The sequence below is a fragment of the Dromiciops gliroides genome, chromosome 1 (assembly GCF_019393635.1).
Source record: "Dromiciops gliroides isolate mDroGli1 chromosome 1, mDroGli1.pri, whole genome shotgun sequence".
Taxonomy (NCBI): domain Eukaryota; kingdom Metazoa; phylum Chordata; class Mammalia; order Microbiotheria; family Microbiotheriidae; genus Dromiciops; species Dromiciops gliroides.
Window position 1 is genome coordinate 8346171 of NC_057861.1, and position 544364 is coordinate 8890534.

Below are 544364 nucleotides of genomic sequence, written 5' to 3' on the forward strand. Positions count from 1 at the left end.
GCTTGGACTGGTGAAGAGACATAGAAAACCTGGTACCGGCTGCCCCCTGCCCCCCGTGCCTTGGCTCCAGTCACCGCTCAGCTCTGTGCCTCAGTCTTCTTATCTGTAAAATTGGGATAATAACAGCACCTACCTGAGATAATTGTAGAGCCCTTCACACACACTGGGTGCTGTTTGTGTTAGCTATTTATTGTTATTATTATTCCTCTATATAATTAGAGTGTGGGATTGTAAAGTGATAGAGAAACGGGCCTCTTTAGAGTCTCATTATTCCGGGGCAGGGCCAGGTGGGGGGGGGGCGGGGCAGCATCAGGAGAAGCCAGACAGACCCCCTGAGCCACCGCTGGGCTCTGGGGCCAGGCCACTGGGGACAGGGGGAGCTTTTAATTTCCTTGTCTTTGCTGGTGGTCAGAAGACAGAGCTTGAGGCTGATTCCTGCTGTTGGCCCAGATGTGGCAGGGGGTTGGGGGTGGGGAAGGGAGCAGGGGGAGAAAGCTGCCTCCCTCCCTTGTCTGGGGCTGGCCCTGCCTGCCTGGGACCCCTCCTCCATCCAACCTCTGCTAAGGGCCCGGTCCCTCCCCTCCTCTGTCTCCCGGCCAGCTCTTCCCTCCAAACTCCCCCTGCTCAGTCCCCAGTCATAGACAAAAATGAGGAGGTGGTTGTGATGTCCTGGAAAAGCAATGGGTAGAGAGGCCTGGGTGTGAATCTTAACCCTGACACTCACCAGCTGTGTGGTACGGCATGACCTCCTTACTTTCCCTGAGATTTAGTTTCCTACTCTGTAAACTAGGGAAATAACTACACTATCTTACCTCTGGGAGAGAGACAGAGACAGAGACAGAAACAGAGAAAGACAGAGACAGAGAGAGAGAGGGAGGGAGAGAGACAGACAGTGAGACAGAGAGAAACAGAGAGACACAGAGAAAGACACAGAGACAGAGAGAGAGGGGGAGGGAGAGAGACAGAGACAGACAGAGACAGAGAGACACAGAGAGAGACAGAGAGAGACAGAGACAGAGAGAGGGAGGGAGGGAGAGAGACAATGAGACAGAGAGAAACAGAGAGACACAGAGAGAGACAGAGAAAGACACAGAGACAGAGAGAGAGGGGGAGGGGGAGGGAGAGAGAGGACACACAGGTGGGAGAGCCTGGGATTCTCAGAGCTGGAAGGGACCCAGAAGGCATCTCCCCCCTAGCCCAGAACCAGGCATTCTCTTTGGCCTTTGTCACCTGGGCAGTCCAGGCTTTGTTTGAAGACCTCCAGGACTCACTGTCTGCTTCCTGGCTGTGTCAACCTTGGTGGACCTTAGTTTCCTCGTTTGTAAAACGTGTAGGGTTTGGATAATCTCTACAGGATCTCCCAGCTCTGACATCCCCTGTTCTAAGCTCCCCCCACAGCTCTGACATCCCCTGTTCTAAGCTGCCCCCCAGCTCTGACATCCCCTGTTCTAAGCTCCCCCCACAGATCTGACATCCCCTGTTCTAAGCTCCCCCCACAGCTCTGACATCCCCTGTTCTAAGCTGCCCCCCAGCTCTGACATCCCCTGTTCTAAGGTCCCTTCTTATCTCTAGACCTGTGATGTCAGATCTGACATCTATGCCCAGGAAGGCCAGGGGCAACCTGGAGCATGCAGGGAAGGGCCGAGCCCTCCTGAGCTGGGGCACCTCGGTTTCCAATTTAAACCATCCTTGAGATCACAGAATTGCTCTGGCCTGCTCTCCTGGGCATCATCCCATCACCCTGGCCTGGGGCTCCTCTATTCCTGCCTCCTCTCCCTCCAGCCCGCCCACCCGGCCTCATTCATACCATACATACCAACATTCTCTGAGTTCTGTGGCATCCAGCATCTGGTGTGTCTGGTGTGAACGAAGCTGCTCGGCTGTTCTCTGAGGGTGGAGACCAGATGCAACATCTAGGCTGAGTGTATGATAGAGAGTCAGGACCTCAACCTTCTGAGGGGCTGACTCAACCCCTCCCCCACACCCCCCCTTTTTAAGAGGAATTGTACTGATTTTATTTTTATTTTTAAATGTATTTATATTAATTTGCCTTTATATTTTTGTGTATTTATAGGTATGTGTGTTTGTCCATTTAGACATTATTTGTATTTTAAAAATTGAACTTTATGACCATTCATTTCTCAGGGATTTTGGAGAAGGGATCCGGGCTTTGGAGAGGGGCCTTGTTCTAGCCGACTCCTGAGTCTGGGACAGAGTTGAGGGTGTGGGGGCCACTGTGGGAAAGAGTCCGCTTGTGTCCCTTACTGCCCATGGGACTCCGAGCATGTCAGTAAGTCAACAAGCATTTAAGAGCCTGCTTCGTTTCAGGCACTGCTCCACACTCCAGGGAATATGCCAAAAATAAAAAAATGGTTCCCCATCGGAGGGGGCTCACCCTCTAATGAGGGAGACAACAAACAAAGAACTTTGTATAGATGAGATATAGACAGGATAACGTGGAGATAATTCCGATGGGAGGCTCTAGCTTTGGGGGGGGGGGGATGATGAAGGCTTCCTGGAGAAGGTGGGGTTTTAGCTGGAGAGGGAGAACAGTCAGGCCTGGGAGGGGGGACAGCCAGGATAGGGTGGGGTTGGGCGGGGTCCTCTTTCTTAGGAAATTATCAAGAATTCTGAGGCCATTCACTCCAATCTCCTGATTGGACAGAAAAGGAAGCTGAGGCCCAGTTAGATAACAAACATTTATTCTGTGCAGGGTACCATGCTAAGGGATGAGGATACAAAGGGGGAAGGGGCTAAAGACAACCCCTGGCGGGGGTCAGCAAAGTGAGATGGATTCTGGGGGCCAAACCAAGGGCCCACTTTCCCGGATTCCATCCCCTCTCAGCTCCAGGGCCTCCCCCTTCCCTCCTCACAATAACACCTGGTTGTGGTCTTGGACCCTGCCTTCAGGGAACACAGGAGCCCGAGCTGAGGAAGGGCAGGGCTCAGGCCTCCTAGTAGTCCCCTTTAATTACTCCCTGCCCCAGGCTAGGCAGGTATTATCCCCCTTCAACCCCCCCAGAGCAGCAGTTGCCAGGACCGGAATTGTTCATTTCAAAGGCTCTTCACACCTGGCATGGGCCCATCCTAGGCAATGTCTGACTCCCTCCCCTGAGGGCTTATGGGAAGAGGGAGAGGGCTGTGGGGGACCTCAGAGACTACAGAGTCCCCAGGAATCAACTGTCCAAGGTCACTCAGAGACTGCTGAGCCAGACCCGAGACTCAGTCTCCCTTTATCCCCTTCTTCCTTCCCTTGCTGCCTGCAAACAGGCCCAGGGCTCCCTCATTCTTCCTTATTTTCAGAAAATGTTTATTGATGGGCAATGAGGGCAAAGACCACTGGCTCTGGAACCAGATAATTGGGGTTCTGATCCTCATTCGGAGGCAAGTTCTTCTTGTAACTCAGTTTCCTTTTCTGAAGAATAAGGGCTAGACTAGATGATCTCCCCCTTCTAGACGATCAGTTTGTGACCCCGTGTTCTATTCCTTGTTTTGTAAAAAAAATATATCATTCCACTTCCTCTGGATTGGCTGCCCTGCACCCAATTCTCCTTTCAAATCAAGCAAAACTGATCGATAGATGAATGTGCCGTTCTGTGCTGGGCATCCCCCACCCCCACCTACCCATCTGCTGTACTTAGACTAGCCACCCAGCTGGGTGGAGCACCCTCATTCTTTTTTTCCTCATACTTGAAATAAATTAAAACTTACCCAACCCCAAAATGTCGTTTGATGCTGCCACCCCAGCCAACTAGCGTCCTGCTGCCTCTGCCCCTGAGGCACTGGCTCCCTTCTGGATAAGCTGCTGGACCTGGTGTTGGGAGCCTTGAGAGGTAAAGGGGGATGCATCCTGGGAAGGAGACCAGCCAGCTTCAGAGTATCCCAGGTGCAGAGCCAGCAGGACCTCAGAGGTCATCTGGCCCAATCCCCTTGGCTGAGCTGAGGGGGCGTCCAGTGACCTTTTAAGAGTGAGAGAGACCAGGATTTGGGACCCCTTCGAGGTGAGAGCTGCAAGTGAATTAGTTCAGATTCTCCTTCAAGAATCACCAAGCATCTTCCCCACCTGGGAATAAGGAGAGGGGGCCTCCTGACCGAGAATGGGGCATTTTCTTCATTTTTACAGATGGGGAAACTGAGGAGACAAAACTCCATTCTGAGGGCCCTTCTGCTCTGACATTCAGGTCCCAAGGTCCTTCCCATACCCAACATCCAGTGTTCTAGGTCCTTCCTAGATCTGGCAGCCAGTGGGCCTATGACTCCGGATAGGAGGGCTGGGGGAAGGAGAATCATTTCTCTGCCCCAGTCCCTGCCTGGTCCATGCCCTGGAGAGGAATTGAAACCTAGAGTGTTTGGCAACATCTCTTCATGTGCTTGCTCTGGCGTGGGCTACTCAGACACCAGTCAGCATTGCTCTGGGGTGCCCTGAATTCTGGGGTGCTCCCATTTCTGGGAATCCAGGGCCTCCCATGGTAGGACCTGAAGCCAGGTAGGTTCCTAAGCTCCATTGCCTCAGCTTCCCCATCTGCAACAATGGGAATGCCCCCAGTCTGGGGCTTCGCAGCTCTTACCCTCAAGGGAGTCCCAAACCCTGGGCATCCATCTAGGCCTTGGTCTCTCTGCTCCCTGACAGGGGAGTTGTGTGCTGGGGGGAGGGGCTGTCTCAGGAGGAGTCAGGCCTGGCAGCCAGCACTTATTCAGGCCTGGGTCTCTCAGGATACAATTCAGGGAAGGGCATGTTTATTTTCCCAAGATAAATAAATGGGAGATGAATGGGCTGCCTCAGTCACCACCTCATTGCTGCCTCAGTGAGCCTGGCAACGGTGAGGAGGGCCAGGTGACAGGCCCAGCGGGGCTCCTGCCCCTCCTCCCTCCTGAGGCTGCGGAGCTGAAGATGACAGACACCCTCAGGCCTCAGCCCCAGCTTCCGGCCAAGAAGATGCCAAGGTCCAGAATGGTGACCTCCCAGCCCTGACACCCCCTGTTCTTCTTCTTCTTTTTTTTTAGTGAGGCAGTTGGGATTAAGTGACTTGCCCAGGGTCACACAGCTAGTAAGTGTTAAGTGTCTGAGGCCAGATTTGAACTCAGGTCCTCCTGACTCCAGGGCCGGTGCTCTATCCACTGCGCCATCTAGCTGCCCCTTCTTTTATTTTTTTTTTGCAGGGCAATGAGGGTTAAGTGACTTGTCCAGGGTCACACAGCTAGTAAGTGTCAAGTGTCTGAGGCTGGATTTGAACTCAGGTCCTCCTGAATCCAGGGCCAGTGCCTTAACCAACATCCCCTTTCTAAGGCCTCTCTCCTAGCCCTGACATCCCCTGTTCTAAGGCCCCTCCCAGTCCTGACATTCCATATATTGAGACCTTCTAGCTCAGATCTGTTCTCAGCTTTCCCAGTGGGAATGGGGCCACAGATTGTCAAATTTGACTCAGGGCTGGAAGGAAACTCCGAGCAAAGCTAGCTGGCCCAACCCAGACCTGGCCCCCAATTCCCTTTGCTGGGGCCCTCCAGGGGGAGGGGGGACGCACACCCATCTTGCTTTGGGGCAGATCTCTTCCTTCAGAGGTTTCTGGGGATCAAGCCTCAATCTGTCCCTTGGGACCTTCCCCCCATCCCTCCTGGATCTGCTCCCTGGGGCTCCTTTCAGGAGCCGGCCCTTTGGGTGGGAGAAGACCCCCTGGGTCTCCTGTTCTCCACCTCTCCTCCTCAGTCTCTTCCCTCCCACCCCATCCTTCAATGACTCGGTCTCCAATCCTTGCCATGTCCCAGGCACCTCCTGGTGATATGTCCTGAGGGAAGGGCTTCTGCACTCAGGGTCCCTCTGCACTGTCCCCTGTGTCTCTGTCCCCTCAAAGTATCCACTGCCAGGGGGGAAGGAGGGGAACATATTTGTCTGTCTCACCATCCCCTCAGTCTCTGATGGGGATGGTCTCTGCCTCTCTGTCCCCTCTGAGTCTGGGAGGGGGGGGAGGGAAGGGTCTCTCTCTGTCAGATGAGATTCTCAGGGTCTGTCCCTGGCCCCACAGAGACACTGGAGCACGTCTTCCCCCAAACTCCTGTGAACCCCAAATTAGTCTCTGCCCTGATTCTGACTCTCTTTGGGGTCCCCAGCCTTCCTTGAGTCAATGGCTTGGGGATCGTGAACCCAGGGAAAATCCTGGACTGAGCTGTGGCTGATCCAAGCCCCGGCAGCTCAGTGCCCCGCCTTCCCATCTCCCCCAGACCAGGGCTGCTGGAGGAGGGGGGAGGGCAGGCGGCAGGCCCGCTAGGGGCCCCAGCCCAGGTTAATGGAGAGCTGACCTTCCCCATAAACAATGAGTCCCAGGCCCCTAATTAGCCCATTGTCCTCAGCCCCAGCAGGGAGGGAGGAGCAGAACTTGGTCTTTTGCTGAAGAAGCACAAATCTGAGGCCGGGCGGTAACTTCACCCCACACCCACCCACTCCCTTGGCTACTAACTGGCCCAGGCCCCACCCATTTCCTATCACAGCAAACAAGGATCCTGCTGGCATCCCAAGGACTAGGGCTACTAGGGCAGGGGAGGGTGAGGGTGGAGGGAGTGACTTTCAAGGAATTAGAGAAGGGGCCTTGGAAGTTGGAATGTCAGAGCTGGGGTGGGGGACTCAGAACAGGGAATGTGAGAACTGGGGGGGGGGGTCCTTAGAACACGGGATGTCAGAGCTGGGGGGGGCTCAGAAGAGGGAATGTCAGAGTGGGATGGCCCTTAGAACATGGGATGTCAGAGCTGGGAGAGGCCTCAGAAGAAGGAATTTCGGAGTTTTGAGGGAACAGAACCCCTCTGGGGCCCCTACAGGATGCCTCCCTGACCCTAAACCCAGAGGTTTCTCCCAAGACAAGTGCCCCCACCTGCCATCCCTTGGTGGCCTCATTGGTGGCCTTCAGAGGAGCTCTGGAACTAGGCCCCTCCAGTTCCGACATTCTAGGATCCAGACTGATTATAACGGGTATTCACGGCTAAGCAGTCCTTTGGATATGACTGACCCAGGTCCAGCTGCCCTGCTTGGAGGATGGGGAGGAGGCAGAGAATCGGGTCAATTTCTCTCCATCTCCCCGCCCCACAGTCAGTCTGGAGCCTCCTCTGTCGCCCTCTTGTGGCCACTCTGAACATCACAGCCTCATTGTCCCATCTCCTACTCACCAGACATATACCCCCTGCCCCTCTAGAGGCTAGAATTATGGGTCAGGGAGTTTGAGGGCTCAGTGGGTTCATTTTTATGCACCAGCTCAGGGAAGGGCTCTTGGAGCCAGATTTGGAGCAGCAGTGGGGAAGAGAAAATGATTGATAGAATGTGGAATGAATTATTAGAGCTGGGAGTGGTCTTAGAACAGGGGATGTCAGGGCTGGGAGGGCCCATAGAACAGAGAATGCCTGTGTGGGGGTGGATCTTTACCAGAGGGCCCTGTCCTGTTTCAGGGTGCTAGTGGTACCTCCATTTCCCCCCATCACCCTGTAGTCCCTTCTCAGCTCTTCCCATTGTTAAATCTTAGCTTCTGGCACACTCCCCCCAGGAAACCTTAACAGAAACCCCCAGACCCTGAGGGTCTTAGGTCATCCAAGGGGTCCCGATGGTCTGGCCCATTTTCTGGTCTTGTGTTATCCTTGTGGAAAAGGGGGAGAACTATGGGCCAGACAATACAGTACAAGGATCAGGAAGCCAAGTCTTCAGACCGAAGGAGTGGTCATTGATGGGCTATAGGAGGTCTCTAGTGACCAGGGATCAGCCCCTTGGCTGGTCCTGTTTTCTCGGAGACTCAGATAAAGACACAGACAGCATTCTTATCTTTATCAGATTTCCTGATAGCACAAAGTTAGGGAGACAAGGAGGCTGGACCGATAAGCTAGGTGCTAGTAAGGATGTGGAAGGACTGGATGTTTGGAGGTCAAATTTCAGGAGGTTGTGCCCTGATGCAGAGAGAGGTGAGTGAACTGCATCACAAAACAGCAATGCAGGAGAGACAAAGGCCTTTGCAAGGCTGGACAGCTTTGGCCACCCTCAGTTGATCCATGGCAGAGCCTGCTCCCCATCTCCTGACTGAGAGGTGGTGGACTCAGGGAGCAGAATGAGGCATACATTGTCAAACGCAGCCAGGGTAGGAATGTGTTCTGCTTGACTGTGGACATTTGACGCAGGTTTAGTTTTGTTTCTCAATGGGGGAAGGGGGATGAGGGTTGGAATGAGAGAAAATAAAAGTGCTTGTTAATGGAAAAGTTTAATAGAGATTCATGTTTATAGGATCATAGGTTTAGTGATGGATAAGCCGTCAGAGCCTGAACTCTTCATATTATGGATGAAGAAATGAAGGCCTAGAGAGAAGTGACTTGTCCAAGGTGTCAGAGCAGGGCCAGAATGTGAATGTCCTTTGGATACATCTTTGGTGCTCTCTCCTTTTAGTCATGAGTTTGAAAGGACAGTGTCACAAATACAAGATGTAGGATGCATGGCTGGGGAGTGCTGTGTAAGAAAAAGATCTGGGGGTCATAGTGGACTGCAAGTATAATTTGCATCCCAGTGTGATGAGGCAGTCACAGAAGCTAATGAGGCCCTTGGTCCTCAGGCTCAGGATGAGGGGGATGGGAACCCCATCATCCTCTCTCCTGATGGGACCGCACATGGAAGACTGAGCTCAGCTTGGGTCAGGGCCGTCTAAGGACATCAGTCAGCTGAGAAGCCTCTAGATGAGGGTGACCAGGACAAGAAAGGGCCCGGGAAAGGAGGGATGAAGGAACCAGGAATTTGGAATCTGGAGAAAACTCCAGGAGCGAGGAGAGCCACCTTCCCATACCTGCAGGGCTCACCACAGTAAAGAGCTTTAGCGTCTGGCCCCAGAACCAGAACCCGGACCCCAGGGGTGGGTGGGAGAGCTGGGAGTGGCAAAGAGGTAGATTTTGGCTTGAGGCCTGGAAAGATTCCCTAACCATCCCAAAGTAGGAAGGTCTGGCTCTGGAGGTGGTAAGCTCCCTGTCATTGGGGGTCTTCATGCAGAGGTGGGATGCCTGCTTGTTGTAGGACATGTGTTAGACGAGGCCTCTGCCGGCTTCAGTGTTCCGAGGTCCTGTCCTTCTGCTCATCGCGGTCTTTGTCCGAGGGTTCTCTACCTGGGAATCTTGGGCTGCTCAGGCCAAGGACAGAAGTAGGACCTGCCCTCCTGGGAATCCCCCCAGGCTGAGACCTGGGCCCTGTGGAAGCCCTTCCTTGGCCACCCACCCTCCCTCAGACACGCCTCTGGGAGTGGGCCTGCCCAGGCCAGGTCAGGGGATTCTGGAGGCAGACCCAGAGCTGTGGGGGGCCCACGAGTCATTCTAGGAGTGACTCTGGCCTCTGTCCAGTGACTCCCCTCTCTGGTTCTGAGTCTCCTCATCTGAAATGATAATGTCAGGGTCCCTTTCCATTGCCAATCCCTTTATGGTTTATCAATGTGGGTAGCCTCACCCCAATTCTACAGAGGAACAAACTGAGCCCACATCCCTGTTCCATCTCACCTGCTCCTCCAACCACACTGTGATCCTGGCCCGCTGCAGCAGTCACTGGGCACAGATGCCAGCTGTGATGGGGGCAGGGTGGGGAGAAAGCAGTGGGAGCTTTAGTGACCCTGCCACTCACCCTGCCCCCCTCCCCAACCACTTAGCCAAGCAGAGAGCAGAGTTCACCAGGATTCCAGTCCTGGTTCTCAGATGGATTAAGCTATGTGACCCTGAGGGACCTTCAGACATCCCTGAATCTTAGCATCTTCACCTGGGAAATAGGAGCAGCGCCACCCTCGCCACCCGGGGCACGGGGATTTGGTGGACGGAATCCTAGGAGGGCATTTCAGGGCCTTCGGGCGGATGGGGAAGGCCACAGAGCCAGGTGCCCGGGCAGCTCTGCCGCTGCAGCACTGCCTCATTGTGGTTGCAGCTCCCCGAGCATGGCTTTCCTTTCTCTCCTAGGGCCCCCCAGGTACCCGCACCAACCCTGTTCCTCTGCAGCTCCCGGACAGCCTCCAGAAGGGCTTCAGCTTCCCGATCCACATCCCAGAGGCGGCGGCGGGCAACTTCTATCAGGGCCCCCAGGAGCGGCAGCCCCAATCCAGGGCTCCTGGGAGAGGAGAGATGGTCATAATCCCATATCCTGGATGACAGAGCTGGGGAGGGGGGAGGGGGTTGGGAACGTAGGCTCGAGCTTGCTGTGTGACCTTGGACAGGTCCTTTCCTGTCTCTGGAGTAGTTCCCTGGCCTCTCGGATCAGACCTAGACAGGGTAAACCCCTCCTGTGTCTACCCCTTTCCCACCCCCATTAGGGTTCTGTCCCAGTGGAATGCTCAGGGCACCCCAACCCCCAAACATCAGTGTCTGGGCTCATGCCCATTGGGGCCAGGCTCCCAGGGCTTACCCGGGCCTGGGGGTGTCCACACTGGCTGGAGTCTGGGGTATCAGCTGCTGTGGTCTCCCACTTTTACCAGAATCTGCCTGCACTTCTTTGAGCTTAGTGTTGGTGGCCCCCATAACTCCAAGCTGGCTAGGGCCTCCATCCTGAGGAGAGACCTGGGGTTCTTCCTTTCCTCCTCGGGCTGTGCCCCCAACTGCCCCCTCCCCCCTAGTTCTCAGTAATCTCACATCCTGGCTTCCTAGGGGGAAGGGGACAAGAGTAATAAGAGCTGAGGCCGATGAGGCCAAGACACTTTTTAATCTACCATCCATGTGAAGGATTCTCACCATTTTATAGATGGAAAAATGGAGGCCGACCAAGGGTAGGGGATTTGCCCAGGGTCATGAAGCCAGAAAGTGTTTGGGGTCAGATTTGAACTCAGGTCTTCCTGGTTCCAGGTCCAGAGCTCTCTCTGTGATTGGGAGGCTCCATCCTCACTGTCCATTCAACTCCTGAGTCTATGGGATTTGTTCTCAGCCCCCACCTGGAATCCTGGGGTTGGGGTTTAAATGCGACCTATCCTGGAGGAAGGGGAAGGACCACATCCCTTGTCCCAGAGAGATATGAGGGCTTCGGAGGGGTGGCTAAGCAGGGAGGAGGCCCAGGGCCTCCAGCAGCTCTAGGCCCCCAGCTCCCTGTCTCAGAGGGAGCTCCTCTGCTTGGCACCCTCGGCATGGCAGGGAGGGTCTTACCTTCATGCTTTCCAATTTCTTGCTCCATTTCCAAGGCTTGGGGTCCCCTGGGGTCTCCTGCTCTTTTTTAAGCCCCTTTCTGTGACTGAGCCTAAGAAATCACAAAGTTCTAGGTAGCTGCTCAGAAGCCTACAATCCCTTCCCCTTCCCCACCCTTCTCCTTCCTCACCTGGGCTCCTCTTTCTGGGAGCCAGGAGCTCTATATCCCAGCAGGCAGGATGGGAGGAGAGAGCCAGGCTCCCAGAGAGATGCTGAGAGATTGCCTCTGGCCTGGGCCAGACACAGCCTGGGATCCTGGGGTCCTGAAGAGAAAGGAACTAGGCAGAGGGATATACCAGGCTATACCTGCCAGGCGCCACCCCTGCCTTCCCTTCCAGGCCTGGGTGGACCTGTCTTACCTGCCAAGGGCCTGGAGAGCTGCCTCCGGGCCGGGTCATTGGGCAGGAGGTCCGGGGGCAGCTCGCAGTCCCAATGGACTCTTCTGTCGTGGGGAGAAGGGGTCAGAGGCTGCTGGGCGTTCCTGCTCTCTGTGTGGGGGCTGGGTTCCCCAGGGTCCCCATGCTGTCTTCTTGCTGGTCCAACCCCAGGATCTCTTTTGGGTCTCCACTTCTCAGGGAAGGAACCTCCCAGTTGGAGCAGAGATCGCCCCCTGGCAGTGCCCAGTGCTGCTGGGCCCAACCTGGGGCTGGGGTCCTCTGGGAGTGCCTGGGAGCTTTCCTGGCTAGGAGCTCCCTTCTCCTCGGGGGGCTGCTGGTGCTTCCTGGAGCTGAGGGGCTGGGGAGGAGGCCCCTGGCTGACCCGGGAGATGTGGCCCCCCAAGGACTCAGGGCTCCCGGTGCGGGCCCCTGAAGGTGGCGTAGCCTCCACCATGGCCTCCTGGAAGTAGGCTTCGAAGTCTTCTGTACAGATGGATTCTGAGCCGCAGGGACTAAGCTCTTCTTGACTGGGAGGCACTGAGCCCAAGAGCTGGCTCAGCCTCCAGACATATTCATCTTGGAAGCAGGATGGGCCAGGATCCCCCAGTGGGACATCCTTGGCTTGGTCAGGCCAGTCAGCTGGGGGAGAGCAACAGTAGGGCAGGGTGAGGCCCATGGTGGGGGAGTGGGTTGTGGAACATGGGCAGGGCTGTTCTCCCAGCTGTTGGCCCAGCTCTCCCAGAATCAATTTATCTCTGGGAAGATCCACTGATACTCCCATCCTCTCCTGACAAAGGTGGACTGGGAGGCCTGAAGGAGGGGGCTCAGCACAGTCTTTCTCCCCAGATTCCACCAGTGACACTGACTTTGGACTTTGATATTCTCCATCATGCCGCCCACCCCCACGTCTTCTCACATTATATTGTAAGCCCCAGGAGGGCAGGAATTGTCTGTTTTTATTTGAATTTGTATCTCTAGAGCTTAGCACAGTGCCTGGCTTAGGAGGTGTTAACTGCCTGACCACTGGCATTCCTTCTAGTCAGTCACTGACAGCCTCCCAGCCAACAAGGCCCCAGGCTGAAAGCCCAGATTCCTGACTTCACATTCCTGCAGGCCAGGTCCAGGCCTCATGGTCCTTGTCCTCTGAGGCCTCTCCCAGCCCTGCCATCTCCTGTTCTAAGGCCCCTCCCAGCACTGCCATCCCCTGTTCTAAGGCCCTTCCAGCTTTGTCATCCCCTGTTCTAAAACCCCTCCCAGCCCTGACATCACCCTGTTCTAAGCTCCCTCCCAGCTCAGACATCCCATGTTCTGAGGTCCCAGAGGCTGCAGTGATTCCCCCCTTTCTCAGTTGTTCTAGCCCTTCTGGTCAGTCAATACCACATATTAGAACTTAGGGGTCACAGAATCTCAGATCATAGAATTTCAGTCATAAAGCACAATAAAAACAACCCAGATTTATTAAGTGCATGTTGTGGGCAGACCATTGTGCTAAGCTCTGGTTCAGAGGGGACATGGTCTATAATGGTCAAGGAGCTGATAGTCTAGAAGGTGACAAGATCACAGCATCCTGGAGTCAAAGAACAGTCTTTTAGTGTCATAGAATGCAGGACCTCAGAATCTGGTCGTCTTTCAGAGCCCTGAGTCCCCCTTCCCACCCCGTGGAGGCACCTTCCCCATCAAGTGTTCACCCTATGACACGTGGAAATGACACCTGGGAGATGGGGATGGTGACCTAGAACGGGCTCTCACCTGGCTTCTGGCTGGGGGTGTTGGCAGGGCCCGGGAGAGAACCTGGAACCCTCAACTTGGAGGCCTGTCGAGAGAGGCTGAGCCCCAGGCAGGGGGATCCCCGCCTGGGGATGCAATGGCCTCCTGAGGGCAGAGATCCAAGTGCTTTCTAGGGTCAAAGGGCAAAGGGGGAAGGAGGAAGGGGGAAGGGAGAGATCAAGCATTTAGTAAGCTCCGACTAAGTGCTGGGCAGTTTATGAATCTCATCTCATTTGATCCTCACAACAACCCTGGGACTTGAACTTGGGTCTTCTTGGCACCAGGTCCAGCCCCCTATGGGGGTGGGGTGGGGCATGGCAGAGACCACTCTGACCAGCTGCTGGAGGAGCTGGGAGCCCTGAGGGTATGTTCCCTTGGTCTCCACACCTGGGAAGGAGCCCCTCCCCACACCTGTGTGTCTCTGTGTTAGTCTTCCTACCTCAGTTGGGCCAGCAGCTGTCCAAAGGCCATTGAGAGCCTTGTCAGGGCAGGCCTGGGCATCCCACCAGCTTCCTCTGAAGACTTCAGGACCTGACCTTCCCTGTTCTCAGGCCCCTCCCAGCTTCCCCTTGATTCTGAAGCCGTGTGAATGAGTGACTATATTCCACACTGTTTGGGGTGTTGTGTGCCCCAGTATGAGGCTGGTCCCTGGGACCTCCTAGGGTGGAGCTCAACCTTCCTGTGTGTGAAGCTCAGCTCAGGCCCCGGGACATAGCCAGGACTTAGGACAGAGCCCGTGATCAGTCCCACCAGCCCTGGCCGAAAGACTCATTCACAGCCGATCACACGGGTCACACGGCCAAAGACACACACACAGGGTAGAGCTGGGCCTCAGACTCCATGTAATCCACCCAGTCTCGGGGCGGAGGGACTGAGTGCGCGGCTCGGAGCCGGCCCTCCCTGCATCTGCCAGCCCGAAGGAGGGCCTGGACCCACGGGCTTTGAGGGGTCACGCCCAGGTCCCAGCCTGACCCGGCACTCTGAGCTTACCGGCGCCGATCCGGTACGTGGCCTGCCCCCCGAGCCCAGGCTGCACATTTTCTCTCCAGTGCGCGTCGTCTGGTCTCCTAGCAAACTCAGAAAGCTGAGGAAGCCCAGGGAGGGTTTCCCGGCAACCACAGACCCAAGCTCCCGAAGGGCAGGTCAGTGCTGGGCTATTGGAGGTGGGATGGGGAGGGGCCTGCTGGGAGGAGTCCCCTCCCTCCCTCGCTCCTCCCTGCCCCCTCCCCCTTTCCCTCTGGGCTTTCACCGGGAGGTTGGGGGCTTCAATCTCTTAAATAATCCATTCTATACTAAATCGACATTTTATACATAATCCCTGAGGAGTGATCAAGTTTCATCAGCCAATCTAAAGAAGGGCTCGAGGGATTTTTTTTTTTTTGCACTTAAAGCCTATGATTGATTGGTTGAAATAAAAGCCTCTGAATAGGATTGATTGATGGCGTCTTACATTTTATCCCTTACTTTTAAGTTGGATGGGCTGACGATTCATTGACTCAATCAACACCTCATCCTTATCTTCTCCGCGAAAAAAAGAGTCTTTTATTTCCACAGCGAAAATAGGAAGATCTGCTGTAAAAACTTCAAGGCTGTTACTGATGGGAGATTTGGAAAATTTGGACTTTGGGGCATCTGCAGCTCGATCAGGTTTCAACTCCTCAGAATAAGATGCCCCTCCCAGCCCTGACATCCCCTGTTCTAAGGCCCCTCCGAGACTTGACATTCCCTGTTCTAAGGCTCCTGTTCCAAGGCCCCTCCCAGTCCTGACATTCCCTATTCTAAGGCCCCTCTAAGCCCTGACATTCCCTGTTCTCAGACCCTTCCCAGTCCTGACATTCCCTGTTCTAAGGCCCCTCCCAGCTCTGACAGGCATCTAGAGTGGGGAAGCTCATTGTGTTCTACTCAAGCTAGGGTGGAGACAGATAGTTTGTCTAGGAAGGGAGGACTCTCCATCCAGGGAGGGGTCACAGCCCACCCACTGAAAAAGGTATCCATTCTTTGAAATGATAGCCCAAGGCTGGGTGTGGTCTGGTATAGCTTTTCATTTTAATATGGCTTGCCTCCAATTATGGTAACCATCTGTGAGCCAGAGCCATGATTATCTCGGGTTTGGGAGATGGCCAAATGACCATGCATTTATTAATAAGCTGCCAGTTTATTAGTAAACTAAATTACCCAGAAATGGCCTCTCATTTTTAATTACCACACTCCCAAGCTACATTGTATTTGCTGTATGCATATACACATGTACATATCATCTATGTGTATGTATTATATATGTATTTATACACACCAAGCATATATTTATGCTGTTTTAGATGTTCTTGTTGCCTTTTCCTTTAGAATAGCTCATTATGAGCAGCAATTATTTCATTCTTGGTACTTGTGTCTCTTGTGCCTAGAAGAATGTTTGGTACATGGTAGAGATTTAATAACGATTGACTAAACTCCAGGAATAGCCAGTAGCTTGTGTGGAAGCAGTAAGGTGGTACCATGGAGAGAGTGCTGGGCCCAGAGTTAAGGAAGGCCTGAGTTCAAATCTAGCTCTCAGACAGTATCACCCTGGGCAAGTCACTCTCTTTTGACCTCAGTGTTTTCATCTGCAAAATGGGGATAGTAATACCTACCTCTCAGGGTTATTATGAGGCTCAAATGAGATACTTTTAAAGCAGCATAGAAACGTGATTATTCTCATTCTTAAGGCACAGGGGCAGGATATGGATGGTGGAGTTGAAGAATAGCAGGTGGCCTATTTTGGCTGGAAACGCAGAGGAAGCTAGAAAAGGGGTTGATGTCAGCCTGTGCAGTTTGTATTTTATCCTGAAGGAAATAAGGAACTATTCATTTCTGAGGAGGGCAGTGACATGGGCAGATAATTGTTTTTCTAATTAATCATTTTCCACTCTTTTGTTTTCACATTACCTCTATTTCTGACGTCTCTCTGTCTGTTCCTACCCAGTGAACCATCCCTTGTAACACAGAAGAACAAAAGGAGATCAGAAAAGCAACAGCGGACAGCGTTGGTGAGTTCTGACAGTGTGGACAACGTATGGAAGGTTATTCTGGTAGCTTTGTGGAGAACGGAGCAGGGGACGGCTGAGGAGACTGCTTCAGTCACTCAGGGGAGATCGTGTAAAGGCTTCAACTAAGGTGATGGCTGTGGGATGGAGAGAAGGGACTTAATGGGGAGATACTGCCGCAGTGAGACTAAGGGGCCTGGCATTCGACTGGATATGGGAGTTGGTAGTTCCAGAGAGGGAGGAGTTAAACACGACTCAGCTTACAAACCTGGATGACGGGAAGCAGAGGTGTCAATCACACAGTCTGCAGGTTACCTGAACGAGATTAAATGTGATGGGGAAAATCTTTAACAAGACAAAAATACAGCAGGATACAGATGATGTTAATATGTGGTTTTCTAAGTCAATAGGTTTAGTGGCCCCGATTCTATTGGAGTTTTACACCGCTGCTCTAGGACATCAAGAACCCAACCTGATGTCCAACAGGAAGGACAATTCCTACCTCTTACTTTTGCTCCCCCTGGGCTTGTGGCAGACCTCACCTCTGTTCCCTGACCCCACCCCTTTCTCCTAGTGCCAGAGAGATCTGGATTCAAGAGCAGTGTTCTAGGCTGCAAGAGAGCTTGGCCAGAGACTGGAGGAACAGATGGAGTGGGGGACTGTGGGGTGCCCCACTGAGCTTGAGGAAAAGAACTCAGTGTCCACTTAGGACCCATTTTGTTCCCCGAGAAGTCACTTGGGGCAGAGACTGAGGCTGGTGAACTGTGAACTGCCTACCATGGTGGGAGGCAGTGAATTAGCAATAGGGCAAAATAAGGAAAGAGAGAAATGCTCTATTAAAGACCTTGAACATAAGTAGATAAACCAACAGGGAAGATATTCATAGCAGAAGGGAATTTAGCCTGCACATCGGGTAAAAGAATCCAGGCATCTGTGAATAAATATCACAAGACAAAGGAACATGAATATATAGAGAGTGCGAAAAGAGAAAGACATACATACATGCAGACAGATAGGGGAGGGAGGGACAGAGGGACCAGAAGAACCTATAGATTCCCAAGAGAGAGAATGTTCCTGGATGGCTTTAAAGAGAAATAAGAATTGTGAGAGAAGAATTTATGGTCAGCATGGCAGAAATAACTGGCAGAAGAAAACACTTGAACCTATGGTGGCAATTCTCACCAAAGAAACAAAAAAGACCATTTGGGGATGCAAATACAGGGAAGGACAATCTGGGAGAAGACACACAAAAAACAATGATATTAAAAAAGATATGATCTTCATAGAAGTGAAACATTGATCTAGAGGACAGGACACATAGAGACAACTTAAAGATTATAGAGCTCCCAGAAGACTATGACAGAGGAAAAACCCTGAAAACTATAATTCAAGAAATAATACAATTGCCCAGAACTTCTGAAGATAGAAAACAAAGTGCTGATTGAAAGACTCCACAGATCACCACCAGAAACAAAAGGAATTTCCTGACATCTTGCAAACCTATAAAAAGGGTTTTAAAGTAGAAAGGACATGGGAGAGACAATGCCTAGGTTTTAACCCCCAGACTTGATATTATATTGAGGGAACTGCAATGAAAAAAGAAAAAGTCTAAATTCAAGGAGAAATTGAGGAAGGAAACTTGAAAATTGAGGAAGGAAACTTGAAAAATGGCCTTGGATAGGATGATTGTTGCCAAAAAAAGGTGTGTGGTAGCACTGTATAATCAGTCAGTCATGAAAACATTTATGAAGCACCTACTATGACTGACTGAGGCACTGTGTTAAGTGGTGTGGATACAAAGAAAGGTGAAGGTAGTCCCTGCCCCGGAGGAGCTTCTGGGAGTCAACAAGCAGACAACTGCGTACAAACCAGCTGTATACACGAAGACAGTGGAATTCAGTGGCATTGGGAAAGGCTTCCCACAGAAGGGAGGACTTCAGCTGGCCCAGTCAGGGGCAACAGCAAGGAGGCCAGTGCCACTGGGAGGAAGGGGATCTCGCATGGGCTTTGGACAGGAGAGGATTTTGTGTCTGAGTCACTGGAGGAATCAGTTTAGGAATCACTTGGGTGGCCGAGTGGAGGATGGATCAGAGATCCAGCAGGAGTGCTCAGGGGAAGGTCAATATTTGTTGGTGGAAGAGCCCAGATAGCGCATTAGCTTCTAGAAGGTGGCTCCTGGGAACAGTGAAGGATCGTTGCAGGAAGGGGGATGGGGATGCTGGAGAATGGGTTGGATCTGAGGCTTCCAGGATTCTGGGAAAAGCACTGGATGCCTTGCACAACAATCAGAATCTCAGAGCTGGGAGGGACCTTAGAGCCAGCCACAGAAATCACCTGCTTGATCTCTCTGTAGAGAAGGGGAAAGCGCTGCAGGGTTATCCTGCTAGTGAAAGGCAGAGCGAGAACTAGAACCCAGGTCCTCACCCAGGGCTTTTCCCCCGGCCCTGCAATACTAGCTCCTCAGTGCCTGTGTGAAGCTGACCATCCCTCAAACCATTCATTCCCCTACCATGTTGTTGGTGAGTCATTTAAAGTCACTTCTGACTCATTACCCTATTTTGTTTTTTTGTTTTGGCAGAGATACTAGAGTGGTCTGCCACTTCCATCTCCTGCTCATTTTACAGATGAAGAAACTGAGGCAGACAGGGTAAAGTGACTTGCTCAGGGTCACACAGTTAGGAAGTGTCTGAGGCTGGATGTGACTCCAGGCCCAGTGCTCAATGCACAGCAGTGCCACCTAGCTGCCCCTGACTACCATGCCATCCCCAAAATGACCCTGCAATCTGGCGACACTTGCAATTGCTCACCCATGACCCTCAATCTTCCTACTCTGTGGCTTCTGTCATGCCGGGAATGCTCTTCCTCATTTGTGCCTCATAGAGCCAAGCCTCGGCTTGGACCCCACTTTATGCAGTTTCACTTTCCTGATTCCCATCCGCAACGCTCCCCTACATACTCCACGTACCCAGTTATTTGCCTGTTGTCCTCGGCCATCAGGCTGTGAGCGCCTTGGGGGCAGGGACTCTGTTTTAGTCTTCCTGGGCCATCTCCAATGCTAAGCACAGTGTCCCACACACTTTGTTGAGTGGACGCAGTCACTCTTCCTGCTCAGAATGTGACAAATGTGGAGAGGACACCTGGAGACCCCTCCATCCAACTTAACCCTGGGGATGAGGTGCCACTCACAAGGTCATGTCTAATCATCCCATGTGATATCACTGACAGCAGTGACAGACCAGGCACAGGGTGGGGCTCTGATTCTCTGTCTGCCAGAAAGTTCTAAGTCTCGGGGCTTTCTCCCCTAAACAGAGAAAATCACTTTTCCCCTGGGGAAACTCCTGACTTTTGGAATCCAGCAGGGAATGGAAGTTGGGAGGGAAGGGGAGACCCACTGGCCCTCTATCCTGGGGATGCAAAAGCACAGACTGAGGCAGCAGTTAGATGCCTTGTCCTCAGCCCAGGGAATAGCAGGAAGGAAAACAAGGAGAAATAAGGCAGGTGAGACTTTGGATTTTAGGTTGCTTTTTTTTTTTTTTTTGGTGGGGCAGTGAGGGTTCAATGACTTGCCCAGGGTCACACAGCTAGTAAGTGTCAAGTGTCTGAGGCTGCATTTGAATTCAGGTCCTCCTGAATCCAGGCCCGGTGCTTTATCCACTGCGCCCCCTAGCTGCCCCTTTGGGCTGCTTTTTACAAAACTGAAGAAATCACAGAGGAGAAGAAGTCCTGTTTTTAGAGTCAAAAGTGTGTGTGTGTGTGTGTGTGTGTGTGTGTGTGTGTAGAACACACACAGTTCCATCTATAACCTTTGGAAAATGAAGCTACGAATCTTGGGGGAACCCTTGCTCCCTATTAAAGGAAGCGGCACCATTTACCCAACTCAATTTACCCCCTACCTTCCTGGATGGTAAGACCAAACCTACCTGAATGACAGAAAGAAACTCAGCAGCACATTTATTGTCTAACCAAAACTCAGAGACATCTGTCATCATCATTTTCCCAACACTATAAAAATCTAGGCAAAATAGTTACCTATATATCCATGTAGGTCAAATATATATATATATGTGTGTGTGTGTGTATCTGTACATAGATGTTCTACAGTTTATAAACTAGAAGCAAATAAACACAAGACTCGAGGGCATACTGGCATCCATGAACACATCCATAACACCCAGTTACCGCTGCTGTGATGTCATTACCAGGGCAAGATGGCCGCTCCAGACGCGTCAGCCATAAAGCAGACTCTACACAGGGGCAGGAGGAATCCGTTGCGGGTGTTGCAGCCCGGCTGCCCCATCCGCCCTTTGCCTGGGCTGCTTTGCTGGTCCCCCAGGCTGTCACACAGCTTGCTTGTCGTGGCTCATTTCTGCCCCACAGTTTGCATCCGAGGGGAGGGCAGAAGACACGAGAAGGGCCGTGTGGACATGTTCTCCTGGCTGCTATTCTGAGCTCTCCTAGGCCCTGGGTGTGCAGACACCAGCCTCCAGGTCTGAGCATCCCTGGCCACCGGCCGGCTCCGAGAAGGCTCCCTCTGAAGTGGGGGTGGCTGTTTGTCGGCCTAATCTTCCCATGCCCTTCTCCAGTCTGTGCTTGACCGTGGTCAGGGCACTCATTTCTCCTTCATGGGTCCTTATTTAGGGAATGTAGGTGTCAAGAGTTAAGGGGAGGGACCGGACCTGGGATGTCATCAGAAGAGAGAACTTCTGGGTGAGGAAACTCCCTCTACCAGTTCAGGCCAGCACCTCCTCTGCAATCTACCATCTTGGGGAGTGATCTAGAGCCCTGAGAATTGAAACAATTTGTCCAGAGGCATGTAGCCAGGAGGAGCTGGGGGTGGGACTTGAACTCAGGGCCTTCTGGCTAGTACTACACACTGCCACTGGAGAGCCCTTGCCCCCATTTTACAGATGGGGGAACGGAGGGAGAGAGGGGTGGTACTGCTAGGAGCACTAGGCCCTCAGCTTTCCACTCTGGGGTTTCCTATGGTCAGACAGACTGTGACGGACCCTGCTCTCCAGGGGAGCCAAGTGGAGGAGCGTGTATGGTGGCCAGCCTGCTGAGGCCTCTCCCAACCAGATTCTGGGTGAGGGATTGATTGGGAGAGAAGCCTGGCTTTGGAGTCCAGACAAACCTTTGAATCTGCTTCTGTCACCTGCTCAGCCACGTGCTCGGGGGTACACTGCCTGGCCCGATGCTACCCAGGCCCCCCTGAGCCCTCTGTATGGGGGTAGCTGAGTGAGGAGCCCATTTGGCCGGTGGGAAGGTGGGGTTCTGGAGTAAGGGGGGCAGATGCCCTAGCTGGCTCAGATTCAGAAGGGAGGGTGGGAATATTGCACTCAAGAGGCCCGACAGGGCGGTGGGACACTCGAGAAGCACTTCTCTGTCAGGGTGGGAGCACTGGATTCTGAGGTCCCAGCGGAGCCTGGCAGGAGGCTCGATGCCTTGGCTGCTGGGGCCCACAGCGAGACGGGACCTCACCGCAACACGTTGGAGCCCGAGTCTTCACGGCTGCCCGGCAGGGTGTGGTGCCTGGTCAGCTCGGGGGTAAAGCGTTGCTCCCGGCAGTCTGGGGGGGGGTTTCCCAGCAGTCCAAAGCACCACCCAAGGCTCTTGCTGGAGCTGTAGGAAGAGAGGCCCCGGACCCTCGGGGCTCTGGCTCGGCCTAGGCCGGGGAGGGGCAGGGGGCTCTGTTTGCTGGGAGGTGTCTGGGGAAGCACCGAGATGAACAGCTTCAGAGCTGCTGGGGGAGGATGCTGGAGAGGAGGACGTGCCCTTCCCTGAGGAACTCAAACTGACTCCTTGCTCACTAAGACGATGGAAACCAACACTAAGGGCTTTCTGCTTGCCTGGACACTTCTGGGGCAAGAAAGGACACTTGGAAAAACTGTCTGGTAAGTGCTGTACTAAAAATATTTACTAAACATCACAGCTGGAAAGAAATTGAGATCAACATTTGAAAAATCAAACAAACAAAGTCCAAAAAAGAGGTTTCCTAGGGAGCCCTGAGTGAGAGAGCCTCAGGTGGGTGGGGGGCTGAGGTGGCTCCCAAGGCTTCCCATTCTCAGAGGGCCCCAGGCGGCACTGCCATTGGGAGAAGCTTGGTTTCCAATGGGGGTCTTTCTTGGATGAACCACGAATCGGAGCCAGAGAGGAGGCCAACCACCCCTGCCCCCAGGGACACTGGTCCTCACAGGAGACCCCCAGCCCTCCTCCCTCCCCACCTGTCTCCTGAGTGTCTCTGGAAGGCCGTGCTTCGGTCAGCCGGGGAGGACACGCCAGCTAAAAAGAAACAGACTCAGCCTGTCCTCCCCAGACTTACTTAGAAACTAATTACACCCAAAAAAGAAAAAAGTCACCATCAGCAAAAAAAAGGAAGAAGAGGGGAAAAAAGAAAGGGAGATCCAATATGCGATTTTCATTAGTGCATAAAAAAATACGTTTGAATCCCTGGTCTGCTCGTGGGTTGTATTTGCGTTTTGCGTGTAGGGTTGGGTTTCTTATTTCCTCGCCCAGCTCCCCAGGCTGGTGGGCGCAGAGGGGCAGGCGGCAGGCAGGCCCAAGGCTGGCCTGGGAGCAGCGGCTCAGAAGATGTCCGGACACATGGACCAGTTCTGCTGCTCCTTGGCTTCCCAGTAGCCTCCCTTGTAGATATAGGTCTCCTCCCCTGTGAAGGGGTCCATCTTCTTTTCGAACCACAAGGGCTTGTGAGGGTCTGCTTCCTTCCCTGGGGGGCCAGAGAGAAAGGGCGCCTGTGGTTAGGAGCCTCGGGAGCCCCAACCCCTGGCTCCCAGCCCTTCCCGCCCTGTCTCTGCTGCTGCTTCCCAGCTCGGGGCTCCCCATGTCAATCGAGGAGAAGCTCCCCTTTGGCTGGGCGGCTGGCACTGCCCTCACCAAGCCTCAGGCTCTGTCTGGGCTTCTCTCTGTGCCCACTGTTGTGGGTCCTGAGGGCTGGCCCACCTGCCCTGCCCGGGGCCTCTTCCAAGCCCCAGCCCAGGCTCTGCTCCTCCACCCTCTGATGGTGCCCTGCTGGGCGGGGTGCCAGGCTCACCTTCTTCCAGGTGCTCTCGACCACTTGACTCCAGGCGCTTACGGCGGATCATCCTCTGCTTCTCCTCTAGCCGCTGTTTCTCTGCATTGGCTTCGTCCCACTGGCCGTTCTCCATGAGGCGCTGGTCAGGCCTCCACCTGCTGTCTGTGGGGGCCACGCCTTCTTCAGGTTCATTCAGGATCAAGGCCAGCTCAGAGAAGTAATACATGTTCTCAGCGTTCTCCCTGCAACAAGGCCCGGGAGAGGGTGGACAGCTGGGGGAGGCCCATCCGCCCCCAAGAGCCTCTGCCACCCCCAGCTCAGCTCAGCAGCCTGGGGGCACAAGAGGCTCTCTTTCCAGGGTGAGCTCACTTTCCTGGCCCCCGCCCCCCCCAACCTTCTCCGCTCTGGGCTCTGTCTGCCTCCGGCAGTGGCCAGTGAATAAGTGGTGAGCAGGAGCCCCCAGTGACAGGGCACGCCGCTCTTCCCTCATCCTCTGTGCTTCTCAAACAGACACAGTCTGTACATTTGATGTACAAGTTTGTATCTTTTATCCCCAGCCCTAATCAAGCGAAGTCTGAGAGGGCAGAAGCCGATGGTCTCTACAACTTCAATGTGCTCGGAGCACAGGACACTGGCCAACACCCTACGGCATGGCGGGGCAGGGCGGGGCGGGCGGGCTGGTCACTCTTTCCATCAGGATGGCCCTACTGGGACCATTCTTTGGTCAAATGATCAAGGCCTCAGGGGTGGGCAGCTTACGCAGAGGGCTTCTTAAACTGTGGGTGGCAATCTCACATGAGATAGTGTGACTGAACGTGGAGTCGTGAAGAATTTGGCAACAGTGAAAGCATAATAAAAATATAAAAATAATAAAATATAATAAAAATATACAAATGTCCACCCATCAATTTTTCAGGTGAAAAGGGGTCGTGAGTAGAAAAAATTGAAGAAGCCCTGCTCTAGCCCAAGGCTCTCACTCTAAAAAGGAGCCCTGTGAGGCTCGGTGGGAGAAATCATCGATCCCAGGTCACCTAATCAATCACCAGAAGAACCAAGATTACAGCCAAGTCCCATGACCCCTTATGAAGCTGCAGTTCAACCCAATTCAATGCTGACTAAGCACCTACTATGTGTGGGGGCCAAAGAGGCCTAAGCCATGGCTGCTGCCCCCAGCAGCTTACGGCCCAGGTGGTGAAACAGGCTGAGCTTGGCCCTTGGTGAGGCCAGGGAGGCCTTTCTGTGCCCCACGACGGGTCAGCATCAAGCTCTGGCCCCGGGCCAAACAGGGGGCTCACTCACGGCAGAGGGTACTTCTTCCACAGGAGCTTGGCTGGCAGGGTCTGGTAGACCATCTTCTGCTTGCCCTCTGTGCTGGGGCTGCTGTGGCTGCTCTGAATGATCTTGGCGCACTCCATCTTCTCATCCCAGGAGCCCGACAGGACATAATGGGCTTTCTCTTTGCTATCTGTCACCACACCTGTCACCTGGAGCAGAGAGGGCCTGTCACCTTGGAGAGGTCAGTGGTCCAGCCTGCAGAGCTGATGGGGCAACTCCACCCCGGAGAACCCTGTGTTCTAGGTGGTTGTCAGCTGGTTGGCGCATGACCCAGTCTTAGTCCTGATCCTATTACAGGCTCACCCTCCGGCGTACTCTGATTCTCAACTCGTTTTCACAACACAGGTGGGATCATAGTAAGGTATTGTTCACGGCCTCTCCCAGCCCCGACCTCCCCCGTTCTGAGACTCCTCCCAGCTCTGACATTCTGTGATCTGCTCCAATGCCTCTGACAGCCTCAGAGACGACAGAAAACACAACGATCCCTCTCCTTGCTATTCGAGGCCTTGCCACACACTGTTCCCTTCACCACGACCCCCTTCCATCCTATCGTCCTACCTTTCGGGTGTAGTCCTTTGAGAAGTAGCTGTAGGGTGTGAACTTCAGCAGACACTTATCCTTTGTCTTATGGTTAATTATCTCTATGTCTCCTGTCTAGAGAACACAGACATGGGAGAGAGGTCAGGACCCTGGTCCCGAGGAGGAGGGGTCTTTCTTCCCCACTTACATCTCAATGGCACCTTCACCCCTCCCTGCTCCTGCAGGATCAGGTGCCCACCCAAGGCTCTGCTTCTTAAGTTGCGGGTACTACCCTGGTTGTTGTTTGCCCCTTGTTCTTGAAGAGGACCATAACACTGGGTGATGTTACGACCCGCAATGAATTGGACTTGTGAGGGAGGCTGTGCAAGGCCACCAACCTCACTATCTCCTTCAGAGCCATGGGGGTTCAGGGACAAGATATAGACCAGGATGACCAGAGATGTGGGAGGCAATTGGGGTCACACAGCTGGCAAGTATGTGAGGTGAGATTTGAACCCAGGTCCACTCCAGGGGATGGAGGAGCGGCCCTGACGTTGCCAGGTAGGAAGGGAGTAGGATGGGCTGCCCTTTCCTGGGCCATAGCGGCTCCTCCCTGTCGGCCTCAGCTCTCCTCCATCTGTGCCCCTTCCTTTTTGGCTCCCCACATGATCGCCTGTCCTACCAGCCCATGGGCAGGTCGGATGGACAGGACTGTGACACAGCAAGTGAGAGAGTGAGAAAAGGACTTTGGAGCCGGGCCCCATGGCCCGCCTGGGTGGCCTTGGCCAAGTCCCTTCCCCCTCTGGGCCTCGGTTTCCTCAACCATAACGGACCCTGGCCTTAGCTCTGGTGACCACAGGGGTGGCCCACAGAGAGGAGAAGGGAGCTCCCAACTGGCTCTCCCTGAAGGGTTTTTGATTGCCTTGTGGGTACCAAGACATGGGCAGGGGGGCTTTGTGTAGTCTAGCAAAGCTCTGGCCCTGGACCAGTCAGTCGGGTGAGCCCATGGGGCTGCCCACTTCCTGGGGCAGGGCTGGGGAGGGCGGTGTTGCAGGCATGAGATTGACTGGGTCAGAGGTACCTTGCCACCTCGTCTTTGCTCTTAGGGACATTAGGAAACACCAGCTGGATACCAGAGATGGGAGCCTGGCTCATGGTCCTGGCTCTGCCACTGGTCCCTGGTTTTCATCCGCTGTGAAAGGAGGGGTCTGGATGGACCATCTCCAAAAGCACTTTATGATTCTCTGGGTTCCAAGGTCCTTTTCCAGCTCTCACATTTGTTCTGTCCTGGGCTGACCTCCCACATTCTCTCAGGGTCAGAGCTAGAAGGGACCTTGGAGGCCCCCTTGGAGTCACATGACTTGTCCAAGGTGCTCCCCCCTCCACCCCATGCTTCTAAAGGTCTCATGGGCGCCGACTGTGCTTCTATGCCGCCGTCAGGGCCTTCCCCCCTCGGGATGGGAAATGATAGCTTGTGTTGCCCAGGGAGGAGGGCAGCAGGTGGGGAGGATCACCTGACCTGATCGATCCAGAGCTTGCCCACGATGATATTGTGCACAGTAGAGGTACTTTTCCGCCAGATGTAGTGATTCCCACTGGCCTGGAATTCTAGGTGAATGGCACCTGTGGGAAAGAAAAAGCTGAGAAGTCATGGCTTCCCCAACAATAAATGGGCACCCACTGGCAGTCCGGGCCCTCCCACTCCCCCTTCCCTCTCTAACTCCCTCATAGGGTCGTTGTGAGAGCCAAGCCAACTTTCTTTTCAATGAAAAGAGATTGTCTTTCTTTCCCATCTCACTCCCACTGGAAAACAAACAAAATCCTCATAATAAATATGCATAATTATGCAAAAATTCCTCCATTGGCAAGGTCTCATCCTGTACCCGGAGTCTACTGCCTCCTATCAGGAGGGGAGGGGCCGTGTTTCGTCTTCAGTGTCCAAGTGCTAAAGTCTTTTCAAGCTGTTTCTTTCTCCAACGTTGTTATCACTGTAAACTGTCCTCTTGGTTCTGCTCACTTCCCTCTTCATCAGTTCACACAACTCTTCCCAGGTGTCTCTGAAGCTGTCCTTTTCGTCCAGTGGTGGGTGCTCCACCACATTCACAGGCTTTGTTCTTCGTTTTGGCCACCCCTCAATGGACGGGCATCACCCCCATTCCTCATTCTTTGTCACCACAAAAAAAGGTGCTATAAGTAGGTTTGTACACATGGCTCATTTTCCTCACATAAGATATTGTACTGAAAATGTTTCGACGAGATACGTTGTGATTACAATGATGTAAATGGAAAGAATGACAAGAGAAATGCTTGGAAAGGTCATTCCAGTGCCCGTGGCTGGCCTTAGAGAAGAGTCCAGAGGAACAGAAAAGAGCTAGCCCTATCACAGCTGATCATCACACAGTATTGCTGCTGCTGTGTACAATGTTCCCCTGGTTCTGCTCATTTCACTCAGCATCAGTTCAAGTGAGTCTTCCCAGGTTTTTCTGAAATCTGTCTGCTTATCATTTCTTTCTTCATTTTACCAGACCTTTATTTTTTTTTTCAAATTACATGTAAAGGTAGTTTTCAACATTCACTTTTTTGTTTGTTTGTTTTTGTTTTTAGTGAGGCAATTGGGGTTAAGTGACTTGCCCAGGGTCACACAGCTAGTAAGTGTTAAGTGTCTGAGGCCGAATTTGAACTCAGGTACTCCTGACTCCAGGACCGGTGCTCTATCCACTGCGCCACCTAGCTGCCCCCCAACATTCACTTTTGTAAGCTTTTGATTTCCAAATTTTTCTCCCCCCCTCTTCCCTTCCTACTAGCAATCTGATATAGGTTATACATTACAATCATGTTAAACACATTTCCATATTAGTCATGTTATAAGAGAAGAGTCAGAACAAAAGGAAAAAAAGACAAGAAAGAAGAAACGATGATAACAAAAAAGCAACAACAAAAGTGAAAATAATGTGCTTCAATCTGCATTCAGATTCCATAGTTCTTTTCTGGATATGGAAAGCATTTCCAACATGAGTCTCTCTCTCTCTCTCTCTCTCTCTCTCTTTTTGCAGGGCAATGAGGGTTAAGTGACTTGCCCAGGGTCACACAGCTAGGAAGTGTCAAGTGTCTGAGGCTGGATTTGAACTCAGGTCCTCCTGAATCCAGGGCCAGTGCTTTATCCACTGTGCCAATTAACTGTCCCCTCATCATGGGTCTTTTGGCATTGTCTTGAATCATTGTATTGTTGAGAAGAGCTAAGTTTATCACAGTTGATTATCACACAATGTTGCGGATGCTGTGTACAATATTCTCTTGGTTCTGCATATTTCACTCAGCATCAATTCATGTAAGTCTTTCCAGGTTTTCCCGAGATCCGCCTGCTTATCATTTCTTACAGCACAATAATATTCCATTACATTCATATACTACAACTTGTTTAGCCATCCCCCAGTTTATAGGCATTCCCTGGATTTCTAATTCTTTGCCAGCACAAAAAGAGCAGCTATAAATATTTTTGTACATGTGGATCCTTTCCCCTTTTTTATGATCTCTTTGGAATAAAGACCTAGTAGTGGTATTGCTGGGTCAAAGGGTATGCAGTTTTATAGTCTTTTGGGCATAGTTCCAAATTGCTCTCCAGAATGTTTGGATCAGTTTACAGCTCCACCAACAATGCATTAGTGTTTCAATTTTCCCACATCTCCTGCAACATTTATCATTTTATTTTTTTTGTCATATTAGCCAATTGGATATATGTGAGGTGATACCTCAGAGCAGTTATTTTTAATTAATAAAGTATTTTATTTTTTTTTCCATTACATGTAAAGATAGTTCTCATCTTTTGTTTATACAAGCTTTACAGTTTCAGATTTTTCTCCCTCCCTCCCCTCCCTCTGCCCTCCCCTAGAAGGAGGTAATCTGATATAGGTTATATATATATATATATATATATATATATATATATACACACACACACACATATATACATATATACACATAATAACATTAATCCTATTTCTGCATTAGTCATGTTATAAGAGAAAAAATCAGAGCACTGATGAAAAACCTCAAAATAGAAAAAAACAACAGCACCAAAAACAAAAGAAATAGTATGGTTCATTCAGCATCTATACTCCGCAGTTCTTTTTTTTTTTTTGGATTTGGAGATCCTCTTCCATCATGAGTTCCCTGGAACTCTTCTGTACCATTGCATTGGTGAGAAGAATCTAGTCCATCACAGTAGATCAACATTCAATGTTGATGATACTGTGTACAATGTTCTTCTGGTTCTGCTCATCTCACTCATCATCAGCTCACATAAGACCCTCAAGGTTTCTCTGAACTCCTCCTGCTCATCATTTCTTACAGCACAATAGTATTCCATTGTATTCATATACCACAACTTGTCCAGCCATTCCCCAGTTGATGGGCACCCCCTCAACTTCCAATTCCTTGCCACTACGTAAAGAGCAGCTATAAATATTTTTGTACATGTGGCTCCCTTTCCCCCTTCCATGATTTCTTTGGGAAAAAGACCCAAAAGTGGTATTGCTGGGTCAAAGGGTATGCACAGCTTTATCGCCCTTTGGGCATAATTCCAAATTGCTCTCCAGAATGGTTGGATCAGTTCAGAGAAGTTTTAATTTGCATTTCTCTAATTAGTAGTGATTGAGAACATTTTTTTTTTCATATAGCTATAGATAGCTTTAATTTTTTTATCTGAAAACTGCTAGTTCATATCCTTTGACCATTTCTCTTTTCTTTTCCTTTTTTTTTTTTTTGGTGAGGCAATTGGGGTTAAGTGACTTGCCCAGGGTCACACAGCTAGTAATTGTCAAGTGTCTGAGGCCAAATTTGAACTCAGGTCCTCCTGACTCCAGGACTGGTGCTCTATCCACTGTACCACCTAGCTGCCCCTTGACCATTTCTCAATTGGGGAATGACTTGTATTCTTATATATTTGAATCACTTCTCTATATATTTTAGATATAAGGCCTTTATCAGAGACACTGGCTGTGAAAATTGTTTCCCACCTTTCTGTTTTCCTTCTAATCTTGTTTGCACTGGTTTTATTTGTGCAAAAAATTATTAATTTAATGTAACCAAAATGATCTATATTGATTTAATAATGTTCTCTATCTCATCTTTGGTCATAAAATCTTCCCCTCTCCATACACCCAACAAGTAAACTACTCCTTCCTTTTCTAATCTGCCTGTGGTATCACCCTTCAGGTCTAGATCATGTACCCCTTTTGATGCCATCATTTCTTACAGCACAACAGTATTCTCTCACATTCATATGCCACACCTTGTTCAGCCACTCCCCAGTAAATGGATATTCTCTCAATTTCCAACTCTTTGCCACCACAAAAAGAACTGCCATAAATAATTTTGTACATGTGGGTCCTTTTTCCTTTTTTATGATTTTTTTTGGGAAAAAGACCCAATAGTGGTATTGCTGGGTCAAAGGGTACACACAGTTTTGTTGTCCTTTGGGCATAGTTCCAAACTGTTCTCCAGAATGGCTGGATCAATCGTGATACTACTGTGCTATAAGAAATGGTGAGCAGGATGCTTTCAGAAAAACCTTGGAAGGCCTCCATGAAGTGATGCAAAATGAAGCAAGAAGAACCAGGAGATTTTTGTGTGCAGTAACAGCAATGTTGTAATGATAATAAATGTGAAAGACTCAGCTACTCTGATCAATACAATGATCTAAGACCCATGATGAAAAATGCTATCTACCTCCAGAGAGAACTGATGAATTCAGGGAAAACTGAATTTTCTTCCTTCCTTCTTTCCTTGGATATGGCTAATAGGAAAATGTTTTTTGCATGACTTGATATGTTGTTTGCCTTCTCAGTGTGTGTGGAATGCATGGGAGGGAGGGGGAGAATCTGGAACTCCAATTTAAAAAGAAAAGAATGCTAAAAGATAAATAACAAATATAAAAGAAAGAATCACAGCCAGCACCATTTCCATTTCTCAATTCTGGCTTTAAGGTTTGCAGAACCCTTCCCTCACCAAAGTCTTGGGAGGGATGGGGAACCAATGTTACCATCCCCATTTCACAGGTGAGGAAACTGAATCCCAAAGATGTAAGAAGTTCACAATAATCAGGATTCAAACCCATTTCTAGTGTTCTGTCCATTAGAGTCACAGAATCTTAGGTTTGGCAGGGATGGTGTAGAGGGGCACAATCCTCTGTCTGATACATACGAGGCCCACAGGCCCAATGCCTAGGAAGCCTTTTAATCAGAACAGAAGTCTAATTAGCCTTGAGTTTCTTTACATTCTTCTATTGACCTAGGATGTAGGCAAAGGGGATTCCAGTAGACGACCTCATCAGGTTGGAACAAGAACATCTCCACAGGGCAGAGGGAAAGAAGGCACAACCTGCAGGAGCCTCTTCAGCGGGGGGCCAAGACTGAGCTTCTAGCTCCGGCTCTGAAGGGAGAGTGATCCTTCCCCTTCTCTGGGCCCTTTCCCTGGCTGACCCCATGCTGGGAACCTTCTCCCTCATCCTCTCTGCCTTCTGACCTTGCTGGCTTCCCTTAAGTCCCTCCTACAGGAAGCCTTCCCTCCTGTTGTTGTCTCTCCCATTCGACTGGGAGCTCCTTGAGGGAAGGGCCTCTCTTTGTCCTTTGTACCTCCAGTGCCTAGCACAGTGCCTGTCACATAGGAGACAAACTCAAATGTTTGTTCACTTTTCATACAGGCCTCATCTTCTTCTGAAAAATGGCAGAAGCTGGAGAAGAGAGACAACTAGATGATCTCCCTATGCCTTGATGCTGGGTGAGGATGGAGAGAGGAACTGGACAGGCTGACCTGTAAGGAGATGCTCGAGAGTGGTAGAGGGAACTCTGAGGTCCCAGGCTCAGGGGTACCGAGGCAGCGTTCCTAGGTGGGCTTTAAGTCTAGAAATCATCCTTCATTCTAAGAAAAATGCCCTCCCAAGTCAGTGGAGCCTGTCTCCTTAAGAGAAACAGATTGAAAAACATTCACCTGAGAAGGTGGGGAATGATGCTCCCATGAGGAGGGAGAAAGCTCGGGGGTGTTGCTTTGAGGCAGTGAACCATTCCTTACCGGAAAAGCCCTGAAAGATCCTCCAGGTGAATGACACAGGAAGCTGGCCCAGGGCTGAGGCCCCTCTGTCATGAGCTCGGTGTGCTCCATCGGCTCTCATCACAAGGCCTTGAGAGGTGAATGAGCAGCCGGAGCTAGCTGTTTGTGAGGGCCCTCCAGGGAGGTGTTCAGAGAAGGGTGGCTGGGTGTGAAGGGGAGGTAAGAGGAGGTGAGAGTGCAGCCTTAGAGCTGGCTGATCTAGGTCTGGCGTCCTGCTGAGCCGGATAGCCTGAGCACTCTATGCTCCCGGGCCTTTCTGCTCTGTATTCTAACACCCCTCCTATCTTTGGTGCCCAGAGATCACTGGGCCCACACCTTCACCCATCTCCTATCCCCTCCCTGGGGGCGTGGGGCTGTCCTACAAAGTCCTGCCCTCAGCCTTCTCTTATTTCATTGCATCCTCTTTCGATGATCTCATAAACTCCGAGGCTCAAAAATCATTTCTACCCAGATGACTCCCAAATCGACACAATATCCTAATTTTTCTTCTGAACCCCAGTCCCCCTGAACAAACTGTCTGCTCCAGCCACAACTCCCAGAAACCGAGACTTAACATACCTAAGACAAGGTCATTTTCTTCCTTTTCTTTTGGTCAGCCAGCTTTGCACACTGGAGTGCTCCTTGGTGCTTCCCTCTGGCTGAGACACGTCTTGTCCACTCTACTTCCACATGCCATCTTGCATTCTCCCTGTCTCTGTACCAGCAAGGCCAGGACTATCCTGAGCCTAGACTCCTGGAAGAGTCTCCTTGACCATCTTTTGCTTCCTGTCTCCCTCTCTCCAGCCCACCCAGAGTGGGCAGATCAATATTCCTAATGTGCAAAGCTGACGTGGTCACCCCTTGCTCCAACATCTTCAGTGCCCCCCATTTCTTCTCAACGATAATGCTGACTCCCCTCTGTAGAGTCAGTGCCCTCTTTCCCACATTCGTCCCTCATTAATGCCCTTCATAATTCCACTTTTAAGCTAAACTGGCCCCATCATTGCTCATCCAAGTCAGCGGTCTATTTTCTACCCATATGTCTTTGCTTAGACTGTCCCTCCTCCCTAGAATGCACTTTTTTCTCCCTTCTGTGTCCTAGAATTGTTTGTAGTTCAGGCATTTCCTTGTCCATGAAGCCTTTCCTGGTTCCCCATCGGTTACCACTTTCTCCTTCCTGAAATGCCGCGTTGTATCTGCCAATAGACCAGAAGCTCCGTGAGGGCAGGAATAGTCTTCTGACTCTGCTTTTGCATCTCTTGCACCTAGCATGGTGCCTTCCACATAAGCACAAAATGGACATTCTTTCCCTCAGACCCATCTCTGGCTCGGTCTATGCCATGGTTCAGAGGGAACCTTGAGAAGAATTCAATAAGCCTGAGACCTGGCAGTCCATGAGGCCACCTTGACAGGGCACATGTCCCATAAAAAACAGCACAAGTCATGACATTTTGTGAAGTTAAGTCTCTCCTCCATGTGAGTCACCTGGTTTTGGAGAAGTCCCCAACTGTTACCTGACATGGAATGTCACCAAAGTGCTCCTTCCCTGTCATCGCTGTGTCTCACAATCCTTTCCACCAAGAAGACACTTCCATCACGACATCCCGTCTTTCCTGGTTTTCACTCCCTCCAAATTGTATATTAACTGGGTAGAAACCAGTGGTCTACATGGCTGCTGAGAGTCTCAGACTCGATTTGTCTCTGCATCTGTGCGCCTTTCTAGATCAAGCGTTATAACACACAATCTTACCTAGTGGCATGATGGAGAGGTATTTGCCCCGGAACTTGCTGGAGATGGTGATTTCCTGCCACAGAGTCCAGCCGTTCTTGGAGAACACGTGGTGGGCAGCTGCAGGAGGGTGGTGGCTCACCTAGAAACAAGAGTAGGTTAATAAGAAAAAACTCACCTCATCACCTGAAAACTGGCCAAGTCTAACCAAAATGAGAAGAGTCAATGGCATGGGCTGTGGACATGCAAACACAATTAATCACTCTTGGTGGAGTTGTGAATGGGGAATCACCATTCTGGAAAGCAATTTGGAATTATGCTGTGAAAGTGAGTCAAATGACCAAACTCTCTGACCCAAAGACTCCACTGCCAGCCACTTAACTCAAGGAGGGCTGAAGTCACTGATCATTTACCTCAGGTGGAATCCGATCCCTCTCTAGCCAAACTTCCAACTGAAAAGGTTTGGAATGGCATTAGGCTCCTCTCATGGGACAAAGCACCTGGTGCTGATTCTATTCCATTTGAGATTTATAGGGCGGGGCTCCATCACTCATAAAAAAGCTGACTGAAATTTTCTGGCTTTATGTGTCAAGAGGAGGTTATCCCCAAGGAGTTCAATGATGCTTCCATAGTCCATCTCTATAAAGGAAAGGGAAATAGGTTGTCCTGTGACAAACACAGGGGTGGGAGGGGTGTGTGTGTGTGTGTGTGTGTGTGTGTGTGTGTGTGTGTCTCTCTCAGTGAGATTCTTGCTAGAGTCCTCTTTAATAGGCTGATCCTTCACCAGGAAGAGATGGTCACACCTGAGAGCCGGTGTGGCTTCAGAAAGGGTTGCTGCCTGACGACTCCAGGAGGAATGCAGGAGCAGAATGGGGATCTGTACACAAAGTTTGTTGATCTAACCAAGGCCTTTGATACTGTTAGTTGTGAGGATTTGTGGTTGCCTGGAGCTCGTCGGTGTTGCATGTCAGTCCCACAATGGTACGCTCGTGTGGATCCTTGATAACGGACAATGCTCTCGAGATTTCCCAGTCACTAATGGAGAAAAGCAGTGCTGTGTGGTTGCTTCCAAGCTTCTTAGCGTGATCTTTCTGGCGATGTTGGGCGCTTTCAGTGAGGACAAAAATGACATCTAAGTCAGCTACCCCACTGATAGTAAATTATTTCACTTGAAAAGGCTACAAGCAAAGACTAAAGTAGAGGGAGAGTTGGCGAGCAACTTTTTATTTGCAGAGGACTGTGCACTAAATGCAGCCTCTGCGGCTGAGATGCAACAGAGTATGGGTTCTCTGCTACTTGTGCTCATTTTGGCCTGATGATTAACACCAAGTAAACAGAGGTCATCCACCAGCCAGCACCACTCCCTCCTTGGTCACAATCAACAGTAGACAAACTCTCAATGCTGTGGATGAGTTCACCTACCCTGGCAGTAGACTTTCCAGGTATATACACATAGATGATAAAGTTTACACATGCATTGCCAGAGCTGGCTCAGAGTTTGGGAGGCATCAAAGGAAAGTGTGGGAGACAAGAGGCATTAGGCTGCCTACCAAACTGAAGATCTACAGAGCTATTGTGTTGACCTTATTGTTGTCTGCCTGTGAAACCTGGACAGTACCAGAGCCATGCCAGGAAACTGAATCACTTCCATTTGAATTGTCTTAAGAAGAGTCTGAGGATCACCTGGCAGGGACAAGGTACCAGGCACTGAGGTCCTCTCTGAAGCTAAACTGCCAAGCATTCACACTCTCCTGCAGAGAGCACAACTCTGAGGGGCCGGCCATGTTCAAATGACAAATGAACATTGGCTTAAAAGACCAATGGCAAACTCACACAAGGCAAGTGCTCACATGGAGGCCAGAAGAAGTGATACAAGGACACGCTCAAGGTCTCTCTGAAGGACTTTGGAATTGATTGCCAGACGCTGGAGACCCCGGCACAAGAATGCCCGGCATGGTGTGCCCTCATCAGAGAAGATGCTCTGCTCGATGACAAAACAGAATTGCAGTAGCTAAAAAAATGGGAGCTGTGCAAGTTTAGAGGCCTCCCCATTCTGACTGTTCGAATGGACTATTTTTTTTTTTTGAGATATTTTATTTTTTCCGTTACATGTAAAGATAGTTCTCAACTTTTGTTTATACATGCTTTACAATTTCAGATTTTTCTCCCTCCCTCCCTCCCCTCCCTCCCCCCTCCCCTAGACAGCAGGTAATCTGATATAGGTTATATCTATATATATCTATACATATACATATAGATATATATATATACACACACATATATATACACATATATATACACATAATAACATTAATCCTATTTCTGCATTAATCCTGTTACAAGAGAAAGAATCAGAGCAGTGATGCAAAACCTCAAAATAGAAAAAAAAAACAACAGCACCTAAAACAAAAGAAATAATATGGTTCAATCAGCATCTATACTCCACAGTTCTTTCTTTCTTTTTTTTTTCTTGGATTTGGAGATCCTCTTCTATCATGAGTTCCCTGGAACTCTTCTGTACCATTGCATTGGTGAGAAGAATATAGTCCATCACAGTAGGTCAACACTCAATGTTGATGATACTGTGTACAATGTTCTTCTGGTTCTGCTCATCTCACTCATCATCAGCTCACGTAAGACCCTCCAGGTTTCTCTGAACTCTTCCTGCTCATCATTTCTTACAGCACAATAGTATTCCATTGTTCGAATGGACTATTTGTGCCCGACCTGTGGTAGAGCCTTCTGAGTTTGTATAACCCTAGTCAGACACACTGTAGCCTGACCCTGAGACAGTGATGTCATGTCGGTCCTCTTCAAGAACGAAGGACAGCAACCACCCAACCAGTCTTGCAGTCCTGACAGGGGCACTGCACAAACGGCATTTTCCAAATGAAGCTTATGGCCGCTGTCTCCCCTTCTATTCTGTCTAGGTCTGTTCAAAGACATTAAGGAAGACCAAGGCTTGGAGGTGCACATGGTCCAGCAGTCAGTGGAAAGTGCCAGGTGCCCCTAACATGCCTTGGGGCATATCCTTGAGCTGGTAAGCTCTGGCTGGGCAGACCAGTACCAAGAACCCCTGGCTGTCTAACCCAGAGTATGGTTCACTCTGGTTCTCTTGTTCAAGGCTTGGTGGCCTACAGACATCCTTCTCTTTTCATTCTTCTCTTGTCTCACCATTACAGGTGATGCATGGGATCTGCTGGATGGACTTTTAAGATGCCACTGGTCATCAGGGCCCTGAGATGGTCTCAGGTCATCCATCACAGACAAAGAGATCTTCCAACATCATACCCAGAATGGCCGGGATTCAGGTAGCTTGATCCTGTGGGTCACTCCTTGGGCACATCCCCCATCCAACTCATGTTGTGGGAACACACCTGTTCTCTCGTCTACCTTAGCTTTTGCCTCAACCAATTCTTCCATTCTTTTCATACTGGAAAGTCACTAAATCCTAGTATCTAAGGCCCCGCTTCCGAGACTGGAGAGCAAGTACTCGTGGGACCCTTCCTGACACCTGCCTCTATCGGCCTGGGAACTCTGTCCAGGATGCATAGATGGTCCAAACACATGGCACTGGGTCCAGTTTGCTGTCTGCAGTATCTCGATAATATCTCAGATGGAAGTTAGTTCCAATCAACGCTGACACGAGAGATCTCTGCGTCTGCACATATCAGAGCTGACACCAACAACCTTCTTCACAAGTTCTAGGCTGCCTCTGATGGAGGTCAGCTATGGGTAACATTTGCTGCTTAGGCTTCCACGTCCAAGTCCTTCCAAAGGCTGTAATAATATTTTGTATTCAGTCTCTTATAAGTGACGAGAAAGTGAGTGATGAATGCCCAAAGCCCACATTATGACCCCCAATGGGATGGGTGGCCCATTGAGTTTCTCAATCACCACACAACTTTTAGGAAGGATTGTAGGGTCGTCATAAGCCCCTAGATTTAGAGCTTAATGGACCTTTAAGAGTTCCTCTTAATCCAACCCCTTATTTACAAGTGAGGGAACCGAGGCTCAGAGAGGTTAGATGGTGATTTCCTTCAAGTAAAATAGGTTATCATGCAGCAGAACTGGGATCCAAACTCAGGTTCTCTGATTCCCAATCTGCTTTTTCCATGGCCTTCCCTACGTCAGGCGTGTAGCTGGCTAGTCACCTGGGCCAGAAATGAGCCCAGTCTGTAGGCCACAGAGGAAGCCTTGCTTCTTAACGCTGATACTCTTCCAAGGATACTCGAGGATTTTCAAAAGCTGCAATCTCAGATGAATCTCAACTGACTGTGTTTGGCAGGTGCTTAATAAATGCTTGTGGGTTGCCCAAGAGGCATTTTTTCATCTCTGCATCCCCAAGTGCTTTGAACAGGACACAGAGTAGGCCTTCAGCAGTGTTAGGCTCCAAGGACAATACAGTTCTTGGTGACTGAAGTATGGTTCTGGCCCTCATAGAATCTCGTGCAAGGCCATGACAGGGATATACACGACCAGAATACAAAAGAGGGAATGATTCAGGGCACAGGAGGGCAAGACATGGGAGATCTGAGCACAGAAGAGAAGTTCAAGCTGGGCGGCCGGCTAAGGGGGGACCTGAGGGCAGGGAAGGATGGTGGGGACCACTTCCAGAGAGGCTTTCCTGGTGCCCTGAGCTGTTTGTGTTCTGCCCCCTTCCCCAAAGGTTTTGTATTCACTTTGCAGGAGAAGGTGGTGCCCTGGAAGCAGGGCTCCCTTGCCTGCTTTGTCCTTGAATACTTAGGACAGTTCTACTGACAATACTGATTGAATCAGACTGAACTAAAGGAGGGTATTCCAGAGAAACGGCTGATCTCGTCAGCTCCCATAAGGCAATTTAGCATCTCTGTGCTGATGATTCCCAGCTCTGTGGGTCCAGTCCTGCTCTTTCTGCTGAGCCACCATAGTCCCGAATCACCTAACACTAGGATGTCCCATCGACATTCCAACTCAACATGTTCAAAACAGAACTCTACCCTAAACCTTCCCCCTTTCTCAACCTCCCCAGGACCATCAAGGATCCCAGCATTCTTCCAGTCACCCAGGTGTGCCATCTTTGGCATCATCCTAACTCTTCGCTTCCATTCATCCTCTCTATCCAATGTGCTGCCACCTTATTCCATTGCTTCTACCTGCACGCCATTTCTTATACACATCTCCTTTTTGAGCTCGCCGCCCTCATCTCTTGTCTTCTTTTTAAAATTAAAAAACCACTATTTTCAGTCCCAAATTCTCTCCCTCCCCCACCCACTGAGAAGGCAAGAAATAGGATACCCATTAGATGTATTTCCGCAGCAACAGCCTCTAACGGGTCTCCCTGCTTTGAGCGTCGCCATTTGAATCCATGCTCCACTCAGATGTGCTTTTCCCAAGGGATACTTCTGACCATGTTGCCTCCCCGCTTAGTGTGCCCTCCAGGATAAAACAGAACGCCTTCTCATGACCTGGTCTTTTTCCTTCCCTCCACAGACTCTGTGACCCAGGGACCCTGGCCTCCTCACTGGGCTTCTGCACTGGCTGTCCCCCGTCCCCATAAGTGCATATATTCTGCCTTAGTCTTTCTGGTTCTCCTGACCCCCAGCTTCCATCCCCTCTGCTGCTTACCATCCTGAGAAGACCTTCCACATACTCTTCTTTGTGTCTACATGCTGTTTCCCCATTAGACTCTAAGCTCCTTGAGGGCACACACTGCTTTTATTTCTACTGTCTCTCCAGCACAAGGCTCAGCACACAGCGAGCACTTAACCAGTGCTTCTACTTACTACCTTGCTTCATATCCTCTGCAGATGTCAGTGACTTCGGATACCTTGAACTGGCATTGCCTCTGACTGCCCCTGTCAGTGTCCCCCCCAGATCTGCACATCTCTGATTTCCTCTTCTTCCTTTTGGCTCCCTCGGGCGTGGTGTCTCTGGTCTCTGATGATTCCCACGACTGACCTGGCCTCCAATGCCTTTGTCCCGGCCCAGTGCCCCTGCACTCAGCCAGACCTCCTACTAGTGTTCCTACCTTCTCGAAAAGCACATGATGAACTATCTCCTTCCACTTCCCGAGGAGTTGAAGAAAATCCCATTTCCTCAGAGCCAATGCAATTAGGCGGTCTAATTATCATTCTTCTTAGAATTGCCTCTGACAACTTAACAGGAAGGGGGAGGACTTCAAGTCCAGCATTCCTGTGCAGCCTCTGCCTTGAAGGAAGGAGTCCTGAGGGAGGGTTCTGGGCTGGTTCAGGGGCCTTGGCTAGAACCAGGCAAGGCCAGGCAGCGCCCCCAGGTATTACAGGTCCTCACTAACAACAACAAATCCCAGTTCTGTGTGCCCGGAGGTTTACAAGGTGTTTACAAAGGGACTTCAGGAGTCCCTAATCCAGCCCTGCCCCAAGCAGGGACCTCGAGTGCTCCCTACCTGTTCGCAGAGGGAACGGAAGCCCATTTCTTCCATCTGGTCCAGCTCGAAGGTTTCTCCCAGCATGGGATTGAAGGGCTTAGCGATGCGGTTGACAGTGGTGGAGTAGGAAGACACTGAGAAGGCAGCCACGAAGCACATCTGCTCCGTGGAGTTCTCGCACTTGACAGCCTTGTCCAGCAGCTCATGGTATTCCAGGTCCTCCGTCAGCCGCTGGAGCATGGACAGGGGCTCGTTAAAATTCACCTGCAGAGAGAACAGCACAAGGGCCACAGCAGCTCAGCTTTGGACGGTGCTTTCAGGCTCTGCTCATAGCTGCCTCCCTGCAAGGAGATCCTGGGGAGTCACCTAACTTTCTTAAGACTCACTTTCCTCCTCTGCAAAATGGAGACAATAATAGCGCCCACTACCAGGCGGTTTTGAAGCTCAAACGACTCTCTCTTCATTACTCTCTCTCTCTCCATAAACACACACACACACATCTATACATACATGCATATGTATCCCAGTTAGACAACACACATTTTAAGGTGCCTACTATGTGCCAGGCACTGTGTTAAGCACTGGGGACACAAAGAAAGACAAGAGACAGTCCCTGCCCTCAAGGGTACAACCTATACGTGGGATAAATTAAAAATAATCAGCAGAGGACAAGCACCAGAATTAATGGGGGTCAGGGAAGGCTTCCTGTAGAAGGGAAGGTTTTGCCTGGAACTTGAAGGAAGCCCGGAGGCAGAGATGGGGTTTGCTCTACACACCTCAAAGCTTTCATACGTTAGACGCCACCCTGAACAAGAATGTACACAACTGACAGGATCGCAGATTCACGGACTCTTAAAGTCCCTAGGTCACTGATTCTTTGGGTCAGTTCATCATGTGATCTCAAGTCCCAACTGTGAAAACAGTATTGTCTCAGGAGATTATAAGGCAGACCTAGTGGCATTTCTGACCTCAACACCCCCCTCGAGCGTGCCACCTCATGTCCAGAACCTCTTAAATCCCCTCATCTGATCACACTCCGCTGTCATCCCACCTCCCTTATCCTGGGCAAGCCCAAACACTGTTCTTTATCCTCCATGTGACCTCCAGTGCCTCAGCTCTTTCCCCTGCTCTAGTCTAGAGGACATAACCTGTCCTCTTCTCTCAAGTCCCTTGACCCTTATCATACTGTTGTGCCCTGCTAACCCTCGCTTTGGATCACTCCCACTACCTGCTGCCTTTGCTCCTTTATACGTACTGATGAATGAAGCTGGAGAAAAATCATACGACTGTTCTGACTGAGTCCACAACAAATTTATGTTAAGCAACTTCAACTGGGCGCTCGCTGCTGCTGGCAATCGTACCCTACCTCCCTTATCACCCCACTGTCCCAACCTCTGGGCAGCTCCTGCAAACCTTCTCATTCCTCCTCAAACCTCCTGTGGCTCCCCTGCTCCCTTTCCTCTCAGCTGAGAATTTTGCCTCAAACGTCACTGAAAAAATGGAGGTAATTCACCAAAAGCTCCCTCTCTTCCTTGTCCTACATCCCTCCTCTGTTTTCTGCCACTCTTTCCTCCTTCATCCGTCTCACATTGGGAGATGGCTCTTCTCCTTACCAAGGAAAACCCTCTACATTTAGAGAAGCTATTCCCTCGCAGTCCATTTTATCCAGCAGACTGCCCCTCTCCCATCCTCACTCTCACTTACATCGATCTCTCCTTGTTTCCTGGATGCCTATCTATAGGCCCATGTCTCTCTCATCTTCACTCAACCTGGGCATCTCTGCTGGCTCCCATCCTGTTTCTCGTCTGTTTTCTGGCTACGCTCCCAGAGAAGACTGTCAACACCCATGTCTCCTCTTCCTTTCCTCTCTCTTCCTTCTCCACTCTCCACAGTCTGGGTTCACACCTCATCATTCAGAAGAAACTACCTCCTCCCTAACTTACCAATGAGCTCTCAATCACCTACCCCACCCAGCGGCCTTTTCTCAGTCCTCATCTTTCCCGACCTCTCTGCAGCCTTGATTGATCCCGTTTTCTCCTGGGTCTTCTCTTCTCCCCAGATTTTTGTCAGACTGCTCTCTTGGTTTTTCTCCGACCTGTCTGGCCTCTCCTCAGGCTTCTCTGCTGGATCTACATCCGGGTCACATCTGCTAACTGTAGGTATCCCCCAAGACTCTGTCCTGGGCTGCCTTCTCATCTGCTCCCATGTTATCTTCTCTCTTTCTCTATAGTCCCAGCCTTTCTCCTGACCTCCAGGATCACATTTCCAAGTGCCTCTTGGACATCCCAATTATCAAACTCTCTGCAGATGATGCCCAGACCCATATATCCAGCCTAGCCTCCAGTATCACAACTCCTGCTGCCTGTCTGCCCCTCCTCCTAGCTGCCCTATTACTGCCAAGGACACCACCATCTTCCCTGCCACCCAGATTCATAACCTACATGTCACCCGTGACTCCTCACTCTCGCTCACTCCTACAACCACCTGTCGTTGTCAAATCCTGTTTTTACCTTCATGACACCTTGTACGCCTCATCCTATTCTCTCCTCTCACACAACCCCCCGAGTTCAGCTCATCACCTCAGGCCTGGGCTATTACCGCAGCCTGCCTGCTGATGGGTCTGCCGGCCCAAGTCTCTCCTCTCTCCTGTCCATCCCCGACTTAGCTGCCAAAGTGACTTCCAGGAAGTGCTGCTCTAACCATGTTACCCTCCATGCTCAATAACTTATCTCCAGAATCAAATACCAAATCAGTTGTTTGGCTTTGAAAGCCCCTTTTCAGGCTCATGACTCATTAGGCCCCTGACACTGGCCTCCTCACTGTTCTTCCAACCCCAGACTCCAGCCATGCTCACTGGCTGTCCTCTACACCTAGAATTTGCTGGCTCCTCATGGCTGCCTCCTGGATCCCCCGGCTTTCTTCAAGCTAACACCTCGCCTTCTTCGAGCAGTCTTTCTCTATCCCTCTCCATTCTGATAGCTTCCCTCTGCTGATTACCCCACTCACCCTGTCTCCGGCTCAGCGGGGCAGGGCCGCTTGCATGTTGTTCTCCCATTGGAATGTGAGCTCCTTTCTTTGTACCCCCAGAGTTTAGCGCAGTGCCTGGCACATAATAAGCCCTCATTCATTCTTTTTTTTTTTTTTTTGCGGGGCAATGGGGGTTAAGTGACTTGCCCAGGGTCACACAACTAGTAAGTGTCAAGTGTCTGAGGCCAGATTTGAACTCAGGTCCTCCTGAATCCAGGGCCGGTACTTTATCCACTGCGCCACCTAGCTGCCCCCGCCCTCATTCATTCTTGTTGGCTGACTGACTGATCACTGACTTTATTGGAAGAGTTATCAAAGGAAAAGAGAGATCCCGTGTTCTATTGACCAGATATCAAGAGGGGAGAGGTGCAGAGAGGCAGGCTTTGGTTCAACAAGAAGGAAAGTTTCCTAATAATTTACTCCCTCCCCCTCCTCTCCAGTAGGCATCTGCAAGTGCTACTTGGGTGGCCACTCACTTTGGGGTTTGGGTTTCAACACCACCGTTTAGGAAGGATCTGGGTAAGTGGAGAAGATGCAGAGGAGGGCAAACCAGTATGGTGAAGGGCCTGGTTATGTTCATGCCACATGAGGACTGGTGGAAGGACTTGGGGAGGCTCAGCCTCTAATAGAGAGCTCTCAGAGGGATGTGATGGTGTCTATAATGATGGGTTGTCACATGGAGGAGAGATCTACCTTATCCTGTTTGGCTGAAAGGCAGAACGAGAAGCCATGGGCAGAAACAATAAATACTAAAGTGACAAAGTCCCTGCCCTCCAGGAGATTACATTCTACTGAAAGACCGATTCAAACCCCCGAAGACTCCAGGGGGTGCATGACCAAGAAGCAGCAGCAGAAGGTGACAACTCTTCTGCCTCAAAGTGCTGCCTCTTATGCCACCTAGGACTGCCAGGCCACACTATGTAGTCCACTAAAGCCTCTAACTTGTTTTTAGAACAACTACACTCTGGCCATCTCTCCTTGTGCTTGGGAAAGTGACTGTTTTCATCCAAGTGCAAGACTTCAAGTGTATGCTTAGCTCAGTTTCATCTAATTGGATTGGGTTCAGTGTTCACGCACGTCAAGATCTTTTTGAACCCTGCTTCTTATTCAATTCTCCCCATTTTGTTTCATTTGCAAATTTGATAAGCGCACCATCTATCCCTCATTGATAAAGATGTTAAATGGCATAGGACCAAGCACAACCTTCCAGGCTGACATTAAACCACCATTAAATGACATCTCTTGGGTCTGGCCAGTCAATCAGTTCCAAATCCATTTAAATGTGCCCATGTCTCATCCAAATGCCTAGATCTTTTCCATAAATGACACAGAGACTTTATCAAATGCTTTACTAAGATCTTGGTAAACTATATAACACTGCCCTGATTGGTCAGTTTAGTAATTGTCAAAATGGAAAATAAGGTGAGTCTGGTATGACCTGTATTTGATAAAGCCTCTGTAATTATTGCTGCTTCTGCAGTCTGGCCCACTGCCAGGGGTCTTGACTTCTGTGTTGCCACTGATGACTGTGCAACCCTGCTTCTCTCAAATCCAATTCACATGCAAGCCAAGACATCATGTCACTGGTGTTCTCGTTCTCATTCTCTCTCTCTCTCTCCCTCTCTCTCTCTCTCTCTCTCTCTCGGCAATAAGGGTTAAGTGACTTGCCCAGCGTCACATAGTTAGTGTCAAGTGTCTGAGGCTGGATTTGAACTCAGGTCCTCCTGAATCCAGGGCTGGTGCTTTATCCATTGTGCCACCTAGCTGCCCCCTTCATTGGTTCTCTTTAAAAAACAAGACCAACAACAACACATGATAGAGTTCTGGCAGGAATCAAAGTCTAAATCACTGGCCAACTATAAGTTGGCAAACTCCCTCCTTGCCTCTCGCTAACAACTGTGGCTCAGCCACTGTATCTGTCAGTTCTTTCAATCACCAAGCTTTCTTACCAGCTCCTTGTTTATCCTGGAGAATTTAACTTCATATGAGTTATGTTTGTTTGACCATTTCTCTTTGGAAAGAAAACAAGCCAAGTCTGAACTGAGCAGCTCTGTCTTCCCTTCCTCCCGGGTCACCATCTTTCTCCCCAGCAGGGCTCCTTGCCACCATGATTGTTTATCCTTGGCTTTCCTTACCTGCTGCAGTTCCTCTATGATCCAGCCTTCCTGCCATGGTTATGATAGGGCTGGGCCATGCTTTTATGTTGATTATTCAATCCCTGCACGTTTGCTTCCACACCTTTTAAAAATCTAAGTGGGTTAATGAGGTCCCTATACACCTCTCCTCTGTCTCTTTGGATACATCCTTCCCCAGGTCATTGGAATTGTTTCTCTTTGTGTCTTCAAACGTTCTCTTTGGGGGAAAATCATCCATCCTTCCTGGATGAGTAGCTTCAGTTCATAGGATCCTACCTATCCTCTTTCTTCAATTGGCTCTCCCCCAGAACAGGTTCCCACCCCCACCAAACTGTCCTCCCCTTGTATATCGCAAGTCTCAAGGTGATTTCCTCCCCGAAGTCCCGCCATTCCTACCCCAGCAGCTCCCTTCCCCTTGGTAGTGAAAACCCCATCCAGAGGAGCGTTTCTCTCGGTTGGCTCTTCCACTTTTGGAAGGACAAAATTAACATCGAGGCAAGTCAAGGAATTGTTCCCTCCTTTGCTTTGGATAGGGAGCACAAGCTGCAGAAGAGAGTGTGACTCACTGCCAGTCCCTCCTTACTGTCACACACTGTTTTTTGGTCTGCTTCCTGAACTCCCACAGTCTCTTGCTACTCAGGTGATCTGCCACACTGACAAATATCCCTGGGAGTTTTGCCTCCCGGGATGTGCACCTAAGTGCTTGTAACACGCTTCTCTCCTCTGGTTCCTGGATTTGCACCTGCATAAATACCAGGTCCTCCTTTTGACCCAAGCTTGCTCTGTGACCCCCAGCCTCAGGGGGCCCCAACTCTTCCCAGGTAGTGCTGGGAGAATAATCAGGGCCACGACTAAGTGAGAAGCAGCATGGAGCGGCAGAAGAGCACTACACAAGTTAACTGCATCCCTCTTGTCAAGCCACTTGTCTCTTAATCCTTAGTTTCTTTATCTGTAAAATGGAGATAATACGAAGGCCTCCCAGGCTAGGGTGGGGAAGGATCACCCTCTAAGTCCTATAGTAACAGGAGTAATATTATCCTCCTCATCACAGATTCACAACCTTGTCACCCAGGCAGACTTTGGGTTACTTTTCACTTTGGGGTTCCAAATGTAACGTTCTAAAAAGCGTCAGGCCCCTATGGGCAGGCCCCCCAGCCGCCCCTGCCTGGGCCCCGCTCACGTACAGGCATGGGGATCTTAGACAGCTCTTTGCCGATACAGTTCTTCATTATGCTCCAGAGGTTAATGTTATAGTTAGGTTTGTCAGGGATGCGCGTCCTCTTCTTGACTTTGGGCGGGACACCCAGGATGCGCGAGGCGCTCCCAAACACCTGCCAAAGAATCAGAAGGAGGAGCTGGGGACCAGGGCCTTGGCCTGGTGAAGGAGGCAGGGAGAAAAAAAGCCCAGGGAAATGGTCTCCTTTTGGATGGTGAGGGCTCAGGCTGCCTGGGCAGTGCACAGCCATCCTGACTCCTGGGCAGGGCTGAGACTACAGGGGCCCTGCCTCCCTCAGATGACCACTAGGCCCATGGTGAAGGCAGCTTCCTTCCCCTTCCCAGACAGAAGTGTCATAATTTAGAAAAGACCCTAGTGCAAATTCAAGAGGACAGAGTGTGGATTTCTGTCTTCGGGGTCAAGATGTGCCCTGCCTTCACAGACCTTCTGAGGCCTCCCTCATCCACTTCCCCATTCCTGGGAGCCCAGCCTCTCTGGCCCAGGGTACTTACATGGTCCTCTGCATTCCAGTCATCCACTGGGCCTGCTTCATTCCCACTTTCAGCAGATCTGTGGAAAACACAAAAGTTAGGTGGTATCTTGTAGGACCTACCCCCGCGTCCAAAAGACTCAGTGGCTCCCTCGCACCGGGCTGTCCACAGGTACCCAAGCTTAACCAGGTAATTTTCCTACTGAGCCCCTCCAGGAAAGGCCTTCCCACATGTCTCATGAAGGCCTGGAGGAAGCCCAGGCCCATAGCAGGCAACCTCTTGTAGGGCCTCCTGGGCGGGTGGGGGATTTATGTCTGTTGCCCTTGCTGGAATGAGCACAAAGGCTCATCACGATCTTGGCCACAGGGTGACTGGCTGGGAAGCAGATGACCGCTCATTGCTCTATGGTCCTAGGGACCCCTAAACACCACCAGCATAAAGGGACAGAGGATCTGTGATCTGTGCTGATGGAGAGAGTGCCCACGCTGTAAGAACCCGGGATCTGGGAAGGAGTCATGGACACACAGCTGTTTGCTGTTGACCCTGTGGAGGGCCGTGAATAATTTTATCTTCACCACACAGTAGGCTGAGTTATCTCCATTTTGCAGGTGAGGAAACTGAGGCTGACAGAGGTGGGCTGGGCTGGTGGTCCCCTGCCATGGGGATGCCTGCTGGTGAGCTGACCTGGGCAGGTCCTCTGCACTTCTCCCTGCCCCAGGACCTGCACAGCCTTTTCTGACTCTGCTCCTTCCTGGATAGGTGACTTCAGACACGTCGTCAGGCTCTGGGATTCAGACTGGACCAGACGATCTAAGGTGCAAACCCAGGCTTCTCCCGGTTGGGCTTCTCCTCCTGCCGCTCCAAGTTTCCTGATTTCTTTTGGTGAAGCAGCCACTCTCTCAGAACCGCAGTGAACTCTTCTGGCATCCTTAATCAGCACGTCCAATCGCTTTACCAAGTCTTGTCCCCTCCCTGTCTTCAAGCCCGCAAAGGGCTGGTCCAAATTGATCTACGTCTTTCCACTTTCATTTCCCATTACTTCTGGCCACATCCTCCATGATACAGTGAAACTAGGCTAACAGTAATGAGGATGATAACGGTCTTGCGAGTTGACAGAGTGCTTTAAGGTTTGCAAAGTACCTGACAAATGCTCCCTCATTTGATTCTCATGGCATCCCTGTGAGGGGATGTTCTCACCCTCCACATTTTACAGATAAGGAAACTGAGGTAGAGAGAAGTTAAATGACTGCTGGGTGTCAGAGGTTCCAATGCACCACCTCATCCTAAGGCCCTTCTTGCTCCTCTTTGTCTTTGTGAATCCTTCTCTCCCTGCAAGGCCCGGCTTAGTGCCCCCCAACTCCAGAGAGCCTTCCCTGACTCCCCCACTGAGTACCAGTCAGGCACTCTGCCTCTGTCCTTCAACCCTAACGCTCTCTGCTTGGCATGACACACAGCCTCGCGGCGGAGCTCCTGGAGGGCAGGAGCCAAGCCAATGGGAGCGCAAGAAATGCTTTCTGTAGCTTGTCTTCTGAGAGGCGACGAAAAGCGCCTCTCTCTTTCTGACAGAAGCAGGGCCTACAGGCCTCGCCTGAGCTTCTATTCTTGGCCACAAGGGAGACTCACTGGGAAGGGGGAAGGAAGGGGGAAGGAAGGGGATGGAAAAACAAAAAAATCACTACATGCTAAACAAGAAGGCAAACCCTTGCTGAGCTGGGTTTTGCCTGTAACTCTGTTGCCCCTTAACAGGTCTGGGCCTTACTGTACTCTGTATGGATGTTATTATCCTCATTCCCCTGTAAAATGGGGAAACTGAGCCCCACAAAGGAAAGTTGGCCAGCCCAGGGCCAGCCAGCTCACACAGGGAGGAGCTGGGACTCAAACCCAGGGCCTTTGAATTCCAAGTGCTCTTGCCATTTTGCCCCCAGACTTTTGGTGATGGTGATGGCTCTGGGAAAGATGAGAATCTCCTGCCTGTAGCAGCCAGAAAGAGCCCTGGGGAAAGGTCTCTGGTCAGATCTCTTGACTGACTGGGAGGGAGCCACAAACAGTGACTAAGAGGCCTTCTCTCTCCCCTCCTTCCAGCCTACTTTTAAATCAGTGGAAAACACCCCTTTGTATGGAAGGCATTAAAATTAAAATGTATACCCAGACTGAATGTGGGAAAGACACTGAAATTAACTGGTAAAAGGACATGGTTAGCAGTAACCCCCCTGGGTTGGGAGACAGGAGACTTGAGTGTGGACATTACCAACTTTGGAATTATGGGAAAGTCATTTTGTTTAAGCCTCAGTTTCCCCATTTGCAAATGGGGATGACAATATTTACAATCTCTTCTTCACTGAGCATGAGCAAAGTGCTCTATCAGCCTTAATAGGCTCTAGAGAGGTGACCAGAGGCGGTTCTGGTCAGGAGCGCTAAAGGCCCCAGGCTCCAGTCATGTGTGTGATGTTAAGGTACTGCTGAAAAGTGCAAAGTGTGGCCAAGGCCTAGAGACATTAGCAATATAAAGTCAAAAGGGCACCTCTCAGTCACCTGCCCATTTCAGGGTCACATGCTAGACCTGAGGGGGAGCTCGTCTGCCTAATCAGGGCATCTGGGGGGATGAAGAAAAGCGCACCAAAGCAGTCCTTCTCTGGCCCAGGACACTGTCCTGTCTCCAGCTGAGCAGCTTGTCCCATTGTTGGAAATTTCCAACAGAAAGTTCCTCCCTCTGTGGAACTGAACTCTGAGCTGTCTGGTCCGTGTATATTCTCTGGGGCCAAGCAGAACTTGGTGAATCGCTCTTTCCCGCAGCAGTTGTCTAGGTATTTGAAATCAGCTAATCTCCCTCTCAAGTCCTTCTGCAGGACAAATCTTTCCAGTTCCTACAACCCATCACAGCAAACACTCGTATTAGTAGGGTTGATAACATGATAGGTGCTGGGAGGCAAAGCTGAAAAGGAAACAGGGCCTGTCTCCAGGAATTTTCTGCTCTACTAGAGAGACAGCCACGTGGGATGGAGAGAGAGCCCTGGTCCTGGAGTCAGAAAGACCCGAATTCTAATCCTGCCTCAGATACTGACTAGCCGGGTCACTGTCACCAGCAGCAGCAGCTCTTTCTAATCACCCTTATTGTCAGCTCCTTAGGAAATCCCAGGTGTCGATGGTGGATATTTTAGACACTGAATACACAAACCCTTTTGTCTCTACCAGTGAAGCAGCTCTGGTCAGAGAAGTCCTCCCCAGAGGAGGTGGGTATCACATCACAGAATCTGTTTAACCTTTGTGGTGTACAAAGGAGGACAGGGAAGCCCAGTGAGGGGGAGGGAGCTGCCCAAGGTCACACAGGTGCTGGGCTATGTGTAGAGGAGGCACTTATTCCATGGACTTGGGACAAAGCAATAAATGCAGACAGGGATGCTAAGAGCTAGGCCAGGGGAGATATGGTGGAAACTCCCATTCTCTGTAAGGATAACAGCGGCTCTCATTTGCAGATGCCTCATAACTGCTCTGGACATAGGCACTTCTTTCAATGGAAGAGGGAATGGGCTCAGGTATACTCAGTCACACAAGCTGGTCAAGTGTCACAGCAAGGACTAAATTTGGGTTTTTGACCTCTGAACCAAGGACAGGAAGCTAGGAGAGTTCAGAGGAGGGGGGATTTCTTGTGAGGGATTACAGCGGGCTTCACGGACCCCAGTGCTGAAGGATGGGAAACATTCCGACAGGTGGACACGAAGGAGCAAGCTGCATGAGGACTTCACCTCTTGGCCTTCTCTAATGCCCCTGTGTCCTCTGGATTTTCATTCTCTCTTGGCTCTAGACTAGAGCCTTAGAACTAAGAGTCTGGAGCAGTCAAGCTAGAAGGAGCTCCTGGACCCTCGATGTGTTTACAGTGTTGAGGGACACCCCCACCTCAGTCCCATTTTAAACATGCAGAAACGTGACTCCTGAGAATGTGACTTGTCTAAGGTACTCTAGAGAGAGTTAGTTGAGGGTATAGCCGGGACCACAAGGGGCAGGGGCAGCTTTTGTCCACATTTTGTCTCTTCCTGAGAACCTAGAACCTTGGGGGCCTCTGAGGAACCTGAGAGATGTTTACTGGGCAGACTTGTGTGACTTGGCCTGGGCTGCTGGTGACGTGACCCCACTGGGTGGACGAGGACAGCAAGTGCAAAGACATACCTGTTGTCTTTAGGGTCAGTGATTACTGTGATGAAAGACGAATCTTCCATGGCGTCAAAATACTCTGTATCCTCATCTTCGTCACTGATCTCCCCTTTGGCCCCTAGGAAAAGGTTTCAGGTTATCCTCATGACCACCCGTCAGTCAGGCTTTAAACAGAGCTTCCCGCCATGTGCCTATCTGGAAGTCAGCAGCAGCTGATTCCCAACACATGGGATAGCCTGGGGTACTGCTCCTGGTGGTGGCCCCTGCATCCCCGTGATAACATGGATGACTCCAACAAAACCCAGCCTACGACTCATTCCCATACAACACTTTCCTCACCACAAGCTGTGCCCTCTCTTGCCCTCCCTGTATTTGTGGGGTTTCTGGCCTCCCGCTGCCCTTCTGCCCTTCCACTCTTTTTTTTTTTTGGGCGGGGCAATGAGGGTTGAGTGACTTGCCCAGGGTCACACAGCTAGTGTCAAGTGTCTGAAGCTGGATTTGAACTCAGGTCCTCCTGTATCCAGGGCCACTGCTTTATCCACTGTGCCACTTAGCTGCCCCCGCCCTTCCGCTCTGTCAGTTGACTCTGCTCCTTAGCGGAAGGCAGCTTGACACTGCCCTGGTCAGAGGACCCTGTGTGAGTCCTGGGGAGTCTCCTCTCCTCTCGGACTCTGTTCATCTATGAAATGAGGGGCCCTCTGACAGTCTGAGATTTAGTTCAATATTCCCTGCTTATGTTTTTTTCAGCTCATTTCCTCACATTCTCTGCTGGGGAGCCTGAGACAGGATTGTTCAGAGAGCCCTGGAGCCAGCAGGAAGCTCAGAGGATGGGAAACATGTCTGGGGCTGGTCCTTGATTCCCTCCAGTTGGGGGACTTTCTCCAGGTCCAGGCTTCTTGGTGCTGCCTCTGGCTTTCAGTAGTTGGCCTCAGCATCCAGGTCTCTTTGGTTCGTTCTCCCTGGCCCACCTTGGCTTGCCCTGTTGGCACCCATGTTACCTACTCCCACCTGCTTTGAGGCTGCCTACTTGTGTTTGTTCTGGCCTCCAAAACATGCTCTTCTGCCCTGGTTCAGCTCCTCTGCAAACTTAGCTGTTTTATAGAAGGGAGGCTGAGGTGAGCCACCCTGCTCCGTGTGGCTGCTCTCGGTACCTTCCAGCTCTGAAGAGGTGATTAACTATGATTTACTGAGACAGAAGGGGCTGGTTTCAGCTCAGTCCTGGTAGATTCCTAGGGACTGGAACCTTCTCTACCAACTCTGGAGGCCCCCAGAGTCCAGAAGCCATGAAGTCTCACTAGCCGCACCAGCCTGGACTGAGCCTCTGCTTTTTCTCCATAGAAGGTGTTTGCAGGGCTTTTGCTAGGCAAAATGAATGTCCATTCCTATCCCCAGGGGACTCTTTCTGACCTGGACCACACACAGCTTGTGAGAACAGCCCTTTCTGATGAAACTAAGGACAGTGACCCACAAGTCTTTGTCTGAGCCTTGTCCCATTGTCCCGCATCAGGGACAGTGACTAGCACTTAAGGGATGACAATTTCTTCAAAAATCTCTCCATGATCATATAGACAATTTTCTTAGCAACTTGGGTAGGTCTGGAGGAATAAGATCTGTTTCCTCTTCCCTTGGGTCTCTGCCTGTGCCACTTTCCAAAGGCATCTCTAACTCAATGAGTCCCAAACTGAAAACCTCTTTCCTTCCAAAGCTACCTAGGGTTGTCAAGGATGCACTTCCTACCTGCCCAGGCCGCCCTCCACTGTGACTCCTCCCCACATACCTGCTGCTTTGCCAAACCTTTGTCATTTCTACCAATGTCCCTAGTCACCGTCCTAATTCAGGTCTTCATCATCTCTACCCAGACTATTTTTTTTTTTTTTTTGGGTGAGGCAGTGAAGGTTAAGTGACTTCCCCAGGGTCACACAGCTAGTAAGTGTCAAGTGACTGAGGCTGGATTTGAACTCAGGTCCTCCTGAATACAGGGCCAGTGCTTTATCCACTGCGCTACCTAGCTGCCCCTCTACCCAGACTATTACAACAGCCTCCCCACTGCAATCCATCTTGCGCTCAGTGGCCAAAGGAATTCTAAAGTGGACCAGTCCCCAGGGCTCTGTCCTTCTCTTATTGGCTCCCTGTGGCCTCCGGGATCAAACATTAACATCCTCTGGCCTTTTTAAGGCCCTTGCACAGCTGACCCTTTCCTTCCTGTCTCTCCAGCCTCCCTTCCTCACAGTCAATGCAGCACATGTAAATGCATGTGCACACAGACGTGTGTATATACACACACACACACACACACAGAGGCCTCCTTGCTGTTCCCCAAACACAATTCTCCAGCTCTTGTTTTTGTTCCTTCACAAGGTATTTCTCCTCTTTCTGGTCTTCCTCCTTATTCCTGCCCTCTTGGTCTCCCTGGCTTCTTTGAAGACAACTCCAACCTGACTCTTGCATGTTGTCTCCTCTATTAGACTGAGGTCCCTGAGGACAGGACATGGGGTTTTGCCTTTCTTGGTATCCCCAGTACCTGTCACATAGCAAGTGTCTGATAAATGTTAGTAGGCCGACTTTTCTCTTAGTGCCTTCCCTCTGAGATTATCTCTAACGTATCTTGTCTGTCTGTCTGTCTGTCTGTCTACCTACCTAACCATCTACATCTGTATATCTTATTTGTACACTGTTGTTCAGTTGTTTTCAGTCGTGTCTGACTCCCCATGAGCCCATTTGGGGTTCTCTTGGCAGAGACACTGGAGTGGTTTAACATTTCCTTCTCCAGCTCATTTTACAGATGAGGAAACTGAGGCAAATAGGGTTAAGTGACTTGCTCGGGGTCAGACAGCTAAGTGTCTGAGCCTGGATTTGAACTCATGAACATGAATCGACACCAAGCCCAGTGCCTTGTACGCCAATGGCACCACCCAGCTTCCCTCTGTGCATAGTTGTTTGAATGCTTGGATTCTGAAGATCACCTGACAGGACAAGGCACCGTACCAGACACAGAGGCCCTCTCCTGCTAAACTGCCAAGCATCCAAACTCTGCTGCAGAGAGCACAACTCCGATGGGATGACCATGCTATTCCAATGCCAAACTTAGATTTGCTTAAAAGACTATTTTATGGAGAACTCACAGGAGGAAGGTGCTCACAGGGTGGTCAGAAGAAGTGATACAAGGATACTCTCAAGGTCTCTCTTGAGAACTTTGGAACTGATTTCGTGACGTGGGAGATACTGGTCTAGGATCATCCAGCATGGCGCATCCTCATCAGAGAAGGGGCTGTGCTCCATGAGCAAAGCAGAACTGCAGCAGCTCAAAAGAAAGTGGAGATGTGCAAATTTGGAGAATCCAAATCCCCAAATGGTCACAGGGACTGTTTGTGCCCGACCTGCATTGTGGGCTCATGCTGGTCTGGTCAGCCACAGCGGGACGCATTGTAACTTGACTCTATGTTACATGTCTCTATAGTGATGTCACTTTGGTCTTCTGAGAAAAGGACAACCACCAACCATTCCTGCCAGTAAGACTGTGAGCTCCTTGAGGGCAGGCGTGGCCTTTTTCCTTTCTCTGTCTCCCCAACGACGAGCATAATGCTTGGCACACAGCCTAGCAGGCTCTAATTGAAAGCTGATGATTTGACTCCTCAGCTTTTACACACCTTCCCCTCCCTCTCTCTTAGCTGAGCACTTCCCTCTTCTCCATTTCTCTTGATATCTATAGCCCTTGACCACAATCCCTCCCTGTCTCCTTTCACTAGATTCTGATAATGAGTCTAATGATAATGAGGTGGCCCATCTCCTAGTCAAATTCAACCCCTCTCTACCTGTACCTTTGATCTCACCCCCCACTGTCCCCTCCAGCAGAATGCATCCTCAACCACACCCTCTCTCTCTCTCGAATCTCTAACTCCTCCCTATCTATTGGCTCCATCCCCACTGCCTTCATACCCAAGTTTCCCAATCCTTAAAAAACCCTCCCTAGACCTGCTGTCTTCCCTCTCCCCTTCCTCCCCCACTTCCTCTCTTCCCATTTTCTTCTTTAACCCTCCGTGGTTTGGCTTCCAAACTCCTCTGACACCACTTTCTCCAAAGTGAGCAGTGACCTCTTCCTAACGGCCTTAGTCCTCATCCTCTCCACCGCCCCCGACATTGTTGACTGTCCTGTCCTCCTGCTGGCTCTTCCCTCCTTGGCTTTTTATGACCCTGCTCTCACCTGGCTCTCCTCCTCCCAGTCTGACTTCTCCTTCTCAGTCTCCTTGGCTGGCTCATCATCATCCCGATCACAGCCTCTAACTATGTAAGGGCTCTCCAAGGCTGTTCTAGAACCTCTTCTCTGTGGGGCTCCCCACCTTTTGAGGGTGCTGGCTGTAAAGTTCTCCTACTGATCAGCCCGTTATCATTTTATACAGGTGACTCACAGATCTCTTCCAAACTTCCCTATTTTTGTCAAAAACATCACTATCCTTCAGTCCCCCAGTCTGTTATCAGCGTTATCCTCAACTGCTCGCTCCTCCATCAAATCCAGGCCAAATCTTACTGTTCAACTCTCCACACCCTCCCTTGATCTGAGCTCCTCTTGCCTTATTTCAGGCCCAGGTCACTTTTCACCGAGGTGAGTTTGAAGACCTCCTCTTTGGTCTGAGTCAAGTATGTCCCCACTCTAGCTGTCAAAGAGCAGAAAACCATCATGCCATCCCCTCCCCTACCACTTAATAAACTCTAAGAGCCGCCTGCTTCTGTTTAGCATTCTAACACCCTTTATTACCAGACACCCAAAGAGCTTTCCAACCTCATTATATAATACTTCCCCTGCTATACCCTGGAATTCAGGCAGACTGGCTTTCTCTCTATTCCTCACCCTTGGTGTCTCTGCACTGGTCTTGGCCGTCTCTTCTGTCCCTACTCAGTCCTCATCTCCACCTACAGAATTCCTCTCCCTTCTCTATGAAGCTTTTACTGACCACCCCCCTCCCATGTTAGTATGCCCCTCTCCCGACTATCTTGTATGATTTGTGTGTGCCCTTGTGTACGTAATTACTTTGTGAGTACTTTTATATGTATGTGTTGTCTCCCTGGCTAGAATGTAAGCTCCTTGAGAACAGAGTTATTTTTTTTTTCTATCTGTGCCCTTATCACAGTGTCAGGCGAATAGTAGGTTCTTAATAAATGTATAGGCAGCAGGGCGTTATAACAGATAGAGTGCTGGGCCTGGAGTCAGGAAGACCCGAGTTAAAATCTAATGTTATATACTTGATGGCCGTGTGACCCTGGGCAAGTCAGTTAACCTCTGCCTCATCTGTAAAATGGGGATAATAATAATACTTCCTTCCCAGGGTCATTGTGAAGCTCAAAAAAGATGTTAATTGCAAAGCACTTAGCACAGTGCCTGGCACAGAGTGACTGCACACTATATACATGTCAGCTGTTTACAACCACAGTTATTATGTTTGCTGATTGCTCAGGCTTAGTGATCCCCCTTAGGGCAAGTCTGACCCTCCCCCAGGAACCTCCTTATTGCCCCAGGATCAAATGTCGAATGCTGATTGGCCCTGGACGCCTTTCCAGGCCCCTTACACATGGCCCCTCTGCCACTACACTTCTTGCCACCCACCTCCGGACTCTGGGTATTTTCTCTGGCTGTCTCTATTCTGGGAATGCTCTCCCTCCTGCCTTCTTTTGCTTCCTTCATGATGACTAGGCTCAAATCCCACCTTCTGCATGAGGCTTTCCTGCCCACTCCCTTGTGTGCCCCCTTCCCCCTTGGTACCCTCCCTATATCTTATATGTGTGTGGTTGTTTGCACACTATCTCCCCCTCATAATGTGAGCTCCTCAAGTGTGAGCCCTGCTTCTGTCTTCATTTCCTTGGTGCTTAGCCATGGTTGCACGCGCTCTCTCTCCCTCTCGTGCTCTCTCTCTCTCCAATGAGCATTTATTGTTTACTGTGTGCCAGACACTGTGTGCTACAGTCTCTGAATTGTAGGGGCTCACAGGGCAATGGGGCAAACAACATGGAAGCAACTATGTACGTAGATGATCTATAGAGGTACAATGGAGGGAGGGAGAGGGCAGGACTAGCATTAAGAGAGACTGTGAAAGGGTTCTTGTGGAAGGCCAGGAGGCAAACACAAGGAGGAAGTGGCACAATTGGGAAGTGGAAGACTGTGTGGAAGACACAATGAGAAGGCTGGTGTGTCCAGGCCAAAGACCTCAGAAGAGGGCCTGAAGAGGATGGAGACCAACCTCCTACCCTTCTACAGTATCTCTGATGCTGGGGCTCCCCACCTTTTGAGAATGCTAGCTGGAAAGTTCTACTGATCTAAAATCAAGGTCTCCTAGGCCAGGTAACCAATAAGAAGAGCCCCAGAAAGAGGAGAGGCTACAAGAGAATAGGTGAAGAGTCGAAGGGAGAGGTTAAGAAAGGGGGAAAGAAATGAGGAAATCTTTTGTCCATGGTGGGAGGAGGTACCCTGAATGGATGCTCCCATGGAAGAAGAGAGATACACTATAAAAGGTCATCAGAATGGGGCAGCTAGATGGCGCAGTGGTTAAAGCACCAGCCCTGGATTCAGGAGTATCTGAGTTCAAATCCGGCCTCAGACACTTGACACGTACTAGCTGTGTGACCATGGGCAAGTCACTTAACCCCCATTGCCTAAAAAAAAAAAAGGTCATCAGAAACTTATAATGGGTATAATTTGCAGGGAAGTGGTTTTGAGAGAGACTACTCTCTCAAAGAGGAAGGGAAAGGGGAATCAGGGCTCCTAGGAGCAACTGACACCCAGGAGAGGGGGAGGGCATGGACCCAGGATGAAGACTGCAAGACAGGTGGGAGAAAAACAGCCATGGGAGGGCAATAATGAAGTGCATGATCAGGGAAAAAGGAAAATTCCAAGCATCAGGTAATACTCTCTTGAACACTAGCAACTGGTACATCCAACTAAGAGTGATGCACAACAGAAAAAAGGGGGTCACAAGATAAGTTACAAAGCAATAACATAGAAATGTCTAGAAGAAGGAACCCAAAAGAGATACCATAGAAGCTTTTCTTCTGTGAAAAATGCGGAGAATAAAGATGGGTTAAATAAGCATATGGGCCATGAGTCAAAAAATAAAAGCCTAGAAGACAGAAAGAGAATATAAGTAATAAAGGGAATGAGAAAAAGAAATCCTTTGTAGTAAAAAGGCACAAAAGAGACATATCAATTGCTTATGGATTGGCTGAGCCAATGTAATAAAAATGATACTACCTAAATTCATTTCCTTAGTGCCATAACAATCAAACTACCAAAGGATTACTTTATAGAGCTAGAAAAAAAAAATAACAAGATTCACTTGGAGAAACAAAAGGTCAAAAATCCCAAGAGAATGAACGATGAGAAAAAGTGGCAACTAGCAGTGCCATATCTAAAACTATACAAAGTCATAATTGTCAAAACAGTGTGGTCCTGGGTAAGATACAGACTTTTTTTTTTTTTTTTTTTTTGCAGGGCAATGGGGGTTAAGTGACTTTCCCAGGGTCACATAGCTAGTGTCAAGTGTCTGAGTCTGGATTTGAACTCAGGTACTCCTGAATCCAGGGCCAGTGCTTTATCCACTGTGCCACCTAGCTGCCCCAAATTCTCTCCTCATTATCTTTTTTTTTTTTAGCAGGGTAATGAGGGTTAAGTGACTTGCCCAGGGTCACACAGGGATCAAAGAAAGAAGAAAAGGACCTATATGTACAAAAAATTTTTAGTCTTTTTGTGGTGGCAAAGAATTAATAATGTCAAGTGTCTGAGGCTGGATTTGAACTCAGGTACTCCTGAGTCCAAGGCCAGTGTTTTATCCACTGTACCACCTAGCTGCCCAGACACAGACATTTTAATTAGTAGAACAGATTAGGTACATAATCTACAGAAGTAAATGAGAATAGTAGCCTAGAGTTTGATTAATCCAAAGATCCCAGGAACTGGGACAAGAATTCACTGGCTTCAACAAAGATTGTTGGGAAAAGTGGAAAGTAATCTGGCAAAAACTAGGTACAGACCAACATCTCACAGTACATACCAAGATGAGCTTCAAATAGGCATGTGATTTAGATGTAAAGGGGGACATCATATACGAATTAGAAGAGAACAAAAGCCATGACCTGTCAGATCTATGGAAAAGGGTAGAGTTCATGACCAAACAAGAGAAAGAAAGGTTCACAGGAAGTAAAATGGATAATTTTGATTATATAAAAATTAGAAAAGTTTTTGGGAAAAAAACCTAAAACCAATGCAGCTAAAATGAGCAGAAATGTGAAACTGGGAGAAAAAAATCTTTGCGGCATGTTTCTCTGATAAAATTCTCATTCTGAAAATACAGAGGGAATTGATTCAAACTTATGAGACTAAGAGCCATTTCCCAACTGCTAAGTGGTCAAAGGATATGAATAGGCAGTTTTCAGAGGAAAGATATCCAAAGTACGAAGTGATATAAAAAATGATCTAATAATTATAGAAATGCAAATTAAAATAACATTGAGGTGCCTCCTCACACCTATCATATTGGTAAAATTGACCAAAAAAAAAAAAAAGAAAAAAGAAAGAAAAGAAAATGACAGATGCTGGAGGGGCTGTCAAGCAGGTACCTCAATGTACTATTGGTGAAGCTGTGAATAAGCCCAGCCTTTTTGGAAAGCAATTTGGAACTATACCTCCAAACTACTGAACTGTTCATACCCTTTGATTTATGGATACTACTACTAGGTCTATACACCCAAGGGATCAAAGAAAGAAGAAAAGGACCTATATGTACAAAAAATTTTTAGTCTTTTTGTGGTGGCAAAGAATTAATAATGTCCATCAATTGGGGAATGACTGAACAAATTATGGTATATAAGTGTGATGGAATATTATTGTGCTATAAGAAATTATTAAGGAGATAGTTTCAGAAAATCTGGGAAAACTTGTTTGAACTGATGCAGAGGGAAGTGAATAGAACTAGTAGAACAATGTATACAATGATAGTAATATGACAGAGGCAAACAAATGAAAGACTTAGTAACTCTGATCAATACAATGACCAACCATAATCCCAAAGGATTCATGATGAAAAATGCTGCCCACTCTCAGAGAAGTGATGGATTCTGAGGGCAGCTTGATTGATTGAAGCATACTTTTTTCTCTTTTTTTTTTTTAGTGGGGCAGGGGTCATAGATAATAGAATTTTTTTTTTTGCCTGACTATACTTACTTGATTATATTTGTAATTGGTTTTGGTTTTTTATATTCTCAATGGACAGGGTTTGGGGATGGGAAGAAGAGAAATAACTGAAAAAGAAAAGAAAAAGGAAGTACAAATGAAATTAAAAAGTAAAGAAAACCATTTGAAAAGGAGGAGAGGAAGAGGAATTTTACTTGATTAACTGAAGGGAAAAAAAGAAAGGAAAAATTAAATGACTAGATAAAAGCAAGAAAGACAAAGGATCTAATGAGTTTAAAAAAACCCATAAACCTCTAAAACTAAGGAAAGGGGCAGCAAATGAGGACAAGAAAGTAGGACTCTGAGAATGAGGGGAAGAGAGTTGATAGGAATAGGGTTGCCTTAAAGCTAAGCTAAAGTAACTGAAGAGACATAGTACTGTGTTTAACGATAGCTAAAAACTAAACAAAACAACAACAACAAAATGCCCATGTGCTAGGCACCATGCTAAGTGCTTCAGAATTATTATCTAAATAATTATCACAACAACCTGAGGAGGAAACTAAGGCAAACAGATTAACTTACTTACTTGCTCAGGGTCACACAGCTAGTAAATGTCTAAGGGGGAATTTGAACTCAGGTCTTCCTGACTTTGGGCCCTGCATTGGCCTGAACCACAAGTGAAGAAGGGAAAGAAAAATCCTAATTTGGAAAGCCATTATTAGAGACAAATGGAGGAAAATATAAACCTAACTCTCATAATTTTAAATGTGAATGGATTAAACACTCTAATAAAATGAAGTAAAGAGTGTGACACTGGTTAGGAAAACAAGATCCCACATGCTGTTGCTCGAAAGGAGGATGTTTAAAGAGCAAAGATGCATTTTTTATTTTGTTCAGCTGTTTCAGATGTGTCTGACTCTTCATGACCCCTTCTGGGGCTTTCTTGTCAAAGATAATGGAGTGGTTTGTCATTTCCTTCTCCATGAGGAAACTGAAGCAAACAGGGTGAAGTGACATGTCTAGGGTTACACATCTACTAAGTGACTGAGGTCACATTTGAACTCAGGTCCTCCTGACTCCAGGGCAATCTATCCACTGTGTCACCTAGCTGTCCACAAAGACACATACAGAATAAAAATGAAATGCTGGAGCTATCTCTTTATAACTTAATTTTGCCCTTTGGAACCATGCTGAGTAAGTAATTCCTCAAAAGATACCCATCCTATGAGATATTAGACAATAGCAATTGTGTTTTCCCTTAGTTTCTCCTCTAGGCAATATCCCTACTTCCTTCATCCTATTACATGACTGCCAGCCCTCTCACAAGCTTAGCCATCCTCCTAAGCTTTACCATGAGAAGAAGCTGTGTGTGGACAAGCCATGGTGTTAGCATCTGGAAGCTGGCTGGCTTGCAGCTATAGAGCCGCCTGTTAGTTCTGTCAATCAAAGCTACCAGCCAATTAGCTTGGAGCTGTGTGTGTGTCCCTATTTCCGGTTTTGAGAGAGGCTTCTGGGAAGAGGAAGGAGCGAGGGGGCTCTCTCTTTTGCCCGTGATGTTGGTTTGAGTGGAGCTGAGATGCTGGATCCCTGAGGTACATAGATGAAGGAAGGAATCTTGGCCTCTTTCTCTCTGATCACTAGATCCTAATGTACCTTAATGCTTAAAAGTCTAAACTCTTGCTAAAGTTCCTGATTTATGGTGACCACTCATTAGATTTTTTGACAGTTTAGCTAGAATTTTAGCCCCTTACAGACAGCAACTTTACAGGACATCATGTAACTTGTCAAGGTCCTTCCTAATAGGCTATTCTCAGAAATGGTCTTGAAGTGCTTAGGGTAGAAGGCAGTGGGAATATTACTTCCTGTGTTCAGAAGGCATTGGTAGGGACTGATGGATGATAAAGTCTGGGTATGAAAGGGAAGAGCTCAGAACACAGCAGAGTTTTCATCACTGCTGCCAGTTGAAAGGAGGGGCTTTTGAAAAAAAAAAAAAGTATAGTTAGAATGTAAACATGTGGTTAAAAAGACAGTGTCTACAACTGGAATTTGGCTTTTGAGGCCACAGCTTCACAGCCAGGCATGGAGTCTACCTAACAAGGGCTGGTAAAAACAGATTTGTGTGGAGATTGCAAATCAAACCAAGAGGTCTTTAAATGGAAAAGTGATGGGGGAAGAAATAAGTAATGTGACTGTCCCACAGCCACACAGCTAAAGGGGGGGAGGCAGTTGAGTAGCATTACATATTAAGAAGGTATATGACAAAGTCAAGGAACCTAAGGTAGGGGAAAATAGCATAAAATATTTGGATGAAGATTAAGAGAGAGAGAAACAGAAGCGATCTTGTAATGGCTGTATACTACAGACCACTTACAGAGAAGGGAGAAATTGATGAATTGGGGAAACAGCTTACAAATACAATAGTAATGGGGCACTTGAGTTACCTGGAGTGATACATTTTAGGGATTTCATTCTTTAAAAAGGAGAATCAGCAGTTAGGGAAAATTCTATTTTTGGATATGATTTTGACCAACATGGAGGAGGTGATTATGAGCTTATCATTCTAAGTGTCTTGGGTTTTAGTATATAATTTTTCTATTTCAAAGTTAGTTCTGAAGAGGGATAAGTCCTGGGCTGGCCTGGCCCGATGTGAGCAGGTGATACTGAGGAGGGCAGAAGGAAGCCCCCTAAGGGCTGTATCTCTTTCCAGTGGCCCCTCCCAGGACCCCTCCCCTGCCTCCAGCCCTGGCAGGGGGTCCACTCACCCTGGGTGAGGTTGTCAGACTGGGGGTTGGCCGGGGCCCCACGACAGGCTCGTTCCAGGCTGTTATGCTGTTTGGCTAACTGTTCGATGGTCTCTTCCAGGCGGATCCTTTGCTCCTGCTCATACTGTAGGGCTCTTTGCCATTTCCGACTGTGTGTTTCAGCTAGTTCCAAGAAGTCCCGACAAGCCTAAGAGAAGAATCCCCCTGTTAGCCAGGCCTAGCGCTGGGCACACGGCCTCCTCACTCTCTGCCCGTGTGGAGATGTATGGGGTTTGGTCTCACCACTTACTGACTTAGGTGTAAAAACAAGAGAGTTGGGTTAGATGACCCACCAGGCACTTCCTACACTCAGTCTCATGAGAACTATTTAACCACTTTTAGCCATTTTCTCATCTGTAAAATGGACATACTATTGGCACCTACCTTGCAGGCGTCTGTGAGAAACAAATGAAAAAATGCACCCAAAAGTACTTTGTAAGCTTCCCAGGGATGGTGAAACACAAGACATTCTCATCCGATGAGCTTAACCCCACCCTCCCTCCCTGAGCCCCCTCACTACTTCTTTTTTTTAAATAGAATTTTATTTTTCAAAATATATGTAGAAACAAATTTTAACATCATTTTTAAAAAACTTTGTGTTCCAACTTCTCTTCCTCCCTCCCCTCCCACCCCCCATCCACAAGAACTCAAGAAATTCAAAATAACTTGAAAACATTTCCACATTAGCTAGGTTGTGAGAGAAAACAGTCAAAAAAACCCAAAACTTCAGATTAAGGAATTGTCAAAGAGGAAAAAAAAATTTTTTTTTAAATGTGTTTCCATCTGTTTTCAGATACCATCAGTTTTTTCTCTGTAGATGGACTGCAATTTTCACAAGTCCTTCAGGGTTATATTGGGTCACTGCCTTGCTGAAAATAACCACGTGCTTCCCAGCAGATCATCTTACACTATTGCTGTTATTTTGTATACAGTACATTTCACTCATGTAGGTCTTTCCAGGTTTTTCTGATAGTATCCTGTTCATCCTAACCTGTACCTTAAACTTGACAGAGAATTTTCTTCATAAGAGCCCAGCAAAGTAGGTACCATACGGTTTGCCATCATAATGAATCTTCATAACTATTTCCCTCCATCCTATTCCCTTCCCATGACATTTATTCTATTTTCTATCTTCTTTTTACCTATTCCTCCTCAGAGGTGCCTTACTTCTGACTGACCCCTCCCCCGCTCTGCACTCCCTTTTTTCACCCTTCCTTCCTTACCCTCTTCCCCTCCTACTTTCCTGTAGGGTTAGATTACTCCTCCCAATTGGGTGTGAATGTTATTCCTTCCATGAGCCCACTCTGATGAGATTAAGGTCTTTGAGCTAATTCTGTGTTCTAAATTTTCTTCCTCCCTCCCTCCTCAACCTTCCCTATGAAATCAAGCAATTCAATGTCATACTTGTGCAGTAATTCAGAACATCTTCGCCTTCCTTGAAAGTGTTTTGCTTTTTATTGCTCTCTCCCCCAATCTGCCCTTCCCTCCTTCCCTTCTTCTTCCCCCCCCCTTATCTCCCTCTCCTCCCTCAGGGCAAAAATAGATTATTATACCTACTTGAGTATGTATGTTAGTCCTTCTTTTGAACCAATTCTGATGATATTAAGGTTCACTCACTCCCCAACTCCTTCCCCCTCTTCCTCTCTCCTCCATAAGCTTTTTTCTTGTTTCCTTCATGTGAACTACCTCTCCCCAGACCATCTCTCCCCTTCCCCCTCCGCCAGTCTATTCCTCCTACACCTCAAGCCTATTTTAAAGATGTCATCATGGTGGCACAGTGGACAAAGCACCAGCCCTGGACCCAGGAGGCCCCAAGCCCAAATCCGGCCCCAGACATAAGACACTCCACCCTGTCTGCCTCACAAAGAACAAAACATCAATGCTTTACAGATATCATCCCTTCATATTCAGTTCAGACCTGTGTCTTCTGTGAATTCCTTACTGAGATAGTTCTTATGAGTTCAAAGTATTATCTTCCCATGTAGGAATGTAAACAGTTTGATCTTTTAATATCCCTCATGATGTCTTTTTCCTGTTTACCTTTTTATGCCTCTCCAGGGTCTTGTATTTGAAAGTCAAATTTACCATTCAATTCAGGTCTTTTCATCACAAATGACTGAAAGTCCTCTTTCTCATTGAAATCCCATTTTTTCCTCTGAAAGATTATAATTAGTTTTGCTGGGTACATGATTTTTGGCTGTAGTCCCAGTTCCTTTTCCCTCTGGAATATCATATTCCATGCCCTCCGGTCCTTTAATGTAGAAGCTGCTAGATTTTGCTTTATCCTTATTGGAGCTTCAGAGTATTTGAATTCCTTTTTTCTAGCTGCTTGCAATATTTTCTCCTTGACCTGGGAGTTCTGGAATTTGGCTATAATATTCCTGGAGGTTTTCCTTTTGGGATCTCTTTCAGGAGGTGATCGGTGGATTCTTTTAATTTCTATTTTAGTTTCTACTTCTAGAATATCAGGGCAATTTCCCCTCACAATCTCTTGGAGGATGGTGTCTAAGCTCTTGTTTTGGTCATGGTTTTCAGGTAGTCCAATGATTTTCAAATTATCTCTCCTAGATTTATTTTCCAGGTCAGCTGTTTTCCCAAGGAGATATTCCACATTGCCCTCTATTTTTTCATTCAATTGGATTTACTGTGTCTTGGTTTCTCATAAGTTCACTAGCTTCCATTTGTTCAATCCTAATTCTTAGGCAATTATTTTCATCAGACAGTTTTTTAATCTTTTCCATTTGGCTTTTCAAACTGTTGACTTTTTTCTCATGACTCTCTTGCATTGCTCTCATTTCTCTTTCCATTCTTTCCTCCCTATCTCTACATCTTCCTTTTATCTCTTCAAAGTCCCTTTTGAGTACTTCCATGGCCTGAGACCAGTTCATATCTTTCTTGGAAGCTTTGGATGTTGGAGCTTTGACCTTATTATTATCTTCTTGTGGTCTACTTTTCCCCCAAAGAAGTTTTTGATGGTCTTCTGCTTTTTCTGCCTACTCATCCTGGCTTACTATTTCTTGGCTTTTAACTCCTTCTTAAAGTGTAGCGCTGCTTCCAGGACACACTGTTCAAGATGTGGCCCAGGGGGTGACTGGGCTTTTTCTCAGCCTGCCTAGCTTGTGAGTAACCACAGCCGCTTTCTCTTTGACCGGGAAACAGAAGTCTGATTGAACTCTGATTCTCTATGGCTGGAAGCTTGGCGTGCCTGTGCCCCTCCCCCACTGGGCCACGACCACTTGATTCAGCCCACTGCTTCAGACCCAGGGTGCTTTGCCCCAACTCTAGCAGAAACTGCCTCCACTTCACCCCAACCTACTGCTGAACCCTCTCACCAGTCTGTGATCAGAGCCTCAGAAGCTGCTGGTGCTGAAGACTCTGACAAGTGCTGGAAGCACTGTCCCTGAATGGGTCCGGACCCCCTCACTACTTCTAATGTAATGCTATGATCAGGTCATCCTCCTTAAAGAAAACCCGTGCAACCCCTGTGCCTTGTGCATAAAGCTGAGAGCCACAGCCCTGACACGAGGGTCCTTCCACCACTCGGCTAGCGGGAGAATCCATTCGTTTGACTGTCCTGTACAGGGTTCTACGTCCCCACCACACTGGACTCACACCCCTTCCACATTTTCACTGAAAGATTGGTCAGCAAGCACTGATTAACTACCTGCTGAGTGTGAGGCACAATGACTGGTGCTGGGGAACAACTGCTCCTCAAAATGAGCTTATGTTCTACTCCAGGAAGGAACAGGTACATGCAAATGTATGTCAGCATAAATAGAAAGTGAATCAATGTAAGGGAGTGTGGGAGGGAGGGCTGAGAGTTGGGGGAATCAGGAAAGGTTTCTGGGAGATGATACTTGATCTGTATCTTAAACCTAGAGAGAGAAATACTTTCCAGTGCACAGGAAGGAGGCCTGAAGATAGTCTGTGATGTGGGTGAGGAACAGAGTAGAGGAAGGCAAGTCCTGCCTTCCTCTACTCTGTGGGTTTGAAAAGCTATCTCTGGGCCTTTGTTCTCCCACCTCTAACTCCTGCCCAGGGGCTGTCTCTTCTCCCTCCTCAAACTTCTCCAGCAGGTTCCCTGGTTTCCTCTTCTGCGCTTGTCTCCTTCAAATACACACACACACACACACACACACACACACATCACAGCTATCAGTCCACTTGTTTGTCGGGGCTACTTGATTGTAAGTCTTTCAGGGCTAGTATACTTCATATCACAATGCCCTGTCTGTACGCAGTAGGCACTTGACAAATGTAGACAGGAACTACAGCTCCAAGGGCATGGACCTACCACCTCTCTTTTCCCAGCACCAAGCACAAGGCTCTTCACAAAGCAGACGCTAAATTAATGCTTGCAGAAATGGACGATATGAGCTTGATGGGGGAGCTTTTCTGCTACCCCTTCCTCTCTTCTATTCCTTAGCCCTGGGGTGGCATGAAGATCTGGGACGCTCCTGTAGGCCACGGTAGTCTAGTCTCTCTCTCAGAGGCTCACCCATTTCTTCTAGGATGCTCCTGCCTCCATAGTGCCACCTGGCACCCCACAGCACCTAGGGAACTATTCCACCACACACCAGAACTTGCTGTCAGGGATACACCAACCCACCACCTTCTCTCAGTCCACTCAAGCCATTCTTAGATCTGGAGTGGAGAGAGGATCACAAAATTCTTTTAAAGTCCAGCTCTCATTTTATAGGAAGGAAGCCCAGTAGGCTGAAATCATGGCCTGAGGCCACTGAGACAGTCACACATCTTGCTAGGATCCAACAGCATTCCCTTTCCTTTCAAAAACGTGTTTTACTAGCTGCAAGGCAAGGACTAAAATATAAACCTTTCACCAAGATTCACAGTGTGGTAGCAAAATTAAGACTCAAGCCAGGGCTTCAGGCTCTGCCAGGATCCCTATAACTGACAACCAATTGGATGGCAGCCCCAGCCTGGCCTCCCCTAAAGAGCCCTGGGCCTAGGCACATGTTGTCTTGGCATTTGTTTTCCTGGTGATTTCTGTGAGACTGTGAAGCAGGACATAGGGATTATTTTTCACTGAAACCAGCTTCTCAAAAGTCTATGTAATTACCGACATAGCTAGAGACAAGGGGCTCCTAAGTACATCACCCCCAGTAGCATCCTGGCCATCTGAGAGGTTGCCTGGGAACTGTGGGCTGCAAGTCTCAGTGTCAGATCTGGACAATCCCTATTACTTTGGGCCCCTGCCTACTTCTATCCCTCACAACCTTATAGAAATGAAAATTTTCTGCATGGGGAATGGAATTCTATATCATTATGACCCATTTGTGTATAAAATGTATTGTGCACAGGTGATCCTTCACTGGGTTCTTCCTCAAACAAAGGAAGGGCCTACATAGCTGGAAAGGCCTCCAGCACAGGCCTGAGGAGGGGCTATGACTGTTGTCCCAACCCTGGTCCTAGGTAAATCCAGATAGGCTCATGACCAGAAACTTGGTCACCAAAGAATAGTTTGTTTTTGACCAGAGCAACGCATGAAGGCCACTGTCCAAAGTACTTAATAGTTGGGGTGTACAGAAGTGGAGAAGGCTCTACCTGGCTGAAATCAGGGACTCTGCAAGTACACACAAAAGTACTTTGAAAAACAATGTGTTATACAAATGTCAGAAATTATTTTTGTAAAGAGCAAGAACAGAAACTCAAAAACCTCTAGAGAAGGTCAACATGCAAGCTGCAGCACTTCCCAATTTATGTCAACATTTTAAAGAGTAGTAGGAGCCCCTTTCCCCACTCCTAATGGCCTAAGACAGGAAGCTTCCCCCTCATTCCTTTATTCATTCACTGTTCCAGAAGCATTGACTTGGCACTTACATGGAGGAAGGGGCTGTGGAGGGAGATACAGACCTTGCCCTTAGGGCACTTGTATACTCTCTGTAGGGGAGATGAGCTGTGCACAAATGACTAAAACGGAAGGCACTTAGTACTTGGAGAGAGGTAATAAAGGGAGTGTTCCAGAGGGCAAGATGAGTTTAAGATGAAGTCTGCCTGAGGAAGGGTTCATCAACAGAGCAGCATTTTACCTGTGCCCCATCCCCCTTTTAAAGCAGAGAGATTTTTTCTTTCCTTTTTTTTTTTTAGTTCTAAATTCTCTCCATCCCCCTATACCCTCTACCACCCCACTGAGAAGGCAAGACAGACAAAATCCACTACAAATATCTATAGTCATGAAAAACAATTTTCCACATTAAGCCATATTCAAAAAAGGAAGGAAGGAAACAGAAACAGAAAAATATGGGTCAATCCATACTCTGAATCCATCAGCTCCCTATCTGGAGTGGGGCAGCACGTTTCATCATAAATACTTTGGAACTGGTTGGTCATTATGTTGATCAGTTACTATGTCTTTTACAATTATTTGTTGTTACAATATTGTTGTTATAGTCAAAATTGTTCTTCTGGTTCTGTTCTCTTTCCTCTGTATCAGTTCATATAACTCTTCCCAGGTTTTTCTGAAACCATTTCCTTCCTCACTTCTTGTAGTACAATATTATTCCAACACATTCATATACTGTATCTTGTTTAGCCATTCCCCAATTGATGGGCATCCCCTCAGTTTATAATACTTTGCTACCACAAAAAGAGCTGCTATCAACATTTGATCATACTGCAAGGCTTCTAGCTTTTAGATAGATACTTATTATTTTAAGGAAAGTTCCATTTATTTGTGCTTTTTAGTTTTTTTTAATGGAAATGGGTATTACATTTTGTTAAATTTTTTTCTGCATTTACTGAAATAACTATGATTTTTGTTGTTCTTGTTACTGATATGGTCAGTTATCATTCTAATTTCCCTAATATTGAACCAAACTTGTATACCTGGTATAAATCCAGCTTATAATCTTTGTGACATATTGCTGTAATCTCCTTGTATTTTATTTAAATTTTTTGCATCAATACTCATTAACGAAATTGTCTATAGTTTTCTTTCTCTGTTTTGTCCTTCCCTTTTTTACTCTTCCTTGGTTTAGGTATCAAGACTATATTTGACTTGGAAAGACTTAAATGGACTGAGTGAAGTGAGCAGAATCAGGAGAACATTGTACACAGTAACAGCAACATTGTGTGATGATCAGCTGTGACAGACTTAGCTCTTCTCAGCAATACAATGATCCAAGACAATTCAAAAGAACTCATGATGGAAAATGTTCTCCACATCCAGAAAAAAGAAATGTGGATTCTGAATGCAGATTGAACCATAATGTTTCTATTTTTGTTTTTTGAGGTTTTTCCCTTTTCTCTGATTCTTCTTTTACAACATGACTAATGCAGAAATATGTTTAATGTGACTGTACATATATAACCTCTATCAGATGGCTTTCTGTCTTGGGGAGGGGCAAGGGAAGTGAGAGAGGGAGAAAAATTTGGAACTAAAATCCCAAGAAAACAAATGTTGAAAACTATCTTTATATGTAACTGAAAAATAATAAAAGACTTTTGTGATTTAAAAAAAAAAAGACTATATTTGAGCCATTGAAAGAATTTGGTAAGATTCACTTTTTACCTTTTTTTCCCAAACAGTTTATAAAGTATAGGAATAAACTATTCTTTACGTTTGATAGAATTCTCTTATAAATCCACCTGGTCCTGTTTAGTTTTTGTTTTTTTTTCCTTTTCCTTAGGGAGTTCATTTATAGCTTGCTCAATTTCTTTTTCTAAGATAAGGTTATTTAAGTATGTTATTTCCTGTTTTGTTAATCTAGGCATTCCTATGTTTAGAAATATTCATCCATTTTATTGTCAGTTTTACTGGCATATGATTGGGAGAAAACGGCTTCTAATAAATAATTGGTTTTATTTCCTCTTCATTAATTGTGAATTCAACTTTTAAATTTTAATGTTGGTACTATGCTTTTTTTTCTTTTTAGATCAAATTAACCAATGCCTTATTTATTTCAAAGTTTTTTTAAAACAGCTTCTAGTTTTATTAGTTCAATGACTTCTTTTTTACTTTTAATTTTGATTTCTACTTTGCCTTCTAAGACATAGAGGCAATTTTACTTTATAATTTCTTGAAATGTGATATCAAGGTTCTTTTTTATTGTTCATAGCTTTTAGGTAGTCTAATAATATTTAAATTACCTCTCCTCAATCTATTTTCTAAGTCACTTGGTCTTTTTTCTATGAGATATTTCATATTTTCTTCTTTTTTCCTGCCTTTTGACTTTGTTTTTGTTATTTCTTATTGTCTGATGGAGTCAGTAGCTTCCATTTGGCTAATTTTAATTTGAAAAAATTATTTTCTTCAGTAAATTTTTTTAAACACCTCTTTTATCATTTAGTCAATTCCAATTTTTAAGGAGTTGGTTTCTTCAGTAAAGTTTTGTATCTCTTTTACCAAGCTGTTCTTTCTCTATAACTTTCTCATTTCTTTTCCCATTTTTCTCTACTGCTCTTTTTTTTGTTTGTTTTTTTTAAAGTAATGTTTTGCCTTTTTAATTTTTTAACTCTTCTAGGAATTCTTGTCAGGCTCCTGTCTAATATGCATTTTTCTTTGAGGTTTTGCTTGTAGATGTTTTCAGGGGATTGTCTTCTTTTGTGTTTGTGTCTTGAGCTTCTGTTACCACAGTAGCTTTTCCATAGTTGGGTTCTTTTATGTTTGCTCATTTTTCCAGCTTCCTTCTATGTTAATGTTGGGTTTGGCTCATCTCTGGGAGGGGAGGGATGCCTGGCCTGTGCTTCTGTCTTCTTATACTTTCTGCTGCTTTCACAGCTTAGTCTGGGAGCCTGTAAGTTTCTGGTGTTTCCTAAGCGTCGTTGGTCTGTTCACTGCCCTCCTGGTCTGAGCTCTGCAAGTTCCTGACGCAGCCTGGGTTTGTTGGCTTGTATGTGGTTGAAGTTTAGTAGACTGTTGCTGGGCTCAGTCAGTGTTAGCTGGCTACAAGGTTCTGCAGGTTCAGAGTGACTTAACTGCTGCCTCAACCTTGGTTTTGGTCTTCTGCCCTGGTTTATTCTACTACAGGCTTACATGTGTGTCTAAAGGTTAGAACTGAGTTCTCCTGCTCTTGGGCTCAGGGCCACATATATGTGGTTCCAGAACTTGTTCTTTGCTCTTTACACAGGCAGAGCTCCTGCTTCCTCTCAACCATGGCCTATCCTCTCTGCCCTGGAAGTGGATAATGGGCAGTAGAGCTGCCCAATGGTACCTACTCCTGCTCCCAGCACTGGTTTCCTGGGATCTCTTTCTGTGGCAGTGCTTCCTACTCTGGTGTTTAATCTCAGCCTCTTACGGTCCCTGGGCACTAGAAGGTTCTCCACAGGTCCTGCTGCCATGATTGCTGCTGTACTGTGCCCCTGGCCAGCACCTACCCCACTGATCACAGACCTCTTTGTTTTCCTTTTTTTTTTTTTCTGGTGGTAGGGGGCAATGGGGGTTAAGTGACTTGCCCAGGGTCACACAGCTAGTAAGTGTCAAGTGTCTGAGGCTGGATTTGAACTCAGGTACTCCTGAATCCAAGGCCAGTGCTTTATCCACTGCGCCACCTAGCTGCCCCCTCTCTGTTTTCCTAAGCTGCCCTGGGTCAGAAAAAAATGACTGTTGTTGTGGGGGAGAGTTGCTGCATGAGTTGGGCAAAAATGCTGACTCTCACTCACTCTTCCCTCCTTGGAGTGATGTCCAAATATTCAAGCCCTATGGAAATGCTAGCTATTATCAGCCACTAGATTGTGAGCTGCTGAAAGGCAGGGACTATCTTCTGCTTTTCTTTGCATCCCAGAGCTTAGTCTAGTGTCTGGCACATTGCAAAAGTTTCATAACTGTTTGTTGACTAAGGTATAGGAAGACTGAAAAGGCAGCAAGGGAACCAGTTATGAAGGAGTTTGAATGCCAAATAGAGGTCGGAATATTTTATTCTTGAGTTAATAAGGAGCTATTGGAATTTATTGATGGGGGGGGGGTGATACTGTTGGACCTATGCTTTAGAAAGATCACTTTGACCAATGAGTAGAGGGAGGCAGGGAGACCCACCAGAAGACTTTATTGCAATAGTTCAGGCATTCTATTATTAATTAGTATTCATAATTACATAGTAGTCAGTTTTATGCAGGCAGGTAACAAACATTTAATAATAATAATAATAATGGCTACCACTTATACAGACCTTTATAGTTTGCAAAGCGCTTTATGAATATAATTTCATTTTCTTTACAACAACTCTAGGAAGTAGGTGCTATTATTATACCCATTTTAAAAAATTATCCCTATTTTTTGATGAAGAAACTGAGGCTGGAAGACGTGAAGTGACTTGGCTACTCAGCTAGTAAATGTCTGAGGCTGGATTTGAACTCTGGTCTTCCTGACTCCAGGTCCAGTGCTCTGTGCCACCTGGCCTCCATTTATTAAGTACTTACTACATTATGCTAAAACAAACAAAAAGGAAGACGGTCCCTGCCCTCAAGGACGTTACATTTTAATGGACACACACACACAAAAGGGAGCTGAAAGAGGGGGTCTATAAGAAGCTATCCTCTCAAGGTTAATAGGGTCGGGTTCTCACCTCAGAATGGAGGCAATGGAGGGAATCAGCAATGGGAGAAGGGGCTGTCCCATCCAGTTCTTTTTTTTGGGGGGGACGGGGCAATGGGGGTTAAGTGACTTGCCCAGGGTCACACAGCTAGTAAGTGTCAAGTGTCTGAGGCTGGATTTGAACTCAGGTCCTCCTGACTCCAGGGCCAGCGCTTTAACCACTGCGCCACCTAGCTGCCCCCGTCCCATCCAGTTCTAAATCTTATTATCCTTAATTCCTGACCTTCTGTTCCTTGGTGCTACAGTATGCCACCTGACTTTCTGTGATTCTAGGAGGTTGATTTTCCTAATTTCTCAAGGTAGGAGTTGAGATTTGCTCTTAAGCTTTCGCTGGGGACTGCATGGAGCTGTCCAGGCTGCCCTATCGATCAGGTGGCCCCTGTCACTAGTGGTCTGTGAAGGAGGTGGCTCTGTGTGCGGTCTGCAAGTTCAATCTGTGACACTGGACCACAAATGGGCTCTTACCCTCATTCCTAGCTTTACCAGCCCTAAGGGAACTTGTTTAGACTGGGACTGGGGCAAAAGCACAATGAGGACTCTACTTTTATTCTTAGGACAATGACTCCCTCCTGAGACTCAACCGGTAGTGAGTGGTTAGCCCTGTGCCAGGAACCATGCTAAGCACCAGGGATCCTGAGCCCTTCACAGCAGGTCTCTGACCTCTCTGAGCTGAAATGATCTCTTCAACCATGGAGCTATTCTGTGACTGGAAAGGACCTCAAAGGTCATTTCAGTCCAACCCGTGGCCTGATGGATAAATGCCCTCCACAGCATCCCCTGCTAATAGGGATAGTGAGCTGATTATCTCCCTGGACAGTCCAGTTCATTCTTAGGCAGCTCCTAGGTTAAAAAATGCTTTCTTATACTGAGGCCAAAGCAGCTTCTTGGCCCTTTTCCCCATCATGGGGCAAGGAGGCTTGAAGGCCTTGATCCCCTTCCCCATGATCTTTGCTTTTCAAAGACAAACCCTACCCAGGTGCCCCAACCCCTTTTCCTATGAAAAAGTGCCCTTCCCACACAGGCCATTCTCCTCTAAATAAAGTCCTTCCTGAACATACCACCCAGACAGGTGTCAACCCGAGGACAGTCACCACCCTGTTATGGACGCTCTGTTCCATCAATGCAGGGGCTCCTCTTCGCTCAAGGGGCTTTAAGGCTTAGCAGAGACAAAGAACTCAGATCCCCCCTCAGATATTCACATGCTATAGGGCTTTTGAGAAGTTGTTTTTTAACCTTCTGTCCCTTAGAAGTTCATCTATCACTAAATCTGTGAATTATTAATGGTGTTCAATTGTTCAATTAAGTCAACAACCATGTGGACCATTAAGTTCTTACCATTTGTCAGGTCCCATGCTAAGCTCTGGGGAAGCAAGGAAATGTCAAAAACAGTCCCTTCCCTCAAGGAGCACACAGTCTAATGGGAGAGACAACACATTTTGTGGATGCACAAAATGTACACAGGATAAATTAGACATAATTCCCGAGGGAAGGCACTAGTATTGTGGGGAACCAGGAAAGGTTTTTTACAGAAGTTGGGACTTGAAGCCAGGGAAGCCAGGCGTGGATGTGAGGAGGGAGAGCATCCCAGGCACCAGAGAAAATGCTCCGAGTTGGGGGGAGATGGAGCATCAGGAGGCCAAGTGAAGCTGGATCAGAGAGTAAGTGAGGGGGGCTGAGGAAGGAGGGGAGAGGAAAGTGCCAGAAAAATGGAAAGGAAGAAAGGAGCCTGGGTGGGAGGGGCTCTAGGAATCAGGGAAATGAGGAGAGCTGCCTGTGACTCCCCCTCCAATCCTCTTCACTCTCTCAGGTGGTTTGACATTGACTATTTCAGAGACTCTCTAAGAAAGTCACACAACTGTGATCAACAATCTTATTCCACCTTGACTGGTTCGACTGCCCAGTGGCTGTTCTAACCCTTCTCTTTTCTGCCCTTAGGACATCTCGGGCACCATCTCCCTCTTCACTCTAGGAGGGGGAGCTGGCCAAATATTCACTGACAGAACCAAGCTTACCCATTGGGAGCTCTTTCTGCTTCACTCTCACACTACAAATCAGCTCAGCATCACTCCTTTATTCCAGTCTTAAAAGGAGGCAGCCATTGAAATCTCCTTCATTGTATCCTCATTTTCCTAATTTTTAACCCTTCCTTATTTATCCACTGTCTCCTTCCCTGATGCCCATGAACATGGCTAGATATCCTTTAGTTTTAAAAAACCTTAGACTCTACCACTATTCTCAACCTACCCATGCTATTCTCTGATAACTCTCTTCCCTTTCACATTCCAACTCCTAGAAGAAAGTCGTCTGCACTCATTACCTCCATTTAATTCTCAACCCTTCAGAATCTGGTTTCTGTCCCCATCACTCAAATGAAACTGTTGTCCCGAAAGTTACCAGTAGCCTGTTGGAACTAATGCACCCTATGTCCCAAGGCATCTCAAATTCAACACGTCAAAAGCAGCTCTCACCTCCTCCCCCAAAGCCACACCTCTCAGAACTTCATTATTTTTATCCAGGGTACCACCATCCTTCGACACCCAGGTGCAGTCTCTGAGTTCCAGCTAAGTTGGCCTCTGGCGGTCCTTCTCGCACAACACTTCATCTCTATCTCTCTGCCTCTGACCATGGCTGGAAGGCTCTATCTTAGTCTTTAAAAACACCTAGTTACCTTCAAAACTCAGTTTTGCACAGGTACTTCCCTGATTTTGCCCAGTGGGGTATCATCAATTTCATTATGGTTAATATATAATAGTTATTTAAAACCAGGTCACCTTGATATGGCAATGTATGGTTTATAAAGATTTTCCTCACATCACTGTAAGGGAAAGTAGTACAGTGGTTATTTTTCCTATCTAAGAGATAAGGCTCCGAGAATTAAAAGGATGAACCCACAGTTACACAGTTAAGATGTGAGAGAAATAGGACTAGACCCCTGGCCTTCCACCTCTCTGCCCCACATTAAACCTCCAAATAAATGTGGGCTTTAAGTATAACTTACACCACCGATCATCAGCATGGATTAAGCCTTGCTCTGTGACAGACCCAGTGTTAAACCCTGGAGATACAAAGAAAGGCAAAACCCCAGAGAACACTCTGCAGGGGGGGATACAACCTATTTACAGATGGGCAAACACAAGATTTATACAAAATTAATATACACCAACAGAAGAGGGTTTGCTGAATTAGAGCTGGAGGTGGGGAATGGGAAAGTTTATAAAAAAAAAAATTCACAGACATTAAAAAAAAGACAACCACCACCAATCTAGGCAACAGAGAAGAAAACATCACAGCCTAAGATGGACAAAAGTATCCTGGCCAGGGGCCAAGAGTCTTACGTTTCAGGCCCATTGGTTAATTCTGGGCAAAGTCACCCCCTTTCCTCAGTCTCCGCTTCCTTCTCTGTAAAATGAGGGCATAAGAATGGACAGTCTAGGGGTCACTCCTCCCAGCTCAGACCTTCCTGTCTGTTCCCTCTACCTGCAAAGCTCTCCTAACCAAGCACCAACTACCTGATTCCCTTTAACTACTACCTCCCCCTCCCCAGTGATATATGTTGTCCCCTCAATAAGCTCTGTGAGGGCAGGGTCTGATTTTGCTTCTTGTTTTTCTAACATTTTGCTACGCCTGGCACATAATAAATACTTCATAACTACTTGCTCAGTGTTTGATTGAGTCCACATTCTTTTTTTTTTATGTATGAGGTATTTTATTTTTTCCATTACATGTAAAGATAGTTCTCAACTTTTGTTTATACATGCTTTACAATTTCAGATTTTTCTCCCTCCCACCCCTCCCTCCCCCCTCCCCTAGACAGCAGGTAATCTGATATAGGTTACATCTATATATCTCTATACATATACATATATATATATATATACACACACACACATATATATACACATAATAACATTAATCCTATTTCTGCATTAATCCTGTTACAAGAGAAAGAATCAGAGCAGTGATGCAAAACCTCAAAATAGAAAGAAAAAAAAAACCAACAGCACCCAAAACAAAAGAAATAATATGGTTCAATCAGCATCTATACTCCACAGTTCTTTCTTTCTTGAGTCCACATTCTAAGGTCCCCTTCCTACCTTTGACATTCTGTGTTTTAAGGCTCTTCCCAGCTCTGCTAAGTCCTGACTTCTCATGAATTTGAACTAATTTTTTTGGGGGGGATTTACAAACTGGTAAATAATTTAATTTTTAAAAACTTCATATTCCATAATACAAGGTCAAAGCCAGGATTGTAGCTGCAATCTGTGCATTTCTTTCTGTTCAAGCTCATCCCAACTTCCATAGAAAAAACTACCGTTGAGGAAAGGGTGTGGAAACAGCTAAACCCTCTTGGGTTGGGGGGGGGGAGAAGGAGGGGGAGAGGAGGAAATGATTTATTTCAAGTGAGTCAGATGACAATTGACCACATGTTCTTGTTGCTTTGGCCTTCTCTGCCAGTCTGAAGGGTTCCTGGTTTTCTGGGCAACTTTCTTTATCAGTGGCATGGACAGTGATTCTCAGCCTGGCATTTATGAGTCTCCCTAACCCAACTCTGGACTCCCTTTCTGGCCAAACTACACACCCAGCATCACCAGCCTCTTCCCACCACCTGGCCTCATGAGGGCAGGCTGAACTCAGATGGTAGCCCAGCCTCATATATACATACTGAGACCATTCTTCTCTCGAGCGCGGACCTGGGGGACACCTTGGCCTGCTCTCTCCTTTACCTCTCGGTGGCTCTTATCTGGACAACCGTGTCCTCCCAATAGAACACAAGATCCTGAAGGACAGGAACAATACCATTTGTTACCTTGGAATGCCCAGCAACAAGCACAGGCCACAAAGAGGCAGGTAGGCAAGGTAGGGAGGGGTAAGATCAGCAGACTTGGGCTTGTAATAAGTTGCTAAGTTTATACATTTATTCAACAGGTATTCACAGGTGCCTACACTGCAATGCTAAGGGACATAAGATGATTAAGAGCTCACAGTCTAGTAGAGGAGACGGAAGCCTACCGATACATATACTAGTCATTAGAACATAAGAATGCTTAAGAGGAGGTATGAAGTGCCATGAGAACAAAACGGGCACGATCCAGGAAAGCTCCGTGGACGAGGTGGCTTCCCAAGGAGCCCACAGAGTGAGGGGAACAATGGGCTCAGCCCACTGGGCCGGGCGGCTCTCGCTAAGGGCTTACCTTCAATCCAAACCGGTCCCCTCCGTTACTTCCTCCCTCCCATCACTCTGCTCGTCACATTCTGGCCAAACAGAAGGTTCCTGACAGCCAGGCTGGAGGCTCAGCACTCCCGGGCCCTCTCCTTTCTGACCCTGTTGTTTGTAATGCTGAGTCTGGGATTCTGTGACCGCTTCTACCCTGGCAGAATAAGCCCTGGATTATGACTGGCCCAGGGTCAGGCAAAGGGGGAGCAGGGCTAAGGCAGAGACTCAAAGTCCTTTGTGCAAACAGCTCAGGAATCTGTAGCTCGGATGGGGCCTCTGCCCTGCAGCCACCAATGTATTCACAGGGAAAGTATCCTTTTGCAGGCAGAGCCATGGAGGGAGAAGGCAGGACTGTGAATGGTAGGTCTGTGCTAGAAGGGAATCTGTCTATAACACAGGGACCTTCAAGCTCTTCATCTGGGGACAGGAAATGACAGGCAGCCTTAGCAACCATTCAGTCCAGCTCCCTGATGGAGCGTCAGAACAAGGCATTTGTTTGCCCAAGCACCCCCGTGAGTACAGTTGCCCCTGTGCTAAGTAACATTTCACTGAGCTCTGAATCCTTCCACTATGAAGGTTTCTGTAAGAAGAAGGGAATAAGGGGACTTGGGAGGGCAAGTAAGACTCTAATCGTCCTCAGCCATTCTTAATGTAATCCTTGTCTGAGGTAATTGCTCTGCACAATGATGCACCGCCAACCCCATCTCTCAGCAGGGCTTCTATACTGCCAGGGTCTGGGGGAGAGAGGCACAGGTATGGCGTGAACTGTCTGCTTTTGGTTACCAGAGGAGAACAACTTCTCAACAAGTGTCTCTGAGTAATTTGGCCAGGACACAGACAGATCTGTGGGAGACACACAGATGAGGAGGTAGCAGAGGTACTGGGGTTCTCCACACCACTCCCCCTCCAGATCAGCCCTGCAGACCAGGGAACATGCCTGAGAGACAGGTCCAGAAACCGAGGCCCCTCTGGCGGGGAGAAGGATGCCCCACCCAACCCCAAAACAAAGCAGAGTCCGGAATGGAACAGGAAATCCTAGGTCCACTGAGAGATATCTGCAGGTGACCATCAAAACAAATGGATATTATAAACTGTCAACAAGCTCTTTCCAAACATGATAGATATGGAAGAAAACAAAATGTTTCTTGCAGAGACAGTCTGGTATTTTAAGTTACTGCTGCCATTTCTGGGCCCAGGATGGCATCTCAGACAAGGCAAGCCCAGACAGGCTTCCCAAGCTTCATGGAAGCCTCAGTTTCTCCATCATCTTAGCCCTGGCTGGAAGTGCATCAGTGGGAACTAAAGTGTCAGGAAATTACTCTCTAAGAATCCTCTCTCCCCCCACAACCTGCCCCCTTGCTCTTACATCCCAGGTTCAGCAAGGATCCAAGAGCCTCCTTGAGGCTTGGGGTGGGGGGCAGGTGGGAGGGGGCACTTCTGGAATGGGCAAGGAGCCTGTCATCTGCAGAGAGAAAAGAATGAGCAGCCTTTGAGCTTGTTGGCAGCTCTGTTTTTGGCATCTCCTTAGATGAGCACAGATTGAGAAGAAGATGTGGCAATAACAGAGAAAAAATACATACGTCATGATATTTCTGGTGTTTGGGAGGGGTGCATGTGCATGTGTGTGTAAGTGTACGTGTGTATGCATACATGCATATGTGAATATCACCTTCCCATTCTTTTCTCTTTGGGTACAAAAAATTCCTTGAACCGCTACATGGGGAGGCCAACATTTGTCAAAGTGCAGCCCGGGAAGCTGCCAGCCACCACACAAAGCCATGTCATGCAGAAAGTGCTGTCCCTGGGCATGGGCTTAGGGCTGGATTGAGTGTGAACGTGGAACTAGGAGGCAGGAGACAACCTCAGCTGGGGCTCCATCACATCCTCTGTGGGGATAATGACCATAGTCCTGTCTATCACCTGACACACAACAGATATGAAGTAGCTTTGAAAAATTAAATGTGTTCTTCAAGGCCCTGCTAACTTGGAGATTTTGTGACCATCACCTGCATGACATAGTGATGCCCTCAGGACCTGCTCCAGGGGCAAAGTCATGTTTAGCGACTCCAGTGGGCTGTTTTCTGAATTCTTGTCCACCCCACCTTTAAATTTTTTTTTTTTGTGGGGCAATGAGGGTTAAGTGACTTGCCAAGGGTCACACAGCTAGTAAGTGTCAAGTGTCTGAGGCGGGATTTGAACTCAGGTCCTCCTGAATCCAGGGCCGGTGCTTTATCCACTGTGCCACCTAGCTGCCCTCACCCCCTTTTTTAAAAAACAACTTTCCTATGTCCTTTCTTCTTGCAGGCCTGCCCTCTGTTGCTTGTCTTCCACACCGGCCTCCAACAGCCTTCCAGACCTTTCTACTCTGCTGTGGTCTCAGAAAACAGGTATCTAAGCTTGGCTATCAATGTGTGTAAAATAAGTGAGGGTCTAAGGGATTCTCCTAGGAAGAAAGCACATGGGCCACGATGACAGACCCCTCACTGGAATGATCAGAAACAGCATCTTTGCTTTCTTCCTGGAGCTCAGCTGGATTCGAGGTAGGTGACACATTACTGCCCTCACTTGATAAGAAAAGGTCCAGTACTGAGTGGCTGTGAATGTGTATCTCACCTCCACCTGAACTTAACAGAACATGTGTTCTCTCTCTCTCTCTCTCTCTCTCTCTCTCTCTCTCTCTCTCTCTCTCTCTCTCTCTCTCTCTCTCTCGGTTAGTGAGGCGGCTGACCTCCAGATGCTGCCTAGCTCTTCCCCCTTAGTGTTAAGAGGCTTATTCAAAGCCAGGCTCAGTTTGAGCCACTTAGCTGGAAACAGGTTTCAGGAGGGAGGCAGGAGAAAGGACAGAGAAAGGGAGAAGAGGAGGGAAACTCTGGGTTCAGAGTAAAGAAATGTCAAATTTCTCAGAATCCTTTTATGCTTCAAAGATGGCAGCACAGGCAATACCCCCCAATACCAAACAGAAAACACAGAAGAGAGGCACATGAGAAGATGGGGGACACCCTGCCTTGGGCAGTCACAGTGCCCACCACCCTCTGAAGGGGCTAAAAAGTTCCATTACTCCTTGCAAGGGGTAACGTCTGTTTGGTAATATGTCTGCCTGGTCTTAATCCCACTGCCCCACAGAGAGAATGTGGCAGGCACTTTTGGGTGGACTCACAAACACACTCATAGAGACACACCACACACTTACACAGCATGAACACAGGACAGGTTCCCCCTCATACCCCCGAGAGCCCATCAGAGTGGGACCGAGGATGCCCCATGAGTTTCCTGAAGTGCTCAGAAGCACGCTGGATTTGGGCTTCTAGCCTGACTCTACTATTGCCCAGCAGGCAAGTCACCCCACTTCTCTGGGTTTCCTTCACCTTCCCTATGAAATGGCCATCACAATACTCAGACCAGATAGCTCCCAGGGTTATAGTGACGAAATCCTGATTCGGATGGGAATGGCCGGGGTCCCTCTCATCCCTGTCCTCCCATTCCCACCGCCCCTCCCAGCCCCCCCACCTGCCCGCCTTCAGAGTGACCACGAGTCGGGAGTGTGAGTAAGGTCTGCACCTGGGCCTTGGGGGGCTACTAGGGGCAGAGCAGCCCTGACAGACCCCAGACTTCCTTGCGGATTTCTCCTGGAGCTGAGTGACGCCTGCCTGGCTCCTTTTGCTCGAATGCTGAGTATTTGTCACCATAATTAAACACGTTTAAAATAGCCCCTTTCATACTCACCTCAGGAGCAGGAATCTGGCACCACCTGACTACCAGTCTGCTCACAGAAGGCAGGCTTTCACAGGGATCATTTCTTACCCTCTACTCAGTTCTCAAAAGGATCAAGTTATTAAAGACACAAAGAAATCCATGGCCTCTGTAGCAGGATCATATCTACACAAGACTAAGAGTACAGTGAGCAACTTTTGGGGCCACTTCTGTGCACAGAACACTAGGGGGGACACCAAGAATAAGACAGGGTCTCTGCCTTCCGAGATGGAATAGATGTGCAGCCAATGTTCCAGCTGAAGAGACTCCAGCAATCTGCAAGTCTAACTTCCTCCTGCTACAGAAAAAAAATTTGCCCATGGTCACAGGGACTCAGCAGCACAACTGGAATGTGAACCCCAAGGGCTCTTATTCAGAATTCTGCTCTTTCTCAATGTCGCATTTGAAATAAAGGTTCACAAGGTGAAGAGTGAACTGCCCAATCTCTCCAACGAATTAGTATCACAGCCAGGCCCAGAACCCGTGTAAACCCTTTGCTTTGTGATGGTAGCAGGTTGCCTCCCAAGGCCCCCCAGATAAGTGAGCACGCTAGGAAGCTGCACAGTGGGTGTAATGAGAGATCCCTTGTGGTGAAGGCAAGATCAGGGCACAGGGTTCAGAGAGCAGGTGTTACTTGAGGGGAGTCTGGAAGATGTGGCGCCCAGGGATGAAGGACGACACTGAAGGAGAGGGAAGAGTGTGTAGGCAGCAAAGCAGAGGATGCATGTCAAGTCCAGTCTGGGAGAAAAGCTGGGAAGGAAAAGTTGGAGTCCAACTTTGGAGGGTTCAAGCATCAGAGTACATCTTATGGATTTTTATCAGTAGGCGGCTGGGACCCACCCAAGGCGTCTGAGTAGGAGAGGCTGTGTTCAGAGATGTACTTGAGGGAGATGACTCCGCCTGCACCTGTACAATGCGAGGAGGCAGGCAGACCATCTGCGAAGCCAGTGCAAAAATAGAGACAAGAGGGGATGTGAGGCTGGGAAAGGAGGTACTTGTGAGGATGGAAAGGAGGGAAGGCACTGTTGTAGGTGGGGTAAAGGGAAGGTCACTGAACACAGGGACCACATTTTGGGCCTCAGTGCCTGAGTTAGGGAAGCTAAGGTGGCCCCAAGGGAAAAGTGGGAGGAAGAATCATCCTGGCACGGCCACCCCCTCACTGGCTGGATTGAGTCACCGGGGGAAGGGGCAGCTTTCTTCCTAGAGCTTAGCACAGTACAGGCTTAATAAGTCTTTGCTGACTGACTGCACTACTTAGACTCTTTTTTTTTTTTTGTGAGAGTTAAGTGGGGTTAAGTGACTTGCCCAGGGTCATACATCTAGTAAGCGTTAAGTGTCAGAGGCCGGATTTGTACTTAGATTCTTGAGGAAGAAGGTGAGCTTTCCTACGCATCCACTTGTCCAGAAACCTTTGCTGCCTACCCTGGGTAGCACGAAGGCCCTCTCCAATCTGGGTTCAGTCCTAGTACCTGTAACTTTAGTCTACACTAGCTACACACCATTGTCCATGTCCCCCTCCCCTTTGTGTCCTGGGGTCATTCCTCATTCTGTTCTGAAGGGTGGAGGGGAGAAGGAGCTTGCAATGGAGTCTCTATTTTCTTAGTTAAGGAGAGGCCATGGTCCTCTGCTGAGGGTACTGGAGAGAAAAGGGGGGTATGGGGGAAAGAAGAGGAGGCCTGGAGAATAGGACAGAGTGAATGGGAGATAAATGAAAGGAGGGCCATCTGACAGCGAGAGACTAGTGGACATCAGAACCTTGTCAATGCAGGTGAGTGACTCTCTTTGGCAGTGTTTAGGAGTAAGAACGGAGAAGATGGGTGGTGGGGATAACCTAAGGTTGATTTTTGGCAAGGCGTGACTAACAATAGGACAAGAAGCAAAGAATTCAAGGGTAGGAGATGAAGCTAAGACTGTGAAGGGTTCCAGCCCCTGTTGTACATTTCACTCCCCAGGAAACAAAAGGAGCATCTAACCCAGTGCCCTGCTACTGACCCCGTTCTCCCCACCAGGTACAGTGAGTCTCCATACCTGGACCTACAGAGACTATTCCTTTCCTGTGGATTCCCCTCCCCATCTACTCAGTTTAGGCACTCTATCCTGGCTCTAAGCTATCCTGATTGGTGGGTGAGTAAAAATTCACCTAATCTACTGTCTACTTGGTTCTTGGCCACACTTCATATCTCATCCAGCCGTACATACACCAGGAATCTAGGGCCAAGGTGCTTTAATGACCCTAACAGTCTGTCTTGGGACAGCAGAGAGGGCACTAAAGATCTGGTGCTCTGAACCTCAGAGATGAGGACAGGAGTATTCGGGAGAGGATGGCTGAACCACGACTCCGCAATAGAACAAGAAATATTAGCACAAAATGAAAGGACTGAAAAATAAAAGAAAATGTATGATAGCTGGTATAAAAAACTGACCTAGAAAATGGGTCAAAGAGAATATTTGAATCATTAGACTCCCTAAAAACCAGGATTTAAAAAAAAAAAGCTTGGACACTAGATATTCAAGAACTCACAAATGAAAATTGCTCAGATCTATGAGAATCAAAGATAGAAAAAAAAATCCCTTGATCACCTCCTGAAAGGATCCCCAAAAGGCAAAGTCCCAAGGATGTCACAGACAAAACCCAGAGCTCCCACATCAAAGCAAACAGAAACAAGGAGCTCAAGCATTAAGGACCTATAGTTAGCTTCTATTAAACATGATAAGAGATCTTGGAATTAGATATTCCAAAAGACAAGAGATATAGTCTTTTATTCTGTAAAGCTGGGTATCATTCTAGAGGAAAAAGTAGACCTTTAATGGAATAGAAGACTGTCAAGCATTCTGATGGAAAGACCAGAATAGGCGTTTTGAATACAAACACCAAAGTCCAGAAAAACCTAGAAAGGTACATTTATTTAAGCAAGGGGAAGGAGCCAGGGAAATAAGAAAAAGGAAACAAGTATCCATCAAGAACCTTAATGTCTTACTATAATGTAAGGGGACTGAGGGAGTTACATAAGAAAAACTGAAGACCTGGTGATGGATAGGTTTTGTTCCGAAGTTTTTAGAAGGGGGCAAGAGAAAGGAGAGTGAAAGGAGGAAGGTGGGAAGGGACTTGAGCAAAGTGAGAATACTCAAACATGGGGAAAAGGATTAGTTAGCATCAGATGAACTTCTTGTCTGAAACTGACCAAGAAGGACTGAACACTCGCACACACACAGTGAGGTATACAAGAAAGACACTGAACTCAAGAAGGAAATGAGAGTGGGGAGGCAGGAGAGGATTGAGAGGAATGTGATACTGGGAATAGTCACAAGCAAAACAATCACCTTGATCCTGAAAGGGAGAGTGAAGCAGGGTTGGAGGGGGGAGAGAAGGGTAAAAAAAGAACAGAATAGAATTAGAATCTAAGGGGGGAAGGGAACCTTACCTTGATCACCCTTTAGATCAGAGGTATTAAACACAAGGCCCATAAGCCACAATAGTTAGAGGGTAAGAAACAAAGTTAAAGTATAACTGGGAAACATTTAACAAAGTAAATATACAACAGAACATAGATGCGTTAATACCCGGTTTCCTAAGTCAATATGCACCAGGATTCTTATGTCAGTTTGAGTTCGATACCCCTGCTTTAGATCCTTGGGGAATGGCTGAGTAATGGCTGAGTAGTATATGACTATAATGGAATATATTTTACACTGTAAGAAATGACAAAAGGAACAATTTCAGAGAATCCTGGGTGGTATGAATTGATGCAGAGTCAAGTGAGCAGAATCAGGAGAATATACAAGGAAAACAACAGTGTAAAGAAAAACATCTTTGAAAGACTTAGTAACTCAGATCAAAGTAATGATCAACCATGTTTCCTCATTCTTGGAAATGGCCACTGTAGATTCATTTTCTTTGATATACTCTCTGTTGCGAGGTGGTTGTTGGTTTTGTTTTGTTTTCTTTCTTTCTTTTTTTTTGGTGAGGCAATTGGGGTTAAGTGACTTGCCCAGGGTCACACAGCTAATAAGTGTCAAGGGTCTGAGGCTGGATTTGAACTCAGGTCCTCCTGAATCCAGGGCCGGTGCTCTATCCACTGTGCCACCTAGCTGCCCCGATCCTTTCTTTCTCTTGGTCAGTTGAAGGTAGGGGTTGAGGCAGGAGGCAGGGTTAGAGTGAGAGTGAGAGTGAGTGAGCAAGTACATGCTGCTGGAACATGGAAGAGAACAGAAAGAGGAAGTTAAAAAACGACACTGAGGAGTACTACAGTAAAAATATCCAAGTCATGTGAAATGGCGATTGACAGTTCCACACAGAATCTTCTTTTTGTGTTTTACTGTGGAGATTCTTTCTTAATATTTAAGTTCAGAATAAAGAATAAAATAAAATAAGGACTTAATTTACTTTTGCTTGCTTGATTCAATGGAGATCAGTGGAGCCTTCTATTCTGAATTGGGTGGGGGGAGTCTGAAATCCTTACACACGCCACCATTCACCTTTTTGCCTGTGACTTGAATAAACTGTGCAGGGTAAAAGGACAGGCCCCTGAGTGTTGCCATTAGAATCTTAGCTCCAAGTTGACAGAGATGTCTTTTTTGGGGTCTAGTCACTGAACCAGCTCTGGATCCAGAGAATCAAACTTTCACCCAGACTATACTTCTCCACTTTGTCCTTCAAAATCATTTGAGACTTTGCTGAAATTTGGGTCTATTTCCCTGACCTACCTTTTATTTTTCAACCCTGTCAAACAAGAAGACAAGTGATGATGGCATAGCTGTTCTTGATGAAAACTTGTTGGCTCTTAGCAATCCTTCCATGCCTTTCTAAATGTTCATAAACTATCTCTTCAATGCTTTGTTTGAGAATTTTGCTAGGAATCAAAAAAGTTGAGTTCAACATCCTATAGTTTGCAGACTCCAAAACTCTTCCCTTTTATAAAAATCAGGCCATTTAACCTCCCCTAGGTGTCATAGATAGAGCCTATAGTCTGGAAGACCTGAGTTCAAATCAGACATTTACTAGCTGTGTGATTCCCTTCTGTTTGCATCAGTTTCTTCATCTGTAGGAAGGTGGTAATAAAAGCCCCTCCCTCCCAGTGTTATTGTGAAGCTCAAGTGTGATACTATTTGTAAAGCTCTCAACAAATCTGTAAGGGCCATGTAAAGGTTAGTCATTATTATTACTGTGTGAGGGTTTCCCTTTACACTTCACAGCTTTGCTGTGAGCTCCCAGTTCTTCTCTCTTCTACCACTCAAAACCCCTAGATATCATTCCCCCTTTGTACTCTGTGTGCCATCGATACCAACCTAACTTATCTTGGTTTTTTTTTGTTTTTTTTTTTTTTAGTGAGGCAATTGGGGTTAAGTGACTTGCCTAGGGTCACACAGCTAGTAATTGTTATGTGTCTGAGGCCAGATTTGAACTCAGGTACTCCTGATTCCAGGGCCGGTGCTCTATCCACTGCGCCACCTAGCTGCCCCCTAACCTATCTTCTTGAACAGATGGTGTCCACGATTGTCTCCCTGGTCCATTTTAATATTCAGTCTCCCCCTATCGGTCCTTTCTTCCTTCCACAAATATGCCTGAGTCTCCCCTCTCCTTAAAAACCTTCAGCCCCTGCCCTTCCCTCAGCCCCTCATCTTCTGTCTCTGCTTCCTTCAGTAGCTCAGACAAGACTGACTCCACTTCTCTTCTCATTCCCTTTTCTGCTCTCTGCATTGGCTTCTGCTGTCACTCAAGCGAACCTGCTCTCTGTAAAGTCAGCAATGACCTGGTATCTTTTGCTCATCTCTCATCCTGCATGACCTTCCGGCAGCCTCTGATATCACTGACCACCCTTTCCCACAAAATTCTAGCTTCTTTCAAGCTTTAAAGGACACTGTTCTCAAATGATGTGACCCATAGAGGGGGCTAGCATCTTGTGATTATTTGTTCTTATTGTTCTTGTTATTACTCTCATGCTCTCTTGGTTCAATGGTTCTATGTGTATAGTCTCCCAGATAGTAAGGATATTACCAGAAGCATCTGGGAGTCAGCAACTATCTCCTTTTTGTCTTTTTGCCTCCAGTGCCTGGCACTATGCCTGGCACATGGTAGATGACCAATAAAGGCTTTTAAATAATTTTTCCTTTTTTGTTGTTAACTCTTTTATTTAAAATTTAGTTTTCAGCCACAAAGCACTTCCAAATAAGCCATCCCTTCCCTACAAATAGTTAGGCAAAAAATACCTCATAGAGTCATTGCAACTAACAGCCTAGGTAGCATTCTACTCATAATTTTCCATTTCTTATGGAGGGGATGCCTATCAACTGGGGAATGGCTGAACAAGTTGTGGTATATGAATGTCATGGAATACTATTGTGCTGTAAGAAATGAGCAAGTGGATTTCTGAGAACCAGAACCAGGAGAACATTGTACACAGTAACAGCAACATTGTGTGATGATCAACTGTGATAGACTTGACTCTTCTCAGCAATACAATGGTCCAAGATAGTTCCAAAGGACTCATGATGGAAAATGCTCTCCAAATCCAGAAAAAAAGAACTGTGGAATCCAGATGCAGATTGAACCATACTATTTCTACTTTTTTTGTTTCTCTTTTTGGAGGTTTTTCCCTTTTGTTCTGATTCTTCTTTCACAGCATGACTAATGCAGAAATATGTTTAATGTGATTGTACATATATAACCTATATCAGATTGGTTTCTGGCTTGGGGGGGGAGGGAGGGGAGGAAAGGAGAAAAATTTGGAACCAGAAATCTTATAAAAACAAATGTTGAAAACTACCTCTACATGTAACTAGAAAATAATGAAATACTTTTATGATTTTAAAAAATAATTTTCCATTTCTTAACAAAAAGGAACATTTAAAAAAACACCAAACTTTGGTTAGCTTAAGTCACTACTCTCCATTTTTCTTTTTTTTAAACCACTCTTCATTTTTCAATGATTATGGGCAGATGCTTGACAATATCTGACAGTTCTCTAAGTACTCTGGGATATGGTTTCTTTGGATCTGGTGAACCAAACTCATCAAGTCCCTAATTATATATAGAAGCTTTAGATCTAGAAACTCCTGTCATCTGGTCAAAGAAGGAAAAATGAGATCCAGGATCATAGGATTTTAGGGCTGCCAGGACCCTCAGAGATCCCTTGGTCTAATCCCCTCATTTCATAGGCCCTTATTATCTCTCACCACAAGTCATAAAATGTTCCCAATTTCCATACCTTTGCTCTCTTCCCTTTCCCAAACATCCTTCACATAACTTCCTAAATGACCTACTTGGGGCATACTTTTAACCCGCTTACTCCCCTGCTTCTAAAACCTCATATATTGTCTATAGAATAAAAGACTCCTCTGCCTGATTCTGAGGGTCCTGCATCATCTGGTTCTCACATTCCATTCCAGCCTCACAGATTCAGGGCTGGGTTCCAGCCTCCATCCCTAGAATGAACTTCCTCTTCCTAGAACCTTCCTTGATCCCTCTCATGCAGAAGCTCTTCACCCCTTTGGTGTGTCATAGGCCCCTTGGGAAATCAGTATGGTGACCCCTTCTCAGAACTGTGTTTTTAAATGCATCAAATAAAATATACAGGATGACAAAGGAAACCAATTCAATTGAAATGCAGTTACCAACTGTTTTTAAAAACCAGTTCAGTGACCCTCAGGTTAAGAGAACAAATACTGACCTAATGCTTCCTCCTTGATGAAGCCTTCCCTGATCCCTCTAGTTGAAAGTATTCCTTCCCTCCTTCCATTTTCTGGGTCCCATCTTTGTCCTGTAACATGCCTCACCTTGTACTGTACTGTTCTTAACTGTGTTATGTGTCACACATTCTTTTTTTTTTTTGGGGGGGCAGGGCAATGAGGGGTAAGTGACTTGCCCAGGGTCACACAGCTAGTAAGTGTCAAGTGTCTGATGCCAGATTTGAACTCGGGTCCTCCTGAATCCAGGGCAGGTGCTTTATCCACTGCACCACCTAGCTGCCCGCCCCCTCCCTTTCTTAATAGAATAGAACCAAAAAAAAGGAGGGGGGGGGACTGACAAAGCTGATTTTATTGTGCCTCCTAATGTTAAAAACAAAACCAGGGGACAGCTAGGTGGCGCAGTGGATAAAGCACCCACCTTGGATTCAGGAGGACCTGAGTTCAAATCCAGCCTCAGACACTTGACACTTAACTAGCTGTGTGACCCTGGGCGAGTCACTTAATCGTCATTGCCCAACAAAAACAAAACCAAACCAAACAAAACCAAAAACATTTCACAGAATATTTGATCATCTAGTGTTTCGGGACTCATTACTATCATGAAGATAACTACAAAGAATGTGCCAGTATTTATGGTAAATGATGAGGAAAGACATTCCAAGAAGAATTTGTTAAGACTCTCTCAAATTGACCAACTAAGTTCAGCAGCAAGAGAAAAGAGAAATTCCATTTAAATTAACAGTAGATAATATAAAATACTTGGGAGTCTACCTGCCAAGACAAACCCAGGAACTCTATGAACACAATTACAAAACACTTTTTACACAAATCAAATCAGATCTAAATAATTGGAAAGATATCAACTGCTCATGGATGGGCTGAGCTAATATAATAAAAATGACAATTCTACCTAAATTAATTTACTTATTCAGTGCCATACCAATCAGACTAACTAAAAATTATTTTATAGAGCTAGAAAAAATAATAGAAAAATTCATCTGTAAAAACAAAACATCAAGAATATCAAGGAAACTAATAAAAAAAATGCATAGGAAGGTGGGCTAGCTGTACCAAATCTGAAGCTTTACTATAAAGCAGCAGTCATCAAAAATATTTGGTACTGACTAAGAAAGAGTGGTAGATCAATGGAATAGGTTAGGCACAGGAGACACAGTAGTAAATGACATTAATAACGTACTATTTGATAAACCCAAAGACTCCAGCATTTGACAAAAATTGCTGGGAAAACTAGAAGATAGTATGGCAGAAATTAGGCATAGACCAACATCTTACACCTTATATTAAAATAAGGTCAAAATGGGTACATGATTTAGACATAAGAGGCGATACCATAGGTAAATTAAGAGAGGAAGGAATAGTCTACCTTTCAGATTTTTGGAAAGGAGAACAGTTTATGACCAAACAAGAGATAGAAGATATTATGAAATGCAAAATGGATGATTTTGATTACATTAAATTAAAAAGGTTTTGTACAAACAGAAGCAATGCATCCAAAATTGGAAGGGAGGCAGAAAGCTGGGAAACAATTTTTATGGCCAGTACTTCTGATAAAGGTCTCATTTCTAAAATATATAGGGAACTAAATAAAATTTATAAGAATTCAAGTCATTCCCCAATTGAGAAATGGTCAAAGGATACGAACAGGCAGTTTTCTGATGAAGAAATCAAAGCTATCTATTCCCATATGAAAAAATGCTCTAAATCACTATTAATTAGAGAGATGCAAATTAAAACAACTCTGAGGTACCACCGGACACCTATCAGATTGGTTAATATGACAAAAAAGGAAAATAATAAATGTTGGAGAAGCTGTGGAAAAATTGGAACACTAATGCATTGTTGGTGGAGCTGTGAACTGATCCAACCATTCTGGAGAGCAATTTGGAATTATGCCCAAAGGGCTATAAAGCTGTGCATACCCTTTGACCCAGCAATACCACTATTGGGTCTTTTTCCCAAAGAGATCATAAAAAAGGGAAAAGGACCCAAATGTACAAAAATATTTATAGCTGCTCTTTTTGTGGTGGCAAGGAATTGGAAATTGAGGGGTTGCCTATCAATTGGGGAATGGCTGAACAAGTTGTGGTATATGAATGTAATGGAGTTCTATTGTGCTGTGAGAAACGATGAGCAGGAGGAATTCAGAGAAACCTGGAAGGACTTGCATGAAGTGATGATGAGTGAGATAAGCAGAACCAGAAGAACATTATACACAGTATCATCAGCATTATGTGTTGATCAACTGTGATAGACTAGATTCTTCTCACCAATACAACGGTACAAGAAAGTTCCAAAGGACTCATGATGGAAAAGGCTCTCCAAATCCAGAAAAAAAAAAGAACTGTGGAATATGGATGCCGATTGGACCATACCATTTCTTTTGACTTTGGTGCTGTTGTTTTTCTTTTTTGAGGTTTTTCCCTTTTTGCTCTGATTCTTCTAACATGACTAATGTAGAAATATGTTTAATGTTACTGTACATATATAACCTATATCAGATTACCTGCTGCCTAGGGGAGGCGGGGAGGGAGGGAGAAAAATTTGAAATTAGAAATCTTATATAAGCAAATGTTGAAAACTATCTCTACATGTAACTGGAAAATAAAATACTTTTATTAATTTTTTTTTTAAAAAGACTCTCTCAAATTAAGTCAGCATATACTTTAATACTTGGGGACCTCACTGAGGACAACAGGGTTCTTCACCCTGCACTATGATCTTGAAAACAATCTGATAGCTGTATGTCAATGGAAATTGGTTTGCTTTGCTTTTCTATGGATTTACTTGATTACCTGAGGAATCCAAAGGTTACAGCAGACTGCCAAAGGAGACCAGGATAGAAAAGAAGCTAAGAATCCCTTATTTAGAATATAAACTCATCTGTAAAAATGTTCTGGAGGACAGTGGAAGCCTATGGGCAGCAATATCTCATGAATTAACAACAAGTGAGGGAGGGGGGAAAGTTTACAAAATTAAGATGATCTTGAGTGTATTGGAGGCAGAGCTGGAGGGACAAGAAGAAGAAAAAAATGGAAAAGATCATTCCATATTTCTCTAACAGACTCTTTTTTCTATCAATGACCGTGGAACCACCACATCTGGACCAGCCACATCAAATGTGTCAACTGACAAAAGAATTTTAATAAAATTTATTTATAAAACATTGATAAATATTAAAATCATCTTACTGGGGGCAGCTAGGTGGAACAGTGGATAAAGCACTGGCCCTGGATTCAGGAGGCTTGAGCTCAAATCCAGCCTCAGACACTTGACACTCAGTGCCCTAAAAAACCCAAAGAAACCCATTTTATGATAATTTGCTATAATTTCTCCTATCTGCACAAATGCATTTCAAATGTACATAATTACCAGCAGAAATTATCATTTTACTTTGCAATCAAAATGTTCGCTCTAGTATGTCCAAATGCATGGTGTCACTTGGACCTTTTCATCCTCTGAGGCCTTTTCATTCTGAGCTGCAGCCTGACGCCACAAGATGGAGCCACATTCTGTGTCTGCAATTTGACCCTTGAGGAGATGGATGGGTGTAGATTCATGGTAGCACGTGATGGACTTATGGGCTGTTCCACAGATGTGCTGGGTGTCCACCTTCCAAGCAGGGATTTCTCTCTTCTCTGACATAACCTGTGTCTTGGGGTCTCAGAACTATGATCATCACTTGGTATGATCTGGGAGCTTCTGGTCTATTAGAGAAGACCCTAGAGTCTTCTCTGGGGTCACAGGGCCACCTAGAAGCCATCGGGTCCAGCCACCTCATTGTACCAGGGCAGTAAACTGATGGGCCAGAGGCCACACAGCTGGTTAACAGAGGTGCTCTGACTCTGAATGTGCAGCCACACATCCGTGTGAGAATAGAAATCCCTCTATTGGGCTTTTAAAACCCTCTTCTACCAGATACCAGCCTATCTATTTGGCCTCATCACCTGGCCTGGATGGCCTGATTCTGACTCTGGGCCTGCTCACTGGCTGTCCCCTCCACATCTTCACCTCATGAATCCTTCCCTTTCAAGACAGGACCCAAGCACCACCTTCTGTGGCTAGCCCTGAAATCCCTTTGGGCAGCAGTGGGATGCAGCCCTGGGCCCTTCACAATAGTGCTTCTAAATGAATACAATTAAATACCTGTCAAAACCAAAGAAGCTCCTATTTCACTGAAACACAGCCCTAAACCAGACCGTTTATGGGCTCCAGGATAAGAACCCTTGTTTCCCTAGCCGGCCGGGCCCTCTCTGTGTGCTGATTTTGTCTTGATTCTAGATTTATGTCCATGTTGGCTCCTCTCCTCCCCCAAATAAAACTGAGTTCTTTGAAAGCAGGTCTTGTTTCTTTCTTTCTTTTCTTTGTCTGTGTGTCCCAGCACTTAGCAAAAGACACAGAAAAGAGAAGGTGATTAAGAAGCACTTACCTGATTCAAACAGCATGTCAGAGAGCCAAAGGACCACACCCACTGCTTCCTGTTTGACTGGAGAAAAAACTGAGGCCTAGAGAGGGAAAGGGACTTACCTGAGGCCCCAGAGCAGGCTGGGGGAGAAAGGAGGTAATTCTAGATCCTGGGTCTTCTCATTTGCACCCCAGGCTCTTTCCATAGCAGCATCCTTTTCCCTACGGCCCACAGCTCTGAGTCCACACTGGCCCAATGAGCTCGGAGCTTCCATGCTCCTTATTTTTATCCATTCTCTCTACTTTCCTTGGGCCACCTCTTCCTCCTACCTCACAGCTTGGGGCTGAATTGCTAAAGTGACTGCGTCCTGCTTCCTTCTCTCCCAGCGGGCCATCCCTGGCACTAGCCTTTCTGCCTCTAGGCTCCATTTAGACATAAACATCCTGGTTGGTTTTGGGGTGCTCTTTCTCACGCAACAATGCCCGCAAAGTCCCCTGGACATCAAGGGACAAGTTTCTTCGCAAAATGAGCTGGGAGTACCGTGAAGTGAAGGCACAGAAGCTACAGGTGACCCACGACGCCGTGGTCCGTGCTCACAAGGATGGGCTTTAGAGGAGCAGTGTGGGGAGATGCAAAGAGCCCTGAGCTTAGGGATGTGGAAAGCTGGCTCTGAGGTCTAGCCTGTCTCTGAACTTTTGTTTGCTCCTGGGTGAGACGAAGAGACATGAAACAAGGCCCTTGGGAGCAGGGCCTATTTTGCCTCTCCCTGTATTCCTGGTGTGGAACACCGGGCCTTGCCACAAAGTAAATGCACAACAAAATGTTTGTTGACCCGACTTCTCTGAGGCTTGGTTTCTTTATTTCTAAAATGAGAATGATAACCACTGTACAACCATCTCATGGGGTTCTTGGGACAGTCAATTAAGCCGCTATGATCAGAGAATCTCAGATCACATCAAATCCCACCCAGCCCTGAACAAGAATCCCTTCATATCAGTAAATTCTATGGCCTTATCTGGGGCAGAAAGCAAACTCGGGGATTCAGAATCTGCCTGAAGTCACACAGTGAGCTGGTAGAAGTTCCTCTTATCCCTAGTTTTGCCTGCTTAAAACAAACCAACAAATCCCCCCCAACGACCCCATGTAAAAGATATATAGTGATTTTACTCCCTCTAATTATAGCTGGTGGCAAATGAAAGCATCTGGAAAAGTGGGTCCATAGGTGAAAAAATGTGACATGGAAATCCAAGCATCCTTTCCTTGGCCGGGGCTTTAGGAAATGGAGCTTCCGGTGAAAGCCCACTTGGCTTGGAGGGCTGCCAGGGTCCAGACTCAGTGGGAGCCCAAGAATGGTTCTGCTACACATTCCTTCACTTAACTGTTCCAACTACCCGAGGAGGCAGGTGGTGCATACACTGACCCCATCTGCCAGGTGTAGCTACTAGGCTTCCTTGTTCCAGAGTACACAGCTTGTAAATACAATGCCCTTCCTTGCCTCTGTTTCTGCAAATCCTACTCATCACTCAAGACTCCATTCACATGCTGCCTCCACCTCCTCCAAAAAACAGCCCCTGACTGGCAGCTTGTCTAGTTCAACTGCCTCATTTAAAGACTAGGATTCGTAAGCTCCCAGAGGTGGAATTAGACATGAGAGCACCCACTTATTAAGAAGCGGGCCCAGTCTTCTGACCCTAACTCCAAATCTCCTTCTAGTTGCCACTGCTAGACCATGGTGACATTTTGGGCCTCAGTTTCCTAAGCTGTAAAAGAAGGAGTTTGTTCTAGAAGATTTCTACAGTTGCTTCAGACTCCGACATGGCATCTTTTACACCCTAAGCCCACTCCCAATTCTTTTTTTGGTGAGGCAACCAGGGTTAAGTGACTTGCCCAGGGTCACACAGCTAGTTAAGTGTTAAGTGTATGAGGCCGGATTTGAACTCAGGTCCTCCTGAATCCAGGGCCGGTGCTCCATCCACTGCGCCACCTCACTGCCCCCCAATTCTAAAATTCCATGTGCCAAGGTCCCTCTCACTTCTAACATTAATTCAATGAGTTCCTGTGTGTAGGCCCCTAGAAATAAGGGAGGGAGGCTCTTGTGGCTGCACTTGAGGAGTGCTTCCTAAATCCAGGATGTTTCTGAACCTGAGAGGCTGCTGAGGGAAACACTCCTGGGAGAAGCCAAGAAGGGGGCATGGGGAGAGACTTCTCAGAGGCATTCAGAGATTCTGTGGGCTACAGGACAGTTCTACTTAAGCACTCACATTTGTCAGAGTGTACAAACACCATTTTTGTTTAATGTCTGCTCAATTAGGTCTATTCAGAGGAGCTGAGGGTCTCTGGAAAAGTGTAAAGGTCTGCTTCTCATGAAGCAGGGGGCTGGCCATGCAACTCTCAGTCATGTCATCTTCCTGTGCCTCAGTTTCCTCATATGTAAAACAAAAGGGCTGGATATGATGCATTCTAAGATCCCTTTCAGCTCTAAATGTATGATCTTCTCATTTACAGATGCTCAGGAAAAGCTATCAGAAAGTCTCTCTTCATTGATCCAATAAGAGCCCCACGGCATTTTGTTTGTGCCCTTCTGGACGAGGCAGATAAATGACTTGGCAACATTCTTGGCACCTCTGTTCTGTTGCTGTGCCCAGGTGTGAGTTCTCCCTGCTCCCCTTATTCCTGACACCTGGAATAGCTAGAACTTATCTCTAGGAATCTTCTGGATGACTGGGGCTGGCCTCCCAAGGATATTCCACAAGCATGGCAACAAAGCACCACTTGTGAAAGGACCACTGGATGGTGACAACCTCCAAAAGAACAGTAAGGACTGAGCTCAATAGCAACCCAGAAAAACCATTCAGGCTATGGTCAGCGTGTGGGGCCATCTAGCCTTGAATCCCAAATAATTTAAAGCACCCTTTGCCTCTGAAACTATGACTGGACTAGCTTAGAATCACCTAAGGGACTTACCAGCATCCTGGGCCTGAGAACAGCCACCTTACCGTATCCCACCAACAGTATCCTGTTGATAACCCATAAGCTTTTCTTTTCTTTTTTTGTGGGGCAATGAGGATTAAATGCCTTGCCCAGGGCCACACCTCTAGTAAGTGTCAAGTGTCTGAGGCTGGATTTGAATTCATGCACTCCTGAATCCAGGGCTGGTACTTTATCCACTGCGCCACCTAGCTATACCCCCCCACCCATGAGCTTTTCAATGCCAAGGTAAAGGTAAAGGCTTTGGGGGTTTTAAATGACACATGGACAGCCTTCTTGTTGTATGTACCAATATAGCCCATGCTTATTTTTTATTTTCCCAATACCATGCTGGTATCTACACAAATAATAAAAATAAATATGCATATACAGTATGTGTATACACACACATATAATATGTACACATTTAAAAATAGATCATTATATGCAAAATGCATTCTCTCTCTATATATTTATATTTGATTCCCTAAAAATACTTGGGATTTGAAGGAGAATCCTGTTAGCCAGTCAATGCCAACTGTGTGCCAGGCACTGTGCTAAGTGCTAGAAATACAAAGACAGGCAAAAACCAGTCTCTGTTCTCAAGGAGTTAAGAGTCTAGTGAACAAAGGGCAAGGGAACACGTTGATGAAGTTATCTCCTCGTTACCAGCCACTATTCTAAACACGTCATAAACATCATCTCATTTGATCTTCACAACCACCCTGGGAAGTAGGTGCTGTTACTGTTATAGTTCAGTTGTTTTCACTTGTGACCCCATTGGGATTTTCTTGGCATAGATACAGACATTTAATAGCACAGTTGCCATTTCCTTCTCCAGCTTGTTTTACAGATGAGAAAACTGAGGCAAACAGGATTAAATGACTTGTCCAGGGTCACATTTCTAATAAGTGTCTGAGGCCACATTTGAACTCAGGTCTTCCTGATTCTAGGCCTGGTGCTCCATCTACTAAGCCATCTATCTGCCCCTTGTCTCGTTAGTAATTATTTATATAAATCCAGTTGCTATGGCTCCAAACCCATCGATCCTTCTGGTACCGAAACCCCCCTAAATTAAAACTATTCCTCTAGTGCCCGATCTCATAATGTAAGATTGACAATAAATCAGCTGTAGATTAATAACCTCAGAGTTGGGAAGGACTTGGAGGGGGCATCTAGTACAGTCTAACCTCCTTTAGAAACCATCCACACTAGGTGTTTCTTCCCTTTGAAACCCTCTTCAGGCTGGCTTCCAACCATATCATTCAACTGAAACGGCTACTATTGGAATGAAATGTTCTTTGGATGTTCGATAGAATTTACTTGTGAATCCATCTGGTCCTGGAGGTTTTTTCTTTGGGAGTACATTTGTGACTTATTCAATTTATTTTTTGGATACTGGATTATTTAAATGGTATATTTCTTCTATTTTTGTCATTACTCATCGATTTTCTCTAAGTTATTAGTTTTGTCCATGTAATTGGGCAAAATAATTTCTAATAATTTCCTTTATTGACTCTTCAATTGATACAAGTTTTTTCCCCCCATTTTTGAAAGTTTGATTTTCCACTCTTTTAAAAAATCAATAGTTAAATCTTTACCTATATTATTAATACTTTTTAAAACTGTCTTCTGCTGTGGAACAATTAGAACACTAATGCATTGTTGGTGGAGCTGTGAACTGATCCAACCATTCTGGAGAGCAATTTGGAATTATGCCCAAATGGCTATAAAACTGTGCATACCCTTCGACCCAGCAATACCACTATTGGGTCTTTTTCCCAAAGAGATCATAAAAAAGGGAAAAGGACCCAAATGTACAAAAATATTTATAGCTGCTCTTTTTGTGGTGGCAAGGAATTGGAAATTGAGGAGCTGCCCATCAATTGGGGAATGGCTGAACAAGTTGTGGTATATGAATGTAATGGAGTTCTATTGTGCTGTGAGAAACGATGAGCAGGAGGAATTCAGAGAAACCTGGAAGGACTTGCATGAAGTGATGCTGAGTGAGATTAGCAGAACCAGGAGAACACTGTACACAGTATCATCAACATTGTGTGTTGATCAATTGTGACAGACTTGATTCTTCTCAGCAATACAATGGTACAAGATAGTTCCAAAGGACTCATGATAGAAAAGGTTCTCCAAATCCAGGAGAAACAAAAAAGGAACCATGGAATATAGATGCTGATTGGATCATGCTATTTCTTTTGTTTTTGGTGCTGTTGGTTTTCTGTTTTGAGGTTTTTCCTTTTTGCTCTGATTCTTCTCTTATAACAAGACTAATGCAGAAATATGTTTAATGTTATTATGTATATATAACCTATATCAGATTACCTGCTCTCTAGGGAAGAGGGGGAGGGAGGGGAGGGAAGGAGAAAAATTTGAAATGGGAAATCTTATATAAACTAATGTTAAAAACTATTTCTATGTGTATCTGGAAAATAATAAAATACTTTCATAATTTTAAAAAATGGCTTCTAGTTTTATTTACCTATGAAATGACCTTTTTGCTATCAATTTTATATTAATTTCATATTAATTTCCAGAATTTCTATTTTGCTATTTAGAGATTTCTGATTTGTTGTTATTCAAGCTTTTTTAAACTGCATGCTCAATTCATTGATTTATTCTTTTTTGTTATTATTGATAAATGGGTTTAGAGATATAAAATTTCCCCTTGCAATTGTGTTAGGTACATAAATTTTGGCATGTTGTCTCATGATTATCATCTTTGATTAAATTTTCTAACGTTTCTATTATTTGTTCTTTGACTCATGAATTCCTTAGAATTGTTGTTTTCCAATTACTCTCCAATAACTTCTTTTATTTATTTATTAATTTTTGGCGAGGCAATTGGGGTTAAGTGATTTGCCCAGGGTCACACAACTAGTAAGTGTTAATGAGGCCAGATTTGAACTTGGGTCCTCCTGAATCCTAGGCCGGTGCTCTATCCACTGCACCACCTAGCTGCCCCAATAACTTCTTTCTTTATTGACTATTGAATATAAATTTGTTGAATTGTGGTAAGTAAATAATATGTTTTGTATTTCTGCTTTTCAACATTTTTAGGTGAGGTCTTTATGCTCCTGTATATGTTTAATTTTTGTAAAAGAGCCATGTATAGTTGACAAGTATGTAAATTCCCTTATATTCTTATTGAGTAACGACCAGGAATTTCTTTTTTTCTTTTCTCTCTCTCTCTCTCTCTCTCTCTCTCTCTCTCTCTCTCTCTCTCTCTCTCTCTCTATCTCTCTCTCTGTGTGGGGCAATGATAGTTAAGTGACTTGCCCAGGGTCACATAGCTAGTAAGTGTTGTGTCTGAGGCCAGATTTGCAATCAGGTCCTCCTGAATCCAGGGTTGGGGCTTTATCCACTGAACCAGCTAGCTACCCTATCTCTCATTTTTAAAAAGTTCAATTCAGGCCCTTAATTTTCTTCCTTCAGTATCTTTTGGTTAGATCTCTCTTGATCTTAAAGGAGTACATTAGGTTTCCCCATTATTATAATTTTACTATTTTTCCCTTTATTTGACTGACTTTTCCTTTAAGAATTTGGATGATATGTAATTAGGTATATATAATTAAGTATGGATATTGATTCATCATCTATTGTGGAAATTTATTTTGATTTGGGGACCCTGTCTTTGGGCTGAGATTAAAAAGCCTTAGGCCCTCAGGGGTTTTTTCTGTGTAAGAGGGGCTGGTGGCCCTCCCCCTCCGCTTCAGCTGAGCCAAAAAGCCCCATGGGCTTTATAGGATGGCAGGTCAGATGGCTGGGGGGAAAAAAGCCCCAGCTCCCTATGCCCTGAGGGGAGCTGCCCCAGAGATCCCAGGCTTGTCCTGCCAGGCCCTAACGTAGCCCATGCGGAGGTCCCAGGTGTGCAGCAGGGGGCACGGGCCCCTTGAGCCCCACTGGGCACAGCCCTAGTGCAGCCAGCAGATTAGCTTGGCGTGTGCAGGGGCGTAGGGAGCCCAAGGCTTGAGGGGAGAGAAGGAACATATATACAGGGGAGAAAACAGTGAAGGGGGAGGCTGGAAGGTTGAGAGAACAGAAGGGACACCAGAGGACAGAGAAAGGGAAAAAGAGAGGTTGGAGAAAGCAAGGAAGGAGTATGATACAGAGACGCTAGAGATGCCAGGGGGTTGGCAAGAGAGGAGAGAACACTAAGGGGCTTTTCAGGAGGGTCGACAAAGTGAAAGGGGCTTGGAGTTAGAAGAAAGGAGCTGAGCAGTGAAAGTGAAAGTGCAGGGGAGCTGGAGTGAAGGAGAAAAAGAGTGAAAGTTGGAAAAAGCTAGAGCATATCCTAAGGCAAGAGGCGGCAACTGCCCTTATTATATCAAAAGCAGACAGGTTGTATAATTTGCATTTCTTAACCCTTATCGTTTACATTGATTTTTATAAATAAATTCTGCTTTGATTATTTAATTAAGAGGCTTCTTAATCTTTTGCTTATCAACTTGGGAGCAGAGCAAGTGTGGAGAAATTTTTAAAATTAATAGCAGTCAGATAGCCAGCCAGTCAAAAATCCCCAGATTAGTCATCCCCAGATTAGGCCCCCCAGTCAGATTAGGGACAGTCAGTAAAACATTTTCACACTACAGTACCTATGAGCATACTGTAACTTCCCTGCTCATCTTTTTATCCTTTGTCTATTTACTGTAGTATTACCTGGAATCACTTTTGCTACTCTTATTTTTTTAAGTTCAGCTGGAGCATAATAGATTTTGCTCTAGTCCTCCATTTTAGCTCTGTGTGAATCTGTGTCTCAAGAGTGTTTCTTGTAAATAACATAGTAGGATTCTGCTTTCTAACCCACTGTCTAAAATCTTCTGTCTTGTGAGTCATTCACTCTATCCACATTCCCAATCATGATTGTGGATTCTGTCCTCTTGGCCTCTTCCCCATCTTTCCTCTCAGGGAATTTTCATGTGATCACAGAAGTGAAACAGCCTCTTTCCTCACTGATGTAGTTCTTCTTTTCTCCTTACTCTGTCCCTGATGCCTTCTAGGTTTTTACTCCTTTTTCCCTTTCTTTTGAATTCTACATTCTTCCCTCCAACATTTGAGATTGTTTTGCTTATGATTGATTATTCCCTTAACTATCCAGCCCTCCCTCATAGACTCCTCGCTACTCCTCCCTGGTCTGTCTTCTATTTCCCTTCTGAGTTTAATGTACGCCTACACTAAGATTTGTATGTATATGTGTCTGTGTATTCAATCTCCTTTTATCTAATTCAGATGAAAATGAAGTTCACAGGATGCCCATTCTCACCCCATCCTCACTCCATGGCTATATACTTTTCATCTTAAGCATTTCTATTATTCAAAAATAATTTCTTTCCCCATATTACTCCTTTCCTCCTCAGTATGGTATCCTGTCCCTTCTGTTTTTTGTCTTCTCCTAAGACCATTTATCTTCTCCTGAAACCATCAAAAAAGAACAAAACCACCTCCAGACCCTCTGTCATTTTAACTTTTCTTTTTTTTCTTTTTTTTTGGGGGGGGGGGCAGGGCAATGAGGGTTAAGTGACTTGCCCAGGGTCACACAGCTAGTAAGTGTCAAGTGTCTGAGGCCAGATTTGAACTTAGGTCCTCCTGAATCCAGGGCTGGTGCTTTATCTACTGCGCCACCTAGCTGCCCCCTTAACTTTTCTTTATGACCCTTAAAATATTATGATTCTGTGAAAACATGATTCTAATCTCCCTATTAACAACTAAACAATCAATTTCCACATATTCTCTTTCAATTGTACAAATGTGGACCTTTCTATGGTTCTTTTGGCACTTGCATTTACATTTCCAAATATCTACTCAATTCTGTTTGGTCTTTTTACCAGGAATGCTTAGAAACCTTCTAGTCTATTAAAGATCCATTTATCTTAGTTTTGTCGGACAGTTATTCTTGGTTGTTAAACTTTATCTTTCGACTTTGGGAATGTCATGTTCCAAGCTCTCCTCTTTTTTTTGAAGTAGCAGTTGCTATATCCTGTATAATCCTCAGTGTGGGTCCTTATTATTTGAACTCCTCCTTTTTGGCAGCTTGTATTATTTTTCTTTGACCTTTGACCACCATTTCTTTAATTCTACCATCTCCCCAGTCACTCAGGCTCACTAATTCTGTCATCCTTGATTCCTCACTCCATCTATTCAATCCACTGTCAAATCTTGGCATTTCTACTCTACAACATCTCATATATTTTCCCTTATCTTCACTCACATAGCCATCATTCTAGTACAGTTCCTTATCACCTCTCACCTGGGCTCTTGCAATGACCTTCTAATTGGTCTCAATGCCACCAATTCTTCCTCCATTTAGCTGCCAAAGTGATTTTCCTAAAATATTTTTCTCAACATGTCACTACCCCTCTCCTCCAAAACCCTAGTGGCAAGGATCCTGGAAGATGGCGGAGTGGGTCAGAAAACTCCAGGCTCTCCAAATGCCTGCACAAAAATCCCTGAACATTGCCTCAAAGCGAACATAGAGCAGCAGGAATAAAGAAAAGCTGGGATAAAGGAGTTTCCTCCTGAGACCCTTGTAATGTTCTCTTCTGACTTCTACCATTTCATTTCCCCTTGTTCCCCCTCCCAACTCAGCTCAAACCCTGCCTTGTGCAGGTGTTTCCCTTACTATTAGCCCTCCCTTCTGAGGGCAGCTTCCATCCACTCTGTACATATCTTGTACATGCGTCATTATTGATATGTCTCCCCATTACAATGTCAGCTCCTTGAGGTCGGGGACTATTTTTGCTTTTCTTTATATACTAAGCATTTATCACAGGACCTGGCATATAATAAGCACTTAATAAATTGATGTTGACTGGCTGACTCACAAATTCCTTGTACAATATACATGAAAAATGGTCATTAAGCCACCACTTGAAAATCTCCACTGATGGGGTGCTAACCACCTCTTGAGTTAGTGCATTCTATTGTTGAACAGCTTTCATTTTTAGGAAACTCTGCTGTAGAGTAAAATGAAATTTGCTTTTTCTCTACTTTACATTCTTTGGTCTTATTTCTACATTCTGATACCACCTAGAATAATCAGAATCCCTATTCCCTGTGACCACATGATGGTGATCTTGTCTCTCCCTGCCCAGGTCTCTTCTCCAGATCTTTCAGCTTGTCCTTATATGACGTAGATTTCCGTCTCCTGGTGGGCTACCTCTCTTCTCCAGGCGGGGGCTTGGCTAACCACTTTTTGAGTCTATTATACTGGGCATGCCTTGGGATGCAGGGGCTGGACTAGATGACTGCTGAGACTCTTCCAACTCTCCAATTCTATGATTCCGTGATTTTCACTTTCCTTGTAACCCTTCTCTTGATGCTTTCCATATTTATATGCCCTTCCTAATATAAGTAAGCCCAGTACTACAAAATAACTCAGATGCAGCTTGACTAGGGTTGAGGAGGCAGCTTGGTGGTGCAGAAGATAGAGCAATGGTCCTGGAGTCAGGAGGACCTGAGTTCAAAGCTCACTTTGGACACTTAACAGTTGTGTGATCCCAGACAAGTCACTTGACTCAATTACCTCCAACATCTGGGGCCATCTCCAATCATCCTGATCTATATTTTGCCACTGGACCCAGCTGGCTCTGGGGGAGAGAGTGGGGCTGATGACCTTGCACAGCCCTCCCTCCCTTAAAATCTAATTCACTGTAAATCATGACATCATTCCAAAGTCAGGGTCCTCTTCAAGAATGAAGGGCCAACAACAACAAGGGTTGGCAGGATACACCCACGGTTGTCAGGTCACTTGCCCAGGACCCTTGTTCCCCAAGCTAATGCTTCAGAAACAGTGGAACCTCCTATTCATGAAAAAGTCTGTAAAATCTGAGAGTCAACAACTCTTGAGTCAGGGACAGCCAAGTCTAAAAGGTTGCCAGATCCAAAAATGACTCTGCCGGATCTCATGGTCTCTGATATTAATTTTGCATTCTTCTTTTTGGGGGTGTGGGGTGGAGAATGAAGGTAGGTCTGGATTTGTGACATCACTGGTAAAGGGAGCTCCAAGTGAGCGAAGCCCCTCTCCCACTGTAGATCTGCAATGATTCTGCACTTTATAATCTTAAGTGTTAAGGACTATAGCACTGAGAAGTTAAGCAACTTATAAGGATGATATAGGGCCACTAGTAGGCATCATAGTGCACAGAGCACTCAGCCTGGAGGCAGGAAAATGTGTCTTCCTGAGTTCAAATCTGGTCTCAGACATTTAGGAGCTGTGTGACCCTGGCAGAGTCACTAAATCCTGTTTGCCTCAGTTTCCTCATCTGTAAAATAAGCTAAAGAAGGAAATGGCAAACACTCCAGTATCTCTGCCAAGGAAGCCCCAAATGGAGTCACAAGGAGTTGGACACGTCTGAAATGAACGAACAACAGCAAGGATCATATAATTAGTATGTGTCAGAGAAGAGACTCGATCCAGGTTTTTCTGGCTCTCTAACCATTGTTCCATAGGGGGTTACACTTAGTGTTCCTGTGACTTTGTGAAAGAGAATGACTGACAGGGTGTTTCTAGTCAGGGACTGGGAAACCTCACCCTAGCTACTCCTGGTCCGGAGCAGGATCTTGCCTGTGGCTGGTCTCAAAGGACTTCTAGAAGACTAAGCAGGAGTCTATGGAGTCCTGCTTGGGACTGACAGTACAGATGCCACACAGAGAGAGTTGTCACTCTGGGTGTGCTAGCTGCACTGTAATGCCCCAGGAGACTAGATTCACTTTCTTAGGAGGAAAACGCCCTCCTATAGAACTGAGAGTTAACAAAGACCCGAGACATCACACTATCCAAACATTTCCTTTTACAGATTAAGAAACTGTCATCCAGTGAGGGAAAGGGATTTGTCACCTAAGGAGTGGGTTCAAAATTTCAACACTCTTTGCCACTACATATTAGCATTCAATCCAATCTCAGTTCTTACTCAACCCTCCCTCCTGCCCTGTTCAGAAAAATACGAATTTTAAAACATCTCCTTGTCAAAAGCTATTATAAGATGACAGTGAAGAGGAAGAGACAGGTCTGAGAATGATAGAAAAACAGACACACATAAGCCATAGAGAGTGTGTGTGTGTGTGTGCGTGTGTGCGTGTGTGAATGTGTCTGCATGTGTGTGAATGTGTCTGCATGTGTGTGTGTGCGTGTGTGTGTGAATGTGTCTGCATGTGTGTGTGCGTGTGTGTGTGAATGTGTCTGCATGTGTGTGTGTGCGTGTGTGTGTGAATGTGTGTCCATGCACCTAGCTTAGCTTATCTCCAGCTAAGGGGCCAATACAAGTTTCATTCACACACAAACTTTCCCTGGCAACATTAACTACACCAGCAGGGCACATTCTCTGACTGGATGCTTTACATCTTACCCACAGTCAGATCTAGCCCTGTGTGGAGCCTGGGACCAAGGATCAGAGGGGCTGAGGGGAAAAAGGGTTGACACTTACATTGATCATAGCATTGGAGGTGATCCGGAATAGGGTGGCCCGCTCATTAACTGCTTTTAGTTTCTCCCCACTTTCGACAGGTATTTTCAGGCTCTCCAGCTCGCTCAGCGACCTCTGGAGAGCTGCCCCATGTTTTGAGATAAGGTCATTGCATATGCTCAGGTCGTCCAACTTGCCCGAAAGAATGCTTAAGGTGTTCTGCAGTTCGCTCTTGTCAGGATGGCTGGGTACCTCCTCATCACCAGAGTCATCTGTGCAGGGAGTAGAGGGGAAAGATGGTTTCCATGGTTACCACTGGACCACTTTCAAACATCAATCCTACCCAGTCTACTTGGTCAAAGGAAAAAGTGAGAGGGATGGCCTTGGTCAGCCGGCAGCCAGAGCTTCAATCGGAGCTACGCCCAATCCCTAGTCCCCTGAGCAGCTTCTTTTTTGTGTGTAGCCTGGTCTTGTCTCTGTTGCTAGACCTATTATCCAGTCTCCGTGTGCAGCTTGAAAGTGGCTTTTTCCACCCCACCCCCATGCCATCTCTCCAAGCTGTTCACTTCCTGTGCTTGACTCCTAGAATCCAGCACAAGAGAAAAACATTCCAGAATGATTTGTATGGTCTGCAAAAAGACAGAGAACCTAGGTTCATACCCAAAGCTCTGTTACTTGCTCTCTGGGTAACCTTGGGCAAGTCACCCTTCTTCTCTGGGCCTCAGTTTTCCTCCCCTATAAAGAGTGGACCGGATTAGGTTATCTCTAAATCCACCGACTCTAATGAAACGCAGGTTAGGCCTGTAAAGCTCATACCTCTTTATTGTTTTGCACATCGTGGGTGAAACAGAAGGCTGGGGTTTGGGTCCTGGCTGTCAATTCTGCTGAGTCACTGTCTCTCTGAGTCTAAGTTCTCTCTTTTGTTTAAGATGTTCAATCGGGAATTGGAGATGTGAGGCTGCAGTTTAGAGAAGTTCGGGCTAGAAAAATATTTTGTAAAGTGCTGTAGAACTAGTAACAATAACTCACTTTCCTTCATAACAACTCTGATAGGTGATCAGTGCAAATGTTATTACCTCCATTTTAAAGATAAGGAAACTGAGACTCAGAGAGAATGACTGTCTTTTCACATAGCCAGTATGTAGCAGAATATGGACTCAATCAATCCAAAAAATTAATTAAATGCCTCTGAAGTATCAGGCTTTGTGTTGAACACTGGAGAAAAACAAAAGGACAGAAATAAACTGTCTCCACTTTCAAGGAGTTTACATTCTATCCAAAGAGATATCATGCATGTATATAAGTACATACAAAGGGAGTAGGGAGGTAGTGCTAATGATATAAAACCCCCAAAAGCATATACAAGAAAAAGAAAAGGGAGATTGGGGGGGGTAGGAGGAAAGGCACTAGGTGCTGGAGTGATTAGAACAGGCTATGTGTAGAAATTGTTACTTGAGCTGGAGGGAATACATTCTAGGTAAGGGTCATGCAGTACAAAGAGCCATTTCCCAACTGATAAATGGGCAAAAGTTATGAATAAGCAACTTTCGGAGGAAGGCATCAAAGCTATCAATAGCCATATAAAAATACTCTGAATCACAAATATTTAGAGAAATGAAAAATTAAAACAATTCTGAGGTACCATATCACATCCATCAGATTGGCTTAAAGGACAAATGCTAGAGAAGATGTGGGAAAACAGGTAAACTAATACACTGTTGTGGAAGCTGTAAACTAATACAACCATTCTGGAAAGTAATTTAGAACTATGCTCAACAAGCTATTAATTTTGCATACCCTTTGACCCAATAATCACTACTATTTCTATTGCCAAAAGAGATCAATGAAAGAGAAAAAGGACCCACAGGTACAACAATATTTACAGCCATCCTCTTTGTGGTGGTAAAGAATTAGAAATCTGGGGATGTCCATCAGCTAGAGAAATGACTGAACAAGTTACTGTATATAAATACGATTGAATACTATTATGTTCTAAGAAATTAAAGTTTCAAAAAAACCTGGGAAAACTTGTAGGAAATGCAAAGTGAAGTGGGCAGAACTGAATTCTATTATATTACTGTTACACAGTAACAGCAATATTGTAAAGACTTGGTAATTGTGAAAGACAGTAATTCCTCAACAAAATGATGCATTACAATTCCAAAGGATTCATGACAAAACATGCTGTCTACCTCTCTGGAGGTGGAGAGCATTGCAGATTGAAGCATATACCATAACTTGTTCAATCATTCCCCGACTGATGGGCATATCCTCAGTTTCCTTCAATATGAATATTGAACAATAGAATACTATTGTGCTCTAAGCAATATGGAGGGTATGGTTCCAGTGCATGGAGGTGGGAAACATGGCTAATGTGGAAATTTGTTTTCCATGACTACACATATTTGTAATGGGTTTTGTTGTTCTTTCCTTTTCAATGAGTGAGAAGGGAGTAGGGGTAGGGGGGAATTTCAAACTGAAAAAAAAAATAAAGTCTCAGTTTCAAAAATCATTTTCCTAAAATTGAGAGAATATATAAATTAGCACATACAAGATAAGTAAAAATGGACAGAAAGGCATTGGTACTAGTAGCTGTGGGGAATGGAAAAGTCTTCTTCTTGGAGGAAGTATCCCTTGAGCTCAAGGGGAGCCAAAGATTCTAAAAATCAAAGGTTGGGAGGGAGAACATTTCAGGCATGGGGAATAACTAGTGTGACAGCACTAAGGTAGGACATGGAGCATGGTTTGCAAAGGACAAGAAGTAGACCAGCATGGCTGGATCAAAAAATTTAGTAAAGGGGCAACTAGATGGCGCAGTGGATAGAGCACCAGCCCTAGATTCAGGAGGACCTGAGTTCAAAATCAGCCTCAGACACTTGACACTTAATAGCTGTATGACCCTGGGCAAGTCACTTCACCTTCATTGCCCCACCAAAAAACAAAAACAAAAACAAAAACCAAACAAAAAAAACCCCACAGGTGGAAGAGTAATGGTCATGGAAGTTGAAGATTTTGAGGCATTTAGAAGTTAGGATATTTGAGGGAACACCAAAATATAGGTTGAAGACCCACTGAATGAGGTGGGGTTAGAAGGAGAAACTGAACCAGGCACTTAACTGATTGGGAAAGGAAGGTGAATGTCTTGGGGGTTAGCAGCTACTAGCTACACAGCTACCAGAATGTGAATTGGGTGGTAGATTAGGAATGAATTTACTTCAAAGGAGGAAGAGTTGTTGAGTCATAGTGGTAGAAGAAGAGTATGGAAGTGGCAATGGGGATAAAGGCACATTTCAATCTCCATTTCATGATCAGTGTATTGGGGGCATAAAAAAATGGTGCAACCAACACCAGAAAGGATGGATAAGGACGCAGCATCATTTGGAGGGAGACCCATTTCTGTGAAAACCAGAATATGTAAGAGGAACAAAGAAGTCTAAAATAAAGGAGGTCAGTTATGAAACAGGAAGTCCAGAGGGCACGATGGAAAGGACAAGTAGACTGGGAGACAGGGCTGAAGAAGATGGAGAAGAAAGTATCCGAAGTGGAAGGCTGGGGACAGAGGTAGTTTATTTTTTGGCAGTGGGCAATTGAGTATCACAAGGATTGGGAAAAGTGAGTGGCGGAAATTGGCTAGCCACAGTGGGTGAGGCTGGACAGAACAGCAGTAGATGAACGGAATACTACTCCCTGACTCTGCTTTGTAGTCTCTGGAAATGCTGTGCTTAAAATTCTTTCAGAAATGTTGAAGAACTCCAGAACTGCCAGAACTTGGGATTCTTACCTCGAAGGCCTGTCTACCTGTTTGCCCCGACAGTCTCAGTCCCTTTGATATACTCCATGACATCAAATACAGGGCCAGGTATACAGTGGGCACTCACACTTATTGAATTGAACTGAATACAGAAGATCACCGATGAAGAACTGGAAAGGGACCTTTGGAGGTCATCTCATTCAGCCTCGTTTTATTGATGAGACACACTGAGGCAAGGTCATACATGCCCGAGGTCATACAGTTTCTGATGGGCAGGCAATCTTCTGACTCAGAACCTAGTTTTCTTTTCACTGAATCAAATCAAGCCTATTTCTGTAATCTCTTTTCTTTCTTCTCCTCTATTTGCACTACCACAACGCAAGACCTACAGAACCATCCACCCAGATGCTTGGAGTAGCCTCTGAAATGGTCTGTCTCCCTCTGATTCATTGTTCGTTTTGCTGACAAATTCATCTTTTCCCATAAGTGCCTCTCATCAGTGACAGACCTGGAGTTGGAGGCCCTGCACTGGAGTTCTTGCTCTGCCACTCTGACTGTGAGCAAACCCCTTATCTTCTCTGGGGAAGTTTGGACTAGGTGATCTCTGAGGTCTCTTCTAGCACTGGATCTGAAATCCTATGAGGACATTCTCGCGATCAAAAGCTTTCAATGGCGCTTTCTTGCTTACCAAATAAAACGGCCAATTCCTTAGCCTGGCCCCCTTCTCTCAGGGCTGAGTTCCTCTTGGGGTTCCATTTGGTGAAGGGGACTTCATTTCCTTCCTGGTTCTATTTTCCCTTCCTTGTCTTCAACATCATGTTTCACCTACAGTCTCACCCTGAATATCTCTGTTATCCTAGGTCCCTTCTCCCATGGTTGAGTTCCTCCTGGGGCCTCTGTTTTGTGCTTCTTACCTTCTGGATTTCAACACCCACGCTGGGTTCCTCTACCACCACCACATCCCTCGGGTTCACAGCTCCCTTTTGTGTGTTGTCTTCCCCCATTACAAAGTAAGCTCCTTGAGGGAAGAGGCTTGTCTTTTTGTTTGCACTTGTTTCCTAGGGCTTAGCATGCTGCCTAACATACTGTGCTAAGTCTAAGAGCTTAATGTTTGTTTCCTGGCATTCAAGTTCCCAACCTGGCTTTTTAGATTTCTCTTCCACTACTCTTCTTCACATACTTTATTTTCGGCAAGCCTAACTAACTACAAGTTATCTTCTGTGTGCATCCCATGCTTTACTGCTTAAACAGCTTATTTTCTAAGTCAGGAATGCCTTTGTCACATCATTTGCCTTGAGTTCCCATCCCATTTTTGAAGCCCTGATCAAATACCAGCTGCTCCAGGAAGCCTTCCATGATCTGCCCAGTTAGAAATGCTCTTTCCCCTGGGAGGTTGGGTATGTACCACTGGAGAGTGAAGTAAGCCAAACCAGGAAAACTATTGATACAATGATGAAAACATTATGAAGAAAAACAACTTGGAAAGACAAGTCTGATCGATGTAATAACCCAATCATGACTCCAGAAGACTGATAATAAAGTAAGTCTCTTCAGTAGAAAGGTAGGAGCAAACTGTAGGAGCAAACATTTTTAGATTCTATCATTAAATGTGTTTTCCATCACTATACTTTTGGTGCAAGAGTGGGCTTTCTTTGATTGACGAGAGGAGAAGTGAAGGGGGGAGTAGGGAGGTAGTGCTAATGATATAAAACCCCCAAACCATCCCATATCAAACAAAAAGGAAGTGATCTTTCTGTCCTCAACCTCTGCATAGACTTTTGCTCATCTTTCTCTTGTACACCTGTTGTATCTTCCCTAACCCTGCCACCAGACTATGATTTGCAATGAGGGCAGGGACCACCTCTTATTTTTCTTCATATCTCCCCCAGTGGCAAACACAGTATGCTACACAGAGCAGACATTTAATAAATGCTTACTGAAATGAATCAAATAGAATTGTCTTATAGCCCATTTTCTCTTGGAATTCCATAAAGTAAAGGCACAGCTCTTTCATTTGTGGGATCCTTAAAAGAACAGGTTGTCATGGAAACAGTTACCTGTATCATATGCTAAAAAAGATATTTTTAGAACCTGGATGTTTGTAATCTCCTGGGTAAAATGAATCAAATTTCTTGGAAGAAGCAGCTCCTCTGGGGCGCTTTCAGATGATAATTAGAATGAAGGGAAAACAAAGTGGAGTGTGCAGGTAAAGGGGGACAGGAGGCTTGTGTGCTTACCTGATACCTCAGATTACATTTGCTGCTTTGAATGATGACTTACTGGAAGATGTTCTCTGAGTCAGGATTCCTTGGGTCCCAGTTAAACCTCTGGCATGTGCTGACTGTGTGACCGTGAGCAAGTGGCTTCACTTCTCAGTGACCCAGGCAGCTTTTTTTTTTTAATTTTTTTTTTTTAGTGAGGCAATTGGGGTTAAGTGACTTGCCCAGGGTCACACAGTTAGTAAGTGTCAAGTGCCTGAGGCCGGATCTGAATTCAGGTCCTCCTAACTCCAGGGCCAGTGCTCCATCCACTGAGCCACCCAGCTGCCCCAAGCAAGATGATTTTAAAAAGTCCTGGAAAGACTTTTATGAAATGATGTATAGTGAAGTGAGCAGAACCAGGAGAACATTGCGCACAGTGACAGCAATACTGTTCAAAGAAGAACTGTGAATGACTTAATTATTCTCAGCAGTACAATGATCTAAGACAATCCCAAAGGACTATCTGCCTCCAAAGAAAGAACTGATATTGAACACAGACTGAAGCATATTTTTTCAGTTTCTCTCATTTTTTTCTTTTTGTTTGAGTTTTCTTATACAAAACGACTAATATAGTAACATTTTATATAGCTGCACATGTAAAACCTCTATTTGATTGCTTACTGCCTCAGGGAGGGGAGAAGGGAGAGAGGGAAGGAAGGAAGGATATAATTTAGAACTCAAAACTCTAAATAAAAATGTTTATTAAAATATATATGTGTATATAAGATATGTGTGGGTGTGTAATCTTTAAAAGTGTGATCAGAAATTTTAAAATGTTTTTTTCTTCCCCCCAATAATTTATTTCCATTTAGCTAAATGTTGTTCCTTGGAGATACTTTTTTTCCCCTTGAGAAATGATTAATAGCTTAGAAAAGTAATTTGCATTTATTACTTTTTAATAGCAATGAATATTAAGTGAGAACAAAAAGTCTATTTTTCAAAACAACCCAGCTGTCTAAAGACAAATCCAATTTATGTGGCCACTGAATAAAATCCATAGGCTTCAGACCTGGAAGGAGTCTCAGAATCCATTACCTTCATTTTACAGAGGAGGAAAAGGAGACCCAGACAAGGGAAGTGACCTGTCCAAGATCATAGTGACAATGACGAGCAGATAGAGGCCATGATGCCCAGTTCTCTTTTTTCCTGTCATGTATCAGTTATGGCGCTTTTGGGCCACCGTTTAGGCATCTCCAAGTGGATATGCCCCTTAGGCCCTCCCCCTTTCCAACATCCATGGGACTCCAGAAGACTCTACAGTCCTCCAGGTGACCCAGGCCAGAGTCGCCCAGGCCAGGCTTGCTGTGCCAGTGGCCAATTCCCCTCCTCCTGCTTGCTCACTCCCTCCCCTTCACAGTGCCTCTCCCTTATAACCATTCACTCCATCAAGGCCCTCAGCACCTCCTGCCCAGACTGCCTCAGTCAATTACCTTCTCACGGCCTCCCTTGCCTCATTCCTCTACTTAGCTGGTGGTGATTTTTGTTGAGCACAGACGTGACCATGTCACACATACTCTGTAAACATTAGGAGCACCTTATTATGTCCAGGATCCAATATCAAAAGTCCCTTTTCTGTCACTGAAAGGACTTCTCAACCTGAGTTCTTCCCACCTGACCACTCCCCAGTAAGCTGCAGTATCTCAAAGATGAGGTTCTCATGTTCTGTCTCTGCATCCTTGCACTGGGTGCCCCAGGCCAGTTAGGTCTCCGTTTCTTAACTTCCCTGACTTTCTTCCAGATTTAGCTCCAATCCTGCTTTCTTCAGGAAGCCTTTCCTGGCTCTCCTGATCCCCAGATGTTCCCCTTTGAGGTCGCTTTTCCATCTGCTCTGTAGATATCCTGCATGGACCTGGTTATTGACATGTTATCTCACCCACTAGAAAGTAAGATCCGGAAGGACAGGAACTCAGTTTTGCCATTCTCTGTATCTCTAGCATTTAGCCCAATGTTTGGGACACATTAGGTGCTTAATAAATGTTTATTTGTTGACTGAAATGTTTTGGGTTTCAATACATCCATATAGGATACAATTATTTCTAATCTTCAGTTCTCATGGGTTTAATCCTTTTGTTTTTTGAGCATCTGATTGCAAAGACCAGCACATCTCCATGGCTGATGGAGACAGGCCTCACAAAGCAGAAGTGAATTTGGCATCCAAAGAGCCAGCTCAGTCACCCGACTCCTGCACTCCACCTTTTCCAGTCTACCCATCCCAGGCATTTGAACTGTTCTCTCAGCATCCCAGATGCCCTCTTGTGGATTCACTTCAGCTAAAACGTGATGCTCAGAACTGAGCCCAGGACTCCAGATGGCTTCTGACTCAGGAAGAAGCAGAGGACAGCAGGACTATTAGCATCCTTTCCCTGCATCCTTTGATTCTATTAATAAAGTCTCCAAGTTCTCATTTTCAATTGATAGCTATATTGCTGAGAGGAGGAGGGTCATTCACCAGGCTTTCTTTTGCTAGACAGACTCTACAATGAGTATTTCTCAGGGACTAAAATCAAAGGGGAGGGGGGAGAAGAGGGAAAAAGCATTTATTAAGTACCTACTATGTGCCAGGCACTGTAATAAGTGTTTTACAAACATTATCTCATTTGATCCTCACAACAACCCTGGGCTTGGAGTACTTCTATCATCACCATTTTACAGGTAGGGAAACTGAGGCAAACAGAGGTGAAGTGATTTGCCCAGGGTTGCACAGCTAGGTATCTGAGGCTATACTGGAACTCAGGTCTTTCTGACTCCAGGTCCAGTGCTTTAAACACTGTGCCACCAAACTCAGAAGCCAAAACCTATGTTCATTGAAACCTTTCACTGTCCTTCAAGGCTCAGTGTCAAATGCTACTTTCTCATTTGAACCCTTTACTGATCCTCTTTCAGTCAGACACTATCATTCCTTCTTCAAACTCTAAAGACCTTGTACTTCTTCTATCTACCTACCACAGTCCACTTTTTAATTTATTTATTTGTTTTTTGGTGAGGCAATTGTGGTTAAGTGACTTGCCCAGGGTCACATAGCTAGTAAGTGTCAAGTGTCTGAGGCTGGATTTGAACCCAGGTCCTCCTGAATCCAGGGCCGGTGCTCACAGTCTACTTTTACCTGACATCATGGCCTGGCCTGGTCTCTTCTCTGCCACCAGCTCTGAGGTCTGTGAAGGCACGGACCATGCCTTTCCCAGTTCTAAGCACATTGCCTATCATACACACTCACATACACACATTTACATTTCCCCATCAAGGAGCCATCTTTTTTATTGGGGTGAGTACTCCTTCCACTCCTTCCTCCAACAAAGACAGCAGTCTCTCCACAGATTCATCAGTGTCAATGCTCCCTTACTGGCCCACAGGCTGAGCTCTCCCCACTCAACAAACCTGGTCCTTGGATGATGGACACACAGACAGCTGTATGGTGGGACCTGTCTGAGATTATGACCCACTTACAATGCGTAGGAGAACCCAGGTCCAACCCATAGTGAGGCTTCAGGACCGTGTACTTAGGTGCTCAGTGCTTGCTGAAGGAATACAAGGATTTAGAAACTATTTTTTTAATCCAAGTTTGGGAGTACACAAGTTGGGTCTGGGAAGGAAGTTGGAGGGGAAAGAGAGAGGGCAGGGGTTGTAGCAGGAAAATACAAATTGCTAGCAGCCCTAACCAGTGATACAAATAAGCCTAAGTGAAATGAACACAAGAAACTAAAGGCCCCCCAGTTGGCTGTCTGCTGTGCACATGATCAGCATTTGAATGCCCTACATACAGAAAGGTCTCTGAATAACTGCAATGATCCAGCACCAGAGTTGATGATTATTGGGCAATTACTATACATCCCCTTCAATGATGAATGCTTCTTAGCCATTGAGATCACCTCTAGGGAAATAAACTCATGGCCTGAAATGAATGTCTAAAAATAGGCCACATTCCAATTATGGCATTTGGCAAGGATTAAAAAAAAAGCTGCCTCCAGCAATTCTGATTGCTTGGGAAAGTTCCAATGTTCTTGTAAACCTCCCTGAGGGTTGGTCCCTGCAGGGCTCCCTTCCCCTCCCTTCTCTTCCTGCAAGGGCAGCAGGGGCTTACATCGGTATGTGCAGAGTGACTTGGTTATGATCTGGTCCCAGCCCCTCTCCCTCAACCCCAGTAACCAGAAAGACAGAATCAGATGCTTTTCTTTCCCATATGAGTCTTTGATCAATATCTGGCTAGTAGAAGAGAGGGTATAGCAGTGGTTCCAGCCAAGTATTAAGTCTCCTTTTCCTTTCAACTCAAACAAAGATGATGCTCAAGTTATGAATTCTTTCGAGGCTGGCCAGGACCCAACATAGGGGCATCACCAATCAACACATATCTTATAAAATGGCCAGCCAGTATCGCTAGAAGGCTATAGAACACTTCCTTCCTAGCACATGTCTTTGCAGATGGGCAATGGACCTTCTTTATGAAAAAAATTAACTCTTCTGGGCAAGTCACTTAACCCTCACTGGGCCGCCCAAAAACCAAACCAAAACAAAAAAGAATGCTCCAAATCTCTTAAGAGAAATGTAAATCCCAAAAATCAACTCTTCAGCTCCTGTTATGATCATCACAAATATTAATAACTCTTGAAGGGCCTATGGTTTTATTGGTTTACTTTGCTCATTTTCAAAATGGGGCTAATAGCAGCTTGGGTCACTTACCCACAACGTTGTTCTAAGGCGCCAATAAGATAATGTGTGGAAGGCAGGTTGCAGACCTTAAACACTTATAGAAATGTCAGGGGGCAGCTAGGTGGCACAGTGGATAGATAAAGCACTGGCCCTGGATTCAGGAGGACCTGAGTTCAAATCCAGCCTCAGACACTTAACACTTACTAGCTGTGTGACCCTGGGCAAGTCACTTAACCCCAATTGCCTCAGTAAAAAAAAAAAAGAAAGAAAGAAAGAAAGAAATGTCAGGGTTGGTCATTCTGCTATTTAGCTATCATCTCTTTTGGAGGGAAGGGGTCCTGGGACAAGTCAGTATCTGCCTATCATTCCCTTCTATTCAAAGTTCTGCTAAGTATTACATGGGTGGATACAAAAACCACTTTTTGTACGTTGAAAAAAAGTATGAGCAAACTGGCTTGTCCTCTGCGGGCCTGACTCCCAGAGAGCATCACAGCAGCAGGCAGCACAACAGTGATGCTGCATGCCTCGGCCTGTGCCCCCATGACTTTGATCTTCTCTGCTAAGCATCTATTCTGTAGTTGTGTGTGGCTTGAAGATGGAGGACCCGGGATGATGTCTCAGCTAGTATGAATCAGGGGATGTGTGGTCAGCAGGAGGTAGCAGTTTAGTCTAGGGTCCCGTCTAGTTCCAATTCATTCAATTGTCTGAGGGTATTTGGGGGCGGGGATTTGTCACCTGTCCCTGCATGAAAGAGAGTGAGCTTCCTACGTCTAACTCTAACGCCAGGCCATGTTTTGCTGGGTATTCAGGTGTTCCATTTTTATAGCCTACAGTCTATAGAGTTTCCCTGCAATATGATTATGATGATTCTTATTGCTGACACTGTTCTCAATCCCTCTGTGACATAACCATCTTCAGGAACCCATGGTATTACTAGGGACATAAAGCCAGGCCGTAAGGGCCCCCTCCCTCCCCCCTTCACCCTGGGAGGTCTACCAGGAAGCTGAGGCCTAGCGACAAAGAGGAAACGATCTACCTGCTGCTCCTCAGTAAGCAAAGCTAAGCCTGAATCTTCGGTCTCCTGATCCAAAGTCCAGCATCCTTTTGAATACTTCCACAGTTTACCCGTAGACACAGCATACCACATTCTAGTAGAAGAAACAAATGGCCAACAACTAGGAGAAAGGCCCCAGGATTGTAAGATTAGCTCTGCAGGGCCTGAAAAAGGACTAGGCCCCGATGAAGGGAATGCAGTCAGTGCTGCCTCCTGAGATCGCACTTATACCATTTTTAAACTGCTGCCAAATTTATACTTCCCATCGATTAAAGCAAAGGAGATGATATAAACTTCTTACTGAACTGTCTGTCTTGAAGCAAGTTGCTAAAAAGCAATCACTGTGGTTTCTATCCTATGAATCGGACCTAGATGTGCTTACTATGAATAACTGATATTCAAGAGAAGAAGCTGTCTCCAAGGAGGAACAAGTTTTACTGGTCTGTGAATGGTTCAAATAAGTTCAGTTTCATCTTACAGTCATTTCCGACAAGTCTTGTAAAGCTAGGAAAGGAAAAGAAGAAACATTTCTAGAGGGCCTGCCACACACTAGGCAGGGAGCAAAGTGCATACGATCTCTTGGATGCCAGAGGACACGGCTCCAAGCCCTTGTCAGGCTGCTGGCTGCTTGGATAACTCTGGGGGTGAGGTACAGCATCAATCGGAGTCTCCCTTTGGACCCACCAGCCTCTGAAGTTCCTTCTAGCCCTCGAGCCACGATCCTCAAAACAAAGCGTGTAACTCAGAGAGTCCCTGTATTCTCTCCCCTCTGAGGCTGAAGACCCCATAAGAACAGGACTTAACCTAGAGCTCAGCTCATAGCAGGTGCTTTATTGTGTTTGCTGAGCTGAGCCCGGCAACCTCAGGGACTCCACACAAATACCTCTGAGGCAAAACACAGATGAGAACAGATCCTTAGGAGCTGGTCCAGAGCAGGGCTCTAGCCTGAATTTTCCTCGGGGGGATCCTAGTCTAATTCTTGTCTTTTGTTCACCTGAAGGTGTGCCCCAGGGGTGGAGGGCAAAAAGAAGGCACCTCCATCGAATTCTCCAAGCACTGACTCGATGCAGCTGCACGCCAGGCTCTGGGATGGGCCCTGGGATACAAGGAGCCCTCAAGGAATGCTCAAGGAGCTGATGGTCCCCTGGGGGAGGGATGGTGTGCATGAGAAGCATTGTCATCACCAGCACTAACACGTCTACAGAGTTTCACATTCTGAAAAGTGCTTTACAATGATTATCTCATTTGAGCTTTATCCCCACTTCACAGATGAGAAACCGAGGCAAATGGGAGCAAAGCAATGTGCCCAGTGTCATACAACTGAGGCTGGACTGGAACTCAGGTCTTCCTGACTGCAAATCCAAAGCTTTACCCACTGTGCCACCAGCTGCTTCATCTTGTTGCCAAACAGTAACTTGCACACAAAAAGTGGCACAAAAGATGTCATCAAGGCAGTATGTGAATAGAAAAAGAGGGCAGAGAAAGAAAGAACTGTGGAGTATAGATGCTGATTGAACCATACTATTTCTTTTGTTTTGGGTGCTGTTGTTTTTTCTATTTTGAGGTTTTGCATCACTGCTCTGATTCTTTCTCTTGTAACAGGATTAATGCAGAAATAGGATTAATGTTATTATGTGTATATATATATGTGTGTGTGTGTGTGTATATATATATATATGTATATGTATAGAGATATATAGATATAACCTATATCAGATTGCCTGCTGTTTAGGGGAGGGGGGAGAGAGGGGTGGGAGGGAGAAAAATCTGAAATTGTAAAGCTTCTATAAACAAAAGTTGAGAACTATCTTTACATGTAATGGAAAAAATAAAATACCTCATATATTAAAAAATAAATAAATAAATAAAAGAAAAAAAAAAAAGAAAAAGAGGGCAGCCAGTCATGGAATAAGAAATAACCGTGGGCACGGGAAGGTCTCTAGTCAGTGCACAGGATGGATTCTTTAGAGAAGATGCAGGGGAAAACAAAGGCAAAAGTGGCATGGCATGAAAAGGGGTGCTGGTCTCTAATGGGGAAGGGTGGAACACAAATGCAATCTCACACTCACAGACGGGCTTGGGCTAGGTAACCGCTGGGTGTCTACAGGCTGAGAGAATATTTGTTTTGTTTTGGTTTGGTTTTCGTTTTTTGTAGGGCAATGAGGGTCAAGTGACTTGCCCAGGGTCACACTGAAAGCAAGTGTCAAGTGTCCGACGCTGGATTTGAACTCAGGTCCTCCTGAATCCAAGGCCAGTGCGTTATCTACTGCACCACCTAGCTGCCCCCTGAGAGAATATCTGAATGGAAGGAGTCTCAGGGGTTCATTCCCTCTAGCCTCCTGCCCCCAGCCACAATTCCCTAAGAGTGCTCCTCCATCCAAGCAATACAATGGAATGGAAAGCTAAGACCACTTCTTCACCCTCAGTGAAGTAGGGCCTCTGGCTCAGGAGACAGAACTGCTAGGGAGGAGGGCACAGTTAGGAGGAAAAGGATAGAGTGGGATGTAGGAAAAGGGTGCGGAGATATTTTGCTAAGTTCACCTATTCAAAGAATGGCAGGACTTTGATTAGAAGAACCCTTAAAAGATCTGGCCAGACTGACTTCAGATTTAATGCTCCTTCCCACAGCCCGTGCTGCTTTTATCTATATTGGCCAATGTTCTGGGGACTGATAAAAACCTGCTACAGAGCGATGGCTGGGAAGCCTCGCTTGTTCTGTTGATGGGTGGTCACCCGCTTCTGTCCCAACATCTGTAGGACTGGATCTTCAGGTACTGTTACTGGCAGAGTCATCACGGTAAATCGATGGGCCCTGCACATGTCCACAGTAAATGAAATCTATGAGTTTCTACAGTAAGATACACGACGTCAATTGATCTTCACAACGATCTGTGAGGTTAGTACTATTAGTCTGCTCATTGTGCAAACTCATGAAGGGAAACAGCCAAAAGGCCAGCCAGTGCCTAGAAAGGTGGGCTGGAGCCAGGCAATGAGGGGCTTTTGATGCCAAAAAGCAGAGTCCATATCTGATCCTTAGGGAATGGAGCATCACAGAGTTGGAAGGTAGAAACCCTGCACAGTAGCTAAGAGGGCAAAGCCACAGGATTCTGGGAAGTGCTCCTGCCTTCCCTGTTCCATGGGAGCCAAACTGAAGACAAGCAGCCCCTTAGACACTTACCTAGTTTCTCTACATCTTTTAGAGATGGAAAAAGACTCAATCACTTTAAATTGCATTTCTTATCACAAATGACTAGGCACCATTCCTCAAACTTTTTTTTTTTTTAGTGAGGCAATTGGGGTTAAGTGACTTGCCCAGGGTCACACAGCTAGTAAGTATCAAGTGTCTGAGGCCGGATTTGAACTTAGGTACTCCTGACTCCAGGGCCGGTGCTCTATCCACTGCGCCATCTAGCTGCCCCCATTCCTCAAACTTTAAAGTGCCCTATCATCTCCTCAAAGAGCACAAGTGAATCAGAGCAGCATGATTCCTATAGAAAAGCTAAGGTCAACAGGGGATCTCTCTCATTCCTCACTGGGTCACTGGTAGCACGTCAGCCTCGGGGTCCTTAGAGGTGGAAGAACATCTTAAGGCCAGCATCCAGGGAGCACCACATGAGCATGAGACAGGGAGGGTATCTTGGACAGTCATCAGACACCACCAGTGACATCGAGGAGGTCTCTGGCAGCTCCTTGTTACATTTTCCTTGTCTGAAGATATTTAAGACATCCGTGCTCTCAGATACCACTCGATAACATGGCTAATTATATTTAAAGAACTTTCCACATGCTGCTGTTGCCTCAAAGTTATGAGACAGAATGGAAAAGATAGCCAACCTTGTAGAAACCTTCAGGTCAGGGAAGAGAAAGTGCTGCTTCAGGTTTGGTTGTGTGTTTTTTTCAAAGGATTCACTTTAATCTTAATATAACAAGAGCCAGCTAGTACTAGATAGCACAGTGGATAGAATGCTGGACTTGGAATCAGGAGGATCTGAGTCCAAAGTCTGTCTCAGACACTGCCTAGCTATGTGACTCTGGGCAAATTACTTTACCTCTGCCTCAGTTTCCTCACTCATTAAAAGGGGATAACAAAATAGCACCTGCCTCTCACTGTTGTCATGAGGACCAAATGAGATACTTTTTCTGAAGCACTTAGCAAACCTAAAGTGCTATGTAAATGCTAGCTGTTGTTATTATTGTTATTGTTATGATTATTATAAAAACCAAAGGTAGTAGATCAGAAACTCCTAGAACCACAGAATCTCAGAACCAGAGAAACTTAGAATTTTCAAGTCAGAGGGCCTCTAGCATGAAGAAAGGCCCATCAAGGCACAAGTGCAGGCTCACCTCTCCAAGACAGAGGAGAGAAGAGAGACAGAAGGAGCCTCCTGTAGTAGAAGGAAGACTGGGCTTAGCTTCAGAGGACCTGGCCTTTCAAACCTGAGTGACTTAAGACCTGTGAGCCTCGGCAGGTCACTTAACTTTCAGCCTCAGTTTCCTCATTCAGTGTGAAATACACTGCATCTATGGGTCCGAAGCCACCTCAGCAGCCATCTAGTCCATCCAATACACCAAAGGAATACCTTTATCTGAAGACCTCCACGGTAGAATGAATGAGGGTTTGGATCTGAGCCCTTCCAAGGTTTTCCTAGAGTTCTAAATCTATGACACAAAAGGCAGTAAGCGTCTCTCAAAGTAGCTCATTTCACTTGTGGACACCTTGAATTCTTTGGAAATTTTTTCTGACATCAAACCCAACTTTGCTCTATAAAAAGAAGGGGTTTGATGAGATGAGTTCTCAATTCTATGATTCAACCTTTTCCTGAATACTTTCAGTAAGAGGCACCCCTCCAGTGATTAGGAAATGTAAGGTCTCGCCTACTGCTAATGGCAGAATTTTAGTAAAAGCTTTCCCCAGGACTGATGGGGGTGGGGACAGTGTCAGAAGCCTTGTTCAAGGCTGACTTCATAAAGAGGCAACCCAGAGTACTTAGGTGCCTGAAGATCTGGCTTTGGGGCCCAGCTCCAGTACTCCCTAGCTTGGAGGCTGCTAAGAGGATAAAGCCCTCTTCTCTTCTTGAGCCCAGTCTGCCCCAACAAGGCCTCTGCCCTCAGGCTCTCTCAGCACCCTCTCTCCTTCGCACTCCACCACCTAGACTACTCTGCCTCTGCAGTAGGAGTCCAAACTTGACCTTAAGTGAAGTCTCTGTGCCTTTCTTCCTATTGCTTCTGCTGCCTGCAGTGCCTTCCTCCAACATTTCCACGAGATGAAATCCTCCCAGGTCCGGTTCAAATGCTCCCTTGTTCCCAGGGAGAAATGGCTTTCCCTTCCTCAGACCGTGACCAGTTCTTATGCCCTGATTCTTAGCTTCTCTATTACATACTGGGGGCTTTTGGGCCAACCTTTAATCTCCTGCCAGGGCAGAGACCACATGGCGGTAACATAGGACATCAGCAAAAGTGCTGGATGAGAGGCTGAGGCCTTGGGGCCAGAACACCACGGTGCTCTCCAGATGACCCAGGTGACCACTGTGTCTCAGCTTCCTCATTTATAAACTGTGGGGGCTGGGCTTGGCAGCCTCAGAGGCCCCTTCCACCTTGACACACCCTGTGCTGTTGTTCACCTTTGTCTCCCCGAGGGGTCTGCACATGCCTCAGTCCAATGCACAACCACAGTCGCCCTCACTAGCTCACTCAACACCTGGGCTCGGGTTGACTTCTCTGGACTTCAGCTTCCTCCTTTGTAAAATCAGGGGCCATCCATATACAGAACGACAGAAGTGTGTTGCGTTTGCCTTTGTCTCTTCAGTGCCTCGCACCATTCCATGCCTGTATATTGATCAACCACCAATCACTTATGAAGTGGCTTCCACTGAGGGAGACAACACACACGTGTATGTACATACGACATAGAGAGTAAATCTAAGGCATGTTTCGGGGTGAGACATTAGCAGTTGGGTGGAGAAATAAGGAAAGGAAGATGTACTTGAGTTAAGCCTTGAAGGATGTTTGGAATTCAAAGAGGTGGAAGTGAGGGGGAAGAGCATCCATGAGAGACATTTTGTACAAGGTTCAGAGACGGATTCCATCAATCAATAAAACATTTATTAAGCACTTATTATGTGCCCCGTACTGCACACTGGGGACCCAAAGTTGGCTTAACTACAGAGAGCATGAAGAGGAGTGATGCTTAACAAAGTCAGAAAGAAAAGATGGAGCCAGGTTGGAAAGGACTCTTAAGTGCCCAAGAGGATTGTTTGAATTTGATCCTGGAGGTAACAGGGAGGCAGGGGAGTTTATCCAACAGAGGAGGAGCTGCACTTTGGCAGTAGTCCAGAGGGCTGACCCTGTCTTCTCGACAACCTGAAGGCTCTCTCTCTTTGGTTTGGCATCTGAAGCCACCTTGTGAGTATCCTCACCCTTTCTTACTCTCCACACCCTGGTCCATCTGGGATGTACTTCTGCTGGCTTACTCACTGCTCCATGCATGCAGTAGTTGGCAGGAGGCTTTGCTTGGTCCCTTCACATGTTACAGCCTTTCCCATATTCCACTTAGTTTGCTCCCATTTATTTACATGTTGTTGCCCCTTTTAGAATGTAAGCTCTTTAAGGATGGGTACCATTTTTTACTTTCGTTGAATGACCTCATCCAGCACAGTGCATGCCATATAACCAGTATTTAATAAATGCTTGCTGATCAGCAGATTAGTGTATGGATTGGAAAGGGTATAGATTTGAGGCAGGCACTAAATAAATGGTCACTGAATTAAAGATAAATGGGAAATATTATTATTCTGATTTTAAGGTACTCAATAAAAGTCTGCTGAATTACCGGCATTCCTTTGATGCACATCAATGGCCCTGAGCAGGAACAAACAGGTAGACAATGTATAGGAAACTGGACTAAAAGTGAATGTAATTCCAGTCACTCAAAGACACTAAGGGTTTGTTAGGCCAATCAGATTGTCCATTTAAACAAGTGGAATCTGATTACTTGGAGCCAGAAGAGATGTTAGGCTGGCAATGGCCTGAATAACAAGAAGAGCCTTTATCTGCCCGTGCCTGTGCTGAGCCAAAGAGCTGGCATGGCTGAGAGTCTGCCGTGGCACCAAGTGTTTCTGTGTCCCTTCAAGGAGGATATTGTTCAATGAAGAAGCATCCATTACAGCGTGAATCATAAAATGATTGAGCAGTGATGCACAATCACATGTACACAGAAACCCAGCTTGCGGGGCTTTGTTTTACTCACACACGCATGACCTGCGCCACTTTTCCCACCCCATCTCTAGCCTGTGTGCGCCTTGTTGTTTTCCTTTATTCTCCCCCATTAGACCGTGGGCTCTTTGGAAGCAGGGACTTTAGCCTCTGTCTCCCCAGCACTCAACTGGTACCCAGCACAAAGAAGGCCCGAGTCTGTGAAATGGGGGGAGGGGGCTGCAGGAAGGGCAGTAAAGTCTAAGAAGACTGGAAAGGTCACAGGGACACAGGCTATGAAGGCCTTTCAACTCCAGAGGATTTTTTTTTTTTTTGGCGGGGCAATGGGGGTTAAGTGACTTGCCCAGGATCACACAGCTAGTAAGTGTCAAGTGTCTGAGGCCGGATTTGAACTCAGGTACTCCTGAATCCAGGGCCGGTGCTTTATCCACTGTGCTATCTAGCCGCCCCCGACTCCAGAGGATTTTACATTTGACCCTGGAGGTGACGGAGCCACCGGAATTTACGGAGTAGGGGTAGATCAATTTGAATCGGGAAGATTTGGGTGTGCCAAGTGAGCCGTGCTGCTTAGGTAAGACTCAGCTCCTTGGAGCAATTCAGTTTTGTAAAAAAAAAAAAAAAACCAAACCCAAAATGGAGCCAAAGCTCACATTTATAGAGTGCTCCAAAGTTCTGGGTAATGTAAATGCTGGTATCCCCATTTTAAAGATGAAACAACCACGGTCTAGAGGCGTTAGAAGACTTTAAGTCCCAAGACTGGAGCTCTGGCCTCTCTCAGGTATGGAAGGGACAAGGCATCCCTGAGCTCTGGGACTCCCCAAGGCCTTCAGACATCGAAGGCGCCCTGCACATTCAAACCAGAGAGTTCGCTCTAAAGATGGCTGGGGGAGGCACTGAATACACTGTGACATAATGATACTTGTTCTGCATTTCTTTCCGTTCTCTGATTAAAGGTGAGACAAAAATACCCTCCATTCCGCAAAGCTGGAGGTCACCCAAAGGCTAATGGAGAATGGCAGGCAGGGAGGAGAGTAGGCTGCAGAACATTACCAAGGAAGAACTACACAGGAGAATGATGTATAAGAGGTGGGGATATGAGGGAGGGCAGGGATGAATTAAGAGCAAGAGATAACGGGGTGGCTAGGTGGCGCAGTGGATAAAGCACTGGCCCTGGAGTCAGGAGTACCTGAGTTCAAATCTGGCCTCAGACACTTAACACTCACTAGCTGTGTGACCCTGGGCAAGTCACTTAACCTCAATTGCCTCACTTTAAAAAAAAAAAAAGAGCAAGAGATAACAAAACAAATCCCCCATAGGCTCCATTGGTAACCATGCACTGTCCAAACAGGCCCACAGAATGTTGGGTGGAACACTGATAAAGGGGTGTTTCATCAGATGGGAAGCATGAATGGGGCTAGAACCCACACTGGTGAGATCACACCCTCTAAAATAACAATTTCCTTACAAGGAAACTGTAGTGTAGAAAGTGCAAGCAATGTTCTAGATGAATGTTTCGCCTACTACTCAAAGGCTTGATCCTTGGGAGTATACAGCAAATAAATGTCAGTTCCTGTCCATGTGCTGGAGAACAGATCCAGATCTAGATGTACTCTGTCTAAAGCTATCTACCTTATATCTACATCCCTCTATATCAATACAGATATAGACACACACACACACACACACACACACACACACACATAAATTTTCAGGCAACAAAGAAGGGAGAACCTCGTTTCAAGGCACCAAAGATGATATGAAAAAAATAACTAGAGAAATGCAAATTAAAACAACTCTGAGGCACCACCTCATACCCATGAGATTTGCTAAGGTGACAAGAAAGGAAAATGACAAATGCTGGCAGAGCTGTGAGCAAACAGGTTCTTTAAAGCATGGTTAGTGGAGCTATGAATTGGTTCAGCTAGGTGACACAACGGATAGAGCACTGGGCCTGGAATCCAGAAGACTCATCTTCATGAGTTTAAATCCAGCCTCAGACACTTATTAGCTGTGTGACCCTGGGCAAGTCACTTAATGCTGTTTGCCTCCGTTTCCCCCTATGTAAAATGAGCTAGAAGCCGCTTTGCCAAGTAAACCCCAAATGGGGTCACAAAGAGTCAGACACGACTAGACAACAAAAGTTGCCCATCCAATTCATTCATGAAGCATTTCTTAGGCGCCTGCTCTAGGCAAGCCGTTGTGCCAGGTTCTGAGGAAGGCACCAAAAGAAATCGCAGACTTTAAGCTAGATGAGACCTCCAGGGCGGTCAGAGAGTTCAGTCCCTTCTGGGACAAGGTCGCACGGCCTCTACTGGAAGATGTCTAGCGATGGGGAACAATAATACTCAGTCCCTCCCCTTACAGTCTGGTCATTGCATCTGAGCAGAGGGTGACAGTCACTCGGGCTAAATACCAAGTCCAAGGTACAGTGGTGACGAAAACAGCCAGAGGTCGGAAGATGCCGGAGCTGGCGCTTTGTGGAGTGTCGCCGCTTCACTGGACAGATGAAGAAACTGCTCCGGAGGGGAAAGGCCTTGCTGCAAGGCCAGAGGCTGTCACCGTAGGCTTGAGAGCAGCTATTACTGTGTGGTCACTTGGAGAAGAAAATGCAACTGAAGGGGGTGCATGACACACACTCCGGGTACGGAGTGGCAAACAACTGTCCCAGGCCGTACGCTGCTTCATCACAGACCTTTGCTCGGACCAGGTGCTCCGAGGGAGGTCCTGCCAGCTTTCTGATTCTGTGGCACGACGGTAGGGTGTAGTGGGATCCATTCTTTCTCCTGTACCTGGGACTAAGACCCACAAACCCTAATCCTAGATTCCTCTATTGATTCCAAATGAGTCAATCGGGAAAAGGGCCCTGGGCACCCATTGAAAATCATGAACTGTCTTACAGTAAGATAAGAGAACTGAGGTCCAGAGAGAATCTCTAGTTTGTCCACCTTGACAAAGCTCAATAGTGGCTGAGTCAAGGATAGAACACAGGCCTCAAAGCATCCAGGCCAAGGTTCTTTCTTTTTTCTCCTCTCCTTCTTTATTTCTTTTGCCAAGGTTCTTTCAATCACACTGCACCATCGTATTTGTGCAGAGTACTGAAGTTAGACAAGGGAAAGCGTTTTTAAAGGGAAATCTGAGGATATCACGACCCCAAGAAGAATTTAGCCACCTAAAAGGTTAACCCCTCTTCATTGCTCTGAGACGAACTGAGGTTTGGCCATCTCACTAACTGGGTCAGCATCCCAATCCATATGATGTGATTGTTCCTATGACTCAGAAGAAAGCGACAGAGTGGCACCAGGTGGCAGAGCAGGGGCACTCCTTGGTACTCTGTCCTAGGCCCTCTTCTCACTTGATACTCTCATTAATTTCCATGGGTTTAATGATCATCCCTGAGGACTCCAGAGTGAGCAGATTCAGCTCTCATCTCCAACAATCTTCTAGATATTTCCAATGGGAAGTCCTGCAGGCATCTTGACTTTCAACACTGAACTAATTCCCACACCTCCCTACTTCCCTATGTATGTTGAGACAGCATCCTCCTTCTAGAATTACCTGAATTCATGCTTTCATTCCATACACCTAAGGAGTGGACCTGTCTTGTCAATTTTCCTTCCATTGCTTCTCTCGCATCTGTCTCATTCAACACACAAGACCACTGTCCCAGTTCAGACACCTGTCACCTCTCCTTTGTACTACTGCCTTTTCATTGGTCTCCTTGCCTCCTCCGGGCTTCCTCCTTCCCCCTCTGTGAAGCAGCCTCTGATCACAGTACTCCTCTCCTCAAACTCCAATGGATCCTTATTGCCTTTAGGATCTATTATAAGCCTCTCTATTGGGCTTTTAAAGCACTTCCAAGCCTGCCCTTCCTGGTCTGTTCAGGACAGCCAAAATGTCTTCTTGTTCCTCACACATGACACTTCACCTTAAGTCTCTGTCCCTTCCCATTGGCCGTTCTTCATGCCTGGAATGCATTCCCAATTCACAGCTCTCCATTTGGCCTCCTTCCCCATCATTCACCTTCTATTTATTTGTATGTCCTGAAAGTTGTATCGAGGCTGTCTCAGGCCTTTCAGGTGGGTTTTTGTACAATCAGTCCCTAGCCTGGTGCCTGTGACACAGGAAGTGTTTAATAAATGCATGTTGTTTGCTTGATTTTAGCACCCCAAGAAGATGAGACAGACTGGAACAAATGAGAAAGACCAATACTCCATCTGCTGGAAACCCTTCAGCGCAAATGGTGCTAAGCACTACAGTCAGCCAACCAAGAGTGTGCGTACAATGGCCTGAAGACAGGAAGACATTGATTAAACTCCAGGACAGCAGCTTCCCACATAGAGAATGCCATCCTACATTCCCTTAGTGCCAAGTCATTCTGCAGTGCCCTGCCAGTGAAAGTAGGGTGACCCGAAGAGCTTCATCTCCTAGGCCATGAAGAGACTGAAAAGAAATGGAGGAGCTTCTGAAACAGGAAGTGAAAAACTCAAGGTCAATGGAAAGTCTGACTCACCACAAAGTTCAGAAATTATACCCAGTAACAAACTGGAGGGCAACAACAATACTGGTATCTCCGATAGAGCTAGACACACTTGGACTAGGGTTCTGAAGAGCCCTTTTGGAGTTTGATGGCACGAATCCAACTAGCAGACCACTCATACCGAAGTGGCAGACTGGCTTTTCAAAAATCTGACATCTGCTGCAGTCGTCATGAAAAAATATATTTTCCTACTAAATCTGAATGTAAGTTTGACATCATTTCAGGACCTGCACACAACAGTCAATGTGGACTCTGAGGAGTGATGGCTCTGCCTACAAGGGGATCTGCAGAATGGGACAGTCCTATGCTCTCATTTCTCATGACTGCCTCCCCCGCTTCAGCTGTGCCCACTATGCTCCATGGCCACGGCCACCCCACTCTGAGATTTCCTTACTTGATCAAAATCTGGTTTTGTTCCACCCTTTATCTTCCTTGTACCTCCACACCCTGTACTTTGTCCTCCCAACAGTGACCCCTTAACCCCTCCCCCTCTCAGTTCTTTCCTGACCCATTTCCACTACACCAGCTACATTCTCCTCTCCTTCCCATCCTGACCGCTCGTGAGCCAGCCTCATCTCCAGACTGTCTCTCTCACCATTCCCTCTGCCTCCTGGCTTTCCTGGCTTCCTTCGAGCCCCAGCTCAAACCCCATCTTCTGCAAGAAGACGACTTTCCCAATCCCTCCCTCTGTTGATTATTTCCTATTTATCTTGTATGTAGCTTATTTGTACCTATTTATTTGGTTCCTGTCTCCCATGTTGGACAGTGAGCTCCTCAGTGGCAGGGAATGTCTTTTGCCTTTCTTTGCAGTCTCAGCACTCAGCACAGTGCCTGGCACATATTAGGTGCTTAATAAATATGTACTGACTGATTGGTAAGCAGAAATTTTCCCAAGAGCTCCTACTGCTATGTGTACCTGCTACAAGATGAATTATAATTGGGGCAGCTAGGTGGCACAGTGGATAAAGCACCAGCCCTGGATTCAGGAGGACCTGAGTTCAAATCCAACCTCAGATACTTGACACTAGTTGTGTGACCCTGGGCAAGTCACTTAACCCTCATTCCCCGCCCCTCCCCACCAAGATGAATTATAATCTCCCTCAGGGCCCTACACTACAGAAGGAAGGAGGTAGGGAGTTTGCACAGTGGCCTGGAAAGGACAGAATGGGGAAATATTGGGCAATAATGGGTGAGGTAACTTACTAGCTTTGTGACCCTGGGCAAGTCACTTAATTTTCATTGCCCTACAAAAAAAAATAAATAATGGGTGAAGGGTAAGTTATATTTGTGTGGGGAACAAGTCCCATAATTATCTATCACTGGTAAGACAGGATGTAATCCATCTTCCCACTTTCTCACTGTTTGATCTCACAACCACTGTGGTTGTTTTCTAATGAGCCATGACCCCCATTTTGGAGAAGACTGAACTATGTCATCACAAGACATATAACAACGGAAACACAAATTGGATCAAATGTGAAATACAAAGCTTTTACACTTTTTTTGGTTGTTTTTTTTTGGGGGGGGTAAGGCAATTGGGGTTAAGTGACTTGCCCAGGGTCACACAGCTAGTAAGTGTCAAGTGTCTGAGGCCGGATTTGAACTTAGGTCCTCCTAACTCCAGGGCCAGTGCACTATCCACCGCACCACCTAGCTGCCCCTTATGCTTATGTACTTTTTTTTTTTTTAGGCAATGGGGGCTAAGTGACTTGCCCACGGTCACACAGCTAGTAACTACTTATGTACTTTTAACAACAAAAAAAATACAACAAACAGTTCTAACGAAGTTATTACCAACTCTGGCTTCTCTGTAAAATTGGAAAGCAATGGGGGCAGATAAGATCCATAATGATTGGTGCAAATGCCTCATTGGAGCACAAAAATTACTTAGAAAAGCATTTTACTACCTTCCTAACAGATAAAAGCCTGATCTTATCTTTCATAATAGAAAGCATTATACATATACTACCAAGAGATGAGAGTTCCTCCAAAAACGGTGGCGTGGTCCCTGCACAGAAGAGGCCAATTGTGAGTTTACATATGTTACACAAAGCATACGCAGCTCGTGGTGTTCAGATAAAATGTATCAACATATATAAGAGAACAATATATTGGTTGAGGAGCAAGAGGCATGCGCCGCTAAGTCCCCTTAGTCATTCTTGAGTGAGCTGCCTCCCAGAACGCTCACATTTATATCACTGTTACCACACAGCTGTCGATTCACTTCCATACTTGTGACATTTTGTGTCCCACAAATACGGTGGAACCAAAAGAGTATCTGATGCCAAGACAGAAAACTGCTTTCTATTTGAGAAGTGCCATCAAAAGTAAGGTCAAGAATAATTGACAAAAAATGTGGCATTTTTCTGGGAGTCAATTTAAGCTTTAAGTTCTGCTTACTTAGCCTTAGGTCTATTATCATATCTCCTAAATAGAACTGAGTATGGCTTTCAAATTAAAGAGAAAAATGAATCAAAATATCACATTAACTACATGGATGATATCAAGATACATGGCTCCACCAAAAATCACATTAAAAAGCCATCTCATCTTGTGGAATCTTACTTCAATAAAATAAAAATGTCATTTGGACTAGGCAAGTGCAAAATTAGGAACATATATCAAGCTGAGATAGAGACATAAAATTCTGAGCTTGAATCAGAAGGTCAAGTTGAGCCAATGGAAGAAGGCAATACTTAAAAATACTATGAAGAAGAAAGCTGTGGCTGAAAACATTAAGAAATTTATTGGCATCCTGAAATCAAAGTTCAATTAGAAGAATATATTTAAAACAAGGAACACCTGTGTAATGTCAGTATTATTGTAAACTTTCAGACCCATAACAACAGATTTGGAAGGTATTCTTTTTTTTTCTTTTTTGTTTTTTTGCAAGCAATGAGGGTTAAGTGACTTGCCTAGGGTCACAAAGCCAGTAAGTGTCAAGTGTCTGAGGCCGGATTTGAACTCAGGTACTCCTGAATTCAGGGCCGGTGCTTTAACCACTGCGCCATCTAGCTGCCCCCCTGGAAGGTATTCTTAAAAATCCTGTATAATAATTAAAAAAAACCACACACAAAATAGAGGACAACCTTCTTAGAGGATATGATCAAAAGATCAGAAGACATTACTGGGGAAAAAAAGGGGGGGCAGCTAGACGGCGCAGTGGTTAAAGTGCCAGCCCTGGATTCAGGAGGACCTGAGTTCAAATCTGGCCTCAGACACTTGACACTTACTAGCTGTGTGACCCTGGGCAAGTCACTTCACCCCCATTACTGGGCACTCAATCTAATCACATGGTTACGTGTGCCAAGCACTATGCTTGGTTCTGGGGATACAGATACAAAGAAGGAAACAATCACTACTTGCAACAAATTTATATTTTAATGGAGGGATGGGGGAACAATAAGTACATATAAAACACCGGCCCCAGATTCAGGAAGACCTGAGTTCAAATCTGGCCTCAGACACTTGACACTTACTAGCTGTGTGACCCTGGGCAAGTCACTTAACCCCCATTGCCTCACCCAAAAAATGTATACAACATAAAATTTATACATACATATTGAATATATTATATAGGGTATCTCAAACATCTTATTGCATCTAAGCCTTAATAACTTAGATGTGTTTTAAAATATATTTATATTTTATATAAAATTACATGTATGCTAATTTAAATATAATTCTGTATTATACATGAATATAAAATGTATAAAATGCATACAAAGTCGCTAAGTGCAAAGTAAGGCTTCTTTCAGAACACAGTATCTGAGCTTAAAGGTTTTTAAGGAAGAGAGGGACTCTGTGTGCAAAGTAGAGAATGCATTCCGGGTATGTGGGAGAGTCAGTACAAAGGTAAGAGATGGAAAATGAAATTGTGTAAATAAGAAACAGAGAAGATGAGTTTCACTATACAGCAAAAAGCGAGAGGCAGATGAATCCATTGTGGTTGGGAAGGGAGATTGGGGCTGGGTGGTACAGGACTGAAAAAGCTAAACGTGGGAATTTTCATTCTAGAATTGGCAGCCACTGGAGTTGGTCGAGTAGGGAAATGACATGGTCAGATAAACACTGAGGAAAATGACTCTGGCAGGAGTGTGTAGAGTAGACTGCAGGACTGGAGGCTGGTGGGCTAATTAGGAGGCTGTTGCAATCCTCCATTCGACAGGTACTTAAGGGCCCAAAAGAAAGCGGTAGCAATGTGAGTAGAGAGAAAGGCTGAGCCATCTCTAGAAATGGTGCTATAGACACAGAAATGGCAAGGTTTGGCACCTGACTGGACATGGGATGATGACGCAGAGGTCATGAACCCGAGGCAAAGGAAGGATGGCAGCAGCTTTCACAGGAGAGAAGTGTAGAAGGCGACCCATGGGAGCTGGTGTGATTACCTAGAGAGAATATAGAAATAGAAGAGGGCCCAAGCAGGACAGAGCCTTGAGGAAACACCTAAAGTTGGGGTGGGGGGGTGGTATAATATGAATGATTAGCCAGTAAAGGAGAAACAAAGGAATGAAAAAAAACCCAAGCAGTTATAAGAACATACTATGTCTTAAGCACTTTATAAATGTTAACTCATTTGATCCTCTCAACAACCCTGGGAGATGGGTAATATCATCAAACTCATTTTACAGCTGAGGAAACTGAGGTAAAGGGTTGCATAACCAGGAAGTGTCTGGGGCTAGATCTGAACTCCGGTCTTCCTGACTCCAGGCCCAAGGCTCTATCCTCTAAGCCATGGAGCTGCTTTTGAAAATCAGAAGTGGTGGTCAGACAAAGAGAAGGTGAAACAGGAAAGAAGAGTGTCACCCAGAGGAAAGAGTATCCTGGAAAAGAGAGTAGTCAACAGGGCCAAAGACAGCAGAGAGGACTAGCGAGGGCAGTCCTGAGAAAACACTGTTAGTCAGAACAAGGACTGAAACGTCCAATGGTTTCGCTTGAGAGATGATGTTGAAAACCAGATTGCAAGGGATGAAGGGGTAAGTGAAGAAGGAGAGTGGATGAATGCAGATAACTTTTTCAAGGAGCTTGGCAGAGAGGGAGGAGAAATGTAGGACATTAGTTTGAGGGGATGGTGGAGTCTAGTGAAGGTTAAGGACAGAGGAGCCTCGGTGTGTCTGAAGGCAATAAGGAAGGATACATTTCATAGGAAGAGGCTGAAGACTGTGGGTCAGGGGATAATTGAGAACGCAATCTGCTGGAGAAGACAGGCTGGAATGGGCTCAAGTACATGTGTAGAACAATATCCATTCATTGGCAAGGAGAAGGAATACCTCATGGTGAAACCAAGGGCAAAGGAGGGACACAAGGGGTTCTGAGATAAAGAGACTGGGGGTGGAGTTCACACAGTAAAATGACAGGCAAAGTTCTAGGCTGAGGGGCTGGGAAGGCAATGTGGGGGCTTCAGGAAGGAGAAGGGGTGGCCTAGCTTTTGTGAGGACTGAGATAAGGAATCGACTTGTGTGAATTTGTAATGTACCCAGTGGGCACAGCTGTGGATCTCCTCCAGCACCCTTCAGGAGTCGTGGTAGAGGCAGAGGATGGGAAGACTAGGACTGAGATCTGGTGAGAAGAGAGTGGTGGCAGCATAAGGACTGTGGAGCTGAGACAGCTAAGTACCAGGCTGAAGAGGGAAGAGAAGGAAGGAACAGACATCTTGAGAAGGGAGAAGAACAGGTGTGGGCAGGATGATGGCATAGGAAACCATGGCCAGAAGGAGAAACATCAGAGTTTCTAATTAGGGAAGTGGTCCATTGCCATGTGAGGCCAAGGCGGATGGATGACAGGAAGAGGAGCTCAGGAGGCTTAAGGAGGCTAAGGATGTTGTGATGAACTCCTTGGGGAAGAAGGGACAACTGTCTAGGGGTATCTGTAGCTATTGTTGTTTGGACTGGGTGTGCGGGTTTCCAAAGAGGAAAGGTCACTGAGTGAAGAAAGGAAAGGAGAGAGGGGGTCTGGAAGTGACTGCAGGGGAAAAGCTAGAGGCTGCAGCAAGGGTCAGAGCAGACTGTGTGAGAGAAGGCCTGGACCAGGGTGGAGGGAGACATCACTGGGCTTTTCTAATATGATCCAAAATAGTTCAACTCCAGATGAAGCCTATGAAATGGCTAAGATGCAAGAATGAAAATCAAAGGGCGCTCCCTGGGTGACACTAAGAGGAACTCAGTCAATAATACGGTGACAAAAAAGGAATGAAAAAGGAAGAAGAGTTATCCTTAAGGAGCCTGAGTTGAATAACCAATGGAGATTATGCAAGGAAATGGCAGGAACAGTGCTACACATCCCCCGAGATTATAAAAATTTAGTGATTGCAAAATATTTAGCAATATGTTACCTGGTGACTAGAGTTATACAGCATGAGCTTAACGGACAGACCATACATAGAAATCTCAAAATAACCCTGGAGACCTCAAGAAATTGTGCCAGAACTGGGGTCACACAACTAACTACCCAGACAAAACACTGATTCAAAAAATTTAAGAATGGCACTTGTGATAAACGTTGCCAGACCAATCCTCCATCTTCAAGTTACATGAAATGGCAGCTTTCAACCTAGCAGAGGAGATCAAAACCACATGGGAAGGGGCAGCTAGGTGGCACAGTGGATAGAGCACCGACCCTGGAGTCAGGAGGACCCGAGTTCAAATCTGGCCTCAGACACTTGACACTTACTAGCTGTGTGACCCTGGGCAAGTCACTTAACCCCAAATTGTCCTGCAAAAAAACCCCAAAAACAAAAAAACATGTGGGAATATCTTTCCTGTCACTTATGCTACCAGACTTGTAATGAAGATGCTACTAGTGAATCTGTGGAAGATGAGTGAACATCCTGATACTTTTATTCAACTACAAATTGTAATAACAGTCAGGCGGATGGTAAATAAAAGAGACAAAAATAGCAAGTTGTCTGACTTGTCTTAGGACAAGTCAAAACTCATTGAAAAAGATGAGAAAAAAGAGAAAATGGCAGTAACAAGCAACAATTACCTGGACATAAAACTGAGCTAGAAAAATTCAAAACAACATTTTAAACCCATATCACCATAACAAATATTCATCACCTCCATATTACATGGCATGAAATCCTCTCCAAATACAGAGTCCTGGCTGAAGAAGCAAAAGCCATGGGTGAGTAGTAAAAAGTGCTTGAGGGACATCCCTCTTTCCGTGCCAGATCTTCCTGGGAGCTAGAATTTCAAGATACTTTCAGTAAGCAGACAGAAACTATGAGCTGGTAACCTGAAACCGAGATTCTATAGTAACTTGTCCTAGAACCATTTCTCTCTGAACTCTATCAAATATGAAAATGAGAATGAAAAAATAATAATAATTACTGACATTTTACATTCCTTTTAAGTTTTTAAAGTGCTTTTACATCCATTATCTCATTTGATCGTTATAAAAATCTATGAGATAGGTAGGTGTGCTAATTCTCCCCACTTCGAAGAGGAGGAAACAGAAGCTCAGAGAGTATCTACCTCAGCTAATAAGTATCTGAGGTAGGACTTGATCCTTGGTTTTTCTGAGTCCAACCCTCTGATCACTTATCCAGTGTCATCTACAAAATACAAAAGTGACATACTTACTACACAGTAACAGCAACATTGTGTTGATGACAATTATGAATGACTTAGCTCTTCTCAGCAATACAATGACCCAAGACAATTCCAGAAGACTTATGATGGAAAATGTTTTCCACATCCAGAGAAAGAACTATGGATTCTGAATGCAGATGGAAACATGCTATTTTCACTTTTTGGTTTTTTTTTCTTTCTCACGGCTTTTCCCTTTAGTTTTGATTTTTCTTTTACAATATGATTAATTTTGAAATATGTTTAACATGATTGTACTGTATAATGTATCAGATTTCTTGCTGTCTTGGGGAGGGAAAGAGGGAGAAAATGTGTAACTCAAAATCTTACAAAGATGAATTTTGAAAACTAACTTTATCTTATTTTATTTATTTATTTTTTGGCAGGGCAATGAGGGTTAAGTGACTTGCTCAGGGTCACACAGCTAGTTAAGCGTCAAGTATCTGAGGCTGGATTTGAACTCAGGTCCTCCTGAATCCAAGGCCAGTGCTTTATCCACTGAAAACGATCTTTACATGTATTTGGGAAAAATAAAATACTATTAAGTGGGGGGGGCAGTGAGATATCCCTGCCCCCAAGAAGCTCACTTCTACTGGGGATACAACATAAAGAATGCACCGTGGAAGGAGGTTCCCAATAGGCAGTGAGGTGCTCCAAATGTGCCCGTTTGCAGTTGATATGCTAGTCAATCAATAGGTTTTTATTAAATGCTTACTCTATGCCAGGCACAGGGAATACAAAGAAAGCCAAAACAGGTGATTGCATTAAGACCCAGAACATTACAAGCCTTCTTCAATGAGATCCATTATGATTTAAAATCTACCAGATAAAGGTTATGGATGAAAGATGCCACCTGTCCATACTGGGTGATGTTCAATCTGCTCAGTAAGTACCCCAGTACAGATGTCTGGCTAGGCACTGCAGGGAAACAGTAGATTGGACCTAAAATTAAGCTGGAGGAAGACTGAGGACTGGATTGGATTTGGGAAGTTGCTTAGTGCTTTTCATTATCTCAAGTTGTGGTCCCCACTATGAAAACTCATCTTTTTACCACTAATCTTTGCTCATTGATGCAGTATACTTACAAATCTTGAAATGTCACAGTCTCCATAAAAATCAAGTTTAAGGATGACACTAAGGTCAAGGAGAAACAGAATGAGCACAAGAAGGTCTGCAGTATGTTGTCAGTGATGGTCTACAAGCAAAAAGGGGTATCAGTGATATCACTGAGGAAATATAAGGCCTCAAAGGAAATGAGTCACCCACATACTAAGAGCTGGAGCTAACACCTGGGCACTTCAAGTACAGGGACCCAAGCAATGCCAAAAAGCCCAGTGACTTAAGGTGAGATATGGACAAGAATCACACAGAATGAGAAGGCATGGATGGGGTGCGATCCTCTCCTCTGGAGGGTAAACTCGCAGTGATAAGATGGCAGATCTGATGCAGGGCTTCTGAGGTGTAGAGGAAGGAGATGAGCCCTAAGAGTTCAGGACAGACTAAAACAAGAGGCCTGCTGAAGATGAGCTTTCGCTGTTGTTTGTAGTTCTATTGGGGCACGCGAAGGGAAATTGACCGGCTCAGGGCGGGGGAGGGGGAGCACGACTTGAGAAAAACCAACACATGACAATGAGGAACCCTAGCATTCATATGGTTCTTTAGGGTTTGCAAAGCACTCTGTATATGTTATCTCATTTGATCCTCACAACAAGCTTGGGAGATAGGTGCTATTATTATCCCCATTTTATGGATAAGGAAACTGAGGCCTAGCCTCATCAGGTGTTTTGACCAGGGTCACAGAGCTAGGCAAATTGTCCGAGGTGGAATTTGAACTCGAGTCTTCCTAATTCCCAGTCTAGCTTTCTATCTAAGTACCTGCCAGCAGCCTTTAGAGGCCTGAGGCTCTGGTTTGATGCTTTCTCCCCATGTGACCTTGGATGTGTCATTTCAGGGCCTCCCCATCAAGACCCACAACACTCTTCATTATCTGATGTGGCTCCTTCCCTGAGCCCCAAGTTCTTCATAGACTGGACAAGGGAGTTGCCTCAATGACTTCTAAGGGCCAACTCAGATTTCTCCTGCATCTCCCCTCCCCCAACCCTATTTAGTAAGGAAAGAAACACTGATATGGAGAATGGAAGTGACTTAACCAAGATCATGCACAGGGCTGGTGCCGTGGTTGGGGCTCAAATCCTCTCTGATTCCTAGATCTGTCCCCTTTCTTTTACACCATTATCAACAAAAACATGGTACAAGGGGAAGCATGTACCAATGGGAACCTGCACATGCATCCCCTGCCCCCCATTCAAGATTAAAAATCTGTGGCCTGACCTGACTCAGGATTTGACACTGACACAAAAAGCCCGGGGGTTATTTCTGGTAACACTCCTGACCTGACTTGCCCTTGTACAAAAGCCAGCAAGAATCACAAAAGATGCTGTCTCTTGTCAGTAAAGAGCTGTCAGCTCACAGTTCTGGGAACATGCTGTGCTGGCATGCAGAGACTAAGAATGGGTTAGTAGGAAAATTTCCCCCTCATCTTTTCAAACCGTTCTGATTTCTTTCTTTCCTTCTTTCTGAGTGAGATTAAATGCAAATACCCTTCTGACTACAGCCCACTCTTGAAGATGCACCGCATTTCAAGACAGTCTTTTAAAGCACATGCTGGGATGGCCACAGTACATCAGCAATCTGGAAACCCATGCTCTCCCCACACTGCCGTCTGCCGATGTTAGAGGCCCAAGTGATCATGCAATGACAGAAACAGCAGCAAGATAATGTGGGCTTAGAGATGAGCACAGGCCTCCTTCTATAAGAAAATGGGGCAAGGCCACTAACCCTTCTTAAATTTATTCAGGCAGCTCGAGTTGCAGAAGGAGCGAACGGATCCTGTCTCCCAGCAGCCCCTACCCTTCATCCCCACAGCCCGATGGCTCACGGGGGCTTGGCTCTACATTGCTCCTGGTCTTAGGTCCTAGTCAGCAGTCGGTTCTGGGATGCTGCATCGGCATTTGGACAGCTCCACATTGCACATTACTAATCCTTGCCACATGCAGAGACAGGCGCAGCATCCATCCGGCGACCTGATTACCAGCATGCACCCGTGCGCACTTCAATGCCTAAGTCAAGCCTTAACTCCATCAGTGCCATGCAGAGGGATTTCCTCACCACATAGGAGGAAGAAATAGCCAGCGCTGTTCTAGGGAGGATTTCCCCAGAAGTTCCAAAGGACTAGAATTTCTCTAGGGGAGGGAAAAGTACACATACATACAGATATTTGATATGTCTATGAACAGTCACACACACATAAATATTTGACAGTAGATAACAACAAAGCAGGACATACCTCAGGCAACGGATGCTGAATACTGGGCATCCTTTTAAGAAAAAAATCTTTAAAAAAACCCCCAGCCATGTTGAGAACATTCCTAGAGCATGTAGGAGGAAGGGATGATGGGAGGGAAGGAAGGAAGAGGGGGGGAGAGAGGGAACCCAGAGCTCCCGTTCAGAGAAACAGTGAGTTTTAAGGGGAAAGCCCGAGTGATTTCCCCAAACCACCTTTGGCTTTGACTGATAAAAAAGCCAAGATGTGAATGGCCCTCTCCTATTCCCGGAGTTGAGTGAGGCTGGGAATTAGGAGCTTCCTGCCCAAGATAGGAAAAGAATGATGTTCAAATCAGAGCTCCCATACCTGTGAGTAGCCACCTGCTACCACCTGTGCAATGTCCCAGAAGAGGCTGCCAGGCAAAAGGCAAAGACCAGATCTCCAGCTGCTGCTAAAGCTGTTCAGCAGGGAAGAGGACATCGAGGGTCAGAGAATTTCTGAGATGAAAGGGACCATGCCTCGAGGGCAAGTCTAGCTTCCTCACTTGGAAGAGGGAGTCCTGAGAGTGCCAGAGCTTTGGCCCAAGTCACCCAGCACACCAGTGGCAGAGCTACACCTAGAACCCAGATCTTTGGAATGCCAGGCTAAAGTTCTTCTTTCGGTGAAGCCCAGATTGAAAAGTCTCTGGACAAGAGAAGCTGCCAAAAATGCGTTTATTTATCTGAAAGGATGTCTTTGCATGGTCACCCCTAAATGGATTTTTAAAAAAACTTTGCAAATTTGGGAAGTGTGAAGAATTTACCTTAATGCAACACAAATTTCTGAAGTACCTACCATGTTTCAAGCATTTTGCTAGCCCTAGAGAAGACATTATGTCCATGAGAAAGTAAATGCAATGAAATCTCAAGAAGAAAAGAGCTAAGTTAGGAACATCAGGGGAGGCCTTATCAAGGACATAACTGAGATACCTGGTGGAGGAAGCTGTGAGGTGGAGGCAACTAAGGGAACCTTCTTCATTGGTAACATGAAGACAACAAAATGTGCTGGTTGTGAGGAAAGCTCTAAAAACAATAAAGCAGGGCAGCTAGGTGGTGCAGTGGGTAGAGCACTGGCCCTGGATTCAGGAGGACCTGAGTTCAAATCTGGCCTCAGACACTTGACACTTCCTTGCTGTGTGACCCTGGCCAAGTCACTTAACCCCAACTGCCTCACCAAAACCAAAACCAAAACACTAAACAATAAAGCATTCAACATGTGTGAACTAATGTTACAATATAGCCTTTAAGAATCAAGTGGCACCTTCTATGTGAAACACTCCCTGACATAATGCAGAGAATCCAACTCTAAGCAGGTGGATCTGGGTTCAAATCCTACTTTGCCACCTGTGTGATTTTGGCCAAGTGATTTCTCTGGGCCTCATTTTCTAAGTAAGAATAAGACACTGTTTAACTGAATAACTTAGGGTTTAATAAACAAAGGAATACTACTTGGGCAAGAACTTCCTATGTGACAAAAACTTCTGGGAAAACTAGAAAGCAGTTTGGCCCAAAACAAAACAAAACAAAAAGCTTAGGTCAGGATCTTATGTCATGTATTATCCCAATGGATACTCAACTTCAATATAAAAGATCACACCGTAAAAAAGAGGTGAGTAGAAGGAAGCATCTTCTATACTCCTGCCAGGGGAGGATTCTTTTTTTTTTTTTTTTTTGGCAATGGGGGTTGACTTGCCCAGGGTCACACAGCCAGTAAGTGTCAAGTGTCTGAGGCCGGATTTGAACTCAGGTCCTCCTGACTCCAGGGCCGGTGCTTTAACCACTGCGCCATCTAGCTGCCCCTCAGGGGAGGATTCTAAACCAGACATGATGTAAAGGGGATCACAGGAGATAAAATACCTAATGGCAAAGCTTGCACACAAATTCAATACAATTCATATGAGAAGTGAAACTGTCAATTGAGAAAAAACTCTTATAAAAAATCTCTGATAAAAGGCCTGGAAAGACTTATATGAACTGATGTATATTGAAGCAAGCAGAACCAAGAAAACATTGTGCACAGTGACAGCAATATTGATCGATGAAGACTTAGCCTATTCTCAGCAAGACAATCCCAAAGGACCAATGATGAAGCATACTATCCACCTCCAAAGAAAGAAATGATATTGGTTGAACAAAGACTGAAGCATGCTATTTTTTAAACTTTCTTTCATTTTTTCTTTTGTTCAAGTTTTCCTATACAAAATGACTAATATGGAAATGTTTTACGTAATTGCACATGTATAACCTATATCTGATTGCTTACTGTGCAGAAAGTGGGGAAGGAAGGGAGAGCAGCGATAAAACTTGGAGCTCAAAACTTTAAATAAAAATGATTATTAAAAATATCTGATAAGGCTCTAATACTTAAGAATTATAAGGAATTAACACAAATATATAAAGCCAAGAGCCACTCTAAAATTAATAAGTAAAGGATATGAGCAAACAGTTCTCAAAAGAAGAATTACAGATGACTACAAAATATCATGAATAAAAGAGTAAATTCAAATCAAAACAACTCTAAGGCTTCACCTCATACTTGGCCAATTGGTAAAAGGGGATTAAAGATTGAAATAGTCAATGCTGGAAGGCTTCTAGAAAGACAGGGATATGAATACAGTGTTGGTGGAGTTGAAAATTTGCTTAACAATTCAGGAAAACAATCTGGAATTGTTTTTTTTTAATGAAGTATTTTTTTCCAGGTACATGTACAGATAGTTCTCAACTTTTGTTTATACAAGCTTTCCAATTTCAGATTTTTCTCCCTCCCTCCCCTCCCTCCCCCCTCCCCTATACATCAGGTAATCTGATATAGGTTTTATATATATACATATATATATATACATATATAATATTAAACATATTTCTGCATTAGTCATGTTATAAGAGAAAAATCAGAGCAATGAGGAAAAACCTCAAAATAGAAAAACAACAGCACCAAAAACAAAAGAAATAGTATGGTTCATTCAGCATCTATACTCCGCAGTTCTTTTTTTTTTTTGGATTTGGAGATCCTCTTCCATCATGAGTTCCCTGGAACTCTTCTGTACCATTGCATTGGTGAGAAGAATCTAGTCCATCACAGTAGATCAACACTCAGTGTTGATGATACTGTGTACAATGTTCTTCTGGTTCTGCTTATCTCACTCATCATCAGCTCACGTAAGACCCTCCAGGTTTCTCTGAACTCCTCCTGCTCATTGTTTCTTACAGCACAATAGTATTCCATTGTATTCATATACCACAACTTGTCCAGCCATTCCCCAATGGATGGGCATCCCCTCAACTTGCAATTCCTTGCCACCACATAAAGAGCAGCTCTAAATATTTTTGTACATGTGGGTCCTTTTCCCTTTTCCATGATCTTTGGGAAAAAGACCCAAAAGTGGTATTGCTGGGTCAAAGGGAATGGAATTGTTTTGGGGCAGCTAGGTGGCGCAGTGGATAAAGCACCGGCCCTGGAGTCAGGAGTACCTGGGTTCGGATCCGGCCTCAGACACTTAACACTTACTAGCTGTGTGACTCTGGGCAAGTCACTTAACCCCAATTGCCTCACTAAAAAAAAAAAAAAAAAACAAAAACCAAAGGGAATGGAATTGTTTTAAAAGTGACAAAGAGGTCCTTCTAAATTTTGATCCCCAAATCCCTATACCTGAGGAGGTCAAAGACAAAAACAAAGTTCTCATATATACAAAAATAATTGTAACAATACTTTTGTGGTAGCAAAGAACTGGAAACGAAATAGACGCCTGATGAGGCAAAGTAGCCCAGCAGAAAGACCATTGAATGAGACTCAGGGGAGCCGGGTTCAAACCTTGGGCAAATACCTTTCCCTCAGTATTTCAGTCCCTTCCTTTGTAGAGCAAGGTGGATGAACTCGAAGGCCTCTGAGGCCTGTTCCAGCTGATCTATGACCCACACCCTTTCTTTAAGAAGGGCTCCCAGAACAGGTACTCCATCATTCTTCCCCGGCTGCAGAATTTCTGCTGGGCCCTCCCCACCTCTTTTCAGCTTCTTTTTACGTGTTATCTCCTGGGAGCTCCTTGAGGGCAGGGTTGGCTTTTGCCTTTCCTTGTGTGCCCAACGTTTAACACAGTGCCTGGTACACAATTGGCTCTTAAGTGTTTATGGACTGGCTGTGATTGGGAGTTAACTAAACAAATGGAAACAACAGGAATGTGATGGATAATTAAGCCATAAGAAATTACAAATATGAAGAACTGAAATGTGGAGAAGACTAACATGAAGTGATATAAACAGACACAGGAAAACAATACAGGTAGTGACTCTGCAACAATGCAAACAGAAAGGACAACGAAACAGTTCTGTGTAATTATAATGAACAAAGATGGTTCTAGAGAGAAGCTGGGAAAATGGACCTCCCTCCCTTCAATGAAGAGGTGAGGGACTACGAGTACAGAATACTGCATACATTGCTGATATGTTGGTGAATTATGGCAGATTGCTTTTGATTCTTTTTTTAAGCCTTTTAACAAAGATGGTGGTAGGAAGGATAAGCTAAAAAAATGATATAAAAACAAAAGGCAAAAGTAAAATGTTAAAAATAGAAAAAAATGTTTGCTGAATTGAATGCTATAAACATGTGAGACAGTTTTATTTCACCACTGAGTCTGGTTCTGAGCCCAATTCAGTTCTGTGGTTTGCTGCAGAGACCTGAAGAACAGTTCACACTACCCACAGTCATGGGCAGGAGAGTGACACTGTCCTATTCAGTTTCCTGGGCTGTCACAGTGGGGGTATCTAGCTTAATCTTCTCCTTTGACAGAGAAGGAAAATGAGGTCCAAGGCAGACTCCTGACCCCCAGTCCATTGTTTGTTTTGCTACAATAAGTGCCCTATTATCTGCCAGCCTATGCCCGAGAACTAGATCCAAATTGTCTCTCCAACGAGACTATACATGTGTACGTATATGTATGTATATGAATGATAGGGGTCCGTGTGTGTTCCCTGACTGCTGATTAGAGCCAGTCTTTATTCATCTTTGTATCACTCTCCTGACCTACCTAGTACACAATTTGCCCAAAGTGGATACTCAAGAAATGTTGAATGGATTCAAACCAGAGGTTGAGAGCATCCTGCTCCCAGCCCAGGCTCTGGAGCCATCATGGAGGGGAGAGGTCATGGTGGAGAAGAGGCCCATATTCACCATCACTAACAATAACTGCTGGCCACTGCCACTGGCAGACACATAGGTGAGGAAGTCCTAGAAGTGGAAGCACCTTCCCAGACCAATAGCTCTGTTCTGGGTCTAGTCCCTACAACCATCATCCAAGGAAACAACCTTTATGGCAAAGGGGACCAGCCAACCCCACCAACTGTCAACTGTCACCCCCAAAGCAGGCAAGCCACCCCAGATTAAGAAGCCAGGCACCTTGAAAAAGATGTGGGAGGCAGCACATGCCAAGCAGATTAGTCCTCTTGCCACCATCTTGATTGCCATGCCCCCTCAGACTCCAGACACCCAACCCAAGATCACTGGCAATAGCACTGTACCTCCCAAACCAACAGACCCTGCTTGCAGCCTAGCCCTCATAGCCACCATCTGGGGAAGCAACTCCTGTGGAGAAGAGACCAGTCATTCCTACCAACTGCCAACCAACTGCCACTCACGGAGCAGACAAGCCAACTGAAGCACCAGGGCCTCTTAAGGGAGAGACAGGAGAGGGAACATTCCAGGCAGATCAAACCACCACCTGGTACCACCATGACCACTATCTCTCCTCATTCTCTGAACCCAAGAGCCTTTAGTGTGCCAGTGCCCCCCAAACAACCAGACCTGCTCCCCACCCAGGCCCCTGAAGGCATCATATAGGGGGAGAGGTCATTGTTTAGAAAGGGCCCACCTTCCTCACCACCAGCAGCAACAATGACTGACCAACTGCCACCAGCAAGAAGATAGAGGAGGGACACCTGGGAGTGGCAGCACCTTCTAGTGCTACTTCCAGCCCAGCCCCCATAGCCATAGTCAAGGGAAACAACCCTTACAGAGAAGGGACAAACCATCCCCACCAACTGCCAACTGAGTGCCACCCCCAGGGAAAGCAAGCCAGCCTAGGTGAAGGAGTTAAGCACCTAGAGGAAGGTGCAGGAGGCAGTAAGTGCCAGGCAGGTCAAATCACTACCATCTTTTTTTTTTCTGTTTAGAATTTTATTTTTCAACTTACATGTAAAAACAAATTTTGACATGAATTTTTTAAAACTTTGTGTTCCAATTTCTCTTCCTCCCTCCCTTCCCCTCCTCCCCAGAACTCAAGCAATTCAATATAAGTTATACATGAGTAGTCATGGAAAGCATCTCCACATTATCCATGTTGTGAGAGAAAACAAATAAAAACAAAACTTCAGATTAAGGAATTATCAAAAAAAAAAGTGTTTCAATCTGTTTTCAGATACCATCAGTTCTTTCTCTGTAGAAGGATTATAATCTTGATAAATCCTTCAGAATTATAATGGATCATTGCCTTGCTGAAAATAACCAAGTGCTTCCCAGCAGATCATCTTACACTATTGCTGTTATTTTGTATACAGTACATTTCACTCTGCTTTGGTTCATGTAGGTCTTTCTAGGTTTTTCTGATAGCATCCTGTTCATCATAATTTTTATGTAGTGCCTTAAACTTGACAAAGAATTTTCTTCACAATAGCCCAGCAAAGTAGGTACCATACATTTTGCCATTATAGTCAATCATCATAACTATTTCCCTCCATCCTATTCCCTTCCCATGATATTTACTCTATTTTCTATCTTCTTTTACCCTATTCCTCCTCAAAAGTGTTTTGCCTCTGCCTTCTCCTCCTCTCTGCCCTCCCTTCTTTTATCCTTCCCTCCTTATTCTCTGCCCCTCCTACTTTCCTGTAGGGTTAAACAGATTACTCCTCCCAATTGGGTGTGTATGTTATTCCCTCCTTGAGCCCACTCTAATGAGATTAAGGCCTCTGAGCTAATTCTGTGTTCTAAATTTTTCTTCCTCCCTCCTCAACCCTCCCTATGAAAGCAATCAATTCAATATAAGTCATACTTGTGCAGTTATACAGAACATCTTCACCTTCCTCCAAAGTGTTTTGCTTTTTACTGATCCTTCCCCCAATCTGCCCTTCCCTACTTTCCCTCTTCTCCCCCGGCCCCCACCATATCTCTTTCCCCTCCCACTTTCCCTCAGGGCAAAAATATATTACTACACCCACTTGAGTATATATATTATTCCCTCTTTGAGCCAATTCTGATGATAGTAAGGTTCACTCACTCCCCGACTCCTTCCCCCTCTTTTCCTCCCCTCCATAAGCTTTTTTCTTGTTTCCTTCATGTGAGCTACCTCTCCCCAGTTCACCTCTCCCCTTCCCCCTCCCCCAGTACATTCCTCCTATCACTCAACCCTATTTTAAAGATGTCATCATGGGTTAGCTAGGTGGCACAATGGACAAAGCACCAGCCCTAGACCCAGGAGGCTCCGAGCCCAAATCCGGCCCCAGACATAAGACATCCCACCCTGCTTGCCCCACAAAGAACAAGGATAAACCAAAAATAAATGCTTTACAGATATCACCCCTTCATATTCAGTTCAGACCTGTGTCCTCTAAGTGTATTCCTTTCAGCTATCCCAATACTGAGAAAGTTCTTATGAATTCAAAGTATTATCTTCCCATGTAAAAATGTAAACAGTTTAATCTTCCACTATTCCTCATGATTTCTTGTTCCTGTTTGCCTTTTTATGCTTCTCTAGGGTCTTGTATTTGAAAGTCAAATTTTCTATTTAGTTCAGATCTTTTTATCACAAATGCCTAAAAGTTCCTCTTTTTTCATTGAAGTCCCATTTTTTTTCCTCTGAAAGAATATACTCAGTTTTGCTGGGTACATGATTCTTGGCTGTAGTCCCAGTTCCTTTGCCCTCTGGAATATCATATTCCATGCCCTCCAGTCCTTTAATGTAGATGCTGCTAGATCTTGTTTTATCCTTATTGTTGCTCCACCGTATTTGAATTCCTTTTTTCTAGCAGCTGGTAATATTTTCTCCTTGACCTGGGAGCTCTGGAATTTGGTTATAATATTCCTGGAGGTTTTCCTTTTGGGATCTCTTTCAGGAGGTTATTGGTGGATTCTTTCAATTTCTATTTTACCTTCTGCTTCTAGAATATCAGGGCAATTTTCCCTATCCCTTGGAAGATGCTGTCTAAACTATTATTTTGATCATGGTTTTCAGGTAGTCCGATGACTTTCAAATTATCTCTCCTGGATCTATTTTCCAGGTCAGTTGTTTTTCCAAGGAGATATTTCATATTGCCCTCTATTTTTTTTTATTCATTTGGATTTGCTTTACTGTGTCTTGGTTTCTCATAAAGTCACCAGCTTCTATTTGTTCAATCCTAATTCTTAGGCAACAGTTTTCTTTAGAGAGCTTTTGTATATCCTTTTCCATTTGGCTTTTCAAGCTATTGACTTTTTTCTCATGACTCTCCTGCATTGCTCTCATTTCTCTTTCCATTCTTTCCTCTACCACTCTAAATCTTCCTTCTATCTTTCCTACTTTCTCTTCAAAGTCCCTTTTGAGCGATTCCATGGCCTGAGACCAATTAATATTTTTCTTGGAAGCTTTGGATGTAGGGGCTCTGAGGTTGCTATCATCTTCTGAGGGTGCACCTCGATCTTCCTTGTCATTAAAAGAAACTTTCTGCTGTTCTCAGCTTTCTTTGCTTGCTCATCTTGCCATCTTTTACTTGACTTTTAACTCCCTCTTACAGTGGGGCCCTACTTACAAGCTACACTGTCCCAAGCTTCAGAGGGTCCCAGGTGTTTTGGTTTGAAGGAGGGCAGGTTTTTCTTGCCTGGCCTGTTCTCTAGTCTGAAGATAACCTCAAGCCAATTTGCTAATTAACCAACCAGAAGAATTTTGTGTGCTGTGGTGGTTATTAGCTCTGAGGAGGCTGCACCCGTTCCCCACCTGGGCCTCCCACCACTCAGGATTTCTTCCTGGTTCCCCTCTGGGGTGGAATAGCCAAATTCCTCCTTAGGTCCTCCCCCCTGCCCCAGCAAGCAGTTCAGCCCTCTCACCTGACCCTAAGCTTAGTTCCAGAAGATGCCAGTGCTGCAGCTGATTTGGAGGCTTGGGGGTAAGTTTCTCTGGTGCAGCGTGCCTGGGGTCTGTGTTAGTGCAATTGTGGGGCTGGGACTCTTCCTACAGCCCAGCACGGCCCCCTTTAATCTGTCTTTGGCTGGAAAATAATCTCAGCCCGTCTTTTTGTGGGTTTTGTTGCTCCAAGGGGTTATTTTATTGCTGCTTTTTGGGGTAATTGTGTCAGGAGCTCTGTGCATTTAATGTCTTTCCTCCCCCATCTTGGCTCCACCCCCCCAAAACACTACCATCTTGACCACCACCATGCTCCCTAGATTCTGATAGTTATCAACTCAGGCCACTGCACTCAAGAGCCTTTAGAATAGCCATGCTTCCAGCCTGGTCTCCCAGGCCACCATCCTGGGACACAGCCCCTGGGGAGTTGGAGCCTGGACCTGCTCCTTCAGGTTCTGGGGCCATAGCTACTGAAGACCTAGGACAGAAGGTTTTTTCGCCAAGTCCTTGGCCCTGTCAAATGGTTCAACACCAGAAACTAGTATGATTTTATCAGTGGAAATGATGTTACAGAAGAGGCATGTCCATCTGTTTTATTGCTGCTCCACCGTAAGTACCATGGGATCTTTCCCCCTGACTTGTAACTGAACCTTCCTATAGGGATTATCTTCCCTCCCCACAGCTTTCCCTGAGAGCCTGGACCATCTTATTTGTAGCTGGAGTGCTTGGGAAAATGCTTTGTGCATAGTCATTGCTTAGTAAATGCTTTTTTGTTCATTTATTCATGGTAAGAACCTCAGCAAAGAACTTGGTGGAACGAGCATATCTCAATTAAAATGTGCCAAAAGGTATAAGAACACAAATTAATTAAATAATTTAATCTGTTTTTTTCCCAGGTGTCTTCCTAAATGATTCAGGGTAATAGATAAAAGCCATATCTTTTCCCAGCACATATGAACAATAGAAACTTTTGGATACTGTCTTGGGGGATTCTACTGATATTATATATATATTATGTGTATACATATGTATATATTATATATACATATGTACACACACGTGTGTGTGTGTGTATGTGTGTGTGTGTATGATCTCCTTAGGGAGATCAAGGACAGAGGGAAAAGTCCCATATTTTCTAAAATACCCACAGCAACACTTTTGTGAAGCAAAAATCTTAGAAATGAAGCAGACGTCCATCCACGGGAAATAAATAACTAAGCAAAGGCCAATGGAAGGGAACAAATGAAACGTTACCATGTTATAAAAACGATCCAATAGATGAGGAAACTGGATAAACTTGGGGAAAACTGCATAGATGACAGAAAGCTGTGTGTGCTCGGCCATCCTGAATTCTCCGCAGTTCACCCTCACCTCCCCAGGTCCTTTTGACCCTGCTCGGATACGGTCTTCCTCCTTCTCCATCTGCTTTGCAGAATCACTCTCCATGCAGGAAGGACCCCAGGGCTCTGTCCTGAGCCTCTCCATTGTACACTCTCACTTCCTGATCTGATCCCCAATGGACATAGCTATATCTCTCTTCTGAACTGCTATAAATATTTTTGTATATATAGGTACTTTTCCTTTTTCTTTGATCTCTTTGGGATATAAACCAAGCAGTGGTATTGTTAGGTGAAAGGGTAGACACAATTTTATGAACCTTTAGGCATAGTTCCAAATTGTTCTCCAAAATGGTTGGACTAGTTCAGAACTCCACCAACAGCGAATTAGGGATCTGTGAACTTTTAAAAATTTTTGATTAAACAATTTCAAAAGTTTTTCAATATAGTTCCCTTTGCAATCCTACAATTAATTTTATGTATTTTGTTTTACATATGCTTTCTGAGAAGGGGTCCACAGTTTTCCCCAGACTACTAGTGAGGCCCAGGTCACACAAAAAGATGGAGGAGGTCAGCCCTGGTAGAATGTGCAGGCTCCCTGGAAGCACCTTGATAGGCACAAAGCTGGAAGGCAGGTAATAGACACTTACGAAATGACTAATCGATCATAAAGGAGAACAACACTAAGAAGCATAACAACAAAGAACCAGACAATGACAAGGAGTCCAGAGGACTGAGGATGAGATGAGACTGCCCTCCTTGAAAGAGAGAGATGAGGACCATGGGCACACAATGAAGTAGTCAGTGCTGGCTGTGAGCAATGTCACAGACTGTTGTGCTTGAGTACCCTTTTTTGACAAGAAAGGGTCCCACTGTGGGTGCAGGTTATACGAAAGGGACACCTCTGTAGAAAATATCAAGAAACCACCTTTTTGTTACCAACAATAATGTAAGGCAACTAGGTTTAACAGTGGATAAAGCACTGGCCCTGGATTCAGGAGGACCTGAGTTCAAATCTGGCCTCAGACACTTGACACTTACTAGCTGTGTGACCCTGGGCAAGTCACTTAACCCTCATTGCCCTGCAAAACAAAACAAAGCAAAACAAACAAAAAAAACCAAACAATAATGTAGGTTTTTCCATAATGCCAATCAGACAGAGACATGTTTTCAAATATCCAGAGGGCTGAAGCTTGGCCTGTGAGGCACCAGACAGTGATGGGCAATGCCTAGGACTTAGATGACAAAACCTAGGTCTGAGTTCTGACTCCTCACTTAACAGGTATGTGACCTTAAAAAGTCAGTTCATACCATCTCTAAGCCTCAGTTTCCTGATTTATGACAAGGAAATAATGAATTATGTACTACCTATTGTAACTCAATAACTGTTTAAAAATTCATTTCAATCTGACAAACCTAAGCTTTGTGCTTGGCATTGAGGAATAAAGGGTGAAAAGGCTGTCTTGTTATGAAGGCCTTTAAAATCCACTTTGGAGGAATGAATGTTAAAGCTCTCAAAAACTTTAGGAATGTTAGTTGTTGCTGTTGTTCTACTTCTCTGGTGTTGCTCCAGAGGGAAGAGTTTAGACTGAAGGAATAGAGGCTGGATTTCTGCTCAGACCAATGAGAGCTGCCTGACAAGAGGCTATTCAATTCCTGTCATCAGAGGTGTTCAAGCAGAATCTTGTAGCCACTTGTCATGGATGATGTTGGTGGGGACGTCTGCATCAGGAAGAGCACTGGATGAGACTAGAATCATTCCAATCCTTCCCTGTTCTCTGATTTCATCTTCCATTCCTCCAGAGCTTAAATGGTCTGAGGAGAAAACTCAGATGACTGGGGGAGGGGAGAATCCAGTGAGGAAGGAGCTGAATGAGAGAAGAGAAGCTCTTCCACACGTTTTGACCTTCTGCAAAATTCAATGTCGAGGCCCGAAGTCTTCTACAAGAGGCACTCTGGGGGGATGGAGGGTCGGTCCTTCATGTCTTTTACGCTGCTGAGAGAAAAGATCTCTAGGTATCTTCTGCTGGGGTGGCTACATGACTGAAGAAATAACTAGCAACAACTGTCTCCACCCTAAGGTATCACAGACTGTGGTTATCTATTGCTCAAGCAAGGGAAACAAGATCAACTTAGAAGAGAAAACATGAAGGGAGCAAGCAAAAGATCACCAAGCTGCCCCTGAACGAGTCACCAGGGCCAGATGAACTCCTTTAATGGCTAGCACATGGACTTGAAGCACTAGTGTATGTGGTTTTAGGAACTACTGTCAGTGGTCTTTGAAAAAACACAGAGAATGCTAGAAGGTCTGAAAGAGAATAGAGAAGGGCGAAGGTTCCAGCTGAAAAATGGAAGATTGGAATGTAAACACTATCGACTACTAACAGTGAACACAAATCCTGACAAAATTCTAAGACACTAAAATGAATGCTAGTGACTACATAGGAAAGGAAATACTGATAGAAGAGGCTCATCCATTCATCTTTTCAGTTGCCAGCCTCCATGCTCCTTTTCCAGAGGTAGAAGGTCCATGGGTATGGAACACTGCATATATCTTCAAAGTTTTTCAGTGTTTTGATCAGCTCTGCTAATTTTTTTCTCTGATAGAGGGAGGGGAAGAGATACTAGAAGAAATTTTGTTGATGTAAAAACTATAAATCGATAAAATTTAATTTTTAAAAAAGATGTCTACAGGACATCTAGTTCAAGATGTCCAGCGGGCAGCTGGTGATGCAGGAGAGAGGTTTGGGCTGGATAGAAAGATTTAAGAATCATTTGCCTAAAGATGAATCTAAGAGCACTGATGAGATCAAGTAAAGTAGAGAGAGAAGAGGCCACTGGCCCAACCACTGAAGGTGTCATCTGGGGGAGGAGCCAGCAAGAGACTGAGGAGTGATCAGAGAGGCAGAAGAATAAAAAAAAGGCAGTGTATTGAAAACCTAGAGAGGAAAGAATATCCAGGACCAGAGGCTGATGAACAGTGTGCAAAACAAGCTACAAAAAAGTCAAAAGTATGAATGAGGACTACATTAAGTCCATTAGATCTGGCAATTTGGAGCTCACTGGTAGCTTTGGAGAAGGGGGTTAGAAGACAGTAAAAGGAGAGGAACTGAAGAAGTCATAGTAGTAAGGGCGGCCAGATCAAGGGAGGGTTTTTTAAGGATGGAAAGATAAGAGATGCTGTAATACAAACACAGTAGTTAAGAATAAACTAATAAAAGGAAAAAGGAAAAACAAAAAAAATGATAAAGGACTAAGCAAGGATGAAAATTTTAAATTCTAACAGAATGTTGTTTGTTGTTGTCAGTTGCTTCAGGTATGCCCCACTCTTCCTAACTATTAAGTCCAGCAATTTTATTATTTCCCCATTTGAAATTATTTCACAAATTGGGGTATGCAAGCATAATGTTATACAAACAAGAAGGAAGGGGTGGGAGGAGTGGAAGACACCTGAACCTCACTTTCATCTGAAATGGTCAAAGGAAGGGAGAATGCACAGACATACCCTGCTGGGTGGGATAAGAAGGGGAACAAGAGGAAGGATAGGTTCAGCAGGGCCTTAGTCATAAGCCAAACATACCCTAACCACAGGATAGATCTTGAAGAGGGATTTAAAAGGTAAGATCCTGCACCTGGACTCTGGATGAGAAAGAGAAAAGAAGGGCAGGGAGGCAAGAAGAGATTAATTATATACAATTTAAAAATTTTTGATAAACAAAACCAGTGCAGCTAAAATTAATAGGGAAGTGGATTATTTGGGGAAAATTTGCAATTTTCTCTGAAAAGAGTTTCATTTTTCCCAAGATATAAAAATAATAGATTATAAGAATTTATGAGAGCTATTACCCAATTGATAAATGGTCAAAGGACATAAAGAGGCAATTTTTCAGAGGAAGAAATCCAAACTACCAAAAGCTATAAAAAGATGCTCCAAGTTATTAAAGATTATTGAAATGCAAATAAAATTAAAATAAAATTAAAACTCTGAACCCCTTCAGATCGGCAAAATTGACAGAAAAAAAAAATGACAACTGTAGGAAAACAGATACATTAATTCACTATTGGTGGAATTGTGCCTGAATTGATCCAGCCTCTCTTTTTTTTTTTTTTTTGGTGAGGCAATTGGGGTTAAGTGACTTGCCCAGGGTCACACAGCTAGTAAGTGCCGGATTTGAACTCAGGTCCTCCTGACTCCAGGGCTGGTGCTCTATCCACTGCGCCACCTAGCTGCCCAGATCCAGCCTCTCTTGAAAGCAATTTAGAACTAACTACACCTAAATGGTCACTAAACTGTGCATATACTTTGACCAATACCACTACCAGGCCTATATCCAAAGGAGATCAAACAAAAAAAAAAGGATCCATATGCACAAAAATATTTAGAGCAGCTCTTTTTTGTGGTGGAAAAGACTTGGAATCTATGCGTGCAGAATCTAAGATGTCGTAGATGAATTGGATGGAATATCACTAGGTTGTAAGCAATGAGGAAGAGGATGGTTTCAGAGAAAACCAGGAAGACTTGTAGGAAAGAATGCAGAGTGAAGAGAGCAGAACCAGGAAAACAATTCAGACAATAACAACATTGTAAAGACAAATAATTCTGAAAGACTTAAGAACTTGATCAAATCACTGACCAACCACAATTCCAGAAGATTCATAATAAAGCACACTACTCACTTCCTGAGAGTGAGATGATAGATTCAGTATATAGACTGAGACATATATTTTTTCGGCTCATATGGAAATTAGTTTTATTGACTCTGTATATTGATTACAAATCTGTTTAATTGTGGGGGGGGTAAAGAAGGGAGGAAAGAAAATGGATTTTTTTCATTCAGAAAGAATAAAACTAAATTAAAAAACCACTATGCTGGGCTCTCAAATAATAAGAGCTCAAATCTATACAGTAGTTACAATGACTTATTTCTAATAATAGAGGTAGAGCCTGGCATGATGGATAACCAAGCCCCAAACCAAGAAGATCTGGCTTCAAGTCCTTCCTCTGATCCATACTAGTTGTTTGACTCTGGAAAAGTCAATCAGCCTCCCCTCACTCTGGGTTACTTTCTAAGGCCACTGATGGCAAAGAAGGCATCTACTCTATCAGTACCTAGGAGCACCCTGTGCTAATCACAGCCTCAGCCCCCATCCCAACCCTCATCATGCCTCTTACCAAACACCTTTTGCCAACAAACTTATGAAGCAGATAATGCAAACTAGATTTTCCCTATGTGAGATATGGAGACTGGGATGTGAAGTGACCCAGCTGTGTCTACTCAGGTAATAAATATTAGGGGTCATACCTGAACCCACATCTGCAGCATCCTGGGTCCAAAGCTTGCTCTCTCCACAACAATACACTGCTTCTCTAATTTATAACACCATCCCAATGCAACATCCGCTTTTAAGAATCCATGTCCAATTGAGATCTCCTACCGAGTGCCCCCATCACTGGCCTGGGTTGTCTCTCTCCTTCGCTTACATGAAAGCTGTGCCATGGTCTCTGTTTCTACAAGCCTTTCATAAACATTTACCACAATTGAGCATTGTGTCCAATGTCAACTGTTAAAGACACAAAGACCCATCAAATGTTATTGCAGCAAAGGAACTTAGCAGGTTATCAAGGCCAATCCTATCATTTTGCAGAGGAGGAAATGAAGGCTCAGAGTGGGGAACAGACTTGTCCAAGGTCACACATATATACCCACCCACAATTCTTTTTTTCTTTGGGGGGGCAGGGCAACGGGGGTTAAGTGACTTGCTCAGGGTCACACAGCTAGTAAGTGTCAAGTGTCTGAGGCTGCATTTGAACTCAGGTCTTCCTGAATCCAGGGCCAGTGCTTTATCCACTGCGCCACCTAGCTGCCCCCCCTCCCAATTCTAAGGTCAGTCAAGTCATGTGTAAGTATTCCACGTAGCAAAGATCTAACAGGATTTTTAAGACTTGTACATAGATACATTATTTCTCTGTGTATACATATACATGTATCTATGTATGTGTGTATGCATGTGTTAAAGTTGTTTGCAGCTTGTCCTTCATTCTGGAAGAGGACCATGACATGAGGGTAATGTTATGACTTGCACTGAATTGGATTGAAGTGAGGGAGGGCTGTACAAAGTCACCAACCTCACTCTCTCCTCCAGAGCCATCTGGGTCCAGTGGCAAGATACACAACAGGATAACTGGAGATGGTCCTGGGTGTTTTAAGACAATTGGGGTTAAGTGACTTACCCAGGGTGTCACACAGCTAGTAAGTATTTGAGGTGAAATTTAAACTCAGGTCCTCTTAATTCCAGGGCTAGTGTTCTATACACTGTGCCACTTAGCTGCCCTGAAAGTGTTTAAAGTAAACCAGCATTGAAGACAGGTACACTGTGATATAATAAATTTTGGCACATGAATGTAATGTGATACTACTGTGCCATATAAAGTATGAAGAATTCAGTGAAACATGAGAAGATGAGCAAATTGATGCAAAATGAACTATGCAGAACCAAAAAAACCCCACCAAACCACAGACACTGCACAAATGGAAATGGAAATACCACCACCAGTAAAACCACAAACCTAAGTGATGTATAATTATAATAACCAAGCGTGGCCTCTGAGAAGAGATCTAAAAAATGTTCCTTTTTCCTTTCCACAAAGAGGTGGTTGATTTCTCAGTTACTTCTACCGAACTGATTATTTTCCTTTTTCTGTGTTAAAAGATGGCTCAATAAGCGGGAAATGGAGGAATATAGTTGATAGATTTGAGAATGAAGGTGACATCAATAAACGCTAAAAATAAAGTAAACCGGCATTAACCAAAGATACAACAAAACCAGATCGAATACCTAGTACTAGATTACAGAGTTAAAATCCAAATGGTATCTTTTTCTTCAGCTACAGAAGTGAATTTGAGCCCAACTTAATTATTAAGGCGGTTTTAAGTAACTCAAGCTACGGATAAAAACAGTGGCAGCTTCCATCATAATGAAGCTGCCCAGGTCCCTTTCCAGAGAGAACATCCTATGGTCTTTCAATTTAAGACCTTTTGTAACACAGATGTTTTATCACTATATTATTTTAGCTTTGACATTATATGCTCAGGTCTAAATTCTATAAGTCTCTCTGGCAAACCAGATGTTCTCCATTCTATGTTCTAAGAATGTTTGATTTGGAAGAGCCCTACCTATGTTCTATGTTCTGAGATCCCTAAAGCAAAACTGCGGTGTTCCCAAATGCAACCCAAATTCAGCATATGCTTTAATAACCAAGACAATAGGGGCAGCTAGGTGGCGCAGTGGATAGAGCACCGGCCCTGGAGTCAGGAGGACCTGAGTTCAAATCTGGCCTCAGACACTTAAGACTTACTAGCTGTGTGACCCTGGGCAAGTCACTTAACCCCAATTGCCTCACCAAAAAATAAAAAACCAAAAAAACCCAATAACCAAGATAATAAGCCAAGAAACAACATTCAATTATGCAAAATTTTTAAATTATCAACGATTCTAGAACCAAACACAAAAGGCCATTCTCAAACAAGAGTATTACAGATCTTCACTGCAAAGCTCAATAACCTCAAGAACAGAATTTAATTAACTTCCTGATCTTTTCTTTAAAAAATGAAACATCTGAACAAGTTGGCATGTGAGTTCCAAATATATTAAACTCAAACAAACAATTATCAAGCCAGACTACCCTTTCCCACTGAAGCTCACTAGACTGTTAAACAGTACAAGATGTTTATATCCACCTTCATTTGAAAGCTTAGGAAGGGACCATGTTCTCCCCGCCTCCCCTCCCCCCATACTTTCTTCTGCAAACTGGAGCATGGTAAACAGGACAGACCTCCTAAGCGGTCTGCTTTACATGAGTTATTTTAATAGAATCTTGGCCTTTATTTCTGCCGGCACTGCAAGACTAAGCAATTCCCACTAACCTCAGAACCAGTGTATAATCTTACAAATCTTTTCAATTTCATTTCCATTATTCAGCATCTTGGAATCATCCAAGAAATAAAGGAAGGTCCCTGCCAGAATTGTTTCCACTGAACTTAAATTGCATTTCACAAACAAGATGACATGGAAATTACAGCTCTCTTAGGACTTTTAGAATGAAGCTTCATTCACATTTAGCTAGTTGAATTATACCTAAGTTTAACATCTTTATTGCCCCTACTGAACAGAGGACCCCTCCTCCTTTCTTCTTTTCTCCATTTGCCCCAACCCATTCAACCCACTATCTGACCAACAGAGTACAAACAACAACATTCTGAGATCCTGTCTGAGTCTGACCTTGCCAGGTGATGGAGATGGGGACCGTACTCTGGTGGGTTCGGAGGCAGAGATGACCCATGAAGTTTAAACACATCTCCCCCCTGGCCGGATGTTCCAAGATAGGAGGGGGCAGCTTTGGGGGGATTTGGGGGGGTCAGGGCTTCTCTGGTTGTGCAGCTTCCCAGTGTGACCCAGAACTGCTTACTCAGAGGCTGGAAGCCCGGCTCGAGAATCTCTTTTCCTATGGCAGATACCACTCAGAGTTTTAAAATCACCTTTGCGTGCTGGGAAAACACAGACACACAGACACAAACACACACAGTCATTCACACACACTTGCAGTGCACGGCTAATTCCTGCATGAAAGCCCCTCTGTGTTCACTTCACAATGTCTAGTTCCCAGGTCTAGCTATGGGAATCAAAGTGCTCCCCCCTCCACCCCATCACATATCCTGCAACTCAAATGCCTAAGCCAGGACTTGAGAAATGGGTGGGGAAAATGTGTCTGCTATGAAGCCTCTCTAATAATTCTGAGCTGTTTGGCTCCTAAAAGATGGCCTCTGTCCAGAGCGACAACCGGGCAGCAAGTGAAGCTACTCTGGGACCGATCCTTTGCAGTGAGGTGGTAAAGGGGAGCCCGTATGATGGTAGCCCAGGGACTGAACCTGTCTCTAGATGTCCCGAGGTCATCCTCCCTCTTCCTCCCCACTGACCCTGACCAGTCTACAACACTGTCCTGGGTAGAAGCAGCAATAGAGCACCTTTGTCCCCAGGGATTATCAGAGACTTGGGCAGCACCTTCATCTCCACCCCACCCCACCCCCATCCCCACTACCCTAAACCTTACAGAACTAGAAATGAGATGGATGCAGGAAACCAAGGAACATCCCCCTGCCTCCTTCCATTAACCAAACAATGCCCCCCCCCCCCCCGTACATCTGCCCGTCCTTGCTGGGACTCACCAGGGGAGGGGCTCCTGGGTTAGGGGATGGTTCAGATTTGGGGAATGCCCCGGCTGACTACCAGAGGCTCTCTCAGCCGCTGCTGCCAAACCACTGCTGCCTCCCCTAATCCCCGCCCTCAGTCCATTCTGTTACAAGCTGAGGCAAGGGGAAGGAAAGGAGAGTAATCTCTGGCCTGGATCCCCTGGCTGCAGCTCCAGTAGCCATCCTGGGCCAAGGACAAGCTGCTGCTGGGACAGGCAGGGCAGCAGAACCCAGCTCAGCACCATGGACAACTGCCAGCCCCCAGGCTTAAGGCACACCACCCCCCTCAATTTCTCAAGCTGCCTGCACTCCCAGCCAGCCCAAAGGCTCCCAAACGCCGCCCCCCCTTTCCCTGTCCTAACCAACGGGACAAGGATAGCACTCTCCAATTATTCATGCTTCTTTTCTCCCTTTCCTTCCAAAAGAAGCCAAGCCTTAAATTTTCCTCCCTCCTTGGGCAGGAAGTCCCCCCACCCCCCCACCCTCCAAGTTGTACTCCCTCCCATCCCTAAATGGCTGAAAAAATTGTCACAGAAAAAGTGCTTTCACCAATTTGAGCACCCCCCCCCCCCCCGTGAGGTGGGAATCCAGGATTCCCCAGGGCTTAGGAAAAAATACACAGCATTCACTACAGAGCTCCTTCACAAAAGAAATAATTCTCTCAGGACGATTCTCTGGGGTAGACGGGGGCAATGCTCCAGTTCCTGAAAACTCAAATCTGGGTAAGAAAAAAAAAGGTTTGCCTGAATCCCATCAGAAAAGAGAAATATCTGCACGGAGAATCCTCTTGCTTATGTAATTACATTCCTTTAACCTGCGATGTCAACAGGATTATCCAATTAAGATGAAGCCTAAGAACCATGAACACTAAAGACTGGAGAGGAGCATCAGTCTGTCTGAAATCTCTCATTTGGATGGCACGGTAGCAGTGTAGCAGAATCCGAGTCAGAAGTTCAAATCCTGCCTCTGCTACTTACTAGCTCTAACTCTGGTAAAAGGACTTAATCTTGGGGGCAGCTAGATGGCACAGTGGATAAAGCACTGGCCTTGGATTGAGGAGGACCTGAGTTCAAATCCGGCCTCAGACACTTGACACTTACTAGCTGTGTGACCCTGGGCAAGTCACTTAACCCTCATTGCCCTGCAAAATAACAAAAACAAAAACAAGAACAAAAATACAAAAGTACTTACTCTTACAGGACCTCAGTTTCCTCATCTATAAAATACTGGGAAAGTATTAGATCATCTCTTAATAGCCCTTTCAACTCTAAACTTGGGACTGATTGCATTACACTACTGCATGAGACCGCCAACTGCATTATTACTATTAAAGAGACATATTCCTTAAATGTTATTTAGTATTTTATCTTAGCTAGAAATCATGTAGAAGTTATCTAGAAATGTTGATCTAAGGATAAAATCACTGAGCTTAAGGAACCTGAGGCTCAGCGAGGGGGAAGATAGTTACTCCAAGTCACATGGTAAGTGGCAGAGTGGGAAGGAGCCCAGCTTTCTGCCTCTCCTCTCTATCCACTGCTCTTTTGATATATTTCACTGACTCCTTTTAAGAGTGACCTCAAACCAGACCCTATTAACCTGGACTATGTTGTAAGTAGGGACACATGGATTCTAATGTCAGTCTCATTTACAGGGACATCTTCTGTAAGAAGCCCTTCTCAGGTGGCAGCTAGGTGGTGCAGTGGATAAAGCACCAGCCCTGGATTCAGTCAGATACTTGACACTTATTAGCTGTGTGACCCTGGGCAAGTCACTTAACCTTCATTGCCCCACAAAAAAAAAAAAAAGGGAAAAAAAAGAGAAAAGCCCTTCTCAGTCCTCCCTCATCTCAGGGCCGTCCCTCTGAAATGACCCCATTTATCCCATGATGGGCTGTCTGTGCACAGTTGTTTGCTTGCTGGCTGAGGGCAGGGACTCTTTTCTCCTCTTTCCCCATGGCTCCAGTGCTTAGTCTGGTACCTGAGACACAGTGGGCATTTAATAAATGCTTTTTGACTTGACTGACTCTACTCCTAACTCCCCATGAAACCTTGAACAATTCATTTTCCCTTTCAGCTCCGACATTCTAGGGCTCTGTCCCCTGACTTCAAGAAATGAAATACGGTATCTATTTATTCTACAAGATATGGCTTGTATAACTTGACACTACAGATCTATCCTCCTAGAAAGGTCCCTTGTTTTTCCAGGCATACGTCCTTTTACTCACACCTTTTCCTAGGCCTAAGATACCTTTGACGATCCTCTGCGTCCCACAAGGTTCTACTGCCACCTCTCCCATAGAGCTTTCTTTAACTACTCCAGCAGGGAGTGACTGCTTATTCACCTTTACTCCTAACACTCTGTGCCACTCTTGAAGACAGACAGATCATCTGGTGAAGTGCTTACCACGTGTCATGACCTATGCTAAGTGCTGCAGCTTCTATTCTAACAGAGGAAGAAGAGGAGGCACATGATTGGGAGCTGGTGGCAGGGAAATGAGATGTCAGCTCGGTTCTGGCCACTCTACAGCAAACGTTCACCTAGCAGAGCCCACGGTGGGTGAATCGGGAAAGTCCAAGGTTTCTGTCAGTAGGAAACAGGGATGATGGCTGAAGTGAAGGCAACATGCCATGAAGCTAGTGGCCAGGAAGAACAATGATTCTAAGGGATATTCAATTTATTTGTGTATTTCCCTATGACACTAAGAGGTCAGACATTGCCTAGTTCCTCAGTCATTAGATCTGGAGAATGAATACAACCAAATTTTTGTTAAATTTTGAAAGATAGCAAAAGCATGCCACAAGAATGGATCAACTCCGGTAGCAGAGCTTTCATCTGCATATTTCCTCATTCATTTCTCTGCAATAAAATATTCCTTTTATTGCTTGATTCATAGGTATCTGCAACAGCAAGCAAATCTTTTGCCTGTGATGATAAGGGACAAACAGGCATAACTGGAAAAACCTGCACTTCTACCTGTTAACACACACACCCAGCTTCTTAGAATATCAATAGATAGTCAATGGGTAAAGTCAGAATGATGCAGTGAAGAACACATCCTATCCCAGAATCAGAACACAGGGATTCAAGCACTGTCCACTATACTTAGTATTTGGGTTTTTTGTTTTGTTTTGTTTTGTTTTGTGGGGCAATGAGGGTTAAGTGACTTGCCTAGGGTCACACAGCTAGTAAGTGTCCAGTGTCTGAGGCTGGATTTGAATTCAGGTCCTCCTGAATCCAAGGCCAGTGCTTTATCCACTGCACCACCTAGATACCCAATATTTCTAATTTCTAAAAAGTGAGGCACAACAAAAAACAATGGCAAAAATATAAACCTAAATCTCAGGTGCAACAGGACCATCCTAGACTTCCCCTGCAGAAGGGTGCAGAGCCCAGCCTTGACATCAAATCTGAAGCCAGGAAGTAGGGTAGAAGAATGGGCAAACAAAAAAAGAACTTCACCATAATAAAGCGGTTATGGTAGGAGGGATACTCAAGATACAAACAGAAGAGACTAACTTCAAAAACAGCTTGGGCACAACCTCAACTAGAATTTCTAGAAGCAATGAAACAAGAGTTTAAAAACAATTAAAAATGTTAAATGAATGAAATGAGAACTCTTGGGGAAAAACTGGAAAAGAAATGAGAGCTATGGAAGAAAGAAGAGGAAAGGGAACTAACAGGTTGGCAAGAGGTACACACAACAGACAGCCTAGAAATTAGAATGGAACAAGTAGAATCCAATGACTGACAACAAGAAATACATATTTTTGAAAGTCAAAAAGCTGAAAAATAAAGAAAATGTAAGGTTTTACATAACAGAAACAAGTGACCTGGAAAACGGATTGAGGAGAAAAAAATTAAGAATCAGTAGACTATTTGAACTCCATGATCAGAAAATAATCTAGACATCATTTTTCAAGAAATACTAAAATAGCGTCAGCTAGGTGGCACACTGGATAAAGCACCAGCCCTGGAGTCAGGAGGACCTGAGTTCAAATCCGGGCTCAGACACTGGACATTTACTAGCTGTGTGACCCTGGGTAAGTCACTTAACCCTCATTACCCCGCCAAAAAAAAAAAAAAGGAAAAAAAGAAATATTAAAATAAAACAGCTCAGATCTCTTAGAACCAGAGAGTAAATTAGAAATAGAAAGAATCTACAAATCATCTCTTGAAAGAAACCCCAAAATGAAAACTCTCAGGAGCATCATAGCTAAAATCCAAGAGCTTCCAGGTCAAAGAAAAAATACACCAGCCAGAAAGTTAGATTTTAATATTGAGGGGCCACAGTCAGGATCACATATGATTTGTGAGCTACCAATGTAATGAAATGCAGAGCTTAAAATACGATATTCCAGAAAGTAAAAGATATGGGCTTACGATATAGAATAACTTACCCTAAAAGACGGAGAAAATGCTATAGGGGGAAAAACAGACTTTTAATGAAATAGAGGACTTCCAAGCATTCCTGATGAATGAACCAGAATAGCACAGAAACTTTAAAGCTCAAACACAGAAGTAAAGATAAACATAAAAGGGCAAAATGAATAATCAAAAAGGACTAAACAAGGATAAACTACTTAAGGGGAGATGATACATGTGCCCCCTCTGAACCTAGTCATAATTAGAATTTATTGAAGGGGTCCAATTAGACAAGGCCTGAGAATGGTTCTGCTTTGTCTTAATGATCTTAAGAATGGAAAGAAGGGAAAAATACATGGGGTTGAGAGGGGGCAGAATGTAGAAAGGAAGGTGAGGGGAAATTATCTTATATAATGAGGGTGCACGAATAAACATCTAGACAAGCAAGGATCGGGATGGGGAAGAATAGCTTGCACTTCAACATCACTCTCATGTGAACTGGCCAAAAGAAGAATACACACAGATTTGGGTACAGAAATACATTTCATTAAACACAGAAATAGAAGAAAAAAGGGAAAATGGGGAGGAAGAATTTGAGGGAGGGCAGATTAAGAAGATTATTCCTAAATAAACTCTAAAGATATACAAAAATATATATATAGCTCTCTTTTTGGAGGGGGGTATTATGAATTGGGAAATGGATGAATAAGTTATAGTATATAAGTGTAATGTAATACTATTATTGTGTTGAGGGGCAGCTAGGTCACACAGCGGATACAGTTCCAGGCCTGGAGTCAGGAAGACTCATTTTCCTGAGTTCAACTCTGGTCTCAGACACTCACCAGCTGTGTTACCCTGGGCAAGTCACTTAATCCAGTTTGCCTCAGTTTCCTCATATGTAAAATGAGCTGCAGAAGGAAATGGCAAACCACTGCAGTATCTCTGCACCCCAAATGGGGTCATGGAGAGTTGAACATGACTGAAAATAATGACTATACAACACTAATTATTGTGTTGGACTATTATCAGCTTAATAACCAATCAGAATTCCAAAGGACTAATGATGTGACCTCCTTATAGAGGAGTGAAGGACTCAGAATGTGGCAGGGAAGGGGAACACAGTCAATGTGGAAATGTTTGTCTTATTGATGGTATTGGGGGGGGAGGTTGGGGGAGAGGGAGAGAAGATGGATCTTGGTTCTAAAAAACAAAGCATTTTTTAAAATTGAAAAAAAGAGAGAGAAAAGAAATCCTCAGTCTTACCCTTTTGCAGAGGTGGGAGGTCCATGAGCGTGGTCCACTGCACATTCAGACTTTGGTACTATACAGAGGCAGCTGGGTTGAGCACTGGTTGGAGTTCTGGGCTTGGAGTCAGAAGTTCAAAGCCTCAAATACTTCCTAACTTATGATCATAGGGAAGTCATTTAACCTCTACCTGCCTCAGTTTCCCCACCTGTAAAATGAGGAATCATACTAGTGCCTACCTCTCAGGGTTGTGAAGATCAAATGAAATAGTATTGTTAAAGCACATAATAGGCACTTAAATGCTTGTTTCTTTCCTATCCACAAGTTTTGCTGTTTTTTTTCTCTTCTTTTTATCTTTTAAAAATATTATATATATATATATATATATATATATATAAATAACAGATTTCTTGCTGTTTTGAGGAGGGGAGGAGAAAAATTTGAAACTAGAAATCTTATTAAAAAATGTTGAAAACTATCTCTACATGTAACTGGAAAATAATAAAGTATTTTTATAATTAAAATAAACTGGAAAAAATATACAAAAATATTATATAGAGTGGTTCTCTGGCAGGGAAAGAGAGATGGACACTGGGGAAATTTTTGGAAATATGAAAAAAGCAATCATTAAAATGTATTTTCAAGAAATCTATAGATGATGAATCTTTGTCCCTATTTTGTTTTTTGCTGAACTGAATCATAAACAGTTTGTCAACTTGGATGACACTCATCAAATTTACAGATGATGTCACACCGGGAAGAGAGCTACCACTCTCAACATCAGAGCCGGGATTCTAAAAGATCTCGGCAGGCTTGCCAAGCCCAGGGTTATATCTTATCAAGTGAAATTCTGTAAGGATAAATGTAAAGTCTTGAATGAAATAGAAAAAAAAATCAGCCTGACAAATCCAGGAACTTGTCTGAAAATGTTCTTGGGGTATTAGTGGACTACAAGCTCCATGGAAGTCAGCAGGAAGACATGGCAGCCAAAAACTTAATGAGCTCTCAGGCTACATTAAGACAGACTTCTTTAAGAAGTAAATATATAAAGATTCATTCCTTTAAGCAAACATTTAGGGTGCCATGATTCATGCCATTTGATTAAACATATGAAGGGTAGTTATGTGGAAGAAGTGGACTTATCCCATTGGGCCCTATTGAACAGAGAACGCAGACTAACAAGTGGACCCTGCAAAGGGACAAATTTAAGCTTGATGTGGACAAACAAAAACAGAACCTTCCTGACAAGCCAAGCTGCCCCAGAGTGGAATGGAGTACTAAAAAGGCAGACCCCACAGGAGGCATTCTGGGAAGAGTTAGAGGATCACTTGTCAAATATGTTATAGGAGGGATTTTTTTCAAGGGTTGGTTGGACAAGATGACTCTTGGGTCCCTTACAGTTCACAAATTCAGAGATTCTTCCTCCCAAATATTCAGGGGCACCTCTTTTGCTTGGTATCTAAAGTGTCACACAGCCTAGCACCAGCCCATCTTTTCAAACTCATTCCCTATTGCTCTCTATATCATTAGTCTCTATCCTTATCAAACCAAATTGCTGGATAGAATCCTGAACTCTGCATTCCATCTAGCCAGGCCGTACACTCTGAACATCTTCCTCTCGACAATCTTTTCTTCCTCCAAGCTCTGGGGCTCCTTCTTCCATAAACACTTTTTCAGTGCCTTCAGTTAATAATGCAATCTCTCCTCCAATTACTTTGTATTGATTTAGTTGTGTCCATGCCCTATCCACCTCAACAGAACACAATACTTTGTGGCTAGGACTTCCTGAAAGTTTACCAAGATAAGCCCCCAAAATGAAAATCTTAATTCTGCACAGTGCCAGGGAAAGAAAGCTTGATTCAGTGACGGAGGACCTGGGCTATACTCTCCAATCACATCGTCATAAATTCAGAGATGGAAGGGCTTTGGGAGGTCATCATTTCCCACTTCATTTTGCAGCTCAAGAAACTGATTTCAGCTGGGCTTGAAGAAGGAGGCAGGATCAGAGGCAAAGATGAGGAGAAGTGTTCTGAGCATGGAGGAGTCAGAGAAAAGGCTGGAGTCCTCATGAGGGAGTCCATACAAGAAGCTGAAATAAGTGGACAGATCAAGCATAAGGCACATTATTGTTTCAAGGAAGACTTGCAAGAGACTATAGATGAAGAAGTAGAGACAGGCAAGGAATCTGCCTCAGAGATTAAACACAAACTCCCCACTCTTCAGCAATGGATTCCAAGCCACGTTACTCCCTTCCTTGCACTCTAGTCTGGTCAAACTGGCCTTTCTGCAGCTCCCTCACATCTAGCCACTGTATGTCTCCTCTCCCTGTCACTGAACTGATGTTTCTCCATGCCTGGAATGCACTCCTCCATGATCTCCATCTCTTAGAATCTCTCACTCAAAGGTCTCTTTCCTCAGGAAGCCTTTCCCAATCCCTTCCTCACTCTTCTCCCACAACAGCTCCACAGAAGGATGTGTAGACCTACATGGCAGCGCAATGTCTGTCACATCCATGGAGTCTCACCTCCTCATGGGCTGAGCTTTTTATGCCCTAGGCAAGTTGGAAACTGGCGTGTCCTGTGAAATTTAATGAAGATTTCCCTGCCTTGTGGGGGAAAAATAGCTCCATCTAGGGGGGGAAGGGACCTTCCTAGTAGACTGTGTTCCTACAACATCGGGGTCTCCCTCATGATTATCTTATGATGATGCCATAGAGTTGGGCACCACAGGACCAAGTTTTTTGTTTTGTTTTTGATCAGAACCGGGGTTTGTTTGGCAGTGCAAAGGGCCAGATGTGAGATGACCAGAGAAATCCACAGGAACATAGACTAGGTGATTGGATTAAGTCACAGCAGGAAGATGGGGAAGAATCCCAGCAAGCAGACTGTGGGCATTGTAAAAGTCTGGCCAAGGGCAATGGGTGAATGGTCCCAGTAGACAGGCAGAGCACAATGTCAAGGGAGCCTGGCAGCAGGCACAAGTTTCTCAGCAGGTAGCCATGGCGGCTGGGTTTCAGCGGGCAGGGTAACACCATAGTCCAGTAGGAAATGTCTGCTATGATTTATAGATGGCCATTGCCTTGGAGAGAAATGCAGGTGGTAGTAATGGGAGCTGCACAGCTGTAACTCATGTAGAGAAACTGAGAATCAGCTGACTATAAAACAGTCCCACTACCTCAAGAATTATGGACAGCAGGCCAGTTAGGGGGCACAGTGGATAAAGCACCAGCCCTGGATTCAGGAGGACCTGAGTTCAAATCCAGCTTCAGACACTTGACATTCACTAGCTTTGTGACCTTGAGCAACTCATTTAACCCTCATTGCCCTGCAAAAAAAATTAAATTAAAATGTAATACATTTTTATTTATAGTTTTGGGTTCTAATTTTTATTCCTCCTTCTCTCTCTCTCTTACTCCCTCCCTGAGGCAGCAAGCAATCAGATATGGGTTATACATGTACGATTAGATAACATTACTATATTTGTCATTTTGTGCAAGACAGTTTGCTTAAAAGAAAAAAATTTTAAAAAGTAAAAAATAGCATGCTTCAGTCTGTTCCATCAATATCAGTTCTTTCTTTGGAGGTGGATAGTATGTTTCATCAACGGTCCTTTGCGATCGTCTTGGATCACTGCATTGTTGAAAATAGTCAAGTCATTCACAGTTCTTCATCAAACAATATTGCTAATTTGGAACTATGCCTAAAGGGCTATGGAACTGTTCATACCCTTTGACCCAGTAATACCACTACTACATCTGTTTCCCAAAGAGATCATAAAGAAGGGGAAAAGACCCACATGTACAAAAATATTTATAGCAGCTCTCTTTGTGGTGGAAAAGAACTGGAAATCAAGGGAATGACTATCAACTGGGGAATGGCTGAACAAGTTGTCGTATATGAATGTAATGAAATACTACTGTCTTGTAAGAAACAATGAGCAGGAAGATTTCAGGGAAACCTGGAAGGACTTACATGAACTGATGCTGAGTGAGATGAGCAGAACCAGGAGAACATTGTACATAGTAACAACATTGTGTGATGATCAACTGTGACAGACTTGGCTCTTCTCAGCAGTGCAATGATCCGAGAAAATTCCAAAGAATTCATGATAGAAAATGTTCTCCACATTCAGAAAAAAGAACTGTGGATTCTGAATGCAGATTGAACCATACTGTATCTACTTTTTGGCTGTGTATTTTTTTCTTTTTTGATGTTTTTCCCTTGTGTTCTGATTCTTCTTTCACAATATGACTAATGCAGAAATACGCTTAATGTGATTGTACATATATAACCTATATCAGATTTCTTTCTGTCTTGGGGAGTGGGGGAGGGAAGGGAGGGTGAGAGAAAAATTTGGAACTAAAAATCCTATGAAAATAAATATTGGAAACTATCTTTACATGTAACTGAAAATAAAATACTCTTATGACTTAAAGACACACACACACACACAAACCCCAAACAATATTGCTGTCTCTGTATACAATGTTCTCTTGGTTCTGCTCACTTCACTATACATCAGTTCATACAAGTCTTTCCAGGCCTTTCTGAAGTCATCCTGCTTGTCATTTCTTATAGCACATTAATATTCCATCACCATCAAACACCACAGTTTGTTTAGCCATCCTCCAATGGATGGGCATTCCTTTGATTTCCAATTCTTAGCCACCACAAAAAGAGCTGCTAGAAATATTTTTGTACAGAGGTCTTTTTCTCTTTTTGGGAATGTCTTTGTAATATTAACCTAGCAGTAGTAATGCTGGATCAAAGGATATGCGCAATTCTATAGCCCTTTGGGCATAGTTTGGATGATTTCTGAAGAAATCTCTCATGCATCAATCTCTCAGAGTCACTGTGCTTGTAGAAGAATTCAGCACTATCTGGGATAGCCCATCAAACACTCACAGTGCCACAGGCCAGAGCCAGAAGGGCCTTTAGGGATCCTATAGTCTAACAGCTTCTCAAGTGGCAAAGGAAAAAAATAAAGCTAAGAGAAGTCGGAATCAACATGTCACTAATGAGAAAAGGCCTGTGCAAGCATATCTTCTCTCCTCAGCACACAAGAGGCTCACTTCTGCCATAGGCCAGTGACCAAGACACAACCACAGAGATTTCCTGATTCTGCCTCTGACCTGTTGTGTGGCTGCAGGAGAGGCAGCATGGCTCAGGGCATAGAAGGAATAAGTGAGGGCAGGCCTTTAAGTCACATGATCAGGGCTCCAATCCTGGCTCTTTGGGAACAAATCATTCAGCCTTTTTGTGCCTGAGTTTCATCACTTGCCAAATAGAGAGGGTTGGGCTGGAGGGCCAGAATAACTGTGGCTATTTGGGGAAGCTTGGTGCCCATCTGGCACTATAGCTCAGAAGGAGCTGAGGCTGGGAACACAAATCTGGAATAATAAAAAAGGGGTTTCTTAAGCTACTGTGGGAGAAGAAAAGAGGATTAAAGGAGGAATGAGACCTTTGCTCGATGTGGATGGGATGAAAACTGATAAAAGAAAAGAAGTAGAGGTGCTCAATTCTGATTGTTTTCTCTGCAAAGAAAAATTATATTTAAAATCAAAGTCAATCAGCAAACATTTACTATGCACCAACTACGTGGTTTTTGACTCTAACCCTAAGTGCAACAAAAGTCATTTCTGCTCTCAAGATCTGAATGTAATCTGAAAGGGAATGGGATTAATAACTGGGGGCAGAGGGTGTGCTGGAAAATACTTCCTATAAATGGTAACAAAGGAAGAGAGAGCATTCTAGGCCTGGGGCAGCTGGTGAAAAGGCACTGAATTGGGAGAAGTGTCGCATCCAAGGACAAGCAAGGTCATCAGTGAGATTGGAGCATAGACTTTGGGGAGGGGAATGAAGGGAGGTAGAAGAAGCCAGGTTGTAAAGAGCATTAAGTGCTAAAGGACTTGATATTGGAGTTTGAGAGTCTTTATAATTTATTAAGTAGAGACCCATGACTAGGAAAACCACTTGGGCATCTGGGTGTAAGGCTAGACTGGAGGAAAGAAGACCAATGAGGTGGTGAGAGGGGATGAGAACCTGAATGCAAGTGGTGGCTGTGGGAGGTGAGAGAAGGTATGGGCGCTTAATTCTCCTATCGATGCATCAGCACCAGAAGGCTTTTCCTTTAGTAGTTCTTTTACAGCAAAGTCTAATTCTTTTTCCGAGATTGTGCTATTTTAGAACTTGATATAGTCTTCTGACACTTTGGGTATTTTATATTTTTGAAGGCATTTCTCTATTTCTTTTGTATTCTCACTATTGATAGCATATAACTGTTCCTAACAGCTTCAAATTATCCTTTTTATTTCTTTTTATTTGCTTTAACTTCACCTTACTAATTTGCTATTTTATTGATATGAAGATTAGCTCTTATTTTAGTCAGATTTGCTAAGGCTTTATCAGTTTTATTATTCTTTTTAAAGAACCATTTTTGTTTTACTTATCATTTCTATGTTTTCTATTCCTAATTTATTTCACCTCTAGTTTTTAATATTACCTCTTTTGTGCTTATTTTAGGTTTATTTATTGACTTTCTAACTTTTAAATGTATAGTCAGTTCATTAAACCTCTTTTTCTAATTTGTTAACATATAATTGTAAGGGCAATTTATTAATTGGGGCAGCTAGGTGGTACAGTGGATAGAACCCCAGGGCTGGAGTCAGGAAGACCTGAGTTTGAATGAGGCCTCAGACACATGCTGGGTGACCTTGGGCAAGTCACTTAACCCTGTTTGCCTCAGTTTCCTCATCTGTAAAAATAAGCTGGAGGAAGAAATAGCAAATCACTCCAATATCTCTTCCAAGAAAACCCCAAATGGGGTCACAAATAGACACAACTGAACAACATCAACAAAATGATTATAAGGATATGATTTTCCCTGAGGACTGCTTTAGCTGCATCCATCCCAGAAATTCTGGTGCATTGTTTTTATCATCATTTTCTTCTACACAGTTATTCCTTGTTTCTATGATTTGTTCTCTGACATACTCATTATTTAAGATTTTGTTAAGTCTCCATTTGAGGGGCTTTTTGGGGGGGACCCCCTAGGTGAGGTCTCTGAACCAATTTTTATTTTATTGTATTCTGATGTGTAAAGGATGCATTAATTATTTCTGCCTCTGTACATTTGTTGGCAATATCTCTGCTCTAGTATGTGATCAGGTTTTGTTTTGTTTTTTTTAAGTTCCATGTGGTGCAGAGAATATGTATATTCTTTTGCTGTTCCATTTAGGAGATGCCATAAGTTTTTTAACTCTGGTTTCTCCAGCAATTTCTTCAGTTCCATATTTTTACTTTTATCTTTCTGTTAGACTTCTCCACAACTGACTGAAAATATTGAAATCTCCTATCACTGTGTTACTGCCTATGTCTTCTTGAAGCTTAGCTGTGTCCTTTATGGATTTGGATGCTAAGGCCTTTGGAGTGCATTAGTTTATTATTAATATTGGTTTGTTGTCTATGGTACCTTTCGGCTTAATATAATTCCCTTGTTTATCTCTTAATTTTTTGAAATTTTGTTTAAGCTTTGTCTGATAGCATGATGTCAACTTCTACTTTTTTATTTACCTGATACATAGTAATTTTTTTTCCATTTCCTCGGTTTTACTTTGTGTACATCTTTTCTTTCTTTTTTTTTTGTTTTTTTTTCATCTTTTCTTTTAAAATGTGTTTCTTGTAAGCAATAAATTGTAGAATTTTGTTTTCTAATCCAATCTGCTCCTTTTTCATTTTATTGGACTATTTAATCCATTCATATTTAAAGTTATAAGAATTTTGTTCCATCTGTAGCTAACATTTTTTTCAAGTTAATATTCCCCACACCCAGTAAAGTGAGTATTATGTTCTTTCAGTTATTCTAGTCTTTTTTTTTTTTAAAGATATCTCTGGGGCAGCTAGGTGGCACGGTGGATAAAGCACTGGCGCTGGATTTGAACTCAGGTTCTCCTGACCCTGGGCAAGTCACTTAACCCTCATTGCCCCGCACCTCCCCCCAAAAGAAAGAACATGTAACTGAAAAATAATAAAATACTTAAAAAAAAAGTTGTCTCTGTTTCTATTGGCTCTCTTTCCCTTACCCTTGATCTGATTTTTCTCATTTGTTGCCTCTTTCCCTAAAATAGCTTTGCTGATTAGTTTCTTTTTCTCTCCTACTTTTATCTAGTCATATATTTCTTCCCCTTCTTTTCTTCCCCTCTTTTTTCTTTTCATTCAAGTAGATTCCTCCTTCTCTCCCATTTTGTTTAGCTAGTCCTGTTTATTAGTTTTTCAACTTTCCTTTTTTTTTGCACCCTTTTCCAAAGAGGATTTCTCTTACTCTCTTCATTACTCACTTTCTCTTTTTTATTCACTCTAGACCCTCATTCATGACCTCTATAATTATCTGGTCTCTATTTTTTCTCTGTATTCTTCATGCAATTAAAGCTTCTATGGTATCCATTCTAGGTACTTTCTGTCCCTGCCTTGTAGGGCTTACTCAATGATTTCCCTTTTTCCATTATGCCTCACTCCCAGAACAATGACAATTTTTGCAGGTGTCAGAAAAGATGTTGTCCCATGGTAGGGCTCCTCCCCCACTATTGATCTATACCCTCTCTTATTGATCTTTTTTTTTTGTTACTTTTTAATTTTTTAAATTTATTTTTAACATTCTTTGCATTTTAAATTTGAATTCCTTTTCCCTACCCACTGAGAAGGCAAGCAATATCAATTAACTATACATGTAAAATGCAAAATATATTTCCATATTAGCCATATCACCAAAAAAAAGCAAAAAAGGCAAGAAAACTATACTTCAATTTGTACTCAGAATTTATCAGTCCTCTCCAGAAATGAATAACATTTTGTTTTGTTTTTTAGTGAGGCAATTGGGGTTAAATGACTTGCCCAGGGTCACACAGCTAGTAAGTGTTAAGTGTCTGAGGCCGGATTTGAACTCAGGTCCTCCTGAATCCAGGGCCGGTGCTCTATCCACTGCGCTACCTAGTTGCCCCGCTGAATAACATTTTTTCATCATAAATCCTTTGGAACTACCTTAGATCACTGTATTGATCAGAGTAGCCAATTCTTCCTCAATTGATTATCATTACAATATTACCATTAATGTGCACAATTATGCAGTTTCTTACTTCACTTTACAGAAGTTCTTAAAGATCTTGTCATTTTTTCTTAAATTATGCCCTCTTCATTTCTTTTAGTGCAACAGTATTCCATCACAATCATATGTCACAAGTTGGTCAGCCATTCCCCAATTGATGAGTATCCCCTCAATTTCCAATTCTTTGCTACCACCAGAAGAAATGCTATAATTTTTTGAAAATATAGGTCCTTTTCCTTCTTTGATCTTTTTCAGGTCCAGATCCATGGTTCCAAATTGTTCTCCAGAATAATTGGACCACTTCACTACTCTACCAACAGTTTATGGTTACCTATTTTACCTCAACCCTGCCAGTATTTGTCATTTCTGATAGGTGTGAGGTCATATCTTAGAGCTGTTTTAATTAATATTTCTCTAATCAAAGGTGATTTAGTGCATTTTTATATGACTCTAGTTAGTTTTGATTTCTTCTTCCAAAAACTGTTCATATCTTTTGAAAATTAATCAGTTGGGGAAGGGATCTTATTTTTATAAACTTTATTCTCTATATGGTTGAGAAATGAGGCCTTTATCAGAGAAACTTGCTGTAACAATTTTTTAAATTACTTCATTATCTATGTTGCCTTTTAGCAACATGTACTTTACTTAATTATCTCCTGTAATAAGGTCTATCTTTACTTTTGCTTTGTCTGAGATCATGATTGCTACCCCTGCCCTTTTTTTAAAATTTAGATGAAGAATAATAGATCATTCTCCAGCTCTTTAACTCTGTGTCTTTTTGTTTCAAGTGTGCCTCTTATAAACAATATATTGTTGGATTCTGGTTTCTAATCCAGGCTCTTATCCACTTCTGTTTTATGGCTAAGCTCTTCCCATTCACATTTCTAGTTATGATTATTAACTGTATTTCCCTCCATTTTATCTTCCCTTCTTTCTCTCATCTTCAAAAGTCGTTTTGCTTCTGACCACTCCCTCTCTTTTGTCTTCTCCCACCACCCACATATTCCTTATCCCCTTTCCCGCTTATTTCCTGATTGGGTAAGATAGATTTCTATACCCAACTGAGGGTATGTATACCTTCTGTGTGTGTTTTCCCTCTTTGAACCAATTCCAATGAGTGAAATTCAAGCACTGTCTGGCATTTCCCCCTGCACTATAAAGACTCTTCCTTCCAAGCTTCTTTTGTGTGAGAAAATTTTCCGTATTCTACTTCTCCCTTTCCCCAGTGACTTCCTCTTTCTCACCCATTCATTTTATTTTTCGAGATATCATTCCTTTATATTCAACACATACCTGTGTCCTCTGTCTATGCATAATCCTTCTAACTGCCCTAATCATGATAAAGTTCTTAGGAATTATATGTATCATCTTCCCATATAGGTATATAAAGTTTGACCTTACTGAATTCCTTACGAGTTCTCTTTCTTGTTTACCTTTTTATGCTTCTCTTGAGTCTTGTGTTTTAATGTTACATTGTCTATTCAGCTTTTGTCTTTTCAACTGGAATGTTTGAAAGTCCTCTACTTCATTAAATGCCCATTTTTTTCCCCTGAAAAATTATATCAGTTTTGCTGGGTCAGTTACTTTTGGTTGTGATCCTAGCTTCTTTGCCCTCCTGAATATCCTATTCCAAGACTTCTGTTCCTTTAAGGTGGGAGCTGCTGAATCTTAAGTGATTATGACTGTGGCTCCACAATATTTGAAGGTTTTTTTCTGGCTGCATGTAATATTTCCACCTTGTTCTTAGAGCTCTGGAATTTGACTAAAATATTTCTGTGAGTTTCCATTTTCAGGAGGTGTTTGGTGGATTCTTTCAATTTCTATTTTACCCTCTGGATCTAAGATATCAGGGCAATTTTCCTTAATGATTTCTTGAAATTTGATGTCTAGACTCTTTTTTAATCACTATTTTCAGGTAGTCTAGTAATTCTTATGGAGAAAACATAGATTTTCTCTTCTTCTTTTTTTTTTTTTTGCAGGACAATGGGGGTTAAGTGACTTGCCCAGGGTCACACAGCTAATAAGTGTCAAGTGTCTGAGGCCGGATTTGAACTCAGGTCCTCCTGAATCCAGGGCCGATGCTTTAGTCCAATAATTCTTCAATTAACTCTCCTCAATCTATTTCCAGGTCAGTTTTTTTTTGAGTTATTTTACATTTTCTTCTATTTTTTCCAATCTTCTGTTTTATTGTTTCTCACATTCTCATGGAGCCATTAGCTTCCACTTGCCTGATCTATTTTTAAGAAATTCTTTTCTTCAGTGAGATTTTGTATCTTTTTCCATTCGGCCAATTCTGCTTTGTAAGCTCTTCTTTTAAGTAAATTTTTGTGTCTCCTTTACCATTAGGGCAATTCTATTTTCTAAAGTGTTTTCTTTAGTATTTTTTGTGCCTCTTTTAAAAGACCAAGTTGTTAATTCATTCTCTCTCTCTCTTCTTTTTTGCAGGGCAAAAGTGACTTGCCCAACACACAGCTAGTAAGTGTAAAGTGTCTGAGGTTAGATTTGAACTCAGGTCCTCCTGAGTTCAGGGCTGGGGCTTTATCCACTGTGCCACCTATCTGCCTTCTATTAATTCTCTTTTCATAATTTTCTTGCATTTGGAGGTGGAGCCAAGATGGTGAAGTGAAACCAGGAAGCTGCCTGAGCTCTCCCAAATATTCCTCAGAAAGAATATTAATTAAGCCTCTAAACAGATTCGGAAGATGTAAAACCTACCCCCCAAAATGAAGCGAAACAATCTCCCTACTTAAGATAACCTAGATCTTTAGGAAAGGTCTGTTTCATCTGGGTAAAAGGGGAGCACAGCTCAGCACAGAAAGTGTCTGGACAAGCCAGCAAAAGGCTCTTAGTCACAGCACAAATGAGCAGCTGAGGACCTGCAGTCCTAGCCCAGCAAGCTAGTGGCACAGCAGGTCAGTTGTGAGGCCTCCAAACATAAGGCAATCTGAAAGCTGGAATATAGGCTACCCAATGGGTCCAACTAAGTTGGGCCATTCTAGTGAAGTGAGAAGCTGCAAGCTGCTGATACCTCAGAGCAGAAAGCTGGTGACTCAGCCCCCAACACCCAGCAAAAGAAGTTCTAGACACTGCACACTGTAACCCAGGAGCAGAATTCAACCTTAAAAAGCACAAAAGAGGCTAAAATAAAAACATAATTTTCTTGTATCACTATTATTTATTTTTGACAATTTTCCCCCCACCATTCTTATTGCGTTCTTTAACCCTACCAGGAATTCTTATTGAGATTGAGAAAATTAATATTTTTCTTTGAGGCTTTGGTTGTAGCTGTTTTCACACTGTCATTTTCTTTTGGATTTATATCTTTGTCTTCCCTATCACCATAGTAGGCTGTTGGGCTTTTTTATGGTCAGTTTTTTATGTTGTTTGTTCATTTTCCCAGCCATTTCTTGATTCTGAACTTTATGTTAAAGTTGTTCTCTGCTTATGCAGGGCATGGTGGATACTGTCCCAAGGTTCAGGATCTTTTGTGCTACTGTTTTTAAAGTGAGATGGGGGGCGGGGGGGAAGCAACCTGCAAGTTGTCAATGTTTCCAAGATGGTGTGATCAAGGGAGAGGCATGGTCTCTGCTCTCTTGGTCTACATTCTGGTCTTTACCCAGGAAAAACCCATGGTTCCCTACAGCCACAACTGCAAGCATTCTTCTTTGCTTTGGAACTGTAATCAGATCCTTTCCTCTCCTGAAACCACAAGCACTAGCCAGTGTTGTTCTCCATTTTAGAACTGTGACCAGGGCCCCTGCTACCTTGTGACTGATCACAAATTGTGTTCTCCACCCTGGAACTTTGACCCAGAACTGCTCATGGACAACAGAACTGCTCATCAGCACCAGCTACAACTAGTGTCAGCAAAGGGTCCCCTGTAATATCTTTCTGACCAGTTTTCTTTTTTTTTTTACCTCTCTTCTTTATTTTTTTCTTTGTAACAAACATTTATTTTATTTTTCCAGTTACATATAAGGGTAGTTTTCAACATTCATTTTCATAAGATTTAGAGTTCCAAATTTTTCTCCCTCCCTTTCCTCCCCCCTCCACAAGACCACAACCAGGTTATATATGTACAATCTACAAGTGCTCTTTTTATCAGTTTTTTCCATGGGGGTGGATACTAAGCTTCATCCTTAGTCCCTTGGGATTATCTTGGGTCACTGCATTGCTGAGAGTAATTAAGTCATTCACAATTGCTCACTGCACAATACTGCTATCACTATGCACAATGTCCTCCCAGCTCTGCTCACTTCACTATACATCCCTTCATGAGTCTTTCCAAGTTTTTCTGGGATCATCCTGTTTATCATTTCCTATAGCACAAGACCATTCCACCACAATCATATACCATAGCTTCTCTGTCATTCCTCAATTGATGGACATTCCCTTGATTCTCAATTCTTAGCCACCACAAAGAGTTGCTATAAATATTTTTTGTGCAATTTCCCCCCCTTTTATCTTTTTCATGATTACTATTGTTAACTGTTTCCCTTACATCCTATTCCCTTTCCCATGATATTTATTCTATTATCCATCTTCTTTCATCCCATCCCTCTTCAAAAGGGATTTGCTTCTGTCTGTCTCCCCGGGCGCGCGCCCCCCCCCCCCCAATCTGCCCTTCCTTCTTTTGCCACTCTCTCTTTATTCCCTTTCCCTTCTATTTTACTACAGGGTTAGAGAAATTACTCCACCCAATTGAGTGTGTATGTTATTCCCACCTTGAGCCAATTCTGATGAGTTTTAGGCTCAATTACTGCCCAGATTAAATAGATTACTCCACCCAGTTGGGTATGTATATTAATCCCTCCTTGAGGCAACTCTGATGAGTTTAAGGTCTTCGAGCCTTTTCTGTTGAGTGTAAAATTCATTTACTGTCCTGCTCCTCCCCCATCTCTTCCCCCACTCCATAAGCCTTTTCCTGTTTCTTTCATGTAGGATTTCACCTCTGCCCTTCCCCCTCCCCCAGTGCATTCCCCTCACCCCTCAATTTAACCCTAAAGATGTCATCATGGGGCAGCTAGGTGACACAGTGGACAAAGCATCCCCCCTGGACCCAGGGGGATCCCAGCCAAAACCCGGCCTCAGACACAAGACAGTCACCCACTGCATGACCCTAGGTATGTCCCCTAACTCCAGTTTTTTATGGTTCTCTAGGGTCTTGTATTTCAAAGTCAAATTTGCCATTCAGTTCAGGTCTTTTCATCACAAATACCCGAAAGTCCTCTTTTTCATTAAAATCCCATTTTTTCCTCTGAAAGATTATGATGAGTTTTGCTGTGTAGTTGATTCTTGGTTGTAATCTCAATTCCTTTGCCCTCTGGAATATCATATCCCATGCCCTCCAGTTCTTTAATGTAGAAGATGCTAGATCTTGTGCCATCCTGACTGAGGCTCCACAGTACTTGAATTCTTTCATTTTGGCAGCTTGCAATATTTTCTCCTTGACCTGAGAGCTCTGGAATTTGGCTATAATATTCCTAGGAGTTTTCCTTTGGGGATCTCTTTCTGGAGGTGATCAGTGGATTCTTTCAATTTCTATTTTAGCTTCTGCTTCTAGAATTTCAGGGCAATTTCCCCTGAGAATATCTTGGAAGATGATGTCTAAGCTCTTTCCTTGATCATGGTTTTCAGGTAGACCAATAATTTTCAAATGATCTCTCCTGGACCTATTTTCCAGGTCAGCAGTTTTTCCCAGAAGATATCTCACATTGACCTCTATTTTTTTATTCATTTGGATTTGCTTTATTGTGTCTTGGTTTCTCATAAAGTCACTAGCTTCCATTTGTTCAATCCTAATTCTTAGGCAATTATTTTCATCAGAGAGCTTTTCTATTTGACTTTTCTCACATCTTTCCTGCATCGCCCTCATTTCTCTTTCCATTTTTATCTCTACCTCTCTAACTTTATCTTCAAAGTCCTTTTTGAGGGCTTCTATGGCCTGAGAACAATTAATATTTTTCTTGGAAGCTTTAGATATAGGGGCCCTGACACTGACATCTTCCTCTGAGGGTGCACTTTGATCTTCCTTGTCACTGAAGAAACTTTCTATGGTCCTCACCTCTCTCTGTCTGCTCATCTTGCCTTTCTTTTACTTGACTTTTAGCTCCTTAAAGTGGGGCACTGTTTCCAGGCTGCAGACTTCAGAAGTCCCAGGTGGTATGATTTAAGGAGGATCAGGTTCTTCACTTGCCTGGCCTATTCCCTGATCCATAGATGACCCCAGACCAACTTGCTAATCAACCAGCTTTGTGTGTTGTGGCTGTCAGCTCTGATGAGCCTGTGCCCCTCCCCTATCTGGGCCACTGCTACTCAAGCCTACCACCTGGTTCTCAGTAGGGGTATAGAATCCAAGTTCTGCCTCAGCACCAGCATAGATCCCTGTAATCTCCCCCCTGCCCAGGGCTCAGCCCTCACCAGACTGTGATCTTAGCTGAAGCACACTGGTGCTTCAGCTGATTCAGAAGCTCTGGGGGGGGGGGGGTCTCATTCTCTGGTGAGGCCTTCCTGGGACTGGATCTGTGTCAGGCTGACTGTGGGGTTGGGCTCCACTCCTGTATCAGCACAGCAGCTCCCTCCTTCTGACCTTCCAAGCCGTTCTTGGTTAGAAGATGATTTCAGCACATTCTTCTGTGGGTTTTACTGCTCCAGGCATTGTCCTATGGCATTTGGTTGGTTTTTTGGAGCAATTGTGTCATGAGTTCGAGAGCTCACTGCCTTTCCTCTGTCATCTTGGCTCTTCCCTGGAAGTCTTTCTCTGACAGTTTTCAAACCCCTTTAGCACTCCTGGGTTGAGAGCTCCTGAAGCTGAGCTGCCACTGTCATTGCTGTCTCCAAGGCCACCACTGATCCTGCCTCTTGGTGTATTCTTGGCTGGCTTTCACCCCAGCATCACAGGCTTTTTTTCCCCACCAACCTCCTACACTGTCTTAGGCTGGAAAAATATCTCACTATGACCTTTTGTTGGCTTTGTCACTTAAAAATTTGATTTGAGGATTTTATTTTTAAATTGTTTGGAGGGGAATATTGGTAGCGTTCAACCGGGTTGCTACCTATATTCTGGTTTCTTGGTTCTACCTTGGCCTTTTTAAAAATCTGTATTTGTTCAGAAACCCCTGTGTCCATGATCTCCCACTCCTCCAGGTATCATCTGCCCACAGGGATTCTAATTCTCCCTCCCCCAGTATAAGCAGACTTTTTAAGCACAAAATTCCCCAGGCCTCAATGTAGCATAGAATCTGTATCTTCTTCATCAAACATTTTTTTTTCCACCTATAAGAGCATTCATAAGTGGAACCACCTCCCAATCTCCAAAGTAAAGCCTACTTTCTTTCCTTCCCTTTTCAATCTTTCTCCTCTCCTCATCATCTAATCCCCTCCAGGCTCTTCTCCTTCTTAGAACAGAGATATCACCTTCCCCTTATTGCTAGGACTTGGTTAACTCTGGTGTATCACACACTCCTCTTTATCTCTTTATCTCCCCTATCCCCTGACTCCCATGTTGTAATGTAGTACTAAAAAAGACGCATCCATTGATAGGCAGGGTGTCTCCAGAATGCTTAAGAACTATTTGTTGAACACAATTAGATATTCCTATAGGTTTCTAGAGATCACCTCACTCTTTGTCATCTCCTCTTCTCCTCCATAAACGTGTTTTTCAGTTTAATTTATGTTTATAATGTCCCCTGTCTGTCTCTTCACTATTACTTCTACCAGATTTCTGCCTTTACCCCATCTCCTTATGTACATTTAGAAAGAAATCTCTTATTGGTCTTTCTGTTCTGTTATTGCTGCTGTCCTTGTCTGCTTCATTAATTCATTCCTCCTGCATTTTTGTTGTTTGGAGTCTTTGGGAAGCAAATAATTTCTTCAATTCTAGTTTTCTTTCTAAAAGTGTTTCAAATTCTTCTTTGATACAAATTTAATTTTTAAAAGTGGGGCAATGAGGGTTGTGACTTGCCCCACACACAGTACTGTCAAGTGTCTGAGATCATATTTGAACTCAGATCCTCCTGAATCCAGGACTACTTTATTCACTGTGCCACCTAGCTGCTGCAAGCTCTTCTTTGTTATTGAATGTTTATCTTTTGTCCTGTATGGTTAAGCTCAGATTTGCAGGATAGGTCACCCTAAATTCCTCTGTACTCCAGAATACATTATTCCATTATCTCTTCCTTTTTCTAATGGATGCAGAATAGTCTTGCATTGTTCAAATGTCCTTCCCTTTGTATTAGAAGGTCTTTCTCCTGATAGTTTGCAGAACTTATTTCTGAATTGAATTGTTAAATTTAAACACTATGTGTCTGGGAGGTCTTCTTCTAGAGGCAATCTGTGAATTCTTTCAATTAGAAGTTTTCTGTGTTCAGAAATTCTGGACAGTTCTCTTCTATTCTTTCATTCATTTTGGTGTTGAGTTGTTTTGTTTTGCTTTTGCCCTGTCCTGTTCTTCTGGAGATCTATGATCCTTAGTTTGTCTCTATATACCCTGTCTTCAAGATCTGTCTATTTTGCTTGCCTAGTGATCATATTTTCTTTTAATGTTATTTTTTCACTCATCTTCTTCAAGTTTGTCCTAAATATACTTCTGTATATTTAGACTCCCAATCTATTATTCCCTATGGTGGTGCAGTGAATAGAATGCCCAGCATAGAGTCAAAAAGTCCAGAGTTCAAATCCAGCCTCAGATATTTACTAGCTGTGTGACCCTGGGCAATTTACTTACCCTGCAGTTTCTGCAAGCTGTAAGATGGGGATAATGATAGTACCTGCCTCTCAGGATTGCTGTGAGGATCAAATGAGATAATAACACTGTAAAGCACTTAGCATTGTGCTTGAAACACAGTAAGTGATATATGTTGGCTATTATTAGTATTACTTCTATCATTGTTGTTTCTTTGGTGAGGCTTACCAATACAGATTCCAGTTTTTTCTATTTTTGCTTATTAACTTTACTGTATAGAACATAAATTATTCATTCATATTTCTTAGTTCTCTTTTACACCACTCAAGAACAGCAGGTTGTGGTTCCAGGTTCTCTTCAAATTCCACAGGATCCTCAACCTTCTCAAATGTTGAATAATTCCCCCCCCTCCTTTTTTACAATATTTATTCATAGATGCCTAAACACACTTACTAGATCTGGATAACATTATTTTCTTCTGTTGTTAATGTTTTTCCTGTTGATTTATCGGTTTATGTTCAAGGTCACTGAGTTTTCTTCCTCCTGAAATCTTTGGTACTATTAGTCTTTTTCTCTTATTTTCCTTATCACTAACTTCCTGACCCATCCTTTATGACTGTGGTTTCCTTGGGGGCTAAATCTCAAGTGTCTCAGCCTCCAACTACACTCAATAATTCACAGTTCACCAGCCTAGGTCTCTTTGTGGTCAGCATTGGCCCCAACAAGGTACCATGTTCTTTCTGTCAGACATGGTGGAGTGATGGACAGCTCCCTTACATGCACTGTCCTGATAACCTGCCCCACTCCCTCTATTACTCAGTTCCCAGGTCTGGTCCCTGAGTTCAGAGCCTATTTTCCTTACTATCACCAGGTCAGATCTTTGTAGCACTGGTACTATATATAGTTGTAACCCCCAGCAAGCTAAATCTCCTGAAGGGCTGTGGCTAAGCTTGCTTTTGAATCCCAAGCAAATTTCTGAAGTCTGGAGCTAAGGTCTCCACAGCACTGAAAAGAGGATGAGAGGATGAGAGGACTGGGGTATAGGAGTGATTTTTGATGAAAGCCTGAGTTATGTTGTTGGGTCTTCTAGTTCTAGGTGGGCAAGGTGTACTGAACGAGCTTAAGATTCAGTGGGTATCAGTTTTGTGGGTCTTTGTTTTGTTTTTTGGGGGGGTTTGTGGGTGAGTGAGGGTTAAGTGACTTGCTCAGGGTCACACAGCTAGTAAGTGTCAAGTGTCTGAGATCGGATTTGAACTCAGGTCCTCCTGAATCCAGGGCCAGTGCTTTATCTACTGCATCACCTAGCTGCCCCCCTGGGCCTTTGTTTTTTAACCTCCTTTTGGATTCTTGGTGTCATAGACCTTAGAGAATGATAAAGTTACTTGATTTGGGCACATAATTTCTATTCTGAAGAGATTTGAGAGGTTGTTGGAATCAAAGATGTTTCATTCTACTTGTTTGTTGCTTACATGACTTAGAATTCTCTTTTCTAATATTCAATTGTTCCTTGACTATTGGCTACTCTTCTGTTGCCTGCAAACATTTTCCGACCATCCTCAAAAACCCTCGCTTGATCCCTCCATCCCTGATAGCTATTATTTTATGTCTCTCTTCCATCTTGTGATTAATATCTCTTTGGGATAAGGGCTTCAATAATAGGTGGCCATGTCCTCTCCTCTCACGCTTTTCTTAACTCTTCATAGTCTGGCTTCCAACCTGATCATTCAATCAAAATGGTTCTTACCAAACTTACTGATAATTTCTTACTTACCAAATCTAATGGCCCTTTCTCAGTCTTTGTCCTTCTTAACCTCTCAGTAGTCTTTGACATTGCCAGTCAGTCTGTTTTTGCTTGATATTCTCTCTAGTTTTTGTGACACTTCTCTCTCCTGGTTCTCCTCCTACCTGTCTTCCTCCTCCTTGTCAGTCTCCTTTTCTGGATCTTCATTAAGGTTGTGCCCATCACCTAAGGTTATGTCCTGTGTCCTCTTCTCTATACTATTTCACTTGGTGGTTTCTTCAGCTCCTATGGGGGTATGGGGAGGGGAATAAGCATTTACATAGTGCCTGCTACGTGCCAGAGCTGTGCTAAGTACTTTTACAAATATTCTCTCATTTGATCCTCAAAACAAACCTGTGAGGTAGTTACTATTATCATTCCTATTTCACAGTTAAGGAAACTGAGACAAACAGAAGTTAAATGACTTTCCAAGGGACACACAGCTGTGTCTGAGGCCAGATTTGAATTCAGGCCTTCCTGACTTCAAACTCAGTGTTCTCTCTACTGCACCACCAGCTGCCATGGATTTGATTATCCTTACTCTAGAAATTACTTTCAGATCTAGTCTTAACATGTCTCCCTACTTCTAGTCCATCCTCTTTTCTCTAGAAGACTGGCCCCTTTGTAATTCCCCTCTTTCTCATATATCTTCAATCTCTCCTTGCCTACTGGCTGCTTCCCTACTACCTACAAACATCTTCCATCCATCCTCCATAGTTACCATCGCTCTCCTTCCTTTTCTGGCTAAACTCTGTGAGAATGCCCTTAACAATAGGTGCACCCATTTCCTTCCTCTTACTCTCTTCATAACCCTCTTATAATCTGGATTCCAACCTCAGCATCCAACTGAAATGGCTCTCTCCGAAATCGCTTGACCTCTCTGCAGCCTCTGACGCTGTTGACCACTTCTCCTTTACACTGTCTTCTCTCTAGGTTTTCATAATTCTACTCTCTCCTGGTTCTCTTCCTATTTGCTCCCCTGTCTCCTTGGCTGTTCTACACCCAGGTCATATCTGCTACCAGTGGAGTTCTCACAGGTCTCTGTCCTGGGCCCTTGATGACATTTCACACGGTGACCTCATCAAACCCCATAGATTTAATTACCATTACCAAGCTGCTAATTCATATATCTACTTAAGCAGCACTAAGCTCTCTTCTGACCCTCAGTCTCCCATCTCCAACTACCTAATGGACATCCCAAACTGGATGTTCCATAGACAGCTTAAATGTGCCATGTCCAAACTGAATGCGTTATCTTTTTCCTTAAACCTTCCTTCTTCTGAACTCTCCTATTACCATTAAGGGTACCACCATCTTTCCAGTAAACCAGGCTTAAAAGATAGGTGTCATCCTGAACTCCTCATTCTCTTTTAACCCCATATACAATCAGTTGCCAAGGCTTGTCAATTTTACCTTCATAATGTAATTAAATTCAAAAGACATTTATTAGGTGCCTATGTGCCAGGCACTGTGTGCTAAACTTTGGGACTATAAATAAGAAAAAAATAAAGACAGTGCCTGCTCTTGAAGAGCTTATAATTGAATGGGGTAAGACAAAACATGAAAGAAAGCTGAAAAGTGTGGAGGGGGAATAGAGAGTGGCAGGGAAAGTATGATGCTCCATGGAGTCTAAATCAAGCAGAGGCGCTGATGGAAATTGCAAAGTTACCTGGAAAATTCAGATCTCAGCCTTCTATATAAGGGAAGGCTTTGGAAAGAGTTCAGGGTTCCACTCTCTGGCTCTGCAATCAGAGGAGCTGAGAACGGAGTAACTCATGTGAGTCAGAATTCTCTCTCCTAATCTTCAAGTGTTCCACCCACTACTGGATGTGCCAAATGAATAACAAAAATGGAGTCAATTAGGGTGATGAGATTTTGTAACTTTCCTTATATATAGCATATGTCTCCTCCTCTCCTCTGACTACGCCCCACCCCCCCAACACACACATTATCTCATGCCTTGATTACTGCAATAGCTGCTAGTGGGTCTACCTGCCTCAAGGCTCTCCCCTCTCCATTCTCCACTGAGCTGTCATTGTGATCTTCCTTTATAAAGCACAGGTATGACCACATCACACCCCTACTTAATATTGTCCAGTCAAAGGCTACATAGAATGTCTCTGTCACTTGGCCACCAAGTTCTGCAATATCATCAAGAAGTCTTGAGGGACCTAAGTGATTAGGCTGTGTCCTGCTCCATCTCCATAGACAGGCCTTGCCACTTGTGTAAAAGCACAAAGGGGGAAAGAAGAGCAATCTGCACATAATGGAAATTCATACTTTCATGTATAAGTCACTTTTTCTGTTCTCTTGTGTAGATGGAGAACTCATTCACTCTGGTATTGATGTTCAGAATAAAAAAAAATTTCAAGAGCAGAGATATGAGAACGGGAAGGGAACATTAGTACATTATGATGATTTGAGTTAGGGGCCATTATGCCCATTTTTCCAGATGAGGAAACTGAGAAAGGGAATACACTGGATCATACAGCTGGTAGGTGGCAGACTCAGTACCTAAATCCAGATGTTTAGACTCCTTCCTAGTTTACTGGGCAGCTTCCTAGGTCCTGGTGTGTAATGTATTTGTGCTGTTTGGGAAACTTTTCAGAGGAGTACAAAGGTTCACCATAGTGACACTCAGAGAAGCCAGAAGCATGTGTATGGAGAATGCTTGTCAGTAATTTGGCAATTTGGCACACAGAACCACTACACTAAGGAAGCTGCCAATTAGTAGTCACTTGAGTGAGTTCTAAATTTCCGTCAAAGTGTTTTTTCCTGAGTTCCTCCATATCCTTAGTGATCTTATGTTTTTCCTCTATAAAACAGATGGCATCATTAAGACTATTTGTATCTCAAATATCCTTTTACAGGATAGGAGTTTTAAAAAAATTAATTAGCCTCTTAAGTAATGGAATACCATTGTTCTTGACAAGAAGCCTAGTTAATTACAGAGGTTTTTCCTCAGCTCTATTAAGAACAGAAATTAAGAAAACAGGTAAGATGACAGGATGGATATTTATTTGTCTTTAATTTGGTAGTTTTGCTCAAATTAGAACCTCTTCTCTGAGACTTTGTAGGTACAGCCTACAAAGTATCTGAGCCAGTGAACCTTTCTTTGAGGATCACAAAATTGACAGAATTTCAGAGTTGGAAGGGGCCTCAGAGTCTCATCTGCCCCACATATGAAGAGAATATATGTCTAAGAAAGGGGAGGCCCTCCCACTCTGGGACAGTTGGGATGGTCAGCAAGTTTTCCTAATACTAAGTCTAAATCTGCCTCTCTGCAACTTCTATCCACCCTTCCCGGTTCTCCCTTCTGAGGCCCAAGAGAACAAAGCTTCCCCACCCCACCCCCCAGCCCCAGGAGAGAGCCCTGCTGTTTTCTGATGACGGCTCTTCTGTCAAGGCCAAACACCTCCAATCCCTCAAGAGAACCTCATGCGATATGGATTTTCTTATAAACATGGCTTCTCTCCTTGGAACCTCCTTATCTTACAAATATCCTCCTTAAACTCTGGTGCCCAGAAATGAAGAGAAGTCTGTGGGGCAATGCACAGTGGGACTATCATTTCCCTCTTCCTAGAAACAATGTCTGTCTTAATGAAGCCCAAGATCTGATTAATTTTTTTGGTTGTTCCATCACAGAGCTAACTTGTGTTGCTTGCAGTTCATAAAATCTCTAGGATTTTTTCAGAACAATCAATCAAGTATTTATTAAGCACCTACTATGTGCCAGGCACTATGCTAAGTGCTGGGGATACCAAACAAAAAATGCTGCAAAGAGGTTGATAATGAGGATTGAAAAAAGGCCATTGGATTTAGCAGTTAAGGAATCACTGGTAATTTGGAGAAAGTGGTTTTGGTGGAATGATGTCAGAAGCTGAATTGTGAGGGGTTAAGAAGAGAGAGGAGAGAAAGTGGAGGCATCTATTGTAGATGGCCTTTTCAAGGAGTTTAGCTACAAAGGGCAGAAGAGACATGGGACAATTTAGGATAAAGATACAGAATGACAGTAAGCAGGGGTGGAAGCATCAAAGGAAGGTTTTTTTCAGGATAGGGGAGACAGGGGCATGTTTGTAGGGAGTAGTGAGGAAAAGACTAAAAATAGGTGAGAAAATGGGAATGACAGAGGTGGCAATCTGTTAGAGGAAGGAGACAGGATAGAATGGAGTCACTTGACCAAATAGGGGGTAGCCTTGGTGAGGAATAAAGTCACTTCATTATGTGATTCAGGAATGAAGGAGAAGAAAGTGGCCAAAAAGGACTGAGTGATAAATGAGGAAGAAGGGAGAAGAGGGAGTTTGTGGTGAATTTTTTCTGTACAATACTTGAGGTTCTAAAGGTTCTCACCTGAGAAAGTGTGGGGAGGGGGGATTCATGGGAGATTTGAAGAGGGATAGAAAGAGCCACTGCGGAGAATGGGATAGTGAGTTGATAAGGGAGATAGAGTAGGATTGCCTAGCAGCAGTAAAGGCCCAAGTGAGGTTGTTTAACATAAATTTGTAGGCGACTCAGTCAGAATGACTGTGTCATTTTCTACATCTTCATTCAGCAACACATACATAGGTGTAAAGGAAGTGAATGGTGAGAGGAATCCAAGCCAGAGGCTTGGCTAGATGTAATAGTCAATATGCTAAGGGAGGTAGGCATTTCAGAGAGAAGGACATTGTAGAGCTGAATTAATTCACCAAACAGTCAAGATGGGGAGAAGATGAGAGAATGGTTAGTGCAGGGGAGATAGCCTGGGAGAGAATTGAGGAGTAAAGGGGTTGTAGGTCATGGTGCAGATGAAAAGTAAGGTTTTGTAAGGGAAGGCAGAGGTAGAGATGAAAAGCCCATGGGTCATGGTTGGATAAAAGGATTTGGGAATTCTTGAACACATAGATGGTACATCTATAGGTGATGCCAAAATGAAGGGTATGAGCATCTTTGGATGTGGCTGAGATGGGGTGGAGGGAGTAGAGGAGTAGCTCATGGGAGTCAGTGAGTAGGTTGAGGAACTGAGTGCTTAGGGTTTTTGAGGGAGAACAAATAGGTATTTTGAAGTCCCCTAGTATGAGGACAAGAGTCAGGGAGGAGAAAAAAACTGTGATCCAAGTACTGATCTCACTGAGGAAAGAAGAGGAATGACCTTCAGGGTCTGGAGATGACAGCTACCAGGATTTTCAGTGGGTAGTAGATATGAATAGCATGAACCTCAGAGGAAGAAAGATTACTAAGTGATATAGGAAGGGGGAGATTCAGGAAGTGCCAATGGGGGGAACAAGGAGTGTTCCAACTCCCTTGCCTCAACTAGTGAGCTGAAGAGAATGAATCAATGTGCAGCCCTACTGATGGCCAGGAAGACTGTAACATCAAGGAGAATCCAGGTTTCAATAACAGATAGTAATAATAGGATATGGCATATAATAATAATAATAATAATAATAATAATAATAGGAAGGAGTAAGAGAACAAAAAATCTAAAAATGAAGGCAAATCTGTTGCCTATGGAATAGACATTCCAGAGGACAGAATGGAAGGGATGGGTGGAGTTAGGAGGAAACACTGTGGTGGGAATGTTGAGAGGGATAGAAATGAAGAACCTGTGCTTTCTCCATTATACTTGAAAAATTAATTTTTATACCCAAGTTCAAGATTGATATTTATCCATATTGAATTTCACAGACTTCTGGATCATGTGACCAACAAGATGGTGGACTCTTTTCTCTGATCACCACAACTTCACAAACCTCCTTAGAACAGGAGTTTTATACCAAAGATAAAGCAACTTCAGAGGTCTCTATCGTCTAGGATGTTGGGAAACCAAAAGAAGTTTTTAAAAAACTGAACAGAAAATTGGGAGCAGCTAGGTGGCGCACTGGATAGAGCACCAGCCCTGGAGTCAGGAGTACCTGAGTTCAAATCTGGCCTCAGACACTTAACACTTACTAGCTGTGTGACCCTGGGCAAGTCACTTAACCCCAATTGCCTCACTAAAAATAAGAAAGAAAGGAAGGAAGGAAGGAAGAAAGAAAGAAAGAAGTAAATAAATAAATAAACAAACAAACAAACAAATAAATAAATAATAAAAAAATAAAATAAAACTGAACGGTAGGCCCCACAGCCTACCATGCTACCACTGGTAGCAGGGCTGCACTAACCAACCCCAGGAACAGACCCACAAGCTTCCAACAAAACCAAACCCTGTATCCCCAACCACCTCCTTTTTCTAATAATGCCTCAGGCTGTGAAAGTCTGCTGGAGCCTGGGTGCCGGCATCATGGCAGCCTTCTGTTGAGGAGATCTGCAAACATCTCTGCAGGAAATCAGAAGAAAAGAGGGAAAGAGACCCGTCTCTGGACTTGAAATAGAGTTCCAACCTCTATTCGGACCACCCCACCCTTACCTCCCAGAGACTCAGAGATCCAGCTACAGAAATCAACCCTCTAGCACTAGCTCTGCAGTGCTCTGAACTACTGTGGCAAGGGAGAGAAGAAGAGAAAGAGCGGAGCAGGACACCATTTCTCTGTGAGGCCAGAGGTGGGGTAGTAGGAGGCTGCTACACTAAGCTTGGGGGGAAAAGCCCAGGATCCAGCTGGAGTTTTCTGTCCATCCAAAAGTCACTTGGGGAACAGACCTGGGCTGGTGAACTGTGAAATGCTCAGATGCTTAGAGAACCAGACTCCAAGAAAACCACCATCAGAGGAAAGGAAGTCAGTAAGTGAGGAATGGAAGGAAATGTGGAAAAGAAAAAAAAGACTGACATCATCCTAGATCTCAGAAAGACAAAAACTTAAAGACCTTAACATAAGCAGAGAAGTAGATAGGAACAACATGAACAGCAGAAGGAAATACGGACTCCTGACCTGGGAAACAAGTTCAGACATCTCTAAACAAATACTGTAAAGCTAAGGGAAGTGATTCAACGTTCTATCAAGCAGATGACCCTGTGGAATTCACGGAGAACACAGAATAAGTCCAGGCAGTTCCTGAGTGCTTTAAATGAGAAATAAAATTCTAAGAGCAAAATGGACACCCTACACATCAAAGAGAATTGGCAGAACAGAAGTATAGGAATCTATGATGGCGAGTATTATAAAATAAACAAGAGAATGATTGAGAATGTAAATACATCGATGTGAAGGACGATCTAAAAAAGAAGCAAAATGCACTAACAGTAAAGAAAAACATGTTCTTCATTGAAAGAAAACATACTCATCTTTGAGAACAAAAGGTATAGAGACAATGTAAGGATCACAAGTCTCTCAGAAGAATACAAATAGGAAAACCTGAATGCTATAATGTAAGAAATAACACAAGAAAACTGTCCAGAACTTCTGGGTACAGAAATGAAATTCCAAATGAAAGAATTCATAGATTTTCTCTGAAAAAAAAAATCAAGACAAGAAAAACCTTCAAATACAAAGGAAATTTGAATAACACAAGACTATTCTACACCTATCAGAAAACACAGGAAGAAATGGAATGTGTTCTGAAAAGCAATGGAGTTCAGGATAAAATCCAGGGTGATTTACCCTGTGAATCTGAGCTTAAAAACAAATAAAGATTGATGGGTATTCGATAATAAAGAGGCATTTTAAACAATGGTAGAAAGTAAACCAGAACTGAAGAGAATATATGCTTCACGATTACCTCAAACAACATTAATATAAGAGGAGTAAATGAATACACCAGCCAAGGACAGCAAAAGCAAAAGAGTAACAGTAGAAAGACCACTAAAAGACTTCTAGTAAGAGACTAAATGTACCCAAGAAGATGGGAAAAGGTGGAGGTAGCAATGAAGAGGAGGGGCATTACTTTCTCCCACCCTGCAAACATTTCAATTGATTATTTTTAGCATTCTTTTTTTTTCAAAATTTTGAATTGCAAATTCCCTCCATGCCATCCTCTCCTGTACCCACTGTGAAGGTAAGCAATATCACATAAATTATACATGTGAAATTATGCAAAACATATTTCCACATCAGCCATATTTTTTTTTAAAGCAAGAGAGAAAATTATACTTCACTCATTTCATCAGTTCTCTTTTTTACATCATGAGCTCTTTGGAATTGTCTTGGGTCATTGTACTGTTTGGTGTAGCCAAGTTTTTCACAGTTGATAGGTTTGATTTCTTCTTCTGAAAACTGACTGTTTATACCCTTTGACCATTTATCAATTGGGGAATGGCTCTAATTTTTATAAATTTGACTCAGTTCTATTTGTTCACTGGTTTTTAATCATGTCCAACTCTTCATTACTCCCTTTGCAATTTTCTTAGCAGAGGTACTGGAATGATTTGCCATTTCTTTAGTTCATTTTACAGATGAGGAAACTGAGGCAGAGTTAAGTAACTTGTCAAGGGTCACCTATGTACTAAATAGCTGAGGCTAGATTTTAATTCAGGAAGATGAGTCTTTATGTTTATGATTCTATTCAGTTCTGGCCGGCCTTTCCTTTCAGAATCATGCCCCCCCCCCAATTTTCCCCTGGCCTCCCCAGTGTTCTCATGCTGATGATCTATGGGAGGAAATCATCTGGTAATTCAAAGGTAGGATAATAGGATTGTAAATCATTAGCTCGTGGGTGGGAAAGGGCCATAGAGGCCGCCTAGTGCAGTGCATTTATTTGACAGATGAGGAAAATGAGGCTCAGAGAAGATTACGTAAACTACTAAGTGTCAGATGACGTGAAGTCCAGTACCCCCAAATCCCGGTGTAGCTCTATCCACTGTGAGGGGCAGGGTTATCATTCCGTCACTTTTCAGTTATGTGATAAAGATACACGTCCTTCTCCAGCTCATTCTACAGATGAGGAAACGGGCAAACAGCATGAAGTGATTTGCCAGGGTCACCCAGTGAGCAAGTGTCTAAGGCCAGATTTGAACTCAGGAAAACGAATCTGACTCCGTGTCTGACACTCCATCTAGCTGCTCTTTAGTTCTTCAAGATTGTTGTGTCTCAGGGAATTGGGGATGGGGGTGGGGGTTACAGAGAGGGGAAGAGCTGGTCAGGGGAGCAGTCAGAACACACAATGTTTATCAATTAAGTTCACTGTCATAGTTTGTAACACTCTAAATCAGTCACAATAATAACATCAAATGTCACTGAAAGACTGAAAGTACACCAAAATGTGGCATAGAGATACAATGTGAGCAGAGATTCTTGGAAAAAACAGCTCTGATAGACATGCTCAAATCAGGGTTGCCATTAACCTCCACTTTGTAAAAAAAACACAAAAGTGACCCATCTGAGAAGCGCCACAAAATGAGGTATGTCTGCACAAAAGAATATGGATAATGTTATCGTGTGGTTTTCTTGGTCAATATGCAGCCATAGGAATCCTTATGTAAGCCTTATTGATCCCTGATTCTATATGAGTTTGACACCACTGGCCTGGAAGACTCCAACAGGAGACCTACTTCCAAGATGAAATCAGTCAGCATTTATTAAGTACTTATTATATGCCTAACACAGGAGGACCTGGAAAGACTTGTATGAGAACTAATAAAAATGAAGTGAATGGAACCAGAAGAACAATTTATACAATAACAACATTATAAAGATGAATAACCTTGAAAGACATAAGAGGGAAGGAAAAGTGAACATGCATTTATTAAGTACCTACTATGTGTCAGGCACTGTGTCATTGTTTTTCAGTCGTGTCTGATGCTTTATGACTCCATTTGAAGTTTTCTTGGCAAAGATACTGGAGGGGGTTGCCATTTCCTTCTCCAACTCATTTTACTAATGAAGAAATTGAGGCATTTAACTAGAAACTGGAGAAGAAATATGGGACAATAGCTATTGAGGATGGATGGATTAAGCAAGGGACTTTTGAGGAAGGGGGATATAAGGGCATGTTTGTAGGCCATGGAAAGCAACTTAAGGGGCAGCTAGGATAAAGCACTGCCCCTGAATTCAGGAGGACCTGAGTTCAAATCTGGACTCAGATACTCGACACTTACTAGCTGTGTGACTCTGGACAAGTCACTTAACCCTTATTGCCCCAGTAAAAAAAAAAGCAACTTAAATGTCCAATGATAAAGAAATGGTTAGACCCAAAAGGGGTCTAGAATCATAGGTTCTAACCTCAATTCTACTTTTTACCTGTATGACCTTCACCAGTCAGTCAGTTGACCAACCAACAAATATTTGTTAAGTGCTTCCTATGGGGCAAGCACTCATAGGTAAATAGTGGGGATACAAAGAATCAACCAAGGGGACAGAACAACAGGAAGAAGTAAAGTCAGATACCAACCCTCCAAAACCAACTTCAAAATAGATCTAGAAAATGCAGAATAGCCAGGAGTATCTGCACAGTAGGGAAAAATGAGGTCCCAGACCTATACCTGGGCACAGGAATGTGGGAACAGGTACCAGCAGACAGATCTGTTCTTCCCACTAAGTTTTGGGTCACAGATTGGGGGTAGATGGTGGGGAGGGATTTGCACCCAAAGGGTAGCAGTCAGGGTTAGCCTAGGCAACAGGCCCTAAGCTGAGAGGAGCAAGTTCAGAAGCAAACAGCAACAGTGTGTGTCGTGTGTCTCCAGCTTGGGGGTCAGAGCAGGATGTCAGTTCCAACTTCCAATCCAATCTGAAGCCTGCAGAGGAACAGCAGGGCAGGAATCCCAGACCAAAGGGGAGCCTGCAGTTCTCTGTTCCCCAGAAGCAGCAGAGCTTCCCAGCTCGCTGATAATGGCAGACTCCAGCAGCAGTCTCCTGTTAGTGATCAAACCCAGATCAGGAACTCGCAGAGCTTAGGCCAGGGAGGAAACCATCAGACTCTGCCCCGGACCAGACACTTTATGAGCCCTGAAAGCTTGCCGGTCCTCAGCCTGAACTGTTCCTGAGATCCACACAATAGTCAATATGACAAGAAAGCAGCAACAGAGCCCAGCCCAGACCTTCCTTCCAGGACAGGGGCAGAGCCCAGCCCTAACATCAAGTCTGAAGTCAGAAGGAGGCTGAAAGAATGAGCGCACAAAGGAAGAATTCCACCATAAAAAGCTGGTCTATGTTTAACATGATTGCAATGTAGAACCTATATGAGACTGCTTGCTGGCTTTGAGAGGGGGGAGGGAAGGGAGGGTGGGAGAAAAATTTGGAACTCAAAAAATGTCTTTACATGTAATTGGGAAAAATGTTTTTAAAAACCAAATTAATTTTTTAATTAAAAAATTAACATTATGCAAAACTTAAAACACTATATTTCATTTCATTTTAGTTATTTTTAATAATTTATGATGATGATAAAGATAGTAACGATGATACCATTTTTTAAAAAGCTATTATGGGGGGGGCAGCTAGGTGGCGCAGTGGATAAAGCACCGGCCTTGGATTCAGGAGTACCTGAGTTCAAATCTGGCCTCAGACACTTGACACTTACTAGCTGTGTGACCCTGGGCAAGTCACTTAACCCCCATTGCCCCGCAAAAAAAAAAAAAAAAAAAAAAGCTATTATTGGGGCAGTTAGGTGGTGAAGTGGATAGAGCACCGGCCCTGGAGTCAGGAGGACCTGAATTCAAATCTGGTCTCACGCACTTGAAACTTACTAGCTGTGTGACCCTGGGCAAGTCACGTAACCCTCACTGCCATGCCCACCTTCCCCCCAAAAAGCTATTATAGCAGCAGGGATGCTCAAAGCACAAATCCAGAGGAATCCAGACTGTAAAGCAAAAATAAGCTAAATAAATAAATAAGCAAAGCCTCAAAGAAAAACACAGCTTGGGCACAAATTCAACTAGAATTCCTTAAAGAGATGAAACAATAAAAATAATATTAAAATATTTTGTGAATGAAATGAGAACATATGAGGAAAAAGATTAGAAAAGAAATGAGAGATACCAAACAAATAGCTGGAAGGGAAATCAACAGCTTGGTATAAGGGGTACAAAACTCCACCCAAACAAAAATTCTCTTGGAATTAGAATGGAACAAACAGAAGGTAATGACCCATTAGACAACAAGAAATATTAAAGTTAAAAGCCTGAAAAAAATAGAAGAAAATGTAAGGTATCTCAAAATAAAAAGCAATGACCCAGAAAACAGATTAAGAGGAGATAATTTAAGAATAATAGGACTTCCTGAAATCCATGATCAAATAAGAGTTTCAACATCATGTTTCAAGAAATCTTAAAAGAAAACTGCCACATCTCTTAAAACCAGAGGGCAAAGTGGAAACAGAAAGAATCCACCAGTTACTTCCTAAAAAAAACCAAAGCAACAAAAAAATTAAAAACAAACAAGACAAAACAAAACAACAAAAAACCCTAAAATGAAAACTTGCAGGAAACAACAAAGTCAAAACCTGAAGTTTCCAGGTCAAAGAAAAAATACTGCAAGTAGCCAGAAAGAAAGACTTCAAGTACCAATAAACCATAGTCGGGATCACACATCACATAGTAGTTGTTGTTCAATCACTCAGTCATGTCCATCTCTTCATGACCATATGAAGCATAGCTCAAAAGGCCCTTCTGTCCTCTACTATCCACCTTATCCTCTGCTGTCCCCTTTTCCTTTTGCCTTCATTATTTCCCAAGATCAGGGTCTTCGATGGTACGGACCTTTGCTGGCAAGGTGATGTCTCTGCTTTTTAGTCTGCTGTCCAGATTTGCCAAAGCTTTCCTTCCAGGAAGCAATCATCTTTTAGTTTCTTGGCTACAGTCACCATCTGCAGGGTGAGCCCAAGAATATAATACATGATTTAGTAGTCACCTATAAAGAAGCAAAAAGCTTAAATTATGATATTCCAGAGGGATACAACAAAAAATAATTTACCAAGCAAAACTGAGAAGAATGCTACAGGGGGGAAAATGCACATTTAGTAAAATAGAGGGCTTCCAAGCATTTCCAATGAAAAGGCCAGAGCTGTGTAGGAATTCTGAAGTTGAAATACCAGAGTTAATAAAAACATAAAAAGATAAATAAAAATAAACATTCACGGGAAACTAAGCAAGGAGAGACTGCTTATTACATTCTAATATGGGGAGATAATACATGCCATTTGGGGTCATAGAGGGAATCTAATTAGACAGATGGCCTGTGAGTGGTTCTATGATATCTTGATAATCTTAAGAAAAGAATGTAAAAAGAAGGGAAGAGGAAAAGGTTAGCGAAACTCTCTCACATATTCAGGGTGTACAGACTGATCCATGTACACACACAGAAGAAAGATGGGAAATGATCTGACATTTGAATCTCATTCTCATCTGAACTGGTTAAAAGAGGGAAGATATACACACACATGTTGGGTACAAAAATACATTTTATTCAACAGGAAAGTAGGAAGGAAAGGAAAGAATGGGGAATTGAAGAGAAAACATATTAAGGTAGGGATTACTCCTAAGCAAAACAAACTAAGGATATAAAAAACATTTAGAGCTCTTTTTTGAGGAGGCAAAGAATGGAGATTTAAGGGGATGCCTATCAATTGGGGAATGACTGGACAAGTTATATAAATGTGTTGAATACTTAATGTGCTATAAAAATTATGAAGGTGATGGTTTCAAAGAAACATGGAAGGGGGCAGCTAGGTGGCGCAGTGGATAAAGCACCGGCCCTGGATTCAGGAGTACCTGAGTTCAAATGCAGCCAAAGACACTTGAAACTTACTAGCTGTGTGACCCTGGGCAAGTCACTTAACCCCCACTTCCCCACCAAAACAAAACATTTAAAAAAAAAAGAAAGAAAGAAACATGGAAAAATTTGAACTGATACAGAGGGAAGTGAGCAGAATCAGGAGAACAATTTGTATAATGAAAAACTTGGGAACTCTGATCAGCAAAATGACCAACCATGATTCTGGAAGTCTAATGATAAAACATGCTACCCACCTCCTCGCAGAGAAGTGATAGACTAAGAGTGCAGCATGGTATGTGTGTGAGTACGTATGTATGGATGAATGGATGAGGTCAGTACTCAGGAGCAGCTTGCGCGCAGCTCAGATGGGCCTTCAAGCTCGGGAGGAAGAAAAACGAATGAGACGCAGAAACCGGCAGGCAACAGAGAGCGCAGTTTTCCGATGTCCTTGTTGAGGCAGAAGCTGTGGCTCCTGTATCGGACTGCATAGCCACACTGTGCCCTGTGGCTCTTCAGGGCGCTGATCCATGGTCATCTGCGACTGGTGGAAGCCTACTACTACTATGTATATATGTACACACACATATATTTAAACATGGCCAGCAAGGAGATTTTGTTCTTTGACTATACATGTTTGTAACAGTGGTTTTATTTTTCTCTCATCTTCAACTGGGGTAGGGAGTGGGAATGTGTGTTAAGAGTGGAAGGCAGGGGCGGGTAGGTGGCGCAGTGGATAGAGCACCGGCCCTGGAGTCAGGAGTACCTGAGTTCAAATCCGGCCTCAGACACTTGACACTTACTAGCTGTGTGACCCTGGGCAAGTCACTTAACCCCAATTGCCTCACTAAAAAAAAAAAAGAGTGGAAGGCAGAGAAAGTAGATTTTTGCTGATTCAAAAGATATTTTTCTAGAGAAAAATCAGTATTTATTAAACCCTATGTGCCAGATGCATTAGGAATAATATCCAATGTAAACAAGGAGCTTACATGCTTGGGAGAATTAACAAGTATGTATAAAATATATGTATAGCATAGATATAAAGCTGATCAAATCCATACCTATACTCATGGGAGCAGGAGAACAGGGACTACCCATAATTAGAAGTCATAAGATGGACAACGAGCCAGCAAAGAATCAATAAAATGTAAATCAAGAGAGAGCAGTGTCATGAAAAATGAGGAAAGCATTCAGAAAGAAAGGATGATGAATAGTGTTCAATGTCACTCATGTGTAAGAATCACTGAGTGAGAAAGACCCTCAGAAGTGGCAATTAAGAGAACTCTGATGAGTGCAAGTGCTCTCTACTACTTCCAGCAGAGCAAAAGGGTTGAAAGCCAGAGCTGAGGAGCAGAGAGAGAAAAGGAAGTAGAAGCCACAAGGATGGACCAACTTTTCAGGGGCAGCGTCTAAGAAAGGCAGAAGAGAGAGATGAGCATTATTTGAGGGAATAGATGGGAAGGTCCAGTGAAGTTTTTTTTTTTTTTTTAAGGATGGAGGGAGGGGGGCAGCTAGATGGTGCAGTGGATAAAGTGCCAGCCCTAGATTCAGGAGGACCAGAGTTCAAATCTGGCCTCAGGCACATAATAGCTGTGTGACCCTGGGCAAGTCACTTAACCCTCATTGCCCCACAAAATAAAACAAACCCCTCCCCCCAAAAGGATGGAGGGAGATCTGGGCAGGCTTGAAGGCAGCAGGGATGGTACCAAGAAGAAAGGCAAAAAGCAGTTCTTTCTTGTCTCAAGGTCCTCCAAACATAATACTTGTAATGGACAAGGCACTGTGGTAAAATAATGGAATTTGGCAGACACCCAGGGGTCCCACTTGATTGATCTAGTAGTGTCTGAATTGGGTGTGAATGAGGAACTACTAAGTACCCACTTAAAGATGATTAGATTTGACCTGTCAGACCTAGCCTAACTTGGCCAACCCCGAGGAGTGTCCTCAGAGGCTGTGGACTGTGTCATCAACAGGGAACCAGTCTCAACCACACTACTTGAAGGATCTCCCCTTTGGGGGAGGGAGAAAAAGGTAGAAAAAGGGACCCCAATAGGAAGTCACTCCCTCTCTTGTCTCTCTCCGGCCTTGGAGGAGCATTGGGAGCTGACTAGAGACTGGCTGCTGATTCCCATAGAAATTACAGACCCCTGGTGGTGAGTTAAATCCAGCCCTTTGAATTAGCTGAGCTCACAGTGAATTGGGGTTTGAGACAGCCCTCGCTAGAAGAGCCAGGGAGATTATCCGGTTTTACTTTTCTCTATCCCCTTGTCTTTGACTTTATTAATTTCACCGTTGCTGTGTATTTTATTCCCACTAAATAAAACCTGATTTTTTGTGGAAAAGAGGCGGTTAGGCTCCTTTCTCATTGGCCTGGGAGAAATAACTAAAAAGGGCAGTTTGGAGGGGAGGAAGCTTTGGACCTAGAGGTCCCTCATTATTTTCTGAACCCCAATATTATGGCGAGCCACCCAATTAACTCTCCCCATATTCAATCTGGCCCCTACAGCACTTGACCTTTCACAAGGCTCTGATACCTGGTCTTTCCTGGTTCTAAATCAAAGAACTGACAAACATTAAGTGACATCAATCAGGAAAAGTAAATAAGAAAGAACAGAAAATTGGAGGAGAGACCTAAAAGTTGTGTTTTTTGTGCTGAAATTAATTTTAAATGAAACTTACAAAGCAAGATTAGTCATTCTGTTGTTTAATATTAAGTTTAAAATAAAGCATTTAAAAATTTTTAATGGAGATGAAGTTTATCAATAAAAAAGGAAATTCTTATCATTGGTTCCTCCACATTTTGAAGGATGAAGTTTTCATTTGCTGTCAAGAGTGTGAGCTCAGCCAGATGTTCAGATAGCAGAGCTCCTCTTAAGTTCTAGATCATGCATCTGTGTGCAGTCTATCTAGAAGCTGTTATGTGTAGCCTTGGCTTCTAAGCAGATAAATCCAAATAATTCACAGGCAGCTTGTTTCTAAAAGTCCATTTTTTAAATATTTAGAATAAAGAGATAATCAATGTATGCTATTCTCGTGAGGATTTTACACACACCACTAAACCTGGAATTGTCCCCTGCTGCCATAGAATTGATTTACCTACTGGGGGCAGCTAGGTGGCACAGTGGATAAAGCACTGGCCCTGGATTCAGGAGGACCTGAGTTCAAATCCAGTTGCAGGTACTTGATACTTACTAGCTGTGTGACCCTGAGCAAGTCACTTAACCCTCATTGCCCCACAAAAAAAAGAAAAAGAAAAATAATTGATTCACCTACTAAAGCTAGGAAGCCCATCGCCAAGAGGGATAGACTGAGATCTAGGAGCCCAGTTTGACTTCGGTGATCAGCCCTGAGCTGCAATTTTGACTAGCTACGTGATCATGGGAAAGTGTCTGCTGCACCTCTAGTTTCTTCTTCTATTAACAGTATAAAACTTGAAACTGCTTTACAACACATACTCAGAGAAGTATAGTACAAGGGACTAAGTACTTACACATTAATGAAATAAGAAAGGGATGAGGTCAGACAGCACTGACAGCCACACCCTCTAATCTTCTTTTTCTACTGGGGTGAGGACAGTCGAGTACAGCTGAGGAGAAACCTCCTACGTATTGAATCCCAACTTTAGGACACGGGTAAAGGCAGCTGAGGGTGCGTGCAGCACGTAGACTGCTAGATTTGGAGTCAGGAGGACCAGAATTCACATCTGGCTTTGTTACCCTTGGCAAGTCACTTAACCTTGCAGTGCTTAAAACTTCTTCATTTGTTTAAAAACAGAGGGAGGCGGGGCAGCTAGGTGGCACAGTGGATAGAGCACCAGCCCTGGATTCAGGAAGACCTGAGTTCAAATCAGGTCTCAGACACTTGACACTTACTAGCTGTGTGACCCTGGGCAAGTCACTTAACCCCAATTGCCCCACACAAAAAAAAAAAAAGAAAAGAAAAAAACAGAGGGAGGAAGAGAAGAAGGGGGACGGAGAAAGAAGGAGGGAGTGAAGGAAGGACGGAGAGAGAGAGAGAAAGGGAAACAGAGACAGAGAGGAGGAGGGAGGGAAGAAGGGGGACAGACAGACCGATAGGCAGAGACAGAGAGAAAGAAGGAGGGAGGGACAGACATGCTAGCCCTCAGGTCCCTTCTAGCTGTAAATCTATAAACCTGTGATCCTCTATTTCCATGGGGCCAAATGAGGATGTTTCCATATGCTGTGAGCAAGCAGGGATAAGTAAGCATTCCAGGGTTGTGGTAGGAGATAGGATTCTCTAGCTCCCATTTCTGCCACTACTAGGCATGTGGCCTTGGGTCACTTCATCTCTTTAAACCTCAATTTTCCTAAACTACTAAATGGAGAAGATAATCTACTTCACTGGATGAAGGAGGCTATATACTTTAAAATACTTTATAAATTGTCAAGTGCTCTATAAATGTGCAGCTGTGAATATTAACTTTTAAAATTTCCACCCAAGTCTGCCTCCCATGACACAGGGGTGACCTTATGAGTTTCCAGAAGGTGACACCAGCCAAAGACAGACCCTGGGTGGTGCTACTGAGGGACCCTGAGACACACATGGTGCTTGCTTCACAGGAAACAATCCAGGCAAATTCATAAAGATTAAATACCAGAAAGTTTGCCCCCAGCTAAAGAAGAATTTGTAGAGCCATAGAAACTCATGAAAACTATCAACTCCACCACGCCAGATCTAAGACTGGCATCAGTGGAGGGTGCAGCCAGGCCCTAGAAGACACATTTTTGGAAGGACTTTTTTAAAACTTGAAAAAGACAGTAAGGAATGTGTGCATGTGCATGTGGGCACATGTCTGCGTGCATATCCAGACAGACCCCATTCCTCCAAGTCGCTTGAGCTCTAGCACTTGAACTTAAGACCTTTTACAAAGCTCTCCTCTTTTTAGTGAATTACCAAAAACAGACTGAGAACATGAAGTAGGCGTTTCCAGCCAGAGGCAAGTTTTCAGCTGTACCCCATAACTAGGTGTGGTTCTTTACCTTTCAGATGGTTTTCAGATCTTTGTTTGCCCAGATGTTCTTTTGGGGTAAGCCCCCAGGGCTCTCTTCCCTCATATGCCCCCCCCCTCTTCAGTTCTGATTTCACTGAAGAGGCCTCAGACAGAATCTGTCCTATAGGAGTGAACTCCAGACAATGGACTGTGATATCAGAGTCACATTATGACTTCAGCACCAGACTGGGCAATAAGGGAACAGAATAAGGTGGGAGCCTCTGGGAAACTGCAAGCAATGAAGGCCATTAGCCAGAGAATCTCAGCAAGGCAAAATGGCCTTCCTTGAATTCAGATTGTCTCTAAAAGCTCATTCTGATCTAGTGGCAGTGCTGTTATTGGTCAGTCCTTTCAGTCCTGTCCAACTCTCCATGACCCCACTTGGGGTTTTCTTAGCAAAGATACTGGAGTGGTTTGCCCTCCCCTGTACCTCCGTAAGGTGGAGATTATTATAATGAGACTGATAATCAATTTATCCATACTATAAATATAACTGCCTTTTCTTTCACTATTAGAGAGACACCTTTCCACTATTCTGGTTCTCTCCCTGTGGTCACTCACAGTATTGCAAAACATGGGAAACTGAGTCACTGAGTCTTGTAATTCTTTTGGGACGACTCACTATCAATTTGACCCCTAATTCCAGCCCAAATTAACATGATATTACAGGGCTTGGCATAGAGTAAATGCTAAAAAAGAGGAGTATAGGATATGTTCAGGGAAAACTCTGGTGTGAGGGCTGCTGAGCCCTTTTCAGGCCTGCTCTCCACTTTGGGTCTCTACCTACCTGAGCCACCTCACTCTGAGCTGTGGCTCCAAGAAGCACAGCAGCTACACCCCAGCAAACCATTTCAGCAGATGGGCTAAACCAGCCTGAGGGTGACTGGGTCTCAAACCTATTGGCGAATTAGAGGGATGTCTACTCCAAGCAGGTGAAGACTTCCCCTGGTGGAATGGGTGGATGAGAACAATTTGTTCCAAAGGCCATGAAGGCAGCTGAAGCGGGTGCTGTGGGTGCTTAGAGCTTGGTTAGACTTCAAAGAAACCAAGATCACCCACTGAATCCTGAGCCGTCAACAGTTGTCTTGACTCTTGCCTGTCGCTGGACAGTGACAACTCTGAAAGAGAGAATGAGGCTGAGGACTGCAACTCTGCCTCACTTAAATCCAGTTTATGCCCAAGTCAAAAGACCACACACCCAAACCACTTTTACCTATCTCAAAGTCCTAAAGTCCAAAGGCTATAGGCAAGTGACAAAACAGCAGCTGCAGATACACTAGGAGCTGTAGTTATAACCCTGCACATAAGTGGCCCAGGCCATAGGGTCATCTTCTCACTGGAAGCAACAGTGGAATTCAGCGGCCCCGAGGGTGTCTGAGTAGCCTTTTCAGGACCTCACTGCTCACCTCCTGGTGTGAGGAAGGGGCTAGAGAAGGTGCCCTAGAAATTGCCTGCTTTTACCCAACCCTGGCTTGATTACAGCAACAGGCAGGGATCCCACACCGATGTGGTCAAAACAAACAAAAAAATGTACAAAAAAACTTCTGCAAAGATGATTTCACTCAATATTGATACATGGAATACGTGCACACTTATAGACAACACAAAATCCAATAGACCTGAAAGAGGAACAGCTCTTGTCGTAAGAGAACTGAGTAGGTATTACATCCAAATAGCAGCCCTAACTGAAACACAGAAGGCAAATGAAGACCAGCTTACTGAAGTCAGAGTTGGATACACTTTTTTGGGAGTGGACACATTGATGGGGGCGGGGGGGGGGGGGGTGCCATGAATCTGGTGTAGATTTTGTGATCAAAACTAACCTCATTGGGGCAGCTAGGTGGCGCAGTGTATAGAGCACCAGCCTTGGATTCAGGAGTATCTGAGTTCAAATCCGGCCTGAGACACTTGACACTTATTAGCTGTGTGACTCTGAGCAAGTCACTTAACCCCAATTGCCTCACCAAAAAAAAAAAAAAAAACCTAACCTCATCAAAAAGCTCATATGCCTACCAAAAGAAGTGAATGACAGGCTCATGACAATGCGATGACCACTTACACAAAAATGCCACGCCACCATCATCAGTGTGTATGCTCCCACCATGAAGAATCCAAATTAGCAATGAACTGTTCTCACTCAGATAAGTACCCTAATCTGTTGACATTTAAGCCTTCTGGTAGTTATTTTGTCTTGGGGCCTTTGCTTATGTTGAATGCTAATATTTAGCTTGGAGAACATAATAAGTCTATGATCAGTTCAGCACTCTGCGCCACACAGGGCCTTAGTCACTCTCACATCCTGTCTGTCTCTTCTCTTTACAAAGTCATAGTCTATTAAATGGCAGTATTGCATTTAGGTAAATAGAAGACAGTGTTAGTGATAAGGTCATGAGATGTTCAAGTCTTCAGTAGTAAGTGACTATTGCTGTTGCTATTTCCAATTCCTCCCAAGGACACCCTGCCATGTTTGGTAGTTTGAGCCCTCTCTAGCATTGAAGTCACCCAGAATTAGACGTTTGTTCTTTTTTGGCTCATTGATGATCAATCTCCAGGTCTTCATAATTTCTTTTTTTTTTTTAACTCCATCAGGCTCGTGACAATGCAACAGTGAAGCAGTGACTCCAGGGCCGGTGCTTTATCTGCTGTGCCACCTAGCTGCGCCCCCAACATTATAATCCTTAAAGCACTATGGGAATAGGATCTGGAGTCAGGAGACCAGAGTTGACGTTCCACGCCATGTACTAGCTCTATGACATCATTGTTTCTGTGAGCCTCTGTTTCCTTCTCTCCAAAATGGTGATGATAATAAAACCTTCCCGGCCTCTACCTCAAAGGGTAAAGTGGTTAGAAAACTTTAAGGGTGACAGAAATATGAGTGATTATCTTTCATTTGAAAGCACTTCGTAAGCCAACAAATCACGATACCAAGCCAGCTGTTATTACTACAGCAGAGATCGTCTGAACAACGGACACCTATCTAAATCCAATATACAGAATCCTGAAAGGCTATCAAATCACACGCTACTATTTATTAGAAGGCAAAGCAACAGAAACCTTTGCTTTCATCTCCCCCTTGTGGCAACTTAAGGCAGTGCTAAGTATTTTCCTTCCAGAAACCTTGCTGAAGCAAATCTGACAATTTCAAATGGTCTTTCATGGGAACAACAACGATTTACCTACCCTAGCTCAGAACCAGTATCTAGATATAATTAATTCTTCCTATTAAAACTAGCATACATTATTTGATAAAAATAAAATTTTTTTAAATTAAAAAAAGAAACCAGACTAGCATACATTCATAGAATCTTAGAGGGAGAGAGCAGCCCAGGAGTTTCTTAGTTTAACCCTTTTCCTGGAAAGTGGTTGTTTATTGAGTGGCTGCCTGAACAGCTCTAAATAATGAAGAGCTCTGACCCTCCCAAGCAGCTCCTTTTATTTGGGGACAATTCTAATTGCTATGAAGGTGAAGTTGTCCTCCCTGGAAGTTCTACATATCCTAGTTCTGTCTTTTAGGGCTATCCTCTGTTTTCCAATTCTCTTTTGTTTATACATATTTTAATTACCCCACCCTGGTAGTTTTTCCCTTGTAAATAAACCCTAGAAGAGCTATCCTGTGTTTGTGAGGTTTCTATCACATGCATTTCTTAATTAAAAAAAATTTTTTTGTGGGGCAATGAGGGTTAAGTGACTTACCCAGGGTCACACAGCTAGTAAGTGTCAAGTGTCTGAAGCCAGATTTGAACTCAGGTCCTCCTGAATCTAGGGCTGGTGCTTTATCCACTGGGCCACCTAGCTGCCCCCTGCATTCATTTCTGAGTGCATCCTTATCCTATGAGCCTTTAGAGGGAAGGATTTCACCGGCAGGTATGTGGAGGGAGAGCTTCCCAGAGATGAGAGCCATCTCAAAGTGGGGAGATTAGATGATTTCCAAGGTCCCTTCAAGTTCTAATGGCATGGGGGCAGCTAGGTGGTATAGTGCATAAAGCACCAGCCCTGGATTCAGGAGGACCTGAATTCAAATCCGGCCTCAGACGCTTGACACTTACTACCTGTGTGACCCTGGGCAAGTCACTTAACCCTCATTGCCCCGCAAAAACAAACAAAAAAAGAAAAAACAAAAACAATCACAAATGTCAGACTTTACTGTTATTTCCAGCCTAAAGATGTAAATGACATGTACGAAACAAGACTTAGCTCTTTCTACCATATTAGGGAGCTCTTAAATATTATATATATAAAAATATATAAAATCCTTCAATTGCAGGAAAACACACTAACTTTTAAACTTCGGTGAAATTCTGGAAAATGTAGGAGCTGCCATCGTTTTAGCCTCAGAAAAAACAGCCAGCTAATTTTGCTGCTGTCCCAGTAGCACAAAGCAGTTTCAAAAGGCAGAACTTGACTTGCAAATTTTTTTTATATGGATAATTGTCTTCTCTCTATCCCACCTTCCCCTCCCTTAAGCCCCATAGAGAAGCGAGTAAAACAAAGCCCCTGCTACAGACATACATTGTTAAGAAAAACAGTTTTCCACATCAGTCATGTCCAAAAACAAAAGGGTCTACGTCTGCACTTTGGCTCTATAACTTCTTTATCAGGAGGTAAGTAGACTGCTTTATCATGCGTCCTCTGGAACTGTGTGTAACGATTGGAATGATGCCACCTGCTGGAGACTTACTGTAGAAGAGTTCCGCCCATGAAAGGAAGGACTTTGAGGGCAAGACCAGGAGTCTTTTCTTTGGCATCAGGAAGTGACGCGGGCTAGTGGGAGGAGGAAGGAAGAGACTGGCGCTCACTCTCGCGCTCTTTCCTCTGGACTCTGGTGGAGAGTGGAGCTAGAAATGTGCTCTCCCTTTAATAGATAGGAATTTAGGCCTTTTTCTCTCTCTTTACCAAATTCTTATTCTTCTTGCTAAAGCTTATAATTTATTGGCGACCACTCATTAGATATTTTAGACAGTTTAGCTAGAATTTTAGCCCCTAACATGTGGTTGGTCATTGTGTTGGTCAAGTTCCTAAGTCTTTGGAAGTTGATTTTCTTCCCAATGTTGTTATTACAATATAAAGGTAGTTAGGTGGCACAAGCAATACAGTACTGGGCCTAGAGTTGCAAAGACCTGGATTCAAATTTGGCCTCACACAATTCCTCACTGTGTGACCCTCAGCAAGTCACTTAATATCTGCCTCAGTTTCTTCAACTGTAAGATGGTCAGTAACTCAATAAACATTCATCAAGTGCCCACAGACCCTTCTATAACTTATCTTCTTCTTACCCTCTGAGTCATATTCTACCTTACTCTCTTCTAGAGTACATCCAGGGAAGACTAGTACCTCTGGTGTGAGGCCTGCTCTCCACTTTGGGTCTCTACCTACCTGAGCCACCTCACTCTGAGCTGTGGCTCCAAGAAGCACAGCAGCTACACCCCAGCAAACCATTTCAGCAGATGGGCTAAACCAGCCTGAGGGTGACTGGGTCTCAAACCTATTGGCGAATTAGAGGGATGTCTACTCCAAGCAGGTGAAGACTTCCCCTGGTGGAATGGGTGGATGAGAACAATTTGTTCCAAAGGCCATGAAGGCAGCTGAAGCGGGTGCTGTGGGTGCTTAGAGCTTGGTTAGACCTCAAAGAAACCAAGATCACCCACTGAATCCTGAGCCGTCAACAGTTGTCTTGACTCTTGCCTGTCGCTGGACAGTGACAACTCTGAAAGAGAGAATGAGGCTGAGGACTGCAACTCTGCCTCACTTAAATCCAGTTTATGCCCAAGTCAAAAGACCATATCCAAACCACTTTTACCGTGTTTATTTACCTTGGCAATGTACTTTCCAAGAATATATACAGTGATGATGAGGTTGATGCCCACATTGCCAGAGCTAGCTCAGCATTTGGGAGGCTCTGAAGGAAAGTGTGGGAGAGAAGAGGCATTAGACTGCCTACCAGACTGAAGGTCTACAAAGTCACTATGCTGACTTCATTGTTGTCTGCCTGTGAAACCTGGACAATCCACAAGCACCATGCCAGGGAACTGAATCACTTCCATTCGAATTATCTTAGGAAGAGTCTGAAGATCACCTGGCAGGACAAGGTACCAGCCACTCAGGTCCTTCGAGCTAAACTGCCAAGCATTCAAACTCTCCTGCAGAGAGTACAACGCTAGTGGGCTGGTCAAATTGTTCAAACACCAAATATACTCCTCTCTAAAAGACTATTGTATGGAGAACTCATACAAGGAAGGCGGTCGCGCAGTAGTCAGAAAAAGCGATACAAGGACACTCTCAAGATCTCTCTTAACAACCTTGGAACTGATTGCATGACATGGAAGACCCTGCCACAGGACTACCCAGCATGGTGTTTCCTCATTAGAGAAGACGCTGTGCTCCGTAAGCAAGGCAGAATTGTAGTAATTCAAAAGAAACTCGAGATGTGCAAATTTAGAGACTCCACCCCAATGTTTCCACGGACTATTTGTGCCTGATCTGTGGTAGAACATTCTAAGCTCCTACTGGTCGGATCAGGAAAGACAGTCACTTGATTCTTAACATAGTGTTGTCACTTGGGTCCTCTTCAAGAACAAAGGACAACAACCAACCAAGTGCCTCCCATGTGCCAGGCACTGTGCTAAGTGCTGCAGATACAAATACAAGGAAAGTCCCTGACATCTAATGGTGAAGACAGCACACAAAAGAAACTTTCCAGCTGAAACACCTGAACAACAAGGGAACAGTTTACCTATTTTGTTGTTATTCTTTTTTAATCCGGCACCTAGTTTTAATTTATTAATTCAATGATTTGCTTTCAATTTTGTTCATTTATCCTTCAGTTTTCAGTATTTCTTTTTGCTGTTTGAAATTTTCTCAGGGGCAACTAGGTGGCACAGTGAATAAAGCACCAGCCCTGGATTCAGGAAGACCTGAGTTCAAATCCAGCCTCAGATACTTGACATGTACTAGCTGTGTGACCCTGGGAGAGTCACTTAATCCTTATTGCCCCGCCAAAACAAACAAAAAACCAAATAAACAAAAAAGGGAAATTTCTTATTTGTTCTCATTCTAGATTTCTGGAGGCAGCCCAGCCCACCAAGAGGCTCTTGCAATAAACAAGGTGGGAGGTGATGGAGGCCTGTACTAGGGTGGTGCCAGTGTCAGAAGGGGGCATAATCAAGGTAAAATCAGCAGGCCTTGACAACAGCTTGGATGGGGGGTGGGAGTGAGGGGGGTTGTGTGAGAGTGGGGAGTCCAGAATGACTCAGGTTAGGAGCCCGGGGGGCCAGGGTGGACCTTGACAGTAATAGGGAAGGGAGGAGGATGGGAGGGTTTGGGGAAAAGATAATGAATTCTACTTTTCTAAAACTCTATTCAGGTCCTTCATTTCTTGGGTTTTGGTTAGATTTAGTTACATCTGAAAAGGGCAAATTGAGATTCCTCTCTATTATAGTTTTACTGTATATTTAACTCTATGTATATATTATTATATATGTAACAACTTTTACTTTATCTTTAAGAATTCAGATGCTGGGGCAGCTAGGTGGCACAGTGGATAGAGCACCATCCCTGGAGTCAGGAGCACCCAAGTTCAAATCCGGCCTCAGACATTTAACACTTACTAGCTGTGTGACCCTGGGCAAGTCACTTAACCACAATTGCCACACTAAAAAAAAATAATAATTCAGATGCTATGATACTTGATGCACATAATTGATATTGATATTAATTCATTATCTATGGTGCCTTTCAGAAAAATATAGTTTCTTTTTTTTTAAGCTCTATTTTTGTTGTTGCTTGGTATGAAACTATTACTAGCCCTGCTGCCTTTTTCACTTTAACTGAAGCATAACAGATTTTTCACCAGCATTTTATATCTGTGTATATCTTTCAGTTTCAAGCATGTATTTCTTTAAATAAACGTATTGTTGAATTTTGTTTTCTAATCCCTTCTTGCTATTCTCTTCCATTTTATAAATGAGTTTATCCCATTCACAATTATGACTGCTAATTGTGTATTTTCCTCCATCCTACTCTCTTATACTTTTCCTTGTTTTTTTCCCACTCCCTCTTTAAGACTTTGTTTTGCTTCTAACCAATCTTTCTCTTAATCGCTCTTCCCTCTTATTTCTTCCTCTTTGCCCAAATTCCTTTTCCTCCTATTTCCCTTTTGGGTAAGATGGGATTTCTGTACCCAACCGTGTGTGTGTGTGTGTGTGTGTGTGTGTGTGTGTGTGTTTGCGCGCGCTCACGCGCACATTCTTCTCTCCTTTGACCACTTCAGATGAGTGGGGTTCAAATGTTGCCCACTCTCCCCCCACTCCTTCCTCCTTGTTGTAAAGACTTCTTTATACCCCATTTATGTGAGATAATTTTCCCATTCTTCCTACTGCACCACCTTTCTCTGCATATTCCTCTTCTCCATCCTTTCCAGTCTTTAAGATCATCAAAATACAACAGAATCACTTCTAAATAGGTCCTCCATCTAATTAGACACCACTCCCCAGAAACCCTGATGCTAGAGTTCTTAGGGACTATGTGTATCATCTCCCCATATAAGAATATAACTACTTTGTAGTCTCTTATGATAGCTCACTTACTGTTCACCTTTTTAGGCTTCCATAGGTTCCTGAATTTGTCAAATTTTCAGCCTTGGTCTTTTCATCAGGAATGCTTAGAAGCCCTTTATTTCATTAAAGATTCATTCTGGGGAAAGGCAATGAGCTCCCAAACTCATGACACGATCGCTCCAAAAAACATCCAAATAAGGTCATAGGAAAATGCCTGGAGCAGCAAAACTCATAGAAGAATGTGCTGAAATCATCTTCTAACCAAGAACAGCTTGGAAGATCAGAAGGAGGGAGCTGCTGTGCTGATACAGAAGTTGGGCCCAACCCCACAGTCACCCTGACACAGATCCAGTCCCAGGAAGGCCTCTCCAGAGAAGGAGACCCCCAGAACCTCTGCATCAGCTGAAGCACCAGTGTTGTCTGGAACTAAGCTCACAGTCTGGTAAGTGGGCTGAGCCCTGGGCAGGGGGGAGACTACAGGGGTCTCTGCTGGTGCTAAGGCAGAACTTGGATTCTATACCCCTACTGAGAACCAGGAGGTAGGCTCGAGTAGCAGTGGCCCAGGTGGGGGAGGGGCACAGGCTTGTCGGGGCTAACAACCACAACACACAAAGCTGGTTGATTAGCAAGTTGGTCTGGGGTCATCTAGGACCAGGAAACAGGACAGGCGAGGGAAGAACCTGATTCTCCTTAAATCATACCACCTGGGACTTCTTAAGCTTGGGATACTGCAGCCTGGAAACAGTGCCCCACTTTAAGGAGCTAAAAATCTAGTAAAAGAAAGGCAAGATGAGCCGACAGAGAAAGGTGAGCACCATAGAAAGTTTCTTCAGTAACAAGGAAGACCAAGGGACACCCTCAGAGGAAGATGTCAACATCAGGGCCCCTATATCTAAAGCTTCCAAGAAAAATACAAATTAGTCTCAGGCCACAGAGGTGCTCAAAAAGGACTTTGAAGATAAAGTTAGAGAGGTAGAGGAAAAAATGGAAAGAGAAATAAGGGTGATTCAGGAAAGACATGAGAAAAAAGTCAACAGCTTGAAAAGTCAAATGGAAAAGGAGGTACAAAAGCTCTCTGATGAAAATAATTGCCTAAGAATAAGGATTGAACAAATGGGAGCCAGTGACTTTATGAGAAACCAAGACACAATAAAGCAAATCCAAATGAATAAAAAAATAGAGGGCAATGTGAAATATCTTCTGGGAAAAACTGCTGACCTGGAATATAGGTCCAGGAGAGATAAGTTGAAAATTATTGGTCTACCTGAAAACCATGATCAAGGAAAGAGCTTAGACACCATCTTCCAAGATATTCTCAGGGAAAATTCCCCTGAAATGCTGTAAGAAGAAGCTAAAATAGAAATTGAAAGAATCTACCGATCACCTCCAGAAAGAGATCCCAAAAAGAAAACTCCTAGGAATATTATAGCCAAATTCCAGAGCTCTCAGGTCAAGGAGAAAATATTGCAAGCTGCCAAAAAGAAAGAATTTAAATACTGTGGAGCCCCAATCAGGATAGCACAAGATCTAGCAGATTCTATATTAAAGGACCGGAGGGCATGGAATATGATATTCCAAAGGGCAAAGGAAATGGGATTACAACCAAGAATCACCTACCCAGCAAAACTCAGCATTATCTTTCAGCGGAAAAGATGGGACTTTAATGAAATAGAAGACTTTCAGATATTTATGATGAAAAGACATAAACTGAATGGAAAATTTGACTTTCAAATACAAGACCCTAGAGAACCATAAAAAAAAAAATTGGAGCTGGGGGACATACCTGGAGTCATACAGTGGGCGACTGTCTTGTGTCTGAGGCCAAGTTTTGGCTAGGATCCCCCTGGGTCCAGGGGTGATGCTTTGTCCACTGTGTCACTTAGCTAGATGATAACATCTTTAGGGTTAAATTGAGGGGTGAAAGGAATGCACTGGGGGAAGGGGAAGGGCAGAAGTGAAATCCTACATGAAAGTAACAGGAAAAGGCTTATGGAGTGGGGGAAGAGATGGGAGAGGAGCAGGGCAGTAAATGAATTTTACACTCATCAGAAAAGGCTCAAAGATCTTAAACTCATCGGAGCTGCCTCAAGGAGGGACTAACAGACACACCAAACTGGGTGGAGTAATCTATTTAATCTGGGCAGTAAATGAGCCTAACACTCCTCAAAATTGGCTCAAAGACCTCAATCTCATTAGAATTGGCTCAAGGAGGGAATAATGGACACACTCAATTGGGTGGAGTAATCTCTATAACCCTGCAGGAAAATAGGAGGGGATGGGGATAAAGAGAGAGGGGCAAAAAAAGGAAGGGCAGAGTGGGGGAAGGGACAGAGGCAAATCCCTTTTGAAGAGTGATAGGATGAAAGAAGATGGATAATAGAATAAATATCATGGGAAAGGGAATAGGATGGAAGGGAAACAGTTAATAGTAATCATGAAAAAGAGAAAAGGGGGAAAATTGTACAGAAAAATATTTATAGCAACTCTTGGTGGAGGCTAAGAATTAAGAATCGAAGGAATGTCCATCAATTGAGGAATGATGGAAAAAGCTGTGGTATGTGATTGTAGTGGAATGGTCATGTGCTACAGGAAATGACAAATAGGATGATCCCTGAAAAACCTTGAAAGACTAATGAACATCGATGTATAGTGTGATGTTTAAAATCTAAATTGTGGCCGCCTTAAATTAGAAGCTTCAGCACAAGTCTTTGGGCATTAAACATTTATTAAAGCATACAGATATTTACAAAGAGTTCAGAAAGTTAAGAAAAAGAAGTCCTACCTAGCCTAGAGTTCCAGCCTGGTTGGGCTCTTCCTCAAGTCCTCCTCCACAAGCCTACATTAATCAGGAACTCTCTCCAGCAAACTGATTGTGGAAGCTCTTTATAGGTCTGGAACAGAGGCGGTCCTTACACACTGCTTCAAGCTGATTGGTTGGTGTCCTCCAAATCCATTGTCTTTGAAGGTGTTCTCAAGTTGAGTTCACAGTCTAGCTTCTGAGAACAATACCTTCTTAAGGGTTAGCCAGGTGTGGTTACAATCCAGTTAACTTGAAGTAGGCTAATCAGCAGTCAATCACTCTCACTTGATTCAATCAGTCTAAATTAATCTCCAGGTGGGTCTTTGAGTATCTGCGAAATCCCATTATTTCATCACAATAGTGAAGTGAGCAGAGCTGAGAGGACATTGTGCGTAGTGACAGCAGTATTGTTCAAGGAGCAAATGTGAAAGACTTAACTACTCTCAGCAGTGCAATGATCCAAGACAATCCCAAGCTTACTATGCACCCCTATAGAAATAACTGATAAAAAGAACACTTGTGGATTGTACATATATAACCTGATTATGATCTTGCAGAGGGGGGAGGAAAGGGAGGGAGAAAAATTTGGAACTCTAAATCTTATGAAAATGAATGTTGAAAACTACCCTTACATGTAAATGGAAAATAAATAAACACAATACTAAATTGGAAAAAAAAAAAAAGATTCATTCTGGGAGCATCTAGGTGGCACAGCAGATAAAGCAATGGCCCTGGATTCAGGAGGACCTGAGTTCAAATCCAGCCTCAGACAATTGACACTTACTAGCTGTGTGACCCTGGGCAAGTCACTGTACCCTCACTGCCCCACCAAAAAAAAAAATTCCTTCCCCCCCTTCATGATTATTCTTAGTTTTGTTGGATAAGTCATTCTTGGTGATAAACCTATATTTTTTAACCATTTGGAATATCATATTCCAAGCTTTTTTCCCTTTTATTGTTGTTGCTGCTAAATCAGGTGTGATCTTCGTTGTGGCTCCTTAATACTTGAATTCTTTCTGGATGCTTATAGTATTTTTTCTTTGACCTGGGAGCACCAGGCTTAGGAGTTTTTGTTTTGATTTTTCTCTCAGGAGATGTCTGGTACTTCTTTCAATTTCTACTGTTCCAGGAAGTTTTCTTTTATGATTTCTTGAAATGATGTACAGGCTCTTTGTTGTTGTTATTATTCCTTTTGGTTAGTTCACTGATTCTTAAATCATCTGTCCTCAATCTATTTTCCAGATCACTTGTTTTTGTTATGCGATACTACACATTTTCTTCTATTTTTTTCAGTCTTTTGACTTTGAATATTTTTTGATGGTTTATGACATCGATAGCTTCTATTTGGTCAATTCTAATTTTCAGGAGTTATTTTCTTGGGTAAGATTTTATAGTTCTTGTTCCAAGCTGTTAAGTCCCTTTACATGTCTTTCTTCTATTCCCCATTTTTCCCTCTACGCCGCCCCCTCTCCCTCTCTCTATCTCTATCTCTATCTCTCTCTTTTTGCTCTGTGAAAATATTTTACTGTTGTTGCAATAATCAACCTCATGGGTATTCAGTAAGGAAATCTCCCTCTAAAAGTACTATATAAATGTAGTTTACTATTTTAAAAAAAGATGAGCAGGAAAGACTTACATGAGCTGATGCAAAGTGAAATGTACTGTATACAAAATAACAACAATATTGTAAGATGATCTGCTGTGAATGACTTATTTTCAGCAATGCAGCAATCCAAGACAACTCTGAAGGACTTCTGAAAAATGCAGTCCATCTCCAGAGAAAGAATTGATGGTATCTGAATACAGATGGAAGTATATTTTGTTGTTGTTAGTTCCTTTTTCTAAAATTTTTTTGTCTGCTATGTTTTGCATGACTGCACATGTATAATTTATATTGAATTTGTAAAGCCTAAAATTTCTAACTGTGATGTTTAAAATTGAATGAGTGGTCACCTTAAATTAGAAGCTTTAGCAACAGTCTTTGGGCATTAAGCATTTATTAAAGTATATTAGGGATTAGCAAAGAGAGAGAGGAGAAAAGCCGCCTTTACCTAGCTATCTAAGAGAGAATGTGTCTCCCACCACCAACCAGTTCCCAAACCAAAAAGATCCCACTCCTTAGCTGCTTTTCCAAGAAGCCCCCTGTGAAACAGGAAGCAGGGCTGTCCTCACACACAGCTCCAAGCTAATTGGCTGATAGCATTAATAGACAAGATTACAGGTGGTAGACATAACTTCCAGACGCCAGTCTGACCTTTGAAACCCCAGAAAGATCACCTCATGCTTTCTCCTCAGGGTGAAGCTGCCCGGTGTCTTTCTCAGCAGGGTGGTGGTACTCTGATTCTCAGAGATTGCTTGAGTTCTTAAGGGAGGAAGGAAGAGAATTTGGAACACACAGTTTAAAAAAAAAAAAAGGTGTTACAATTTGTTTTTACATGTAAGGTGGGAGAAATTCTAAATAAATAAAATTTTTTGAAAAAAGGAGTAGGCTGGAAATATGAGCAAACAAAGGAATCTCACCATAAAAAAGCTCTTATGGCTTCAGGGAAATTCAAGGCAGAAACCCAGAAGAATAGATTGACTTGAAAAATATCTACAAGCAAAAGCCCAAAGAAAAATGCAGCATGGGCATAATCCTGAGTTCAAATCCGGCCTCAGACACTTGACACTTACTAGCTGTGTGACCCTGGGCAAGTCACTTAACCCCCAATGCCCTGCAAAAAAAAAAAAAAAAAAGATCTTGTGGGAGGAGGGGCCCAAGCTGTCTCACAGGTCATGCATCAGTGTTGGGAATTAATTGTATCTTTCAATCACAAACACCTGGGCTGACACTGAAAAAGAAACCTCTGGAGAGTCTCAGGGACCAAGCAGGCCTGTTCCATTCAAGAACAAGCGCTTAAGCTGGTAAGTGAGGACTCAGAGCATCCTCTGATGGCTGGGCCAGCCAAGGACCCAAGTTCTACAGGCATGGGTATGGTGGCAGCGCCTGGCCACCTGCAGGCACAGCGCCTTCAGCAGGATGGGAATGTGCCTTTCACACGTGCAGCATGCTCACCAAGACAGCAAGCTCGTTGAGTCGTTGTGGACCTCTTTGCTCTGGAGGTTCAGAAACTCACAAGGGGTTCACATGGTCCTTGTTGAACTGGCACTTTGATCAAATAGGGTTTTTTACATATGCTATCACACTGCCCACCCTTCTAAGCACATTCTGAGCTCTACTAACTTCAAGGAGTCCTAAAAGATGGCAAGGCAGATCAAGAATGTCAGGGGGAAAGGGATGCAGTATTGACATGCTTGCAGTCCTAGATGCTAGTCCTTCATAGTCCATGACTCCATGAGCTGAGTCAGCCAACACTGACAGCTGACTAGGGCAGAAATCGTGGAAGAACTCTTCTTGCCATTAGGGTCCCATCCCTGGAGAAAGTATGTGATTTCTGAATGCTGTTCATGGACACGAGATGTAAAATAGGATAGGAATAATGAGTGTTATGAAAAAAAAAAACAGAGAAATAAGGACAGTATGTTTCTGTTTCCTAGCCAGAACACGTATGCTAATAAGGAGAAACCCACTAAAGTATTAGCTGTAATAATACATGCAATTCATTACACACTTATCAAGCACCTATGTGCACAGTTGCTAAGAGCTATGGGTAATAGAAAGATGAATAAGAAATGATCTGTGTCCTCAAGAAGGTTACAGTTGAAAAGGAGTCTACTTCTTAATCATCATATGTAAAAACAAGGAAAATGGGAAGGGAACATGGGATGTAACGGATTCACCAAATACTTGTATGTTAAAACCAACGTAACCAAAATTCCAAGATCACAGAGTCTAAAAGTTGAAAGGGCCCTGAGAAGCCACCTAGTTTGAACCCATGTATGAAAATAAGCACCGCCACGACATACTGGACATATGGTCCTCCAGCCTCTACCCACAAACTACAACTTCTCTGGACGGCCCATTCCACGTTCAGATGGCATGAATGGTTAGCAAACTTTTCCTAAACTGGCCTCCTTAATGCTCCCTCCACCTTACCACGGTTCTTGGTTCTGCCCTCTAGGGACAAAAAGAACAAGTCCAATCCCTCTTTGACATGAAAGCCCATTCGAATACCTGAAGAAAGCACTTCTGTCTTGGCTACACTTTCTCAGTTTCTTCCACCAGTCTTCTTATGAAAGAAACTTGACCAACCTTCATTATTGCCTAACCTAGGATGCCCTGAGGATGAGGAGGAGGAGATGTGGATAAAATTGTGATTTTCAGTGTGCCCCTTCCTCTGTTTGTCCAACTCTGATTCTATACTACTCAATTCTGGTCCAGATCAAGGGAGAATGCAAAAATCCTCTTGTTTTTTACCCCAATCAAACCACATAGAAAGTATGCCATCCAGTTCTGGGTACCACATTTTTTTTTCAGGGTAATGAGGGTTAAGTGACTTGCCCAGGGTCACACAGCTAGTGTCAAGTGTCTGAGGCTGGATTTGAACTCAGGTCCTCCTGAATCCATGGCCAGTGCTTTATCCACTGCGCCACCTAGCTGCCGCCCCCCCTACCATATTTTTAAGGACTTTGACAAGCTAAAGTCCATGCACAGGAAACTACCAGAGTGGAAAAAATACTCTTATCATATGGAGACTGTAGCTGAAGAAATTAGTAAATGGACCACAGGTGCATGAAGATTTAGGGATTCAAAGATGTGGCCATTGTGTTCATTTGTTTTGCTTTACTTCTGTGTATTTTAAGATTCTAAATGTGGGTTCTAATCTGTTCCCCCAGTTTTAGAGGGAACTGACTAAAATCACTGATAAAATGAGTTTAGGTTTTTAAGGGTTTATTGAAAGATAGAAAGAGAAAGATTGAAAACAGAATTCCAACAGCCTGGCATTCCTATCTTTCCTCAAATTTCCTGTGAAGTCCTCTGCCACCACCACCACCATCAAGTCAGGAACCAAAAAGAGAGAGACCTCTCCACACAGGCCCTCCTTCCTCCTTCCTGTCCCCTCCCAGAAAATGGGAGGCTCCTCAAGTTGATTGGCTGGTAGCCTTCGTGGACAGTACCCATGCGCAAACGATACTTCCTGACCCCAAGGAAAAGCCGCATGGCCTTGCCCTCTGAGGCATTCTCCTCATGGTGGAGCTTTCCTACAGTAAGTCTCCAGTAGGTGGCGTCATTCCAATCATTACACTTCTTTGTACATTTGTTACAAGGAGAGTTATTCTTAAGGTGGTGTTGGTATGTTAGTGGGGGCTGAAAAGATATGTGATGGTGGTAATTCAGGCATTGGATAAGGATGTGGAATGCAGGAACCCTGCCCACCCCCACCCCCCAAATCAGAGCATGAGCAGATATTCTGTGACCATTGCTGTCTACTTAGCAGTTCAACTCTCCTCCCTCCCACTCCCTCTCTTCTTCCCTTTTATCTCTCCCTTTCCCCTCCTCCTTTCCTCCTCCCCAGGCACTATTCTGAACACATTTTTCTTTTATCTAGACCTAGGAAGCAATTTTGTATATATGTAAAACCCTGTGACAAAGTTCATTTTGTGCCTGGAGGTAATATAATGGCTCCCTTGGTCGCCCTCAATTTCACTTATTTTTAGCTCTTTTTTTTTTTTTGGTGAGACAATTGGGGTTAAGTGACTTGCCCAGGGTCACACAGCTAGTATCAACTGTCTGAGGCCAGATTTGAACTCAGGTTCTCCTGAATCCAGGGCCGGTGCTTTATCCACTGTGCCACCTAGCTGCACCCAATTTCAGTTATTTTAAATGCAACATTCTGAGATCAGTTACCCCAAGTTAGGAAGATTCCTAATACCCAGGCAAAAACTGGACTCTTGGTCTAGTTAGACATTTAGATCTTTCTCTAGTTAACTCGGCAACATTCAGGTTCCTGGAATCCTTTTCCCAATAAAACAGCATACTCCATTAGTGTGCCTATGGATAGGCAGGCATGGAAACGGGAATCTGGGGAAAGAACTAACCCTTTTTGGGGAACTTTTCTTAGGCTTCACACTACTCTGAGATGCCTCACTGGTGTGGGAAACAGTAATAACTTGATACAATAGTGGAATCTTCTCAGGGAAAAGCATGCCCATATAAGGAACAGCAGGACAATATTATTTAGTGAACTATGTCAACTCAAGGAAAAGTAAGGTTTTCAGAGTTAGAGATAGGAACTAGTTTGAGCTGGCTCTCGCTGGTGTCCTAGTAACAGTAGGTAAAAAGGTTAACCCTAGTCACTACTGAGCTTGCTTAATAGACTTAGGAATATTAACTTCTCCCACGTCTAAAATCTCCACCCCATCTTTGATCATGGGTTGTATGAAGGTGTATGTGTATGGGAGGGGTAACATATCAAGGCGGATTTAGTTAGAACTCTTCTGGGCAGATTGGGAACCTGAGCCTAGCAACCTATAGTGGCTCAGGGGAGAGACTTACTGAGTCCTAGCTTAGGATAAATAAGGGCTGAGCCTTCTCAGGATGGGTGCTCACTAATTGGCTTTACTGTGGGTGCCCCATTCTTATGAGAATGCAATAAAGGCTTTTGTCATACCAAAGCTGCCTCTGAAAGAACTAATTTTGAGAAGGTGGTCTGCACCTGTTTCTCACACTGGTGACTCTCTAAAATCTCCCTTCACTATCACATTCCTACCCATGCTTTAATCCTCAAAGTTCTGCTGGAAATAATCATGCTTGCTCCAAACTTTCAAATACACAACCTCAGAATCTGTACCACCTCCCACCACCACCCCCCCACACCTCCTCTGAAACTGTCTCCTTTATATAAATTCTCAGGATATGACCCAGTGTCTCTTCCACAATGGTTATCATTGTTTGGTGCAATCAAAAAAGTCTTAATAAAAGTGATTGGTTTTAAATGTGTGGGATAATTACTGGAGCTTCACACTCTCCCTCCACTTTTATATCACCTCTCCTCAGCAGACAAAGGAGGGTTTGGCAAAGTCCACAGTCTGAAATCCTGGATTTCGTGTTAGTGACTTGGGGAGGTTCAGCACCAGCTTTCTGAACACCTCCCCAAGGGCCTTTTGTGGAATAAGGGTTGGGAAAGTTTGTAGTATGTAATCAAATCTAAAAATTAACATTACTCCCTGTCTAGAAGGTTTTAAACTTCCACTGTAGCAAGAAAAAGGGAAGGAAAAGAAAAATTCTGACCTCCTGGTCCAATTCTTGGAGAGCTTCTCTTCCAGACCTGGGAAGAAATACAACTCCCAGCTCTTTAGGGACTTGGACTTGGCTTCCTCCCACCCCCTCAACAAATTAGGCATAGTTAATGAACTATGCAACACGTGCATGATGCTAATATAAAGCAAACATGCATCAATAAACACACGGAATTATTATGTACCCCCAAAGAAATCAAAGAATAAGGAAAAGTATCAACATGTAAAAAAATATTTATGGCCATTCTTTTTTTAGTAACCAAGAATCTGAAACTATGGGGTGCCCCCCTATTGGAGAATGTGCCTGCCACACAGTTTAATAAATGCTTGTTTCCTTCCTTCTTTTCTTTCATAAGACATGACAAAATGAATAGTTTTAAAGGAAGTCAGGAAGACCTCTACGAACTGATGCAGAGTGAAAGTGAGCAGAGCTATACAATAACACCACTATAAAGAAAAACCACTTCAGAGACTTTAGACTTAATGATCACTACCATGAATAAAGCATTAGTCCAGAGAAGTGAGGAACTGAAAATGCAGGATGCAATAGAAGTTTTTGGACATAGGCAATGTGAGAATTTCTTTTTCTAGACTATATGTCTGTTATGAAGGTTTTAATTTTCATTTTTTAAATTGGGGGTGGGGTGGGGGAGAGGTTAATACCTGTGCAATGGTACACAGTGCCTCTATTCATGTCTCCCCACATGGAAACCCTATAGAGAACCTGCTTCCTGCTTCTGGGAAGGCTGCAATGACATTTGACAGAAGGGAACACGGATGGAACCTCTGTAACTGGTTTCAGTCGCTAACTCCAGAGTGAAAAGAGGGCTCTTTCCTTGGCCAGAGTTGGGTTTTGCCTCCAGCACCGTCTTGATCCTCCCTAGGCCCTCTGCATTCCAGGCTTCTAGAACCCAGGTTAGCAATCAGAACAGCATCAATGCCCTGAGGACCAAGGAGTGGCCTTCAGGATCTGAGCCCAGAATCACTGAGACATGTCTAGCAACAGAGTCACTTGTGGATGTGAACTAGCTTGCACCGATGCTGCTGAAGAATTGAGCTAAGGTGCTGTGGATAGACAAGAGCCAACACCTAGCTATTCACAAGATATAGAGAGTCAAGATGGAAGGCAACACTGAGAAGAAACTGTTACTGTTCAGTCATTTCAGTTGTGTACAACTCTTGATGACCCCACATTTGGGATATTCTTGGCAGAGATACTGGAGTGGTTTGCCATTTCCTCCTCCAGCTCTTTTTACAGAGGAGGAAACTGAGGCAAACACGGTGAAGTGACTTGCCCAGGTTCACACAGCAAGCAAGTGTCTTGAAATCTCAGAAGCTAAGAAGCCAAGGTAAAAAGGGAGAGTATGTAGGGCATGACAGCCTACCAGGCCAAAGACGTGGAGATGGCTGATGGAGTATGATGTATTTAATCTGTAAATAGATCCATGTAGCTGGACCTAGGGTGTGCTGAGAATAGTCAAGCCAAAGAAAACTGGAAAGACTGGAAGCGGCAAGGTTATAAGGAGCTTTAAATGCCAAAGAGGCTCTATCTTTGATCCTGGAGATGAGGGAGTCAATAAAGTTTAACCACAATAGAGATGATGTGGTCAGACCTTTGCTGCCTAAGGAACAACGGATGGCTGGGGAGGGCCCTGAGGCAGGGAGACCAGATGGAAGGCTGCTACAATAGCCCAGGCTGGAGGCAGTGAGGGCCTGGACCAGGGAGGCAGTTGTGGGAGTGGAAAGAGGATGTACAGAAGAGACGCAGTGACAGCAGAACGGACAGACCTGGCAATGGGCAAGGTAAGAGGGACAAGCTGAGAGTAACTGAGGCTGCAGAGCTGTGTGACTGGGATGATGGGGGTGCACCTGACAGACTAAGGGGCAGTGTTGGGGGAAAGGTAATGAACTCTGTTTTGGACATGCTGAATTTGAAAGGCCTGCAGGATCATCTAATTCAAGATGTCCAAAAGGCCGTGTACAACTGGAGAGGAGACTAGGGCTAGATTTATAGGTCTGGGACCTAGACATCACCATGGGACATGTTAAGATAAATGATTTCCAGGAACAACCAACAGAGTAAGGCAATTAGATGTAGGAAGGGAAGGAAACAAGCACTTACTAAGTACCTACTACGTGCCAGGCACTGTGCAAAGCATTTGACAAATATCTTATTTCATCTTCACAACAACATTGTGAGGTAGGTGCCATACAAACAATACAACATCAATCAAAAACTCTACTATGGTGACATGAGAAACAATCGAGAGAGAATCCCTGACGGAGGATATGGGAAATTTCTGACCATCTAAATGGCTGCAAGAAGTTCAATGTAACAAAAGCACAAGTTGAATCAAATGTGAAATCAAAGTTTTGTGAATATAATGAATGACTAACAGGTGAACTGTCCAAATATTGATGGGTCAATTATATGCTTATGTACTTTCAGAGTTTAGAATACTCCCCCCAAAATATCTATAAACCATTATAGGAAAATATATAGAGGGGCAAAATGGGTCTGCCTAACAGTTCCAGGGATGCAAAAACCAACTATCAATTCAGTAAATGCTGAACAAGCCACTAAAAAAAGCCACATCATTTAGACCCCCTGTATTATCACAAGCCTTTGACTCTGTTCCACACTCATGGTTTAGTTATGTACTACAAATATATATGAAATAAATTGAAGCTCAATGAGAAAAGTAGAGCATTTGATGATTTAAAACATGGCACCAACACAATAATTTTAGGAAGAATTGATATAAAAATTGGTGGCTTTTAATTCAAGGGAAGAAACCTATTTTAAGTGCCTACTATGTGCTAAGCACTTAACATATATCATCTTATTTGATCAAAACACCTTAATAATCATTTCATGACCATGGAATAGTTATATGACGAAGACGAAGAAGACGAAGAAGACGAAGAAGACGACGAAGACGACGAAGACGACGAAGACGACGACGAAGACGACGACGAAGACGACGACGAAGACGACGACGAAGACGACGACGAAGACGACGACGAAGACGACGACGAAGACGACGACGACGACGACGACGACGACGACGACGAAGACGACGACGAAGACGAAGACGAAGACGAAGACGAAGACGAAGACGAAGAAGAAGAAGAAGAAATGTGCTATAAGAAATGACAAAAAAAACGAAAAGAAAAGAAATGACAAGCAGGGGGCAGCTAGGCAGTGGATAAAGCACCTGCCATGGATTCAGGAGGACCTGAGTTCAAATCTGCTCTCAGAAACTTTACACTTACTAGCTGTGCCCAAGGAAGGAAGGAAGGAAGGAAAAGGGAAAGGGAAGGAGGAAGAAAAAGAAATGACAAGCAAAATGATTTCAGAAAGGCCTCCAAAGAAAGAACTGCTATTGATTGAACACAGATTGAAGCATACTATTTTTCATTTTATTTTTTCATTTTTTCTTTTATTCAAGTTTTCTTATATAAAATGACTAATATGGTAATGTTTTACATAACTGCACATGTAAAACCTCACACTCCATGACCCAATTTTGGGTTTTCTTGGCCAAGTATCTGGAATGGTTTGCCATTTCCTTCTCATTTTACAAATGAGGAACTGAGGCAAACAAGGTGAAGTGACTTGCCCAGGGTCACACAGCTAGTAAGTGTCTGAGGAGAGATTTGTTTGGGATACAGACTTAGTAGTGGTATTGCTGGGTCAAAGGGTATGCACAGTTTTTAAGCCTTTTGAGCATGGTTCCAAATTGTTCTCCACAATGGTTGGATCATTTCACAGCTCCACCAAAAGTGCATTAGTATTCCAATTTTCCCACATATTCTCCAACATTTATCATTCTCCTTTTCTGTCATATTAGCCAAGTGGATAGGTGTGAGGTGGTACCTCAGAGTAGTTTTAATTCGCATTTCTCTTATCAGTACTAATTGAGAACATTTTTTCATAGAGCTATAGTTTTAATTTCATCATCTGAAACCTGCTTGTTCATATCCTTTGACTATTTCTCAATTGGTGTACTTAGGAGAGATTTGAACTCACAAAGCTGAGTCTTCCTAACTCCAGGCCTAGCACTCTATCCACTGAGCCACCTAGCTGCCCCAACTCAGAAGGTGAGCTAAGCATTAAAAAAGAGCTAGGGATTCTAAGAGGCTGAGGTGAGAAGGGAGATAAGCAACAGCCACTGCAAAGGCATGGAGGTGAGAGATGGAGTATCGCATGAGAGGAATGGCAGGAAAGCCAGTGTAGCCAGATGGTCGAGTGCTTGGAGGGGAGCACCTGTCAGATCATTCCTCTGCTCCATCTCCATCCTGTCAGCTCACTAACTATGGCTGTCACCCAAGGCTCTGCCCTAGGCAGTCCTCTATGCTCTCTCACTTGGTGACCTCATCAGCTCCCATGGATTCTATTAACATCTTTTATGCACTCCCATCCCGCCAATGACTCAGGTTCTCAAAATTCCAAGCCATTCTTGAGTCCTCACACTCACTCCATCTGTTATCAAACCTTGTCCTTTCTACCTTCATGACATCTCTTGTATTCAGCTACTTTTTTCCACTCACACAGCCACCACCCTAGATCAGGTCTTCATCACTTATTACCCAGACGACCACCATACCCTCCTAGCCAGTCTCCTTGTCTCATGCTTCACTCGGTCACTTAAGTGATTTTCCTAAAATGTAGCTCTAAGCATGTCACCACCCTAATCAATAAACTCCAATGATTCCTTATTACTCTAGGGTCAAACATAAAATCCTCCTTGGAACTTCAAGCTCTGAAAGCCTGACCCCTTCCCATCTTTCCTATCCCGGTGCTCCATGATTCAGCAACAATGGCCTATTTGCTGATTTCCACAGTGGCTGTCCCCATGCCTAGAATACTCTCCCTCCCCACTTCTGCCTCTGAGAACCTATGGCTTTCCTCAAGACTTACATCAAATGTCACTTTTGGCAGGTGGTCTCTTCTGGCCCCCTCCATTGCTAACATTTTCCCTTCTATGTTCCAACTATTCTATATGTTTCTGTATATACACTGTCTCCCTTATCAGAATATAAAATCCATATATATATATATATAATCATAATGGGAAAAATATTCTTTTAATTCCCAGTATTTTTGAAAGCACAGACAATATGGCACATCCAGCAAAATTTGGGGCCTACAGTCTGAAGACATGACTTCAGATCTCACCTCTGACACTAATGTATGATCTTGGACATCACTTCATGCACTCATGACTTATCTACTGTTGACACTGATGAAGGGAATTCCCTAAGAAAGGGGCACTTTGAAAGGATGAAAGCAATGGGTAAAATCATCACTGAGACTAAACAAATTCAGTCTTGGAAGACAAGGACAGGCCAGAATGATGGCCAGCAAGTACATTTCATTTCAAATAAAGGCTCAACCACCTCTGGTGGTTCTGTGCAAGAAGGTCAGGAGGACAGGACCAACCTGTACCATATGCTGACTAGCAATATCAAGGGCCTAACATAGGAAGTAAATAACAGCCACTGAGAACAGTCCCTACATTTCCGCCCCTTACTGGCCTGCCTCAGCTGAAGGTACACCCGTTCCCAAAATCAGGGCCAGTGTCCTTTAATTGCTTCCACTTCTTCCTTTTGCTCAGTTACAAGGTTTTAGCTTTCATGCTCTACATCTGCTTCTTGAGTCTGACTCAAAGGCACTTGATTTGTCCAGGCTGACCAACCCAAATCCTCTGAGAGAAAAGCATGCATAAAACCCCCCACTATAAGTAACTGCTGATCATGAGAGCCCCATGCAAGTACCTCCTGTGAGCACTGACTGCAATTCCCGATCTCCTTTAAAAAAGAGAGAGAGAGAGAGAGAGAGAGAAAGTCTCACTGCTGTATAATCTATGGAAGCTGGAAAAACAGCAGACATTTCCAAAATGCAAACATTCCCACACAAAGGCTAACATACACTGGACAGAAAGAATCCTGACTCCCCTGAGCCAAATCCCCACTATAGTTAAGAGAACCCCTTTAGCCCTCCTCCCAGTTGTTTCGTTTGGTTGTTAAAACTTCCTGTGGAATGCATCCTGAGAAGGCAAAGACACCACATTAGCCTGGTTAGCGCATTACCTGACAGGGTCCTCATCATGCGGACAGCTTTTGCCCTTGCCAGTTCCAAAGCACCAAGCCATTGCTGCCTCTCCACTTCTGATCCAGCCTTCAGGTGATATGTCCTGCCCCCATAGGAGAGCAAAATATTACAGGAATCCTCACCGTCAAAATGAGCTGTGGACAAGTTGATTGTTGCACGACAGCTGTAAGCCATCTCCCCCTGATTTCTGCATGATGACAAGAAAGGAAACTGGGTAAATCTCCCATAATCCACATTTATACTCCTGGGGGAAAATGAATAATTAAACTAAAATAAATGAGGGCTGACATTACCAAAGTCTATGCTACGCCATCTTTAACTATAGACAAAAGTCCTTTCTGTGTGTGTGTGTGTGTGTGTGTGTGTCTCTGTGTCTCTGTCTCTTTCTCACCACCATTCTCTCTCCCATCTCTCCCCTCTTACCATTATTCCCAGTGTTACTAGCTCATCACCTTATTACTTGATAAGAGCCTCCTAATACATTTCCCCTGCTCCAGGCTCTTTCCTCTATAATCTACCAGATTAATATCCGTAAAGCACAGGTACAGTGCAGGTTAGCCATCTACTCAACAACCTAATAGTATTCTCTAAGCCCTAGCTAGAATATGTGTGGCGAACATATATGGGGTCACATAACTGAATGGGGGGGGTGTCACAAAAATTTGGCAACAGTAAAAGGTTATGTGGGGCAGCTAGGTGGTGCAGTGGATAAAGCACCAGCCTTGGATTCGGGAATACCTGAGTTCAAATCCGGCCTCAGACACTTGACACTTACTAGTTGTGTGACCCTGGGCAAGTCACTTAACCCCCATTGCCCCGCCCCCCCAAAAAAAGGTTATGTATACTATTTTGTATACCTATATACCTGAGGTCACATAAAAATTTCTCTGGTGAAAAGTGGCCACAGGAGGAAAACGTTAAAGAAGCCCTGCTCTAGGCCACATCTTTCTATCTTGTCCACAACATAAAAACCTTTATCAAAAGTCTGGCTATAATCAAAGTAAACTATATCTCCAGTCAAGAAAGAAATGGGTTATTAGGACACAACCTGTTCTTGACACAGTGAGGCAGCTTCCTTTTCTCAGTCTTCACTAACCATCCTTTCCACACTTCTTTCTAGAATTCGGAAGCAAGTAAAATCAAGCTCACTGGCCTGGTAGAGTCTTAAGGCTCTAATCTCTCTCCAGGATTCTTTCAAAGATCACTAGGTTTTACGCAGCAATAATCTCTACCACTTGTTGTTTTTCAGCACCCTGAGTATAGTTTATCTAGGACTGAACTAGTACCTGTAATTTGGTGTTGACTGCCAGTCAGAATTAGCCTGCTGGCATTCAAGGGTTTCCATCATCTAGTCCAAGCCACCTCTCACACACTCTACGCTCCAGCTGAATGGCCATTCCCTAAACACATCACTCGGTTTTCTTCCTCTGTGCCCTATTTTGTTTTCATTACCTCCTCATCCCACCATCTCTGATTGCCAAGAGCCACCACATCCTTCAAGGTCCAGTTCAAGCTCTGCCTCCTTTAACAAGCCTTCTCAGATGGCCCCAGGGGCTAGTGAACTCTGCAGTCTGGAATGTTCCTATGTAGTTATATTCTCATCTAAATGAAAACTAAATATGTTCCATTCTTCCCTGTCTAACTGTAAATGCCTTGAAGGTAGGGTGCATTTAAAGTTCTCTAAAATTGGGGAGGGGGAGTTTAGAGGAGTCTTTCTGACTTTAAGCCCCATACTCTGTTCACTGTATCACATAGCTGCCCTACCCCACCCTATCCCACCTCAAAAACTCCTCTTCCTGAGTTCAAATCTGGCTCCAAACACTCACTAGCTAGGTGACTCTGGGCACTTAACCCTGTTTGCCTCACTTTCCTCATTTGTAAAATGAACTGGAGAAATAAATGGTAAACCATTCTGGTATTTTTGCCAAGAAAACCCAAAAAGGGTCATGAAGAGCCAGGCATTCCACGCTAGCCCAGATTTACTGAAACAAGGTAGTGTTTGATATGCTAGTGAACATCGAAGTTACTGGATAGAGGATAGAGGGCTGGGCCTGGTGTCTGGAAGAAATGAATTCAAATTCAGCCTCTCATACTTATTGACTGTATGATTCTGGGCTACTCATTTAACTTTAATCTGCCTCAGTTTCCTCAACTACAAAGTGGGGATGACAAAAGCACCCATATCTCAGGGTTATGAGGATCAAATATTTGTCAAATTCTTACTTAGCACAGTGTCTGGCATTTAGTAGGCACTTAATAAATGCTTGTTCTCTTCCTCCCCATGTTGAGTCATTGCCTTCCTAATGCTGTATTTAAAGTTCATTTTTTGAACCCAAGTATTAGCTTTACTTTGAATCCTATTAAATTTCATCTTAGAAGCAATATAGCACCATGGATCCAGAGCTGGCCTCCATTCAGGGTCTGTCTCTGGCTATGTGACTCTGAGCTTCTCAGTGCTCCAGACAATTCTTACAGACTATAAACTGTACCACAGTTATTGATAAGTACCTGTAAAAGGAATTCTCTTTGGTTTTTTTTTATTATTTTATTTTTAATTTATGGAATAAAATAGTCATTTCCATAATAGTATAATTTTTTTTAAAGATACCTGAAACTGCAAATCTATTGTGTTCAACTTTATTTTATTTTTTTAAATGTAATAAACATTTTTATTTATAGTTTGGGGTTCCAATTTTTATCCCTCCTTCCCTAGCTCTCCTCCCCAAGGTGACAAGCAATCAGCTATGGGCTATACATGTATGATTATGTAAAACATTGCCATATTTATCATTTTGTCCAAGGTAACTTGATTAAAAGAAAAAATGAAAGAGTGAAAAATAGCATGCTTCGGTCTGTGTTCCATTAATATCAGTTCTTTCTTTGGAAGTAGGGAGCATTTTCCATCAATAGCCCTTTGGGATTGTCTTGGATCATTGTATTGTTGAGAATAATTGAGTTATTCATAGTTCTTCATCAAACAATATTGCTGTCTCTGTGCACGATGTTCTCTTGGTTATGCTCTCTTCACTCTACATCAGTTCATACAAGTCCTTCCAGGCCTTTATGAAGTCATCCTGCTTGTCATTTCTTATAGAACAATAATATTCCATCACTTTCATATACCACAGCTTGTTTAGCCATTCCCCAATGGACGGGCGTTACTTTGATCTCCAATTCTGAGCCACCACCAAAAGAGTGGCTATGAATATTTTTGCACAAATAGATCTTTTTCTCTTTTGGGGGATGTCCAAAGGAATTTTCTTATTGAGAAATCCCAACTTTGATGAAAGCACAGGTCCAGGTCAAAATTTTCATTTGATTTGATTTGTCTAAATGTTCTATCCAGTCAACATCTTTATAAACCTTGACTCTGCCAGCAATCCAAGATGGGAGACAGGCACAACCTGTAGCCTCATCGCTGTGAACGATAACTATATCACATGGTACAGTCCCTGGGGCCATTTCTGTAAAGACTTCTTTCCAGGCTGATCCTGAACTATGAATGAAGGGCTACGGGTCTTGCTATTGCTCTATCCAGCTCCTGTCTCTACACCCATGCACTGGCTGAGCACTATGCCTAGAATTCACTTACACCTCTTAACATTCATTTTTTTATTTCCAAATTCACTCACATGACACATGCTACATGAAGCCACCCCAGCTGGTAAGACAGAACCTGCCCTGAACACATGAGAGGGGTGGAAGTGTTTACTCAGCCCCCAAAAAGGAAGGGAATAATTCCCAAACCTCTCATGAAGTGACACAAGGGATAGAGTGATAGACCTGCAGTCGGGAAGAAGCAGGTTTAAAGCCTGTGCTCACACCATAAATTGTCATAATATCATGTCCAGAAATGGGAAAGGCTGAGTGATAGAAGAATGTTCCTGAAGTCAGAATAGTTATAAAATTCTAACATCACACGAGCAGCAAGATGGAAAACTAGACATGTTCTCTGATCCCTGTGTCCTCTCAAACTCTCCAATAAAGAAATTATGCAGGGGGCAGCTAGGTGGCGCAGTGGATAGAGCACCGGCCCTGGAGTCAGGAGTACCTGAATTCAAATGTGGCCTCAGACACTTAACACACACTTACTAGCTGTGTGACCCTGGGCAAGTCACTTAACCCCAATTGCCTCAATAAAAAAAAAAAAAAAAGAAATTGTGCACCAAAGATAAAGCAACTTCAGCTGCCTCCAAGGTCTAGGATGCCTCAAAGTCAAAAGAAGGTTAAAAAAACAAACCCCAAGAAATGATGCCTCAGAGACTCTGGGCTCACTAAGCATCCTTCTCTCACCTCCCATACTACTGGCAATGAGGCAGACCCAAGGATGGGACATAGACTAACAACAAAATCCATTGCCACATTCTAGCCTCCTTCCTCCTTCTAGCACCATGGAGAGCCTGCCTTTAAGCTACAAAATCTGCCTAGGTTGCAAGAGAGAGGCAGCCACAGCCTCTCAGGAACAAAAGCCTGCAGGGGACTACAACCCTACAACACCAGTGCTGCACAGCTCTCAGCTGCAGGTTTCAGGGCAGACAACACTGCAGGACCAGCACACGAAAGATGGCCATGTAACAAAAGTTCTGCAAAGCTCCCAATTGGCAGTGACAAGTCTAAGAACTGAGGAAGCAGGACAGGACATGAGGACAAGACACTATCTATGTGTTCAGGGGATGGAGGGGTGAAGGGAGGGAAGTTAGAGCTATCCAGCACTCCACTACATAAGGGAATGGGCTCAGCATCCAGCTGGGGACAGTTCTAACTTCTCAAAAGTCACCTGAGGCAAAAGACCTAGGCTGGTAAACTGTGATTACCCAGTATGGGAGGAGGTTGAGATAGCTTGAGATCCAGCTCCAAGGAAACCACAAATAGAGGGAGAAGTCAGAAAGTGAAAGATGAGGAGAATATGGGACCACAACATACCGTTCCTAAGTGGTCTGAGAGCAGAATTTATGGACTACATAACAAAAATAATGGGCAGAATAGAAAAACTTGAATCTTCGATGGAAAACCCTACCAAAAAAAAAGTGGGAACAACAGACTGTGAATGCAAATACACAAAAATGAAGGACATTCTAGAAGAAAAATTTAAAAAAATTTTTAAATGTGTTCACTATGCAAGCAAAACATACTAATCTTGAAGACAGGAAGTGTTGGGATAACCTAAGGATCATAGGTCTCACGGAAGAACATGACAAGACAAAAAAAAACCTTTAACATCATCATTAAAGAAGGAAATAATAGGGGCAGCTAGATGGCGCAGTGGATAGAGCACTGGCCCTGGAGTCAGGAGTACCTGAGTTCAAATCCGGCCTCAGACACTTAATACTTACTAGCTGTGTGACCCTAGGCAAGTCACTTAACCCCAATTGCCTCACTAAAAAAAAAAAAAAAACAAACAAACAAAAAAAAAAACCCTCCCCCAAAAAAAGAAGGAAATAATAGAAGAAAACTGTCCAGAACTTCTAAACAAAAATACCAAATGAAAGAATTTACAGATAACCTATGGGGGTGGGGTTGGGGGAATCTAATGCTACAAACTCCAAGACACATAATGGCTAAATTAAACAATTTGATTCAGAAACAAGTTCTGCAAGCCATCAAGAGAAAACCTTCAAATACAAAGGAAAGGGCATTAGAATAACTCAATATTATTCTATATACCCTAGAAAATATAGGAGGAAATAAAATAATGTATTCCAAAGAGCAATGGAGCTAACAATAGCCTGAGATGACCTATTCTGGAAATCTGAATTTAACCATAAATGAAAAAAGATGGAGGTTCAAAAACAAAGAGGCATATGAAACATTTTTAGAAAGAAAATCATAACTGAAGAGATTATTTATCCTCAAACACTCAAAACAACAGAAATGCTGATCGGTTGGTTGTTTGGCTGGCTATTGTCCTTCATTCTTTTTGTTTGTTTGTTTGTTTGTTTGTTTGTTTGTTTTGTGTGTGGGGTGTTTTGGGGTTTGGGGGTTTTTTTTTGGTGAGGCAATTGGGGTTAACTGACTTGCCCAGGGTCACACAGCTAGTAAGTGTTAAGTGTCTAAGGCCAAATCTGAACTCAGGTCCTCCTGACTCCAGGGCCGGTGCTCTATCCACTGCGCCACCTAGCTGCCCCTATTGTCCTTCATTCTTAAAGAGAACCAAAATGGCATCACTATGCCTAACTGTGGCTGATCAGAAGGCTCTCCCACAGGTCAGGTACAAATAGCCCATATGAACATTTCGAGTGGAGATGCCGCTAAATTTGAACATCTCACATTTCTTTTGAGCTACTACAATTCTGCTTCACTCGTAGCGCATAGTGCCTTCCCTGATGAGAGCACACCATGCTGGGCAGTCCTGTGCCATTGTCTCCCATGTCTTACAATCAATTCCAAAGTTTTTCAGAAAGACCTTGAGGGTGTCCTTGTATCACTTCTTCTGACCTCTATGTGAGTATCTGCCTTGTGTGAGTTCTCTGTAAAACAGTTTTTTAGACAATTATACTTTTGGCATTTGAATGATGTGGCGAGCCCATCAAAGTTGCACCTTCTACAGTAGAGTTTGAATGCTCGGCAATTCAGCCCAATTACCCTGCCAGGTAATCTTCAGGCACTTCTGAAGACAATTCAAATGGAAGCGATTCAGTTTCCTGGCACAGTGCTGGTATCCTGTCCAGGTTTCACAAGCATACAGTAATGAGGTCAGCACGGCAGCTCTGTAGACCTTCAGTATGATAGGCAGTCTAATACCTTTTCTCTCCCACACTTTCCTCCAGAGCCTCCCAAATGCTGAGTTAGCTCTGGCAATGTGGGCATCAACCTCATCATCTATGCGGACATCCCTGGAAAGTCACTGCCAAAGTATGTGAACGTATCCTCAGCACTCGTTATTTCTCCATTTATGATTCCAAATATGGATGGTGTATAGCCTGTGGAGAACTCGTGTTTTCTTGGTACAGCGGGCAAGGATGGTAACAGCCACAGGACAAGAGAGAGACCAGTAAGAGACTTTTTTCTAAATACACACAAGTAGACAGGGATGAAGACAGTAGTAATTTGGTAGAGGTAACAGTGAAGAAGCAGACGAGGGTGTGATAGAACCTAAAGAAAGCCTGCCTAAAGGCGAATCAACATTTTGTTTTGGGTTTTTTTGTGTGTGTGATACTTAATTACAAGGGAGGGCACATGAAAAAAGGAGAGAGGAGTAGGGAGACAGAGAGGAGTGTGTGATATGCCACGGTCAAATCAACAGCTAGCAATGAAGGGAAAGTGACCTCTGTGGTCTCAGAAAGAAAAGAGCCTGGGGGGCAGCTAGGTGGCACAGTGGATAAAGCACTGACCCTGGATTTAGGAGGACCTGAGTTCAAATCCAACCTCAGACACTTGACACTTACTAGCTGTGATCCTGAGCAAGTCACTTAACATTCATTGCCTTGCCAAAAAAAAAAGAAAGAAAGAAAGAAAGAAAAGAAAAGAAAAGAAAAGAGCCTGTACAGAGAGGGGTGAGGAGGAGGAAGGGAAAGATTGAAAAGGGTTAGGAAAGGAAGGAGACCTTGCTTTGGTGGTGAGAGGGGGTTCCATTGATGAATGTTCCCATGAGTAAAGAAAGATGGTCTATGAAGGTACAAGAGAGTGTAACGATTGGAATGAAACCACCTGCTGGAGACTTGCTGTAGAAAAGCTCTGCCATGAGGTGAAGGCCTCTGAGGGCAAACCATGTGGTCAAGGTCCTTAGCAGCAGAAAGTGACATTTGTTCGTGGGTACTGTCTATCAAGGCTACCAGCCGATCAACTTGAGGAGCCTCCCATTTCTTGGAGGAGGACACGAAGTAGGAAGCAGATGCTGGTGGAGTGATTCTGTCTCTTTTGGTTCCTGACCTTGCCATGGTGGGTCGGATGATAGGGTCTCTTAGAAATAGATTTTTACCTTTCTCTCTGTTCCTAATGCTCTTTAATAAATAAACATTTAAATACTCTTGCTAAAGCTTATAATTTATTGGCAACCACTTCTTAGATATTTTAGACAGTATAGCTAAAATTTTAGCCCTTACAAGAGCTTACACTAGGTGCAACCTGAGGGATCTGGTGCTTGGAATGTCTACTCATTCTGTATGGAGGGAGGGCAGGGAGAGAAGATTTGGAAACCAGAGAATGGCCCCGGGCAACTGGCACTGGGAGAGGGGAAGAGCATGGACACAAGGAGGAGATTTTGAGGCCAGTGTGGAAAAAGAGTAACCAGGGGAGGGTAGAGATCTGTGGCGGGCTGCATCATCAGGGACATGGTGAGGGAGAGGTAGTATCCTCTCTTGATACTTGCAATAACTGACATTGTTCTGGGAGTAAGGCACAATGAAAAATGGAATTCATGGGGCAAGCCCAACAAAGTTATGACACAAAGTGACTGGGGGAAGACTTAGAAGGGACACTTTGCAAGCTTTGATTCCCTTTGAATATCAAGGGAAATGAAAAGAAGTAGGGACAGATAAAGGGAGAATAACATTTCCAGACTTCAAACTATATTACAAAGCAACAATCATCAAAACCATCTGGTTTTGTTAAAGAACAGAGACAGTAATTGAACAGGAGCTCAATGGGATTACTCTCTGAGAGAAGGAGGGATTCTAGGGATATCTATCATGATATAAGAAAAAGAAAATATCAATAAAAATTTTTAATCACTCCTGGTGCTACAACCAACATGATTGGTACAACTTTAGCTAATGATTTTATAATAAAAGTCAACAGGAAAATCAGTTATGTTTTATAGCCAACTCTGTAGGAATAAAATTGTTCTGTAATTATAAGGATACCTAGACCTACTTAAATGATCTTTATTTTTGTCTGTGGAAAGCACTCATTCCCTTCAATGGCACAGATCATAACTCCTCATAACTTAGGTGGTCCTTCTGACTTCCTGTCAGTGAAATTACTATCACCCTGCAGTTGGTCCAATGGCAATGAAAAGCTTCAAAAATCACAAGGCTGGTCCTTGGAAAGTCAAGACACAGTCCAATCTGAGCCTATAGTTAAATGCTTTCCTGCTTGGATAGACCCAACAGACCCCTATGCTTTTCTAGCCTAACCTTCAGGGTCACTTCAATATCTCCATAAGACATCTATATTAGTACGGCAAAGATGCCATGATAACCCTATTGTACAGGAAAACAATCTGAAACAAAGCCTACATTAATCGTTGTGTTTACAAATAATTTATACTAAGAAAATGTCTCTTTACTGCCTCCTGAGAGATAAATACTATTAGTAGGAAATGCACTTAATAAAATTTCCCCCTTTGCCTCTTTAAGTCTCAACAACTAGACAAAATAGGTCCATAAATGTGTGCCATATCCTCTCTCCCCACTTCCTGTGTGTTTGGTATAAATAGAGCTTCATTTCCTCCAGCTGCACATCGCAGCAGGGGTTAGGATTTTTGGTGATTGTAAGATGAAGCAGGGCTTCTTAAACTTTTCCCATTCAGAACCCTTTTCACTCAAGGGCTTTTTATATGAGCCCAGGTACATAAGTATATAAAATAGGTAAATATAACCTTTAACTGTTCCTAGATTTTTTCCAACCCCCACATTCAGTTACATGACCCCCAGTTTAAGAAGCTAAGGGATAAAGTACTGCCCTTGACAGGAGTCGGGCAGAGGCCAGCCACTGCACCCCAGAGGACTCCAGAGGCCACTTCCCAGTTTCTACAGTCTCTAGGGCCTTCTCTACAGTAGACCCTGTACCTTTGCTTGACTTGCTCCTAAGACCTGGCCCCTTCCTGATGATACAGCTTCTCTCAACACTCTTCCCAGCATGGGTTGCGCTTCTACTCATATCCCCAAATACCTGGTGGTCTGGGGAAGGAGGGACAGGTTTGAAATACTCTACCTCAGCTTCACAGAGTCATACCTTTGATCTTGTTATTACCCACAAGTGCCCCACTTCCATGTTCATAAACCCTGAATTCCTTTAATCATAATCTTTTCTCATTCTGCCTCACCCTATGCTTTAGGACACCTAACCCTATTCTTTAACCTCACCAGGAACTCCATTCCCTTCACCCCTCAACTCTTCTCAGGTGATCACCCCTACTTGGGCTATGTTTTTCATCCCTTACCAAACCAACTCAACTCTATTCCACTCTCAAATTCCCTAACATTTTATCTTATTCCTGATCTCTCACTGCAAAATCCCAACGCTGATGCTAAGTGTCCACTACAAATTTTCTATTATCCAATCTCAGATGTACCCTCACTGCAGCCTCTGGGCTCTACAGTAGCTATTCCAGAATTTCTCATCTCTCTACAACACTCCCATGTTACACCATCTTCCCAGCTTCTCTACTGAGCACTTAATACTTCAACAACAACAAAAAACAAACGGATAATCCATGGAATTTCCCTTTCTTCCATATTACATCAAAGAATTTGAGAGATGGAAAGGATCTCAATGGCCATTAAGTCCAACCTGGACATGAAAGGAATAGCCCCATCCCTTCCCCGCAAAGGCTGTAATCCAGCTTGTGGAATGAGGAAAATCGCATCACTCAAAATAACCAATATCACTAAGAAATCTTCTCTATTGTCTCCTTTACATCAGTCTCACATGAAGAGGTTGCCTTATTCTAGGCGAGGCCAACACCTCTAAAAAAACCACGCTTGATCTTTTTTCTCCCGTCATTTCCATAAGATTGCTCCCACTACCATGCTTGCTCACTTCCTCTTTATTGGCTCCTTCTCTGTTGCCTCATCCTTTTCAAAAAACCTTGCCATTCAGGCTATCATCCTTTCTCCTCCCCATTTCTGCCCGACTCCTGGCTTTAGAAAGCGTCTTTTAGATGCCTCTGCCTGCCTGCTAAACTTTCTGCAATCTAGCTTGGCTTCTGACATCATAAACTTAAACTGTTTTCTAATGGTCAATGGTCTCGTCACTGGGAAATCGAAGGGCCTTTCCTTTAAACCTCTGCAGCCTCCGACACAACTGAGCACCTCTTGCTTCTGAACATTCTCATCGATCTAGGTTTCCAAGAGATTGTTCTTTCCCAGCTCTCCTCCTTCCTGTGTGGCCGCCACTCCTCAGTCTTTCTCCTGGCTCTCATTTGACAGGAAGGGACTATCCGTCCTGGGCTTACTACTTCTGGCTCCTTTTCTTTCTTTCTTCTTCTTTTTTTTTAATGCTTTTTTTTTTCTTTGTGGCTTTGCTTATAGAAGTTTTGGAGGCATTATTGTCCTCTGGGTTTGTGTCCTTTCACCATAAGAACTTTCTGTGATGTGATTCTTTTTTTTGGAAGGGGGGGGGGGAGTAAGGGTTAAGTGACTTGCCCAGGGTCACACAGCTAGCAAGTGTTAAGTGTCTGAGGCTGGATTTGAACTCAGGTCCTCCTGAATCCAGAGCCAGTGCTTTATCCACTTTGACACCTAGCTGCCCCGTCCTGCCCCCTTTTCTATTTATTCTCCCTCTATATGATCTCCTTTGGGGATCTCATCAGCTCCGCTGGTTTCAATGTTCATCTCTATGCAAAATAACTCACACATCTGCACCTCCAGCCCCAGTCTCACTTCTGAAGTGCAGTCTTACACCACCAATTGTTTTTTGTACATCTCAAATGGGATAACCCACTGGCATCTCAAACATACTAATTTCCAAAGCAGAACTAATTCTCTTACCCTCTCACTGACCGCACATACCCAATTCTTGCCAAACCTTAGAGGTTCTACCTCCACAACAGCTCTCCTACATGTCTCAATCTTTCTTTATACAGCTACTATTCTAATTCAGGTCGCCATCACCTCTCATCTGGGCTACTGGAATAACTTCCTAATGTCAATTTATCTCCTTGACTCAAATCTCCCCCAAAATCCATCCTACACTCAAATGCAAAAGGGATTTTCCTAAAACATAGATCTAATCATGTCATTCCCCTACTCAATCTCAGTGATTCACCATTTCCTTCAGTATCAGCTATAAAATCCTTTTGGGTATTTAAAGTACCATTTCGAAAAGACCCCTTCCTATTCTTCCAGTTGTCTTAGATATTCCCCCAGGACATACTCTACAGATCCTTCACACTGACCTACTTGCTGCTCCTTACACAAAAAGCTCCCTCTCCCAGCTCTGTCCCTTTGTGCTGGCCATCCCTTCCAACCATCTTCCCTTTAAGAATTAAATGTCTGCAATTCCTGCCTGCCCACCCCACCCTTCAGCTCCTGATGCCCTCTCCTCTAGGGTTATTTTGTATGTAATTAGTATGTATCTCATGTATGCCTATTCATGCCACTCTCATCCCTTCCATTAAAATGTAGGATCCTTGAAAGCAAAGACTTTTTAGCTTTCTTATCTCTAGTTTAGCATAGGTCCTGGCGCATTATAGGTGATCCAAAAAGACTTCCTCATTCAAATCAATAAAAAAGTTGAATAAATGAATGAAATCAATAACAAATAAAATTTTAGGTCTGGAAAGTCAATGTATTTTCTGCCCAAAATATTAGGAAATAAAGTAAAACAAGATCAAAGAAAAAGTTAAATGGAAAAAGAGTTACATTTTTCTCTTAAAGAGAACTACAAAATGGAAGTTGGAGGGATAATTTAAGAATCATTAAATTATCAGAAAAATCCAATTTTTCATGAATTCATCAAGAAAAAATTTCAGACCCAAGAATATCAATGGACAAACTACAGATAAACAGAATTTGCCAGATGGGCTCATAAAGAAACATGAAGTCTATTTAATATAACATTATCAAATTCCAGAGTCTTGTCAAAAAGGAGAGAATGTTACAAATCACTTTCAATCATCAAGAATTTATTATGTGTTTGCTATATGTCAGGCACCAATGACTAAGTTTTAAGTATACAAAGAAGGAGCAAAATCAGTCCCAGTCCTCAAGGAGCTTACATTGGAATAGAGAAGACAACATAAATTGCCATGTAAAAGATATATATGGAGTAGCTGAAAGGCAGAAGTAGTTTCAGGGAACCAGGAAAGCTTCCTCCTGGAAGTATTGCTTGATTTGAGATTTGAAGCAAACAAGAGTTGTTTCTAAGAAGCAGAAGTGAGGAAGAAGAGAATTACAGGCATTGAAGACAGAGGAAAGGCACAAAGCTGAGATGGAGTGTAACGTGCATGGAACAGCAAGAGGGCCAGGGTCACTAGTTCCTTATTTTCTGAGAAGAGCTAAGGTATAAGACTGGAAAAGAAGGAAGGGGTAGATTGTAAAGAGCTTTAAATGACAGAGGAATTTCTATTTGATCCTAGAGGAACTTTATTGAGCAGGGAGGGAGTAACATAGTCAGACCTACCTTTTAGGAAAATCATTTTGGCAGCTGAATATAGGGGCAGAGCCAAATTGGTGGAGTAGAGAAAACACTACAACCTCCCAACATTCTCCTACAAACAACTTTAAAATAACAGCTAAAACATTTTTTTTTAAAATAACAGCTCGAATCAAATTCTGGATGGTCAGAGCCAATAAAAGGTCAAGGTGAGACATTTTTCCAACCCCACCCAACTTAGGAGGTTTAAAGGAGAGGTCTGTGACACTGGGACAAGGTCTGTCCCAGAGCGGATATATGGCAGTATAGTCAAATGTGGGCCTTAGAGGCATCAGTGACAGCAGCAGAAACAGCTTTGGGAGCTCTCAGCCTAGAGATAGTAAAAGGATCCGGCAGCTTATCAGAAAGAGATCACTGGGGACCCCAGTGCTAGTGCTGGGTCCAGGACAAGATGCTGCTGGGTAGCTCTCCCGCCTATATCTACTTCCAGGTCCCAGTTTCAGGGCAGAGAGGAACATTTTCCGTCACAAGGTAATAGGGCCTTGAGAAGTATCACTTGTGATCCCAAGGGATCAGGGGCCCTTCCTGGGTAAAGACAAGGAAGCAAACCAGGGGGCAGCTAGGTGGCACAGTGGATAAACCACTGCCCCTGGATGCAGGAGGACCTGAGTTCAAATCCACCCTCAGACATTTGACACTTAACTAGCTGTGTGACCTTGGGCAAGCCATTTAACCCTAATTGCCTCACACACACAAAAAGAAAGCAGACCAGAAGAGCAGTGACATCTGTCCCCAGGTCACACCACTTTGGAAGCACCAAAAACTTCCAATGCTCAGAATTAGTTTTGGAAACAGTAGTAGAGAAAAATTCCAAAGCTTGGGGCAATAACCCTCCTCCAATCGCAGATCAGAGCCCAACTTTACCATAAAGTTCAAATTCAAGAAACAGTCTGGGAAATGAGCAAACAAACAAACAAAAAGAACCTAACAATAAAAAGCTATTATAGTAACAGGGAATATCAAGACACAAACCCAGAAGCAAGGATGCACATTATCACCTCTATTACTTAATATTGTACTAGAAATGTTAGCTATAGCAATAAGAGAAGAAAAAGAAATTAAAAGAATTAGAATAGGTAATGAGGAAACAAAACTATCACTCTTTGGAGATATGATGTTATACTTAGAAAATCAACTAAAAAGCTACTTGAAATTATTAACAACTTTAGCAAAGTTGCAGGATACAAAATAAACCCACATAAATCATCAGCATTTCTATATATTACCAACAAAGTCTGGGAGTCTACCTGCCAAGACAAACACAGTGTAATGACTGGAGTGACACCACCTGCTGGAGAGTTACTGTAGGAAAGCTCTGTCATGAGAAGGCATCTGAGGGCAAGCCATGTGGTCAAGTTCCTTGGCGTCAGGAAGTGACGTTTGCTCATGGGTACTCTCTATCAAAGCTACCAGCCAATCAACTTGAGGAGCCTCCCATTTCTTGGAGGAGAACACAAAGTAGGAAGCAGATGCTGGCGGAGGGCTGACTTCCTCTTTGGGTTCAAGACATTGGCTTGGTAGCAGAACTTCAGGTGGGAGGTTAGGAAGGCTAGGATTTCCATGCTCTAAGAAATCTGTTCTCAATCTCTCTCTCTCTCTCTCTTTACTATCTTATATCTTTTAATAAACCCTTAAAAGCCTAAACTCATGGTGAATTTATCAGTGATTTTAGCCAGTTTCCCCCCAAAACTGGGGGGGGACAGATCAGAACCCACATTTAGATTTTTAAACAACACAACAGGAACTATGTGGCCAGAACTACAAAACACTTCACACAAATAAAGAGGGATCTAAATAATTGGAAAAATATTAATTGTTCATAGGTAGGCTGAGCAAATATAATAAAAATGACAATCCTACCTAAGTGTATTTATTTAGTGTTATATACCAATCAAACTATCAAAAAATATTTTATAGCTCTAGAAAAAAAGTAACAACAAAGTTCATCTGGAAAAACAAACGTTCAAGGGTATCATGGGAATCGATGGAAAAATACAAAAGAAGGTGGTCTAGCAGTACCAGATCTCAAACTGTATTAAAGTGTATTATAAAAAACAATCTGGTACTGGCTAAGAAATAGAGAGGTGGATTAGTGGAACAGAATAGGTACAAATTACACTATAGTAAATAACTATAGTAATCTAGTATATGATAAATCCAAGGATCCAAGCTTTTGGAACAAAAACTCATTATTTGACAAAAACTGCTGGCAACACTGGAAAACAGTATGGCAGAAACTAGATATAGGCCAACACCTTATGTTGTATACTAAAATAAAGTCAAAATGGGTACATGATTTACACATAGAGGATGATATCATAAGCAAATTAAGAGGGTATGGAATTGTTTATCTGTCAGGTTTATGGACAGAGAAAGAATTTAGGACCAAAAAAGATATAGAGAGTAAAAAAAATGTAAAATAGATAATTTTGATTATACAAAATTAAAAGAGTTTTGCACAAACAAAACTAATGTAACCAAGTTTACAAGGGAAACAGAAAACTGGGAAAGAATTTTTGAAAGAAATATCTCATTTCTCAGATATATAGAGGACTGAGTCAAATTTATAAAAATGCAAGTCATTCCCCAATTGACAAATGGTCAAAGGATATAAATAGGCAGTTTTCAGCAAAGAAATCAAAGCTATCTATAATCATATGAAAAAATGCTCTAGATCACTATTGATCAGAGAAATGCAAATTAAAACAACTCTGAGGTATCACCTCACACCTATCAGAGTGGCAAATATTACAAAATCTGAAAATATTGGATGTTGCAGGGAACATGGTGTGAAGGGCTAAAATTCTAGCTAGTCTGTCTAAAATATCCAATGAGTGGTCGCCAATAAATTATAAGCTTTAACAAGAGTTAGATTTTTAAGCGTTTATTAAAGAGAATAAGAATTTGGTAAAGAGAGAGAGAAAGGCCTAGATTCCTATCTATTAAAGGGAGAGCACATTTCTAGCTCCGCTCTCCACCAGAGTCCAGAGGAAAGAGCCCCAGAGCGAGCGCCAGTCTCTTCCTTCCTCCTCCCACTAGCCCGTGTCACTTCCTGACGCCAAAGAAAAGACTCCTGGTCTTGCCCTCAAAGACCTTCGCTTCATGGGTGGAACTCTTCTACAGTAAGTCTCCAGCAGGTGGCGTCATTCCAATCGTTACAGTTCCCCTCTTTGTTTCCTCAAGAAATGGTACTTGATGGTACTTTCCTTGATGAAACAGTCAAAAAATAACAGAATATAATAACCTATGCTAACTAATAATATGTTAATATCAATATAGAAAAGGAAGAGAGGAAAGTTTTGTCCAGAGGGGTGATTTTTTGTCCTCATGAACCGACGCTTTGACATTGGTCTTGCAAAGGGAGGGCCTCTGCAGAGAATACATGTTACAGATGGTGTATATTATAACAGAAAGAGAAAAGAGAAAAAACAACAACAAAACAAAACTGTTCATTTAAAGTCTCTGAAAGTCTTTTCTCAGATGTCTTCTAGGTGTAGTTGTGGAATGGAAGTCCTTTCAGGGGTTGAGGTGTAGATGCTGGTAATCAGCCAGGAAAATTTCCTACAAAATTGAGCTTAACACAACTTTAAAATAGCTTTGTCAATAATCAAATCAAACAATGAAAGTTCTCAAAAACATGTCTAAGGGTTGTTACACATGAAACATATAATAAAACAAAAATTGAAACATTCGTTAAAATTATAATATTACTATAGTCCCCCCTTATGGAGGGTAATTGAGAAGACAATTGCTGCGATATAGAGGAGGGGAGGGACCAGCGCAATTTGAATCAGACTTGATTTTGAACTCAGGCCCTACCCCCACTCCTAGGGGATAAAAAGCTTCTAGAGGTTGGGTCTTTGCCTCTAGGTATGCAAAATTAGAGAATCTCCCAGCATTAGAATTTGAAAAAAATACAGGAGTGCCAGGGTTCTCTGAAAAAGCATGGCTGGGAGAGGGGGGGATATTTATATTCCCTTGTGTAAGTACCTTGCTGGCTCCTCCAACAAAAATAAAAAGAAAAATAGAAAATCCACAGAAACAAAGCATTAACAGGATCTTATCTCCCATTTGTCTGGTTAAACAGACTAAACTCAAAAATAGGGTAATTAAGGAGTTTAAAAGGTCCATTTGAAAAAATTTAAAGGGAAAACACCAGGCAATTCAGCAGTACTTCGGATTTAAAGGGTATGGGTAGGGGAAATTTCTTACCCAACCTAAAGATCAGAAGTGAGGTTCAGCTTTCCTCTTCGTGGTCAGCCATCTGTTAAGGGCTAAAATTCTAGCTAAACTGTCTAAAATATCTAATGAGTGGTCGCCAATAAATTATAAGCTTTAGCAAGAGTTAGACTTTTAAGCATTTATTAAGGAGAATAAGAATTTGGTAAAGAGAGAGAAAGGCCTAGATTCCTATCTATTAAAGGGACAGCACATTTCTAGCTCCCTTCTCCACCAGAGTCCAGAGGAAAGAGCGTGAGACTGAGCGCTAGTCTCTTCCTTCCTCCTCCCACTAGCCCGCGTCACTTCCTGACGCCAAAGAAAAGACTCCTGGTCTTGCCCTCAAAGACCTTCGCTTCATGGGTGGAACTCTTCTACAGTAAGTCTCCAGCAGGTGTCGTCATTCCAATCGTTACAATGGGAAAGCTGGGACACTAATCCACTGTTAGTATAGCTGAGAAAAGATCCGACCATTCTAGAGAACAATTTGGAACTATGCCCAAAGGGCTATAAAATTGTGCATACCCTTTGATCCAGCAATACCACTGAGTTCGGTGGCAAAACATAGGTCAGGATGACTGGTAATGGTCCATGATGCTGTGGGAGACCTTGGCCTTTTTACACTAAGGTCTTTCCCAGGTCTGAATTTGTCTGAGATAATACCCATTCAGTGAATAAAGTCGAGGCAAGAACTGAGGCAAAAGGTGGCCTAGTTTGCCCTCACAAAAGAATCAGTTTGGGAGGGGAAAGCCCTCAGAGTTTCTGGCCAGAACAGAAACAATGGCTATGTACCTCAATGGCTAGCTCAGTCTTTTGCTCCTTACCAACTCCTATCCTCATACAAGGGAGTTTCAATATAAACACCCCAAACTCACAGTTCTTCAACTGAGTCATTTCACATGACTTGTCACCCTACTTCAGCCCCCACAGAAAGGGATCATACCCTTGATCTTGCCATCACCCCAAAATGCTCTACTTCCATGTTAATGACTCTGAAATTCTCTTATTTTATAATAATCTATTGTAATTCCACCTTTCCCTTTGCCTGTTCTTTATCCTCACTGTGAGCTGTAGTCCCTCAAACATTCAGTTCTGTCAGGCCATCAGCCCCGCACTAGCCACACTTTCCTCCTTGATCCATCTTGACCCCTTAATGAATCAGTTCAACTCCACCCTTGTCCCTCGTCTCCTTATCCTGCTATCAATTTTGCCCTGCCAAGCCTCAGGCTTTCACCACTCCCACACTCACTGCTCTCTTCCTACTCAACTGTTGCATTACAAAGCTAGAGAAAATCACAAAAGCATACTAACTAGGTCTACTACAAATTTATGTTATATAACTTCAATTATGACTTCACTGCTACATTCCTTTTATGATTTCCTAATTAACCCATTATCCCACTCACCACAGCGACTATTCCAAATTTTTCCATCCTTCAAACCTCCCATAGCTCCTGCTCTTCTCACCCTCTCAATTGAAAACTGTGGCCTTTTGTCAAGAGCTCCCACTCTCCCCTGTTCCACATCTCCCATAATTCGAATGTCTTCTGTGTGGCTACAACCTGAAAGCACCAGCACTGCATGGCTATGAACTGCCACTGTCTTGGAAAGTAGGCTCTCAACTGTTGGCACAGGGCCAGAGAAGTAAGGAACTGAGGAAGTGAGACAGGTCACCAGGGCAAGGCCCATAATGTGGGAAGTTGTCCAGCACTCTACCATGCCTGAGAGAAAGAGCATAGCACCCAGACAGGGACATTTCTGACCACTCAAAAGTCACTTGGGTCACATGCCTGGGCTGGTAAATTATGAAATGCCCACTGTGGGAAGAGGTTGAGACACTTTGAGATTTACCTTCCAAAAGAAAATCACAACCAGAGGGGAGGGGGTCAGAAAGTGAGTGATAGGGCAGCTAGGTGGTGCAGTGGATAGAGCACCAGCCCTGGATTCAGGAGAACCTGAGTTCAAATCCAGCCTCAGACACTTAACACTTACTAGCTGTGTGACTCTGGGCAAGTCACTTAACCCCAACTGCCTCACCCAAAAAAAAAAAAAAAAAAAGAAAGAGAGTGAGTGATAGGGAAAATAAAAGAAAAAAAAGTCTAAAATTACCAAAGATTTTGGGGAAGAAGAAAACTCAAAGACCTTGAACATAAACAGGTATATCAAGAGGAAAAACAGTAACAGAAGGAAATAAGGCCTCCAGACCTAGAAAATGAGTTCAGGAATCCATGAATAAATATTGCAAAATAAAGGAAAATGATCCAATTCATGGTGAGACAAAGGATGCTGTGGAATTTGAGGTGAACACAGAACTACAACACAATGTTTCTCACTAATTCAAAAGGTACAGATCAAACTGAAGACTAAATGATTGTGTGTTTAAGAATGACTGGGTTGGGGCAGCTAGATGGCGCAGTGGATAGAGCACTGGCCCTGGATTCAGGAGGACCTGAGCTCAAATCCCTTCAAATTCGGCCTCAGACACTTAACAATTACTAGCTGTGTGACCCTAGGCAAGTCACAACCCAAATTGCCCCTCCCCCCCACACACAGAATGACTGGGTTAAAGACTAAATTATAAAAAATTATAAAATTATATTTTAAAAACATAATAATACAACACACCAAAATGTGTGGGATAAGCAAAAGTATTTCTTAGTATCTTCCTAAATGCCTACCTCAAAAGAAGAGACAGACATTCCTCAACTGATAAATGGTCAAAGGATATGAACAGGCAGTTTTCATGCAAAGAAATCAAAGCTATCTATAGTCATATGAAAAAATGCCTTAAATCACTATTGATCAGAGAAATGCACATTAAAACAATTCTGAGGTACCACCTCACACCTATCAAATCGGCTAATATGACAAAAAATGAAAATGATAAATGTTGCAGAAGATGTAGGAAAACTGGAACATTAATCTATTGTTGGTGGCGTTGTGAACTGATCCAACTATTCTGGAGAGCAATATGGAACTATGCCCAAAGGGTTATAAAACTGTGCATACCCTTTGATCAAGTAATACTATTACTAGGTCTGTATTCCAAAGAGATAATAAACAAGGGAAAAGGACCCACATGTACAAAAATATTTATAGCTGCTCTTTTTGTGCTGACAAAGAAATTGATATTATGGATTTGCCCATCAATTGGGGAATGGCTAAACAAGTTGTGGTATATGAATGTGATGGAATACTATTGTGCTTTAAGAAACAATGAGCAATGGATTCAGAAAGACCTGAGTTCAAATCCGGCCTCAGACACTAAACACTTACTAGCTATGTGACTCTAGGCAAGTCACTTAACCCCCACTGCCTCGGAAGGAAGGAAGAAAGAAAGAAAGAAATGATGAGCAGGCAGATTTCAGAAAAACCTGGAAAGACTTACGTGAAGTGATGTTGAGTGAAGTGAACAGAACCAGACGAACATTGTACACAATAATAGCAACACTGGGCAATGATCAACTCTGAATGGCTTAGCCCTTCTCAGCAATACAATGATCTAAGACAATTCCAAAAGACTTAAGAAGGAAAATGTTCTTCACACCCAGAGAAAGAATGAGTCTGAATGCAGATGGAGGTATACTATTTTCTTTTTTTTGTTGTTTTCTTTTTTCTTTCCCATGGTTTTTGTCTTTTGTTCTGACTTTTCTTTTGCAACATGATAATGTGGAAATAGGTTTAACATTATTGTACTGTATAACCTACATCAGATGGCTTGCTGTCTTGAAGAGGGGGGGAAGGAGGGAAGGAGAAAGGGAGAAAAATTTGGAACTCCAAATCTTAAAACAAATGTCGAAAATTATCTTTACATGTAATTGGGGGGTACTATTAAGTGAAAAAAGAGACAAGAAAAATAAACTTTCTAGTTCACGTTTATAGTTTAAAATATTATTTTAAATCAGTAAATTAACTTCCCCCCAAAAAGCACAAAAGATATCACTAAAATCAAAGAAAAAAATTAATGGAATTGAAAGCTCAAAAGCCAAAATTGAATCAACAAAGCAAAGAGCTGGGGTTCTTTAAGACCAATAAACTAAATAAAATATTAAAGTAAGAATAAAAATAAAGATTAGAAACACATAAAGTCAAAAGGGAGAATTCAAAAGAAATATGGAAGAAATAAATGAAATAAAATATGTATAACTCTTTACAAACATTAAAGCACTAATGTTGTCCAGTCATTTCAATTGCAGAGATACTAGAATAGTTTGCCATTTCCTTCTCCAGCTCATTTCACAGATGAGGAACTGAGGCAGAGTTAAGTGAGTTGTTCAAGATCACATGACTATTAAGTGTCTGAAACCAGATTTAAACTCAGGAAGATGAGTCTTTCTAATTCCAAGCCCAGTACTCTATTCGCTGAGCCATCTAGCTGCCCTAAACCACTAATAAGAGCTAGATATTCTTATCATTATTGTTGTTGTTAAAGAAGTTATTAGAATTAGTAACCATACCTCAAAATTATTCTCAAGAACTGAGAAAGAAAGCAAACTACCAGAACCTTTTTATGACACACAGTTCTAATACCTAAACCAGGGAAAGGTAAACTACAGAAAGAAAACTACTGGTCAATATCATTAATGAACACTGACTCAAAATTTTTAATCAAAATCTTATCAAACAAGGGCAGCTAGGTGGCCCAGTGGATAGAGCACTGGCCCTGGATGATCAGACTTGCTTTATTTGTCCGCAGAGGGCAGCACCAAAAACAATAGGTGGAAGGTACAAAGGGGCAAATCTTGGCTTGATGTCAGGAAAACTACTTAATGAACAGAGGCCCACCCCAAAGATCTGTGTGGCCTGCCTCAAGAAGCAGTAGGCTCCCCATTCCTGGGGGTCTTTAAGTAGAAGCTGGATGACCAACCTCTTACTGTAGACATCTAGGCTGGAACAGACAGCTACTGAGGACTCCCCCAACACTCTGATCCAACAGTAAACCCTTCACAGCCAATCCACCCACAAGGCCAAGTGCTTTCCTTTCAATCTTGTGACACTGCATAGAAAGGCTCATCTCCTGTTACAATCATACATTTCCCAAATTATAACCTTCTACAGTTTCCTCTGAGAATCTCCATTAATAATAAACTCCCACTCCTCATTCACTTTGCTATTTTCTTCTGAATGTCATGCAACTTCCATTCTTCAAAGAATGGTATTCCATGAGGACTGCTTGATAAAACCACATGAAGATTACTCTTTAAAAATATGGGGATGGAAGATGAAAATCCAGTATGCTGTAAAGTGCCATTTGGCAAAGAATGCCTGGTTCCTTCTCAGGCTTCTCTCTAGAATGTCTTTGATGCACCATTGATTAGTCTGGAAGACCTAGTAAAGACAGGCTGTTAGCTGCTCATGTCTTCTTGCTCTTCTCCAATCCATCCCTTCTCAAATTTGCCTTCTTTCTCTACAACTCCCAAATTTATATTCCTAAAGCACAAGTAGTACTATGTCAGTCTTATGTTCAAGAAACTTCAGTGGCTCCCCATTATTTTTAAGATACAACACAAGTTTCTCTGTTTAGGATTTAAAACCTTTGATAGCAGGGCTCCAGTCTTTTGCTCTCCAGTTAATTACACAATATTCTGTCTCATATACTTTATCCTCTTTGCTGTTACCTATGTACATATCATCTCCCATCTCCCTGTCTTTGCACACGTTATCCCCCACACCAGGACTCAAATCTACCTCACCTCAACCTGTTGGGATCCTACAAAGCATCAAGGCTTAGCTCAGGTACCAACTCCCCATTTTCAGACATTTGTTTTGGATCTATCCTACATTAATCTGTCTGTGAACATGCTGCATTCCCCTAAGCGAAGTGCACAGAGTACTGCTGGGAGTCAGGAACCTTGAATCTAAATCCATCCTCAGCTACCAACCAGCTGCAGGACCCTGGACAGTTCACTTGGCTTTTTCCTCATCTGTAGGAACAGTAACAGCACCTCTGCCTCTCCAAGTCCCTGGGAAGATCAAGTGGTGTTGGGCAAAGATGTCATTACTAATGACATCTGCAGTGTCTATCATGGTACCTAACCCATGGCAAATAGGTCATAAATTCTAATCGACAGAACAATAAAAATATATTGGAATTAATATATCAAAATATACCAGATTTGTATAAAGTCAACTATAAAACTTTTGATTTTTACAGAGATAAAGGAAGAGAGGTAACATGGTAGAGTGACTAAAGAGCTGCCTTCTCCTTCAAGTCAGGAAAGCCCAGACTCATATTCTGCTTCTTATCCACAATCTCTCAATGTTACCAGGCAACTCTCTCAGACTATAAATTGTCAAATAGGTGCCAAAGAGTTTCCTCCCTAAGAATTCACTACACCAATTAAATCACAGGTTTAGTCGCCCCAAAAAAGAAAGAAAAACTAAACAATTACAGTATAATAACAGATAATGCATAATACTTTATAAACATATACATTTAATGCTACAAAGATCAAGGTACTAGCAGAATATTCTATGAAATTAAAATAAAGTTCACATGGAAAAAAAGGTCAAGAAAATCAATGGATATCATGAAAAAGAAAAAGTTGGAAAGGAGAGTTGAATCCCTAGATTTCAAATCATCCTATAAATCAAAAGCAAAGAAAACCATCCTATAAAAACAAGGCAAAACTGTCCTGAATTTAAAAGCAGAGAGTAGACCAGCAAATCATAGTAGTTTCCTACCAGACATTCACAGGAGTTTAAAGTTTGATGACTGGCCACACAAAACAACTACTTCGAAGGAAATGTGATCTCGTTGTTGTGGGCATTGCTCTTTCAGCATGGATCCCAAACTAGCCATTCCTATCTAGTGCAATGCTAGTCCCTGTTTCCCATAGGTTGGTTTTTTCTCAAAGAATACACAACCATGAGAGGGAAGTCTTTTTATACTCTGAGGTTCCCAGTGGACCAATGATCTGTTATCCTTCATTCCTACTGTAAGAGTGCTTCTGTAAATGAATACAGTAATTACATTGACTTACTGGAGTTCCCTAACTATCCAGGTAACCAAGAAGAGTTATATGAAGACTGGCTGCATTGACTAAGGAACATACCTGTTTAACACACCAACAATCTTTGGTGTGACCATGAGGAGTGTGATGATATAATGGGATTTTAGCAGATACTCAAAGACCCACCTGTAGATTAATCTATACTGATTGAATCAAGTGAGAGTGATTGACTGCTGATTAAGCCCACTTCAAGTTAATTGGATTGTAATCACACCTGGCTATCCCTTAAGAAGGTATTGTTCTCAGAAACTAGACTGTGAACTCAACTTGAGAACACCTTCAAAGACAATGGATTTGGATGATGCCAACCAATCACCTTGAAGCAGGGTGTAAGGACCGCCTCTGTTCCAGATGTATAAAAAAGCTTCCACAATCAGCTTACTAGAGTGTTCCTGATTAAAGCAGGCTCGTGCAGGAGGACTTCAGGAAGAACCCAACCAGGCTGGAACTCTAGGCTAGACTGGAGCTGAAGCTTCTGATTTAAGGTGACCACAATTTAGATTTTAAACATCACAGGAGAGTAAACCTAGCAAAAAATCAGTAACCCAGAAGCCAAAGACTTGTTTGACTGCAGGATATGTCACTATGAATATGGACCTCGTTTTCAGTTATTCCCTAACTTTGGAATAATATTTTTTTTCTTTTTGAAGAGATCTACATAATCAAGCCTTGAACTGAACTATCTACTATCAAGAATGCCTTCTGATTTGTATATCAAAGGCCACATCCTCTACCCCTGGTATTCCTCATACACACTCCCCCTCTTTGTAAGGGGGGTTTTAAAAGATCCCCCAGGTTCATTAAGGCCTGTATGGGTCACCAATCTTTAAGGGCCAAATTTAATATGGGAAGAGTTAATTGGGAGGTGAGCTGCAATACTGGGACTCAGAAAACAACGGGGGACCTCTAGGTCCCGATCCTCCTCTTCCCACACTGCCCCCTCCCCAATTGTTCCTCCCAGACTGATAAGAAACATGATTAAAAAGCCTCTTTTCAAAAGGAACAAATGTAGAAATAAAGACAAAGAAAAGCAGGAAATATGACCTGTAAACTCACCCACTGAACTCAGCTGCTTTACATCTAACTCTCTAACCCCCTGCACGTCCGCATTTAACTCTCACCTGCCACCCTGAACTCCACTCCTCTCCTTCTCCCTCTCCCTCTCCCTCTCCCTCTCTCTTCCCCCCCCCTCTCTCCTCCTCCCTTTCCTCTACCCCCCAGAATAAAAAACCCTTCTCTCACAGGAAACCCTGGCCGAGCACCCACACACCCCAAGCCAATTCACTAGCACCCCTGGGGCGGCGCCCAAGGCTGGCCGGGGCTCAGGTTTTCCATGCATACCCCGGTGGGCAGAGGGAGCCATGTGGGGTGCACCCGAGACTAATCGCAATCAGTTCTTACACTTTGGAAGTACAACTTTCTTCCAAATTCCTTACCTGCCTTTGTTCAAACTGTATAGAAACCTTTGTAATCTTTTGCATGCTGTCCTATTTGGCAATAAACTGGACAGTACCCATGATCATGCTAGATTTTCTTCCCTGCTTAATAAAACCTTTCTTTTCATTTTTACAGCCATTGTCTTTCTCTGGTTTTCCTTCCCATTTAGGAAGAAGGGGATTTAAATCTCAAGAACCAGCTTTTGTGTTCTTCAGTCTTCTCCTTTGGGGAGAGATCTAGATACCACTTAAGACAGCATCCACACTAGCACATAACCAGTCTTCGTCTTTTCCCAATCATACCATCCCAGTTTTGTTTTTTGTTCTTATATCTCAGTGCTTTGCAGAGTACCTGACTGTAAGCCCTGGAACTTGTAGTTAGCAGGGACAAACATTCACAATTAATCTTGAGAACAATCTGGAACTTTGATCTGGAAGGTGGATTTGAATCATGGAAGGTGAGCTGTTCATGAGAGACAGACACAGTCTGAGGCATAGAAGAAAATAATGGGCTTTGCCAACTCCCAAAGGCCCCAGCTGGGATTGGTTTGGACCGACTGGATGGACTGGTTTTGCTGATTATTGAAACCACACCCGTCTGGTCCTCAAGAGGGTGTTGCTCTCAGAAGAATGTGGACTATGGCCTCGGCACAGGAACACCCTCAAGTTCAGTGAACCAATGGGTTTGGGTGATGCTAGCCAATGAGCCTGAAGTATGGTGGAAGGACCGCCTCTCCTCAGGACATGGAAGGAGGATCCTGGGGCAGCTGGTTGCTTGAACAGGCTGGTGGTGGGAGAACTTGAGAACTCTAGGTTAGATAGGCCTTTTTCTTCACTTTCTGACCCAGGTGTTCTCTTTTTCACTAATAAATGCTGAATGCCAAAACTTGGTGCTAAAGCTTCTAATTTATAAGTAAAACGTAGCTAGTTTTCCCTACACTTGGGACAGGAATAAGGTGACTACACATTAGATTTTCTATGTCACAGTTATAAACTAAGAGCAAAGAGTAAGGATTTCAAACGCTTAGCAGCAGCACAGCAAACTCCCCACCCTGCCCTGCCCTGCCCTGGCTGGGCCAGGGCTTAATGAGCTGAGTGGAAAAGGATTAGTAGCATCTAGTAAAATCAATCCATCCATAAACATTTATGAAGTGCCTTGGAGGATAGAAGTAAAGGTAGATCAGGCGCAGACTGGTGAAAAGAGAAGTTGAAAGGAGAAAGTAAAAAGGGAGCTGGGATGCAGCAAAAGGAGAGAGAAACGGGGGCCTATGAGACAACTACAAGCATTCAAAGCAGACACCAAAGCTACTTGTTAAATCTCTCTCTAGAAAACTTGGGGAAGTTCCAAAAAGAGTATTTCACCCCACCCCACTTCCTCTCTAGTAAATGAACCTATAATCTACTCTGCTGGCTTCTTTTACCTAAATATTTCCTGTTTCCTACTTTATGCCTCACACATGGAAACAATAGAGTCAAACTAAAATTTTAATTAGGGCAGATCCAAATCTCAGTCTGAACATCATGAATGTTCCTGACGGGAGCTCCAAGCTATTGTGATTGTAATAACTTTTATTTCCATAAAAACTCCATAAAATAAAAGAAACATGGACCTGGGGGTCATTTTACTTCCCTCTGGCTAAAAAGCAAGATTTTAAGAGATGGTGTCAAAATTGAAATGGGGTTTGAATAAATCAGAAGGGGTTTCTCCTGTGAGAAGCAAAACCAAAGATGACCAGATAGGGGGCAGCTAGGTAGCTCAGTGGATAAAGCACTTGCCCTGGATTCAGGAGGACATGAGTTCAAATCCTACCTCAGACACTTGACACTTACTAGCTGTGTGACCCTGGGCAAGTCATTTAACCCTCACTGCCCACCAAAAACAAAAAAAAACAAAAAACCCACAAAACCAAAGATGACCAGATAACAGAACAGACATAAGGAACTATTAAAGTTCTGATTAAACAACTAGATATCAGCACAGTCACACCCAAGTAAGGGGTGACAAAATTCTATAGCAGGAATGTCAATTAGGTGTGTCTACTACCAGGCCAGAACTAGGAGACAGAGATAGCCCCAAAGGTCAGGACCACCATTTCAAAACATTCCCCCTTGACCCTCAGGAATATGACAAGTATCCAAGCTTTCCCCACCCCACAAGAGAACTTTCCAGTTTTCAAGTGGTCACCCCATCTATCCTCTATAAAAATCTTTGCCCTTCGCACTATCTTTTTTTTTTTTTTTTGAGGCAGTTGGGGTTAAATGACTTGCCCAGGGTCACACAGCTAGTAAGTGTTAAGTGTCTGAGGCCGGATTTGAACTCAGGTACTCCTGACTCCAGGGCCGGTGCTCTATTCACTGCGCCACCTAGCTGCCCCACTTCCCACTATCTTTTGAGGAAATTCTTTTAAACTCTTTTTTTTCCCTCTATGACAAGCAAGGTCTCTGACCTTCCTCTGAGTCATTTTCTCTGGAGCTAAATAAAAACTACTTTAATCCTAATTAGATTGTGTTCAAGAGTATAATTATTTACTGAAGTCTAAGAACCACAAATCCCTGTGTTCAAAAATCTCCAGAGAGAAAGTAGAGTCAGGAAGATGTCTACCTTCTACTACAACATCCCAAGAAATATTAAAAGATGAAGATGCAGAAAGAATCAAGTACAATCCAAAAAACTTTACCCACCACATGTAAACCCTGTCTAGGGCTACTTTCCTTAAATCCCCCTCACTATGAAGTGCTGAGTGCCCAAAAGGTGTCTGATGACTTCTACCTCAAGGGTTCTAAAGGGGGTCAAAGGGGAGGCTTCCAACTGATTATCAGACTCAATTAGCTTTTAGAAAGGGTAATTACAAATTGGTATGGCAAGGTCAGTCATTATAGAAATATGCCCCTGAAATTGAGGGCCCCCTCTTCCCTTGAACATACACTGAGGAAAAACAGCTTCAAGACTCTATAAGGGTGGGTGGTGGGGGCCGCTAGGTAGCCTTGTTGAACAAAGCACAACACGGAGGGTGGGTTCCAATGTAGAGGGCACATGTGACCAAAGGGTAAGAACTCAGATGCTGGTTACCAGAAGTTCTTCTCTTCCTTTGTGTTGTAATGAAGTTTTCCTTAGGTGTAGCTGTCAGCTGGAGTCCATGAATTAGCACCCACCCTTCTAGTAGTGTGTGTGTATGTGTATATATATATATATATATATATATATATATATATATATATATATATATATATATATATATATATATATTTGTGGGGCAATGGGGGTTAAGTGACTTGCCCAGGGTCACACAGCCATTAAGTGTGAAGTGTCTGAGGCCGGATTTGAACTCAGGTCCTCCTGACTCCAGAGCTGGTGCTTTATCCGCTGCGACACCTAGCGGCCCCCGCCACCCACCCTTCTAGAGTCTTGAAGCTGTTTTTCCTCAGTGTATCTAGTTTTCCTCTGCTTGTGGACACTACTTATCAAGGTCCAGTGGGATTTCTGATGGATCTCCAAAATACAGTTGACCATGGCGAGGAAGGTGAGAGTCTCAATGTCTGTGTCTGTCTGTCTGTCTCTCTCCCCCCACCTCTCCTCCTTCCCTCTCTCCCTCCCTCCAGGACCTGCCTGTAAGTGTTCCACCATGAACTAGACCGACTTAGTGCCAGAATGCCTATTCTGAACTGACTTGTTGCATTACATATAGGCTCAAAAGGATGCCCAATTCTTTCAGGCAATCACAAGACACTCCCTAAGCTTTGTCATATGTTTTTACCAATGATCGAACATTTTCCTCCTACAAAATTTATTCAGGACTTATTCACAATTAGCTTACACCCTTATTAACTGATTCAATCGATGTCTGAACCTTCTATGTTTCCATTCATTGAAATCTAGTTCATTAACTGAATCTATAGAGTATTGGTGGCCACTAGGTGTCTCTCCACTTCTCCTTCAGGTCACCCACAATTTTGATTCTTCAACTACTGTAAACTTCTAAGATTTGAAACCATAGAGCATGACCAGAATATGCAAGCTGATAGTGACCACAGTAATGTAAAAAGAGAAAAAGAAAGAAAAAATCTTTAGAACCCTGATCAGTGCACTAATGAATTTTGACTGCAGAGAACTTGAAGCGAGATTCTGTAAGGAATTAATTGTGATTTGGGGTTTCATAACCCTATCTTTGCTTTATTATGGTCAGACTGAAACACGGACACATTACTAAATTTGACCTTGATCACTGACAATGCTATACTAAAGGTTAGTGGAAATCCAACAGTTAAAGAAGTAAAAGTATCCAGAGACAACCAGGGGTAGCCCCAGAAGAAACTGAGAAAATTACTGAAGGAGAAATGAGCAGTGAGGATGATAAACTGCAATCATCATCATATTTCAGGAATATGTATTTTGCAGAAATGTAGAAGTAAACATTTTTGTTTTTTCTTGGGGTTCTAGCTGCAAAGGCTCTGGAACAATTCCAACCTATCTACTGGCAAAGAGGGGGGTAGACAATAGGTGAGCAATAAAGCATAATGTGGCCAATGTGTTCAATTTTTTTTTTGCATGATTGAACTTGTTACAAGGTGATTGGAAGGTCAGAGGTCTAGAACTAGAAGGGATTTCAGAGGCCATCTTGTCTAATCCCTTCATTTTATTTATTATTTAAGTATGCTACTTTTTTAAAGTATTTTATTTTCCCCCAATTACATGTAAAAATAATTTGCAAAACATATTTGCATAGTAGTTATCTTGTGAAAAAACACAGACCAAAAAAAGAAAAAAACCCAAGAAAAAGAAAGGTTTTTTAAAAACTATGCTTCAATCTACAATCTCCATTCAGACTCCATCATCAGATCGTCCTCTGGAAATGGATGGCATTTTCATCAGAAGTCCTTGGGAATTGTCTTGGATCAATGTATCCCTGAGAAGAGCTAAGCCTATCACAGTTGATCATGACACAATGTTGTTGTTACTGTATACAATGTTCTCCTAGTTCTGCTCACTTCACTTTGCATAAATTCATGAAAGTCTTTCCACAGTCCCTTCATATTTAAAGAAGAGAAACTAAGACTCAGATATTTAAATGGCTTTACCAAGGTCACAAAGGTAATAAGTATCAGAGGTGGGATTTGAACTTGGATCCTTTGAATCCTTTGAATATTCTCAAAGAATAACTGTAGGACCTCTATGTACAAATATATATAAAAACGTGTGTATGTGTATTTATATTATGTACACACATATACGTAATATGACAAATACCACAGCACTTTTTGTTGTAAGAACTAGAAACTAAACCTATAAATTGAAAATTGACTGAAGAAATCACGTTTCATGCATGTAATGTAATACAGTGTCATTAAAAAAAATAACTGAGAAGACCCAAACACACACAAGTGAGATACGCAGGCCCAGGAGTACCATTTATTATAATGAGCACAATAATGACTTTACACCATAAACGTTGAAAGGCTTAAATCCAACTAAAGTAATGACAGACCAACCCTAAACCCAGGACCAATGAATCAGGCTTCCCACCTCTTGACAGAGAGATAATGGATTAGAGGTAGAGAGTAAGATACCATTGTCAGATATGACTATGCCAACTTGTTACCAAGGAGGCCTGGATACTTTTGGGGGGAATAGGAAGTGGGGAGAATCAGAAGGCAGAAGGAGGCTAATGACAGTGATGAAAAGCAAAAGAATGAAAGAGCAGCACTGGAGCATTTCAAAAAGGTGGGTTCAAAGGACAACACAGACACAGGAGACCTTTTGGAACTAATGCTGAACTGAGCCTATCCTCACAAGCTACATATAGCGAGATCCCGTTTCATACACAATACTTTTTTCTATTCTTTATATACGGGCATGTTTATATTTATTGGTGTTTCTTAAATTCAGAAGAACAAAACATTTAATTTTTTTAAAAGAATACTGGTGCTGAAAGGATGTGTTTTTGCATCAGGTAGCAAGTTCCCAAATGCCATCCAGCTTGCTTTTTTCTTCTTTTTTTTAAATCATAAAAGTATTTTATTATTTCCTAGTTGCACAGAGAGATAGTTTTCAACGTTTGTTTTTATAAGATTTCTAGTTCCAAATTTTTCTCCCTCCCTCCCCTCTTTCCACCCTCCCCAAGACAGCAAGCAGTCTGATATAGGTTATGTATGTACAATCACAGTTCTCAAAAGAACTGCAAAGCATTCACAACCACAGGAAAAACTGCTCCACATCATTAATAATAAGAAAAATGCAGATCAAAACAACTCTGAGATCTTACCTCATTCTACAAATCGACAAAAATGAACAAAAACTGGCAACAATCAGTGTTGAAGGAGTTGTGGAATGATAACCACCATCAACATTAATACATTGTTGATGGTGTTATGAAATGGTGCAATCTTTTAGAAAGCAATTTGAATTATGCAGATAAAGTGAATAAAACATCCATACCCTTTGAACCAGAAACAGCAATACTGGGCTACTATCCCAATGAAGCCACTGATAAGCAAAAAGTTCCCATGTCCTCCAAAATATTTCTAGCAGCACTTTTGTGATAGCTAAGACTTGGAAACAAAGGAGATTCCTATCACTTAGGGAATGGCTAAACAAATTGTGGTACAGGAATTCAATAGATTATGACTGTGCTGTAAGACGTGATGTATGTAAGAATTTCTATTAACCATGTGTCATTCACTTTATCAGAAGGGCATTTATTGCCAAAATTCTTCAATTTAATAAAAAGTTTTTGCTTTCTTGGGAAAAAAAGAAATGTTATATGTGATGAATACAAAAAAAAAAGATGGAAAGATTTATATGAACTGATGCTTAGGGAAGTAAGCAGAACCAAGAAAACAATATACACAGTAACCACAACAATGTAAATGGAATGAACAACACACCAAAAAAAATCAAAAGTAAATGTAACAAAATTACAAAGATTAACAAGCATGACTCAAGTAAAGACACCCCCAACTTACTCCTTCATGGAGATGGGAGATTTACTGGTCTAACACATTGCACATATTTTTGGACTTTTTCAGTGTATTGATCATACTTGATCATCACACAATGTTGCTGTTACTGTGTACAATGTTCTCCTGGTTCTGCTCATTTCACTTTACATCTATTCATATAAGTCTTCCAGGATTTTCTGAAATCCTCTTGCTCATCATTCATATAGCACATCTTCTTCAGCCATTCATCAATAGATGGGCATCTCCTCAATTTCCATTTTTTTTGCATGAAAAGAGCCACTATAAATATTTTTCTTAAAACTCTTTTCATTCCTCCTCAAATTTCCCATGACTCCCTCTCAAGAACCTTTCCTCATGCTTCACTGAAAAAAAAAAAATTAAGGCCACTGATTATGAGCTCCCTCTTCTTGCCTCTTCCTCATCTCACATTACCCAGATACCTTCTCCCATTTCTCCTCCTTCACCCCTGTTTCACATGAAGAGGTAGCCTTATTCCTTAAGGCTAATTTCTCTACCTGTTCAAGCAATCCCATTCCATCCCTTCTCCTTCAGCAGACTGTCCCCTCTGACTTCCCTACTCTTCCATTTATTTTCAATGTCTCCCTGTCTCTTAATCTGGCTTCCTACCTTTCTATTCTCTCAGGATACCTCTCTCCAGGTTCGCCTCCTACTTATCTACTTCTCAATCTCCTTTGCTGGGTCTTCTTCCAGATCATGCCTTTCAACTGTAGGTGTCCCTCGGGGCTCTGTCCTAGACTTCCCTTGGAGGTTTTATCAGCAACATGGATTTACTTATCAATTCTATGCTGATAATTCTCAAATCTACCTAGCTGACCTCCAGTCTCACATCTACAATTATCTTTCAGACATCTCTACTAGAAAACTTAAGTTAAATGTGTCAAAAATAGAACTCATTACCTTTCTCTCTAAACCTTCCCTTCTTCCTACCCTTTCTGCTACTGCAGAGGACAATAAATCAAGGCCTGTTAATTTCACTTCAGCAACGTCTCTGGCATACACCTAAATATGTTCCCTTCTTTCCTCTGACACTGTCCCCACCCTGGTACAGGCCCTAATCAGCTCACCCCCACACTACAGTAATAGCTGCCGGTGGGTCTTTCTACCTCCAGTCTCTCCCTACTCCAGTCCACTCTCCATTAAGCCACCAAAGTGATTTCCTTAAAGTTCGAGTCTGACCGTGTCACCCCCCTACTCAATAAACTCCAGTGGCCCCTTATGGCCTCCAGAATCAAATATGAAATATTCTGTTCAGCTTTCAAAGCCTTTCATCATCTAGAACCCTCCTCCTCCCTTTGAGTCTTCTTATACCTAACTACCTGCTGTTAAGGGCTAAAATTCTAGCTAGTCTGTCTAAAATATCCAATGAGTGGTCGCCAATAAATTATAAGCTTTAGCAAGAGTTAGACTTTTAAGCATTTATTAAGGAGAATAAGAATTTGGTTAAGAGAGAGAGAAAGGCCTAGATTCCTATCTATTAAAGGGAGAGCACATTTCTAGCTCCGCTCTCCACCAGAGTCCAGAGGAAAGAGCCCCAGAGCGAGCGCCAGTCTCTTCCTTCCTCCTCCCACTAGCCCGTGTCACTTCCTGACGCCAAAGAAAAGACTCCTGGTCTTGCCCTCAAAGACCTTCGCTTCATGGGTGGAACTCTTCTACAGTAAGTCTCCAGCAGGTGGCGTCATTCCAATCGTTACACTGCCATGTACTCTTTAATCTGGTGACACCAGCCTCCTGGCTGTTCCACAAACAAGACCTCTAGCTCTCAGCTCTGAACATTCTTTACCCCATCTCCTCCAATCCAACTACTGACCTCCCTGGCTTCTTTTAAATCCCAACTAAAATGCTACCTTTTACAGGAAGCCTTCTCCAACCCTTCTGAATTCCAGTGGACTCCCCTCAGTTAAATATTTCCAATTTATCCTGTCTCTAGCTTGTTTTGTATATATTTGTTTGCATGATGTCTCCCCGCAATAGACTGTAAGCTCTTTGAGAGCCTGAACTGTCTTTTGCCTCACTTTGTATCCTCAGTTCTTAGCACGCTACTAAGCACTAAGAATAAAAACAGAAATGTAAGACAGCCCCTGCTCTCTAATAGGAGAAACAACACATACAGCAAGTTTCAGCTACAAGTCAGATGGAAAGATACCATGGTGTAGAAGCAAAGGAGATGGTCATGCCTCTTCTTTCCTGTACACTGATGAAATCACTAACACTTTGTGGTGCTGAACCATTTGAAAGTGCCAAGGACTCCATCGGTGGATGTGGCTGTAGCACCTGCAGGTGCAGTGGCCAGGTTGTGTCTCCAAACAGGTGGCTTCCTGAGATGATGCTTCAGGTACTGGGGAGATGCTGGTCAAAGTGGTGATAATGTGGCTTACCTGACACATACTACCTCCTGTCTCTTCCTCAAGATGTCTTCCTGCTTAACTTAGGATGGCTTGCCTGCCCTGTGAATGGCAGCTAGTTGGGAGACAGCTATTCTTTATCCATAGGAGTTGCTTCTCAGGATGATAGCCATAAGGGAGAATAAGAAGCAGGACAGGTGGTCTGGGGGCTGCTGTCACTCACAAGGCAGTTTTAAAATCTATTTTGATAACTATTTCAATATAATATGCTTCTTTTGTAATTCTTCGTATCATTTATTTAAACACACCAATTCAGAGTAGAGATCCATAAGCTTCACCACTGCCAAAGGGGTCTGACACAAAAAAAGTTTAAAGACCCCTGATATGGCCAAACTTCTTAGTTTTAAAAATAGCTGACCATTAAGGTTTGCAATGTTCTCTTCATACATTACTCATTTAATTTTATTTTTACAGGCAACCCAGAGAGGAAAAGAAACTTGTCAAAGATTGATGCTATTGCAAATCTGTAGCAGAGCACACTCAAATCCAGGTTTCCTGTCTCCCGGTCCACAGCTTTCTACTACACTGAGTTTCTCTGGGCTGTTTAAGGAAATTACCTGTTCCACTGTCATGTATAAACATTAACCATGCCTCGATTCAGAGATCCCAAAGAGTTAGATATGGCAAGAAAGTTCAGTTCAGAAGTTTAAAGTGCTACCCAAAAAAGTGATATGTTCTTAAGTGGCATTAAAAGAAGTCATCATTTCTAAAATATATAGGGAACTAAATCAAATTTATAAGAATGCAAGTCATTCCCCAATAGAGAAATGGTCAAAGGATATGAACAGGCAATTTTCAGATGAAATCAAAGTCAACTGTTGCCATAGGAAAAAATGCTCTAAATCACTATTGATTAGAGAAATGCACATTAAAACAACGCTGAGGTACCACCTCACACTTATCAGATAGGCTAATATAACAAAAAGGGAAAATGATAAATTTTGGAGACAATGTGGGGAAAATTGGAACACTAATGCATTGTTGGTGGAGTTGTGAACTGATCCAACCATTCTTTTTGTTTTTGTTTTTAGTGAGGCAACTGGGGTTAAGTGACTTGCCCAGGGTCACACAGCTAGTAAGTGTTAAGTGTCTGAGGCTGGATTTGAACTCAGGTACTCCTGACTCCAGGGCCGGTGCTCTATCCACTGCGCCACCTAGCTGCCCCTGATCCAACCATTCTAGAGAGCAATTTGGAACTATGCCCAAAAAGCTATAAAACTGTGCATACCCTTTGGCCCAGCAATACCACTATATCCCAAAGAGATCATAAAAAAGGGAAAAAGACCCACATGGACAAAAATATTTATAGCTTCTCTTTCTGTGGTGGCAAAGAATTGGAAATCAAGGGAATATCCATCAATTGGGGAATGGCTAAACAAGTTGTGGTATATGAATATAATGGAATGCTACTGGGCTGTAAGAAACAATAAGCAGGCAGATTTCAGAAAAACTTGGAAAGACATGAACTGATGCTGAGTGAAAGGAGCTGAACCAGGATAACATTGTACACAGTATCAACACTGTGTGATGATCAACTGTGACAGACTTAACTCTTCTCAGCAATACAATGATCCAAGATAATTCCATGGGATTCATAATGGAAAAGGCTCTCTACATCCAGAAAAAAGAACTGTGGAATCTGGATGCAGATTGAACCATACTGTTTCTACTTTTTTTTCTTTTCTGAGGTTTTTCCATTTTATTCTGATTCTTCTTTCACAATATGGCTAATGCAGAAATATGTTTAATGTGATTGTACATATATAACCTATATCAGATTGTTTGTTGTCTTGGGGAGGGTGGAAGGAGGGGAAGGAGGGAGAAAAATTTGCAACTAGAAATCTTATAAAAACAAAAGTTGAAAATTATCTCTACATGTAACTGGAAAATAATAAAATACTTTTATGATTTAAAAAAAAAGAAGTCAAGGCTACAGGAGGAAGGTGTCCTGGTCATACCACATTGACAAGCTAAAACCAATTTGAAGAAAGTGACAAGGACAATGAAGGAACTCAAAACACAGCATGTGAAGACATACTGAAAGAAAGGAGGATGTTGACCTGGGTTCTAATTCTGTCTTGACACCCACTGGAAAGGCTGACGTACTAGCAGAGGAGCTTTTAAAGAACTGAAGGATCCCATGTGCAGCTACGAAACATCTCAGGGCTATTTAAAAATACCCAAAGGGTCTGCCCTAAATATTCCACAGCAAAGATTTCATTCTAAATGACGCAGACCACAGAAGCCCATCATCTGGGCTTCTGTTAATTGGGTTGTTACATAAAATATCCTTCAGCTATAAACCTATTTGCATGCAGAGGCTGCTGCTCACTTGTTGACTGATCCACAGTATCAATTTTGTATTTTAGGAAGACAGCAGGTATCCTTCAAGAAAGATGCTGTAAGTAATATAAAAATGGCTTGGGGGGCATCTAGGTGGCACAGTGGATAGAGCACCGGCCCTGGATTCAGGAGGACCTGAGTTCAAATCCGGCCTCAGACACTTAACACTTACTAGCTGTGTGACCCTGGGCAAGTCACTTAACCCCAAATGCCTCACCAAAAAAAGAACCAAAAAAATGGCTTTATAGAATGCTAAAACCATCAGAATATCACTGCTGCACTTGGCCCCAAATACAGGATTAAGTACCCAGATTTATGGGATCCTTTATATAACTAAATGCTGAAAGAGAGCCACAGCCCTGGCTAGGTGACCTCTCTGCCTACACTGCTGCTACTCAAAAGTATGCTCCTGGGCTTCTCAAACTGAAGCACCCACAAATTCCCAGATATATTGTGGACTTTTGTTTGTAAACAGTCCACCTAAAACACTTGTCCTCCCACATAAATCTAGAGATGCTGAAAAAATAATGAGCTTCAGATTATAAAGTACCAATGAAATAGATTTGCTTTTGAAGGAATTATATGTCAAAATTATTAACATTCTGAAAATGAGATGTATTCACATCCTCAGATCTCTCCTGTTCACTCTTTCATTCCTCTAGATTCCTCTCCTGACTTGACAGGATTCTTTTTCCACTATTTTCCTATGCTAGTGTCATCCTCACTTCACCACACACACACACACACACACACACACACACACACACACACACACACACACACACACGCACGCACTCACTCACTCTCACACAAATACCCATATACACACACAAAAACATACACACAAAGTATTTAATAAATGCTTACTGCATATCAAGAAAGTAAAACAAGCAACAGAAAACAGGGACAGCAGTGCAAAAATGATTTGGATGTAATTGAGACCTAATCATAAGACCCACAATGAATTTTTTTTGAAGGGTAATGAGGGTTAAGTGACTTGCCTAGGGTCACATAGCTAGTAAGTGTCAAGTGTCTGAGGCCAGATTTGAACTCAGGTCCTCCTGAATCCAGGGCCAGTGCTCTATCCGCTGTACCACCTACCTGCCCCCTACAATGAATTTCATAGGAACTCACAGGGGGAAAGTTAGAAGAAACCTTAGAAATCATTTTATAGGAGGAAACTGAGGCTCCAAGAAGAAAAGCAGCTAACCCAAGGGCACAGTGATATTAAATAGCTGATCTAGCCAGATCCTCTTGTTCCAAATAGGAGACTCTTTCTGTCACTCCAGAAAAATTTCACACTTTTTAAAAAGATAATTTTATTGATACCCTTTGTTAAATTTATATCACCAGAATTTCTTCCAGTATCTCTTCTCCTTCCCCTCTTGGAGTGTCATCCCAGATAACAAATAATATTTTTAAAGAAAAATTTAAAAAATGGAAGAAGAGACCAAATAAATCATCAAACCATAGGAAAAGTCAGAAAATACATGCAATGTATCACACCTGTGGACAGAACACATCTACCAACAGTGGAGCAGGAGTGTCTTCTCATTTTTCTTCTTTGGAAACTTCCAAATTTTCAAACAGGGAGATGACAGATGCAAGCTATACTGTGGAGAGAGAACTGACAAGACCTGGCAACTGATTCTTCTACACTGGTCACCCTTCATTTCCCTCCCAGGGGACTGACTTCACCACCATACCTCAGCTGTCTTCCCACTCTGGAACTCCCTCAGTGCCTGGCATCTTCCCACCTTTCATTATGCTGGCTCCATTTTCCCACTGATGAGTTCCTTAAAGAGCCTCTAATTTGAAGAGGGACCCAGGCTAGAAATCCTTCTTTCCCCTCCCAGCTATATTTTTCTTTCTAAAGAAAAGAGAGCAGATGAGAGACAGAGGCAGAGGCAGTGATCCATGGTATCAAATGCTACAGAGAGACTACACTCCAGGCACGAGAGATAACCAATACAAAAGCACAGGCATGGAAGATGGTGTCATGTGTGCCCAACAGAAAACAGAGAGCAGTGGAAATCTACTTGGAAGTTCCTTGGTCTTCTTAGCCATCACTGCTCTGAGACTAGAGGAGAGCTGGAGGTTATGAATGAGGCAACAAGTGAAACCAATGGGCACCAGGGCCTAACCCTCCTTGACCCAATGTTTTTATTCCTTTATCCCTTCCGGAAGGCCTTTTTAATCTTCATTTTCAGAATCCTGAAGAACTTAAATTTGAGTATCAACTTGAAGTTGGTAATACCCTATCTCCCTTACCCATCACCCCCTTTCTTTTGTATACCTATCCTTCCAGGATTTGTAATGCTGTTAAAATGTCATTCTTTCTTTCTATCAATATATACTGCAACCTCTTTGTGCCTTAATAGATGGCTTCTGAGAGCTATTGTAGCCAAAAAACAATAATTACCTGGTATCCAACTCTCTGATGATTAACCTCTCTGAATTTATCTGGGTGATCATTGGGTCTGTGGTCACTTAAAGCCCTCCCAGAGCTTATACTCCACTAGCATAAACTTTGGTTTGTTGTTGTTGTTATTCAGTCATTTCAGACTCTTCATGACTTCATTTGAAGTTTTCTTGGCAAAGATACTGGATTGGTTTGGCATTTCCTTCTCCATTTTACACCCTGAGGGAAACAGGGTGAAGTGATTTGCCCAGAGTCACACAATTAGTATGTCTGAGGTCACATTTGAACTCAGGTCTTCCTGACTTCAGGCCTGGCACTCTATCCATTGCACCACCTAGCTGCCCTTTGAGTACTGAGTTAACTCCATGCCACAGTTAGGCATCAAAAAAAAAAGACATTTCTTCGAAAGATGAGAAACTTATTTAACTCCTTCCTAAGTCCTAGTAACATGAAAAGAGTGCTGAAAAAGAGTCAGGGGTTCTGGGTTTGATTTCTGACTCTGATACAAGTTGTGTGTTTCTGGGCAGGTCACTTTGCACTCTGGGTCTGTTTACTCATGTATTCTTGTACATCTAGGCAAAGGGGTTGTCTGGTCTGGGCCCTAGGGGCTACTAGGGCTAGGGTCTTCCTTTCATCATCTTCATGGTGCACAGATATCATTAGAGCATTTGGGCTGTATGCCAGTTATCCCTCTCTCTCACTGTGGGAACTGACCCATCTTTTTTCCAGGTCACGCATCTCTGATGACATGAATTCTTTATTTTGCTTTTCTTGTATAATTCTTCATTGGAATTTGCTGCAGTTGGTTCGTGCCCACAATGCCACCTCTTCATTGCCCTTTGGGTGATCATCAACTTCACTTCTTCAAAGAAATATGACTTACAGGCAAAGAACATTACAGAAAGGAAACAGGAATTTCAAAGATGGGCCTTTCTTTTAGCAAGAAGCTTGGGATAATTTTTTTAAAACATGCAATTCCTCAAAAGCAATCCAGCCTTCAGTTAAAGTACTATATAGGGGCAGCTAGGTGGTGCAGTGGATAGAGCACCAGCCCTGGAGTCAGGAGGACCTGAGGTCAAATCAGGCCTCAGACACTTGACACTTATTAGCTGTGTGACCGTGAGCAAGTCACTTAACCCCAATTGCCTCACTAAAAAAAAAAAAAAAAATCAAATAAAGTAGCCTAGGAAGCCTTTCGCCTTAGGTCACAAACCTAGAGCAGGATGTACATGGTGGGCCATCTTTCTCAGGGGAAGCACAGTATAGTCCTTTTTAAGGGGGTCATCATTACAAGGTTTCACAGATATTAAACCCAGATCAAAACACACGGGTCTTAGTGTCAAATAGCCACATTAAAGATGGTAGAGCTAAGTCAAAAAATCAACCATACATTGTTAAGGACTGTTAAAGGGCCCCCTGAACTTGTCTTTTTGAGTTGCCATATTTTCCAGAAACACTGGATTCAGTGCTACAGGAAGCCCTGAATGTGTCAAGGACAAAGCTCCCCCTGAGCTGACACAATTTGTTGTTGCACCGCAAGCTGGCCTCCTGGTGTGTCCCTGGGAAGCAAGACGGGCGTCAGCCAGTCTATGCCAGGCTGGATAACCTTGTGCAACTGGGGTCATTTGCAAATAAGCAGACCCTCCTATGTTCATAGTCTAACAGTTCCCAAGGAAAGAAAATGAAGCTTTTGCCATCACCTAGCTCCTCCCTGTGGGAAATGGTCTCATCTTTTCTTTTCCCACTTTTGCTGCATGGTTCCCCTTCCATGTCATGCCCCTTCCTGGTATCTCCTTCTCCCTTTGTCCTGTTATTATAAAACCACAAACTTCTATAAAAACCACAATTGGGTTCCCATGCATGTTCATTTCTCTTGTAATAAATCTGGTTTTCACATAAGTCTCATGATGTTGTGATTGCCTGTTGATAACATGTACTTTATTTTTTTCCATTCATAAAACTTATTCCACTTATGTCAACTTAATATACACGTTCTTAACAATTATGCTTGGATTGTTCATGAAAATTTCAGAAGACATTAAATAAAGCTAACCTTCATCCCAAGTTATTTCTCTCTTAAGCACATCCATGTTAGGCAACTACCAAAAAATTCACAAAAGCAAAAAGTCTTTAAGAACTAAATATATAGTGTTTTTTTAATTTAGTGCTGTGCTTGATATACAGTGACTTTGTGAATGTCAAGCAATTCACTTTTACTGAATCTTTACTTGTACATTTGTTCTTAGATTGCTTAAACGGTTTAAATAATGAGTGTAGCAAAAATAATAACAAGGAACAGTGTGTCACTCCATCACTCAGCTTGCTCAGCTACTATGACCTTCTGTGCTAGCTCATTTTTATCCATGACTGAGTCTTCTGTACCCAGAGTGAGTAGCAATGGCAGCAGATGGACATGGGTTCAGCCATCTGGGCAGAAGCAGTGGCCCATACTTATACTTTACAAAGAACAAGGGCTGTTTCCTCTGGAGAAGTGAAAATTTAAGGAGGACATGCTCAATGTCTGTAAATATCTGAAATGCTACAATACAGAAAAGGGATGATAATTTTTATTCTACCAGGTACCAGAGGGGAGAACTAGGACCACTTGGTCTGGGACTAGTCATGGAGAGACAGATAGGAGTCATAACAAGAAAGAATACCCTGACACATGAATAGAATGCCTTGTAGGTGAGCAGGTTCTTCATCATAAACAGGCTTCAGGCTAACGCTGGATGACCACTTGTTTTTGTTTGTTTGGGGTTAAGTGACTTGCCCAGGGTCACACAGCTTGTAAGTGTTAAGTGTCGGAGGCCAGATTTGAACTCAGGTACTCCTGATTCCAGGACCGGCGCTTTATCCACTGCGCCACCTAGCCGCCCTTTTTTTTTTTTTAAGTTACATTTTTTTTTAATTCTTTTTTTTTTTTAAGTGAGGCAATTGGGGTTAAGTGACTTGCCCAGGGTCACACAGCTAGTAAGTGTCAAGTGTCTGAGGCCGGAATTCAACTCCAGGTCCTCCTGAATCCAGGGCCGGTGCTCTATCCACTGCGCCACCTAGCCGCCCCCTTACAATATGCTCTTTAACAAGTGGTCATCCAGGGGCAGCTAGGTGGCGCAGTGGATAGAGCACCGGCCCTGGAGTCAGGAGTACCTGGGTTCAAATCCAGCCTCAGACACTTAACACTTACTAGCTGTGTGACCCTGGGCAAGTCACTTAACCCCCATTGCCCCGCCCAAAAAAAAAAAAAAAGGAGCATATTGTAAAGAAGACTCATGATTCAGATAAAGTATCAGGGGCTCTTCAGCTTTACTGTGTCCTGGGCCCCTTGGGCCAACAGTCTAGTGAAATGTTTTTAAATGTCTATAAAACATGAAATTACAAAAGAACTCAATTATACTAAAAAATTATCAAAATATTTTAAAAACAAATTTATGGAAGCAGTCAAATGAGAAAAAAATCTTATTTCTCTGAAAAGGGCTTGGCATCAGAGATATGTAGTAGTAATAGTAGTAGGCTTCCACCAGTTGCGGACAACCATGGATCAGCGCCTTGAAGAGTCACAGGCTGTGCAGTCCAATAGGGGAGCTTTTGTTGCCCGTCAGTTCCTGCATCTCATTCGTTCTTCTTCCTCCAGAGCTTGAAGGCCCATCTCAGCTGCGCTCAAGCTGCTCCTGAGTACTGACCTCCATCAGGCTCGATCCTTGGCCATCTCCTCCCAGCTGCCTGTGTCTATTCCCAGAGCCCTCAGGTCTCACTTGCATACATCTCTGTAGAGAAGCTGGGGGCGGCCAGCAGGTCTTTGGCCTGAGGCTAACTCACCATAGAGTAGGTCTTTAGGAATGTGCCCGTCTTGCATGCAAGTGCATATGACCGAGCCAGCACAGATGTCTTTGTTTCAGTAGCGTATAGATGCTCGGAAGTTGCACTCGCTGGAGCACTTCTGTGTTGGTAATCCTATCTGACCAAGATATGCCAAGGATGCGCCGAAGGCAGCGCATGTGGAAGCTGTTAAGCTTCTTCCCTTGTCTAGTATACGTAGTCCATGTTTCACTGCCATACAGTAAGGTACTCAGGACGCTTGCTCTATAGATGGCAAATTTGGTTCATCTTGTCAGTTTACTGTTTGCCCAAACACGCTTGGCAAGCTTAGACATGCTTGAAATAGCTTTCCCAATCCTCTGATTGATCTCAGAATCAAGTGACAAATTGTCACTGACAATAGAGCCAAGATACGAGAATTGGCTTACAACATCCAACTGGTAGCTACCGATGTGTATCAATGGAGGCGACATAGCACTCTGACACATGACCTTCGTCTTTTTAAGATTTACGGTTAGGCCAAAGTCCGTGCAAGCTTGGGAGAAGCAATGCATCAAGGTCTGCAATTCACACTCTGAGTGACAGACAAGTGCGGCATCATCGGCAAAAAGCAGGTCTCTAAGGGTGCTACCTCCCACTCTGGTTTTGTATCTTAGATGTGAAACGTTGAACAGGCCTCTGTCCGAGTGGGAATGCAGATAGATGCCATCAGATAGATGCCATCAGTCGACAAACGAAAAGCATGACGTAACAGCATGGAGAAGAAAATTCCAAGCATCGTGGGAGCAAGCACGCATCCTTGCTTGACTCCGCTGTTTATACTGAATGCTTCAGAGGTATTGCCTTCGAACTGTACGACACCCTGCATGTTGCAATGAAAGGAGCGAATGAGGCTATGGAGTTTAGGAAGGCAACCAATTCTCAAGAGAATTTCGAAAAGACCTTCTCTGTTAACCATATCAAACGCTTTGGTCAGGTCTATGAAGGCAACGGAGAGGGGTTTTCTTTGTTCTCTGCACTTTTCTTGCAGTTGGAGAAGCGAGAAAATCCTATCGATAGTTGACCTCCCTGCTCAAAAGCCACATTGCAATTCGAGGTAAACATGGTCGGCAAGTTTACGCAGTCTAAGCAAGATGACCTTGGCAAACATTTTCCCAATGACACTGAAAAGTGAAATTCCTCTGTAGTTGTTACAGTCACTCCTGTCTCCACTGTTCTTATAAAGAGTAACTATACAGGCATCACATATATCCTGTGGCACTTCACCTTCTTTCCAACACAGGCACAACAGTTCATGCAGGGGTTTTAAGAGAACGTTTTTAGAGCATTTGATCAATTCAGCTGCAATACTGTCTACACCCGGAGCTTTTCCACATCTTAGGGAACTAATTGCATTCTCAAGTTCCTCAAGCATGGGTACATTGTCCAACTCCTGTAGTACAGGGAAGGATTCCACGATGTTTAAAGCCGATTCTGTGATAGAATTTCTGATGGTGTACAACTCAGAAAAGTTCTCTACCCATCTTTCCATTTGCTTAACTCTGTCTGTATGTATATGTATATATGTATGTAAAAAAATATGTATATATATATATGATTAATAGCCATTCCCCCCAATAGATAAATGTTCATGGGTATGAACAAACAATTTTCAAAAGAAGAACTACAAAGTATTCACAACAACATGAAAAAATGCTCCAAGTCACTAATAATAAGAGAGCTTCCAACAAAAACAATCCTGAGATTTCCTCTTCACACCCTGCAATTTGGCAAAAATGATGAAAAATGGCAATAGTAAATGTCAGATGGGTTGTGAGAAAATAGGCACCCTAGTATATTGTTGGTGCATCTGTAAAATAGTACAACCATTTTGGAAAGCAATTTAGAATTATGCAAATTAAGTGCCTATTATGTCCATACTCTGAACCTAAGACTCCATTACTGAGCTTATACCTACAAGGAAGCCATTGGCAAGAAAAAAGTCACCATATACCTCAAAAAACTTATACCAATATTTTTTGTGATAGCTAAGAATTGTAAACAAAGTAGATGCCCATTGACTGGAACTGGCTCAACAAATCATGGTACTTGAAGGCAACACACTATTGTTATGCTATAAGAAATGAGATATGTGATAAATACAAAGAATGATCTACATGAAATGATGCAGAATAAAGTCAGTAGAGACAAGAAAACAATATACATAATGACAAGAACGTAAATGGAATGAATAATGATGTACCAAAAAATCAAAAGTGAATTTAACAAAATTCTAAAGATCAAGCATAACCTGAATATAGAGATAGCAAAAAACATCCCCACATGTGTTAATGCATAACATATGTACTCAGAATTTTTCAATATACCAATGAACTGTGCTGATTTTTTTTCCTGTTAAATACTACTTGTAATATGAGATGGCTCTGGGAGGGGAAGGGAGAATACTGCAGATAACTATGAAATGTAAGAAACAGCAAACATCAATAAAAACTTATTTAAAAAAACAAATTCATAGCGGTCAGGTTAAACACTGAAGATCATTTTTTAAATCATAAAAGTATTTTATTATTTTCCAGTTACATGTAAAAATAGTTTAACATTTGTTTTTATTAGATTTCTATTCCAAATTTTTCTCCCTCCTTCCCTCCCCCAGAGAGAAAGTAATTGGACATAGGTTATACATGTACAATCACATTAAACATATTTCTGCATTAGTGATGTTATAAAAGAAGAATCAGAACAAAAGGGAAAAACCTCAAAAAAGAAAACAAAACCAAAAAAAGTAGAAACAATAGACTGAAGATTATTTTTCTGGTCCCTTCCACATCTAGAGACTATTAAGTACCTTTTGAAAAAAAAACATAGAAATACTTAATCAATCACTTATGAAAGCTTCCTCTACTGGGCAGAGTTCTTGGGGAAATGTCTTATTATGTTAATAAGATATGATGAAGTCAATAGTTTCATAGAAACTTGGGAAGATTTGTATGAATTGATAATGGGTAAAGTGAACAGAACCAGAAAAACAATTTCTATAAAGACGACCACACTGTAGAAACAAAAAGCTTTGAAAGCCATCAGAACTCTGATTACTGCAGTGATCAACTAGCATTACACAGCATCCATGATGAAGCATAATGCTCACCTCCTGACAGAGAGATGATAGCCTCAGAATGCAGAATGAGAGCTTATTTTCTTAAATTTGTTAAAGAGATTTTGTTTTTCTTTTTTCCAATGGGAACCAAAGGTGTGGGAAGAAGAGAAAATCAATTTTTGTTCATTTAAAATTTGTTAACCTAATCCTAACTCTAACCATTAGTTATACTATGATAAAAGCATTGGTGAGTATCGACACTCTTAGAACAATTATGCACACTTAGTAAGGCTCAATGCTTCCTCTCTAGTCATTTATATCTGGATAACAAAAGGAAACAGGCTCATTTTGCTCTAATCACCATCCTTCACATAACTACCAAATCTGTCTGCCTTGATCACTAGAATCTGCTGTCAGAAGACACTTCCTGGGCACTCTGGGTAAATTGCTTCCTTTCTCTGAGCCTCTGTTTCCTCACATTCAAAATGAGAACAAAACACTCCGATCATCTACCTCATGAGGATGTCATTAACCTGTTCTGTCAATTGCCAAGCAACCTAAGAGCTACCAGAAGTTCCTCTCCATTAAGGAGGAAATATGTCTGATCTTGTATCTATATTTCTGCCTGATCTTTTCATCCTTCCTCAAACCGTCCATGCCTCCCACCAACTCCACAACACCCAGATGGCTTCTACCACCATCTCTTCCTTTAGCCATCTCACATCAAGAGCAGAAAACTCCTCCCATGACAAGTGATCCATTCCAACCATCTTCAGCCAACTGCCCCCCTCATTTGTCTTCAATCTCTCCTTATCTACTGCCTGCTGCCAGGTTGCCTATACAAACGTGCCCATATCTCCATGACACTCAAAAAAGTTATCATTTGATCCATCTTTCCATCCCCAATAACTACTGTCCCATATCTCACCTCCTTTTAATGGCTAAACTACATCTACAACAGATAACACCCACTTCATTTCCTCTCGTTATCGTCTTTTTTAAAACATTTTATATAGGGGGCGGCTAGGCGGCGCAGTGGATAGAGCACTGGCTCTGGAGTCAGGAGGATCTGAGTTCAAACCTGGCCTCAGACATTTGACACTTACTAGCTGTGTGACTCTGGGCAAGTCACTTAACCCCAATTGCCTCACAAACAAAACAAAACAAAACAAAACAAAACAAAACAAAACAAAACAAAACAAAACAAAACAAAACAAAAACAGAAATAAAACATTTATATAACATTTATTGTATGTCAGGCACTGTGCTAAGTGCTTTACAGTTATTATCTCATTTGATCCTCACATGGACCCTAGGAGATTGTTCTTGAGTCGTTTCAGCTGTGTCTGATTTAGGGTTTTCTTGGTAAAGATAGTGCCATTTCCTTTTCCAGCTCATTTTATTTTATTTAAATAATAAAGATTTTTACTTAATGTTTTGAGTTTCAAATTTTATCTCTTTCCCTCCCCCTCTCTAAAGTGGTAAGTAGATATAGGTTAAAATATGCAATTATGTAAAACATTACCATATTAGTCATTTTGTATAAGAAAACTTGAATAAAAGAGAAAGAAGGTGAAAAATAGCCTGCTTCAGTCAGTTCTTTCTTTGGAGGTGAATAGATAGTATGCTTTCATCATTAGTCCTTTGGAATTGTCTTAGATCACTGTATTGCTGTCTTTTCATTATCTTAACTCCCTATAATCTGGCTTCCAACCTATCATTTAATTAAAACTGCTCTAAATTACACTAATGATTTCCTGGTTGCCAAATCCAAGGGCCTCTTCTCAGTCTTCATCCTTCTTGACCTCTCTGCAACCTGTGACACTGTCATCAATCACCCTCTTCTTCTAAGTTGTTTTGATACTACTCTCTCCTGGTTTTCCCCCAAGTATCTGACTTCTTAGTCTCTTTTACTGGATATTCATCCAAGTCATTATCACTTGCCATGAATAGGTGTCCCACAGGCTCTGTCCTGTGCCCTCTTCCCTTTTCCCTCCATATTATTTCAACTAGTGATTTCATCAACTCCCATAGGTTCAATGATCATCTCTAGGCTGATAATTCCCAAATCTACTTATCCAGCCCTAACCTTTCTGCCAACCTCCAGTCCTGCATTTCCAACTGCCTACTGAATATCTCAAGAACTGAATGTTTCATAAATATCTTAAGCTCAATATGTCTAAAACTAAATCAATTATCTTCCCCCACCTCACACCCTCCCCTCTTCCTAATTTCCCTATTGCTTTTGAGGGTACCACAATCCTCTCAGTCACACGTGCTTACAAACCTAGGTGCCATCCTTGAATCTTCACTCTCTCTTACCGCCTCATATCCAATCTGTTTGTCAATTCCTGCTGAGTTTACTTTAACATCTCCCCCATATGCTTCCTTTTCTCCTATAAGGATGCCACCATGCTAGTGCATACCTTCATCACATCATTTCTGGACTATCACAATAGCCAGATGGTTGGTCTCCCTGCCTTGTCTATACTCCACTCAGTTGCCAAAGTGATCTTCCTAAACCACAGATCTGACCATATCATCTCCTCTACTCAATAAACTTCAATGGCTCCCTATTACCTCTAGGATCAAATATAAAATCCACAGGCTCTCAAAGTTCTTTATAACCTCTTCACGTCCCCACCTTTCCAGTAGTCTTACACTTTATACTTCCCATCCCCCCACCATGTGCTCTCTGATCCAGTGGCACTGACTTCCTAGCTGTTCCTTGCACAAGATAGTCCATCTCCCAACTCCAGCTATCTTCATTGGCTGTTTTCCATACCTGGAATGCCCGCTCCTCTATTCTGCCTTCTGGCTTTCTTCAGGTCCCAGCTAACATCCCACCTGTTATAGGAAGCCTCTCCCAGTCCCCCTTAATTCTTGGTACCTTTCCTCTGCTGATTATCTCCCATTTATCCTGTATTTAGCTTGTTTGTACCTAGTTGTTTGAATGTTGTCTCCCCCGTTAGACTGTGAGCTCCTTGAAGTGAGGAACTGTCTTTTGCCTTTCTTTGTACCTCCAGCACATAACACATGCCTATCACACAGTAGGCAGGTAATTCATGTTTACTGACTGTCTTGCTGATCTTTTCAAGTCTACCAAGATGGATGATACCCAGATCTATATATATCCAGCCCTAGTCTCTTTTCTGAGCTGAAGTCTCACACCACCAAGAAACTATTAGACATTTCAAAATGGAAAGGCCAACATGTCCAAAGCTAATTATCTTCCCCCCCCAAAAAAAACACCCTTTTTCTATTACCCTCAGTCTGTAACCTCAGAATGGTTATCTTTGACTCATTGTTCTTTCTTATCCCCCATCCATCCAGTTACCAAATCTTGTCAATACTACCTCCAAAAACACCACTTATATTTGTGTCCTTTCCACTCACATGACCACCACTTGTTTCCTAACTGGTCTCCCTACCTCAAAAGTCTATGCCTTCTCCAATATATCCTTCAAACAGCTGTCAAAGTACTATTCCTAAAACACAGTTCCAACCATGTCACCTCCCCTGCTCAATAACTACCAGGGGCTCCCTATTGGATCTCTCAAATCAAATACGAGCTTTTTCAGTTGGGCATTTGAAGCCCTTCACATGTCTCCAACTTGCCTTTCAAGCCTTATTAGCATTATTCTCCTTCCTTCACCCTGTGTTCTACTCCACATACATGCTGCTTTGACAAAGGCTCTCCCTTCATGCCTAGAATGCTCTCCTTGCTCACCTCCACCTTTAAGAATCCCTAGTTTCCTACAAGCCACAGCACAAGTGCCACTTTCTCCAGGAAGTCATTCCTGATCCCTCTCACCAATTACTCCCCCACAGTTACCCAGTGTTTATTTTGTCTGTTTGTTAGGTATCCTGTGTCTAGACAGTTAGTATTCTATCCTACTCTATTCTGCTATAAACCATGTTTCAAAAATGCCATTTGTTGCCACTCAATTGATATATTGGGGAACAACAATTTCAGCAGAGTGATCATGGGATCACAAAGCCCATGGGCCCACACACCTCCCACATCTACCAGATTCCTCAGCTCAGTGTGTGCGCTGTCCTGTCAGGTTCCCAATAACTCAAGCTGCAAACCCTCCCATACACACTTCCACAAGCAAACTCTAGGTCATGGTCAAGGTGAAGTGGGGCCATTTCTATCTCCTCTTCCTCCCCTATTCCCTGCAGCCTACAGTGGCTACTTATCAAGGCCGCCCTTCTCCCCAGCAGAGGCTTGACTTTGCCAGCCTAGCACCAGTGGGAACTGGGGCAGCAGCAGAGCAGAAGCCAGAAGTCACAAATACCACCACTATCCACTGTAGGGTTTATGTCCTTCTTAACCACTGAATATCTGTAAAGCTGTGCTCCACTTTTTATTAGGCTTCTATATTTTGGAAGGTATCACTGATCAGGTTTTTCATTCTGTGCCCCAACTCTATTTTTTCCTCTAAGTCCAGTGTTTTTGATTGCTCGTTTTTGCACAGCATGGTACTTTGGGGAAACACCTATATTTCATCATAGCAGAACTGAATGTACTTGTATGCAGGAAAGGCAAGATAGCATAGTGAGAAGCGAGCAGGCATCGAAGTCAGGAAGGCCTGGCTCTTGTCTGACTCCTGATACATACTGGCTGTGTGACCCTGGGCAGCCTTTCAGTGTTCCAGGCAACATACAAAGACTATAAGTTACAGATTGGGGAGCTTCCTCATCTGAGAATTTAGTGCCTTATTTCAATGAAATCACGAGTCTATTCTCTATACTCACCTTATAAGAATATACATCATTTAAGTCTCTCCTGGTAGAATATAATCTCCTTGAGGACAAGACTATTTCATTTTTGTCTTACACCCAGAGCCTAGCAGACTGCCTGGCATCTAGTAGGCATTCCACAAATGTTTACTAATTGATACTGGTTACTGTGCAAATAATTTATTATTAGTAAAGGAACAGAGGCTTCATGTTTATATGTGGCCACAACAAATCTAATGAAATTAGATTTTAAAATGCAAAGCTTTTTTAAAAAGTGTCGTAAAGGGGCAGCTAGGTGGCACAGTGGATAGAGCACCAGCCCTGGAGTCAGGAGGACCTGAGTTCAAATTCAGCCTCAGACACTTAACACTTACTAGCTGTGTGACCCTGGGCAAGTCACTTAACCCCAATTGCCTCACTAAAAAAAAAGGAAAAAGAAAAAGAAAAAAGTGTTGTTAAAAAAAAAGCGTTTTTAAAAAGGCAGCAATACTGTATTATTTCACTGCTTTAGGCTGCTCAAATTACAGAGTTTAAAGCCCCATTATGGCACCATAAAAACAAAAGCACCATTACATATTAAATGTTTAATTGCATACTTCATGCAATGGGGTCTCTTGGGATTGACATATTTTGTGCATCCCTAAGTTCACTCTCTAGGAGACAAGGAGTCTAATGGTACTTCGACTGTTTTTTTTTTTTTTGTCATGACCTCTTTTTCCCTCCCCCTTCCTCTATTTTTTATACCTAGAGAAAAGCACATTGCCTGCTGTGCTGAAGGAGTCTCATGCCTGTTAGTGAGTGGAAATGAAGCTAGGAAATGTAATGGTGACAACTGAGCAAAACAACCCAACAATATTAAAACAAAAATAGCTGAGAAAAACACCTCCCTCCCTCCCTCCCTCCTCTCCTAGGGCCTCATTGCCCACAGCAGAGACTATGCTCTGGGCCTGGCTCCACTGGCAAACAGCACTCATCATCTTTCCCCACAAAGCTCCCTCTCTTTCCAACATCCTTATTACAATCAATATTGAAGAAGCAAAATTGTGGTGGCCCCTAAATGGTCAACAGATCATTTTCTCTTTGATCGTGTGTAGGATACCATGGCTTTAGTTGTATGGCTGGTCTCATAAGGTAAAATCTGACCTCCCATTCACCCCGTTACCGGTACGTGTGCATGTGCATCATTCAGGCACACTGTCATATCATCAGCCCACCCTTGCCATGTCTTGGAGACTTTCTTATCAATAGCTTCCCAGGGAAGTATAGGTGGAGTGTGGGATCCAAGGCATGAAGAACGGAATATCCACATAAAGAAGAACTCTGTGTACTGCCCTTCAAGTACATTCAATGTGTCCTAACCAAGCATGGGGAAGTCATGCAACATTTTGACCAATCAATTTCCTGTACATGTGCCCCGTACCTCTGATTCCCACTAGCATAGACAAAGAAGGGTTCTCCCATGTATGCCTACACGCATAAATATCAGGGAAGGTGGGGGAGAGTTTGATGGGAATTCACATAATATCTGCCAGCCATACCAGATACTGACCCCCTGTAAGTCTCCTTTAAATAAATTCTCTCTCTTTTACCCCTGAGCTGTCAATGTCTTTCTTCGGTACTGAGTTTCTATCTCAGGGGCATAGGGGCATTATATATACCTGAGCCCCAGCCCATAACCAACATAGTGGAAGCAGTAATTGATTGATTTAATTAATGATCTCAGTCTGTGGTTCAACCAGCTAAGAGAGAAAAGGCAAGGAGTATTAGGCCCCACTGACAAATGAAGTTTTTAACAGAAAAGTGAAATTACTTGTGTACATGACACACTCAGCAAGTGATGGAACTGGACACCTCCCTTCTCCCAGTCAGGACTCCTTCCACTTTACCATGCAGATGTCTGACACTTTAGCACAGGGCAGAAGAAATTATGAAAAAAGGAAGCTAAATAACTTGGCTACACTGGCCTACAAATCAATGATGCCCTTTCTGTACTAAAAATTAGAAATACTAAGTCAATTACCAATTTCTTTGTACAAATTTATTCTGTTTTACACCTTAATGTCAGGACTCATATTCCCTCCCTTCTCCCAACATTATAGGTACTAATATTAATATCAGATTAAATGGTTTTTCATTAAAAACACTCCCACACAATGTTAAATCTGATCCCAGCAAGCTAAGCTCCCCTTTCTCCCAGCAGCCTGAAAAGAACTGAAAACGTGAAAGAAAAAACTGCATTTTCTCTGCAATCGACTTCTACATTAGAGATCAATATGGAAGAGAGGAAAAATAAACATGTCCAAGGTCATCTGTCAAGTAAATAGTATATAGACTGAGAGCTGGGAAAGTCATGGAGGGTACAGGGGTCACCCTTCAATCTCTCAACAACAACTCACTTGAATTCTCCCAGAACCCTGAAGACCATTCCCCTTCATTAGTGAATTTCTCCTAGAACTTCCATCTGGGAAAAGGACTGAGCCCAGCCTCCCTTCCTCATCATTGCCCTTCCCTCCCTGCTTTCCAGTTCTCCTTATGTGCTATCTTCCTGTTAGAATATAAGCCCCTTGAGGGTAGGGCACGTGTATGCTCAGCACCTAGTACAGAACCTGGCACCATGCAGGCACTTAATGTCTGTTGACTTGAATTGATCTGAACTAGTGTTTTTTGATAAGCCTCTTTTACAACAGCTATAAGCAATCGAAGGATCTGGATAAATAGTTCTCAGAAAGAGGAATGAAAACTGACATCGACAACCATAATGAAAGAATACTCCAAATCATGAATAATAACAAACGCAAATCAAAACAACCTCGGGGTTTCCTCACACACTCAGAAAACTGGCAAAGATGATAAAAGACCGAAAGTCATTATCAGCAGAGTTGTGGAAAGACAGGCCCATATGAAGCCTTGTGGGAGGAGTCGGGAATTGGTACAACCATCCTGGAAGGCACCTGGGACTATGAAAGTGAAGTGACTAAAATGCCCACGCCCTTGGACCCAGAGATTCCCCTAGGCTCTTAAAAAGAAAGGTTCTATATACAGCAAAGAACTGGAACCAAAATGGAGGCTGCTCAATTAGGGAATGGCTAAACAAATAAAAGTACATGACTGTCATGGAATATTACTGTACTGTATAAAAAATTTTAAACACAATGACATCAGAGAAGCAGGGGAAGAATAATATGAACTAATGCAAAAAGAAGTAAACAGAACCAAGAAAACAATATGCACAATCCCTACAACATCAATGGAAAGAATAATCGCCAGAAAAATCCCAAAAACCTAAATGCAAAAAAATAAAGCCCAAGCTTGGATCCAAATAAGAGCCGTGAGAAGATGCATTTCCTCCTGCTTCTTTGCAGAGGTTGGCCCAGTCCAGGAGTTTGAAATATTTGGTATAATGTCAGGTGTTTTCCCCAGTTCACTGATCAGTTTTTTTTAATTGTTTCTCTTCTCCTTACTTACTTATTTACTTATTTATTTAACGGGGCAATGAGGGTTAAGTGACTTGCCCAGGGTCACACAGCTAATAAGTGTCAAGGGTCTGAGCCTGGATTTGAACTCAGGTCCTCCTGAATCCAGGGCCAGTACTTTATCCACTGTGCCACCTAGCGGCCCCCTCTCTTCTCCTTATTTAAAAAGGACTTTGTTGTAAGGGATACTTCTCAAGGCAGAGGAAGGCAAAAGAAGGCAAAGGAATACAGGAGGAAATATAGGTGATGTAAAAACAAAATACATGAATAAAAATAATCACATTTTATATAGAGAACACTATTCTGATCACTTCTTTGAGGAACAATCTATTTGGGAGGAAAACACATTTGAGCATGAATGAATTAAGAGAATGGGCTACTCAGAAGACAAAGACGACCTGGGTTTGGGTCCAGAAAGGGTGTGTGGATTGAGACTGAGGGGTGGAGGAAAGGGAAGGAACACTATTCATTTTCTGTGTCACCTTGGGCAACTCTCTTTCCTTTTCAGGACCTTAGCTTCATCATCTGCAAAGATCATCTGGACTAGATGGTCTTAAAAGTTTCTTTATGCTCTGGCACTCTCCATTCTACAAACTCCTCTCTAGTTGTCATATTCTATGACAAAAGGGGCAGCTAGATGGCACAGTGGTTAAAGCATCAGCACTGGATTCAGGAGGACCTGAGTTCAAATCTGACCTCAGACACTTAACACTAGCTGTGTGACCCTGGGCAAGTCACTTAACCCTCATTGCCCCACACACACATAAAAAAGCCCGAACATATTCTATGACAAAAAAAATTCAAAGCAACATATCAACAAATTGAACCGTAAAAGGATACAGGGATTAGGATTTTAAATTGTAGGTACTTTCTTAAATAATTTCATCATCACATCATTCTGCACTTAGGGAAATCATAATTCAAAAAGCAGAAACTATGGGAATCTAGCCCTAAGACCAAGATTCTGCTTCCATCACTGGGGAGAGGAGATATAGACATAAACAGACAAGATAGCCAGCGTTGATTAAGCACTCACATTGTACCAAACACTGCTAACTACTCAGGATACAAATGCAAGCAAGGCAATCCCTTCCACCAAGGAACTAAAGCCTTTAGGGGCCAGGGAAGTGCAGAAGGATGGAAGAAAGAAGAATCTGAAGAGAGTCCAGGCCAGAAAAAGGAGGATGATGGCTGGACCCTCCTTAACATGTTGGCCCCAGGAAGAGAAATCCACAAGAAGGCCCCAGGGCAGAAACTGCTCAGGTTGGCCACATTATGGCAGGCAGGAAGGAAGCGGGGTCCAGGTGAGAGAGTGTTAAAATGACTAGTCCCTTAAACACCGTGACAAAGATTCAATTAGCTGACAAATTAAATCAAAGCATGATTCAGGAGCAAAAAATAGTCTCAGCCTTTATCCAGTAAAAGATTTTCATTTGCCAAAAATGGAAAACTACAGGAAAGGTGCCTTTACTGTGGCATCACATGGGAAACTCAGAAAAATACAGGCTCCCTCTATCTTCTATGCTTCAGGAATTCATATATCACTAACAACAGAGCAAAGGTGCACCTGTCACTGCCAGCCTAGTAGATGATGCTACTGTTTCAGAATTCAAAGGCCTTTTTGCCATTAGACCAGAGCCTTTCATTTCTTCAGGGTTAATTTATTACCAGGCCAAATTCAGTGTACTACTGTTATTTACAGAGATCACAAAATTTCAGAGTTGAAAGAGACCCCCAAAAGCCATCTGTCTAGTCCAACCTGTACTAGAAAAAGACTCGATTTAAAATTAAGTTTAAATTACCTACGGGGCATCCAGTGACACTGACTTCCTGGCTGTTCCATGAACAAGATACTTCATTTCATGGCCCTATCTGTGCTCCGTGCCTGAAATGCTCTGCCTCCTCCGCTCAGACTGACCTCCCTGACTTCCTTTAAGTCCCAACTAAAATCCCACCTTCTACAGGAAGCCTTCCTCAAGACCTCTTAATTTGAGCACTTTCCCTCTTTTAATTATTTCCTATTTATCCTTTTGGGGCAGCAAGGTGGCACAGTGGATAGAGCCCTGGGCCTGGAATCAGGAAGACTTATCTTCCTAAATTCAAATCCTGCCTCAGACACTTGGTAGTTGTCTGATCCTGGGCAAGTCACTTCACCCTGTTTGCCTCAGTTTCCTCATGTGTAAAATGAGGTGGAGAAGGAAATGGCAAACCACTCCAGTATCTCTGCCAAAAAAATTCCAAATGAGGTCAGACACAACTGAAAAATGATTGAACAACATTTATTGCATACATAGCTTGCTTTGTATACATTTGTTTGTATGTTGTCCCCATTAGATTGTAAGCTCCTTGAGGGCAGAGAGACCGTCTTTTGCCTCTTGAGTATCCCCAGCAATTAACACAGTACCTGGCATGTTATTGTTGTTGTCGAGTCATGTCTAACTCTTTGTGATCCCACGCACAAGATTGTCTGCCATAGGATTTTTTTTGGCAAAGATACTGGACTGATTTGCCATTTCCTTCTCCAGTGCATTAAGGCAAACAGAGGTTAGATGACTTGCCTAGGGTCACACAACTGGTTAAGTATCTGGAGTCAGATCTTCCTGATTCCAGACCTAGCACTCCCTCCACTGAGCCACCTAGTTGCCTCTAGTATATTGTATGTGGTATATTAATTTTTACTGCTAGTACTTGTACACTCTAGATTTTCCAGAGAGTAGGGTTATTAATCAGCCAGATGGGACAATGGAAATTCTGATGAGCGAGCTTGACCTGACAGTTATGGGCCAGTTCTACATGAAAGATCTTGTTCCTACAAACGGTGTCACTCATGTGAGTGGAATTAGTGACCTGATACCAAGTTCTGTCATTGATGTTACAATGTTCAGTCCTTATGGATATTCAATGAATGGAATGAAATAAGATGAAACTATTTATTCACAGCACTCCAGAACCAGAATTTTCTCATATTAGCTTTAAAACTAACATAGGTCAGACCTCTTGTGATGAATGGACAATCTGTGACCATCATTTTTGTAAATCAGGTTCTAAATGTCCCACATGGTGTTTTCTTTGACCCAAAATATTGAAGGGCTTAAATGTCTTGATCGCTCAGTTCAATTATTACAATTCTATTTTTATTGACATCCAATGAGGATGAAAGCCTTGTCTGTGAGGAACTTTTGGTGATACCCAGAGAAAAATTATGCTGGGCACAATCCTAATTGAACTAAGAAGCAACAGCACAGCAGAATTAAGAAAAATTAAGAAAAATGCAAAAAGAAAATACAAAAACAAGGTGGTGGCAGCTTTCTAGTTAATGATACAGGGGGTCATGCTCTCCATACCCACCACCTTGTAGTTACAAAAAGCACCAGATGTAATCACAGTATAATTATCTTGAATTGTATGCAGTATTACATCAAGGAGTTAGAAATTTGGGGGGGGGCAGCTAGGTGGCACAGTGGATAGAGCACCAGCCCTGGAGTCAGGAGTACCTGAGTTCAAATCTGGCCTCAGACACTTAACACTTACTAGCTGTGTGACCCTGAGCAAGTCACTTAACCCCAACTGCCTCACTTTAAAAAAAAAAAAGAAAGAAAGAAAGAAATTTTGTGTGACTGCTCTCATAAATGGCCTCACTTTTAAAAAAAAGAAATTTTGTGTGACTGCTCTCATCTGGGTTTAAGTATTCTATGCTACTCTTGCTGTGAATTTGAAATGCATGTAGAGAAAAACTTTAACTGGATGAGACTTTATGATACTTGTAAAAACTATTCAGTTAGAACTATGCATGGTGTAATTTTTCTCTAGGTATCATCAAAAATCCCCCACAGACAAGGCTCCTGTCCTCCTTAGGTGTGGATCTCAGCCTAAATGACCTGGGATTGTTCTAGTAAATTGCTGCCAAGTATTTTTAATGGGCAGTTTCTTCCAATTTATAGACCACATGTTTCTTATTAATTCTAATGAAAATAATTCTTATTGAAACACAAATATTTCTTTACACTTGAGGAGTTAGAAATTTTACCTTATTAATAAAATTAATGATTACTATAGCTGATGATTTTGCTTATGTTTTAAATTTTGAGTAGTGGAGCATTATTTTTGTTCCCTGCATCTTTAGTTCCTTAAGCTGTTATTTTCCCCTTCCCCCTTTATAAAATGAACATATCATCACACTGAGTTAACACTAGCCTTATGCCTTTAGGGGGAAAAAATTCTGGTTCAGTTCTTAATTCAGGTCAGGGTGTGTTTAATGGTCTCTTTCATTTGTGATTGGCAAAGGGGGGCGGGTATGTAGAGCATCAAGGCTTTCTCCATTATGTGTTGGTTAAGATTGGAGTGCATTTCTATACTCCACAGTTAATAGAGCATCAAATGTTTAGCCACAGACCTTCAAATACTTAATAATAAAATATGTTCACAAGTGAATTCTACCAAACAATTAAAGAACCATTAATTCCAACACCATATAAACTATCTGGATAAATAGGCATGGAAAGAAGCCTACTGAATTCCTTTTAGGACACAACTATGGTGCTGATACCTAACCCAGGAAGAGCTAAAACAGAAAGTAAACTCTACACCAATTTCCCTAATGAATATTGATGCAATAATTTTAAATAAATACCAGCAAGGAGATTACAGTAATATATCACAAAGATCATATAGGATGACAAGGGGATTTATACCAAGTGGGATTATATCAGCAGAGTTGGTTCAATATTAGTAAAACTATCAGCATACCTGCCCACATCAATAACAAAACCAATAGAAATTACATGATTATATCAAAGATGCCGAAATTTTTTTTTACAAAATACGGGGCCCATTCCTTTAAAAACAAAACAAAACTAGGAAGCATAGAACTAAAGGGAACGTTCCTTAAAATGATGAGCAGTATCTATCTAAAACCATCAGCAAGCATTATCTGTAATGGGAATAAGCTTTCTAGATTCCCAATAACATCAGGGGTGAAGCAAAGATACCCATTGTCACCATTATTATTCACTATTATACTAAAACTGTTACTTATAGCAATAAGAGAAGAAAAATAAATTGAAAGAACTAGAATAGGCACTGAAGAAACAAAACTATCACTTTTTACAGATGACATTATGGTATACTTAGAGAATCCTAGAGAATCAACTAAAAAACTACTTAAAATAATTAACAGTTTTAGCAATGTTACAGACTATAAAATAAACCCACATAAATCAGCATTTCAATATATTACCAACAAAACCCAGTAGCAAGGAGATAGAAAGAAATTCCATTTAAATAGCTGTAAACAATATAAAATACTTGAGAGTCTACCTGCCAAGAAAAACCCAGGAACTACATGAACACAATTACAAAACACTTCACACAAATAAAGTAAAATCTAAACAACTAGAAAAAATATCAGTTGCTTATGGGTAGGCCAGGCCAATATAATAAAAATGACAATTTTGCCTAAACTAATTCACTTATTCCATGCCATACTAATCAAACTACCAAAAACTATTTTGTACCACTAGAAAAAATAACAAAATTCATCTGGAAAAAATAAAAGGTCAAGAATATCAAGAGAATGAATGAAAAATTAATGCTAAGAAAGGTTACTGAACTATATCAAATCTCAAACTATATTATAAAGCAGTAATCATCAAAGCTATCTGGTACTGGCTAAAGAAATAGAGTGGTGGATCAACGGAATAGATTAGGTACAAAAGACACAGTGGTACAACCTAGTGTCTGGTAAAGACGAAGACTACTACCTCTGGGATAAGAATTCACTATTTGACAAAAACTCCTAGGAAAACTGGGAAACAATATGGCAGGAACTTGGTACAGACAAACATCTTACACCTTATACCAAGATAAGGTCTACATAGGTACATGATTTAAACATAAAGGGCGATACCATAAGCAAATTAGAAGAGTAAGGAATAGTCTACCTATCAGATCCACAAAAAAAGGGAAGAATTTATGACCAAATGAGAGATAGAGAGCTTTACAAAATGTAAAATAGCTAATTTTGATTATATTAAATTAAAATGTCTTTGCACTGAGGCAGCTAGGTCGCACAGTAGAAGTACTGGCCCTGAAGTCAGGAGAACCTGAATTCAAATCCAGTCTCAGACATGTGACACTTACTAGCTGTATGACCCTGGACAAGTCACTTAACCCCAACTGCCTTGCCAAAAAAGTCTTTGCACAAACAAAACTGATACAACCAAGATTAGAAGGAAAATAAAAAGCTGGGAAATAATCTTTACAGCAAGTGTCTCTGATAAAGGCCTCGTTTTTCAAATATATAGAGAACTGAGTCAAATTTATAGGAACACAAATCATTCCACAATTGATAGATGGTCAAAGGATATGAACAGGCAGTTTTCAGATAAAAAATTAAAGCTGTCTATAATCATATAAAAATGTTCTATATCACTAATGATTAGAGAAATGCAAACTAACACTACTCTGAGGTACCACATTACACATATCCAATTGGCTAATATGACAGAAAAGGAAAATGATAAATGCTGGAGATGATGTGAGAAAACTGGAACACTAATCTATTGTTGGTGGGGTTGTGAACTGATCCAACCATTCTGGAGAGCAATATGGAACTATGCCCAAAGAGTTATAAAAGTGTGCATACCCTTTGACTCAGCAATACAACTACTAGGTCTGTATCCCAAAGAGATCATTTAAAAAAAAGGGAAAACATGGGGCAGCTAGGTGGCGCAGTGGGGCAGCTAGGTGGCACAGTGGATAGAGCACCAGTCCTGGATTCAAAAATACCTGAGTTCAAATCCAGCCTCAGACACTTGACACTTACTAACTGTGTGACCCTGGGCAAGTCACTTAACCCCAATTGCCTCACTAAAAAAAAAAAAGAAAAGAAAAGAAAAAGAAAAAAGAAAAAAAGGGAAAATGACTCACCTGTACAAAAATATTTACAGATGCTCTTTTTGTGGTGGCAAAGAATTGGAAATTGAGGAGATGCCCATCAATTGGAGAATGACTGAAAAAGTTGTGGTGTATGAATGTAATGGAATACTATTGTGTTATAAAAAATGATGAGCAGAATGCTCTCCGAAAAACTTGAAAAGACTTACATGCGCTGATGCAAAGTGAAATGTATTGTATGCAAAGTAACAGCAATATTGTAAAATGATCAGCTCTGAATGACTTAGCTGTTTTCAGCAATACAATGATCCAAGACACCTCTGAAGGACTTATGAAAAACACAATTCATCTACAGAGAAAGAACTGATGATATCTGAATAGAGACTAAAGCATAATTTTTTATTTCCTTTTTCTTAAGTTTTTTTGTTCTGTTCTCTTTCACAACCTGATTAATGTGGAAATGTTTTGCATGACTATACATATATAACATATTGAATTGCTTGTGATCTTAAGAGGGGGTGGAGAGGGAGGGAGAAAGAATTTGTAACACAAAGTTCTAAAAATCAATGTTAAAATTGTTTTTATATGTAATTTGGAGAAAATAATATCCTAAATAAAAATAAAATTAAGTGTAAAAAAAAAAGAAAGAAATGATGAGCAGGCAGATTTCAGAAAAACCTGGAAAGACTTACATGAAATGTTGATGAATGAAGTGAACAGAACCAGGAGAACACTGTACACAGTAACAGCAACATTATGTCATGATCAACTATGAAGGACTTAGCTCTTCTAAGCAATACAACGATCCAAGATAATTTCAAAACACTCTTGATGCAAAATGCTATCCACATTCAGAGGAAAAAAAACTATAGAGTTTGAATACAGTTCAAAGGACACTCTTTTCACCTTTTTGGTTGTTTTGTTGTTTTTTTCTTTCCCGTAATTTTCTCCTTTTGTTCTGATTCTTCTTTCACAACTTGACTAATGTGGAAAAATGTTTAACATGATTGTACATGTATAACCTATATCAGATTGCTTGCTGTTTTGGGGAGGGAGGGGGGAGAAAAATTTAGAACTCAAAATCTTATAAAAATGAATGCTGAACACTATCTTTACATGTAACTGGGAAAAATTAAATTCTATTAAATGGGAAAAAAAGAATACAAACCATTCCCCAACTAGTAAATAGTCAAAGGATATGAACAGGCAGTTTTCAGATGAAGAAATTAAAGCTATCTATAGTCATGTGAAGAAATGCTGTAAATCATTTTTGATTATAGAAATGCAAATTAAAATAATGCTTAAGTTCCACCTCATACCTATCAGATTGGTTAACATGACAGAAAAGGAAAATGATAAATGTTGTAGAGGATGTGGGAAAATTAAGACACTAGTGCATTGCTGATAGAACTGTGAATGGATGCAGCCACTCTGAAGTACAATTTGGAACTATGCCCAAAGGGCAACCAAACTTAGAATACTCTTTGATCCACCAATACCACTACTAGGTCTGTATCCCAAAAAGATCATTAAAAAAGGGAAAAGGACCCACATATACAAAAATATTTACAGCTGCTCTTTTTATGGTGGCAAAGAATTGGAAATTGAGGTGATGCCCATCAATTGGGGAATGGCTGAACAAGTTGTGGTATATGAATGTAATGGAATACTATTGTGCTGTAAGAAACGATGAGCAGGCAGATTTCAGAGAAACCTGGAAGGACTTACATGAACTGATGCTGAGTAAGATGAGCAGAACCAGGAGAACATTGTACACAGTATCAACAACATTATGTGTTGATCAACTGTGATAGACTTGACTCTTCTCAGCAATACAATGGTCCAAGATAGTTCCAAAGGACTCATGATGGAAAATGCTCTCCAAATTCAGAAAAAAAGAACTGTGGACTCTAGATGCACATTGAACCACATTATTTCCACTTTTTTTGTTTTTCTTTTTTGAGGTTTTTTCCTTTTGTTCCGATTCTTCTTTCATAGCATGACTAATGCAGAAATACATTTAATGTGATTGTACATATATAACCTATATCATATTGCTTGCTGTCTTGGGGAGGGTGGAAGGAGGGGAGGGAGGGAGAAAAATTTGGAACTAGAAATCTTATAAAAACAAATGTTGAAAACTATCTCCGCATGTAACTAGAAAATAATAAAATACTTTTATGATTTAAAAAAAGAATATAAAATATAAAAGAAAAAAAGAAATGATGAGCAGTGGTGCAGTGGATAAAGCACTGGCCCTGGATTCAGGAGGACCTGAGTTCAAATCTGACCTCAGACACTTGAGCTGTGTGACCCTGGGCAAATCACTTAACCCTCACTGCCCTGGGGGAAAAAAGAAAAAAGAAAAGAAATGAACATGCAGATTTCAGAAAAACCTGGACTTACATGAATTGATGCTGAGTGAAGTGAGAAGAACCAGGAGAACACTGTACACAGGGACAGCAACACTGTGCAGTGATCAGCTGTGAACTGTGAATGACTTAGCTCTTCTCAGCAATACAATGACTCAAGACAATTACAAAGGACTCACAATGGAAAATGCTAAACACATCCAGAGAGTGAACTGGGGGATTTTGAACGCAGATCGAAACATAGTATCTTCACTTTCTTTATATCTTTCATGGTTTTTTTTCCTTTTGGTCTGTTTTTCTTTCACAACTATGAGTAATATGGAAATATGATTTACATGACTGCACACATATAAACTAAGTGCTTACCACTTTATTTTTTCCCAATTATTTGTAAAGACAATTTTGACTTACTGACTAGTTGACTGAAGGAAGTTAGAGACAGATTGTATTCCAGACAGGGGAGACAGCCTGTGCCAAGGCCAAGAAGCAGAAGATGGAATGTTGCATACTGGAAAACACCACAGAGTAGACGAAGAAAAAAACACTTGCAATGAGCCTGAAAAGATGGTTGGGAGTCAGGCTGTGAAGGGCTTTTTCAAAGCCAAACAGAAGAACTCATATTTTATCTTAGAGGCAAAAGAGAGTCACTGAAGCTGCTTGAGCAAGAGGATCTTCTTCTAAGTCTTCTCTTCTTCAAGCTCAATGTCCCCCAATCTGTCCCCCAGTCCTTCCCCCAATCTTCCTAGGCCTTTTAAGCTCCAGACCCTTCACCATTCTGCTCCTCATCTTCTGAACACTACTAGCATGCTGTCCAAGTCCTGCCTAAAATTGGGCACCCAGAACTTTCAGCATGGTCCTAGACCCCAGGACTCTCTCAATGCAAGCACTCATAGGTCACACGGGCTACCTTCTACAGCAGGCCTTCCCTGCCCAGACCCTACCCTGAAATTACTTTAGATGTAAGAGACATATAGTTTGTATTTACTTGAAGCACCTCGAAGGCAGGGGCTGCTATGTTTTTGTGCACAAAGAGCATGATCATACTCATGCCTATAACAGTTAAGTCGGCTCTAAGGCCTTTCCTCTTGGATGGGCCTTCCCCTTCACCAGAAATCTAATATAATTTGTCAAGCAAGATGATTTCAGAAAGGCCTGGAAAGACTTGTATGAACTGATGTATAGTGAAGGGAGCAGAACCAAGAGAACCTTGTGCACAGAGACAGCAAAAACCTTTGATGAAGAACTGTGAGTGACTTAACTATTCTCAACAATACAATGATCCAAGACCATCCCAAAGGATTATTGATGAAACATACTATCCACCTCCAGAGAAAGAACTGATATCGATGGAAAACAGACTGAAGCATGCTATTTTTCACTTTCTTTCATTTTTTTCTTTTATTCAAGTTTTCATATAGAAAATGACGAATATGGTAATGTTTTACATAATCATACATGTATAACCTATATCTGATTGCATACTGCTTCAGGGAAGGGGGTAAGGGGAGGGAAGGAAAGAGGGATAAAAATTGGAACCCAGGGCAGCTAGGTGGTGCAGTGGATAAAGCACTGGCCTTGGATTCAGGAAGACCTGAGTTCAAATCCAGCCTGACACTTGACACTTACTAGCTATATGACTCTGAGCAAGTCACTTAGCCCTCATTGCCCCATAAAACAACCCCCCCAAAAACACACAAAAAAATTGGAACCTAAAACTATAAATTAAAAATGTATATTACATATACATATATACAGACATTACATATACATATATATTATATATACATATACGTGTGTTATATTTATTATGTGTGTATATATATATATATATATATATATATATATATATATATATATATATATATATATATATATATATATATATATATATATATATATATAATTTGTCAGACTCAGACTACTACCCTGAGGGGGTCCCCTCCACAACAGACAGGCTTTTGGGCTTCCTAGGGTCATGAAGCGCCCCTTTCCCAAGAGCTTGGTCATATTAGAAACCCAGCGAGCAGACCTACAGAGTTCACATGATTCTTAGAGCCAGTAACAAGGTAAGGGCCAAGTTATTATATTATGAGTTCAAGTTCTTTGTGCTTTGTCTTTACTGGAGATCCCAGAATCTCAATTCTGGAAGTGACTTTAGAGTCTTATGGTACTTCCTCCCTCTGCTGCTGAGGGCTCAGCCCAGGATCCCCTCCCTCACCTGTCATCCCTGGCATGGTAGGGCTGGACCAGCCTCCTTCCAGCTCTTTATCCATCTGGTAGTATGTGGCACTTCAAGGCATGTGGTTTCTCAGAAGATCATGTAGATGTGCAGGCCTCTCTCCAAGGAAATAAATGTATAATAATGATAATCTTTATCATTATTATTGTGTCAAGATAATGGAACTCACGGGTTCACCTGGATATTGATCTGGGCTGATTGAGCTGGGGAAGAGCGACTGACTGGTATGCTAGATTGTAAGCATGTCTGGCTGGTACTTAAGGGTACTTTGACTGGCTTACTAGATTGTAAGCACATCTGGCTCAAACTTAAGGGTACTTAATGAATTTGAATGACACTAGTCAATCAGCTTGAGGAACCTCCCATTTCTGGGAGGGAATCAGGAAGCAGACGCTGGAGAAGGGTTCTCCCTCTCTGGCTGAGAGAGACATTGGTGTGGTGGCAGAGAACTACAGAAGGGAGAGATTAGGAAAACTAGATTTGCCAGGTTATAGGAAATCTGTTCTCAATCTTTCTTTCTTTTACTATTTTTTCAATAAACCCTTAAAAAACCTAAACTCGTTTATCAGTAATTTTAGTCAGTTTCCCCCCAAAACTGGGGGGGGACAGATTAGAACCCGCATTTAGAATTTTAAATTACAGTTTGGCTGACCACGAAGAGGAAAGCTGATCCTTGATCTTCTGATCTTCCAGTTTGGTAAGAAATTTTTTTTTCCTTATTTGCACATATGCCTGTCTCTTTAAATTAGGTTTCTCTTAACGGCTAAGTACCTAGGTTAAGTATATATTTTAACCCTTAAGTACTCTTAGCCTTCTATGTTCAAGCCTTGTTCCCTTTTACAAAATGGACTGGGGACTGTGGGACCAAAGAGGACTAAGCCTCTTCTCCTGGCCTTTCAACCAGGCCAGGATTGACATTCTGTTTAAGTTTGGTCCTTATGAATTTCAATGTTCTATTCCTATTTTAATTTTAATTTTTACTTTTCTTTGTGTTATACTGAGGAAATTTTTGAATTACAAAAAGGAGGTGGAATGTAGTAGATTTTATATCATTCAGGACTCCCCCCTTGGGAAAATAATTGCAGCCTGGGATGCTTACAAACTACCGATTCAACCAGGCATGACAAAAGCAAGGCTTATCAAACTGTGTTTTATGTGGCATAAGAAATATTCTAGCTTACTTGGAAACAAACGGCTAGAGAATGGATCTTTTGATCACTTAACACTGAAAATTCTACAAATGATCCTTTATTTTGTTTTTTGTTTGGGCAATGAGGGTTAAGTGACTTGCCCAAGGTCACACAGCTAGTAAGTGTCAAGTGTCTGAGGCTGGATTTGAACTCAGGTCCTCCTGAATCCAGGGCCAGTGCTCTATCCACTGCGCCACCTAGCTGCCCCCATCCTTCATTTTGAGTCCCCCAAAGATGTAACTTATTGGAACCTCTGGAATGTAGGAAGTGAGGAATTGACTGAAAAGAGAGAAAAGGAGGAAGGCTTTGGGCCTGAATGTGAATGTAAATCTGCCTCTCAGGCTGACACATCAACAAAGGAAAGAAAAAAGAAAAAAAAAGAGAAAATTCATGTTTAGAGGAAACAGAAAGGATAAAAATCCTCCCCCTTCACGAGATCCCCTCCCATGGTAAGGATAATATTGTAGTAAGTTTTAGAAGATATATACCATTTAGCCCCAAAGATTTAGGTAAAGTAAACAAGAAATTCCTAAATTTGATGAGGACCCCACAAAGGTTATTGGCCATTTTAGGACAATTTTCAGAGGATATCAGCCCTCTTAGAATAATGTTAATGAGCTTATGGAAGCAATATTATCCCCAGGGGAAAGAGAAGACATAATAGCTGCAGCCAATGGCCTGGAAGCCTCAGGAAAGGTTGATATTGGGTGGCCTACTAAAGACCCTGAATGGAACTCCAATAACCCCAGGCATTTTGATCTGTTGAAAGAGGTGAGAGACACATTGCTAAAGGCAATGGAATCCTGTGCTAGAAGGACTGATAACTGGCATAAATTTATAGATACAGTTCAGAGTCCTGATGAGAGACCTAATAGATTCTATGATAGGTTGTGTAAGCATGCCAAGCAACATGCTGGGCTAGACCCATTAAACCCTAGAGATTCCCATATTATCTGCTCTCGTTTTGTATACCAGTCCTTAACAGAAATTTGGAAATACTTTAAAAGGCAGTGTCCAGACTGGAATAGTTTGAGTCCTGACAGACTTAAAGAAATAGCAACATATATTTATGAAGGAAATGAGAGGGAAGAAAAGAACAGATTTCCTATAACCTGGCAAATCTAGCCTTCCTAATCTCCCCCTTCTGAAGTTCTCTGCCACCACACACTTGTATGGTACTTTATGGTTTACAAAGTACTTTACAAATATTATTTGATCTAATCTTCACAACAACCCTGGTAGGCAAGGGCTATTTTTGCTATTCAGTCATCTTTCAGTCATGTCCAACTCTCTGTTTCCCCATTTCGGGTTTTCTTGGCAAAGATACTGAACAGATAAGGAAACTGAGGCAGTTAATGACTTTCCCAGGGTCAAAACTATTAAGTGTCTGAGGCCAGATTTGAACTCAGGAAGATGAGTCTTCCTGATGATATTCCCTGCACTACCCTAGCTGCCCCAAGGGCTATTATTACCCCCATTTTACAATTAAGGAAAGTGAGGCAGAAGCAAAGTGACTTGCCCAGGGTCACCCAGCCAGTAAGTGTCTACAGGTGGATTTGAACTCAGGGACTCAGACATCTGACAGGCCCAGAACTCTCTCCACTGAGCTACTTACCTACCTTTATATACGTACGTGTGTGTGTCTTTCTGTCTCTCTGTGTAGAGCAGGGGTGTCGAACTCAAATAGACACAAGGCCACTAATCCACACATGAGGATCCCTGTGGGGCTCATATTGATTCACTTTAAAATGTCATGTTATCTATGTTTTTCTTTTGTTAATAAATTATTTTCCAAATGCATTTTAGTCTGACGTGGGCCACACCTGGGTAGCCCAGCTGCTGCCCGTTCGGCACCTGTGCTATGGAGCCTTCCCTTTCCAGGTCAAGCCCAGGAGCTCACATTTGTACAGTGCCTTGTAAACCTTCCTGTGTCACAGAACTGCCAGCAACCTTATCATTGATAACATGATACCAGAACCCAGATCTCAGTGGGGACAATGGAGATTTTACACCCTTACCACAGAGACAAAAGAAGCTTCTTCTGGGGCATGACTAGACACGTTGCCATATAAAGAAATTCAAAATAGAAAGCTTATTTAAAGCAAAACAGGATAATGAATCCAGGGGGAAATGTGATTAGTTTAGAAGCCCTAATGCAATGATAAAGAGTATTAAATGTGTAGAACTTTATAAGTTACTCAGAAATCCAGTAGAAAGAACACTGGGCTGAGTCACAAATGTCAGGATTCAAGTCTCTGCTCTTCCCCTTATGAAGAGTGACTTCTACCTCTCTGAGTCTCAGGTCATTCATCCATCAAATGGAGATGATGGTATGCGTCCTCCTATCCTCAAAGGGATCTTATTAGGCTCAAGAGAACTAATGCATTCAAAACACTCTGTACCCATAAAGAGTTATTCGTGGATGTGCTATTTATTACTACCAAGTGACCCAAAATCACAGAATTTTCAAAACAAAAACAAAAAAACAGAAAAAGTCAGACACCAATTAGCTTAACTCAAGGACTTCATCAGTGGAGATTTATGTAGGTCACTAAACAAACACAACTAATACAACCAACAGAACATATCACAGCCACCTCCTAATTTGGTGACATCTGGCATGTCAATTAGCACATACTACTTTGCCAATTTTGGCTCCAGGCTCAAGAGGAGACTCTCTCCTTCCTCGGTACTTAGGAATACAACCTACTCATCTAGGAAAGAGTTCCCCTTTGGAATAATTATCGACTGATTCTGGTTTAAGGAATCCTGCTCTCTACAAATGTCTCACCTTCCTGACAAACCTTCTGGAAGATTCCACCAAGAGATCAAAGTTAAGTTCCAGTTTGCTTTCATAACTGACATGCTGTGGCCCAAACCCCTCAGGGCCAAGCAGGCTGCACCAGGTGCTCTGAGGGTTCTGCTGAGTGTCTGTTTCCACTGCCACTGACTGGAGCCCCACTGGCTTTGTTTGCCCCATTTGTGAGGGGACAATTTGCATTTAACTACATAATGCTGCTTGGCTTGTACAGTGGGATATTTACTTCAAAGATGTAGTGAGCACAAATAGACATTTTCCTCCAACATCACCCCACTCTCTGAAGAGGAATTAGACTTGTAACTTAGCTCAGTTTCTACATAGCACTGCTCCAACCAAGTTCACATCCAAAGGTATCACTGTTCACATGCATTGTCAGATGAGTCCTTTCACTAGTTGAGGGTCCTGAAGGCTACTCCAAATCTCCTGATCACTTCTTTTACCATTCTGACTCCTAGCTGCCCATGGCTTGCTCTCTGTCTTTAAAACTCCCAAGGTCAGTCTCCACTCCCTGTACCTAAAACAGAAAGAAACAAACGAAAAGACCAAGGAGGCCCCATTTCTCGGGGATCATACAGCCACAGATTAAGAGAAGGCCCCATGGTGCTTTGTTTTCAACCATGTTATTTCACAGCACCTGGGAGCAACAGGCCTTTCTCAAGATGCCAAAGTTCTGGCTACAGAGCTGATTAACAAGGTGGCTCCTCCCAATCATAATGGTAGGCCAACTGGAACCAGTTACAGAAAGTCCATGCAGGCTCCAGTCTCTCCAGGGCACATCCTCCTTTACACACCATCATGTTTTTGTCAGAAACAGCTCCCTGTTGAGATGCCATCTGAGCATCTGATGAACAAGAGCCCCAGTACATTTACATAATTTAACCAATCCAGCATTCATTTATTAACCACTACCAACTCACCTGAAATCACAGAACTCTCAGAATAAAGAGTGAGGCACAGTCCCTGACCTCAAAGTATTTAAAGCCTAGAAAGAGAAAAAAGACATGCCTACAAATAACTAATATAAAATGGAGTGTGTCCATAGGTAATAACTAAAGTACTAAGGCAAGGCACAGTGCTGTGATGAGAATGGGCTGTAAACTTTAGAACACCAGGAAAATGTAAATTATTATTATTATCTTAATCTCCACCATAAAGAAAGGAAAATGGACTTCATAAGAGCACTCACTTCTCTAATAGGGCTCAAAGAAGCATGGACTCAAAGACCTTTAAAGCTGGAAGGGACCTTGAAGATCATCTAATCCAGTTTATGAACAAACAAGAGATAGAGAATAATATGGAATGCAAAATGGATGATTTTGATTACATTAAATTAAAAAGGCATTGTAAAAACAGAAGCAATGCATCCAAAATTAGGAGGGAGACAGAAAGCTGGGAAACAATTTTTTTTCCTTTGGACTATTTTCTTTTTTTTTTAATTAATAAAGTATTTTATTTTTTTCCCATTACATGTAAAGATAGTTCTCAACTTTTCTTTATACAAGCTTTCCAATTTCAGATTTTTCTCCCTCCCCCCTTCCCTAGACAGCAGGTAATCTGATATAGGTTATACATATACATACACACACACACACACACACACAAACACACATATATATATATGTGTATATATGTATATACATACACATAATAACATTAAAACATATTTCTGCATTAGTCATGCTACAAGAAAAAAATCAGAGCAATGACGAAAAACCTCAAAATAGGAAAACATCAGTACCAAAAACAAAAGAAATAGTATGGTTCATTCAGCATCTATACTCCACAGTTCTTTTTTTTTTTTTCCTGGATTTGGAGATCCTCTTCCATCATGAGTTCCCTGGAACTCTTCTGTACCACTGCATTGGTTAGAAGACTATAGTCCATCACAGTAGATCAACACCCAATGTTGATGATACTGTGTACAATGTTCTTCGGGTTCCACTAATCTCACTCATCATCAGCCCACGCAAGACCCTCTAGGTTTCTCTGAACTCCTCCTGCTCATCGTTTCTTAGAGCACAATAGTATTCCATTGTATTCATATACCACAACTTGTCCAGCCATTCCCCAATTGATGGGCATCCCCTCAACTTGCAATTCCTTGCCACCACATAAAGAGCAGCTCTAAATATTTTTGTACATGTGGGTCCCTTTCCCCTTTCCATGATTTCTTTGGGAAAAAGACCCAAAAGTGGTATTGCTGGGTCAAAGGGCATGCACAGCTTTATCGCCCTTTGGGCATAATTCCAAATTGTTCTCCAGAATGGTTGGATCAGTTCACAGCTCCACCAACAATTGGGAAACAATTTTTATAGCCAGTATTTCTGATGAAGACCTCATTTCTAAAATATATCAGGAACTAAATCAAATTTATAAGAATCTAAGTCATTCCCCAATTGATAAATGGGGAAAGGATAAGAACAGGCAGTTTTCTGCTGAAGAAATCAAAGCTATCTATTGCCATATGAAAAAATGCTCTAAATCACTATTGATTAGAGAAATGCAAATTAAAACAATGTTGAGGTACCACCTCACACCTATCAGATTGGCTAATGTGACAAAAAAGAAAAATAATAAATGTTGGAGAAGCTGTGGAAAAACTGGAACACTAATGCATTGTTGGTGAAGCTGTGAACTGATCCAACCATTCTGGAGAGCAATTTGAAACTATGCCCAACAGGCTATAAAGCTGTGCATACCCTTTGACCCAGCAATACCACTATTAGGTCTTTTCCCCCAAGAGATCATAAAAAGGGAAAAGGATCCACATGTACAAAAATATTTATAGCTGCTCTTTTTGTGGTGGCAAGGAATTGGAAATTGAGGGAATGATGGATGATCTGCTGGGAAGTATGTGGTTATTTTCAGCAAGGCAATATAACTCTGAAGGACTTATGAAAATTGCGATACACTTACAGAGAAAGAACTGATGGTATCTGAAAATAGACTGAAACACTTTTTTTTGGACAACTCCTTAATCTGAAGTCTTGTTTTTATCTGTTTTCTCTCACAACCTAGCTAATGTAGAGATGTTTTCCATGACTACTCATATATAACTTACATTAAATTGCTTGAGTTCTTGGGGTGGGGATGGGAAGGAAGGGAGGAAAAGAAGTTGGAACACAAAGTTTTTAAAAACTGATGTCAAAATTTGCTTTTACATGTAATTTGGAAAATAGAATTCTAAACAAGGAAATTGAGGAGATGCCCATCAATTGGGGAATGGCTGAACAAGTTGTGGTATATGAATGTAATAATGGAATACTATTGTGCTGTGAGAAGCGATGAGCAGGCAGATTTCAGAGAAACCTGCAAGGACTTACATGAACTGATACTGAGTGAGATGAGCAGAACCAGGAGAACATTATACACAGTATCAACAACATTGTGTGTTGATCAACTGTGATAGACTTGACTCTTCTCAGCAATACAATGGTCCAAGATAGTTCCAAAGGACTCATGATGGAAAATAATCTCCAAATCCAGAAAAAAAGAACTGTGGAATCTAGATGCAGATTGAACCATACTATTTCTACTTTTTTTGTTTTTGTTTTTTTGAGGTTTTTCCCTTTTGTTCTGATTCTTCTTTCACAGCATGACTAATGCAGAAATATGTTTAATGTGATTATAAATATATAACCCGTATCATACTGCTTGCTGTCTTGGGGAGAGTGGAAGGAGGAGAGAGAGGGAGAAAAATTTGGAACTAGAAATCTTATAAAAACAAATGTTGAAAACTATCTCTACATATAATTAGAAAATTATAAAATACTTTTATGATTAAAAAAAAGAAACCAAAAAAATTATCTAATCCAACTCCCTCTTCATGAAGAACTGTGAATGACTTAGTTATTCTCTGCAATACAATGATCCAAGACAATTCCAAAGGACTAATGATAAAATATATTATCTACCTCCAAAGAAAGAAGTGATATTAATTGAACACAGACTGAAGCATGCTATTTTTCACTTCCTTTCATTTTTTTTCCTTTTATTCAAGTTTTCTTGTACAAAATGACTAATGTGGTATAAAGAATTAGTTGTTATTTGAGGTTTTTATGACCCCATCTTTTGGCTAGAATTAAAAAAAAAAAAAACCTGGCGCGCACACTGGTCTGGGGCTCCGCACGATGCCTTTGCCATGGCGCTGGCACCTCACGTCATCACCACTCGCTGACACCTACACAGGCCTGGCAAAATTACATTGATTAGAAGCCCACTGGGGGCAGTCATGTGACTGTCAGAGTGGCCAGCCAATTGGCTGGGGGCTGTGTGTGGCCAGCCTGGGGTCTGCTGGGAAGAAAGGAGGTTTTTTGTCATTCTAGCTTGAAGCTGGAAGGTGACAGGACGCTGCTGTGTGTTCTCAGCTGATTCCTGGGAGGTGGTGTTATTCAGGTTGTATAATTTCCCTTTCCCCATTTTATTTCCATTCCCTTAATCCTACTGATCCTCTTTGTGTTTTTTTAAGTTTGTTCCTGTTAAATAAATCCTGCTCTGTTTTGAGGGAGGCTGTTGGTCTCCTTCCTTGCCCCAATATTGTGGTGAGCCACCTAACTAACACTCCCCAATTAAAAATTGGTCCCTACAGGGCAGCTAGATGGTACAGTGGATAGAGCACTGGCCCTGGATTCAGGAGTACCTGAGTTCAAATCCAACCTCAGACACTTAACACTTACTAGCTGTGTGACCCTGCGCAAGCCACTTAACCCCAATTGCCTCACCAAAAAAAAAAATAGATGTTTAAAAATTGGTCCCTACAGTGGTAACATTTTATGCAACTGCACATGTATAACCCATATCTGATTGTATACTGCCTCAGGGAGGGAGGAGGGAAGGAGGGTCAGAATTTGGAATGCAAAACCTTAAATATTATTACTAAAATAAAAATAATAATTAAATTTAAAAATAGGAAAAAAAAAGAAAAGAAAGGTTCTTACCAGACCAATACTCTATGACATCAATGATAAAAATCCCTGCTCCCTCAAGCCTGGTTTCAGGCCATTCAGGCCCTGGTCCTATAGATCCCAGGTAATTAGAAAAGCTGAACGTGAAGTTTACCTTAGATCACTTAAATTAGAAACAAGTACTTATTAAGCACTGTGTGCCAGGCATTGTATTAATAAGTAAATGGTCAAGAGACTGAAACATATGGTTATTAAGAAAATTGTAGCCTTGTGAAGCAATGTTTTTCACTGTGCTCTGAATGGACAGCCTGTTGTCACGTCTGACTCTTTGTGACCCCATGGACCACAGCATGCCAGGTGCTTCTGTCCTTCACTATCCCACTATCTCCTGAAGTCTGTCCAATCGCCTGTTTGTTGCTTCCATAACATGATCTACTCATCTGATCCTCTGCCGGCTCCTTTTCCTTTTGCCTTTAATCTTTGCCAACATCAGGATCTTTTCCAATGAGCTCCATCTTCTCATTATCTGGCCAAAGTTTTAAGCTTCACCTTCAGGATTTGACCTTCCAGAGAACAGCTTGAATTCATTTCTTTAAGTATTGACTATTTTGACCTCCATGCTGTCCAAGGGACTCTCCAAAGTCTTCTCCGGCACCACAATTTCAGAGTGTCAATTCTATGGTGCTCAGCTTTCCTTTGAGTCTACACATGCTCCTGAAAAAACAGATAGCTGGAACTACACAGACCTTTGTGGGCTAGGTGATAGCTCTGCTTTTCAGCGTACTATCCAGATCTGCCAAAGCTTTTCTTCCAAGGAACAAGTGTCTTTAATTTCATTGCTGCAGTTGTCATCTGCGGTGATCTTTAAGCCCAAGAACATAAAATCTGACACTGCTTCCATTTCTTCTCCCTCTATTTGCCAAGAACTGATGGGACCAGTTGCCAAGATCTTAGTTTTTTTAATGTTAAGCTTCAAGCCAGCTTTTACACTCTTCTCTTTCACCCTCATTAAGGGCAATTACGAAGCCATAAACTAAAAAGCTTGCTTATCAAGACGAATTTTGTGCACTAATGAAGAAACCTTATATAAACTGTGTCATGTTGCTCAAATCATAAAAAAACATGTCCTATAAGGAAGGAAGGGTGAAAAAAGGGAGTGCAGAGCGGGGGAGAGGACAGTCAGATGTAAAACACTTTTGAGGAGGAATGGGTAAAAAGAAGATAGAATAAATGTCATGGCAAGGGAGTGGGATGGAGTGAAATAGTTATGATGATTGATTATAACGGCAAAACGTATGGTACCTACTTTGCTGGGCTTTTATGAAGAAAATTCTCTGTCAAGCTTAAAGTACTATATACAGGTTATGATGAACAGGAGACTATCAGGAAAACCTGGAAAGACCTACATGAACTGAAGCAGAGTGAAATGTACTGTATACAAAATAACAGCAATAGTGGGGGATGATCTGCTGGGAAGCATGTGATTATTTTCAGCAAGGCAATGATCCAATATAACCCTGACGGACTTATGAAGATTGCAGCCCATCTGCAGCGAAAACACTGATAGTATCTGAAAACAGATGGAAACACATTTTAAATTTTTTTTTCTTTTCCTCTTTGACAATTCCTTAATCTGAAGTTTTGGGGGTTTTTTGACTGTTTTCTCTCACAACTAGCTAACATGGGAATTTTTCCATGACTACTGTATAACTTATTTTGAATTGCTTGAGTTCTTGTGGGTGGGGGGTGGGAATGGAGGGAGGAAGAGAAGTTGGAACACAAAGTTTTTGTTTTGTTTTGTTTTTTAGTGAGGCAATTGGGGTTAAGTGACTTGCCCAGGGTCACACAGCTAGTAAGTGTTAAGTGTCTGAGACCGGATTTGAACTCAGGTACTCCTGACTCCAGGGCTGGTGCTCTATCCACTGCACCATCTAGCTGCCCTGGAACACAAAGTTTTAAAAAATTGATGTTAAAATTTGTTTTTACATATATTTTGGAAAATAAAATTCTACTCAAAGCAAAAAAAAAGAAGAACCTGCATGGCTGTGGAAGAATTCTTAAGTCATCATTGGTTTCCATTAAGCCCCAAATAAATCTGTTTATCTTGGAAAAAAAAAATCTTTTTAAATAAATAAAGGAAGGAAGAGAAAAAAAACAAAGGAGAGAAAAAAATTCAGCAAAACCAATCAATACATTGAAGGAATCTCACATTATTTGAGAAGTTTCATACCTCTGCTACCCCTCCTCCACTCCCTGCAAAGGATGTCTGCAAAGGATATTCTCATATCTCTTTGAGACCAGGGTTATTCATTAAAATTTTGCCACATTAAAAAAAAACAAAACATGTCCTTTCAGCAGGCACCTTTCTGGGGTGAGGCTACCAGTGACAGCAAAGGCCTTTTCTCAGATTTAGGCTCAACATAAAGAAAAATCAACAAAACCACCCTAAGCAGAGGCAAGAAAACAATATATACAATAAAAGCAAAGTAAATGGAAAAAAATGAAAATCCAAACTAAACACTGTAAAATTATAACAACTAAACTTGCCCCCAAAGAAGAGATAAGAAAAAACACCTCCCTCCTTCTTTGCAGAGGTGGGGGGTTCCGGGTGTAGAAGACTGTCTCCACCAGATCCAGCCCCAGCCTGACTACAGCTTCTGTCTCTGCTTCCTCACCTGTTACTTCCTGGGGGTTCCCTGCCTTGGCCTAGGCTTCAGCCCACATCCAATTCACTGTTGGTGACTTCCTCAGGCTAGAGTCTTTCCAGTTTGAGCTCCCCCAGGCCTCAGGCCTCTCTCTTTACCCCAGCACCTTCTCCAGGGGACATTCCCAGACCGTACCCACCCTGAACTGCAGGCTTCTCCCTCCATTCTGAACTGCCCAAGGCTGTACCTTCTCCTGCCTGTCGTGAAGCAGCCTTCCAAGACCTCAGAGGATCTGACATCACGAGATGGCACAACAAGGGAAGGCTCTGAACTATCACTTCCCTATCTGGATGGCACTAATAATCCATCTGAACTCATTCCTCAGTGGTTAGCATTCTCTGACCCTATCACACTCTCCCCATCCCAGGGATTCTGAGCTGTCATCACTCAAACCCTGTTCTGTCCCCTACTGCCTTCTCCCTTACTCCTCTCCCCCTCAACCTCCCCACATCCTACTCCAGATCTACCCCAACCTTACACTTTGCTCTCTGGAAAGTTCATCTTAAACCCTTGTTGCTGTTTGTCCTTTGCTCTTGAAAAGGATCATGGCACTGAGGTGATTTCATGACTTGCAGTAAACTGGATTTAAGTGAGGGAGGGCTGTGCAGGGTCATGACCTCACTCTCCTCCAGAGCCATCAGGGTTCAGTGACAAGATATACATCAGGATGACTGGAGATGGCCCCGGGTGTTTGAGACAATCAGGGTTAAGTGACTTGCCTGGAGTCACATCGCTGGGGTCCGATTTGAACTCAGGTCCTCCCAACTTCAGGGCCAGTGCTCTATCTACTGCACCACCTAGCTGCCCCTCTTAAACCCTAACTTTGCTATTACTGGTCCCTGTCACCTGCTAGTGCCTTCCTCTCTGAGATAAAATTCCATCTACTCAGGATCTATCTAGAACACGCCCAGTTATCTCCATGTAGTTTCTCCCTGTGGAATGTGAGCCCCCAGGTGATTAGCACTAGGCCAGGACACAGTAATTGCTCAATAAATTTTGTTGATTGCCAGAGAAAAAGTGCCATTCAAGACGCAAGTAAGACAGCATGACTGGGAAGGCTCTGACAGAGTAAAAACGAGATGGAAGCTGAGCCTAAATCAAGAAATTGAAGTACTAAAAAGACACATAAAATTAAGGCCTCTCCTAATACTCACTCGCTTCTCTTGTAGAATCTTCTGTCCTCTATCACTGTTCCTAGAACGCTCCTAGGAAAAGCGTAAGCTCGACAACAATTACACATGGCCCAGAAATACTTTCTACATCTGCCAGGATTTAGAGAGTATTTTTAACTCCCAAGAAGACAGTGCAGCAGCTACGCATCCAAATACTTCTGCTGATAATACACAGAACTGAGTGGCCATTGTCCATCCCTCCCCTTTAGGTTCTTCAAGCCCCTGCTGCTCCCCCTGGAAATAACAAAGAGCTGAAGCCTGTGTGGTGTTGAACCACACACAATCACCTCAGGGGTCACAGCACTACAGAAGGCACTTCAGAAGCCACTGAGTGAACAAGAAAGGTTACCTTGTTAACCTACAGGGCATCCAGCACTTGCCTGAAGACTTCCAATGAGGAAGAAAGCTATTCTCTAACTTGGGGGGCAGAGGGGGACAGGAAGGCAGTTGGGGGCTGGGAGGGTGGTTAGCAATAATGATGCCAAAGAGAGAATGAGCTTAACTTTTTTTAATGCCCTAATGATGAAAACAGAAGGAAGTTAAGGAAGAAGAAAGACAATCTTGAGAAGAATGATGAATTCATTATATAGTTGGGGTTCCTCAAAGCGAGGGGTGTGAAATGGAGATTTGGTTTCCTGTAGAATCGAATTGTGTTCTGCTGTATGTGTGATGTTCCATGGTGGTGGTGGTGGTGGTTGAAGGCAGAATTTTAAAAATAAAAAGTTTTGAATAAATGTTCAAGTGGGCTGTGGTAGCGCACACCAGGGGCTCCCACAGCTGGCGAGGCTGAGGCTGTCGCACTGCTTCCTTTTGGAAGGTCTGAGCTGCCGTGAACTCAACCCAGTAAGTGTCAGTGCTCATTGCAGCACTGATATGGGGAGCTCCCAGGATCAGAAGGCCACTGGGCTTCCTAAGGAGGGGCTAACCAGCCCAGTGGGAAAAGTGATTGGTTAAAGCTTCCATACACATTAAGATTAAGATCTTTGTTTGGCAAGTGGCCAACACACTTCCAGCCTCGGGTGAGATAGGGAGACTCGATCAATCAATCGATTTTAGATATAAATATCTTTTTTAAAAAGCCTTTTGTATAGATTACTTTTTGTCCAATGTCTTACTTGCTTATTTAGATCTTAGGTGGCATACCAGATAGAGTGCCAGGCCTGGAGTCAGGAAGACCTGAGTTTAAATCCAGTCTCACTTACTAGCTGGGCAGTTCACTTAAACCTCTGTTTGCCTCAGTTTCTTCAACTGTATAATGGAGATAATAATAGCACCTACCTCCCAGGGTTGTTGAAAATCAAAAGAGAGAATTATAAAGGGTTTAGCACAGTACCTGACACATGGTGAGGGTTATGTGAGTGATGGCTGTTATTAATACCTGCACCCAAGTTATCTTAAAGTCACTGATGTCTAGCATCTGATCAATGTCAGTATGATTCAGTGCCATCTCTACCTCTGCTCACAGGCCAAGGTTCACTGAAATAAAGACTATCAAGTCCTCGATGACACAGGATCATGGCTTATATTTGAATCCCCAGGGGCCACTTTGTTTCAAGGTGGAAGTACAGCCATGAACAAAGGTTAAGGCGTATTTGGTAGCCCTGAAATCTGGCAGATGTGACAGGGTAGTGGTCTCTTCTAGATACATTTAAAATCAGAGATAAAGTGAAACACTTCACTTTCTTCAGTCCCAAATTGCAAGAATATAAGAATCTGACTAATTCCTTTGATAAGCTCCTCTGCCCTTACTCCTCTTCCTATCATGTTCTTCCTGATGTACAGTTCTTGCTGGTGACTAAACAATACTAATGTATTTACAAACCATTACAATTATAAAAATGAACATCTCAAGTCCATATAAGCACACTTCCTATGAAATCTTACACCAAAATATAGACAGTGTGATTTACTAAAACCACTTCTGAATTTTGTACTGACTTTCCCCTACAAAGGGATTTTTAATATGTTCTATGAAACTGAGGCCTTGGTTAAAACACATCCCTTCCTGACACTCATTTTGAAGGGTCATAAAAATATTTTGCAGAGCAAAACTTGGTGATATTGGCAAGAAGAGCCCTGGGGTGTGACGTTGGGTGCTGCCTGGCTTCTCTTGGCTGTTAATCACACGAGTAGCCTGAACAGGGCTCAACACTTCACTCACATGACCTCAAAAAATAAATGCACTCATCTCTTCCAGATGTCAAGCTATACACCTGTTCCAAAATGCAAAAAGAGTGGGAGGTTGGCTTAGGTGAAAAGATGTTACACTAGAAACATCCATAACCCCATTCTCTGGCTGCTGCTGCGGTTGCCTAGTTCCAGCCAGTGGGTCAAGAAACAACCCAGCCCCCTGAAGTAAGCTTCAATGTAAAGGAACAGTGAATGAGATGTTTAGTCTGTAACATGCTAAAATATTGATCTTTCTAAAAATTAATATGAAACTGACATGTCCAGAAATTACTTGAACTGATTCCCTGACTTGTTGCCAGGCATCAATTCCTCACTTCACCCCAAATGTTCACAGGCACATTCAACCCATTCACACTCTCATTCACTCCTTTACTCAATAAATCAAGTCAAAATGGATTTATCAAGTGCCAACTATGTGCCCAGCGTTGTGCTAAACACTGGGCACAAAACCGTCCTTGCCTCACAGAGTTCACAGTTCAATGGGGGAGGCTGCATGCCAACCACTGTGGACAAACAAGATAAAAGGGTAAATTGAAGATAATTAACAAAGGAAAGGCATTAGCATTAAGGGAAATCACAGAAGGCTTCTTATAGAAGGTGGGATTTCATAGTGGATGCTGGAGGGGATGTGGGAAAGCTGGGACACTAATCCACTGTCAGTGGAGTTGTGAAAAGATCCAACCATTCTGGAGAACAATTTGGGACTATGCCCAAAGGGCTAGAGAACTGTGCATACCCTTTGCTCTAGCAATACCACTGTTACATTTATATCTCAAAGACATCCCCAAAAGAGAAAAAGACCTATTTATACAAAAATATTTATAGCTCCTCTTTTTGTGATGACTAAGAATTGGAAATCAAAGGAATGCCCATTCAATGGGAAATGGCTAAACAAATAGTGGTATATGATGGTGATGGAATATTATTATGCTATAAGAAATGAAAAGCAGGATGATTTCAGAAAGGTCCAGAAAGATTTGTATGAACTGATATATAGTAGAGCAGAACCAAGAGAACATTGTGCACAGAAACAGCTATACTGTTTGATGAAAAACTGTGAATGACTAAACTATTCTCAACAATACAATGATCCAAGACAATCCCAAAGGACAACTGATGAAACATACCTCCAAGAAAAGAACTGATATCGAATGAACACAGACTGAAGCAGGCTGTTTTTCACTTTCTTTCATTTTTTTCTTTTATTCAATTTTCCTTATACAAAATTACTAGTATGGTCATGTTTTACATAATCGTACATGTATAACCCATATCTGATTGCTTACCACCTCAGGGAGGTGGGAGAGGGAAGGAGGGATAGAAATTGGAACCCGAAACTATAAATAAAAATGTTTATTACTTGAAAAAAGAAGGTGGGCTTTTAGCTGGGACTCTCAGGAAGTTGGGAGACAGTTAAGTTTGTGGAGGGGAGTAAGGTGTAAGACAAATTTGTATTTTGTCCCTCCTGTGCACACTCTGTACTGACGGTGCTGCCTGTAGAGGTGTACAAGCACATGAAAAGCTTCCTGCTGTTGATGATGAGAGGAGACATCGGGCTCTATGACTTCTAAGGTGCCCTTCAACTAGGACTCTGAAATACTTGAGAGCTTTACAAACTGCTAAGAAGAACAGAAACTGTTCCTTCAAATTAGTCTCTGAACTCACAGCCTTATCGGTAAAGTTACCATAAGATCTTTGCACCATCACGTACATGGAGCAGAAAGAGAATTCTGGTAGGAGTTCAGTATTTACTGTTTGAATTTATGTAAATCTTGTAGCTACATGGATTTTAGAACTTCGATCGCTAATCCTCACCCTAGGATCCCGGACTTCTTACTTAGCAGGTATAGGATCAGTGTCAGCAAAGCAGGTTGCTGGGAAAAACAGGTTGTATACAAGGGAGCGGGCACAAGGAACATGCCCAAGAATCCATTACGCACATCATCGAGATGGCACGAAGTGCTTTACAATTATTCCCAGTTTTTGGTGGATAGGTTAGAGAGATGCTATGAAGACTTGTTTTCTGCACCCTTCCCCACACTGGACAATGAATGAGTGGCACATGAGGGCAGACATCTCCCGCCTATGCTGGGACTTGCCTTCATTCTTCCTAATGGAATAATATCATCTACTGTGTAACCACATGTTCTGGGTTGGTTTTGAAGTGAATGAGCAGAGGTGGGGTAAATTTCTCTTTGCAGCGACAAACCAAAGAAGTAGGGAAACACCTACCTACACGAATGACTTTTTACCCTCCCCGATCGCAAAGGACAAGCAATGTCCAATGCTTACTTTCGGACATCCCAGGATGTCTCTATCTCCTCTGATATCACAAAATTCTGAAAACCTTTCCAAAATAAATTTAATTCTAAATCCCCAAATTATATGTAGCATTTTGAAGTTTGTAAAATGCTTTATAAACATTTTTTTCATTTCCTTACAACAATCCTGGGAGGTAGATGCCGTTATTATTAATCCCATTTTACTGATGAAGAAATTAAGGCAGTGACTAAGTCACTTCCTTGTCCGTAGAACAAGGTCAGGGTTTGAAATCAAGTCCACTCCGCTGCCTCGCTGCCTCTAACGCATTAAGTGCCCTGGGGGGGGGGGGGCAGAAATTATCCTATCTCACATACACGTGGATGTGGCTCATCGGGGATTTGGCGTCTGCTGCCATCGGAATCCAAACTGCCCCAAGCTCAGGGTCTCCTGGCTCGCCCCCTCCCCGGCTACAGGCCCACTCTGGGACCCTTGGCTCTGGAGCTGGTCCCAGCGTAGCCCCGCCCCCCCCCACCCCCGGCTGAACAAGGACCAGCCGCCGGCACCCCCCCCCCCCCAGGTCCCACCCCCTCTGGACAGCTCCGGGCCCGATCGACTTCCTCGTCCGCCCGAAGGACCTCCAAGTCCTTGAAGATGACGGTTCCTCCAGGCTCTCGTCGCCCCCCCCAAGGCTTCCGTCCCCGGGTGCCCTGGGCCCCTTCCCAGGAGTGTTGGGGGCCTCGCTGCCCTCGACGTTCGCACGCACCGCGGGAGCCAGGCCCTCTCCTCCCCCCGCCCCCGGGGCTCCGGCCACGCAGGCGCACTGGCCCGGGGCCCAGCCCCCGCCCGGCCTCCTCCCGCGGCGCAGACGCGCAGCCCCCGCCCGGCCCTACCTGTAGTAGGAGAGGAGGCCGTTGCTGAGCACGAACCAGCGGCGTTGGTAGCCCTTCAGGTAGTTGGTCCACTTGAGGAGCCAGCCCCTCAGGACGTCCGGGCTGCCCCCGCGGCCGTCCTCGGCGCCCGGCTGCTTGGCCTCCGCTGCCGCGTCCTCGGGGGTCTCTGGCGGCGGCGGCGGCGTCGATGGCGGCGGGGGCCGCGGGGGCAGCGCGCTCATGGCGGGCGCCTCGGTGTGGCACGACAGGCAGGGCACGGCGCTGAGGAGGGACGCGAGCCCGCGGGCGCCCCCTCCGCCCCCCGGACCTCCCGGGCCGTCCCCGCCCGCCGCCGCGGCTTTCCCCATGGACGCCCCCGCGAGCCCCGGGCGGAGCCGCCGCCGCCGCCGCCCGCCCCCGCGAGCCCAGCGCCAGCCCGGGGAGCCCGTCACGAGGGCGGCCCCCGCTCCCGCCCGGCGCGGGACTCCCGGCGGGGGCGGCGGCGGCGGTGACGGCGGCGACAACGACAGCGGCAGCGGACCGCGAGGAGGGAGCCCCCACGGAGCCCGGCAGGTGTGAGGCCGGCGGCCGCCGCGGGGAGAGTGGCACGTGGGGGGCGGGGCCGTCACGTGGGCGCCCCTCCCGCCTCCGGACCGAGCCCGGGACCGCTGAGGCGCGAGAGAGTGCGCGCGCCGGCGCCGCGGGGGTGGGGGCCGTCACGTGCGGGAGGGCCCCTCCCCGGCCGCCTTGGAGTGTGGGGGAGGGCTGGAACGGCAGCCTCTCACCTCGCCCGCCCCCGGCGGCTCCGGCTCCGGCTCCGGCATGGGGAGAAAGCGCGCCGGCCAGCGCAGGTGTGAGGTGGCACGTGAGGAAGCCCCGCCCGCCGAGCTGCCTTGGGCTCTTATTGGTGGAGCGAGCCTGCCGGGGGGCACGTGGGGGTACCGCCCTCCCTGCCTCTGCCGAGGGACACGTGCAGACTCTGGCGGAGCCGGCGCGCACCCAGCTCCCCCTACTGGGCGAGCGCAAAGAGCTCCGAGCGCTGGCAGCACGTGAACCCCCGCTGGGCGGCCGACCGCGGCGTGGCTCCTATGGGCTCGCATTGGTAGGGGCCTCGCGCCCTGCGCCCCCTGCCGGACGCCAGCCTCCGGGAGCACGCCCCAGGCTAAGCACTCCTGGCACGGGGGTCACGCCTGCCTCGGGGCGCCTATCCGTCCCAGAGCCACGCAGCGTAGGCAATCCAGGGCAAACGGGAAGCCCCCAGCACTGGCTCGCAGCCTGCCGGGACCCAGGGCGCTCCAGGACCATAAGGGCTGGGAAAAGTGACGAAATTGTTGGCAGTGGGGAGCGCCCCGCCGGCATTTGGCCAGATTGGCGCGAGGCCACTCCCGGCGTCCTGACCCCGGCCGTGCGGGGGATTAACACACCGGGAGGCCCCCTGGTGTCGGGGACAGACGCTGGCTTGCCCGGCCCATCTGCCTGCTCTTGGCTTGGCGTTTGCAGAGTTGGGCTGATGTCGGGGGAGGCTTCGTGGATCGAGGAAGCCCAGAGTAGTCCGAGTTTGATGCCGAAGCACAGGGCATCCCCCAAGGCAGGCAGGCATCGCCCTCTCCCGGACCCTGCCAGGGCCCCTGTATCGCTGCTGTCAAGGACCTTTGCTCCGCCCAACCAAAGCTGCTATTTTATGCCTTTCAGTCAGAAGCGCAATGAACGAGTAAGCAGCTAGAAAGCTTTGCCTGCTATCTCCAGCAACACCATCGCATCCGATTTGCCCCCTATCCGGAATGCATCCTTCCTTGCCTTTGCTCTTACCTCCCTCACACTGGGCTCCAGCACCACTGTCCCCAAGAAGACCATGCTGAGCTCTCCCTTCTACTCCTCGTGCCCCTCCCCAACTGCCCGAGATGATCTCTTCTGCATAAACTTATGTGTACATGCTGTTGCCCTCAAAACACTCCAGAAATAGCTTTTGTAATGATTGCAGATATGGTATCTGAGGTTTGGGAAGGGAAGTGACACGATCAGGAAATAGCAGGAGCAAGTCTAGACCCACCACCCCACCCCCCAGTTATCCTCTCCTTGGATGAAAAGTATCAGTAATAAAATGAAATTTCCTTGATAAGGAGTCAGTCAACAAACATTAAGCACTTACCCCGTACCAGGTAGTAGGGATCCTAAGGCAAAAGACAGCTCCTGTTGTTAAGGGGCTTGGTCTAATGGGGGAAAACAACTTAATGTAAAGCAACTGTGCATAATGAGGACAAGAAATCGGAGGGAATGGAGGGAAGGCACTGACCCAAATGAGACTGCAGGGAAACTAGGAGCTAGGGGTAACAGGTTTCACTCTGGGGTTTTTAGCCCAGTGACCGCCACGGTGCTTAGAATGTAGTAAGCACTTAATGCTTGATTAGTGTGTAGATCATCCTGTTTTAGAAAACTGAGAAAGTAGCTGTATGTGGTTTAGTAAATAATCACAATTTTTTGCCTCTTTTGGAAAGATGTGTTAACTATGATTTTTTCCCATTCTTTGGGTAGTGTTCCTTCCCTGAGATATCTAATGAAATGCTCTCTCGATGCTTGTGCCAACAAGCATATAATTAAGCCCATTGTTTGCCAGGCATTGTGTTAGGCACTGGGAGTACAAGCAAAAAAAAAAAAAAAAGTGCCTGTCCTTAAGAAGCTCATGTTTCCCAACTCTGAGGTACCACCTATCAGATTGGCTAATATGACCAAAAAAAAAAATGTTGGAGAAGCTGTGGAAAAATTGAAACACTAATGCATTGTTGGTGGAGCTGTGAATTGATCCAACCATTATGGAGAGCAATTTGGAATTATGCCCAAAGGGCTATAAAGTTGTGCACACCCTTTGACCCAACAATACCACTTTTGGGTCTTTTTCCCAAAGAGATCATAAACAAGGGAAAAGGACCCACATGTACAAAAATATTTATAGCTGCTCTTTTTGTGGTGGCAAGGAATTGGAAATTGAGGAGCTGCCCATCAATTGGGGAATGGCTGAACAAGTTGTGGTATATGAATGTAATGGAATTCTATTGTGCTGTAAGAAACAATGAGCAGGAGGAGTTCAGAGAAACCTGGAAGGACTTGCATGAACTGATGATGAGATGAGCAGAACCAGAAGAACATTGTACACAGTATCATCAACATTATGTTGATCAACTGTGATAGACTTGATTCTTCTCACCAATCCAATGGTACAAGAAAGTTCCAAAGGATTTATGATGGAAAAGGCTCTCCAAATACAGGGGCAAAAAAGAACTGTGGAATATGAATGCAGATTGAACCATACTATTTCTTTTGTTTTTGGTGATTTTGCTCTGATTCTTCTCTTATAACAGGACTAATGCAGAAATATGTTTAATGTTACTGTACATATATAACATATACCAGATTGCCTGCTGTCTTGGGGGTGAGGGGGAGAGGGAGAAAAATTTGAAATTAGAAATCTTATAAAAACAAATGTTGTGTGGCAGCTAGGTGGCGCAATGGATAAAGAACCAGCCCTGGAGTCAGGAGGACCTGAGTTCAAATTTGGCCTCAGACACTTAACACTTACTAGCTGTGTGACCCTGGGCAAGTCACTTAACCCCAATTGCCTCACCAAAAAAAAACAAAAAACAAAAACAAATGTTGAAAACTATATCTACATGTAACTGGAAAATAATAAAATACTTTTATAATTTAAAAAAAGAAGCTCACTTTTCAAGGGGGTGACATGTAAATTACTAATTAATAAATTATAAGACATAGAAATGAGGTCTTCTCAAAGAGGCAGGCACTCCTCCTTTGTGCTTGGGTTGGTTCATCACCTTTTCAACCCCTTTGTATATCACAAATAGGGATCACAGGTTCCAAGGCTCTGGTTTGGTCGCCAATTATTAAAATTGCTTTAGAAACTTTGCTTAGTTGACCTTTTGCCAGTTTCTTTCATCTGACTGCTCTGGGGGTGATGTGATTCACTTGGGTCTTAACACCAAGTTCTCCATAGACTTCCTTTCATTTCCATTGCTTTTTTGAGTTTATTGGGCTATTGGAAGATCCCTTTGGCAGCAAAGATTTGAACTAGAGCCCTGAGACAGAGAAAGCCCAGGCATGAAGGGAGGAGTGCCAACACCCATGTGATGGCATTGTCAGAGAAGGGTACGTTGAAAGAGATGGTGTGAAGATAGAAACAAGTCTTGGCAACACATTGGCCATGTGGAGGGACAACACTGAGGTTGAGAGCCTAGGTGATTGGGAGGGGGGGTGCAAACAATAGGATTTAGGAGGAAAGGAGAGTTCTGGCTTGAAGAAGTTGGAAGCCTGGCTGGTGCCATTGACGTAAAGAGGTTGGAGAGGGAACATGAATCCATTTTGCACTTGAGTTTTGGCCTGTACGAGCATTGGGATATGTAGTTCTGGAGCTTTGGAGAAAAGCTGACCCTGGAGATGTAAATCTGGGAATTGTCCAGAGTGGTCCTGAAACCCGTCCTACCTGGGTATTTGGATGCTATCTCCCTGACTCTTAAGTTTCTTGAGGCCAAGGACTCCCTTACTCACCCTGGTCTATATGGGAATTTGTCCCTTGGGACAGTGGATCAAGCACTGGCCTTAAAAGGTCAGTAAGACAAGTTTGAATCCTGCCTTAGACACTTCTTGGGCTGCCCTGGGAAAATCAGTTCACCTCCCTGGGCCCCAGTTTTCCTCACTTGCAAAGTGAGAGAGTTGGATTCTGTGGCTTTGAGGGTCCCTTCTTCTTCAAGAGCTCCTATGGCATCTAGTGGCATCTACAAGGTAGAGAGCCCAGTAAATGCTGGCACAGCTGGAGTGAGTCTGAGTAGAGAACTCTGCTTCTCAGGCGGGGTCTTCGGTTCTAACCCCAGTTTAAACCCTAATTTTAGAGTTAATTAATCGAGTCACTTCCTGCTCCGGGCCTCGTTTCCCTCATCTACCCAATGAGACGGTCTGTCTCATTGTCTCCGACAATTCTATGACAAAAGGAAGCCTTTTAGAATGGGAAGAGGACTGGACTTGCGATCAGAATATCCTGGTTTAGGTCCTTTGACAATTTGCTAATCATGAGCTCGGGAAAGCCACTGAACCTCAGTTTTCCCAGCTATAAAACAGTGCGTTGTCTTCTCCACCCAGGTGTTATGGGAACAGGGTAGTCTAGGGAGACGAGCTTGTCACTGTGGGTGTGGTGAGGAGGATTCTATTTATCCCACATGTCCTCACTCCCCCTTCCCATAGCTTTCCTAATAATGAGTTATCTTCAGAGGTTCAGAGAGTTTAGAAGCAAATGAAACCTAGAGAGGGGAAAGGGCTCCCCCAAAGTCACAGGGCAATGAAGCGGCCAACTTGGACCTGTCCTAACCCTGCTTGCCTGCCTGCTTCCCTCCATTCTTGAGTTGTAGCCCACACACAGATGATGCCAAGGAAACAGTGAACAAAAGGAGAATTTAGTCATCTCCAGAAAGGCCCCGAGGCTGAAGCGCAGCTCCCCCTCCCCTCCCCAGGACAAATACCCCTCTTCTAATGGTCAGCTGGAGGAGAGCGTAGGCTTCCTGCTACTGATGGACTCTTTTCCAAGAGAGCTTTTGGGAGTCTCCACCTTCTTCTTGGGCTTGACCATGGACTCCTCGCGGTACTTCTGGATGCTTTCCAGGTATCTCTGGATGGGCAGCGCTTCCCGACGCCAGCGGTTCAGCTTCCTCAGCTGGTCCGTCATGAACTTCTTCTTCAGGTGGTCATAGAGGTGGCCCATTTTCTTCTTGGTCTTGTCTGCTGCTCTTGTCTTAAAGAGAACAAAGGGAAAATTAGGGAGGAGAAAAGGAGGTGAGCCCTTGGCTCCCTCTTTGGTGCACCCTCCACTGGGCATAGTCATGAGTCTCCCAGTGACTGAAGCATCTCTAACTGCCTCCCCACCCACCACTCCCTTGGGCAGTTTCACAAAAAGCCCTCGCTCAGGTAACAGGGAGCCACCTCAGATGACATCTAGTCCCAATACCTGCCTGAGCCACCAATTCTCTCAACAGCATCCCAGACAACCGGAAACTCAAATACCTCCAGTAATGGGGAGCTCACTTCTACAACAGTGTTGTTTCTTTACCTATATCAGGGCAGCTTCAACGTTTTCCACTCACAACCCCCCCCTTTTTTTTAGTGAGGCAATTGGGGTTAAGTGACTTGCCCAGGGTCACACAGCTAGTAAGTGTTAAGTGTCTGAGGCCAGATTTGAACTCAGGTACTCCTGACTCCAGGGCCGGTGCTCTATCCACTGCGCCACCTAGCTGCCCCTCACAACCCCTTTTTACCCCAGAAAGTTTTATGTGACCCCAGGTACATAAGTATATAAAATGGGTATACAAATCACTTACTGCCAAATTTTTCGTGACCCCCCCCCACATTCAGTTACACAACCCCATATGGGGTGTCAACCCATAGTTTAAGAAGCTTTGGCCTAGACCAGGGATTCCCAGCCTAGGACATGATGTCTGGAGAATGTCTATCTTATTTCTCATGTGCATGATAAACTCTAGATTGAACTTCTCGTTGTAGTGAAGAGAGGGTATCAAAAGGTCCACAGAAAAGCTAAGAGGAATGAAGGCCAAGAGGGGTTGGAAACCCCCGAGCTTGACTGAGCTTTCTCCCAGCCAGACCTCAGCTCCCAGGTGAGGGGTGCTGACTGAACCAAGGAGAGGGGCATCTCACCCATTCCTCCAGCATCACTAGAAGGACAGCCCTGCCACTCCATCCCTCCGGATTGTCCCTGTGCCAAACTGAACCTTGCCTCTGCTCACAGTAAATCGAGAGGTTGTCTGTGTGCCGGCATTGGATTATGAGAGATGACCCTGTACAAAAGTGCTGGGGGCAGCCCTGGCTTATAGTGACAGAACTCAAGGTCCCAAGAAGCCAGTTGGGTTGTCTAGTCTTGCCTTTCAAGTTCAGGGCTCTTTCTGATACGATATATGGCATCCATCCTGTGTTGATCCAGACCTAAGCAGGGCATGGTGAACAGAGTGCAAGACCAAGAGACACAAAGACAGAGATTGCAATCGTGACTCAGACACTGAAAAGTTCTGCGGCCACAGGACAGTCCCTGGACCCCTCAGAACTTCGGTCTCTTCTGTAAGATAAGGATAACAGTACCTTCTTCAGAGAACTTGGTGACTCTGACAAGACCATAGATGTGAAGCACTTAGCAAACCTCAGTGATCTAGAATCTTATCATTTAAAGGGAAAATCACAAGCACAAAGATCTTGACCTAGCATCTACCTCCTGCAGGAGCAGCAGCCAGCCTCCATCTGATCAGGGTGTGGTGAGCTGGGAGGATCTGTGCTCACCTTTTCCCCCACCCACTCTTAAGGGAAAGAAGCAAGTGCCCTTCCCCCAGCATCCTCCTTAGAACTCCAGCAAGCTTTTCCACATTCAGGGCTCCCCAACAGCTCAGGCATTCTTCCCTGGGGATCATAGGGGTTAATCCCACAAGTTCATCATCCCCTCTAAAGAGATGGCTCTCAAATCAAATCCAGGTCTGTCTCTGCCTCCGTCTTTTTCCTAAACTTATTCTTCTCTGTTTGCCCGAGCATTCCCACCATAAGATCCACAATCAAACTCAGCCCCATCCCCTGGCCCATATACCCACCTTCTCTCCCTCCTCCCAGAAGCTTAGGATGCTGCCTTCTATCCTTGGCTCTCTTCTCCTGCCACTAATGCCAGTCCCCACCCCCAGCCCACACTGAGAGCCAATCCGCCACCAAGTCTTGTGAGCATCGCTTTCCCTCCAGGCAGGTCCTCATCACCTCCAAACAGCTGCCAAAATGACCTTCCCAAGGAACAAGTCTGACTCCATCACGCCTCTGTTCAAATACTTTCAGTGGCTCTGGAACAGAAGGCAAACTCCTTAGTCTGGCATTCAAGGCCCTCTGCAATCCATCTACTTTTCTACCTTTATTTCACGTTTCTCCCACTTCTAAGGATTGTAGATGGATTTGGGATGGATTAGTGGCCACCTAGTCTTCATATGATGGATGAGTCAACTGATAAGAGCACCCCTGACTCCCAAGCTCCTCCTGCTCCCCACCATGTGCTCCCCATGTCAGCCCAAATGAGTCCTTGTTCCCAGGCACTCTCATCAATTCCTCCCTCCTGCCCAGAATCCTCTTCCTTTCTCAGGAGCTTCCTCCAACAGGCACTTCCCAGGGGTTCTCTTCTGTTTCTTGTTCTCCTAGGACGTTTCACTTGGACCCCTGGTACAAGAGGTCCTCAGCTTGTTGGCATTGATGCATGGAAAAGTATGCACAAGACAGGACCTAAGGGGGTGTGGAACACTGTATACACTGTCACACTCAGGTGATATGCCGGTGCGTCTGGCTGAACTTTTCACTCTTTTGTTTTTTGGTACAAGGAATGGTTCAGTGAAGAGTGGAGGGGGAGGAATATACTAGGAAGTGAAGGTGACATGAAAACTGAGAGCAATAAAAATCTTTCTAAATATACATTACCAGAAAAAGCAGACACCAAATGGGTCAGCACAGTCAGTCAACTAACAAAGACTAAGACCCTGTTATGTGTAGGGGCAGCTAGGTGGCGCAGAGGATAGAGCACCAGCCCTGGATTTAGGAGGACCTGAGTTCAAATCCGGCCTCAGACACTTGACACTTACTAGCTGTGTGACCCTGGGCAAGTCACTTAACCCCAATTGCCTCACCAAAAAAAAAAAAAAAAAAAAAGACCCTGTGCCAGGCACTGCACTACGCACTGAGGATCCAAATATAGCCCCCCCCAAAAAAAACACCCCTGCCCTCTAGGAGTTGACAATCTAATGCGGGAGACAACATGCTAACAAACCAGTACATGCAAGAAGAAGACCGGATGACGTAACCAAGGGGAGGCAAGCACTGAGATAAAGGAGGTGTGGGAAAGGCTTCTTGCTTTGGCGGAGACCTGAAGGAAGTCAGAGGAGCCGGTAGGAGAGGGTGAGGAGGGGGCCAGCCAGTGAAAATGCTCAGAGTGGGGACATGGACACGCTGCTTTACACCGGGCTTTGTTTTTGGTCCTTGGGGTGATAGGGAGCCACTTGGGGTGATGGGAGACAGGGTGCAGTGACATGATCACACCTGTATTTCAGGAAAATCACTTTAGCAGCTGAATAGAGGGTGGATTAGAGTGGGGAGACCCACCAGAAGACTATTGTGTTAGGTCAGATGGGAGGAGTAAGGGTCTGTACGAGGGGGATGGTCCTTCCAAAGAAGAGAAGGGGTCATACACGAGATACATTGTAGAAGCAGGAACCTTCGGATATGGCACCAGATTGGAATGTGGCGGTGGATTAGAAACATGAGTGACTAGGAGGATGGTGGCACCCTTACCAGTAGTAAGGAAAAGGAGAGGGTTTGGAGGAGAGAGAATGAGTTCCATTTGAGATGTGTAGAGCCTAAGATGTCGACCAGACATCTAGGGGGACATTGTCTAAAAGGCAGATGGAGTTGGAGACCTGAAGGCAGAGAGAGGAGAGGCTTAGACAGGTAGATCTGAGTGTCATCAGCTGAGAGATGATCATTAAAACTATGAGGAGGGGCAGCTAGGTGGCGCAGTGGATAAAGCACCGGCCCTGGAGTCAGGAGGACCTGACTCAAATCCGGATTCAGACGCTTGACACTTACTAGCTGTGTGACCCTGGGCAAGTCACTTAACCCCAAATGCCTCACCAAAAAAACAAACAACAACAACAAAAAAAACACCAACTATGAGGGGAAAAGGGGGCCCTGGGCAGAACCCTGGGGGATACCCATTATCCAGCAAAGACTCAGTGAGGAGTGGTCAGAAACATAGGAGAAGAACCAGAAAGGGGGGGTGGTCATGAAAACCTACAGAGAAGTCAAGGAGGTAGAGAGAAGTCAACAGTGTCAGAGGCTGTGGAGAGGTAAGAGGTCAAGGAGGAGGACTGAGAGAAGGCCACTGGATTTGGCAAAAAGAGATCACTGGTCACTTTGGAGAGAGCAGCATCCCTGGAACACGGAGCTGGAAAATATTTGTCCTTTGTTCTTGAAGAGGACGGTGACATCAGGAGGTGATGTCATGAGTTACAATGAATTGGATTGAAGTGAGGGAGGGCTGTGCAGTCACCAGCCTCTCTCCTCCAGAGCCATCTGGGTCCAGTGGCAAGATATACATCAGGATGACTGAAGATGGCCCCAGATGTTTGAAGCAACTGAGGTTAAGTGACTTGCCCTGGGTCACACTGCTAGTAAGTGTCTGAGGTCACATTTGAACTCAGGTCCTCCCAACTTCAGGGCCAATGCTCTCTCCACTTCGCCACCTAGCTGCCCTTGTGAACCATAAGACAAAGATGGAAGAGGGGGGTGAGTGGAATGTATGTGCCTGTGATGATGATTAGGGGAGAATTTTGAAAGTTTCACATTCAGTAGGGGGGCATCTTCGGGACCAATTGGTTCCATGCACAGAGTGGGGGGGGGTGGGAATCATGAGTCAGGATCACCTGGTTGCTGCTTCCCTGGGAGGGGGGCAGGAAAAAGACTCACACTCCCTCCCCCAACACCCCCCACCTGCGTAATTTTTTCACAAGCCTCAGGACCAGCTCCCAGTGCTCATGGCTGAAGCCCTGGGCTTTGTCTTTTGTGTCATTTGTACAGAGGAAAAATCAACCATTTTCCTGCCTGCCTGAGTTGCCCAGACAAGCTCTTCCCACTTCCTACTCCTACCCTTTTTTGAAGTGAGGTCTATGTGTTGCGCTGGAGAGGACGAGGGAGACAAGAAATCTGGATCCTAGACTGCTCCCTACCATTTCCTGGTCCTATGACTTTGGGCAACCTGGATCCCTTCCCCAAGCCTGCCACACGTCAGTGGCAGCCATTCCCAAACCTCCCATTTCAGGTCACAAGAGTCCCTTGAAAGAGGCAGTGCACAAGTAAGGACTGCCCAGCTGGGCTTGAGGCCGGATTCCATGGCCCAGCCCCCCCTTCCCACTTCCTACCCCCCTACCGCAAACACAAACCCTCCACGTTTCTGACCGGCAGGTGAGAAGTTGAGGCCCCTTCTGCTTCAAGAATCGGGGCACAGAGGGACCAGGGAGAGAAAACCCTCAGGCAAGTCTGGTCACAACATTACCTCCAATTCGTAGACTCGCTGGGCACTGAGGTTGTCTCGAATAATCACCCTTGATAAGTGACTCTTGGGTAAAAACTTTTTCACAGCCACCTCGCTGGCATTCATCAGGCTAGAGAGGGAAGGGCAGCAAAGGCCTCAGCCAAGCCAAGACTGAGCAAGGGAGACACAGGTGCCCCTGAATGCTGGGAATTGGGGTGTGGGACTCCAGGAGCCACCCTCAAACCAGAGTTTTGAGGAGGTGGAGATTAAAAGGTGTCATAGGGGAGGCTGAAAGATTCAGGGGGAAAGAACGTTAGAAAGGATTTCGAGAGGGCACTGGGTGGGTGTTCTTTGGAGGGGAGGCTAGCAGGGCTAAGGGGACAGGGTTCTAAACAGAGGCTGGATTCAGAGGGCTTTTAAGCAAGAACAAGAGAGGAGCTCTGGGGACAGAGTGGTCAGAGGTGTAGGCAACCCTGGGTGTTGGCACAGTTCAAGAGTGGGGAGAGAGGTAAATATTAAAGAGCAGGTATTTCGGGGGCAGCCAGATGGCTCAGTGGATAGAGCACTGGCCCTGGAGTCAGGAGGACCTGAGTTCAAATCTGGCCTCAGACACTTAACACTTACTAGCTGTGTGACCCTGGGCAAGTCATTTAACCCCAATTGCCTCACTTAAAAAAAAAAAAAAGCAGGCATTTCATGAAGGCCCTGGGGAGCTGTTGAAGGAGAATGCAAAGGACAGGGAGAGGAGATGTTGGAGTGGAAGTGTGGGGGGTCTGGGTGGAAGGATTTTTAGGGAGTGAGAGGGGTCCGAATCAGTTCTAAAGGGGATCAGAGGCTCAACAACACAAAGGGACTATCTAGAAAGAAGGATGGAGAGGATTTAGAAAAGGTCAGAGAGACACTAGGAGAGGGCAGGGGTCTGTGTGGTCCCAGAAATAGAAAGCAGGGTGTGGAGGCCACGACCTAGAGTCAGGATCACTAGGTTAGAAGCCGGTGGGGGGAAAGGGGAGGGCGCTGAGTGTCTCCCCCGTCGGGGGCCGGCATCCTGGGCCAGAGGGTACAAATCAGACGCGGGGTTCTGTGAGTGCGGAAGGGAGCTGGAGCCTGGTACCGAGGCAGGGACCGTCGAGCCTGAGGGTATTGGATGCAAGGTATGGGGGCCGGTCAAGTGGATGTGGCGTTCTGGGGTCCTGAGGGGGCAGGGTAGGAGGTCAGGCTAGGGATGCAGAACCCCCAGGGGAGCAGAGTCGAAGGTCGGGCTGGGGGCTGAGTGGTCCGGGAAGCACCTGAAGAGCACAGGAGCCTGGGAGTGCTTGGGCTGCATGAACACCACCTGGGGCTTTCCGGCCAAGGGGATGTCGATCCGGCGCCGCTCCATGGGCTTGTCCATCATTAGGTGGCATGCGGACTGGAGCGTGGCCATAGCCGGACCAGAAAGGGGCACTTCCCCAGCGTCTTCGGGCTGGGTGGGCAGTTGAATGGAGCCCAAGCAGACGTAAAGCAGTTTGCCCTCTGGCGTCGCCTAGGAGACGGTGGGGCGCGCGGTTAGAAACGCCAGAGCCTAGAAAAGACTAGGCTCGTCCCTGGAAGCGTCCGTTGCCCGGGAAACGAGCCCCGGTCCGCACTGGGGTGGGGGCGCATGCGTGCGAGGCTGGATTGTCCCCGCGCGGACGCCGTAGGGCAGACGCGGCTCGTTGCCTAGGAAACAGGCGGGGGCGGGAGGGCATGATGGAGGGAGGCGTGGGAGCAGTGTGTGAGGCGGCGGCAGCAGAGGCGGCGAGGTGAGCGGGCGGCAAGCGGAAGCTTCACCACAAAGACGGCGGCGGCGGCAGCAGCGACGGCGGGATCGAGGACGCTGAGAACTGGGTGAGCCTGGGGCTTCGGGCACGAGGCTGGCGAGGTCCGGTCCGAGGGCGGGCCTGCGGCCCCGGGCCCCTGCCCCGCCCTCCTCCCGGACCGGCGGCCCATTCGCCCCGCCCCCTCTCCTTCCTTCCCCTCCCCTTCTACTCCTTCACCCCTCCCCCTGCTTCCCCTTCCCGTCCGCCCCTTCGACTCCGCCCATCGCCCCCGGGAGGCTCTGGCCAGCACTTCCAATCCCATCTGCCCCTTCGCCTCAATCTCTTACCGTAATTCCCAGAAGGGAGCCTCACAAAGGCGGGACCTTTGTGCGCTTGGGTCCCTGCCGGGTTCTCCTGGAAACCAGAGGCCTAAACCGGAGAAGCCCCTCCCCGGAGTGTCATACATCTCCGCGGACCTCAGTTTCCCCATGTATGCAGCGAGAGGCAGTTGGTTCAGGGGGAAGGCCCGGATTTAAAGTTGGGACTCAGCCGGCATTTATTATGCGCCTGCTGTGTGCCAGCCACTAGCGATCCAAAGACAAAGAATTGAAAATTGTGCCCCCCACTCCCAGGGGGCATGGTTGTGATGGGGGAGACCCTAAGGAAAGGAAACTTGCAGCATCGTGAACACAAAGCGAATGAGGATAAATGCCCACCAGTAGCCAAGGGCGGGGGTCCTCAAGGAGGAGGGGGGCTCTGACGCCCTGGCATTGCTGCCAGCCAGGCAGAGGTGTGGGGAGGGCAGAGAGGGTGCTGTGTGTGAGGACCAGAGAGAAGCCTGAGCGGGGGGCTGGGGTCAGTTAGACTCGAGTGTTTGTGCTTTGAGGGGATGATGCCTCTGTTGGGGCAGGGGAGGGACTTGGCAACTGAGGGTAACTGTGGGATGGGGAGGGCAGAGGAACCTGGCTTAGGAGCCTGGTGGCTGGCAAGGATGCTGGTGCCTTTGGTAGAAGAGGGGCCAGGCTGGGCAGTTTGGCTTGGCGGGCAGCACAGGGGACAGACAGGCTGAGAGTCCTCCATGGAAGGCGATGATGGAGCTGCCGAGGAGGCCCAGGACAGACCTGGGGCATGGGGGGATCTTAGAGCATAGACTTGGGCCTGCAAGGGGCCCCAGAGGCCTCCTCTGAGAGAAGAGAGGAGGCGAGGTCGGGGTCTCGCCAGGGAGCCAGAGCCCTCCCACTGTCATCCCTCCCTCTGACCTCCGTGTGCCTCGGTTTCCCTGTAATACCAGAAGGAATCGCGCTGGACAATTTCCCAGCTCTAAGTCTAGTCTTTCCTTGTTACCCTGACTTCCTTTGTGAGCTCTAGGAGTCGCTTCCCTCCCTGCCTCAGTTTCCTCTTATGAAGGACTATACTCATTGGCCTCCGTGATGCGGGGTGGGGGGGACTTAGCCATCTTGGATTGTCTAGTTCTGGAACACTGGCAGGAGTGCCCAGAGGTCCGTCTGGCTTCTTGGTGCTGGTCTGGGTCAGTCTGGCGCTTGCCCTAGCCTACTCTGGGGAGCTTCTCCCCAGAGACTCCCTCCGCTGCAGCTGATCGCAGCCCCCACCTCCTCCTTGTGCTCCCCTGGTGATGAGATGCCCTGTGCTCACAGGCTCACTGCTGCCCCAATGAGAGGCTCCTCCCTGGGGACAGTCACAAGTATGGGAGGTGAGCAGCGGAACAGAGGTCTGTGGAATGGGCCAACAGGGAGAAGCTTCCAGGAGGGGGACGCTGGCCTGGTGGGGTCATCTCTGCCAGGCAGGAAGGCTCTTGTCGTGCCCCCCCCCCCGCCATCCACGCTGGGCACGTGCTCTCCACCCTCCACAAAGCATCGGGCAGCCCCAGCAGTGTCCTGGCCGGCCCACGCCTGGCCACCCACCCTGGAAGTCTCAGCATCTGCATTGACCGAGCCCCTGAGGAGTTTGAGTTCAAGGCTGAAGATGAACAGGATCCAGCGTAGCTTTTGGAACAGCCAGTGTGGCAGGAAGAAGGCATTTGAAGAGGACCATCTGGCCTCTGTACGAGGTGGCGGATATGAAGGGAGAGCCTGGGGAAGAGCCTGACAGGTCTTTAATGAGGACTGTTGTGAAGGGTTACCTCTCCATTCAAAATAGCCACTAAGGTCTGAGATGAAGGAGGTGTGGCCGGGGAGCCATTTATCTGAAAAAGACCTGGAGTTATCAGTGGGCCACAAGTTCCTCGTGCATCTACCATCCGCTATGGCAGCCAGAGAACACAATGGGATTTTTGGCTTCAAAATGTGGCTTAGGTTCAGGAAGAGGTAGAACATAAACTCTTTGAGAGCGGGACTGGCAGCTTTTGTTTTGACCGCTGTAGCCACCGTGCAGTGCTGAAATACTTGTTCTGCGCTGTTCTCCTGTACCCCGGCCAGGCCGGTTCTCACAGTCTGTTCTGGGAACCGGCTTTTTGGAAGGACGTGGACTCCTCCAGAGGAGGCAGCCAGGATGGTGGAAGGATTCCCATTCCTGCTAGGCGAGCGTGTTTGGTTTGGAGAAGAGGAGGGGAAGGCATGGGAGCTCCCTCTAAGGCTCCAAGGCTGCTTTGGGGAAGAAGGGTTAGCCACCTGGACAGTCACCCCAGAGAGGAGTGGTGAGCGCCCCCTCCCGGGAGGCCATGCTGCCATGCCAGGAGGAATGCCCCACTCAGGGTGGCTCTGGGGTTGTCATCCATCATCAGCCTGGCCAAGTGAGGAGGACATGTGACCCTGCATCAAAGCAACAGGTCCTGGCAGGGTTGGCATCCCAGAAATGTGTGTGTCCTTGATCCCAGCTCTTCTGGGAAGCTTCCCTGAGCGCCCTGGCTCTCATTTGGCTCCTCCTGGGTAGTGTTGAGAGGTCGCCCAATGAGACGGGAGTGCCAGTCTGATGCCCACTCTGGTGCTGACCAGGTGGGTGACCTTGGGCACCTCCCTGAGTTTCCCTTCCCTTAAAGCAAGAGTTTGGGCCACCATTTCTGGGAAACAGTTTGGAATTGTTTAAAAAAAAATCACCCACGCGTTCATACCCACATTATACATGAAGGAAAAGGAACAAAGACAGAAAAAACCTACACCTGGCCTGCAGAGCAGGGTGCTTTGTGCCAAGACCTGGAAACAAAGCCACCCGTCATTTGGGGAACGGTGGGAATCAGTTGTGTGGAGGAGGTGCATGTTAGGGAATGTGGATGTGCCAAAGAGAAGTTGCCGAAGGCAATGAAGGTTTCTGCCGGCCCATGCAGAGTCAAGTAAGACAAGCCGGGCAGCGGGTGCCCAGTGACCAGGCCTGTGAGGGAGTGACTGAGGAAGAACTGGCGTCACTGATCAGGCATGGTTACCTGCCATGCAGAAACCTCTCCTCCCCCAGGTAGAGCAGGCTGCATTTGTCCGGCCTTTGGGAAGACAGAAGATCAACTCAGAGGGAAGACCACCACAGGCCTCTGCAGCAGGAAGGAGCCGACATGGGGGGGAGGGTTCTGGAAAAGGTCGAGTATTGATGGATGATGGATAACTCTACATTCTTGTTGCCCTTCCTTGAAACAGCAGGCTTGCCCTGGGAAAGAAATGTCTCCTACCCATCATTTCTTCAAGTCACCAATGCATTGTCTACTCACAAGCTTTTGCAGTCAAGCAGCCACTCTAAGACAGGTCCGGGGTCCCAGTTCCAAGCTTCACCCCAGACAAAAGTTCAGGAAATGCACCTCCCTCTTCTTGGTGCAGAGATGGGGGCTGCAGGTGGGGAATGTGGCGTAGGCACACACTGGAGACAGGCTGGTTTGGCCAGACTGCCTTATTTCTTTTTTCTTCTTTGCTCCAAAGAATGGCTTACTGAGGAGTGGACAGGGAGGAACATGGGCAGAAATAAAGGCAACGTAAAAATAAAGGACGCATCACTGTTCAGCCTCTTGGCTGAGACCAGCCATAAACACACATGGCGACAAGCATAAGGAATAAAACAACGGGGTTGGACCAAGTGATCGATAAGATTCTGTCCTAATGTCTTAGTAACCACTTACACATTAAGGTTTGTAAAGCATTTTGTGAGGGCTAGGTACTGTTACTATCTCCCTTTTACAGATGAGAAAACTGAGGCAGCTAGGAGGTGTGGCAGCAAGCGTGCTGGGCAGGAAGATCTGAGTTCAAATCCAGACTCTGAGGGCACTTACTAGTTGTGTGACCTTTGGCAAGTCACTTCACCTCTGCCTCTGTTTAATTTTATAATTGAAAGGACCCTCAGTGGCCACGAAGGCCGACCCCTACATGAAAAGAATGCCTCTTTGAGCATTGCTGACAAGTGGTCATCCAGCCTTTCCTGGAGGCCCCCAGGGAGAGTGTGACTGGGCAGCCCAGGCCACTTTGGGCACAGTCCCTGGCCCAGTTTGGCTGGAACCAAGTATGTGAAGGAGAACGTAAGTGCGACCCTGGTCAGACTAATCTGAAGAATGTCCCATGTCCAGTTCTGGAAGGGCGCTGATGAGCCAGAGGGCACCCAGACGTGGGCAGCCAGGCGGGGACTTGAGGACCAAAACCTGCCCAACAAGGAGAAGCCATCAGCAGAAATCTTTGTTTCTCTCTGTTACCAGATCCTGCCCAAGGGGACAGACAGGGCTGGGCAGGGGCTGTGAGGAGACAGGAAGATCGCGGGATTCTAGAACTGGAAAACTTGGAGATCATCCAGGGGACCCCCCCCCCCCCGCCTTTTGTAGAGGAAGAGGCTGAGGCCGGGGCGGGGGTGGAGCACAAGGTCACTGGGGCAGTCGTTCCTATAGTGACTCACTCACATCGTCCTGTCTGAGCCTCCCAACGAGCCTCTCTAACTGTTTATTATTTTACAATGGGGGGAATGGCCCCAGAGGTGCACATATGCCCAAGTGGAGTGCCCAGGTTGGCCAAGCAGTAGCAAAGTCTGGACCGATGCCAGGTCATGAGACTCCCAGCCCAATAGCTTTTCCCCTCTCCTAGATGGCAGAAGCGGCACTCTGTTCTGGGGCAGAAGGTTTTCCTGTAGGGGGCAGCTAGGGGGCGCAGTGGGTAGAGCACCGGCCCTGGAGTCAGGAGGACCTGAGTTCAAATCTGGCCTCAGACACTTGACACTTACTAGCTCTGTGACCCTGGGCAAGTCACTTAACCCCAGTTGCCTCACCAAAAAAAAAGGTTTTCCTAAAGCCCAAAAAAGTGGAGCAAGCATGGACCATGGAGCCATTCGACTTTGGGGCCATCAGAGGCCAGCAGGGTGAAGCTGCACCTGAATCAGAATCCCCTTAACAGCATTATCCAGCCTCTGCCCACAGGATGGGAGCCCCCTGCCTCCCAAGGAGGCCCGGGCCAGGGCTCCGGTGCTCTCATTGTGAAAGCAGGCATCCTCCTGACGTCCAGTTTAAATCTGCCCCTCCGCATCTTCCACTCGTGACTGTGGTTCTGCCCTGGGACCAAACCAGAGCCAATCTGGTCCTCGTGCTGTGATGGTCCCTCCAAGGTTTGTCCTGGTGAGAGGTTTGGGGGCATCTGCCCCCATCATTGCTGAGTGTTCTCTGTGCACAGACAGGGTCTGAGCCTGGAATGGACTGTCTGCTCCGGGAGGCAAAGACAGCATCCTGAAGGGAAAGAGGATGGGTGTGAGAGGAGCTTCCCTGATGCTCGAGGGCGGGGAGGTACAAGCCTTGGTCAGTTGGACTAGACAGGCCTTTCCTGGCATGGAAATCTGTAAACCTCTGACTAGTCACTGTGCCGTGCCTTGGTGAGCCCCCGTCGGGATTACTGCCTCCTGGAGTGCCCATCAAAGGCCATCCACAGCAAGGCAAAAAGTCACGAAAACAAAACAACAAAAACCGTCTCTGGCTTCAGGAAGCCCGACTTCTTTGGAGAAATACAGAGATTATCCAGCATGATGTGACTGGAGCAGGGAAGCCCAAGAGGCTCCTTACAGGCAGCAGCACCTGTGCTGAGTGGGCTTCTCAAGGCAGAGATGAGTAGAAAGGGCCTCAGGGCAGACCACAAGGAGGCCCACTTGATGGGAGCCCGGGTGACAGGCACCGTGCTTAGTGCTTACACATCGGATCAAATTTGATCCTCACCACGGCTGAGGCAAAGGGCAAGAAGGTTTTGAACTCGGGTCTTCCTGACTTACCGCACTCTTCACTTCACTTTCAGGAAGAACCTTGATCATCTGGCTCCCGGGCCAGGAAGGGCCGTTTGAGGGTTCATTGGAAGAACTTGGGCGGGGTCTGGTCTGAAGAAGAGAAGACGTGGGGAGGACAAGTGTTTGCAGGACTCTCATGGGGAGAAGGACTAGCATAGGAGCCAGCAGATGGAAGTCACCAAGAGAGTCTCTGCCCACCCTGAGACCCCCGGCCCCCGAGCATGCCCCCTCTTTTCACTCTGGACTTTTCCAGCTCCTAGTTAATGGGAGCACCCAAGGGCTCTAGAGGCGGCTCCTGTGGCCATGGCGCCAGGAAGAGGCCCCAGTTTCCGCAGTGCCCAGCCTCCTTATGCAGCCATAGAAACAATCATTCCCCGATCAGCAGATGGAAAAGCCCGGCAGGGACAGGGCCTGCTCTCTTCCTTCAGACCCTGTGCTGAAGGCACTTCTACTGGGCCTCAGACCCAGGTCTAGAGGAAGTTAGTGGGGAGTCACAAAAGAATCCCTTCAAGGCATGAGCTGAGCCCCGGCAGGCAGGAGGAAGCAAGGGTGGGATGGGAGATGAGCAGGGGCCATGTACCTGGGATGTGGGGTTGGTAAAGGAGGGCCAGGGGGCCTCTAATGCCAGGGGTGGGGGTTATGCTTTTTTCCATGAAGCGCTGGGGGAGCCAATGGTTTTGAGTGGGGGAATGATAGGGTCAGAGCAGCTGGAGAGGAAGAGGTCATGGTAGGGCAAGGGGTGGGGAGAATGGTACTGAAGGGAGGAGAGGATGTTGTGGCCAGGTCTGGGGAAGGTCTGGGTGGAGGCCTTGAATGCCAGCCTAAGGCATCTGGCCTCAGACTCATCCCTGTGTGTGTGCCCATACCCCATTTACTGGTGCCGCTGGCCCGAGAGCCCACTGGGGTGGTCAGACTTTGCTTGTAACCTCTTTTTTCTCTCCTCAGTTTTCTTTAGACAAAGAGTAGCAGGAAGATGCAGCCCCCCGTCGTCGCTGATTTATAAAGTTTGCCTTAATGAATACATCTTTGAACACTATCCCCATTCTCTTCAGGCAGCCTGCAGTCTGTGGCCTGTCCCAGATTACCAGCAGCCTCTACCTCGGCAATGGCTTGGCCGCTAATAACAAGGTCATACTGTCCAGCAACCAAATCACCACCGTCATTAACGTGTCTGTGGAGGTGGTAAATACCTTCTACGCCGACATTCAGTATGTCCAAGTGCCTGTGGCCGACACCCCGCTTTCCCGCTTGTACGACTTCTTTGACCCAATCGCCGACAAGATCCACACGGTGGAGATGCAGCAGGGCCGCACGCTGTTGCACTGCGCGGCCGGAGTCAGCAGGTCAGCGGCCCTCTGCCTGGCCTACCTCATGAAGTACCACTCCATGTCCCTGCTGGACGCCCACACCTGGACCAAGTCCTGCCGACCCATCATTCGGCCCAACAACGGATTCTGGGAACAGCTCATTCATTACGAATTCAAACTCTATGGCAAAAACACAGTTCGGATGGTGAACTCTCCCTTTGGCGTGATCCCGGATGTTTATGAGAAGGAGGTCAGAGTAATGATCCCACTGTGATGGTAATTAGCTTTCTGCTATTCAGGGTGAAGGGTGCAGACCTGTCATTCACTCTAGACCACGGTCTGAACTTGAAAATAAACTCTTCAGCTCGAGTATGATACTTTGATCGATACGGAAAAGCAGATGACAATGTGAGGTCAAGGAGTGAGCTCTCCTGGGGGCTTTAACCTTGAATCAGCATCTATAAAGAATAAAACTCAGTCACTATAAAAGTTATCAAGAACTTAGTGATTGAGAACCTCCCCGCCTGTGCCCAATTCCCCTAGTCAGGGAGGACAAGGGAGCAGGGGAGGTGGGCTCCAAACATTCACTCCACAGCAAAGAGCCGCCGACAGGCGGCCTCTTGGAGCCGAGCCATAGCTGATGGGTCTGCAATGTTGACCGTCACTCCTGGGACCAGATCTGTGTCCTTCCTCCCCTTCTCTGCCCGCCGCCTCCCCCTCCAGTTACTTTCTGGTGAGTCCGGCCCGATGGGCCCTTTGGACATTCTGGGGCTGACCAGTGACTGAAGGGGGATGTCTCTCCATGTCCTGAGCCAAACCAGTTTTTCTGCCCCTGCTCTCACCCCTCTCACAGGCATCCAGAGAGCATTCTAATGTCTCACTAAGGGACACACTGAAGGGGTACCCCTTTTCATCTCGCCCTTTCATGGCACCCTCCTGAAGTTCATCTAACTGAGCCCTACCTTGGCATTCATAATGCCAGGTAGGTAGGCTGAGACCCCGGAGCTCAAGCTTTCTTCCCTTGGAATGAACAGTTTATATCTGTGCCTACTGAAATCAATTGCAGGGATCAAATAAATGGCACACGTAGGGTAGGGTGTGCCTGTAGGTGGCCGCTCTCTCCCCTCCCCCAGCCTGAACCCCTCCTCTGGTGTCCCCTCCCCCAGCCCTTCAAGTGGGATGATGTCTAATTATGTCCTAATTGGGTTAGTAGCAGGGTTCCCTGGAGCACATTTTTTATTGGTGAAAGATCTTTTACAACAAAGGATCCTTAATAAAACTTGCAAAAATTTTTAAACTGCCTCTTTTTTCTTCTTGCTGAATTCTGCTCCTCCCATCAAACTTCCTCATAAAGAGCCAACTTTGAAATGTAAGCTTCATCCTGGCCCATCATCTGAGCCAGCCATTTGCCAGATTTCATGCTAGGGCTCCCAAGGGGGCCAAACAGGGCCCCACTTGGTGGGGCCCACCTCATGCCTCCTCCCCGTCTGGCACCTCATCGATCCCTTACGTTTGTAGAGTGCTCTAGTGTTTATAAGAGGGCCCTGCCTTTTAACCAGTGGCTCAGGTACACCCCACCTAGCCCCGCTAGATCTGGACCCATATACCTAGTGACTCAAGCATTGTGGCTTAGTATTTAGAATACTGGCCTCGGGCAAGAACACCTGGGTTTAAACCCCACCTCTGCCATGAGCTGTGTGACTGTGGTCCTCACCTAGCTAGGTCTCCGAGCCTCTCAGTGGGGTTTCCCAGTCCTTCTAGTCCAAACTCAGCATTTTACAGATAGAAAAGCTGAAGTCTATGGGGTTTAAATGACTTGCCTAAAGTCACAGAAATAGTGGCGGTCAGGGTTCAAACCCAAGTCCTCTGACACCACTTCCAACTCCTTTCCACTGGACCACACTTCCACAGTAAGCAGAGCTCTTGCATGTGACTGAAGCCACTGGGAACAGAACTCTAATATTTCCTACTAGAACCATGGGTTACCCAAACTATAAGGGATCACTCAGAAAAAGAAAATGGTTGACTTTTTTTTTTTTTTGGTAAATAGTGTCTATAGAGAGTTGACCTTTAGAGTCAGGAAGACTTGAGTTCAAATGCTGCCTCTGGCACATAGGAACTATGTGACCTAGGGCCTCTCTGTTCCCCACCCCCATCCCTACCCCAAAGACTCTACGATTATAAATGCCAACTTGCAATGGTAGAGGTCTCAGGAGTTCCGGACACCAATGAAGACACATGTCCAGTTCAAAAAGAAAAATGCCTAAGATGCTGTTTTTTGGACTGGACTCAACTCCCATTAGCAGAGGGTAGCCCATCCCCACCCCACAGAGGCAGTTGGATTTACAAAGCACTGATCCTCTGAGGGATCATTTTAGAGGATTCTTTCAGTGACAGGGCCCTGCTTTTCAACCTATGGTTCACCGTTTGTGCAGACCCTAATTCAGCGCTGGCCTAGATTTGAAGTCTTTCTCTGCCTTACTTAAACAGAAACAGATGTAATGGAGGATATGTAACCCACATACCTAGTACAATAAGAAGTAAGGATAGGTAGACCCAGAGGAAGGCAAATGACTTCTCCAAGGTTACACAGCTAGTTATCGGCAGAGCCCAACCAGAGCAGACATTTCCATTTTTTTGATCAAAGAAGCAAGTGGAAAATTAAATCTGATGAATTTGAAATAGCTTCTTAGTCTTTTCATGAGATATGAAATTGTCTATGTTTTTAAAAAAATAAATCTGATAAATCCTGGGCTAACTTTTCATTCAGAGAGTGAAACACTAGGTCCCACCAATCAATAGACAATAAACATTGATTAAGGAGGTAGGTGGTGCAGTGCATAGAGTGCCAGGCCTGGAGTCTGGAGGATCCGAGTTAAAATCTGGCCTGAGACACAAGCTGTGTAACCCTGGACAAGTTACATAACCTCTATTTGCCTGGGGTCACATAGAGTCAGACATGACTGAACAACAATACCTACTCTGCTAGGCACTGTGCTGAGCACTAGATCATTTAAGTTAAAAGCATTTTTAATTTTATTTTTTTACTCCAATTACACCAAATGAAAGAAAAACTTGGTAAAGAAAAAAAAAATCAGCCTTTTGTGTTTTGGAATTCATTGGTGTGCCATGGGCTAGATACTGAAGTAGACAAAGTTCAGGGGCATAACAGAAAGAGCCCTGTATTTAAAGTTGAGAAGATCTGGGTTCAATCAATCCATCAATAAAAATTGACTAAGCTAAGCACTGAAGATAAGGCAAAAGTCTTTGCCCTCAAGGAGTTTACAATCTCATGGGGGAGACAACATACAAACATATATTTAAAGCAAGTGATATACAGGATAAGTAGGAGATAATTAACAGCGGGAAGACACTGGAATTAGGAGGGTTTAAGAGACCCCCTCAGCAGCGACTGCAGTGGTACAGCATGAGATGACATGGGTCTGCACCAGACTAGGGGCAGTGTCAGGGAAGAGAAGGGGGCATGCCCTAAACCCTAATTCTCTGTCATGGACCTCTCTGGCATTTTTCTGAGGCCTGTGGACCCCTTCTCAGAATAAGGCTTTCAAACAACTGAAGGTAACGCTAAATTCCAGTTTGACATTACTGAAACGGAAGATGCCATCTTTTCCCATCTAGGTTCACAATCACCAAGGATCTTTCCATCTCTAACAAAAGCAACTCACATGGCTGTAGCACTTTCCTCACAACAACTCTGAAGGTCGCCCATACTTTTCAAAGGGAGCTGATGTTTTGAATTGGGAAATGACTTGTTGGGTCACCTGAGCTCAGCTCAACCCTGGGCCCCTCCACTACAGCCCATTGCTTCTCAATTAGTCTATGATTTTGTGAAATTCTATCAGAAATTAAAAACAAAATAATAATAAACTGCTTTAAAGTGTATGTGATGGTTCCTCCTTCTCCAGAGGGCCCTCACCCAAGGTGATGGTTCGGTCAAGCTCAGGAGCGGAAGGGTGGCCACACAGTCATGTGATGAGGAATGCATGGTGAGAGAAGGAGGAGGTAGACAGGCCCCACTGATAGACCAGCTCTGAATGGAGGATGGAGCTGCTGCCTTCACGATCCAGGAGGAAGCCTGAAGGAACTCTGGTTCTTAGTGCTGCTGCTCAGTGGGTCCTGCTCATTTCCTCATGATGTCTATCATCTTCTCCAATGGCTCTAAACAAGAAATCCTAAATCAGGCACCACCTGGTTTATAGAGACATTGTCTAAGAGAATGCATCTCTCTAGTTAAAGAAGGGGCTACAGTTGCCAAATCTTAATCATGGAATCAAAAGACAGAGATGTTAGGAGCCTTGGAACATAGAATTAGGAATGTCAGAGCTGGGAGGGGCCTCAGGACAGGGGATGTCAGAGCTGGAAGGGGCCTCAGGACAGGGGATGTCAGAGCTGGGAGGGGCCTCAGGACAGGGGATGTCAGAGCTGGGAGGGGCCTCAGGACAGGGGATGTCAGAGCTGGGAGGGGCCTCAGGACAGGGGATGTCAGAGCTGGGAGGGGCCTTAGAATAGGGAATGTCAGAAGTCAATGGCCTCAGAAGCCCTTGTGACCCTCATTTACACAGAAGCTAACTAAGACAGAGACTGAGCAAGCTTGTCTAAAGTTACCAAAATGGCCAACAGAACTGGGATAGGCCTCATCCCACTCTGCCACTAACTTCCAGGTTATTTTGGACAAATCCCTTTCCCTCCTTGGGCATTATTTACCTCCTTTGGAAAATAAGGAGTTTGGATTTTATAATCTCAGGATTTCTTAACCATGAAAGCTCTTGATCTACCATGAACCCCAGAACCCCAGTCCAAAGATCAGAGGATCTAGAAAATATGGCTTCCTCTGGTGGGACCTGAATCTTCAGTTCAAAGTATCAGCCTCCCAAGTCCAGGATGGAGGAAATGTGACTACATAACAACTCCTATGAAAAAGAACTGGAGGGTTTAGTAGACCACAAGCCCAATGGGAGAGACAATGTGACATGATCACCCCCCAAAATAGTCTTCCTCTGCAACTAAGAATATCCCTGGACCTTTCATGGTCAGATGTAACCCTAGATAAGCCTGGTCCAAATGGATGGCACTCCATTCCAGATAGTCACCCTCAGTTTCCCCACCTCAGGATAAAGAGGGTTAAGTGATTTGCCCAGGATCACACAGCTAGAAAGTATCTGAAGCTGGATTTGAACTCAGGTCTTCCTGACTCCAGGGTGCCACCTCACTACCCTGACTTGAAGCTAAGAGGTAAATGGCCTGGCCATCATCACTCAGAGGCTGAGCCTGAACCCAGGTGTTCCTGATGCCAAGTGCATGTGCTTCTCCAGTCAGGACCTGAGGCTGGGATCTCTGATACTAGTACCACTGTTCTGATTCCATCATGCACCATCCTGCATGATGGAATCCAATGAGATAAATCACTTTCTAAACCTGTCTCTATCTTGTTTGTGCCTGGTTATTTTTACATGGTGTATCCTCATTAGACTGAGGGCAAAGACTGTTTTTTTCCTTTCTTTGGAACCCTGTGCTTAGCACAGTGCCTGGCATACACTAGGCACTCAATAAATGCACGTTTACTTGACTGACTGAGTAAAGCTCTGTAGAAATATCAGCTCCACCCCAGAATACACTTGCAATCATTATCATTCACCCTTATACAATGGCTTTCCCAAATACTGTGTGCCCATTATCTTTGTTGGGGCCATCCCTCTACTCTATCCCTCCATATCTAGGTCAGGGGGTCTGACCTGGGATCCACAAGCTTGTTTCATAAAATTTTGGTAACTGCATTTTGATATAATCAGTCTCCTTTGCAGTCCTGTGGGGTTTATATTTATGCATTCAAAAACCTGATCCTCACTTACTAGCTGTATGACCCTGGGCAAGTCACTTAACCCTAATTGCTCAAAAATTTTTAATTTTTTTTTTAATTTTAAAAAATACAGCTAGATGGTGCAGTGGATAGAGCACTAGCCCTGGATTCAGGAGGACCTGAGTTCAAATCCAGCCTCAGACACTTGACACTTACTAGCTATGTAACCCTGGGCAAGTCACTTAACCCTAATTGCCCCACCCCACCCCCAAAATTAAAAACCTGATCCTGAGAAGAGGTCACGAGACTTCCCCAAAGGGGTCCGTGATACAAAAAAAGTGAATGGGAATCTCCGAGTTTAATGGTGGGCCACTGGGAAGCTGAAGCTAAGTGGCACAGTGAATAGAGGGTTGGGCCTGGAATCAGGAAGACTCATCCTTGTGGGTTCAAATCCAGCCTCAGACACTTACGAAATGTGTGACCCTGGGCAAGTCCCTTAACTGTGTTTGCCTTAATTCTTCTTGAGCTGGAGAAGGAGTCCGGAAACCACACCGGTATCTCTGCCAAGAAAACCCCAAATGGGGTCACAAAGAGTCGGACATGACAAAACAACACTGAGGAAGCATTGGGGCCCTCAGCAGTGAACAGACACAGCAAACAGCCAGTTAGCCACAAGGTTAGCAATAATCCTCAAACCCCAAGGATTATGGGTCTTGCTTTGCTTAAGCAAGGAAGCTGAGGAGAATGATGCAGTGGGCTAGAGAGGGCCACACACTCTGTGTGTGTTTCTTCCAATGTGAAGTAATATATGCATGTGCAATGAGCAAGTTGGTCTCTGTCTGAAAGGAGAGAATCAAATACATCCATATCAGTGAGTCTTTGAGACACTGGATGATGATTTTGATTCTTTGAAGATATAAAACTTTTTTTTTTTGCAGGGCAATGAGGGGGTCACACAGCTAGTAAGTGTCAAGTGTCTGAGGTCGGATTTGAACTCAGGTCCTCCTGACTCCAGGGCCGGTACTGTATCCACTGTGCCACCCAGCTGCCCCCCGATATAAACCATTTTTTAAAGCTTTAAAAGGAGAAAGAGGGGTACTCCCCTGGATCAGGAGGTTGGAGGATGGAGAACATGAGAAACAGAAGGAAGAGACAAGGAGCACTGACCACTTGGAATTAGGCAAAAGGTAGGAGGTAGATCTGCTCAGGAGGAAGGGGTTTCTTGTGCTGGCTGGAAGGATGGAAGATTCTTAGCAGCTATAACCCAAGAAAGAAAAGGGTAGAAGGGAGGACCAATAAGTAATTCACAGGAAGCAAGATTCAAAGAGGCCCCTGGCCTCAGGCAAATGCACAAAGAGCAGGTAAAAAAACATGAATGGGGGCAGCTAGGTGGCGCAGTGGATAGAGCACCAACCCTGGATTCAGGAGTACCTGAGTTCAAATCTGGCCTCTGACACTTGACACTTACTAGCTGTATGACCCTGGGCAAGTCACTTAACCCCAATTGCCTCACCAAAAAATGAAAACAAAAACAAACAAACAAAAAAACAACCATGAATGGAATTGATCCTAAGCCTAAGGAGCAAATTTGACCTCATAGGTAGCATCCCCTCCTAGAGGCCTGGGCCACATGATGAGGGGTAAAGTGGCATCCCTTCCCTTCCCTCCAGAGGGATAAGGCTACTATTCTTCTAAAAGGACAGAACAGGTCAAAAGGACGATGTGGGTAAAGAAGGCATGTTCATGTGAAGAAAACTAGGAACATAGGAGGGGCAGAGGGTGAACTATGATGGAGAGCATTTAGGTGAGGCAGGAACAGAAGCTTCTTTCCCTTGGATTATCCTACAAGCCATCTGGACAGAAAGAGGAAATAGATGAGGAGTCTGGGAACCAGGCCAAAGGCCTGGCATATGGGCCATGATGATAAAGAGGTGATGGGAGACGTGGGTTATCCAGGCATCTGTTGGGGCTCTCCCTCCGCCAACGGCAGAGCTGCTCATCATTTCCTGTATGGCCTTAATGGTGATTTCATCCTTCCAAAGGTGGAAGAAATAGTGAGCAAAATGGCCGTTCTGTTCTGATCCTGACAAGTAATTGGAATAAGGGATGGGAACTTGACGATTTGTGTGGAAGGAACCACTGCATCTCAGAAGTCATAACAGAGGAGAGGAAAGCAGGGTAAGCTGGTATGTACTCTAGACTGGGGGAGAGCAGATTGCAAAGGGTTCAGAGCAGGGGTTCTTCACCTTTTGATCATCAGCCCCTGAGGCAGTCTGATAAAGCTGATGGACCCCAATGCAGCCCTCATCCAGTCTGCAGAGACCAGCCTCCTCTTCTCTTTCAAGCTATGTATTCCATGGATTAATCTAAAGATGGTGGAGTAAAGGCAGGGACTTAACTAAGGTCTCCCAAATTCCCCTCCAAACAACATTAAAATAATGCTCCCAAATGAATTCTGGAGCAGTAGAACCCACGGAATGATGGGGGTGAAATAATTTTCCAGCCCAAGATAACTTAGAAAGTCAGCAGGAAAAGTCTGTTTCACAAGGGTGAAAATAGAGCACAGTCTAGTGTAAGCCATGGGGGTGACTGAGCATCCAGAGCTCTCAGCCTACAAATGGTAAGGGGGTCAGACAACTGGTCAGAAGGAGATTACTGGGGACACTTTGTTGGCACTGAGTGAAGGACCATACATGGTCCTATATTGCAGTCCCAGAGCAAGGAAGAACACTAGCAGGAGCAGGGAACCTGGACATAGTTCCAGGGCAGAAAAGAATGCTTGTGGTTATTCACAGACCAGAGCAGAGACCAAGATTACAGTGACCACACCTCTCCTTAGATCATACCACATGGAAAAACTGAAAACTTATAGACCATCATTAGCTCTGAAAACAGCAGCACAAAAAAATATGAAGCTTGGGACAGTCGCCCCTTCACCCAGAATCCAACTGTAACACGAAGTTTAAAGTCAAGAAATAGGCTGGAAAATGAACAAACAACAACAAAAGAACCTGAATATAGAAAGTTAATATGGTGACAAGAAGATCAAAACATAGGCAGAAGAAGATGAGAATATCAAAGCAGCTACATGCAAAACCTTAAAGAAGAATTTGAATTGGCCTTGGGCCAAAAAATAAAAATTCTTGGAAAAGATCAAAAAGGATTTTAAAAATCAAATAGGGGGCGGCTAGGTGGTGCAGTGGATTAAGCACCGGCCCTGGATTCGGGAGTACCTGAGTTCAAATCTGGCCTCAGACACTTGACACCTACTAGCTGTGTGACCCTGGGCAAGTCACTTAACCCCCATTGCCCTGCAAAAAAAAAAATCAAATAAGAGAGATAGAGGAAAACATTGGAAAGAGAAATTAGAGCAATACGAGAAAATCATGAAAAAAGAGTCAATGGCTTGGTAAAGGCACAAAAAAAATTAAAGAAAATAACACCTTAAAAAACAGAATAGGTCAAATGATTAAAGAGGCATAGAAATCCACTGAAGAAAAGAATTCCTTAAAAAGCAGAATTGACCAAATGGGAAAGGAGGTAGAAAAGCTCACTGAAGAAAATAATTCCTTAAGAATTAGAACTGGGCAAGTGGAAACGAATGACTATGAGACTTCAAAAAATAACAAAACTCAAAAAAATGAAAAAAGAAGAAGAAAATATGAGCTATCTTATTGGAAAAGACAACTAACCTGTAAAATATATCAAGAAGAGATAAATTAAGAATTATTAGATTACCTGAAAGCCTTGATTAAAAAGGCAGCCTGGACATCATATTTCAAGAAATTATTAAAAAAATAAAACCTGCCCTAATATCCTAGAATCAGAGGGTGGACCAGACATTGAAAGAACCTACTCATCCTCCTGAAAGAGATCCCCAAATGAAAACTCCCAGGATTATTATAGCCAAATTCCAGGCCTCCCAAGTCAAGGAGAAAATATTGCAAGGGGCTAGAAAGAAACATTTTAAAAATCATTGAGGCAAAAAAGAAAGAAAGAAAGAATGAAAAAATCATTGAGTCAGGATAATACAAGATTTGTCAGCTTCCACATTAAAGGATCAGAGGGCTTGGAACATGATATTTCAGAGAACAAGGGAGCTAGGATTACAACCAAGAATAACCTAGCCCAGAAAAACTGAGTATAATACTTCAGGGGGGAAATGGACATTTAATGAAATAAGGACTTTCAAGGATCCTTGATGAAAAGACTAGAGTTGAATAGAAAATCTGACTTTCACATACAAGACTCAAGAGAAGCATAAATAAGTAATCGGGAAACAGAAATCCTAAGGAATTCAATAAGGTTAAACCATTTATGTTCTTGCATGGGAACATGACATTTGTTCCTCCTAAGACCTTTCTCATTGTTAGGTCAGTTAGGAGTATACATAGACAGAGGGCACAGGTATGGGTTGACTGTCCTGGAATGATTTTAAAAAATAAAATTAAGGGGTGAGAAAGAGGGATGCACTGAGAGAAGGGGGAAGGGAGAGACAGAATGGAACAATTAATGAGTATTTTAGGGGTCTTGCCATTCAACCTGTTTTGTCTCACTCACCTGTATTAACATCTAGCTGACATCTCTCCATCTTGCCCACAGCATAAAGTACTTTCTAAATGGTTTTTTAAAATCTGGGTAAATTACACCTGTATTATTGCTTTACTTACCAGTTAAGTAACCTAGTCACAAAAGGAATGGTTAGGACAGCTAGGTGCCGCAGTGGATAGAGCACTGGCCCTAGAGTTAGGAGGACCTGAGTTCAAATTCAGCCTCAATCACTTGACACTTACTAGCTATGTGACCCTGGGCAAGTCACTTAACCCCAGTTGCCTCACCAAAAAAAAAAAAAAAAAAAAAAAAGGAGGAATGGTTAGTCTTACATGACCACATGACCTGTTATCTTTTCCCCAAGTTATATTGATGTTTTTTGCTTTTATATCAGTCATTTCTTGGTATAAATCCTTCTCATTATAAGTCTTTACTGAAATTGAACTTCCTCTTTTTCTCTTTCTCTTTCTGTCTTTGGATATCTCTTTTTCTGTGTCTCTGTATCTCTGTTTCTGTCTCTCTCTGTGTTTCTGTCTTCCTCTGTCTCTATCTTTCTCTGTCTCTGTCTCTCCCCTAAATTTAGCAAAACTGACCAATAAAACAAGTGCATACTTCTCTTTGACACCAGAGTTGGGAAACCCATCAGATGGGCTTAAGCGAGACCCCTAGTCCAGGGACATGAGTTCCTGGACACCCCTATGGGAATTTCTCTTAGACTCAGTTGCCTGGGTTGCCTTGATGCATGGAGGTGATAATGGCCCCGTGTCCCATAGCCTCAGAACTGGAAAGAGGAGGAATTCATGGTCTAACCTGATGGAGAAAGTCCAGAGGACAGCCTCTCTCTCATAGAACCCCAGTAGATTATTTTTCTTTTCTTGCCACATCCTGAATATTGTAATAGCCGATGCCCTAGTTGCTCCTTCCCTGACCTTCCCTGCCCAAGACAGAGGTGTTCGCTTAGTGGGAGAGTGGGTAAAGGTGGGGGACAGATCCTGTCCTCAGATCCCTCCTTCGTTGCCTCTTTGCTCCCACCAAGCCTTCCCTGTGTGAGTTAAAATCCATCCACTAAAGATCAGTAACTGTCACCATCTCTGGCTAGTCCAGTTCTTCAGATAAGCCCCCTTAAAGTTCTGGAACATTTGCAAAAGACTGGGATTCATCTGGATCAAAAATCTGAACTCATTGAGGACAGCCAGATGCTCTGATCATCTTCTGAATTATCTAGGATTTTAGCTCTCAATCAGTTGTTTTTGTTCTATCCTCTCCACTCCACTATTATTTTCCATGGCAGAGAAAACAAATTAAATTGGAAGAGAGCGGTCCTGCCTGCTCTGTGCCATCAGTTACCACCACCCCAGCCAACGAGGGGCTGGCTGCCCTGGCGTCCTCTTTTCTCCCTTGAAACCAAGAATGCAGATAGCTTTGTTTCCCTTAGCATTTTTTGCCGGTATCAGCTTATTCCAAGCCTTGGCCTTCCTGATGCCGTCCTCATAAGGGACCGTGTCATGCTTTAGTGTGATGGGTGGCCCAGCCGATAAAGTGCTAGAATGGTTATCATTCCTGGGCAAATCCCTTAACCTCTGATTGCCTCAGTTTCCTCGTTTGTAAAATGGGTCTAACAATAACATCTACCTCCTAGTGTAGGGTGAGGATCAAATGAGGTTTTCTTGACAGAGATACTGAGGTGGTTTGCCATTTCCTTCTCCAGCTCATTTTACAAATGGGGAAACTGAGGCAGTCAGGGTCACACAGGAAATGTCTGAGTAAGATTTCAACTTGGGAAGATGAGTATTCCTGACTGGAGGTTCGGCCCTTTTTCCACTGTGCCACCATGAGCTTTAAATACCAAACAGGAATTTCTATTTGATACTGGAAGTAACAGGAAGCCAGTGGAATTTACTGAGCAAGGAAGTAACATGGACAGACCTGCCCTTTAGAAAAATCACTTTGTCAGCTAAGTGCAGGATGGACTAGAGCAGGGAGAGACCTGAGACCAGGAGACCAGGAGACCAGGCTAATCTGGAAGTGGCAAGGACAGCATGAACTAGGCCTGTGGCTGTGTGAGTGGAGAGGAGAGGCTTACCAGAGATATTGTGAATGGAGAATTCCTATTTGGCAATGGATTGTCTGTATCGGATCGGGGAGAGTGAGGAGAAAATGACACCAAGATTATGAGCGTAGGTGCCTGGGAAGATGGCGGGGTCCCCTCTGCAGGAACAGGGGAGTTCAGAAGAGACAAGACAGTTTGGGGGTGGGGAGGGATGATGAGTCTGTTTTGAACATGGATGCCCATGGGACATCCAGTTCAAGATGTCCAAGAGGCAGCTGGAGATGGATAACTGGTGCTCAAGAGAGAAGTTAGGGCTGGATAGACCTGGTATTCAGCTGCATAGAAATGATCATTGAAACCATGGTGACTGATAAGACCACCAAGCGGGATATCATAGCACCAAAAAGGAAGAGGGGACAGAGGGGAACCCTGTAGGACACCCATGGTTAAAGGCCTTCACATGAATAATGAACCAGGAGTCTAAAAAGGAGCGGCCAAGCAGATAGGAGGAGAACCAGGAGGAAGGTGGATTGAAAACCCAAAGAGGAGAACGCATCCTGTTGGTTTTGTTTTAAAGAATGGAGGAAACAGGGGTGTGTCTGGAGGCAATAGGGAAGCAGCCAGTAATGATGATGATAGATAATGTTGTAGAGGGGTTTTTTTGTCATTGTTTGTTTGTTTGTTTGTTTTTTTGGTGAGGCAATTGGGGTTAAGTGACTTGCCCAGGGTCACACAGCTAGTAAGTGTTAAGTGTCTGAGGCCAGATTTGAACTCAGGTCCTCCTGACTCCAGGGCTGGTGCTCTATCCACTGCGCCACCTAGCTGCCCCTATGTTGTAGAGTTTGAAAAGCATTTTACAAATATCTTATTTATCCTCACAACAACTCTAGGGGGTAGGTGTTATTATTATCCTCATTTTTTAGTTGAGAAAACTGAAGCAAACAGAGGTTAAGTGACTTGCCCAAGGTCATACTGCTAATAAGTAACTAGGGAGAGTGGGGGATGATAATGGGGGCAATCTGCTGTGACACTGGGATAGGCCCCGGTCAAGGGTGTATGCAGAGGGGTTTGCCTTGGCAAGCAGAGGGCCGCCTCTTCATGTGAGATAGTGATGAAGGAGGAGATGGTGGGGGAGACGTCTGAGTGATGTGAGATGAAGAGGAGGGAAGAAGAGGGAGCTCACCACAAACAGCCTCCACCTCCCTCTTGGCTTTCCTTTTAGACCCTGGAATTTGCCACGATGACTCAGCCACCTTCTTACCCTGGGATTCCCAGCAGTGTCTGGGGTGAAGGCGCCCCCCTGGAATATCCCTCCACCATGGCGGCCCATTCTCTCAAGAGCAAGTACCTTCTGGGTCGCCATTTGGAGCCAGGTCCAGGCCAGCCTCCCCTCCCATCTGGGATTCCGACTCTCCCTTATTAGAGCACGTTCTCCTCCCTATCCCTCTTAGCTTCCTTTTGTGTGTTATCTTTCCTCATTAGAATGTTGGTCCAGGGGGCAGCTAGGGGGCGCTGCAGTGGATAAAGCACCGGCCCTGGAGTCAGGAGGACCTGAGTTCAAATCCAGCCTCAGACACGTGACACTTACTAGCTGTGTGACCCTGGGCAAGTCACTTAACCCTCATTGCACTGAAAAAAAAAAATGTCAGTCCTGAAGGAGTATCAATGTGTATGTCGAAGTCACCTAATGATGAGAGCAGGATCTTCTGAGGAGACAATGAGTGTGTCAGTGACTGAACTCACTGAGGAAAGAAGTAGAATACCCTGGTCGGGGATGGGGTGGGGGGCAGGATGGGCCTCTCCAAATAACAGCCACGGAGAGCTGGATTGGGGGATACATTGGAACAGTATGAACCTCAAAGGAGAAGTGCAGAATGATGGGGGTGGGGTGAGAGGAGAGAGACAGAGAGACAGAGACAGATAGAGGGGAGGGGAGGGGAGAGATGGGGAGGGGAGAGGAGAGGAGAAGAGAAGAGAGGAGAGGGGAGGGGAGGGATGGGGAGGGGAGGGGAGAGGAGAGGAGAGGAGAGGAGAGGAGAGGAGAGGAGAGGAGAGGAGAGGAGAGGAGAGGGGAGGAGAGGAGAGGGGAGGAGAGGAGAGGGGAGGAGAGGAGAGGGGAGGAGAGGAGAGGGGAGGAGAGGGGAGGGGAGGGGAGGGGAGGGGAGGGGAGGGGAGGGGAGGGGAGGGGAGGAGAGGAGAGGAGAGGGGAGGGGAGGGGAGGAGAGGGGAGGAGAGGAGAGGGGAGGGGAGGAGAGGAGAGGAGAGGAGAGGAGAGGAGAGGAGAGGAGAGGAGAGGAGAGGAGAGGAGAGGAGAGGAGAGGAGAGGAGAGGAGAGGAGAGGAGAGGAGAGGAGAGGAGAGGAGAGGAGAGGAGAGGAGAGGAGAGGAGAGGAGAGGAGAGGAGAGGAGAGGAGAGGAGAGGGGAGGAGAGGGGAGGAGAGGGGAGGAGAGGGGAGGAGAGGGGAGGGGAGGGGAGGAGAGGAGAGGGGAGGGGAGGGGAGGGGAGGGGAGGGGAGGGGAGGGAGAGGAGAGGAGAGGAGAGGAGAGGAGAAGAGAAGAGAGGAGAGGAGAGGAGAGGAGAGGAGAGGAGAAGGGAGGGGAGGGGAGGGGAGGGATGGGGAGGGGAGAGGAGAGGAGAAGAGAAGAGAGGAGAGGAGAGGAGAGGAGAGGAGAAGAGAAGAGAGGGGAGGGGAGGGGAGGGATGGGGAGGGGAGAGGAGAGGAGAAGAGAAGAGAGGAGAGGAGAGGAGAGGAGAGGAGAGGAGAGGAGAGGAGAGGAGAGGAGAGGGGAGGAGAGGGGAGGAGAGGAGAGGAGAGGAGAGGAGAGGAGAGGAGAGGAGAGGAGAGGAGAGGAGAGGAGAGGAGAGGAGAGGAGAGGAGAGGAGAGGAGAGGAGAGGAGAGGAGAGGAGAGGAGAGGAGAGGAGAGGAGAGGAGAGGAGAGGAGAGGAGAGGAGAGGAGAGAGACAGAGAGAAGGCAGGTGGGGGAGGAGGGAGTAGAGGATGAAGGGAAGAGAGAAAGGGAGAGACAGAGAGTTAGGGAGTCTTCCCCCTCCTCCACTTCAGCTGGGAGGCTGGAGGTATGAGAGAAAGTGTCTCCAGCCCAGGAAGGGGTGGTGAGGGAAGCTGAGTCATTGGGAAAGAGCCAGGCCTCGGTTTTAGATTTAAGGGAGTTTGTTCCTTCTGGAGCAGGCCCAGGGCCGGCTGCTGTTCTGTGATGGGACATGGCGAAGGGGAGGGGCAGCTGGGGGTCCAGAAGCACTGGGATGGGGTGACCGTAAGGGGAGGCAGCAGGCCCATGGAGGGCGTCAGGGCTGGAGAAAAGGTTTTTGAGGGAAGCGTGAGATGGGGCGTTTGAAGGCCTCCCTTGAGGTTTGGCTTCCTGGCAGATGGTGATGTCAGGACTCTTGAGAGCCAAGGGGCCCGGCCCACAGCAGGCAGGAGGGGGCAGAGCCAGGGGAGCTGCTCAGGAGGCAGCCGGCCCAGGCCTAGCCCTGGTCCCAATCTCCCAAGGCCCACTTTCATCTTCAGACACTGCCAGTTTTCTGCACTGCAGGGCTCTTTGGTATTGCTTTTCTCTACAGATCTCCTTCTTGGGCCCTCCCTGCTTGATTTCTCCAGAATGAATCACAGGCAGGGTGGCAAAAGACGGCAGCTGAGCTGGGGGACCCTGAGTCAGGATGGAAATGCTGACAAGCCACAGTGGGAGGCACCAGCTCAGAGTGCAAGCGATGGGCTGGGCAGGAATCTGGCAGGAGCCACCACCCTGTGGCAACTCTGAGTCAGCTGGGGTGACTCAGGCTGGGCCACACTTTCCTTCCTCCCAGGGTTGGAGGCAATGAGGAGAACATCCCAGCTCGAGAGTCACCAAAGGCCAGGGCTGGGAAGCCCCATCAAAATCAGAGAGCGTCCAGTGCCCTCCTTTCAACCAAGAATGAAAACAAGCCCAGAGCAAGGCAGGGATTGACTCAGTCACACAGGGATTGCATGACAGCCCCCGGGCCAGAATTAAGGTCTTCCTGCCCTTCTGCTCAGCATCTTCCACTCAGATCAGAGCTTCTTGCTCTGTTCCCCCTTTGCTAGGAGGCCCCCCTTCTCTACAGAGAAAGCCAACCATCCCTCAGTCTTCTTTGCAAGACATCACATTGCTATTTGATTGAGCCGGGCCTGACTTGTCTTGCTGCTCCCTAGGCCACCCTCTCCTGCCCATCATGCCCTCAGCCCCAGCACATGCTGTTCTTCATGCAGACCCCATGGGGTTGGGGAGCCTGGGATCCCCACAACTGGTTCCAGCAGCTTCTGGCTCTCAGGTCTAGGAGCTGAGTGAAGAGTGTGCCTAGCTTTCCCTGGCTTTGCCAGCAGAGGATGCTTCTGGGCCAGGGGGGCACAGAGTCAGGGAGAGGCGGCAGCCCTGTGTCTTCAGCAACAATTGGTCCCCCAGGTGCCCTCTTTCAATGGAGCCCAGGACTCTAGAAGGCCATGATGAAGTGGACAGAGCTCTGGGCTCAGAATCAGGAAGAGCCAAGTTTCAATCCTGTCTCAACCATCTGTGTGACCCTGTACAAGTCACCATCTATCTCAGCTTCAGTTTCCTCAATTATAAAATGGGGATGGGGGCAACTAGGTGGTGCAGTGGATAGAGCACCGGCCCTGGATTCAGGAGGACCTGAGTTCAAATCCGGCCTCAGACACTTAACACTTACTAGCTGTGTGACCCTGGGCAAGTCAGTTAACCCCAATTGCCTCACTTAAAAAAAAAAAAAAAGATGATAAAATGGGGATAATAATAGCACATAGGGCAGCTAGAGGGCACCATAGTGCACAGAGCACCAGGCGTGGTGTCAGAAAGACTCTTCTTCCTGAGTTCAAATCCAGCCTCAGACACTGACTAGCTGTGTGACCTTGGACAAGTCACTTCACTCTGTCTGACTCACTTTACTCATCTGTAAAATGAGCTGGGGTAGGAAATGGCAAAAATTGCGCCAGTGTCTGCCAAGAAAACACAAGATGGGATCATGAAGACTCAAACAGGACTAAAATGACTCAACAATAACAACAACCCCCAGGGCTGTTGCAAGAATTAAGTGAGATAATAAACTAAAATGTTTTGAAAACCAGAAATGCTTTCTAAATTATTATAATATTTCATATTCATTATAAATTTATTCTGTATTATTAATGTGTTATATAATAATTAACATATCATGCTATAACGATGCAATATTATATATTATGTAATCATTAATAGAATTAATATATAATAATTATGTAATCATTAATATATAACAATAAAATATTATTATGTATTCTTGATATACTATGACTTATAAGCTTATATTATTATTATATTATTGTTATCATCATCATCCTCTTTACCCTGCTGGAAAGACTTTGACTGTAGGTGGGGCTGAATACTGTGTGGCAGGTGAGAGATGGGAAGGGACTGAGGGAAGGGGGGGAGTCTTCTGTCTTACCAAGAGTGTGAAGAGCCCACAGGTGAAAAATGTTAGAGTCAAGTTAAAAATCTCCCTCCTCAGGGCAGTTAGGTGGTGCAGTGGATAGAGCACTGGCCCTGGAGTCAGGGGGACCTGAGTTCAAATCCGACCTCAGACACAACACTTACTAGCAGTGTGACCCTGGGCAAGTCACTTAACCCCAACTGCCTCACTAAAAAAAATCTCTTTCCTCTTGTTTCTACATTTTAGAATTCTAATCCAACAATTTACTAAGCGCTGACTGTGGGCCGGGTACTGCTAGGCACTGGAGACACAAAGTGAGACTGCACTTGCCCTCAGGGAGTTTACTCTCTCAGATGACTGATCTGGAAGAGTCCAGAAGGAGAAACTTTTCTCCCTCCCCTTGAGATCTGACCTCACCCTAGCCTGGTGTGGGGGTCAAAGCAGGGACTGGCTTATGCATGGCCGGCTGGGACTGGGCTCCTTCTCCCTCCTTTCTCCAGGGCCCCCCCAGCCCGCCGTGACCTCAAGGCCTTGCCCTTGCCTTGACTGGTCTGGATCATTCTGCAGGTGTCTGAGAGTGGCTTTGGCAGGCGATGGGAAAGCAGGGGATTTGGGGGCCTGGGTTCGCATCGGAGCTTTGCCCTTACTACCCACGAAGTATGACAGTGGGTAAGGCCCTGCCCTCTCTGGGCCTCAGTTTCTTTAACTGTAAAGTGAGGATACTGGATTAGATGAGTTCTAGGACTCTTCCAATTCTGAATTAATGATCCCATAACTAGATGTACTCTAAGCCCTCTCCCATCCCTGACATCCCCTGTTCTAAGGTCCCTCCCAGCTCTAACATTCCTTATTCTAGGGCCTCTCCCAGCTCTAACATTGTCTATTCTAAGCCCTCTCCCATCCCTGACATCCCCTGTTCTAAGGTCCCTCCCAGCTCTAACATTCCTTATTCTAGGGCCTCTCCCAGCTCTAACATTCCTTATTCTAGGGCCTCTCCCAGCTCTAACATTGTCTATTCTAAGGCCCTCCCAGCTCTGACATCCCCTGTTCTAAGACCCCTCCCAGCCCTGACATCCCTTGTTCTGCCCCTCCCAGCCCTGGCATCCCCTGTTCTCCTTCCCCTCCCAGCCCTGGCATCCCCTGCTTTCCTTCCTCTCCCAGCCCTGGCATCCCCTGTTCTAAGGTCCCTCCCAGCTCTAACATTCCTTATTCTAGGGCCTTTCCCAGCTCTAACATTGTCTATTCTAGAGCCTCTCCCAGCTCTAACATTGTCTATTCTAAGGCCCTCCCAGCTCTGACATCCCCTGTTCTAAGACCCCTCCCAGCCCTGACATCCCTTGTTCTGCCCCTCTCAGCCCTGGCATCCCCTGTTCTGAGGCCCCTCCCAGCCCTGACATCCCTTGTTCTGCCCCTCTCAGCCCTGGCATCCCCTGTTCTGAGGCCCCTCCCAGCCCTGACATCCCCTGTTCTAAGACCCCTCCCAGCCCTGACATCCCTTGTTCTGCCCCTCCCAGCCCTAGCATCCCCTGTTCTCAGGCCCCTTCCAGCCCTGACATCCCCTGTTCTCAGGCCCCTCGACACAGACTCCTCCTGTGATTCGGTGACTCACATTTCATAAATGAGGAAATGGTCAGCTATTGTCTGACCTCACTAACATCAAACAGAAGCAGTCAATTACAAAGCCGAATTTGGTGCCATCCAGCTCAGAGCTCTTCTCTACTACAGAGTGCAAGGGTTAGCCCCAGTTCCAAGTGGGGCCAGTGCCTGGGGGTGTCCCCAGACCCCACAGTTCTTGCTGAGTGAGGCAGGCCCACGTTCCTCACAGCTCCTACCCAGGGACAGCAGGGCCTCCAAACTGAGCTCATCAACCGTTTCTGGGCCCGAGCTGGCTCTGGAAACAGGTGTCTCCGAGGACCACCCTCCACGCCCTTCTCTGCTCCCCTCTTGGCTGCCCGCCTGCTGGGCAAGAGGCAGCTGTGTCGCCCAAGGAAACGAGACAGAGAGAACCAAACAGTGCTTTATTTGAGGACGGAAATAGCCCCCTTTGCAGCCCCACCGAGGCGGGGCACTTCTGCCTAGGACAGGCCCCTGCCAATGGAAAGGCCCATCTAGGGTTGGACGGCCTGGGTCAGAGACCATCCTGGCCTTTGCTGCAGCCCCACCAGGGATGGGAGGGGGGGCTCAAGCCACTGATTCCCAGCCCCCTTCCCCAGTCTATAGCAGCAGAGAGATTGGAGGGTGGAGCTGGAGGGGGCCAAGCCTGCCCTGACTTGGTTTCTCCGGAGCAGCCTAACCCCCAGCACCAGCCCCGCTCCCAGCCCTGCCCCAGTCCAGGGGCATCTGGGCAGCACTTCTCGACCTCTCCAAGATCCTCCTGAGAAATCATCTCCATCACCCATTTCATTTTAGTATACTTGGTGCAGGCTGCAGCTGGAAAAGTAATAATAATCACTTTTAATTCCAATACTCACTCGCATTTCCATTCTCCTCTGGCCCCTTTGTAGCAAGCATCATCCTCTTTTAGCAGAAGGGGAAACTGAGGCACAGATCAGGGAAAGGGAGGGAACTCACCCACGACTGAACTTGGGGCTTACAATGTCCCAGACCAATGCAGGAGACCAGGAGAGGCAGGGAGAGAGCCCCAGACAAGCCAGGTCACCCCCTCCCCCAGAGCCTCAGTTTCCTCCTTTGTAAAACGAGGGTGATAATCCTCCCACTAACTCCCTCACGGGGCTAGGCAAGCTCTTTGTAACCTTGAGGTCCCAGAGAATGGATGTGTGACCAATCAGGCTCCCCGCTTGCCCTCCCCCGTGCCATCGTTCTGGAAGGTTCTTCTTGGCTGAGGTTCATGCCCACCCCAGTTAAAGCCCCTCTTCTTCCAGGCTGTTGGGTCCCACAGTGCTTCAAACAAGCTGAGGCTGGACCAGCCTGGGCCCAACGGGCACAGAGGGCACAGCTCACAGATGGGCACAGCCATCCTTCACAGGGCTCTGACAGGCCGGCCTGTCCACCACAGGGTCCACCAGGAGGCCACCAAGCGGCAGTTATGGTACAGAAACATCCCCACCAGCGTCAGGACGATGCCCACGTAGCTGAGGCCACTCAGGCGGCTTCCAAACAGGAGCCAGGACAAGGCCAGGTTGCCCACCACGTGGAAGTTGCCCAGCACGTGGACGGTGAGGGCCGACGTGAGGGCCAGCAGGGAGAAGCTAGCCAGGTTGTAGAGGACTGAGACCAGGCAGCTGAGCAGAATGAGCAGCCAGAGGCAGTGGTCAGCGGGGACCAGGACTGGACTGGCACTGCCCACCTCCAGCACCAGGGCCGCGCCTAGCAGCAGGCAGAAACTGGGGAGTGATGTCAGGTAAAGCAGGGTCACTGAGTCCAGCCTCTCCTCCTGCAGCAGGACACCTGGAAAGCAGGAGAGGGGAGCGGGGGTCAGAGCAGGCTCTTGGGCCCTAGAATGAGGCCTGCTGGCCTGGCATTCCCTCATTAGCTGGCTAGCACGTCTCTCCATTCTCTGGGCCTCAGTTTCCCCTAAAGTCCCTTTGAAGTCTAGATCAGCCAGATAAGCTAGATAAGCATTTATTAGGAACCTACTATATGCCAGGCATTGCTCTAAGTGCTAGGGATACACAGAAAGGCAAAAACAGTCCCTGCCTTCGGGGAGATCCCAGTCTAATGGGGGAGACAACATTCAGACAATTACGTTCAGACAAGCTACAGATGAAGTAGATGGGTAGATGGTATCCTTAGGTCCCTGGGTTAAGGTCATACCCCAGTAAAGGTCAGGTCAAAAGGTTATCAATGGCCCTAGAGCTAGAAGGGACATAGAAGTCATCAAGTCCAACCCCTCTTACTTTACGGAAAGGGAAACTGAGGCCCAGGGAAGTGAAATGGTATATGCCAAAGGAAGGCCTCCCCCTGCATCTTATCATTTTACTCCTAGCTTTATCCTTAGTGCTTCGGGCTATGCGGGGGTCCAGACTAACTCTCAGCAAAACTATAAAGCTCCTGAAACTGAGTTTCAGGGTCCGGGTTGGCCTTTTTTTTCTTTCAACTACCCTCCCAGCCCTAACCACAGAGCTTCCCTGCTTATAAGACATGTTGTCTCCCTTGATAAAATCTTTCTTTCCTGGTGCCTCGTTCAGTGCTTGGCATACAGTAGGTGCTTCATAAATGTTTGCTCAGTGATTTCTTGGGAAAGCCTCTGATATTTGCTCCAATATCAGTCCCAGGCCTCCCCTCCCAGAGGTCTCTGTGGTCCACAACTGAGCTCTCTTGTCCCTCCTTAGAGGAGGGTGAGGTAGGGGTTGGGGAGGAGGGTGGAGACTGAGGGCAGAGCCTGAGGGTGGCTCCTGATGCCCTTAACATTCCATCCACTTCTGCGGCTGCTCAAGGCCCCTGATCCCAGGGGCTCCAAGGCCAGCCAGTGCTACCAGGATCAGGATCCCCCCTGCAGTGGTCATCCAGCATCCAGCCCATCCCCATGGGAGCAGCCAGGTCCGATCCAGGAGAGCTCTGATTGTCTGGGACTCTTCCCGGACCTTTGCCTCAAGTTCCCTCTCACACCGCTCCCCTGCCCATGATCCTACGTCTGCCCCTGTGGAGCCAAGGAAAGCTAGCGTCACCCAAGGCATCTCAGGTACCCGGAGATGCTCGGCTTCAAGGCTTCTCTTCGAAAGGTCCTATTGGGCCTGGCTTCTGGGCCCCTTCTCTCTCTTCTGGGTGAGGCCTCTCTACCTTGTTAGTGTTCTTTCCAAAATGGGTCACCCAGAAATGAACAACACTCCCATTTAGTAGTCTCTGGTCCCAGAGAGCCCCAGGCAGCCAGGAATGGATGACAGTGGGCTGTCTCAGGCTGGGTCAGCCAGCCCCTGTTCTGACCTTTGACTTCTAAGCTCTGGGGCTTTGGGGTAGACCAGCAGAATGGTGGGCAGACCCTCCTAGGCATGGGGGAGGGGAATACCCAGGATACGCCTCCCCCCTAGGGACCTGCTGTCCCACACTGAGTCACTGAAGCCCCTGCAGGAGAGGGAGCCTCGAGGGACCCCGGGCCTCAGACAGGTTTGGGAAGGCTCTTCACAACACATGCCCTTCCTTCCCTTCCAGTCTTCTCCCGCCCAACTCCCTTCATACACCCCTGGGTCCGGCTCTCCTGGCCTATACAAGCTTCCATACCCTACACTCCATCTCCTGATTCCAGGCCTTTGCAAGAGCTGTCCCCCCTGCCTGGAATGCTGGTGTCCACCCCCTCCTCAGTGCCCTGGCTCCCTCCAAAATTCAGCTCACGTCCCACCTGGAGGAGGCCCCTCCCATCCCCTCAGCTGCCAAGGTCTTCCTCAGTGAGGCGACCTCCCATTTACGCTGAATCTCTATTAGTTATGTGCGTGCTGACTTTCCCAGCAGAAGGTGGGCTTCAGGAGGGAACAGACTATTTTTTGTCTTAGCACAGTGCTGGAATGTATGCTAAGAAGAAGAAGAAGAATTAGCACCTACCATTTATATAGCACCTACTATGTGCTGGACACTGTACTAAGTGCTTTACAAATATGATCTCGTTTGATCCTCAGGACAACCCTCGGAGTAGGTGCTTTTATGACTCCCATTTTATAGATAAGGAAACTGAGGCAAATGGCACTTAAGTGACTTGCCCTGGGTCACACAACTACTAAGTGACTGAAGGCGAATTTGAACTCAGGTCTTCTTGTCTCCAGGCCCAGTGTTCTATCCACTCAGACCCTGGCTCTGTGCTTCCCAGGGACTTTCAGCTTCAGTTTCCCATGTCAAATGAGGGCTTTTGGCTTGTGGCTCTGAAGGTTCCTTCTCACAGTGGTCAGCATCGGGGCAGCAGGGCCTGGAAGGCACCTCCTAGGGCCCTGGCCTGGGCCTGTCGGATGGGATAGAAACACCCACAGTTGGAGGGGGGACAAGGAGGGAAGTAATGGCTTCCTGAGGAACCCCAGGCCATGGCATCAGCCCTGCTCCTTGGCCACCCACCCTCTTGGAGTCCTAGGGCTCAGGGACAATAATCCGGTTACCGGGGGAAAGGGGGTTGGTCAAGGGACTCAGGGGAGAGGCAGGAGCTTTCCCAATGACTAGGCCAGGGTCTACTCTCCCCTCCCACCACCGCCAATCCCTGAGCCACTGCCCAGAGAGGGAGAGCGAGTGCCCAGGCTTGGCCCAAGTGTCACATTTCTGCTTCCTTGTTTGGCTTCTCAGGTAACCCGAAGGCAAAAATAGACACTGGGCTTAGGGACTGCCAGCTAGGGTAGAGCTTTTCACTGCCCTGGGACAAGAGGGTGGGGCAGCTTCCTCCTGTGGGCACATGGAGAGGCTTGGACGGGCATGCGTGTGTGTGATTGGGTGCTTGTCCACTGGGTCCATCTGCATGCACAGATACTCAGTGGGGACTCTGGGCATGTCTGTGTGAGGCACAAACAGGGTCTGCACACAGAGTTGGGGGTGAGTGGAATGGTAACCCGGGCATGCCTGCACAGGCCACTTCCATGCATGGAAATGTGGGCATTTGTACAAGCCCATGCATAACATGCATTTCTACAAGTACACAGAAGTATGTGAATGCTGTAAGGAGGAGAACAGACCCATACATGTGCACCTGCATGTATCTACACATGTGAGGTTGGGGTCCATGTCTCTCCGTCTATGCAGGTGCACCTGGGAACGTGTTTGTGAGATTGGTGTATGTCTGTAACATACTTATGTGTAGAGAGAAAGAGGAGAGGAAAAAAAGAGAATGAATGAGGGAGAAAAGAAAAGGAGAGAGAAAGGAAGAGAAAGAGGGAGAGAGGAGGAGAAAAGAGAGATGGATGAGAAAGAGGAGGAGAAAAGAGAGCGAATAGGAGGCCTCAGTTGGTGGGCTTCCAGAGATGAAGACTGGAAAACCCAGAAGGGATTGGGATGGAGGTGGAGAGATGTGGCTCTATTTCTTTTCAGGCATCCTCCAGATAAACCAATCAATATGATATCCTCTAAATAGTATGCTCCCCCCCCCCCCCCAACACAAGACCAGGACATGCACTGGATCTAGTCTCTATCCCTTTCCTTAAGTGCAGGGGATGACTAAAGCATCTCCCTATCCCAGGACCTCAGGCAAGAACAGCAACTGACTGATTGATTACCACCCCATCGAGTCCTAGACCCCACTGTGTGTATGTATACATATATTCAGGACTCCTCTGGGGGCCTAGTCTCTCTGGTCAACTGCTTATGTCCCAGAATAGCGTACCTCAGTCTGCAAGCACAGCACATAGCCTCAGTTGGAAGAAACCTCAGAGGACATTTAGTACAGCCTAGACTCAGATCCCCTTTACAATACACTCAGACGAGGTTTTAGATCTCGAGAGATGGGAAACCACGACCTAAGCGGATTAGCTGTTTGTTTTACTTTTTTCTAATCCCTAGAAAGTTTGTCCTGACATATAAACAGCCTTTCCTCTCTTCAATTTATGATTGCTCATAGTCCTGCCCTCTGGGACCAAACAGAAAAAGTTTATCTTGTGGTCCAATGGAAAAAAGGGCTGTATTTGGAATTCGGGGACTTGGATTCAAATACTAATCCTGCCCAGTGTGTGAGACCTTGGACAAGTCACTTCCCTTCCTCCAGGCCTATTTCCTCTTCCATGAAGAGTAGCCAGAAAATGTCAGAGCTGGGAGGGGCAGGAGAACAAGGGAAGTCAGGGCTGGGAGGGGCCTTAGAACAGGGGATGTCAGGGCTGGGAGGGGCCTTAGAACAGGGGATGTCAGGGCTGGGAGGGGCCTTAGAGCAGGGGATATCAGGGCTGGGAGGGGCCTTAGAGCAGGGGATGTCAGGGCTGGGAGGGGCCTCAGCAGACCTGTATAGTTTAACCCCCTGGATATACAGTTGTGGAGACCGAAGCCTGTAGAGCCAAAGCACTTTGCCCAGGGTCCCACAGAGAGTGTGAGGCCGAGCTGGTCCTTGCGGCTCAGCCCTAGCACACTGGCACGTGGGTACTCACTTTGCTGCACAGATTTGAGGCCCCGCAGGAAGGTGGCAGCGAAGAGGAAAGAGCAGCCAGTGCGGTGGAAGTGCATCTCGCCCATGAGGCTGCAGGCAGCGCCCAGGCAGATGGGCCCCATGGCCGCGTACTGCAGCGGGTGATGGTGCTTGCCCAAAATGGCCTTGGACAAAGCCAGGGTGAAGAGCGGTGTGGTGGTGTAGACCATCTGAGCGAAGTCCAAATGCACATAGGTAAGGCCCAAGTTCCCACAGGCCATGGTAGCACAGAAGGTCAGGCTCAGCAAGAAAACCCTCCTCCTGGCCCGGGCAGGGAGAGGCCCTCGTGCCCAATGCCCGGCCAGCGGGTAGCCCACGAGGACAGCGGTCAGCATGTGCAAGGAAGAAAGCAGCAACGGGTACCGGAAGCCGTGGACGGCGAAGATCCACTTGTTGAGGCTGGACATGCTGGTGCCCGTGACCAGCCAGACCAGCACGGTGGCCAAGATGCGCCCGGGGCTGCCCGCCGGGCACTGACCCTGCTCCCGGTCCCGCAGGGCCAGCTTCCAAGGCAGCAGGAGCGTGGCGGCCGGGGCTCCATCGGCCGAGGTCATTCCTGCTTCATGGTTCCTCCGGGAGCAGATGCACATGGGGGCCGAGGGGACGGGGGGCCCGGGTGTCCGGATGGGCCAGGGGCTGCCCCGCCACAGCCGGGGCTTCTTTCGGCCCCGCGGACAAGCTCTTCTTGGGCCCCGGGTCAGGGCTTGACGTCCTCCGTATCCCGTGTCCGGCTTGCGGGGGAGGATACACCGGAGGATCTCTAAGCGAAGTTAAGGCTGGCTCTGGGCCCCGGCCTCTGGGTGAGCCGGCAGCGGCGGCGATGCCCGGCCGGGTAGGGCCCGATTTCCCCCCCGGAGCGGCGGCTCCACGGGCTGGGGGCTCCGCTGCCGCTGCTCTACTGCTCCAGCCGGGCCCGGCCCCGCCTCCACCACCCAGGACTGGCGTACAGCGGAGGGAGGGCGGGGCCAGAGCTGGCCACGCCCCGGGACCGCCTCCGAATCCCGGCCACACCCCCTCTCCGCCCCGGCTCGGCCGGCTCGCCCACATTGGCTAAAGCCAACTGGTTGCCCTGGAAACCGCCTAGGGAGAGGAGCCCTAGGAGCCCTCCCCATCCTGCCCCGCCCGGCCAAAGCTGCTAGCTGCCGTGGTGACACTGAGACGTTTGAGAATCGGACTGGGGGCAAAGGGCAGGAAGCCTAAACTAGAAGAGGGTGGGTCTGGGCCCCACTTGGGATGGGCCAGAACTGCGTGCTGGGGGGACTTAGAGCAGACCCTGAGACCGTCACAGCCACCGAAAGGGAGGCCCCTTCCCCTCTCTGGCTCCACCGGGTATCCATCCCAGGCTCAGCACCAACCCCTCCTCTGCAGATGTTGGCCCTTCCCTAATAGTGTCATTCTCCGAATCTTGGAATACCCCCCAACCCCCCAGCCCCTTCCGAGACACACACACACTCCCAACTCCCTAGCTGAGTCAGCTCTAGGCTAAGGACTCCTGGATGTGACATCAGAGGACTTGAGCACATCCTTCACATTGGCCTCTGTCCCCCACTATTTTCACAGTGAAGGAGGACTCTAGGAGGCCTGGGGTTTGTCCCAGCTCCCCCAAGCATGCCAAGCCTGTGTTCATGCCAGAGAGTGAGCCGGCTGGCCCTGCCCATCCTTGGCCTCAGAAAGCTGAAAGGTCCTCAGCCCATCATCGCCTCTCTCCTTGGGAGCTTTCAGTAGAAGAGGGAGGCCCCAGCTCCCTTCCCACATCCTTCCCCTGACATTGCCCATCACACCCAGCCCTGCCCAGCCACAGCCCCACCTCTATTCCCAGGGCTTGCTGCCAGGCATCACTGAGCCCTCCTCTCAGCGATGCACCCACCTCTAGGCAGGAGCACGCAGTCCACAACAGGAAGGAGAGTCATTCTCCTGCGCCTGGGCCTGGGCCCGCAGGGAGGGGTAGCCACGGGGCATAGGGAAAACTGAGTCACTGGCAGCTGGGGCTTAGGCAGGCCATGAGTCCTGAATTCAAGGCACTAGCTCAGGGCTGTAAATTCCACCCCTTTGGACTTCATCACCTCAGGATCAAGTTCAGATTCTTTGGGGGATCCAGGAACCAGGGGCCCACCCAGGCAGAGGCTGTATGTCTAGGTCTGGCCTGAGTCTATGAGAGCAGCCTCCCCCTACTGGTCAAGGAAGAGACAGGACCCAGGCCAGCTCCACATGGAAAGTGACCTCTCTAAGGATGTGTGGAATGGATTGTCATTGGCCTCCCACATCTCTGCTTCTTTCTTACAGGTAATCCCTCAGTTCCTCCCATCTACAGGGTGTGTGCCTCCTTTCTGCGGCTGGAAGATGCCACTGGTGGGCGGTCACTGGAAGGTTCACTCAGCTTGGCCACCTTCCCAGCCTTGTCTCAAGCTCCTGCTCGCTGTCATTAATGAGCAGCAGTCACCAGTCTTAAACAGCATCGATTTAATCGTTGTTGATAAAACCAGAGACCAAAATCCACTGCAAAGGGAGACAGGTGCTTGGTAGCAAGTGAGAGGCCAAAGCTGAGTGGGTGCAGTCCTCATTCAGTGCAGGGGACGTAGTGTGGAATCCAGTAAGAGGATGGACATGGGGGTGGGGAGGGGAGACAGGCCAGGCCATGTGGGCCCCCCAATCTGAGATCCAGAGGTTCTTGGGGATCCCAGAAGGCGTAGGAAGGGTCAAGAGGGCTTTAAATCACAATTGGCTGGGGCAGCTAGATGGTGCAGATAGAGCACCGCCCCTGGAATCAGGAGTACCTGACTTCAAATCCGGCCTCAGACACTTAACACTTACTAGCTGTGTGACCCTGGGCAAGTCACTTAACCCCAATTGCCTCACTAAAAAAAAAAAAAATCACAATTGGCTCACAGATTTAGAGACAGAAGGGATCTTGGAGGTTTAATGCCTCCACTTTACAGGACAGAAAACCAAGGCTCAGCAAGATTAAGTGATTTGCCCAAGATTGCCGCTGGGTAATCAGAGTCAGAATTTGAACCCGGGTCTTCTGACTCCCAAGCCAGTGCTTTTTTCTTACTGTACCACACTGTTCCACCAGCTCTGCAGACTGCTGAAAGGCCCACACTGGGGAAGGGGCCTTGGGTTTGAATCTTGACTCAGACGCTTCCAAGGAACCCTGGGAAATCTGCCCAGGAACCTTGGCAGAAAACATCACCCAGGAACCCTGGGCAAATTGGTTCTTCTCTGGGGCCCTCAGTTTCCTGTTCTGTGAAGTAGGGGCTATAAGATGTGCATTCCAGAACAGTCAGCAGAGAATCTAAAGACCAGAGTTCAGGTCCTGATCATCTCCCTGGCCTACTCTGGGTGACCCTTCCTTGTTTGTTTGCTCTCTGTTTCCTCTGCAGTAGCATGGAGGATGTGATTCTCATCAGATTCTCCACCTGGTGAACGAACCCCCCAGTGCCACAGAATGTGGGAAGTTGGCAGGGCAGCGGCCCAGGCGCACTGAGGCCTCCAGATGGGAGGTACCAGGTGGCTCTGGTTCTGGAGGGGTTGAAGGGACAGAGGGAGAGCCAGGCAAAAGGCCTGGGGGGGGGTGATTCCTGCTTCCTTTGCAGAGGGGAGGGCCTTCTGTGGTCACTGTCCAAGGTCAGGATTTGACATCACCCGCCCTTAGCTGGCTGGGGGAGGACTGTAGGGAGCCCTGAGAAAGGTCCCTCCCTCCTTACTCTCTCCTGAGCAGAAGGTAGCAGAAGCCAAAGGGAGTGGCTAGGTCTCTGGATGATGGAGCCTGGGGATGACGGAGCAACCCTCTCTAACTGTTGGCCAGGCTCAGAAGAATGGTCTCCCCGTCCTGGGGCCTATAGTTGGCAATACCTGCAGAGACAGGAGCAGCGAGGTGGGTAGGCCAAACAGGGGCCCCCAACGGCTTCACACGCCCACCCCAGGCCTGGTCCCGATCTGATTGTTCCAGGACTCCAGCAAAGGTTGGGAGGGAGGGCAGATGGAAGGAGGCCATGAGGAAGCAGGGCTGCCCTGGGTCATGCTGTTCCCCCGCCCCCAGCCTCACCTTGCATCAGGGGTGTGTCTGGGGCACGGAGGAGCTGCCAGTACTGCCGTTCTCCGGGGCGTATGCCCATCACCGCGGTTAGGAAGGGACCGGACAGGGTGGTCTGAGTCTCGTACCTGCCCAAAACAGAAGTGGTTTGTGGGATTCTACCTCTCAAGGAGGAAGGGACCTCAGGGATCAGCAAGTCCAACCTCATCACCCTACAGAGGGGGAAACTGAGGCCCAGAGAGGGAACAGAGCCAGAAAGTGGGAGAGGTGGTATTTGAAGTGGCCACAGACTGGGAGGAGGCAAAGTCAGGGGCATGTGTCTGGAAGCAAGAATTTGAGCCCTTCCCTCTGAGCATCTCACCTGCTAGGACCCAAAGGGAGTGGAGAGGGACTCCAGCGAGGATCACCCCTTCCATCACTTCTCATTTCCTATCCATTTTCTCCTTTTAATCTCACTGTAAACCCATGAGGTAAAGAGGGCTGTTATGAACTGCCTTTTCCAGATGAAGAAACTGAGGCCAGGGATGGAAGGAGGGTGGGCAGTAAGACTTGCCCAAGGTCACACAGCAAGATAATAGGAGTTAAGACTTGAACTCAGGGCTCCTGGCTCCGTATCCAGGGCTTTTCCCATCATAACTCATTAAGCAATTCCTTCAGGGCAACCCAGTGAGTCACTGGAAGATTCTGGAAAACTGAGGAGGTCTGACTCCTGTCCCGAGCAGAACTCCCTGGATCTTGGGTCTTTGTCTCGTCCCTCCTCTTGGAGTGGAAGCTCACGGGACACACAGGTATGGAACACTGCAGATCAAATATCAACCCTGGCTGACGCGTTGGTCCATATGAGGTGGGTTGGGTTTTGTGGCCTCAGAGAATCCTAGGCTCACAGATCTGTGGCTGGAAGGAACCAGAGAGACCCTCTAGTCTCCCCCATCCCCATTTTGCAGAAGAGGAGATTGAGGCCCAGAGAGGACCTTCCAGAGGCTCAGAGATCTAGAGCTAGTAGGAACCTTAGACATCGCTGAGTCCAACCCCAATCCCTTCATTTTACAGAGAAGGAAACTGAGGCTCAGAGAAGAGAAGTGATTTGCCCAAGGTCATACAGATAGTAAGGTACAGACCAGGGATTTGAACCAAGGTCCTCTAGCTCACAAGCTAGTGATCTTTCTACCACCCCCACATCAATGTGAAAACAGATGGTGCCAAGCCCAGGTATTATTAGCTGACACATGTGTCGGTAGCAGTCGAGCAGGCAAACTGGCATAGCGGAGAGACACACTGGACTTGGAGTCAGGAACTGGGGTCTGACTTCTGCCTTCAACCTTCTGTGCAGAGTGCTAAATCTCTCTGGGCCTCAGTTTCCTTATCTGTAAAATGAGCCCTCCCACATAGCATTGCTGGAAGGATTGAGTGAGACACTGGGCAAACTTCAAAGTACCCTGTGCAGACATAGGAACTATCACTATTAAAGCTCTACAAATCACCAGCTACATGAAACACAGACAGAACCGCAGCCAGCCAAATCTATGCAAAGAAGCCCTCATCTTCCATTGACTAGGGCACCGTCCTCCGGGACCACACAGTTATCTTAGGGAAGGAACAATTCCACTGTCCTCTGCCCTGGCCAGGCTACACGAGGCCTTAGATCACTCCAGGGCACCCCAGTTTAAGAAGGGCATGGACAAGCAGGAGAGAATCCCAAGAAGAGGACCAGGGTGGGGAAGAGTCTTGAAACAATTGAGATTAGATAATTAAGGTGGACTGAAAGAACTGGGGACATTTCAGTCTGGAGAAGAGAAGACTTGGGGAAGATGTGATAAGCATGTTCAAGTATTTGCAGGCCTACCTTAAGGAGAAGGGATGAGGCTTTTTTAGCTCAGCCCCAAAGGCCAGAACTCAAGGAGGGGAAGTGGCAAGGAGGCAATTAAGGCTTGGGGTTCTGGAAACACCTTCTGACAATAAGGACATAGTAGGCCCCCTCCCTAGGGGCCTCCAAGCAGGCACCCATCATTCCCCCAGGCACCATCATTCTCAGCTATTGCTCACCAGAAAGTTAAACTCTGAACCCAGGTCACCAGGCTCTGATAGCTTTTCATCTTCCCTTCCCTCATTCGAACACAAGATTATCAAGGGCAGGGGCTGATTTGCTTGTATGCCCTACACAATGCCAATACAGGTCTGGCACATAGTGAGTCCTTAATAAATGCTCACTTACTCTTAGCTATCTGTCTGTCTATCCATCTATCTATCTACTTTATCTATCTGTCTGTCTTTCTATCTATCTACCTATTATCTACTTGTCTATCTTCCTATTTCCACATCTATTTGTCTATCTATCCATCCATCTATCCATCTATATCTATTTTGTCTATCTGCCTATCTTACTGTCTGTCTATCTATCTACCTATCATCTATCTACTTGTCTATCTTCCTATTTCCATATCTATCTGTCTGTCTGTCTGTCTATCCATCCATCCATCCATCCATCCATCTATCACTGTTAGGCTTTCTTGGGCCTGTGCCCTACCCCAGGCCCCATCATAACTCCAACCCCAGGAATTCAGCAGAAGAGAAGGCATGCTGGGAAGTGGCAAGCATGCTGTACTTGAAATAAGAAGATCTGAGTTCAAATCCCAGTCCATTTATTAGCTGTGTGACCCTAAGAAAGTCATTTGCCCTCTCTGGGCCTCAGTTTCCTCAGCTACAAAATGGGGCTAACCACACTTGTAGGGTCTAGCTCCCTCAAACTTGTAAACCTGACAAGGGCCATGGAAATAGGAGCTGCTCTTGGTTTCATGATTGTTCAGGAAGCCTCTTACGTAAACCAGCTCTCCTCCTGGGCCTTGCTCAGGACATCCTCTAGTGTGGCCCCCTCGGGAACAGAGTACTGCCCATCATGAAGGAACATGAGCTGGGGCTCTGCTCGGACTTTCAGCTGGACCCTGATGTTCCGTGGCTCCTGAGTCAATGGGATCTGCGTGATGAGATCTGCTTCCAGGGGACCTAGGAGTGGGGCAGGCAAAACAAAGTAGTGAGGAATGTCAAGACACCAAACTGGGTTTAGTTCAAAGGGCTGTGACTGGGGCCCCCGAGGGCCCAAGAGAGACTGTGGGAGATCTTGGGAAGCAGGGCCCTCATCCTGCAAGGCCTCCCAGGATGATCCCATGGGGGAAAAGGAAGCGTCTGTGCCTGGGACTCATCAGACCAGAGGGCAGGGATCCCCAGGCCTGAGGCAGTCAGGGAGGGCTCGTCATGGGCCAGAGGTGACCCAGAACCACCCCCGTCTCCTCATCTGTAAAGTGGGGGTGATAACAGCACCTGCCTCCCCAGGTAGTTGTGAGGACCAAGTGAAATAACTAGGTAAAGTGCTTTGCCATCAGCCGTGTCAAGTGGGTCACCATTACTACTAATAGTGAGCTGCTGCCCTTGGAGTTAGAGGCCCTGAGGTCAAATGTTGTTTATGTCCCTTACTCCCTATGAGAAATTAGGTGAGTCACTTTGTCACCAATGGCCCTCAGTTTCCCTCTCTGTAAAATGAGAGGGTTGAGCTAGACAGCCTCTGACGTCCCTCCCACCTCTTGAGCCACGATCCCCTGAGTCAATAAGGGGGGCAGAAGGTTGGCAAGCATTTATTAGGCACCTAATGAATGCTAGGCATTGTATGTTTCCATCCTCTGTAAAAGCAGGCATACAGGAAGCCCGTGCAGATGACTCCTGAGGGACTGACTCCCCCCTTCCTCCCCATTCCCTTCTCCTTCCCTCCTTCCTTGTCTCCCACCCACCCCAAGCCTCTCGGTTCCTCTGACCTCTTTTGTCATTACAGTCCAGCTGCATGAGGCTGAGGTAGGTCCTTTGGTGCAGGATGGGCAGCAGCTGGGACAAGAGGATGGGGTTCTGGAAGGCCCCCTCCTGGAGACCCTTCAGAAGAGCAGCCCCGGCCTGGAAGCAGGCTACCTCAGACACTGGCGAAGGGGCTTCCATTAGGGCCTGCAAAGGACAGGAAGAGGACAGACTACTGAGAAGTCCCACCGCCAGGGATCCACTGCCTCTCCCATCCGTCATCAAGGATGGGAGAGGCAGAGACATGGAGAGAGAGGCAGAGGAAGAGACAGACAGAGAGACAGACAGAGACAGAGATGGAGAAAGAGACAGATGAGAGAGACAGAGAGGAGAGAGAGATGAGAGGAAGATGAGAGGGAGGGAGAAAGAGATGAGGGAGAGAGATGAAAGATGAGAGATTAGAGATATGAGAGAGATGAGAGAGAGAGAAAGAGGTAAGAGAGAGATGAGAGAAAGAGAACGAGAGATCAGAGATGAGAGAAAGAGATGAGAGAGAAAGAGGTAAGAGAGAGATGAGAGAAAGAGAACGAGAGATCAGAGATGAGAGAAAGAGATGAGAGAGAAAGAGTGAGAGAGAAAGAGGTGAGAGAGAGAGAGAGATGAGAAAGAGGTGAGAGCAAGCGCACAGCATGCCAAGCCAGCCCACCTCCCAGGTGGCACCCAATGCCCTCTCCCACCTGTAGGGCCAGAGGGCTGCTGTATATGTTTCCAAAGTAACCTTCTGAGGTTTCTTCTCCAAGAATTTTGTCCCTCACATGCTCTGAGGCCCTGGAGATCCAAGAGGCCAGGCCTGGGTTGAGGCCAGAGGCCTGCAGGCAGGAGAAGGCCAGACTTGCCATCGCTGCTGTGTCTGGAGAGAAAGATGTAAAACAGCCTTGAAGGGAGGATGGAGCCCCTGCCGCCCCTGCTGGGCATGTCTGTGGCCATCGTCTTCCCCTGGGCCAACACCGTACATCTCTTGAGTTTCTCAATGAGACATCTGGAGTTGGAGGAGGTAGGTTCGAATGCTCCTACATGATGACAGAGTAACCTTGGGCAAGTCGCTTCTCTGCCCACAATTCCTTGCTTTGTCAAAGGCTGGAGGAAAGGGAAGGCTGTCCTTGAGAGCCTGGATGGCAGCTCTAGGCCCATATCCCTGCCAGCAGTGGCTGCCAAGGCTGGGCCCCAGGCCCGGTGCTACCGCCAGGCTGAGCCCTGGCTCTTGCTCTAATGAGATCACCCCCATGAGATATTAAAGGGCCCAGAGGACAGCCTCCAGGGGCAGTGCAGATGCTCAGGGAGGATCCCTGGCAAGACCGGGGTGGAGCTGAATGGGCTTGAGAGGCAGGAAAGCCCGGGTGAGACTTTGAATTCCATGAGGTCAGGGGGGTGTTGCTACCGCCCCCCCCACCCCAACTAGCAGACTATTGGACATACATTATTGTAAGCGGCTGGAATGGGGACGTGGCCCTTAGAGCATGAAATGCCAGAAGAATGAGTCCCAAGGGCTTAGAGGCGGCCTGATGGACCATGGGAGCTGAGAACCGGTCCAGCAATTCTGGAAAGCAATTTGGAGCTGTGGCTCTAAACTGAACACAACCTTTGACCCAGAAATACCAGTCCAAGGCCAATACCCCAAGGAAGAGAAAGACAAAGGGAAAGGACCCGTCTGGACAAAAATGTTCAGAGCAGCCTTTTTGTGGTGGCCGAGAATTAGAAATTGAGGGGATGCCCGTCAATTGAAGAAGGGCTGATCAGGTCAAGGTCTCTGAATAGCATGGAGTGTCACCATACAGTGAGAAATGATGAAAGGGAGGGGGCAGCTAGGTGGCGCAGTGGATAGAGCACCAGCCCTGGAGTCAGGAGGACCTGAGTTCAAATCCAACCTCAGACACTTAACACTTACTAGCTGTGTGACCCTGGGCAAGTCACTTAACCCCAATTGCCTCACTAAAAAAAAAAAAATGATGAAAGGGGATGGTTTCAGAGAAATGTGGGAAGATTTGTATGAACTGATGCAGAGCAAGGTGAGCAGAGCCAGGAGATTATTTTATACAATAACAATAATATTGTAAAGAACAACAGCATTGAATGACTTAGGAACTCTACTCAACCACTATTCCAGAAGACTGATGGTAAAGAATTCTACCTACCTCCTGACAGAGACAGAGACAGAGACAGAGACAGAGACAGAGATGATGGAGGCAATGAGGCAAATTTCTTATGCTTAACTATGCATATTTATTACAAGGGTTTTGTTTTTCTCTTTTCTTTTCCTAAATTTGGAAGAGGAGAGGGAGGAAGAGAAAATTGATTTTTTGTTGATTGGAAAAAAAAAACCTAGAAAATTAGGTATAGGGTGGTGGGGCCTTAGAGCACAGAAAACAACCAACATCACAACTGTAAGGGGCCTCAGCACAGAGAATTCAGAGCTGAAAGGGAACTTAGAATGCATAATGTCAGACCTGAGAACTTAGCGCTTAGAACATAGAATGTCAGATCTGGGAGGGGCCTTAGAACAGGGGATGTCAGGGCTGGGAGGGGCCTGAGAACAAAGAATGTCAGGGAAGGGAGGGGGTCTTAGAACAGGGGACATCAGGGCTGGGAGGGGCCTTAGAACATAGAATGTCAGATCTGGGAGGGGCCTTAGAACAGGGGATGTCAGGGCTGGGAGGGGCCTTAGAACATGGAATGTCAGGGCTAGAAAGGAGCTCAGAAATCAAGCATAGCTTCATTTCCAGAGGAAGAAACTGAGGCCAAGAGATGGGAAATGACTTTCCTCTGTTTACAAAATGAATCAATGGCAGAGATGGGACTTACAGGCAGGCCCCTGAAGTCCTACCCAGGTCTCCTTCATAGGGAGGAAAGGAAGGCAAAGGGAATAAGGTGGGCACTGTGCTAAGCACCTCACAAATATCATCTCACTGGACCTGCACAACACTGAGAGGTAGACAATATAATGATCTCCATTTTACAGATGAGGAAACCAGGGCTGACAGAGGTTAAATGACTTACAGAGCCAGGAAGTATCTGAAATCGGATTTGAACTCACATCTTTCTGGCTCCAAGCCCAGTATAACACCCATCCACCTAGAATTTCATAGAATAAGAGCATCTCAGAACTAGAAGGAGCCTTGGAGCCAATAGAATCCCCATCAACACAACTGAATCATGAGAAAAAAACCACTGGCCTCAGTGCAGAGAGAGATGTGAGTCCTTATCCAGACCCCAGAGTGGCTCTGGGCAAATCACTTTGGTTTCCTCACTTATAAAAATAGTAATAAGCTAACAGAGTGGAGGGGGCACAGGTCTCCAAGGGCCCCTGGGAGCCACCTTGTCCAAACCTCTCCTTCAACAGATGAAGAAAGAGATGAAGAAAGAACCTCTCAACAGGTGAAGTGACTGCCCCCAGGCCATGTAGGTAGTAACCATCAGAAGCAAGATTCGAACTCATGTCCTCTGACTCCTGAGTCAGAGTTATTTCCACTGTAGAATATGCTGTCAGGGTTGAGAGAGAATATATCAAAAGCCCTTTAAAAACCTCAAGTCCCTCCCAGCTCTAATATTTTCTCCTCTAAGGTCCCTCACAGCTGTGACATTCCCTGTTTTAAGGTTTGCCTGGAAACTCTGCCATTCTCCTAAGGTCCCTTCCTAGGTCTAGCATTCTTTGTTCTAAGCCCCCTCCCCACCTCAGCTCTGACAGTCTACCTTCTAAGGTCCCACCCAGCTCTAACATTTTATGTTCTAAGACCCCCTCTTAGTTCTCACATTCCATATTCTAAAGTTCTCCCTCCTCTGGCATTCTGTGTTCTAAGGGCCCTCTTAGATCTGACAATCCCTGTTCTAAGGCCCCTCCCAGCTCTGACATCCCCTGTTCTAAGGCCCCTCCCAGCTCTGACATCCCTTGTTCTAAGGCCCTCCCAGCTCTGACATCCCCTGTTCTAAGCTCCATCCCAGCTCTGAATCTGTGATGCCCTCATTGCTCAGTGCTGGCATTGCAGCAGGAGGCTAAGGGCTGCATCAGGTAGTCAGTGGCATCTCAGAGGGGTAATGAGCTCTTCCTTCTGATGCCCGGTGCACAGAGTTGCTAAGGCCCCCCCTCTCCTGACCTCCCATCGTGGGCACAGGAGACAGCACGTTCACTTACCCACAGAGTACTGGTTCCCATGGAGGAAGAGGTCGTTCTCGGTGGCGTACAGCAGCTTCTCCACCACGTGCCCGGGCACCTTTTTGTTGTGGATGCACAGTGCCAGGATGGACAGGCTGTACTGGTAATAGCTGGTCAGAGGTCGGCCCATGTGCTCATGCCCTGGCCGGGGAGGCCCCCACAGGTGGTCATGGCCCCAACAAGGGCTCTGAGGCCTGCAGGAGCCCTGTCTTCCCCCTACGCCCTGATGAGTCCCATCCTCATTTCCTCCAGACAGCCATGGTCAGGCCTGAGGGATGGCTGTGAAATTCTTGTGGGTTTTTTCCATCTTTCAGATTTGGGGACTACTATCTTTAAAGAAAAGCAGTATGGGGCAGTGGCCAGAGAACTGGCCTCAAAGCCAGGGAGGCCTAGCTTCAAACCTAGCCTCTGACACATATGGGCTGTGTGACCCTGAGCCAGTCACTTAAGTCTTCAATGCTCCTCAACAACCATGATCTGCTTGGGTGGAAAGAGTCTTACAAAATTGATGAAATTATAGATTTAGAAGCTCTGCCCCCTTTTCTGGAAACTATCTTTAATAACAATATCTTGTGGGGCAGCTAGGTGGCGCAATGGAAAAAGCCTCCGCCCTGGATTCAGAAGGACCTGAGTTCAAATATGACCTCAGACACTTGACACTTATTAGCTGTGTGACCTTGGGCAAGTCACTTAACCCTCATTGTTGCCCCCCCCCCCCCCCACACACACACTATCTTGTAATTTGTACAGCATGTTTTTCAGTCATTTTCAGTTGTGTCTGACCCCATTTGGGGTTTTGTTGGCAGAGATACATACTGGAGGGGTTCACCATTTCCTTCCCCAGCTCACTTGATAGATGAGGAAATCGAGGCCAGCAGGGTTAAATGACTTGCCCAGGGTCACCCAGCTAAGAAGTGTCTTGGAATGGGCACCTTCCTCCCTTCCTTCTTTCTCCAAAGCTCGGCTCCTCCTACAAGAAGCCCTCTCATATTGCCCTGTAACCACTCCTGTCTCCCCACAAAAGTACATTGTATATCTTCTGTATCATTTCCTGGCTACGTAGCAGCTCCCCTGAGAGAATGCAAGCTCCTGGGGGTGGGAGGCGGGGTCTATTTCACTCTTGTTTTCCCATCCACAGTCCCTAGAGTAGTATTTGGTACACAGCAGGCGTCAAATCAATGCTTAGTGGTGGGTGGACTATACTCCTCTTTGTAGCCCTGCCTAGTAGAATGTAAGCCCCTTGATGGCAGGAGCTACATGATTCTCCAATCCATCACGAGGCCTGGCACACACTCCCCTTCCTTCTATATTTCAGGCAGCTGTGACTTCCTGGATGTGGGGCCCAATCTTCCAAGCCAGACCAAGGCTCTCCTAGAGCACAGTGGATGGGATTTAGGTGTTCTGTGCCTCTGACCTTCGCTGGTTGTCCTTGGATCACAGACCTACAGAGCACTGCTAGTGAGGCCTGCACCCTGCTTCCAGAGCCCAGGCCCTCCCCCATCCTCCACCGTGCACGAGGGGTGATAGCACATAGTAGGCCCAGCACAGAGTAGGCAGTTCATCGTACAATGCACTGAGTTTCTTGGGGCTCTGATTGTTTATTCCAGCAGATGCAGCCTCCTCCCCTCCATCTGCGGGCTCCCCTTTTCTGGGCCCCCCAGCCCACTCACCTATCCGATGCTTCTCTTCCTCCAGGTAATGCTTGAGTTGGGTGACCAGCACGTTTCCTTTCCTGGTGTCAATGTCCTTACAGCCACCTCTCACGGCCAGCAGGTAGAGGGCCAGCTGGCCCATGGAGGGCTTGGGTGGGTGGTCCAGGGCAAGGCTAGGACAGAGACAATGTTCCGACTGGTCAAAGAGCAGCTGTTTTACAGAGGAGGAAACTGGGGAATTATTGGGATTTACCCAACATCCCCCTGGTGTCCAGGGGCAGAGATGGGATTCTAACTCGGGGCCTGTCGCTCTTCCCATGGGGCCTCATACTTCTCATCCTCCCTCCCTTCCATTAGATCATAGCCTCCTGGACTCTGCTGTGTCTGTAGAGTCTCACTCAGTGCCTGAACATATGGGCTGGACATATGAGTTCACTGTACTGGGAATTCCCATGTGAGGAAGCTCTCTCCATCAATACAGGTAGATACCTTCTCTGAAACAGTTTTAGAGAATTACCCAGGGGAGACTGAAAAAAAAACCAAAACGAGGGGCAGGAAGTCCCTTGAGGCTAGAAGCTTTCATCTTTATCTCCCCCTCCCAGCACAGGGCCCAGCCCCTCACAGGTGACTGTTGGTGGAATTGAAGTAAACTGTGGCCCCCCCCACTCTGGTTCTAGGCTGGGTCAATGAGGAAGCCATCTTCCCCCAGTCTGCCTGGGATGGATCCCGCCAGAGCGGGGATGGACCTGCCAGATGGGGATGGATCCTGCCAGATGGGGATGGATCCCTCCAGATGGGGATAGATCCCACCAGTTGGGGATGGATCCCGCCAGTTGGGGATGGATCCCGCCAGATGGGGATGGATCCCACCAGATGGGGATGGGTCCCACCAGATGGGGATGGATCCCTCCAGATGGGGATGGATCCCGCCAGTTGGGGATGGATCCCGCCAGATGGGGATGGATCCCACCAGATGGGGATGGGTCCCACCAGATGGGGATGGATCCCTCCAGATGGGGATGGATCCCACCAGTTGGGGATGGATCCCGCCAGATGGGGATGGATCCCTCCAGTTGGGGATGGATCCCGCCAGTTGGGGATGGATCCCGCCAGATGGGGAGGGGCAGCCAAACCTGGTGAAGCTCTGCTGGTAATGAATCATGAGGCTGTTCAGATAGAGATCGTCTTGGTGCTGGCTTGGCTGGTTGGAGAGACGGAGCCCCACGTAGATGCTGGGGTTCAGCTCCTCAGGGGAGCGCCGGGCCATCCATGCCAGGAGCTGCCGGGTGACCCTCCCTACCAGGAGGCTGTCTGCAGGGGGGATTTCTGAAGGAGAGGGAGGAATGTGAGACAAGACCCCCTGGGCAAGTTCTTCAAGCTCCCAGGTGCCTTGGTTTCCCCATCTACAAAATGAAAGAGTTGGGCCAAATGGCCTCTGAGGTCCCTTACAGCTCTGTCTATGATCCTGTCTCTTTGGGAAGGATTTTCGCCTCTCTGGGCCTCAGTTTCCCTATTTAGAAAATAAAGCCGTTGGATTAGAAGCCTCCACCCCAAGGTTCTTTCCAGCCCTAGCTCTATGAGTTAAGTTCCGTCCCTTCCTGGCTCTTAGTCAAGGCCCAGCTGGGAAGCCACTTCCTCCTAGAAGCCTCCCCAAGTCCCCCCTTGTCCAAGTGCTTTTTCCTTCCTCTGAACCACTCCTGCAAACACGCTATGCCCTCGTGGGACCTTTAGAGCAGGGGGGAAGCCCAGAAGCCATCAATTCTAACCCATACCTGGACAAGGGTTCCCTCTACAAAACTCCTCTGCTTGGCCAGTTCCTGAGGGGCAGTTGGGGAAACTACCAACAGAACAATTTAGGCCTGAGGTCAGGAAACACTTCCTGACTGTGAGAGCTGCCCAGCATGGTAGTGAGCTCCCCGTCCCGAAGGTCTTCAATCAGAGACTGGAGGAGGACCACTTGTGAGGGGTTTCTGATCTGGTGTATGTTGGATTGGACTTTGTGAGGCCCCTTCCAACTGTAGGGTTTGGGAATTCTGTGATCCCAGGCAGGTAGACCCCTTATCTCTGCTTGAAGGGGTAACCAATGTATAAGAATTATTATTGATCAATAAATGTATGTTGAATTGCAAAGTCAATGGAAAGAAAGACAGCTCTGAAGGACTTAGGAAAAATGGGATCCATCTCCAGAGAAAAGAACTGATAGTGTCTGAATACAGATTGAAGCATGTTTTGTTTTTAGTTTCTTTTTCTTAGTTTTTTTGGTCTGTTTTCTTTTACAACCTAATATGGAAATGTTTTGCATGACTACACATGTATAACTTATGTTGAATTGCTTGCATTCTTAAGGGAATGTGGGGAGGAAAGGAAGAAGAGAATTTGGAACACAAAGTTTTAAAAAAATGTTTTTAAAACTCCCCATCTTGGGGCAGCTAGGTGTCGCGGTGGATAAAGCACTGGCCTTGGATTCAGGAGGACCTGAGTTCAAATCCAACCTCAGACACTTGACACTTAACTAGCTGTGTGACCCTGGGCAAGTCACTTAACCCTCATTGCCCTGAAAACAAAACAAAACAAAAAAACTCCCCACCTTATCGGGGCTCCAGGGCCTGCTGGGTCCAATTTTTTAAATTGTTTTTACATGTAATTGGGAAAAAAATAAAATTCTAAATAAATGGGGGAAAAAGTAAACAGAAAGAACAAAAAAGGGAGGGGGGAAGGAAGGAAAGAAGAAAGAAAGAGAGAGAGAAAAATAAACTGGACACTTTCGTTATAATGGCCAAGCTCAATCCAGGAGAAAATCTGAAAAAAATCTTTGCAGAAGTGGGGGCCTATGGGCATTGTCACGCTTGCTTTGCTGAAATGTCTTTTTCTCCTCTCTTTATCAGGGCTCCAAGGGATGGCTCAGATACGATCTGAGGGTTCGGAGTTCAGGGAGGGATATTAGAAATAAGGTGATATAAAAACAAAAAAAGCAATTAAAAATTTAAAGCCAAAAAAATCTGTCGAGTGGGATGCAAAGTGGGGGGTTGGGGGGCAGACACCAATAGTCCAGCTGCCCTTCCTTGGTGGGGAGGGGCAAGCTCGATGGTCTCCCAGCCCAGGAGCCTCTGACTGTGGCTCTAGGACACCACACATGAGCCCGCTCAGCTCCAGCCCTCACTCACCCACCAAAGTTTAATCCAACAGAGTTTTTTTAGGCCCAGCTAAGAAATGGCCAAAGAAGAGAAGGCTCTGTGAAGTGGGCCAAGCCACTGGCCTGGGAGACCTCCTGGGAGACCTCGGGCAGCTCACTCTGACTCTCGGTTTCCTCATCCACAAAATTCGGCCCCTGCTCCCAAAGCTTGCCTGATGGGGGAGCTGCAAGGTTAGCACCAGTTAAAACAGTTATTGTGGCTGCTGAGGGCCATGGGTTGTGGAAGGCCATTGTTCTCTCTTGAAGGGAAAGGCAGCTGGAGGTGAGTCCTGGCAGAGCCCTTTGAACCAGGGGGCAGCCCACGAACCTGGATGGGGGACACCTGGTGAGTCATGGGACAAGACCCAGCAGGCCCCGACTCACCGATAAGATGGGGAGATAAGAGCCCCAGGATGGGCAGACGAATCCCTGCCAGGGCCTTCAGGGATGACAATTGTAAAGTGTATCATTAACTGATTCCTCTCTGAGGAACCTTGGGCCAGGCCTGCTTCCTCCTCCAGCATTTTCTTCTGCAATATATAAGATTTCCAACCCCCGCTACCAGCTCTGTCATCCCCTGTTCTAAGGCCCCTCCCAGCCTTGCATCCCCCCTCCTCTGTCTCATAGAGTCCCTCACCTCCTTCACAGGTCAGCTCCAGGGTCTTCCCTGAGGCCCCTAGCGGCAGGTGCCTTCCTCCTCCCCAAGGTTCCATGAATATATTTCATACCTAAGCTCCCTGAGGGCAGGGACCATCTCAATTTTGTTTCTACAGCCCCAGGGTCTCATATGGTGCCTGGCTTCCCATAAATGCTTGCTGATTGGTTGATTACAGAGGGGTCCTGCTCTCTGCTCCCTAGTGTGGGGCTCTGGGGGTTGGAGGGAGGGAGGGAGCAGTTGACTGTCAGTTCAGGAAACCTGGTCCTTCCCTTCCCCATCCTGTGACCTTGGGCAAAGCTTTCTGGGCCTCAGTTTCCTTATCAGTAAAATGAACACAGTGGGACAAGACAGTGTCTCGGATCTCCTCCAACTCCAGACCTGTGGTGCGGGGATAGAGCCCTGGAATGATGATGCCAGGATCTCCGGGGACCCTTCTGGCTTGGGAGGCCCCTTCCATGGGCCAGTTTTGTGGGGGTCTCCAGGAGCCCCCAGGGTGCTGTGGGCAGAAGGCTGTGTGACTCACTCACCACAGAGCTGGGCAGATACTCCCAGGCAGGACAGCAGGACCAGCAACTTCACAGCAGATTTCATGGTCCCAAATCTCCTAAGCGCTGCCCATCCAGGAGCCGTTTGGAGGAAGGGTTCAGGCCACCCCAGCCCAGAGCTTGAGCTCTTTCCTTTGTCACTGATTAACCTCTCCACCCCTCCAACGACCGGTCAGGGCTAAGTCAGCAAAAAGACAGGAAAAAGGTTGAGAGCCAGAGAGAAGCCAGAGAGAGGGTCAGCCCACAGAAGCCGTTCACTTGTGTCTTCCCAGTTTAACTCATCAAGTACCTTGCACCTAGTCTGCTCATTGATTGTCAGGTGTGCTTTCCTATCCTCAGTGCCTAGCAGTGACTGGCACACAGTAGGTGCTGAAAAATGCTGTGTGATTGATGGGTCAAGTGAGTCTGAATCCCCAATTCTCCAAGGTCACAAAGCCTGGGACGCAGTGGGCTGAATAAAAGTTTAGGAGTTGAATTGCATTGAGCTCCCAGTTTTTCCTCCACCGCACCCACCGTAGGAAACGCCCTAGTCCTGGGGCAGGTTGGGGAAGGGGGATATAGGGTGGTGGAAAGGAAGGGGTCCTTGCTGTGCCTTTGACTCAGTCCTGGCCAGGGAGGAAAAGGAGAGAGGAGGGGAGGAAGGGCAGAGAAGGGGAGGGAAGGAGAGAGAAGGGGAGAGAAAGGGAGGGGAGGACACGGGAGGGAAGGGGGGGGGGTCCCAAGCCGCGTGCCCTCCCGGGGCTCGCAGAGCAAAAGAAGGACCGGACCAGGAACCAAACTCGTTTTTCCCGGGGTGACACAGACCTTGCCCTGGGCTTCCTGGAGCCCCCCTGCTGGGTAGGCAGTAGACGGGGTGCCCTGCGATCTGCAGCCAGTCAGGGCAACGAGAGAGTTTTGCCCGTGGTCCCGCCCAGCCGTCTCAGAGCAGGGCGGGGAGCCAGGCTTTCGTGTCTTAAAGAAAGCAACCTGGGGCCCGGCAGGGCCGGGTCGGGGCTGGGGGCAGGCTGGGAGCCGGAGGAGGGAGGAGCCCCGGCAGGAACCGGGTCCCTCCTAGGGTCCAGCAGCTTGCCCGCGGTCACATGATGGGCTGCTGAAGTCATCTGTCCTGCTGGCCCCAGCTGCGCCCCCGGGGGCAGGGACGCTAGCCGAGGGGACGGGGGGAGGGGGGGCACGCGGGCTTATAACGTGTGGTTAATGGCAGCTTCGGGTCCCGGCAGCGGCCGCCTCACTGGGCAGGGGCGATCGTGAAGAAGGGGTCTGGAAAGGCCGGCCCAGATTGCTTCCAGCTCGGACACCCCCCTCTAAGGTCTCAGAGCAGGCAAGAAGGGGGCCCTTGGAGATGCTTTCCTGTATTCTCCTCATTTCTCCTTTTACAGATAAGGATGCCGAGGGTCAGAGTGGAGCAGGCTAGACCAGATCTTCAGACACTGAGATCTGTGTTCTTTCCATAACAACACTCCAGAAAAACACACTGGGGGGGGGGGGGCGGGGCGGGGTACGGGGTGGAGATGTGCCTGTGGGTGTATTAGGACGGGAAACTTCCTGGGCCTTATCCCAGAGCTCGGTGCCGGTGCCAAGATTATTCTTTGGTTGGCTCTTTCCGGGAGCCCCTCGTCTGCCCTCATGTCCTGAGGAACGGGACAGTCAGACAAGCAGGGACAGAGAGAGGAAAAGATCGGGCAGCTCTCGAGCCCGGTTTAGCCTCAGTCTGTCCCTCCCTATCTCTGCTTGATGAGACGGATCTTAAGTCCTGCCCTTATCGCCTGGTGTCTAGATTAACAGACAGGCGTTTCCAGCACCTTCTCCTACCTCTGACAATTTGCCCGGTGTGCCAACCTCGGAAGCTCTCACTGGCTCCCGATGTGTTTTGTTTTTGTTTTTGTTTTTTTGTGGGGCAATTGGGGTTAAGTGACTTGCCCAGGGTCACACAGCTAGTAAGTGTCAAGTGTCTGAGGCCGAATTTGAACCCAGGTACTCCTGACTCCAGGGCCGGTGCTCTATCCACTGAGACACCTAGCTGCCCCAATGTGTTTTAAGAGGGTAAAGAAACACAGAAATGTTGGACTGGACAGGATGTTAAAGAAGGTCTAGTTAGGGTTATTGACCTTTTTTTAGTTTGTGTTATGGGCTCCTTGGGAGGTCTGGGGAAGCCTGTCTCAGGATAATGTTTTATCCTGTTTTTTAATTGGAAGATTTATCTTTTTTTTTAAGTTCATAAAGGATCAGGTTTTATTGCTTGGGAATTAATTAGACCACAAAGGTGAAACCAATTAGGGAAATAAGGAAGTAGAAATACAGATTAGTCTATGCAATACCAGAGATTAAGCAAGTTCAAAGGAATTTAGGATTTTCCTTTATAAAACTCACCAAATCCCAAACTGCCCACCAGGTGGAGAACCAGCATGCCCAAGACCCAGCACAAAGCCCGTGCTTCCGAACTGCCACCACTAGCCACTGCCAGAGACTACCCTCTAGAAGATTTATCTTTATTATTATTATTAATAATAATAATACATTTTCATTTAAAGTTTTGAGTTCCAAATTCTATCCCTTCTTCCTTCCCTTCCCTTCCTCTTCTGAGGCAGTAAGTAATCAGATATAGGTTATCCATGTATGATTATGTAAAACATTACCATATTAGTCATTTTGTATAAAAAACTTGAATAAAATTTTAAAAATGAAAGAACGTAAAAAATAGCATGCTTCTGTGTTCAATCAATATCAGTCCTTTCTTTGGAGGTGGATAGGATGCTTCATCATTAGTCCTTTGGGCTTGTTTTGGACCATTGTATCTCTAAGAGTAGTCACGTCATTTCAGTTTTTCATTGAACAATATTGCTATCTCTGTGCACAACGTTCTCTTGGTTCTGTTCACTTTGATGTGGGATGGAATTTGGGGTCCAATTGATCGTGAGTCGTCCCAAAAGAATTACAAGACTCAGTGACTCAGTTTCCCAAGTTTTATTGCAATACTGTGAGTGACCACAGGGAGAGAACCAGAAAAGTAGAAAGGTATCTCTCAAATAAGGAAAGGAAAGACAGTTATATTTATAGTATGGATAAATTGATTATCAGTCTCATTATAATAATTTCCACCTTGGGGAGGTACAAGGGAGGACCTGTCCTCATTATAATATTCTCCACCTAGGAATGTTTCAGGGGAGGGCTTATCCTAATTTGGAGTTCCTGGGGTCCAAAGCCAACCCCCGAAGCGGGTACCTTTTTCAGTGGAGGTGTGTTTTGGGGGTTTACACATCATAAGATGAATCTAGGGACAAATTTGGCCTTTTCTGCACATGTCTCTTTCTGATTCCCATGGCTAGCTTCAAAACATCTCCATTTTTCATTAGAATTTCTATGGGTTGTCTTTTTCCTTTATTGTTATTTTGACCTGACCTGTTCTGGTCCGTTATGGATGTTGATCACTATGGGTATGAGAACCTAACATAAGTTATCCATTAACTGGGATCTAACTCCCTTTTGGAGCTAATATCTGAATTAGAGCTTGGGTCTTGGGTTTTTCTATTAACCCTTTTTTGCCTCCTACATCAACTTCACAATACATCAGTTCATACAAGTCTTTCCAGCCCTTTCTGAAATCATCCTGCTTGTCGTTTCTTATAGCACAATAATATTCCATTACCATCATATACCATAGCTTGTTTAGTCATTCCCCAATTGACGGGTATTCCTTTGATTTCCAATTCTTTGCCACCACAAAAAGAGCTGATAGAAATATTTTTGTACAAATAGGCATTTTTCTCTTTTGGGGGGATGTCTTTGGGATATAAACCTAGCAGTGGTATTGCTGGATCAAAGGGCACACACAGTTTCATAGCCCTTTGGGTACAGTTCAGGATAATGTTTTAAAAGCATCAAAGAAAATACATTGGATTGCTGCTGCTGCTGCTACTACTACTGTTAGTGAAAATAAAGACATCTTTTTCCCCCATCCTGAAATCCCTCCAGGTTCCTGGGTTTAGAGCTCCTGATCGATTTCATCCCCTTCATTTGGCTGATGAGGCAAGGGAGGCCCCACAGAGAGAACATAATTTACTTGTTCAAGGTCACACAGTGATTTGCTGGCAGTCATAGCATCATAAAGGTCAGAGCTGGAAAACCTTAAGTGATTCAATTTAACAGCATTTTTTGGTGCCTACTATGTGTTTAGTACTGTTTAGACAAAAGACAAAAGTGGAATTCCCTGCCCCCACTGAGTTTGCAGCCCATTTGGGGAAAATGACATGTACAAAGGGTAGTGTAATGTGGATATCACAGGCCTAGGGGGAATGGGTCAGTTCTTGAACTGTGTTCAGATGTTCCTTGCCTGGGTCCAGTCCAAATAACTATCAGGAAGCTTGGTATGAGCTTGTTTCTTTTCTTTTGGGGCAACAGGGGACTTGCTCAGGGTCACATAGCTCGTAAGTATCTAAGGTCACACATGGAGTTCGAGATGCTGCTGAGATCCAGGTGGAGATGGCTTGTGGGTACTTGGTGCTACTGAGCTCTCTGAGGAAGAGTCAAAGAAGGAGGCAGATGAGCATTTCTTAAGCACATACTACGTGTCAGACCCTGTGCTAAACATTTTCATTTGAGCTTCACAGCAACCCAGGGACTAGGTGCATTTATTATCTCCATTTTACAGTCAAGGAGACAGTAGTCAATGGAGGTTAAGTGACTTGCCCAGGGTCAGGGAAGTGTCTGAGGCTGGGTTTGAACTCAGATCTTCTTGATTAAAGGCCCAGCCCTCTAACTGCTGCATCACCTCCCTGGATATAAGGATTTCTGAATAATCTGCATAGAGATGACAACTGAATACATTCATACTAATCCCTTATCACCTTTTTTTTTTTTTTTTAGTGAGGCAATTGGGGTTAAGTGACTTGCCCAGAGTCACACAGCTAGTAAGTGTTAAGTGTCTGAGGCCGGATTTGAACTCAGGTCCTCCTGACTCCAGGGCCGGTGCTCTATCCACTGCACCACCTAGCTGCCCCCAATCCCTCATCACTTTTACTGCAAAATCCTTTCTCCCTGCCTCATCTTTCCCTACTCCAATCCATCCTCCACTCAAGGTAGATTTTCCTAAAGCATAAGTCTAACCATATCACTCCCTTACTCAGTAAATTCTGGTGGCTCCTTATCACTTCCAGGATCAAATATAAGGTCTTATGTTGGGCATTTAAAGCTCTTCACAGTGTGCACAGACCCAGAGATTTGGTGTCCCAGCACTGCCTTTACTCATCTGGGCCAGAACACTCACAAACATTAAGACCGGGTGGACAAAAATGAAGGGAAAATTCAGAAGCAGCTAAACAGAAAAACAAGGGATGACCAGAGAGCTTGTCCCTCTCTAAAGAGGCAGCGTTTAACTCCATCAAAAGTGCAAGGGGCAACGAGGTGGTACAGTGGCTAGAGCACTGGCCCTGGAGTCAGGAGGATCTGAGTTCAAATCCAGCCTCAGACACTTAACACTCTAACTATGTGACCCTAGGCAAGTCACTTAACCCCAATTACCTCACTAAAAAAAAAAAAAAAAAGAAAAAAGTAAAGTGCAAGTGAATCTTACGGAAGTGCAGGATTCTTGGCAGATGAAATTCAGTTTTCTGCTGAGAATAACAATTCAGTGTGCTTTTATGATGCCTTGAAGCTATTTATGGACCAAAGACCTTTGGTTCATCTCAGCCACTCAGCCTGATGGAGCCACATTGATTAGTGATAAGGACATGATCCTGGAGAGATGGGTTGAACACTTCCATAGTGTTCACAACACACTGTCATCGACCAATGCTGAAGCCATTGACCTTAGGCTGAAGTCAATCTCTCTAGCAGTTCTGGCAAAACTTCCAACTGAAGAAGAGGCTTTGAAAGCATTAGGCTCCTCGTCTGTGGCAAAGTGCCTGGTGCTGATTCTCTTCCATCTGAGATTTACAAGGCAAAGGGTCCATTGCTCATATAAAAGCTGATGGACATTTTCTGGGTTATATAGTAAGAGGAGGTCCATCTCCATAAAGGAAAAGTAGGCCATCCTGGGACGATTACAGCAGGAGTGGGAGGAGGGCTGTTGCTGGTGGTGGAGGTATCTCTTTCTTAGTCTCTGCTGGCAAGATTCTTGCCAGAGTCCTCCTTAATAGGCTGATCCTTCACCCAGAAGATGGTCATCTACCTGAGAGCCAGTGTGGCTTCAGAAAGGGCCAAGGAACAGTTACCAAGGTGTTTGCTGCCCAACAATTCCTGGAGAAATACCAGGAGCAGACAACAGAGGTCTGTAAGGAACATTTACGAGCCTGACCAAGGCCTTTGATATTGTCAGTCTTGAGGGCTTGTGGAAGACCGTGGCAAAATGTAGTTGCCCAGAGTTCACCAGTATCGTACATCAATTGCATGATGACATTCTTGCCCAGGTTCTAGATAACAGACAATGCTCTCACACTTTCCCAGTCAACAGTGGAGTGAAGCAAGGCTGTGTGCTTGCTCCCATGTTTTTTAGCATCATGTTTTCAGCAATGTTGTCAGATGCGTCTGCTACCTCACTGATGGTAAATTATTTAACTTGAAAAGGCTACAAGTAGAGACCAAAGTGGAGATAGAGTTGGTGCCAGACTTTTTGTTTGCAGGTGATCATGAACTCATGCAGCCTCTGAGGCTGAGATCAATTCTTTGCTGCTCGTGCTAATTTCTGGCCTGATTATTAATACCAAGAAACAGAGTTTCTCCACCAGCCAGCCCCACACCATCCATCCATGGAACCATTGGTCACAGTAAATGGAAAAACCTGAAATGCTATACATAGGTTCACTTACCTTGGCGGTATACTTTTCAGGGATGTATACATGGATGTGCACACGCATTGCCAGAGCTGGCTCAGAGTTTGGGAGGCTCCAAAGGAAAGTGTGGGAGAGAAGAGGCATTAGACTGCCCACCAAACTGAAGATCTACAGAGCCTTTATGCTGATTTCATTGTTGTCTGCCTGTGAAACCTGGACAGTCTAAGAGCACCATGCCAGGGAACTGAATCATTTCCATTTGAATTGTCTTGAGAAGATTCTGAAGATCACCCGGCAGCACAAGGTACCAGACACTGAGGTCCTCTTGAGCATAACTCAGATGGGCCACATTGTTTGAATGCCAAACATACACTTGCCTAAAAGAGTGTTTTATGGAGAACTCACACAAGGCAGGTGCTCACATGGACGTCAGAAGAAGTGATACAAGGACACTCTCAAGGTCTCTCTGATTGTGAGACATGAGAGAGCTGTGGCCCGTATTGGTCTGATCAGCCTCAGTCGGACACCCTGTACCCTGACCCCAACATAGTGAAGCCATTTTTGTCCTCTTTGAGCATGAAGGACAACAGCCCACAGGCTTCCCACCTGGGATGCTGCCCCTCCTCACACCCACCTCAGGTGCCCCCCTTCACAAGAGGGACTTTCCTGTCCCTCCGACTCTAAAGCCTTCCCTTTCAGGTTACCTTTGTCTACTGTCTATACCTCGTATCTACCTAGTTATTTCCATGTTGTCTCCCCCATTAGACTGGGAGCTCCCTGAGGGTAGGGATTCTTCTCGCCTTTCAAGACAACCCTAGTAAGAGCTTAATAAATGAGTGTTGTCTGACTTACAGATACAATTGGGAAGATAGAGGGGGGCACAGATGATCATGATATGGCTAACAGACTGAGAAATAGTAAGTGGAGAACAAGGAACAGTGTTGGGATCAAAGGGAACAAGGAATCAAGAAGGAAGAACCAAGGAAGGCCACTGGGTTTAGCATTCCCTCTGGGGCTCTGCCCCCCAAAATGTATTTTTAGGTTGTGTTCCCAAGGCAGCTACTACTTGGGGTTCAAGGCCCTCTGTGGGTCTGTCCTCCTAAAACTGTAGAAGTTCCCTAATGTCCCTCCTTATCCTGGACTATCCCTCCAACGCCGAGTCCCCATTCTCCCCTTGGTGAAGGGCCCAGGGCCGGTTACCCTCCTGGTTCTCCTTCTGATGCTCTGGACTATTCCACCATGTTCTTGAGGGTGCCCTGCCCAGCCCCATCCTATTTTTCAGCTCCCTTTTACACAACTTCCTCCCTTAGAATATTTACTGACTTTCATTTTGCTGTATGTGTATTCCTGCTTTTTAATACAGTGCCTGGCGCATAATATGTGCTTAATAATGCTTGCTTGTTGATGAGTCCCGAGCCCCCACTGGTGTGTACCTTCCTTTAATTGTCAGGCAGGAGACACAATTCACTCAAAGCAAAGACATTTTCTGAGATGGCATTATAAGAATAGTAGCTACAAAACATTCCCCTTAAAAAGCCTTTAATTTGGGGCAGCTAGGTGGCGCAGTGGATAGAGCATCGGCCCTGGAGTCAGGAGGACCTGAGTTCAAATCCGACCTCAGACACTTAACACTTACTAGCTGTGTGACCCTGGGCAAGTCACTTAACCCCAATTGCCTCACAAAAAAAAAGGGAAAAAAAGCCTTTAATTCCATGGAACTAGCTGAATTTCTTTGCACTTTATTTAAGATCTTAGCACCATATTTTAGTTGTTACCTGCCTTTTACTTTCTGTGATTACATCAATTCCTAAATTCATTAGGACACCCTGATCAATTCTTTACCTTCCTCCTTTAAATCAATAGGGTCATCAATTGATGACCCTAGAGATCAGTTTCTACTGAGTGGTGGGGTGGGAAACCATACAACAAGGGACTGAGAAGTGAGTGGAAGGTAAAAAAGTGGAGGCAATGAGTGTAGGTAGCTTATTTTAGGAATTAGGCAGGGAAATGGAGGAGAAATCTAAAGACAGCTCTAAAGACAGGTGATGACTGTGTCAACTGAAGATTCTCTTTTTTTATCATAAAAGTATTTTATTATTTTCCAGTTACATGTAAAGATAGCTTTTGACATTTGTTTTTATAAGATTTCTAGTTCCAAATTTTTCTCCCTCCCTCCCTTTCCTTCTTCCTCCCCAAGGCAGAAAGCAGTCTGATAGAGGTTATATATGCACAATCACATCCAACATATTTCTGCATTAGTCATGCTGTGCAAGAAGAAAACTGAAGATTGTCTTACAGTGGGGGAGATATGGGCATCAATCAGAACACATCTATATGCCTGCTCCCTGCTATACACCCTGAAAAGAGGCAGTACAGTGTAGTAGCCGGAGATCTGGCTTTGGAGGAAGACCCGAATTCAAGTTACACCTAACATATACAGGGGTGAGCCAAAAGTCACCAAGGGGTTTCAACATTTAATAACTTCTTTATTTTTTATTTACAATATGATAGTTTCATATACAGTCAACATAGAAAATAAATAAAAATAGTTTTCAAAAAGTTATTAAAAGTCACCCCTTGGTGACTTTCAGCCCACCCTGTACTTGCTATGTGACCCTGAACAAATTGTTTAACTTCTGAGGCTCCAGGCAAATCAGGCTAGAGGTTGCAGAGAAGGCTCCAACCTGCATTGGGAGATGTCATCTGGAAGCTCCCCATGGCAATGCAATAATCTGATCCCTTATGTGCCAGACACTGTGTTGAGTGCTGGCAGTAGAGAGGGAGCCAGAGGATCAAGAGAGATCAAAGGTTACAAAGAGGAAGGGGTGGAATAAAGGGGCCAACTCCCAGAGGAGGGGGGAGGGAAGGGGATCAAGAGCACAAGCAGAGGGGCAGCTAGGTGGCGCAGTGGATAGAGCACCGGCCCTGGATTCAGGAGGACCTGAGTTCAAATCCGACCTCAGACACTTGACACTTAACTAGCTGTATGACTCTAGGCAAGTTGCTTAACTCCAATTGCCTCACAAAAAAAAAAAAAAAAAAAAAAAAAAAAAAAAAGAGCTCCAGCAGAGGGGTTGGCTCTGGTGAGAAGGTGCACCTCTTCCTTAGAGACTGGAGCCAAGGAAAGAGAGAGGGAAGGTATTGGACAGAAGCTCTTTCATTTTAGGAGAAGAAAACTGAGGTCCAGAGCAGGGCTCACCAGTGGCATCTACCCCCAAGCTCCTCATACAGCTTGATTTCTGCCAACTTTCTTAGGAATCCTTCCCTCCAGCCGGACTGGCCTCTTCCTCTCCCTCAACTGCCTTTATTCATTCCCAGCACAATGTTAGGTCCTGGCTTCCCTTCGGCCTCCCCCGAGCCTCCCCTGGCCCTTAGAGAACACTCCCAGTCCCACATCATCTCTGATACCAAACCAGCTTATCCTGCCTCTCAAGTCCTGCACCTCAAGTGATCTGCCCCTAGGATGGCATCTTTTACACTCTGCCTTAACCAAGCCCCTTTGGGTCAGGGACAGAGAGGAAGCACATATGACTGGGGAACCAGAATCAGAGTCTTGACTCTTCTTACTGGCCATGTGATCTTGGATAAGTCACTGCCTCATCTGAAAAATGGGGACACTTCTTACAGAATACTAGTATGGAAAAGCATAGAGGGAGTGCTGGGTCTTGAGTCCATATCAAAACTTCCCTCTGCCTCTGGCTAGCTTTGTCACTATGGACAATTCCCTGCTCTCTGAGCCTCAGTTTCTTCATGCGTAAAATAAAGATAAAAACAGGTTTATAAAGCTCAAATAAGCCAATGTATGGGAAGTACTTGTCTGGAGGCTCATCCTTATAGTGTTTGGTGCTTCGCTAGATATCATTCCTTATACTCTCTACCTACAGGGCATCTGGGAGTAACAAACAAGGAACCAATCTAGGACAGCTCAGTAAGCCTCACTATGTGCTCGATTCCTTCTATATCTTGGAAATGAGACTTTTATCAGAGAAACTTGCCACAAAGATTTTTTTTCCCAGTTAAGTTTCCTTTCTAATTTAAGCTGCATTGGTTTTGTTTGTGCAATAACTTTTCAATTTTATGTCATTCAATGTGTCCATTTTATCTTATGAGAGAGGAGCATTTTTTCCATATGGTTGATAATCATTTGGATGTCTTCTTTTAAGAACTGCCTATTCATACCCTTTGACCATTTACAAGTCGAGAAATGGCTCTTTATTTCTTATAAATTTGAGTCAATTCTTTCTTTATCTAGGAAATGAGACTTTTATCACAGAAACTTGCTGCAAAGATTTTCCCCCCAGTTAAGTTTCCCTTCTAATTTAAGCCTCATTAGTTTTGTTTGTACACAATTTTTTCAATTTTATGTAATCGAAGCTGTCCATTTTCTCTTCTGTGACCCTCTTTACCCTTTGTTTGGTCATGAAATCTTCAGTTTCCAGAAATAACCATAAAGCACAAACAATAGACATTAACAAGACTTTTTAAAAATTCCTTGCACTTTTTCGTCTTGCAGCCAGTATGTGCTTATTAACACTAGCTCCTATTTTGTGAATCCTTAAAATCAGTTTGCAAATCAGTTTAAAAATAGCTGGGTTTTTAGGTAGCGCCTTCAGGCTCAGAAAGTGCTTTATATAAACTCTCTCATCTGTCCTCACAACAGCCCTGGAAGCAGGTGCCCTTGACATCTCCATCACAAAGATGTGGGACCCGGAGCCTTTCCCCCTTCCTAACTTCCTCATTACAGTTCAGGGCACCTCCAGGGCTAGGTCACTCAGCTGTGACTCCAACTCTTGTCTTTTCTACCTTCACTCATAAGCCCCCTTCTCTTCTCTGACACTGACCCCACCTCAGTACTCACCCTCATCATCTCTTACATGGACTATTGCCATAAACAGGTGGGCTGCCTGACTCAAGTCTCTCTCAGCTCCAATCCATCCTCCACTAAGCTGACAAAGAGATCTTCCTAAAGCATCATGTCACCCCCTACTCAATAGACTCCAGTGGCACCCTATTGTCTCCACCATCAACTATAAAATCTTGTTTGGTTCTTAAAGTCTTCCATAATCTAACGCCTTCCTATCTGAAGCTGACTGAGCTTAAGTGACTTGCCTTGGGTCACAGTTAGTAACTGAGGCAGCATTCAAACTCAAGTCTTCTTGCTTCCAAGTTTCTACCATTTAGCTGCCCCCCACAAATCACTTTCTTCCCAACAGACCTTTAAGGCTGAAAATTCATCGTGGTCCCCATTTTACAAAGGAGGAAACTGAATTAGGGAGAGGGTAAGTGAAGCCTTACTGCCAAGTGTGGTAAAAAGTTTTAACAGTCGGTTAGATAATGGAGAGACACCAGTTTTGGGGTTTTTTTAGTTCAGAGACTAACTTGCTGTGAACTCTGATGCAGGCCCTGGAGATGTGCAACAAAAGGAGAGACAGGTATACGTAAGTCCATGGTTTGCTTATGATGGTGACTATGTAGAGCACAATTACTAGGCACAGTCCAGTATTCATCCTCTCTCCCTCCTAATTTAACTGAACTTATTTATCTTTTTATCTCACTCAGTTGAACTCACCTGTGGCCTAGCACAATCACTGGCTGTCTCAGAACCATGAGATATGGTATGATAACCTTTCCATAACATTTTCAGGTGTCATGAACACATACTAAATTTGACTTTGATCCAGACACATGGTGGTAAAAAGTGTTACAGATTGCATAACTACCTCAACCCTTTATTAGAAGTCTAAGGATATAAAGGAGGGAATGTAATGGAATTTATTAATTTGATCATTGACAATGCTATGCTAAGGTTTAGTAAAAATACAGCAATTCAAACAGTTAAAGAAGAGAATCCAGCTTTCCAGACCAGAGTCCAGAATCCAGTTTTTCCAGACCAGAATCCAGAGCAGAGTCCAGAATCCAGTTTTCCAGACCAGAATCCAGTTTCCTCCTGATGACATCTTACCACTTCAAGAAGACAAGAGAACTCAGAGACTTTATATGTTTTGTTAGTTTTTTACTATCTCCTTTCTGTTATAATATACACTATCTGTAACATGTACTCTCTGCAGAGGCTCTCTCTTTGCAAGACTAATGTCAAAGCGTCGGTTCATGAGGACAAAAAAAAAATCGCCCCTCTGGACAAAACTTTCCTCTCTTCCTTTTCTACATTGTTGTTCACATATTATTAGTTAGCAATAGTTATTATATTCTTTTTACACTAAGTGACTTTTCAAAGGCATTTTAAGTATATGCTGTGGGTGAGGCCATCGGGCCTCAGAAGCTACCAGAATTCTTTTTTTTAACTCTTTCTTTTTGAGACTGCCTTCTTCCCTAGCCATTGTACATTGCCCTGCCCACACAGGGAATAGTGATCCTGTTTCAAAGGGAAATGCAAGAGCCGATTCAGGTTAAGTAGGGGAGATTTATGATCTAATATCCAATTTTAATCTCACACAAGTCAGAGATGGGCCTGGGACTCAGGCTTTACAGATTCTTTTTTTTTTTTGGGTGAGGCAATTGGGGTTAAGTGACTTGCCCAGGGTCACACAGCTAGTAAGTGTCAAGTGTCTGAGGCCGGATTTGAAGTCAGGTCCTCCAGACTCCAAGGCCGGTGCTCTATCCACTGGGCCACCTAGCTGTCCCCAGATTCACTTTTTGAGTTTTAACTCAAACCCTAAGATTTGGAGCCAGGATGGTCCTTAGAGGGCATCTCCCCCAACCCTTTCCTTTCATTTAACAGCCTGAGGATACTGAGGCTAGCCAGAGGCTACAAAGTGAGTGCTTTCGCGTCCATTCCTCCAGGAGCCCCTGGAGGGCAGAGGGACTGGACCTGTGACCTCACCCAGTGAGGGTGAAACAGGGTGGGCCACAAATCAAGAAGTCATGCAGGGGTTTCCATATTTAATAACTCCTAAAAAAAGTTTACCTTTTTACATCATATACAGTATATATAGGAAATGTATATATAATATATATGAAATTAAAAATAATTTCCACTAAGTTACTAAAACACCAGATCCCTTGGCTGAGCCCGGACTCCTGATGAGTTTGGATTCAAATCCCTTCCTAGCTGGGTGACCCTGGGCACGTCCCTTACCTCCGGCCTGCCTCTGTCTCCTTTCCTGGAAGGGGGGTCACAACAGCCCCTCCCTCCCAGGGATGTGGTGAGGGTCATACGGGTAATATCCGTATACAGTGGGTGCTTAATCAGTGCTGGCCAGGTCCCAGAACCCGATGGACCCCTCGGTTTCTCAGACATTTCCTGACTTTATGCACTTGAGCACATGCTTCTGAAAAGCTCGTGGGGGTGGGGGGAGTCCAGGAGACTGGTCTCTGAGTGGACTCGGAGGCAGGCCTTGAACCCTTTCCTCCGGAGCCGCCCCGCTCCCACCCCACTCAATGTCGGTTGATTGACTGACAGTTGGTCCCATTTCCCAGAGGGGGTAAGTCAGGTTCCCGCCCAGGGCACACAGCTAATTTCTTTTCCAGACTCGAGGACCCGAGGAAAGCACGGATTTAGTAGACACACCTTCAGGCCTGGGCCCGGGGCCGCATTCTCAAAATCCCGTAGGGTCCCTTGCAATGAACCCGGTTACCGCGCTCCGAGCGAGCGCCACGCTGCATCCCACAATCCACCGTACATCGTCCACCGCCTCCATTTCCGCCCCCTTGCATCCCAGCATGCCCCACAGTACGCACTTCCGTCCTTTCCGGCCCGACACCGCCCGCTGCCGCTGCTTTTTCCGCCCCCTTGCATCCCAGCATACACCAAGGCACTCGCCCCAACCGTTTCCGCCCCCTTGAATCCCAGCATGCTGCGCGCCGCCCTGGGGCCTTCAGACTAGGTCCAGTCCCCGGCAAGCTGTCCTGTGCGCCGCCTGAAAAACCGCTTCTGGTTCCCGGAGCCGGAATCGAAAGCTGGAAGCGTTCACTTCCCGGAAGCCTCCGTGGCTCCTGGAGGGGAAAGGACCGGCTAACTGAGCACTCCACGGAGCCCTGGGCGGCTCCAATCAGGCGTAATGGCGGACAGCACGGGCAGGGGGCGGGGCGGAGGTCCTTCGGCGCCCGGAAGCACGTGGTCCTGCGGGGCCGCGTGGGCAGGAAGTGGCTGCCGCTGTTGTCGTGCTTTCCCCAGCAGAACCGTGAGAAGGGGCAGCCATGGGGGGCTTGGAGAAGAAAAAGGTACGGAGGGGCGGGAGGAACCGGGGAGGTGTCAGGGGAAACAGGGGACTCCCCAAGCGGGGGGGCGAGGGGCAACATGGGGGGAGGATGGAGGAGGGGGCCCTGAGGGGACGTCGTTGGCGGGGGGCAAGGAGAGAAGGGGAGAAGATGGAGCAGGGGTAGATTTGGGGGAGGCGCCTCGAGGATAGGAAGGGCCACGGGTCAGCGAGGTTCAAGGACAGGATGAGTTTTGGGGGGCGGGGGCGGCTGATGGGGAGCGCCTCTGGGACATACGGGGAGGTGGGGGGGAAGGTGGGGGACGGTGAGAGGACGCAAGTGCGGAGGAAAGATGCACGAATCCAGGGGGGAGGGGGAGGGAGTCTGTCGCGCGGGGTCTGTCGGGACCTTCTTGGCATTCACTGGACTTGGCTTCAAACGCCAGCCCTGCTGTCTGTCACGTTAGGGACGCAAGTTACTTAATGTCTGTGGTCCTCAGTTTCCTCAATTTTCCTCCTGGGCTCGAAGGACTCTAAGCTGATGATGCTGTGAGCTCTTTAACTTCCTCGTGAGACGGCCTACCTTAAAGCATAGAGCGCTGGACTTCAAATGCTGCCTCAGCTACTTACTAGTTTTGCAACCTTGAACAAGTCTCTTCATCTCAGCCTCAGTTTCCTCACCTTCAAAATGAGGGGTTCTGTGGTCTTGATGGGCCCGTACAATTCCAAATTCATGATCCTGGGGTCCTTCAGCTCATTGATAGGATCAGTAAACATTTAAATGCCTGCTGTACCCAGGTTCTGGCCCTCTCCAAGGTAGGGGTCTCTTTGTGAGGCTTCAGCTGAACTACTTTTTTTTTTTAATTTAATTTTTTGTGTGTGTGAGGCAATTGGGGTTAAGTGACTTGCCCAGGGTCACACAGCTAGTAAGTGTTAAGTGTCTGAGGCCAAATTTGAACTCAGGTCCTCCTGACTCCAGGACCGGTGCTCTATCCACTGCGCCACCTAGCTGCCCCTGAACTACTTCTGAACAGCTGTACAACTTCAGCTGAAATCTAGCCCCGCATTGATGATTGATGGGATTGGAGTTATCCCAGTCAGGCTGGTGCTGGTCTCCAGCAGGGTCATGGTGTGGTGGAGAAATTTGCTTGGCTCTAGAGAAGCAATTCATGGATTCATGACTCCAGGGTTTGAGGTCATCTTGTCCAACCCCCTGATTTACAGAGGAAACCCAGACCCAGATTGGCATTGGGACTTGCTCAAAGCTGCACCATTGGCAGAGCCCGGATCTGGACTTTCCCCTCTCTGGGTGTCTCTAAGTGTGAGCTTCTTTCTTAGAGGAACATTTGGAGATTCTTGTTCAGATCTAGGTTGGTCTGGGAGGCCCTGGGGTTCTGTGGCCTATTGTCATTGGGTGATGCTCCTGTGCAGCACAGATGGCATGGATGCAGGCGCTAAGGGATTGGCTAGTACGCGCAGAGACACTCTTTTGAGCAAACTTGTTGATAACAAAAAAAAATCTGTTTCTTTCCCCCACCCCACACACAGTATGAGAGGGGATCTGCCACCAACTACATCACCAGAAACAAGGCCAGGAAGAAGCTACAGCTGAGCCTTGCTGATTTCAGGTGAGGACTGGGCGTGGCTGGTAGACACCTGCTCTGGGGCCCAAAGCCATTGTGCACAGGATGGATGCCGGCCCATCTTTTTGAGTGGGAGGTGGCCATTGCAGGATGGATGAGATGCACTGTTGACTCCCCAGCCTCTCCTTAGTCTCAGTGGCTAATGAGCATTAACAGGATTCTCCTCCTCCCCTCCCAGGAGGTGGTGGGGGCAGCCAGGCCAGCACCAGTAGAAGGCCAGAGCTCCGGTGACTGGCCCAGCTCTGTCACTGGCCCTGGTCCTCAACTATCTCGTTTGTATGATAGGAGGTGATCAGCCAGTCTGGGTCAGGTCTTGAGGGGGTCCTCATTCTACTGATAAGGAAACTGAGGCGCAGAGAGAACCAGTAGTTAGACGGCCTGCCTTGGTTTCCCCGTGTGAAGAACAGGAACGATTGTAGCACCTACCTCCCAGGGGAGGATAAAATCAGATGTTATTTGTAAAGAAATCTGTCAACTTCAGAATTCTCTTTAATTGTGAGCTGTTATTATTGTGTGAGCCTGGGTTTGGACCGTGGTCCCCTGGCCCCAGATCTCTTTGTTTTTGCACCCATCCTCCTGCTCCTTTTGTGACTCCAATGCTCTGTGAGTCTGAATTAGCCATTTTGGGCCTCACTTTGCCCAGTGCCTTAATGAAGGGGCCCTTCTAGCTCCAAGCTCTATCTGATTCATGGTCTCAGGGAGTTGTTGGTAATGACAGCTCCCATTTCCGTGATGGTTCGTGGGTCACAGAACCCTTTTACCCGACACTTTAGTTATGATACCAGCTGACCCCGTTACAGTGGACTAGAGCTGGGCCTGTGCTTTCTTGCCCTTCCTCCAGTGCAGTGAGTCTGGGCTTTCTGTGTAAGTGGGGTGCAGGGGTGCCCAGGTGCTCAGAGGTGACACTCACACTCAGGCCTTCCTGGCCCAGAGGCCGACTCTGTCGTCTCACTGACACTTTGAAGGTTGGAAGTTATGTGGCTAATGAGTGGGTGAGCTAGGGCCCGGTCTGGGATTTATCCTGCTGGTCTGAGCTTCTGGGCAGGGGCAGTGCCCAGCAGGGTGGGGGGCATTGAGCAGCACCCACCTGTGGGGACCAGGCATCCCTGCCAGGGTCAGCCAGGCCCCTTCCTCAGCCCTACAGAGCACGTGCTGATCACTGTGGGGGGGCTGCATCTGTTTCAGGCGCCTGTGTATCCTCAAGGGTATTTACCCCCACGAGCCAAAACACAAGAAGAAGGTGAACAAGGGCTCCACTGCGGCCAGGACCTTTTACCTGCTCAAGGACATCAAGTTTCTTCTCCACGAGCCCATCGTCAACAAGTTCCGGAGCTACAAGGTCAGGGTTTGCCTTGGAAGCAGCAGGTCTGCATCAGGCCCTGCCACGGGCTCGGGGGGGGGGGGGTGGCTCCCCATTGAACTAGAGGCTCCTCGAGGGCAGGCCAACCCCTTTCCTCCCCTGGTACCCCCAGGGCCTGGCAGGAGCTGGCTCTTAATAAATGCTTCTTGGCTTGACTGAGGGGCAGGGGCTGAGCTGCAGAGATGATGATAGGCGCTTGGGCCCTCCCCTGGTGTGGGAAGCAGGGAGATCAAGTCGGCTCAAGTGCTCCAGCCAGGGATAGCCTAAGATCTGAGGACCTGGGTGTGAATCCTGCCTGAGATACTAACTCTCCTGGACAAATGACTTAGATTCATAGAGCCTCAGTTTCCTCCTAGGTGGCTCTGGCCCCCTTCTTGAAGGGATTGCTGGCACCTGTACAGAGGTGTGTAGGATGGGGGCTTAGGGTTAGGAAGATTTTTCTGGTAGAAGAGGGAGAGAGAAACACACCAAATTTGGGGAGGGAAGGACACAGATCCTGTCTTTGCTTCTGCATAATCTTAACCAAATGATTCTCCCCTGTCTCCCCCACCCCCAATCAGTTTCCCCATCTGTAAAAGGAAGGAGAGGGATCAGATCAGGCCTTCTTAATCTGGGGTCTTTGCTCTGACCCTGAATCCAGGGCCGGTTCTTTATCCACTGCGCCACCTAGCTAACCCCCATTTTTTCATTTTAATTGGGGGTCGGTGGGGCAGGGAAGGGGCTAAGGAGACTAAGGCAAAGAAAAGCCTATTGTCACCTTTTTTAAAGACCAGAACAGAAGAAAACACTAAGAAGGAGGCCCCACGTGAGAGAGACTGGTAGGTCTTGTACGTACGGCTCCTTTGTGCTGGGCCGTCTGTGCAAATGAGTGTTTCTGTTTGGGTTCAGAATAGAAAAGTCAACCTTTTTTTAAAACTGTCCCTGGGCCCCCTCTCTTCCCGGCAGGTGTTTGTCCGGAAGCTCCGGAAAGCCTACGGAAAGAGTGAGTGGAATACGGTGGAACGGCTGAAAGACAACAAGCCCACCTACAAGCTTGACCACATCATCAAGGAGAGGTGAGCCCTCTCACGTCTGTCCTCCCTGGCCGAAGGGTCCCACAGGACTGTCCTCTCTGGTGAAGGGGCACCACGACCTCCTGGGGTGGCCCAGCTCCCCCGGGGAGCAGCTCAGCCTATTAGGATTCTCCTTCCCTCATCAAAACAGCTGCTGATGTGGCCAGGGAGAGGAGGGAGGGACTGCAAGGGAGAGTTCTACAGATGGGGAAACTGAGGCTGGGGCAGCGTGATGCCCTTAGAAAGCTCTCTTCTGACACTGCCTCTGTGCATCCCCCCATCCCCAGTCTGGCCTGACTTCCCTGACCCCGGCTGCCTCAGCTGCTCCTGTCCCCAGGACAGCTTCTGTATGACTCGGAGCCAAGGCTCCTTGTAAAACCTCATCTGCCAGCAGACGTCCGGTTGAGTCTTGCCCTATAGAGACATCCCTTCTTTGGCCTACTGGATGCAGCTCCCCCCAGGGATTAGGGTGGAAGCCAGGAGGCCTGCCTGGGGGCATGTCTGGCCCTCTGTGACCCCATGGGGGGGTCTTCTTGGCAGAGACACTGGAGCGTTCGCCATTTCCTTCCCCAGCTCATCTTAGAGATGAGGAAACTGAGGCAGGCAGGGTGAAGGGACTTGCCCAGGCTCACACAGCTAGTCAGTCTGAGGCTGGATTGGAATTCAGGAGTCTTCCTGACTCTGTGCACTATGGCGCCCCCTAGCTCCTCTGGTGTTTGCACCCAGGAGACGCTTGTCAGAGCATCCTTAACAACCGGGGTGCCCTTGGCCGTGAGGAGGAGGGAGCCCCTTGAGTCGTCCCCCTGCTCTTCCCTAACATGAAGGCCTCTCCCCGGGACACTGTCCTCAGCCTGTGTGTGTAGCTCTGGTGCAGATCCTCCACTCTCCCCTCATCCCACCCCTCCTGCCTCCCTGCTCTGGTCAATTCCCAGGTACCCCACGTTCATCGATGCCCTGCGAGACTTGGACGATGCCCTGTCCATGTGCTTTCTGTTCTCCACCTTCCCCCGTACCGGGAAGTGCCACGTTCAAACGATCCAGCTGTGCCGGCGGCTCACCGTGGAGTTCCTCAACTACATTATCACCTCCCGGGCTCTGCGCAAGGTGAGCCCTGAGACGCCCTGCTCCCTGCCCGGTTCCTTCAGCCCTGCTCCCTCCTCTCTCCCTTCCTTCCCCACTGCCCCCTCCGTTCTGCTTCCTGCACCCTACACCCTTGGAGCTGCTCACTGTCCTGTGTCCCCTCCCCCTCCCCCTGCTTGGGAAGAAGCCCCACCTCTGCCCCACCACTGCTCTCACCTCCTTACCTGTCCTTTCTCCCCAGGTCTTCCTGTCAATCAAAGGGATTTACTACCAGGCCGAGGTGCTGGGCCAGCCTATCGTGTGGATCACTCCCTACGCCTTTTCCCACAACGTGAGTCAGTCCCCTCCTGCTTGGCACATCGTATAGCACCCAAAGGCCTGGGTTCAGGTGCTCTTTTTGACCCTGGGGGAGGCCCATGGGCATAATTATTTGCCACCTATTCCTCTACATCTTCCTGACTCTTCCCTTTGGGAAGCAGTGTGGGGGAAGAGCGCTGGCTGGGCGCTGTCTGGGCGCTGTCAGCTCACAGTCAAACCTGGGGTTCAGGACCTCTGTGAGGGTCCGCTTATAAAACCTGAGCTGAGCCAGCAGTGGTGGGGTTGCTGTCCCCTCCACAAGGAAGGGGCTCCTTTGGGGAGGGCCCTGCTGTCTCTGCTATCCTCAGCCTGCAGATCCTGGATGGGCTGGGGGAGGGGGGAGGGCCCAGGGTCCATTTCCTGGGGGGAGGTGGGGGGGGGCTGTCTTCCTGACAGCTGGAGGTGCAGACAGGCCTGGCTGCGTCCTCTTTTCCTCTCCTCCTCCCTCCTGCTCCAGAGGGCTCAGCTGCTTCCTTTGTCCGGGCTTCTCCAGGGCACTGAATGGGAACCAGTGAAAGAGCCACCGGGGGAGGGGGGAGCAGTCAGGCGGGTTCCTCTGTCCCTGGAGCTCTCCCTTCCCCCCGTCCCTTGTCTCTGACCCTCGCTGGTGCAGGTTGCTTGGACTGCCTTGTTTGTGGTGGTCGTAGTTCACAGATGTGATTGTCCCAGACTCTTCCTCAGGATGACCATTCCTCCCCTCCATCAGTGCCCATCACAGCCTCTCTGTGCCACGCATCCTCACGTCAGTGGATCTGTGGTCTCTGTGCTGTGAGCGTGCCTGGGGCAGTGACTGCCCCGCCTTCTCTTCCCATGACGTGGGCATGGTTGTTCTTCCTCTCACCTTCCTGCCCATGAATCCTCCTTGGTGGGCTGCCTGCTGACCTCACTGTGACCCTCATGGCCCTTTGCTTGGGGCTCGTGGGATGCAGGCAGCCATAGGCCTGCCCTCCTGATGGAAGAGTGTTGGGGGCTAAGGAGATGGATTTGGGGTGGCCGGGAGTGGTCTGGGACCTTGGAAGTTCCCTGGGCGCCAGGCAGCCCTCGGGTCATGGTCTGGCCCCTCCCGTGGTCCTGCTGGCATTCTGAGCTTGGTGTCCTCCCAGGCAGGGGCTCCAGCAGCCTGCGGGGAGTGCTCCATTTCACAGATGAGGGAACTCTCGGGGAGAGGAAGGGACTTTGCATAAATAATAACAAGTTCCCCTTCCCTGCAGAGGAGAGCCCCTCCCTCCTCTGGGATGATAAGGGCAACAATGAGGGAGCAGCACCGTGCGTCTCTGAGGCTGCACTGTCCTTGCCTGTGAAATGGGCATTATGCTTGCAGTGCCTGCTGCTGAAAGAGTGCCCTGGGAATGTGGGTGTCAGCAAGGCCACCGGCCCACGGTCACCCAGCCACCTTTCACAGTAGCTCTAGGGGTCACGTCTCCATCCCAGGAGACTGTGGCTGTGCCTTCCCATGGGGCCTTGCCCTGAAGGCCTGGTGGCTTTTGCCTGCACCATGAACATTAAGTGCCTGCTGTGTGCCTGGCCCAGTGCTAAGGACGGGCTACAAAGAAAGACGACTGGTCCTGCCCTCAGGGAGCTCCCAGTCTAACTGGGGAGGCAGTGTGCAAAGTGAGCTATAGACAGAGTAGATGGGTGGCAGTCTTGGAGGGAGGGCACTAGCAGTGGGGAGCCTAGAGAAGGCCTCTTGGAGAAAGTGGGGTCACGTCTTGAAGGAAGCCTGGAGACGGGGGTGAGGAAGAACATTCTGGGCCACCTCCCTCTGTGGCCACGGGAAGAGCTCAGGATTTGTAGTGAGCAGCCCCAGGTCTGTGGGACCTTGGGCAAGTCCCTTCTGTCTCCAAGATGAGCAGTCGGACTAGAATGACCTTTGTGGGTCCCGTGGCAGGGGCTGTTCCTCAGGACTGCAGCGGCCTCGTGTAGGGGCCTTTGCGTTGGCCCATCCTGCATCTTCCTGACCTCTTCTCTGGGAGGAGGGACGCCTGGCACTGTGGCTTATTCCTAACCCTTTCTGCTTCCTGACAGGCCGCCTCAGCATCATCGTCTCCCCGGGCAAAGGCTTTGGGTCTAAAACCCATTTAGAAGCTGCTTGGCCCTGGGCAAGGCCTTCGCGGCCACACTTCCCTTCTCAGTAAATGATGGGGTGACCTCTGAGACCCCTTCCAGCCTGAAATCTTTCTGAAGAAATCTTCTTTTTATTGATGGCTTCTTTGTCTGTATTGTGTTGTGGAATATCTTCCTCTGCTGCCCAGTGAGCCATCTGGAGCTAGGACTCAAAAAGACAGAGGGAGAAATAGCAGTTCAGCAAAACGAACACGCCTACCTTGTCTGGCACTGTATGCCATATGGTTCTGTGCCCATAGTTCCCCACCTCTTCAGAGAGGGAATCGGGAGGCCCATTTTCTTATCTCTTCTCTAGAGCCACATTTGGTCATCATAATTAGCCTGTGTTCATTTCTCTTTTCTGTGTGGCTGTTGTCCCTGGGCATACTGTTTTTGGTCCTCCTTGCCTCACAGTGCGCCAGTTTACATGTACTTCTCATCTTTTTTTTTTTTTTTTTGGTGGGGCAGTGAGGGTTAAGTGACTTGCCCGGAGTCACACAGCTTGTAAGTGTCAAGTGTCTGAGGCTGGATTTGAACTCAGGTCCTCCTGAATCTCCAGGGCCAGTGCTCTATCCACTGGGCCACCTAGCTGCCCCCCTGCTTGTCATTTCTTATCACCCAGTAACATGTTCTCTTTGTGTGTGTTCTGTCACAGCTTAACCATTTCCTTATCGGGCATTTACTTTGTTTCTAAGATTCTGTCATAAAAACAGTGGTATAGATGGGACCTTTCTTTTTTTCACTGACCTTGAGAGACTTGTCTAAAAGTGAGATCTCTAGGTTACAAAGCTTGGACTTTTTGGTTGCTATCTTTGCATAATTCCAAATTACTTTCCAGACTGGTTGTAGCATTTTGCAGCTCTACCAACTATGCATTAGTGTACCTGTCTTTCCATGACCCTTCCAACAGTCCTATCTTTTGTCAGCTGCCAGTTTGCTAGGTATGAGGTACAATCTCAGGGTTGTTTTGATTTGCAACAGATTTTTTTCACATGGTTAGTAGTTTTCATTTCCTCTCCTGAGAACTATTCCCATCCTTTCAGTACAGATCCCAATTTTAAATCCCTGGGACTTTGAGGCTATGAAGCATTGGAAACTTGTCCCCGTTGTTGTCTTTCGAAGAATGGGACAAAAGCTCTGAGGAAGAGGCAGCCCTATTTATGCTGGCTTTCACTGGGGTTGGGGGCACACAGAGCTGGCTCCCAATCCCACCCTTCTCTCAGGACCACATGCCTACCCGTGCCTAGAAATAGTGCCCCAGGGCCCAACCATGGTAGACCTGGGGTTCCTGGCTCTATGCCTGCCCCCACACCTACTCATGTTCCTTCCCTCTTGGTTCCCCCAGCATCCGACGGATGTGGACTATCGAGTCATGGCCACCTTCACCGAGTTCTACACCACCCTCCTTGGCTTCGTCAACTTCCATCTCTACCAGACACTCAACCTTCAGTACCCCCCCAAGGTAAAGCGCCTTCCCTCAGGAGCCCAGAGACAGGTACTGGGGCCTCGGCAGAGCCAAGCCTCATCCTGGCCCTCTTGCTGGGGCAAAGGGCTGCGTTACCCCACTTTAGAGGGCCGGCCCAACCTGGTGCGAAGAGCATGGGTGTCCTGTTCCTTTTCTCACTACTGACCTTTTGTCTAATAGCTGGAAGGGCCCAAAGATCAGAATGATGGGGACTACGCCATGGACTCTGAGAGCTGCCTGGAGGTAAGGCCTGGGGACAGATGGCCGCTTGGTTTCAGGTTCTACTGGCCCAAGGGCCTATGGGTCTGCCCTGCCCCTCCCCACAGGGCCTAGAGGCTGGCGCCTTGGCAGCCAGAGAGGGTCTCCTTCCTGTGCCTGAAGCCTGCCAGGATTGAGAGCAAAGGTGACTGACTCACTGGCCTGGCATCCCCTCCTCTCATTGACCTCCAGGCCTCTGGCCATGTCTCTTAGTTACCTTGGCTACTTTTCTCCAGAAACTGTCAGCTCTGAGTGCCAGCCTGGCTCGTGTGGTGGTGCCCGTCACGGAGGAGGACATGGAAATGGACGAATTCCCTGCTGATGGGGTGAGCCGGGTCCCTGGGGCCGTTCAGCTTCATTCCCCACTCTCCAGGTAGGATGGGAGGAGATTATTTCCCTTTTGCAGGTGAGGAAACTGAGGCTCAACCATTAATGGTTGTGATCCTAAATTAAGTGATGATTTGACCCTAAATCTTCCCACTAAAAGCCAATGCCCCTCACCTGGAGACAGGGAATGTCCCTCCCTTGCCCACCTCGACTCGGGATGCAGAGGCAGCAAGAGCGCTGCCCTCGATTTGAAAGAATGGGCCCTGGGGACAGCTGGGCCTCAGTGTCCTCTCCCTTCCTATGCCTGTAGGAGAACACTGAGCAGGAGGAGAGTCTGAGGAAGGAGCGAGAGGCCCAGGAGAAGCACAAGAAGCTGTTTGAGGGGCTGAAGTTCTTCCTGAGCAGGGAGGTCCCCCGGGAGGCCCTGGCCTTCATCATCAGGTCAGTGTCTGGGAGGCTGGGGGGGCTGTGTGTGTGTGTATGCACATGTGAGTGTGCACATGGGCTTACATGTGTACACATGTGTGTGTGTGTAGGAGAGGTATTTGGGGGTCCACAGGCAGGTGAAGCCCTTGGTAAAGTCCTTGCTAGGGCGGCAGCATGCAGACAGGAGCCTGCCCTGCCCCTCGCATCTGTGACAGATTTGGCTTGGGTTGGTAGTGCATGGAGGCCCACTTGTTGGACTCTTGCCCCACACCGTGCAGGGGCTGTCCTCTGCCTCCCCTGCCCGGTCTGTGCCCTTCCCCCCTGCCTCCGCCTCATCCCACGGCCTCCCTCTCCCTGCACAGGAGCTTCGGGGGGGAAGTCTCCTGGGACAAATCTCTGTGCATTGGAGCCACGTACGATGAGAAGGAGCCTTCCATCACCCATCAGATTGTGGACCGGCCCACACAGCCCACGCCCGTCATCGGCCGGTGAGTCCCCCTCACCGTCACTGTCCTCGGCCTTCCTCCCCTTCTGCCCCCTGAGCCCTCCTCACTCCGGCCCTCTGCAGGTGCTATGTCCAGCCCCAGTGGGTGTTTGATTCCGTCAATGCCCGCCTCCGGCTCCCGGTGGAGGACTACTTCCCAGGGGTGCTTCTGCCCCCACACCTCTCGCCTTTTGTGACTGAGAAGGAAGGAGACTACATGCCCCCAGAGAAGCTGAAATTGCTGGCCCTGCAGCGGGGTGAAACCCCAGGTGAGTGACTTGTCCCCGTCCCCTGGCACACACAGGCCAGGAGGTGGCGTTCTCTCGGCTGTGGCGGGGCGGGGAGAGCCTGCTGTGGGGCGCTCCTCGGCCCCCAGGCCTCGCCCTGCCACCGCACGTCAGGGAGTGTTTCCTGTAGGAAACGCGACCGAGTCGGAGGAGGAGTCGGAGGAGGAGGAGGAGGGAGGTTCGGAGGAGGAGGAGGAAGGTTCGGAGGAGGAGGAGGAAGGTTCGGAGGAAGAGGAGGAGGCCAGACTGAAGGTGATGGAAGAACAGAGGACTCAGGGAAAGGTACTGGTGCCCCCGCCCCCTTGGGGCCCACTGCCAGGGAGCCTCTGTTCTGGAAGCTTGGGCCTGGGGCAGAGGCCAAGAAACCAGGGAGACTCGGCACTGCCCGAAGCTCCCAGGGGGAAGCTCCCAGGTGCAGGGTGGAGGCCCGGGCCCCTCTTCTCCTGTCCTGTCCCTGCTGCTGGTGGCAGCATTTAGGGCCCCATCGAGGTGGCAGGTGGCCATCCCCATCTTCTCGTCTTGTTAGAGCTAAAAGAGGGCTGGACTTGGAGTCGGGCACCTGGTTTAGATGCCACATCTGCCGCTCACTCCCTGGGTGACCTGGGTCAAGAGCCTCAGCCTCCTTGTCTTTAAAATGGACGGAGGAGCCCCTGCCTTGGGATCATTTGGTTAAGGAGCTTTATGTGCATCAGTAGCAATGGGGGGAGCGGGGAGGAAATGTCCCTCTGGACCCTGGCTGCCCCCCTTCCCCCTCCCCCCTCCAGTGAGGGTGCTCAGGCTACACTGGCCCCTGGGAAGTCTCTTCACTGCTGTTTGCCTCCGTTTCCCCAACTGTAAAGTGGGGACAGGAACAACTTCCTAGGGTGATTGTGGGGATCAAAGGAGTACTTCACCTGGTGCCTAGATGTCATGGGTGCCATTGGAAATGAAGGCTGAGTCCCCTGGGAACCTCGGGGACACTTCTGTGGGGCTGTGCCAGGTGGCTGGGAGAGTGGGCTGGCCAAGGTCACGAGATGCTCTGATGTCCACAGAAGCCCCAGGTGACCATGGGCACCCTGGACAAGAGGCGCCAGCTGCCGCAGGAGGAAGAGAATGAGGCGAAGAGGCTGGCCATCATGACCATGAAGAAGAGGGAGAAATACCTGTATGACAAGATCATGTTCGGCAAGAGGCGGAAAGTGCGCGAGGTGAGCTGGCCTGCGCCTCGCTGCTGGGCCACCTGGCGCCCTCTCTTGGCTCCTCGCTCAGTCCTTGGGGCTTTTCAGAAGGGAAAGCGCATGAGGTCCAGATGACTGGAATGAGGGATTTTTATTTTAATTCAATGATTTCTACAGCTCCTCCCACCCTGACATCCCCTGTTCTCAGGCCCCTCCCACCCTGACATTCTCTGTTCTCAGACCCCTCCCAGCCCCAACACACCTTCTTCTAAGACCAAGCCTGCAACATATATGAGCCTTTTTGTAATATTTTGTCCCCTAATAAAAAGAAGAGAGGGTCAGCTGTGTGGTGCAGTGGATAGAGCACTGGCCCTGGAGTCAGGAGGACCTGAGTTCAAATCCGGCCTCAGACATTTAACACTTACTAGCTGTGAGACCCTGGGCAAGTCACTTAACCCCAATTGCCTCACCCAAAACAAAAACAAAAGAAGAAAGAGGGATGATGGAGAGGTTGATTTTTCCAAACAATCTTCTGATTGGGGTAGAATGCCCTTGGTCCCAAATGGTTTGTGAGCTGGGAATCTTGCTGGACCCCGACGCTCCCTCATTTAAAGCACTTTCTTTCTCCTTCTTACAGGCAAACAAACTGGCCCAAAAGAGGAAGGCCCATGATGAGGCCGTGAAGGCTGAGAAGAGGAGGAGGAAGAAGGGGAGTCAGGCCTGAGTCTGACCTGCCTGGGACCCTGCTCGGGGTGATGCCCCTCCTGGAGGCTCTGACGGAGTTTCTGCCTTTGCCAGACGCCCCATTTGGCCTGTGCTGGGCCTCAGACTGACTGAGGGGCTTGGGCGGGGGTCTTTTCCCCTGGCTGGGCCCTGCTGGGCCGGGGGGCTCTCAGCCTTTGCTAATGCCCCGTTGGTATTCCCGGACGTGGGGCTCAGTGCTGAGGAGCCTGTCTGGGGAGGCACCACTGGTGCCCCGTACTCAAGGCAGGAAGATGGAGGGCCCAGAGCCAGCTGAGGGTGGCGTGACCCTCCTAGCCTAGGCCTGCCCCCTGGGGATGGCCTGACTCTCCAGGCCTCCCTGCCCTCTCAGGGCTGTACAGCCAGGACTTGCTGATGCTCACTTTATATCTGGGGGAAATGTTTCCAAATAAATCTGTGGACTGATGCTTCCCACCGGGCTTTCTGTTCTGGAGACGACCCTGAGGGCCTGTGGTGTGGGACGTCACACTGAGCCCTGCTGCTTCCTGGCCGGGCAGTCCTGCCATCCCTCCCCTTGTAGAGTGAACACAGGTGTTCCAAAGCACCTGCCATGTGCCAGACACTTGACAGGTAGTCAAAACAACCCCTAGAGGTAGGTGCTGTCACTATCCCCAGTTTACAGATGAGTCAAGCCAAGATTTGCCTAGGGTTACCCAGCTAGTGATGTCTGAGGCAGGATTTGAACTCGGGTCTCCCTGACTCTGGGCTGCGGGAGGAGTGCAAGTATGTGAAAACTACAATTGGTGATGAGATGAGGGGAAGAAAAGGGGTGGTCGGGACAGGGAAGGTTTCCCAGAAGGGAAGTACTGCTGAGCTAAGTGGGATAAGGAGGGAGTGTTACTGTGGAGGCATAGAAGCATGAAGCTGTCCCTGGGCCCTGGAAGCTTATGTTCCACCACGAGGAAGAGAGGTACAAAGGCTGGGGTGTCTCATGTAGGGCCTTGAACACCAGGTGAGTGGTCTACTCAAACCCATGCTTTAGAACATTCTGTGACGAACCCTTGGGCCCCTTTCCTGAATCATGTTTGTGCCAGTGGAGGGAGTTGTCCAGATGCTAAAAAGCCAAGGTTAAGATGGTGTTTTGGAATTTGAGAAGACGGTCCCTCCCCTGCAGTCCTGTCCCTCTCCAGCTCAGAAGTCTGGAGCGGGAGGGTATCGGTTCACCTCAGCCTGGAGTCTTGTGTGTCTTCCTTTGTTCCCAAGTCGATAATCTGCATTATCAAATTCCCCCTGGTCTGGGAGGCCTCTGGTCACCCTGGATGGGGCCTGCAGAGGAAGGCAGTGCAGTCTGGGAATCTGCAGAATAAATACAAGGTCTGGGTAGGCAAGCCTAATGGTCAAGCCTCAGGAAAGGCTTTGTGGAAGAGGTGATCACTGAGCTTTGTCTTGAAGGAGACAAAGGAGGAGGGCGAGCATCCCTGGCATGGGGAAAGACTGATACGAGGCATGGGTGAGAGATGGGATGCTGAGTTTGAAGGGAAGACTGGCCAGCATGTGGGAAGGGGGATGGTTCATAGTTAGGTTGGAGATGGGCCGTGAATGGCAAGGAGAGGACATTCCATTATCCTGGAAGTAACGGAGGAAGGGCTGGTGTAGGAAGAGACTTGCCTCCTTTTTTTTTTTTTTTTTGGTTGGCCAATGAGGGTTAAGTGACTTCCCCAAGGTCACACGACTAGTAAGTGTCAAGTGTCTGAGGCTGGATTTGAACTCAGGACCTCCTGAGTCCAGGGCTGGTGCTCTATCCACTGTACCACCTAGCTGCCCCCTTCTATAAGGAATATACATAGGCAGTTTTGTGTGTGTGTGTATGTGTATGTTTTTTGGTGAGGCAATTGGGGTTAAATGACTCGCCCAAGGTCACATAGCTAGTCAAGTGTCTGAGGTTGGATTTGAACTCGGGTCCTCCTGAATCCAGGACCAGTGCTTTATCTACTGCGCCACCTAGCGCTGCCCCCGTAGGGAGAGACTTGGGGCAGGGAGGTCCGCTTGGAGGCTGCCACAGTGATGAGGCAGGCCTGAGCCAAGATGGCAGCTGCAGGAGGCAAGGGAAGGGGGCAGATAAGATGGGAACGGCAGGATTTGGCTCCGCTCCCACTGTGAGAGAGCAGTGGCCATGGGGGGGAGGGGAATGCCAAGGCCACAAACGGGAGACTGGAAGGTGGTGATTCCTCTGAGAAAAACAGGGAATTCTGGAAGATGGAGGGTTTGGAGGGTGGGGAAGCTAATGAGGCAGCTGGGGGGCATCGTGGTGTGAAGAGCGCTGGACTTGGAGTCAGGAAGATTCATCTTCCCGAGTTCGAATCTGGCGTGGTAAGACTTACTAGCTGTGTGACCCTGGGCAAGTCACTTCACCCTGTTTGCCTCAGTTTCCTCATCTGTAAAATGAGCTGGAGAAAGAAATACAAACTACTCCAGTGTCTTTGCCAAGAAAACCCCAAATGGGGTCACCGAGAGTGAGAAATGACTGAACAAAGAGAATGGATTGTTCATTAAATAGGCAATTGGTGATTTGAGGCAGAAACTCGGGAGACAGGCACTGGTTCTGTAGCTCTTCTGAGTCATTTGCTTGGAGATGATGGTAAAGCCCACAGGAGCTGGGGTGGGTGGTAGGAATAATTTGGGGCTGAAGTTTGCCAAGGGCTCAGATTGGTGGTGGGCACAGGAGCGTGGTGCTGATGCCAGGGTGGAGTTGGGAAGAAGAAAGTTAAATCATCAGGAGTAATGGCCTGGAAAAAGGATTGAGGCATGGAGAGATTCAAGGACAAGAGGGCAAAGCATAGGTCTGGGAGGGGTGAGGCTTGGAGAGAGATGGAATGCTGGGAAGTTATGGGCAGCCTGCGGAATAAGGAAGCGGTAAGATCCACGGCATGGCCACCCGGGGGTGGCTGACATGGAACAGAACTGGGACCTAAGAGATGGGGGGGTTGGGAGGCTGAGAATGCACGAATGAATGAAGCCTTTGCCCGGCTCTTCCTCTGCTAAGGCCCGGGATACGTTAAGCGGCCCTTGCTCACACTCTGGTGGGGGAGACCAGACATGGAAGGCGTCCAAGGCAATGGTCCCATGGTGCTTGGGGGCCGGCAGCAAAGCAGCTGGTGAGGCCTCTTCCCCACCTCCTCCACGCAGCCGGTCATCATTTTCTTTTGTTGAAGCGTGGTCTGGGGCTTCAGCAGGAGCTGTTGTCAGGCGCCATCTCCCCAAAAGACATTGAGGTCTCTGAGAGTTGGGGTAGAGAGGATGACCGGGGAGCCAGGTGCTGAGCTCATTGACAAGAAGGGAGAATGACCCAAGGGGGCCATGGTCTCCAGCCGCTGTCATTGGGATCTGGTGGGAATATTTGATAGGGTCAACGTCAAGAGAAGAAATCATGGCAAGTGGGGGAGGGGAGGTCTGGGAGTTGCAGTGGGGAGCTAAGAGGATTTGAACCCTCTGTCAAGGACCAGCCTCTTGTGGGTGTGAGCCAGTCCCACTCAACAAGCATTTAAAAAATGTATGCCAAGCCCTGCGGACAGACAGGGAAAAGCAGTCCCTACCCACAAGGACCTTACCTTTTAATGGAAGATAAGATGGAAAGACTTGGGTTTGTACAAGATAAATACAGAGCAGATATAAAAGATGGGGGGCAGCAAGGTGGTGCAGGGAAGACCCGAGTTCAACTCTGGTTGTGTGACCTTGGGGAAGACACAACCTCCATTTGCCTCAGTTTCCTCATCTATAAAATGAATAATAGCCCCTCTCTCCCGAAGTTGTGAGGACCAAATGAGAGAGGATTGTAAAGTGCTTAGCCCAGTGCCTGGCACGTAGTAGGGGTGGTATAAATGTTCGCTGTTATCATCAGCATCATTGACTGTGATGATGATGATGACAACGATGGCAACATTCTGAGAAGGGAAGGCTTTAGCAGCTAGGAGGAAAGCCTCCCCAAGGTGAGATTTGAGCTGAGCCTTGAGAGAAGCTTGGGGAATGATGCAGGAGAAATGAGGAGGGATCCCATGGGAAGGAATTGCAAAAAAGGCGGATATAGCTGGATTGGGGATTGAGGGGAGGGAGTAAGGACTAACAAGACTGCAGAGGTGGACGGGGTGGTGGGTGGGGTGAGCAGGTTGGGGGATAGTCTAGATGGAGCTGCCCGTCTCTTCCAGATGGACTGCATCCTCTTCCTGCCAGACTGTACCCATCTCTCAATCTTCTGACTTTTCTATCCCTCAGTCTACCCCACCCCCTACCCCTCCACCTTGGCTACACACACAGCCAGCCACATCCTTGATTTTGCCACTGCCCACAAATGTTCTACTTTCTGGAGTCTTCAAACTTCCAGAATTCCTTTATCTAGTCATTATCTTGTATCTGAGGCAAGAGTCTGTTTTTTCTAAGCAGCTACAAAACAACAACCAAACAGTTATTTTAGCTGCCTGTGCGATAAATCGTCTGCAGAACATCAAAATCTAGAAACGTGATAGCAAGATCGAGTCGTGTTCCAGGACTGTTTAAATCCTATTCGGATGATTATATAATTATAACGTAGCGCCATAATGTTTACATTACAAAGAAACACGAGAGGAATAAATTCAGACCCGTCTCCGTTCCAAATGTTCAAGTGGACTATTTGAGCCTTCCAAGCTTGTACTGGTCTGATGAGCCACAGTCAGCCACAGTGTACCGTGATCCCAATATAGTGATGTCATTTTGGTCCTCTTGGAGCACAAAGGATGACAGCCAACAACCGATATTTGCCAAGCTCTTCACAGATATTACCTCACAGCAGCCCTGAGAGGGAGGTGTTATAATCCCCACTTTACAGATGGGAAGCTGAAGGCTAGAGGAGTGGGTGACTTGTGTGGGATTACAACCGGTGTGATAATAAAACAGCCCCATACAAATGTAAGAACTGCATCTTTCGATAGATGCTGCCCTCCAGAATCCTCCAGACTATGTGCAATGGTCCGCCCTTAAGCCATGGGGATCTATCAGAACACAGGCTAGATGATCTGTCTGCTCCTAGCAGTGTACAAGGGGTACTCACACCTTACACCTCAATACTCTTGTTCCATTACAAAACAAAACAACAGCAGCGATTTTCTCCACCCGTGTAATCACCTGCAGAACGTTACATAGGAAAGAATGTCCAGTGAGATGGTGACTTGGTCCCTGAGGGTGTGTGTGTGTGTGTGTGTGTGTGTGTGTGTGTGTGTGTGTGTGTGTGTGTGTGTGTGTGTGTGTGTGTGTGTGTGTGTGTGAGATAGAGATAGAGAGAGAGAGAGAGAGAGAGAGAGAGAGAGAAAGAGAGAGAGAGAGAGAGAGAGAGAGAAAATGACTAGGAAGAGGTAACAATGCTTCAGGGCTGGCAGAAATGCACCATCTGGTCTGATCCCCCAACACCCTGGAAAGGGGGGTTCTGAAGCTGGCAGCATCCCCTTTTTTACAGATGAGAAACTGATGCCAAGGATATCTCTCCATTGGCTGTGCCCCTGGCTGTCACACTATGGTGTGTGAAGTCTTTCCTAACAATTTCTGTGGGTTGGTTTAGGGTTTTTGCCCTTTTTTTGTATCACGTTACATGTCAGTGACACTCTTAGGATCTTAATAAATGGATAGCTTAACAAATGATTGAATAAATAATAAATAATAGTTTAACAAATAATTGAATTGGGTTCCCCCAAAGGTCCGACAGGGACCTTTTGAGAGAGGAAAAGGAGGTGCAGGATGGGGAAGCATCAGTGGGTACAATTGGGGTCTTGGCCCAGGGTTCTTTGCCCCATCCCACAAAGGACCCCAGACAGTAACCTGCTGTTTGCTGGCTGGGTACACGATGGTGGCCCGCTTCAGACAGGTGGGGTCTTCCCTGCAGGAGGGTTCAGCCATTTAGAGCCCTCCACAAGCTTCACAAACAGGGGCCACCCCATCTGGAGTGGAGAATGAATGAAGCCACTCATGCCGAGCCGCTCCCAGGCCTGTGGCTCTGGCCTCCTTTCTTCTCGTTCCCTTTCTGACCCTTCTGCCACCCTGGAGCCACGAGGGCAGGCCAGCAAGCCTATCAGATAGGGGAGAACCCCACCCCCGGGCCTGGCCTGTGGGAACCCAGCCTTGTCGGGCAGTGCTGACCCAGAATTTTCCCCATTCCAGAAGGGCTCAGCTATGCCGGGGGCGGCTGCTCTGACGTGGCCCAAGGCGAGGGGTTTTCTGCCAGCCAGCAGCTGCCCTGGCACACTTCCTTGCTTGCTGGGGACCCTCTGTTGGGCTGGGGCATGTGATGCCCAGGGTCTGGGGGCTGGCACCAAAGGCAGGATGGTGGCATTGCCACTGCTCTGCAGGCTCAGACACCCAGGCAGCCCTTGGCTGGCTTTGGGAGGAGGAAGGGCATCTGGGGACGCCTGGAACCCTCAGTGCCGGGTTCAGCCCTCCCCTCCTTGGAGACCAGTGGGCTCAGGCTATTGGGTCCCAGGCAGCAGCATGATGGTCACACAATAGCCCCATTCTACAGACAAGTGGCTGGGCCTGGAGGGGTAGAGGCCAGGGGTAGGGGGGTGGGCGTTTACAGGGTCTTCCATGTTATGCCCGATTCTGGACAATGAAGGAAACAAAGGGGGTAACTGGTCGGGACTGAGATAGGGGCGAGGGGCGGCATTCAATGCCCTGGAAGCCCACCCTATTGCCTAATGAAGAGCCAAATTCTAAGAGCTGGAATCCCAAATGGGGCAGGCCTGTTGGAGTCGGATGGGCAAGGTCGACAGGACCCTTGGGTCATGGTAGTTGGAATCTTTGGTCCTCCTGCCCACGTGGCCTGTGCCCCGGTTTGTTGAAATGGAAAAAGGGGCCTTTGAAATCATCTGGGTCCTATCTTTCGTGTGACAGATGAATAAACTGAGTCCCAAAGAAGAGAAGAGCCCGGGCCAGAGTCACACAGTGAATTGGGGCAAGGCCTACACTAATGTCCGGGGGCCGGCTCCCAGCCTCCCTTTGCCCTGGGCTGCCCCAGGAGCTGGGCTGGGCAGCCCTTCACAAGGGATGCTTTGGGGGCTCATCCTGGCCGGCTCCAGATTCCGGGGGCCTGGAGCAGGCGGAGTCCAGCGTGGACAATGGCCTCGTTGCTGGGGCAGCCGCAGCTGGGAGACAAACGGGCCTGTTGTTTGGGGGCCCCTCCGGTCTGGGCCCAGAGGTGAATGGGTTCTCTGTGCCTCCCGCCTGTCCCCTCCAGTTCCCAGGAGCGGGAGGGGAGGGAGCCAGGGGGCCGGGGGCTGGGCCTTGTCATTGGCTAAGGGAGCCAGGGAGGGAGGGTGGGACCAGGCAGGAAACCTGGCCCTGCACCTGTGCCCCACCCGGAGGAGCCGGTGGCCCAGGACTTGTGGGGACAGGCACTGGGGTTGGACCGGGGGCTGGGGGAGCCGGGAAGCCCAGGTGGGCCAGCGATCGGGGCCTGGGGGCCCAAGTGTCCATGCAGGGGCAGGGCAGAGCAGAGTCCCAGACCAGTGCTGGACAGCCGTGGGGAGCCCCCAGAGCCCCGGAAAGGACACGGAGGAGGCACCACCGGGGACCTGTCCAGAGGACCCCAGGACAAGAGGGTATGTACACATGTCCTGGCAGGCTGGTGGGAGCAGGGGAGCCCCTCCTTAATGACGGCTTAGGAAATCCTGCCTCTAGCGCTGGAATGGACCCAGAAGGCCACCGAGTCCAGCGCCGCCCCCCGCCCCCCTTACAGCTCAGGAAACAGAAAGCCGGGGAGGGGAAGGGACTTACCTCGGGTCACGCAGGCAGGACGTGGAAAGGCTCAAATTCAAACCCGAGCATTCTGACTCCCAAGCCATGTGGGCACGCTGAGCCTCCCGCAACTTCTGCTGTTGGGCTGCTGGCTCCCCAGAGGGGCCCTCTGCCCGCCTCAGTTTCCCCCTTGCTCAAATAGTGACGACAATCCACTCAGCTAAAAAAAGCTGTACTGTCCCCCAAGCCCTGGGGAAGTGAAGGGGAGAAGGAGAGAAAGAGTAAACATGCTTTGAGATCCTCTAACCGGAGATGCCAGGAGAAGAGAAAAGATAAAGGGGGTGTGAGGAAGGCGGTGGGGTGAATGTGTGCCTGAAGACCCCCATCTCTCCCCAGTAGCCTCGCTCCCAAGGCCCGGTAGGATCCTGGCTGGGGCAAGGGGCTGGAGGAAGGCTTAAGAACTGCCTCCTTTCCCCTTTTTTTCCCCTCCCTTGAGTGCCAGAGCCCCAGGGGCCAGTGAGCCAAGTGCGGTTAATGATTAACCCCAATTGGGACGGAATCAACAAGAATCTGCCTCCCTGCCGGCTGGCCCTTTGACAGGGACCTGGTCCTGCAGCAGAGGCTCTCAGCATCTTGGTGCTTCCAGAAGCATCCAGGAGTACCGACCCCAGGAGGGGAGAGCACCCTAGCTCCCCAGGGCCCTCCGCTCCAGCCTCCTTCCACAGAAAAGAAAACACTGGCCCTGCATCTGAAACCATTTGTCCCAGGGATCCCAGGGAGTGAGCCTCAGCAGGGAGGACTAGAAATGCTTCCTCTCAAGAGAAAAGTTTTTTTTATCTGAACAGGGATCCCAGAATGGGGTAAGGCACTGGGGTAGACCAAGGACCCGAGGGGAGAAGAGCGGGATGCCTCGGCTTCTCTTCCCTGTCAGAAGCCCCTATCTTGTGGGAGGGTGAAATAGGCAGGGCCTGGGTTGGGGCAGGGTACAGGGAATGAGAGCACAGGGGGAGTGTGTGTGTGTGTGTGTGTGTGTGTGTGTGTGTGTGTGAGAGAGAGAGAGAGAGAGAGAGAGTTCATGAGTATGTGTGAGTATGAGAGTATGTGTGTGTATAGGAGGTAGGGAACAGATGGGAATGTGTGTGTGTGTGTGTGTGTGTGGAAAGTAGGGAACAGATATAACACAGACAGTGATGACAGAACATCATAACTGGAAGGGACTCTGGGGGAGTCTGGGGTTAAATTAACCTGCCCAAGGTCACATGGGCAGGAGGCAGAGGAAGAGTCCCTGTTTCTCCTGGAGTCCATGGGGGCCAGTGGGGAGGGTCATGTGCCTCCAGGATATGCACCTCCCCTATCCCCCCCCCCCATCTCAGACACTGTCTGTGTGGTCCTGAGCACATGCTTGGGAAGGAAAGGGCTTTCTCTCAGGTCGATGTTCTGGCAATGACTGAGGGAAGGTCACGACGAGGTAATGACTATCGGGTATTAGAATCTTAGTCTTCTGACTCAGCCCGGAGTTCTTTCTGCCCCTCCCCCTGAATCTCCCCCCCCCCCCGGCCCCCCACCATAGCCATCCTTCTTCCTTCCTAGGACAGTTCAAGGGTGTAATCAATACCAGCCATGGGGAAGCCTGACACCAGATCTCTCTGCCTGGCGGATTCGGAGTGGGGTGGGTTCCCTCCGTGACAGGTGCCCAAGGCATCCATCCATGCAAGGAGATAGGGTGGAGGAAGGGCAAGATGGCTGTGGTCCCAAGGTCCCAGAAGGTTTGGTACAGAAGGAGACAGAGAAAATGCCAGAACTTGGGATATTCTAAGAGCAAAAGGTTCAAACTGAGAAGGAGCTTGAAATATGGGCTCTAGAAGGCCAGAGTTCAGGATGAGCTTAGAACATAGGATACAGAATGTCAACATCCGAAGGAAACACAACACAGAACACGAGCTATACAGAACCTTAGACAAGAGTGTCTGAACTGGGAAGGGGCCGAGAACTGAGAATCCCAGAGCTGGGAAGGCCTGAGAACAGGGGATGTCAGAGCTGGGAGGGGCCTGAGAACAGGGAATGTCAGGGCTGGGAGGGGCCAGAGAACAGGGGATGTCAGAGCTGGGAGGGGCCTGAGAACAGGGGATGTCAGGGCTGGGAGGGGCCTGAGAACAGGGGATGTCAGAGCTGGGAGGGACCAGAAAACAGGGAATGTCAGATGGGAGGGGCCCGAAAACAGGGGATGTCAGAACTGGGAGGGGCCTGAGAACAGGGGATGTCAGGGCTGGGAGGGGCCTGGGAACAGGGGATGTCAGGGCTAGGAGGGGCCTGAGAACAGGGGATGTTAGAGGTGAAAACAACTGCTGGACATACTAGGTCAGAGGAGGCCTTGGATGCTACCCGCTCTAACTGCCTACTTTGACAGTCAGGAACCCCAGCATTCCCAGCTCCCGAGCCAATCTGTGGGAGCCCAATAGGTCTCCGGGGCCCTAAAAGCAGGAAGTATATGGCAGACTGGCAAACACTTCTGTTAGAAAGAGGAAGGCCGGCCCAGGCCTCCATTCTTCCCCACACGCCCCTCCCCGCTGCCCCTTGTAGGACAGGCTGGTTCCCATAGATGCTCCTAGAATGTCAAAGCTGGGAGAAGATGGATTTCTGCTCAGGTGACTTGGGGTTGGCTCTCTGGCACTTACCTCCTCTCCTTGCGACCCTGGGCAAGCCATTTGCTCTCTCCAGGCCTCTATTTCTTCCTGCCTAATAAATCAGTAAAACTACCAGCATTCATGAAGCACTTACTATAGCCAGGCACTGTGATAGACAATGAGGACACAAGAAGGGGCAAGAGTCCTTGGCCTCCAGGTGTTTACATTCACCAAGGGGATAGAGATGGCTTCATTCGGTCAAACAGCCAGCATTTATTAAGTGCCAAGTGACTGGAACATGAAAGCAGAAGTTAAACAGTCCCTGCTGCCCGTAAGGAGTTTACTTTCTAATGGGAGAGACTCTGAGTTCTCTTATAGGCTGTATACCGGCTTCCTTTCTCCCCTCCTATTGGAGGCTCTAGCCTGCTCATCAGCCTGCCCTCCAGGTGGGGTCCAAAACAAAGAGCCTCCACAAAGGCTGGCTTTGGCAGCTGAGCATGACGGGCAGATTCCCTTCCATCTCTTAAGTCCCCTTTTTTAAAACATTCAGCAAGATTCACAGGCAGCATTTGCAGTCTATATTAGGGACAGGAGAACTTCTTTTCCTTTTTCAATCCTGGAAGCAATAGGGAGCTATGGAGAATTTGGGGGAAGGGGAGTGAGATGGTCAGGTGTGTGTCTTTCGGAAGAAGTGGCTTCGGCAGCTGCTTAAAGGGTGGACAAGCCAGGAGGATGGAAGCTGTTGCAAAAGTCCAGGCAGGAGAGAGGTGAGGTCTGGCATGGGCTGTGTGAATGGAGAGAAGTCGAAGGAAGGCAGTTGGACTTGATAGATTTTCAGTCAGTCATTTTATGCAGGAGGAAACTGAGACCCAGGAAGGGGCAGCCACTGGCCAAGGTCACACAGCCAGATTGCTGGTGACAGAGCGGCCCTGGAAAGGACCTGGGTGATTACTGGAGGGAGGGAGAACAGAAAGCTGTAGACGGTCCACGGATCCCCAGCTCAGCAGTTTTGGGGCTCCGTATTTGATTTTAGTTGAGTTCTTCCGGGATGAGTTAGCTGTTGGGAGCCCCGGGACCAGACTGCCTGATGCCGGTGAGTTTGGGGTTCAGTAGTTGGCCAGACAGGCAGGGACATGGGCCCCCTCCTCTGGAGCCCCTGTTTCCTCCTACACACACACACACACACACACACACACACACACAAATCTGTGTGCTGGCACCTTTGGGAGCCAGGTACCACACATCCTCCTTCCTCCTGGCTGGTTGCACAACCCCTCTTGGGGATCAATAGCTTCCTGCTGTCACAGCCAAGGTGCCCTTGACCAAAGTATTTCCCCGGGGACTCTGAGGGGGGTAAGGTGAGGCGAGGTGGAGAAATTGAGGCCCAGGGAGGACTAGGAAGTGGTCCAAGGTAACCCAGCCAGGCAGGAGCCTGGAGAAGGGGCCAGCGGCCCAGCAGGAGGCTCATGAATATTCATCCATTCATTGGAGCCAGCAGGCAGGGCCAGGTGTCATTGGCTCCCTGAGCTGCAAAGTCGTGGGTCTGGAGCCAGACTCCTGAGGGCTGGGGCTTACATCGGGACCCAGCTGAGCCATCGCCCCTATCCTCCACACCCCACCCTCCTCCATCACAGCCTGGCTAAGGTACGAGGATGCTCCTGGACCGGTACCTTTTCTGACCTGTCTCTCAGTTTCCCCATCACCACAACAGGGCCTGATTCTGTCTTTTTTTGGGCTGTGAGTATTCCAAGGGCAGAGGACTCTTGGATCCATGCCCTGAGGGAGGGGAGCTGTGGTGAGCATCACTAACCCCCAGCCAGTTCTGTTTGACTCTGTTACCCTGGGAATTAGCTGGTATCTTGATGTGCTGAGGAGGGGGCAGCTTGAGTGGGGACCTAGGAAGGCAGGGACTAAGGTGGTGGCTGGGAGGCTGAGGATGCAGCTGAGGCTCCCTCATCTCCCTGGGCACATGTGGCACGGGTTCATTTTGTCTCTTTTCTTTTTTTTTTCTCGTCTTGTCTCTTTTCTTATAACGCTTAAAGTAGGGACCTAGTCCTGTTTCCTGGACCAACTGCTTCAAGTATGAAACTCTAGTAATCTTCCATAGTATCTTAAACTCTTCACTGCTTTTTAGCAGCTTTTCCAGCTGGCCAGAAAATCTTTCAAGGGAACAGGATCTACAAACCCTAACCAAGTCACAAGACAAAGATTTTTTCTGGAAAAACCCAGACAAAATGATAAGACACATACCGGCTAGCCTTCATTTTGTCAATTTGCTCTAATGAAAAGAGAGAAATTAAAATTCAAACTGAGATGAATCATCAGTTCAGTCTCTCGCAGATTTCTGTCAGATGTCACACAATAGCACAGCTGTTTAGTCATTCCCAGAAGGAGGGAGCATCCCCTTGTCCCACGCTTTTGGAAATCTATCCAAGGGGGAACCCACATGTATCTTATGACTGCTGGGACCCATGCTTCTTTATGGCTGGGGGAAAACTCTAGAAGAAACTTAACCTTACTCCTAATTCTAAACTTCCCCAATCCCTGAGGCAAACGAAACTTCTCCAGTCCTTGGGACAAACCTGAAAACTTTCCCTGGAAAACTGGATCCAAACCTATATACTTTCCCAATCCCTGGGGTGACTGCCAAGCCTCAAAGTAAAAAAAAAAATCAGACTACTCCCTAAGACTTACCTGAGAATGAAATAAAAGAGCTGTGGGTGGGGGCTCTGTCATGTGGCAGGTGAAACAACAAAGATGAAATGACCCAAAAAGCAAAGGTTCGATTTCCATTTTTTAAGCAATGAATGCTGATTGCCCAATAAATTGGGACCAGGTCCCTTCCTCAGCTCAGGGCTGGACTCTGAAGACAGGAGGAGACAAACTCTTATACATGAAAAACAATCAAATAAGGGCAGTTAATTGAAAGGAAACAATATACCATTAGATGGTCTGATTTCTTTCAATTTTCTAGTTTACCTTCTAGTTCTAGAATATCAGGTCAATTTTCCCTGACAATTTCTTGGAAGATCATGTCTAAGCTCTTTTTTTGATTCTGGTTCTCAAGTAGTCCAATAATTTTCAGATGATCTCTCCTGGATTAATTTTCCAGGTCAGTTGTTTTCCCAACAAGCTATTTCACATTGCTTTTGCTTTACTGTTTCTTTGGTTTCTCATAAAGTCATTAGCTTCCATTTTCTCAATCCTAATTTTTAAGGAGTTATTTTCTTCAGAGAGCTTTTGTACCAAATTTTCCATTTGGCCAGTTTGGCTTTTCAAGGCATTCTTTTCCTTATTGGCTTTTTCTACCTCTTTTACTATTTGACCTAGTCTGTTTTTAAAGGTGTTATTTTCTTCAGTATTTTTTGTGTCTCCTTTACCAAGCTGTTGATTCTTTTTTTCATGATTTTCTTGTATCACTCTTATTTCTCTTCCCATTTTTTCTTCTACTCCCCTCCCCCTTTTTTTCGGTGAGGCAATTGAGGTTAAGTGACTTGCCCAGGGTCACATAGCTAACAAGTGTCAAGTGTCTGTCTTCTACCTTTCTTACTTGATTTTCAAAATCATTTTTAAGTACTTCTGTGACCTGAAACCAATTCATATTTTTCTTGGAAGCTTTGGATGTAGGAGCTTTGGCTTTGTTATTTTCTTCTGGTCAGAATTTTTTTCTGTTTGCTCATCTTCCCAGTCTGTTTCTTGATTTTTAACTCTTTTATTAAAGTGGGGCACTGGTTCCAGGGTGGAAAGCTCACTGTCTCAAGCCTCAGGGATGGGGTGCAGCTGTTTTCAGAGATGCTTCTAGGAATTTCTAAGTTTTTAGTTCTTCCAAAGTAGTGTGATTTAAGAAGAGGTATGTTTACTACTCTCCTGACCTGTGCTCTGGTCTGCAAGCAACCACAGGCCTGCTTTTCTGGAATTATGAACAGAGTCCCGCTCCACTGTGGCTGCAAGCTCTGGTGTGCTTGCACTCCTACCTGGCCTGGGGCTGCCACCCAAGACTGTGACCTGGATCTGAGTATGGGCAAAACAACAGAGTTCTGCCTCGGTTAACAAGGAGACCCCTGTAATCTCCTTCTGGCCAATTGTCCGGCCCCCCTACCGTCTGTGGGCTAAGAATTCCAGAAGCAGCCAATGCTGCTACTGATTTGGAGGCTCCAGAGGCCTGCTCCTGGTTTGCTGGGGATGGGTCTGTGCTGGCGTGGCCTGCGCTGGACTGTGCTCCACTCTCACCCTGGTACAACAGACCTTTCCTGCCAACTTTCTAAGTTGTCTTTGGCTGGAAAAGCATTTTACCCTGTCTTTTTGTGGGTTTTGCTGCTCCAGGAATTGTCTTATGGCATTATTTAAAGGTATATGGAGGGGTTTTGGGGAGAGCTCAGGTGAGACACTGCTTTTCTGCCACCATCTTGGCTCTGCCCCTCGGATGGTCTGATTTCTAATTGGATGAAAGATTAGGGATGTCCCAAGTTGGGAGGGGGAGAACAAACATGTTCAGTTCCCTGAAATTGAAAAAGAGGTGTCCCCTCCCAGGAAATGTGTGTATTGAATCAAAGAAACATGGTAGCAATAACTGATTGATCAACATGGGACCTGTTTTTAGATAAGACATATGGGTGGCTGGAGATGGACAATTGGGAGAAAACTCCTTCCATTTAATCTTCAATCTGACTAGCTTTCTGGGCAGCATAGTTAAGGGTCTTTAAGTGGCAGGTAAGGGTGATCACGCTCCCAGCCATGCAGGGCTAGGCTCAAACAATGCACTGAGGTTTTCTCCCAATTCCCACTGTCGAATAAAGTTTTCTCAGAAGACAGACTTTGGACTAGACCCATACTTGAAGAGAAAGGGAACTAAGCTACTCCAGAATTGAGTCATGAGATAGAGTCAATGGGGTTCACTCAATCCTACAGTTAACCCCTAGTCCCCTCAATTCCCTCATAGGGGGTCTGACAGCACCCCCTTCCTTTCCCCATGGCATCGGGAACCCTGGGTGAGTGCGGCAGGGTCCTAGCTGGAGACTCTGGTGTTGTAGACAGGCAGATAACCAGGGAGCCTGGCATCAAGAGGCATCAAGGGAGAGTTAATGGGGCCCAGGATTTGGGGGGTCAGGAGGACCCCAGGCAAGCCCTCTCATTCCTGGGCCTCAGTTTCTCCATCTTCAGTGGCTTCCAAGGTCACTTCTGGCTTGAAATCTTTGATCCCATGGTGGTGGAGGATGTGGACAAAAATCCCAGCTCTGCCACCCGGAGTTGTGTGACCTCAGGCAAATGGCTTGACCTTTATGGTCCTCAGGTTCTCCCTCTATAAAATTGGGGGGTCATCCTCCAAAATGGCTCCCTTCGGGTTCCTTCTGGCTCTAGGTTTGTGATCTGAAGGGCTGGTATTTCTCTGCTGCCCCCAGCAATGCAGGGACCTGGTGGGAAAGAAACTTAGCAGCTGTGTGATCCTGGGCAAGTCATTTCAGCCTGTCTGCCTCAGTTTCTTCATCTGTAAAATGAGCTGGAGAAGGAAAGGACAAACCCCTGCCCCAGTATCCTTGCTGAGAAAACGCCAAATGGGGTCACAGAGAGTCAGACACAACTGAACGGACAGCAACAACAATAAAGCTCCTTGGTCACCAGGAGTTTGTAGCCTAAATGGGAGGCAGGATGCTTACAGAGATCATATATAACATATAAACAAAATGTAATATATCTGATAACATGCAACATTCATGAATAAGTGCCCCTGAGGAAGGCAAACTGAAGTGGGATGTGAGGTCCCAGGATGAAGCCTGAGGAGTGGGATGGGAAAGATGTTAGGGAGGGGGAGCCTTGGAAAGGCTGAGTGGGACCAGCAGTAGTCATAGTAACAGAAGGAGGAGTAAGATGAGGGAGAATGCAGGAGCTGAAGGAAGGGAAGCCCTCCCAGCGCTGGCATCCCCTGTTCTAAGCTCCCTTCCAGCTCTGACATCCCCTGTTCCAAGGCCCCTCCCAGCTCTGACATCCCCTGTTCTAAGAGCCCTCCCAGCTCTGATATCCCCTGTTCTAAGAGCCCTCCCAGCTCTGACATCCCCTGTTCCAAGGCCCCTCCCAGCGCTGGCATCCCCTGTTCTAAGCTCCCTTCCAGCTCTGACATCCCCTGTTCCAAGGCCCCTCCCAGCTCTGACATCCCCTGTTCTAAGAGCCCTCCCAGCTCTGATATCCCCTGTTCTAAGCTCCCTCCCAGCTCTGACATTTCAAGTTCTAAAGGCCCTCCAAATCTAATGTACTGTAACTCTGATTCATTCTATACTCTTCTCTCTGTATTATAATAATAGCAGTATATGGATCAGATCCCTTGATCATTATCACACTCTTATGAGATAAGCAGAGCTGGTTTAATTCCAGTTTTACCTTTGGGGAAACTGAGGCACAGAGTGGCTTCCTGACTCACCCAGGAGTCAGTTCCTGGCAGAGTCAGAGTCTCTGGACTCCCTGGGCAGTCCCTGATTCACCTTGGTGTGTGCTACTTCTGAGCCCTCTTCCAGGTGGATGAGACACAAAGTGCCCAGATCTTGAGAGACAACTAAGACCTGAATTCTAATGTGACCTTAAACCCACATTAGCTGTGTGACCCTAGACAAGTCCTTTTACCTGCCACAGTTTCTCAATTGTAAAATGGGGATAATAATAGACCTGACCTCCCAAGGTCATTATGAGGATCAAATGAGATAATAATTATACAATGCTTAGCCCAGTGCCTGGTACATAGCAGGTGCTTAAATGCTTGTTTCTTCCTTGCAATGTATGACCTTGGGCAAGTCCTCTCCCTGTTCCACTGAGTGGCTGCACTAGATGTCTCCAGTCCTGTGCTTGGGACCCAGGCCAGGGGTGGAGGGGCAGGTGGAGCAGGAAGGAGGCTGGGGAGGAGGGGTCGGCTTCCCTCCCTGGGTGGGGCCTGCTCTGAGCCTGCTCTGCCCCCTAGGGGCCGCCTGGCTGAGCAGGGCAGCCCCATTGCTCCTGATGCAGCCTGGTAGGGACAACAGCCTGGGGGAGGTGAGGACGCACTCCTGGGCAGCCTGGGTAGGGGAACTGGGGTCTTGGGGACATGAAGAAAGGGGAGGGAGAAAGGGGTGCCCCCTGGGGCCTGGAGGGGGGAGAAAGTGGGGTGCCAGGTCTGTGCTTGGATTTGTACATGAAGGAGGTGTTCTCCCAGAGCAAGAAAGGGATTTCTAGAACACTGGAGTCTAGAATGTAGAATCCTGTTGGAATGTTCTAGATTCTATGTTCTAAAGCCCTTCCCAGCTCCGCCAGTCTCTGTATTAAGGTCCCTTCTGGTTCTGACATTCTTTGTTCTAAATTCTATCAAAGCCCTGACCTTCCCTGTTCTCAGGCCCCTCCCAGCCCTGACATTCCCTATTCTAAGCTCCCTCCCAGCTCCAATGTTCTAGGGTCTATGAATCTTCAAGTTCCTTCCTGGGAGGCAGCCCTTACCTGCCTCTGGGCTCACCTTGCCTGGCCCCCTCCTCTGCACCTACAGACTTCCAACTTGACTCCCTTCCTCCCCCTCCCAACTACCCCCCCATGGGGTCCAGAGGGTCCCAGAACCAAGAGGCCTGGAAAAGGGCCTTGGGGACCGTTCAGCCCAGCGCCCTCACTGACCGGGACGAGCCCAGCCCTCAGGTCCACTGCAGCTCCGCCAGGTGTCCTGGGCCTTCCCCTCCCTTGTCCCCAAGCCTCCGGCCATTCAGAAGCTTGTGCTGGAGGAGCCCCGGCCTGTCTGCACCAGGTCTCCTGATCTGTAACATGGGGATAGTGAACATCCAGGCATCCGCTGGAGGCTCCTGCACATGACCGCCCCGCAGTTAGGGTCTCCCCCCGGGTCCTGGATGACTGAATTCGCCTTTTCATCCCCCTGGATCTCAGCCCCTCCTGAGGGATCAGAGGCCAGAGGAAAGTCAAGGTGACCTCTTCTTTTCTCAGATTATCCTTTCTTCCTTTCACCCATTCTCCCTTTTTAGTCTATTCTGAACGTTCCTTCCTTGTTTATTCTGTGTTCCTTGTGGGGCGAAAGGCTTCTATAGCCGAGCATTTGAGCTCCCCCTGCTGCCCCTCTCTATGTGTTTACCTGCCCCTCCTCCCCATTCTTTCTGCTGTACAAGACATAATGTTGGATGATCAGTCAGTCAGTCAACAAGCCTTTGTGTGTAAGGTCCTACTATGTGTTAGACACTGACACATAGGGATACAAAGAAAGGCAATAGACAGTGACCCTGCCCTCAATGAATTAAGTAACCTTAGTAGAAATTGTCCCCTATACCAAATTATGTGGCCCAGTCCTATCCTCTGTCCACCCTGTGATGGGTCTCCTCCCCAGGGACCAGGCCAGCTCCTGTCTGGGTGCACATCCCTCCAGCCCTACTGCCCCTTAGCATCACCATAGGAGGAAAGGGGATGGGGATGTGCCCTTGGTTTATCTTCCTTGTGGTGAACCTTCCATGGATGGGTCTCACCGGCTGGTCTTCAGACATATCAGTTTCTCCCTGGATCAGTTCTTGGAGCCTTCCACAGCATGGCAAGGAGACCTGTCAGAATCTTCTGAAACCAGATTCATCTCCCTTTACCAGATGTTTTGTTTTGTTTTTTCAAGGTAATTGGGGTTAAGTGTCTGGCCCAGGGTCACACAGCCAGTGTCAAATGCCTGAGGACAGATTTTTAACTCAGGTCCTCCCAACTCCAGGGCCCATGGCCTATATCAGTTTTAAACTGTTTTGTTTTTTTTTTAAAGTAAGTACTACATGAATACCTAGAAGGAAATTAAGCAAAAGATAAAAATAAAATAAAATAAAATTGTTAGATTAAAGAATTGGAAGGAGAATAAATAATTTAGAAAGTAGTAAGTCTTGCCTAAGTCACAAACTCCATGAAAAGTAGAATAGACCAAACAAAAATCAATAACTCCACGAGAGAGGAAGAAATAGTAGAACCAAATCAAAAAATTGAAAAGAGAAGCAAAATGTAATATATCTGATATAAAAAACAACTGACCTGGGGCAGCTAGGTGGCACAGTGTATCCACTGCCCTGGAACACTGGCCCTGGAGTCAGGAGTACCTGAGTTCAAATCCGGCCTCAGACACTTAACACTTACTAGCTGTGTGACCCTACGCAAGTCACTTAACCCCAATTGCCTCATCCCCCAAAAAACAAAACAAAGCAAAACAAAAAAAAATTGACCTGGGGAATAGACCAAAGAAAAATAATTTAAAAATCATTGGCTTCCCTGAAAACCATAATTCTTTTTTTTTTTATTTATTTTTATTTTTTTTTTATTTTTTTTTATTTTATTTTTTTTGAGATATTTTATTTTTTCCGTTACATGTAAAGATAGTTCTCAACTTTTGTTTATACATGCTTTACACTTTCAGATTTTTCTCCCTCCCTCCCTCCCCTCCCTCCCCCCCTCCCCTAGACAGCAGGTAATCTGATATAGGTTATATCTATATATATCTATACATATACATATAGATATATATATACACACACATATATATACACATAATAACATTAATCCTATTTCTGCATTAATCCTGTTACAAGAGAAAGAATCAGAGCAGTGATGCAAAACCTCAAAATAGAAAAAAAAAACAACAGCACCCAAAACAAAAGAAATAATATGGTTCAATAAGCATCTATACTCCACAGTTCTTTCTTTCTTTTTTTTTCTTGGATTTGGAGATCCTCTTCTATCATGAGTTCCCTGGAACTCTTCTGTACCATTGCATTGGTGAGAAGAATATAGTCCATCACAGTAGGTCAACACTCAATGTTGATGATACTGTGTACAATGTTCTTCTGGTTCTGCTCATCTCACTCATCATCAGCTCACATAAGACCCTCCAGGTTTCTCTGAACTCTTCCTGCTCATCATTTCTTACAGCACAATAGTATTCCATTGTATTCATATACCACAACTTGTCCAGCCATTCCCCAATTGATGGGCACCCCCTCACCTTCCAATTCCTTGCTACCACGTAAAGAGCAGCTATAAATATTTTTGTACATGTGGGTCCCTTTCCCCCTTCCATGATTTCTTTGGGCAAAAGACCTAAAAGTGGGATTGCTGGGTCAAAGGGTATGCACAGCTTTATCGCCCTTTGGGCATAATTCCAAATTGCTCTCCAGAATGGTTGGATCAGCTCACAGCTCCACCAACAATGCATTAGTGTTCCAATTTTCCCACAGCCTCTCCAACATTTATTATCTTCCTTTTTTGTCATTTTAGCCAATCTGAAAACCATAATTCTTAAAAGCCTGGACATTTTATTTTGAGGAATCCCAAATGAGCACCATTCAGCTCTATTATGCGCAAAGAGCAAAATGAAAATAGAAAGAACCCATCAATTGCCTCTGCCTCTGAAAAACAAAAAACTTCAAAAGGATAAATCCCAGAAATGTCATACTCAAAATACAGAACTCAAAGGAAAAAGATTATAAGCAGCCAGAAAGGAGTTGGGATCCCACAAGACCCCCCTCAAGGAGTTTATATTTGAGTAAATAAGAACCCCCATCACAATATCCTCCAGTAGTCTCATGGACAGTTTGGCACAGGAGGTACAAAGCCTTGCTCATGCCACAACCACCCTGAATATTAGGATGGACTGAATAAAGCCAATGATTCCATGAGACAATGAAAAATAGTAAAACAAAGTCAAAAGATTTTTAAAAATAGAGGCAGGGACAGCTAGGTGGCGCAGTGGATAAAGCACCGGCCCTGGATTCAGGAAGACCTGAGTTCAAATTTGGCCTCAGACACTTGACACTTACTAGCTGTGTGACCCTGGGCAAGTCACTTAACCCCCATTGCCACCCCTCCCCCCAAAATAGAGGCAAACATAGGATATCTCTTAAAAAAAAACACAAAATTGAACTGGAAAACAGATTGAGGAGAAAAAAATTAAGGATTATTGGATGTATGACCAAAAAAAGAGCTTAAAAATACATTGGGGGGGGCGGCTAGGTGGCGCAGTGGATAAAGCACCGGCCCTGGATTCAGGAGTACCTGAGTTCAAATCCGGCCTCAGACACTTGACACTTACTAGCTGTGTGACCCTGGGCAAGTCACTTAACCCCCATTGCCCCGCAAAAAATTAAAAAAAAAATTAAAAAATACATTGGGGGCAGCTAGGTGGTACAGTGGATAAAGCACCGGCCCTGGATTCAAGAGTACCTGAGTTCAAATCCGGCCTCAGATGCTTGACACTTACCAGCTGTGTGACCTTGGGCAAGTCACTTAACCCCCATTGCCCCGCAAAAAAAAAAAAAATACATTGGGAGGGGGGGCAGGGCAATGAGGGTTAAGTGATTTGCCCAAGGTCACACAGCTAGGAAGTGTCAAGTGTCTGAGGCCAGATTTGAACTCAGGTCCTCCTGAATTTAGGACCGGTGCTTTATCCACTGCGCCACCTAGCTGCCCTGAGCCTAAAAATCTTAATCAAGAAATCTTTTGTGTGTGTGTGTGTGTGTGTGTGTGCTATGAGGGTTAAGTGACTTGCCCAAGGTCACACAGCTAGTAAGTGTCAAGTGCCTGAGGCTGGATTTGAACTCAGGTCCTCCTGAATCCAGGGCCGGTGCTCTATCCACTGTGCCACCTAGCTGCCCCCTTAATCAAGGAATCTTAAAGGAAATCTTCCCAGATCTCTTAAAATAGAAAGAATCCATCTCCTAATAGAAACATAAAAATTAATATCTCCAGGAACATTATTACCCAAATTCAGAGCTTCCAGCTCAAGGGAAAAACATTGCAAGCCACCAGAAAGAAAGGATTCAAATACTGAGGAAGTACAATACTTAGCAGTCACCGCTATAAAGGAAGGGAGACTTGGGAATACCATATTCCAGAAGGCCAAGGACACAGGCTTGTGGTAACAAAATCATTTCCCTAGCAATACTGAGTATATAATGATACAGGAGAAAATATGGATCTTTAAATAAATAGAGGACTTCCAAGCTTTCCAGGTGGAAATACCAGAGCTGTGGAGAAACTGTGAAGATCAAACATAGAATGGAAAGGCAGGGAAGAGGAATATTGTGGGGGAGAGGAGGAGGATGGGAGAAAGGTTGGGGGCGGGGAATTATCTCATGTAATCGCAGTGCACATATAGATCTCTCTACAAACAAAGAAGGAAGTCAAGGGGGTGAGTGAACCTCACTTGAACCTCACTCATCTGAACTGGTCAAACACACGCACGCACGCACACACACACACACAGAGTTAGGTAAACACAATTCACAGAGAAGTAGGAAGGGAGAGGAGAATGGCAGGGCAGGGGAATTAAAGAAAGAATAGGTTAAGGAAGGGATTAATTCCTTTGGGCAACTAGGTGGTGCAGTGGATAGAGTAATGGGTCTGGAGTCTGGAAATCTTGAGTTCAAATCTGGCCTCAGACACTTCCTAGCTGTGTGACCCTGGACAAATCACTTACTCCTGTTCAGCCTCAGTTTCCTCATCTGTAAAATGGGATGGATAAGGAAACAGCAAACCATTCCAGTATCTTTGCCTAGAAAACCCCAAATGGGGTCAGGCAGGATGAGTCAGATACAACCACTGACCAACACAAACTTTAAGGATATTAAAAAAACATACCACATACCTCTTTTTTTTTTTTTTTGGTGGGGCAATGGGGGTTAAGTGACTTGCCCAGGGTCACACAGCTAGTAAGTGTTAAGTGTCTGAGGCTGGATTTGAACCCAGGTACTCCTGACTCCAGGGCTGGTGCTCTATCCACTGCGCCACCTAGCTGCCCCTGTCCTTCATTCTTAAAGAGGACCATGGCATTGGGGTGATATCATGACTTGCATTGAACTGGATTTAAATGAGGGAGGGATGTATAAGGTCACCAATGTCACTCTCTCCTCCAGAGCCATCTGGGTCAAGTGACAAGATATACATAAGGACAACTGCAGATGGTCCTGGCTGTTTTAAGGCAATTGGAGTTAAGTGACTTGCCCAGGGTCACACAGCTAGTAAAGCATCTGAGGTCAGATTTGAACTCAAGTCCTCCTGAATCCAGGTCCAGTGCTTTATCCACTGTGCCACCTAGCAGCTCCTATTGTGCTATAAGAACAGATGAAAGAGGTTATTTCTGAGAAGCCTGGAGAGATTTGTCTGAACTGATGCAGAGGGAAGTGAGTAGAACCAGGAGAATAATTTATACACTAGCAAGAACGTTTTTAAGGACTTAAGAATTCTAATCCATGTACTGACCAACCATGATTCTGGAGGGACAAATGATGAAAACTTTCTCCTCACCTTCTGAGAGGGGAATGAAAGACTCAACATGTAGAATGAAACATGTTTATGTATGAATATATACATTTTATATGATACATATATATGCATATATTGTGCATACATACCCACATACATGCAAACACACATGTATGTACATATACACGCATACATGCAATACACACATACACATACATAAACACAAGGTTTTTTTAGACATGGCCAATAAGGAAATTGTTTTGATTGCCTATACTTGTTTACAATAGGGGTTTTATTTTTTTCATTCTTAATTAGAGGGCAGCATAGATGGGGGAGGGGGGCAAATTTTTGCCAATTGAAAAAACAATTGAGTGAAACAGGATATGAGTACCATTTTTTAAAAGAATAAAAAGATGATGCCTCCATCCTGTATCTCTGAACTTGGAATCTTTCCGCTCCTCTGTAACCTTCCTTGGCCTCAGCTTTCTCATGTATAAAATGGGGGGCCACTTCCTTTCCATAGTTGTCATGGGGCTCACTTGAACTGTGGATTGGAAAGATCATCAGTTACTCAACAAGCATTGGTTAAGTGCCCACCATGGGCCAGGTGCCTAGCTAGCTAAGCACTGGAGACAATAAGAAAGGCCAAAGGAGCTCACAATCTCATGGGAGAGACAATCGATAGATGATTTGATCGGTAAATGTTAAGCGCTGACTCCGTGCCAGGCATGGCTGGTGGTTGGCATACTCAGGAAGGGGAAAAGACAGCCCTGCTGGAGAATCTCACAGCCTCCAGCCTGGAGACCGGGAGTGGGGTCCCCGCTTTGCTGCTAACTTCAGGGCTCCTGCCCCACCCTCTCTCGTCCCCAGGTTACTGAGATGCCTTCTCTGAGGAGACCCTGGCATTCCATGGCAAAGGCGCTCATCCTAGGATGCCTCTTCACCGGCTTCCTTCTGCTATTCTATGCCTATGTGACCCCCTTGCAAGTCAGCATGACTGAGTGAGTGGGGGAAGAGGGATGGGTATGGAGGGCATGGGGGAGGAGGGGAAGATAAAGCAAACAGCTCTGGTCCAGGGAGAACTTGGAGCCTTGGGGACTAGGGACATCCAATCCAGGTGCTTTTCCAGCTCAGCCAACAGTAATCTTGGGCAGGGCAGTGGGTGGGGATTTCCAGGTTGTTGTAGTTGGGAGGGGCCTTAGAACAGGGAATGTCAGGGTTGGAGGGGTGTGAGAATAGAGAATTCCAAGCTAAGAGACCCTTAAAGCTCAGGGTTCACATGAACAGGGTTGTGCTGTTGGGGGCTGACCCCAAAGACTCACTTCCTCTCTTCCACTCATTGCCCTGAGGTTACTCCAGGGAAATCTGGAAATATACTCATGTCTCTGTTTCCCCAAAGGTGGGTCACAGGGGTCCTCAGCTCCCCTTAGTTATCTGATGGCATGACCCCTTACCAGTTGGGGGAATTAAAATGGGAGGAGGCAATGAGCAGAGTGGTCACTTGTTGATTTATGACAGTTGTTTTCCCTTCTATGTCCATGCTATAAAACCGTGATCGTTAGCTTTGTGAAAGCTGCTCCCTCTGCCCTGAGATCACAAGGACAGACGGTTTGGCTCATCCTGGGAGGAGACTGCTTGCACTGGGCCCCTCTGGCTCTACCAAGCAGCCTTACCTTAACAAGGTGGGCCTTGGATCAATGAATGATTTCATGGATCATCTGGGAAAAAGAGGAGAGACTAAGATGAGTGAGTCCCCATCATTATGTGTGAATGTATATATGTATGTTTTTGTACACACACAGCTAGGTCCCAGTGAGGACAAATAAATAATACAAGTGTTTGCATGATTCAAATTCTCACTGAATAGACTGAAATCATTTACCATATTTCACATATTTCAGTCCATTAGACTGAAATTTTACATATTTCAGGACTGAAATAATTACTGTATTTTACATAATTATAAGTTCAAACATTGGGGATTTGAATACATTAGGACCTAGCTATATATATTCACACATTTTTCACTGACATTCTTTTAAAGATATTTAGACATACACACTTTAAAATAATACATCGTATTCTCTTTTATATTACTTGTATTTCCCCTTGTAGATTCCCCTCCTAGCCAGTCTTCCAGAGAGCCATCTTTTAGAACAAAGAATTTTTTTTTAAAGTTAAGAGAGGGAAAAAAAATCTAATAAAACCTACCAATCCTTTGAAATAGACTCTCTATAAATATATACACCTTTGGGTCCCCATAGAAACTATATTTTTTATCCAGCCATTGGATCAAATGGCGCCATCTTTGTAGAGGTGAAGCTCTGTCCTTGGGGCCATGGATGGTCCACAGTTTCCCAGTTGGATCTCTCATCAGTTTCAACTATTCTAGTGAAGCACTGAGTAGCCAACCTTTGATTGCTAGGTTTAAGCAGCCTCCATCGCGAGGTTGTGCTGCTCTGATTGCTGGTTGCCAGGGTCACCTGGGCCCACCCCCAGCCATGCTTCGCTTCCTTCCTTGGCCATCTTCTCATTAGCTGCCTGGCCACCTCAGGTTCTTGCATACCCTCTCCCCATCTTCCAGTTTGTAAACCTTGATTCAGCAAGCAAACAACATTTATTAAGGGCTTATTATGTGCCATACACTGTGCTAAACTCTGGGGATACAAAAAGGGGCAAAACCCAGTCCCTGCCCTCAAGGAGTTTACAATCTAATGAGGGAGACAACAGGCAAACAAATGTGTACAAAGCAAACTTTAGACAGGATCAATAGGAGTTAATTAAGAGAGGGAAAGCATGGAGGCTGGTGTCATGGAGGTTGGAGCACATGGTGGGGAGTGAGGTGTGAGGAGCCTGGAAAGGTAGGAGGTGGCAGGTTGGGAAGGGTCATTGTGCTTTTAAAGGTCCTGTCAGTGTATCACCCAATGGCTCCACTTACTATCCCTGAAACTCTCCAAGCCAAAATACCCATCCACAAACTGCTCCACCCCAGCATCTTATTTCCCCACTTTAGAACAAAAGGTGCGGGCAGCTAAGTGGTGGAGTGGATAAAGCACCGGCCCTGGATTCAGAAGGACCTGAGTTCAAATCCCGCCTCAGACACTTGACGCTTACTAGCTGTGTGATCTTAGGCAAGTCACTTAACCCTCATTACCCCACAAAAACAAAAAAAAGAACAGTAGGTTCTTGAGGCTATGGGCTGGTTTGCATTTGTATCTGTATACCCAGTACTTGGAGAATAGTAAGTGCTTAATCAGTATTTTTCACCCATTCATTCATTTGTTCATTCTTCATTCATACCTGCCCTCAATGTGGCACATGCATAGTGGGTGATAAGAAGCCTTTATTTCACGCCAAAGAAAATACATAAAGTGCAAAGGACTTTGGGGAAATCAAAAACACATGTGAATCTCTCAAATATTCCATCCATTCCCCCCAGAAGAGAGCTGAGCTTCGGGTTGTCACCGAGGCACTCCCTTGACATGTGAATGAATCCCTCTTTCCCCTCATAGTACTACCGTCTGGTTTACACATCCCCCAGAAGACATGTGCTTTGGGGGCCCTCTGAGGTTACTAATAATTTTCCCTGTTTGTACAACATTTTTAATATTGTCTGCCCATCTGATGGTGAGCTCCATGAAGGCAGGGGCTGTTGCTGCCTTTCTTCATACCTAAATGGCTTAGCACAACACCTGGAACATAGTAGATGCTTAATAAATGCTTGTTGGAGGGGCAGCTAGGTGACACAGTAGATAAAGTACCGGCCCTGGATTCAGGAGTACCTGAGTTCAAATCCAGCCTCAAATACTTAACACTTACTACCTGTGCAACCCTGAGCAAATCACTTAACTCCAATTGCCTCACCAAAAAAACAAAACAAACAAAAATTAAATGCTTGTTGGCAAAGCATCACTCACCTTAGTGACTCCAGATCTAAATTAAATATGGGGTATACTACATATTGGTATCACTGGAGTATATGCATACCAGAAAGAATAGGCAAATATGCATAACAGCAGATATTAACATGGGCGGGCCTGAGCTGACCAGCATAAACCAGCAAACAACAAAACAATAGAGCTAATAAACAGATGTGTCTGTTCTACATGACAAGAGAGAGGTAAGTGGTGCTGAGCATAGAATACTAGGCTGGAGTCAGTAAGACCTCAGCTCAAATCTGGCCTCAGATGCTCTCTAACTGTGTGACCCCAGGCAGGTCACTTCCCCTCTACCTGCCTCATCTTATCTGTAAAATGAAGATAATAATAGCACCTACTTCCCAGGGTTGTTGAGATGAGCAAATGAGGTAATATTGACTGACTGACCTATAGCCAATAAGTGGCTGCAGTGAATTGTCTTGGCAGGCCCCCCCCACCCCCCCAGCCTCCAGGGGCTGATCTTTGAATGAGCCACTTGCCCAGTGTCTCCATAGACAGATACAGAGCTGCTTCCTGAAGGGCTGCTAACTTGTGTGGCCCATGAACAATGCCCCAGACTGACTCTGTCTCCTCCTTCAAGGTCTTGACAATGAACTTGGGCTTCACACCATAGTTTTGTTTCTGTCTGGGCTCTTATGAGGCCAAATGGTGAGTTCTCTTGACTTTTCTCTCAGCCAGAGTTAAGCTTCCATGGTTTTTCTTTGTTTGTTTGTTTTTCGGGGCAATGAGGGCTAAGTGACTTGCCCAGGGTCACACAGCTAGTAAGTGTCAAGCGTCTGAGTCTGGATTTGAACTCAGGACCTCCTGAATCCAGGGTCGGTGCTCTATCCACTGCACCACCTGGCTGCCCCTACAATTATTATTTCATTAGATCCTCAACACAACCCTCCAAGATATGTGCTATTATTATCCCCATTTTACAGATGAGGAAATGGGCAGATAGAGGTGAAATGACTTGTCCAGGGTCACACATCTAGTAAATGTCTGAAGGTGGATATGAATTCAGGTCTTCCCAGTTAAAGAATTCTTTTTCAAATAGAGGAAAAATGAAAAGATTATTACGAGAAAATACTTGTGATAAAACCAACCAGTAGCATGGAAAAAGTCTGACATTATAGGCAATGACCCTCCAGCTGTGCACAGGAACAGAGAGGGGAGAGGGGAAGGGAAAGTATCTTCTGATCTCTCTTCTTTGGGGCCATGTTTGCTTTTTCTGATTTCACAGCTTTAGTTGTTTTGTGTCTCGTTCTTTTCATTTTTATCTTTATTGTCATCCTGTCTGTCCTTTGTTCCTTACACAAACCCTTTGGAAGGCTACAAATGTTTATTCCTCCAATGTCTGTCTGTCTGTCTGTCTGTCTGTCTGTCTCTCTCTCTCTCTCTGTGGGGCAATGAGGGTTAAGTGACTTGCCCAGGGTCACACAGCTAGTAAGTGTCAAGTGTCTGAGGCTGGATTTGAACTCAGGTCCTCCTGAATCCAGGGTCGGTGCTTTATCCACTATGCCACCTAGCTGCCCCCTCCAATGTTTCTTAGAAGTGATGGGAGCAGGCCAGCTGCTTGAGTTCCAGGACAGCAGTGTGGCTGCCATCCTCGTCCTCATTGGCTCTATGGCCAGAACAGACCCCTGAAGGTTTGATGATGGAGTCTGGCTCCCTTCTTCCCTAGCTTGGCTTCCTTTTCCCAGTGCCAGGACCTGGGCTTTTGTGGCACAAAATCTGCCTTCTCCTCGCAAGCACATCCCCCTTCCTGTTACTCCTTTCTCTGAAGCTTTAACAGGATGCAGTCCGGCCATCCTGGTGGTCACCTGATGGTGGTGGGTGTTCATGAGTCCAGCTGTTATAATCTCACTCCTTGCTCCATGATGTTTCTGAGCAGAACAGTTTTGTCCAAGGGCTCCATGGCCACCAACATGATTCTTGGGTTCTTGTGATCAGATCTAACTCCTGTTATCAAGCAGGTCTGTCAGACCTTGGGCTCCCACAAGCCCCAAAGCTGGTCCTCTGGAAGCTCTCCATCAACTAACCCCTCTTTTCTAGGTCGGAGACCTATAATGCAGCAGTTCTCAAATGTTTTGGTCTAAGGATCCCTTTATATTCTTAAAAATCATTGAGGACATGGGGCAGCCAGGTGGCACAGTGGATAGAGCACTGGCCTTGAGGTTGGGAAGACCTCAATTCAAATATGGCCTCAGACACTTACTAGCTGTGTGACTCTGGGCAAGTCACTTAACCCTGACTGCCTCCAAAAAGAAAACCATTGAGGACCCCAAGACATTTTTTGTTTATAACGGTTATATCTATCCACATTTCAGTTATCAGCTACTTTCCAGTCATGTCTGACTCTTTGTGACCCCATTTAGGGTTTTCTTGTCAAAGATACTGGAGGGGTTTTTGCCATTTCCTTCTCCATCCCATCTGACAGATGAGGAAACTAAAGCAACAGGGTGAAGTGATTTGCCCAGGGTCACACAGCTAGTAAGTGTCTGAGGGTGGACTGGAACTCAGGAAGATAATCTTCCTGATTCCAAGCCTAGTGCTCTATCCAAGGTATCACCTAGCTGCCCCCATCCACATCTATTATATTAGAAATTAAAACATAACCTTTTAAAATATTTATTTATTCATTTAAAATAACAATAATAAACCTATGAGATGTTAATATAAATAACATTTTTAGTGAAAAGTATATTTTCCCAAACCAAAAATATCAAGAAAATGGCATTTTTTACAGATTTTTGCAAATATCTTTAGTATGTCTTAATAGAAGATAGCTATATTCTGTTTCCATATTCAATCTGTTGCAATCTGTTGTTTTGGCTGAAGTCTGTGAAAAACCAAACCTTCCACAGATATGTAGTTGGAAAAAGGAGGAGTATTTTAATAGGCAAATAATGTCAGCATCATTATGAAAATAGTTTTGCCTTCAGGGGCTCCCTGAAAGGGTCCTGGGAATCTCCAGGGGCCCGGAACCGTTGCTGTCATGCTGTGGACACACACTTCCTCAGGTTGACAATGTGGGTCCTCTTGAGTAGTTTCCCAGCTAAGTCCAGCAGTGTCCTTCTGCTATGAAATATCAAACCATGGCCTTGACCCAGTTGGTGTTTCTCTGTCTAGTGCAAAGGACCAGGCTTGGCCCCCTATACCTGGGGAATCTGTCTCTCTCTGATGTAGGAGGTCAAAGTTCTGTCCTACTCTGGAGCAAGCTGTCCCTTTCTGATGCTGTGTACCCAGCATTGGCCAAATATTCCTTGCAGTCTGTTGGGCTCTCTTTGTTTAGTAAGGTCTCTCTTCTCTTGGCCAATTTTCCTTTTCCAGAGGGGCTGTGTAGACCTGTTCCCAGGTGCTGTCTCCTAACTCAGTGTAGCAGGTATTTTTTGAGTGATCCAATCCATTGCTAAGTCACATGAGTGGTCTCCTCAGCCCTGATATTGCTATCAGTTATTCTGAAATCTTGACCTTTTTTGGGGGGGCGGTGCAATGAGGGTTAAGTGACTTGCCCAGGGTCACACAGCTAATAAGTGTCAAGTGTCCAGATTTGAACTCAGGTCCTCCTGAATCCAGGGCAGGTGCTTTATCCATTGCACCACCTAGCTGCCTCAACATCTCCTTTTAATATCATCATTTTTAATCTCTGCTTCTGTTCCTAAAATCAGATGACTCCTATGAGTTTCCAGGGTAAAAAAAATCATAAAACTCTTCCAGTTGCTTGGACTCACCCACATGGCAAATGCATGGGCCCAGCACAACTCAGCTTCCTACAGTCGCATCTCTTTCTGCATCTGCTGCTATTGTTTTCTTCCTTCCTTAGTCATGTCCCAATCGATATATTGATTCCTGATGACTCTATTCCACAAACCCACAATGTTGTGACAAGTTGCACATTGCACAATGTCGTGCCAAGATGAAACAATACAGTAATGCTAACAGCCAGTGGCATGTAGTGAAGTCAATAAAAAAGAGAGGCATCCTGGGTTTGGCACCTTCCCTTGGACAGGGAAGCTGCTTTGTTAGTCATAGTCTGACTTTAGTTTGTCACAGGGGCAGGGCAGCTCTCTAGGGGACCAAGCAAAGGAACCCTGGGGGATTTCCTACCCACCAGTAGGGACTGGCCTCCAGCTTCCTTTTCAGAATACCCTGTCTTGTTTGAGCTTCACAGCCACTATGTGAAGTCAATGCTTCAGCCACTCATTCCCATTTCACAGATGAGAAAACCGAGACTAAGAGATGTTAAGTCACTTGTCCATTGTCATACATTTAGTAAATGCTAGAGATAGCTATTGAGAGAGAGAGAGATGGATGGATGATATCTAAATACATGAACAGATGGATGAATAGCTAAATGGATAGCTGAATAGATGAAGAAATAGATAGAGGAAGGATGTATGGGGGATATCTAGATAGATAGCTAGATGGATAAGTATCTAAATGGATGGGTGGACAGACAGATGATAGATGGATGGAAAGAGAGATAAATGGATGGACAGAGATATTTAGATGGATGGATAAATGATTAGATGGAGAGACAGATATTTAGATAGGTAGGTAAATGGATGAATGGATAAATGAATAAATGGAGGAAGGATGATGGATGGCCATATAGATAGATACATGGATTGGTAGACAGATGGGTGGACAGATAGCTATCTAGATAGGTAGATGGATGGGTAGATGGTTAGATAAATAGATGAATGGATGAATGGATGAATGAATGAAAGGATGATGGGTAGATAGCTAGGTAGCTAAATAAATGGATGGATTGATAGATGGATGGATGGAAAGCCAGTTATCTAGATAGGTAGATGGATGGGTAGATGGTTGGAAAAACAGATAAATAGATGAATGGATGAATGGATGGAGGAAGGATGATGGATGGATATCTAAATAGTTAGATAAATACATGGATTGATAGATGGGAGGACAGATAGATGAATGGATGAATGGATGGAGGAAGGATATGGATGGATATCTAAATAGATAAATACATGGACTGATAGATGGGAGGACAGATGGTTATTTAGATAGGTAGATGGATGGGTAGATAGTTGGAAAAAAGATAAGTAGATGAATGGATGGATGGAGGAAGGATGATGGGTAGATATCTAGGCAGCTAAATAAGTGGATGGATTGATAGATGGAAGGATAGTTATCTAGACAGCCAGAGGGACGGATGGATGGACAGATGAGAGAGCACAAAGAGCATTTTAAGAACTTACTAAACTCTAGGCACTGTGCTAAGCCCGAGTCCCCGCCCGTGGGGACTTCGCATTTTAATGGGAGCCGGCAGCACATAAAGGGAACGTGCAAAGGAGGGGATGGATGGTACACACCCTGGGGCATGGCTGGCCTCGAAGCCGTGCCTCTCTCTCCGATGAGGGGACAGCTCCAGACCCCAAGTCTCAGGGCGTGGCTCCGTCCCTCACGGGCTCCCCGTTCTTCCTCCCCTTGCAGCCCCCCAGCCGAAACCTCCTGCTCCTCTCCGCCGACGCCCCCCGTCAACAGCAGCAGCGAGGGCTCCTGCCGGCCCAAGACGGACATCGTGTTCATGAAGACCCACAAGACGGCCAGCAGCACCCTGCTCAACATCCTCTTCCGCTTCGGCCAGAAGCACAAGCTCAAGTTCGCCTTCCCCAGCGGCTACAACGACTTTAACTACCCGTCCTTCTTCAAGCGCAGCCTGGTGCACAACTACCGGCCGGGCGACTGCTTCAACATCATCTGCAACCACATGCGCTTCCGCTACCCCGAGGTGCGCGGCCTGGTGGCGCCCAACGCCACGTTCATCACGGTGCTGCGCGACCCGGCCCGGCTCTTCGAGTCGTCCTTCCACTACTTCGGCATGGTGGTGCCCTTCACGTGGAAGCTCACGGGCCGCGACAAGCTGGCCAAGTTCCTGCAGGACCCCGGCCGCTACTACGACCCCAAGGGCTTCAACGCGCACTACCTGCGCAACCTGCTCTTCTTCGACCTGGGCTACGACAGCGGGCTGGACCCGCGCAGCCCGCAGGTGGCGGAGCACATCCTGGAGGTGGAGCAGCGCTTCCACCTGGTCATGCTGCAGGAGTACTTCGACGAGTCCCTGGTGCTGCTCAAGGAGCTCCTGTGCTGGGAGCTCGAGGACATCCTGTACTTCAAGCTGAACGCGCGCCGGGCCTCGGCCGTGCCCCGGCTGAGCGGCGAGCTCTACCGGCGGGCCACGGCCTGGAACCAGCTGGACGCGCTCCTCTACCGCCACTTCAACGCCAGCTTCTGGCGCAAGGTGGAGGCCTTCGGGCGCGAGCGCATGGCGCGGGAGGTGGCCTCGCTGCGGCGCGAGAACGAGCGCATGCGCCGCATCTGCATCGACGGCGGCCGGGCCGTGGACGCCGAAGCCATCCAGGAGGCGTCCATGCAGCCCTGGCAGCCCCTGGGGACCAAGACCATCCTGGGCTACAACCTGAAGAAACGGATCAGCCAGCGGCACCAGCAGTTGTGCCGGAAGATGCTGACCCCCGAGATGCAGTACCTCATTGACCTGGGGGTCAACCTGTGGGTCATCAGGATATTGAAGTATATCAGGGAGTTTCTGCGGTGGTGAGCGGCCCGCCTCTTAGCCTCGGCCTGCCCTCTCTGTTGTTCCTCTCCCAGCCCCCTTTGGTGCAGTACCTGGGTCTTTCCTCTCAGGGACGGAGATGGTAGGGTCCTCAGGGAGCCCACCTCGGCAAGACTGAGCAAGATCTGACCTTTAACCTCTGATCCTGCCGGCATCTCTCCATCACTCCCCTGGCCTAGGGTGAGACCTGCAACAGAGAGGGCAAGGCCAAGCCCTCAGACAACCAGGCCTCAGACTGGCCACCAAGACACCTTTAACCAGGAGTAGTATTTGACTAATTGCAACTTTTATTTAATAAGATAAAAGAAAAAAAAAGGAATGTTATGTATTTCCACCCCTACCCCCCTGCCACTCATGTAGGGGCAGCCTTTGAAGCAAAGGAATTTGTTGTTTATGTTTCTGTTCACTGGTCTCACTAGTCACCGGCGGGGGCAGGGGCACAATAGGAGATGCTAATGTGAGCCTCTGTAGATGGTCAAGAGTGTGTGTCTTTCTTTTGGGGTCCTCCAAAAGCTACTCCAGGTTTAAAGCACACTTTGAGTCAACATCCATTCAAACCCATAACTCATGAGCCCCCATCCATATTCTTCTTACCAGATCAACCAGAGGACATGGGAGGCCAAAACAAAATATATTTAATTCAGTGTCATAACAAAATAAAGGACAAGGAAAATCGCCCCATAGTTAGGGGTATACTCCCTTAGACTTCCACAGCAACACTGAGGAGAGTGGGAGCATATATGACCAGAGTAATGCATGTAGGAGAAGCCACATATGTGGCTGAGGAATACATGTACCCGATAGAATAATAACAGTAATAACAGTGATAATAATAATAGCTAGCGCTTAAATGATGATTTAATGATTGAAAAGCACTTTACACATATGATCTCATTGGATCCATGCAACAATACCCCATTCTGTGACTGCTGCTGCTACTACCTTCCTTACAGAGTTTCGGATGTCATCTTCTTACCAGGGGCTCCTTTCTCCACTGCCACACACCACTGAGGGCTCTGCTGATCTGTTCCCTCCACTAAGTTGCTGTCTGCTAGTGTTTCTGCTGGGTTGACATCTAACCACAGCTGCTATGGGGCCTTTTCTTCCTTGGAGAAGACGTGACTTAGCTGCTTCAGTTAGAAACACAGCTTTAACCAGTCGACCAGAGAAGCCACTGGTCCAAAAGCATTTATTAAGCACCAACTATGTGCCAGGCACTGGGCTCAGTACTAAGGATACAAATAGAAACCCCCAAAGAGACGGTCCCTGCCCCTGAGAAGCTCACGTTCTAATTCAAGAAAACACATAAAAGGGATAGGAAAAGTGGGGCGGGGGAGAGAGAAAGTAGCTCTCTGGGATCTGGTGGGGAAGATGGGTGAAGGATGGCTTGCCTGAGTACTTTCTCAGAAGTTCTGGGAGGAACGCACCAGTGGGAGGAGGGGGCCTCAGGGATGGAGGGGTCCTCCGGGGTGAAAGGGCTGGAAGAAGAGGGAGCCCCAGGCACAACATATCTTTGTAGCTGCTTGATTCACACATTTTTGGAGTTAGACTTGGAAAAAAAAAAAGTCCTTTCAAGTCCCATTATGCCCCTGGCCACGCCATGCAAATTAGCCTCCCAGAATTCGATATTGCAAGACTGAGGGGGCAGGCTAAGAAAAGTCAGGCTCCCAAGCAGCTCACATTCTAACGGGGGAGACAATACATACCGGTGATTTAAGCAGCTAGTCAAATGGAACATGATCCCCCGGAGTGCTGCAGGAAAACACTGAAGCACGTCTCCTTTAGTAAAACCACATCCGGTTCTGATGCTGAACCACAGGACAGGACCAGAGATGTGAGCTGTGGGGAGTTTCTTTTCAGGGTCCTCAGTAGCTGTGGCTGTGGGGGATAGAGTCCAAGTCAGGAGGGACTATAGAAATCATCTAGTCAAACCCCATCATTTTTATGGATGTCACAGAGCTAAGATTTGAACTCAGGTCTTTGGATCTTTTCCATTGTACCATCCTGTCTGCCCTAAGATTTGGGCAAGCTCTGTTTCTTGTTACTTGCATGACCACAAGCAAATCCCTTGCCCTCTCCCTTTCTGCCTCTGTATAAAGAGGCGGGGGCACCAGAGGAGTTTTAAGGTCTCTTTCTGCCTTTGACAAGTCTGTCGGCTGTGGCTCAACGGTTCCCTCTAATGTCCAATCCTTGAAGCACAAGGAGAGCCAGGCACTGTCCACAAAGCTGGGGGTGGGGGTGGGGGGGGGTAACTTCCTGCTGTTTCTCCTCCATGGACAGATTATTTAAAAAAAAAAAATCTTGAGGTATTGGTGGACTACAAGCTCAACAATGAGCCACCAAGGCATCCAAAAAGCCTAATGGAGTCTTAAGTTGCACTAAGAGAGGCACAGTTTCCAGGAATGAAGAGTTTGAGTGGGGAATTAAGGTTGATATCAAGAATTCTAGCCTGGGTAGGAGAGTGTGAAGTGAGCAGAACCAGGAGAACATTGTACACAGCAACAGCAATACTATTCGATGATCAACTGTGAATGACTTAACTATTCTCAACAATACAAAGATCCAAGACAATTCCAAAGGACCTAGGATGAAAAATGCTCTTCACCTCCGGAGAAAGAACTGATGGAGTCTGAATGCAGATTGAAACATACTTTTAAAGAAAACCCCAAAACCTTTATTTTTCTTGGGGTTGGGTTTGTTTGTTTTTGGGTTTGTGTTTTCTTTTGTAACATGGCTAATACAGAAATGTATTTTGCATGACTATTCATGCATAATCGGGGCTTTTTGTTGGTTTTGGGTTTTTTTGAGGGGCAATTGGAGTTAAGTGACTTGCCCAGGGTCATACAAGCTAGTAAGTGTTAAGTGTCTGAGGGCGGATTTGAACTCAAGTCCTCCTGAATCCAGGGCTGGTGCTCTATCCACTGCGCCACCTAGGTGCCTCTATTCATGCATAATCTATATCAAATTGCTTACCTTCTCAAGGAAAGGGAAAGATGCGAGGGAGAGAATTTGAAACTCAAAATTTTTAAAAATTAACGTTAAAATTGTTTTTATATGTAATTGTAAAGAAATTAAATATAAAAATTTTCCCAAAAAACCCCAACCCCCATGCCAGTGATAGTTCAGAAGAGAGGGGAAAGATACTAAGCTCCCTTCTGGACATGTTGCATTTGAAATTCCTGTAGGATAATCAATTTGAAGTGTCCAATAAGCAAATGCATTTGTGAAACAAAAGCTCAGGAAATTGACTAGGGTTGGCTATATAGATGGGGGAGGTGAAAGAAAGAAGCACTTACAGAGAATCACTGTGCTAAGCAGTAAAAAATCTGCTATATCATTTGATCCTCACAACAACAACTCTGTGAGGTGGGTGCTTTTCTTATCCTCATTTTACAGTTGAGGAAACTGAGGCAAGCAGTAGTCACAGAGTCACACAGCTAGTAAGTGTCTGGGGACAGATTTGAGCTCAGGTCTTCCTGACTCCAATTTCAGCACTCTATCTGTGCCACCAGCTACATCTAGATCTGGGAATCATCTGTATAAATACGATAATTGTACTCATGGGAGTTGATGAGATCACCAAATGAGAAAATAGAGAGGAAAAAAAGATGATGGCCCCAGACAGAGCCTTGGGGAACATCCACAATTAATGGCTGTAATCTAGATGAAGATCCAACAAAGGAAACTGAGAGAAATCAGTCATATAGGCAAGAGGAGAACCAGGGAAGACACACTACTCACAAAAACCCAGAGAGGACTGAGTATTCAAGAGATCAGGGTGATCAACAGTGATATACTGAGGATTCCTTCTTGTATGGTTTAGACTAGATGTTCACTGAGGTCCCCTCCAACTCTCAAATTTCTGTGATTCTATGAGGCTGAGCCAAGGGATGAGGAAATGTTTTTTGTATGAAATGGCATCTCAGCTGAGTATTGAAGTATTGAGTATTGAAGAATTCTTAGAGGTGGAGATAAGAGGTATCATATTCCCACCCATGCATCATGACAGGAGATGGAATCAAATTCAATGGTGTGCTTCTCTTAACTCTGGCAGATTCAGACCCCCTGACCTGAGGACCCCCTTAGGTGAAAAGGGCTCTGGAGGTTCACTCTTTTTTTCTTTTTACAGAGCAATGGGGGTTAAGTGACTTGCCCAGGGTCACATAGCTAGTAAGTGTGTAAAATGTCTGAATCCGGATTTGAACTCAGGTCCTCCTGAATCCAGGGCTGGTGCTCTATCCACTGCATCATCTAGCTACCCCAGGAGGTCCACTCTTAAAACTATAGCTCATGAGTGCCCACTGGTGTGTCTACCTTAATCTCTAGCCAGCCACAAGACACAGTAAGCTCAAAGCAAAAGCATTTACTGAAATGGTATAGTAAGAATAACAAAACACCTCCACAATAAACTTGGAGTGCACTCCTGATGCATGCACTGAGTTCACAAGTGGAGAGGCATATACCTAGAGAACATATGTGACCAAGGCATGCACAAAGAGGGGGAAAATTCTTACGCTTCAGGCTCTTGGAGCACTATTGCACTAGTGCTACCCCCCACTGACTTTGGTTTCAATAGTCTTCATTGACAGTTTCCATGTTTATCTCTTTTTATGTTGTGAATGATTTTACTTTGTCATGATTGCAACTTCTGCTTTTTTTGCTTGACTTGATACATAGTAAAAAAAAATTCCAGCCCCTCCTTTTTATTTTATGTATATCTTTGTTGTCGTTTAGGTGTATTTCTTGTAGGCAAGGTAGGTAGGGCCTTGTTTTTTTATCCAAGTTGTCTCTCTTATTTTTTATTGAATTGTTATTCTCATTTAAAGTTATGATAATTAGGTTTATATTTTCTCCCATTTGTCTTTAATATTGTTTTTAAAATCCAAATGAGGATTTCTCCCCTTTTGCTCTTTAAAGGCAGTACATTGTCTCTTCATTTATTTTAGCTTAATCTACTTTAAGGCAAACCTATTCCCACTGGCTCTTTTTCCCTCACCCAGAAACTCCGCACCTCTTATTTGTTATCCCTTTCCCTACTTTTGGAGATTTGCTTAACTTATTCATTCCTTTTTATTTTTTCCATTTATCTAGTTATCTAAAATTTCCCCTTTTTTTCTCTGTTAAGTAGTTCAATAAAATCCTCTGTTATTCCCTTCCCTTTCTCGTGTTTTTTCCCCACTTTATTATTCTTTGTTTTTAAAATAAAGGCAGCTAGCTGAAACAGTGTATACAGTACTGAGCCTGGAGTGAGGAAGACCTGAGTTCAAATCTAGCCTCAGATACTTAATAGTAGTGTTACACTGGACAAATCACTTAAATCTATGTCTGCCTCAGACATAGAATAATAACAGCCCCTACCTCCAAGGGTTGCTGTGAGGATCAAATGAGAGAATTTCATAAAGTGCTTAGTGTAATGCCTGGCATATAGGAGGTACTTAATAAATGTTTGTTCCTTTTCTTTGTCCTAATTTTCATCTTTGTTCTATTCAAGGATTCTTAACCTGAGATTCAGAAGCTTGGTTTTTCATTTTTTTTTTTGGTAACTGTATTCTAATAAAATGGGTTTCCTTTGTAATCTTGTACATTTTATTTTATGCATTACAAACATGATTTTCAAATGGGATCTATAGACTCTAGTAGACTACCAAAGGGGTTCATGACCCAAAAAGGCTAAAGGATCTTTGCTCTAACCAGTTGAGGATCTGATTGTACTCAGTTGATTTAGGACTCAGTTGATAGACTGCCATTTTGGTAATGAGTCATGTCTTGGAGGTTAAAATATAATACACTTTTTTGCTGGAGGGGTTGTTATGTTATTTGGGAGATCCCTCTTTCAGCATCTTTTATTCTTTCCTCAAAGGAGGTATTAATAACTTATAACTATGAGACTTCTCAATACTTTTACAAATTTGGGGCCCCTTTCTTTCCTTATCTGAGGTCCATTTGTTTCAACGTATTTTTCACGGATCTCTTTCTATTCCCATTTTTTCACTGAAGTCACCAAGTATAAAAGTATATGTTGGTTTTATTTGGGGTTTTTCATAGAACTAGAGCAATTCTTTTTATGGTAGTCTTTGGATTATTAGGGACAGGCACCAGATCTATGGCTTCACTGGAATAGAGAGTTCCAAGGCAAGTAAATCCCTTCCATCAATTCATATTGGTTTTACCTACAATCTTAGAGAATTGCCTAGAGATCAGAAGTTAAATGATTTGTCTAGGATCACAACCAATATGTGTGAGAGGGGGGATTTGAACCCATGCCTTCTTGGCTCTGAAGCTGTCTCTCTGAAGATCAAATGATTCTCTCTCTCTCTCTCTCTCTCTCTCTCTCTCTCTCTCTCTCTCTCTCTCTCTCTCTCTCTCTCTCTCTCTCTCCCTCTCTTCCCCCCTCTCCCCTCCCTCTTCCTCTTCCTCTGTCCCTCTCCCCCTTTCTCTCTCTCATATGGCAAGTACTTTACCCATGTTAGCTATTAAAATAGTTATTAGCTGAAGCACTGCAATATAAGATGATGACTTGGCCTGTGAAATGATGTTTCTTGTTTACTCTGGAAATACTCATTCTACCAATTTCATTATTTGCCTTTCCAAGAAACCCTACTTAGCCACTGTTTCCTTCTCTTTTCTGTTTGACTTACGGCAAGAATGTCAAGCATGTTTGCTCATTGGCCGCTGGGACTTGGGGCTCATATCTGGGCATATTTGGGATTGTTTATCGACAGTCTCAAAACTGTGATTCTTCATACCCTCTACCCCCTTTTCTTTCATTTTATCATGACCACTACAGGAGCAGAAAGAGGCTGGCAGGTGTATGGACACTGTCTGTGTGCAGACAAAGAAGCAGACCTAGAGCTGAACAGGAAGGGAAGGGGAGGACAGCCCTTCAAAACTGCAATCTTTTTTTTTCTTTGAATAGAATTTTATTTTCCAAAATATATGTAAAAACAAAATTTGATATCAATTTTTTAAAACTTTGTGTTCTAACTTCTCTTTCTCCCTCCTTTCCCACGCACAAGAACTCAAGCAATTCAAAATAAGTTATACATGAGTAGTCATGGAAAACATTCTCACATTAACTAGGTTGTGAGAGAAAAGAGTCAAAAAACAAAACTTCAGATTGAGGAATTGTCAAAAACAAAAAAAAATTTAAAAATTTGTTTCCATCTGTTTCAGATACTATCAGTTCTTGCTCTGTAGATGGATTGCAATCTTCATAAGTCCTTCAGGGTTATATTGGATCATTGCCTTGCTGAAAATAACCACGTGCTTCCCAGCAGATCATCCCCCACTATTGCTGTTATTTTGTATACAGTGCATTTCACTCTGCTTCAGTTCATGTAGGTCTTTCCAAGTTTTTCTGATAATATCCTGTTCATCATAACCTATATATAGTACCTTAAACTTGACAAAGAATTTTCTTCATATTAGCCCAGGAAGGTAGGTATCATATGTTTTGCCATCATAATCAATTATCATAACTATTTCCCTCCATCCTATTCCCTTCCAATGATATTTACTCTATTTTCTATCTTCTTTTAATCTATTCCTCCTCAAAAGTGTTTTACTTCTGACTGACCCCTCCCCCACTCTACACTCCCTTTTTTCACCCTTCCATCCTTATCCTCTTCCCCTCCTACTTTCCTGTAGGGTTAAATAGATTACTCCTCCCAATTGGGTGTGAATGTTATTCCCTCCTTAAGCCCACTCTGATGATATTAAGGTCTTTGAGCTAATTCTATGTTCTAAGTTTTTCTTCCTCTCTCCCTCCCCAACCCTCTCTATGAAATCAAGAAATTCAATATGTCATACTTGTGCAGTAATGCAGAACATCTTCACCTTCCTCAAAAGTGTTTTGCTTTTTATTGCTCTCTCCCCCAATCTACCCTTCAATCCTTCCCCTCTTCTCTGCCCCGCCCCCTCACCTTCTCTCCCTCCCCTCCCTCAGGGCAAAAATATATTACCATACTTATTTGAGTATGTATGTTATTCCCTCTTTGAGCCAATTCTGATGATATTAAGGTTCACTCACTCCCCCACTCCTTCCCTCTTTTCCCCTCCCATCTAGAAGCTTTTTTCTTGTTTCCTTCATGTGAACTACCTCTCCCCAGACTATCTCTCCCCTTTCTCTTTCCCCAGTCTATTCCTCTTACACCTTAACCCTATTTTAAAGATGTCATCATGGATTAGCTAGGTGGCACAGTGGACAAAGCACCAGCCCTGAACCCAGGAGGCCCCAAGCCCAAATCCAGTCCCAGACACGACACCCCACCCTGTTTGCCTCACAAAGAACAAGACAGAAATGCTTTACAGATATCCCTTCATATTCAGTTCAGACCTGTGTCTTCTGTGAATGCCTTACTGAGAAAGTTCTTATGAATTCAAAGTATTATCTTTCCATGTAGGAATGTAAACAGTTTGATCTTCTAATATCCCTCATGAAGTCTTTTTCCTGTTTACCTTTTTATGCTTCTCCAGGGTCTTGTATCTGAAAGTCAAATTTTCTATTCAGTTCAGGTCTTTTCATCACAAATGCCTGAAAGTCCTCTTTTTCATTGAAGCCCCACTTTTCCTCTGAAATATTATACTCAGTTTTGCTGGGTACATGATTCTTGGCTGTAGTCCCAGTTCCTTTGCTCTCTGGAATATCATATTCTATGCCCTCCAGTCCTTTAATGTAGATGCTGCTAGATCGTGTTTTAGCCTTATTGAAGCTCCACAGTATTTGAATTATTTTTTTCTAGCTGCTTGCAGTATTTTCTCCTTGACCTGGGAGCTCTGGAATTTGGTTTTGATATTCCTGGAGGTTTTCCTTTTGGGATCTCTTTCAGGAGGTGGATTCTTTCCATTTCTATTTTTCCTTCTGCTTCTAGAATATCAGGGCAATTTTCCCTGACAATCTCTTGGAGGATGGTTTCTAAGCTGTTATTTTGGTCATGATTTTCAGGTAGTCCAATGATTTTCTTTTTTTTAATTTTTGTTTTTGTTTGGACAATGAGGGTTAAGTGACTTGCCCAAGGTCACACAGCTAGTAAGTGTCAAAGTGTCTGAGCCCGGATTTGAACTCAGGTCCTACTGACTCCAGGGCCAGTGCTCTATCCACTGTGCCACCTAGCTGCCCCCAGTCCAATGATTTTCAAATTATCTCTCCTGGATCTGTTTTCCAGGTCAGCTGTTTTTCCAAGGAGATATTTCATATCGCCCTCCATTTTTTTATTCTGTTGCATTTGCTTTACTGTGTCTTGATTTCTCATAAGGTCACCAGCTTCCATTTGTTCAATCCTAATTCTTAAGCAATTATTTTCTTGAGAGAGCTTTTCTATTTCTTTCCCCATTTGGCTTTTCAAACTGTTGACTTTTTTCTCATGACTTTCCTTTATTGCTCTCATTTCTCTTTCCATTCTTTCCTCCATCTCTCTAAATCTTCCTTCTATCTCTCCTACTTTCTCTTCAAAGTCCCTTTTGAGTGCTTCCATGGCCTGAGACCAATTCATATTTTTCTTGGAAGCTTTGAATGTTGGAGCTTTGACCCTGTTATTATCTTCTTCTTCTGAGGGTGTATTGTGTTCTACCTTTCCCCCAAAGAAGTTTTCGACGGTCTGCTGCTTTCTCTGCTTACTCATCTTGGCTGGCTATTTCTTGGCTTTTAACTCCTTAAACTTCTTAAAGTGTAGCGTTGGTTCCAGGACACACTGTTGGAGCTACAGTGTGGCTCAGGGGGTGATTGGGCTCCTCCTCAACCTGCCTGGCCTGTGAGTAACCATGGCTGCTTTCTCTTTGACCCAGAAACAGAAGTCCGATTAAACTCTGATTCTCTGTGGTTGAAAGCTTGGCATGCCTGTAAACTGCAATCTTTTTAATAGCCCCTCCCCAATTCTCTCCTTGAAATGAAGGCTCAGCTTTTGATTATTTTAAAAATAAATTTTATTATTTTGGATCAACAAAAACATACCTTCCCCCCTTGTTACAAACCCATGTTACAAACGAGTTTAGTCAAGCAAATCTGATTTCTGCATTGCCCATATCAAAACAAAAGAATCTCATTCAGACTCTATCAAGAGGTGTGTGACATGTTTCAGCACAGTCCCTTAGTCATTGTGTTGATCAGAGTTCCTAAGTCTTTCCAAATGTCCATCTTTACAGTGTTGTTGTTGTATAACAACACTACGCCCTTATTCAATGCACCTTGCTTTTTTTCAGTTCATACAAGTTTTCCTAGGATTCTCCAAAACCATCCTCTTTATAAGATAGGTTATGCAATAGATATAGCACCTAGCCTAGAATCAGGAAGCCTTGAGTTCAAATCTGACTGTAGTCACTTACTAACTGTGTGATCCTGGGCAAGTCATTTAACCTCCGTCTACTTCAGTTTCCTCATCTATAGAATGGTAGTGATAAATAATAACACCTACCTCCCAGGGTTGTTATGAGTATCAAATAAGATAATATCTGTAAAATGCTTTGTAACCCTTAACATGCTATATAAATGCTAAGTATTATCTATCACATATAACTTGTTCAGTCATCCTCTAAGTGATGGTCACCTCCATCAGTTGCCAATTCTTTGCCACCATAAAAAGAACTGCTATAAATATTTTTATACATCCTTAGAGGTTTTTTTTTTGCTTAAGACTAATTAATTATTCTCTTAATCTACCCTCCCTTTTATCCTCCCTTCTTCCATTTTCTCCTTTCCCTCCTCTTTCCATATTGAATGAAATGTATTTCTGGACCCAGCTCTGTGTTTATATTTTTCCCTCCTTTGACAAGTTTAGGTGAGAATAAGGTTTAAATGTCATCTATTTCCTCCCCTCCCCTCTCCCTCCCTTCCTCCTACTTTGTAAAGATATTTACTTGTGCACCCTGCTTATGTAAGGTCATTTTCTCTAGCCTTCTTTTCCCTCCACCCCTGGCCAGTGCTTTCCCATTCTTAAAATAATCAAGACATAACAGAACAACAAGCAAACCTTATGTTTAATTAGATTCCCTCTATAACTCCTGATGATGATAGAGTTCTGAGGGGACACATGTATCACCTCCCCATATTAAAATGAAAGTAATTTATCCTTGTTTAGTCCCTTAGAATTCTTTGTTTCCTTTATATGTTTCTCTTAACTCCTATGTTTGAATTTCAAAGTTTCTACCCAGCTCTGGGCTTTTCATCAGGAGAGCTTGCAAGACCTCTATTTCATGAAAAGTTTCTTTTTCCCTCTGGAAGATTATGCTTGCTTTGTTTGTTTGTTTGTTTGAGTAGGTTATTCTTGGTTATAAGTCTGTATCCTTTTCCTTCAGGAATATAATATTTCAAGTTTTTGATGGCTTCATAGTAGTAGCTGCTAAATCATGTTTTCTTGACTGTGACTCCTTGGTACTTGAATTTTTTGTTTCTGGCTGCTAGCAGTACTTTTTCTTTGACCTGAAAGCTCTGGATTTTGGTCTTTTCATTTTGGAATTTCTCTCAGGAAGTGACCAAGAAATTATTTCTATTTCCACTTTGCCTTTTGATTCTAAGAGATCTGAGCAGTTTTAAGATTTCTTGAGATATGACATATAGGCTCTTTTTTTGGGGGGGGTAATGGCATTCGAGCAATATAATAATTATTAAATTATCTCTTTTCCCTCTCTTTTCTAGGTCAGTGGTTTTTTATATGAAATGTCTTGAATTTTCTTTTTCTCCCTCCTGCCCCCCACTGCTGCCCAGTTTTCTGATTTAAATATCTTTTACCGTATCATGGAGTCGTTAGCTTCCATGGGATCCATTCTGATTTTTAGGGTGTTTATTGCTTGGGTAAAATTTTATGCCTCTTGTGCTCAATTGTTAATTCCATTTCCAATTCTTTTTCCTGTAGTTCTCTTCCCTTCTCTCCAATTTTGGTCATTTCATTTATATATTTTAAAAATCACATTTTAAACTGAAAAAAACCCCAACAACTTGTGCTTTATCTCTTCAATAAAGAATTCTAGTTGAATTCGTGTCCAAGTTGTGTTTTCCTTTGAAGCTTTGCTTGTCAGTGTTTTTTAGTCCTTCCATTTGAATCATCAGAATAATTGTGTGTATTGTTTTCCTGGTTTTGCTGACTTCGTTTTGCATCAATTCATATGAGTTTTACTCTGCTTCTCTGTATTCATTGTAGTCATCATTTTTGACATTAGAAATACCCTATTGCAGTAATGTCAAACTTAATAGAAATGGATCCCTACAGGATGCATATTGACTTAGAAAACCACCAATTAACATCATCTATGCTATAATGTATTTATATTTATTTTGTTAATTTTTCCCAATTACATTTTAATCTGGTTCTGGCCACACTGGCTACAGAGGGGCAAACCTCTGCTCTATTGCATTGATGCAACACCATTTATTTAGCCATTCCCAAATCAATGGACAACTACTTTTCTAGCATCCAAAGGACTGGAATGTATACAATGGCCTTTCTTTTTGTCATTGACACCCTTGAGGCACTAGTAGGTTAGGTGACTTTCCCATGGTCACCAACCAGAGATTGGACCTTGGTCATTCTGTCACATGGCCTCTCTGGACCTCTGCCTTGGGAAGATGATTTTGACAGCTGTGAGGAAGGTGGATTATAGAGGGAAAAGGTTAAAAGCAGAGAGAGCAATCAGGGGCTATTGTAGCCATGCATGTACAAGAGGATGAGGACATGAACCTGGACCATGGCTGTGTGAGAAGAGAGAAGGGATGTAGGCAAGAAATATGGCGGATGCAGAAGTCATGAGACTTGGATACGATGAGAGAGTGGGGGCACCAGATAGTTCCAATACCTACAAACTTGATTGTTCCAGTTCTGACATTCTATGTCCTGTGTTCCAAGAATCCTCCCAGCTCCAACATTCCGTGTTGTCTGGCTACAATCAGACTATCAACTGTTTAGAGCAAAAGTTCTTCCCCTTTCTTGGGTCATGGATGTAGAGTGAGAGAATGGGTAGTGTATGGGTAAGGACACTGATAAGACACAAGAGGCAACTAGCATTCTGATATTCCCTGTTCTAAGGTCCCTCCCAGCCCTCATATCTCCCTGTTGTAAGACCCCTTCTATCATTCTGTCATCCTAGCTGTGAGATGTTTTCAGAGGACGGATACTACCTTAGCATTCCCAGTGACCTACCCTGGCCATAGAAGGTCAGTCAGGGCATGGACACCTGCCCGAACCCATTTGGGCTGTGGGGGAGTGGGACACCTCCAAGGCAAGTGATGACCTCTCACCTGGGGCATTTCTTCATCCAGCCAAAGGCAGAAGAAGAGAAACAGGAAGAGATGGCCTCCACCCACAGAGGCAGACCTAATTCCTGGGTCAGGGATTACAGGTGGAGGCCCAACCCCAGGCTCACCTTTGCCAGGACTCAAACATGGCCCCTCCAAAAATAAAATGGGTTTTTCAGGGGACTACAAGCTCAGTTGACAACTAAGAACATGGAAGCTGCCTGGGGCTTTGGGGAAGGAAGCCGTGGACAGGGCTGGGGAGGAGGTGAAAAGCTCACTCCCTGCAGCTGGAGCTCTGCTCCACTGGGGGATTGGGTTCTCTTCTGGGCACTCCAGTGACTATCTGGAGAGTGTCCAGAGAAGGACAGGCAGGGTGGGAAATGGCCTCGATTCAGTCCATGTGCGAAAAGGATCAAGGGGCAGGAACCAGAAAAGTTCAGCCTGGAGAGGAGGAGACTCAGAGGAGATGGGAATGTTGTCTTCATGTCTTAGAAAAGGGCTTAGCTGAGTTTTGTTTGTCCCCCGTGCATGAAACTAGGAACACAGGATGTGCGGTTGTTGTTGAATCATTTCTTAGTCACGTCTGACTCTCTGTGACCCCATTTGGGATTTTCTTGGCAGAGACACTGGAGTGGTTTTGTCTCATTTTACAGGTGAGGAAACTGAAGCAAAGAGAGTTAAGTGATTTGCCCAGGGTCACATGCCTAGTGAGTGTTTGAGGCCAGATTTGAACTCAGGATGATAAGTCTTCCTGACTCCAGGCTCATCAAAGCTTCTTACCCAGAGGAGCTGCGAAGACTATAGTACACCACATCTAAATTAGGTATCCTAGGTCTCATGGGGTCCGTCTTTCCAGCTCTGGCACTTGGTGATTCTCTGAGCAGAAAGGGCCCTTCGTGAATATCTAGTCTGTCCATAACCTTTATTTTCCAGGAGGAGACTCCAACTTTCCACCCCTTGGCACAGAAAAGCTTTGCAATGGTCCACCATCTTGTGTGTCCCTCACACACCAAAGTTTTTTTGTAGAAATCCATCCCCTTGTGGAAAATTCTGACAATGCCCTCAAGCATCTGTTTTCTTTGACAAATGTGTGTACTGAGACCTTGTCGGTAGGTCAGCCTCCCCAAATTTTGTTGTTCTTTTAAATAATTGTCATCCCTCTTCCCCCCATCCTAGTCTGCCCTGGCAAGCAGTGTGAGGACAAAACTCATCTATGCCGTGAGTACATGCTGGTGACATTTGGATTGGCTTCTCCTGGGTGGTTTTCCATGCTTCCTCCTCTCTGGACTTTTGGGACATTGCATTCTCTTGGTTCTCCCTTGACTGACCTCTCCTCAGTGGTCCTTTGCTAGATCATCATTTTTGGCGAGCCCCCTAATTGTGTCTGGCTCTGTCCTACATCCTCTCCACACTCTCTCTCTGAGTGACCTCAGCAAACCCCTCTCCCTATTTCATCATCATCTCTCTGCAGATGACTCCTAGACCTAAATAGCCAGTTCCAGTCTTTCCCTTGATTCCCAGGCTTGTTATCTCCAATTGTCTGTTGGACATTTTTTTTTTTTGCGGGGCAATGGGGGTTAAGTGACTTGCCCAGGGTCACACAGCTAGTAAGTGTCAAGTGTCTGAGACTGGATTTGAACTCAGGTACTCCTGAATCCAGGGCTGGTGCTTTATCCACTGAGCCACCTAGCTGCCCCATGTTGGACATTTTTAATCAAATGTCTCTCAGACACCTTCAACTCAACACATCCAGAACAGAGCTCATCCTTTTCCTCTTAAAAGCTCCTTTTTATAACCCACAACACGCCATCACTAGCTGCCTAATGGGCATTTTGACTGGACGCTTTGAACTCAAAGCATGCAAAACAAAACTTATTATCTTCCTCCCCAAACCCAGCCTTTCCCTAAAGTCCATATTGTTGAGGCCTCCGTCACCCAGGCTCATCATCTCATCCTTGACTCCCACTCTCCCTCATCCCATCGATCCAGACAATGGCTGAACCTTGTCATCTGGGCCTTCATAATTTTGGACTCCATTCTTGCAAGTGCTGCCCTCTCCTTCTCCTAACTGACCTCCTTGCCTCAGGTCCCTCCATCCTTCACTCAGACTTGATTGTGCCATTCCCCTTACTCAATAAACTCCAGCAGCTCCTTATGTTCCCCAGATCAAATATAATTGCCTCTGTTTGGTAGCTGAGGGGTTCAGGATAACCTGAGTTCAAATCCATGTTCACATTTTTACAAGTTGTGTGACCCTGGGCAAGTCATTTAACTACTATCTGCCTCAGTTTCTTCAACTGTAAAATGTAGGTAATAACAGCAACCGCCTACTGGTGTCTTTGTAATGGATCAAACAAGATAATATTTGTAATGACCTTAGTATAATGCTTGGCATTTACCTAATACTTGTTGCCTTCCTTCCTTCACAACCATCCATGAGGGAGGATGCTCATCCAAGAACTCCCTACATCAATAAAAGCATAAGTCAGGACCCCGATGATAATAATAATAACAACAGCAGCAACAACAATAATAATAGCATCTTGAGAGTGCTCTGCACTTTACAAAGGGTTTCTTCACAACTGTCCTGCCAAGCAGACAGTGCAAAAATCATATTCCCATTTTACACACCCATACCCGGAATATACTTGAATACACTGAGTGTCTTCTACTGCCAATTCTTGCCTCTGTCCTCGTCAGATTAGTGACCGTGCAGTTCTGTGAAGGAACTTAGGTTCAGAGAGCAATAGATTTAAAGTTGGAACAGAGAGGTCACCTAGTTCAGCCCTCTCGTTTTAATTACTTTTCATTTTTATTGATTTAATGAACTACCAGCTAACTTTACATAGCACCTGAAGGTTTGCACTTCACATGTTGTCTCATTCAATTCTCACAACCCTGGGAAGTTAATGCTAATAATAGTCCCATTTTACAGAAGAGGAAGCAGAGGCTGGGAGAGGATCAGTGACTCATTCAGGGCCACACAGATTATAAAAGTCAAGACTCTAGCCCAAGTTCTATGTTCAGGACTCTTGTCTACTCCGGGTTGGGGCAGCTAGGTGGTGCAGTGGATAGAGCACTGGCCTTGGATTCAGGAGGACCTGAGTTCAGGTCTGGCTTCAGACACTTGACACTTACTAGCTGTGTGACCCTGGGCAAGTCACTTAACCCCCATTGCCCTGCAAAAAAAAAAAAAGAGAGAGTGAGAATGATTATTTTTGTATTTGCTATTATCATTATCTCCATTTGACAGATGAGGACACTGAGGCTGCCAGAGAGACCTCAGTGCCTTTCCATCCGAGGTGGACAAGCTGCAGAGCCTGGATAGAGTTAAAGATGTTTTAGGCACATGCCCTACCTGACCCAAGAGTCAGGTGGAGGTGCTAAAGGGCTGGCTGGGAAAAAAGGTGGCTGAGCTGGCACCAGCACGTGTCAGTTCAGGTTGGGCCAAGGGCTCCCTCGTACCTCTCTACCCTTAGGCCACACCCCAAACCCAAATCTGCCTGGGATTGGGGCCAGGGGAGGAGGGAAATACTCCCCCACTTCCAAACCAAAGAAAAGGCTGTCCTGGCCACACAGGGCAGAGGCATCTACCTGCAAGCACCATGAGCGGTAGGGTAGGGGACCTGAGCCCTCAGCAGGAGGAGGCACTAGACCAGGTGAGCCCTGTCCCCCCATCCCAGCCCTTCTCCATCCCCTTTCCTTCCCTCCCTGCCTCCAGCTTGTCCAGGGCAGGCAGTAAAGAAGCTAGGGTCGGGGGAGATGGGTTTGAATCCTGCCTTTGCTTCTGTGCAGCTGTGTGACCAGAGGAAGTCCCTTTTCCTTCCTGGGCCTCAGTTTCCCTCTCTGTTAGAAGAAGGAGTTGGTTCTTGATGTGTTCTAAGGCCCCTTCCAGCAAGAATTTGATGTTCCTGCTTTCCCTCTTTGTTTGTAGCCTCACAACCAAGAAGGGACCCCAAGTCCACTTAGCTTTTTTTTTTTTTTGTGGGGCAATGAGGGTTAAGTGACTGGCCCAGGGTCACACAGCTAGTAAGTGTCTAGTGTCTGAGGTCAGATTCAAACTCAGGTCCTCCTGAATCCAGGGCTGGTGCTCTATCCACTGTACCATCTAGCTGCCCCCCCACTTAGCTTTTTACCAAGGAAACTGAGGCCCAGGGAGATAAAGTGATTGCAGGGGCAGTCCACTGACTTCAGAGCCATTGCTCTTCCTATGAGCCGCATCATCTTGTCTTTAGAGTGGCCCCAGGCCTGGGGGCTCAGGGAGAGCCGCCGGCAGAGAGGCTGGGTTGGCATGGCACCTCTTCTCCCCAGGGAGCAGGAAGGCCGTGGGCCATCGCGTCCTCCTGTGGCCAGACACCACTGGCCCAGACTTGGGGAGGAGCAGCCCACGCCCCTGTCCAAAACAGCGACTTGGAAGGGGATGGGGGAGAAGGAGTTTGGCCTCATCCACCCAGCCTGGCATGGATACCACTGTGCCATGGGCTGCCCATCCTCACTGGCCCCAGAACAAAAGCAAGGATCATTTAATCTGGTTTGAGTCAATGTTGTCCTCAGCTGCCTCACCTTGGCCCAGAGGATGCCTTGGCTCTTAAAATCCCAATGGCGGGGGCGGGGGGGGGGAGGGGGCAGCTAGGGGGCGCAGTGGATAGAGCACTGGCCCTGTAGTCAGGAGGACCTGGGTTCAAATCCGGCCTCAGACACTTAACACTTACTAGCTGTGTGACCCTGGGCAAGTCACTTAACCCCAATTGCCTCACTAAAAAAAAAAAAAAAAAATCCCACTGGCAGAACTCCAGTTCTGAGCGGTCCCTTTTCTCCAGGGGAAGGCTTTGAGCCTACGGAGGCCTGCTGAGGAGGCTCGAAATGGTCCCACAGCAGGCCGGGGTCCAAGCCAGGGTCTGGGCCTGGGACTTCTTACTCTATGATCAGCGTCTCTCCCTCCCCCATCACCCCGTGCTGGAGCCTCCCCAAAGACCTGATGAACCTTCCCTCACTTTAGCTCTTGCGTCACCCTTGGGCCCATGTTTGTCACCTCTCACCCAGATTTTTGCAATCTCTAGTGGAGAGAATTCGGATTTGGGAAAAGCCCAAAGCAAAGCCCTGCTCAGCCAATACAGCCTTATGACCTCGGGGAGGCCCATTAACCCTGCTCCTCCTGCTCCTGCTGAGTGTTGATTTTCAGGGCTTTGGTTTTCTGGGCTCAAAAATGGTAGCTCCAGGGGACCTCTAGGTGGCGCACTGGATAAAGCACCAGTCCTGGATTCAGGAGGACCTCAGTTCAAATTCGGCCTCAGACACTTGACCCTGGGCAAGTCACTTAACCCTCATTGCCCTACCGAAACAAACAAACAAAAAAATGGTAGCTCTGACCTCGGTGGTCCCTAAAACCCCCTCCTCACATCATTGGCCTTGTCGATTCTCTATGAAGACTCTTAGTGATGGATATCTCCAGGAAGTGAGTAAGGGATGGGATAAGGGAGGAATGGGAGGATTAGACACAAGGTTGGCCAAGCTCCTCCCTAGCCTCTCTTCCCAGTCCTCAGTTTCCTGCTTTAGGCCTCTGCTCTGGAGCCCTGCGGGGGGTGCTCCAGGCGGACCCCAATGAGCCAAGTAACTAAGCCTCAGTGTGACCCATCTGTGCAGGAGGGAAAGAATCACTCCACAGGGGTCCCTGTTGTTCCGTGTCCTAGCCTGTGTTTTTAAATCAATCAACATACATGAAGGTGTAAAGGACTGGATGCTGGCCAGGCATAGAGGATTTACTAGCTGGGTGGTCTTGGGCAAGTCACAGAATTTTAGAGCTGGAGGGGACCAGAGACTTACACAAGAATCCCTTCTGTGACATCAATCAGACAATCAGCCAATCAACGCACAGCATTCATTAAACAACTCTGGCAGCATTGTGTTAGGCGCCAGGGCTACAAAGTTAGAAAGGGCCTGGTAGAGAATGCACAGAACTTAGAGTCAGGAATATGGGAGCTCAGATTCTGCCTCATACACTTACTAGATGTGTGACCCTGGGTAGGTCACTTGACCTCTGTAAAATAAAGGGTCAGTAAGGTCCCTTCCAGCTGTAAATCTGGGATATGACTGTGGTTCACATTCTTTTAGGGGGACAACATAAGCATATATAGGTACATAGAAAATCCATACACAAGGTGGCATCCAGGTGGTTATTCAGTATTAGTTTGCAGGTACTGAGCCAGAATTGGCCTCTTTGAACCTTCCCCTATTGCTCCTGGTCCTGCCTTCTGGAGCTGAGCAGAATGAGACTAATCCAATCCCTCTCCCATAGGACAGAGCCATTCAATTAGTTGAAAAAAGGCCTCATTTTCCCCCCTCCCCACTCCTTACCTCCTAGTCTTCCCTTCTCTGGGTTAAACACTTCCATCTCCTTCACTATTCTTATGGTAAGGATTTGAGGTCATTCACCATTGAGATGAAATGAGTAAGGTGAAGTGAGGGGAGGTGAGGTGGGTGAGGTGAGTTGACTGATGGTCCCAAGGCAGGAGTCCAGTCCCCAGGCATCAGGGGCAATGATCTTGACCCAGTTGCCTCTCCACAGTTCCGGAAAAACGTCCAGGATGTGCTCAACGACCTGCCCAACCCTGATGACTATTTCCTCCTTCGATGGCTCAGAGGTGAGGTTGGAGACATAAGCTGGGTTGGGGGTAGGGTCGGGTTAGGGCAGCAATGAGAGACCTAAATTATCTCCTACTCACCTACTTGTGGAGAAAGTGTCTTCTCAATATTAAAATACAGCAGGAATGGGAGCTTGTTGGGCTGTATCCATAATGGAGATCACCTGCTCTGATCCTCAAACCCATGCTGAGAGGTAGGCAGGAGGGGGAGGATCAATAGAATTATCCCTATTTTGCTGATGAGAAAACTGAGCGTCTGTGGTCTCTTCCACCTCTTCATATTTTGAATTTATGACTCACCCAAGGTCACCCAAGTGTCTGAGCTGGGGCTGGACCTCTGATCATTTCACTTTAAATCCAGTTTCTTTCCCTGAAGAGCAGAGAAACAGTAGTGTCTTTAGAGAAGAATAGAAACAAACCCTAATTTCTAAAAGATAAAATTTTTAAAAAGAACCAAATAGAAGAAAATATAAACCTAGCTCTCATAACCTTAAATGTGAAAGGACTAAGCAATCCATTAAAATTAAAGAGTAATGGGGCAGCTAGGTGGCGCAAGTGGATAGAGCACCAGCCCTGGAGTCAGGAGGACCTGAGTTCAAATTCGGCCTCAGACATTTGACACTTACTAGCTGTGTGACCCTGGGCAAGTCACTTAACCCCAATTGCCTCACTAAAAAAAAAAAAAATTAAATAAATAAAAAAATTAAAGAGTGATTATGTTATTATGCAAATAAAACTCCCCAATCAGATGCTTACAACAAACCTACCTAAAAAACAAAAACATACACAGATAAAGCTATTTTAATTTGTTGGCAACACGATAGTTTAATTAGAAACGCTTAGGGAATCAACAAAGCTCCTGAGATAATTAATAATATTTGCAAATTTTCAGGTTATAAAATAAACCCATAAAAAGCAATAGCTTTTTAAAATAATGATAATAGAAAGAGAAATCAATTAAAAAAAACACTAAAAATATATTTGGGGATCAACTTACCAGGACAAACAAAATACTTGTATAGATTCAATTACAAAGTACTCCTTGAAGAAATAAAGAATAGCTTAAGTAAAGGAATAGTCAATGCTCATAACTAGCCTGTGTCAAAATCATAAAAACTGACAATACTGCCCTAATTTACAATATTAATACTACACCAATCAATATACTTAGTTTTCTCTTCCTTTTGCTCAAATGCCACACATCAGGCTTGGTTTACTGTTTTGTTAATTATCTAGACTTAAAGCAACAGAGAAAATGTTAATATTACAGATGAAACTTAAATGTGTACTCTGTGTGCAGAGGGTTTGTTAGTACATTGCAAGATCCACATAGATCTTGGCAGACTAGACTAGAGCATTGGACTGAATCTAATAAGATAACGTTAACTAGGGATAAATGTAAAGTCTTATAGTTGGGTTAAAAAAGCCAACGTCTGAAGTGCAGGATGAGGGAGATAAGTGGCCAACCAGGAAAGAGAATTTGATTTGGGGCCACAAAAAGAGACATATCATACAGGAAAAAAGGAGGTGATTCATTCTTCGATAAACATTAAGTGCCTACTATGCGTCAGGCACTGTGCTAAGCTCTAGACATACAGAGAGGAGCTCACTCAGACCCCATCTTAAAGTTGGCATTCAGTTCTGGTTTGGGAAGGGCATTGACCAACTAAAGGAGCATGCAAGAACAGGAATGGGGAAGAGTGTTGAGTCTCTGTTGTGAGGATCCATTCAAGGAAGTGGAGATAAGATGTTCAGCCTGGAGAGGAGAAGGCTGGGGGTGCACAGATAGGATCAGTGTCTTCAGAACCTGGAAGAGTTGCCAGGCACAAGAAGGCCCTGTTCTGCTTGGCTTCAGGGGCTCAGCGGGAGCAACAGAGAAAGCTGCCAAGAAGTAATAGAGATGACGTCAGGAGCAGAATTTCACCATAGGGAGAGCTGTCCCACACTGGAAGGGGTAGCCTTGGAGGGCACGACTCTCTCCCCTCACTGAAAATCTCTGAGCACAGGCTGGGGGGGGTGTTTTGGAGGCCCCCAAATCCTTGAATCTGTGAAAGAGAGGCTGGAGAACAGTGGGCAGGGGGTTCCAAACAACTGTTGGCAGTGAGCTCAGAGCTCCCTCTTCCTCTTTTGGAGAACTCTGAAATGCCCTGGTTCTCTCTGCCTCGGCTTCTGGACCACCCTTTATTTCAGTCCCTGAGCACCATTCCAATTAAAACAAGATTAACCCCAGTTATCAAAGTTAAGTACAATAGGAAGGTTACTTGGCTTAATTAATGACCAAATGGCCTCAGTCGAGAGAGTGGTTGATGCAAGAAGCTCCAGGACAACTGGGTTTTTGTCCTTTGGTGGTGGCCTGGGTCAGACATGGGAGGCAAGGGAGAGTTAGCATCCTGGGAAATGTCCAGGACAGGGATGGTTGACCAAGGTCAAGGGAAAGAGGCAGCATGTCAGTGGAAACTGAGTTCTGACTGCATGGCTTCCCATCCTCTCAACCTCAGTTTTCTCATCTGTAAAGAGGGGATATTGCTTCTCAGACAACTATATCTGACTAATGGTGCATCATGGAGAGGGCAGAAAGAAAACTGCTACAGGGCATGATTGGATAGGAACTATGCCCCCTTCTCACTTGAATCAAGGGATGCTTTTGTCCCTTCGTGAATTGCTGGGTGAAGGGGCTGGACTTAACCTAGGGGAAGATAACAGCCTGGGCCAGTCCAGTGGATACCTCTTCACCTGTAGGAGGTGAGAATGGCATGAGCTGCCTTCTGAATGCCCCTTGTGTTCTGGATGAAGAAACTGGAGACAGACTGAGGAACAAACATTTAGTACTAAGTGCATTACAATTATCTCATTTGACCCTCACAACAACCCTGTGAGGAAGGTCCCCATTTTACAGTTGAGGAAACTGAGGCAGATAGCAGTTAAATGACTTGCCCAGGCTCACATAGCTAGTAAGTGTCTAAGGATAGATTTGAAGTGGAGACTTCCTGACTCCAGGCCCAATGCTCTGTTTACTTGGCGAGGGGCTGGTGGGGAATAAAGGCAGGATGGAATTGCGGCAGTGGGTTAAGAGGGTGGGAGACAGGGGCAGCTAGGTGGCGCAGTGGATAGAGCACCAGCCCTGGAGTCAGGAGTACCTGAGTTCAAATCCGGCCTCAAACACTTAACACTTACTAGCTGTGTGACCCTGGGCAAGTCACTTAACCCCAATTGCCTCACTTTAAAAAAAAAAAAAAAGAGGGTGGGAGACAGACAAGGACCTTTGTGGAGATTACTCATTGTATCCACCAGTTCCATCTGGGCACTTAGCTGTTCATGACTGGACATTGATTTTCAACTGTTTCATCTGTCTACACCCGGTCTTCTTAAAACTATAAACTATGGGAACCAGGTCACATATGTCCTTTTGAACATCCCCCCACTGTGCCCAGGACAGAGCGGGGGCTGGATGGAGGAGGTGGTGGGTTAGCCTACAGAACTGAATAACAATATTGACAGCAGTTTGCTTTTTTGAGGTTTCAAAGTGATTTTCTCACAGTTGAAGCTACAGAAAATGCTTTGTTTAGGGAGTAACACCATAAATATGACATGGGAGGCAGCAGCCTAGCAAAGCTGTGGAGAAAGAGTTCACCTTGAAGTGAGCAAGACCTGGGTTCAGATCCTGCTTAGATACTTATAACTGTGTGACCATGGGCAATTCACCAAGCTTTTCTCAATCTCGGTTTTCTCATCTGTCAAATAGAGATAGAGAGGATCATGGAGGGTTGTCACTAACTAGCTCAGCAATGAACATGCTCAGGTTAAGAATGCACCCATGTAGACATGATTATTAAAGGCAGGTGGTTTGAAAGAAAGAAGTCAGAGAATGAAAGACCAAACAAAAAGGCACTTATTAGGCATCTACTATGTGTCAAACACTGCACTAAGTGCCATGGATTTAAAAAACAATAACACCAAAGGTATCCCCTGCACTCAAGAAGGTTACATTGTAATGGAGGAGACAAGTACACATAGGGAAGCAATGACTTGGGAGGGGCACTTTGGTCCGGAAAGTTACAAGGATGGTGAATGGGATTGTAAGGGAGTAGATTGACATGCCCCATCCAGGAACAGTGACAGAGTTGATTTGATGATGATTCCAGAACTGGGGTGAGATGGGAAGGAGCAAGGAAGGAAGGATATGTCATATACACCATAGCAAGGTGGGTGACTAGGGAGAAGAGAGCCAGGGGGTCAGGAGGGCAGTGAAGAATGCCTAGACCTGCCTGAGATAGTGGGGTAGGTGAGGCACTGACCAATCAAGACAGTGGGGCCCAAGGATAAACTTCCAGAGATGAAAAGGTTCAAACCTCCAGGACAAACCTGGGGTTTGAGAACCCTTCAGAGTGTCCAGGATTAAAACTATTTTCCCAATAAAACTAAGATATTTAAATTTCTAATATGATAAATATTGGTAGATATAAATTACACAAACAAAAGCTCCTTGGGTGTCCTCAATAATTTTTTAAAATTTATTTAAAATTTATTATTTTTTTTAGTGAGGCAATTGGGGTTAAGTGACTTGCCCAGGGTCACACAGCTAGTAAGTGTTAAGTGTCTGAGGCTGGATTTGAACTCAGGTACTCCTGACTCCAGGGCTGGTGCTCTATCCACTGTACCACCTAGGTGCCCCTTCCTCAATAATTTTTAAGAGTTTAGAGGGCAGCCAGGTGGTGCAATGGATAAAGTACCAGCCCTGGATAGAAGAACCTGAGTTCAAATGCAGCCTCAGACACTTGACACTTACTAGCTGTGTGACCCTGGGCAAGTCACTTAACCCTCATTGCCACATACAAAAAAAAAAAAAAGAAAAAGAAAAAAGTTTAAAAGGGTCCCAAGACCAAGAAGTTTGGGAGCTATTGCTCCAGGGCATGGTCTTAGTGTAGGTGACAAAATGGTGAGGAATAGGGACTAGAAAAGAGAGAAAAGAGGCACCCATTTCCTTCCCCCTCCCCCATAGTCATTGCCTTTGGAGGAGCTTTGACAGCCAGCTGAGGCTCTCTTCCTTGGGGAAACTCAGCAGACATTGCTTTAGCCTCACCGTAACCCATATACCAATCTAGACCCTCACCCAGACCCCCAGTTTCCCAGCATTCCCTGAAGGCCCTCATTCACTTCACACTTCATAGGGTGAAGAGTGGGATATGCTGAGGTATTGGTGGAGAGGTCAGGCCTGGGCTGGGCCTGGGTCTCTTTGGGCAGGAGGGGAGAAGGACCCTGACTAGAAGTGACCTGCTGCAGATCCCAGCTTGATCCTGGCTCTTTTGCAGCTCGAAGCTTTGACCTGCAGAAATCTGAAGCCATGCTCCGGAACGTGAGTCCCCCAGCCCTTTATTCCTTGGATCTCAGGCCAAGTTCGCAGATCGTGGGACTTCTAGGCTTCTTGCTGACTTTTCTCTCCATCCCTCTTTCCCTTCCCCCCTCAGCCAAAATTCCTGTCCCACTAGTGACCTTCCAAAAGCTCTGCAATCTTTCTTCCTGTTCCTGTTCCTCCTCATAGGGTGGGCTGAGATCCAAGCAGTAGCTAGTGGGCACCCAGGATGATTCTTAGCAGCCTGAGCCTGGGCATTGGTGTGAGACCTAAGATATCAAGGAGAGGAAGGCAAGGAACATGGTAGGAGCCCTGGACTGGGAAGCTAGAACCGCAGGTTCAAATCTGCTGCCTACCCATTTTCTAACATTGGCCAAACTTCTCTGAGCCTTGATTACCTCACCTTTGGTATGATCTCCATGTAGTGGAAGGAGCACTGAGTTTGGTATCAATGGACCTGGGTTGGAATCATAGCTCTGCTGTTTCCTAGCCATGTGACCATGGGAAAGTCACTTCTACTCCAAGGGCCTCAGTTTCCCCAACTGAACCAGGGAGGAATTGAGTTAGCTACCTTCTAGCTCTGATATTTTAGGTTCAAAGGTTTCTCTCCATGCTGACATCTTATGATCTCTGAAAAAATAGATATATTTCATGATATATTTTAACATTAATTTTTTTTGGGGGGTGAGGCAATTGGGGATAATTGACTTGCCCAGGGTTACACAGCTAGTGTTAAGTGTCTGAGGCCAGATTTGAACTCAGGTCCTCCTGACTCCAGGACTGGTGCTCTTTCCACTGTGCCACCTAGCTGCACCATCATTAATTTTTTTTTAAAGTGAGGCAATTGGGGTTAAGTGATTTGTCCAGGGTCACACAGCTAGTAAGTATGTGTTAAATGTCTGAGGCTGGATTTGAACTCAGGTACTTCTGACTCCAGGGCCGGTGCTCTATCCATTGTGCCACCTAGCTGCCCCTCCCATCATTAATTTTTTTAAATTGTGAATTCCAAATTCTCTCCCTCCAGTCTCTTCCCATCCATTAAGAAGGCAATATCTTATCAATTATACATGTGAAGTCATGCAAAACCTACCTCCATGTTAGCCATGTTGCAAAAAGGACAAAAAAAGGTCAAGAAAAATAAAGTTTAAAAGTATACTTCTGGGGGCAGCTAGGTGGCGCAGTGGATAAAGCACCACCCTGGATTCAGGAGGACCTGAGTTCAAAGCCGGCCTCAGACACTTGACACTAGCTGTGTGACCATGTGTGACCATGGGCAAGTCACTTAACCCTCACTGCCCTGCAAAAACAAAAAAACCCAAACCAAACAAACAAACAAAAAGTGTGCTTCCATTTGCAGTTACATTTATCAGTTCCTTGTTTGGAGGTGGAGCACACGTTTCACATCTTGTGTGAAAAGTCCTTTTCTAAGATCTCTCCTAGTTCTGTCATTCCATGTTCTAAGTTCTCTTTTAGCTTTGACATTCTAGGTTTAGAGGTCTCTCCCAGTTCTGACATCCCAGGTTCTAGAGTCCTTTTAGAAGATTTCTCCCAGCTCTGATGTCCCATGTTCTAGAGTCCTTTTAGAAGATTTCTCCCAGCTCTGACATCCCATGTTCCAGAGTCCTTTAGGAAGATTTCTCCCAGCTCTGACGTTCCTCCTTTCAAGGTCCACCCAGCTCTTTCTGCCATTCTGAGATCTGCCCTTTATATCCGACCCTGGTGCTGCCTGAGCCCAAGGAAGCCCTGGCTCGGTACTCTCTCATTTTTCTTGTCAGTACATGATATTCCGGAAGGAAAAGAACCTGGACAACATCCTGAGCTGGCAGCCATCTGAGGTGAGCCTGGATTAACCCCATGCCCAGAGACCCAGCCCTCAGCCCTGCTGGGCTCTCCTCTGGGTTCTGGCTACCTGGTCCCTACTATGAGCAGACGTGGCCTTAGGGCCTCTGAGGACCATCTGCTTCCTCTGTGTGTAGGTCCTCCAATTATATGATGTAGGTGGCTTGAGTGGCTATGACCGAGAGGGCTGCCCCGTCTGGCTTGACATCACTGGCTGCTTGGATATCAAAGGGCTGCTTCTTTCCAGCAGCAAACCAGAGCTACTGAAGAAGCGCACCCAAATCTTGGTGTCCCTCCTTCGAGAATGTGACCTACAGAGTGAGAAGGTGAGAGAGGGAAGGGAATTGTCGCCTCCGTCCATCAGTCCTGGGGCTGTAGCCCCTCAGTGGGCCCCTCTCAAGCTCTCCTGAGTCAAACAGAAGTTCTCAGATGGTTACCAGGTAACAGTTCGAAGGGGTATCTTTGCATTTTTTTCCTTCTGTGACCTTGGTATGGTAGGGAAAGTATTCACTGGAAAGAGCCCTGGCTTTGAAGTCAGGAGACCTGGCTTCATATTGTAATAATTTGGAAAAAAAGGAAGGTAGACTGAGTCACAAGGTTCTGAGCACAATCAATTTATTGGTGAAGTATGAATTTACCAATAAATTGAATCTGAGCTTCCCCAGAAAAGCTAAGACCCAATTATGATAATAGCACTTTTTATAGTTTGGGAAATACAGAAAACATGAAGTCCGGTGTTATAGATGGAAGAAAAAATGACTGCATGGAAACTGAGAATGAAGGCCAGCAACAACCCCTTCTTTCCCTTCTGTGGCTAAGAAACGCTCATTGTTTGAGTCCAGCTGCATCTACAAGGACAGAGAGCAAACCAGACATCTTTGAAGGATAGCTTGGCGGTATAGAGATACTAGATCAGACTCCCTGGTGTCCACCTGCATCCTTCAAGGGTAACAGACTTCCTTGTCACAAGAATAGAACAGCGATTAACTGAAGCACAATGGATTTCTAAAATTAACTCATTACAACCAGCTCAATTTCTGAATTAAGTTCAGAGACTCGGGCAGTGACAGGACAAAATTGATGACTATTCATGACTTAGGCAGTTACAGGACAAAGTCAATTAATTATAAATAGGATCAGTTTAAAAAAGACACAGAATCAATGTGATTATTCCAATGTTCTGGTTATGCAACTTTCTTGCTGTGTGACCCTGAGCAAACAAGTCTGGGAGACTGGAAGTCAATTAGTCAGTCAGTGAGCATTTACTAAATGCTTACTCTGGGCCAGGCACTGGTAGTACAGATAGATGCAAGATTGTAACTGGACTTGCCCTAAGGAGCTGACATTCTAATACAAAGAGGTAACAGTTGAGCCCATGAGAGCTGAGGAGGTCACCAGGAGAAAAAACATAGGCAGAGAAGAGGACCTAAATCCTAGCCCTGGGTCTCTCAAAACACAGGGGGTGGAACACAGATGATTATCTCTCAGGGGAGATTGAAAAGGAGCAATGAAGGATATAGGAGAAGCAGTGTCACAAAAATCCACGGAGGAGAGGGTTGTAAAGAATGTACTGCTGGGGCAGCTAGGTGGCACAGTAGATAAAGCACAAGCCCTGGATTCAGGAAGACCTGAGTTCAAATCCTACCTTCGATACTTGACACCTACTAGCTGTGTGACCCTGGGCAAGTCATTTAACCCTCATTGCCCCGCAAAAAATGATAATAATAATAAAAAAAATTTTAATGTAGTCCTGTGGGAGAAACAAATGACATTGGTAGATGAGAGCCCACAGTGCCTGGAGAGAGCAGCTTCAGTCAAGTGATGAGGCTTGGCAGCTAGACACAAGGATGGGAGCAAAGGTGTGTTCCAGGTAGCTCTGGGGAAATTGAGGAAGCCGACTTCCTTCCATGGATAATGTGGGAACTGACCTCAGCCTTGAAGGGAGGGAAGGAAATTCAGCAGATGGAAACTGGGGGAGGAAAACAGTTGTAGGCATGGGGGTGGTGTGAGCAAAGTCCCAGAGGTACGTGAGGGGCATAGTGAGGACAGAGGATGTAGGTAGGGTGATCCAGTTTGTCTGGGAAAGAACTAAGCCTGGAAAGGTTAGAGTCAGATTCTGGAAGGCACCAGATACCAGGCTGAGGTTGGTTTTTTTTTTCCCCAGGAGCAGAACTCAACTTTATTTATTTATTTATTTTTGCAACAAACATTTATTTTATTTTTTCCAGTTACACGTAAGGGTAGTTTTCAAACTTCATTTTCATAAGATTTAGAGTTCCAAATTTTTCTCCCTCCCTCCCTCCCTTTCCTCCCCCCTCCACAAGATTGCAACCAGGTTATATATGTACAATCCACAAGTGTTCTTTTTATCAGTTCTTTCTATGAGGTGAGGTTTTTTGTTTTGTTTTGGTTTTTGGTGAGGCAATTGGGGTTAAGTGACTTGCCCAGGGTCACACAGCCAGTAAGTGTTATGTGTCTGAGGCCAGACCCGAACTCAGGTTCTCCTGACTCCAGGGCGGGTGCTCCATCCACTGCGACACCTAGCTGCCCCAAGGTTTATTTTTTAATCCAAGAGACAACAGGGAGCCCCAGAGGATTATTGAGCAGGGTAGTAACTATAATCTCCACAGCACCTGTGTCCTAAATCCCTTACAGCTCCTAGCACTGACTCATGCACAGTAACTGCTCCATAAATATTTTTTCTAGTTGGGTCGGGGGGTGTTAGAACCGGTGACAGGGCTAAAAGGCACACTCAGTGACAACTGTGACCATCTCAGTCCTTATTTTCTGCTATTCCAGAGAGAGCATCTATTAGCCCGCGGAGGGGGTGTAATATACAGGTAGGCCACCAGATGGCACTCCCATGATTAGCTTATTGCTCTCTCTGACTCCAGTTCCCTTGTCCCACTAGAGATGGAGCTGGCCCCCAGAAGACATGATTTAGAAGATGCTCAAAATGACTGAAAATGCAAACTCCCTCACCATCTAGCTCCAGGCCCAATTTTTCCTGGGCTAGCTTCACCACGGGGCAGCTGGGTGGATAGAACACTGAGCTTGGAATCAGGAAGACTCAGCTTCATGAGTTCAAATCTCGCCTCGGACACTTACCAGCTGTGTGGTCCTGGGCAAGTCACTTAACCCAGTTTGCCCAAGTTTCCTCATCCGTAAAATGAGCCAGAGAAGAAAATGGCAAACCCCTCCAGCATCTCTTCCAAGAAAACCCCGAATGGGGTCGTGAAGAGTCGGACACAACTGAAATGACCTCAGTTATGACCCCCAGACTCACAAGACATGGCCATGTGCTTATGTGCTTTATTAACCTCATAGGGCAAGTTGCTTATAGGGGCATCAGCTTACATCTGAAAGGTAACATTGAGATCATTAAGTCCAACGGCCTCTTTTTACTAATGAGGTCCAGAGAGTTAAGTGACTTAAAGTCACTTGGGTCTAATGAGGCTCAGCAGGCCCCAAATTCCTTACCCTCCCAAAGGGGAATGGAATAAAATGGTCTGTGTGGTTTCTTCCAACGGTAACTTAATGAACATATGACTCTCTTACTGGGAGGCCCCCACAGTCTGTCCCAGCTCTGAATCTCTGGTTGGATTATAAATAGCCGGTCAGTCTTCTGCCTCGGGCAGATTAATGGACCAGTCTTTTTCCTTTTGTCTGTACAGCTAGGAAAGAAGATCGAAACTTTCATTATGATAATCGACCTAGAGTGTCTGGGCCTGAAACACTTTTGGAAGCCAGCTACAGAAATCTACCAGGAGGTGACGAGGGAATGGGCACTTAGGGAAGGGAGCGACTTGATGTCAGCTCAGCTCAGCTGGGGAACAGTTGGGCTCCTAAAGTAGTGGGTTTTTCTCTTCACCCCTAGGGAGAAGCTGGATGAGGCCTTTATTCAAAGAGTTCTATATCAGGGAAAATCAAGCTAAAGTTTTGGGGGGCCAGGGTGCTCTGGTTTAGCAGAAAGAACACCAGATTTGGGGTTAGAAGACTTAGGTTCAAAGCCCAGAACTGTGTGAACTTGAGTAAACCACCTCCCTAACCTCTCTGGGCCTCAGTTTACTGATCTGTAAAATGAAGGGAATGGTTCCTTCCAGCACTAAACCCTGCCATCTCACAGGCTCTAAGAGTCCTTCTTTTAGGATCTAATAATCTCTCAGGAGGTGTGGAAGAAAGAATGCTGGGTTAGTAGTTGATATCAAGCATTCTAGAGCCACCTTTGCTATTCATTATTGGAAATTGCCAAAAAAACATAATTTAGGCTTGATGTAAGAGAAAATTTCCTAACAGCGAGAGCTGTCCAAAGATGAAAAGGGATTCCTTGGCAGGTAGTGAGTTCCCCAGCCAGCAGAGGCTAGACTTGTCAAGGATGTTATAAAGGGAATTCTAGTTTGGGTAGAGGTTGGGTTCAAGGGTACTGAGGTCCTCAGGGACCAGATACCATCTGGGAAACTCACTACCCAAAAGTCTCCAATTCTGAATGACCTTGACCAAGTCCTTTAACATTTCTGGATCTCAGGCCATTTATATAAACAGGGCCTTGACTGTCAAAGGATCTTCCATCTCTAATTCCGAGGTTACGGGCCTCTTCTCAGCCCTGGAGGCCGGAGCAGTGGTAGACTGGGGAGTGATGTCCAAACAGTGATAGCCCAGGTGCTGAGAAAAGTGGGTCTTCAGTGGGGGCACTGAAGAGCCGTGAAGAGGGGAGGCCTTAGGAGGCATCCTGGGACTGTCTCCCAGAGGTCTCGCTCAGGGCGGGCGGGGGGGGGGGGCGGGCACTGATTGACATGAAGAAGGTCATAAGTAGGCTTATTTTGGCTTTGCAGTTTTTCTCCATACTTGAAAACAATTTTCCCGAGACTGTCAAGCATCTTATTGTTGTGAAAGGTGAGTCAGCAATTGCAGGGAAGGGAGCAGTATGGGCCAAAAGGGCATGGGGTAGATGCAAGGTGGCACCTGCTGGACTTTGCCCAGGTGCACCATATAATGGGAATGGGGCCCCCCATTAGAGTTTGGCATCAAAAGCCTCAAAGGATTTTATTTTAGACTCGCCTCAATCAAGGGAGCCAAAGACAGCTACCAGGATTAGGATGGTTGACTTCCGAGGGCAATGGCTGGTGACATGAGTCTCTTCCAGTCCATAGCTGGTGCCATTCAGAATCATCTTCTCTTTCTGCCCATAATCTCACATTAGCTCTGTCTCTTTCAGCTCCTAAACTGTTCCCTGTGGCCTACAACTTGGTCAAAGCCTTCATTTCGGAGGAGACACGCAAAAAGATTGTGGTTCTCGGAGGTGAGTGCGTCCTGACCCTTCTAGCTTCTCTGCAAGGGGGTGTGATTGAGGATGGAGAGTGTAAAAGTGAGTTCACCATTTAGGTTATTTTTGAATGGACAAAATATCAAAGGGTCAATCCAGACTTGGAAAAGTTTGGGTATAGGAACCTCAGGGCTCTTTAACCCAATCTGTGCCCAAACAAGACGCCCTCTGGGAAACTCACTACCCAAACGAGTCTCTGATTTTGAATGAGGATTATGAATGAAGAATTAGGGAAGAAACTTTAGGAGTCACTTAGCCTGGGCCTGGGTGGATTTGTCTTATGATTATTTGTGACTGAAGTCCTATTTTCACACACCTCCTTCTGACTATAATGATAGAAGTCAAGTTCTTCCAGATCCCACCAAAATGTAAAGTCTTTGAAAACTATTTATTTGCTTCATTAAATATTTCCCAATTACATGTAAAAAATCTAACATTCACTAAAAAATTTTGAGTTCCAAATTCTCTTCCTCCCTCTTCCTTGGGAAGGCAAGCAATTTGATATCTGTTCTACATGTGAAATCATGGAAAACACATTTTCATGTTATCCATGTTGAAAAAGGAAACAGACAAAAAACAAGAAGAAGAAAGGAAGAGGAGGCACCTATTGTAGATGACCTTCCCAAGGAGTTTAGCCAAAAAAGGGAGGAAAGATGGGGGATGGTATCAGGGATGGATGGATCAGATGGAGGGTTGGTTTGGGTTTTTTTGAGAATGGGGGAGACATGACATGTTGTAGGCAGCAGGGAAGCAGCCAGTGGAGACAGATAGCCTGAAGATAAATGAGGAAGGAAGGTGATAGAGGATCAATTTTCTGGATAGAATGGGATCATTTACATACACAGGGGTTTGCCTTGATGAGGAGAAAGGGAACCTCTTCATGTGAGGCAGAGATGGAGGAAGAGATAGTTGGGGAAGATACTTGGGTCATGTGAGATGAGGAGGGTTAGGGTTAGGGTTAGGGTTAGAGAAAAAGAAAAGAGAAAAGAGGGAACTCTCAGTGAACAACCTTAAATTTTTTTAGGAAAATATGAGGCAAAAATTCTCAGGTGAGAGGATTGGTGGACAGAGAGCCACAGGACATTCAAGGAAGGATGGAAATGTTTGGAAGAGCCACTTTCATGAGTAGTTTAGAAAATTAAGTAAGGAGGTATAAAAAATCTGCCATTCAGCAGCAAGGGCTCCATTGAGGTTATGGAACCTAGATTTGTGGTAGACCTAGTCAAGACAGTTTCATGACATTTTTTCTCTAGCTTGGTTTAGCAGAAGGCTAAGACTAAGGATTGGCCAGGCGAGATCAGGGATGAGATAAGGGGGCAAAGGACTCAAGAGAAGAGGACAATGTAGAGCTGAATTGGTTCACCAAAGAGTCAAGATAGGGAAGGAAAGAGAGTGCAGCCAGTGCAGGAGTGATGGCTTGGGAAAAAACCTGAACAGCCCGGGGGGGGGGGGGGGGGGAGGGGATTGGAGGTCATGGAGTAGATGAAAAGTAGGGTTCGAGGTTGCAAGGCAGAAGAAGAGGTGGAATGAAATAGATGCCAGGATACCAGGATTTTCATTTCTGCATATTTATTTTTCAGTCAGCCAATAAACATTTATTAAGTACCAACTGTATGCCAGGCACCGTGTTAAGTACTGGGGATAAGAAAAAAGGCAAAAGACAGCCCCTGCCCTAGTGGAGTTCCCTGTCTAATAGGGGAGAAAACATGCAAACAGCTGGGGATGAAAAAGAAAGTTATATACAGGATAGCTAGGAAACAATCAACAGAAGAAAGGCACTGGAATTAAAAGAGATTAGGAAGCCTTCCTGCAGAATGTGGAGGGGAGGAGGGAGGGCATCCCAGGCACCGGGGACAGCCAGGATTTCAGTGTCACCAGATAGCAGAAAATGTTAGAATAAGGTATAAGAACAGTGGATAGAACACTGGCCTTGGAGTCAGGAGTACCTGAGTTCAAATCCGGACTCAGACACTTAATACTTACTAGCTGTGTGACCCTGGGCAAGTCACTTAACCCCAATTGCCTCACTAAAAAAAATTTTTTTTAATTAAAAAAAAGAATAAGGTATAAGAAGACTAGAAGAGTTGGGGTGGGAAGAGGGGAGGCTGAGTTATTAAGGGCTTTGAATGTCAAACAGATGATTTTGCACAGATACTAGGAATGGGACCAAGATGGTGGAAGAGCAGGAAATGCCACAAAAGTCCTCCAAACAGACCTAGAAAGGAAGCAGACCAAGTCCTAATGGAGAAATCCAGAAAAAGTCACAGGAAATTAAGCCCCAGTCAGAATAGGGAGATGGAAAAGCAGACCAGTGGACACAGGGAACAGGATTGCCCACTCCAGCTGTTTGGGAGAGACTGTGCACCAGGGCAAGATGAGGGCTCAGGGGGCACTGTGGTGAGCAAAAGTGTCAATGGGCAGCCTTGTTGTTGCCCACTATCCAATCTGGACCATAGATCTAGGGCTGACTGTGAAAGGGACCTGTGCATCGGACCAGTGTACCCGGAGAGCTGTGTACAGAGGAAAGAGGAAGTTGAGAGGCAAGCAGCACTCCAGGAGCAGAGCAGGACCTCAATTCTAGCATCGAGTCCAGTCTGTAGAGGAACAACCATGAAAAGAAATGGCAAACCACTCAGTGTCTTTGCCAAGAAAACCCCAAATGGAGTCAAGAAGAGTCAGCCGTGACTGAGAAACAAAACATCATCACATAGAATCTCCCTTATGCCATCTAAACCCTCCAGCGATCATCACACCAATATCATTTAACCAATTAAATCCAATTAGCTTTTACAAAGGGCCATTAACTGAGAAGTTACAGTAAGAACCCAAGAACTCACGTTCCCCCAACATCTGGAGGCACATTCTCTCCAATGGAGCTCAGTTGTCCTTAGAGAGGAACAGGATCACACATGTACCTCATGAGGTCTGGGCTCACCGACCAGTCTCTCTGTTACACATCTCTTTTTGGAATCTATTCCTCCTCTCACCCTAGAATCTTCTTTTTCTCCCATCAGCAAACTGGAAGGAGGATTTGCAGAAATTCATAAACCCTGATCAGTTGCCTGCAGAGTATGGGGGAACCCTAAAAGACCCTGATGGAAACCCCAAATACCTGACCAAGGTAAGGAGCCCCCCAGGGGCCAGGACTGGGGCTGGAGCTTTGGGCAGATCTATCAGGTCAAAGGTCATCATGTCTTCTTCCGGCAGATTCAATATGGGGGTGTGATTCCTAAGAAATACTATCTACAAAACCAGATGAAAATGCAGTATGAGCACACAGTGTCTATCAGTCGGGGCTCTTCCCACCAGGTGGAGCTTGAGATCCTCTCTCCAGGCTGCATCTTGAGGTAGGGGTCTGTCTGGCCTCCCCTTCCCCAGAAAGGATCTGTGGGTGTATATCAGCAGGAGCCTGGGGGACAGAATCTTAGTGAGGACAGAGCACTCAGCAAGAAGAACCAATCCCTCCCCTGCTGCAGGTGGCAGTTCCTGTTGGATGGACCAGACATTGGTGTCGGCATTTACCTAAAGACAAAGATGGGTGAGCGACAGCGAGCAAAGGAGATGATTGAGGTGCTGCCTACTGAGAAGTACCACTCTCACCTGGTCCCTGAGGATGGGACCCTCACCTGCACCAGACCGGGGGTCTGTGAGTAACATCTTTGAAAGATCAAGGAAAATGGGAGAGGTGCCATGAGGAAAGGAAGAGAAGAAATGTCCTGATTTGTCAAAAAAAAAAAAAAAGGAAGCAGACAGTCTGCAAACCACAAGTAGAGAGCTTGTCTTTAATTCCCAGAAAAATTCCTGAAAGGATCATTAAAGATGTGGTTGGGGGCAGCTAGGGGGCGCTGCAGTGGATAAAGCACTGGCCCTGGATTCAGGAGGACCTGAGTTCAAATCCAGCCTCAGACACTTGACACTAGCTGTGTGACCCTAGGCAAGTCACTTAACCCCCATTGCCCTGCAAAAAAAAAAAAAAGAAAAAGAAAGAAAGAAAGAAAAAGAAAAAGAAAATATATGGTTGGTGAATATCCAGAAAGGGAGATGGAGATTACAAAGAGCCAGCCTGGCTTTATGGAGAACAAGTTTCAGTAGATTAATCTAATTGCCTTTTTGGATGAAATTACTAAATTAATTAATCAATCAATATTTAATTAGCATCTACTATGAACCAAACCCTGCGCTAATCACTGGTGTTACAGAGAAAGGCAAAAGATAATCCTTGTCTTCAGGGAGTTTGCAATCCTAATTGGAGAGACAATTTGCAAAAAAAGAAAACATGCACAAATAAGAAATAGACAGAATAAATTGAAGATAATCAATAGAAGGAGGGAAATATGATTAAGGGGATGAGAAAAGGCTTCTTGTGGAAGATGGAAGCTTAGCTGAAATTTGGAAGCCAAGACAGCCAGGAAGGGGATGTAAGGAGAGAGAGCATTATAGGCATGGGAGACTGCCAGAGAGAATGTTCCCCTCCCTAGCCCCAGCAGAGATTTCTAGTTCCAGTAGGAACCTGTGTTGGGCCTTGTAGGAAGAGAGACTTCACCATATGGAGATGAGTGGTGGTGGTCATTTCTAACTCATTCCAGGTATAGAGGTTAGTATGAACAAAGGCACATATAGAGGTGGAAGAGGGCTCAGGACAAGAGTAGGGAATAGTGCCTACTCTAGTTGGGCTATGGGTGTAGTGACCCCTCTGGGCTATCTCCCCTCCCACCAAATTGCACTTGTAGTTTGGGTCACCCCAGTGATGACAAATCCAGGTTCAAGGTACTATGTAGGTTCATATTACTAAATCTATAACTCATGAGCCCCCACTGGTATGTTCATCTTTAATAGTCAGCTAGTTGATAAAATTAGCTCAAAGCAAAACATTTATTGAAATGACATGGCATGAATAGTGGTTACAAAGCATTCCCCCACAAACTTAAGATACCCTCTCCCATAAATATACACACCGTCAATCTAAATATTCTAGTAGAGAGGCACACACAGAGGAAATACGTAAGGTCAAGGCAACTCACACCATCAGCCCTAAAGAACTTCAAAGGTTTTCAGAACCCTTATCTTTTCTTCTTGATGAGATCACTGTCTGTATATTCTCTGGGCATGTTTTCTCTTGGGGATGGCATCTCTTAAATGGAGAGTTCAGCAGCTAGGTAGTATTGTGGGTAGAAGAGTGAGGAACATAAGTTCAGATCCTGCCTCAAACACTTCCTAGTTGTGTGATCCCTGGAAAGTCACTTAAACTCTTTTTGCCTTAGTTTACTCAACTGGAAAATGGGGATTATAATAGTATTTAGGTCCCAGAGTTGTTTTTGAAGATGAAATGAAATATTTTTACCTGCCTGGAACATAGTAGGTACTTAATAAATGCTTGTGGGGTTTTTTTTAGTTGATCTACTGTGAGACCTCATTACTGATGGGCAGGGGGGAGAAAGTGAAAGAAATTTCACTGGTGTACTCTGAAAAATGGGCTATAGAAAAAGAGGAGAGAAGCAGAAATCTTCCTCCATAGCTATCTTTCTTTTCACCTACCAGAGATAAGTCTCAGAGCTAGTCTGGATCTGTTACAGTTATGTCAGAGGTATGACTGATCTTTCAGCCCTCTAATGTCCAGCCATCCCATAACTCAATCAACTTGAAGAAGGACATTCTTCACACATGCTAAAATGGCCTAGAAGTAGAGACACTTCTCCGCATTGACTCATTCAAGTCTGTAAGGAGAAAACCCTTTGCAAGGTGCAAATGGGCCTCTACCAGCTTGACACCCTCTAAAGTCTGTGAATAGATCACTGTACTCAGGGGCATGAGTCACCCAAGGTTTGATGCTCTTTAGAAGCTATGAATGGGAGTGGCTAGGTGGTGCAGTAAATAAAGCACTGGCCTTGGATTCAGGAGGACCTGAGTTCAAATCCAGCCTCAAACACTTGACACTTACTAGCTGTGTGACCCTGGGCAAGTCACTTAACCCCCATTGCCCCGTAAAAAAAAAAAAAAGGAAATAGAAGCTATGAATGCCACACCTCCACGTGTGAAAGAAACAAAATCTTAATAGCTCATTGTTTCCATTAACTCCCCTTTCATCCTGTGATTTCCCCCAAATAGGTTGGAGTCAGAAGCTTAGACTTAATTCAGTAGACAGTGGAGAGGCACAGAAGGTATAACTCTGCATGTCTGTCCCTTGCAGATGTCCTGAGGTTTGACAACACCTACAGCTTGGTCCATTCCAAGAAGGTCAGCTACACAGTGGAAGTTTTACTCCCTGACAAAACTATTGAAGAGAAAATCCAGAAACTGTAGGCAAGTCTGATCATGCTCACCATTGTATCCCTTCCAATCTTGTGTCCACTACTTGGATCTTACTTTTCACTGACCCCACTTGGGATCCTTTTTATCCTCTGGTCTGTTTTCTCTACCAAGGAGAAATTTCATGGGGGTTTGCCTTTGACCAACACACTAATTATGGCAGCTCTGTATGGGGGTGGGGAGCTGCTAAAGAGTGAGATGCCATCAGTTGATAACCAAATATGGCTTAGTGAATATACACAATGAATGAATGAAATGGAAAATCATTTATTTAGCACCTACTGTGCCAGGCACTGTGTTAGATACAGGGGACACAAATATAAAAGCAAAATAATTCTTGCCTTCAAGAATCTTATACATTCTATTAAGGAAGATAATCGAATAGGGGAGCAATGTCCAGAAAAGGAATTTCTTTGTGTGAGGAGTCACTGGGATAGTGAGTGGAACCATAAAGCAGTGAATTGTCACAATCTTTCCAGAAATAAAGGATTGATTTACTTATCATTTCCAGGGCAAGATGTACAAAGTAGAGGCAGAGGAATGCTGATAACAAGATGTCTCAAGATGTCCAGGAAGGTTGGAACTGGATTCAAATTCTTCTGACACTTACTTGTTATGTGACCTTGGACAAGACACTTTAGCTCTCTGCTCCTCAGTTTCCTTATCTGTAACATGGGGATGAGAATACCTGTAGTACCTACCTCACAGGGCTGTTGTGAGGCTCAAATAAGAGATTCATATGAGCACAGTTTGGAAAATTGTTACTTTTTATTTTAAAAATCAATTTTAACTGATAGTGTTTGTTTTTACTTTACTAAAATATCTCATATTATTCCTCCCTCCTTCTTCCAGAAAGCCATCCCATTTAAGAAATAATATTCACTTAAGGAATTGTTTTCTGAAGTTAGCTTTTATACCTCTTTTTCCATTGGACCAGTTCTACTTTTTCAAGAGTTCTTTTCAGTGAATTTTTGTGTATCTTTTTCCATTTGGCCAATTCAGATTTTTAAGGAGTTCTTCTCTTTAGTGGATTTTTGTGCCTCTTTTGCCATTTGGTATATTCTGGGTTTTAAGTTGATGTTTTCTCCAATAATTTTTATGCCTCCTTTATTGAGCTGTTAACATTTTTTTCATTTTATTCAATCACTCTCACTTCTTTCCCCAATTTTTCCTCTACTTCTCTTATTTGATTTTTCAAATCCTTTTTGAGCTTTTCCAGGAGGTTTTTTTGTTTTGTTTTGTTGTTGGTTTTTTTTGGCCTGAGACCAATTCATATTTTTCTTTGAGGCATTGGATGTAGCAGTTTGACTCTGTTATCTTCCGAGTTTGTTTTGTCACCATAGTAACTTTCTATGGTCAGGTTCTTTTTTTTGTTGTTTGCTCATTTTCCATCCTATTTCTTGGCCTTTAACTTTATGCTAAAGTTAGGTTCTGTTCCAGGGTGAAGGGGGCACTGGACCAAGCTTTAGGTTTTTTGCACAGCTTTTTTCAGAGCTAGTTTTTTTTTTTGGGGGGGGGTCTGTAAGTTTTCAGTTGTTCCAAGGTGGTAAGATCTAAGGAGAGGTGTGGTCACTGCTCTCCTAACCTGCACTCTGGTCTGTGAGTTACCATAAGCACTCTTTTTCTACCCTAGAACTGTGACCAGGGTTCCCACTCCCCTGTGGCTACAAGATCTAATGTGCTACTACTCATCCTCACCCTGAGACTGTGACCCTGGACTGTGGTATACATCCTGAACCCAGTGCCAGCAAAAGGACCTCATAATCTCCTTTTGACCAGTTGTCTGTTCCCCTTACTATCTGTGGGCCTAGAATTCCAGAAGCTGCCACTGTCAATTCAGTTGCCACCAAGGCCTGCCACTGGCTTGTGGGGGCATTTCCTGCACTAGACTGTGCTTCACTCTCAACCTGGTTTGACATACCTTTCCTGCCAGCCTTTTACGTTGTTTTGGGCTGGAAAATTGTTTCACCCCATGCTTTTGTGGGTTCTGTCACACCAGAATTCATTTCAAGGCATTTTAAAGTTGTTTGGAGAGGAATTTGGGAGAGCTCAGGCAAGTCCCTGTCTCTTCACCATCCTGACTCCATCCCCAACAAATCCAAGACAGTTCCAAAGGACTAATGATGAAACATACTATCTACCTCCAAAGAAAGAACTGATATTGATGGGACACAGACTGAAGCATGCTATTTTTCACTTTCATTTTTTCTTTTATTCAATTTTTCTTATACGAAATTACTAATATGGTAATGTTTTACATAATAATACATGTGTAACCTATATCTGATTGCTTACTGCTTCAGGAAGGGGGCAGGGAGGGAGGGAAGGAGGGATAAAAATTGGAACACGAAACTATAAATAAAAATGTTTATTACTTTAAAAAAAAAGAAAAAAAGAGTAAGCAGCGGAAAAAAATCCAGCAAAACTAATTGCTGTATTAAAGAAGCCTGAAAATATCTGTAATATTCCACACCTGTGTACAGGGATATACAGGAACCAGCTCTCACCAGCTTGCAAGAATAGCTTATTAAAATTTCAGGGTGATCATTTACACCACAGAAATCAGCAACTGCTACCAACCAGGGTCTGATTTATAGTTTTATTGGTTATCTAGGCTTAAGAACATGTTAACAATGCAGATTAAATTTAAGTATACATATGCAATTTTTTGAGATCCTGGTTGTTAAACATATATCAGCAGACCTCTATATTGTGGGGACCAATTTTTAATTGGGGAGTGTTAGCTAAACGGCTCGCCGCAGTATTGGAGCAAGGAAGAAGACCAGCAGCCTCCCTCAAAACAGAGCAGGATTTATTTTAACAAGAACAAACTTTAAAAAAAAACACAAACAGGATCAGTAGGATCAAAAGAAAGGAAATAAAATGGGGAAAGGGAAATTATACAACCTGAAAAAATACTACCAACCAGGAATCAGCTGAGAATACACAGCCCCACTCCTGTCACCTTCCAGCTTCCAGCTAGAATGCCGGACAAAAAAAACTCCCTTCTCCCAGTACCCCCAAACAGTCCCCAGCCAATTGGATGGCCGCTCTAACAATCACATGACTGCCCTCACTAGGCTTCCAATCATTATAATTTTGCCAGGCCCATGTAGGCGTCAGCGAGTGGTGATGATGTGAGGTGCCAGCGCCATGGCAATGGCTACAACCAGTGGGTGGAGCACCGTACGGTTTGCGGAGCCCCAGGCCAGTGCACGCTGAGGCATAAAAGCCTCAAATAACAATTCTTTACAATATGATTCTATAAATAGTGTTTGAGCTCAGTGGGAGGAAAGTGGAACATTCAGCGAGTAACAATAATAATCTTGTTTGCAAAATATTGTATATCTATTAACTCATTTGAGCCTGGCTAAAGACCTCCAATTTCTGCAAAGGAGGGAGGATTGTGAATAGTGTTTCCATCGTGTCCCCAGGAAACCTCATCATCAAGAAACTCATTGTTCTGCTAAGATGGCAGCAGCTTTGGTCCTTATACCTCATCAGTACTCTCAGAATCCTCTGCTTCTTTCATTGGAGGGCTGGTGGGCAGAGCAAAGGACTCTTCCCAAAATCTCCACTTAAAGAGGTCCCCAGACCAACTCTCTCAGTTTCTTTTTGTGTGTCATTTTCCCAGTGAGATTGTAAACAGCTTGAGGGCAGAGGGTGTCTTTCTTTTTCAGATTTGTATCCCCAGGATTTAGCATAGTAAAATGGTTATAGACTCTGATTCTGCATCAGCTCATACAGCTCTTTTCATGCTTCTCTAGATTCATCATATTCATAATTTATTTTGTTTTAAAAATATATTTATTTATTTATTTTTGTGAGGCAATGAGAGTTAAGTGACTTGCCCAGGGTCACACAGCTAGTGTCAAGTGTCTGAGGCTGGATTTGAACTCAGGTCCTCCTGAACCCAGGGCCAGTGCTTTACCCACTGCACCACCTAACTGCCCCCATATTCATAATTTCTTGCAGTACAGTCACATTCCATTAGCTTCATGTATTACAAAGTCCCCCAATCAATGAGCATCTGTGTTGTTTCCAGCTCTTGGATACCACAAAAAGTGCCACTATAAATATTTTTGTCTGTATGGGGACTTTCTTCTTATCAATAACATTCTTGGAGTATATGCCTAAGAGTGGAATCTCTGGGTCAAAGAGTATAGAGAGTATAGACACTTTATTTACATGATTCCAAATGATTTTCAAAATGGTTGTATTAATTCACAGCTCTACCAACAATACACTAGTATGCCTAGCTTCCCACAATCTTCCCAATTCTGATTATTCCCATCTTTTGTCATTTTTGCCAATTTGCTGGTTGTGAGGTGATATCTTAGCGTGATTTTAATTTTCATTTTTCTACCATTAGTGATTTGGGGCATTCTTTTATATGGTTGTTAATAGTTTATAAATCTTTTTAGAAATGTTTATTCATATCCTTCAACCACTTATCTATTGGTTAATAACTTGATTTTTTATATCTTTCTATATATTTATCTACATAATCTTCATCTGTATATATCTTAGTTGATCATATATCTTGGGTACCAAAACCCAAGCTTGCTTCGGGCAGGAGCAAAGCCCACCCATACACATTGTTCAAAGTTAATTGGCTAGCATCACTCAAATCTATTGGTTCACTGGATTTGAGGGTGGTTTGGCTTAGTTGTGCTGAGGTCAGAGCCCAGAAAACAGATCCTCTGGCAGGAACAAGGCTTTCAGGTAGGTGTGGTTTTGAGTGAGGTCACTTCCTGACTTTGGGCTGACCTTAAGAAAAGTCTGACCTTAAGAAAGGTCAGGCCCAGCTCTCTCATCGGGGCCCCAAAACCCCGATTATTAATAATTTTCTTACAGCAGATATAACAAAAAGGGAAAATATTGGATGCCAGAGGGGATGTGGGAAAATTGGGAAGCTAATCCACTGTTGGTGGAACTGATCCAATCATTCTGGAGAGCAATTTGGAACTATACACAAAGGGCTATAGAACTGTGCATACCCTTTGATCCAGCAATACAACTGCTAGGTTTATATCCCAAAGACATCCTCCCAAAGAGAAAATGACCTATTTGTACAAAAATATTTATAGCAGCTCTTTTTGTAGTGGCTAAGAATTGGAAATCAAGGGAATGCCCATCAATTGGGGAATGGCTAAACAAGCTGTGGTATATGATGTAATATTATTATGATATAAGAAATGACAAGCAGGGGGTGCAGTGGATAAAGCACCAGCCCTGGATTTAGGAGGACCTGAGTTCAAATTTGGTCTCAGACACTTGACACTTACTAGCTCTGTGACCCTGGGCAAGTAACTTAACCCTCATTGCCCCACCAAAACAATAAAAAACAAACAAACAAAAAAGAAATAACAAGCAGGATGATTTCAGAAAGGCTTGGAAAGACTTGTATGAATTAATGTATAGTGAAGGGAGCAAAACCAAGAGAACATTGTACACAAAGACAGCAATGTTGTTACATGAAGAACTGTGAATGACTTACCTATTCTCAGCAATACAATGATCCAAGACAATTCCAAAGGACTAATGATGAAGCATACTATCCACCTCCAAAGAAAGAATTGATATTAATTGAATACAGACTGAAGTATGCTATTTTGCACTTTCTTTTTTTCTTTTATCCAAGTTTTTTTGTACAAAATGATTAATGTGATAATGTTTTACATAATTGCACATCTATAACTTATATGATTGCTTGCTGCCTCAGGGGAGAGAAGAGGGAAAGAAGGAGAGATAAAATTTGGAACCCAAAACTTTAAATAAAAATATTTACTTAAAAAAAGCCTTTTATAATTGAATCTATAGGAGGGTTTTGTGTGTGTGTGTGTGTTTTGGTAGATTAAACCTTTAATATCTCTATGCACTTTTGTTATTTTTAATAGAATTTCCCTTTTTATTGCCTTTTGAATTTTGTTATCATTATATAGAAATTCTATTGACTTTTGAAGGTTTATTTTGTAGCTTATAACTTTGTTGAAACTATTGTTTCAATTAGTATCTTTGCTGATTTCCTAGGATCTTCTGAGTAAGACATCAGTTGTCCACAAATAGGAAGTTTTCTCTCTTTCCCTTTTAATTTCTTTCTCTTGTCTTAATTCTATTGTTAGCATTTCTGGAACCTTATTAAATATACTAGGGATAATGGGCATCCTTGATGCATCCCTGTTGCCTATTATCATTGCATTTGGTTTTAGATATTTCTTGTGTCATTTTTTTAAAAAAGTACCTCTGTGCCTATAACTTTCTGGGTTTGGGGCATAAATCAGTGTTGTACATTGTCAAAGACTTTTTTCTTCATAAAGTTAAAGGAAGTTAGGTAGTGCAGGAGCAGTTAGGTGGCACAGTAGATAGGACAGTAGTCCTGGAGTCAGGAAGGCCTGAGTTCAAATTCAGTTTCAGACACTTACTAGCTGTGTGACCCAAGTCAAGTCACTTAATCTCTGTTTGCCTCAGTTTTCTTGTCAATAAAATAAGGATAATAATAGAATCTACCTCCCAAGGTTGTTGTGAAGATCAAATGAGATAATTGTGAAGTGCTTGGCACAGTGTCTGGCTGTGGTAAAAAAATATGAAAGTTTTTTAACAGTCGGTTAGGATAACTGAAAGACGCCAGTTTTTGAAGGACCACCCTTTTGGGGAGGAAACCAACTGCATGAGCTAAGAATGCCAGTCCGCCTGCTGCGCACGTCAGACTGCCTGCTACGCACTCGACTTCCGGGGTGCGAGCTTAAAAGACAAGGAGAGAACGGAAGTGGGGCTTTTTCCTGCTCTGCTGGTCTCCTGACTGCACTGCACAGACGGTCTCTCTCTCTCTCTCTCTCTCTCTCTCTCTCTCTCTCTCTCTCTCTCTCTCTCTCTCTCTCTCCAAAGGTGGCCTCCAGTTTTGGTGAGTTTTTTTAAGGAATATAGACTTAAGACGATTTGTATTGTGTTTCTACTTTCCTATCCTTCTAATCAACATCACCTTGTGATTACCATAACAATAAAAGGTCTATCTAGAAAACCAAAAGCTTCTTCCATTTACTAGTCTGGGAGATAAATTAAGGGAAAAGTTAAGTAGGGGAGATTTATGATCTAATATCCAATTTTAAATCTCACAGGCACAAAGTAAGTGCTATACACACATACACACACACACACACACACACAGAGTTTTAGATACTTTGTTTTTAATTATATTGTTTTTCAAATGTTGAACCATCCTGCCTCCCTATTATAAATGCAACTTGGTCCTAATGATTTTCTTGGATTAATTGCTTTCATTCATTTGATAAAAATGATTTAACTGATAGTCATGAATGATGTTGGTCTATAGTTCTTTGTTTTATCTTTTCCTTGTTTGGGGATTAGTACTACATTTCTCTCATACATGGAGTCTGATATAATGCCTTATTTTTCAATTTTTGAGAATAATTTGTGTAATAATTATAGTAATTTGTAGTAATTATTTCTGTAATGATTATGTTTTAATTGTTCTTTAAAAGTTTGATAGAATTCTCCAGAGACTCTATCAGGACCAGGATTTTTTTCCCCTTTTTAGCTCTTTTATGGCTAAGAATTTAAGATCTCAATTTGGTCTTGTCAGTTTGGCTATTCCTCTATTTCTTTTACATTCTCAATTTTCTTAGCATATAATTGTGAATAGTAGGCTGTCATAATCTTTTTCTTTCTGGTTTGGTTGTGATTTCACCTTGTTCGTTTTCTGTGTTGTTGATTTGATTTTCAGTCCACTCAAACTCCCCTCCCTCTTTCCAAACAACCTACTATCCAGTCATGCCCCCTCATTCTCATCCTTATGCTGATGATCTTTTGAACCTAACATAAGACTTTCCATTTATCTCCATTGAGATTCATCATCTTACATTCAGTCCAAAGCTCCTGTCTGGTCTATCAAGATTTTTTTTTTGGCTCCTGACTGTGTTGTTATCCAATATGGCAGCTATGCCAGTGTTGTGCCAGCATCAATCTCATGATGAAATCTCATTAAATTAATTTAGACACAAAAGCAAATAATAGGGTTGAAATGATCTAACACTCTAGCTATTCATGGACTCCATATGCTGATGGATGAAGCCTCTTAGAGACTCTAAAGTGATTATGATATAATCCTTAATCACCTCAGAATTTAGTAAAGGGAGCCACCTCCAAACTCATGACCCAGGAGTAAAAACCTTAGAGTTCAGGTCCACTCCCTGAAAGTGACTGACCTGGTAGTTTCCAATGCCACCTCAGAGACAGAACTATAGGTGTTAGTTACCTTGGTCCATCTCTAAGTCTTTCTCTGCCTCATAAACAAGCTTCCTAGGGAAGACTTGAGGTCTATAAAGTCACTTGATGGGGCAGCTAGATGGCACAGTGGATAAAGAACTGGCCCTGATTTCACGAGGACCTGAGTTCAAATCCAGCATCAGACACTTGACACTTACTAGCTGTGTGACCTTGGGCAAGTCACTTAACCCTCATTGCCCCACCAAAAAACCAAAAACAAACAAAAACAAAAAGTCACTTGAGGAAGGATGGGGATCTAAGGAAACCCCTTACTTTTGCATTGGGGTCCTCAGGATTCTGCTAGTACTGTTATCTTCCCCAGTCCTTGGCTTGTCTCCTCATATTCACTCAGGATCACCTCTTGTAGCCCTACTTTTTAAATGTCCTGCCTCCCACAAGACTACCCATTCAGGTCTTCACCTGGAAATGTCCATTCTCAGTGTCCTGACACAGAGCATCCTGGAAAATGGAGTCCAGGGAATTTATCCCAATACATTATGGGGAATGATCTCTTAGGAACTTTTCTCCTCAATCTCACTTACTCACTCACTACAATCACCACTTACAACTCAATTTCAATTACATATAAAATTAAAAGAACAAATTATTTTACTTCAGAGGCTGATCCATATAAGGAGAGTGTCCCTTAAAAATTTTTTAAGCTATATGTAATGCTGCACTTGACTGAAGGCATCTTCTTTCCAGTTCCATCTGACTTGATCATTTGTAAGCTCACCCAGTGGGCTCTGTGAGGTAATGCTCAGATCTTGACCCATTTTATTGTATGCCTTGCCCAAAGTTAGGGTAGAGATGGCAAGTTATTGACCTGACTTGGAAGGTGCAGGTCCCACTTTATCACTCTTTCGACTGCCCTGAGTGCTTGCCCAAAGGTTCATCCACTCTGCCCTGAGTAAGGGATACCCTTTGTGCACGCTTTTGAGCCAGGAATAACAGAGAGAACTGGCCAGGGTCAGGCAGCTCTCAAATATGTAGCAATTTCCTGATGTACCACCATAACTTGGTGACCCACAGGTTGACGCCAAGTTCCGTCATGTACTGGATATCAGGAGTCACCATTTTCCGACACAATTGGCCATACTGATGACTGATCCCCTTCTTCAGGTTGTAACCAAGGATTGTCTTTGCCCCCATCGCCTGCCAAGGCTGCAAAGATGGTTTCTCAATGTCCTTGGCATCCACAGCATGCTCCCCATCGATGCAGATGCGGCGCATGCGCTCGTTCTCGCGCCGCAGCGAGGCCACCTCCCGCGCCATGCGCTCGCGCCCGAAGGCCTCCACCTTGCGCCAGAAGCTGGCGTTGAAGTGGCGGTAGAGGAGCGCGTCCAGCTGGTTCCAGGCCGTGGCCCGCCGGTAGAGCTCGCCGCTCAGCCGGGGCACGGCCGAGGCCCGGCGCGCGTTCAGCTTGAAGTACAGGATGTCCTCGAGCTCCCAGCACAGGAGCTCCTTGAGCAGCACCAGGGACTCGTCGAAGTACTCCTGCAGCATGACCAGGTGGAAGCGCTGCTCCACCTCCAGGATGTGCTCCGCCACCTGCGGGCTGCGCGGGTCCAGCTCGTTGTCATAGCCCAGGTCGAAGAAGAGCAGGTTGTGAAGATAGTAGGCATTGAAGCCTTGAGGGTTGTAATACCGAGTGGGGTCCTGCAGGAACTTGGCCAGTTTGTCGCGGCCCGTGAGCTTCCACGTGAAGGGCACCACCATGCCGAAGTAGTGGAAGGACGACTCGAAGAGCCGGGCCGGGTCGCGCAGCACCGTGATGAACGTGGCGTTGGGCGCCACCAGACTATGCACTTCAGAATAGTGGAAGCGCATGTGGTTGCAGATGATGTTGAAGCAGTCGCCCGGCCGGTAGTTGTGCACCAGGCTGCGCTTGAAGAAGGACGGGTAGTTAAAGTCGTTGTAGCCGCTGGGGAAGGCGAACTTGAGCTTGTGCTTCTGGCCGAAGCGGAAGAGGATGTTGAGCAGGGTGCTGCTGGCCGTCTTGTGGGTCTTCATGAACACGATGTCCATCTTGGGCCAGCAAGAGCCTTTGGGGATGTTGGCAGGTAAGGTGGGTGGAGAAGAACAGCGGGCTGGGACCCTGTTTGGAAAGAGAGAATGGTGAGAAAGCCATCATCAATTTTTTTTCATCATATGTGACCTTGGATAAGTTCTTTCCCCTCCTCTAGGCTTCGCCTTCCTCATCTGTAAAGTAAGAGCTGATCAAGAGGTATTATTGGTGATGGAGAAACACTAGAAACCTTTCTAATAAGGTTAGGGGTAAAACAAAGACCACTATTATTTATTTACTCGTTCATTAATTAATTAATTTATTTTGGGGGCCATGAGGGTTAAGTGACTTGCCCAGGGTCACACAGCTAGTAAGTGTCAAGTGTTTGAGGCCCGATTTGAAGTCAGGTCTTCCTGAATCCAGTGCTGGTGCACTGTGGCACCTAGCTGCCCTAATCACTATTATTAAATATAGTTCTAGAAATGCTACCTCAATAAGACCAACAACAAAAAGAAGAAGAAGAAGAAGAAGAAGAAGAAGAAGAAAGAAAGAATAGGCAAACTTGTCTCCAATCATAGATGATATGATGGCTTGGTTTGAGAAGTATAGATATTCAATAGTAAAATATTACAATAAGCTCTATAGAGAGATATGCCATAGAGAAACATCCTAAAATGTTTAAAGAGAATGGAATGGAGTTGCTTACACACCTATGGCTAAGGGGAGAAATATTAGCTAAGCAAGAGGTAGAAATGATCATATAAAAGAAGAATCTATTTGGATTGCATACTTATGGAAGATTTTACAAAACTATCAGTACAATTGGAATTAGATGAGAAGCAATTAAATGGGACTTCTTTGCAACAAACATCTCTATTAAGAGTGTTACATAATGACCTATATCTGATTGTTTACCAAGGGGAAGGAGGGAAAGGAGGGATAGAATTTGGAACTCAAAACTTTAAATAAAAATGTTTATTAAAATAATAATAAAAATAAAATAAAATTACCTTCAAAAATCTTACATACAAGATACATTAATCTGTATATTTATATCTATATCTACATCTATTCATCAATCTATACAAACACACATGTACACATGAATTTATAAGAACAAGAATCATTCCATAATAGATAAGTGATCAAATGCTATGAACAGACATCTTTATGGTTGGGGGGTGGGGGGGAAATGTCAAATTTTCAACAGCCAAATGAAATAATGCTCCAAATTCAATAACCATATGAGCAATACAAATGAAAACAATTCTGATGTTTCACCTCATACTAAAGAGATTGGCTTAAGATGATAGAAGACAAAAATTGTGCAACTAGGGGTTTGGAAACTGGCCAATAGATTGGAATTTGTTAGTTCAGAGGGACAAGCATTCCCTCTAAGCCTCGAGAACAATTCAGGTCTATTACAATCTCTGAGCAGCAAGGTAGATTCAAATCATGCCAGGGGATTTCTTTCTTTCTTTCTTTCTTTCTTTCTTTCTTTCTTTCTTTCTTTCTTTCTTTCTTTCTTTCTTTCTTTCTTTCTTTCTTTCTTTCTTTCTTTCTTTCTTTCTTTCTTTCGTGGGGCAATGAAGGTTAAGTGACTTGCCCAAGGTCACACAGCTAATAAGTGTCAAGTGTCTAAGGCTGGATTTGAACTCAGGTCCTCCTGAATCCAGGGCCAGTGCTTTATCCACTGTGCCACTTAGCTGCCCCCCCCCATGCCAGAAAATTCTTAAAGGGACACACAGCCTATGAGATATGCACTGAAAGAAGGAGTGAAGACCAAAAGAGCTGAACATTAGTAGCAAGGAGCTGGGGGGCAGGAAGAGAGACAGGGTCTCCAACCCTGCTTGGAGCTTAACAAGTTGAATCAGGAGTATAGTGGCAAAAGATAAAAGGATTGAGTTGTGATGAAGAAGGGAGAGATTGAGGATAACCATCATTCATCTAGGAGGAGTAGAGTCTGGCTGAAGATAACTGTTTACCCACCTCTTCAAGGACCGAAAGAAGTTCCAAAGAAAAGTCTGTTGATTCTCTAACTTCTCCTTCCTATGGTTTGCCCAGTAACAGACACTGTAATAATATACTTTGCTTACTTTTTTTAACCCAAACATTTTCTGTATAATGATTTTTACTTCAAACAAGAAGAAGTCAGGGGTAACCTAGAGTTTTAAAATATTTGATTTAGGTCAGAGAATCAAATCTCTATCTAAATGTTAGGAATTTTCCTATCTGGGGGCCCAGAGCTATTACAATTGTAACTTTTCATCTGACATAAACCCTATAAAACCAAGAAAAAAGGACTATGCAGACTTAAAGGTCATTTTATTGTTCCTAAGATAAAAATTGATCTAATTGTTGTAACAAGTTGTGGCTGATTAAATAGAGGAAAGGGACATGGCCAGAGAAAAGATCACAGATATCATCCCCCAAGGAGGAGACAGGAAAGACCTTGGGAAAATTCTTCTTTGGAAAGACTTGTATTGAGAATCCAATATCCAGTATTGAATGAGATAATATCTGGAATGTGCTTAGTACAGAGCCTGGCACATGGTAGGCATTATATAAACTTATTCTCTTCCCTTCCTTCCTTCAGTGGGAAGAAGGCAGCAAGAAGTATCAAGTATCATCTGGCATTCTAAGGTTCTGTGAAGCTTTGACTTTCAATGTTCTACCTTTGTTTTTACCTCTAACATTCTGTGCTCTCAGATTCCCCTCAGGTCTATGCTCCAAGACCTGTTCCAGTTCTCTATGTTCTGACACTCCTCTCAGCTCTGGCACTTTTGTCTTCTAAGTTTTCTTCCAGTTCTTCCATTCTACATTCTAGGTTATGGTTCTAACAACCAGGGAAACCTCCTCTTCCTCCTCCTCTGCCATCTCCTTCTCCCCAGGTTCTCTCTTAGCTGTGTTGGATACCAGTCTTCCTTCCATGGGCCAGAGAGTTCTTGCCTTTGTAGTGAGGGGCCCCTCCTACCCTCTCCCCTGATAGGGTTTCTAACAAAGGAGATCTTGATCTGTGTGTGGGGTCAGTCTTGAGGCAAAGAGGCTGCCCCCAGCCCCCCTCTCCCCTCCCCTCCACTGGTCACTCACTTGTCCATGGTGACTTGCAAGGGAGCAATAGCATAGGAGTAGAGCAGTAGTAGAAACCCTGTAAAGAGGCAGCCCAGAATGAGCCCCTTTACCATGCAGTGCCAGGTTTTCCTCTGAGGAGGCATCTCGGTCACCTGGGGAGCAGAGAAAGAGAGAGGTGAAGGCAGCAGCTCAGAAATGGCAGCAGCAATCACAATGGCCAATCGCCTTCATAGCTACCAGAGGACATGCCCTCCCCTGTGTCATTTGAACATCACAATGGGAGAAATCCACACAGAGGGAGACCTGGAAAGTAGCCATGATGGAGACAAGGCTACCTATCGCTAATGGAGGCTGGTGAAAGTCACCAACCTTGGTGACTGAGTGACTACAGTCTATGTTGGTGGAATCTTACCTGAGCCTTCCTTGCAGCAAGACAATCCTCACACCTCCCTAAAGGTTGGCTCTCCTCCTCCTCAGCCCAGGAACTCTTCCAAAACTTCTCATCCCTCTTCAAGTCCCTTTTCCATCTACTCAGCTGAGGACTTAGCCTCACCCTTCACCAGGGAGCTCGCTCTTCTTCAATCTGCCTCATCTCACCATCCTCGGGTGTGTGTCTTCCTGTGCTACCTTCTTCATCACCCCTAAAATACATGAAGAGGTGACCCTCCCTTCCCCTTTCTGAGCCTAACTCCTCTACACACACAATTGATCCCATTCCATCCATCCCACCGTCCCCAGAACATTGTCCCCTCTATCATCTCCACTCTCTCAATAATGTTTAATTTCAGGGGCAGCTATGTGGCACAGTAGATAAAGCACTGGCCCTGGAATTAGGAGGACCTGAGTTCAAATCCAGCCTCAGACACTTGACACTTACTAGCTGTGTGACCCTGGGCAAGTCACTTAACCCTCATTGCCCCACAAAAAAAAATAATAGTAATAATGTTTAATTTCTCCTTGTCTATTGGCTTCTTCCCTGCTGCCTAGAAATATGCCCAGGTCTCCCTCACACTTTAAAAAAGCCCTCATTTATGTCTCCCCACTCTTTCTTTCATGACTGAACGACTTGAGAAGAGGGTCTATGATTTCAAGTGAGATACAATCATTGTAGAGCTCTTAGCACAGCGGCCAGCACATAGTAGTGCTTTATAAATGTTAGCCATTAGGTATTGAGAAGGTCTCTTAGGTCATCCATACCAGACAAAGGAATTATCTAGACCATTTCTGGCACAGTGGGGAGCTGGGAAACTACCTCTTTTGAGTTGCTTCTCAGGTACATCCCACATCCCACTCCTGTGCTGAGAAGATAGATGCCTGTCCTCTTTCTCCGCTTCTGCCTCAACCTCTCCTGAACCTTTGGCACTTGGGAAAACCCCAAGATCAGATTTCTCTGGATTCCCTTCAGTGAATGAAAAGCCTGGGTTCTTAGGTGCCTCCACACAGGCTTTGTGAATGGTCCCCATTTCCAGGCATCCAGCCCCATCTTCTTATTTGTGGTATTTTGCTAATATTAGAAATAGACTGGGCTTGGTTCCAGTTAGAGCCAACTTATTTTATTGACACATATTGGGTCTGAAGGCAACAGAACCAGGGTGTCTAGCACTTCACCAATCCCAGCAACTTCTTTCTTTCTTTTTAAAAAATAAGGTGTTGGGGCAGCTAGGTGACACAGTAGATAAAGCATCAGCCCTGGATGCAGGAGGACCTGAGTTGAAATCTGGCCTCTGACCCTTGACACTTACTAGCTGTGTGACCCTGGGAAAGTCACTTAACCCCAACTGCCTTACCGGAAAAAAAAAAAGGTGTTTGTTGTTTGTTGTTTTGCGGGGCAATGAAGATTAAGTGACTTGCCCAGGGTCACACAGCTAGTATGTGTCAAGTGTCTGAGGCCAGATTTCAACTCAGGTCCTCCTGCATCCAGGGCTGATGCTTTATCCACTTTGCCACCTAGCTGCCCCAAAAAATAAACTTAGGGAGTAAATTTTCGACAAAGGTAGACTGAGGCATCTATTATTCTCTGAGCAAGACAATAGTTTATTAGCAGGGCATGAACCTGTTAATAAAGCAGGTCTAATGACTGCCCATATTTAGCCCAAAGATGAAGATTTGGAGATGCAGCTCCTTCTTATAAGCACAAAGCAAAGAACAGAACGGGGTAAGTGAGGAAAGAACACGAGGGTTGGCAGCATCATGGTGGCAAGGGTAACATGATTGGTTACATTGAGGAAAGGTAATTTTACATGCACAAGGGGTCAAGACCACCCCTCTCTGTCTTAGAGGAATACTTTATGGGACCCTAGCTGCATCCTGAGGCTATTGAGAGTGGACCAGGGGGAGTAGACTCATAGGCACCTTTAATTGGTCAGGGATAAGCAGAGATGGGACCAGATTAGCTTGTGTGCACTTAAGGATAACACACAGATGTCATAGAGTCTTTCAAGAGATGAAATTATGAGGGATAACGAGCATCCTTAACACCAAGTGACTTGCAGATGGTGCTAAGATAACAATCCATGCTCCATGGGAGCATTGAACCTCTAAACTTAGCTCAGAGTTTTTCTTTCATTAAAAGTGATTCTGGGGGGCAGCTAGGTGGCGCAGTGGATAGAGCACCGGCCCTGAAGCCAGGAGTTCCTGAGTTCAAATCCGGCCTCAGACACTTAACACTTACTAGCTGTGTGACCCTGGGCAAGTCACTTAACCCCGATTGCCTCACTAAAAAACAAACAAACAAAAAAGTGATTCTGTGGGGCAGCTAGGTGGCACAGTGGATAAAGCACCAGCCCTGGAGTCAGGAGTACCTGAGTTCAAATCTGGCCTCAGACACTTGACACTTACTAGCTGTGTGACCCTGGGCAAATCACTTAACCCCCATTGCCCCGCAAAAAAAGAAAAAATATAATAAATGTTAAAAGTGATTCTGGGAAAACTTAACTCTTCATCTAAGTTGAGAGAGGAAGACTGAACTTTTGAGGTTCTTTGTTCAGAGAGAAAGAAGAGGCTTAGGTTGTTATATGAAATACAGAATAATGTGACAGAACAGAATCAAGATGCAGAATAGAAAATCAATTTTTTCATTAATATTTAGTTTTCACATAAGTTTTATGGGACTTTGCAGAGAATGTGATTGAACTCTGTTTTCCCCCCACTGTCCTGAGTCCTGGAGACCCCCCTTTTTTGTTTGTTTGTTTTTGTTTGTTTATTTTGCTGAGCAATGAGGGTTAAGTGACTTGCCCAGGGTCACACAGCTAGTAAGTGTCAAGTGTCTGAGGCCAGATTTGAACTCAGGTTCCCCTGAATCCAGGGCCAGTGCTTTATCCACTGCACCACCTAGCTGCCCTGGAGACCCCTTCTTGTGAGTCAGGTCAAATATAAGCCTGCCCTTTACTTTTGTAAGCCCACCTACAAAAAAGGCTGCTCTGGCAGTCAGAGGGATCCCTGGATGTTAGAGGGGCCATGGATCCTATTTACTGGTGATTGCCAGCCTCGATAATACATCAATCATGTTTGCAACTTTGTGCCTCAGTTTCTCTTTATCACAGATTTTTATCTCAACAAAGGTCTGCAATAAACATTTTGGAGTACATGGGTACTTCTTATTGAGACATTGGCAATTTGTTCAGGAGATTCCAAAGTCACTTCACTGTGTCCCAAGTCTGGGCTTATTTTGGACACGCAATCCTCCAAAGCTGAATCCTTCTTGGGTATTTTTTTCCAATGTTTCAAAAAATGAATAGGGCAGCTAGGTGGCGCTGCAGTGGATAAAGCACCAGCCCTGGAGTCAGGAGGACCTGAGTTCAAATCTGGCATCAGACACTTGACACTTACTAGCTGTGTGACCCTGGGCAAGTCACTTAACCCTCATTGCCCCCCACCAAAAAATTAATAGAATATGGTAATCATTTGTTGTTCTGTTTCCCAGAGCCCTCAGATGAGATAGAAATTGTAAAGCACCTAGCACTATGTACATGTTAGTTATTATTATTCTCAGTCTTCATCATTAGAAGGTAATCTCCTATGTCTCTCTGGGAAAGGACAGGGGAAAGAATGCTGGGAGAAAGTTAAGTGATGTAAAAACAAAAAGGGGCAGCTGGACCTGGAGTCAGGAAAAGTCCTCTTTGTAAGTTCAAATCTGGCCACACTAACTGTTTGACCCTGGGTGAGTCACTTAAACCTCTTTTCAATAGGCAGAGTAAAGAATATACAATATCAGAGCTTGGAGGGATCTAGAACAGATAACAGAAAACATCAGAGCCAAGAAGGACCTAGAACACAGAACAGAGAACATCAGAGTTAAAAGGAAGATTGAAATAGAGAATGTCAGTTTGGGGGAGAGAGCTTAGGACATAGAACAAAGAATGTCAAGCTGGGAGAGTCCTTAAAATAGAGCATGTCAAAGCTAGTAGAGCCTTGAGAACCCGGAACAGAGAGTGTTAGAGCTGAGAGATTGCTTAGAATAGAGATTGTTACAGCTTGGAGGGACCTGAGAACACAGAAGAAAAATGTCAGAACTGGAGGACTTAGAACAGAGAGAGCTTAGAACTCAGCACAGAGAATGTTGGAGCTAATGGAGCTCAGAACATAGAAGATAGAATGGCAAAGCTGGTGGGACTTAGATTAGAGAATGGCAGAATTGGGTGGGGGGAGTCTTAGAATACAGGAGAAAAAAATGTCAGAGCTGGAGGGTTTGGTGGAGGTGGCTTAGAATGTAGAACGTCAGAATGAAACAGAGAGCTTAGAACACAGAACAGAATTCCAGAGCTGAGGGAGCTTAGAACACAGAACAGAGAATGCTTCAAGTGAAATAAAACCACAATTTCAGAGTTAGAGGGAACTTCTGAGTTTCCCATGTCCAGCTCTCCTCTAAACTAGCATTTTTATATTGCAAAGCCATTTTACAGATGAAAACACTGGGGCTGAGAAAGGTTAAGACAATGACCACATTGGCTGAAGCCGTGCCCTCCCTGGGAGCCCCTCAGAACCAGTGAAATATGTTGGTGGAGAAGGGCTATGTGGAGTATTGGTTCGTGAGCTGGGCTCTCCTCCTTGCCCCACAACATATGTCTGACCCATTTCACAGAGTTGTTGAGAAAGTGGCTCATGAACACTCAAGTCCCATAGGAATGTTGAGTGACTTCTTTGACCTCCCTCCCAGTTCCCCCTCTCAGAAAAGCCTCCTCCTCTGCTTGGGAAGCTGCCCGCCCACCCGTGGGTGGAGGGAGGAAAATTTTCCATTGCTCCTCCCCAGTCACGTCTCATGCCCAACCGGTCCCTGAGCATCCTGGAAAGGTCAGAGACACTGACCTGTACATGCTGGTCTCCCTTCCCCAAGCACGGACAGCCACTACCCTGAGGGGAGTCATCCCCCATCCACACATACCTCCCTTCTTGATCCTCCAGCAAAGTCAGGAAATGCCAGAGGGAGGCCTGGGCATCTTGCCAGTCAGCCAGTGTGGAAGGGGTGTCCAGAGCAGCAGGCCCTTCACAGGCAGCTCTCTGGGGCTGCCTCTGTCCTTGGGGCAGGCAGAGATGGGTGTGCCCTGTCTTTGACAGCCAATGGTCACAGACCTTTGGACCTGGGAGGAGCCCACTTGGGTCCCAGAGCATCTGTCTTGGGGACAGAGGGGAGTGACCTATCCAAGATCACCTAGCTAGGAAAGGGCAGGGCTGCAACTGGAGCCCAGGGCCCTGGCTGTAAGACCTGGGTTTTTCCCATTACCCCTCCCTGACCATGACCCAACTCATTAAAATTCATTTCCATTTAAATGGGGCCCAGACTGCTTCTGGGTCACCTGGAATTCAGGCATCCCCTGAAACAGGAGGTCCCCAAGCACTGGGAGGGAGACTTGACCAAGGTCACACACACAGTGATCAACAGAGCTAGGATTGAAACCCAGGTGCTTTTGTTCATTTCTATAACACTCTAAGATTCACAAACTGCTTTCCTCACAGACCCTCTGGGGTAGGGCCTGCAAATGTTATCCCCATTTTACAGGGAGGAAACTGAGGCCCAGGGAGGGAAAGGTTTGCTTTGGATTCAAACCCAAATCTTGCGGCTTCAAATCCAGGCTCTTTTCCATGCTGCCGGGGCGGGGGGGGGATAAGGGAGGGATGGGAGATTCTGGGCTTCCTATGGCAGGAGCACCAGCCCTCCCCCTCTACCCATGAGCAGCTGCCCTTCCACTCCCCTCTCAGTGTGTGTGTGTGTGTGTGTGTGTGTGTGTGTGTGTATTTAGGGCAATGAGGGTTAAGTCACTTGCCCAGGGTCACACAGCTAGTAAGTGTCAAATATCTGAAGTCGGATTTGAACTCAGGTTCTCCTGAATCCAGGGCCAGTGCTTTATCCACTGTGCCACCTAGCTGCCCCCTTCTCAGTGTATATTAACTGAAACAGAATAGGGTGGCAGGCACCATTTCTCAGCTTATAGGGTTAGGAAGCTAGGGCACCAGGGAAGTGAGGGAAGGGTCTGCCTCGAGCCCCCTGGGCAACCCCAAGCCCCTGAAGGGCAGCCCCACACCTGCTCTCTCTCGTAGGACAGGGATGCTGCTTCACTGAGGGGAGGGACAGGGCTCACTTGGTTGGCAGGGGGCACTGGAGGGATTGCAGAGGGGGGAAGGTTGAGGGCATCCTGGGTGACCCTGGGTGAGTCACTAACATTTCTCAGCTTGTAAGAAAACCTGCCTCACCAGGCTTTTGCAAACCTTAAAACATTAGTACAACATTAAACAAAAACAGAGCTAGTAAATGGAGGAGTGTCTACCTGTCCCCGTCCTGCCTGGAGCCCTCTCATAGTTTTCTATCCTGGGATGCCCGTATGGGGCAATATGATGGAGCAAGCAGAGAAAGCTTAGGTCAGAGGACCTGGATTCAAATCTTACCTCTGACACTCTCTACCCATGCAACCCTGGGCAAGTGGCTTAAATCTCTCTGGGCCTCAGTTTCATCATCTATAAAATGGGCTCTGAGGTCCCTTCTAGATCTGTGAGCAAAGGGGAAGAATATGAGCACAGAATCAGAATAGGAAGGGACTCTAGAGATCATGAAGGCCAACCTTCTCTTTTTACAGAGCTTGGGGAAACAAGGCCCCAGGAGGCTTTTGTAAAGGGACTCTCCCCAGGTCACACAGCTAATCTGAGGAGGAGAGGCAGAATTGGAACCTGGTTCATCTGACTCCAGCTTCAGGGCTCTTTGCTCTGTACAAGTGCCCTGAGGGAGGTGGAATGGGGTAGTGGGAGGGGTAATGAGACTCTCTCAAACCCAGAACCGAAGCTTCTCTTGCCTGGGGCTTAGGTCTCGAACCCAGAGCTCATGAGGCTCCAGAGGCCAGGTGCTCTGACAACCTCAGCTTCTTGGGGAGAGAGGAAAGCAGGAGAAGGGGAGGGGTCACTTCCTCCCTGTAGTAGCAGCCTGCTAGGCCTGGGCCCAGTCAGGGATTCTCTGGCCCTGAGGAGGAAACTTTGGCCATGGAGAAATACGGTTGATCAGCTTGCTGGAGTCAGTTAGAGATGACTGTTTCTTGGAGAAGCAAAGTAGTTAATTAACTAGGTAGTGGTTAGTCAAACAGATAATAAAGCAGCCATGTCAGGGACACCCAGAAAGCTGGGCACCTTGAATTTTTATTATTCATATATCCAGATAGCTAGCGTCATCATTTTCCAAACCGCTGTAACTTTTCAGTCTTAAGTCTCTCCCCCCACCCCCTTCTCTCCTCTGTAAAACTGTCATCTTCTCCTTTGTTCGGGGAGGAGAAGTTTAGACTTCTCCCAGCCATACCTCTGTGTGCTGACTGATTAAGGAACATACCGTAAACCTGTTCCTTCCCAGGAGTTGAAGTCTAGGCTGCTTCTCCCAGCCATACCTCTGTGTGCCAAATAATAACAACTTTTACTTAAATTCTGATTGGAATGTGTGCGAGACATGCTTTTTTCTTTTCTTTTCTTTTCTTTTTTGGTGACACAATTTGGGTTAAGTGACTTGCCCAGGGTCAAACAGTTAGTAAGTGTCAAGTGTCTGAGGTCGGATTTGAACTCAGGTCCTCCTGAATCCAGGGCTGGTTTTCTATCCTCTGCACTACCTAGCTGCCCCACGAGTAATTCTTTGGAAGAGGAATAGTTTCAGAACCAATTTAGTGGCAACACTCCCCCCTCCCTTCCCCCTCCCCAGGCCTCCATTCAGTGGGCTTCTTTGGGCCCTAAGGGAGTATGGGCAAGACTGGGGTGGGGATAGTGGTAACGCTCCCCCCTCCTTTCCCCCTCTCCAGGCCTCCATTCAGTGGGCTTCTTTGGGCCCTAAGGAAGTATGGGCAAGACTGGGGTGGGGATACCCAGATTCAAGGAATCCTCCAGACCAGAGCCCAGACTCCAAAGTCTGGTAACAGGATCAAAGCTACAGCTCCGGAAGGAACCTCAGAAGCCACCCAAGTCACCCCCAGCCCTCCTTTTACAGATAAAGAAAGGGTCTTGTCTAACACTGGGACAAAAGGCACAGGATTCTTTCTAAGCTGTTTGCTCATCTGGAAAATGGGTAGAATAACACTTGTTCTGCCTTCCTTGTTGGGCTGCTCTAAGAAAAGTTCTTGTAAACTTTAAAGTACCCCCCCCAGATGACCATTTAGCCAATGGAGGTGTACTTCAGCTGGCTCTATGGTCTGGGACGGCAGCCTGTGACTGAGGGGAGACACACACACACACACACACACACACACACACACACACACACACACACACACACCCCTTTGCTTTTCAGTAGGGCTTAGAGACAGCTAGATACGGAAGCAAGAATGGGTTGCAATATGCATCTTAGATATGATTATATTCTATTCCCCCCCGCCCAAACCTTTCCTACTTCTAGACTTCCCAGGGTTGGGGAGGGAAGAAGAGAGGGGCTCAGAGTCACCTTAGTGCCCCCCTGCCTGCAAGCTTCCCCCATGTCCTTGCCCATCCCCGCTGCAGCCTTGGACCAGAGGCTTGGGCTGAGGAGGAATTAGCTCGGGGCATCCATGGGGACAGCCACAGGGCTCACCTGGATTAGGCCTTCCTTCTGCTGAGGGCTCAGGTCTCCCACTCGGTCACTCATGGTGTTCTGCTCCCGGTGCCACCACTAGCCCTTTCAGGGATAGCCTTTTATTTGGCTGGGCTGGGGGTCAGAAAGTATCTCCTATGCTCCTCCCTGAGCCACCCCCTCCCTTCTGAGCTGGGCTAGGGAGTGAGGGACGCAGGAGCAATCCTGAGTCCGGCTTCCAGCTTCACCCCATAGCCCAGCCAACACCAGTGGGGCACATCCCAAATTCTGCGCCTGCCTTTGACCAACTCCTGCTTCCCTGTTCAGGTCTTGATTCAGACAAAGCTGTAAATGCGTCCATGACATTTTATAACCCAGAGTTCTTTATGACTCTCACAGGAGGCACAGAACTCCCCCAATTGTAAAATGCACCTCCCCCCCCCAACACACACACACACACACACCCCCTACACCTTCCAGGATGGTTGTGGGCAAAGGGCTTTGCAAACCCTCCAAGACCATAAGATTGGAAGTTATTAAGACTTTGACTCAGCCAAGTTCTGAGTTAATATATGTGAGTGTTGAATAACAATGAGTATTTAGATGGGAGAGAACGAATGGGAACTGCCTTCCAATATCTGAGGATCAGTCAGGTGGAAGAAGGGCTAGGCTTGTTGGCCAGTGTTCTAATGGGTGGTCCTTGTAGAAAGGCAACATTAGGCTTAATTTAAAGTCCCATCCTGGAATGGGCAGCCTCAGCACCTGCTGGGCTCCCTCTCACTTGAGGTCTTTCAGCAACGGGAAGGAAGGAAGGCTTGTAAGAGGGGTGCAGGGGTCATTGTTCAGGCGTGTGGTACAGTGGGCTTGGATTTAGGCAGACCCGACCAGAGCAAACCTTTCTCAAGCCCAATTTTTTTTTATCTATAAAACAGGGACAACCACCTCCCAAGGTTGTTTTATGTATCAAATGAGAGAACGTGTAAAGGCTTTGCTAGTTCAGGTGAGGATTGGACTAGGGGAACTCAGAAGTTCCCTCTAACTCTGAAATTATGGTTTTATTTCACCTGGAGTAGTCTCTGTTCTGTGTTTTAAGCTTTCTCTGCTCTGGAATTCTAGATTCTAGATTCTGAGTCCCACCACCTCTAATATCCTCTCTTCTGTGTTCTAAGCTCTCTCTGGTTCTGACATTCTATGCTCTAAGTCACCCCCACCCCCACCCCACCCTCCAGCTCTGACATTTTCTCTTCTGTATTCTCAGGTCCCTCTTAGCTGTAACATTCTCTATTCTAAGGGAACTCTTAGCTCTGACCTTTTCTACTCTGTGTTCTACTCTCCCCTCCCCAGTTTTGCCATTTTCTATTGTAAGCCCCACCAGCTGTAGCATTCTATGTTCTAGATCCTGCCCTCTTCCAGCTCTGACATGCTCTGTTCTGTGTTCTAAGCTCTCTTTGATTCTGACATTCTCTGTTCTAAGTCCCTTCCCAACCCTACAACTCTAAAATTTTCTGTGTTCTCAGGTCCCTCCCAGCTGTAACAATCTCCATTCTAAGCAATCCCTCAGCTCTGACATTCTCTCTTCTGGGTTTGTAGGGCCCTCCCAGCTCTGACATGCTCTGTTTTAAGAACTCTCCCAGCTTGACATTTTCTGTTCTATGTTCTAGGTTACATTGATGTTAGATTATAGATCAAACTACTCAGAGGGCTCATGATGGGCTAGTTTTAAGAAAGGAGATTTACATGTCACCAAGGTAACCAAGAAAACTTAAACATGAAGCATCTTGAAACAAAAGACCAAAGCAATACAATAATTATCACCAATATGAACTAATATCAAGGCTCCTTGTATTCCAGTGACCTATTCTCAATGTCCATTTCACCAGTATAGTTTGAGTCCCAGATGTCTCATGCAGTTATCTGGTCCCTAGATATCTTTTCTTGGACAATAGGCTTTATTCTCAGGGCAGTTCTGAAGGGGGCTCTGCTTCTTTGCTTCCAGACCTAGATAATTCTGACAATACAATTTGGCACAGTGAATTAAATGTGGTTCTCCAGTTTTGAAATTTCAGTTTATATATTCCACTTGCTGTTTTTATCTTTACCTAAATCCTGTACCTGATATAAAAATCTTTTTTAAATTTATGAGGGTCCACCTGTAAAATGAACTCTCCTGCCTTTTAATATTATCAGATACTTTAAAAATGGAAAAATAATTTCTCTTTCTTTACCATTATCAATACAATTTATGTGTAAAATCCAATTAATCTTTATTAATAAATCCTATTACCAAACCTATAGAACCTATTACAAAAACATATTCAAAGCCTGAATTTTCATGGCATTAATTTGGAAACCAATCACATATATCTGAATATAGTTTCTAGAAAAAAGTCTAATGCTGTTGCTTTTCTTGAAATTTACTATTCCATTTATTTAGAAAACTTCTACATTACATCTTTGTCTTATTACTTTGCCTAGTAATTTCCCCTTTAGGAGGATATCATCCCTATATTATAATTTGACCACAAATACAGATTTCAATTATAAAATGTTCATACTTATATCTGATAACAGTAACTCAGAGATGTTCCAGTATCAATCTATTATTTAATAGATTTAGTATTGTATTTACAAAACTTCTTGATTATAGAAATTCGCTATAAGAGGAAAAAGACAAAGTTATAACAATGCCATATATCACAATGGGGGGAGAATTCCCTTAACTCTGTTTGATTCCAGGCATGAGTCATATCTGACAGCCAATCATGTATTCCAGAGTGTTAAAAGCAAGGATCAGGATTAACCAGGTGGGAATTTTCCTTTTCAGAAAGGAAACAGCACAATTGGGCAAATAGGGTCATGAGGGTCCTACCTTGGGACAGACCAAAGTCATCCCCCAAACTTTTACCAGGCACAGACATCCACCTTTAGCAGTTCCTAGACTGCAACACATGCCATATGCCTTTAGTAGTTCCCAGAGTGCAGCACTTGCCATTTTCTACTATTGGCTTCATGACCATATAACTAGCCCTATAATCAAAGCTTAAAATAATAGTAAATTACAGTCCCAGGAATTTTTACCTTAAATAGAAAACTTTTCATTAACCACAATTTAGACTTGAATATTTTTCCTGATGTTTCCCTAACAGTTAACATTTGATTTATCCTTTATTTATAAATTAAAACTACCCATATTCTGTGGCTTTAAACATACAGTAAATGACATAGTTGACTCATCATTAGTATGTTTAAGCTACATCTTTAAACCACCATATATACTTTCATAATAGCTAAGATTTTCTTTTCTTTTTTTTTTTCAGGGCAATGAGGGTTAAGTGACTTGCCCAGGGTCACACAGCTAGTAAGTGTCAAGTGTCTGAAACTGGATTTGAACGCAGGTACTCCTGAATCCAGGGCCGGTGCTCTATCCACTGTGCCACCTAGCTGCCCCGATCCCTCTCTCAATAAACCTATTTTCTTTGGCTTGGAGACTTTGGTGTTTTATTCATCTAACACCTTGGCGTAGGAATTTTTGCCACAATTTATTATATGTTTAATGGTTTTCAAATATCTATATTTTTATGACAAAAATCCCAATAAAAGTCCAATTCATGTGTAGCAGTATTAAATAGTATTTAACAGATTAAAAAGTTATTTTGTCCAACAGCAATTATGTTACAATGGTCTCAGGTTTCACAATATGAGAATTTGGAAATACAATAATAACAAACAATATCATGTATTTAAGGCATGAAACAAAACTTCAGATGATATCAACTGCATTTTCAAATTATCACTTGAAAATCATTGATCTTATTAACTTTGACATTTTAAAACCACTTTTAAAGTTATTGAGCATGGAACAATTACATTCAATTAAAGAAATAATAATAATAAGGATATTATAGTGCCCAGCATATCTTGGTCACTATGTTATGCACTTTGCAATCATCATATCATTTTGATCTCACAATAGTCCTGAGAAGTAAGTACCATTATTATTTTTCTCTTTACAGATCAGAAAACTGGGTCAAACAGATAACTTGCTTAAGATTACACAGTGAATAAATTTCTGTAATTCAAATTCCCTACATTTTTCCAACATTTTTTCAACACCTGCATTTGGAAATATGATCTGAGATGAGATAAGAACAGAATAAGAGGGGGAGGGTCTCTGATTAAAGTGATCTTTGGTTTAAACAATCTTTTCTCTTTTCATGATCAGAAATGTTAAGAAAGGGTTAACAAGCAGTTGCTGTAAAATGCAACTCTACCTTTTTTTTTTTTTTTCCTTCACTCTGGGATTACTTTCAAACCAGGGGCCTTCCTTCATTGCCCTAGAACAATGAAGCTATCAATCTTCAGAGGAAGTAGCATTTACCTTTAACTTTTATAAAATTTAATCCTTATTTTCCCTTAAAACAAATTCTACAAAGTGGTACCACAAAAGTTACTAAAATATTCCAGAAGGGAGTGAGTTCCTGGAATTACCACAAATGCCAGGAGTTCTTCCATCAATCTTAAAATTATTAATCTTCAAACTCCTTAACGATTAACCACCAAACCTTCAGAATCTGCTAAGATGTTTTTAGCAGTTCTACAAATTTTGGTTATCTGATTTTGTTTCTGTAATTCCAACTTGGCCAATGTTGAAATGACAGAAAAAGTGTTTTTTCAGGGTTTTTCTCTTTTTTTATAACCTAATCTCCCACAGAGAGCCTAAAGTGGGAGTTAGCCCTGGTTACTGAGATAATTACTTCAAATATGAAAGTTCATTAATCTCTCCCAATGTCCTAAACCTTTTAGCTACAGCCCTTAGAAGTTTTTCTGGCTGTCTGCATTTTCAATCTTTCAAGGCAATAGAATCTACAAACAACACAAACAGAACACAGGTATTTTTCAAAGATATACAGACAAAAATGACAGGACAGATACAAACAGACACAAAGCTCACAGCTTCACACAAACACCACTTAAACAACAAACAAAGGCAGCATTCCACAAAGACAAATTAGATCACAAATTTCACAAAGTGTATAATTATAATCTCAACTTAACTTTAACTGATTCAACAGAAAGCACACAGTTTGCAAATTTTAACCAGAGGCATGCAGGGGGGAAAAAACTAGAGACATACAAATTTTAAGGAGAGGCATGCAAAAAAACCAGAGTTGTGCAGGCATGCAATTTGCAAAATTTACCAGAGGTGTGCACAAAGAGAGGGGGAAAAACCACACAGACACACAGTTATGAAAGGACATCCTTCTTAGAGGAGTGATCTGAGATGAATCACCAGAGGGGTAAGGGGGTTTTCCTTACAAAGAAAGGCAGTCTCAATCAAAGGTGAGAGCTTAGGGAGAATTGGAGCAGGAAAAGGCCTCACAGACTCTCCAGAAAAGGAGGAGCTGGACTCTGGAGAAATATCTGGCCATGCCTAGTCCACTCCTACTGGTTCTGGAAAGTCCACTTGGCCTAGTTCTGTGTCAATCCTACTTCTGACACCAAAATGTCAACCAGATAGAACCAATCTCTAACCTGTGAATGGCCAGGCCAGAGACAGGTAAGGCAGGAATTAAAGAGAAGTTTTATTTTCAAAGTGAGGAAAAAGACTTGCAAGCAAGCTGGAGTTGTAGACACATGTGCTGGGGCCCTGCCACTAGTGGGGAGACTTGAGGAAGTGTGGGGAAAATTCAATACTTATGTTAGTGGTTGCCCAGTGAGTTGTAGCCCTAATAATAGGGGAGCAGCAAGCATATGACAAGTTTGCTTCATTGCAGGACTTTCTGAGTGTATCCTGTGCTTGTCCAGCTCAGATAACATCTGGCGAATTATGTGATTTTGCCAGAGGGTGAGATCATATGGAGAGTGATAGCAAAGGATTGTTGTCCTGCCAAGTTCAGGGCACAGCTTGCTTGCTGGGCCTTAGCTCTGGAAAACAGGGGGTCTAAGTTTTATTTCGTCATTAGGTATACTTAACCTTTTACTGTTGCCAAATTTTTCATGACCTCCAAATTCAGTTATGTGACTCTATATGGGGTTGTGATCCATGGTTTAAGAAGCTTTGTTCTTTTTTTTTTTTTTGCAGGGCAATGATTGGGTGAGTTTGTCAGGTATATTATAAAGGAGATTCCTATTTCAGGTAAAGGTTGGACTGCACAGGTTCTGAAGGTCTGTTCCACCTCCAAATTTCTCAATAAGATCATGATACATGAGGATATGTTGAGGGAACTGGAGGGAACTTGGAGAAGACTTGGGGTAGGGGAGGCCCAAGAGCTCTGTGTGGGAAATGATTCATTTAGACCCTTATTTTATTTAGACCGCTGGTCTATTTCCAATTAGTATGATTCAATTGAGTTTGATTGCATTGGGGCAGTGATTATTACTGTTATACTTATCTACTTACCCAGTTAGTTAATCTAGTGAATCCACTTGCTTAAACAATGCCTGATGAGAAAATGGCCACACCCAGTGTAGTGGAGGGATCTCAATAGTATGGAAAGTTCCCTAGCTATTTTTTTTATTGTACCTCCACCCTTGTTATCTCTTTGGTAGGGAAACAGCCATATGGCACTTGGCCAACAGGTCCTTGACCAATGAATGGGTGACCCTGTCTGCAGAAACAACCTGCATATCTATTCCCCAATCTATTGCCCAACACAGAGCCAGTGAAAGACCATCAGCTTAGGGGTAGCTAGGTGGCACAGTGGATAGAGCACCGGCCCTGGAGTCAGGAGGACCTGAGTTCAAATCTGGCTTCAGACACTTAACATTTACTAGCTGTGTGACCCTAGGCAAGTCACTTAACCCCAATTGCCTCAAAAAAAAAAAGAAAAAGAAAAAGAAAGACCATCAGCTCTGCCCACATTTGGATATCCTCTGCCCGCTGATCTATTACAAGCATGAGCTGAAGAGTCTCCTGGAAGGTTAAGAGAGCCATCTATCAACCAATGAGACTCTGTATTTCACTTTGCCTCTTCTCTATCATCTGGGTATCAATCACCATAAGACTAAGGCCTCAGGGAGAGAGGTAATCTCAGATTGTGAGGTTCACTTCATTAGAGATGGGAATGGATTCTTTAATAAATTGCTATTGGCTCAGAGCACTGCCTCAATTTCTTTTATTGTAGACTGAGCAATTTGGGGCCACACACATGTTTAAGCCTTGAAGGACTGTCCTAGGGAAGGGAGGTAAACTTTGCTCTGCTCAGTTCCTTCTGGTTCTGAGACTCTGGCTATCTCTCTTTCCTCATTTCCTGCAGCACATTTCTTATGCTGTCTGTTCCAGAAAGGCTCTAACTTCCACATCTCTTGCATTTCCTTCCACCCTTCACAGTCAGACTACACTGAAAGTGCTTTCATATAGATCTCCAGTGACCTCCTAATGGCCACCTCCAATAGTCTTTTCCCAGTCCTTGACTTCTCTGTAGCTTAAGGCACTGACCATCTCTTCTTTCTCCTGCTCTTCCTCCTCTTCTTCTTCTTCTTCCTCCTCCTCCTAGCACTTCTTTCTGACCTTGGTTCCAGAGGCCCCCCAATCTCGTTACTCATATTATTTGTTCATTAGTCTGGTAGATGAAGTTGAATTCTCCTGTCCTTGGTGTGGCTGATCCATTGAGAGTGTACCTCCAGGGGCAGCTAGATGGCACAGTGGATAAAGCACCGGCCCTGGAGTCAGGAGTACCTGAGTTCAAATCTGGCCTCAGACACTTAACACTTACTAGCTGTGTGACCCTGGGCAAGTCACTTAACCCCAATTGCCTCACTAAAAAGAGAGAGAGAGAGAGAGAGAGAGAGAGAGAGAGAGTGTACCTCCTTGGCCTTCTTGTTTCTCTGGGCTCTAGAATCCTCTCTCACACCCATACCTTCAGCAAGTGCTTCTCCACCCCATGCACTCACATGCCAGTCTTGAGCCTTTCCTATCTTCATAGTTTCAGACTCACCTCCTCCAGCTGCCTAAAAGATTTCCATGCCAGGATAACCCCATGGACACCTCCAACTTGTAAGGGGCTAAAATTCTAGCTAGTCTGTCTAAAATATTTCATGAGTGGTCACCAATAAATTATAAGCTTTAGCAAGAGTTAGACTTTTAAGCATTTATTAAGGAGAATAAGAATTTGGTAAAGAGAGAGAGAAAGGCCTAGATTCATCTATCTAGCTACAGTTCTCCTCCACTCTCCATGAGAGTCCTGGTGAAAGAGCCTGAGAGAGCCAGCCTCGCCCCGTCTTCCTCCCACAAGCCGACATCACTTCCTGATGCCAAAGAAAAGCCGCATGGCCTTGCTCTCAGAGGCCTTCTCCTCATGGTGGAGCTTTCCTACAGTAAGTCTCCAACAGGTGGCATCATTCCAATCATTACAGTCCCCGCCTTGTTTCTTCAAGAAACAGGGTGTTTCCTTGACGAAATAGTCAAAAATAGCAGAATATAATACCCTATGCTAACTAACAATATGTTAATACCAATATAGAAAAGAGAGAGAGGAAAGTTATGTACAGAGGGGCAGTCCCTCATGAACTGGCACTTTGACATTGGCCTGCAAAGGGAGGGCCTCTGCAGAAAGTACATGTTACAGATGGTGTATATAATAACAGAAGGAAAAAAAAGAAAAACAACAAAACAAAACTGTTCATTTAAAGTCTCTGAAAGTCTTTTCTCAGATGTCCTCTGGGTGTAGTCATGGAATGGAACTCTTTTCAAGAGTTGATGTGTGGATGCTGGTAAATCAGCCAGGAAAATTTCCTACAAAATTGAGCTTAACACAACTTTAAAATAGCTTTGTCAATAATCAAATCAAATAATGAAAGCTCTTAAAAACATGTCTAAGGGAATTCAGAATCTTAGTTGTTATACATGAAACATATAATAAAACAAAAATTGAAACATTCTTTAAAACTTAATATTACTATAGTCCCCCCTTGTGGAGGGTAAATTGAGAAGACAATTGCTGCAATATTAATTTAAAAAATATTTTTATCTTTGTTTCATCACTTTTTGCATCATCTGCCTAATTATCCTCCTCATGCCATTATGAGATGTTAAAAAATCTAATATAATTGGTAACAAATGTTAAGGCCAAATTCGACACTGTATTTATCATGACACCTGAGACAATTATGGGGGTTACCATAAAATAACAGAGAAATGATGGGATATGAGCATTCCCACACTTGAGCAATATATACTGCCCATGCAGTATGCCAGGCTTAAAATAGGTGGATGGGATATACATCCATACCACTGAACATATTGGAGGAAACTGAGTCAGCCTTAATCAGATGCATGGGATTAAAACGTCCATGGCATCAGGCATATAGGAGGGGGCATAGAAGCCAGGTGTAGAATGAGATGGGTGGGATCAAACCTTCCAGCCATCTGTACAATATTGTGGGGTAAAAATTAAACCAAGAGAAACCAACCTCAATGTTTGTCAAAAGTCATTCCCTTGGCCATAACTTGACTTCATGCTTGTCTCCCCTCATGTGACAGTTCAATGTCTGCTCTTGCATATATTCCTCTTTTGATTGGATGGCATCTTGGCCAACTGGCATCTGATAACTCAGAATGAAGGCAATTAATGTCTTAAATGATAAGTTCCCATAATCCAAGTCTCATGTGGATTTAAAAATTGAGGATAATAAATGATCGCAAAAAATGTGAATACACCTTGACTCAGAAGATAATATACAATTATGCAACAATTTCAAAGAATACCCCCCTTTTTTTTACTAAGTATACAATTACTTTTGTGAACAATCAGAACATATTTAAATATAAGTTAAAACACAGCACAATCCTAAAGAAAACTTTTTTTTGAAAAAGAAAACTTTTACAAATGTTCCCCTCTCTTGTTTTTTAATATGCTTATCAAAAATAATACTTCTAGGGGCAGCTAGGTGGTGCAGTGGATAGAGCACCACCCCTGGAGTCAGGAGTACCTGAGTTCAAATCCGGCCTCAGACACTTAACATGTACTAGCTGTGTGACCCTGGGCAAGTCACTTAACCCCAATTACCTTACTGAAAAAAAAATAATACTTCTAGAATCAATTTACACTTGCCATGGCAACCAATTTGCCAGGGAAATAGAGTTTGATCAAATAATCAGTTGAGAGAAAAAAATAACAAAAACAAACAACTCAGAATATGAAAGCACAATATTCCCAGAATTAACATTGTATTATGAAATCAAAACCATCTTGCATTGCTTCAAAATTAGGTAGATGAATGAATAGAAGAAAAATACACATGGAAGAATAAAAGACAATGAAATTCAAACTAGGGAAATCTAAATGAATATGAACTTAATATTAATAAGAGTATTATAAAATATCAACTTGATCACATGACGATAAAGCTTTTACAAATATTCTCTTTTTTTAAAAAAAAGCTAAGTATAAAACACAATCTCAAAAGCATGAAAATCTCTGTGAAAATAAACCCATACCATTAATTTCAAAATGTAGATGTAATAGCATAGAAATCCTATGTAACCTCTGAACTGACACTAATTGAAATTATTTCTAAGATCAGATTTTATGACTCTTTATCTGCCAAAGGCTTTTAAAACTAGACTGAATCTCATTGATAAGATACATCACAAAAATCCTTCCAAAACACTTTTACTAGAAACAATCTAAATCTTACCTAAAGGAAACCTTGTTTTAAATTGACATGGCCAATAACCAAATGAAGGGAAGTCAGATGTTTCTGATATTTGAGACTGGCAGTGTGAACAGCATACTGCCTCTCTTTACATAACTTTGTGTATTGTTTCTAGAATATATGTATATGAAATGCTCTAATAGATTTTGGAAACATATCTATACACGCCACAATGGTTATCAAAAAAGGGCAGACATCACCAGGGCACCAAATGTCTTCTTCAGGTTGGCCCCTCTGATTTTCAGTGCTGAAAGCTTTTTCTCTGAGTGAATTCAGAATACTTTTGATTCCTATATCTAAAATCCCCAATACTCATATTAATACCTTGCTGCTTACTTCTACATTTCTGTAAAATATGTCTTCTTGAAATATGACGGGGGCAGCTGGGTGGCGCAGTGGATGGAGCGCCGGCCCTGGAGTTGGGAGTACCTGGGTTCAAATCCGGCCTCAGATGCTTAACACTTGCTGGCTGTGTGATCCTGGGCAAATCACTTGGCCCCAATTGCTTCACTAAAAATTAAAAAAAAAGAAATATGATGACAATTGTCATTTTTATTCAGCTTAAGTTTGTCTTCTTTAACCCCATGGTGGAGCTTTCCTACAGTAAGTCTCCAGCAGGTGGCGTCATTCCAATCATTACAAACTTGACAAAGTAAAATTTTTTCCAGAGTTAAGGCCCAGCCAGCAAGCTGCACCCTGAGCTTGGCAGGACAATAATCCTTTGCGATCACTCTCTGGATGATCTTACCTTCTGGGCTAGTCACACAATTCACCAGGTGTTCTCTGGTCAAAGGCAAACACTGGATAGAGTTGGAAAGTCCTGCAGTGAATCAAACTTGTCACATGCTTGCTGCCCCTCATTGTTAGGGCTACAATCCACTGAGCAATCACTAGTATAAGTACTGAGATCTCCCCATGCTACCTCGGGTTGCCCCTGTGTGTCTATAGCCCCACCTTGCTTGCAAGCTTTATTCTTCACTTGGAAAGTAAACTTTCTTTCTAATTTCTGACACCTGTCTCTGGCCTATTTTGTGCAGCTCCAGCCATACATAGGTCAGAGACTGGTTCTGGAAAAAGTCTGGTTGACAAACTCATCATATCCCAAACCCCCCTCACCATCTTTCCCCCAGACTTGTCCTCCACACTGCTGACTACCAAGTCTGAGCTCCTAATGTTGGCTATGTTGACTTTCTTTTCCTTCCCTTCTCAGAGTCAGTCACCAATATATATCCACTTTACTTCCTCAACATCTTTCACGACCAACTCTCATGGCTATGTCCCTAACAGGCTCTTCCACACACCCTTCCCCCTCCACTATCTCCTTACTCCATGCTACCCTTAATATTGCTACCAAAAAAACCCATTCTTATGCCTGTCGTTTTCTGTGCATAAAAACTTCCAGTGTTGGGGCAGCTAGGTGGCGCAGTGGATAGAGCATTGGCCCTGGAGTCAGGAAGACCTGAGTTCCAATGTGGCCTCAGATACTTAACACTTACTAGCTGTGTGACCCTGGGCAAGTCACTTAACCCCAATTGCCTCACTAAAAAACAAACAAAAAACAAACAAACAAAAACTTCCAGTGTTTCCCTACAGCCCACAAAGTAAAATTCAAATTTTACCTCTTATTCTTCCTGACTTTCTGACCACTGGCTACTGAACCACAGTGGAATTGGTAGGGTGAGCCAGCTCCCTGGGAGAGTGACAGAATAATAGCAAAGAGAAGAGAAGGATTATATAGAAGGTATGAACAGAAAAAAATTAAAGTGGGTTAGACTTTAGGAATCTTGTGGTATTAGTATGTATGTATGTGTGTGGGGGGGTGTTTTCTTGTATGATGTCAACATTATTTGGGTAGTTTGAAAGAAAGGCTTGGGCTGAGCTGAGTATGATGGGATGATTCTAAAAAAAAGCTGGGTAGGGAGAGAAAAAAAGGAGTAATTATCTCATACAAATGAGATATGAAGGGAAGAATTGATACAGAAGAAGCTAGTATGGGGAAAGGCAGTTAGTGATGGAACCTTACTCTCATTGGGAATGGGTTAAAGAGGGAACAACATATATATATTTCTCAGAGGGTATAAAAGTCTTCTAAATTCAGGAAAAAAATGAGAGGGCTAGGGGATCTGGTGGGGGGGAAGTATAAAGGAGGGACTCAGAAGGGTGGATAGGTTAAGGAACAGGAGGACAAGGCAGTGGGTAGAAGTAAATTAGAGAAGGGCAAATAAGGTAAGAATGATAGGGAGGAAAAAATAGGAAGGAGGAAAATACACAAGTAATTATAGCTTAGAATATGAATGGGATTAATGTACCCATAAAACAGAAATGAGCAGCAGATTAAAATTTTGAATTCAACAATATGTTGCTTTTAGGAAACAATAAAAATGAAAGATACACACAAAGATAAAGTTAAGAGCTGTAGTGGAATTTATTATATAAAAAAAGCAGGGATAGTAATCATGATCTCAAAGTTAAAACTAAAATAGATTTAATTAAAAGAGAAAAATAGGGAAACCACACTAAATGTCACCAATATTATTCAATATTGTTTTAGACCATTTAAAATAACTAGATAGTAAAAAATACCTGAGAGTATACCTGCCAAAACAGACACAAGAACTACATGAACATAAATATAAAACACTCTTTACACAAATAAAATCAGATTTAAATAATTGGAGTAATATTTTTGTTCATGGGTAGGTGAAGCCAACATAATTTTAAAATGACAATTTTACCTAAATAATCTAGTTATTCAATGCCATCCCAATTAAATTACTAAAAATTTATCTTGCTGGGTTAGAAAAAAAAATAACAAAGTTCATTCGGAAGAATAAAAGGTCAGGAATTTCAAAGAAACCAGTAGTGAAAAAAAATGTAAAGGAAGGAGATTCAGCAGTATCAGACCACAAACTATATTATAAGGTGAGAGCATTGTTGAAATGTAAAATGGATACTTTTGATTGTTTAAAAATTTCTTGTATAAATAAAAACACTGTAGCCAAGAGTAGTAGAAAGAATGCAGAAAATTGGGAAGAAACTTTGATAGACAATCTCATATAGGATGTGATTGGGTTGGAATACTGCTGTGATGTAGGAAATGATGAGCTGATTGATTTAGAAAAGCATAGAAAGACTTGTCCTTGTGAAGGAAGATGCTATCCACTTCCAGAGAAAGATATGACAAGTGGAAACAAATATAGCATATATATATATATATATGTGTGTGTGTGTGTGTGTGTGATTGTTTATATAAATATGTGTGTGAGTGTGTGTGTGTATATATATTTCCATGTTTAATTGTACCCTTCTTTGGGGGAGGGGGAGAGAAAAAAGTAAAGTAAAAAGTAAACAAAAAGGGGCAGCTGGGTGGCGCAGTGGATAGAGCAGTGGCCCTGGAGTCAGGAGGATCTGAGTTCAAATCCAGTCTCAGACACTTAACACTTACTAGCTGTGTGACCCTGGGGAAGTCACTTAACCCCAATTGCCTCACCAAAAAAAAAAAAAAAAAAGTAAATGACAAAGAAAAAAAGAAAACCTAGAAGGAAGCACAGAAAAGTTGGGTAGCTTTGTAAATAATGTATAGTGTTTATTATATAGGTTTTCTTGAAATGGAAATTTATTATTTTATATTGAATCCTCTTCTATGTTTTGCTGTGTACATGACAATGTTTTTTTTTCTTTTCTCATTTTGTATTTAAGCTTAAACTGAATAAAAAATTTACCAAAATATTATGTTGACTCTCTGGGAAGAAGGATAATAAGAGAAATTTCATTGATGCAAAAACAAATAATATCAACTAAAAGTATTATTTTTTTAAATAATTTTTTTCTTAATAGTATTTTTCCAGTTACATGTAAAGATAGTTTTCAATATTTGTTTTTACAAGATTTTGAGTTCCAAACTTTTCTCCCTCCCTCCATTCCCTCCTCCCTTCCCAAGACAGCAAGCAATCTGATATAGGTTTGTAGTAATATTAAGTTTTAGAGAATGTTTCAATTTTTGTTTTCATTATATGCTTCATGTGTAACAACTGGAAAATAATTTTTAAATCTCTAAAAGATTCTGAATTTCCTTAGACATGTTTTTGAGAAGTCTCATTGTTTTATTTGGTTATTGGCAAAGCTATTTAAAGTTGTGTTAAGATCAGTTTTGTAGGAAACTTTCCATCTGATTACCAGTATCTGAAACACCTGAGAGACTTTTACAATTACACCCGAAACTCTCCAGCTAAGACTTTTTAGTTGATCATCAGCATCCACACTTGAAAGACTTTCATTCTACAACTACACCCAGAGGGCATCCCAAGAATTATCTGAGAAAAGACTTCCAAAGACTTAAATGGACATTTCCCTGTTTTCCTTTTCCCCATTGCATACACTGTTTATAATATCCACTTACTAAAGGGGAGTGCCCCCTTTAGTTTTTCTTTGTTTGTAATGTCTACCTGCTAAATGGGAGTGCCCCCTTACCCTCTGTTAATGCATCACTCGATTTCTTTTCTCTCTTTTCATTCCCTTTACTTTGTTAGTCATAAGTATCTGTAATGTTATTGCTTCATGTAAGGAAACAATGTTTCTTCATGAAGCACAGGGGGGAGTGTGAGAACCAGGGTGCCACCCCCTGCTGAGAAAAACATTGTGAGAACCAGGGTGCCATCCCCTGACAAGAAGCATGTGACTAGCGTCCTAGAAGTTGCCTCTATTCATAGAACTGCCTGTAAGTCATGTCAATCAATGCTACCAGCCAATTAGCTTGGAGCTGTGTGTGGGGACTGCCCCTCTTCTGATCCTACAGGAAGCTTCCACTCAAATGGACTGAGAAACTGTCTCTTTGGTTGCTGGGACAAGCTTGTGGTGGCAGAAGAAACAGGCCTGGGGAGACAGGATTTTCTTAAATTTTCTGAACTCTCCATGTTCTCTTTACTAACCCCTAATATACTTTAATAAATGTTTAATGCCCAAAGACTGGTGCTAAAAGCTTCTAATTTAAGGTGACCACACATTAGATTTTAAACATCACAGGTTATATATGTACAATCACATTAAACATATTTCCACATTAGTAATGTTATGAAAAGAGTCAGAACAAAAGGGAAAAACCTCAAGAAGTAAATAAAGCAAAAGAAAAAGTAAAAATAGTATGGTTCAATCTGCATTTAGATTCCACAGTTCTTTTTCTAAGTGGGGAGAGCATTTCCCATCATGAGTCCTTTGGAAATGTCTTGGATCATTGCACTGCTGAGAAGAGATAAATCTATTACAGTTGATCATCACACAATGTTGCTGTTACTGTGTACAATGTTTTCCTGGTTCTGCTCAGTTCACTCAACATCAGTCCACTTAAGTCTTTCCAGGTTTAAAAAAACAATTTTTGAAACTGTGTTTGCTTCATATGAATCCTCTTATTTTGAGCCTCACAATAGCCCTATGAGGTAGGTACTACAGGTACTCTAATCCTCATGTTACTCAGGGGAGTAAAGTGTCTTGTCCAAGGTCATACAACAAGTGAGTGTCAGAAGAATTTGAACTCAGTTCCAACCTTCCTGGATATCTTGAGACATCTTGTTATCAGCATTCCTCTGCTTCTACTTTCTACATCTTGCCCTGGAAATAATAAGCAAATCAATGCTTCCTTTATTTCTGGGAAGATTATGACAATCCACTACCTTATGGCTCCACTCACCATCCTAGTAACTCTTCACACAAAGAAATCTGGACATTGTTCCCCTATTCAATATCTCCCATGATAGAATGTGAGCTCCTTGCAATTTGGAACTAGATCCAAAGAACTATAAAATTATGCATACCCTTTGACCCATCAACATCACTACTAGGTCTTTATCCCAAAGAGATTAAAAACAAAAAAGGACAAGTATCCACAGGTACAAAAATATTTGTATGTATTATTTCCATGAATTAAAAATACAATAAATTAAAAACAAAACAAAAATGACTAATATGAAAATGAGGCATTAAGATTTTGTTTCTTTCAACCAAGACACAATAAAGCAAATCCAAATGAATGAAAAAATAGAGGGCAATGTGAAATATCTTCTGGGGAAAACTGCTGACCTGGAAAATAGGTCCAGGAGAGATAAGTTGAAAATTATTGGTCTACCTGAAAACCATGATCAAGGAAAGAGCTTAGACACCATCTTCCAAGATATTCTCAGGGGAAATTGCCCTGAAATTCTAGAAGAAAAAGCTAAAATAGAAATTGAAAGAATCCACCAATCACCTCCAGAAAGAAATCCCAAAAGGAAAACTCCTAGGAATATTATAGCCAAATTCCAGAGCTCTCAGGTCAAGGAGAAAATATTGCAAGCTGCCAAAAAGAAAGAGTTCAAGTACTGTGGAGCCCCAGTCAGGATAGTACAAGATCTAGCAGCTTCTACATTAAAGGACCAGAGGGCATGGAATATGCTATTCCAAAGGGCAAAGGAAATGGGATTACAACCAAGAATCACCCACCCAGCAGCATAATCTTTCAGTGGAAAAAATGGGACTTTAATGAAAAAGAAGACTTTCAGATATTTGTGATGAAAAGTCCTGAACTGACTGGCAAATTTGACTTTCAAATACAAGACCCTAGAGAACCATAAAAAATTGGAGCTGTGGGACATACCTGAGGTCTTACAGTGGGCGACTGTCTTGTGTCTGAGGCTGGGTTTTGGCTGGGATCCCCCTGGGTCCAGGGGTGATGCTTTGTCCACTGTGTCACTTAGCTAGGTGATGACATCTTTAGGGTTAAATTGAGGGGTGAAGGGAATTCACTGGGGGAGGGGGAAGGGCAGAGGTGAAATCCTACATGAAAGAAACAGGAAAAGGCTTATGGAGTGGGGGAAGAGATGGGAGAGGAGCAGGGCAGTAAATGAATTTTACACTCATCAGAAAAGGCTCAAAGACTTTAAACTCATTAGAATTGGCTCAAGGAGGGAATAATGTACACACTCAATTGGGTGGAGTAATCTCTCTAACCCTGCAGGAAAATAGGAGGAAAAGGGGATAAAGAGAAAGGGGCAAAAGAAGGAAGGGCAAAGTGGGGGAGGGGACAGACAGAATCAAATCCCTTTTGAAGAGTGATAGGATGAAAGAAGATGGATAATAGAATAAATATCATGGGGAAAGGAATAGGATGGAAGGGAAATAGTTAACCATAGTAATCATGAAAAAGAAAAAAGGGGGAAAATTGTATAAAAAAATATTTATAGCAACTCTTGGTGGAGGCTAAGAATTGAGAATCAAGGGAATGTCCATCAATTGAGAAATGATGGAAAAAGCTGTGCTATATGATTGTAGTGGAAGGGTCTTGTGCTACAGGAAATGACAAACAGGATGATCCCAGGATGATTGGAATGACGCCACCTACTGGAGACTTGCTGTGGAGAGCTCCACCATGAAGAAAATGCCTCAGAGGCATTGTGGCTTTTCCTTGGCGTCAGGAAATGATGCTTGCTCATGGGTGCTGTCTATCAAGTCTACCAGCCAATCAACTGGAGGAGCCTCCTATGGTCTGGGAGGAGACAGGAAGGAGGAAAGGGAGCCTGCGCAGAGAGCGCTGGCCTTTTTTTTGGCTTCCGGACTTGATGGTGGTGGCGGCAGAGGACTTCACAGGAAATTTGAGGAAAGATAGGAATGCCAGGCTGTTAGAATTCTGTTCTCAATCTTTTTCTTTCTATTTTCCAATAAACCCTTAAAAACCTAAACTCGTTTTATCAGTGATTTTTAGTCAGTTTTCCCCAAACTGGGGGAACACATTAGAATCCACATTTAGAATCTTAAATTACACAGTTGTATAGTGAAGTGAGCAGAGCTGGGAGGACATTGTGCATAGTGACAGCAGTATTGTTCAATGAGCAATTGTGAATGACTTAACTACTCTCAGCAGTGCAATGATCCAAGACAATCCCAAGGAACTAATGAGGAATCTTACTATGCACCCCTATAGAAAGAACTGATAAAAAAAAAAAAGAACACTTGTGGATTGTACATATATAACCTGGTTGCGATCTTGTGGAGAGGGGAGGAAAGGGAGGGAGGGAGGGAGAAAAATTTGAAACTCTAAATCTTATGAAAATGAATGTTGAAAACTACCCTTACATGTAACTGGAAAATAAAATAAATGTTTGTTGCTGAAAAAAAATTTTTGTTTCTTTCACATGCTGAGGCGTGGTATTTGTAACTTCCAAAGACCATAAAACCTTGAGTGGCTCATGCCCACTGAGTACAGTATAGTGATCTATACTCAGACTTTAGAGAGTGTGAAGCACCTTGTAAATGGTTGACTCCTTAGAGACTTGAATGAATCCATGCAGGGAAGTGTCTCTACTTCTAAGCCATTTTAAGATGTGTGAAGAATGTCTTTCTTCAAGTTGATTAAATTATGGGGTGGCTGGGCATTAGAGGGCTGACAGATCAGCCATCCTTCTGATGTGATCTTATAAGGTTCAGACTAGCTCTGGGAAAATCAGCTCTGGCAGGTGAAAAGAAAGGTAGCTATGGAGGAACATTTCTGCTTCTCTCTTCTTTTTCCATAGCCAGTTTTTCAGAGTACACCAGTGAAATTTCTTTCTCCCCCTCTCCCATGCCCATTAGTAATGAGGTCTCACAGTAGAGTAACTTAAAAAACCTATTATAACAAGTGTTTATTAAGCACCTGCTATATCCCAAGCATCTTGCAAATATTATCCCATTTAATCTTCACAAGAACTCTGGGAAGTATTATTATTCTCTGCATTTTTATTTTATTTTATTTTATTTATTTATTTTTAGTGAGGCAGTTGGGATTAAGTGACTTGCCCAGGGTCACACAGCTAGTAAGTGTTAAGTGTCTGAGGCCGGATTTGAACTCAGGTACTCCTGACTCCAGGGCCGGTGCTCTATCCATTGCACCACCTAACTGCCCCTATTCTCTGCATTTTTATAGTTGAAGAAAATAAGACAAATAGAAGTTAAATGACTTGCCAAGGGTCATACAGCAAATAAGTGTCTGGGGTTAGATTTGAACTTCTCTGTTCCTGACTCCATAACCAATACTTTGTGCACTGCACCACTTAGCTGCTAAATTCACCCTTTAAGAGATGCCATGTCCAAGAGAAAACAGTATAGCTTCAGAGTATAAATACTGCACCCATCAAGAAAAAAAGCCAGGGAGCCCAAAGACATTTGTGATTGGGGGTATAAGTTGTCTTGTCCATATGTATTTTGTGTATGCCTCTATACTAGAGTACACTATATTTGCAATTACTCTTTAGGTTGATAGTGTATGTATTTGTAACCATTATTCATGCCATGTCTTTTTTTTTTTTTGCAGGCAATAGGGGGTTAAGTGACTTGCCCAAGGTCACACAGCTAGTAAGTGTCAAGTGTCTGAGGCCGGATTTGAACTCAGGTACTCCTGAATCCAGGGCCGGTGCTTTAAACCATGCCATGTCATTTTAATAAATGTTTTGTTTTGATCTAATTTTGTTAACTAGCTATTAAAGGTAAACACACCAGGGGCAGCTAGGTGGCGCAGTGGATAGAGCACCAGCCCTGGATTCAGGAAGACCTGAGTTCAAATCTGGCCTCAGACACTTAACACTTACTAGCTGTGTGACCCTGGGCAAGTCACTTAACCCTAATTGCCTCACCAAAAAACCAAAAAAGGTAAACACACCAGTGGGGGCTCATGAGTTATAGTTTTAGTAATATGAACCTACATAGTACCTTGAGCCTGGGTTAGTCATCACTGGGGTGACCCAAACTACAAGTACAATTTGGTGGGAAGAAAGGTGGCCCAGAGGGGTCACTACACTTATATCCCAACAAGAGTAGGCACTATTCTCTACTCTTGTCCTGAGCCCTCTTCCACCTCTTCCACGCCTTTGCCCATAGCGACCTCTACACCTGTGAGCTCGAAACCACCACTCATCTCCATATGGTGAAGTATCTCTTCCTACAAGACCCAACACAGGTTCCTAAGGGAGCCAAAAATCTCTGCTGGGGTGGGGGCAGAGGGGCACTAACAGGAAGGGAAATAGACCTTTCTCCTACATACTGTGGTAGATATCACCATACCCAACCCCAGAATAATTCATCTTGGGGGAGTTTCCAGACCTTCCTGGGTTGACTTCCCTTGCAAAATTTGAGTCCTTAGGAACCTCTATCCTTCCCTTGATGCCTCTGAAATCAGCTCTCCTGAAATCCAGGCTGCATATCAGACTGTGCTTCATTTTTCCTCCTTTAATTACAAAGGGTAAAGGGATGGGATGGTCACCTCCCCCAAGATTTTCCATTATTTCTACCCCAGGAACCAGTTGCTCCTCACCAGTGAAATGTCCTCATTGGTAAAGTGAGAATGTGCCTATTTACCTATTTCACAATGTTGCCTTGGGGAAGGCTTACCACCCTAAGATTTCTAGCCATGGGAGCTACTATGATTTGGCAGGGCTTAAAAATGTAAACATGGGGATGGAGTCAAGATGTCAGAGTACACACAACAGCCCAGCTTCCAACAACTTTCAAATAATGCCCTAAGATGAATTTTGAAGCACAGAGTGAACAAAAGGCCAGAGTCAGACATTTTTCCAGCCTAAAACAGAGGGTTGGCAGGAATGGCCTGGGACACCAGGATAGTGGTTGGCTGGGAGCAAATGTGCTACGGGCCTTGGAAGTGGCTCTGACAGAAACAGCAACAGCAGCAGCAGCTTCAGGAACTCTCAGCCCAGAGACAGGAAAACTTATATCTCTAAACTTGTACATCAGTAAAATATCTGGGATCTGGGAGATATCAGGATGGGAAAGTCGTATAAACTACACCTCATTTATTTCATGATTTAATGGAGGGCTGTCTACAGAACAAAGAGGCGCTGGATTGAGAGTCAGACGAACTAGTTCTGAATCCCGTTTGGGCTTCCTGCTAGTTATGTGGCCCAGGGCAAATCACTTCTCTTGTCTGAGCCTCAGTTTACTCCTCTGTACAATGAAAAGGCTGGATTGAAGGATATCTAAAGGCCCTTTTAGCTCTAGGGCTTTTGAAATGCATCATGATCACAGTTTACAAAGCATTTTCCTTATAACAAGACTATGAAGTGAGTACCGATGGTATTATTTTTTTAAATAAACATTTTTATTTAGAGTTTTGAGTTCCAATTTTTATCTCTTCTTCCCTCTACCCTCCCTGAGGCGGTGAACAGTCAGATATATATTCTACATGTATGATTATGTAAAACATGACCATATTAGTCAATTTGTACGAGAAAACTTGAATAAAAGAAAAAAATGAAAGAAAGTGAAAATAGCCTGCTTCAATCTGTGTTCCATCAATATCAGTTCTTTTCTTGGAGGTGGAGAGCATGTTTCATCATTAGTCCTTTGGGCTTGTCTCGGATCACTGGATTGCTCAGGATGGTTAAGCCATTCACAGTTCTTCATCAAACCATATTTCTGTCTCTGTGCATAAAGTTCTCTTGGTTCTGCTCACTTCACTATACATCAGTTCATGCAAGTCTTTCTAGGCCTTTCTGAAGTCATCCTGCTTGTCATTTCTTATAGCACAATAATATTCCACTACCATCATATACCACAGCTTGTTCAGCCATCCTCCAATGGATGGGCGTTCCTTTGATTTCCAATTCTTAGCCACCACAAAAAGAGCTGCTAGAAATATTTTCATACAAATCGGTCTTTTTCTCTTTTGGGGGATGTCTTTGGGCTATAAACCTAGCAGTGGTGTTGCTGGATCAAAGGGTATGCACAGCTCCATAGCCCTTTGGGCGGAGTTCCAAATTGGTAAGGGTATTATTAACCCCATTTGAAAACTAAGAAAACTGAAACTAATAAAAAGCTTCAATAAATGATTTATTTGCCTGTGGTCTCACAAGCTTTGTGCAGGGAAAGTCATGGCTTAAACTTGGGTCCAGAGATAAAGGACCAAAGTAAATATCCGTGAATTCTGAAATGTGTACTTTTAAGTTAAAGGACGGGGCTTTACTCCCCATTTCTGGCCCTCCATTTCCTCTATAATAAAACTGGATTAAACTAGATTTCCAAGATCTTTTTTTTTTTAGTAGAGAAACCTATAAATGCAAGAGTCTCATCTCTCATTAGCACTGGAGAAATCTCAAAGGAAACTCATTCAGTTGGTCCGAGCAGATGAGATGTAAGGCTCCTGCCAGCCCTTTGAACCCATTTGCCTTGAAATCTCCTCCCAGGGTCTTCTGTGCCCCTCCCCCCCACACTTCTCTGGGTATCAGTTGCCCCTAAGAGCCCTCATTCCCCTTCTCCTGAGGCAGGATGTGTGGGCCATCTCTAAGCACCAGATCCATTGCAAATCATACCCATTGTAAGATCCCCATCTCCTTTTCTAGATCTCTTCTATAGGAACATTCATCAGTGGTACCCTCTTCCACCACTGGAACAAGGTTTCCCCCTTTCTTTTCCCCTTTTCCAATTCTTCCCTTTATCTTCTCACCCATTCTCCCATAGGGTCTCTTCCTGAGAAACTACAGAAGTTATTTTCCCCTTCATTATTAGACTTTTACTTGATTAGGATACACCATAGGTTCCCCTCTATCTTCTTCCTTCCCTCCCACCTTTTGCAATTTCTCTCTGGTTCTGTAATTTGGTCTCTCACACACACACACACACACACACACACACACACACACACACACACACCATTGATTTACCTGTAGGCAGTGTGTTGTGAAGTTTAGATCATGATGTTTCCCCATCATCATTTGACTTCTGCTTTCACCTTTATCTCTTGGTTCGAATTTCAAAAGAAATCTCTGAATGGTTTCTTTGCTGTGTTGTTGTCAGAGTCATTGTCCTCAATCTTGGCTGCTATATTCCTGTTTTCCAGGCTGATTTTCTTTCTAGGAATGTTTCTAATGCCTGTTCTTTTTTATTTAACACTCATCTTTTTTCACTTAAGGTTAGGCTCAGATTTGCAGAGGTGTCCTTGGGTGGAATCTTTTTTGTGAGAAAATAATTATTAAGGAGCAGCTAGGTGATGCAGTGGATAGAGCATTGGCCCTGGAGTCAGGAAGACTTGAGTTCCAATGTGGCCTCAGATACTTGACACTTACTAGCTGTGTGACCTTGGGCAAGTCACTTAACCCCAATTGCCTCATACCCCCCCCAAAAAAGAAAAGAATTATTAATAATGGATTTCTTGGGGGTACTCAGGAGGGACCCAGTTTTGGTTGGCTTTCTACAACCCCACTTCAGAGGTCAATTTTTAGGAGGGAGTTCTAATCTGTGCAGGGTTTACAAAGCATGGAGATAGACTCTTCTGTGTTTAGTTCAATGAACTGAGGGGATTAAACCACACTTTTCTGAATGTGCCTTTGCCCCTCTGAGGTCTTCCATTAGACCTGTAGAACTCATTTTAATATGGACCACCCTTCAATCATGCCAACCAATGGAAATGGATGATGCTAGCCAATTAGCTTTGATCAGTGTGTAAGGAGCTGCCTCTATCAAAAAGAGGGCAAGATTGGACCAAGAAGGGTTTGATCTCTTTTTCCCAGGACGCTTCTTTTACTCTTCCCGTGTCCCCTCCTCTTGGATCAATATACTGGGTATGTAATTGTTTAGGCCTTTAAGCCTGTGACTGGTGGGGAAGTCAGGGAGACACACGTCAATACTTTATTAATATGCTATATTTATTAATAATAAATCTTACTGCCCAAACTGGTGCAATAGCCATTAATATATAATTTGATAATATTTTAGGAAACCCAGCCTAGCCCCCCAATAATTTATAAAACATAATTTATTTATTTTTGGTTATTAATTGATTTTATTTGTTATTTTATCTATTGTTTTCTTTCCCTTTTTTGATAATAAACATTTTTATTTAAAGTTTTGAGTTCCGGTCTCCTGCGAAGCGAGGAGGATGCAGATTCTCCCCCCTCCCAGGCGTTCCCTTACCCCCTCCTTTCCCTTTCCCTTCCCCCTCCCTCCCCCCCACCCCACCGCCCTAGCTCCGCGGGAGCCCAAGATGCTGGTCCATCCCGAGATGCCTGACCGCCCCGTGTGCCCCGCGTGGACCAGAGCCTCGGCCGCCTCCGCCGGGTCCCTCATCCCACCGCCCATCAACAGTCAGCAGCCTGGCGTGCCCACCAGCCTCCTCTACAGCGGCGCCAAGTTCCGCGGTCAGCAGAAGAACAAGGAGAAATCGTACGACGTGGAGGTGGTGCTGCTGCACGTGGCTATGGAGAACTCTTCCCTCTGTGGCTACTTGAAGATCCAAGGCCTTACCGAGGAATATCCCACTCTTACTACCTTCTTTGAAGGGGAAATAATCAGCCCAAAGCATCCATTCCTAACCCGAAAGTGGGAAGCGAATGAGGCTGTAGACCGGACACACTGGGGCAAGTTCCAGGCTTTTGAGCAGTACGCTGAATCCTTTAACTCGGAAGACTTTGATTATGAAGAAGTGAAGAACGGGGATTATGTCTTCATGAGGTGGAAGGAACAGTTCCTAGTGCCAGATCACACCATCCAAGACATCGGGCCTGCTTCCTTTGCTGGCTTCTACTACATCTGCTTCCAGAAATCCGCAGGCTCTCTAGAGGGCTATTACTTCTATAGGAGATCAGAATGGTATCAGGCCCTGAATCTGACTCACGTTCCTGAACGCAGCGTCCCAATCTTTGAATTCCGGTGACCGTTCAGAACAACAACCAAGTAAAACTGAACTTGGCAGGAAAGATTCCAGTCGATCAGGAGAATTGTGGGAGATAGCGTGTGCCGGTCTCCTAAGGATCCATGCACCTGGAGGCGCCGCTGTCAACTCATAGAACCCAAGAGATGCCGCTGATGGGGAGGGGGGAGGGGAAGAGGCAAATGGAATTCTTCCTGCTTCTGAGCGACCATTTAAATTTCATCTGGTTTTTATTTGTTTGTTTGTTTTGGGGTTTTGTTTTTTTGTTTTTTAGTGAGGAAATTGGGGTTAAGTGACTTGCCCCGGGGTCACACAGCTAGTAAGTGTTAAGTGTCTGAGGTCGGATTTGAACTCAGGTCCTCCTGACTCCAGGGCCGGTGCTCTATCCACTGCGCCACCTAGCTGCCCCTTTCATCTGTTTTTTAAGCTACCTTTAAATGCACTTCTACCTTCTGCATTACGGAAATACCCCTTTCCCCATTCTAAATCCGAGCAGAGTTGATAGTTTCCCGGATGACATGTCAGCACTGGCTTGGTGTGCAGTGTTTTGAACTAACAATTTGCAGTCACAGATTTATGGTTGCACCCCAGTGCCCCGCGTTTTACACTCTGTTGACTCAAAAGAAACCACAGCCTAGATATACCTGTGCATCAAAAAAGTGTTGTGCTGGGAATTGGTGAGCCACATCTGCTAGTGAAGCCCATGGCTGAGGCAGTACTGATTCTTGAAGGGCCTAATCAATCTTTAGTTCTGATTGGTTAATGAGATCAACACAGCCTGCAAAGCACTGGAATGTTAACAACTCAAGGCTAGGGGCAGGTGGGTGGTGCAGTGGATAAAGCACTGTCCTGGATTCAGGAGGACCTGAGTTCAAATTTGATCTCAGACACTTGACACCTACTAACTGTGTGATCCTGGGCAAGTCACTTAACCCTCATTGCCCTGCAAAAACAAAACAAAACAAAAAAAACCCTCAAGGCTAAATAAATAGTTGTTAGGAATTCAAGAATTCCAAGCCCTCAGTTAGGAATAGATCAGAATCCTGACAGACTTGAGGGTAAAACCAAACTCAATAAAAATAAAATTTTTTTAATTACAAAAATTATTAGTCATTTTGTACAAGAAAACTTGAATAAAAGAAAAAAATGAAAGAAAGTAAACAGCATGCTTCAGTCTGTGTTCAATCAACATCAGTTCTTTCTTTAGAGGCGGATAATATGTTTCATCATTAGTCCTTTGGGATTGTCTCATTGTTATTTTTATTATTTTATTTATTTATTTTTAGTGAGGCAATTGGGGTTAAGTGACTTGCCCAGGGTCACACAGCTAGTAAGTGTTAAGTGTCTGAGGCCAGATTTGAACTCAGGTACTCCTGACTCCAGGGCCGGTGCTCTGTCCACTGCGCCACCTAGCTGCCCCTGGGATTGTCTCATTGTATTGTCACCTATCTCATTGATCATTGTTTTGCGGAGAATACCTGTCATTCACAGTTCCTCATTAAACAATATTGCTATCTCTGTGCATAACGTTCTCCGGGTTCTGCTCATTTCACTATACATCAGTTCATATAAGGCTTTCCAGACCTTTCTGAAGTCATCCTGCTGGTCATTTCTTATAACGCAATAATATTCCATAACCATCATATACCACAGCTTGTGTTAAATGAGGTCAGTGCTCTCCTTACATTTAATATGATTTAACAAATGCTTACAACTTAAATGGGTGCAATAGCCATTAATTTATAAGTAACAGTATCTTAGAAACCCCAGCCTAGTTACCCAGTAATTGAGGCAGAAAAAGACTAGTCCCCAGTATTTCAAATGACAGTTTTCCGTGTTCAGAAGTTCTGGGCAGTTTTCATATATTATTTCTTGCCTTATGGTGCTCAGGTTTTTTGACCTCCCGTGTTCTTCTGGGAGATCCACGAATCTTTAAGTTATCTCTATGTATCATGTCTTCTAGATCAATGTGTTTCACTTACATGGAGGTCATGCTTTCTTTTTTTTGGGGGGGGGGAGTTAGGGTTAAGTGACTTGCCCAGGGTCACACAGCTAGTCAGTGTCAAGTGTCTGAGGTCGGATTTGAACTCAGGTCCTCCTGACTCCAGGGCTGGTGCTCTATCCACTGTGCCACCTAGCTGCCCCTCATGCTTTCTTTTAATGGGATAGCTTTTTGTTTCTCTTCTTCCAGACTGTACTTTACTTTCTTGGATTTACATTTACAAAAGCAGTCCCTGCCCTCAAGGAGCTTGCAGTCTATTTCTGGGAACCTATGTGAGGATCAGTTAGAAGCTCTGGAGATATTCAAGCTGTAAAAAGGGAAAATTCAATGGGGCCATGAAAACTGACTTCAAGTATTTAAGGGCTAGCTATTGCTTAGAAAAGGGATGAAATGATGACAACAATAGCAACAATCCAGGGTGGCAAGTATCTCATATGTAGCCCCCTATATCAGACCTAACAACTGCAAAGAGATTTTTGAGTTTATAATTCAAGTGAACAGATGACTACAGAGATGGAAAAAGACAAGCAATAAAGTCAAAGAAAACTCAAACTGGAGCAAGGATGCTGAAATTTGGCACACACAAGATGGGTGGCATACCTCACTGGTCTTGGTTACCATGAGAGCTGCCAAATTAATATGAGTTGTTAGAAACAGTGAATCAATTTGAATGTGATGAGAGAAGAGATAAAATGCCATATATTGGGGGAACTGGAAGGAAGCTCTTTTTTTTTGGGGGGGGTGAGGCAATTGGGGTTAAGTGACTTGGCCAGGATCACACAGCTAGTAAGTGTTAAGTGTCTGAGGCCGGATTTGAACTCAGGTCCCCCTGAATCCAGGGCCAGTGCTCTATCCACTGCGCCACCTAGCTGCCCTGGAAGTAAGCTCTTTTGACAGGAACATAGAATCCATGAGGAGTGGGAAGGAGACAGTAGATAAGGAGTAATCACACTGGAAAGATGATAGGGACCACCATGAGAGCAGTATGATGTGTTAATTTAAAAAAGCCAATGCTATCTTAGATTGTGTGGAGAGGTGGGTCTTCTAAAAATAATAATCAAAATTATATCAAAATCAGATGGACTGGGGCAGCTAGGTGGTGCAGTGGATAAAGCACCAGCCCTGGATTCAGGAGGACCTGAGTTCAAATCCAGCCTCAGACACTTGACATTTACTGTGTGACCCTGGGTAAGTCACTTAACCCTCATTGCCCCACAAAAAAAAAAATCAGATGGACTGCTTTGGGAAATAGTAACCATTCTCCCTCTCCCGCACTCCTTACTACCAATGGAGGTCTTTTTTTGAGGTCTTTTTTTTTTTTCGGTGAGGCAATTGGGGTTAAGTGACTTGCCCAGGGTCACACACCTAGTAAGTGTTAAGAGTCTGAGGCCGAATTTGAACTCAGGTACTCCTGAATCAAGGGCCGGTGCTTTATCCACTGCACCATCTAACTGCCCCCAATGGAGGTCTTTATAATTAATAATAGCTAGCATTTAAACTGCACTTTGAGATTTGCAAATTATGTCAAGATTGTCTCATTTAATCTGTATAACAACTTTGTAAAATAGGTGCTGTTATTTATTTATTTACCCTCATTTTATAGATGAGGAAATTGAAGCTCAAAGAGTAAAGAGACTTGACCAAAGTCATACAGCTAGTGTTAGAGGCAGTATCTGAAGTCTCTTTTCCCTAGCCAACTGGCTGCCTTATTCTGAATGCTTAATAAATTCACACTTCTGTTTTCCAAGAAGCATCTGTGAGTGTATGAGTTGTTGTGTACGTTCTGCCAAGAGGTACTATTGCCAATGCTCAAAGGTTCCAGGTTCATGGGAGGCCAGTGGAGTACTATAAAAGAAACGCACCCCATGCTAAAACTCCCCCCAGCAAACAAGCTCCAAAGGTTTATGGGTATTGAGTTCAGCAGATAAGCAGAATGAGTCTGGAACACCAAACATTTATCAGCTATCAACTTGAACCAAGGGAATCTTGGAGCCAGGGCCCAAGATTCTTGGAGCTTGGCCCCAATCACAGAGTTTTCACAGTCCTTGGGTTGTTGGCCCTGGGCAGCCTCCGTGCCCTAGACATGCACTGCCAAGTCTAACAGAAGCTCCTTCTTGGAGGCTTGTGTTGAATATAGGATCTAACTATGTGAGACAACCCAACCATTGAGTTGGCCATGTTTTGGCCATGCCCAGTATTGGGCTAGACAAAAACAAACAAACAAACAAAAAATCAACTCTTTTCATTGGTTGCTCATGATAAACAACTAATGCTTTGATCTATTGGAAGGATAAATCAGAATTATGAGAAGATATGGTTCTCTAGCCTTGTCATTGTTTTTAAGCATGGGGAATTTGAGAGTTCGTTAATATGGAGAACTGCTGAAGAAACTCTGACAAAGCAGATCAGCACCTACTCTGCAACTTAGAATCATAGTTACCCTTAGTGAGTTAAAATTCTACAAAAACTGTAAAGCAGCTTGGGAAAAACTGGGTTTACACCAACCTCTTACAACATATTCCATAATAAATTTAAAATGGGCAGATGCCCTAAATATTAAAGATCATGCCATTTAAAAAAAAGTAGAAGACAGGATCATATATACTTCAAGATATGGGTATGACATGAATTCTTAAACAAGAGGTAGAGGCAATTTCTTTTTATTCTAACATTTTGTTTTATTACAAACTAGAAAATCAGAAGCAATTATGACTTATAAGGAAAGCCAGAAAATGGGAACTGTGCATGAAACCAAGAACCTATTACATAAGGTATGTTCTTTTTAATATAATTAAGTATATAGAACTATAGAATTAAATCTAATTACATTTACTGTGATAATAGCAATGTTCTCTTGCTTGCCCATGTCCCTCATAAAATAGATGATTCAAATGACATGAAGCTGAAAAGCTTCTGTATAATCAAAAGCAATGAATCTATAACAAGAAGGTAAGTGGTAGAATAGGGGTAGGGGGGAAATCTTTGTATAAGATATCTCTGCTAAGGATTTTTATCCAAGATATATAAGCAACTAAGATAAATACGTAGATAAAAAAAAGACAGGAAGTGAGATAGATGTACATATTCATAGCTACATACATATGATCAAAAGCTATTCTCCAATAGGTAAGTGGTCACAGGGTGTAAAAACAAGCAGTTTTCAAAATAACAGTTGCAAACAGCTATATGAGAGGATGATACAATTCTGAGATTTCACCTCATACTCTGCAAAGAGGCAAAAATAATATGAGGTGGGAATAGTCAACATGGGAAGGGGTATGGAAAGACAGACACTCATGCATTGTTGGTGAAGCTGTGAATTAGAACAAACACTATGGAAAGCAATTTGCATTTATTTAAATAAGATGGGCAAAATAGCCTTGCCCTTTGACCCAAACATCCCACTACTAGGCATATGCTCCAAGAAGGTCACAACAAAAAGAAAGTCCCCATGTGTGGCAAAATATTGATAGCAGTACTTTTGTGATGCAAAGGATTGGAAACAAAGTCGATTTCCATCCAGTGGGGAAAAGCTAAACAAATTGTGGTTCATGAATGTAATAGAATATTATCATGCTGTAAGAAATTATTTGTGTGATGAATACAGAGAAACATGGAAAGATCTATGTGAATTGAAGCAGCGTGAAGTAAGCAAAGCCAAGCAAACAATGATGACAATGATAGCAACAGAGATGGAAAGAACCACCACAAAACAATGCAAGATGAATGTTGTGAAATGATGAAGAACAAGAGAAGCCCCGAAGAAGAGACACAAAAAGACATACCCTCCATGCTCTTTTGCAGAAGTGGGGTATATATGGAACACTGCATTTGACGTTAGATTTCTTCAATGTAATGATCTTTTGCTAGGAATTTTTCTCTTCTTTTTTGTTTCTTTTAAAAAATTATTTCTTGTGAGAACTGCAAAATTTACTGAGAACTGATTCCCCATCCAGTCCCCTCTTGCCCAGTCCAATGAATTGCCTGGGGCTGACTGTCTTGGTCATTTCCAGACCCTTGATGGACTTATGGACCTTCCCCCAAGTAACTTATCCCCTCCCAATGTTCCCTACCTTGCTCCCAGGACTTTATGTTATTATGTAAAAAGGGTCCACCTACATTAAGTAATTTCTATTCGGAGTCAGTAAGGCCTATGCTTAACTTCGGAGCAGTTCAATTATTTCTTTTGTCAAAGGTTCATTTACATTAAGTAGCTCTATGTCTCTCTGGAGCAATCTTTTGGTTCCCTTTTTGTTCTGTTACCCTATAAAAATCCTGTCCTGTGTTCCCATCTTTGGGCATTCCTAGCTTCTGAGCTTTGAGATACCACAAGGTATGGTTCCTCTGCCCCGATTAAAGACCTTATTTTCTCCTATATTGATTGTTTCCTTAATTTTCAGGTTAACATATGGGGGCTCTTTCCAGGATTTGAAGACTCCGTGCCCAGCCAGCCACCCTTTTTGACCTCCGGAAGCTCGGCGCCTGCAGGAATCTTTTGTGTTCCAGTCTGGACTTAAATTAGGAGGCCTGGCCTGGGTAAGGGTCTCTCAAATTCAGAACTCGCGTCCTTTTTGCTTGAGTTCCTAAAAGCTCTTTGGTCGGGGGTCTGGTTATGTCCATGGATGATTTTTGTAATGGATCCGTTCTGACAGGTCCCCCAAAAGGGGATGGCTGCAGGTTTTTTATGGATCATATGTGGCCACTCCAACAGGTCCTAGAAAGGACGGCTGCCGGGTTTTGTTTTCAAATCATGTACCACATGATTGCAAGTGCTAGCAGAATTCAAGTCTGACCCACAGCACTGGTGGCCACAGTGGGGTCACTCCTTTTTGAGTTTGGTCTTGATTCTGCCAGCTAAAGGCCCTGAGTGGGACTTTGCTTTTTTTTTTTTCTGTCCTTTTTCAATGGCATTTTGAATCAATTAAGCAAGAATCTGAATCTGAACCCTCCTTCCTTTAAAAAAAAAAAAAAGAGGGAGGAAAATAGAATTTTTGATAGGACATTTTGTCTCTCAGAAAAAAGGTCTAATTTTTTAAGAAAAAAACAAGACCAATTGATCTGGCTCAAATTAATAGGTCTTTGAGGATAGAGGAGAACTTAATTTGTGCATGCTAAATTATCTTAAGAATATTTACCATTATTGTTTTTGTGTCTGTCCTTGTAAAATGCTATTTGTGTTCAAATGTTCTATATGTGTATGTGTGTCCCTTGCTATTCAAGCTGAGTCCTTTATCTTGCACCCAGTTAGCAATCCTCTTTGCCACTCAAAGTAGAATTGTCAGAAAGGATATTTCCACGGAGAGGCAGTTAGAGAGACTACCTTGATTTTATTTTTACCTGTTTTTAAGAAATTTGTTCAAACTTTAGTTGAGAATTGATCTCCAATATTAGTTTAAATACAGGTTTTATGAACCCCCAAATCAAGGTTAATCAGGTTCTATTTAAATTTGGGGAACTATCTGGCTTCTCAATCACCAGTGTTGATCACCAGGTAAAAATGAGTTTATTGATAATAATAGTCTGATATTGAAATGCTATTAGATGGGCTTCAGATAAATTGAGAATTTTACCATTTGGGAATAGTTCCAGTTGTAATTGAATTTATTCATCTCATTTTAAGGGAAATATGTCTTCTAATAAGATGTTTGGGTTTAAAGTCATGGTTTATTGCATTAAGGTAAAGTGTTTAAAAATTTGGATCTGGAAATTTGTTAATTGCATGATCTTAAAGCAAGTTACTTTAGTTTACCAATCTGTAATGTGGATATTTGATAATTTTAGAGTATTCTTTTGGGCTATAAATTGTTGTAAGTGCAACTGTTAAAAGAATGTCAAATACTTGAAACTGTTTAGAAATGCAGTATTACTGTGACTTCGCAGAAGTGATCTCAAAAGTCTGGGTTCAAGTTTTCTCTCTGGGGTACTCCCTATCTAGGTATAATGAATGTTTGACTCTGGGAAAAATAAGAACACATTTTAAAATTCTGAAAACTGGAGGTTTCCCTATGTCATGGGGAGAATGGGGTGGGGGGTTGGGGGTAGGGGTTGGGGTCCTTAGGAATTCCTCTTTAAAGAATTATAGTTAGAGGGGCAGCTAGGTGTTGAAGTGGATAGAGTACCGGCCCTGGAGTCAGGAGTACCTGAGTTCAAATCTGACCTCAAAACACTAAATACTTACTAGCTGTGTGACCCTGGGCAAGTCACTTAATCCTAATTGCCTCTCACACACACACACACACACACACAAAAAAAAGAATTATAGTTAGAATAAGATGGTAGTTTATTTAGGGGCAAGGGAAGGGAGGGGAAGGGAAAGCATGAAAGAAATTCTTGGACTTCTCATGGGGAGAGAGGCATGGCACAAAGCATGTGGCTCTGAGATACCAATCTCCTAGAGCAGGAGACTGGCAGGTACTTTTATAGAGGACTGATGGGGGTGACCATATGACTGTGGAAAGTTCCTTTAGTGAAGGAGGACCATCCCCCACTGGTGGTGGCTGGGGGAATTGGGTGAGGGGGTGGAGGACCATCTCCCACTGGTGGTGGCTGGAGGAGTTGGGTGAGGGGTGGCTGCAGATCTCCCAAGCCATCTCTTCAGGACACAAAGGAAGCAGCCACACCTAATCTTATCTCCCCAGGGATGAGGGAGACTAGAATGAAGGGTGGGGGTCATAGAGCTAGCTCAGTCTGATCTGGTTCCACTTATCTCTCTAGGCATGTCTATCCTCTGGTTTAGTTTCTCAAGGAGAAGATTCTTTGCTGTGCCCCAGAGAACTTCTGGGGTGCCCTGGGCCCATAACCATATGGCCCATATGCCAGAGAAACTTGTTCCATTTAGCAGTGGTACTGTTTCATAGCTTTTCTCAACAACTGTTAAGCATTTACTATTGAAATAATTACCTGCATTAATAATGGTGTGGTAGTTAAAAACAACTTTTAACTTTGTTAAACTTTTACTGTTTTCTTTCTTCAAGCTTCACAGGTATTTCAGGTTTTCATACCCCTAGCAGTTCAAATATTGCGATGGCTTTTCACAAATGTAAAAGCAGACCTAGCTGATGTTAAGTTTCCCAGAGGCTCCACCCTCTCCAGTATGTGAATGAGTTACTCCTTTGCTCCCTGGATCTCTAATTGTCAAAAGCTGACTCCATTTTTCTCGCCCCCATGCCAGTGAATATTTTTACACAGATAGCAGGTAATGTGTTGGGGATTTCAGGATGTTGTGGAAATATATAAAGGGTTCCTGATGTCTTCTGGAAGTCATACATATCTAGAGATTGCTTGACTCCCTTTTGTTGCTAGCAGCAGTGATTGTTAAAATGCCAGGATACTCCCATGAAGATTCTCCCCATGACTGGGTTAATGCCCTTGCTGACCTGCATGCCAAGCAGGCTGCTCAGAAAACCCCACTCCCTATTAGTCTATCTTCCATGATATCCCCCGGACCTGGCCCCAAATTAACACTGACACCAGCAGAGCTTGCTGTAGTCCAAAGGACCATGTCCTATCTCTTCCAAGACAGGCAAAAACTAGAAGAGTGTAAAAAGGATAAAAACTCTGGGCTCTGGTATGGGTCAAATGGATACCCAATGCTCCCCAACTCTTTCCATTGACCTACGATGGAATACCTTCACTCTTTTTTTTTTTTAAGTGAGGCAATTGGGGTTAAGTGACTTGCCCAGGGTCACACAGCCAGCAAGTGTTAAGTGTCTGAGGCCGGACCCGAACTCAGGTACTCCTGACTCCAGGGCCGGTGCTCTATCCACTGCACCATCTAGCTGCCCCCCAATACCTTCACTCTTAAAGTTACTGGAGTCCTGGCAAACTGCTTAGCTTAGGCTGTAAATATTGGTGGGAAAATTGAGATGAGCTGCATATGACATTTATCTACAATGTAAAATCTGTCCTGAATATAATGTAAGCAAGCCCTTAAAACCTCCCCCTAGGAAATTTCCTTCACCTCTTTTCAAATCTGGCAGATTGATTTTATTCAACTTCCACCTTTTTCTAGTTACAAGTTTGTATTATGGTTTGTATGTTCTCCCATTGGGTAGAAGCTTTCCCTTGTAGGAAAGTTACTGCAACAGCTGTAGCCAAGTACTTATCAGAAAATCAGAAAAGATTTTTCACACCTGGGGAATTCCTAATTAAGTTTACACTGATTGAGGTACTTCTTTTTTTTTTTTTTTTTGGTAAAGCAATTGGGGTTAAGTGACTTGCCCAGGGTCACACAGCTAGTAAGTGTCAAGTGTCTGAGGTCGGACTTATCACATCTGAAGAAGAATCTTGACCAAGAGGAGGGAATGAGAACTGCAAAATTTACTGAGAACTGACTTCCCATCCAGTCCCCTCTTGCCCAGGCAAATGAACTGCCTGGGGCTGTCTTTGTCAGTTCCTTGTAAAAATCTAGATTTTTATTAACATTTTTTGTTTTTCCATCACCTGGATTTTTCCTTTCATCCCTCCTCCTTCTTCCCAGAGAGAGAGCCATCCCTTACAAGTTCTATAGAGCTATAGTTCCTCTGCCCCAATTAAAGACCTTATTTTCTCCTATATTGATTGTTTCCTTAATTTCCAGGTTAAGACTTGTAAGGGATGGCTCTCTGGGAAGAAGGAGGAGGGATGAAAGGAAAAATCCAGGTGATGGAAAAACAAAAAATGTTAATAAAAATCTAGATTTTACAAGGAACTGTGCTGTGTGGACTTTGTTGAGATTCTTTCATGCAAAGGACTGGGAGAGATACTCAAAAAGATGATGCTAGATCCTCCCTAAGTCCCCAGAGAACTTTCCAGAATTGGAGATATGGGCAGATGTGCCCAAAGCATCCCAGTTGATTTGCTGAGGACAGAAAATATTAACCTGGAAGGAAAGTGTAATGGATATAATCAGGGGAGCCCCCTCTCCAATCAACTAGATTAGGGCACTTCCTCTCAAGCAGAATATGCGTCCTGGACCCTTCCAGTGCTTAGTGAGTCAACACCCTTTTAACTGTCCCTCAGGTTCCCATGAGGAGGAGACAGTGGTCCATTTTCCTCCCCTTTCCATAGTGCCTCCTGGCAATCCTGTTCCCTCATGAATAAAATTCTTTTCATGTTCGACCACTTTCACCCTCCATCTTCTTTTCATGGGCACTTGGATATCTTTGTTGGTACTAGGAGAACCTTAGAGGAACCTTAGAATATGGTCCTGCTACACTGGTCTAAGAAAAAGAATACACATGCTTCTCATTCCTCAGTGACATTTCCAGACCTTCCCTCTGCCACCGTCCCTCAGCAATCTCTCCTCCTTCAAGGTTCACTCTTAAAATGTAACACCCTACCCAAGTCATTGGTGCAGTCATCTACTGGTCTCCATGTCATGTTCTCATTGCTTTTATTCTTCCCTGACCAATTCCCTATCCCACTCCTCATAGCATCTGTTCCAAATGTTCTCTTTTCCTCTCAAGTTTCCTACACCATCCCCTCTCAATGGAGGACCTGGCTTCATACCTCATTGAAAAAATTGCAGCCCTCCACTATGAGCTCCCTCTCTTCCCCAAAGCGACACTCCCCTCCAATATCATCTCCCATTCTCTCAACTCCTTTGCTCCAGTCCCAGAAGTGGACTTTTCCCTTACAAATTCCAAACCTTTTTGTGCCCTTTATCCCATCCCCTCCCTTCTGAGAGTTTATCCTTTCAACCATTCCTTCTCTTCCTAGTCTTCTATCTCTGTTTATCTACTGCCTTTTTCCCTGCTGTTTACAAACATGCCCAGATCTTCTCATGCTTAAAAAATCTTCACTTGACCCTGACATTTCTTCAAGGTCCCCTCTCTCTTCTTTTCACAGAATTTCTCAGTTCTTGAAAACCAGAAAAAGTTGCTGTGACAGTGGCATCAGTGCTGAAGTGGATGTTCCACTAGGGGGCAGTGTTGGCCATTTGGTCAAGGAATGTCCATTGATGGGCTACAATAATTGTTGGGTTACATTCTCTCCTCTCTGTTGCCTTAGTCCCAGAACTCTGGGTCTTTGAGAACTACCCAAGGATAGCACAAGTTCTAGCAGATTCCACTTGACTGGAGAGGGTTCAAATGCCGGTCCAGAGATGGATTGTGCATCTGTCATCAGAGGACTAGCCTGGCTGAACTCAAAGAGGATCATGACCAGATTAACCAAGGGGGATGAGAAGAAGAGGAATGGATTAATTTTTCAGACATAATTCTCAAAGATCTTCTACTAAGTTATAGACGGCTTGTGTCCCTCTAAACCAACCCATAGCTAAAAGGAATCCCTTCTATAAGACAGGATCATGGTAACAGAGTTCTAGACCTCAGAGGCCATCTTGTCCAATCAATTCTTTTACAGAGGAGGAAACTGAGGCCCAAGAAGATGAAGTAACTTGCCCAATGTTCCACAGGTGGTAAGTGACCAAGGGAGGATTTGAACCCAGGTCCTTTGACAGCAGTCTCTACTCAATCATTTTTTGTCATGAGTATTTTAATTTCATGTACAAACAATTTTTAATATTCATTTTTAAAATTTTTGAGCTCCAAATTCTCTCCCCTCCCCCCCAGACAGTAAACAATTTGATATAGGTTATACATGTGCAATCATGTAAAACATATTTCCAAATTAGCAAAAACAAACAAGAAAAAATAAAGAGAATTTTAAAAGTGGGTTTTGATTTGCATTCAGATTCTATCAGTTCTTTCTGTGGAGGCCACCACCTCATTAAAAAAATGTTTTTAGAACCAGCCCTGGATTCAGGAGGACTTGAGGTCAAATTCAGCCTCAGACACTTGACACTTACTAGCTATGTGACCCTGGGAAAGTCATTTAACCCCCATTGCCCCGCAAATAAAATAAAAAAATATATATATATATATGTTATGAACTTTGTAGACATGAAAAAATATATGAAAATTTCCTTATACATAGAAAAGAAAGAGAAGATTGTATGTGACACCTTAGATCTCTATTATACACAGTTTGGGATTTTTAAAAAATGTACCTTAAATTTAAACAATATTAATAAGACAACCATGGTGGTCTGCATTCCTTTCTGAGGTCCCTTTCTGTTCCCCTCTGTATTTTTATAATGTTTCACTGATGCTCTTTTCTTCTTTTCTATTTTCTTTTCTTTTGGTATGTCTATTGCTACCCCCTTACTCCCTCCCATAACCTTCTACTCTGAATCACTCCCCAGATAAAAGCCTTCCCTTGCAACAAATAAGTCCAGCCAAGGAAAACAGATACACTGGCCACATCCAAAAATGTCTGCCTCATTCTGCACTTACAGTCCACTGCTGGTCTGCAAAGATGAGGGTGGCATGATTCGTTATTGCTCTTCAGGTGTGGTTGCTAACCCCTTGTTTCCAAATGAGGAAACTGAGGCACAGAGAGATTAAGTGACTTGCCCTGGGTCACACGAGTCATTAGTGCCAAAGGTAGAATATGAACCAAGACCCTCAGACTCTAGAGTCAGTACTCACTGCTCTCCAGCGTGCTGCGTTTACTTGCCATACACCTGACAAACGGTATAGGGTTATCCATATGTATGACAAGTGGTCGTGCAGCCTCTGCATGTAGACCTCCAGCAAGGAGATGTCCTCCATTTGGGGACAGTTATTTTTGTTAGGAGGTTTTCCCTGCATCAAGACTAAGTCTCCCTTGGTGAAACAGTTCAATTCTATGCCATCTCCTTTTCTTGAGACTGTTCCCTCCTTATTATGCGCTTGGATCATCCCCACAATCCCCTGCCTTTACCCATATTCATGTGTTGCTGAATGAAGGTGGAAAATCATGAAACCGTACTGGCTGTGTCTACTACAAATTTATATCAGGTAACATCAACTGGGTCCTTTCTGAGGTAGGGCAACCCTTTTACAGGTCCCTAGTCAATTCATACCTAATCACTGTTAGTGACTTCAAAACCTTCTCATCCCTCCCCAAGCCTCCCATGGCTCCCCTTCCCCCTATCCTCTTGGCTGAGAACCTGCCTCATATTTCACTGAAAACATGAAGGCTGTTTGCCAGGAGCTCCCTTGTCTCTCTTCTTCCTCATCTCATTTCACTCACATGCCCTCTGCTGCTATATCCTCCTTCACTCTTGTCTCACTTAATGAGCTGGCTCTTCTCCTTGCCAAGGCAAACCCCCCTGCATGCACAAGTGATCCTATCCATCTTGTCTCCACCAGCAGATTGTCCCTTCTATCATTCTCTCTGCTGATCAGCTTCCATCTCTTCCTGTCTTCTGGCTGCTTCCCTACTGTCCACAAACATGTCCACATCTCTCCATCTTCACAAAACCCTCACTTATTTCACCATTTCTGCTAGCTAGCATCACCTGTCTCTTCTACCTTTGTGTGGTTAAACTCTCTGAGAAAGCCATCTACATTGAACACATCTACTTCCCTTCCTCTCATCTTTTCTTGGCTCTCTTGCCTTCTGGCTCCCAACATCACCTTTTGGTTTTTTGCTTGTTTGTTTTGGTTTGGTTTTTTTTGTCTTTTGTTTTTTGTTTTGTAAGGCAATGAGGGTTAAGTGACTTGCCAAGGTCATACAGCTAGTAAGTGTCAAGTGTGAGGCTGGATTTGAACTCAGGTTCTCCTGAATCCAAGGCCGGTGCTTTATCCACTGCGCCACCTAGCTGCCTCTCTCAACATCACCTTTCAACTGAAACTGCACTCTCCAAAGTAATCAATCATTTCCCAATGGTCAGATACAATAGCTTAGTTGCCAGAGAATGTTGCTGATTGGCTGAGCCTGAAAAGTTATAAAGACCTAATCTGTACCCTAAGAACTGAAACTAGAGATCAGTCTTCCTTAGCATACAAATGAATCTTTTTATTTATTTGTTTGTTTGTTTGTTTTTGAAGAGCAATGAGGGTTAAGTGATTTGCCCAGGATCACACAGCTAGTATGTGTCAAGTGTCTGAGGTTGGATTTGAACTCAGGTCCTCCTGAATCCAGGGCCTGTGCTTTATGCACTGCACCACCTAGCTGCCCACGAATGAATCTTTTTGCTTTTATGTTGGCCTCCTATGTGGGTCTGATGAACCACAGTCATCAGACCCCACTGACAGGTGTGTCTCTCCCAACCCTCTTTGTCCAAAGAATTCTGTAACACCAACTGTGTGTAACCTGGGGTTCAGTCATGGTGCCGGTTCTCTCTCATTTATGGGGAGAATGATTACATGGAGGCTAAAAATGTTGGCAAGAGCTTGGGAGAACTTCTTGCTCCTCATTTTGGGAGGACACACATGATTCCAGGCTTTTTTCAGAGAAAGACGCTGGAGAGAGAGAACAGGCTTTAGGAAGTAGTTGAGATGTAGAAGAGCCAGTGCCTCAACATGTCCCAGATTTCTTTTTTTCGTGAGGCAATTGGGGTTAAGTGACTTGCCCAGGGTCACACAGCTAGTAAGTGTTAAGCGTCTGAGGCTGGATTTGAACTCAGGTACTCCTGACTCCAGGGCCGGTGCTCTATCCACTGCGCCACCTAGCTGCCCCAACATGTCCCAGATTTCTAACTTGACTCCCTAAACACTTCAGGAAATCTTTTCTTGAGTAAAAATGTGTGCTCTCATTAAGAACTATGCCCAAAAGGCCATAGAACCCTTTGATCCAGTAATACCACTGCTAGGTTTGTATCCCAAAGACATCCCCCAAAAGAGAAAAAGACCTATTTGAACCAAAATATTTATAGCAGCTCTTTTTGTGGTGACTAAGAATTGGAAATCAAAGGAATGCCCATCAGTTGGGGAATGGCTAAATAAACCGTGGTATGTGATGGTGATGGAATATTGTGCTATAAGAAATAATAAGCAGGATGCTTTCAGAAAGGTATAGAAAGACGTGTATGAAATGATGTATAGTGAAGTGAGCAGAACCAAGAGAACTTTGTGCACAGAGACAGAAATATGGTTTGATGAAGAACTGTGAATGATTTGACTATTCTCAATAATACAATGATCCAAGACAATCCCAAAGGGCTATCGATGAAACATCCACCTTCAAAGAAAGAACTGATATTGATGGAACAGACTGAAGCAGGCTAGTTTTCACTTTCTTTCATTTTGTTTCCTTTTAATCAAGTTTTCTTGTACAAAATGACAAATATGGTAATGTTTTATATAATTACACATGTATAACCCACATCTGGTTCCAAAGGTTTGTCATACTGGGGTGGGAGTGGGGATAAGCTCCCACCCTCTATAAAATGCTCCAATGGTGTGCATCTCAAAAAGCCTCTGACAACTGAAGCCCAACTCCTGGCCTTCTCATGGCGGAACTGTTTCCACTAAGAGGAGAAGGGGCGAAGGCAAGTCACTGGTGCCTTAAAAACCAGTCGCTTCAAGCAGGTGGGGCTCATTAGCCTTGGCAGGCAACCCACCTAGGGGAAGGAAACCCTGATTTGAAACCTCCGCTGCCTTGCGGCTATACCCATATATGGGAAAGGCTTCGGGAATTAACCCCGAGGAAAAATCAGCAGTCAGAGTCCCTTAGGCAGTTGGATGTTGGACATCACATCCCTCTGGCAACTCCTGCTGGGCACTGGTGCCAAACTGTATCAGCTCTGCCTCTCCTTTGGATCCACCAATATCGAGGAGAGGGAAAACCTGCTGCATGGGCAACAGCTTGTTTTCCAAATTGATCTGGCCAGGCCAGTGCCCTGGAGAGGACACTCCAGCTACTCCTCATGGGGTAGATACAACACGGGACATGGCAGTTACCGGTTATAAGTCACTCAGGAGTTGTGGCCCCCATATCGGACTGCACAGCCACACTGTGGCCTGTGGCTCTTCAAGGCGCTGATCCATGGTCGTCCGAGACTGGTGGAGGCCTACTACTACTACTAAGCCACATCTGATTGCTTGTCACCTGGGGTGGGGGATAAAAATTGGAACCCAAAACTATAAATAAAAATGTTTATTACATTAAAAAATGTGTGTTCTCTCACACTCTCTCTCTCTCTGAACCTCTATCTCTGTCTCTCTTCCCCTCCCTCTCTCCTTTCCTTCCCCTTCTCTGTCCCCCTCCTTCTCCCTTCCTCCTCCTCTCTCTCTCTGTCTCTGTCTCTGTCTGTCTTTCTCTGTGTCTCTCCTCTCTCTTTCACCACTCTCCCTCCTGTCCTCCTCTCTCTCACATTCTCAACTGTATAACTTCTCTGATTTCTGTTTGCTCTCCAGATGAATGTATTTACACATTCCGTGATGGTATT

The 544364-nt window shown here is 45.0% G+C and overlaps 12 protein-coding genes across 23 annotated transcripts; 6 read left to right on the plus strand and 6 right to left on the minus strand.

Moving 5' to 3' along the window:
* Positions 1 to 8213: 8213 nt before the first annotated feature.
* On the minus strand, positions 8214 to 21818 carry LOC122728875 (trithorax group protein osa-like). Of its 3 annotated transcripts, none has more exons than XR_006353308.1 (7): positions 20515 to 21818; positions 11511 to 12167; positions 11282 to 11429; positions 11113 to 11203; positions 9967 to 10090; positions 9496 to 9557; positions 9038 to 9111 (listed from the first exon to the last, which is right to left on the minus strand). XR_006353308.1 is itself a non-coding variant. In XM_043967601.1 (7 exons), the coding sequence occupies exons 1-7, from the start codon at positions 14331 to 14333 to the stop codon at positions 9811 to 9813; spliced, it is 1512 nt and encodes a 503-aa protein (XP_043823536.1). In that variant the 5' UTR covers positions 14334 to 15037; the 3' UTR covers positions 9604 to 9810. The 3 variants fall into 3 exon arrangements, 2 of the variants coding, with proteins under 2 accessions (XP_043823537.1, XP_043823536.1); XM_043967601.1 differs by lacking the exons at positions 9038 to 9111; positions 9496 to 9557; positions 20515 to 21818 and adding exons at positions 10385 to 10524; positions 13278 to 13425; positions 14286 to 15037 and having other exon boundaries at positions 9604 to 10090; XM_043967602.1 differs by having other exon boundaries at positions 8214 to 9557.
* A 297-nt stretch (positions 21819 to 22115) lies between these two features.
* OSBP2 (oxysterol binding protein 2) lies at positions 22116 to 315039 on the minus strand. Of its 7 annotated transcripts, none has more exons than XM_043967582.1 (14): positions 314749 to 315039; positions 229827 to 230035; positions 107406 to 107656; positions 63340 to 63526; positions 51436 to 51538; positions 47293 to 47350; positions 46749 to 46895; positions 40421 to 40666; positions 34036 to 34156; positions 26719 to 26822; positions 25239 to 25334; positions 24645 to 24829; positions 23364 to 23587; positions 22116 to 23039 (listed from the first exon to the last, which is right to left on the minus strand). In XM_043967582.1, exons 1-14 carry the CDS (start codon positions 314967 to 314969, stop codon positions 22897 to 22899), a joined length of 2295 nt encoding a protein of 764 aa, XP_043823517.1. In that variant the 5' UTR covers positions 314970 to 315039; the 3' UTR covers positions 22116 to 22896. The 7 variants fall into 7 exon arrangements, with proteins under 7 accessions (XP_043823517.1, XP_043823520.1, XP_043823522.1 ...); XM_043967585.1 differs by lacking the exon at positions 46749 to 46895 and adding an exon at positions 229512 to 229544 and having other exon boundaries at positions 22173 to 23039; positions 314749 to 315002; XM_043967587.1 differs by lacking the exons at positions 229827 to 230035; positions 314749 to 315039 and adding an exon at positions 141271 to 141504 and having other exon boundaries at positions 22174 to 23039.
* Positions 314968 to 315959, plus strand: LOC122744314 (basic proline-rich protein-like). The gene is made up of 3 exons (XM_043989766.1): positions 314968 to 315300; positions 315386 to 315829; positions 315945 to 315959. Exons 1-3 carry the CDS (start codon positions 314968 to 314970, stop codon positions 315957 to 315959), a joined length of 792 nt encoding a protein of 263 aa, XP_043845701.1.
* A 2416-nt stretch (positions 315960 to 318375) lies between these two features.
* On the minus strand, positions 318376 to 331793 carry C1H5orf52 (chromosome 1 C5orf52 homolog). Of its 2 annotated transcripts, XM_043979311.1 has the most exons (3): positions 327121 to 327400; positions 325856 to 325964; positions 318376 to 320518 (listed from the first exon to the last, which is right to left on the minus strand). In XM_043979311.1, the coding sequence occupies exons 1-3, from the start codon at positions 327255 to 327257 to the stop codon at positions 320264 to 320266; spliced, it is 501 nt and encodes a 166-aa protein (XP_043835246.1). In that variant the 5' UTR covers positions 327258 to 327400; the 3' UTR covers positions 318376 to 320263. The 2 variants fall into 2 exon arrangements, 1 of the variants encoding a protein (XP_043835246.1); XR_006354222.1 differs by lacking the exons at positions 325856 to 325964; positions 327121 to 327400 and adding an exon at positions 328957 to 331793 and having other exon boundaries at positions 320498 to 320518.
* DUSP18 (dual specificity phosphatase 18) lies at positions 327547 to 337704 on the plus strand. Its single transcript, XM_043979312.1, has 2 exons — positions 327547 to 327700; positions 334735 to 337704. The coding sequence occupies exon 2, from the start codon at positions 334804 to 334806 to the stop codon at positions 335368 to 335370; it is 567 nt and encodes a 188-aa protein (XP_043835247.1). The 5' UTR covers positions 327547 to 327700; positions 334735 to 334803; the 3' UTR covers positions 335371 to 337704.
* A 17176-nt stretch (positions 337705 to 354880) lies between these two features.
* SLC35E4 (solute carrier family 35 member E4) lies at positions 354881 to 363326 on the minus strand. Its single transcript, XM_043979310.1, has 2 exons — positions 360968 to 363326; positions 354881 to 356378 (listed from the first exon to the last, which is right to left on the minus strand). Exons 1-2 carry the CDS (start codon positions 361593 to 361595, stop codon positions 355951 to 355953), a joined length of 1056 nt encoding a protein of 351 aa, XP_043835245.1. The 5' UTR covers positions 361596 to 363326; the 3' UTR covers positions 354881 to 355950.
* Positions 363327 to 363450: 124 nt separating this feature from the next.
* TCN2 (transcobalamin 2) lies at positions 363451 to 380110 on the minus strand. 2 transcript variants are annotated; one of them, XM_043979308.1, is made up of 10 exons: positions 379854 to 380108; positions 379032 to 379227; positions 375808 to 376000; positions 374693 to 374847; positions 373002 to 373163; positions 369553 to 369725; positions 368842 to 369022; positions 367855 to 368038; positions 365051 to 365166; positions 363451 to 364857 (listed from the first exon to the last, which is right to left on the minus strand). In XM_043979308.1, the coding sequence occupies exons 2-10, from the start codon at positions 379093 to 379095 to the stop codon at positions 364796 to 364798; spliced, it is 1290 nt and encodes a 429-aa protein (XP_043835243.1). In that variant the 5' UTR covers positions 379096 to 379227; positions 379854 to 380108; the 3' UTR covers positions 363451 to 364795. The 2 variants fall into 2 exon arrangements, with proteins under 2 accessions (XP_043835243.1, XP_043835244.1); XM_043979309.1 differs by lacking the exon at positions 373002 to 373163 and having other exon boundaries at positions 379854 to 380110.
* A 13774-nt stretch (positions 380111 to 393884) lies between these two features.
* PES1 (pescadillo ribosomal biogenesis factor 1) lies at positions 393885 to 407142 on the plus strand. Its single transcript, XM_043980299.1, has 15 exons — positions 393885 to 393994; positions 395518 to 395597; positions 396798 to 396951; positions 397918 to 398027; positions 398957 to 399128; positions 399346 to 399435; positions 402910 to 403026; positions 403210 to 403272; positions 403524 to 403613; positions 403925 to 404055; positions 404403 to 404528; positions 404609 to 404793; positions 404942 to 405093; positions 405843 to 405998; positions 406606 to 407142. Exons 1-15 carry the CDS (start codon positions 393971 to 393973, stop codon positions 406690 to 406692), a joined length of 1737 nt encoding a protein of 578 aa, XP_043836234.1. The 5' UTR covers positions 393885 to 393970; the 3' UTR covers positions 406693 to 407142.
* A 6886-nt stretch (positions 407143 to 414028) lies between these two features.
* Positions 414029 to 443376, plus strand: LOC122738265 (galactosylceramide sulfotransferase-like). Its single transcript, XM_043980326.1, has 3 exons — positions 414029 to 414289; positions 431147 to 431277; positions 439663 to 443376. Exons 2-3 carry the CDS (start codon positions 431156 to 431158, stop codon positions 440786 to 440788), a joined length of 1248 nt encoding a protein of 415 aa, XP_043836261.1. The 5' UTR covers positions 414029 to 414289; positions 431147 to 431155; the 3' UTR covers positions 440789 to 443376.
* Positions 443377 to 457593: 14217 nt separating this feature from the next.
* Positions 457594 to 480280, plus strand: LOC122738252 (SEC14-like protein 2). Of its 2 annotated transcripts, XM_043980308.1 has the most exons (13): positions 457594 to 457684; positions 460591 to 460666; positions 465976 to 466019; positions 467792 to 467851; positions 467993 to 468181; positions 471530 to 471625; positions 472688 to 472748; positions 473071 to 473154; positions 476193 to 476299; positions 476386 to 476525; positions 476655 to 476824; positions 479366 to 479478; positions 479996 to 480280. In XM_043980308.1, the coding sequence occupies exons 1-12, from the start codon at positions 457631 to 457633 to the stop codon at positions 479476 to 479478; spliced, it is 1194 nt and encodes a 397-aa protein (XP_043836243.1). In that variant the 5' UTR covers positions 457594 to 457630; the 3' UTR covers positions 479996 to 480280. The 2 variants fall into 2 exon arrangements, with proteins under 2 accessions (XP_043836243.1, XP_043836249.1); XM_043980314.1 differs by lacking the exon at positions 479366 to 479478.
* Positions 480281 to 488751: 8471 nt separating this feature from the next.
* LOC122736193 (galactosylceramide sulfotransferase-like) lies at positions 488752 to 501941 on the minus strand. Its single transcript, XM_043978283.1, has 3 exons — positions 501873 to 501941; positions 492869 to 493002; positions 488752 to 489868 (listed from the first exon to the last, which is right to left on the minus strand). The coding sequence occupies exons 1-3, from the start codon at positions 501924 to 501926 to the stop codon at positions 488752 to 488754; spliced, it is 1305 nt and encodes a 434-aa protein (XP_043834218.1). The 5' UTR covers positions 501927 to 501941.
* Positions 501942 to 526497: 24556 nt separating this feature from the next.
* Positions 526498 to 527166, plus strand: LOC122744325 (glucose-induced degradation protein 4 homolog). Its single transcript, XM_043989776.1, has one exon. It carries the CDS (start codon positions 526498 to 526500, stop codon positions 527164 to 527166), a length of 669 nt encoding a protein of 222 aa, XP_043845711.1.
* Positions 527167 to 544364: the final 17198 nt, after the last annotated feature.

Coding starts and splice junctions, on each gene's coding strand:
- DUSP18 (XM_043979312.1), top strand. CDS start 334,804: ATGAATACATCTTTGAACACTATCCCCATTCTCTTCAGGCAGCCTGCA.
- LOC122736193 (XM_043978283.1), bottom strand. CDS start 501,926: ATGAGTGACCGAGTGGGAGACCTGAGCCCTCAGCAGAAGGAAGGCCTA. Junction 493,003..501,872: donor AGAAGGAAGGCCTAATCCAG/GTGAGCCCTGTG, acceptor TCTGCTCCCCAG/GTGACCGAGATGCCTCCTCA. Junction 489,869..492,868: donor TTGCAAGTCACCATGGACAA/GTGAGTGACCAG, acceptor CTTTCCAAACAG/GGTCCCAGCCCGCTGTTCTT.
- PES1 (XM_043980299.1), top strand. CDS start 393,971: ATGGGGGGCTTGGAGAAGAAAAAG. Junction 393,995..395,517: donor GGGGCTTGGAGAAGAAAAAG/GTACGGAGGGGC, acceptor CCCCACACACAG/TATGAGAGGGGATCTGCCAC. Junction 404,056..404,402: donor GCCCTGGCCTTCATCATCAG/GTCAGTGTCTGG, acceptor CTCCCTGCACAG/GAGCTTCGGGGGGGAAGTCT.
- LOC122744314 (XM_043989766.1), top strand. CDS start 314,968: ATGGCGGGCGCCTCGGTGTGGCACGACAGGCAGGGCACGGCGCTGAGG. Junction 315,301..315,385: donor GCCCCCACGGAGCCCGGCAG/GTGTGAGGCCGG, acceptor CTCCGGACCGAG/CCCGGGACCGCTGAGGCGCG.
- OSBP2 (XM_043967582.1), bottom strand. CDS start 314,969: ATGAGCGCGCTGCCCCCGCGGCCCCCGCCGCCATCGACGCCGCCGCCG. Junction 230,036..314,748: donor GGCCTCCTCTCCTACTACAG/GTAGGGCCGGGC, acceptor GTCATCATGCAG/AAATCAGGGGGAGATGGCTT. Junction 23,588..24,644: donor TGGAAGAAGTACCCTCTGCC/GTGAGTGAGCCC, acceptor GCCTTGTTGCAG/GGAGAACGCTGAGAACATGT.
- C1H5orf52 (XM_043979311.1), bottom strand. CDS start 327,257: ATGGCCACGCTCCAGTCCGCATGCCACCTAATGATGGACAAGCCCATG. Junction 325,965..327,120: donor CAGGCTCCTGTGCTCTTCAG/GTGCTTCCCGGA, acceptor TTCCCTCTCTAG/CCTGATGAATGCCAGCGAGG. Junction 320,519..325,855: donor AGCGAGTCTACGAATTGGAG/GTAATGTTGTGA, acceptor GTTCTCTTTAAG/ACAAGAGCAGCAGACAAGAC.
- SLC35E4 (XM_043979310.1), bottom strand. CDS start 361,595: ATGTGCATCTGCTCCCGGAGGAACCATGAAGCAGGAATGACCTCGGCC. Junction 356,379..360,967: donor CCTCAAATCTGTGCAGCAAA/GTGAGTACCCAC, acceptor CCTGCTTTCCAG/GTGTCCTGCTGCAGGAGGAG.
- LOC122738252 (XM_043980308.1), top strand. CDS start 457,631: ATGAGCGGTAGGGTAGGGGACCTGAGCCCTCAGCAGGAGGAGGCACTA. Junction 467,852..467,992: donor TGAGCTGGCAGCCATCTGAG/GTGAGCCTGGAT, acceptor CTCTGTGTGTAG/GTCCTCCAATTATATGATGT. Junction 468,182..471,529: donor GTGACCTACAGAGTGAGAAG/GTGAGAGAGGGA, acceptor TTGTCTGTACAG/CTAGGAAAGAAGATCGAAAC.
- TCN2 (XM_043979308.1), bottom strand. CDS start 379,095: ATGAAATCTGCTGTGAAGTTGCTGGTCCTGCTGTCCTGCCTGGGAGTA. Junction 373,164..374,692: donor GGAAGAGAAGCATCGGATAG/GTGAGTGGGCTG, acceptor CTCCCCGGCCAG/GGCATGAGCACATGGGCCGA. Junction 365,167..367,854: donor CAGGAGGAGAGCTGGTTTAC/GTAAGAGGCTTC, acceptor TGTTTTGGGCAG/GTACGAGACTCAGACCACCC.
- LOC122728875 (XM_043967601.1), bottom strand. CDS start 14,333: ATGTGCAGCCTGGGCTCGGGGGGCAGGCCACGTACCGGATCGGCGCCG. Junction 13,426..14,285: donor CACGTACCGGATCGGCGCCG/GTAAGCTCAGAG, acceptor CTTTGACCCTAG/AAAGCACTTGGATCTCTGCC. Junction 11,430..11,510: donor GCTCTCCAGGCCCTTGGCAG/GTAAGACAGGTC, acceptor CCCTCTGCCTAG/TTCCTTTCTCTTCAGGACCC.
- LOC122744325 (XM_043989776.1), top strand. CDS start 526,498: ATGCTGGTCCATCCCGAGATGCCTGACCGCCCCGTGTGCCCCGCGTGG.
- LOC122738265 (XM_043980326.1), top strand. CDS start 431,156: ATGCCTTCTCTGAGGAGACCCTGGCATTCCATGGCAAAGGCGCTCATC. Junction 431,278..439,662: donor TTGCAAGTCAGCATGACTGA/GTGAGTGGGGGA, acceptor CTCCCCTTGCAG/CCCCCCAGCCGAAACCTCCT.